We start from the raw sequence: 575,136 nt of genomic DNA, 5'->3' as shown, positions 1-575,136 counted from the left end.
TGGCTGGGGCATTGTTTTCACCACAGGCAGGACAGTGAGTAATAGCATTGCAGCTGCTTCACTGAGCTCTGTGCTGCAGGATGCCTTAGTCTCCTTGGACTTCTCTTTCCAGAATCATTCACATGTGGAAAAAGATGAAATACATTTTTAAGTGAGACTTCATTATTTTTTTGGTAAATGTAAGAAAACTGAGGGTTGCAGTGTGGAAAAAAATGCTCTCAGATTTCACTCTCTAGAAATGTGAACGTTTGTGGCAAGGTGTCAGCACTAACTTTTTTTCAAAATAAGTGTTCAAAATGTGGACACAGCTTTCTTCTCATCCTATGTTCCTATGTTCTGCATCTGGTATTACTAGTCTGGGCAGAACTTTATCTCCGTTGATCAAGCAGACTGCCCTTGCCTAGGCAGCATTTAGCGTTGCTCCATCCTCCAAGCCCAGCAAGGAGTAGGCTGCTCATTGCATTGACTCAAAGCATTTACCTCGCAGCATTCTGCTTTTATGTTTGATTTAGTAGCACCAGCTACCTTTAAAAACATTTTGCATTGCTCTCAACTCAGTCTGCCAAGAACTTTTGTCCAGTAGAGTTTAAGCTACTTTTTAAGTTGTAATTTACACATAATTATCTCACCAAGATTTTATCTGTTGAGAGTAAGACTGTATTCATCAATGACTCCTTTTAAAATATTTTCTCAAGTGGATTCATCTCTGGTTTGCCAGACCCAGTTTTATGTGATGAAAGTGATAAACCTTCAGTGTCTTTGCACAATAGTCCACTAATTGTCAGTATGGTCAGCAGTGATCAAAAAAGAAACTAATTTAATGAATTACTGTGAGACAAAAATAAAATGAAGGCATAATTGCATTGTTTTCTTAGTCTGTGGTGTGAATGATGGTCAGTTTTCAGTCCTTGGTCTAGGAAATGATTTAGTAAAACATAAAATTTCAGAGAAATGCAGCATGAATGACCATCTGTCTTCTAGATCTTCAGCAGAGAACCTGGGACGGGAGAACCATGTTAAGCTTGGCAAAGTCCTAACAGAGAGAAGGGTGAAGAGAGGGGACACTTGTTTTCTTTTCCTCATGTGAGGACTGAAGGTCACCATCAGGTTTAAGATGAAACACTTCATCCTATGTGTCACTTAAGCTGCGAAACACATTGCTGCAGGATGTCTTTGCTCGAATTTTAGAGATGTTCAAAATGCAACTGGACAGGCTTATGAGGAAAAATACCTTGCGGTGACACAGAAGCAAGTTCTGACTGGGAATTAATAAGGGTCTGCCAGTCGCTCAATGATATAGTTAAAGGAGTAATCACTCTAGGTTTTTTTCCATGTTTTTTCTACCCAGACAGATTTGGGACCACGCTTTTGAAGGCAGTTTGTAAGTGTGCACGTTAGTAGAGCCACCTTGTCTATCTAATTCAACATCCGTGATTTTTTTGTGTGTGTGTGTGTGTGTGTGTGTGAAATACCTCAGATTACCAGGAACTAGCAAGGAGCTGTGATTTCTTGTGTGTGACATAGGTGATGCTGTGGATTTTGACTGTTCTGGGGAACTGCTTGCAGAGAAGAGACATGACGCGATGAGACACGTTGTTGTAGACATGCTGGACTCATAAAACGGTCTCTCCCAGCCATAATTTCAGATAAAAACCTAGAGTCTAATATTAGAGAGTGCATACTACTTTTATTTCATAGACAAGGCATTTATAATTTTTCTACAAATAAGTCTTCGGAAAGCAGCCTTCCAGGTATAAATGATTTTTGTTTCTTTGTGCTTTTTTAAGAAGATTGGTGTTTGGTGTGTTTGTTTTGGTGTTTCTTTAGTGGCCTTGCTTCTACCTATCGTTGTCTTACCCCCCTTCAAAAAAGCCCAGTATGAAAAGAGACCAGCAGAAGTGTACCTTTTTGCTATCAATCAAAAGTGAACTATCTTAACGAGACTTAAAGGCCACAATGTGAACACCAGTGTGTTTTTAACGTAAAGCTTTTGACATCCATCAGGGCTGTCATATCATGCCGTTATCACCACATTGGATTTGGAAGAGGAATGCTACTAGTAATTTGCAGAGCATCATTTAATCATCTTTGTCAAGTAATGGATTTGTTATTGATTTCAGGCTCCTAGTTAGGTTAGAGAATCGTATCTTAACTTGCTTTGCCCTTCTTATTCCCCAGAGGATGTAGTGCCATGCTGCAAATTTTGTAAACCAGTTATGTTAAAAAAACATCAGGGTTGAAAATTGAAGCATTCAGTTCAAGCACTGGGAATTTAAACGCAAGTATCATCTGTTTTATTCACTGGCTGTGGCACGATTTTCTGAAATAAATGGTACCTGGATTGCATTTAGGTCAGGAAACAGAAGAAATGGGACTATTCTAATTTTGGAAGGAACTCTTTTTTTTAATATTTGCCTTTGATTTTTCCTGTTTTGAATAGCTTTTGCATGCAATATAAGGAATAATGCTCTGTAGTTCTTGATTTACAGAGAAAGTAAGTTTGGAGGAAAAGTAATAGTTCCATTACAAGGAAATATACTAAATCCTATGCAGATTGTCATCAGGGTTAAATCACAGCAGTTCACTGTTCATGATGAACCAAGAGTAACTAATAGCAGTAGTAGATTCCTACCCTTTATCCATGTGCTTTAAGGTGGGAAGGTGTTGTTAGATGCCTTTTCTGATTTTTCCATATATTGCAAACTGATACCTTTCATCTAGTCCAAGGCATTAACTCTGGTTTTGTTAATACACAGTTTCCTAAAAGATGTCTAGCTCATGGTGAAGGTGTTGAGAGGAGGAAATTCCTATTCTATTAGTTAATCTACCACTGGGAGTATTAGAAAGGCAAACCTTGTTTTTTCCATTTTCAGCTGGACCAGCTTCAGCATCTAGTTGTGGTTTCTGCTTGAAATATTCTCCTCTGTGTGGTCCACTCAGACCTCTTGCTGCTTGGATATTGTAACCCAGTCACCTTTGCTGACTTTTTGACAAAGAAACATTGCTCTTCCTGGTATTTCCCAATTTACTACAGCTGCATTTTAAGGTCTCTTAGCGAGTTCGTAATTGAAATAACATGTGTTCTCCTGGTATTTTGTAGCTTTCTAATCTGAATATTGGGTGATAGTAAATAATGTCCCCCTGTGCTGGTTTTAGCTGGGATAGAGTTAATTTTCTCCATAGTATGAGACTATGTTTTGGATTTGTGCTGTAAACAGTGTTGGTAATACAGGGATGTTTCAGTTACTGCTGAGCAGAGCTTACACAGAGTCAAGCAGTAACTTGAACTTATTATTAAGCTCTGACATGGCATGGAAAGCAGAGCTGAGTCTGGTCACGGCACCGACCTAAGGAACAGCAATGCTGAAGAGCTGAACTGAACTTTGCTGTCTGAGTTGGCTTCAAGTTGAGGAAGTCCACTTGCATTCTTCTCTCTCTGTTTATGAGGCATTTTAATTTAATTGTGTAGTTTAGGTAGGCTGCGTCAAATCAATAACTCTTACAAGTAGCAGACTATTTTTCTTTCAGAAGAAAAGAATATTTCTATAGGTTTAGATGGTCCTTATTACCAAATTGCAAAATCACTGCCATGGAGTATTTCAATCAGATTGTATGTTCAGTTTCTAAATAAAAGATTTAATGTTTTGGGCTGTGTGGTTTCTTTTCCTTCTTCTGGAAATACTTAACAATGGCATAACTTGTTTCACAGCATCCTTCTAAACATTCACACCTGAAAGCTTTTTATTACTATGAGAAAACAATTGTTTGCTCAGAACCATAGTAAAATTTTCCAGTGGTGCAAGTCTTGCTCTAAATCCTGTTTTATCAATAACTCAGTTTTCTCAGTAGGGCACCAGAAGTGATGGCAGAATCAACAGGCATTTGTGCTTAGTTTTCTTCTTCAAACCGTAGAGAAACTGTAGTTTCTGCAATGAAGCGGCATCCATTTTGTTAGAGAAAATGGCAAGCTTTTAAAATGGCATTTTATTATCTTTTATAATCTTAGTTGAAATGAAAATTGCATATGAGAGTTCCAGGCTTACGTAGATTTGCCTTTGCAACTTATAGAATGTGCTTTCTCGAGAGACTTCAGAAAATTGCAAGTGTGCTATGCTGTCTCAGTGGCTGCCTAAGGGGAGTTCTGCCCTCCAATAAATAAGAGTCTACAGATCATAAATCAGCATTTTATCGCCAGCCACCAGGTGACTCTCAAATGTCAAGAAAAGGTGCGTGATAACTCCCAGATTTCTGTTGATGGCAGTAGCTGCCATCATGTTGTATTAAACAGAATTTCACAAGAGGCAAATGTCACCTTTCCTAAATCTTGCGAGCGTATCTTTCGTGCCTTTTTAATTGAGGCTCTATAAATCTAAATGTAAAATTTGAACTAAAATATTTGTCGAAACCAGGTAGAAGTGTTTGGGAGAGAAGCGTGAGCTGGAGAAGTCTTGGCATTACTGGAGGGGACACTCAATTTGGACTGACGTCTAATGACAGCGAATGTTTCCATGAGGACAAAATCAGCTGTTCCGCAGTGTGACCACGATAGAAGAGGTTATTGAATGAATTTCTCATGTTCACTTGTATCAGCCTTTGGAGGTGCCATAAACAAGTGTGTGTAACACCTTGGTAGTGATTTGTGTTGTAGAAAGAACTGTTGTGTAAACAGTTTTAGAAACTGGAACTTTGGGGACTCTGTTGCTGAGGTGAGAATTTGTCTTTATTTAAAACAAAACTTTGTTGTGTTGTTTTTTTCCTCACCCCCAAGCATCTTCCTCCTTTCTCTCTTCCACTTCTGTCACTCACAGCATCATGTCACTAAATCACGAACCGACACAGGCAAAAGTTAATCGTGCATTGCTGGCTATCTGATTAAATCCACTCTTCTGCATTCAGACTCTAGTGGATTTATGAAGATGAAGTAAAGGGGAAGAAATGACATGGCTACTGAGGGAAAAATGACTATTAACGTCTTTTCAACAACAGTTTGATAAAATGTTATATGTTTAAGCTACCTGACTGTTTCAATTACTCATGAAACAGCATGGGTTGAATGTAATTCTGCTTGCTAAATTCTTCATAAGTGCTTTCAGATGACCCATTTTTGCGATTGGTATAAGGAACCTGTAGCTGTTGAATGCAAAAGAAATACTCTGAAAGGGCTCAGCAAAGCTCATGAATTAAGCTGCCTTCTCCAGGACATGTGGGACTGGTGTTTTAAAACGCCAGATGTCTATTTACTTGTAAAAGTGAAAAAGTAATAGTATGTTGTTAATGAAGTAACTTATGTGGAGCAAATCAATAGGTGAATATTTAAGAGGCCCTTTAGATAATTATGGTACTAAAAGTACACAGGAGGAAGAAATATGAGGCTTCTGACAGCTAAACCAAGCATCAGTAATGCGGATAAGCTTGTCATCGAGATTCCTACCCACATAGAAGGAAAAAAAAGGGGACAAAATTGTTAAAGATTTTTTCAGTCTTCTCTCTGATTTTTTTTTCCTAAATCATCAAATCCAACTTTACTTAAATTTAGCAAAATAGAGCAAATTAAAGAAATAAAAGTAGTACTGGAAAGCCTCAGTCTGAACAGAATGTGCTTTGGAAAGCTTGAGCATTTGACATTGGGGTTAGATCAGATATACTGCTCTGCAAATTCAGTTACTAGCTGTAGAAGGGCTTATTGCTCCTTCTGCATCTTAAGCCTTTAACTTTAATATACGTGGCTTCTGTGGAAATAGTGAGGAAGGAATTTTCGAAGGAGCAGAAGTCTGCTCAGAACCTCATTTTTAGTGTGCCAGATCCCAATTACCATGTATGTTGCACATTTGAAGTATGTAATGGTCTCATCCACTGCCTCTTGCCTTATGAATACTTGATAACACTTAAGTGGTTGACTTTACCTTTTCTAGGGGTATTTTGTTTTTTAATGCAACTTCCATCAGTTAAAGCGGATAAAAGTCCACTAGTGAAGATCACGAGTGCTCGCTAGCATACTGAAACTATTTACTCCTTGGACAGAGGTGCAATAAAAAACTCAGCACTTTCCCTGTAGCCTATATTTAGCCGATATCCTCCACCTCTGCAGAATGGGTTTTACGTACGTTACCTTGAACCTCATGCCCATTTAGTTCAACACACTGTGCAATGAGGTCAGCCTTCTGATGTGTGAGGGTTTCGTTTTATGGCCGCACTTGAGCAGGCAACAAATCATGGGTGAACTTTGGTTCCTCCTGGCTCTTGTTAGCATCCTCGGTCCTGGCAGCGTTGCAGCTCGCAGCCGGAGCCGAGATCGCTGTCGTGTTTCATCATCTGCTGAGACTTCTAGGTGTAGGCTTGGTTCAGCTAGTCCTGCGTGGTGAGGAAGTGAAGGAAGGGAGGTAAAGTAAGATGTGTGCTTGTGCTGGGGTGGCAATTGTGCAGCTTGCTGTGCTCCAGGACTCTGGCTTTCACACCAAACCCCCCTGCAGACCTGCTGCCCACCAGCAAACGTGCGCCCGTGCCGTGTGTCCCGCTGCAGCCAGCGAGGAGCTGCGGAGGTGACGGGAACATTAAGAGACTCGGTGGCTGGAGACATGAGTCGCTACCTCTCCTTTCCCTTAGGTAGATCCTTGGAGAGTTCGCTCTTGTTAAGCCCAGAACATGATGTCCATCATCTAGCTTTATGATAGGATCCCCTTGAAGTGGAGACTTGGCTGATTCTTCTCAGTTAAATAGAAAAGCTTTCCTTATCTCTTCAGGGATCTGCAGTGCACAAGGTGACTCTTTTAAAACTTCAGCTTCCAGTATTTCTCTAATACTTTGATGCCGGTTGTATTGCTGATGCGTTTCCCTGTTCTTCTTGTCTGAGATATGTGTCTGCTGGAGGACAATCTTTGCTTTGTGCATTGCAGATTTTTGCAATTTGAAGATTGTTTTCACAGAAGTAATTCCAGATATTTAATTTCTCAGTTTGTGGATGGATCCATTTGTTGCAACTGTTGGGATTCTCATTAGTGGAAATTAACACAAGCTGTGACATAGTTTGGCTTGACGTTGCCACCACAGACCGCAGTTACATGAGCTGAAATAACTCATTACTGAAATCATCTGTAGTTAAGAGAAGCTTTCTGTCAAGTGGATTTGCGGAGAGCGGAGCACGATTACAGCCTGGGGAGCGGCGTGATGCCGAGCAGTTCCTCCGCTGGAGCAGGACGTATGGCGAGCCGTCATCTCCGGCTTGATGGCCGTGATTGCCTGTCTCCGGTGCACGCCGTGAGATAAGGTGATGCTGCAGGAGGAAAGAGGTGGTGGTGTGACCTGTAAGGGAACCTGTGTAAGAGTGCGTTATTTTATTGCGGTGCATTTCTGATACTTATTCTTAGAAAATGTGTTAAAAATCTGAAAGTGTTGAGAAAAGGTACAGTATGATGTGAACTCTGTAGAGGCTGAGCTTCTGTAGAGTGTCACTGTTGGTGGCTTGTTTCCAAAAAGGTTCAGAGATGACTTAATTACCACCAGCATACAAGTGCCTGTGTGAGAGGGGATTTTCTGGTGGAGAGCTTTTTAACTTAGCAGCAGAATGAATGATAAAGTCACTTAAAGCGAAAAATAAAATAAGTTGGGGTCAATAAATACCCTTTCCCAAGGAAGGGCCATTTGCAATCAGGATGGCTGAGCAAAGGTGGTTGAATGTAATGACCCTGTGATGTACCATTGAAGATGGTAGTTTGCCCCAGCTGCTGGGTTGGAGGTAGAAGCCTCACAATGAGGATCTACGCGAAATTATAAAAAGGACTCCCTGGCTATATGGAGGCAAATGCAGGTTTGCTAAACATACGGGAGGTTTACCATAGCCTGTTGGCCTGAATGCCTCTGACGTGTTCCATGTTTAGCCTACTCCCCCCCCCTTTTCTTTTCCCCTCCTAAGATAAAACCCATGATGATGTGTGCAGGACATCCAGTCTGTATTATGGTTCTTGTTTACTCCACTTACTTCTTGGCATCTCAGTCACTGGTTGTTTACTTGCTTTTACTGGGAGCTGCGGTTTTGCTACTCGTTCAGCTCCCGGCAGAGTTAATTAACTGGTAGGCTTGGAAGGAAACGTGCTTCTGTGCTCTTTTTTTAAGAGTTGAGAACAAACTTGTGAAAACTGTTTTTTTTTAATTTTTTTTATATATGATGGAATGATGGGAAGGCAGGTGTAATAATACTATGTATTGATTTTTTTGTTTAATCAATCCTGAAGGTAATTTTTCTGCTGCATTGTGTATTGTTTGTGGAGGAATCTACTCACACAAAGATGGCTAATGTTGTAATATGGCTACAAGAAGTTACTGTGAACCCTTAAATCTAGTGATGTGGTGTATTCGTGAGTTCAGCTATTTGGATTTTGTTGTAAACCTCTTAGATATGATACAGTGGAATCCTCTTAAACACAAATTCCATGTAGCAAGTGACAGAACATAATGAAAGCATAAACTGTTACACAAATAAAACTGTCAGATGCATAATGCTGCAGCTATAAACAGCTGTGGATTTCAGCATGTTCCACAGAGTTTAGCGAGCTGGGTTAGGATGCACATTTTTGGGGTCAGTTTTGACTATCATAGAAGAGCTTGAAGCGGCATTGGTACTTGAGAAAATAAAACTTCCTTGCTTGCCAAGGAAGCCTTTCTTGTCAATATCATATAGTATCAGCACTGCTGACCAATTAGTAGTTATCTTTATATAACAAATCGCAATTGAAACACACTGTGTAAACATTAGGTGTTGCATATAGGAGAAATGACATGTCTTTGATACCGTGCAAGAGGATTTCTCAACCGGTGTGGAACAGAACTACTGAAGGATGTTTGAATTAAGGGGGAGGGTTTCTTGTTTATGCCTTAGGTATTTGAAAATATGTAAGGAAGTGTGTCAGTGTCGTCAGAACTCATTCAGAGCGGCTTTCCCACCTGTCCTGCTGCATTGTCACTGCTGGACTCGGTGACCAGGAGCTGTTGAAGAGGCATGGCCGTCAAAGGGCTGCCCTGGGCTGTATAGGAAGGTAGGGAGAAGTAAAGGAGGTCCTGAACGCCTCTGCGCTCCCTGAGGTTTTTCCACAGAAGACAGCAGCGGTGTTTTGCCAAAACCCTCCCCCAGCTGCAGATCTGGGCATCTGGGGAAGAGTTTTTGGTAAGATCCCATGGCTGACATAGCGAAGTGATGTTTTCCTGCAGTGCTGATGTTTTCCTGCTTTTGTGCCTGACACATTCATTTTGGAAAGGATCTTATTCATCATCGTTAACCTTGCTCTGCCTGGGGATGGATGATGGAGGCTTTAGCAATAAAGGAAGACAACCTGTCCTCCGTTAAACAAACAGACCAACCCCACACCATGCCATCTGGGCCCAGCTCCGGCTGTGTGGGAGGGTGGTGGTGGCTGCTGCTGGCTGTGCTGGTTGGACCTTGCAGGAGCAGATGTCTCTGCTTTGCAGCAGCGCCTGGTGTTTGCCATGGTGTGAATGGATGTGTGGACACAACTCGAGCATTCTCCTCTTCGTGTTGTCTGTCTCAGCTCAAACTTTTCCATGATGCAGCTGTATAAATATGAGTCCTGCCTATGTGGCCAGTAACTGCAGATGCTTCTTGTGTCTGCAGTCAGGTAGGAGGCACATGCCTGTCAGTCCTTCCACAGCTTGGTGATCCCTTCTCAGCTCAGCCCGTGCTGCAAAACAAAGCTGCTAAAACATATGTAGGTTTCAGAGACACCGAAATCTCCAGGTGGGATGCTTACTGTGTTGTAGTTGGGTATTTGTCCTTTGGATGCTGTAAATAAAACAAACCTTTTGCTGCACTGGGGTGCTTCTGACCCACAGGTATCTTGTATTAAGAGGAAGACTGTAGCTTACTTTAGTGGACCTAAAACGGATTAAACAGTTTTTAAGTAGCCTGCATTACTTTAACAAGTTGATTTTTAATTGTCCCTAGGGGAATTGTTCCTATGTAAAAGTAAAGTAATTTGGATGACTTTCGAAGGCATGTGGCTCATGCTTTGCATAACGCTGAGTTTTCAGGTGACCTGCTTTGTGACCCAGTATCCCGTTCCTCTGGCAAATTTGTAAGTGTTCGTAGTACAAAATTGCAATGTGGAGCACGCTCTTGGCTGCTGGAAGGATGTTTGCTGCCACCAGAACAGGACAGATGCCTGTCACCCTTGTCGCATCGTTCCTGGCAGGCAGCCTGCTGAGGGCTTGGCGGTGGGAGGCTGAAGTGCTCAGCTTCCATCGAAGAAGCCAAGGCCAGAAGAGCAAGGAGAGGAAAAGGGAGATATTACAGTGGTGGAAAAGCCTGGTTTGTTAGCTTAGTTCTGCTTAGTTAGTCACTGATTCACTGTGGACCCAAGATCCATCTGGAATATTGTGTCCGGTTCTGGGCCCCTCAGTTCCAGCAGGACAGGGAACTGCTGGAGAGAGTCCAGCGCAGGGCAACAAAGATGCTGAAGGGAGTGGAGCATCTCCCGTGTGAGGAAAGGCTGAGGGAGCTGGGGCTCTGGAGCTGGACAAGAGTACACTGAGGGGTGACCTCATTAATGTTTACAGATATCTAAAGGGTGAGTGTCAGGAGGATGGAGCCAGGCTCTTCTCGGTGACAAACAATGATAGGACAACAGGTAATGGGTTCAAACTGGAACACAAGAGGTTCCACTTAAATTTGAGAAGAAACTTCTTCCCAGTGAGGGTGGCAGAGCCTGGCCCAGGCTGCCCAGGGGGGTTGTGGAGTCTCCTTCTGTGCAGACATTCCAACCCGCCTGGACACCTTCCTGTGTAACCTCATCTGGGTGTTCCTGCTCCATGGGGGGATTGCACTGGATGAGCTTTTGAGGTCCCTTCCAACCCCTGACATTCTGGGATTCTGACATCCTAAAGAGAGGCTTTCTACAAATCTCCCAGAACACCGTCAGGGGGGAATAACGGCTGGTGCTGCAGTGCAATCCTCTCGGAGGAAGAGCTTTTAGGAAACACGGATATTCCCATTTTGTGTCATTTCTGGAGAAGGCTGGTCCTGCCCTGTGGGTTGAGGATCTCTGCAGGGACTCAGCCCTGGGCCCTGTCAGCTTCAATTATAAAAATCAATCACCAGGACCTCATTAAACCCAACACCGTATTTTAAAGTTTATAAAAGTTACTATTAGCAGTCATGAAGAAAGATCTGTTTGTTTTTGTGAAGTATATTAAGTGTAACATTGATTTTGACTTGAAAGTGTCCAAAACTAGAATTTAAGGCAAATAAAATGGGCATGAAGGGACGTGTTTTGCTTGCACTCATAAAGATGGTACTTCAGGGATTTGTATGAAATAGAAAACCTTCTGCAGGTTGCATGAAATGTAATAAATTGTGCCTGAAAACGCCCCCAGTTTGACTATAAAGGTCTTATCTCACCCATGTAAAATATTTATGCGTAAATGCATATTTTATATTTTTCCTTTACCATCCTTGGGTTGCTCTGTACTTTCATAAATGGCATCTCTGGTGTTTACTTGTAGTGGAGGCAGCAAAAATACCTCATACATTTTATTTGATGTTAATACTTTGACTTTTCTTTTGGTTTATTTCGGGCAAAAGGAGGAGCAAAGAGACTGATCAGAGTAGCGAGTGCTAGAGTGATAAAAGCAAAAGTGGAAAGCTGGAAATTTTTCTTTAAGATCTTTGTTTAATTGGGACTTGTCCCTCAGACACATGAATCCAGGGTTTTTCCTGATGTTTTACATGTCACTGTTCTTTGTCTGCCACTTCTACCCCACTTTGAATTGTATCTAGCGTGTCTAAGAGGATACAACTTACTGTATCTCATTTGTAAAGGATTTGTTGCTGATTCTGTGGTTAAAAGACCTAAAAAGTTATTGAGTTTTGTAGTTGGGGAAAATGTTGTCTGAACATAGAACAGTCATGCTGTCTGGGCACTTGGTAGTTGTGTGGTTGTTGTGGGAATATTTGTGTCCTGTTTAAAGTTCATGTGTCTAAAAACATTGAGTATTTTGAGTGTTTTCAATGAGATCTTCAAGTTTGGGAGACACTTCAGTAAGTGATTTAAAGCTCAAACTTTATTGAAAAGAAGGTGAAAAGGTGACATTGCTGTTGCTTAGAAATACTTAAATAAGAGAAAGATATCAATTTAGGAAAAAAGGAAAGAAGAAAGCTACAGGAAGAACCAAAATTGATGGTTGAAGCAAGACAATTTGCAGAGAGAACATAGAAAACATGTTTACAGGAGGTAATTAGCAGTTGATGCAATTTTTGAAGGGTCTTAGTAGATCAAAGATGTGGTGGTTTTAAGCTTTTCACCTTAAAATTTGTAGTTACCAATTTTATCGCAGCATGCTTTGGACTTCTTCAAGTTGAAAGGTTTATAAAAGGATTCCCCCCCCTCTCCCCTATGTCCTTCCAGTGATGCTTCTGATTCAGCCCATCACTGTCCCACCTCATTGCTCCGCTCTGTTGTCAATGGTGTCACCAAGGCAAGGTAAAGGCTGTGGATGCTGCTTTGGAGGAGACTGAGGGGTGACCTCATTAATGTTTACAGATATATAAAGGGTGAGTGTCACAGGGAGGGAGCCAGGCTCTTCTCGGTGACAACCAATGGTAGGACAAGGGGTAATGGGCACAAACTGGAACACAAAAGGTTCCACTTAAATTTGAGAAGAAACTTCTTCTCAGTGAGGGTGGCAGAGCCTGGCCCAGGCTGCCCAGGGGGGTTGTGGAGTCTCCTTCTCTGCAGACATTCCAACCCACCTGGACACCTTCCTGTGTAACCTCATCTGGGTGTTCCTGCTCCATGGGGGGATTGCACTGGATGAGCTTTCCAGGGCCGTTCCAATCCCTGACATTCTGTGATTCTGTGATGCTGGGGGAGCTCTTGCTCTCGCCACCAGCCCATTTCTTTTTTGCTGGTACCAGTACATGCTCGATGTGGTCGTGAGTCACTTCCAGTGCTGAATTAGCTACTCTGTCAATTTAGGGCTGGCAACAAAAATTAGAGGAGCTTCTAGCTCCTTGCACTGGCAAAACGGTAGTGGTGTGGATGCTGGAATACAAGAGGGATCAGTGCATTCAGAAGTGAGAAATGGGACTGTGCTCCTCGGTGGCAGCAATGGCTTAGTTCATTTGTCCCATGAGCTGCCCCCTTGTTCAGAGCCCCGGAGCAGCCTGGCACAGCACAGGCAGGGAGGTTGCGATCCAGACAGTCACACCCCACAGCCAGTGGATTTAATCCTGTGGTTTCAGCAGATTCTATGAAAAGGATAATTTTAAAGCTGTTGTAATGCACTTTGCTTTTCCAGGTATCTCAGTGAAATGTTTGCTGAGTTAGTTATCTGGGGGAGGGAGAGGGTGGGCAACTCCTGGGACTCCTACATGGGATGCGATGTGGGAGGTGCAGGATTACACTCTTGTGGTATCTTAGTCATAACTTTTGTTTCATTGCTGAAGAGGAGAGAGTTTGGGGTTTTGTTGTTGTGTTTTTTTTTCTTGCAAAACTGGTCTGTGTTTTGTCAGCTCTTTCTTGAAGAAACGTAATTTCAAAACCCCAGATCTGCAAACTTTTGGGATCCTGCTGGTCATTTTCGATCAATTGTCCTTTGGCTGTGAAGGGCTAAATTTTCAAGGTGTTGCAAGAAGAAAACTGGTTAAGCACAAAGAAACTCGCACCATGGCTATTGTAAATTAAATGTAAAGGAGATTTGGTGTTCTGGTTGTTGTTTTGCTGGATGCTGGGACTGACGGATTCTACAATGTAAGGAGCTGAGTAAGGGGGAATGAGCCATCACTGTTGGTTCCACTGGGCTCCCTGGCCTTGCTGAGCTAGTGAAACTGCACTGGACACTTGGTGCTTTCACTTGTTTTGGAAGCGGATTCTGTATATCTAAAATAAAATATTTAATTTCATCCCTTTAGTAGTAATCTCTCCAGATAAATAGCAGTTTGGGACTGGCTGTTGAGCCGTGACAGCAGTGGCTGGTAAAGAAGGGAAGTTCTTAGCTGAAACAAATCTGAGCATTGCAGGAGATCATTAAGCTGGTTAATTCTGATCTCAAAGTAACACCTTTTTAAACTTCCGGTAACAGAATTACTTAATACTTCAAATTCTAGACCATAGGTTTCTGGCTTTTTCCAGGAAGGGGAAAAACCAAACTTAATTAACTTACCACAAGAGGCAAAACTTGTGTCCAACCAATCTGGATGGTCTCTTGGCTCTGAATGAATCCACATTCTTTATTGACATTCAGACTGCAAAGTACAGCAAATACCTAGAAAGCAGTTCATTTTCATATGCTATTGCTAACGTAGCTGTTTGAATGCTGATTTACTCACCGCATGAGACCAGAATACAGATTTATGCTACAGGATTCATGCCATGTGTTTGAGAGGGCTTTTTGTATCTCTGTAAATTTTGTTTAGAAGAGGAGAGCAAACTTCTGATTGTAAAAGTACCTGAAGCTTAGGAATGTTTTTATAAAAGCCTAATTGTAATTTTTGCCATTTTTTTTAGGTTTAGGAAACGCCACACGTTACTGTTGCAATATCTGTGGTGTTATGGTAATGGAATTATTCTAAATTCATTTTAGCCATTTGTAAAGCAAGGTGCTCCAGGTGTGATGCATCTTCTGGATCTCGGGACAGGTGCTCTGGGTACAGCCGGGTGTCCCATGAAGCTGATGCAGTTCCTGCAATAGACAAAATTATGTATTTGTGCATTTCATTGTAAAACACAAGTCTCTAGACTTGGAGATCACAGCTGGGGTGTCCATCTGCCCATGGCTTCTGAGGGTGTGGGCAATGGTGTAATGTGCGCCTGCAACCTTTTACTAGGAGAAAATTACTTGTTTGTTAAGGCTGCAATGCCTGACTGTGTGTATGCGCAAGGAACTTTTATTTGCACAGGAGTTGTTTTATGTTGCGAGAAGCTGATAGAAGAGAAGGGGTTAATGAAGCTTCTCTGCTCTCTCCAAAACAAAAGCTCTCCTCTCAGCCCTGGCTTTAGTTTTTAATTAGTTTGGATTACAGTTTGATTTAAAGCGGGCAAAGGGATGATGAGTTCATGTGATCTGAAGGTTTGAACCTTATGCTGCTATTTGTACTTTTTTGGTTAATAATGTATCCTTTGCTAGAAGGATGACTGGTGGGTTAACAGGATTTCTTCTCATAAAACATTTTTTAAGAAAAAAAGCACCTTTTTTGCACACTTCATACCAGCTTGAAGTTGCAGCAGCGCAGAATAAAGAGTGGTTTATTGTGAAATCCACTTCTGTTTAGGAAAGAATAAACTCAGTGCAATACCTAATTCAGTGGTGTTATGGTTTTTTTTTTCCTTCTTCCTCTAAACTATAGAAGCAGCATCATTTTATATGCTTCATATTGAAAATTCATTCAAATGCAGTCTGGATTTATTTATTTTTTACTATCTCATCAGTGAAATATACTTTTTTACATGAATGTATTTTATAGATATATAAAAAAGCAAGTTAAAAAGAATGTTCCTGAGGAATTGTTTTATTTGTTAGCACAACATATATGCTTTTAATGCAATTTAGATTGTATCTAGCGAAAATTGAGCTTGGAATTCTGAAGCTGGTGCTTGTTCTTGTAAATAATGCACACTTTAAGTCAACACTTTGCATCATTATCTTGAGCAATGGTTTAGCCTTGATATATTTCAAAGTGTATTAGATAATGTGCTGTATACATATATGGTTATTTATGGCTATAAACTTTCTGTTTAGATATTAATGTTAAAATAATATCAGGATATTTGCTGAAGATGTCTTCCTTGTTCTGCCCTTTAATCAAGACATGGTATTAATACTTGCATATAAGAAATGATACGCAGGTACTAGATTCTGTCAACTTTTAGTGAATTGGGTAAGCACTCTGTGACTTGAAGCTCTCTTCCTTCAAAATGGTATATTAAAGAACATGTAAGATAAATTTAAGAGGATATGTTTTCTAGCATGCAGTTTATTGTAGGTTGATTTTTGAGAAGACTAAATGTTTTTGTATTTAAAGGAAGCTGGTCCTGAAAATGTCGTAGCAAAGCAAATTACCTGATTGAAGAAGATGCGTTTGCTACTCCTTATTTCAGAAGTGGAGCTGTTTGTGCAGTTGTTCAGACAGACTGAGTTAGTGGTGTCTGGAGAGCGTGGCCTTTGTCCGAATGAAAATCCCACCCAGAGAAAGGACTTTTTTCTTTTTTAAATCGCAATGTTTTGGGAAAGGGCTTAAACATCTGTTCTGCTGTCTTTACTGTGATACTTCAGCTCAGTGTTTCCTTCTCTGTCCGTCCTCTCTGCACACGGATGATGCCTTATATTGCAAAAGGGCTTCCCACAGATGGAAGAAAGGGCTAGAACAAACCCCTCTTGCCAGCTTATTTTGCTAGGCATTATCTGTCTCTGTTGCATGGAGCTTATCTGTAAATGCAAATTTAGTAGTTATTGTTTCTTGAATTATACTTGGTTGTTAGTCATTGCCGAGGTTTGTAGTAGTGACATTTTGATAAAGTCACGGTGTGTGGATGTGTTCATCTACCTCCATGCGAAGAAACTTGTGTTCTTCTAAGTGTTTTTAAAGGACCTTTCTTAATTCAAAATACCATTGTGTAAAATGTTACTGTGAAGCTAGTTATTCTGTTTTCTTAATGTAATTCTACTCACAGCCTTAATTTCATTTCTTCCTGTAGTGAAATGGGTTGCTGACCGGTTACACCTGTAGTACCCTAGTGCTGAAAGGATGATGAGAGTTTGTAGTGTTTATCAAGAGGGTCTTTGTTTATCCTGGTAGGATGTTGCATTTTCGTTGCTAAAAATCCTCAAGAGCTAGGATTTACTCTGCAGCTTATTCTGGCAGCTGCAATGGGAGAAACTCCCCCTTTACTGTGGTGTTTTGGATTCTGTCCATCAGCCATTTCCAGATAGCTACTTGGGGAAAGCAGATACCTAACTTAGGATAATCCACAAATACTGGAGCATGCCGATTTGGAGGTAAAAGTCTTTGCTAGTGTGTATGCAGTATAACTGGAACCTTGCCTTGTAATTTCATAGATTGATTGCTTGCATGTGTTGGCCAAGCCTGCAGTTCACCTTTACTCATCTCATCTGACTGTCATAACCCCTTGTCCATGGTGAAGCTGTGCAGATACACCATCCCTCAGGGGATGGTGAGGTGTAATAGGACAGGGCTGATGTACAGGCTGATTGACCCATGCTTTCCTCTCCGTAGCTGCACTGTGATGTTCAGGATAGAGCAAAAACATGTTTAAATTTCTGAACCAAGACTTGCCTTAATGATGTAGCACATACTTTAAAGCTTTTTGAGCCTGGGAGCGTGCAGGTGTTTCAAGAACCGCTAAGGTTACTTTGCATGGCCAAACTATTCTTTATAAGTGAGACCAAGGAAATGTAGCTCATAGAATCAGTCTTCTGAGGCTGTCCAAGCAGGCCTCTGTTTCTCTAGGTAATGTTCTAGGAGGTATCTGCAAAGAGTTTGATGTGAAAAGGAGCTAAATTTAGTTATAAACTTGCCAGGTGCTAAAATAAAAGCAATGATCCGAGGAAGTGTTTTCTTAATCTAGTATGTGGGGATTAATTATTCTTTTAAGTTTTGTATGTTCTGGCTGTTTGCTGGGTATGCTGTGAGCTGAGTAAAGTGGGGCCAATCTGTTCACACCAAATATTTGTCTGCACTCTTCCTGTACCTTTATTTTGCATGTATGTAGGTGTTTGACTGATAGAAAGGAAAACAGTTGGTAAACAGTTTAGTCAAAAAAGCTTATTTATAAGATTTTAATATGCATCTAAGAAGGAACCTCTGGCATGGCATAGAATAATGAAGTTTACACAGGCACAGTTTCAATTACTATTTTGGATGAATGCTTATTGGTGATAGAAAGAGCCGATTCAGCTAAAGCGCTAGGGCTGGTGCTGCTAAAGGACGTGAGATGTTCTGCTGTTTCCATAATGCAGAATAATCTGCTTCATTGCTAGAAATCTCTGTTCACTATTTGTTTTCCCTCTGGAGCTTTGTGCGTGAGGAAACTGGAGGAATTATTCTCAGCTGATCGTGTCTTACCTCTGTGTTGCCCGGTGAATCCTGCTATCCTGTTGTCACCTGTATAGTTATGAAGATGTATGAGACCCCAGCCTCCATGTAATACAGCTCTGGGCAGTGCTGGATTTTCGCTCGAGTTGCTTTGCACACCAACGCCAACATGTCAGATGCAGTTTACGCTGTTTGAATGAACATCAGCCCTCTAGCAGGAACTTTTAAAGACATTACTCAATAAAATACAGTGCAGAGTTGAGATAGCAAAGATAATCCTCCGTTTGCCTGTAAAACAGGTGTATGTTATATGCAACAGGATGGCACTGAAGAGATGATTTTTGAGGCCTATGGTTGGGAGGGGAAGAAATTTCCATCGTAGAACGTGTGCTGGGTTTCATTGTCTTGGGCTAGAACTGAGCTGAAATTACTCTGTGCTTTGTGGGGTGGGATCTGCTCTGGTCCCTGAGACTGCACTGCCAGTTTTACAGCTCAAATACTGATTCCTCGCACACCTTTTGACTTCTGTAAGCTTTGAAGAAACAGACTGTAGAAGTGTAATTTCTCTTCAGTTGTCCTCGAGCTAACCCAGCCCCCTGGTTAATTCGCTGTGTGCTGTAACATTAAGCCTCGTAAAAACCCAGTGTGCCGAGCTCTAAACCTGCATTTGCTAACAGCCCTAAAAGTCAAATCAATAATTTGCAGATCTGTAGCTCCTTATCCAGAAGGAAACGCCGTGCTGGTGCCACATGCCTCGCGGGCTGGAGAGGGGAGCGTGGCTGGGCAGCACTGCTTCCCTGCCCAATGTTGTGACCTGGGCTTCTGTAAGGTGGTTTTCCCCATCATTGCAGGGAATGATGATGTGTTTTTCCTAATGACGAGCGTCTGGCAGAAATCTTGGCCAACCCTTTTGATAGGGGTTGTTCGGCTTTGTCGGGTAGAGGAGGATGGTTCAGGCTGTGTTTGGGGGCAGCTTGGAGCTGTGCAAGGCTCACGCAGGAAATTCATGAGAGATTTAATTGCACAGACGTATTAGGAAATGAAAAACTTGCCAGTGCTGGGGAGGGAGAGCTGCCCCCTTGCACAGGGCCCTAATGGACACTCTTTTTGGACACAACCAGAAGTTCCATATAAAAGCAGAACCATGGAGAGGTGGTTTCTTGCATTGGCCTGTATGTGCATAGCAGAGCATGCCTGTGAAGGGTGGTACACAGAGGGATCTGAGGTTAATGGATGGTATGGATTTATGGATAATTTTGGTTGCACTGGCTGGTTTCTGAGTTCAAACCTCTTGCCGTTAAAAAGACACTCTTTTCCATTTAGCTTGAGACACGTGTACTGTGTGGCCGAGCAGCAGGTGACAATGCATCATCAGCTCATAGACCATCAGTCAAAAAAGAGATAGTGCTTACATCATTAGATGTGAGATCATTGCAGAACAAAATTGATGGAGGAAATTAATTATGTAGCTTTCATATTAATCCAAATATATCTGGCTGTGATGATGAATCTACTAGCACACGTCTAAATTTTTTCCTCCAGTGAGGTAAAAGATCATATGTTAAAAAGTCTTTTGGAGTGTTTTTAAATTCTGTTGCCTTGACCACTGAGGTATGGTGAGCTGTTCATGCAGCTATGTTTGGGGAGGTTTGTGTTTTTGCCACTGTTAGTAAGTCACTTGTTAGTGTTGCTATGAGGCTGCCTCTTACTGGGTGGTTGTGTGATGTCTGGAGGCTTTTGATTTAAACTTAATGCAGACAAGTGAAGAAGTGGTGAAATATTTACCAGAAAAAGAAACAATTCATATTTTTGTTGTAAAGTTATTTCCATTTGAACTTTCCACAAACTCAGAGTGATGGTAAGAAGCACTGCAGGACATAGACAAGCTTTGTGTGGTGACTGGGAGAGTCTGAGCTTCAGCATCTTCAGGTTGTGCAGCTTCAGCTTCTTCAGGCTGGCTGACAAATGTGGGGGTAAGGCAGTGAGATGGAAGTCTGCAACAGAGCCTGTTTTCTTATCCTTAAGTTTAGTTTCCATGTGTCTAACCATTTTACTTTTCTCCGTGTAATCGAGCACTGTAGAGACGTGGAAACCCATCAGGTGCCCTGTGGTGGAAACTGCATTTAACAGTCTTCTGTAGTATGAAAGAAAGAGATTTGAGCACAGTTTAGAATTCTTCTCAGCAAAGTAGATGACAGGAGCTGGTAAGTGCATGAAGGAATGACACCTTTAGCAAGTGCCTGTAATGTGTACACAGCGTGCACGTAGGCAGAGGGGGAAAAAAGTCCCCGATTTTATGATCAGCTTATTTCCGTGATATTTTAAGAGGATATAGACCTAACAGTGTGTGAAAAATAATGTACCTGTTTATTCATTTTGGAATTTAAGGTCTGAGAGACAGGCACGTATGATCTAAATGTGTTCGCAAAAGTCAGCAATACAAAGACACATTTTCTTTAGGTGTGGAACATAACAGATTTATTTCAGTATTTACTCCTGCGTTGGTAGATACTGCAGAAGCTTTAGGCGTGTTCTGGGTCTCTGGGGTGTCCAGAATCAGACCTAATTCGTTTAGAGGCACCGTTCTTTTTAAAGGACTGACACCTGAAATCGGTAGTTTACATACACACACAGCTTTCACGCTGTTCAGAAAGCCCAGGCAAGGCTGTCCATCGTTTCTCGGTGTTTTAAAGCCTCTGGCAATAGCCATTAGGAAAAATGCGTACTAAAAGGCATAACTGTGGGGAATGGATTATACAAAACACCTTTCTGTGCCAGTACTCTGGAGAACTATTGATAGATACAGAAAACATGGACGTTTAGCTGGTGTTAGCAAATGTGTCTAAACGCTGTGCCGATAGAATGAGCTGTTTAAGGAGAAAAGTTGCTGCTGTTTGTAAATTCAGGTGAATGCAAAAGGAAAGTGCCTTAGGATAGCTGTGACAGAACGATGCTTTCGAGTGTACTGACACTGATGACCACCTTGTTCCCTCTGTATATAGTGACCAGGAGAGTGGGGACTTTTCTCCTGAAAAATTGCAATTTCCCAGTCTTCACCCAGCAAAGAGAAAAAAAAACCAAACAAACCTTAAGTCATTTTATCACAGAATCTCAGAATGTCAGGGATTGGAAGGGACCTGGAAAGCTCATCCAGTGCAATCCCCCCATGGAGCAGGAACACCCAGATGAGGTTACACAGGAAGGTGTCCAGGCGGGTTGGAATGTCTGCAGAGAAGGAGACTCCACAACCCCCCTGGGCAGCCTGGGCCAGGCTCTGCCACCCTCACTGGGAAGAAGTTTCTTCTCAAATTTAAGTGGAACCTTTTGTGTTTCTGTTTGTACCCATTACCCGTTGTCCTATCATTGTTTGTCACCGAGAAGAGCCTGGCTCCATCCTCCTGACACTCACCCTTTAGATATCTGTAAACATTAATGAGGTCACCCCTCAGTCTCCTCCAGCTCCAGAGCCCCAGCTCCCTCAGCCTTTCCTCACACGGGAGATGCTCCACTCCCTTCAGCATCTTGGTGGCTGCGCTGGACTCTCTCCAGCAGTTCCCTGTCCTGCTGGAACTGAGGGGCCACAACTGGACACAATATTCCAGGTGTGGTCTCCCCAGGGCAGAGCAGAGGGGCAGGAGAACCTCTCTCGACCTACTGACCACCCCCTTCTAATCCACCCCAGGTACCATTGGCCTTCCTGGCCACAAGGGCCCAGTGCTGGCTCATGGTCACCCTGCTGTCCACCAGGATGCCTCGTTGTTGTTTTTGTGTGGAGCATACTGTGCTATGAGCCTGGAGAGGACCCCACCCTTCTTGGCCAGTGCTGAATCTGTCTCATTCAATTAAAGGGAGACCAAAAAAGAAATAAAGTGTGGGAGATGCCTGTAAAGACATGTTGGGAGATTGTGCTTGGATGCTGAGCTGCTGCATCTCCGGGTTGTGGGCAGCGCTGGCTCCTGCGGTGGTAGCTGGAGAAAGGGATATTTTGGCCAGAGCCTGCCCTTGCTCCAGCAGCGTGAGGTCGTAATAATGAACTCAGGGGAAAGGCGCTCGGAGTGAAAGTGACCTTGTGAACCTTAATTGCCGGCTCGTTTTCATCGGCTCTGATGTTCCCCGAAGGCTCTGTGGCTGGGGACTGTTTGTAGAGGCATCCTGTGGGAGGGTCCTAACCTTTGTTTCCATAATTTGGGTATCAGGCTCATATATAATAAAATATTCCTGGCCATCCTGCAGTTTTGCATCTTTTTCCTTCCTTCTCCTCTTGGATTATGCTCACTGCTCTGACACACACTTCAATAGCAAATCTTGCTCTGTCTGGGCACGCTCATTAGGAAAATGTTGATGGTGGAGTTAATTGGAAAAATATTCTATGTTCTAGACTAAGTCAAGTAAATTAAGGCTTCATTCTTTGTACCAACCCATGGGATACTGTTGCATCTCTGAATTTCTTAATTTGCATGTTTTGTATGTGTTTTTTTCTCATTATGTTCATTTTTGTGAGAAGAAATGCTGTGTTGTTGAAAGACAAAGTAAATTAAGTAAACTTGTTAGTAAAATGGTCATCACAGAATGTATCAGTTATATGCACTAATGAATACCAAACCAGAAATAAATTGCTTGCTCTTTGTACTAGTTTTTCTTCTTCTTGGAAAAGTAAAATTGCAGACTGCCTTCCTTACTTCTTTACACCTTGTTTGCCTTCAATAAAGCTCAAAGCAAGATGTGATTTCTCTTCCTGTTCTGGTGGAGGCTTGGGAAGCTGTTTCTAGACAGGTTTGCCAGGCTCTGTTTTCGGGGGGGTGTCCACTGGCCCCTTATCAGCAGCAGAGACCTTGACGGGCCGGGGAGCCATGAGGAGGTGGCGCCGGCAGCAGCGGCTGCGCCTCTGCCAGCGCTCGCAGCTGATCAATTCATTACTCTGCTGAGTGCTTAGAGAGAATACCCTTGTGGCTGTTCAGCGTGGCTCCAAAACAAAACCATATTTTGCTCATTTAATAATTGAAAATACATTATTATGTAAAGTTTCATTGGTACTTTACGGTGCTAGAAAAGCTATTGTTTATTGGGCTTTAACCTCATATTTAAGTCTCTTCTGCAGTCTGAAGATGTTGCTTGAAACCCAAGTGATTGTAATGACTCTGACCAACTTTATTTCTTTTTTTTTTGTTAAGAATCAATTATAAATCTTGGTCTAAATATGTTCTGTGCTCCCTCTGCTGGCTCAGCGGCAATGATTAACGCTTTGCCTGCCCTCCCCGTGGGGAGCAGTGATGGACGTGTGCCCACAAAGTACAAACACAGGAGCGTCATTAAAATTGCAGCAGGAGAGACCTCGGTGCCTCAGAAAGGAAAAGGTGGTTTGGGCCAGGAAACCCATTTTGTATTCAGTGGTCGCATAAGGTTTTACTAACAGAGATAGAGCTATAATTTGAAAATAGTATGTCAGTAAAAAGGTGGCATCTTTTAAAGGTAGCTAGCTTTTTCAAGAAAGTAAAATAGGAAGCGGGTGATATTGACAGGAAAATAACATTTTAGTAGTAAACTTGGGGAAGCTGAAGTTTGTAGCAGGGTAAAATCAGGCTCTTTACATACAATAAAAGAACAGAGGGAATTAAATGCATTTTGGGTATAATTTGATGCCTACAGTTTCTTTTACCTTGGAAACCAATGAATATGTGTTAAATGTATCTTGGCATATGAAAAAGATGTAATGACTTGTGCTAACAAGATAAAGGGGAAGGCAGCACTTAATTTCCTAGGTAATACACAAAATAAAAATGATTTGCATGCCTTCAAATGATTATGCAGAACCTTGTTAAATATTGTACAACACAAACAAAGAACAAATGAGTTATCCAGATAGGATGCGTTACTGTGACTGCAGAATGTCCACAGAGGGGCACGAGGTGCAGGACACGTTCTCCACTGGCACTCAAGTGTTCTGGTAATCATTGCTGGCAAGGCAATGCACTGAGAAACACAACAATGTCAAGAACATAAAACAGTGATGAAATGCCTGTGTGATATTTCATGGTTACACGGTGGTGTTTTGATTAAGGATGAGCTTGTTCTCTGAATTTAATTGTCTCAGTTGCTCTTGTCTATATGTTTACCCCTGATGGCTGCATAAGGTACAACCCAGTGGTGACGCTTACAGCCCTGCTGCTGTTTTCTTCTAGGGACTCTCCTACTAACTGGACATTTTCTGCTGGTGTTTTAGAGGCAAACTAGACTCTTTGAGTTTCCAGAGGGCATTTGGTTTCTCTCTAGACTGCTGTAATGAGTAATGGCCCTAGCAGCAATAGCGAGTAGTGCTGTGTATATTGACTGGCGCGGTGCTGTAATGAAGCGTGGAGAGGAGCTTTGTGCCCAGCTCCCTCCTTTCAGGTTGTCAGTCACTGCTACATCATGGTTGAAACGGTTTATTGGCTATGACTGCCAAATTTTACACAGGTGCCAGATTAATTTTGATATATTGTACTTGTAGCAGTGACTCTGGACATTTGCGATGTCTCTGCTGGAAGACTGTCAATGGAACTGTATAAGCAGTTGGCTAACATATCATGGTGCTGTAAATAATTTCCTTTAGTATTTTCAAAACATCTCAAACAAGAAATATATTAAACAGAAACAGAGAGCAGTTCCTACTGTAAGCTAGGCTTCAGATTGCCTTTTAGATGGGTAGGGGCTGTGTGAAGTGTTGCTTTGCTGCTGTTCTGCGCCCCGGTATGACAAGTCCGCTGTGCTCTGGGTGAGATGGGTTTTCACATCTCTTGCTGCTGCTTTTGCTGGGGTTGTTGTCTCCACTAAACCTCTTTGCAGTCAAGCATTGAGATGCAGATGCTTTTTCTTTGGGAGGTTTGGATTTTGTCATTTTCAGCTTGCTTACATATCCCCACGATGTACAAGTGCTTCCCTCAACGGTTCTACCTGGCAAATGTGTTTTCCTCCTCCTCCACCTCACTCTGCTCATGTTGGTTAGAGGAGACTGGTTTGATAGGTTTGAGAAACATGACTTTGGGGAGGTGGTTTGGCTGCTGTGCTACAGTCAGGTCACCACCACGTATTGGGTACTAGAAAGAGTGTTGTAAGGTGAATCTGGATTAAAGTGGAGTCATGCCATCAAGGCAACCATGGGTGAGTTAGTTCGGGGTGGCATAGTTTGGGTTGAAATTCCAAGGAGTTAACTTCGGCAGTGCCAGTTACCTGCAGTTCCTGGAAAAGATTGCTCAGAGCAGCATGGGGACCTGGAATCCTGGCACCCATCTCTAGTCCTGGACTATTGACTTCCTTGCTTAAGAAGGAATGTAGCAAGCAATTCCGATTCCTAATGTTACTCCCTTTTTTTGAATGGTCACACTTTTATTCTCTTATCTCTCAAAGTGAAGAAAAGCCTTTGAGGTCACTGTCTCTGGACTTCCCAAGTGAGAGATCCTGCTTTCTCCTAAGAGCTGTATCTTGCTTTCTGCAACTGGTACATCACGATCAAACTTAATGACTAGTTAGACCTCTGGATTTCAAGTCATTCACATGGTTTCTTCTGCTATTGCTGTTGTCTCGCCTGACATGCACTTGTATTCCTTAATTATTCATCTTTTGGTATGCTTCTAGAATACAGATGCTTTTTTTTGTGCTGGAGTAATTTTGGGTGGTGGTGGGGGAAGCCCCAACCCCAATTTTCCAGTTACTATTAATCATGTTCAAAAGCTGTTCTTTACAGGTGGGCTTGAAAAATGGCTTCCATTAATGCTGTGTGATGTTTAAAGCAATCGCTACTGACCATACAAATCACATTAGTTATTTTACTAGCTTGCTTCTTGCCTACTTTTCTGTGATTTTATAGCAAGGCATATTGATGAATCTTGCTTTTCAATAACAGCCTTCCAAGAATTACACTATTACTGGAAACCGATGCAGCTTTGCTTTCTTATTTTGTAATCATATTCCAGTCCACACTGGGAGCTTGTTTTATCACATACATCCTTGCTCTCCTTGGTGAGGTAGTTTGTTTTGTTAAACTTGTGAAGATTTCTAATAAGTTGCAGAATAATTTTACAGAAACTCTGCTAGTTTTATTTTTGTACAGAGTTTTGTAACTTGGCAGTAAGTAGCTGTATTGCACAGGTGATGAGGCAACACATGGTGGGAGCAATCTGGGGACGGGGTGACCTTACAGGTTTCTTCTACCTCTGACTTTGGGGATTTTTTTAATCATAACACATCGCCAAGAAAATTCAAGTCACAAAAACCCCCCCATTCTGGAAATAGTAATTCTTCACTTTTTATTACTATAGCTTTATGGTTTGCTCTTAGGCAAAAATAAGCGAAAGAACAGAGTGCTGAACATGTAATTCTCATGCAGCCTGTCTTTGGGACAGTGCAACTACCAATCCCAGTGTTATTTGTAGGCTTTTTACAACTGAAACGTATGGCTTTGGTAATATTCCTGTCTGTTTGTGAAGTATCTTTATTTTTTTACTGTGGGTCCTGATCTCAGCTGGAGGTTTTGATGTTGTTTCCATGCTAATAATCTCAACACTCTGAAGCAATTTTTCAGCCTTCCTCTGGGAAAGTGTTTTGGATGAAACCAAAGGTGGTACTTGGGGTTAATCAACACAAGATATTTACATAGTATTTGGAAGGTGATCTGACCTCTCCAGGTGTAGTAGATGGAAACGGGGTTCTGGATATATCTAGTAGCGACCGCTTTCAGTTGAATGACTAGGATTCTCTTGTCGCATCAATAGCAGTTACTATATACAGCTAAAAGATTACAAAGCTTGTAAGAACAAAAAGCTCAGCCTCTGTTACCCTTTACGGGGGCTGCCTTCGTGTCAAGACAAGTTTCATGCAGGGATAATGCACGAGGTGTCATAAATGACTGTTTTTGGAAGAGTCTCTGAGATGATGATCACGTCTGGGCGCAGTTGATTTGAGGTGGAAGCAGAGTAAAGCCACTGCGACAGTGGCTGTCTGGTACTCGATTTTACAGCAATAAACCCCCCATCACTGTCATATTCAACTTCTATAATGAGAATGACGTGAAAATTACGGAGATAAGGATTCCTTCTCTATTCTTTTTCCCTTTGTAAAAGAAACAGCTCAAGGTTTAACGTGGCACAGTGACTGCTTAAAGACAGTGGTGAAGAGCAGACATGCTACCAATAAAAAAGGCTTTTTGGGGGAAGGGAAAAGCCAATATTGTCAAACCAAAGAAGATTACTAGAAGTAAAAAGACACTCAGAGGAAGCCATCATAAAACAAGGAAACTAGAAAAGGGCATGAATTCTGGAAAGGTGAATGTAAGAACGAAATAAGAAAGTCTGCTTCCAAGATTGAAGATCCATTTATTAACAACTGTAAGTAAAAGCTGCTAATAAAACCTTTTCCAAATAGATTGGCTTCCAGGTGTAAAAAAAAGCATTTGAGAAAGACAGAAATGCAAATGTAGAAGTTAAACTATTTCTTTTCATGCGAGAGGACTGCAGGGTGAGTTGTGTATGTTGGAGCCTTTTTCTTCCAGAAGACTCTTCTGAGGAACTGTCTCAAATTGAAGTGTCACTGGAATAGCATTTATAATTAATTGGTGAAGGGAACTGTAGCAAATCATCAGGACCAGATGGTATTAAATCAAGATTTCTAAAAGCATTTGAATGTGAACTTGATGAGCTGCTGACTCTGGTGTGTAACCTATTACTTAAGTCGGCCTCGATGCTGAAGAATAGAAGATTACAAATGTGATGCCAGGATTTTTTTCTTTCTTCTTTTTTCTTTCAGAACCTGGTGAGTGTTGCGAGGAGCTGCAGACAGTAAATGTACAGGGCATATTGATAGAAACTGTAATAAAGAGTAGACTTAATGAAAACACGGGGAAGAGTCAATATTAGCTCTTGGAGAGGAAAGTTGTTTGAAGGAGGATGCGGGCGCGGGCTGGCACGGCAGCAGTAGCTTTCCAGGAAGGTTGTGAGAAGGTCCATCTGTGTTTCAAAGCTCCCAAGTAGAGCCTCTGCTTGACCGGTCACAGCTGAGCAATGGGCTCTGTGCAGCTGAATATGGGAAAAGGGGAGGAAAAATCATTACATATGATTTCCTGTGGTTTCATGACTCCTGTACTGCCAGTGGGGTTCCCAGCCCCAGGGGATTGAATCTGCCAGCGGGAATACTTTAAATCTCATCACAGAGCAGTCAAATGTTCAAGCGGAGTGAACTAAAGGAGGGTGAGTGGTTGGTGCCCATTAAATCCCAAGCTTTACTTATCACCTGCAACATGGTAGATCCCTAGTTGACAGCTTTAAAAAACTGGTAACAAAGGGATTTTTGGATACTACTACTGTTTTTACGCTTCTCAAAATACCTTCTGTGGGGCACGATGAGAACAGGAGCCTTCGCTGGGCTTTTGGATCTGGTGTGGCCACCGGGTGTTTTTGGCTGGTTGACGCTGGTAATAACTCAGTTACTACAGCAGCGATAGGGAGAGGCGTGGTGGGCTGTACTTCTGTGGCATGCAGATGTATAAATACCTATTTTCTTCGTAGGGGAGGAAAAGTGAACATATGGGTTCCCCTCTGGGTATTGTAGTCTAACTTCAGGTTCTACAGCGTTTGAGGTTATTTGAATAGAAATATTTAAAGGAAAGAATAGAAGGCTTTCAGAACATGGGAGTCTTGTGCATTATGACAAGATAATGAACATTCAGCTTGTTCAAATGATTCTTTGTTTCTGCCACCTTCATCGTGTTGAAACTAAAAATGTTAAGAGACTGCAGAGAGGAGAAGAAACAAAGATATTATGCTGGAGATCAAGAATCCAGATTCCCAAGGTTACCTATTGTCTTGATGTGAGGAAGGGAAAATGAGTTTGAACCGCTTGTCCAAAATCTGTTCTGATGTTCTGGCAATAGCTGTCTATTTAGTGCTGTATTTTAGACATCTGATGTCTTGACTTCTCTCCCTCGCTTCCCATTACGATTGAAATTTTGCTTTTGATAATCACGGCACCGGCCACACAGCAGCTCCTTGGGATGCGTGTGCTGTTCTGTGCATGGCAGGGATGTTCTGCACGTTGTTATGGGGGTGCTGCAAATGCTGGAGTGTTTATTACCATTCAGCAGCGCTTTCGTTTGAGGTTTGCGATGGAATTTGCCGGCTCCTACAGGACTATTCTTACTCAGTATTTCTGGCAGTGTGTATTTGCTTTTGTTACAAGAAAAACTCTGGGAAAGCAGCAGCTTGTTTACTAAATGAAAAGTGTTTCATCACAGTGTCTGCAGCTTATAGAGGCTTCGGGGGCTGAATGCGTGCAGTCTGTGTACGAAGCACCCTCACCATGAATGGTCTATGTCACCCCAGGTTGTGGGTTTTTCTCTCCATTTTCTGCCTCCTGACTCCACCTTTTCTGTTCTTTATAGGGCTCGCTCGGCCTGGGATATCTGCTGGATTAAAAAAAATCATGAATGTGTTGTTCAATAAATAGCAATTAATGTAGATTATTCATTTTCGTGTTGATACGCAGTGTAAGGACTTCACTAACTTTGTACTGGCAATGCATAATTTTTGGACAGAGGATAATTAGATGCATCTTTTGCTCATTTCACATTGAGACACAAAAGACTTAATAGCTCGATTTAAAGGGTTTGCTTTTCCTTTTCATCAGTGGAACTTCAAGTAGGGTTATTTCTGAAAAGGAAGAGAACTTGCACTACTTCCAATTAGGAAAAGAGAACTGGAAATAATTTTTATATGTATATCATATCTATGTATAGTGTGTGTGTCTACTAGAATTAATAAAGTGATGTTTACATAACAGTCACTTCATTTCTGGAATTTGCTTCAAGAAATATTCATTTTTTTTATATCCAGCCTCAAAACCCCCAACCCAATAAAAATATAATATGATTGCCAACAGTAGCAAATACGCAGCATAGGATACTTTTAACCAGCTCTGATTTATTTAGAATATAGAACTGCTTGTTTGAGGAGTCAGGAGCCTGTTCCTCCAACTGTACCAGGGTCTGATGTTTTGCTGCTAGTTTTATGTGCCTTTTCCTCGGTTTTAAGTGTGGGGTGCACCAGTGGTTTGCCAGCTGTGGCTTTGGCCACCACAGCAGGGTTTGTACACATGCGGGAGGCCATTGCCTGTCCTCGGCTTAAGTGTGACTTACTAGATTTCAGTCCTTTATAAATCTTTTAAACCCACTTTAATTCCTGTTAGGAGTTGCGGAGGCTTGTGGGGGCTAAATAACTCTTGTTTTACTAGAGGGATGCTGTTAGGTTTATTATCTTATTATCAGAAGCAAAAAAAAAAATGAAAAGCAGTGGATTGTGGAATCCACATGTGCTAAATCTACCACCCAGGCTGCCCTGGTGATTCTCAGCTGTTGGTGTGCGAGTTTTCTTGTGCAAGGGATCTATTAATATTTGGTTGCATTATCTAGGAGTCGTTAAAGGAGCATGAGTAAGGAAATGTGATTGTAATGGTTAGTTCTCAATCACTTATTTGCTGGAGCACTTGCCTCTGGTGTTAGGTTGATCTAAGGTAAGTCTCCCCATTGGACATAAAAATTTGTTTGTAAATTAAAACCAAAATAATTTTTACATGAAGTAAAACGCATCATTCCTTGAGCCCCCATCTTCATGTTATTGAAGTGCCTATAGTGATACTCAGATTGAAAAATCCTGTTTCTTTTTATGAACCTTCTTTTAAAATGAAACCACTGTCTGAGCAGTGCTTTCAGTGATATTTTATGAAGAGAACAGAGAGAACTCTGCGCTCGCCTGCTCCCCGGTTCCTTCACTAGTTGTCCTTCCTTCCTTACCGGTACCAATTCTTTTTCACTCAGGTATGTGCTGAAGAATTTGCTTTTAAAGAGAAAAGCAATGCCAATGCCACTTCAGATTTTTCCCCGTGTTTTTTCCCCTGGTATGAATACACACCACGTCCAGTCCACTGCTATTGCAGGCAATTGCATCCGAGCCCTCCTTGTAATCTGATCAACTACCACTTCAGAAAGAATATTTCTTTTTGGTGGCTGTTGCTAGATGGCCAAACCGTTCACATTAAAAAAAATTCCAGTTCTAGCTTAAATTTGTTTAGGGATCGCTTGTCTGCAGGGACTTGTTTAGAAGGAGTATTTTGTGAATATGAGTGACCAGGTCTGCCTGTGAGGCTGTTCTGAGCCTCTGTGTAAAACAAGCAGCAAAAGTGCTTCTCTGAGGCTTTTCTCAGAGTTATGCCACTTATCTGTCCTCCATCTAATGCACCATTGTTTTTCTTTCTTAATTCTACCTGATTGTATCAGAAATTCCTTTTGTTTTCTCCTCAGTTGTGCACGTGGTACCTGAGTATTTGGGTCTGTATTTTTTTAGCTGTCTGTAAAATTACCCTGTTCTTGGTGTATGACAGATGTGTTCCTCTATGCTGACAAGCAGCAAACTTGATTAGTGTTTTCCTTTTGCCTTCAAGTCACTTTTATTTATATATATACATATATATAATTATAATATATATGTCTCAAGATAAACCATTGGGGAAAAAAAAATCTATCAGTAACCACCACGGCCTCATTTTTCTTGCTCCTATTTGACCTTTCGACTTTAGCCCCTTTCCTTATTTATTTTAGGATACTTATATTGCTTTTTATTTTCTCCCACTAAATTGGTTATTTCCTACCTAACATCGCAGCGTTGTTCTCTGATAGCCAGATAAATGAGACCTACCGCATTATGTTTAGAGAAATCTTGTGTTTTATTTGCAAAACATATTGGGAAAATGTGGCACGAGTTGTTGCTGGTTAACCCAAGTTGTGTCTCATCCTGTCTTCTTTTTTTTCTCTCTTTTCCTTCAGGTCTCTAATTATCTGTCTTTTGAAATGTTTTAGAACATTTCATTACTCCCGAGATTAAATCAGCCAACATTTAGATAACAAAATTAATTTTCCCCCTTTTTTTAAACAGACATTTGCATTTGCTATTCTGTAATCCTCTGGTACCAGTCTAGCTTGATATATTTGCTGTCAGACCTGCAGTAGTCACACCCCATGCGAATGTTTTTAAGCCCTTTATTTGGGTGCCCGCGCTCAGTGCACTGAATGCGGTAGAGCTGGGCATCCTTTGGCTGCAGTGGTTGCCGTGTCCATCCTGGCTATTCCCACCTTCATCCCACCCGTCCCGCTGCTGTTCCCCTCGCTGAAGACTGAGCCAAACTCTCCAGATAGTTTAGAATAATTCATCCCTTCATCCAACAATCTCGTTTTCTCCAATTTGTTTATAGGGCGTGAGAGCCTTTTTAAAAACTCAGTTACCATGGTGCAAAAGGAACTGGAACTTTGGTGATTGTTTTGCTCGTACGCTGCTTATTCTTTACTCATCAGTCCTTTTCTCCATTTATTTTAAGCATGTTGCTTGTTCCTCCAGTCTTTGTGGAACAGCTCTATTTGCAGCGAGGTGTGGATCCCTTCTTTCAACAAGTTTTCGTCTGGTAATTAGGATCTGCATTCCAGATAGCTTTTACAGCTTTGTGCTAAAGAAACGCCAAGTTTTCCTTTAACAGAAAAGTGACTGAGTAAATTTGCCTTTCATGTACGTACATGTGCATACATGACTACATGTACAAAATCACGCATGCTGCAGAAGACTAAAATAAAAACGCTTTAGTCCGAATGTGCTACAATTAAATAAAAAATGACTTTAGGACAGAGGACATTTATAATCAACCTCTGGAGTTCATTAGTGTTGCTTGGCTGCTTAAAGTTACCTTTCTCATGGTTGTGCAAATCCTCGACTAGCAGGAGGACATTGACTTCTTAAGAATATGAACTGTAGGTTTAATTAGTTGGAAGCAATGAGCTTACATGACAGAGGAGCAGTTCTCAGGATGTTCCTTGGTAAGTTAATATACTGCAGATTGAACTTTGAAGCACGGCTCCACAGAAAGCCTCCAGTGAAAATGCGTTCCTAATTGCCAACAGCACTGGTTAACAGGTTGTCTAAGCAATTTAATGGCCCAACTGCAGAATAGCTTTTAATACATTCTTGTCGCCCCATGTGAATAAATTGATATACTGATTAAGATAAAGCTCCCTCATTATTCAAATATTGATAGTAACTTTTTTTTTGTATGTTATCTTTCTATTTTAATATCCTTTTGTACGGCTGTGCATATTCATATTCACATTCACGGCCACTCAGTGGGAATAAAGGACCTCGAGAAGTTCTGCTTTTTTCCCAGCCAGGGACGTAGATATTTGGTAACTTCAGATGAGCGAGCGATAAGAGGTTATGTTATTTTCATGAAGAGTGAAGACTCCATAAATTAGGATTAGTTGGAAGCAATGCATACCTTGCCAGCAGGCTTTCCAGACGGTGGTGTAATCAGCATTATTTGGCTGGGTTCCATATTACATAGATTTTGCGCAGAAACTTGGGTTCAGTGTATTACAAATGATGTTTTTTTTGAAGGATAAGCATTAAGTAATAAAAAAATACCAGGACAGAGATTGTAATCAGTCTTTACAGCTGCAAGTCTTGATGGTTATTGAGTAAATTGTGGGGGGGTGTTTTTTTTTTGGTCTTTCCACCTGTGATATTGCAGCGTCAAGGTTTGTTGTCACTGGTGGTGGTGACCTTACTTGTCCTGGAGAAAGGTTCTGTGCTGCAGCGTCAGCCTTGGACAAGCTTTCAGCTTGGATTTATGGGTTTTGGTTCCTTCCATCCCCCGTTGTGACATGTGGCAAATGCCATTACTAGACCTTAAACAGAATGTGTTTTACACGGGAAGAACAGATCAGTCACGGTGAAGTGTGGCTTTCAGGAAGATGAATGTGGTCATGGAAAACAACTTTAACTTGTGGTTCGGTTTGTTTGTTTATTTATTGGGATCCAGTTACATGCTTTGTGTGTTACAAGTTATATTGTCGAGTGTCTCACCAAACATATGAAATTCAGTATTTAATACTTTAGTTTTATTATCCAAAATGGAAGACCTGGTGGTTGGTGGTGGTAAGAAACAATTGAGCATTGCAAATTGAATCTGCACATTTAACATACAGATTTAAATCTGCAAAGGTGGAATATGAAATGTGGGCAAGGGTGTTCGTAGAAACCTGTGATTCCTTAGATTGCTTCAGTAAAGAGACAAATGGCGTTTATTTAAGGTAACTGGAAACCTTGGTGACTGTAATTCTTGTTGAAAATGCAGTGAAAATGAGTGGTTCCCCCTTCTAGGGTCGATGGACCTTATCTACCTTTAATTAAGGACCTTTGTGTTTTGGCTATATGGGAATAGCTGAGCAAACCAAGAGGACTCCAAGGAGTTATGTGAATTCTTGCAGCTTGATCACTCGCAATGATTCCTTTTCAGTTCTAAAAAATGGCAAGAATGCAGACAACTTATTATTCCTCTGCCACAAATTAATAATGTTTAAGATTATAAAATACATTTACTTACTACTAGTTAAGGTTCAGGTTTGAAAGCACTATGGCTGCTTCTCAGAACCACTTAAATATTTAACTGACTGTACCTTTCAGTTGATGACTTCCCCCTTTTCCCCTTGGTCACTCGTTGTTTTTCTTTGTTGCATCTTGTCTGTATTAGTTCACAACTTTTTTGAGACAGGAACTGCATGGTGGAGAATGATCTTATGAGTATGATCTTGCTTTAGGACCTTCAGGCAATATTAAAATACAAATAACTATGCTTGAAAGATTTTTGACATATGATCTAAACTGTTACAGGGCAGCACTTTACATTCTGTTTGAGCTTAGCAATGTGCAGTCAAGTTCAAGCAAGTTGGAAGCTGACTGTCCTGACTTCTAGTGCTTGCGCAGTGATTTACCTGCTTCTCAAGCCTTAACCAAGCTCTGTTATCAGAAAATGAAGCACAAACAGGCGTGCTAATACAACATTTATTTGGGGATTTTAGTTGCAGGGAAGCTAGATAATCCCAATATTTCCAGTGGCAGTTTTTGCACTGTAGTACAGCTCTTCACAGTGTGATTTTTCTACGCAGAATATGCAGTAGTGCGCATTCAGATGCTGTAAAACCCCAGTAGACCTTTATTTAAAAAAAAAAATTTCTTCTTAAGCGTAAGCACTTAAAAATTGGACCACAACATTCCTTTTTATGCCTATGTTAAAGCATAGCATTCAGCGGCACTATTGCATTCGGTTCCTCAGATGAGGAGATAATGTAATTTTTAATAACTTGTCAACTACCAGTAATATGCAGCTGTGTGCAATTTGTGTAGGATCCATGAAAGTCTTCAAAGTGGAAAAATGCACAATAAACTCTCTGTGCAACATAACGATGCATTATTTAACATCATAAAGTGTTGCAATGCTGAAAATTTACAGCTGTCAGTAAGCCACGCGAACGGGGTGCTGCGTTAACCCGAGGTGGGAGCTGCTCCCTGCAGCCATGGGGACACCAGGCTGAGCCTTTTGGCCACTGTCTGTGCAATCCGGACACATCAGGGTTTTTTTGCACTTAAATTAATTTATCCACCCATTGGTGTCGCGGTGATTGTGAGTACAACAAAGAAAAGTCTAAACGGAATTGAACAACCTCTGCAGCTGCAGCCGGTTGCCCTTAGTCAAAAGTCCATTTTCTGTTGCTTGAAAGGTGGTCTTATCAGGAATTAAATTTTTCAGCTGAGGAAACAATCTGACTGGAAATGGAAGAGAAGTGGAGGGTTAGGCTTAACTGTTGAGGAGAAAAAAACGAACCAAAAAGGCAAAAAAGCATTCTGGCTTTCCTATGGGAGGAGGTGGGTCATCACTTGTTCTGCACGGGAAACATTTGGAGTGCTGAACGTTACTGAAGAAATTACTGTGTTTGACAAATTTTTATGTTGGGTACAGTTCTGTAAAGTCATAAACAGGAGACCGATTAAGGGACATCTAAAGCTGAGGTTTTATGTGAAATTTAATTTAAAGTTCCGTAAAATGGACAGGGCTACTAAAATGCCATTTGTTCTTGCAACACTAAGTGTGTCTTTACGGTGAACCTAATTGGTTTGGAGATAAGTTGCTGAGTTTTAATCCTGGAGGAGAGGTAGGGTTGTTACCAAATAAACTCGATGGAGTGGCAGCAAGTCTTGCTGGTGGTTCCTGGCTGAGGTGAAGCCTCATTCGTACCCAATGGCAGGTATGGGTGTTTGCGACAGTGGTCTCCTTTGCCCATGGGCCATTTATCAGATGATAAAATTGAGCTGTAGCGGTTTTTGCTGGTACTTTATTTTTTGTTTTGTAGCATGATTGGAAACTTGGAAAACTGAGGAGCTTCTAGGGGTTGATCATTTTGAACATCTGCTTTCTACTAAGGCTTAATTTGGGAAGCCTGCGGTACCTGAGGGCAGGTGTTCTTCTCTGCCTTGATGAGCACCACTGGGGGGGTCAGGTGAACCTGGCAGTGACTTTTTGGATTAATACTTTGCATTTTTCTGTCCACCCTACTGGGGCTTTTCAATACCTTTTTTTTTTTAATACTTCTTCCTTCTCCTGAAAGTTTGGGAATGGCCGAAGGCAAGTTGGATGATAACAGGCAGCCGTGAAACAAGGTAGTGGAGTGTAATGTGTGAGTGGGGCTCCTGCGTTAGGACAGATCGCCCCCAAATGAAGTGTGGGGCAGGAGGGATAGCTGGGGACAGGTTGTTGATTTGGGGAGAAGCCCCCTTGGTCTCGGTGCGCTGGCAGGAGCCTGTCCTGTCCCAGCACCGTCCAGGAGCCTGCAAGCCAAAATACTGTGGTTTGGGGGAGCAGGGAGTTACCCCACACTTGGAAACCCCTCTGATGATAAAGGCTTTTTCGCTGACACTTTTTAGACATCTACCCCAGGATTAAATTTCAAAATGATTGTATAGACTCTCTTCGGGTCTTTTTAAGGATGGAATTGCATAATAAAAGGCAACTTGACAGAATGTCATACCATGTTTATATGTAATATATATAATTTTCCTAAACGTGATTCACCCAGAGTATGAATACAGCTGTAAAATTAACCAGGTAGATAGCTGAATAATTTAGCATGAATTTCTGTGTTGTCACAATTAAATGGAAGCAAATTTTGGGAAACTGTGGCTTGTTAAAGCTTGATTTTGTTTTGAACACCAGAGCAATTCTGGATATTATTGGAAAAGCAAGAAGTAATAGCGCCCTGGGAGGTCGTAAATGTGAATGTCAGTGCCATGTTTCTGGGTGCAGTCTTCCCAAAATGTGGGTTGTGTATTGGTGCTACGCTGTAATTGCCCCTTTGCTGGCTGTTTAAAAAACAAATAAAAATACTGACAGTGTTTGTGAGTAGTTCAAAGTGATCTGACAAAATCTACTGGAAGAAATCACAGGACTGAGAGTATTACTTTGACCTTGCACGGTGCCTAGTTTGGGCTCTTTCATTGTGATGTTTGCTTTTTAATAAGTAATTCACTCTGGGAAATTTTTTCTCCAGATTTCTGCAGCTGGTTAGTGGTAGTCTGAAAATTAGGTAAGGCTAATACAAAGATGTGAAATTGATGCTGAAATTGAATACCCAGAAACATGCTCTGTTAGCATAGAAGAAATAGAGATTAAGCAAATGTGACTTTTAAGTTGTGTAGATAGAACCTGAGGGGATGGCGGGAAGATGTGCCAGGGGAGGTTCAGGTTGGACATCAGGAAAAGGTTCTTCACCCAGGGGGTGGTGGACACTGGAACAGGCTCCCCAGGGAGGTGTCACAGCCCCAACCTGACAGTGCTCAAGAAGAGACTGGACAATGTCCTCAGACACACAGTGTGAATTTTGGGGTGTCCTGTGCAGGGACAGGAGTTGGACTCAATGATCCTTGTGGGTCCCTTCCAACTCAGGACATCCTATGATTCTGTGTCTAATGGCACCACTTGGATAGACTGTGTTTGAGAAGAAGGGTACGGCTTGTCCCTCCGTCTCCTTCAGAGCTTGGAAACAAGTAATTTGTAAGTAGTCCACAGTCTCTGCTGAAGTAGGTTACTTCCAGGTTATTTCCTAAAAGGACAAGGCAATTTGTATGAAGTGAAATTGTTTATTTCCTAATGCTTTTGTTAAACTCGCTTGTATTCAGCAACTAGATCCATGTATGTGAACAAAAATAGCCTCCCTAAAATACTGCAATTTGTTTTGAACTAGCACTTGGTTTTTAGATAAAACAGGAAGTTTGAAAAGCTTCTCATCAGGGTAAGCTTGCTTTAAAAATAAGATCTTTGTCAAATACCACTGTGCTTTTTTGTTAATTAATAATATTATGAAACACCTTTCTGAAGCAGCAGCACGTTTTGAGTGTTGTCTGCCTTTATCTACACTGAGTTTGTACACCGTGAGAGTGGTGGGCTGAAGGACCGCAGAGATCCTGTTTTCTTTCCTAAATGTGCGGTTCCTGTGTGTTTAAGCAGGATTTTAGAAAAACGTCTTCTAACAGCATCTAAAGTGCTGCTGGGGTCTGTTGCCCTAATGCAGTGTAAGGAGTTTACCTCAAAAGCAGCCTTTTGTTACAGAAGAAATTGGTTGCAGTGAAAAGGCATAAATATTGAGAAGACATTTTTCTGGCTGGATACTGGGAGGAGGCCTTTTAAGCCTTTCTGTATACCTTCTCTGTTTTGAACTGCACTGTTCTGATTGTGGGAGTAAATAGCAGTGGGTGAAGGGGAAGGCAGAACCTGGAATTACTCGCTTTCGGGTGAACACAGAGACTGGCCCCACATGAATAAGTTGGTGCGGCCGCAGATCTGGGTGATGCCTTTGCAAAAATAAGAAAACCAGGAGGGTGGTGAATGCGGCGTGGAATGAAGAGTCGCATGCAGGCGTGTTGGTGGTTGTTATTGAAGAGATCAGTGATGCTTCGGCCAGTCCATGGGAGAGGCTGCCCAGGGCGTGATCTCGCTCGGTGTCCATGAGGGCTTTGATGGGGAGTGGGTCTTGTGCCAGAGCATGTCAACATCCATCTTCTATAGAATAAAAGCAGATGTTTTTAATTGATTAAAGAGAAGTAAGGGCAGGACTATACAGCTAGAGCATCAGTCTGTCCTGGAGCGTGTCCATCCCCTGTCATCCGGGGTATGGGAGCGTGCCCATTTTATGGGTGCAGGGTGGAAGGTGCTGCCCTGTGCATCCACTATTCGCTCAGATCGGCGGTTCTTTGTGCAAACACAATAAAAATATTAATTTACTCCTTTTTTTGTTAAATGTTTCCCTCCACAATGCAGACAAATTGCTGTTGGCGCAGCTATTGTCTTTGACGGGTTACTCTGGGGATGTATTCGACAGATCTCTATTGCAACACATGGAGGAAAATTCTGAGTGGTCTCCTCTTTCAAACAATGCAAAGGCTTTTTATTTGGTTTTGTTGTATTTAATTAAAATAAATACACCCAGAGGCTTAAGCAATTGCTGGATGTTTAAAAAATAGAAATAGGAAGATTAAGCAATTGAAAAAACATTGTAATGCACAAACTTATTGTACAAAATGTATAAACTTATGTTAATAGGATGATCAAAATTCGGGGAAAAACATTGCTTAAATATTTAAAAGTGTATCTTTAGATCCATTGCCCTTTAGATCCTGTGCCCTCAGGACAAAAAATAGCTTAAATTTTTAGAAGTGTATCTTTGGATCCATTGCCCTTTGGATCCTGTGCCCTCTTTTGGTGTTGCTTAATCCCCATGTTGGTATTTTAAAATATTTAGCTAATTACGTTTTAATATTACCCCGCTGAAAATTGAGTTGTATTATATGGGTCCTAATTTTTTCCTCCGTTTGCGTCTGTTTAACTTGTATTTGAGTTCTGCATGGCACTGCATGGAATAGTGCTGGTCTTGTTTAACAGCTTTATTAGATTAGTGCCCATGGTCCTCAGTTGTCTCCTGGAAGTAAAACTGGCGAGTGCTGGTAAGATGGAAAGAAGTGATGCTGGTGAGATGGTCCATAGGCCCTGTCACCTGTTCGCTGCTCTCAACCAAGCCTCTTGATGATGGTGACGGGTGTTTTAGGAACTTTGACTGTAATATTGGAGGTTTTCTCAGTATAAATATTGTCAACAGAGATCAGAACATTTCACCCTTGGGTGTCAGACGGTGGCGCATATTGAGATCTGAGTGGCATATCTACATATTTCAACAAAATATGCTGCGTCTCCCACCTTCGTGTTCACTTTTTAGTTCCGCTGGCAGACAGATTGCGTTTTATGTCCTTTCTCTGCACGTTATGCCAGAAGGTTCCTTTGCAGGAGATAAATTTATAGTCGGTAGCTGATAAAGGTCTTTCTGCAGAGACGTTTTTGGAGCCATCCTTCCCATTGCGGTGGCATCTCTCAGCCGGCTCTCCCGCGCCAGAGGTGACAGCCCACCTGCAGCATTTTCCACTGCGTCTTTCCAGGCCACGCCAAGGAGAAACTGCACTTTGTAAATAGAGAATTCTTGGACAACTTGGTCTAAACTGTTCTGCTGACTTCAGCTATGTGGTCTCATAAAAATACTTTTTTCACGTAGGAGCTGTCAGGTTTATATAATTATGGGCTGCCTTTGTATGTGTAGTCAAATGCGTGTATGTGTGCATGTACATATTTACTCGTCAAAACTGACATTCAAGCAAAGAACAAATCACTTGCGTTCATGACAGATTTGCTGTGGTTTGAGGCCAATGAGTGCTTGAGCTGTTCTGCCATTAGCAGTGCCATTGTATACCGGAGCGATCCCATGTTTTGATAACGTTACTTTTAGGTTTTGCAGAACCGTAATCGGTTTTATATATGTTAGCTATTCAAGTTTTTTAACAGTCTCTCAAATCTGCCATTTTACATGCTCCCTTTTTTTTTTATGAATAGAGTTAGGCAAATGAAAAATAGCCTAGCAATCAGAAATGGTTCTTCACAAAAGGTTAGTAGTGAAAGTGGAGATGTGAAAGTACTTTTAAATAGCAGAGGTAGTCTTTCACAGAATCACAGAATGTCAGGGATTGGAAGGGACCTGGAAAGCTCATCCAGTGCAATCCCCCCATGGAGCAGGAACACCCAGATGAGGTTACACAGGAAGGTGTCCAGGCGGGTTGGAATGTCTGCAGAGAAGGAGACTCCACAACCCCCCTGGGCAGCCTGGGCCAGGCTCTGCCACCCTCACTGGGAACAAGTTTCTTCTCAAATTTAAGTGGAACCTTTTGTGTTCCAGTTTGTACCCATTGCCCCTCTTCCTATCACTGGTTGTCACCGAGAAGAGCCTGGCTCCATCCTCCTGACACTCACCCTTTATATATCTGTAAACATTAATGAGGTCACCCCTCAGTCTCCTCTTGTCCAGCTCCAGAGCCCCAGCTCCCTCAGCCTTTCCTCACACGGGAGATGCTCCACTCCCTTCAGCATCTTTGTTGCCCTGCGCTGGACTCTCTCCAGCAGTTCCCGGTCCTGCTGGAACTGAGGGGCCACAACTGGACACAAGATTCCGGGTGTGGTCTCCCCAGGGCAGAGCAGAGGGGCAGGAGAACCTCTCTGACCTACTGACCACCCCCTTCTAACCCACCCCAGGTACCATTGGCTTCCTGGCCACAAGGGCTCAGTGCTGGCTCATGGTCACCCTGCTGCCCCCAGGACTCCCAGGTCCCTTTCCCCTATGCTGCTCTCTAATAGGTCATTCCCCAACTTATCCTGGAACCTGGAGTTGTTTCTGCCCAGATACAAGACTCTATTCTTTGGCATGATTAAAAAAAAAAAAAAAGGCAACACTTTTTTGCCTCGCACTCAGTTAAATAGAAAAAGAAAAGTCTTTGGAAATAATGAAAATTAAAACTGCCTGTGTGTCCCTTGTTGCAGCATTCTGAACAGAACTTTTGAAAAAAAGAATACCAATTGATTTACTGTAGTTTGCTGAATTCTACCTCTTGATATTTTGCAAGAACAGAACATTGTTTAATACCAAAGCGAGAATTTTGGCTATGCGTTTATTGTGCTAATGTGGTTAGAAAAAAGTGCTTCAGTATTTTGTTGAAGCTTATCCAACAACAAGATGCATTGAGATGACGTGCATATCTTAATAGCAATTTTTTCATCTCACTAATAAGGAGGAGATATAAAGAATATTATCAAAATAGTCTGTCTGACATGCAGAAAATGTTAAAACTTTATCACATTGCAGAAAAAATAAACTCATTTATGGCCGCACAAAAAATGATTATGCCTTGTGTTTGCCTGCTATAAATTTGATTTATTCCTGTAGTAATTACAGTCGCTGATTCAGTAAAAGTTGAAAACATGGGTTTTTTTTTTTCCCCAAGCATAACAAGACTTCGGCATTCCCATTGCTGCTGCATTGCCACACTTTGAACTTGCTTAGCAGACATGACAAAAGGTTTTAATTAAAATACTAGTGAGATAAAAAGAATAAAATCATTTGTCTACATTAACTTTGTATGTTTCTCATAATTCTTTAATTCTTGTAATAAAGGAGAAATACCATGACTGAGATAAGAGGTTTTCCTCCCTCCTTACTCCTCGTATCAGTAAAAGATTGTGTTGGAGCTCTGGGATGTTTTGCTTAATCCCAACACGGGCTCTGAAGAACCGTTGAGATGTTGCTTGTTGATGCCCCAATAAGTAGGAGGCACTTAGAGGTTTCATTCACCAGCAGGAACACCATGATCCTGGTATGGTCAGGGGTCCGCCGAAATCCATCCCACTATCCCAGCCTTTCCAGCTCCCAAGTAAGCGGAGAACGACTCATCCTTGAGTTTTACCCCAGCTGAATATTCTGGAATTAAAGACTGTCAGCCACAAAACCGATAGGGCAGCTCAAGGACCTTCAGGAATTTTTCTGCCAAATACACAGCGAATTTGGGATGAGGCTGAAAGTAAAGATGGATCGTTGTCAGAGTTCATTAAATCTTTCCACTCTTTTTTTTTTTCTACATTTTTAATAAATACATCATTCTCTGAAACATGATTTAAATAATGATGTAAATCAAGCAGAAACGTTGATGTAAATCAGGCACTTTGATCTTACTTTGTTACAGTTCTCAAAGGAGAGGTTAATTATTAGTAGTTTGGTAATTATTACATTGCCTTGATTTGCTGCTAAGTACAGCTTTTACAGTAAGGTAACACCTTTTGTCAACATATGTTATAATTGTCTAATGATGCCAAATAAGCATTCAGATACTTCATGCTCATATTTTTGGTAGTGAAATAGTTGTTTAACATATATTGAATGCTGAGTATATAGTTGTATTAATGTCAAAATGATATTAAATTGTTAACTGTGTTACTCTTAAATTTGCGGGATGCATAAATCGAAGCAAACTTACTGCTTTTCGCTTTTTGAATTGGTAAGGGAGTGCTTTCAACATTTAAAACAGTAGTGATATTAACTCTGGATAGCGACTGGAAAATGGTTTTGGCCCTGGAGGAGTTTGTAAATGGTAGATCTCATCCTCTTGCACTTAATGTTTACTTCAGGATTGGAAAATGGAAACAAATCTTCATGCTATGTTATTTCTTAATTGATTTCTTATTTTGAGCAAATCAAGTCATTGAATTGAATTAAGTGAATAAACTGAGATTAGGAAAAGAGCTGTTCCTACATCAGCCAAAAGGTCAATCGCTATTTAGAGTTCGTTTAGTGTGTTACTTGCAGTTGTTTAGCTGGTGATTTGCCTCTCTTGAAGGCATGGGAAGCACATGTAGGGGTTTTTTAATGTATATTAAATTTGAATACTTTTGATATATAAGTTCATTTTAATGGTTTGTGTATTTATAAATATATAAAATACGTTGTAATGCTCTAGAAACATAAACCTAATTTTTATTAAGTGCTTTAAGACATTATTTAAATATATGTTAAAAGTAAAGCGTTTGTTTTGCTTCTCAAGGAAAAACCCTTAGCAGTGTAAAAAGGCTCATGTATCTGAGAGCTGCATTTATTCAGTGTCACTTTCATAAGCATATTCCAGGATTAAAAAAAATTAGTATTTCTTGTATTTGTGACTACAAGAAATTAGAACTCTGCCTGTGCAAAGCTGGTCATTGTGGTTACTGTACTATTTGGTACTGTTAATGTACTTCTAAATATGCAGTGCTGATACAGCCTTTATAATGCATGTGGAAATCTGTGGTGTAGTGTTTTGGTTACGTTTGGTGTCACATTCCATTTTCTGTAGGTTTCAGGAGACACAAATATTTCAGTGTGAAGGAATAAAGGTGGAATTGTAGAGCAAAATGGAGATGCAATGCATTTATTTTACTATTATCAATATATTCCGGTTTTTGGTGCTTTATTCACATATATAAAATTGAAATAGAGACAGCGCTGAGACAGGATTTAGGCTTATTTTACTAAGCAAAAACCAGTGTTTGTATTGTAAATAACTTCTTTTAAAAGTGCTCTTTATTTTAATACTTTCTGTTATAGCAGATCGCTCACTGGGGATTATAACTCATGATAATTTTGGTATGGGAATGGGGAAAGCTGTTTCTTTGTTTAAAAATATGCTTGTCTAGATTTTGTAAGTATATCCATACACCTTTAGTATGCATCTATAACAGATGCTCTGTACTAATGGATCTGTGATATAGTAAGTGCGTTCATCTATTTTTACTTCAAACACACGTGTATTTTATTTTTCAGCTCCCCATTAGTCAGTTGGCAGGGACTGGATATTCCAGTCTGAGTGATTATTGCCGTTCCAGCTCTCGTTTGGGACAGGAGCGTTGCTGCTGCTGACAGGAAAACCTTTTAGTTCATGCTGATTGATAATATTTATTTCTCATTTTTCCTTACCCTTCTAAAGGAGGGGGAGGGAAAAAAGCAGTATGCTTTGTAGAGGTGTTAATAAAGCTTGATTATACTTAGGATGAGGGTTTGCTGGTTGTAGTTGTTTGCTGGCTTGGCTGTGGCTGCTCACTCTCCGGGGTTGACATGTTCTTGTGGGTCTTTGGGCTTTGTGTCAAAAGCCTTGTAGAGAGACAGATAAACATCCGCTCTTCAGTGCAATGGAGGGCACATTTCAGGCAACACTAATGTGAACTTGGATCTAATAGTTCCTCTGAAATTCTCCTTCGTGCTGTTTATTGCTTTGCTTGAATTTATGCTGTAGCAAGTTGTTAACACTAGCTACTTGGAGATTATCCCTGTGTGATAGTCCAATGCAACAAATTGCAGTGGATTAAAAAGAAACAAACCTTTCCGTTGTATATTTTTGCATTAATTTTGTAACATTTGTTTCTCATAACATGAAAGCCTTTTTTTTTTTTTTCCATTGTAGTCAGAATTTATTGTCCTGTGGAGTGTAAGCCATTGGGCAACCACAGAAGGTTAAGAGCCACTAATCCTCAAAGAACAGCCCTAGTCCTGACTTCATGCTGGCTGTCACGTCGGTGGCACTCCTGCGACTTCACGTAGCAGTGTAGTTGTTTGGATGTTGTATTATCTCTGGTTCAATTCTGTACCCCTGTGCTAGAGGTGTGCTGTTCTTCTGGTGTTGACAAGAGAGCGGTGTGATCTTTTTCTATAAAACTTCAAAATTGCCTACAGACTCCCTTAAAGTCAGTTTTGTACAAGAGTCTGCTTGACGTGGAGTTAAAATCTTGCAAAAAGGGGAGGTGGGGAACCACTGAGCAGCATTTGGAGGGTGCTCCTTTCTATAACAGCTCGTCCTGCACAAGGCAGCAGTAACCCTGTTCTGCTCTTTTTCTCTTTTCCAAGCTAGTTGAGTATCAGCACAGGTGCTTCTCTGCCAACAGTGTTACCATGGCTGATACAGTGCAGAGAGCTGGGATTTTGGGATCTTGTATATGGAATGAATTGTTCCTTCTGATTTGTGCTTGGCAGCCTCAGAGGCTGGGGTGGCTGTTGAGGGATGGATGCTCTGGATGAAACAAGAGCAATCGCTCAGGCATCCTATCCACAGTGCCAGATATTCTACGTGCAAGAAAAGACACAGTAGGCTGGTGTGTTGTGGTTAGTTTCTTTTTAAAAAGAATAATCCTAATTCCTAATAATTAGCTGCCCTTAATTCCTCAAACATGTGTCTTTATCCCTTTGATTACTCAATAGCTAATGGTAATTTGTATGCCTGTCATCGTCTCCTCATTTCTTAAACCTCTGTTAAGTTCTTGGAGACTCAATGCATTTGTTTAAAATGTGTTTTGGACACATTATGCATTTGTTTAAAAGCTCCATATACTCTTTGAGGGAGGAGAGGAGGTGGCAACTCGTGTCAGAAAGGTGATTCCTACTCTTCCTCCTGATTATATTAATGCTGTGATGAAGGGGGGAAAAGTATGAGTCTTTGGGGAAGTGGGAGAGGGTGAGAAAGGAGATTTCTAGTGAAAATGAATCTGTTCCAGGGAAATAGTTCATCTTGTTCCAAGCCAGAGCCTTGTTACGCTTTGCGTCCTCTCTTTTGAAAGAACAGCCAAGGAGAAGTATAGAGTCATATAATAATTTAATAAAAGGTTCTAGGAAACTAGGAGGTTGATGTGGCCTAGGTGTGCTTGACTGCTGAAAGTCCAGCCTGGTCTCTCCAGCAAAATTTGACAGAGACTGTTCCTGTTTAGTCATCAAGAGCATTACTGTAGTGCTGTGTGTATAGGAATAACACAAGAGCAGTGGGAAAATATATTGATATTGCATCAGCTGCATGAAGAGCTTCAGCCACATCTTGTTTTATCAAGCTCATGCCTGTATTGGCCTACCAGTCCGGCTGTGTCAGTGCTGCTGAAATAGAGAAAAGCCTTTAATCAGTTACATCTCTGAACAAGATGATGTAGCTGCTGCCCTTCAGTGCTCGACTGAAGCGTGGGCTGCGAATCGACGTGCACCTCTACCCCTGCGATGCGGATTTGTGATTGTTCCTGCTCCTTTGACAGTATTGGGATTGAAGGTGAGATGTTCAGCTGTGCTTGGATAACATGATAGCATGTTAGTTGGATATATCTGAAAAAAAGTTTAGTCCCCCTCCCTCCAGCAGTGTAGACAAGATAAAAGTCTTTGACTTCAGCACTGTTTTTGCTGATCGATATAAAAAGCACTGTAGGAATTACCTTGTTATACTAAAAATTTACCAAATAAAACACAGGCAGGGACTGTACGGGCATCACAAGTAAATTTCCTGGTCAAACCTAGAGTTCTCTATGGTGAAATATAATTATATGCCTCCTGACTCTCCCAGTTTGGTGCGAGGACACAAACAGGCATCTTCAGTTTGTAGCTCTGGCTACTGATTAACTCATTTGAGGAGTTTTGATACACTTGGCCTTTGTCATTTAGGGCCTGATTTTTTTCCCATGCCTCATGATCTTCAAAGGAAATAAAACAAGTCAACAATGTTCCTAGGTTTTATACAGGTGGGAGTATTGGAGATGTCATTTCTCCATAGAGGACTTTGTAGCTTATTCATCAAAATTAGTCATGCTTGGCTCTGTAGGTAGGAGAAGTTGTTCAGAAATAGAGTGTCTTAAGAATGTTTTGGTTTATGGTGAGAGGTTTCTGTGCCTTGTGCCCAGAACTCATGTTTCTGTGTTCAACTTGTTGCCAAGAACCTACTTGCAATATAACAGATAATCACGGAATATTAGGGATTGGCAGGGACCTTGAAAGATCATCTAGTCCAATCCCCCTGCTGGAGTGGGATTTATCTTCTATAAAAGACTACCAAGAAACCAAATGTTCATCAGCTTTTTGTTGTTGTTGTTTAAAATGAGGAAAGCTATGGAAGATTAGGCAAAGTGTGTTTATTTTAGTAGTTCTGCTTTGGCTAAAAAAGTCTTGGATGTTGGTGGTCGTTTGGATGGTGTTGAGTGCTCATCTGCCTTCCACCTCAAAGGGATCTGCAACCAGAAAGGTCACTAGCACATCAGGACATAGATGCTTCGTGCATCTCTATGGTTATACTGGGTCTTTATCACTTAAGCCAAGCATGAAATGCCAACTCCTCCAGCTCTAGAAATACTCCTATGACTCAGTATGGTGAAGGGCCTTGCAAAAATTTGCCCAGTGGTGCCAAAAGAAAGAACATGTTGTTTCTGCCACAGTGTTGTATGCTTTCTTGCTTCCTTAGTGTGTGAGGATGCTGTGTTAGATGGCTTGGAAGCTCCAAGGCTGTTGCTGGCGTTCTTGCCGCAGTGGGCAGGAGCAGGGATTCTTCTCAGCCACATGCCTGGGATTTTTTGAGTGCAGCCCCTTTGAGCACTTCTGAAGCACGTGGGTTTCCTCTGTACAGTCATGGCTTGGTTCTCCACAGTCTAACTAGCCCTTAATTTGAATCATGCATTTTGTTGTCTTTTGTGTTTTGTAGACATTGAAGTCTGAAGTGATTGCTGAGCTGAGAGCTCCCTTGTGACCCAGAATTACATTTTCCGTACAGATAAACTGCCACTTGAAATCATAAAGGGTGTTTGTTGGTGTGTTTTTTTTATTGTTCTGTCCTTCTGCCCAGTTCTGTTTTGCACTTGGAGAAGCCATGATATTCTTTTGATATCTGTGGAGTTCTTGAATAAATTAATTTACAATTTGGAAAACAAACTCACTTTGTGCTGTAGTATCAAGACAAAAGAAGCCTCAACACTAACTCTGCATAGCTAAGACCAATGTAGCTCAGCTATGTGCAAATCAACTGCTTCTTCATCTTCTTAAATGAGTTTTCTCACTGATATGCAGAATATAAGATTGGTTCTCTATTGTACAATATAGAATTTCTGCAAGCCAGATATTCACCAAAGGTAACATTAGACACCGAGCGAATAATTGTTTCCTGTCACACTGCATTAGTAACTGGGAAGAAAGTGTTTCCTAATCTGTACTTGTGCAGAGCTAAATATAGCTCCAGTGAAGCTTAACTTCAGCTTCAGCCATTCAGGTCCCTAAGAAATTCAGCACCATGTTTGTCAGTCACTGGGGAATGACTAGAGATTCTTGCATGCCTCTTGCCCTCCCACTTTTGAGTTTTATAATCATAGGAACTTGAACGTGAGGCTGACCAAACTCTCAGAAAATCCTGATGGTCCTGGGCTGTTGCTCTCTGCAGAAGTTTTGGGATAGCAAACCCTGGGGGCACCTCCTCCATTCGATATTGGACCAAGTTAAATTGCCCTGTGGTTATGTTTTCCAGCAAAAACTGCTCTGATTCACCTTAAATCTGTTATATATACTTGTTCTACTCTGTAGTTCTTCTGTAGAGATGATGGCATGATGCATAAGAGCTTAAAACAACTTGTTAAAAAGTATTGAGATTGTGTACCAATGAAATCATGCTGCGTACCTGGTAAGAAAAACCTGATGTTGTAGAAAGTTGTGTTGAATAGATTGTGTCTCCTCCCTGGGAACAGCACAAGCTGATGTCTCTGCCGTGTTATTAAGTCTGTCAACTGTGGGATAACAACCTTCGTGCTACATCTGCACCAAAAAGGCAGCAGCTTCCTGAGGCAATGGAATGCCACATGCTGGGCTTTGGAGCTTGAGTCCTTTTCTTTTGGCTGGCATCTCTGAGGAGAGGATGCTTTGAGTTCGTCTCTTCTGAGGAGGCCAGGAGTGAACCCTGACTGAAGAAGTTAGTCCCATACGTTTTTTCATTGGTGTTTGAATTCGCCAGGATAAGCTTATCCTCCCCAGTGCCTCTGTGTGACAGCGAGCAGGATGAGCGTGGTTTAGAGGTCTGAGGGGATTTTACATCCAGGGTTCGTAGAGAGATGAAGACAGTACTTACTCATTCACCTGTGCCACTTTTTCAACCATAAGTGTGCTACCAACTTGTTCCTTTTGGGTGACACATATAATTAGGAGGAGGAGGGGACACGTTTGTGGTTGCTATTGAGGAGGAGTCCTGTGTACCCAGCACTGGCTGTCTGCCTGCACATGTACCTCTCACCTTCAGAGAGATCCTTTGAGAAAGTGATCTGAAGAAATCCAAAGAAAATTGCTTAGGTTTGTAACAGCTTTCCTCCTGGCAGGTGGATATTTATTTATACTGTAGGATGTGACAGGCAATTCCTTGTGCCTTGGCTCTGTCTAAAATGTGAGCGATCGCAGGAAACGCGAGTGATTGCATTAGAAAGTTTCCGTCCTCTGGTGAGGAGAGTGTTTCAGCTTGAACTCTACCCTCACTGAGATCTTTGAAGTTTGGATCTTTAAAACCATTCTCCACTCCAAAGACCTACCACTGCAGTTGTCATCCTTCCCATCTGAAATGGGCTGGATTGGGCTCCCTTCAGAGGCCATTAAAGCTGCTCGTTTCATCCTCCAGAGAGGTCGGCAGAGAAAGACATAAGTAAGTAATTATTCCCTGCCTCTCCTCCCAGGAGCTGAGGGAGCTGTGGAAGTTGGAACATCATTAAATCTCTGCGCAGCGTGGAGGGGCTGGAAGCCTCCGCAGCCCGGGAGCCTCGTGTCACGCAGCGAGGGGAGGGCTGAGTAACAGGTGCTATTTAGAAACTAATTAATATTTATGAATAACAATGCACTATTGGTAAGAAAACAAATCAGGCTGTGTGTGAATATTTATGATGAAGACTTTCAACACTGCTCGGATCGTGCGGTGCTGCGTCTCCTCTCGTGTCACAACATTTCACGCCGGGGTGGAAACCTCCTCTGCCGTGCCGCGCCGCCCTGCGGGGCTCATCCAGCCAAGCTGCTCCGCCAAGCCTGTGCTTTCAGAAGAGTATTCTCACCGGGTTGATATTAGTGGGCCACTACGTCCCCCACATTTTAAATACCCTTTGCTGGTGGAGTAAGCCATGCGATTTAACTTGAGATTTCATCCCATTAAGAGCTGAGCCGTGCACAGAGATAATGCTATGTTTGAAGAGAAAGCAGGTGTTAAAGGTTGTTCTCCCTCGTAATGTTGGGTGCGAGTTTTTTACAGTAGATCAAACTTGCCTAATGTAATCTTCATAATGCTTTCATTTAAAAATGCTCCCTGTGGTTTGTATTTGTGGAACTGAAAGAGCACAATCTACTTTGTAGCTTGGTGGGGCGGGGTGTTCGATTGAACATATGTTCACACTGTCATTTGGGAAAGATAATAGGTTTTTAACCTCTGTCAGTGTTAGACTGAGGTATTTATGGAGCTCTATTAAAGCTGCGCCTAGGCAGCTAACCTTGTGATGCAGGTTTTTCACAATTTGCCATTTTCTTGTGATAAGTTACGGCTTTTCTTGGCCTCTCGCAGTGCGTCTTGCTGTGTCAGCCAGCATGGGAGCTCACTGAGAAACGAGGATTTCCTTGCTGTTGTCAATGCTGCATGAAATGCTCGTGGCTACTGATATTGTCTGTTCAGTAAATACTGTCACGTAGATTTTAAAAAGCAACCTTGAAGAGTTTCAGAAAATGCTCTTTGGGTTTGACCCAGGGAAACTGGCAGAAACGATGGAGGGTTTGGTTGCAGAGGTTCCAGGTGCAGCTGCAGGTGCTGAGCCCTTTATTCTTGCTGCCCTCGAGTTTAACTTGAGGAAGGGGGAAGCGGTGTGTAATTCAGTGTGTCTCTTTAGACAACCTAAATTCGCATGATGGAGGCTGCAGTGTGCTTCCCGGGGACGGTTATCTCCAGTGAACTGCCACTAGCCCTCTCGTCACTGCTGATTAAGTTTTTTGTTAATGTTTAATCCTCCAAAGCAAATGCCTAATGTTTATATTGCCATTTCCCTGTATAAGCAGAACCTCTGTTTTATAAAGTTGGCTGCTACATCCAAAACTGAATCAGTGTAAAATTTTAAATATACATGTCAGACAGTCGGATGCAAAGAAGTTCAGAGCATAAACGATCACTTCACTTTGCACAGGTCCTGTTTTGGCAAGGGTTTCCAGGGGTCTCAAATCGCATACTAAACAGTGCTTGGTATAACTAACAGTACATTCTGTCATCATCTTAAAATTCTTTGCTTTCTATCTCAATATTTCCAGTGTAGAAAAGATATTTTGACTGTCGTGTGTTTCCCCCTCCTTTTCTAGTTGTAGTGTCACTGTGGGGTAGCTGAGAATAGTTGACTTCAACTGCCCCTACTATGCAAATGCAAAATCTGCTTAGGCTTTTGTGGGACAAAGGAGTTTTTAGTGAAATATATGCATGCGTACCATGGATGACTGCAACTCTGTGTGTTGGAACTATAGGAAATTCCATAGTGTTTCCAAAGAATAAATTCAAAAGAAATGAATAAAAAGCGATGCAACAATTAGCGGCAGAGGCCGAAATGTTTAAGGGAGGATATTAATTTAAATTGTTGTCTTACAGAAATTTCAAGTATTTTTATACATTTAATAAACGGTTGCCATTTAAGTAGCTTGGTTATCCTTCTCTGTATACAACGCGTCCTGGGATTTAACAAACCACTTACCTTGGGTGGATTCCACTTAGATGTGATTGCCATTCTTCATACAAAGACTGGCTGGTGAAGAGAGTGAAAAGAGCCAGTACTGATAATTGTGGGGGAAGGGAAAAACCGGATTTGTGTGATCTATCTTTATTCACTTACTATGGTTAGTCTTGATCATGGGCATCAACGTGGATGTGTGGATGTCTAAAAGAGGGTTTTCCTCAAATCCCAGGGATCCTGGCAGGAGGTCCCAGGCTGCTTCTGTGAAATTCTGACCCGAGGGATGGAGCCTGACAGTGTGGGACAGTTGCAGGTGGGAGCTGGTGACCTGCCACTGAGGGAGAGATGCTGGGGCAGAAAATTGGGCTCCTGCATGAGAGGGGAAAAAAACCCCAAACTTAAGACATGTTGTACACAAGGGAGCTTGGAGGGACCAAAGAAAGAGGGACAGCATGGTCGAAGATATGAAAAGCATATTGAGGAGCATTGCGGATAGATATTGGCAGGGTAAGACCTCCAGGTTTAAAACATGAACATGCTCTGAGTGACTGCAGTGAATGCTGCCGACGTGTGCCAGAAGTAAATATAGTAGAGTAAGCACGGCTACAGAGTCATTGAAGTCAACACTGCATAACATAAAATTGCATAATATATTTGTTTGTCAAGGTTATTAGAGCACAGTTTTAAATGGATCAGAGTCCTTGGAAAGGTGACTGTATTCTGGTTCCCTGGGTTGGCACTTCCAACAGGTCCCAGTCTGATCTGGCAGCAGAAGGGGTGAGCTTGTCCTTCCCCTCCCACCAGCTCCAGCGCTTCTCCAGCCGCTCAGGAGCCGGTTCCACTCGCTGTGCTGTGGGAAGGGACCTGCCCTCTCTCCCCAGAAATCAAAAAGAACAAGGGACTTTTCTTGTCCTGGTCAGCTCAGGTTGTGAGGGAATGAGAGGAGGTCTCCAGGTGGTGTGTGGCCAGAGGGGAGGCGGAGTGAGGGGCTGCGGGCGAGCAGGCTGTCTCAGCGCCGTGTCCCACCAGAGCGCTGGAGCGCACCGGCAGCATCCTCCCCTCTCCCGGTGAGGATACAGTCGGTACATGATGCAGCAACCGTCAGAGACCCGGATCTCAGGGCACTGTCACTCTCTGAAAGTGTACTGAAACTGTTTACGAAATGAGTACTTTGTAAATGATAAAGGCTAAATAATGCATTCTACACATTTGCATAATTTTGAATTGCGTATCCTTCTGAGGGCTGTAGTCATTTCGCTCGCGTTAGAGAAAACTTAATGGTGTAATCGAGCTCAAGCCGTTGCTTGCCGAGCTGAGCTGACACAGAAGATAGGAGGTGTGTTTTTGGGGAGGCTGTGCGTGCTCCTGCAGTGTCCCCGTCCCCGTGGAGCAGTGCCCCAAGGGCTCAGAGCACTGCAGGTAGGACAGGCGGGAGGCACGCTCAGGGCTCTGAAGGATCGGGGTGTCTTTCGGAAGGAGCTTGAGACCTGGAAGTGGGACATATCTCCATGCTCATAGCATGCCAGGTCATGACATTAGGAGGCATTAGTAGGGGAAAAAACCCTTTGTTGTGAGCTGGGTATCACAGTATCACAGTATGTTTGGGATTGGAAGGGACCTCAAAAGATCATCTAGTCCAATCCCCCTGCTGGAGCAGGAACACCTAGGTGAGGTCGCACAGGAACATGTCCAGGCGGGTTTTGAATGTCTCCAGAGAAGGAGACATGGGTAGGTAGGATGGAGGGAGTTACCAGATGGAAATGCTGGAGAAACACATCTTTGTGCAGTCACAGGGTGACAGTGAGCCGCAAGGATGGTGCTGGGTAGAAGACGGTGAATGGGGGTAAGAGAGGAGGTAGGTAATCTCGAGGATGGAGAGTCTTCCGAGAGCAAACTCCAATAACTTGCTTGGTTTGGGCGGTAAAATGAACCCTGACAGGGAGGTGGTGTAATTCATTTTATCGTCAGGGAAATAAACTTCAGGGATAAGGAAAAGCTGTTTAAGCTGCTGGATCAATGTTGGCATGAAAACAAATGGATAAAACCTGTTCAGGAATAAATGTTAGGCTGAAACTTAGAAGTTTTTAACTATTGGAGGAACTCAGTTCTGCAGTGGTTGTTGGATACAGAGGCTGAGGATGAGCATTGTCAGTACATTGGGGTCCATCGCAGTGGTTGTGGTTTTTCGATGTGGTGCTTATAAGGGAGGGTGCGAGCGAGTGACCTGCCAAGGAAACAGCTTTCCTGTCCGCATCTGTGTGTGGTGGCGGATTGTGACGACGATGGTGCGTCCAAGTAGGAAAGGGGAAACCGTCCCTTGTTGTCATGGTTTCAAGAGCGTCTGAAAGGGCAGATGTGTTGAACTGAACCCCTTCTTCACCAGGATGGAAAATTCGTGTCGTTAAATGAAGTTTTAACCTTTGCTTTATATTTAGTCTGTGAATGTCTCTGCTGTTACAGTCATCTGTGACACTTATTTTTATGTGTATTTTTTTTTTCTAGGTATTTTTATGGCCTCTGTCACAGTGGTGTCTCAGTGTCTCCCAGGCATTTATGGATTTATTCTGAGAACGTTCCTGTGAGGTAGGGAAATGTTATCACCTTCGTTTTACAGACTGGGAACTGAGGCACAGGGAGATAAATGTTGCAGAAGGAGTCTGTAGCATAGCTGGCAAACACCGGGTTCCAGCAATTTCTTTATTGTCCTAATCCCTGAACCCAGCTACATGTCTTTGACTCTTTCCCCTTTTTTTCCTTTTTTATTTACTTTCTTCCTTGGTCTGAGTTTTAGTAGAAACAATGCACAGGGCTGGGAGGACCTGTGCAAAGTCCAATTAGGGTTACTGGTGTCCTTTTTTTGACATTGTTACTTACGAGTTGAAATGCCTTTCTAAAAATATCAGCAGATCTGTTTATGTTAAATGATTAACATGTTTAGACTTTCAACAGATAAGCTGTCATGCCTTTTTGAGTCAGTAACCCCTTTATCCTACCTGTCCAGGCTTGTGGCTGTTGAATTCTTACCTTGCCTAAGCTAATGCCATCCCAATCACCTAAAGCAATGCCGAGAATTTCATCATCCATGCAAAGATCTGATTCACGTCAAGACAGGTGTAAAGTTGCTCAAGCACATTTATATATAATTACTGTTTAACTTTGTTTTTCAAAGGTCTTTCCAAGCCAGGTAAAATGTGCAGCTTTGAGCTCCCAGATTCTCCCAGAAATTGGATTTCAGTGCCTGATTAGTGATACTGATCCTTTTCAAAAATATTGCAAAGTTCCTGACACGTGTGCATGTGCTGAATTACAATTTACATTCTAAAATCAACTATAATGAATAACAGCTTGAAAAATGTGGGGTTTTTTTCCCCTTCAAGTAAGGAATTTTTAAGATAGGTCTCCCTTGAGCCTTTCTCTCCCTTCAAGTTGGTATTTGAAGTGTGACTTTTACTACTTAAGGAATTTTCTGAGAGCTACAGAAACATTACAAATTGCAAAGACGCTAGCAGGCTCTCACAATTAAATATTTTTATGGCATATTAAAATAAGCAACATTATTAAAATGATAATGCTGCAAAGAAAGATTTAATACCGTCTTTCTAATTTCACCACCTGTAAAATACATACATTGGATTACATTTGTGCTCTTTATTAATGTATATTACATGTCTTTGTGTCCCCAAGAATGAAGTCCTAATGACTCATGAACTGTGTCAAAGTGTACTAAATAAGATTAAAGAGCTGGCCAGTGACCCTAACAGTCAATTAGGCCGTGCATTACTCACCCCTGTATTTGTGGAGCACAAAAGGGAAGCAAAAGCTCAAGATGCTGATGCTTGAAACAAACACCATTTCTCTAAAACCGGGAGCTGGTCTTGTGGTGTAAGTGGAGATCGAAGCACTTGCAGTCGGTACGTGTTTGCGTATGAGTGTTTGAGAGTTCCACTGGTGTGGTCCTGGGGAGGGGAGAAGAGCCTGCTGGCAAAGCTGGAGGAGAGCAAGAGCTTTCGGGCTCAGAGCCTTTTGGAATAGATCCTGCCGCGCATGGGTGACGTTGGGTCGGGCAGTGACGGGTGGTAGGAGATCGTGCTCAGGTGGTGGGATGTGCCCTCAGAGGAGTTATTCAGAGATGTCACAAACGGGAGGGTCAGTTTCATAAACCTCATGTTTCACAGAAGCAGCAGGGCAGGGAAGGACATCTTTGTTTTCTCATAGATGAGCGCAGGGTTGGCAAGATTGCGTTTGGATGCAGGCGGGAGCGTGGCCAGAAGGGTTGTCGGCTGCAGAACAGGGTTTGAAGACTCCATCCCCATCTCCTGCGGCTCAGGAGAGGGGCGATGAGGCAGTGCTGAATCCTCAGAGGTACAGACCGGTCAGATCCCCTGTTCCCCACCAGCTCCTCCATCCTCCCCTTGCAGACTCACCTGGCCCGTGGAGTCATCCACGTGGCACCAGGCTGGCGCGGGCCAAGCACATCCCCACGGTGGGTTAACCCAGCGAGATGTCAACCTGGGCGCTATCTGAATTACGGGAGAATCTCTGCCCGCTTTAGGACTCTCATTTCTTAGCTCATCATTTGCATGTATTTTTATAGCGCCATCAGAAGCATTTTAGAGCAGCTGTTGGTTGAAGATAGCCACCCCCTGGGAGGTCACTACGTGGTGAGAAAGCTGAACCAAGAGCAGTGACGTTACACGGGAGCTGAGCTGGCAGCTTGGCCATGCTGTTCCTCAGCAAAATAGTGATTCTTGAGGGCTTCTCTGTTTTATTGCTCTTCTTTTCTGGTGTGTGCAGCTATGTATGCTTTCAGCCGACCCTGAGAAGTTTTTGCGTCGTTCTTAATATAAACTCAGCTTTTAAGAAAGAAAAGATGACAGACCCTTCCATACAAACTGTGGCTGAAAGTACTGTTTGAGTGGCATGCAGCAACATCTTTTAAAGTTAATAATTTTTTTTGAACACAAGTTGGGCACAATCTCTGTGATCTAGGTCATAATTTATCTGTAGGGTTTTCTTTTATAATAATTTCCTTAATAAAGTCCATCTGACTGGGGGGACGAGGAGGAATGGGCAGGGAAACCTGGGAAAAAAGGTGTATTTTTGCTGTTCAGATGAATGGGAGACAGAAGGAAAGAGAGACTTTCCAGTCATGTCAGGCTGAATCATCAAGGAATGATACTATAGGAGAACCCCTGAAGATAAACTGTAACCTAGATTAGCAGAATACAGATTAAGTTTTTGGGAGTTTGAAGGCGGCAGCGCGTCCTGAAGCAGTCTTTTGACATTCATTTAAACTAAAATTATTGTATGGTTGCTACTTCAGGTTTATACAAAAATACATAAAGTTTCCATTTGAATGTTGATGTCCTGAAGTTAATAAATTTGTTAAGGCGAAGACTACTTGAAAAGATTAAAAAACCTAAACTCATATTTTCCATTTGAACTGGCTATTACTGGGGAAATGGTATATATCTGTGTGATTATGGTTTGGGGGATTTTTATACATGCAACGTTACCACTGAAAGCTGGATGCTGGAATGACAGTTAACACTGAGGCTTCTGCATGATTAGTTTTCTGCATTCTGACTCTAAAGTATAAAACAGTTGTCGTCAGGTCACGATGCCCTCTTCTAATTCTTTAAATATTTTTACTTTGGAATTTATTTGCATTTTGGAAAATGTGCTGTGATACTATGTCCTAATTTAAGGGGTGCTTTCTGTAATACAGGCAATGTATTTCTACAAAAGGTTGTCCCAAAGCCTGTGTGATTCAAAGTGATTTGATTGTGTGTTAATGCCGCATTGTCTGGAACTTATTGATACTTAATGCAAAACAGTGAGTTACCTGTTACTTTTCACTGTAATACAGTGAACAGTAATTTTTGGTTGTATTTAAATAATAGCCTCAAAAGGGCATTGGCTATATTCATTGGCATAGCTCAGCAGTCTGTGTTACGGCTATGTATGTTTTTTTGGACTGAAGAGTCTTTACAGGTCCTTTTATCTTACAAATGAGTGGAGTGCTTTAATATACCGGTGCCCAAAGGGCATGACCGCTGGGCATTTACCTGGTTTCACGTGGTTCCTGTAGGAGAATGTGTGGAGGGCGAGGGGTAGGATTAAAAGCTCCCAGCTGGGACTAGTAAAATTCACCTCTGCTTTGAAGTTGTATGCTTTAGGTGTCTACAGGGATATATGTTTTCAAAAGTGTATTTATGAAAAACAGTATCAGCAGAAGCCGGCGATGTTACAGGGTTTAACCGTATTTGCAAAATTGAACATGAGCATTACCCCTCTGGTCTTTTCATTTCCTTTCCTATTATATAATCAGCATATTGGTCGGTGGCTTTTGTCACTTTACCTGTTTAATTAATTTATCTCTCGGAGGGTTATGCAATAAAGGTAGAATCACCATAACTGGCAGCGTAGCTTTTGTGGTCCCGCAGAGTCAGCACTTGCGCTCTGGCGCAATGGGCTTGGATGGCTGCCACGCCGTGTGTGTGATTCCTGAACCCGAGACAAGCGCTGAACTCGTTAGAAATACGTGCTACAGGAGTTAATGTGCATAAGGAGTTTTGGTACTGAGATCTCCTTTGAGGATACATTTAACTCTAATTAACTGGGTTTCGTCCTATCTACCATCACCATAGGCTTGGCTGAAACCAGCCGGTATTGGTTAGACTCCTGGTTTGAAGTTGAGCCGGTGGGGTAGTGGATTAAAAACCAGGCAGTTGTGACTGTGATGGGGTTCCTGGTGCCTGCACCGGGGCTGTGCCGCTCCTGGGCCAGGGTGCCACACCAAGTGGATGCACAACCTATTGCCTTCTCGGGCAAAACTCCAAATTCCTGAAGAGGCCTGAAATAATGAGGTTTGACGAGCTGTGATTTAACAGTTGCGTGATACCAAACTCCCCTGATCAAAATAGAGTCTGAATCTTTCCACTTGCAAAATAAGGAACAGCAGCAGAGAAGACTTATCAGTATTTCACTGGTCTGGCTTTTCTCTCCGTTCATGCCTTCTTTCTAATCATCATTAGCTCAAGGATAATTTCCAAGGATTCTGCTAATTATGGTCTGTTTTTTCAGGGGGAATTCCTGATGGTTCCATTTGTAGTAAGGACAAGTACAAGCACACATGGATTGTAAATACCGGGTGGGATTTTTTGGCCTGGCAGTGCTGGAAATCAGGCTTTGTTATTATGTCCAGTAAAGCAGGCTTCACATAAAGCTGATTATAGTATTTTGTGAGAGAAAGTTTTCACTGTATCACTCTGGAAGAAAATACAGATCCATATTCAACAGCTGATGTCTGTATTTTGTGTAATGGGAAGAATGTATGGATTTGTTGCATTTTCGTCACGGCCAGCAAAAGGAAACTGTTGGGGTTTTTTTTTTTCCTTTTTGACTAGCACTAGGGTTCTAGTCTTGCAAAAGTATTTTCTTGGTAGAAACATGAGATAAAATGGATTCTGGATTTGAACCCTGAGGGGATGGGAGTGAACCATTACCCAGTAGTTTTTGAGTGTCCATAATGTCCGGAAAATTGGACCTTTTCAGGTATTTCAGGCTGGGTATACTAGAAGTTGAGGCATTCAGACCACTAACTGCTTTTGAGAATGACAGCCAGGATCTCCATTAAGGTGGCATCTTCTGCCTAGGGGATCACAGAGCAGAGACTGATGTGTCTTCGAGGATGGAAATGGAGCAGTTTAAGTTGCGGTGCTTCAGCTGAGATGTGGTAGCAGCACACAACCACGTCTGGTGCATTTTGCTGAAAAACAAAATAGAAATCACAGAGGATGATCTAAAGCTGTCTGGTTTGCTTTGCATAGAAGCAGAGTAGCTACGCTCCTGTAATAAGTTGCCATGTCTCGGCTATGAGGATGGTAATTTCCAGCTGATGAAAGGTAAATTATAGCTAGAACAGGTGGGTGCATTAAAAATCGTAATGTGCTTCAAGGTACATTTCTATGTTCACAGAGAAGTGGGACTTGCTGTGCTGGTTTGGACCAGCGGTCGGTCTAATTTGGTACCCTACCCCTGGCAATGATCCGTGCTAGATAACTGAGGCCATAGTACAGGAAATAATGCATTTGGCTATCAAATGTTTTATCTGCTGGGGAAGTGTTGCCTTTTTTTAATGTATCAAACCAAACCAGGCTGGTTAAGTCACTGGAACTGTCCCTTCTAAAATGCAGTTAGATTTAGTTTTAAATCTTTCCTTGCAGACAAGGAGTTTATTGCCATTTCTTAATGTTTTTCCCTTCAGACATCTCAGCTGAGGGTTGGTTAAAGCTACATACAGTTTGTAATCTAGCTTGGTTTTTATTTTAGTTTTTTAAAATGTTCTTCTGCATCTCCAAAAGAGTCGTAGTAGGTGAATAGTCTGTTGGGTTTTTTTTCAAACATTATAGCTGAAAGATAAAATACTAAATGAGTTTCATGTAGTTATTATATTGCTTTGATTATGTCTTCACATTAATTAAAATTAATTTAAACAAGGTGATAGGAGTAAAGTGCAGAGTAGGAAGAGGATAGATCAGAAAAAACAGATAAGGTAGGTGTATTCAAATAGTCAGAGCCTGATGAAATTTGCCCCAGGGTACATCAGCAACTAGCCAAGCAACCTTTGAACCATTTACAATTATCTTTTAGAAATTGAGAAGAGCAAGAGAGGTCCTGGAGGACTGACAAGGGCAAATGCAGTACCTGCCTTTGAAAAAGGAAGATCCAGGGATTTACAGTCTAGTTAGTCGAACTGCAATGCTTAGAGAATTGGAACAAAATTTTTAATCAGTTTCTAGGAATCTGGAGGATAAAATGACAACGAGGACTCTGGGGAGCAGTACCTGTGATGTTACCTTGACTTCAGTAACTTTTGTCATAACTTCTTGTGGCATTTCTGTGGAATAGGGAAATATATGGATTTAATTATATGGTAAATAACTGTTTAAAAACCGTGTTTGAAAAATAGTTATGTATATAACTTGTTGCGAAAAGCATGGGAAGAACGGGGGGTGTCACGAGGAATTGTGTGAATACACCCCTGTTTGTCTTGGGCTGAGCTTTATTTGCTGTTCTCTTTACTAGTGTAGACAAGGGAATACTTACTAAATCTGCAAGTAAGCCCAAACTGAGAGGAGCTCAAGCACTGTGAGGCACAGTTCAGAATTAAATGGCTACGGTAGATTGAAAAACATTTTAAAATGTGCAGCGTATAACTTAATGACCTGAAATGAGGAAATACAAAACGCTGAGGACATGGCTGGGCTGCAGAGTGCTTTGGGATATGTGCTGGATCACCACCTGTGCACAAGTTAACAGGTGCAAAGAGGACAACCTGCATCTGGGGTGTATTAAGAGGACTGTAATTAGAGATAATGGTTCTGCCATGGTCAGTGCTTCTCAGGCCCTAGACATGGAGCTGTGTCCAGCTGCAAGGATGGTACATCAGGGAGTGGGGTTTGGCTGAGGGCATCTCTGGATGTAGCTGGGGTCTGGAGTACAGATGAGATGAGAAGGGTGTTGGAGCTGGGTCTGATCAGCCTGTGGATGAGGAGACTGAGGGATTGCTTACTCTCTTGATCAAGGGTTGGACAAGGGGTCCTCCCAGTTGAGGGTAAGGCTGTAACCTGGATCCCACCAGCATTCAGAAGTATGAGAGAGACATCAACAAGTCAATACAGGTGCCAAAAACTGGAGTGAGTTGGGCAGAGGATGGTGTGGCTGGCAGGGGACTGGAGCAGGAGATGTGCAAGTGGTGGCCGAGGGGGCTGTGCTTCCCGAGCCCCGGGGAGGAGGTTCCAAGCGTGTCACCCACCCTGAGCAGGCGGTGCAGTGACAGCAGTGTCTGGCACTGCTGGGGTGAGCACAGGGAAGGGAAAAGAGGCAAAGCTCGCAGGATGCAGCAAGGAAAGTTCCAGAAGTTCAGCGTGAGAGTGGAAGAGCACTGGAACAAGGGTCCAAAGAGCTTGTTGCACTTCTATCTTTGGAGGTTATCAAAAGTCAACAGGGCAAGGCTCTGGACAATATGATCTGACTTGAGAGTTAGGCCTGCTTTGAGCAGGGGTTTGGACAAGGGACCTGCATGTGTCCCTTCCTGCCTGCCTTAATTTGAGGTTCAGTGAACTACCTCCATCCTCCTTTTCTTTAGAGGATGAAATTTGTGGATGATAGGTCTCAGGTCAGTGGCATTGCTCCTCCAGGTAGTGTTAATCAATGGTTCAGAAGGGCCAGTGTTACTGAAATTGCTTCCCTTGGAGTAGTGTCTCTTAATAACATAAAAACATTTGTTTCCTCATTCAGACTTCCAGAGGAAACACCATAATCAACTGTTTAAATTTCTTCAGTTCTTCAGCATTTGTTTTTGTTAGAAACACCAGAGTGTTTTCTAAGATACAGGTGTTTAATTTCATAGCCTTTAAGACCCATTTGCATCAAGGATTGGATTGGATTGGGTGCTCAAAGGAGATTGTTGCCTTGTAACATAATAAACATGTACCTAATCAGAGAAGCTGATTGTTTCCCATCACAATAAATAGAAAACATGTGATCAGTGACTTCAGCATCTATTTCTTCTTAGTGTTTTGCAAAATTAATAGTTATGACTTGTGAAAGTGATATGCAACCTCCAACCTGCAGTCATTAAATATTAAGATACGTGGGCTGTGTTTAAAAATCAAGAGTGGCTCTTAAGTAATGAAATGTTAACTCTCTCTTAAGCTCCATCAAATTCTGTAAGGTGACTTCTAGAAGGGGAATGTGTTGCCGTTCAAAGTGGTGGTCTTTTGCATGAACGTTATCAACAATTCAATGCAATTGTTTTTCTGGGTCAGAATATTGAGAAATCGACACTAAGGTTTCTGTTGAGGTCTGATTTAATCGCTTTCAAACATAGCCAGGCTGCTTGACAGGTGACCACATAAAGCATTGCCAAAGATTAATGGTCTGTCTTGCTCATCTGTCCCCATTTCCTTAATCATGCTGACGGGGTTTTTTTGTTCCGTTTCTGAACTGGTGCCATTAAGCTGACAAGGCCACCTTGTTCAGAGGTGCAGCGGTTGAGGGGTTGTTTCCCAGGACAGCTGTGGCAGTCTGTAGGGTCACATAGTTCGGGAGGTGTCCCATCCTGCCTGCTGGGACAGGCACTTGCACAGTGACGTGCAGACTTTAGACCATATGTGTAATCTTGGTTAATTGTGTTACGTATTTGTTCTCCTCCTTTAATGTTTGTTAAAGTCTTGTAAATGAAGTTGCTACAGGGCGAAATTTTATGATGTCCAAGTTTGAAATGATCCGGCTTATCTTGTTGAATTTTTTCCAAGCTGTTTCTCATGGTGGTTCTGCCGTGCCAGCCAGCACGCAGGAGCGACGCGCGGGGCTTTCTCCCGAGTTTTATTTGATAGTCATTAACTCCAGATGGCAAATACCACTTTATGCGGTTGTAAAAGGTATTTTGTTCAATCGAAGTTCTGCTTCTCATGCAACAGGGTTGAGTTTTTTGAAAGTTTCCATTTATCTGTTTATCTCAGGAGCGCAGATTATTGGCTTTGCTGGAGTCAGAGGCCCTAACTGATGAGGTGCACTAAGAAGAAGGGCTGATAAAATGTATGCTACAGATGTTATGACAAGAACGTCATATTTTTTGCTGGGTAGCAGAGTGACTGATTGGCTGTAGACATTCCTGACACTCCCTGACAGAAAGGGTTATTTTATCTGAAAACAGTGCAGTTACAGATGAGAGAGCTCCTGAAAAACATCACTCACTTTTACTAGCGACATCCATCACTTCTTAATTATGGGTGCTTTCAGGGGGAGAAAGAAGTTCTTTCCTTTGCTCCTCTGGAGCTTTTCTTGTCACTGCAGCAGCAGCGCAGGGTTAAAGTCGGTCCTTTATGCAGAGGGACCTGTGGATTAAACTAATGCACACAAGTGACTGTATGTGTTAGATGGGTATCACGCTGTTACAGGAATGGCAATAGCCAGTCACTGTGGAGAATGAATAACTCTTTGTAGCTTAACTACCTGCTTTGAAGCACAGAAGATCTGTTAAACATTTTTTGTTTGGAAACCTGGAGTTTTCATTGTCCTTTGAAAAGCTGAATCAGATTGGAGCAAGTCATGAGTCCAGCAAATAGAGGAATTGGTGATATTTGTTCAGAAACAGGAGTCTCCGCATCTCAGTTTTCCAACCCGTATGCCTGTTTTTGGTGGCAGGAGCATAGCTGCCCGTATGCCACAGAGACTGTGCTACAGCCACCACCGGGACAGAAACGCAAGTGGAGTTTTTCCAAAATGCTGAATTGGCCTTTTTCCTGTTGAATTTGTTGGTCCTGTTACCACACTTAAGCCATATATGTTTTCATTGCAGTCCCCAGTGCTACTGCCTAGAGATCCTGTGCCGGTTCCAAACCCTTTGCTGCTTCCTGGCATCAGAGCAGACGTTAGCAGATACATCCATTATACAATGGCCTAATTGACTGGAAATCATCATATCTTAGGGAGCCCTTTGCACAGCCGGGTATCTTACACTCCAGTTTGCTTCAGTCACCTTCTGTGCAGGGCTCAGATTTTCTGAGCTCTTAAGGAATTTATTTTCCTTTGCAATACTAAATAATTCTCCTCTCACAGTCTTTACAGCAAGAGTAGGGCAGGAGATTTACTTTCTTTATGTGCTACTGTTTACATAAAGATAAAAATAACAGTTGGTTGAAGTATTGTTTGTTTTTATGTATAGATGTGCAGTGCGCTCCACCCGTGTGTGCGCCTCTCTGCCTAAATTTCTTTGTGTTTACCTTGTGTGGCCGGTTGATCAGACCGCAGGAATGGAGACGCTGTGGATACCATGGCGATAGGGTCAGCGTAGGTGCCTGTGTGCATGGTGCGGTCAGGCAGGAATAAATGAGCATTTTCAAAATTGTTGTTTAACTCCAATGACTCTGCAGATGGTGAAGTATTTACAGTTGCTGGAGTGCCCTGTGCTGCCTTTTTCCCTTTGAAGAGTAGGTGCCTTGCAGCCCTTCCCTGGCTGCCAGTAATAGCAGTAATTAAATACACCTGGTAATGACAACAGACCTGATGCACCTTCTGCTGCTGAGGATACTGATGTCCTGAGGTTGGGAGAGCCCGTTGCTGTTTCACAGGAGCCCTCAGTTTAATTGCAGGCTCAAGGTTAAAACCACAGTCCATAGATGAGGTGGGAGCGGATGGCTCTGTTCCCTGAGTACATCCCTGTCTTCCTCCTGGGAAGTGGAAATAGGACAGCCAGTGTCCCCCTGAACTGCACTGGTATTTCATTGTTTCACTTTTGTCCTTGTTTTCGTACCGCTAAAGCAGGGCTTCTTTGCAAGAAGACCCAAAGGTATTATCTGTTGCTTCTAATAAAAAGAGGAGAGTGCAAATGAGATGAAGGTAATACGAAACAAAAAGTGATGGCTCGGTGATGCTGCCATCCCCAGACCTGCCGACGCTTCAGCGGGCAGCACTCCAGGCGCTGGCTGTGGATGAGCATTGCCCGTGGGTTGGAGCGTCAGAGGTCTGGAAGCAGCTCAGGACATAGAAGACCTTCAGTAAAAATGCCAAATGTTACTAAAGTTCTAGAGAAGTGAGTTGCACTGATTGAAAAATCTATCTTTTCCTGAAAGTACGAGTCGAAGTTTCATTTATGAGAGCATCACCCCCAAACCTGGAATACCCCATACCCACTCTTTTGAGATCTGAAGGGCTGAAATGGATCATTATCCATCAACTCCCCGAAGACTAATTTGTGGGGAAGGTGATGCCAGAGCAGAGGCTTTTGCAGGGGAAGTGTGGGAGAGCCCATCTGTCAATATTGTTCTTGCTGCTTTTCCAGTGCTTTTACAAATTGATACTCTGGGAGTTGTCTGTGCTGCAGGTAAAGCCTCTTTCAGGCCCTTGTGTGCTGATATTTTATTGAAGTGAGACATGAACGCTCCAGGGGAAAGTGGCATTGCGAGATAAAGGGCTCTGATACGTGCATCTAGCTTAAATGTCATCTTACAAAAAAGATACAAAGCAGATGTTAATTGTAAAACAGTGCTTCATGTACATTTTTTATTAAAATTATTTCCTCTAATTCAGCGTATCTGAACACATAGAACTCTTGTGTTTATCCAGCCTAAAAATGTGTCTTTGAAACGGTTTTGTGATTATGTAAATACATAGTTTTAACAGGAGAGAAAGTAGATTTAGTAGTCTCTGATTAGAGAGAATATTTTCTTCCAAGATGAAGAGTCTGAAGTAACAGTCAATTTTATCATTTGTTTTGAAGGAGAGAATTGCAGGTACACATTTACTTCAAGCATTAGATAAGCAGTCTGACTGGAAAAGCAGTTTTAATCTGTTTTAATGATGTTTTTCCAATATGAAAGGGGCCAAGAGATGCATAAGTCTAAAGGTCTACTGGTAATTGTCGAAGTGATGGGAGTTGTTTACAGAACATACAGTGACTGGATGGTTGCCTCTCGCTAAAAGCGTGTATGCGACCTTTGTTCTTGATTTAAAGTATAATTAAGGAATACGTGCCTCTGTGTATTTAAAAACAATAAAACCATCCCATTCGCAGACTGTGAGGTATTTGGGGATGGCAGATACGGATGAAGCATTTCGTCGAGTGCTGGTGTTAACTGCTTTGTTATTTACTGATATTGTGATCCCTTTCTCCCATGCAGTTATGATGAGGCCAAATCAAATCTTTTATTAAGCATTACTCATATGAGTGAGGTAATGGCTTGTTATCTATGTAGGTAAAACTCTCATGTTTTCCAGGTGATCCCAAACAAAAAAACTAAGAAATCCTGTCCTGGCCTGTCTTTTGCCTACAGTGCATGCCAAGACTTTTGCAGGCTTGTTACGGAGATATTAAATAGACTTTGCTTTTTGTCTTGCTCTGCTGTTAAGGCCATGTGCTTTCAACATGTATGCAGCTGTAGGAAGCTCAGAGAGGAAAAACTATAGGCAATTCACTTTTGAAATCCTTCAAGACTGACTCCGAATTCTTTATATTGTTCCTTAATGCCTGATATTTGTGGGACTGTCAGGGTTAATGCTGCTCAGGCGCTGGGGTGTTCCCCATGCGCTGGTGCTTGGGCAGGGTGGGCATGTGGGAAAGGTGCTGGTGAAACATCCCCATCCTCAGCTGGGCTGTGGTGACCCACAGTCTAGTCGGGACAGATTTCTTTGTCACAATAGAATTAACGTAAATATTTCTGATAACGTGTGTATGTGTGTAAATAGGTGTTTATTTAGCAGCTGCAGTGTTTGGACCACAAGCTGGGAAGGGAGTAGTGTAACACCGTGTAAACAGAGGAGGCAAGCAAGGGAAATTTCCTAATTTAACCTCTTTCAGCTGGATGGTGAAATGTGATAAACAGCTGCCTTGGAGTATGGGAGGAAAAGGGCATCCCTAAACAGGGGGAGAACACCTGAAAATACATACCCCCTCTCCGTCCTCGTACAGCACAATATCAGCTGGAAAGAAACCTGAGCTATTTCTAAGAGGTTAAGCATTAGAGTTATGAGGAGTGGGGATTTTTTCAGCATTCATACAGCCAGGGTTCGCTAACAACATGAGGAGAGGTGCTTGGTATGTATATGTCTGTTTGTTCCTTCTGACGAAGGAACTCAAGATCTACTGTCAGTACTGTGCACAAGCTGTGGTGCAAACCTTCCCATCTGAGGGCTGGTAATAATTAGATAATTGACAACTTCAAGATAATTGATTGAAGAGGAAATTTTATTATTATTATTATTTTTTACCCACTTGGAGAGACAAAAACCTAGCGAGGGAACTTTCTCATCTTTTTTGTTACTGTCTAAGATTAATGCCCAGACCCTTTTAAAGGCCATTAGTACGAGGAATAGAAGTTAAAAGAAAACAAAGTCCACTTTCAGTTGCTTTCCCGGTTATTCATTTTGGATTCAGCGCATGAGCGACTTGTAGTTTGCCGTGGGGCCGAGTCGCAGATCGGGGCCACAATGGGGGCATTGTGGTCACCTTTCTGTCCCCGCCGCCCTGCGCAGTCGAGTTGAAATCCTGCTTTTTGGCATCCGAGCTGTTGCTTTGGTGACCAATTATGACTCCAGAAGTATACATTGTGGTCTTGGTGAATAGCTGAAAAGGGTGTAAGGAAGAAGATAAATGTGTTCAAGCACAGCTCTGTTTTGCAAGCCTTCAAGGTGATTCAGAATAGAGTTGTTCGTCTATTGGGTTTTAACATGGTGTATCAGTGTAGTGTTGGGAATTCAAATGTCAGCGTTACAAATCCAGAAAACGTAATTAAAGGTGATTTAACACTCAGAATGCTGTGCCCTTTACATATACATTATAATTACCTCTCATTTTTGGTCACATGAAGTTCTCGGTTTCACTGAGCAGCACTGTTTTCTCTGCAATTATTTAATTTTAGAAATAGTTATGTGTTAATCACTCAAACCTTTGTTTTCTAGAAACCTAAGATGCAAGCTGTAATTCTGGGTTTAGTGGACGCATCTTGTATTTTTTGGTCTTATTGATGGTCCTGAAAGTCTTCATGTGACCCCAACAAGGTTATATAAAGTATTTTTAGAATTAAGAGGGAGCTTTACACCAGTGATGTGGCAGGGATGAAAGAATGAGAAAAATGCTAAATTCTGTAGATACTTTATGTAGCAGCTCCTTCCCAGGTAAAGGGAGAAAGCTTGCTAAATCAGTGTGCAAACAGAAGAAAAATGTGTAATTTCAGGGAAAATAATTACATGTGGTGGTCGAGCAGAATTTTCTGTTTCTTTGAACACTTTTCAGGAGTGGCGTTTGCAGGATTTCTGCTTTGCTTCCCATGGCACTCAATCTCCTGCTCTGCGTGGTTGGTGAGGTCCATGTGATGTCTGTGTGTTCAGACACCCCTGTCCACCCCACTCGCTCTCACAAGTGACAACTGTAATGATTTAATGACTCTCCTGTAACGTGCTGATACCACAAGTCACTAATTCTCCTCCTGGGCTAATGAGTGCATCTGTTCTCCCCTCTGGGTAGATTCCTTTGTTTGTCCTCCCCAAAGATTAGTGTTTATACTCCCTTGATAAAATAAAAAGCACTCCAAGCATGCATTAAAAGTGAAAACTCTCCTAGATCTGGCAGGCAGTACAATATCACTAATAGCAGCAGATACTTAAGTAGCCTATTTTCATAATCCCACAGGTAGCTGTTAGGAGCATTTTCTGCTACTAGGAGAAAATCCATCCCTCTGTTCACCTTCTTGTCAGCTATCACTATATTTATGACCCTAATGGAATTTCCAGCAACCCTCCTAAGATATAGTGGGCCCTGTATATGCGCATATTTCAATATTTTATTTTACCCCTAGTAGCACCTCATGTTGGTATAGATGAGATATTTGGGTTGTATCTGTACTGGTAACACAGGCATTTCTTCTGTCCTCAAAAATGTTTCTTCCTCGATGGCTGATCTGTACTAAATTTAAATTTAGACCAGCTTTGTAGCTGCATTTTGCTCCTTCAAGTGAAACTGTTCTCTTGGGCTAGATGGCATCTGCTACTGAAGTAGTACCCAGGGCAGAATTAGTAAATCAGCCATTTCAATGCATTTTCCCAAAATCTGGTGCCTCGAAGAGAATAGATTGACAAACTGGTAACTTCTCACTGGGGTTTATGAAAATTACTAAGTCAATTATATAGTGCAGGAAAGCTGTACAGTGCAGCTTGTTTTCTTTTCCTTGTGTAGTTTTTAAATACGTTGCGACAGTTTTGAACTGGGAATAGCATTTTAAGAGGAGACGCTTTGTTGTCGCTGGGAGCAGAAATCACACGGTGCTGAAGAACCAGATTGTATAAAGAGGATTTCAGAAGCTGATAATAAAGACTGTGCTCATTGGTGATACATGAATAACAAGTATGTTGCAAGTCAGATTAATATCTCATTACTTCAAAACAAAAGTTACCTGGGATACGTATTCTTATGTTGATCAATAAGCCAAACTAGAAAAATGTTGGAAGCTTTTGGCCAGGAAGGACTAAACCTTCAGAATTAAACATCTGTTCCTGGAATCTGAGCCTCTGATCCCTCTATTTAATCACTTTGTAAAGGAAGAGAGAAAGAATATATTGTCTGTGTTACTTATTTTATGAAATATCCTTTTTCCACAGTTGCGTTGTTATTTTTTGCATGTCAGCCAGTAATTTGTAGGCTGTAAGAGCTGGGATGGGGTCCCTAATTATGGTGACTTGGTAACATTCAGTTAAAGCTATATAAAAATAAGTATTTTGGTAGGGTGCAGCCTCATTGCCTTGAACATCTGTCGTCCAGGAAGCATCATCTAAGGACTGGATGCAAAGCATGTGCCACCTCGTATTGTTCTCATCAGAGTTTGCTGACGAACGCTTTGCTCTGAACCTTTTCCCAGCACAAATGAGAAAACGTTTAAAGTTTCAATAATATAATCCATTCTCCACGGGCCATTGTTTTCCCCGGTTGTTAGGGAATTACAGGTCCTATCTTGCCTCTCAGTGCCATCAGCTGTGATTCCCAGGTGGAAGGACAGGGCAGAGACACAGTCTTTGGTCTGGGAAAGGAGACAAACCCTCAAAGGCATCTTTTTGAAGAGGGGCTGTCCTCATTAATAGATCTTTATCAGGTGTAACTCTGCTGTTTGAAGGAACATAGTCCAGATGAACTGTAAACCCTGAGATTTTTGGTCTCCGTCAGTCTCTCATAAAAGGTGAGGAAGCGTGGGATGGCGACTCTGATCCGAAAGAGGAGTAGAAAGTCCTGAGTGCTGTGTTGAACCACAACACTTCCCAAGACATTCTGCTTCCGAAGGGCCAACAAAAGCTTCAACCCCCTGAAAATTTTGATGATGAAGCAGCACTGTTTTGTCTGTGGAGAGTGCTGGTACTTCCCTTTGGGGTTGTTTTCTGCAGGGGACAAAGGTTTTAAGAACTTTTTTCTGATGTTTGTGACATACAACCATAGACCCTGGGTGGGGGATTATTTTGGAAAAGAAAATCAGTCAAAATACTGCCCTGAAATATTTTTTTAGAGGTTAGTAAGTACTTTGCAGTATGAAGTAATTGGGCTGCCATGTGTAGTTGGAACATTTCTTCCAGAGTCTGACTGGGCTTCCCCAGTCTCTGCCCATCTCTCCCGCTTGCTCCCAACCTGCTTTGTCACTAGCAGCGGTGCAGTAAATCAGGAATCTGCTTCAGGTTAAAGAGAACTATATTCTTTTTACCCCCTCTTGTTTACTTTTAACTCAGATTGGCTCCCTGGTCCAATCCACTGCACAAAACTGTATTGACGCAGCCGGGGAGGTGGCTGGACTTGGGCACCGTGGCTGCTCAAGCCATCGCTCTTGCTCAAAGATGCGCTTAGCAAATTACAAGAGACAAATGTACTATGTTACGCTAGAGAGCACTGTGAAAACTTGGACTATGTACTCTGGGTAGCACTGATCCCTGGTGATGTGCAAGAGTCCACTGCTTCTTTTAAAAGAACCCACTATGATTTGGAAAGGATTGAAGTAAAAAGTAAGTTTTCTACTATATTAAAGCACATGATTACACTCTTAAAGGTGTGACCTATTTGACTTGAAGTTTTAGGCCTATGAAATCCGGTCTTAAAAATAAATCCTTGGAGGTTTTTTTTCTGCTTTGTAGGTATTGGGCAGTTGGCTTTCAATTGTGTTCTCAGTGACTTGCCAGTGATGTTATCACTTAAAGCTTTATGGATGAACTCTAGATTTTTCTTCAAAATATTTAAAGTTTAAGTGGGAACAACCTCAAAACATGTGGATATACTGGCTCTGCAGCGAAGGCTTGTGTTTTGATAAAATTTTTCAACTTAAAGGCATCTTACAGTTACTTTTTGCAGAAAATGCGTTTTTCCGATGGTTAGGTTTAGTTCTTATTGTCAGCGTTATCCAAGGAGACAACTGGTCATTCCAGGAACAGTGCTTTAGTGTTTTGAGATGGGCTGTGAAGAGCCTGTTGTTGTCCGATAAGACTCTTGGCTCACATCAACCTAATTTCTTCTAGACAACTGGAAGGTAATGGGAGGTAGTTAGGTTTTTAAAACCTTTAGTTTGAGGAATACTTTTCATTTCATTATTGAAATTGGAGTCATGAATAATGCTGAAATAATGTTTGTCCATATTAAGTGGAAGCCGGCTGATTGTGCCCTACTTGTGTAGAGGAAGTAGGGACCAGTCTTTTGACTTCACGAGCAGACCTATGCTGCGTCTCAAATCGTACACATGAAAAGCACCTGGATATAAAAATAGCAATCACTTTATTCTGAAGATTTCCTAGCAAAAGTAAACTTGGTCTCATAGCTACATTTTTATTAAAAATTGCAAGACAGAAAAAACACCTTATCTTCACCAGCTCCTTCAGCACAGTCATGCTGCACTTGATGCTCCCAATGGTGAGATTTATCATTAAAAGGTGATTTTAAAGGTGTTTATAGGAGAGATATCCTGCTGTACTCTGTAATATTGCTTTGCTTTTTACTTACATCTCCCATCCTAAGATCTGAACTTGCATTGCAAAGTGCCGGTCTTGACTCTTGTTTAGATAGCAGAGCTCAGGAGTGCAGAAGTGGAGCAGCGTGTTCAGTATTAAGGCACATCTTAAAAGAACAACAAAAACAAAAGTTTTAAAAATCCAGTCTTGCTTGGATTTGGAGGGTTGAGATGCTGCCTGGTACAAAGGTGGAGTCTCTCTCGCTTGGGAAGAGCCTGTGGAGCCTGGGTATCACCAACGTTACCCATCCATTATCTTCTTCACACTATCGCCCTGTCCCCCTGAAAAAGTGGTTGAGGAATAATACTTGCAAACCCTAAGTAAAATTATCATTGGCTTTCCTATTTGTCAAATGCAGGGGAAGAGTGTTAGATGTTTTAGGCCTGTATTTTTATAAGCCCGTGTAATATCAACATGAGCCTCATCAACCAAGATCTAGCAGAGGCATCGCTGCACATTCTGTGTGCGGTGCAGGACAGGACAGGGAGGCTGTAGCCATCGCTCCCTGCCCGCAGAACCAGGGCTCTGCCATGTTCTCAGTGCTGAACTCTAATATCCAGGCAGTGCTGGTGTTGTTGAAACAGCACAGATTTTGTAGTAAGAGAAAAGTACACAATTTTTGTTGTTGCACAAAAGAGGCTGTAGCGATTCCATGTGAGACATGTGGGAAGATGGGGGAGAATCAACATTTGCCAAACAGAAAGGAATAAAATCTGGTGGAATAACAGAAACTTTCTGTCAAGCTTCAAGAATGGCAATAAATAAAAAATGAAAAAAAACCCCAAACCTGAAGAAATTGGCAGGGGAAGAGGCAAGGAGAGGAAAAAGGATACTGCAGCATCCTTTTATGTCTAAAGCCGGTTCACTCAGACCGAAAAGCGTGCTCCTAGAGGCCACGTGAGTGTCTCTGAATAATGTGTGTCTAACTATTCTGATTATTGGATTGCTCTTGTGTGTGTGCGTGTGTGTGCATATAACAGGAATTTTCCAGAAGCGCTGGATCACCCAGGCGGTGCAGCGGCTTGGCAGTAAGTGCTTGGGTAAGTCAGCGGGTTAGCACTGTATTGACACTCAAAAGTTTTCCTTTCTAAGCCCTGGATTAAAAAATTAACTTGGTTGTGGGGCCCAGATAGTGTCTACAAAGCATTATGTAAACCATCTTTGGCTTATAGCTTAGTTGAATCAGTTTTTGGTGCATGTCAGAATGTGTTTATTCTCGCAAGGCTACGTGACATCATCCACTTAGCAGAGAGGTGTAAGAGAGCAAAATAATGTACAAGGCTGGTTCCAGCTGTCTGAGGGGTGAGCATTTTGCTGAGCAAAAGTGGAGCAAAACCAGCTTTAAGGGTGGTTGTTTTTTTGTGTTTCACTGTTAAAAGTCTAAATGGTGGTTTTCCTGATGGCTGTTTGAGCAAGGGTGTAGCTAAGAAGTGTGTGTGTGAGTGGAGTGTTCATAAGAGAGCGGCTGCAGTAGCTCAGGGGGCTGTTTAATTCTTCTCCTCTTCCATTAGCCAATGAAGCAAAATGAGTGGGAGGTCTGATAAGCCAGATCAGTGTTGATAAGGGAAAGCACAGCTTCCAATGCAAGGATTTCAAAACACACCAATATCACAGCAAAAAGCAGAGCAAGAAGGTGTGAATGGGTGCAGGAGCCAGCAGAACTGGAGGTGGAAGCAAAGCAGAGCACTCTTGGGGTCTTGTGGGAGGGCAGAGAATGAGAAATCGTGCGTCCCTCTGTGTCCTGATGTCTGTCCTGGGTGTCAGTCTGGGTTCCTCCTGTGCTGAATCCAGTTGTGCGTTAGTCAAACAGGCGTTGCGCTCAGGATCACGGTAACTGGATGACATGTAACATTCTTGGGGTTCCAAGAGAGGCCACGCTAACACTTCAGCTTGTCTTCTGACCTGGGATACTATCAATCTGAATTTGAGGGCTTGGCAACAAGAGCAGTTTTGCCTGCGTGGATCAGAGAATCGCTGCCCTGGGCTTCTTTGTTATAAACCAGGCAACTTGACAACCTCAGATTTCAATCTGTGTGTATCTGAGATAGAGTGATTGGGATAAGGCTGTCTCTGGCGTTGTCGTTAGAAGAATAGTCTGATTTTTCTGAAGAGGTGGTCATAGGTTGCAGTGAAGATCCGGCTGGTGCGTGGCTCGGGGTGCAGTTTGTTTCCCTCTCCGAGGTATCTTTGTTTCTGCTTAGTATTCTGCGTGCCGTGCTGAGACCTGGGTCTTGTTTAATCAGTTTGGTTCTGATTGCTTCCTTGTATCCATGGGTCGCATCTTGAATTCAGTGTTTTGCATTACAAATCCGCTCTCCAGAGATCAGCAGGATATATAGCTCCATCTGCCACATCCAGTTTTAGCCCTTTTTCGCGGAGCCCCGTTAACAGGTGACATGCACAGTCTGACGAGATTCCAGCTAATTTTTGGTGTGTAATTAGGAAGATGAGTGCTGACCGGATCCTCTTCTGCAAAATGGAGGAACCACTGTGGAGAGATGGGGAATATTGGCCGGACCTCCCGGTGCGGCTCCCGTCCTCGCTCCATCGCGGAGCCTTTTTGGCTTTGGAGGGTGAGATGAGTCTCGGGAGCCGGGTTTTTCTCCCTGCATGCCAGCTTCTAAATGCCAGAGATGCGGGGAAGTAAATCTCTCACAGGAGTATCATTTGTTCCTTTTTGTTTTGTGACATTTGGATGACAGTGTTTTCGAAATGGTCATTTCTGCTGTTACTACTGTGAGAAAGAGGTTAGTCTAAAATCAGTACGTGCAAGTGCTAATAAATACAGTGTTTATGCACCATCAGCGAAGAGATGACCGTTTTGATTTCTTATCTCATTGTTCTTCTGCTGGAGCCGAACCTCTGTTGTTAAAGGGTTGTAAGAGATAACCTGTATATTTTTAGGCTTTTCTTAAGGTGGAAAACCTAGAGTTCAGATGGTGTGCAGCTTTTCTCCAAAGTGGTGGTATAAATTGTCGTACTAAAACTAAAGGTTTAATGGAACTTTAAGAAATGGAAAAATAAAGCTAGTCCAGAAGATGTTTGCAGGATAATTTGTTGTGTGTGTTTTAAGCCTGGTAACTGGAGTAAGCTTCTGATATTTTCAAGATAGCAGTATTTATCCTTCAGAGTTTCACAGCTGGTTGGGTGGTTTGTTTTTTAAATCTGTTCTCACAAAATAGCGCCAGGGAGGCAAAGTGCTCCCGCTGCTTTTATAGCTGGGGAGTGTGAGGTGCAGGAGTGAAGGCTCTTGGCAAGGCCATGGCAGCCCCGGTGCCTGGACACAGGGTTGGAGCTCTGGGCCAGAGTCCCCCTGCCCTGCTGCCCCCGACGCAGAAGCAAAGCGCAGTGGTGATGTGAGGGTTGTTCAAAAGAAAATGACGATGCGTTGCCTGTAAAATACAATCGTGGCGTCATTTTTATAGAAATGTGTGTAAACGTGTAAAATATGCACGAATAATGTGCACTGCAAATCACGGTGTGGAGGGTGTTTTAGCAAGATCTCTTGCACTGGCCAGTTCCTACTTTTAGGAAACCTTTTCTGGGGTTTTTCGCCCCTGTGGTGCTGTCTCATAGCACACACAGAATCTGGTCATCCAGTCTGGGAAGGTCCCAGGGAAGGAGGTTGTGGATTGCATTTTGAATGCAGCGAGGAGGATTGTATCATCCATCTTTAAATATGCATTGTCTTTTGTGTACTTGATGACTTGGACAGTTGAAACTAAAAGCTTCTCTTGAAACAACATATTGAGAGATTAAAGTTTTGAACAAGGGTTCTGGCAGGTAGTTCTGAAACACAAGTGTAGTTTAAAGCTGTTCTGAAACAGCTGTTATGACAGTAACATCATGTATTGCTGTCAGAGAAAAACACAATTTCTTCCTCTGTGGGGAGAGGGAAATAGCTGGTTAACAGCTAGAGACTTACCTCCTGAGATTTACCTTTTCAGATGAAGTGCTAAGGAAAAATGCATGGCTTTCTTTTCAAGTATACACTGTAAACTGTATTTATATAGCTGCTTTACTGCCAGGGTTAATGAGGTGACTGGAGGCCAAGTAAATTTAACGTATTCATAGGTAATGGTATTAAAAACGAGGCCTGAAAAGGCTGGCTGGCTGGCAGCCAGTCTGGGGTCCCCCGTTTCTCACTGTTCAGCTGGGAGATAAGCTGTGAAGAGGAGCATCTGTGAAAGATGGGAGGCGAGGCAAACATTTTTTAAATTGTAGCTTCATATTTGCTTTCCAAACAACACCGGGAGTGCTGCTGCCTGTTTGGTAGTGTGATTGTGTGTCCGGTGTTGCCCGTGAAGCTGTTGCAGCACTGGCAGCTGTGCTCTGCCAGGGCTGCGTTTACCAGCTGCCTCCCCTGGCTCGTGGAAGCTGGTCTCTGACTTGACCCTGTATTTCTGCTAATCTTGAGTTGTGCAGTAACACTTTTCAGCAAAAACAGAAGTTTATTGTAAAATTCGATGTGGATTCTTACATAGAAACCTGGTGGAAAACATAGGTGGGGTGAATTTTGTTAGTATTCATGTTCATCAAAGTTCATTTTTAGAGACTTTAAAGCGTGAGAAGCACACTGTAGTGGGCTTATGGTGTTTCATGAAAACGGTGCCTTCCTCTTCAATTCTAGAATGTGTGCAGCTTTTAAATTAGAGGGATGGCATTATAGCCTTAGTAATAATTTCTGAGGTGATGCTGTGTGTTTTTAATGTATGTTTTTATTTTGATTCATTCTAGCTTCACAGCTATGGCTTTAAGTAATCATTCTGAATAAAGCAAATCTGGTTTGGTTACATCAACAGGGCATTTGAAGTCCACACAACTGCTAATCATTCTTCAATTTGTGCAATTAGAATAAAGCTTAGGTCAGAAATGGTAGATATATGAGAGAGTCTGGAGCTGCTGTGCTGTCATCTGCCCTTGGCTTATGTGTGCAGAGGTGATTTTAGCCTGCTCCTGAGCCCGGGTGTGTTTACATCAGCTTAATTAAGCACCAGCCCTCTCAGTGCATTGCCTCCTAGTGCAGTCAGTGATCTTGATTCATTGGTTGGTCTGGAAGAAGATACAGCCATGGCATAAAGGATGGGGTGTTTTTTCTTGCCGGTACGTACTCATCACTGCTAAGTGCTTCCATTGATTACAGCAGCGTGAACACAGCTGAAAACAACACGGTTGGTGGTTTATAGGAACGCTTGCGCTACCGTTTACCAAGCCCTCACCATGTTGCTTGAGGACTTTATTTTGAAACAAAAGTGGAAATGTCAGGCAAACATGTGCAAATGCTGCTTGTGGTTGCTGTTTGGAGGGGCTGCCCGCTGGCTCCCCGCAGTTACTTTGCAGCTGTAGGTACTGAGCATCTTAGCGGGCAGGCTCTGGTGCTGCTGGGCTGTACTGGAACCAGTCTGCAGAAGCAGAGCAGGTACTGGCACAACTGGGCTGCCTGCGGTGGGTGGGTGAACGTGGGTGTAGACTGTGCTGCACTAGTTGTGTGAATGTCATGTCATGTTATCGCTAACTTTTAAACGGCAGGTGAAAAGCTTTGGCTAATGCTGCTTTAATAATTAATTGATGTGAGCAGGCCCATCTTAGAGCCATTTTCATTTTATATGGTATGATAGACTTTTGATTAATTACCCTAGCCTGTAGAGTTGTAATAGATTAGTGTCTTACTTAAGGGAAGGTAAGGCTGTGCTTTTATTGTCATTGACCAAACACTAATGGATTGGTTCGGGGATGCAGCCGGCTGTAGTGCGGGCATCCTGATGGACACACGGCTCCTCTAACATGCGGCATAAGAAATGTGAGTCTGTTCTGAACGCCTCTGTTTCTCTTGTGTGCTTGGACCGGGCACACCACTGTAGGCACTGCTGGAATAGAAATTAATTCTTCTTGCACAGGTGCAATAAACTAACTTGGAAAGAGTTTAGCCCTTTCTTGACCATCTTGGCTAAACTGATATTGCAAATGACATCCTTTCACACTTAGACATTGGCAAATGTGTGACAGCAAAGGGAGAGGAAATGCAGATGTAGGCAGTGATGTATAGGACCTCTGGGGCTAGACCCACTGCCAGTCACATTGCCCATGTTGGCTTTCTGAATGTGCTTGCTGCCTGAATTGGGGCAGGGCATGCTCTCAACAAGGTCCCAAATGCTGCAGCAAGACCCCTTGGTACTGCAGCTCTTTAAACTAAATAACAAGTGTGTATTTTTATTGAATTTAGTATGAAAATGAAAGATACAGTGGCCCCTAGGGCACTCTTCTGATATAATTTTGTATAGAAAAATGGTTTTCCTCTCTTCTGTTTTTTTTTTTTTTTTTTTTTGTGAATGGGGAGAATACAGACAGCCCTTTTCAAAATGTTGAGGTGAGATTGTTTGTAGTTTGATCTTGTGACTCCAACCATCTACTCTAGATAGTACTTTTCTGCGATAACCTGGCAATGCTTGGCATCCTTTCATCTATAGCACATGTACGGCCATCCCCAAAATGCACCCAGTCCTCTGAAAACAAAGCAGAGTCAGAAGCAGAGTCAGCAAAAAGCTTAAAAGTGTGTTTTAAATGGGTTCTTTGATTGTTTTGTAAACTGTGTCCTCCACAGGTAGGGTAAGGTAAGAGAGCCTGGCCTGTATGGAGCCTTTAAAGGCTTCTGGGGCAGGAGATGCTTTCAGCAGGGCTTGGGTCAAACACCTGAGCTCTTGTGGCAGCACCATGATGGAGCTGGGCTGGTTCTGAGCCCTGTCGCCTCTCACCACTCTGCAGCAGCATGAGTTGAGATGAAAGGATTTGTTGTCTGATGCTTTCTCCAGATGTTAATAAACTTAAAGGACGTTTTAGATTCTCTCTGCCCCCCAGTATCAGCTGCCAAGTGTGGGATGGTTCGGAAGGCTTTGTGTAGTTCAGGATTCAAAGCCACTTGAATAAACTTGGGATTTAATAAACAAAAGACGGATGAGATGGTTCGCCTTTTTTCCCTGTACATTTGCCTAAGGCTTTCAGCTGTCCAGAAAAATGACAAACTACATCAAACAGAACCAGTTATTGGTGGCAGGGTTTTTTTTAATGTTTCATTTCAAGAAAGTTGCTATTAAGGTTTTTTTTCCCCAGCTCTGACACACTCTATTGGCAAAAAAGGCTAAAAAATCCTGTTTGAAAAAGAGCTTAAATAGTCTGTGATGATAATAATGAATTTACAAAGTCCCTCAAGATAGAAATCTTTCTGTATTAATACTAATTGAAATGTTTTAAAGGTAACATTTAATAATATTTTAGCACAGTCTCCTGCAGTAGGATTTTGACCTTTTCGTTGCTCTGTGAGCCTGGGATGTTAATCGTGGAAATTGCACATGAGACATGAGGAATGTCTGAGATAATTTACCAGATTTTGCAAGTCCTTTCTTGTGGACAAAAATACCTAAAACTTGTACTTCTTTAATTTGTGGAGGAGCTCAAATTACAATAGTTGTACATGGTATATACCTTAACTCTCAGCTTGCTAACGCTTCAGAGATTGCTGAGTGCTCTGAAAGCTTAGGAGGATACGGGTATGTGCGTTTACGAACTCGGAGGGGTTAAGAAGGCTTGTAGTTAATCCAAAATACAAAAATGCTGCTGCAGCAGAATTGCTTCAAGCTCTTTTAAAAGTCCTTTCAAGTTAAGATGACATTGCTTTTGGTTTAATATAATGAATTCAGTAAAGCAAGAAGGCACTAGCAGTTCTGCTTGTTCCCACTCTCTGGTGAGGAAAGGGGGGCTTATAGGATTCTCGTTTGGCTAAATAAAGTTTGACTTGCATGTAGCGTGATAAACCCAAGTAGAACGCTTTCAAAGATAAAGAACCAAGCATCTGCAGCTTTTGTGCCTCCAGTAACTTGCAAGAAACTCTCTGGGACAGTTGATGGAAAAGAGTTTGGGGATGGTGGGCTTTCCCGGGGCGGTTAGTTGGTGTGTTTGAAAAGAAATAATCAGCTTTGCCTGGTTCATACAGCTGGCTCTCAGTAGTTAATTTGGTCTTGTTTCTAACAGCACTCGCTGCCTGTGAGTCTGCTGTGCCAGTAGTTTCGGTCAGCCTTCCCGGCGCATCCTCACTGAAAAGCTGATTTCATCAGCTTTTTTTTTCCTATCCACGCAGTGAAGAAAGAAAATCTGTCTGGCTGATGCTACTTGGCAGCGAAGGCTCTCGAGGAGGTCACAGGCTGGTGCTTGCTGGCATCTGGAAACGTTACCCTTCTCCCAGTCACGTTCCAGAGCTGGGACTGATCTTGCAGCGGTTCATCCACCGTGATGCCCCATCAGGACGTGCAGCACAGCCCTGCCATGGGCAGCCCTCCCGGGGGAGCTGCCAGGACAGGCGTGGGTCAAACTTCTGACCATCAGTGGTGAAATAATAAAAGAAAGGAACTGCAGTGTATCAGAACTTTGCTGTGTAATCAAGGGATGTGTTTGCTGGCAGAGAAATGTGTGTTTGTATCTTGTAAAGCCCCAACTGTCCGTTTTGGCCCTCTCCTGTTGCCTTTGCTCAAGAAGGGTTTCCATTTTCCAGAGGCTATTTGATCATGTCAGCTAGCAATATGAGTCTTAACTGTTTTTTTGTTAACTCTGTCAAGGAAAATACATACTTTTTATTTTATTTTGCATTTGTGAAAGTTCCGTCTGACAGTGCTGACTTCCTTAGGAGACACCTTAGGAGGCACAGGACGCTCCAGTTTGGATGATGGCAGTTCCACTGGACTGCAACATTTTCTGGAGCCTCTTAAGTATCAATTGAAGAGCAAGCCCAGAATACTTTTGCACAGAGATCTCCACCACCGTGGTCCACCTGATGTGAGGCTTTAGTTCTTCTGCGAGTAGGACAGATGTGACAGAACGGTGGGGGATTCACTTTTCCGATGGTGCCCTCGGTGTGATGTGGAAGGTTAATCTATCAGGAATTATCTCTGCAAGCTTGGAGGACAGAATAAGCTCTATTATGAACAGCAGTGTTTAATGAGGAATAACTGTTCAAATTCCTCCATGTGTTCTTTTTAAAAGGGCTGTAAACAAATGGTTTCTCATAAACCACCTGCATGCATAAAACACATTTTCTATTGCCAGCATCTCCCAGAGTTGGATTGCTGATTTAGCCCTGACAGTGCCCTAGGTACTTTGTTCTTCCGCTCAAAAAGCCGATCACTGATACTTTTCCAAATGTTTCCCTGTCTTTAATGCTGGTTCAAAATATCTAACGCGTTGCTCCCGCAGGCAGAGAGGATACCAGCTGCACCGGGCGAGTTCCTGTTCTGTCGCCTCCCCTCCTGCAGTCAGGAAGGGCCCCTGTTCTTCCTAGGAGAGATCTGAGATTAATTTTCACTAGAAAATTGGGGGAAAAGTGGTAAAGGGAAAAACAAAGACAGGGACATGAGTCTCTCACAAAGCCCTTTTCAGAAACCTTCTCTTCCCTCTGAGAAGAGAAAATTACCTTGTACATTGCATATGATTTAGGCTGTTTTTTTTCCTCATACTTCAGCTCTCAAAGAACTTTTCTTTTAAAAGGATAAAATATAAAAATAAAATTTAAGTCCAACCGGTCAGCGAAAGGTAATACATTCTGAAGCAAAGCCTCTGGGCTTTGAACCTTTGCCAGCTGACCCCTAAAATGCTGCTGGTGGGGTACTTCTCTGCTATAGCTACTTCTGAAACACTCTTACTGTCTAGAAGGACTTCATTTACTAGCCAAGGGTGAGGGAGCAAGATTCTTCCACAGAGTTTCCAAGACAGCATCCAGATCAGTGGGAAATGTTGTGAAATTTCTGACCTGCAATCTGTGGCTCTGTGTGCAGTATCAGCTTCTCCTCCTGCTAGTAAGTGTTGGGTAAATTCAAAGTGTTCCCCATGACAAGATGAAATAACTTTTTCAAGCAATAGGTGGGCTGCCTTTACTGCAGGGAGTTTTATGGCTTCTGTGTGAAGAAGAGACTCCTTCATTTCTCTGTCGTCAACCCATCCCATTTTGGGATCTTTGCTACCTGATGGGTGAGAGCACTTGCTTCTGCTGGAGCTGCTTCTGCCACCCCCACCAGTGACTTAGTGCTGGCACATGTCACTTCAATGAGCTTTTTTGTTGGTGATGTGTGTTCTGTGACAGGAGCAGAGCTGCCCATTACCTGACGAGGGTCCAGCAGGTCCTGTACCGGGTGGGTGATACTCCCTGCGGTTTCTAAGATGTAACACTGTGCAGAAATTGGGGAACGAGTGCATCCCAATGACTGACTGGCCCCCCATCCGCAGGGTGCACACCAGCAGCTCCTTTTGCAGGACTGTCCTGACCTTGTTTGTTTTGGACTAAGGCACCATAAAATAGCTTGTTAATTGCTGCTCATTTAGAATTATAATTAGGCGTTACAAGATGAGTTCTGTAGCGCTACAATTAAAATGTTATAAAAAATTTTGTGGTTTTTAATACTTCATAAATTGGTTAAAATTTAATTCAACGTACACTGATTGCAAGCTCTGTGTGTATGTGCATAATTATTAAAACATACAAGGATCAAACCAAAGCAGAGATCTCCCATAAAGGATGTACCAGTGAGAACAACTGTGTCCTTTGTATTGTGTTGCTGGGGAAAGTTTGAGTGGTGCAGAATCCAGAGGCACCAGCTGAAGGTCAAGCAACCAGGGATGCGATCTCCAGCATCAGGTCCCTTCAACAAGCAAGGACAGAAATTCAGGGCTGTGGTTGCTGTCCTGGGGTGTGAAAGGAGAAGCGTGTCTCTGAGAGCGAGGTACAACTCAAACAGTTTGGGGTTTGATTATTGCCTTTGTGAAATGCAGGGTGCCTTGCACTGAGAAAAGTTCTTGAGCAAGTGGCAGCAGATGCCTTGGGCATTAGAAAATCCATTATATTCTGGGTCATGCGTTACCAGATCAAGACGACCTTAGTTAATGCAATGCAGTGTGCTGTACTGATGCAAAGGTAGTCTGGTGATTCAAGCTGATTTGAGACATTTTGAGGGGGTAACTTTGTCCTGCCCTCTGGTAGCCAGAGTGAAACACGGAACTGGCACAGACACGGTGTTGTGTACTCGAGCTAATTCGGTAAAACCGCCCCTCTGCTCACGCCTGGCCCAGGTCCACTTTAACTACTGCGCTGGGCACGCGTCTAGAAGTGATGGACTTGAGCTCTGTTCTCTGAGCAAACGAGCTTTCAGAGGGAATGTCATCAAAACCACTTTGGTGTGTTATTCTGCAGGTAAGAAAAAGCCTGGATATCTGGTGGTATTGCATATCCAGAAGTAAATGCATAAAACTTGGAGCACGTTCATCAAATGTCGCTAGGGGCCTCAGAACTGTCATTTATTGGCATCTGAGGAGCTGCTCTGTGCTGCTGTTAATTTGAAGTGTTTGGATTTGATGGACAAGGTGCTGCATCTCGTGTTGTTAGTTCCATGCCAGCATCAGCCGTGTGGAGGAACAGGGACTGTTCCTTTCCTTGGAGCTGTACTTAACCAGGTCCGGCTTAAGCTTTCCTTTGTTTTCCATCAAGCTAGGTAATGTCTTTCCCCTTTAAGATCTGTTCTGTTTTTCTGCTAGAAGCTTTTTGCTTTCAGGATTTTACGTTCTGGCAACTAACAAAATTAAAATAGCTTTCCTCCTAAGTACTGTAAAATGTACATTGAATCTGATTTCGATGGCTCCAAGTATGCATTTCAGCACACTAATGTACGAATGGATTGAAAAAACAGCTAGAAGTAATTTTCTTTCCTTCGGTTTTACTGAATGGTATCCCAAGAAGCTGCACATTAGGTATTATCCTCTTTATATTTTACTCAAGGTCATGTAAAGGTTGTGGCCTGGAAGGAAAGAGTGAATAATATCAGTAGTAAAGCTACGAAGTTGCTGCAGACGGCATATGGGATGTCTTATTTTTCAAAGGTCTTTCCATCTGCTATTGGCAGGAGTCTCCATTACAAAAGGGCAGTTTTGCGTGAGGTACATAATTTTTTTCAGGTTGATTTTTTAATTAGGATTCAGGTTTATCTTGACTCAGACCATTAGCATGGGACCATTCCACTAATGAAGAAAATGCATAGAAATTGTAAGATCTAACTGAGATGCAGAGAAAATCATCTCAAAGTTTGGGGAAGAAGGAATTTTTAAGATTGAATTGTAGAAATCAAAACCAAGGTACTGTCTTGTGGACGGTGGGTTTTCTTTTCCTTTGAATACCTTACTTACGGTTGAATTGCAAAACTTGAAGCTTCTAAAGCCATAGGATGTCGTGGAGGAGAATTATACTGAAGGGGGAAGAATATCCTGTGTCTGTATGTGCCGTGCTGAATGTAAGAACAGATCTCTCTTGCTGCCTCTTGAGCGTAGAAATGCCAAAGCCATTGGAAGTAGCTACATATGCTCTCAATCCCCTTGGCTAGCAAAGCCTTTCCTAGTAACCAAAAAATTGCTCACATACATTTAGCATGGATTTCATGGTGGATGAGGGTCCCTGGGAGGTACAGAATCACGCAAGGAGCAGCGAGGATTGCGCTGGGGTATTGATGTGCCCACCTCACCTGAGAGGCCACGTTGTTTGCTTTTGCTGCGTGATTTCTTTCAGAGGTTGGGAGGTCCATTAAAATGTGCAGAATATTTTCGCCTCACCTTTCGAGTCCGAAGCAGGTGAGGCTGCGCATCCTTCACAAGGTGGCAGAGAGCGTTGGATCCGCAGCCCCACGGAGCGGCCCTATCGGCTGCCTTTGAGCTTTCGGCACTTGTGCATGTTCCACACGTGGGACTTTACTTGCAGAACGCATGCATGAAAAACGTGATCGTGGAAGCAGGTTTTGGTCTGTTTGACTCTGTAGAGCCCTGGGATTTGCTTTGTGGTGTGAAAGACAGAAGATGGCTGGTCTGTCCAGAAAGCGTTGGATTCGCTGCAGCCTTGATGCAGCTGTTATCTTGGTCCCTCTAGCCAGGAAGTAACTAGGAAACCTACTGCTTTGATCTGCCGAACAAAGCAGACTTGTAAAATATATTAATTGATTTTCTTCCATCAAGCTGTTTTGAACATACAGCCTCAGATCTGAGACAAAATCTGATGTGTAGATGTTTTGTGTGTCTTGCTGTACAGAACGTGATGCAAGAAATCTGAATTTAATTTTTAGCCTGAAGTGCTACTGAAGGAGAGAAATTGTATTTTTGGACTGAGTCAGAGTTAAGACTGATTTTTGCCACCATTAATTCAGGATTTCTTAATTTACAGACCTTTGGTTTCTTCATCTTCAATAAGCGCTATATTACACCTAGGGCTTGATTTTTATTTACATCCCTTTAATATGGCTTGGGTACTATGGGAGTGTATGCTACCTCAGAGTGTGTTTTATTTTCCCCTTAGAAGGGAAAAAAAAATCATAAATTTAACATCTTATTATAATAAACTTGATTGCATTTTGGTTTCTTTATAGGTTACAGAAACAGTTTTCATTTTTCAAACAGAAAGCAATCGCATGAAACTTGTGCTTTCATAGTTCCTGCTTATTAGTTGCGAAGGGAATTTCTGGGTGCTGTCTTCCATGGTAACAGCCAAATGCCTCCAGAGCCAGAGGACTGCAGGATGCTGGGGGCGTTCTGCATGAAGAGAATTCAGTTTAATAAATGTAATAAGCCCATTTACCCTACCGGGCTATGTTAACTACCTGCATATAAACTGAGCATGCATAATGTTTGGGCAAAGGTTAGAGAAGCAGTTTGTAGGGAAGGCTAGCTCCATAGCACACCGAAGCAGCTATCCTTTAGCCCTCAGTAATGCACACAATAATGGGGTTCAAGCAGTATCTGTGGTTGAGACAGTAATAACAACTATGATATAATTAACTTCAAAACCCTTTAGGAGAGGATAATTCCAAAAATCTAGCGTTGGAAATGTTCATAGTTTCACAAGATGAGAATTACAGAAGGTTTAATTGGATATATAAAACCTCCAGAAGGGTGTAAGTTGTCTGCTGAATGATGGTGTCAGGAAGAAACCAGCCCCATGGCAGTCCTGTGTCTTCTCCTGGGCTGGGGCTGGGACCTGGGCTGGTGTGTTGGTGCTGCTCCTCTGCTGGTGGTGACCACATCTAGAATGGGCAGCAGCCAAGACACATTGGTGAACTTGCCCCTTCACAGGCGCTTGGTGGTCCTGTGGAAGAGGATTATCCTCTCCGTTAGCAGGATCTGAGCAGTAAGTCCTTGTTACTCAATGGCCGCACGTGACAGCGGCTATGAGGCGGTGTTGGAGGTTTTGTCACCAGCACGTGCACGGTTTCCAGAGCTCAGCTTAAAATAGCTCCAGACACAAGTATTCTCACTCAGCAGTGTTTAATCACTCCTGTATTTGTCAAGCTGCTGCTGAGTCAGCAAGGTTAAAGTCATTTGTAGGATCTTCACATATGTCTTCATGAGTGGCCACAACTACGGTGCACGTAGTGCATGAGTACGGTCATAGAGCCTGGAGGGGCCAAGAATATGATCAAAATGTTGAGAATGATGCTAAACTTCAGAAAGAACAATTTAAAGGAAAGTGAACAAGTTACTCAGAGCAGCCCTAAAATTAAAATGGGAGAAAGTAAGAGCAGAAAAGAAAATTGTGGGAGGAAAAAACCAACAGTGAAACAGTTCCTTGATGTGGTTTGAAACCAATAGCAGAACTTAAGAAAGCAAGCTGGGAAAAGCAGTTAAATTAGCAAGGCTGGGAATAACTCACGTGAGCTAGATGGCAGGTTTGAGAAGCTGTTAGAGATGAAATCCAACTCCCAGGTATTAGCAGTAGAGCGTATCAAGAGTGTAAAAAGAAAATGGAATGATCCAAGGTGGTCTTTGAAGAACTAATGACTATACATAGAAGATAAATAATGTAGGCAACTCAGTGCCATTTTCTTATGTGAAAATTGGGTTTACTGGATGATGGGAGGTAAAGACAGCAATTAAGAGTACTGCTAAAAGGGGAAATTATTTCTTTGCATCAGTTTTTAACTGCTAAAAATGAAGACTTGGTAATAGTATTGTGCCCAGTCTTTCTAAATATAAAAGAAAAGCAAATTTCAGAAGTCAAGGTCTTGACAAAAGCAGCTTTGGAACAAGCTGTTAATCTGAAAACGGTTAAGTGGGCAGACCCCAATAGTATGCTATGTTATATAAAACATAACTGAACTTCCAGCAAAAGTAAGGGATTTTTCATTTAAAAGAGCCAGTCTTTCAGAAGAAAGTTCTTACATGCGTTGCACTTTGGCTGAAGCAAAAATTATTGAGAAAATAATAAAATACCTGAAAGATCATGTTCTCATAGGGTCCAACTTTGTGGATTCTGCAGGGGAAAGTGTTCTAGTGGTTGCTTGAAATTCCCAGGAGGCGGCTGGAGAATGGGTTCACCTCCAGGAGGTCTCTCAAAAGTCTCTGCACTGAGGCCGCTAACGAAGCTGAGTAGATGCGTGAACAGAGCAAAGAGGTTCTCATGAATAAGAAACTGATTTAGTTTGAATTATGATTGATTTAGGGTTTAGTTTGATCTCAAGCCAGAAGCCACTATACAAAAATCCTCGAAGGAAACGAAAGGCAGGTTATCCCTCATCTGATGGATCATTTGCATTCTTGCTGTTTTGGTTAAAGATCGTTTTGGTGCTTACTGGATTTTACATCAGCTCCACTTTGCTTGTTCGGTCGGTCTGAGAGATGCAGAACCAGCATGTTTGGCATCGCTGGAGCCAGATACAGAAATAGCAGTACCACAGCCGTACAGTAAATAGTTGTCAGTTGTGGTGTGTTGCAAGCAGCCATCTCAGTTTTAAACCTTCTGTTCTACATCCTGGATGTGCAGAACTTGATGGCAAGGAGTTGGGGTTTAGAGGATTGGACTTGCTGCCTTTGGATTTTAACCTTTACACTGTTTTCCCGTTGTGCTGAATGCAAACCTGTAAGGGCACAGTCATTTCTATTAAGAATATATTGTGACGTGTGTAGTAATTTGTAGAAAAAGCACTAGAATTCTTGCTCTGTGGAAGTGACTGACACATGAACGCTTTCCTTCACATTAGTGGAGTTTGCTGATAGCTGAGGAATAGCTGAATTTCTCTTTAAGTTTTGTAGGATTTTCTACAGTCCTGGATCTTTAATCCACGCACTGCTGAACCTATTACATAAATCTAAAAGATCTCTGTTGAAAGGCAATGGTTTACTTCTTTTAAGGAGACTTTAGAGCAGACATTAAGAGCTGATACACTTGGATAGGGTGATCTACAGCAATCTGTATTTAGTGCTCACTGTGAGTGATGGCTGGGCTTGTGAGGCTCAAGGCTGATCTATATTTTAAGTGGACTTTTTGACTTATCGTCGTCGTGTTTTAACGGGCCCCTTCATAATCCTTGTTCCAGTGGAAAAAATCCTCCTTTTTATCTAGGATTGTCTGCAGGCAGTGACACCTTCAGAAATTAATATCTTCAGAAGCAAATGTAGCCAATAAGGCAGACAGGAGAATCCACGCTGTGCTCGCATCCTGCTTTAACACTTGTCGTTCCCTCTGCTCCTCTCCGGGGCCAAGTCGTGATTGTGTATTGGGGATCACAGAATCTGTAGCTGGGCCAGCTTGTTGCTGAAGTCTTCACCATAGTTTCTTTAATGCTTTGCCAAACTAAGGAGAATCTTTTTTAAGTACTTCTGAATGTTTCTTGCTGTTCTATACCAATCTGCCTCTGTTTGGGGTTTTTTCTAGATCATGGGATTTTTTTTTTCACTCCATTTCTCATTTCCATCCAAACAGAAGATGAAACGTTTTCCTACTGGGGTCTGTTCTCTTGTTCTCTCTTCTGGTGTGTTATATTGTTTTGGTGTTTGGTTGGTTGGTTGGGTTTTTTTGAGACACTTTCTTTTGCTCTATCTCATTCCATTACTCACAGTTATATGCCTGTGGCTAATTACACTCCTCCACTGCTTTCTTGGTGTTTGTATCCTTCTTGTTCCTACAGATGGTTATCAAATCCCCATCTTGCTTAGCCAGTCTGTCTAGCACTTGTGTCTTAACAGAGATTTTTATCCTTCCTGGTTCTTCAGGTGCTTTGCTCATCCCTTCTCTCCAGATGGTTTGAGAGGCTTCAGGCTGATGCTCTAGTCCTGCTCACACCTGGGTGCTGGAGGTGATACCTTTGCTCATGTAGCAGTTGCTTTGGCTTTTGGCCATTTTACTGTGTTGCGAGTTTATATAAAGTCCCTCCCTAAATCTGTGCGAGTGCTGCCATCTCCATATATCTCCCCACTGTATCTCTCTAATATGTTCCCTGCATGTGGGAGTTTGGAGTGAAATGAGACTCATTTTGTCTTTTTTGGCCATATTGCTGTACTCCCCAAGTCTCTTTATATTTCATTTCTTGCAGAACAGCACAAAGAAATCTATGATAAAGGAATACTAATGCAGTGAAGTGAAACCTTCAGAAGTCGTTAACTTGTGTGTAACTGTGCTTCTACAACTTTTAATGTGTGCAATATGATGATCTTGAATTATATGGTGCATCATGGTTTTCCTCCTTCAGAGCACAGATGAGGTGTTATAGAGAGTCAAGCAGTTGAGCTGTAGCCAATTATTGTTCTCATTTTTAATACAAGAAATAGCTGCCTTGTTGCTTTGCATGGCATGTGCTCCCTCCTTTCTCCGTCAGTTCTTAATTACCATAATTTATATGACACCCCAAAGTGTTCAGGTGTTTGGGTCCCTCTGAAACACTGGCTCCCCTTCAGGATATTTGTGTAAAATACAAAGTTGTGGGTACATGTCCAGAAGGAAAACTGAGTTTCTTTGTGTTGTGCCTGTGGTGGAGTTGAGAGAAGCTGATGCAGTTTTAGCCCCTTCTTTGCTATCATCTGGGTGATGTCCAGTTGGTATCTCCTGACCTGCATCCTTGGGCTCACGTTGAGAATGTTTAAGAAGTTTCCAGCTTGAAAAGCAAACATGATTATTTCACGTTCCTTTATGAAAAGATACTATTACATGTCCAGGTCAGATAAGGACGTTGCTTACGCACTAGGCTTACCTTCCTGCCTTGTACGTTTCTAGAGAGTCTCTTAACCGCTTTTCACGGCAAATGCAGTATCAGTAGTCGCGCACACAACTGAACCTGGCAGTTCTGTGGGCAAACAGGGCTTTCTGCAGGGAACATTTTTATGCTGACTTGTTAGATACTTAGGGTTGCAAAGTAGCTTAAACTTAGAAAGCGGTTTTAGTACGGTATTTTTGTCCCTGGTTTGGATTGGGCTGGCTTGCTTTGAGGATGCTTGTCCTCACTGTGCTGTTCATGGCTAGTGACCCACGTAACACTTGCTTCAGTTCAGTTTAGCTTCCAGAAGAGTTCATAGAGGACGTGAGCTATTCAGTGCTGCTTTGAAATTCCTCTTGACTCTTTAAAGTTGACTGCTTTTTCTAATCTCTTTTCAGTCTCCTGTGGGACATGCTCATTGCCAGAATTTCCTGGTACCATATGAGCTGTTGGTATTCTTGGCTCTGTTTTAAATGAGTCCAGCTTTTTCTGCTTGTCTGAAAGAATCAAACCATGTAGGTTTCAAAAATGTTCTCAAGACCGCCTTTTTTTTTCCATCCACCTGCCCCATGGCAAAATTAGCTATATTTAAATGAAATTTGCTTTTTTTTTGTTGCTGTTGTGCTTTCCAGCTTTGTAGTTTTCTGCCAAACCTAGCACTCAGTAGTTCTAACACTGAGTTTGGAGCGAAGACAGGAGTTTAGCCTACTAAACTCAGAGCTGTTTTTCCAAAGCCATCTGGAGTGCTTAGCCTTAGTCTCCTTTTGGGTTACATGGTCTAGGGTTTATAATATTGCCAGCACCAGATGCAGAAGTAGCAATGAGAATGTACGTGTATTTTTGAAAGACCTTTTTCTACAGTGTCTGGATTCCCAAATGCAATATCAGTTGTGAGAAGCTGGCCAAAGCAGTGAGATTAAAGGAGGCCTTCAAAGGAAGGGACTTGAGGTCATCTGGTGCACAGGAGGTAATTCCAGGTGCAAGAGAAAGGCATGAGGTTACTGGGGAAAAGAAACACCAGGAGTCTTTAGAGCATTAGTTGGTTGGTTGCTGTTGGACTTGATTTTACCAAAGTGATACTGACTCTATTTGTTTAGCTTGTTACAGAATTCTACCAACATTTGGTTTATAGCTACTTTCTTTCTTAGGCTGCCTTTCAGCCCCAGGAAAGGAAGCATTTAATGTTTCTTCAAGACAGCCATTCAAAAATGTCACAGTAACACTGGCCTTTGAAGGGTTAACTGAGCTTCAGCTAACACCCTGTCATCTTACTTTGAATATTGGGTTGTCTTATTGGGAGAGAGCACCTCATTTCTAAATATGGGAGAGCTGAACCACTGGGAGAGGCTTTTTCATATTTTCAGTTTCAAAAGAGAATGACAGATACTGAGATTTATAAAATTTTTAAACATTCCAATTTAAAGGGCTTTAAATATTGAATGCAGGCAACTTTTCCATAGGCAGAACAACCATGGAAAGAAGCAGCAGCAAAGTTTGATCCTTTTAAGGGCCAAAGGTGCTCTATTAACTTTAGAGGGACAGGCAGCAGTCTTGCATAAGAAAATCTGGCTTTCCTTCCAGATGGTAAATTATTATAGAGCACTAAACAGTTGCAAAAAGATCAAGTCTATAAAGCATCTGGTAGGGTAACTGACAATTCATCAGTTTTGCACGATGCACATTGTATGTATCTCATGGGCTTGAGAGGAAAGTTATAAATCTGTCAGGCTTGAAACTGGAGAGAAGCTTAATCACATTTGCTGAGAGAAGAGAGAAATCAAGAGACAGACCTATTCTTTAGCTGAGGTTGTTGTGTTCTTGAGAGTTACCCTGAATGAGGGCTGTGGAGGTGCCATTCTTGTGACTTCTGAGCAATCTGCACTCAAGATACGCCATTAGATCAGGCGCTTTTGTTGTTAATGGAGGTGAATGAAAGAGGAAAGGCTCTCTGAAAGCTATTCATCCCCAGCCTGGTCTGATACGTACTTAAGGTGTTTTCCGTACTACCTGTAATACTTGTTCTCTGTCCTAATCTGAGAGAGTTTGACACGCGTCATTGGTTTTGACACACTAATTTCAACCCTTGGTGTTCCCCCCAACAAGAAGAGTAGCCTCTTTACGATTCTGGCTGCCGTTGAGCCGGGACGTGATGCTGCTTCAGTGGGTTCGCTTCTCTGGGCTGCACAAATTAGCACCGTGCGTGCGGAATTTAGAGACATAATCTTCACTCTTAATCCAGGCACTTCTTCCCAGTCCCATGTGGGCCAAATCTGGAGAACTGGCTCACACAGGCCAAACTGCCCAGGGACTAAACCGATTTTACCATTGGAATAGAGCTTATGGAGCTGTGTAAGACAGAACTATCTCTCTGTGGTGCAAGAACTGTTAATGGTGCGTTTAGTAATTCTTTGGTGAGAGATGAATGAGGATATGAAGGCTGGAGAGCAACAAAGAGAACGGAGTGTGTGGCTGGTATGAAGAGCCTCTTTTGCAGTATTCAGAATCTTGCTGCTGAGCTTGCTTGGATTTATGCTTTCTCATTGAGATAATAAAAGCAGGATGAGATGATCAGTATTCTCTCTGCATCTAGGTTAGAACTAGGTTATTTTGTAAAGTATTTTCAGATGTCTTGGCTGTAGAAGACATCGCATAAATAAAGATCTTTCAGTGTTGAATGATATAACGTGTAAGAAGATTTACTGTGCAAATACAGTAACAGAATGGAGAAGAACCATGATCTGCTGTTTGGCAGCACAATGTGAGGTAAATATTTGCCTAGGTAGATTCTCTTGAGATTTGTCGCGAATTTCCCTCAGCACTATCATTGCTGGCTTCTTTGAGTACTATATTTTTGTCAGAAGTAAATATGTTCATAACATGTCATGCTTCCTTTAAAAGCTCAGTGGTTCTCAAAGAAGAAGATACCTCGTCTTCCAAAAACCCAGCAAAATGCAGTAATACCTTTCTTAGAACAGTCTTGAACATGTTTTTGAAGTGTCTGACAACATGAATAAGAATGGTGGGTCGTGCCATGTACAACCCGTGCATTTGCATATACTTTGCTTCGTGGGTGCTCGTGGGTTCTGCTCAGGCTGGCATCTGCCAGCATGAGATGTTTTCACTGTTAATGCTGTGTTGCCAACTTTCAGTAACTCTTGCAGCTTGGTGAACGAGAATCTCGTCAGCTTTTGAATGACTCTTGAGCTTGCGATGCGATGCCCAGCGCTCAAAGAGGGAGCTGAGCGTGGTCACTTTGAGGGAATAGGCCTTTCTGGCTCCTTCAAAATCTGTCTTAACAGGCTGGACTTGGTGAAAATAAAATTAGTATCTTCTCATGAAAAGATAAAGAAGGGAGATATACAGAAATTGCATTATTTTTAAATACCTGCCTTATTTTTGGTTGGATTTCAAGGAATTATCTGTATGCCTGTATCCAAGCAGATGCCCAAGTTAAGCTGATTTCCAAAACAATTTGCTTTGGTTTGGAGAAGGAATATGCAATCCTCAATGCTTTTAGACAGTCATCTCAGTTTTTGGGAGGTGGAAGATTAGGTGTGTGCTTTAGGTAAAGTTTCTCTTTACAGACACTTTTCTTAATAACCTTCTGCTGTGACTCTGGTAGCTCTGTGACCTGACAGCTGATCCAGTTCAGCTTCGGTTTCTCCTCCTTGGACCCGTCAAGACGTGTCTGGTGTGTACCAGCCCAGCTGGGTGGGCCAAGCTAAGCTTAACGCTTAGTTTAGCGCAAAGGACCTTACAGATGCAATCAAGCACGTCTCTCTTGGACAGGTCGACAAGGAAGAGTTACACGAGCTTAATACTATTTCTTGTATTGTAATATGCAACTTCAGAACTGTTTGTTATGAATAAGAACAACAAAAGGATGTATCAATAGGCCGTAACAGAGACTGGATATGAAGATGAACTTGGAGATGCGCTTGCTTCTATGCCTCATGACCCTTGAAAACAGCTTATTGGATTTGGGACATCAATGTGGAGCTCTACTCCTCAAGCAGGAAAAATAGTTAAATTTAATGTTAAAAGTATTTGTAACAATGTCTTTAAAATGTAGCTTGGTATATGAGCAGTTAATCTGTGTGCCACATTGATCATTTCCTTTCATCCTCTTGCTTTGCAGGAGTAAGTCTGTGTCTGTAACACTGGATGTACTGACCACTTGCCTCAGACTGAAGAGGACTTGCTCTACTTTGGAATATGGTGCCTAACTTCTGCGTCCCAGTACTCACTGTGCCAGCAGCCATCCTCTGCTGCTTGATGCTGCCTTTAGCAGGAGCAGACAGTAAGTAATATTCAGTTTTGGAAAGCCTGAATACCTTGCAAAATTTATTTCAACAAATATTCAGCTTTTTTTTCTTTTCTGGAAACACTGAGGACTAAGGGGTAATGCCCCCCCCATCTTCTTTTCCAGTGTGCTCAACGCAGATAAACAGTGTATATGTGAAGGGGCACACGTAGAACTAAAAAAGCAGACAAAATTTATTCAAGCACAGGAAGAACTTCTGTAGTAGTTGCAAGATCGAAACTTGACAATTTGTTTTTACCATTTGTAGATGAGTAAAGAAAATTGTGGGCAGAGAAAGAGAGAAGTATGGGGGTCACAGTAATCCCTGTTACTTTATTTTCCTTGTTCTTTTACCAGCTCTTGTAATTTGTGTATTACTGAGGCATCTCTACTGAGTCAGCTGGTGACTGAGAGCTGTTGGGGAAAGGATGTGAGTGTTTTTACCTTCTGGTGTAGCTCTTCTGTACTTCAGAATTGGAGCTGAATGTTTTCTAGTGGTCATGGTGTAAGCTGTTGTGTCACTGCCTGTCGTCCTTATAGTCTCAGAGTGCTGCTGTGCCCGGCTTTGCCCCCATCCAGGCCAAGGACAAAGCTGTGCACAAAATGCTGTTGGGGACAGACAAGAGCAGAGAAACTTTATTCATGGTGGACTACTGAAAATACCTTAAAGTGAGAATTTCCTATTGAATGACTTAGGCAGATTGCAGGAAACCTTGTGGGTTCTTTGCATAGTCTTTGTTTTCATAACTTGTGTATATTTGCCAGGCTGTCCCCAGGTATTTGTGCAGCCCCTCTCCCCTTTTTTTTACCAGTAAGTAATTTTTCAGTGTCCAAACATTTGCACGTTTGTTGCAGGCTCTGGCAGTTGTGAACATTCTGTGCGTTTGAAAGCACGTAGGGCTCCTGGGACACTCGAGTTGGAGCAGAGAGGTGGCCGTGATGCACCTCCTGAGCTGCCACCAACCATCTGGTTCTCATTCCAGTTTTAGTCACCAGGCTTATAATTAACATGTAATGTTGTGAAAGTTGGAAGATCTTGATACGTGCTGGTGGGTGCCTGGCTGGATGGAGAAAACAGACTAGGGGTCCTAAATATCCTTGACTGAAAGGGAAGGAGTAAATTTAGAGAAGCTGGAGAGAAAAGTGAAGGATGGAGGTGAAGAACGATATGAATTCACTATTCTTGTTGTCACCAGGGATGACTTGCACAGGCAGCAGATTAGTGTGTAGTCTGTATGAGTCTGAGCTCCCCAGTTAAACTGGGGACAGCAGCTGTCTCCTTCCTCAGCTTTCTTCCCTGGCTGCTGATGCTGCTTGGAAGATGCTTATTCAGATCACTTTATGTCTACACATTGTAGCCCATTTTGGAGCCTGGCACAGAGAAGTACATGTTTGATGTTTTGAGGTGTGTAAAAATTCCTCGAGGTTCATTAGATCCTTGAGGTCCCGGATCCTGCGAAAGCAAGAAGCGTCACTCCATCAGGCGTGCAGAAGCTGGTGGAGCTTGAGATGTCCTAGGACAGTTCTTGGCCTGAGGATAACTTACAATAGACATGGTTTGCTAATTTTGTGGAGTATTTCCACATGCTTAAATTTTAACAAAATTGGCTCTGTTTCACAGGCCCAGATCCAAATATTGGTGTCTCAGATGTGGAAAGCTTCTGTGTTGAGAAGCAAACGTATCTGTATGTAAGCCTTTTTCTCTGGTGCAGGCTAGCTCTGAATTACTTTCTCCTAATCTGGAAGGCAGATCTGGAGGACAATGACCTTTTAACTGCCACAGCCACCATGGATTAACCAAGGGTTTCCCAGGATGGAAAGTGTTGCTCTGTGTATGTCAGCAACTTACCGCTTTTCTGGATCGTGCCACGGACTCTCAGTGGCAGGGAACTGTGTGAAATGACCTGCTCTGTACCACCACAGGGGGAAAAATCATCCCCAAACCCTGCTTGTTTCATGTCCTGCCATCAGTGATGGAGACGGGCAAGATACGGTAGTGTACACAGCATTGGGCAGTCCTGGTTCAGGACAGCAGTGAGGGGCAAGGGGGTGGGTGTGATGCACACCAGAGCTTACTGTTAAAGCTAGGGAGGGATGCTGTGAATGGAGCACCACATATGCACCCTCTTCAGTTTTTTGGTCCCCTAAGCATCCTGTTGGCTCTGGTCAGAGACTATTTAAATGGATTCCTGATGCAATATGGCTGCTCCTGGGATTTCATGGTGATTCTTCCATTCCCCTATTGCAGAGCTGCTTGGAGACGGGTAGGCTACACATTTGAAAAACATTCCTACACTTCCCTAATTAAAAGCAACGTGATAATGGGAGAAGGGTTATCCCTGGAATTCCTGGAGTCAGTCCCTAGAAATACTTCTTGTAGGAACAGCGAGGATGGAGGGCAGGGAAGGAGGGCTGTGATGAGCATCCTGCATCCCTGCAGCAGGGTGCTCGGGAGCACCCATAACCGGGGCTTCCCTACCTTCCCCACCCACGCTTCGGAGCTGCTGTTGTCGCAACACATTTCAGCATCGCTCCTGTAGCTTCCTGACAATTAGGCAGCTGGCAGATAGCTAGACGTTAACGCCTGAGATAAAACAGATTGAATATTGTATCGCCTAGCGAAGTTAGCACCGGCCGTGTGCCGCGATGCCTCTCCTGGAATTGAGTTCATAGGAAATGTGAATAATGTCAGTGCTCAGGAATTGGAGGGGGATCGAAAGGTTAAACGCGAGGCAGTGTGTCAGGAAAAGAGGGGCTCACTGGGAGCCTCCCTGCCGGCAGGATGGGATGGGAACGGTGGTTTCCCATCAGCTCCAGCGCGGTGCTGGGAGGAGAAGGTAACTGGGAAGAGGCACGTGTGCCTGAGCAGTGGATACAGAACTGCTCATTTGGCAGAAAACACTTTCAAATCCTCCCCGGCTTTTACAGACTGCAGTAAGAAATTATTAAATTTTCTCTGTGATCTGACTGTGTTTCTGTCAGGGTGACCCTAGTTCCATTAGAGCAGCTCGGAGCTGATTCAGGATGGCTGTTTTGTACTTTCTGCCTCGGCTTGCCTATGTGTTTTTTTCTTCTTTATGCACTCTGTGCTTCCCTGTCTGTCAGCTTTTGATTGTGCATGGGAAAAACGGCTTTGCAGATTTCATTTAATGTTCAGTTCAATTGTCAGCTAAAAGATGCTCTTTTCCAGCTTTTGGAAATATGTCATTTACTCTAATAAAATAAAAAACAACAACAACAAAAAAAATTCCCCTCTCAAAACAAAATGCAGAGAAAACAGGAAAAAAATCAATACTGTAATCAGAAATCATCAGCAATGTGTTTTGTTGTTGGCTTGTTTTTTTAAAAATTAGGCTTTGTTTTTGAGGTGCTGGACACAGGTTCCATTAGCCAAAGGAAGAGACTAGTTGACTACTTCCTAACTGAAATATGTCTTGGTTGTCTCGCACAGAATTTCACAGGGCTTAGGGAAGAAAACCACTTCAAAAGTGACCTTGTAGAAGGAAAGAACTAAGGCAGTATTAGGCCAACTACGTGTGAAGTGGTAAACAAACAATTTGCACCTTTGGATTTCTAAAGATAGAGCAAACTTGGCTTGTGTTGAGGGGATGGGGAAGCTTGCCGCAGTGAGCTGGTGCTGGTGAAGACAGGTCTCTGGCTCTCACCACCTCCAGTGAGTGAGGACCTCAAGTCTGAAGTGTCTCTGTCCCTTGTAAATGCTAGTCATTTTATATCCAAAAGTTATTTATGTCGTACAGAATTTTTTTTCCCATCAGCTATGTTTCTTGGATGCTAATTGGGTTGAGAGACACATTAAAAAAAAATAGGAAAGCGAGGTGTAGATACTGATGGTGGTTGAGAAACGGAATACTATTGATGCCATTTCTACTCTCACCCCTCAGGTGAGCTCTGTTTTCCTGGGCATTTTGCATCACACCCGAGCACGTCCAGAGGTTTTGGACTGAGCAGCACTGGAGTGTTTGTTATAGCACTTGGTTCCTCCTGTGCCCCAGCTCTGCAGTTACTGTTCCGTGGTCCTGGGACCCGGGAATGACGTGGCAGGTTTTGACTCCCTGGTTTGGCTCTATGTCCCCAATTCAGCTCTGCCTTCTTTGCTTCATATCCTGAGCGATGCCTCAACTACAGCTCAGCTCAATCACAGCTGCTCTGGGCCGCTCTGCGGGACAGATGTGCTGTTGTGCCCTGGAAAACAGCTGCTTTGCAGCACCGGACAGAGGGGTGCGTCCCAAAAGCTGGATCTGAGGCTTCTCCGCTGGTGCCTTGCACCTGTTTCTGTTGCGTGGTTTCTTTGTTTGCATGCCTGTCCCCAAATTCTGCACATAGTGATTATATGTAATTGGTATGATTGGATCCAGGTATTGCAGCATAGGTAAACACTAATTTTCTACAATTCCACCTTGACTAGCTTGACAAATCCCATCAGTGAAAAGAACATGTGAAATATTTTTCAGGAAAACCCCTGTACCTGCGGCATTTGGGTTGCATCATTAAGGGACAGGTTGAAATATTAACCACACTTATGCGCAGCTTTATTTTTGGTGTCCTTGTATATATATATATATATATATATGTATACATGGGTTCCACAGTTTTCCTTAAAATGTGCAAATGCTGCCTGCTTGTAACTGAGAATTGCAGATACCAAGGTAGGAGGAATGTTGTGAGAACACCATCTTGAGAGTAGATAACAGATCTTTTTCTGCATTTACAGCCATGCCCCTTTTAGCTCCAGCACTTGCAGGGGTCACGTGAGTTTGTTTGGGTAGCTACCTACAACAGGTCACAGCATCGTCGTTTGTCTTTTTTATTTATTCATAAAGCCAGCATCACTCATCAATCAACATCAGCCGCTGGGTCAGAGGTCCAGCTAGCTCCAGATCCCTTATCAGCAACGGTTAGTACAAAGATCTCTGGAGGATGTGAGAAGAGCATAAATATATAGTGATCCATCCCTGGTGTCATCTTCTCGCCTTCAGTGATGGTGGCTCCTGAGCCCAGGGAGGTGATGTTGCAGCTTCAGACAAGCTCACTCTGGGTTTTGCTCTCAGGCAGCTCTGAGAATATTGTTGGTCATCAGGGACATCCTGGGGCCGGTGGTTTGCTTGATGACCACCGCGTAGGCTGTGACTTCTGCCTCTACACCACAGCTCTGCGTTGAACCCACGTAGTGCTGCTCGGCAGGACTGAGCAGCCTCACCTGCCGCTGGCTCAGCGGCGTAGCCAGAGTTACTCTATTGCCTTCACAAGGGAGTTGCTGTGTTTAAGTGTCCGTGTAAGTTATCCGGCACAGCAGCACATGTTAGGGGGTTGATATATTTAATGCACGTTGAGAGAGAGTGTGCTTATTGGCTTGGTGATCTAGAAAAACAGTAAAACTACTTGCTTAAAATTTTATCTTCAGTGTAGATTCATAGATTTTAAGGCCAGAAATCAGATCAGTGCAGTCTTCTACTCTGACCTGCATAGCACAGGCTGTATAATTTCAGCCAGTAATTTCTGCATCTGCTTTTAACAGCTGTGGATGAGCTAGCACGTAGCTTTTAGGAGGCTATCAAACCACGATGTGAAGACTAAATGGTACAGAATTTACCCGTCTCCTATGTGATCTGTAAAAATGGCAAGTAATCATTACTTCTACAAATCAAGCTTTGTTTATGTGGGTTTTGGGTTCAGACACTGGATGTTGTAACTTGTGTCAGCTAGGCTGGAGACTCCTGCTATTTAATGCAATCTCCCCAAGAAGCAAGTTAGAGTGTAGGAGTTAGACAAGCTCAAAGTTTGTCCTTTTTGTTGTAGAAACAGGTATTATTTTTATAGTTTTTCGCTGTTTTTCCAGTCTCTTCGGTACATTTTTTTTTTTAAAGTAAAGGGACCAGGACCAAGCAGAGAAGTGGCCACATCTTGCCGCAGTACAGTGGCCCTTTACCCTTTTTGCTCATAGCATTGAGCTGGGAAACATGGTCCTCATGGTGACCTTTAAATCCCTCTCTGGGCCTCTGATTCCCAGGGTACAAGCTCCCATTTAATTAGTGTGACTTGTGTTTGTGCTCATGAATATCTACCCTTAACTACATTAACATACGTTTTGCTGCATCCCAGCTCGTCCAGTCATCCGAGTAATTCTGTGCAGGTAATATTCCCTTGCTGTTATTAGCTGACTGCTAATCTGGGTAAAGCTTACCCTCTACTTTTCAAATCTAGTTGCATTTATCCCCAGATACTAATCAGTTGTGACTATTTGCAGAGGCTGCTGCGAATATTTTAAGGAAATATTTAAAATATCCTATAGAGGTGATGGTAACACTCTTTGCAGATGAAAAGAAGTGTCAGGAAACTGATAAAATAATACAGTTTGTTGTAGTAGTAGTAGTACTGACGTCAGATGAGGAAAAGTATGAGGTCTGCTGGAGCTTTCAGTGTTTCAGCTGAGCAGTTGTAAAAAGCAATGAAGTGGCAATAGGGATGCTTTTTTTGTTTCTTTGATTATCTGTGCATTATATTGGTGCTTCAGAATGATGCTGTAATATAAGATGATCAAGCTCATTTTCGTGAACAATCAAGAGTATGAAATTTGTTTGCTCAAAATGTTAGTCGATCTTTTTTGATGGTGAACATGTTTGGTTTAAAAAGGGGGGAAAAAAGCATCTGTTCGTGGATGGGTTTTTCTCTAGTAAAATGTGTGTCTCTATGTATCAGTAGCTGAAAAGCAGTGGTGTACTTTTAATTGAATGCTGTATTTAGACCCTTGTGAGAATCAGTGCTTTGTCTATGCCAAAGACAAATCTCATTTATTTTGTTGCTGTGAAAACACTGTAGGATGCTTACTGAAACTTTTAACTCATAGAAATGTCTTTTGCCTTGCACACTTTACTGACATATGATTACTGAATCAATCCAAAGCACATTTTATTGTGGATGATGGGTTTACATTTGTACATGAATTGCAGCCTGCAATGCTAGACCTTGCCCCGAGTGTCAGTTACATTTGGGCTTTCTCTGATGCATCGTAGCATTGAGCTTTCATAATAAGGCACACTGTCGTGATATGAAAAAGAAATAAGTACAGAATATACTCAATTTCATGTAGTACAGGCTGGAATGAACTTGCAGTCCTGCTCTGCTTTTTAGTTGGCCCTTCATTGCATGTATTACTCATTATTTCAAATTTTTTTTTTCCGGTAATTAACTGTACAGCTTCCAGGAATGCATTTTGTAAAACTGGACTGAGACGTGTAGATAGTACCTAGTGAAAACCAAAAGCAAGTGGAAATGCCACCATTTTCCAATAGAGGTTTGTGGCACCACGGGTGACTGTTCTGAGTTGGTGCTCTGGATAAAGCCAGCATTCCAATAAGAGGTTTGGACTGGATTTGTCTCTTCTGCATGTGGTTACTTACTTGAGCTGATACCGGGTTCTCTGGAAGTTGCCATGTTCTCGTAGAAAGGACCATAATCACTTCACTGCTGGCACTGTTTAACACTGCAAATTTGAAAGGAAGATTGCATTCAGGGAATTATTTCTGCTTGCTTCTGCTATTTTTTCTTGTGTTTGTGGCTGGTGTTTTTTTGTTTGGTTGGTTTTGTTTTATTATAAACTCTGTCTACATGTGATAACTGTTGGTTCACCTCAAAGGTGAGTGGTGAAAGCCCTTGCAAGTTAATTGGGGAGAAGACAATGATTCTTGAGTCTCTCTAACTTAGGTGCAGAGTGCAGAACACCTACGTGTTTTCTTCAGGTTTATTTTTAGCCAAATTCACTTCAACCGTTCGTGCAACTACTGTTGTGTTACTTCCATTAAAGGCTGTTTTGAAAAAGGGGTTTTAAAGAGGCCAGGAAATATTCAGTAGCTTTACTTCTGGAGGTCTTTTGCCCCTGAAAAACTCCATTTGTAATAAATACTTTGAGTCTTGGCATGAGCAGAACTGCACCTGGCGGGTGGGACGGTTCCTTTTCAGCCTCTTGTCTTGTCAGACCCAGTCAATGGCTTGTGCGGTGGGAGACGGGAGCATCTCACAAGCTCTTACTGTTGTTGTGGGGCTGTACAGAAGGCGGAGATGCCGCTTCCTTTGCTTTCAAACTTCAAACTGACGTTCTCCCTTTTGAGTTAAATGTAAGAGTTGCCCTGCATTGGTTTCAGAAAGGATTTGTGTTGTAAAAGCGCACAGAAAAAACAGCTTGGAAGTGAGAAGGCGGCTTATAGGTATATTGTGCTTGAACAGTGTTTAATTTACAAGATGGAAGGTTCATTGAAAGAACTGAACGACGAGTGGTGAAAATCTTGTGAAATGCCAAAACCAGTTAAAATATTACATGATGAAAGTGATTCTGTATTTTAACCCTGTTTAGCATCCAACAGAAGTTTTCTGTAGATTCAGGATGCAAGAAAAGAACTTACCTTGTGCATTCACCTAGGTTTATTTATAGGGCATTAAATAAATGTGGGGGGGTGGGGGGAGAGGTTGGATGCTAGCAGGGGGAATCAGTATAATTTGAGAGGAAAGCAGAAAATACTTTCATATTGCCATGTAAAGGACTGGGATGCCTTGTCCTGGCAGTGTTCTCATTCTTGGCGTGCTGACTACAAAGAGCTTAATGTGACTCTTGGGAGGATGATGAGGGTAGTCCAAGACCTGGAACGGCTCCCTTTGCTCCTGTTTGCTAGAACAGGTAATGGGCTTGGCTGTTGACTTGTCGTTTATACCTGCTGTATATAGACTTTCAATATGTTTTTTATGCTCATCACACACAGTTTAGCAGGGGTTACGCAAAGTTCTTCAGTTATAACCAGTTGTTTTCAGCTTTTTAGGTGTTTGTTTCATGGTTGAAATATGCCCTGCTTGGTCTTCAGCCAAAGTTCAAGCTGAGGGGCTTTATTTTATGAGTCAGACATTTGGTTTTTGGATCTTTCTGCAAAAATAGTCTTTGGATGCTCTTAAAAACAAAGAGAGTGGAAAAACACGTTTGTACCTTGTAAAACAAACTGTGGTGTTATTCGTAGGTCTCAAGTCTAAAATGTCTGTGAAAACATTTGACATTACTACAGGTGCGCTTCAATAGTCAAGAGAAAATGGAACTTGATTTGTGGAAGGGAGTGGCCCATAGAAAAACAAGCTGCTGGATAATATAAGGGGGATTTCGTGCTAAGTCATTAAGCGCACGTGAGTAAAGGATGCTGTCGGAGCTTGTGTGTAACTAAATTGCCCGTATATTCGTTCTGTGAATGTAGCCAGAGCTGGTTTCGTCTGAGCCGTTCGGAGACCCAGCGGCGTTCCTCCGGATCCTGCAGCATGTAGCCTGTAACATGGGCAGGGAGAATTAATTCGCATCGACACCGCGGAGTTTGCGTGCTGGTGCATTTGTCTCTTTCTTGAGGCACTTGTGTAAATAGAGCATTTTCTTTGTTGAAGTTGCTCTGTGGTTCTACTGCAGGCCACAAGGGTTTGGACTTGTCTTTCTTGGCGATGCCTGTTGAACCTTGATTCTGCCTTAGTAATTGCATGAAATATTTAACATATTTAACTGCTTAAGTTTGAGGGTTTTTTTCCTTCAAATGCTAAGATGTGCCTCTGTTCCTATGGGTGCAGGGTTGTGTGCCTCTATTCTAGGAGCAGAGTGTGATTTTGGGTTTTTTTGATGTTAAGACAGAGTCCCTGGGAATACGTATTGTTCAGTCAGCATCTATGCACTGCTCAGTGTCTTTTCAATTAGACACACAGCCTTCTGTTGCAGATAAAGCATTTTTTTCCTGAGACAAATTTAGCTAAAATTTCTGGCATCGTCTTTAATCTGTAGTACATTGCATGGTAGCAGTTTCCTCTGTAATTTTGAGGAATTTGAGAAACCCCACTTAACATATAAAGAGTGATATGCAGTATGCCACATGGTGTTCTCCATGTTTATGTCAAATTGCGGAAGGGACTATGAATTATTTGGTGTTGCAATCATCGCTGCACTGCGTCAAACTCAAGGTCCGTTTATCCCAGAATTGCCCCAACTTAAGCCAACAAATGCCACATGTTTTAGGGAGGTGCAAAATAAAAATCCAATAGTCTTGCCTTTTCTCAGCCCACCCAAATGAGTTCCCATTTCCTATGTAAAATTATAAATGGTTGTAAGAAGCTGGACTTCTGTTACTGCTTCTGTAAACATTATTAATTGCAACAAGTCTAAATATTGTTATATCCACATGGGCGTAAGAATAATGCCCAACATAGATTTGTCAAGGTCAGATCAATCTAATTTCCTTTAATGACAGGATAACAGGCTTTGTGAATGGAGAAGCAGTAGATGTCATTTATCTTTAGTAAAGCTTTCAGTGCTCCCTCATGAGACTTTTTCTTGTGAAACATCTGCTCACAGGGTGGGTATTTGGCAGTTTGGTAGCATTCAGCATTTGCAGTAATGATCTCTCGGATAGAATAGAGAACATGCTTATTAAATTTGCAGGCAACAACAAGCTGGGAAGAGCTGCAAGCATGTTGGAGGACACCATTAGAATTCAAAATGATCTTTACAAATTGGAGAAACTCTCTGAAAGGATGCATGTCAATAAGGAGAAATGTGGATAGATGTTTGAAAATAGGAGTAATCAGCTACATAAATACAGAATGAGAGACAACTGCCTAGACAGCTGGTATACAGAAAAGGTCTTGCCAGTGCTAATGGATCAGAAACCATAGAGGAGTCAACAGTGCCATGCTGTTTTGAGAGGGACAGACATCACAGTGATATGCAGAAATGAGGAGTACCATCTTGAAAGACACCTTAGATAGGCTTTTTACTCTGCTCACGTTGATACGGCCTCCGGTGAAATGACATCTCATCTTGAGCATTCTGCTGCCCGAATGGAAGGACTAATTGAGGAGCAGTCAGTCCTCCCTGTCCAGTGCTAGGAGGAGAAATAATGTGCTTGAACTGCAGCTGGCAAGTTCAGGTCAGGCACTAAACAACGCTGGCTGATATAAAGGATTGTTGAGCACCAAATGGAGAGTTTCTGGAGGAATTTCTGGAATCTGCTATACAAACAGTGTTCCCTCATATAGGTTTTGAATGGCCAGTGTTATTTCTTAAATGGAATGTTTCTTTGTCTTAATTTATGAACCAGGAAGGTACAGGCTGTCTTCTCTGGGTCGCCTGATACTCTGATATTTTTATCCTGTTCTTTTTCATACTCCTCTCAAGTGGCAATCATTCTCTTCTATCTGACTTTGTAACTGTTTTCCAGGCCCTTAGTCCTCTTCAGTGCCCTTCTTTGACTTTCTAGCTCTCCTGGAAAGGAGCTGATGGGGAGAATACAGGGGAGACTATACCATTAACAAATGAAACTTAAAAACATCCTCTGTATGTAGTTTCCTCAAGAACCCTCACAGGTTTGCTGTCCTTTTACCCACATCTGTGCACTGACTAAACATCTTCCAGCTGCCTGGATGTGAGGTGTGGTCCACCTTCTGAAGCCTTATGGTAGTTCTGGGGATTGGTTGTTTGTTTGGGGAGGGGGATATGTGCGTGTGGTTGTGTTGTGTGGATTTTGGTGGTGTGTTTGGCTTTTGTTTGTTTCTTTGTTTGTTTTTCTTCTCCGTAGGTGTTACATATTTATCTGTAGGTAGCTGTCTGTCCACTTTACCACCCTATACGTGTGTGCACAGGTCTGCGCCTGAACTTTTCTGGTCACAGGAGCTCTGCTGGCCAGGCAGCTGCTGCACCAAGGCAGGAGTTTTGGTGTGTGTATGGTGGTTGCTGCCGTGATGCACAAAAGGTCATAGCACCAGATTTCCCTGCTGTTCTTCAGTGTTTGTCACGTATTTCAGCTGCAGTTGATGTGGTTGTGCCAGGCTGTATAACAGCACATCCCACAGCACAGCGGGTTGGAGGTCCTGCCCATCACACCGCCGCGGGAAAGCGATGCTGCTTGTGGTCCAGAGCACCACCGACCAGCAGCATCGTGCAGGGTGCATTGAAACGGCTTCTGGCAGCTAAAAATGCTTTGGGAGACAACTGCAAAGGATGCTGTAGGTCTTGTAAGACCTGACTAAAATCTGTCGTAATGCCTATTTCTGTGTATGAAAGGGAAAATGTATAAAAAATTTGTGTGTGTGGAATACTTTTGACGTCAACAGTAGTGGAAAAGAAGGTGTATAAGGTTTTTTTGCTTCTCCCAGTAGTTATTCTTCCTATGAATAACTGTGCATCTACCCATAGACCTCTGTCTGGTGGATGGAGTCCTAAGACTGTATGGGATGGGACTGCCTTGTGCTTCATGTTAAAAGACTGTGCTTAACTCACTGAGTATTTGTTTTGGATAAGAAGTAGTTATTTGCACACCTAAGCGTTTTCTTTCCTGGGTTTCATATAAGAGCCGTGTGCTTCTCGGAAAGTTCCTCAAAGACATAAAGGAAATGTGTCTCTTTAATGAATCAACATGCAGGCCATTACATGAGTTCCCGAATTCTGGAAACTCTGGCCATTATGTTGGGATGTTTTTTGCAGTCAGACTTTGGCTTCAAACTGCTATTATTTTTCACAAGACCAAGAATGAAGTCTGTTGCCTTTTATGAATAATAGAGTATGGTAATATCACAGCTATATATGCAGACTCTGCAGACTGGCAGCACAGCTGCTAAGCGTTACGCTTTTAAAATATGTACAATCTTTTGTCAACAGAATTAACACCAGGAACATTACATAGTTTGTTTCTGCATCAGGATGTTTTCTAGGGAAATTTAATGATGACCCGTTCTACATTTTGACCTTTAGAAACATTTTTTTCTGAGTCCTTGCACCTTCTAGCGAGTTGAGGAGATTCTCAAATTGAGACGTGTGGAATCCTAATGGCCAACCTGACATTTTCTAGGCCTGGCTGGATACCTGGGCTTGATTAGTTTTCTAATGTACCTGCTCTGCCAAGCTGGAGAGGCTCACACGCTCTGCAGCTGAGCTTCCTTTAAAGTGATTGCACTTTAAACCTTGTTCTAATTAAGAGGGGATGCTGTTCTAGTAATGGAAAGTTGTTTTATTGTTTCTCTCCCCTCATATGCATGCGAGTGGAAGTGTTCTAGGAAAGTGTTATCACTGCTGTTTTTGTAGTTCTTTCTTATCTTCCATCAGTCTTCATTTACAAAAAAAAAGCGAGAAATGCAGCATGCCCAGCTGTCTGAGGGCAAATGTGAATCAGCGAGATAAACCTTCAGAGGGTGTAATGGGCCTGACTACAGATGATCCTTTTGTGCTTTCCAGCATCCTGTGGCCTGTATCGTGTGTTGAACCACAGGCAGCAGGAGAAAAAGGGTGGAAATACAGCAAAGAACCCACGGCAGCCCATCGTTTTGGTGCTGAGAAGGGAATGATGCATGATCAGGCCACCTTCCTCTTCGGCTCTCCTCCTCCTACCTGTGGAGCGGGGAAATTGGAGATAAGACACAGAAAAGTGAGAAAGCAAGAAATAACGACTAAATGTGAAGAATATAGTAGATTTAAGTTTTCTGTCCCTCACCAGGAAAATGCTAGAATGGGCTTTGGAGTCCTGCTGCTTGAGAGAACCTGCAGACAAGTGCTCTCCCAAAATGCCCCAGCGGCTCCTCGGGTGTTCTGTGCTCCAAGAATCACCAACATTAGCAGATCGCTGATGATGTCTGCGCTGGCAGAGGGTCCCAGAACTGATTTATAGCACTTGTTCAGCTTTCAGTGAGCAGCAAATGTGTTGCTTAATTATTCATGGCAGCTGTATTATTGCAGGAAATTAAGACATCAAGGAAACAAGTAAAAACTATTACTGAATATAGCTATAAACAAGGTAAGGTGGAAGGAGATGCAGGGGGACAGCACTGAAATGTTAAAAAAACCACAACAGGCTCAGGAATGTTTCATGCCTTCTGAAAATAATGGGTTAAATTCCCAAATCTTTAAGTGATCATTCATAGCACGTAACGAAATATTCTATTAGCTAACAAGTTGGGTTTAATTTTTTACATTTGTCATCTAAATTATCACATTTGTGAATGTGTGAAACCTTCCTATGGCTTCTTTCAGCGTATCTGCTTTCATAAAGACACAGTTCTCTTTATATCTTCGACTACCTGAAGGGCAGTTCTAGCCAGGTGGGGACTGGTCTCTTCTCCCAGGCAGTCAGCAATAGAACAAGGGGGCACGGGCTTCAACTCTGCCAGGGGAAATTTAGGCTGGATATTAGAAAGAAATTCTTTACAGAGAGAGTGGTCAGGCATTGGAATGGCTGCCCAGGGAGGTGCTGGACTCGCCGTCCCTGGAGGTTTTTAAACTGAGATTGGACATGGCACTTAGTGCCATGATCTAGTAAACGGACTAGAGTTGGACCAAGGGTTGGACTCGATGATCTCTGAGGTCTTTTCCAACCCAGTCGATTCTGTGATTCTGTGACTTTCCTTGGAAGATTCGGCATGTGTCCCCATTCGGTTTGTGTCCCTGGGTTTGGTTCTGCCTGGAGCCGTGGTGTGAGATGCTGCTGCAGAGAGTGGGACCTGAGAGTCCAAGCTGCTGACATGGGTTTCCATTGTCTGAAACCACGCTGCGGCTTTATTCAGAGATTTATTTGCATGTGTTGGTCACATCTGCTATGAACCTGTCCTCTAGGCTGCACCCAGTGCCCCATACTCACCCGGAGGCCAGAGCTGTTGGCTTTGGGGAACACCAGCACCTTCTTGCTCATCAGGTGGCACTAGGACATGTCTCGTGTTTTTCTGCTCTCCTTTGTGCACGTTGCTCACAGTCGCTCCACGTTCCCGTTAGCTTTCAGCCTGCCAGATTTAATGACAGTTTTTCAAGTACATAGGCAGTAACTGACCAATACTTATTGAGAAGGAAGTGGTTTAAAGAAAACCTTTTCAACTTCTCTTTTTATACTAGAATTATTAGCTTTATTAAAAAAATTATAGGGACCGTCTATTAAGTTTGTGTGTAACCCCAGGCTTTCAAGACTTTCCATTTCATTACTGTTTATAAGCTCATTATTTTGGTACATCTGTAGTAATTTTGGAGCCCTTTACTTTCTAACTTCAATTATGTAGTTTGCAAAGTAATAATATTATGAGTCCTGTTATGGAGGACTTGGAGCAATTTTAAGGCGAACAAATGGGTGATTCAGCACCATATCCCAGAGAGCGTGTCTACAGACAGGGTAGCCCTTTCAGATGTCTTTTCTGTGGTGCACATATGCAAACTGACAAAAAAATCAGTTGTCATTAGTCATAGTCTTTCAAATTTAGTGACAAAATAGCCTCGTCTAGTTCAGTTCCTATGACGGGAGGTGTTGGAGCCTATTTGCAAACTATTTGGTGTACAAATCTAGGAGACAAAAAGAAAATATTCTTTAACTCATCCTATAAGATTGATTTGCCTTGTTCTTGCAAGCATGGTGTCTGTGCAGCACATATATGAGCATAACGTATGATAGGAATTGGGCAAAAAAGAGATCTTGCAAGAATCTGACACTAAATAGTAAACATTGAGGAACATGTTCCTAATTGGCTTTTGTGAAAAGCTTGCTGTTCTCTACACGCGCATCTCAAGATCGCCCAAACAGAGCTTTGCTTGCAGACCTAATCAATTGGTTCTCGAGCCATTTAGCTTTTTTAATTACTCTTGTCAAAGTGAAAATTATGCGAAAGGACTTGACTGTGCAATTAGCTGCTGCACACTTTTTGCAGCAATAGTGGAAAGACAATACCAAGTCCCAGAATAGCACTAGATATAACCATAGGAACAAATCTGCTTTGGCAAAGAGATATTCTAGTAACTAATCTGAATGAAAGATAATTTATTTTTTAAATATGCATATATTCACAGATGCAAGCAGAAAAGGCTGTCTGTGTTAGCGGTGCCTGTCCCCAGCTGAATGCCACATTATCACTTGCTGATTTCTCTCTGATTTGAGAGGCTGCTGCTCTGCACACACTCAGGGCTGAGCATGTTATAAGAGGTGCCAACCGCTGACCTCTTTGCTGCCCGGGATGGCGTGCATGTGGCTACATTTTAGGAAAAAAGGTTCATCTTTTCCTGTGGTGCAGCCATGGTGGGTTTCTCCTGTGGGCTGCGAGAGCCTGCTTAGTGCTCATTCAATGATCTATAGATCATCTGCTCAGGCAAATTATATCCCTCAACAGCTTCACACTAAACTAATCTAGGCTTTTAAAAAATAAATACATGAGGCAGTGTCTACGAAGTGCTCCCACTTAGTGAAGTGGAGCAGCTGGAGCCTGAGAAATGAACCCCATTTACCAGCCTGGGTGTGTGTTCGCATCTCCCCGCCGCCGAGCTCTCCCACCCAGGATGATCGTCCATCCACACTGAGGACACACAGTCACAGTGGTGGGGACGGGGCTGTCACCTCTGTGGTCGGTGCTGCCTGCATTGGGGAAAACTTGGAATCTGATCCGTTTGGTACTGGTGCCCCTCAGAGGGGGGTTTTCACCAACGTAAAACGGTGTTTTTACAAATGTGATAAAAAATACAGTTTAGATTTACGGACTGTGTTAAATCGCTGAGCTGATGGAATGGACCTGTGCCCGCTGCGTGCCGACTGAGTGAACTCTTTTTCCTGAGAACAACGCGGTGAGGGCAGCTGAACAAATCCTGGTACTCGTCCTCCCGTGTTTGGAAATGCTTAATAGATTCAAAGGCTCAGAATTTTAATGCAGCTCTTTTCTGTATTGATAGAGGTCTTTGAAGTCACTTGAACGTTTTACTGAGCATACACGCCAGGTTTTAAGTTACTTGTAGCAGCGTACTTGATGATTTCTGATCTTCATTAGGCTGTGTACTGGAAGGTCAGTCTGCACGCATACGTACATGCCTAAAATCATTTATTCTGCTGCACCTGAATGTGTTACTAGAAGAGGAAATAGCTTCTTTTAGATAGTGAATAACAAATAACATTTCTCCCAAGACATAACATTTTTACAAGGAGTCAAGGTCCAGGACCATACATGGCCAGGATTTTTTTCCCCGGAGATGCTGGGGCCAGACCCAGCAGCACCGAGAGACCTGAACGCAGGTGAAAGGGCTCAGAAACCAGCAGAATGCTTTTATTGGGTCCGAAATAGTCAGCACATCCACTTCTGGTTTTGGATTACAGCTAGAGGCAGCAAGATATTATGAGTATAGAAAGTTACTTTTGATGATGTAGCCTGCGTATGTGTGTAAGCCAGCTACAGTCAAATCAAGGAAACCAGCACATTTCAAGCGTAATTGTGTTTTTTGAGCAATTGTAGAACTCTTAAGTATGTGATAGCAGCTCCTTTTTGTGTATGATACAGATTTCATTCGTTGCATGAGACAGAAGGGCTTTGGGAATGAATGGTCTGTGTGTGGGGAAGGACACTGGTGGTGTGAATTGCCAGTTTTTCTTCCTGAAGAAGCTGGAAGGAGTGTAATGAATGGGACGTGGGACTCTGGGAGGGAAAATCCAATGTTTAAAGCATTTTTTGATGTCCCAGATGTTTGAATTCCAGAAGGCACGGAGATACCCCAAATTGTGAAAGGGTAAATTTTAAAGGAAAGTGATAAAATGTAACCTAAACACAGAAGCTGGTGCCACTCGAGTTACATGACGAGGTTTACTGAAGGGACAAAACCACATATTGTTCCAAATTGTCTCTAGAGTGTGCCGTCATGTGAGTGTTAGTGCAGATCCTTTGGAAGAACAATCAGCAGCTTTCTGTTCAGAAACTTGATCAAAAATACGAAGAGATTGAAACTGGGCTGTGAGCATCTAGTTTTTAAGCTGCAGTAAGGGTGAATAGGAGGGAAAAGCTGCATCTGCCTGGGGAAGTTTAAATACCTTTTGTCAACATGTTTGCAGATGTATCAACTTACAGGTATGCGAGAAATGTTTGCATTTTTGGGCTCCAAGAGGTGCTTGAGACGTGCTGGTCTCTGTATTCACCTCCCTCCTCCCCCTTTGCTTCTTGTGATTTAACATTGTTGAAGTTCTTTGGGGAGTAATGCTTTGTCCCTGCAATCATTTTTAGATTATAAATGACTTTTGTAAGCAAGTCGTCTTGACTGTGGATCAGCCATCTCTGTAAATTATTTGGTGGGATACTGAATTTGAAGTTTCTTCATTGCTTATGACAAGATGTTTCTGCTGCTGTCATTGTTGATGATTCACAGCTCAAGTGAAGTGCTTAGAACTTCAGAAAACACGTAACGCAAGCAATCCTACTCATAAAGTGTTTCTATCCTTAAAAAAAAAAAGCATAGAAGAAAGGTCCCATGAGAGCTGTGGTGAACTGTGTGAAACGGTGTGTGAGGCCTGACTGTGGGACTGGCTCTGAAATGTGGAGGGGAGGCAGGGGGACCTTCCTCATTCTGAATTTGCAGAGAAATCGGAGATAACTAACACATTCCTTTGTTTTTTTTTCCTGATCATGTGTGTGAGTGGCCAGGAGAGTTTATGAACCAGTTAGTTCGTGGGTGTGCGTGGGGACAGGGTGCCCGTTGCAGTCCCGCGTGGTTTGGTCTGTTCTGCTTTCACAGCTGGGCTCACAGCGTCATATTGTTCCTGCCTTAACCGTGGGATATCTGGGTGAATGGTTAGAAGGAAGTGGAAAATGAAGAGGCCTTGCACTGGTTAGAGGAACAAAAAACATAAAATGGAGTATTGAAGCACCGGCACCATCTGGATGTGGCTGATACTGTGCTCAGTGTCTGTGTCAGAGCAAAAGGGGATCCCTATTAAAATTATGCAGACACAAACCTTTTGAGGTCAGGAGGGAGGAGTGGCTGGCTGCCTAAATTCCCGCTGTTTTGCCATTACTGATGTTTTCCCTGCAAGAAGCTTCAATGAGGAAGCCTGACAGATGGCAACAAAGGGAGCAGTGCAAACAGGGGCACTCCTGCAAAATAAACGTTGAGCTTTAACTGTTTCACTGAAGTGTTTAAAACACATGTAAGAATTTAGGCAGAACTACAGAGGCATGTTACAGCGGTTAGGTGAAATTTTAGGAAAAAAGCCATGGCGGTTGTTTTTTCCCCAGCCAAGCTGAATTCCAGGGATGCCACCGAGAGCAGCTGCACGCCCTGAATGCTGATGGGCAGCTGGTGCTGGTCGCGCTCCCCCACCAACTTCCTCCATTGTTCAAGAAAATTCTCATGTTCTTGTTTCGAGCATCGCATTATAGGAGTGCGTTTGCAGCTGTACGAGTTCAGCGAAAAGGAACAAAGTCATGAATGAGCCGGAAGGTTTAAGGGGGTGGAAGAAATCTGGCAGGTTTGGGCACGTGGTGTTTGAGGGCTCTGTACTGGCAGACAGTTGGGGGTAGAGAAAATTCACAGAATCACAGAATGTCAGGGGTTGGAAGGGACCTGGAAGGCTCATCCAGTGCAATCCCCCCATGGAGCAGGAACACCCAGATGAGGTTACACAGGAAGGTGTCCAGGCGGGTTGGAATGTCTGCAGAGAAGGAGACTCCACAACCCCCCTGGGCAGCCTGGGCCAGGCTCTGCCACCCTCACTGAGAAGAAGTTTCTTCTCAAATTTAAGTGGAATGTTTTGTGTTCCAGTTTGTACCCATTACCTCTTGTCCTACCATTAGTTGACACTGAGAAGAGCCTGGCTCCATCCTCCTGACACTCCCCCTTTCCATATTGATCCCCATGAATGAGTCCCCCCTCAGTCTCCTCTTGTCCAGCTCCAGAGCCCCAGCTCCCTCAGCCTTTCCTCACACGGGAGATGCTCCACTCCCTTCAGCATCTTGGGGGCTGCGCTGGACTCTCTGCAGCAGTTCCCTGTCCTGCTGGAACTGAGGGGCCACAACTGGACACAATATTCCAGGTGTGGTCTCCCCAGGGCAGAGCAGAGGGGCAGGAGAACCTCTCTGACCTACTGACCACCCCCTTCTAACCCACCCCAGGTACCATTGGCTTCCTGGCCACAAGGGCCCAGTGCTGGCTCATGGTCACCCTGCTGCCCCCAGGACCCCCAGGTCCCTTTCCGCTACGCTGCTCTCTAATAGGTCATTCCCCAACTTATACTGGAACTCATTTTGGGTATCTATTCCAGGTTTTGGTTGGGTTTTAGCTCTTTGACTGCTTTTGGGCCCATGGAACTGTGGAGGAGACTGGGGAATCAAAAGGTTTGTTGCTGGAACTGGATGAGGTAAATGTAAGTGGAGGAAATTTTAGATAAATCAAGATGATCATGATGTGGGCTGTTTATAGGCTTGTGTCTTTTACATCTAAAGCAATGTTGTAGCTGCTGTGCATTTAAAAACACTTAAGGTTTGAGTGGACAATAAAAATGTGTACAGATGTTCTTCCTTCTCGAGTCTCAGCATTCAGGATATTCAAACCACAATTGTGGCTTTCTTCACAAACTGCTTTACGGAGATCTCCACAGCATTTTAAAATTAAACCAAGACTTTCTTTCCAGTATTTAACCTTCACTAGGGAGACGTGTTAAAAAAAACACTCTAGTGTGTGTTTCTGCAGGTATAAATTACATCATTTGCATTATAAAGAGAAAGCCTTTTTAAGTCAAAAGCAAAAGGAGGTGGAGTAGAACAGTGAGCTTCTGCACCTCCACCTCATTACCTGATACTCCCGAATTCTGGCTTTCTTACCCTGGCTTTGTGCTAGTGCTGTGCCAGCCATGAGTTCAAGCTGAATTTCTGCTGTGTTTGACTGGTTTTCTTTGTTTGGAATCACTGATGTACTAATGAATGCAAACTCAATTTAGACCCTCAGAGGACCTTCTCTATTGCCTGTTGCACGTTCATCTGAAACGCTGACAGAGAAACTAATCTTTTATTTTTCAATATTAAAGAACAATAACGGGTTATTTAACACTGGATAAGAAAGAGGCTTCAGCAAGCAGTGAACTTCAGTGAAATAGTGAAGATATTTCTGTGAGCTGCTCTACTTCAAAGCTTATGGAACAGGATTTCTATGCCACGATGTGACCTCTGCAGCACTTCAAAGTGACGGTGCTTTGCCCATCAGCTCCATGTTTTTACTTTGACTAGTGGTGTTCTTGCTTAAACCACAGAAAAGAACTTTTATCTAAGCACTTTCTTGGGAAAACTTCAAGTATACAGACTTTTGAAATCAAATGCCACAAATGTATTTCGGTTTCCGTATGAGCATACTTGGCAGAAATACAAGAAACTTGAGTATAGGAGACCTTCTTAGGGAAGAAACTCTCCTTTTTGGTGGTTTCTGCAAAACTAAACACATATTACTTCAGGAGTATTCATTTGTGCTCTTTTGTAGTTGTTGCATGCAAACTTACGTGTTTTCGATGTATCACTAGTGTTTTAGCACTCTTACTCATTAAGGAACTCTGTCTCATTTGTACATGTGGGTTGTATTTCTGTGTGTTGTGTTACGGAAAGTGAGAGCAATTTATTGTCTCTGTTAATGGGATGTGTGATGTGGATCAAAGTTCTCTGGAAACCTCCATAAACTCATAACAGCCGGCCCGTTATCAGTTAATGCCGGCTGCTATCAGTCATTTTCCCTCCAGGAAATGAAAATGTTCAAGCATCAGGTCAGGGGCCTGATGCCGTTTCCTTCCCATTCCTCTCTTATCTCCCTATTTCAGTCATGTGTTGTTTTACACTGGACACACTTTGCATGCTCTATAGGTTGGGATCTCAATCCTGTTTGCTTCATGGGGATTTTGTGGAGTTGGTGAGGTTGGTTCAGCCTCAGGAGCTGCTTCATTTTGGTTGGAAGTCCCCTTTGCTGTGGACTGCATGGTGGGGTTCCCTTCTCCCCGTGTCCTTGGGATCTTCAGCTGTCGCCCTTTCCCCAGGCAGGGCTGCATGTTAAAATGCCTTGTTTCACACACGAGTAAAACCTTTGGTAGCCCATCTGTTCTCTTCCTTGCATTTCAAGGAAGATTTTGATTTCAAATTCAAACCCAGGAGTGGCCGTTCAAGGGCTCCTGCTTCCTAGAGACCCGTTTTCCCCTTGGAAAAGCCAAGAAGAGCCTCTAGAAGCAGATGTGGCTCCGGTGGCCCCGCTGCAGCTGGGGGGGTGGATTCGGCTTCCCGCTCTGCCTTTGGCTCGCGGGGGGAGGCAGGACTTGGCAAGGATGCTCAACATGGCACAGACTTTATTTGTCCTTCCAGACGTGGGAATTAAAATGCCTCAGCGTTTATGGAGGAAGGTAGTTACCACAGCTAGTTACAGTTAGTCTCCTTATGTTGATTCGCTTATTTTTTTTATATGTTTTCAGCTGTTGCTAATGAATTTAAGAAACAGATGAGTAATTTTTGCTTTAATTAAGACTAATCTTGCCATTTGAAGTAATATGTTATTTTTTGCTGTGCTTTTTCTGTTTTAAAAGCTGATGTGGACAAAAAGCAGCTCAATAGACCATTTAATGAAGGACAAAAATGATCAGGTCATGCATTCTCTCCTTGTACTGTTCGACCATAACGTAATACATATCCTGTCATTATTCCCACCCCATCCATTAGCCATCACCGTTCAGAAATAAACAAATTCCCTGCTCCCTTCTCCATTAAATGTAATTTTATAAACTGCATTATAACAAAGCTAACTGAGCTATAAGTAGGGAAAAAAGACCTTAGTTTTCAATGTAAATGGCATAAATCTGATTGTGCAGAGAGGATGTGTGGGAAGGTATTGTTGTTGTAAGGATATTAGATGAATAAATTTTTAAAAAAATTAAATCAAAGAACTGCTTTAGAATTCAGTAGTTGCAATCAAGAAGGAAAAGTCTTTTTGGGGAAAATGGAAATGCTTCTCCTCCTAGAGGTGCACACTGAAAAGCAAGAGTCAAAAATGACAGATTGCAGCCAGGGTGATAAAATTGGTTATATGGGGAAACTTTTTGATGGTGCAAATGGTGCCCAGTTGAAACAGGGGAAAAAAGAGGTTTGGGGGTCTCGATTTGTGGAGATATTCAAAGCTCAGCACAACAAGGTCCTGAGCTGCTGCCTTTAAACTCTAAACACGGCTTTGAAGTGAGTGTTTCTCTGAGCAGGAGGTTAGCGTAGCTGACCTGCACATGTCCCTTCCAACTTAAATTATTCAATGCTTCATGCAATGGACTAAAGCGGTTACTTCACATAAGAAATTTGGGATACAACTTTGTTGATGCCGTGAGCTTCTGTATGGCATCTACGCAGAGCCCATTGCAGCAGGGTGAGAGGTGATGTATTTCCCTGATATTTCATTTGTGGCTTCTGGAAACACGTGTGAAAATAGCAGGTGAGTTGGAAATGGAGAAATAAAGCTTTCTGTCTATAAAAGTGGTACAGAATAGAACTAACTCAAATTTTACCTTGGTTTAGATAGTCTTTGTTTTTTTGGAGAGGGAATGGGGGAGATTGTGCTTTTTTTTCCTCAGCTTTTTGACCATATTTCCTTTTTATGGGGATGGCAAAAGCTGGTGCATAACATTATTCAGTACAGCATGCGGTATGCTGTAAATCAGTGTTGATCTCTCCTTTCTGTGCTTTGCATTATTTATACATCAGCCTCTACATAATTGCATTTGAATAGTAGTAACTAGTCATGTTTGCCGTAAAAATAGAAAATGCATATTTTAGACAATTTCTTTAGAACTGTTTTATCTTTTCCCTTTGGGTGTCCCTGTTGTTCTGAACTCAGCTGGACCGCAGCTCCTCCTGGGTCTGTGTTCAGGTGATAGCCGCATTCCAGAGTTACAGACTCCAATGCTGTCGGGATATCCGTGTTCCTCAAAAACTGGTGTTTCTTATCCCGCATCCCGAAAACATTGTGAAATAATGGGCTGAGTGTTGAGCTGCTGGTGCCCCCTTGGGCATCCTTGTGTTTGGTGATCCTGTGCTGTGTCCTGGCTGCTGGTGCCAGGTTTTGTGGTGATACCTTTGGGCTGACCTTGCCTCCGATGGTGGGGACTCACCCGGCCCCAGTTTAGTTCTGCTCTCATTTGAGTCACCCTGAAATAAAGGTTCTTCCTGTTGAGCAGAGGGAGATGAGCTGATTGTTGCAGGATAGGTGCATGTTTGTAAGAATTCAGTCTTAGAGAATCTTGGAGCAAATTTGGAAAAGAAAATCCGGTGTGATAGTCAAAGTGAGAGCTGTGGGCAAGGTTGGGGTTGCTGCAGAGTGTTTGCTCATTAGGGAGGGAGGGCAGTGCTTTACCGCAGAGTCGCTGGAGAGCTGTAGACCTGCTTCTATATATTCATACAGCCTGTTGAACTGAAGGGACGCTTCAGAGAGCGCGCGCTTGTGCTTCCGCGGCGTCAGTCTGCCGAGTCGGGGTGCCACTTGTGTCCTGACCGATCAGTTTTGTGTCTGTAATTGGCAGGTGGTGATGAATGCAGTCCTTGAGCAAGTTGCTCCTGTTTTTCCTGTGCTTAAAAATGTCAAGTGGACACATTAAATAATGCCCTTGGCTTCCCCACTGTGGTTGCAATAGTGGCAGCCAGTGTATGGCAAGTGAGTCGAGTGGCTTTTTGTCTCCTTTCAGCAGCCCACTCCCTCTTAGGAAAGCATGGTAGGTTCTCTGCTAATTCTCTGTTAATGTTATATATATATAATTGTTATTTTTCTTTTGTAAGTCCCTCCTCCATACATGAACCCTGCAGCCCAAGCCCCCAGCCCTGTGCCTGTTGCCAGTGCTGGGAAGGGGCCGGCTGCCGAGACCATCAGCCTAAAGCTCAGGTGGCTGCAACGATTAGATGTGGGAACTGATTATCATTTCAGGAGTAGAAGACAATCAACATTACACCTAATTACAAATGTGCTTGTTTAATCTCTTAACATTTCTCGTTTGACCTGTGTCACACCTGATCCTTCGAGCCTGGGTAAATGGTGTTGAGGATTGCCACCTCCTGTTCAGTGCGCTTGGCTGCCAGAGTGTCTTGGCCATACGTATGTATCTGTGTCAGTCTTCTCTTTTTCATATTGAGGTTAAATCCATTTAAGGTAAACAGATTAACACATTTTCCCATGTCTAACGTGAGAGCAGCGAGCCTGTCATTTCCCTAAAAGCATTGCATGCGACAGGTCCCAGATGCTGAGTTTTCTGGGCAGCTGTGTTATTTGCTTGACTGGATGGGTTTTACAGCTGGTGTCCGGCTGTTCTTTGTTATGTTTATCTGCAGTCTCTGGGGCTAATCAGATTAGCAGATAGCATAATCTTGCTAAATGTCTGATTCCCTTTGGAGCCCCAGGGTGTCAGCTTTACTGGTCTCTGTGGTTTTGGGGGGGGCTGTGCTTTGGGAGGTGTCAGAGGTCACTCAGAAGCGGCAGCTGCATCTCCCTGGTCCTGCACTGGAGTCCAGCGGAGGCTTGTTCTGGCAGCTTTGGGCAACAAGTGCGTAAGTGAAGATAAAGTCAGCTAAAAGGAGTTAGCTTGGATGATTTGCCTTATATTTTGTCCTTTCCAGACGATCTGTCCTTGGTCCATGTTTCTAAGTTTTCTACCACAGGTTCTTCAACCCAAGTTACTGTTGCTCGCTGGTGAGACACAGGCCGTTGGGTTTCCAGAAATAGCTCTGGTGGCTTGGGCTGTTCAGAAATGGCAGTTCAGCCCATCACCATGCTTTCTTCAGCCTGGGGAGCCCTGGTGTGGGCTGCTTGCATCGCTGAACGTCACCATGAAGGTGCTGCAGAGAGTAGGAGTGGGACAAGTCTGCTGGTGGGTTGTGATGGAGCTCAGCTGTAAAGTGTACTTGATGGGGTGGGGAAAAGTAATGGAGATGGGAAGTGAAGGGACTACAAAATCAACTCCACGATTGCAGAAATTGGGGTTTTTGGCATGTTTATGACCTGTCTGTAATGTGCCGTGTGCTGAAACTGAGCACAGCACATCTCAGCCTGAAACAAATTATTTAGTGGCTGCAAAAAGAATCAGTGTGACAGAATTATACTTTTAAAGCACATCCAGCACATGCAATGAATGTATATAGAGTATTCTTCCTTCGGTATAAAATATATGGTTTTTCTTATTTTAAGAAGCGTTTCACCCTATTAATATAGTCTAGAGCTCTACACAGGTTGAAACTCTTGTGGGTTTTTTTTAAAAAAAAAGGTTTGGCTACTAGAGTCCAAAGTTGCAAAAGCACTGTTTGTACTGGTAAAGGGTTTTATTGGAAAGTTTTACTGAATGTGTCCTGTACTAACTACTTCTGCCCTCTGTGTAAACCAGGACACCTTTGTTACCCCTTTGAACAAGCAAGCAAAGCTTCCTGGTAGAGCATGGTTGCCTGCATCCACTGGAGTAGCAAGAGCAGGTGAAGCTGTCTCTATTCTGTGTACTTGATCGCTCTTAGCAGAGCCTCCGTTTGCTGGACTTGTCCAAGGCGGAAGAAAGCTCGCCAAACTGTTGATAATCCGTGATATTGCATAAGGAAAATGCACTGTGGATTGCTGACTTTAGGAGTGATGCTACTGAACACACTCTACCTGCTGTCTCTTCCCCTTGAAAAGATGCCAGGTTTCTTGTTGGTGGACATAATTTAAACAGTTTGTGGGCTTTCATGGCATCTTAGGGTTTGTTAGTTTGATTCAGTTGTGCAGAGGTCCTGCTCAGGAACCCAGGCTGACTCTCTGGCCCTTTCCAAAAGCCTTGGTGTTTTCAGTGGTGGAAGGAGGGTCCCTGTGGAGGTTCCCAGGTACAGACTCATGCTGGCTCTGGAGCAGCAGCAGCATCTTGCATGTCTGTACTGACTCCTGCCAGCATTGAAGAAACCACTCAGCGTCTGTCACAGATACAGGGATCCTCTTTTTTTTCTGCCCTCCCACCCCCCTTGTAGCCTTAGGAGGGTCTATATGGATCTTAAAAAGAGAAGTGAACACTCACAGATTAAACCTCAACATTTTTTACTATAACAAATGGAACAGGAAAAAGTAATGGAAGGCTCAGGCTAGGGAAGTATGGGATTTATAGACTTCCTAATGCTGTCAAGGGTTTCTGCTCATGCTGCCTCCAGGACTGAAGATTTTCCTTCCTGTATTGATGAACTCCTTCATTGCACAGCAGCAGTAGGAGAAAAATCAGCAAGCACAGTGAGATCTCCTGAAGAAGGACACCAGTTTCATACTCAGGATCTCTCCACATAAGGCATAAACTCCACTTCATGATGCACATACACTGTATGTATTATTTAAATACTTCAGCTAGTCCAGCCTGCAGCTTCTTTAGGAACCCCACTATTTGGTGTTGCTGGTATTTGCTCCTTTATCCCTCCACAGTGCCAAGACTGATGTCCTCCATGCCACGGATCTCTGACCTAAGTGGTTGCCCTTTAACTTGAAACGCATTTCTAAGCATCTGTAATTCTGGGGTCAGATGGCTGTTGTTTATGAAAACTGATTCCAACACTGGTAATATATTCCAGAACTGACACTATGCGCTGCAGCCCTTTCCTAACAACAGTTTTTAATGAGTTGGAGAGAAAGTTTGGGATTTTAGAGGCAGCAGAGTGACGAGGAGTGGGCTTCCCGTGCATGGTGGACCCTCCTGAGCAGGACTCCGTTTCCGCTTTTGACCTCTCTTGACCAAGAGGTGTAGAAGTGCTGGTTGTCCCAGCGCTGGGTGCAGGGGTAGAGATGGTGGAGCAGGCACAGATTCTCTGCAGCTCCGGGGTCTGATACAGGAATGAGTCTTCCTCATTCCTCCCTCTCTCCCCAGAGTTCCCCCAGAGCTCTTAAACAGGGAAGCAGACTTTTTTAATTTAAAAACCCTGTTTCTGCCACTGAAGCAAAGTGCGTCAGAGTAGGAATTGCTACTCTGCATTTCCACAAAACCCACAATGAGATAGAAACCGTTGGAAACTAGAGACTTTTTAAAAACAAAATACTTCGTTTTAGGTTCTTATTTATGCAAGGACCCATACAGGGTGGATCTTAATGCTTGTATTGAGCCATATTTAAGCTATGCAGTTCATGAGAATTAACCTTTTCCAGGAAGGGCGGTCACCCAAAAGCTGAACCCTCTTAAAATTAGGAATACAAATCCTCCTTTTCTTTCAGTGTCAAAGAAGTGAGAGTGGTTTTAAGATTTTGTTTGTTTCTTGGGTATTAATTAAAAACATATAAAGGCTTGAACATAATGCCATTCCCAAAGCAGTAGCTAATGGGGATTGGTGCAATTCTATCACCTGTAATACAAAAAATATTGCTGACTTGCATTGTGGAGAGCCTAGGGCTGCATTTGTGGGTGGCCTCATAAAAGTGCAGCAACGGCCTGAAACGAGGGGTCTGGAGAAGGTCCGAGAATGTGATTTGCCGACCTTCTGCGGGCACTCGGAGACCGTTTTCCATTTCCTGCCTCTTGGATTATTTGGCACAACTGTAGGGTTTATTTCATTCCTGACACTCGGATCTCAGCTCAGTACTTTATCACCAGATCTTGCTGAGCCAAAATTTGCATTACACTCTCCTCACAGTCTCTGTATTACAACGGGGAGCTAGTTCGTATAAAGCAGCCTCTTTTGACCTAGCAGAGAAAAGCCGAAGAAGGAGCAGAGGCTGGAGGAGCTGGCTAAAACACATCCGATGTCAGAAGGGAGGTCAGACTGGATGATAGAGTAGACCATTCAGTCCTAAAAATCTATGAATATTAATATGCATCTATTATAGTATAGGGTACAGTGAGGTCATTGATTAATGCTTTTTCTGCCCTAAGCTGTTGTCCTGTAAGGGGATTCTCCAAGTCTGGTGCTGCTGCTCTGGGGCATCTCGCTGGCTGGAGGTTAATTATCTGTTGGGTGACTATTAAAACAAAAGACTCGCTGTTTTGAATTTATCACTTTTTACATTCAGTTGAATTATTGTTTCTCTTGCAAGTATGAAATAGGAGCGGCCAGCTCAGTCTTTTCTCAGAGACAGTTCTCTAGAGTTTTGTCAACCCCTTTGTCCAAGGGCAAAGTCACGGTTGATGCAGTATTAGATTATTTTGCCTTAGACATTCTCTTGCCTTTTTACAATAGTGTCTTTTTGTGTTGTTCCATATTCCTTTCTATGTGCTTCCTAACGTTTAGTTTCTTTTCATGACTGTTCTTGCTCTGAGCAGCTCACTGAAAACACCTACTTAGGTAGTTATGTCCCGTGCCTTCCCGAGTGGTTACGGTTATTTTAGAATCCAGAAAAGTGTATGATTGGTTTAAATTATTCCCTACAAAATGCATTACCTTAAATTAGACAATGCTGAATTTTATCTGCCTTCACTGACCATTTATGTGGGTTTGTTACCATGGATTCTCACATGAAAAAAGCCCCCAACCCTTTTTTGTTTGAATTCAGATTTAGTTCCATCTTGGTGAACCGGCTGTGCTCGTGCTCACCTTCTTTTCCTGATTGAATAATAAGCTGTAGTCTCAGGTCGGAACTTCAGGGCACTACAGCGTTGGTCTTTTTGCTGTGCTAAAAACTAAATAGATCGAGGTCATACTGGGAATTTCACGGAGTACCAAACAGGGCCTGAGTTAGCCTTTAGAAAATACTGCTCAGAGAAAATGTCTAACAAAATCGCAAAAAGGAGAGGCTGCCGTGCCTTTTGTGGAGGGCTTGGAGGACCGTGCGAGAGGAGCCCGTGGGAGCGAGGGAGCCGTGTCCTGGCGGCTGCAGGTGACAAACCTTTGCTGCTCCCTGCCCCGGCTCATCCAGGTCCAATTACCTGAGTCTGAGGCAAACCCAAAGCAACCCAGCGACTGAGATTGTCACAGCAGCCTTAAAAACAAGCAATAACGTGGCCAGCGTTAGTTGCTATGGATGGACTCCTTCAGATGGAGATGGCCACCCTTATGGTTATGAAGACTTACTCAAGCAGTTTTTCTTTCATCTGCATCATCCTGCCAGGGCTGCACAAGTGCCACACAGGGCGGTGGTGTCAGAGACCAGCACTGTTTTGTGTGGCACAGCACCTTGGTTGGGTAGGAAATAATGCTGCTGGGCTTCAAACAGAAGGAATTGTTACGAGAGCCGAGTGTGGTTTTGGTTTTGTTCATGGTGGTGGGGTTTTTTTTGGTGTGGGTTTTTTGTTGGTTGGTTGGTTTTTTACTACGTCTAGTTTGAAACAGATTAGTTAAGAAAGCTGCCATTCAGAAATTTATTTCTTTCATAAAGCTTTCCATGATTATTGTGAAGAATAGCCTAGGTACTACTTAACCAACAAATCAATGAACCAAAAAAACCCGAGACCTTTCAGAGACCAGCAGTGCTGTGAATGTCTTTCAGACATGTAGCATACACCTAAACAGAGTTTGTCTGAGCCAAAATTTGATTCTAAATGCCTTGAAAGCAGGAGCTTTTTCCTTTTCAGTAGCTCCTCTGTTGAACACAAGAGTATTAAAATACATCAGTGGTGAGCTTGTGGAAAATCTGGTTGGTAGACCTGAAAGGGGAAAGCTATTGCTGGTTTTTAACTTAAAATGTTAAATGCTTTAGAATTAAGATAATGAGTAAATGAGTGACCCAAAATATTACTCTTTTAAATGCTTATTTTTAAAATACAGGGAAGCCTTAATGTGCTTGCTTGCATTAAAAATCTTTCCCTCCAGCTCAGTGATCTCTTATGCTGCTCAGGAGTTTTACCTGCATAGTTTATAGATTTAGTAGTCTGATACAGTGCTGTGAAGTCATAAACTGTTCCTGCACTCCGGCATAAATCTGAGGTGTTTTTGGCTGCGGTCTGTTGGAGGACTCAGCCTGCATTGGGTTGCCCCAAATATTGTCATCCCCATGGAGCCAAGGGACACGGGACTACCTGGCCATGCTATAGCTACAGGAGCCTTGGCTCATCTTTAGCTGTCCTCCCGCAGCCCCGTGGTTACAGCTGTGGCCATCATCGAACTTTTCTGCAAAATTTGAAATAAAACTAGAGCTCTTGAAATTCAAGAAGGGATAGGAGACTTGACTTGTAACCGATAGTGGCAGAAGGGAATTTTGTTCTCTCCTCAAACAGTATTGTTCTGAGCAGTTCACAACAGATGTTTGTCTAGTGTGTTCTTAAAAACCTCTGGTGAGAGAAGAGCTCACCCTTTCCTCAGCGAGCTGTTCCAGCGTTGAACTGTCAGTGCATTTATACCATGGGAATATGGTATAGGAGATTACCAAACATCCTAACCTTAAACTCCCTTTCAGCAGGTTTCTGACTACAAATTCTTGTCCATTTACATGACACACACAGACATTCCTTTTCATCTTGCAGTTTCCTTCCAGATCCTTAAAGGCTGTTCCCATGTTGTCCCCCTCCCTGCTGCCACTGCTCCTTCTTTCCTTCCTAAGCAAGATAAACCTGATTTCATTATTGTTGTCACCTTGTTTACCTCGGTGCTCATCCAGCCTTTCCTGACTGCTTAGACTCTGTGAAAGTCTCCCCTCCGGTAGTTTCACCCACCATTCACATGAGTTGTGTCCCATGCAGCTGGAGAAGTTGAGTGCTTTTTGTTCCGCTCATCCGCTTTCTCAGAATAGCCAAAGTTTCCAACACTAAACAGTGTTTGTGACAGTTTCTAGCAGTATTTTTGAAAACAGTGCATACACTTAGAGTGCAACATGATGCAATTTACTGTTGAGGACGCTGAATTCCATTAGAAACACAGAGAAAATACAGGAAGATAACCACTGAGTTGATGGGAAATAATTCGGAGGATCATACAACTAATGCACCTTGGTCGTTGCACCTTGAGCTGTTGTTTACTTCTGTGTATAGACAGGGAATAGACCATGATTGTGTTACCTGTCTGGGGTTGCCGCTGCACCTGTTATATCGCCTGTTCCCTCCTCCCCAAGACACAGGAGGCACAGTGGGCCCAGCCTGTGTTCTCCTCATCCCTCCCACCTGCAGAGCCCGCTCCCTTCTGCTCCATGCTCTTCAACTAACGGATGTTCATTACTGTATTTACTGCACACCATGGGGAGTCTCTCAGTGTCTACTGCCTGACCTTAAAACTAGATGGAGTGACTTGTCAGGGTAGAAGCTTCCTCAGTGCAGGGGTTGAATTGCCGTGGCTGAAGGAGCATTGCTAGGAGCAGGCTCCCTCATTTCCCTGCTTTTCCAGTCAAGCTATTATGCTTCTTCTACAGTTAATATTTTTGTTTTGAGTGGGCATATTTCTTGACAGTTGCTCATTCCACCTCCAGGAGGATACAGCAGGTGAGAAGGTCCCTTTTCTGTGCCGTGTCTTAGGTGTTTAAGCACTAGAGTAGAAGGATTTGCCCAGCCTGAACACATCTGTCAGGTCCCTCTCCAGCCAGCTGGTTCTCAGTCTGAGCTCCCAGGCTCAGCTTCAGAGAAGCTAAACCTTAGCTGCTCTGCTTGTCTCACTAACATTTCTCTCTGCCTGCAAGATTTAATAACCCCTTCACTTATACCACAAAAAGCTGGTTGTCTTAGGTATCCAGGCAAGCAAGGTTCATATGTCCTTCTCCATCGTGTAGGTTATTACCTGGAGATTGCAGGTGGGCACTTCTGCTGTCTCTGCAAAAGCTCTTTCCATCTTCCAAGGAGCAAGCAGTTAACCATTGTGAGAGGACAGAAAATACCAATGTCTGAACACCGTGATGGATGGCTAATTAAGGAGGACCCTTCCAGCAAATGATAGATTTCATTAATTCTGCCTCTCGTTACCCTTTGGGGATCTCAGAACTATCGGGGGAAAATCAGAGCGGTGAGCACAGTTGATGGTTGCACATTGACAGCTTCTCTAGTCGATTCTCAGACTTGAGTCCTTGTCAGTCTGATCATTATCTGCTGACCTGTACACAAACCTCCACAACAGTTTCATTGTTCCTGGTGTTCCACGTTATACAAAGTGCTAAGCCTTCCTCTTATGCCATGCAAAGTATGATCAAAGTGGCTTTATCAAGTTAATAAGTAGTTCAGCCTCTCCAGGGAGAAGTTTAGAGCCCTGACCACCAAATGCAGTATCTCTGAAAGCAGGGAGAAAAAATGGAGTGCTGTTTTGGTTTTGTTGGCACTGTTAATACCGGTGTCAGTGCATCCTGCTCCAGGTGTTTCTCTAAGATCTCCCACATACTAAGGGTAGCAGCCAGCAATACTCAGAACAGTACTGTTTGAGTAGAGAATGGAATTCCCTTCTGCCAGTCTTGGTGACACTTGCAAACTGGCAAGAACAAGACCGTCGCATTCCTTGTGTGTAAAGAGTGAGAAACCAGTAAGTGCTCACTTGCTTTGTTGATACCAAGAGAATCAATGGTAACAAATGTGGTTTTGAAAGTTTGCTCCTCGATGTCCATGAATTACCTCTTGAACCTGTGTATGAGTGGGAATTAGGAACGTCTATAAGAGCGGAATACAGTGGAAAGTGAAAGAGCACTTGAGGAATCAAGACGAAAGATCTGTTTATATAAATTTCATATAGAATATCTATTTCCCATGGCATTAAATTCTTGTGGTGGTGCCAGAGTCTAAATAGTTTAGTTTCCCATGGACAAAGTTAAAGTAATTGTGGGGTTGTCTGCTGTGATTGCTGCTGGCAGCAGAACCTGCTCTTTTCCTGCTTCCATGGTCGTGCTCAGTGGACTGGGGAGCTGCTAAAGGCGGTTTCCTGAAAAAGCAAAGCTTGACAACAGGGCGCTACGTGTTGCTGCTGCTCTTGTGATTCACCGCGTGGCTATGGATAGTCTGCGAACAGTCAGAAATAAATAGAAATATAGCAATGCAAAGAGTTAATAGAATCGCCAGTCCGGGTTCGTGGTCTTCTGCCCTCATTTTGCCATGTCAGAACTGATAAAGCTTGTTATACTCATCACTCTCTTCTGATTAACTGATACAGCCCTCTTTTGAGCATTTTGTATCTCATATGTCAAGCTCTCTTTTTGCAGTGACAAAGGGCTGGTTTAGAATATCCAAAGAAAGGTAAAATCTTTTGTTTGTGGCTCTAAACTGCCCAGTTACTTCATTACTTAGTGGAAGTTGCAACTGGCATTCATTTGTTACGTAGACTGAAGTAGTAAGGGGATGTAAATGGAGGTGATGGGTTGAAACGTAAGTGGGAAGTGTCTTTGAAAGTGTTTTAGTGGTGCGTGTAGCAGTCCTGGGTAGTGGGAGCTCCACTGACCTGCTTTTCTTTTAGTGCCGGCATATGATGATTCAGAAATTATAGCATTACCCCCACATTTTGTGATGCACTTCATAAGCGTCAATAAGCACAGCAGAAGAAACTGTTTGTCTCACAGAAAGTGGAGGAGAGGAAGTAAATAGTGGAAATCAGATGAAAATATTAACTGAAGATGGGCTGTCTAGCCAGGGGTGTGAGGAATATGACAAGCACTAGGGATTTTGGTCACAACAACCCCCTGCAGCGCTACAGGCTGGGCGCAGAGTGGCTGGAGAGCAGTCAGACAGAAAGGGACCTGGGGGCACTAATTGACAGGAAGCTCAACATGAGCCAACAGTGTGCCCAGGTGGCCAAGAAGGCCAATGGTATCCTGTCCTGTATCAAAAATAGGGTGGTCAGCAGGACAAGGGAAGTGATCCTTCCCCTGTGCTCTGCATTGGGGAGGCCACCCCTGGAGTATTGTGTTCAGTTCTGGGCCCCTCAGTTCAGGAAAGACATTGAAGTGCTGGAGCGGGTCCAGAGAAGAGCAACAAGACTGGTGAAGGGACTTGAACACAAGCCCTATGGGGAGAGGCTGAGGGAGCTGGGGTTGTTTAGTCTAGAGAAGAGGAGGCTTAGAGGTGACCTCATCACTCTCTATAACTACCTGAAGGGCAGTTCTAGCCAGGTGGGGATTGGTCTCTTCTCCCAGGCAGTCAGCAATAGGACAAGGGGGCATGGGCTTAAACTCTGCCAGGGGAAATTTAGGCTGGATATTAGAAAGAAATTCTTTACAGAGAGAGTGGTCAGGCATTGGAATGGCTGCCCAGGGAGGTGGTGGACTCGCCGTCCCTGGAGGTTTTTAAACTGAGATTGGACATGGCACTTAGTGCCATGATCTAATAAACGGACTAGAGTTGGACCAAGGGTTGGACTCGATGATCTCTGAGGTCTTTTCCAACCCAGTCGATTCTGTGATTCTGTGATTCTGTGATCTGGGAATAACAATGTTCAGGAGCTTGCCTTTCCATGTGCTAGTGTTGCAAGATGTGAAAACATTTGAAATAATTGTAGGTGAAGTTAATTTGGAAGGGCTGTGGCTGCTAGTCGAGCGATATTTCTGTGTAAGGGAGATAAATTTGCAGGTTGATGTCCTGCACAGTTCATATAGTCTTGGAGGTATTGTAAGAAGTCATCTTTCATTAGTGATGGTCTTACTTTATGCTTACAGCAGATAGCTTGTAGATGCTTGTGAACACAGAGCCACAAACTGAAAGATAGGAGAAGGAGACTGACCCCTAAATGCAGCCCTTCCTGTTTAAGGCAGGTAGCAAAGAATACCATCTTCTGATGAGGTGATGAAGAATGGATTTATGGCATTGTGGGCTGGTGTATGGGCATGCAATACATTGGTAATGAGATGGTGAGGGGGCTCTGTAGCACCAGATGTGCCAGGAGAGGCTGGGGAAGCTGGTTTTGTTCAGCCTTAGGATGAGACGGCTGAAAAGGCACCTTACTGCTGCCTTCAGCTCCTGAGCAGGAGCACTCAGGTTCTTCTGGCACATTTGTGGTGACAGGGTGAGAGCCAACTGACATAAGCTGGAGCATGTGAAATAGTGATAATATATAACAATAAAAAAAAAAAAACCAATTATCCACCATGAAGGTGGTCAAACATTGTACCAGGGCCCCAGGGATGTCTATCCTTGGAAATACTCAAAGTTTGGTTGGATAGGGACCTGGGCAACCTGACCCACCTTCGGAGTTGGACCCAAGTTTGAAGTTGGCCATACTTTAAGTGGGTGTTTGGAAAGGGCGATCTCCAAAAGTCCCTTCCAACATAAATTATTCTATGATTCATAAAGTCTTGACATGCTCAAAGCTGTGGCAGGGAGTGTGTGTGTGTGCACAGAATGTATATAATGAAACAAATTCATTGCCCATTTGTTTAATTTCTGTTATTTAATCCACTGCATTTGATTGCACTCCAATTTTTCTTTTATCTTTGAGACATACGGTTGGAATGGAGCTCTGTGTTTGTTGAAGCCAGTCCCTGCTGCTGCAACATGCATTTAACTGTGTCCTGGAATCCCATTAATAAGTCTATTGATGTGGTGATTAGCCATGTTTGAAAATACTGGTTTTGTTTATGTAAACATGGGCTCCAGTGCATGTATACAGGCATAGTATCTGGCATCTTTAGTCATACATTTGCTCAATAGCTGTCATAATAGATGAAGAAGTCTATCACAGATGAGATGGAGGGCTAGAGGAAACTATGTTGAAGTTCACTATTAATAATTGAAATAGACAATCAGATGGTGTTTGGAACATCTTCTCTTCTTGGAGGGTAGATCGGTGTGGGATCAGGCTGCTCAGCAAGGTGGTTGATTCTCCATCGTTGGAGTTTCCCAAGGCTCAGCTAGACTACACCAACGCTCAAATGATCTAGTGTTGGTGAGGGTCCTGCTTCAAGCAGGAGTTTGGACTAGAGACCTCTTGAGGCCCTTGCCTGGCTTTGCTTTTGTGATTCAACTGAGTCTTTTTTATAAACAGATGAAGAAAATTGCTTCCTTTTTCCTCCTTTCCATACTCGCACTGTTGCAGAAGTGGTGCCAGGCTCCATGAAGTCAGTTACATCTGCTCCAGCTTTTATTTGTATCACCTATTTCTCCGTCCTTAGCAGGTGTACTAATCAGAAGACATCTGAAAACACTTGCTGTCCTCAAGTAACTAGGACAATAATATTTCAGCAAGCTGTCACTTGTTCAGGCTGGAGGTGATACAGTCAAGCTTGGTGCAATGTTTGCTCTGGTTTCCAGCCTGGCCTGTAGCACTGGAAATCGGGGTTTGGTGTGTCAGGTTCGGCAAGCAGAGCGCGTCCTGGGCGCTCGGTGGTGGGTGGGAAGAGCTGAGCTGCCTTTGGAGCAGTGGATATCGTGCTCTTTCAGAGAGCAGCAGTTATTTCAGCTGCATGGTCTTGGCTGTTTGTCACCAATAGTTAATGGAAGATCATAGAAATCAAAACCACTTGTCTCATTCTCTTAAATTCCCAGAGTTAAAGAGCTTGAAAATCCAGCTGCAAGCTTTGAGTATTTACTTAGAATATGCTGGTTAAGAAGTTAATAATATATTTTTGTCTGATTTTTTTTATTGAAAGTTAATAGAAGGAGAGAAAAAACAAGTTCTAGGAAGTAACACTATGACTGCTTTGCTACAGCTTCCTGCCGATAATGACCATTTTAAAACTCCTAATGCAGTGTTCTCCTTGTTTCATAAATGGAATGGGCTTCTCACTGTTTAAAAAAATAAAAAAAAAAAGGAAAAGAGGGTTTGCAGTACTTCTGAGTCATTTAGATACAGTCAGTTTATTTAAACCATGCCAAAATGGCAACAAACTTGGTTTTTAAGGAAACTTCAGAATTCTGAAAAAGTAATTACAGTGCAGATGATCCAAGCAGCTGAGGTCTGTCTTCTCAATAAAGTGATGAGCAAAGACCTGGAGGAGAGAACGAGTCTAAAAGAATGTGCATTTCTCCTTAATCCTGCCTATGAACTCCGAAATGCAGGCTTCTCTTTTCTGCGTAACTGCAAACTCACACTTGGACAGCAGTGAAGTTGTTTCTCTCCTCCTTCCTTTCGGTAGCACATTTGACAATGTGTGACAGTCCTGCATTCAGTTTAAGCTGTTTTAATTTTAGCAATTTGTGTTCTGACTGATCTGTTGAAGAATCATTGTTCTAAGAAAGAAAAAAGACCCCAAATCCCCACATCCAAGGAGGAGGTAAGAATCAGAGAGGCATCTCTGGAGTTCTAATGGCGTTCTGAGGTTTGTTTTACAGAACTGCTGTCCTTCTGCCCTGGCTTTCCTAGCCAGAAGAGAGTCCATAAAGTCTGTGCTTGGTTGCAAGCCAGCCCGTCAGTGCCTAATGGCATTATGTGCAGTGTGGATACACTCAGAAACCACAGTGGATGAATTACATACGTGGATGCCTGTGAAGACAGTAAGAATAACACTAATATTGTTCTGCGAAATTTATTTCATGAAGTTCACTTATTCATAGGTGAAGCACCAAATTAGCAAAACAAAAGTGAATGGTAATATTATTAATAACGATCGCAGCAGTCTGAAAGATAAACCCCTGTCTGCTGCAGTGTTACTCCTGAATTTATAATACTTTCAATGGGGCTTTCTAATACTTGGAATTTTAAACACTGGTCTCTGCAATGTGATTTGATGCAACTCAATGAAAACACTTAATAGCTTTTAAGATGCAGTCACCTGGAATAGGAGGCTGTATTTCCTTACGGTGGTGGGCCAGTGTGTCACTTCTCTCTGAGATGTGGCAATGCGATGGCTTCACAATGCCAAGACAGTTGGAAATTTCAAATTAACGTGTGATTAATTCCCGTACTGTCATCATCCTTTCTCAAGCCTTTAGTTCATATGCCAGCTTTATCGCCAGTAATAGTGGGAAAATGCTTAGCTGAAGGAAATGTGCACCTAAGATTATGACTGGTGCTGTTGGGTGATTTCAGCACTTTGCAAATTGTGTTGTCAGCGTTGTTATTACGACTGAAGCACTGAGAATGTTGTGCTGGTGGGCTTGCTCTCCTAGTTTACAGTTCATCTCCTGCTTTTCTGCCTTTATCTCACTGTTAATTATCTGAGGTTATATTATAACAACAGTTGAATTGCATGTTTTGTACGACTCTACAGCATACTTCCTAATTTGCACAATAAACACACCTTTGAGGCTTCTGGCTAGTTACAAATAGAACTTTGTTCTTTCCATAACCATGGGTAAACTGTGGATCTGGACGTGCACTTGTGTATGAGAGTGCAAGTGGAGCCTTGCACTTTGTTAACAGCCTTGTTAACAAACACTTTCTGTGCACTATCAACAGAACCGCAAGTTTTTGAAACTTGGAATGTCATGAGGACATTGTAGATGTGATCACACAAATTAAACTAAGGCTGAATAGTTTAAATTATGTAAAAGAATTAACAAAAGGTGTGTAACTTTTAAAAAAAAAAGGTGGGGAGGGAGGGGAGAAAAAAAAGTGATGATAAGATTATGAATGCTGTTCTCAAGATGTCTGAGCCCAAATGCATGCTTTTGCTTGGTTTTCAAGACGATGGTGGTGATAATGGGACAAAGCATTATGGAGAGTATGAAGCTGAATTCAGACACCTTGTAAGAATCAACATGACATATCTCTCTTTATTTCTTTTCCTTTTTTTCCTCTTTATTTCTTCTTCTTTTGTTTTTAAGAGGAGCTCTTTAGGCTGTGAAGTCTCACGGGGCATATATAAGAGAGAAAACATTTTACTACTGTTAAGAAGGGGGTAAAAATGATCTGGGGTATATATTGGGGGCAAGAGAGAACAGGGACAGAGATTGAATGGAAGCCTTCTCAGCTCAAGGATCATGTTAGCATACGAACAAGTGGGTATAATTGACAACAAATAACTTTAAAAACCGCAATCTGTTTCCCAGCTGATGCTTACCTGCTCATCAATTTGGAACAGTTTTCCAGTAAGAGAAATGTGGCTGAAACTCAAACCTGTTGTAAGTCCCACTGTCCAGTGTCACCAACATTAAACAGTGCCGGTCCCAATACTGACCCCTGAGGAATGCACTTGTCTTTGGCCCCCACTTGGACATGGAGCTGTTGACCACAACGCCTTGAGTGTGACCATCCAGCCAATTCCAACATGAAAATCAAAGACTGGTAGTAGGCAGGGGATTATTCCTGCCTGGGTAATTCTTAAGCAAGATCCATTTGCCTATATACAAGTATGCTATCCTCACCATTAACAGAGCTGCAACTAATAAATTCACTCGAGGTGGTCGTAATTGGACAGGCTCTCTTGTCTAATTTTCCTGTTCTTTCCAGGCTGTGTATAATTTAGCAATGCGCTGACTTGCAGTAGGTAAGGAAGGCTGCGGTTCTTTCAAGCTTCAGGTTCACATACAGGTTTGTGTTTCACCCTGGTGTATGTTCTTCACAAAATACACTGGGATGTCAGATCTCTGAGGTGGAAAGAGTGCCTTCTTTCTCATGCATGTAAAACCTGAGAGGCGCAGTTAGCTCACACGGAGGTGGCTTGTCATCCCTCTTTACTGGTATGGATTTTAGTTCAGCAAATCGAGTGTGAAGCCAGGAACCTTGGGAGTCAGTCAACAGAGCAGGGATGGGTGAGGGAGACTTAGACACAGCACTCTAAAAGACAAATCTGTTTTCTGTTGTAAATATATCCTGTGTAGTATCCACAAAGAGGTTAAAAGCAAGCCGAACCTTGGAGGTTTGACGTCTGTGTGCATGGTGCACATCCCTTGAACTCGTAGCATGTGATATTGTCTAGCAGCGAGAATGAAAGTAAGTGATGCAGGCAAACACTAAGTACGGCAAATCTCTGTAAGCAGCAAACCTGTTTACTGCTCCCTCATGGCACCTGCAGCTGTCCATGTATTTGTGAGTCTCACATTTGGGCATAAACTTACTTCCAGGCTGCAAAAGTCAGTTCTGCACTCTCCTGGGCTTCGGGGTAGACCTGGTGGCCACAGCAACTTTTCACAACATGGTAAACAGTAACTTCTCCACATGAAGCACAGCTTTCTGCATTTCTTGCAATTCTATGCATAAATAGGTGAAATAAGTAAAAGCTGGTGCAGGTAAAAAGCCACCAAAAATATAAAATCTGTTACCATGCCTAGTAGCTAGAGATTTAAGGAGTTTAGCCTGGAAACAGAGGCTGACCTGATTGTCTATACAGAGAAAAGTTATTAAAGTGAAAAGAACTTTTCATTTTATCTGCTAAATTCATAACGCAGCAAAGAATGGATGCTAGAAAAATCAAATCAGGAATGCAGCAACCATGAAGGCAATTAATTTTGATGCCTTTCTAGAAGTCATCCCTCGCTGAACCAGGAAGCCCTGGGTGGAGGAGGGGACCGGGCACCCACCTTGATCTGTGCATGGAGCAGGGCTGCATTCCAGTGACCGTAAAACTGGAAACCTCTGGCATGTGTCAGTCATTCTCTTTACTGTGGGGTTCAAACACCCAATATTCATGTTGGATGGAGTAAGATGTTTTTCACATACATACAGAGCCATTTTGGGAAAGCTTGGCTGCAGTTCATGGACCAGAGGCAGCATCTCCTAGAGCTTCCCTGGCTCCACCACCGATTGCAGCAGGGTCAGTGTGTGCCAGGCAAGGCTTTGGTGTTCCACTTCGGTCCTTGTTTTCTGCTCTGGACGATGGGAATTGCTCAGCAGCCCCTGCCCACGCGATCCTCCCCAGGCAGAGGTGCTGGCCCTGGCATTGAAACTGCTCAAATGGCTTTTGGGCTGTGCATGACGCTGTGCCTTCATTTAGGTTCTGCTAAAATACATCGCTACAGGGAAAAAACGCTGCCCAGTGTCTCCCAGAAGTGTTGAACCTCTCCATCCAGGCTTCTCAAGGGGTCTGAGAAGGGCAACAAAGATGATGGAGTGGAGCATTTCCCTTATGAGGAAAGGCTGAGGGAGCTGGGGCTCTGGAGCTGGAGGAGAGGAGACTGAGGGGTGACCTTATTAATGTTTACAAATATATAAAGGGTAAGTGTCAGGAGGATGGAGCCAGGCTCTTCTCAGTGACAACCAATGATAGGACAAGGGGCAGTGGGTTCAAACTGGAACACAAGAGGTTCCACTTAAATTTGAGAAGAAACGTCTCCTCAGTGAGGGTGGCAGAGCCTGGCCCAGGCTGCCCAGGGAGGTTTTGGAGTCTCCTTCTGTGCAGACATTCCAACCCGCCTGGACACCTTCCTGTGTAACCTCATCTGGGTGTTCCTGCTCCATGGGGGGATTGCACTGGATGAGCTTTCCAGGTCCCTTCCAATCCCTGACATTCTGGGATTCTGACTTGGAGGAAGCCTTTTAATGATTAAATACTCCTGTTTCTTGCAGAGGTTTCAAGTAAGATTGAGCAAAATAGAGTAACGTCTTTTTACACTTGAGACTATTTAGCTTGGGTGCCTAGCTGCCTGCTGAAACTTTTTACACGCTGGTAAACATTTAAATGTGGAAATTATATTTCTTGGTTTTCTGCAGACTGTACTACAGATGCTGAATGATAAAACAGTTGATACAAATAGGAAAAAAAGTCACTGGTGCGATAGAAGTGCCACAGTGCGCTCGTTATTATTAAGCAGAAAATTTTCCTACTCACCAGGTAGATGAGGCAGGAATTTGGTTCATTAGGAGGAGGAGGACAGAACAACGTACAGCGGCATTAACATGAAATACTGGTCCCTCAGCAAAGGCCTTTCTGAGAGCCGAGGATGCCTTTGCTTTAGTAACAGATCTTGTGAAGAGGTCGCTTACTCTGGCTCCCAGTTCTATTAAAATCATTGTGCTGTGCTCTCTCTTTACAAAATAAGGTTTATGCTCACTCTTAATTCTAAAAAGCAGAGGAAAAACCTGAGCTTGGCAAACCTTTTTGAACTGCTGAATCAAGGAGTAGCTGCTTGCAGAGAGGGATTAAAACCTTTTAATCCTTTTGTGTAAAAGAATATGGTGTTTAATGTGGTAGGCACGCTGGCAAAATTAATTTTCATGTTTTTTCAAGCACAAGATTTCAGTTCTGTCTTTGTTTCCTGGTCCTGCATATCTTACGGGTTCTTCACACTATGCGATACACTTTATTAACTTTGAAGTTTTGAAGAAATTTGCAAATAACAAAACACAGATTTGGAAGGAAAAGTAAGTTCCTAGGAGCAGGCACAGCTGTTACATGCTGCCCCAGGCGGCGTTGTGATGGCTGATTTCAGAGCCCGGTACCTGCCATTATTATTATTCTCTTGTCTGCTGTACATGTTCTGAGCAAGAGAGAAGGGGCCGGAATTAGGGTACTGAATTTTGTGTATGATTAAATGAATGTTCTATATGTATGCATTTGAAAGCCCTTAAGTGAATGTTGTGTAAATGGTGATAATTGGAGGCAGTCTCCTTGCAATTCTTTCTCAAGCTAAATAAGGTCTAAGGCCAAAGGCCCAAATGTTTTAATTGTATTAAACACAGGCTGAAAAATTTATTTACTCAGAAAGTGTGTATTACGAAGTTAATTGGAAGTGCCTTTAAGCTATTACCAGGTGGAAATTTGACTTCAGGTTTCAATTTTAAATTAAAGCAAAGCAGAAGACCATTCTGTGAGGCTGCTGGAAGGTCTGCAGTTAGATCAGTGTTTCTCTGCTCTCCCTTGTATTTTCTACCCTGTATATTATTTAGTATAAATACCAGGGAGTTAGAATTAAAAGCTAAACCCACATATAGGGGACTGGCTTTTCCCCAAGATATGTGGCACCCTGCACACAGGCTGCAGGTGCTCTAGGGAAATGTAAAAGCAAAGGGAGGGAAATGAAGATAACCCTAGGTTCTAGAAGGATGTTTTTCTGGGCTGTTTTTCTGCTTTGTTTTTAATCGGTATTCTTCTGTTGTATGCAAGGCTGCTTTGTGCTTCTTGGCGTATTTTTCTTCTCTAGTTATGTGTTATTTCAGCTATTGGAAGCACTTGTAAGAGTGGTGTCACAGCAGAGAGGTTGATTTTTTTTCTCCCCCCTTTTCTTTTCCCCTTTCCTGGCACACAAAAAAACCTTTAAAAAGCCCATGGACCAGAGTCAATCACAGCACAGGGATTAGCCAAAGTTAGGGATTTTCTTACTAAGATGTAAAGCAGCTCACACTGATAGCTAGCCAGGGACTTTGAGAAAGATACTGCAATTACAACAGCCTTGGAAAATAACAGAGAGAATTTGCCACCCTGTGCGCGAAATCTGTAGGCACCCTGCAGGTATGATACGAAGAGAAACCATCTCCGTATTGTGCTAAGGTCTAAGTTCCCTGCCTCAAACTCTTCTCCAAAACAATAAATCGGCACCCAAAACGTTCCTCACTGCTGAGTGACTTGCACAGCATCCTTGTGCGCTGCCGTGCCAACGACAATTCTGTTTCGGTGTCATGTCAGTTAATTTTAGGCATCTAAACTCTTTCAACGATTTCCATGATTCATAAAGAGGCGGAATTAGAAATTTACTGAAGTGCAATACTATGATGACAGGCTGTTGGTGTAGTTTGTTAATATCCAGTAATTGTGGCCTTAACAATTGAGTGAACTAACGGCTTTTAACCCATATTTCTGTGGAATAAGCAGGTTTCTCTGACATCAGCATTTAACAGTGGACAACCAGTTTCTACTGGGGTAGGGTTGGTTTATGTATAACTGGCCAGACACTGACCAGAAGTACACAGGATACATGAGGCTTTAGATGTTTCTTTGAGAATACATTTGAAATATTCAGCTTTGACTGAAATACTATTTAGTGTTTGATATCAGATTTGGTAAGTATAAATACTCTAATAGCGAAAGGGAAAAAGAGGGCTTGAGAATGCTGGTCTCAGTATGAAGATTTCCCACCAGTGTGTCTGCAAAGACACCTCAACCCCGTCCAAGAGTTTGTTTTTAGACTGGGCTTATGTTGAGGAAAGAGCCTTTAGAAATTGTGAACTGTACCCATTTGCTGAGATGATGAAGAAGCAGGAATGAAAGAGTATAAGAGTTTCTGAGTTTAAGTCATTTATAAATACTGATAAAATCGTACATCTGACCTAAAATGTAGCCTTGCGTTTTCCTCAATGAAAATTTCTACACATAAACAATGTGGAGTCTCGCCAGCTGAACTGAGTACCTTGTATCTTGGTTCGCTGTATTTCCTGCTGGTGTTTGGGGAGAAGCCCAAGCTCTGCTGGATGGCTGCTTTTATTAGTTCTGTAATGTAATTTTTCTACTGAAAGTTACAGAGGTCATTGAACGTGCTAAAAGATCATCATCTTAGAGATTTGTATATTAATCGTTCGCTTTATTTGGTTTCATTTTGTATGAACTCAAAAGGTATCCAGGGTAACTTTATGGAAGTGGGGAAGTGAAGGTGAAGAGAAATGCAACTTGCTTTGAGATAATGTTTGTAGATTTGATTATCACGGGCAACCACACTTGGAGCTGGAAAACTCAGCCACTAAAATTGGATTGAAATAGCAGAATCATTTGTCCTAGCTGTTGGGAATCTCTGAAGCATTAAAACCTAATAACAATAAGATGATGAAACAAGAGAGGAGGATGCGCAGGTAGCATTGGGTAACCTGTAATTCAGAGCGATCTGAGGAATGTGTTGAGTTTGGAATGCCATTTTCTGTGATTGGGATGCGGTTAAGTGGTTTTTAAAATCAATGGGTGAAAGGGTTATGATCCATTCACGGGATAAAAAGAAAATTGTGTATGTACCTGAGCATACATGGCCCCACTATATATTTGCATTTATTTAATAAGTACCTTGCACCAAGCAATAAAGAACAAAAGTTTCAGTTACAAAGTGCTGTCATCTTAGTGAAATAAAACCGAAATAGGAAGAAATAAGTAATGAATTAGCATTGCGATCACCAAGACCCACTGATGCTATCGTAAGCTGTTGTTAAAGAAATATTATTACAAGGCTCAAACAGGCTCTTCCTGCTTGTAGAATTTACGAGAATTGAAAGTGCAAGTTTGAAAAAATCTGTATTTTGCCAAACAATATTCCTAATGATCATAAGTGGACAGGAACCACATTTAAATGATAGTGCATGTATTGAATAATAAACATAAGGATAATAAATATAAGGATAGCTGGAGAGCCCACTGGCTTTTCTCCTGCCCTGCAGCAGATACTTGGGAATGAAAACATAGAGTAGGTTTCATGAGAATATCCTTCCAACAGACATCCATCCATGCAGAAATATCAGTCATCCATGTTTTATGAAATTGAGAAAGACCCTTGCTGTATATATAAGAATGGGCCACCTCTGTCTTCTAGACCACTTTATTTCCACTTCAAAGTCAGTTGTGAACATGAGAAGGTCTGTGTCATTCCAGGTTTCTTCCCAGTGTTGTAACAACTGAGCCACATCATCATTTTCCACATATTTGTCCTGACAGCCGCCGTGTGGGAGCAGCAGGCTGGTTTTACAGAGGAAGCTGAGGTACAGTTGTGCCCTGGCATATGTGACAGGGAAGGTTAAAAGGCAGGGATTTAAACCTGAATTTCACCATTTGCAGGCTCAAGGACTCTTCCTGCCTGTGTCAATAACTCCTTTCAATTCATTTAGCCTAGGCACCTAAATAAGGTTACCCCTGTATTCCTATTGTATATGCTTATCTAGTTCATCTCATATCCCAACTCTGATATTTTTTTCCTTCACAAGCGTACTTTAAATCTTAATTTAGCCCAAGTCATAAAAGCTTTCAGATAAAAATAAAAGCTCCCCTATACTAGAACACTGGTCTTATTTTTGGCTGCCCTTCTGTTCTATTTAGAACAGCAGGCACTTGTAGCATGAGGACAGAGATATTTTTCTTTCAAATCTCTCACAGTGATTGTTCGTAGTACACTTAATTGCAGCCATGTGTTTTGTAATTCATTTTTCTCCAACCTGTGTGTGACTCTTTGGAAAAACAGCATTCACAAGAACAGGAGGAGCAGTATGATTGCCGGTTATTTAAATAAAATTTTTGGATGAGGTATATTTGATGTGGGTGCTAAATACTGAAAGAGCATCAGGATTCGTTTTAATTTTCCCATTTATTTTAAGAAACCATCTAATGATGTGTCTTTGAAATAAAACAAGTTAATATTTGGATATATGAAGCATATTTATGTTGGCATATATTATGTTTCAGCCACTTGCAAGTTTTTGGCTCTTATAAAATTAAAAGAAGCATATTTGATGTGACTGGTGCACGCTTGATGAGATGAGAAACTTCTTCCCAGTGAGGGTGGCAGAGCCTGGCCCAGGCTGCCCAGGGGGGTTGTGGAGTCTCCTTCTGTGCAGACATTCCAACCCGCCTGGACACCTTCCTGTGTAACCTCATCTGGGTGTTCCTGCTCCATGGGGGAATTGCCCTGGATGAGCTTTCCAGGTCCCTTCCAATCCCGAACATTCTGGGATTCTGTGATGTGTAGCAAAATACAAGGATCTGTGCTAAATATACACGACCCAGCATCATTTTTCAAGGCTTTGGCTGGTATTCCAATCAGGTAAAACAGATCACGTTACTTCTCAAAGGCCATGGTTCACAAAAAAGACACTTTGCCAGGTTGGCGGGAGGGCACACCTCTGTGCCTTGGCCTTGAAGGAAACCTGGCAAAAGTGAGTTTTCTCCCTGGGAAGGTCCTTGGGGTTCACGGAGAAGCTGCACAGCCCAAAGACAACACGTGATAAGTGACTCTGAACTGCTCTGATAAAGGGAAAGCCAAAGAGGAGAACTGAACTGCTAAAAATGTTTGGTAGGGCAAATTTTAAAATAGTTGCTGGGATGGTTTTCTGATTGACAATTGTTTCACAACAAACAAGTTGTCTAGAATAGCAGAGAACAGCAGTGGCTTTATGCATAAAATATGGGTGTGATGCACCGTCACGGTTGCTGTGTCTCGCTCTGTGTTGCCCTGCGGGAAGGCTGGGGCAGCAGAGATTCCACCTCCGAGGGCTTCAGGTTTCCCTCCCAAACCCGTCACATTTGCTTTTGCTGGGGAGGATGGACAACAGCCGTACTGATGAGTGTGTACCCAACCTGTCCGCTTGTACTTCTTCCTCTGGCTTTCTCTACCCTTGTTCTTGTGGACGTCTTAATATGTAATTTGATGGAGCATTTCCTTGGAAAGAATCACACACCCTGGCTTAGCCCAGGACTCTCCATGAGTTTGCTGCTGTTTTCCAGCACAGTGAAGAAGTGCCTAAATCTCTGCTAGCATCTCTTCCACACTGTGAGGCCCTCCTTGTGATTCACTTCATAGGGTTATCCAGGAATCTCTGCTTGCTCAACAAGTGACTTTTTCAATACTACCAGCTGTGAAACTTAAGTCCTTTTCTTCTGAAATGCTGGGGGGGATTTGTTTGTTTGTTTGTTTTTATTGTGTGCTTTTTTGGTTTTGTGTTTGGTGGGGTTTTTGTGTGTTTGTGTTTGTTTGGTTTTTTTTAATACTTTCTCTATGGAGAGTATGTATGAGCAAGTTTTTTTCAGCCCCTAGCCAAATACAATGAAACCCGTTTCTTTCTCTTATAAGAAAATACTCTATTTTTCATGGTCTTCCTCCTCAGAACTGTGCTGTTCCCATAAGCTCTCTAGAATAATTGAGTTTAGAGCAAAGACCAAACAGGGGAAATTTTGGCCAAGAAGGTGAACATTTTCCCATTCTCCTGCCTGAAGCTTATGAGTAAGTAGAAATGATGATAGCATTAATTTCCACTCCTGGTGTAATGGGAACTTGGTTATGAAGTGAGGAGCAAGAATTAGTTTAGAGGGTGAGGACTGAAAATGCTCCAGGGATCTGACACTGAGCAGAGAGACTGGGGGGAGAGAGAGGCTGGAGTTGTTTGGACTTAGACTTATTAAATAACAAATAGACCAGTCTGGAGTTGTTACTCCACGTGATGGAGTAAGCGAAGGTGGGCGTGATGGGCACCTGGCCATCCCGCAGCTCTTCCTGCTGTCACCTAAGACTTGCTCGGGAGGTTCTGATTTCTGGTTCAAGCTGATATTTCACAGATTTATCTGTGGAATAGGATCACTCTTTTTTCTCTTTTAAACTTTCAGTTCAAAAAATCTTCAGCTTTGCCTGATCCTTAGGTCATCAGGGGAAAGACAGGATTTCACCGCAAAAGACATTTTGGTTTCTTGTATTTATTTGTAGTTTTTTTGAACAACAAACAGATAACTTCAGGCTTGGCATGTCCATAATCTTCTATGGGGACTCTCATTTTGACTTTAAGAGGGGAAAAAGAGAAGACTAGGTCACTGGTTAAATATTTTGTTTTCAGTATATCCTTATTTTTTCCTGGTTGTGTTCCTAGGGCTACCCTAAGAGTGCAAGCACTCAAAAGGAGGTTGGAAAAGACTGTTTGGACCATCACCTGGCCCTGTCTCTAGTGGTTGTTATATTGCCCTTTGGAGGTAACTAGTGATGTGTCCCACAGCAGCCTCCTCCGAGCAGTAGAGATACAGAGGTGTTGGTTGGAGGGAGGTGTGGAGGTAGCATAGTCCACTTAGCATGCGTTTGGCAATGACACTATGATTTTCATGGATGATCTGTCGTACTTCTGTTATCTCTCACTGAGATAAGTTTTGGGGTTTGCTGTTAACAGTTGCCAATCTGTATAAATATATGCATGCCCATGCCCAACTCCATTGTCCTGGGGCCAGGACTTAGGATTTTAGGTTTGCTTAATTAGTACTTTCCTTCCATTTCGAAACTTCAGGGCATACACGTTTTTAAAATGGCTTTGCACAAATACCTTTTCGCAGACTGTATGAGAATTTGGTTTATATACAGGTACACTTTTGTGACGAGTCTCAGTGGATTTAGATGGTTTCCAGAAATCATTGTTGCTCAATTAAATGTGCAGAGGAAAAAGATTCATTACAACAATGTAAATTCAAGCTGAACAAGGCAGCAGGTTTTTTAGGTTTTACTGCCGGTGAACATTCAGTTTCCTTTTGTTCTGGTTTTTAATAGTATTGATTTTTTTAAAATGTACAAAGGTAAAGCAGGTCCTCAGTGTACAAGCTGGGGAGTAGGTGTACAGTGAGAGATATAATTGCATTGTATTCTTCAAGGACAAAAGTTTTTTGGATTCTGTTGTATTTGTCATTTGAAAAATTTACACTATTTTACTAAGATCACAGCGTAAATAACAGAAAATCAAATGAACAAATCAACTGCCAAATTGCAATACATCAGCTCAGCACACTGCACAGCAAAGCAGTCAATCACACTGCAATCACTAGCAGCCTGAGGAGTAAATTAACGTTTCACTGGGATAGATGAGAGGTGAATAAACACAGATATATGTAAATACAAACTAAGTAGAAATAGACATGATTATAGATGAGTAAATATGTGAAATCAGCATCAGTTAAGCAAGCACACTTAATAATTGCTGCTGTTCGTGTCAGAACAATGTGCCAAAGACTACAGACGGCAGCCATTGTGGTTTCAAAGCCAGTTTCTGAGGTTTTTTGAGCTACTTTCTTTGCACAGTCCTGGGGCTTTTTTCACCAAGGATGGCAAAATTCAGTACCCCAGTGTGTGATGAATTTCTGCAGTCGGATCTGTGATATTCCTTCACAGAGGCTTGTTGAGGACAGAGCACGTGTATCCACTTCTGCGTGGGCAGCGCTGACCGTGGTGGATACACCGTCCACAAAGGTGTTTTGGAAATAAAGCTGAGCAATCAGCAGTGGTAGAGGTCCGGACCTGCAGCTTAGTGTCTCAGCTGTGACATCCAGATCACCTGGGTTTGGTGTTGGCACGTCCCCTGGTGCCTGTGGTCTGTGTGGGTGGTTGGTGGGCTCCCTAGCACACAACCACAGTCACAGAATCACAGAACGGTTGGAGTTGGAAGGGACCTCTGGAGATCATTTAGTCCGACCCATCTGCTAAAGCAGGTTCACCAGAGCAGATCGCACAGCGTCACATCCACGTGGGTTTTGAATGTTTCCAGAGAAGGAGACTCCACCACCTCTCTGGGAAAGCCTGTTCCATGTTGAGCATCTGATGTTGCAAGGTTTTAAGGGGTCTGATGCCCTGCTGCCTCAGGAGCAGTGTGCCACCAGCCCCTCTTTGATAAGCGTGTCCTCGGCTGGTGGTTGCTTCTCCATGTGGTGCCACAGGGTCTGACTCTGACCGTGTCCCTCACTCTGAAGCTGTGGTGGGTTCACCTTGGCCAGCTGCCCACCTAGCTGAGGGCTGCAGGGAAATACCTGCTCCACCATGTTGTCTTCATGGTCTGCATGGGAGTCTCTGCTCAAGCACCCACAGCTCCTCCTCCCCATCTGACCTGAGGTCTCACAGGGCTGTTTCTCACATTTTTTTACCTAAGTTCTTACAGCTGTGAGATGTTTTGCCCCTTCTTAAACCTGTTGCCATGGCGGTGCCTCCATGGTGAGCTCGACTGTGTCCTGCTGTGGGGCTGTTGTGGAGCTGGCTGTGGATGGGGCAGCCCTGATGTCTCCTCATGGAGACCACCCTGTAGCTCCCCGCTGCCACCACCTTGGCACCTGCACCCTATATGAACAGTGGTTTTGTGCATGTGAAGCAAGAAGCATCCTGGGCCCTCAGCAGTCACCCTGGTCTGGTCCACACACATTGGAGGAGGGCAGAGCCTGGGCTCTGGGCTTTCTCAAAAGCAACAGCTGGAGTATGTCACTTGGTCGAGCTGTTGTGCGTATTGAGTCACCCCACAGCACGCATGGGCTAAACCAGAAGGTGAAACTGGGATCAAGGAGGGTACCACAGTTTTAGCAAAGTCTTCAGAGATTGCTGTTTGAAGGCAAAGTTGTACTCAGCAGCTTCAGGAGGCAGGTGCCAGCTCGCAGGCGCTGAGGGAGAAGCGCTTGTCTTCCAGCGCCCCCCGAGCTCCGTCTGATCCTGCCCTGAGCCACTGTGCTCCCAATCCTGCCTGGAAAATAATTTTTAAAAGCCTCTTTCTGCCAAGTTAGGAGCCTGAATCTGCTGCACAGAGGCTCTGGCGACCCCAGAACTGCTTGTAGGGATTTGGGTGTTGGTGACTGGAGGCAGGAGGGGAGGCAAAGGGTACAAGGAGTAGAGCAAGACCCCCTGCCCAGTAGCTGCAAGCGGCTGGACCGGCTCAGCTGTAACTTGAAACTGCACCCTTAGCATTTTAATCTGTTGTATGTTAGGAAAATACATTTAAAGATTGTCTTCTTTTGGGGTCGCTGAGTCTGTATCCCTCCTAGGTTGGGGAAACTCAGCTTTCAGTTCATCAAGAGCTTAGTGTTTAAACCACCTGGGCTTACAGATGTTGTCCTCCTCTCCCTCAAGGACATACTTGTGCACGTGTCCAGAATGTGAAGATGCAGAACCACTGCCAGCTCTGCTGGGAATGCTGGTTCAGTGTCTTGGGACTGAACATGTTTCTCCTCTCGCTCTTGCTCCTTTCTGCATCCCAGCAGCCGTCTCTGCCCTGTTTATAGGTCAGGTTCGTCTTTGAGGTGGTCGATCTGAATTTTATTTGAAATGTGGCCTTAGAGTGACCTGTGCACTGAATGACATCATGGGTGGACTCCGTTAACTCCCTCTGTGCAGTCGAATGTTTTAGTGTTTTATGGGCATACAAGATCATCAAACACTTCTCGCTTGTTTCAAAACGACCCTTGGATCACATATTGCAAAATTCTCTTGCACAGTGAATACAGAAAAAAACCCAGAAATGTTCAACCTGGATGCCTAGTTTTATCCATCCAACTCTGCCATGTAAATGCAGAAGACACAACTGTATTTTTATGAAAGTTCTTTTATTGATTATTAAAATGTTACACGGTATTTTTTTTTCCATTTTTGCTGAGTCTTTCAGGCCTGAATGTCACTTTCGTTTCTTTGCTGACTTTCACTTTTAGTGATTAGTTTCTTACCAAGCACAGGCCAGCCTGTGCAGATTTCCAGATGCTTGTAGAGTGTAGGATTTTTATGTTGATCCACATCTAAAATGAAATTAAAGGTTGTTATTTGTGTACTTAAAACTGTGTCTGTTAATTCTGATGAATGTCTTAACGGCTTTCAGGAAAACTGATATCAACGTATGGTACATTTGGTAGGTTTGGTGTGTCAGCTGTTCTGTATTTTCCAGTGCTATGACCATGTTATAAACCTGCGAAAATCCATTTATTAAAAAAATAAACCGTAAAAATGGTTCCAAATTGTCATATACCTGAATGAATGCCCAGGGGGCTGGGGGGAGCCCTCAATTGCCCTCATTTACAGGCAAACCAGATGGACTTTATTCATTTCAGGGAAAAAAAGGTACTCAAGCAGAAACTCTGCTTGTCATGTTGCAGTCTGCGCTGAATTTGTGTGGCCAAGGCCGTTCAACCTGGATTTGTAGCAGGCGCACCAATTATCTTATAATTTAGATTAACATGACACATTCCTTGCTTATCTGGTGTTGTGTTCTCATGGGGGTGATTTGGTTGTTTTTCCAGGCAAGCCAACGTTTATGAAAGCTCCTGAAGATCAGATTGGGATTTCTGGAGGAGTGGCGTCCTTTGTGTGTCAGGCAACAGGAGAGCCCAAACCTCGTATCACATGGATGAAGAAGGGGAAGAAAGTCAGTTCTCAGCGGTTTGAGGTAATTACCAAAAAAAAAAAAAATTAAAAAAAATCGGTAATTGATCTAATGCTTGCAGATCTTAATTACACAGTAATCATCATTACAACCCGGCTATCTCTGCATCACTGCAGTACAGAGTCTAGAGCTTTAAAGTAAGTTTCCTTCCCTGCAGCAATGCAATCTGTGGAGCAGGCGTTGTCGTTTGAGCGCGATGCTGGAAGCACACACGTAGGGCATCCTTCTTCAGATGGGAGACTGGGGCTTACACGGAACTGGATGGCAGATGAAAGTTGGATCTAGCAGTTATTTTCTGTTTTCATTGTGAAAAATTGATAAGGCATCTCTTGGCCTGCTATGCCCAGTGAAATTCAAAAGTGCGATGCCGAAACACTATTGGAAAGCTTTCTAAGTGATGGCCACTGCCATCCCGCCCACACATACCCTTGAAAGGGAATGGCAAAGTCGTCCTGAAGGGTGAATTGACTTCCCTGTGAACTGAAGTCTGAGAGAAAGCAAGAGGGAAGAGCAGGTATCAGAAATGCTTTTGAGAAAGGGTCAAATTTGATTCATATTTTAAATAGCAAATGCATTTTCACTGACTTCCTCCACCTTTCTCTCCACTTTAGTTTGTTGGATTTGGGCTCTTCTCTCTAAAACCGCCCCTAGAAATGTGACCTTTGTACCATTCTGCTGCCTTTCCTCTAATCTTCTGTCTTTGATGTTTTTGCCTTTCTGACTGGAGCACGAGATGACTTTGCTGCGCAGAGTGGATTGATTCAAGTCATCGGTTTTAATCATGATTTTGTATGTGAGCAGAAAACCTTGATTAAAGTAATCAATTTTAATCTTGTTTTACATTGTTATTTTTCCCTAATAAAGGTTAAGTTTTGTTGTATAGTAACCATTTAAACATTCTGATACGTAGATAGATATAACCTTTATAGTGAATTTGGTACTTGTTGCAGCTAAGCAGAGGGCTATGCCAAATTATATGCATTTATACAAGCAATTTCATACCTTTATTCACCTCAGTTTTGGTTCATAGTTGAGACATTTTTATTGTGTTAGGAGATAGTGAATAATATTTTTTTTCCTAGGTAACTATTAATTTTACCTCATTATGTAGCTAGTCTTTATTTGGAGGAAAATCAGAACTCACTTGAAATGAAAAATTAATAAAGAAAACTGATTTACACCTGCTGAGTTATTACACAAAAAGGGTATCCATTGTTAGCAAATGAACAGCATTCCTGGTCACTGTCTGTCAGGTCCTTAGTAGTTGTAACTTCTTCTCACGTGGAGTGTTTGTTTAAAGCATAATAAGGACAAAAGAGCTTTTCTGCTGTTTCACCTCTTAGATTTTTAGTCCTTATCACTGAAGTTAATTAATCTCTGTGTCTGATTTAGTGTTGTTTTAAAATCTGGCAGTGGCCCTGTCCTGTGTAAATGTTGCAGACAGTTTAGCATTTTGTTACAGTTTCGTATTTAATTTAAAAGTCAGTATTTAAAAAAAGCCCTTAAAATGTGCTATGGTGATGCTGACATTTCTCTGTCCTGTCTGCTACTACTTGACCCCAAATTAGGGCTTTTTGCAGGCTGTTTCTGTTACTTAAAACAGAAGGGTTATTCCTTCCAGCATGAAGAATAACACATTTTCGGTAGTCTTGGTTACCTGTTGCTTTCCTGTTTCTCCTGTCACTGCAGAGCCTTGTTGTGCCCATTATTTTTCTCCTCCTGTTTTCACACATCTGGTCATTAGGCAGTGAGAAGTGCTCGTAAACAGGGCTGGAGAAGACAGGGTAACAGTTTTGCATGGGGGTAGCGCAGGTCCTATGCAGGCGTGCATGGCCTGGAATGGAGCACAGCTCGCTCTCTTCATCTCCCCGTGCAGTTCCCAAGCGACAGGAGAGGGGCTTGTGCCTTTCCCTCATGCTGTCACCATCTGCAGCAGAGTTAATATTTCCAGCTTTTGCTGTGCTCAGTAATAGGAGAAGGATGAGTTCCACATTAACAGTGGCCTAAGGCTATGCCTTCACAGCCTTGCCATTAAGGAATAGCTTATACCGATCCAGCGGCAAACTAACACATACCTCTTTCTTCCCTGTAGAAGTTAGAGTAATGCATGTTACAGCTTAGCGGGATGGATGGAAAGGCAATGATTTATTAAGGACTTAATTTACTGTGCTGGGGAAGGAATTGTAATTACATCATTGTTGATTATGCCAGAGTTGCAAAGTACCCGATGCTGAAGGACATTAAAAACTCACTTTCTGCTGGAGTTAGCATGCGCTGTAAGCGCTCAAGGTTGTGTTCGAGTTTTGTTACTGTTTTCCCGGTAATCCCACAGGAGTATATCATTCTGCTCCTCCATCAAGGTGAAAGTTGGCACTAAATTGCTATCAGTGTGATTAGTAAAACCATTAGTGCAAATATGGCTCAGATGTTTTAAATCATCAGATTCACATCTTTATTACCAGGTTGATAATTTGTCAACCTTAATTGATTCATAAAGAACTTCATTGGATCGTCATTTGTTCTGGCCTCCTCAGAGGACAAATATGTTCTTGACTCTGAAATTTTTACATTTCTGGACTTGGAACACTTGATGAATTGCATGGCATTTTATAGCTTATGGGGCTTGGTTTGGTTTTTTTGGTTTTTAACCCCTTGGCTTTCAGTTTTTGTTGCAGAAGATACCAGTAAAGAAGTGCTTTCTTTTCATTGTTTCAGGTTATTGAGTTTGATGATGGATCAGGATCAGTTCTGCGGATACAGCCCCTGCGCGTTCATCGAGATGAAGCGATCTATGAGTGCACAGCAACCAACAGTGTTGGGGAGATAAACACAAGTGCCAAATTAACAGTGCTAGAAGGTAAGTGGGAACTCTTTTCATGCCTGAGGTGGCAGAAGACGTGGCTCTGGCTTTGGTAACTACGTATTGGTGTGGTGCCTTTAAATGACAGGGTGATATTCTAGCTTGGTTTGTAAAAGCTGGGTATCGTTTGCTATAATTTATCCTAGTGACAGAACCTAACATTTTTGAGACAATCATGAAAGGATTGCAGATTTTGAACTTTCTTTAAAGTGTTTCAGTAATATTGTCTGATTTAGGTGTTTCATTTCTAACTTGGAGGGCTAGCTAAAGAGACATTTGTATAATTTTCTCACCTCTTTGCTTTGATATAATACCCATCCATCTTCAGGGTATTTAAGAATTGTATCTGACAGTCAGAAACTTGGTCTGTGTTGCTGCACTTTCTGGTTTATATCAGCACAGTTCTTGAATAGTTTTTCAGGTTACTCTTCAGATTCTGAGTTTGATGTGTAATTGTGCTGGCTTTGCTTTTCACTGTAGTCATATTTCGTTATTCTGTTTCTCCTGTTAAAGAATAGATTTTGATCCTTGTCTGCTATATGAGCAGGTGTTATTTTCTTGCTTCTTCTAAATAGAATGTGTTGTGGAAGAACAGTGTATTAGATACAAAACGGCTTTGTGATCAGTCGATGATTTTTTTTTTTTGTGTTGGATTATCAGTATTATTGTCTGTTTTCAAGGAAATTTTTATTTGGTTTTGATGTTTTGTGGTTTTTTTTTTGTCGGGGGTGGGGGGAGGTTAGCACATCAATGTGTTGCAGTATTTGTTTATATACATGATTTTGTAAATGTGCTGAGATGTTACAAATCTGGGGCATTCGGCTGAATGGATTTGTTTTGTTTTTTGCTTGAGTTTCCTAAGACAAGCAGGAAGAGGCTTAGGCAAATTGCTTGGTGTATATGGATTGATGCAGAGACTTTTGAGTAACGAAGAAACTAGAGTGGAAAGCGTTTATTGTTGTAAGATTTGGAACCAGCAGAGACTGGTTATGCCAATGGCGAGTGTGCCAGCCATACACAAGTTACCTATTGTCCCTTGTTCTCTCATCCCCATTTAGAGCATAGAGGTAATCATATTTTCTTCTCTGCTCTGTGACAAAGAATACATTAAACAACTGTAATGTGCTCAGACACTGTGGTGATGGGAATCATAGAAATCATTCAGTACTTGATGTGATTGTGTATCTTGTTTCTGGAGGTGGGGCATCCTAAAGGATCAGCTTGCTCTTCAGTAGTAGTATTATTAAGAATAGGATAACAGGTGCTATAGACTTGAAAATTGTTGGGGGGGGGAAAAGAAACAACACAACACATCTTTTTTGTTACTTCTTGCCTTTGTAGCCGTGTGTGTGAGTGCATAAAGCTCAGCGGAGCTTTTTCAGCAGTTTACGTGCAGATCTGCATTTAAATATTTCTTGCAACTGCGTTTTTCTGATACTGGATACATGAATACCCAACTGTTCCACGCACATTCCTGTTTCCTTTGGTTGCAGTTGCCTTTATGTATCTTAAATATGTATGCACATACACACACGCGCTAATAATTTATTTGCTCTGTGTTAAATGTTCAAAGGCCCGCAGAGGCATGCGTTGCATAAAGGAGCACAACAGTATTTCTCAGCTCCGTGGTTCTCCTGCTGATTTCCAGATGAGGTAAACCTTGCAGACCACCACATAAATAGGGAATGTTAGGAAACAGCAGAGACAGGAGAAGAAATGCGTGCATACAATTTGAGAGCTACAGAAGTCAGGCACAGGGCTGCTTTTCTGTTTGGAAGCTTCTTTTAATCAGGAATAATGCTGGTTTAACGTGATTCCATAAGGTCAAAAATTATCTACAGGCTGTGGGGGCTGTGTTTTCCTCTCTAACTGAAGAGTATTGACCCCTTGCTGGACACTCTTGTGATGGATAAAATTAAGAAACATTTGCTGTATAACAGTTTGTATGTGCTCGTGCATATAGAGTTGTGAGCTTGATTACAGATAATGAAGAGCTACATGTATTTCTTAACTGATGAAGAAGACAAGTTCTGTTATGATGTATTTGTATTAAAAAAGACTGCTTCTATTTCTTTATCCAAGATTTTCTGTGGACAGGTCTATATTTTTTTCAGTCATACTATCTTATTGTTCTGTGTTGTCTGCCTTAGATTATGCTGTTTCTGCATTTTGGGAGTGTGAATTTCTTTATTATTAATATTCCCTTGCTTGTTTATGTGTTTGCAAAGCGGTTATTGCAGCTCAGTGCCCTGGTTGTGGCTGTATTTAGTCTCAGTGGCCTCCAAAAAATAGTGGTAAGTGCCGCACCGCTCTGTTATGCCATTGCTTTCCTAACGTGAATTTTCTAGAGGTTTTTGAAAGCGACACATTTGATGTGGAACGTTTGATAGTCTCAAGACTGTCAACTAGGATTGGATTTTTCCCTCTGCTTCTGGGGTTAAAATAACTTCTGTAATTGCTCTCAGGTGGCATTTTGAATGATGCAGACGTTCTGTACTTCCTTTCAAGAATTTGACTAATGCAGTAGTCCCTGGTGCATGACAAAACTCTATCATAGACGTCCTTATGGTTACATGCTGCTAAATACACAGCACATATTGATTTTTACATTAAAAATCCTTTATAACAGTGAGGTTTAATGCTTCTTCACAATTTGCTCTTTAGAACATAGGCCCTAACCTTAAATCCCGGAGTCACAGTCAGGGTTTAGCAGGCTGTTATTAGATGGCTTTGTAGCTAACTAATCTGGAGCTTTATAGTTTTTTTTAGATTTCTGCGATGTTTTACAGATCAGAGGCAGATAATCCTTCCTAATTGCCAACTTATTCCATTCTGAATATTAAGAGAGAAGCATGAGTCCAGTCTCCTGGAGGAATCAGGAATTCTCACTTAAGTGAATCTCTTTTAACAGTTCGGTTCCCTACCAGCCTTTCATTCTCTGCTCCCGTGTCTCTCATTTTTTCCTTCTAACTGCAAATCCTGTTGTGACCAAACTACATATACTTAGTCTAACTGGAAATTATTTCTCCTGTTGATAGTAGGAGAAATAGACGTGCGTATACCTTCTCTTCTCATTTCTCCTGGGTAGCTGATAAGCTGAATTATGTATGAGTCATATTGAACATTTCTATCTTTTTTCCAATTATGACCTGAAGCGGCACAGAAGTACGTTCGTCCCTGCCTGGCAGAGGAGGAAAGCAGCACGGGGAGGGGAGGGCTAGAATCAATAAGCTGACACACGCTCCCAAGAAAAGCCTTGGGGACAGTTAGTGGCACTAACAAATTAATAAATATATTATTCAGCGGTAACGTCGAGAATTACAGAGCTTTTTAAATAGGGAGATCGTATGAAATGTGAGTAGGAAGGATGGCAGCGTGGAAGAACGTGGCAGGAGGTGTGTCTGCGTGGTGTCCTTCCACCAGACTGCGGCACGTTCAGCCCTGTGGCTGTGTTTGCGAAGGTGACAATAACAGTGTTTGTCTCTAGTTGCCTCTACACCAGCTCATACCTTCATCTATGTTTCCAGCAGTCTCCACCCAACAGGAACACAGGGAACAGAAGTGCAGAAACAGTCTTCAAGGGACAGGGAGGAGTATATGAATTATTTGGGAAAGGAAGGAGGCTTAAATACAAAGTATACGATCAGCCCCTTCTCCCAGGACTTTCCAACTTGGGCATTCAGTTACAGGTTTTGATTTCCAGAGTTGAGAAGGTATTTAATTGTAACTGCTCCCTTAGTGCTCTGCAAGCATCGATTTGTTTTTTTGGTTTCAATTTGTTTTATTTTTTCCACTCCCCTGTAACCAGAGCACACAGTCATATCCATGTGACATCGAATACATCCAGAGTTTCATTTTCCCTTTGGTTTTAAGTAGGTTAAATGGAAATAATACCATTTCCATTTCCAGCACAGATCTATACAAGTCCCCTATGCCCCTATCCCAGACTCCTAATCCTGTGGTGTGTCCTTATCTGCCTGGAGAGCACGGCCAGGCTCCACGGGAGAGGGGACGGACAGAAGGGCTGGGAAAGGATTGCGTGTACACTGGATTTCAGTCTCCAGGTAACCCGGTCAGATGGGTTCTACTGACTGGCTTCGCTCTGTCAGAAGTTGGGGAAGTTTTGTTGTGTTCCAGTGGAGCCCTGGAAAGTTCCTGCGTGCGGCAGCTGTCCCGAGGTGGGAAGCACCTCCACCTTACTGTAATTTGCTGTTTGCTGAACCATGTCATGAGCTTAATTTCTTTCACCATCTGCCAGCCGCATTCCAGTTCCTGGGGTTACCCTGTTTGAAATGCTGTAAATGATGAACATTGGACTGTTACGAATGATTTCTGCAGAGAGCTAGATCTCAGAAGGCCTGAAACAATATGCCCTTTTTGTAAACACTCTTCCAAAAGTGATTTTGTCAATGGAATAATAAACAAAAGTTAGCTCTGTTTAATCCTTGTTTATGTTTGGTTAGTTAGAGAAGGATCAGTCAGATCATTGTACTTTGGCTCATGTTTGTCTTCGTTACTTTTGCATCTTTTTTGCCAAGAATTTCTAGCAATGTGTTATAAAACCAAAACAATTATAGAAAGGAAATTGAATCCATCCTGACTGTGTAAATGAATTCCTGTACCTTGCTGCTCCTGGGACTGGTAGTATTTTCTTCGTGTCTCTGATCGGGAGAGGACAGGTCTTTCCTCTACATGTTTCACGTTCATTAAGTTCATTTGGCAGCGCTTTGGGAAGAAAGACGGCTGTGATGGCAGAGGTGCTGCTCCAGTTCTTTGCACTCTACACAAGCAATCCAAATAGTTCTTGCTGTGTGAACCAGGCAATTAACAGATGCCTGTAACGACTGCATTTCCAAGGGCCGTGGGACAGTGAGCCTCCACATGCTTCCTTGCTTCCCAAAATACAGTAATGCAAATAGAAATGAGGAAGCCTGAGTGTGTTTCCTTTGCATTAGATTGTGGCATGTCCCGTGCTTGTTAAAAAGGGAAACATTAAGCCAATTATTCGTTGTGGCCTCATTGAGAAGTTTAGGTTGTCACCTAGAAGAATGTAAATCCCAGCTCATATGGATTTATGCTATTAAGGTAAAAACAGTGTTCACAGTATTGTGCTGCTCGACAGCAGGTCGCCCAGTATGGGTCTGATAAGTCAATTTAGGAGCCGTGTCATCTTGCTACAAGCTCTAGTCATTTCTCAGGTACTAGAAGCTGGAAGAATCCTAAAAGGTCAAGTGGAAAGAGATGGCCTCTTCATCCCATAGCACACAGAAGACTGAACAGAATTGGCAGTTTGTTTCAATGAGACGAATAAAATTTAGAGAGACACTCACTTGTATCACTATTATGTCCAGTGCTGTCAATACCTACATTGCCACAGTATCTGAAGAACTGTTTCAGCTATTTAATTTTTGGTACTTATAGAGGACCTATAATCTCCATCCAGGTGTGAAACTCCTGGTTCTCTTCATTTTATTTATTTACTTTCAAATATTGGATTCAATAAGAATGTTAGTCTTACTCTTGTATTTATTTTTTTAATAATATTTAACAAGGAAGACTTTATTGGCTGTGAAAGGGAGAAGAAGAATTGATTTTCTCAGCTGAAGAAAAGTTTTAAGTGTTGTTGGTCTCTTCTCCAAACAGGAGAGTCAGCAGATCTTTAGAACGTATCAGACCCAAATGCTGTAATTTCCATTTCTTATCTCTGTTTAAATGATTAACTAATGGCACGTAACCGTATAATGTATCCATGATAGCAAGTTCCATCAGAAGACTGCCATGCACTAAGGTTAAGATCCAGGTTCATTCCACAAGTTTATGAAGCAAGAAATAAAACCTTTGAAAAGTTTTAAATGAAATATCATATAGTTAATGCCAAGCTGAACCCCTTGGAGCTGTGCACTCCCATAAAACCTTGTGTCTGAAAAGCTACTGACCTCGTAATCTTGAGAGCGTTTTTCTTTTACAGCAAGTGGCTGTTTCTGCATATCACCTCTCAAATGAGGTCCTATGAGATTACATCTGTAACAGAATGGGATGTTGTCACGTTCTTATCAGCAAACTAATGACAGCGATGATATTGAAACACCCAATAGCAGCATCTGCAGTTCACAGAATCACAGAATGTCAGGGGTTGGAAGGGACCTGGAAAGCCCATCCAGTGCAATCCCCCCATGGAGCAGGAACACCCAGATGAGGTTACACAGGAAGGTGTCCAGGCGGGTTGGAATGTCTGCAGAGAAGGAGACTCCACAACCCCCCTGGGCAGCCTGGGCCAGGCTCTGCCACCCTCACTGAGGAGAAGTGTCTTCTCAAATTTAAGTGGAACCTCTTATGTTCCAGTTTGAACCCATTACCCCTTGTCCTATCATTGTTTGTCACCGAGAAGAGCCTGGCTCCATCCTCCTGACACTCACCCTTTATATATCTGTAAACATTAATGAGGTCACCCCTCAGTGTCCTCTTGTCCAGCTCCAGAGCCCCAGCTCCCCCAGCCTTTCCTCACACGGGAGATGCTCTACTCAGACTTCCCAGATTAAAAAAGAAAAGAGAGCTTTAAGTGTCAAACAATGAGGCAGTATATTCTACAGAATTCTACCAAAGCTCTAACACAGGGTTCGTATTACCAAGTACTAGATAACTTGAAATTGTAAGTGTGCAGTTATATCCTGTAAAAAGATTTCTCAGAATTCCTTGTCTCACGCAATTGATTTATTCCAGGTTTATTCAGCAGTTTATGAGCACTGACTTTGGAACTGGAAATGATGTTCAGCTAAGAATTTTTGCTGCCAATAATAGTTGCTTCCTTTCTATTTGCTCCATTTCTCAAATCCCTCATGAAGATACTCGGAAATGTGGATGGTCATTCAGAGCCTTGTGGCAACCTACTGGTAACTTCTGTCTGTTATGAAAATTGATAATTGAGCCTTGGGCATTATTTTCCTTTCTCTTCCTGGGCTCAGGGTGTAGAGACAAGTTGCTTCTCACTCTCTGCTGTCTTACAGCTTCCTGGGAGTTTGTCATGGAAAGTGCGTCAGGCTGTTCTACTGCTGCTGCTCTGATATCAGAACGTTCAGCCTGTTCCAATAGGTAAATGAGGCACAAACAGATCAGTTTAACTCTCTGGCAGAGATGTGCTGGTGCAGTCAGGTTCCCGTCTGGTTGGGGATCATCCCTGTGGGTCGCCATCCCCCGGCTGAGAGCAGGGATGGCCAGATGACTGCTTCTGCGTCTCTGTTCCAGTTTGGAATCAGACAGGTTAGATTAAATCGTCTATGGTTTAAACTAATCTGTTTTGACTCTGTGTTGGAACAGATCATCGGCCCCAGCTGGGAGGCAGCAACCACCAGCGCTGCCTTTCACGTCTCTCGGGCTGGAATTCCCTGACCCCCCCGGCCACAACGGTGTCTGGATGCTTAGGGCTGGGATTCTGGTGGTGTTGGTAGGCAGTAAACCAGGGTGGAAACCTTGGGTCAGGCCTAGACTAAAGAGAGTGGTAGTTTAAAAAGGGTGAGAGAGTGGAGCAACAAAGGGCAGGCTGCCAAGGAAGAGATGTGTGTCACATAAGCCTTTTGGACTACCTGCTATGAAGGAAGAAAAGGCACGAATAACATAGGTGTAAGGTAGCAGATTGCAGATCTTCAAGTAAATACATCTGTTGGAAAAATGGGGGTGTTTCGGTTGAGATGTGTGCTAGCCAGTGTTCTAAACTGTACCAGAAAGTGGCCAAGTTAGCAGTAAAATCCCCACATCGTTTCATAGACCATCTGCCAGTCTTCTTTTTGATTCTTGTGGTCTTAGTGGTCCTATTCTGCACCTGTTCCTGTTTGATTCGAAACACTTTTTTAAGTACTTATTTTTCAACACACCTATCTAAAGATGTCCACACCAGGAGCCTTGCAAGTGTGTTTTCAGAAGCACTGATGGATCCATGGATTTTGGAGATGCGCCATCAGATGTATGGTAGGATCATAGTTGCTTTTTCCATTCAGTTGATCACTGGCTAGAATAGCTTCTGTGTGTTTCCCTAATGCACCCGCATTTGTCTTGTCTCCTTTTGTTTCCAAGCAATATGTGCCAGGCTTATAGCAAAAATTCTTAGTATTTCTTATGTTTGTTCCTATTATCCCTTTCACTTAAGGTGATTTGGCTCTTCCTCTTTATTTTTCAGCATCTCTACAACTCTGTCAATTTAATACCTGCCTTTTGTGCAGAGGTTGCGATTGCATCTAGTCATTTCAAAACTGATATTTGAGGAACTTTTTGATAGCGACCATTGTTGTACTACTACTAAAAAAAAAAAAAAAAGGTCAATAAGAGAGTGAAGTTGATCAGGTGTCAGTGAGACCCCATTTGGTTCTCAAAACATTTATCTGATAATAAGTAAACTGAGGCTGGACCCAGTAACTCTCAGATAATAAACTGAGTTTGGAGGACTGGCAGAAAGAAGAAAATACTTTTATTAATGAATTGTGTATACATGAATTTAGAAATCTTTCAGAGAAGAAGAAGAAAAAAAAAGAGACATGAAAACCCACAATTATAACTTAATCAGTTTCTTATTGTAAAAGGCACTTAAATTGAAATTTATTTAGTTCCTCTGGAACAGACAAACAATAACTTAGTTCCTTTAGATAATTTGAGTAGCTATAACCATAAACATTGTCAGAGTGAAAAACACTTATTGTCAGATTTAACATCATCTGGTGACCATCAGAAGCTAAAATAATAGAACTTTATCATCAGATGTTTCAAAAGACCTTTCTTATTGCTGGATCTCTTTCAAGATGCTGTGTTCTGAGAGTGTCTGTAGCAACCTGTTACTGACAGATGTGTTCTCCATAGCTTGTGTGTCAGTCCTGCTGATATCTCCTGCTGAGTAATAAAGTTAGTTGCTGGTATGTATTTGTAGAGTCTTTGAAGTCTGTTAGGTTGTGGAATAGCCTTCTGAAAGAGCAGCTCATTGTTTGAACTGTTGGAAATTAACGGGAAACACTGATAGTGTCATATGGATTATCTGCTTTGGTTCCAAGGAAAAAGGGAAGGCCAAGAGCAAGATGTCCTGACAAGCCTTTCTGAGCCCTTAACTACCTTGGCAAAATTATCTCCTGTATCTGCTCATAACTGAGAGGCTCTTTGCTCAAAGCTTAGTGACCTGTTGTCATTTACTGGTATGCCATGACTTACGCAGGCACTTAAGAAGACATAGCACCGCAGTGATCTTCTATAACTTCTTCTGCAGAAGTGGAAGAATATATCCACTTAATCGAACTTGGAGAGTAAGTTCTTAAATGGAAAATGGAGCATGGAGAGAACAGAATGTGATAACCATGACTGTAGGGAATGCAGTGCTTACAGCTACAAAAGCATAAATCTCTTCATGCAAGAAAGTTTCTATACAGTCATCTTGGGCTTATGTTCTGTGCCTTATCTTCTTCCTTATCACAGTCCAAATTAAATCGTTCTTGAAGAAATCACTATTTTAAAATGAAAGCCAGAAAAACGTGAAACTGGAATATCAACACATGCTAATAAATCTGTAGCTACAACAGCTGTTCAGAAGGGAAGATGTCCATGTAGATAATATAATAGTATACTTCATGTGTTGCGTACCGTACCTGTGGAAGAGAACATTTCACAAGTACTTTAAGTTCTTCTCCTGCAGAAAAAGGAAAAATCACATAATTGCTACTGATGGGCCACCTTTTGGTCTCGGTCTGAGATGCTGACTGTACAAAACAAAGCTGGCTTTGCATTACAGACCTGTAATATTGATCATTCTGACAACTGCTTTCTGTGCATCATACTTACTCACAAGTTGCACATCTGGAGTATCACAGAATCTTTCAGGTTGGAAAAGACCTTTAAGATCATCAAGTCCGACCATTAAGCTAACACTGCCGAGTCCTTACGGATCTCTTGTTGATCTTGTATTGTTATTATACAGTCTGGTGTCAGGAAGGCTCTACATCTGTGATGCTTATTAAAATGCAGTGCCCAGATAATGAGCAAAAAGAATAATTTGCCCTAATTTTGGATGCAAGGAAGTAATTATTGTGACCATTGATTGCTAATTTGTTATTTAAGCTGTCAGTGACTAAAATATGTTTGGTATAGAGATGATCTAAAATACGTGCATTCCACTCGCTGTCTTAGAAGCCAGAGAATCTTTATAAAAGTATTAATCTTGTACTAGTAAAACAGCACCTTCCCCATAGAGTTTTCTAACAGCTGCTTATTCCTGTGGATATTTCAGTGGGATAATAAAGTAGCAACTCTTTCTGGCACTCTCACCTGCTCAGATTCTTTCTGCCCAGAGCTCCAGAATAGCTCTTTCAAATCCTTTTTCCTAAGGAAAACGAGTGGCTGTGAGGTATAATAATATCTGTCTTTTCAATATCACCTGGCGCCTTGCTGAGGCAGGTTGGGTGATGCCATGGGAAAACGCTGCAATGTGTTCATCTGTCATGTTAATCCTGTGCTCTGTTCTTCAATCCTTTTATCGCAAGGGTCCAGCCTGGATGAAACCTTTCCAGGTTCTTGGTGTGCGAGTTGGGTGGAGAAGTCTAAACAGCGATCAGAGCTACAACTTCATCCAGCTGTAGCGTACGAATGTTCACTGTTGGGTTGCTGTTCCAGGCTGGAACTGGGGGGAATTTCCCTGCAGCAAGAGTGCCCGTAAATAAATAAAACTAGCTGCACAAAGAGCTACACACAACAGAACTGGCATTATGACCTTTTATCTACTGTGAGTCCCCTGGAAAGGCACAAGAAGCATTAGCCTGTTGGAGACCTTGAAAACCCAAATCTTACTTTTTGGTACTACAGCTCCAAAGTGATGCTTTGTTTACAAGCAATACTGGAATTTATTTTTCTCTATATCTCTTTGATTTAGACAGTGCCACATTTGGTCCCAATGAGGAGAAAGTCCTTGGAGATAGGACGGAAATCATGAACGTATTGATGAAAAATGTATGAACTGCACACAGGGTGGTATTAACAAAAGCTGTTCCAGGGGAAGGTAATTAATTGGGGAATGCGTAGTCCAAGATAATAGTATATACAGTATAAAGAAGGGCAGACAAAGAAGGTCAGGAGGAGGGCCAGGGTGAGCCTTTTGAAGTGAGGCTGCATCCCCTTCCTTGGAGTCCCAGCAGGGAAGAGCAGAGCGTGCCAGCGGTGCGGCAGTTCCAGCGAGCGCCTTCCAGCTGGAGCTCCGTGCCCGATGTGTGACAACCAAGCCAGGCAAAGCACAGAACCTGCTGTCCCTTGAAGGCTGTCTGGAATTGAGAGTAGCCCAGCCAAACCCCTGGCAAGTACCAGTCCGCCGAAAGCCCTGCCTATGATTGAGATCAAATAGTTCACCTGCAAGAGTGGAGAGGTCAGCAGGGAGTGCCCTTGCTTGCACAGACCATTCTCTGTAAGAAGATTTGGTCTTGTCTTCTGCCTCCTGCCACGAGGTTAATTAGGACAGCTTTTTGCTATGAGAATATCACTGACGTGAAACCTGGCTATATTATGCATGTAGATATGTCATCAGCAAACCCAGCATTGAAGCTGTTGAATGGCTTGAGGCCAGGGGGAAACTCAGCGTGTGTTCTTTACAAATAAATGATTTGGTTGCTTGATTTGGATGTGAATTTGTCCCTTCAAAAAGTAGCGTTGCAGAGAACGTTGGCTGATGCTTTGCCTGCAGGAATAATGTGGCCTCATGGAAAAAGCAGCAGTTGTTTTGCCTAGAGGTGGTAGGCTCAATCAGAGTCCACCTCATCGGCATGTAGCACACGTCCTAACATCATAACTTCTGCCCACCATGTGCTCAGAGTCCTGAGGAAGAAACTGCTGATCAGATGAGTAGTATCTAGACTTGAATTTAGCAAACATGAATAAAATCTTTATCTTTTGCAGTATGACTTTCAAAAGGGTAGGGGAGGGAAGAAAAGGATTCTGGAAGATTCATGTTTTTACTAATTAGATACTAAAAATTATAAAAGTGCTAAAAAAATAATAAAATAAACCCTTAGCTCTTGCCCCAGGCAGGAATTTACTAGCTTTAGTTTGTTTTTCAATTCGGTTCATTGATCTTGTCACAATTGATGATTCATTAAGTTGTGACTACTGTAGAAATTACAATGCACAGATGTAGCTGTACTGCACATCTGTGTGTTCCCAATGCGCTAATGGTTTAAAAATGTACTTTCTCTCTGGCCATCTACTGTGCTCCGAGTGCCAACTGGCATTTTGTATTACTGAGCCATTTGTTGTGGTTGGCAGAAAGAAGGTCTTCTGGTTCTCCTTGTGGTTTTTTTGTGACTTTTGTCCATATTTCAGATAGCTGGATTTGATTTTCCCAGCAACCTTGGCCTTGCAGAATGCGAGTTTTGATGTCTGTCTCTTCTGCAGGCTGCCACCTTTGTTAATGTCACACACGTTCTCCGAGTGTTTGCTTGCAGCAGATGGGCTTGTTTCCTGCCCTGAGTCATGAGGAACGTGTCAGGCTCAAACACAGGATTTCCTGGTTTCCAGACTTGCTCAAGATTCTGAATTTTAGTTTTTGAAATTTGACTTGGTTCCTGGCTTAATGCTAACAACTCGTTTTATGTAAAGCTTCTCATTCTAGCAGGTCCCAGAAGACCTCAAAATCTTTCAGTGTATTGACTTACAAGCCAATTGGCACTAGTAATTCAACAATGTGCAGCAAAACTGTAAAACGACTTAATTATTAAAGCTACCTCTAGTCTCTTCCCCGAATTCAAACCACTATTCGGACTGGTCCTTATTAGGGACTTGTATTTGATCAAAGCATAAATCTGAGGAGCTGTCTGATGGAGTATGGCTTTGAATTGATGAGGCAAGCTATGCCTGCCATTAAATCATGGTAGGATTATGCTGGTGTTGTGTAGTTAATGCATTTCCCTGTGATTACGTTCTGTCTCTAATACCACTTTCTAATGCAGACAAACCCATAAGACTCCTCTCGCTTTAGGCCTTTCAAGGAGCACCCAGGGGGAGCAGACTGCATCAGTTCGACCACATACCAGCCAGTGCCTGGCTTTGTATCCATTTCCAATTTGATCACAGGCTCTGTGGTAAGAGGGTCCATGTCTGGGATCTCACTTGCATCTTCTTTGTTTCAACCACACAGACACTTCTGAAAGCTTGATTTTAAAAAAAGGCGATTTTCAGTCCAGCACTAACTGATCAGTTTATTCCAATAATTAGTATTTAATTCTGGGGTTGAAACTGTATAATACCAACTTTAATCCAAGCCACTTGGTTCTCTCCGAGACTGTAAACTCTCTTTTTTTGCCTTGTTTCTCTGAAATTCCTTTTTCCTCCTGAACTTCTGTAAATTCTCTTCAACGTGCTGAACTGTTTGAGCTTGGTGAGCCCCTGTTGTATGGCCTGTTTTCTACCTTCTGGCTTGGTTTTGTAGCTCATCTTGAAATTCTCCGCGCTATTTCCATGCTCTTCTGGAAATGCATGCGTTGCAATTCACACTGTATTTTACTGCCTTAAGAAACAGCTGCAATGACTCAAACCGAAGGTCAGTCTATCCCACTCTCTTTTCCAGGAGCTAGTGCTGGATGCCAGGAAAGGGTGTAAAGACAAAGAGTGTTTATAGTGACAGTTCTTCCAAACACAAGCTTCTCTAGCCTCCACTGGAGTGTACCTCTGGTAGTTTTGAGCTAGATATAGTGGATTTAGTCAAACTAATGACAGAATAATCTGTTTAGTCTTTCAACTTCTAGTGTGCACAATATCCCATAGCATGATGCTTCCCAGCTTAACTGCGTGGTCTGTGAAAAGATACCCGTTAATTGCTAATATCATTTGATGCCCTGTAGTCTTTGTATTAGAAGGCATGGTGGATTATTATTACTTCTAGTAATAACTCTGGATTTAGTAGCTTTTGATTGTACCCGTCCTTGTTTGCATCTTTGATTCTACAAAGTGCTGGTCTATTTCCTTTTGATGTAACATGTTTGCAACTGCAAAATCCTGCATCCTTGTCTAGTAGAAATAGGGCTGGGCAGCACTCTGGAGTTTCTTTACATTCTGTGTCACAGTATTGCATGAACGTTGTGAGCCCTTTGAGTTGCCGTCATCTAGGACTGTCTCCCACGCGGGCTGAGCGTATGTTTTTGCTTGTTCCTGTGGCAACCGAGAACACATCTGGAAGATTCTAGAATCTGTTTGTCCAGGTGAGTCAGTGCACAGGGTCAGTCTAGACAAAAGACGAGACTGCAGGGGCAATTTCGTGATGTGAACCAGGAGGGTACTGGCCTCAGTGACTCAAAAGGTAGGTTTCTTTTTCCAAATTGCTTGTGTTCCAGTTCCTTTGTCGCCTTTTGTATTCAGAGATGATCTATTGGATGTTGCCTCTTTAATTCTGCGCAGTTTGTAGCAGTAGCCTGTCTTCGTTATTATAATCCTTCTAAAGATCTTCCATGTGTGTGAAGCTGGCCTGCAGCAGGGTGTGCGCTGCAGCTTGCTCAGTAGCTGTGATGAGGGGAAAAAGCTCTAAAGCCTTCTTGTGCAACTGTGGAAGGCAGCACGCAGGTCTTCCTTCCATTGATTTTGGCAGCAGAAGCTTGCACATCCCTCATCTCCAGACTAAGGGAAACGCAAAGCTGCAGAGCACCGAGGCAGTTTTCCACTCCCTACAGTGGCACTTTGCTAAAATTCAAACCTGGATCAGTGGACCTGCCCTAATACTCAGGCTCCCCAGTTCAAGATTTTGAGCTACTTGATGCAAATGAAGGACAGCAGGTGACAGTAACCCATCGAGACTTGACTGAAGCCAGCTTCTCATTTTATCTTGGAACATTTAGTTGTAACACAAGTCAGATGTTATTCGTCAGTTATGCAAGTCATAGGCAGTGCAGGAGTAAATGGAGAGGTGAGTGGAGCTGAGCCAGACAGAGCTGGTCCTTCTGGTCTTTTGTTGGTCTTTTGTTGGTCTTTTATATACAGAAAGGCAAGAGACCTCAGGGGCATCCCACCTAGTCCTGTGCTGCCATACGGTCCCTTCACCTGAACAATGGCAAATACATAAAAGGTGTCCATGAAAAACAAACAAAACCACACGCACAAAAAGCCCCACATCACTGTGTTTAACAAAACTGTCTGAAACATAACTTAAGTCACAAAACTTGACAGCTCATCTTCTCCACCTTCCTTACAACCGTGTCACTAATATTCATTCAAGCATAGAATTGAAATGCCTTCTCTTATCACTTAACCTGTTCTTTTATGGTACACATTTTTTTAAAAAATTGCAGCACTGTTGTCCTTTAGATCAGTGCTGCTATTCTAAGCCTGGCAAGTGTTGTTTTTCTGTGGCTGAAAAATGAATCTGAATATAACCTAGTGATTCATTACTCTATGCACTTTTCAGTTTATTGAGACATGAAGTGCTGAATTTAATGGAAACTGGACCTCACTGCCAAATAACAAAGTTTGAACTTGTTCTCCTTGTGACATTAATTGCTAATTTACAGCTCCTATAGAAGAGCAGGTAGAGTGGTGCAGGCACAAGATTGACCAGCAGAAATTACCCAGACTCTATAGTTAGACAGTTAACAATGACTCCACAGTGCTACTGTTAGCATGACCCTTTCAGCATTTTTAAAGTTATTTTAGCATTTCTTGTAGTAGGCCATTCTGTCTTCAAGATACTCTTGGCAGATATTCATTAAAGACCGTGATCTTTAGAGATGCGGCTTTACAGTTAAATACAAGTTTCAGTAGAGTTATGGCTAAACCATAGGATTTTTTCTTTGGTGTTTCTCCGCATCACCAGCATGTCTCCCAGGCTGTTTTTCAATCCCAGGCAGGAAGGGGAAGTGAATGTTGTTTCTAATTGAAATGCTACTGAGTGCTATGTAAGAGAGTAAATATGCAGAAGTCCAAAGTTTGTTTGAAATGGAAGTACAGCTCCTAAGGTTGATGGTGTTTATCTTCAGTCCACTGCTCAGCTGTCTTAGATTATAACCTTCTATTTCAACAATAGGATTAGTAGAGGCCTTTTGGTTCTTCATATACCATAATATTTTTATAAAAGTCTGCCTATGATCTGCTGATGCTTTTCAGGGAAGGGGAGCATAGTGCCATTTTTCAAGGCATTTGTATGTTGTTATGTCAGCTTCTCTGTGCAGCAGTGCAAGGTGGGCACTCCACTTGCTGCTCTCCCAACAGAGCTGTTGATTTTTCATAAAGATATTTTGCAAGAGCCTTAGCAATCTGGCTTTATTAAGTAATGTATAGAGGGTTCCCTCTGTGAGCTCTGAGGATTTCCAAACCAAATAGTTTGGAAATTACATTTGGCAAACTCTAAATTCTGAACAGAGCAGGTGCAACAAACATATTTAATCTGTTGCCTTTAGTTAGAACTTAATTTCTTAGTGCTGAGTATTTCCACCAGTCAGAGCGGTGGTCCTTGCTCAAGCATCTAGATGTGATTGAGTGGTGCTACTTCTGTAACTGTACCCGAGGTGGCTCTTCTTCATGTGGGATTAACTCAACATAATCTGCTACTCCAGCTCTGAGACTGTGCTAAGTGGAAAATCCTAGATTTTTTTTTAAAAAGTGGGTTTTGCGATGTCTTGCTTGTGGTGAAACGTGACTTGGTTTCCTGGTTGGCAGCAAGAGGAAGGTTCGTCTTGCAGGGAGGCCACAGCAACCTCGCATCGTTAGAGTAATGAAGGCTCTGATTGCGGAGCCTTGCCATGCGGGCACGTGGTGTTCCCGTCAGCTCTGCCTCAGGGGTCTGAATATCCAGGTGGGAGACAGGACAGTAGATGATACAGGGAAACCTGTATCTATGGCACGAGTTAGTGCAGAGACAAAATGATCACCAGGATGCTGCTTACAGCATCATCGTTGGGTGACTCCTGAGGAGATCAGACTGGAAAAGAACGATTTGGAGGATGTATCTTGCTGAATGTGCTGTGGAAGAGGCTCTGCCTTAGCCTGGGGCACTGCATGGGATAAAATGTGAAGGAGCTTGTGTGAAAAAAGGGTATGTGGGTGATGAAGCATTGCTGGTGCCTGGAGAGAGTCAGCACCTCAGAAGAACATTGTATGTCAGGGAGAAGTGTGAGTCTTTCAGACAGAAAAATAGTGCAGTCTGTTGTCTCAAGAGCAGGGGTAATAGCTGGGCAGCCCTTACTGTACGGCCAGGCTTCAGCAATTTAATATTGCATGTCTTCACAGTTCTGCCTGACTCGGATATACTCCTGTTCTGTTGTGCGTTAGTATAACCCAAAGAGCATTTCCAAGGAGCTTCTCAAATCTTTTTAAGATACCTGCTTCTGACGCTCCACAACATTGAGTGTTAAATGCTGAAAGAAGCTTATAGGAACAGGGGGTTTTATGATGTGAATGTTCACTTTTTTAATAAAATAGCTTCTTCTGGAAGGAAAGGAAAGGGAAAAAAAAGGGCAGCACATTCTCAGGAAAATTACTGGCACAGATTCACTAGTTAAAAGTAGGGAAGGTCCTGAAGTGTAATGGAGTGAATCACTTATGACCAGCTTTATGGTGGTGTAATCTGACATTTACTTTCATTGGTAAATACAGAAAATGATAGTGAAATGTTGAAAATGCGATGTATCATAAAAGTTACAGCCTCCTCATCAAGTTTATTATGCTTTGGGAGATACAAGGTCTTGGTTGCTTCCTGGAATAGTTAAGATGTTTGAAATTTAGACACTGCAACGTAAACTAGTCTTCTGCTACCTGTACATTCGAGATGGTCAAATATCAGCATAATTACGCAGCCGACTGGTTCTGCTCGAGTGCCCATTGCCTGCAATTGGCTGCGCATCCTTTGGTCGTGAGCTGCAGGTTTCCACGGAAACTGCATGTTCCACTACCTGAGAATAGTTGAGAATGGCAGCTGTAATGAGAGAATTTGGGGCGAATTGTGTAAATATTCATAACTAGATTACAGTGGTAAAATATTTTCACTCTGGATGAAGATTTAACTTCCAGGCTTAAGGAGATTAAACTGAAGAGGTCCAGGAAAGAATCCGTCGTTGTGAAATCCGGGGATGAGTGTTGTAAAACCCATTACAAATTCCCAGAATTTTAGAGCAGGGTTTGGGAAAGTTGTATTCCCTGTTCTGCCTCAAGGGTCTGATAGAATTTGTATTTTTGTTCTTGGAGGCAGGTAATTGAAAGGCAAAAGCTGTGAGTTCGTAGCGTCTGTTGGCTGGGAAGTGACTGCTCAGACCCCACAGCTTCAGGGCAGGTGCCTTGTCCTACTTGCAAAGACATGTGAGGGTACACCAGGGGTTTGGAATAAAATAGCCGTGTAGCATCTGCCTAGACTCCCCTATTTTTCCTCTTCAGCTTAGATATTTATTTTTTTAAAAGTTAGATGCAGTAGCTTAATATTCAGAGCACTCTGTTGCTGTGCAGTGCGATCTGCATAAACCGAAGGAGAGATGCTACAAGCTAGCATTTCCTATAAAGACAGCTTTGTGTGTGATAGAGACGCAAAGCCAGCTGGATGTAACAGGATTCGCTGTGATTGCTGCTCAGATACTGTAGATGTGTATTTATGCTGGGTCGAAGTGACCTGGAGAATTTCCATTGCCCGTTTCTGGGCGCACCTTCTCTTGCACCGAGCTCGCAGAACTAATGTGTGCAGTCGTGCCAGCGGGAGATATGTGTGTTTTGTATTAGCCTAAGGTTAAAAAGAAGTGGTGACTATTTCATGTGCTGCAGCTAATGAAAAGTTTGGGGCTAAGGCATCATAGTTAATTTTATACAAAATTAACTTGTCTTTGAAAATTGTTTTGTTTTATTTTTTGCCAGCAATAGTTTCTCACCGCTGGTAAAGCAGGAGAGTGTGTCTGTTTTTATATGAGCCCAGGGCAAGCCAGGGGGTTGGCATTACCTGGAAGAATGTCGTCTTCATCTGGGAATCTTAAAAAGACAGTGCTAGACTCCCGGTTGGTCTCATTGCCTCTCAAACTACAGAAAGACCTGGGAAGTAGCTGATTGTGCAGCTTACAGAGAAAATGTTAATTGGTTGTAACTGAGCTTTCCTCCTCGAAAGTACTGAACTCTGAAAACTCTCAAATCATGAATATTGCTAGGTTAATTGGATGGTTAAATTTAGCAGAGCCTCGACTGTGCCCTACACACAGAGCTACCATTTATTATTTAAATGCCTGTTGTGACATGAGGTGATGGCTCAGGGTAGGCTACCTTGCAAACCACGCAATTTAGTAAACAGTTATTATTGACTTGAGAGATGGAGCTTGTCGCGAATTGCATCTATGCTGATGCTGTCAGTTAATTTTGAGCCAGATAGCTGTAACCAGCTTTCATTCCACTAGCAAATACCTGGGGATATATGGGGCTATGTACTAGCAGTGCTTGGCTGAAGAGGAATTAGTTTTATCTCACAGTCAGTGATCCACAGCATCCATCAGCCTTATTAATTAAAACTAGAACATGTCACAAGACTCTGATCTGAGTATGTAAAAAAGAGGTACCTTAAACTTTATGTTTTGCCTAAAAAAAACCCCATAACTCACTGAAGAAATGCTCTGCTGATGACTGGAAGATTTAATAATAAAGAAGGTTTAAATGGGAGGAAATACTCTTGCTCAGGTTTCCTTCTGCTCATGATGCCAGAGCCTTGTCAGAGTGAAATATGTAACACCGGCTGAATGGCTGAGCAGCTTCCATCTGCTTCAGGATCTCTCAAAGATAATCAAGAATGATGAAAATTGTTTCTTCATTTTTGACCTCTAACCAACCTGCTAGCCTTATGTCTATAAAACAAGAGATGTCTTCAGACTGGACATAAATTGTAATGCGAGTGTAGATCACAACTCCTCTATCAATATTTGAACTGGAAAGATCTTATATCAGTATAGCAGCAGTTTATTGTATTCATAAGAAGAACTCCATACCCTTAAGACTCATTAATTTGACAGACCCCTAATAGCAGCTTGCAAATCTTACTGCCATTTCTGGTGGGAAGTGAGGTCCTTCAGGATCTGCTGTCTCAAGACTAGAGGAACCATCAGCCACATTGACTGCCCATGCATGACATCTTTTTGCAAAACACCCTCTCCCAGCAATCTCTGTCTCTTCTGTATAATACTGGGCATTTTACTGCCACTGCAAGTTTTCTGTAAGTCCTCTGGCTGTTTTTTTCCCCAGGTTGTTCTTTCAGCCATGTTCTTCCTATGTACTGTTTTCCTCTTGATCCTTCAGCGCCTTGGAAACGGGCTTCCTGCATTCATCAGCTGATCCTTATTCCCAAGTGCCCTGTTACTTCCTTTCCCCTCTTGTGCTGTACTGATGGAACGCTGATGCTTAACCTGCCGTATAAAATGATACGTTATCTCACACCCCTCTCTTTTCCAAGTTCCGTTTTTAATTTCTCTGCACGATCTGTGTGCTGGCTTTGGGCTGCGAGCACCTTGAGGAGGAATGCTTCATGTTTAACTCCGTAAAACCCTGTGCAAACTGTCGGTAAGGGGTCTAGCAGCATGGGCTGTTGCCCTGGAGTAGCACATCTGTGCAGAAACGCTTGTTCAGAGCAAAACAACACTTGCACTAACTCTTACCTTTTCTCCAAGGAACGGTGCCATAGCCTTCTGGAGATTTATATCATCCCGCAGAAGTTTTGCCGCCCTGTCAAGCAAGTGCTGTGTTCCCAGAGCTGGTTAGCGCAGCCGGTCTGCCCAGCGCTGCCGAGCCCCTTGCACCGAGTTCAGTGAGCGGGAGCGCAGATGTTCACGTGTATCCCCACCTAACTGTCAGGCCTTCCCAAATGTCATTCATCTGTCATTTTGACTGCCACACACTCTGTCCCATTTGCTTACAATCCTTGAACTCTCCCTGCAGTAACTCTCAAGGGGTAATAAAGAAAAAAGAAAGAAATGTTGGGTCTAAACATTGTTGGGAAATGTTGAAGATTGGCAACCTACCGAGGGAGACTGTTGGCTTAAGAAAGATTTAGAGGGCTTTAAATAGCAGAGGTCATATTGGCTGTGCAAGAGGAAAAAAAAACACAATATGTTTGCAGTAGATGGAGAAGTCCCTGGAAAACTGAATATTTCAGCACAGCAGTTGTTGAACTACACATGAACCTGAAAAAGCTAAACTGGAATGCACAAGCGTTGTCCTTCCTGAGTTTCTTCACAGCTAACACATTCATCTGGGCCTTGTTTTCAGTCTGAAGTGAAAGGAGGGTTCATTGCTTTAGTTGCAGACTCTGTCCTTTGCAGAAAGCCAGGAAGTCAGGAAACAGTTGTGTTGTGTCCCATCATCACCTCCCCCCCGCCGAAACATCCAGTTTGCCCATTACAGAATTTTAAAGGCAAGATTTGAGACAACTGGCCATGTCGCTGGAAGTCTTCCACTGACATCCTGTGAACCTTCAGGAGACTCCAGGGAGAGTTTTTTGAAGACTCAATGAAACTAGCCTATTAATATAGAGGAATATTGCTCTATCAAACACCTTCCCCAACTGTAATATTCAAAAGAAACCTCAGATCTTTGAGGTGCTGCAGCGTGTTTAAGTGATTGCAAAAGGAAAGGACAGATGAGGCTGGTGTTAGGACTCACCTTTGTTGCTTCATGTTTCTTATTTCGTACGGGACAGAGATTTGTCATCCCGAGCTCTCTGTCTTTGGGTTGGGTTGGGTTTCAGAAGGAGCCCCTGTCCTGAAGATGCCTTTGATATGGCTTGGAGATCTCGCTGTTGGAAAATATGAAAAGTGAGTGGTTCATTTGAAAGGCTTGTTTGCTTGGTGGTCTGTCTTAGGTAATTATTTGTGCTGACAACACAGCCGTTGGCTGAAGCAACCTGCCTGCCATGGGCTTGCGTTGTAGTCTGCAGTGCCGCTGGACTCCTACCAGAGCAACGTTTGTGCACCTGTAGCAACAAAGTGAAATTGTGTTTAGAATTTTTGCCGTGTCCCTGCAGAGCTGTCTCATCTGTGCACCTTTGGGGCTTATGCGAAGAGACATCGTTGTTCCCTTCCCAGCACCAAGAGCAAAGGAGGGGTTGTCTGTTGCCTGACTGAATTTCTCTCCCTCCTTTGCACTACATCCCCCTGTAGCATCTCTCGTGACACTCGTGAGAGCTTCTGCTCCCTTGAGAAGAAGCAGAGTCCTGCAGGGCACTGGCTGTTTTCTGGGGCACTAGGATAGTGCCCGCAACAAGGTGATCAGCGTGGATTTGCTGACCGGTGGGGACAGAGTCCGAGCTGCCTGTTACAGCACTCATCCTAATGGTGTTGTCTCTGTTGCGGGAAGCGAGGAGCGTTTCCCTGCCGTGTCCACAGGATGTGTGCTCGTCCAGCCCGTAGGAGCTTGTGTTCTTTGATCTGCTGCAACACATGCGCTCGAAAGGATTAGCAGAAAACTCCCTTCTCAGCACCTTATGGTAGTCGTATACTGACACCTGTATTTTGGTATTTGCAAGCTAAGCCTGCGCACTTAAACAAATAAGCAAGCTCAGTTCTACATGGGTAAAATTGTAGGATGAGGCTGCTTTAATTAGAGGTGGTGAGACTCCTCAACACTCCTGCTGTTTACTCTCATAAACATCGTGCATATGATTGCAGCACAGTGAAAAAGACAAGACTTATGGGGCAGGTGCTTCTTTTAGAGCAACAAATCCATTTCCAGGTAACTGAAAAAGCTACAATTGCTTTCAGAACAGGTAGAGCATACAGAAGGAAAAACCATTGCCAGACATCTGGTACGTGGTCTGCAAAGCGGGGAATACCTCCAGTCGTGGGTCTCCTTGGCTGTTTGTGTCTGGAGTCCACACTGTTCCCAGGGGATGCTTGGGGAGCAGCTTTTCTGGCAGGTTTCAAAGCAGAGCTCATTGCCTGGAATTTTCATTCAGGATTTTCCTGTGTATAAATCTGGGTACTTTTTTCCAGTTCCATTGATTCACAAATCAAACTGGGAAGCTCTCACAGTATTAAACAAAGAATATTTAGAATAAACAATGTGCATCAGAGTCTCCAAAGCAATAATCCCATACAGTACCAGCTCTCCACCTGGACTGAGTGTCTCATGTCAGGGCCAGCAGCAGGAGCCAGCGATACCTGCCAGTCAGAACAGGGAGTCCTGGTTTTCTTTTACCTCAGAACAAAAATAATATACTGTTTCACTTCATCTATATGAAAGCTCCATTGGCTACTTCTTGCTTCAGGCATGTCAGGTTTTTTCCTAAATGAATCAGCCTACTTTACCTTACTTTTATTAGGTGGTAGGTTTCTTCAGTCTTATTTTCTGTGCTTGTCACTTCTATTAAGCCCCTCGGTTGCATGTTGCTCAATGTGAGTGGAATCCTGCTTGTGTAAATTTTCTTGTTGATCTTAGCGAGCGGTTCCTGTGCTCCTTTCTGAAGTGACTTAGCTTCGCTTTCCTGAAATCCAGTACTGCTGCATTCAGAGATTATATAAATCAGAAAGCTGTGATCTCTCATACAGGCTTTCTCTGGATTAATTCCCGTTTGAACTTGCAAAGATGTTTTAGAAAAGCATCCCATCCTAACTTCACAATTGTCAGAAATGTGCAGGCCTCCACAGTTCATGGTATATTGTTGCAGTTGTTAATTAACCTCTCTGGTAAAAGTTCTACCTTTCAGCTTTTGTCTTTTAAGATTTTCTAGACTCTTATCAAATTTCTGATTTTGTGATGGCATTTAGTTACTTTGATCCGGATACCTTTAAGTCTTCCTCTTGATAAGGTGAACAGATTGAGACCCTGGAACCTCTAATTAAAATGGTATGTTTCTCAACGCTTGAACCATCCTTACAGCTCTGGACAAATGAGGTATTGTCAGTATCTTTCTAGGAGGAACACCGAACGTGGAGGTGGTGCGGTCTGCCTGCCCCTCTCCAGCGTCTCCGTGCAGCCCAGGGCTGTCCCCTGGGGTTTTCTTTCTTACAGACCCGGTTACAGCATCATCCGCTGTGTTAAGGATGTAGCTCCCTCGCAGAGAGAGGCTGTTCAGACACAAGGTCTGTAGGAAGAGATAACATTTTTATTAGACTAGATATTACAGATGGAAAAAATGAATGAGGAGACCTTCATCAAATAAGATCCTCCTCCACCCCCGCATGCTTTGCTTTCCTTGTGTCTTTTGAGCTGCCTGGTTATATCGTGGCTGTTGCCAAATACTTTGACCTTCTATCGTTTCTCTGTAGGATTCTTCTGGCCTCACCTTTAGCCTGACAATGAGGCTCATCGTGTCAGGGTTCCGCTTTGTTTAAGGGATCACGAAATTCCTTCTGCAAGATGGTGGTTCTCCCGGCTTTGAAAATTTTATAGTTGACATTTACCCCAAGCACTGCAAAAGTAGACTCAAGGTCTCCTTTTAAAATAGGAACTAAACATGCATAGCATAACTACATAAAAAGACCCTTATCTCTTAGTTGGTTTTTCATTACCTCCTGTGGCTCTAATCTGATTGCCTTGCATATATTAATGAAGAAGGAAATAAAATATTTGTAATAATAGGTGCGTGGCATTCTGGGATTGATTGATTGATTTTCCAAAGAGGCATGCTCCACTATTTATTCCTTTAGGTGGTCTTGGGATGCTGTTGGTAACTCCTTAGTTGTTCTCGAGGCCATAATCACAATGCAGTGATTATGTCATGAAATCCCTTTGCTGCTGGCTGTTCTTTTTCCAGGAAAACCATTATTTGGGCTGTGACTTTGGTTTGTAGTTTTGTTCAGTACCTTATAGGTGTACAGAAGAGAAGCCAGCTTGCATAGGTATTTCAGACCTGTTCATCACAAACTGCTCTTGGAACAGGGGGCTGAAGTGAAGGGCTACAGCCCAAACAACACACTGAAACAGAAATACTTGACAAATCTTGTTACTGCTGACTTATTTACAGAAAAAGCGTGAAAAAAGCATGTTCCAGCAGACACAATGAGAGAAGGATCCAGGCCTTCCGCTTCTGGTCTCCTTCAGGAACGCCAATGTCTGTTTTCCAAATGGTTGAAGGGAAAGTCTAGATAATATAAAAAATATTTACTTTAGGGAAGAACAGATGCTTGCACTGAAAATGTGACTGGTTTTCACATTATCCAGGGCTGTCAGTGGGTGTTGCATATTTATATACTGTAGGGAAAAGGTGATGAACTAGTTTGCTTCGTAGTAGCTTTTCCTGCAGGAGTGAAAAACCTAAGATTCTCAGATGAAGCTTCCTGATAGTTGTTTTCAGTGCGTGAATTGCAGGGATCATGGGGAAGAGTTTGTGAGTGATGGGAGAAAACTCCTCTGGGTTATCTAGCAGGAGGTTGGGGCAATTCTTATGCCTCAGCATGTGCTTGGTTTGACAGTGAAAATAAATAAGAGGGACCTAGGAATGAGAGTTCTATTTCTGAAAAGAAGCCTATGGAAGTGTTTTATATCATGGGGTTTTTTTTACAATCTATAGAAGCTGACAGCCTCTGATTTTAACCTCTACATAACTGTAAATGCCACAACATATTCAAAAGGCATTGTGATCTCTGGGTCACTGATTGCCTATGGAGATGTGCCTGTTTCAGCCACCTTGCTGCTGTCCTGGAAGATCAAAATATAGCTACCTCACACTTGAAATGTTGTCGAGTCCTCTGTCCCCTCTCTCTCCCAGTGGTGATAAGCGTAGAGATATTGAAGTGAAGAAATCCATGACTTCCTTCTCTAATAGGTGAGAGCCCAAGCAGATGGATTATTTTTCCAGGGGCCAGGTCAGGCCAGTCTTTTCACAGTAGATGTGTACTTGAACAGGTCTCTGTTGACATGGGTTTATTTTCCCTTGGAGGCAGTTTCTCAGTGACGAGTGGGGCTGTTGTAAGCCTTCCCTCCTCGGAGGGAGGATGTGAGAACGTGCATGCAGGCGTGTTGTCTCTCTGCCGAAGCTGCCTCTGCCATGGTGGTGCTGTTTGCCCATCCTTTTCTTTGGATTGCTATCTTGTTTTCTTGAAGACTTGCCCATAAACAGTTTGCAGTTTCACAAGAAAGAGAGCGTGGTACCTCACGGCTGCTGGAAGATGTTGTAACATCTTTTTAAAATGTTCCAGTGGTGCAGAAAAAACACTGCTGGTGAGAAGAAGCTGCTGATAGCAAGTGAAGTTCCTTTGGAAATAAAGGGTGGAACTAGACGACGTGTTTGCATCTCTGCCAGGCCTGTCGCTGAGCGTTGTGGCGATGGAGCCTGACGGCAGCGCCGGCGCTGGGCGAGGTGAAGCCGTGCGGAGCAGTGCGGGGCTTGTCGTGCTGGTTGGCTCTGGTGATGTGCCTGGACGCACACGGCTCGAGCTGCCGGTCCACGGCCACAGGAATGGAGTGGTCTGTGCCGAGGGAGACCTGGTGTGCCTCAGGAGGATGTAGCTGAGGGGCTTCTCTGCAGGAAGGTGGGAGATCAATGGGATCTGAGGGGGTTGTCATCCAGGTAGTATATGTACTGTCAGCCTAAAGGCTGACACAAGATTATGTATTTATTTTAGGACACTTAATGAGGGCGGAAGTAAAGTTATCTGCCTGAATATAATACGTTTTTGTTCATTTGCAAGCTTGGATTGCTCTGAACTAGGTGTTTTGGAAAGAAGAAAGTTGCCACCAGCCAGTCCACGTTAACTATGTATTAACACAGCTTCATCACTGATCAACATGGTGTTTTAGGCAGAAGGCTGGTCCCAGAAATTACCATCAGTTCCCTGGCACAGGACTGATGGGCTCAGTGAGCTCCCGAGGTCTCGGCCAGCATTGCTCTGTGGGCTAGGGAAGGCTTGGGAGGGAACAGATTTGATCTCCGAGTAAGAATGAAGGCTGCTGTGTGTTTTCACTCATATTCTCCGCTGCTGTGAAAGGGGGATTATGGCTGTGCTTTCAAATGTCTGAAAGTTGTTGACAGGGACAGCAAGAAATCTCAGATGCTATCTGTATTCCTGACTCTCGGTTGTTTTATTCAGTCCTAGCTGCAATAAATTTCAAGGAGGAGAGGAAAAATGACATGTCTATTTCTTCTATTCCATTTCAGTGCCTTTTGGGCAGCTCACTGCCCTTCTTGGTCTGTTAAGCCATTAGCATTTTCAGTGCTCAGCTTTTGGAGGGCAGGGGGAGGAAGAGTTGCCCAGAAGCCGCAGTGCTATGTGTGTTCCATGGGTGCAGCTGTATTTTGTACTTCCCATAGCAGGAGTGGAAGCTGGGTTTGCTCCCTTCCACTCTGTGGGAAGCAGAAACAGGGACCCAGCCCATGCTATGGGGCAGAGAGAAGAATAGGGATTCTAGGGGCCCAAGCACCCCAGGGGAGAGATGAGCCAAACTCTCATCCCAGATCCCCAGAGCAGGATGTGGTAGGGCCATGAGGGATCCTCATTCAGGTGGGAGTGGTGCACACACAGATGTAGGAGAGGGCGAAACAGGACCCTGCTGAACTGCGCTCGTTTATTCACACTCAAATTCTGCCTTGACCAGCGTGCGGGTAGATGAAGGTGGGCTTGTTGTCATCGTGGACTTGCGTGTCACTCCACTTGGGTGGGAAGAGGCCAAGAAGAAGGTACCACCTCTGGCACGTGCCTGTGCAGCAGCATCCCTTTGGCACCCAGGATGCCTGGCCGACTGCTGCCCAGCTCCTGTGCTGCCCTGGGCTGCTTGGCTGTGCCAGCCTGATTGCCCCGCTCACGGTGCCGAACAAATATCTCACGAGTGAAGGGATGTTGGCTTCTTCATAAATGTATGCCCGAAGGAGTGGTAGATTCATGAAATAGATGGGATAAACTCAGAGTAACAGGTGCTTTTTGAAGACTATTAAGAGCTGCAATCACATTCCCTAGTCTTTGACAATCTCCCAGTACTTCTATGAAACCTTAACAAAAGCTGCTTTAGGAGTTTCTGCCTTGGGAATCCTTTGCCTGAAGGGCACCAGGTTTGGACTCCAAATCTTAATCTTCATTTTGTGAGGCATCTGCTCGTTTTTAGACTATCTGTGACTATTTTAGAGCACTCAGAGCTTACTTTTAAGCCAAGATCCTTCTAAGAAAGGTTTTTAACTCTGGCAGAAGCTGTACACAGATGTAATATTTTTCCTTTGGGAAGGTTGGAACTGATCATTTATGTTCTGAGAAAAGACTAGTTTTCGTTTTACAAAAGAAAGGGTATTAAACCCCAGGTTAGGAAGAGTGAGAATAAAGATTTCCCCTGCTTTTATTTGTCCAGGCCGCGTAGTTCCTTACACAGCCTCAGTGGCATGGAAACCCCATGGTGACCCTGTCATTGTGCAGCACAGAATGGAAATTAATCTAGAGAGTAGTAGGTAATGAAATGAGTAGTTTTAGCTTTTCTCATTGTGTTAGCAGTGAGGATATTAAGGGTTCTATGTGAGAGAAATACACTTACTACTGTTTTGGGGAGTGTTTATCTGAAGGCTGAGTTTAAAACATCATTATACTGAAATCTACAACCTCTTCTGTTTGTGTTTATGTGTTTGGTCAAACACCAAGAGGTAGGGAATACTATTAAAATACTGTTTATCAGAAGGACCTGCAGATGTTTAAGGCTGTGATATTAATGCCTGGTATTAAAAAGGCAAAGGACAGAAGAGGGGCTTTCCAGTGCATTTTGCTGTTCTGTCTCCTTTTGTCTGTTTCTGTGTTCCTTAATCTCTTTGTACTTTGTGTCTCCTACCTGTAAGTGGGAGTGAAGATTCCTGCTAAATGTTCTGTTTTCTAGTGAGACAACAGGAACAGACAAGTTAGGGCTGGTTATTACTGGCTCATAGCAAGTTGGACGCCATAATCTGCAAAGAAGACGACTCACCTATTGTATTAGCTATGTAGCTAAATTGGCCTCATAGGGCTTCCTAAAACAGAATTAAAAATGAGATCTCTGACACAGGACAAATGCGCTCACTCACACCTCTGGAGCAGACGCCTTGTGGGTCTGTAGCAAAGTTTCTGGTGCTGTTTTAAGGCAAGGAGGGTGTTTTCACAGCGAAGTAGCCCTGCTGTGCTCGGGGAACAGTCACCTGTGCTAACAGACTGCACTCGCTGGACATCCTGGGGACTGGGCAGCCTGTGCTTGACTCCTGGCACAGCGAGGTTTCTGGACAAGATCCCAAACTGCCAGTCTCTCTGAGGTACATGTCAGAAAAATATCTGTAAAGGTGTTTAACATCTTGATAACTTGTTTTGGTTTGGTTTTGAACTCCTAAGATCTAAATGTTGTAAGAGCGAGAGTTGTGTTATTCCTGTGCCAGCATCTCCTGGGATGACTTCCACGTCATCTACGGAAGTGATGCTTTGAAGCTGGTCTCTTTACTAGCTATTGCCTCTTACAATCTTTCTGTTTTTCCTCAAGCATTTCGCACCAAACTCCTTTCTCTGCTCCACTTTCTTTGTAGCTGCATGGTTCTGCATCCTGCAGGTTCTCAAACTACCTAAATATATACACGGGGAAATTGCTTTAAGGTGTCTTTCACAAGCAGAAGCTGGAGGAGGGTAGGAGGAACGAAGTCCTTCCTAGCTTTGTGTGTGCTTGTTTTCCTCTGTCCCTGGCCCAGGAAGGTGGCTTTCCCTTTGATTGTAGACACAGCAACACTTGTGTTACTCGGCTCTGATCATCAGACAAAGCAGGCATTTGGCACAACGATCTCTCCTTGTTTTGGTCCCTCCGCTGGCCTTTCTTTCAGGACCCGTTGTGCTCTGCGGGCAAGGTGGAGAAGCTGCTGCTTGCTCTGGATCTTGCCCGTTTTATGGTCCTCTCGATCCTGTCCATCCTGGCAGCGCTGGGAGCTGTGGTGCACAGTCACATCACTCCCGTCTCGCAGGCGCTTTTGGCGAGACCAGCGCTCGCTTTTCCCTAAAACAAAGCCGGGAGCAGCGAATGCCAGACCTACAGGAAATGGTTCCTGGACTGGAAACAAAAGCAGAGGGCCTGCCACAACCAGACACAAGAGTTACTTGAATTAAAGGCACCTGCTATCCCCAGCTGAGCACTGGATACTGGCACAGTGTCATTTGCTGGGCAGAACTGTACTCTGTTTTCAGGGATTTTGGCTTCTGCAGCTTTCTCTCCCTGCTGTCTTGAAGAACCGGTTTGTAAGTTTAGAGCCCCAAGGTGAGTAGGTAGGAGGTGTTCTGGAGAGAGGGAGAAAGTGGGAGTGTCACCTGTGAGAAACAGGAATCCCACCTTTTCCAGGCCTCACTGAATTTTTGTGTCGTTGGGTAGATGGGACCAGGTGTGCTTTCTGCTCTCCACGTCCCTTTGGGGCTTTTATTCTGAGAATCAGTTGCATTCCTTATGTCAGTGGCCTGTGGGAAAAACATGACAACCGTGGTAAAAAGGAACTGGAGGAAGGAACTGGGATTTATATTACCTTAAAAATAATAATACCTTCTGTTCTTTTCAATGTTGCCCTGCTTATCTAGGTTGTTGGCTCACTCCCTCACAGGACCTCTGAACAAAATGAATTGTGCATATGGCTCTGCACATCTCATCCTGAACAGGCCTGTGGCAGTAATGGCTGTCTGGGTGGTTTTATGGGTGCCCGTCGCTTTATCTGCCTGCTTCTAACATGTGGAGAAGAGATTGAAATGCAGCATGTGTGTGCAGCGCAGGCGGGGGCTGCGCGGTGCACACCTGCCCCGCAGGTGGAACGCTCAGGTTCACGCTCATCAGTTTGATCTTTGTCTTCGAAAGATGTCATTGGTGGAGTATGATGTAGCTGAACAAAAATGAACTCTTGTAAATTGGAGTGCTTATAAAAATTACACGTTCGTGGAGAAATGCTTCCGTGGCCTTCGTTTTATAGAGGCCCCTCTGCAGTTAAACAAGTTGTTATTGAAGGATTATAAAAGCATTATGTCCACAGTATTCATGCTTCACATAAACCAAATAATGTTTAACCTCTCCTTTAGTCCCAGAGAGACTGGGCAACGAAAACCTCATGCAGACTCAGCTGGCAAAGTCAAGATAAGGCTTTACAGGAGAAGGTTAACCAGGTTGTTGGTGCCTCCATGCAATGAGGATTCTCTGCTCTAACAGAACAGCTGTGGATGGCAGCTGAGTTTATCTGGATCCCCTAAGAGGACTTTTGCTGCCATACAGATCCTTTCCAGGCAGGAAGGTGTCAGGTCTGCTGTCCTGCTGGCCATAGGGCTGGGGGAAACAGGTTATAAGAGACCTTTGGAGGCCCTCTGCTCAAACCAGGGCCAGCTTCAGTTAGTCTGTGACAAGAACGGCTCCATGCTGGGTGGTGCATGCGGCCTCCCAGAGCACAGATCTCTGCCAGGAAGGGGGTTGATGTGAGTTCCCCTCTGGCTGCTTAATGCATCTTCTGTCTGTTTGCAATTAAGTGCTCTTGCCTGCTCTATCCAGACTCTAAAGAGACGTTGAGAGGTGACTGGCTTAAGGGGACAAATACTAAACAAGTGAAGCCTGAAAGTGTAAGAATGGAAATTTGTTTATTATTATTTTTTAGGAAAAGGGTGCAGTAAGTTCGGATCCAGGCATTCTTTGCATGCGTGAGGTGTAAGGCAGCTCCCTGCTTTTCCAGGGCTGCGGGTGAAGAGTGCTTGTGCAGGTGCTGACCACCTGGAGCATTTTGGTTTTCCCTCCCAAGGAAGGAATGCCTGCAATCCACAAGGACAGACCTCCTGGCAGAGCTGGAAGGCCTCAGCTAGCTGGCCTGACACCGCTCAGGGAAAACAAACTGCATGGTGCTTGTGTGAGAGTGTAAGAGAAAGGATGACCCTGACTCATCTTCTGTTTCAAATCACTTTTCGAATTCAGTAGGTAAAAATCTTAAAGAAACTCTGACCTGTGCTATGACTGTATTCAGTGCTTATAAGGATTTTCTCCCAAATATTCATTGTGGGTATATCCCCAGATGCAATATCTGAAGCCTGAGCTTTAACTACTGAACATTGTTCCTTGGTATCTTTTTCTCATGCCTCCCACTCTAATGAAGCTGTGGGTAGGCATACTCTGATTTCAGAGACACCGAGCCAGTCCACCCTGCAGTTTAGTTGGAAAAAAGGTGGTATTGGTGCCTATGCTGTCTTTGCTGGCTATTAAAAGCAAATTGCACCTTGAGAGAATATTTCAGGTGGCAGGCAAGAGTTGTTGGTTCCCTTTTCAGTTACCTTGTGTTCAGATGTAAACAAATAATACCTGATTTCTTACACATTTCTGCTAAAAACGTGGTAAAAACTAGCTTGGCAAGATAAGTCAGGGCTGATAAACGTGATGCATACAGGATTGTAGATGAAACTTTCCCATTTGAATCTTTTGCCTTTAAATGTGTTGCTCCACAAGCGATTGCTGGAGAAAAGGCTCTTCAGCTTTAGGGCAATGGGCAAAATGCATTTTTCTTAATCTTTGGATTTATTTAGGGGTAGGGTGCTGTTTTGTTTTGTTTTGTTCCAGAATTAGCAAGCAGAGCATAGGAAAGACGGTGCCGTCCACCTGCAGTCCCTTGTCTATGCATACCTCTTGTCCTTATGGGCAGTCTTGGGGCTATACTGCAACATTCAGTAAACGTGCTTTGCTTTGGGAATATGCATGAATATGATGTTAAGGAAGGAAAGGGTAGTTCAAAGACAAATATTCAGTATGATGACAAATCAGAAGGACACATATTGTAATTAGGAGTAGTACTTCTAGATTTTTCATGGGGTGTTAATTTCTTCATAGTCTGAAATAATTGAATCAAATTATTTTTTTCTTCTTCCCTAGGGAGAGTACAAGGGGCTGGCTAGTTCGGTCCCACCTGTCCTTTATTCTTCTGCAGTCTATTTATAGCTTCTGCAGAGGGCAAGGAAGGAGGAGGCCATGGAGAAACACTGGGGCTCAGCCTTGTTTGTTTTGTATTGGAAACCGTGGCTTTAACCCCTTCCTTGCTCAGCCGCACCAGGAATATCCCACATCCTTCAGCTCTGGCAAATAGATGAGCGCACCTCTTGCTGTCTGTTCTATAAATAAAATGTGCATGTCGTTAACTCCGCATTATTACGGAGTAGCTGCCCTTCAATATTGATGAAGCTGTCGCCTGTCGTGGTGCGTCGGCCCCGTCTCCATGCTGTGACGGTCTGTGTCGCACACGCGGAGCCACCGGTCTCTCCGGAGATGCTGTGGGCTCCGCCGCGGCAGTGGGTGAAGGCGAGAGCGAGCATGGGCTGATACTTTGAGATTCGCTGTACTGAAGAGATAAATGGAATTGCCAGAGGGTTACTAATACCCTTTAAAAGAAGAAATATTCTCTCTCCCAAAAGGATGCGGAAAAAATTAGAGCAATTACATTTGTATCGTGAACCTTTGCACCAAAGGGAACAAGGAAGGGGTGTGGGGAACGCGGTGGAAGGAACAGGACAGAGAGTTCCCATTCTGTGCTCCAGACTAAATAGCTTAAAAACTGGGGCAGGAGAAAATGATTCTCAATATTTTTCTCAAATACGTTTGCTCACAAATGTAGGGATTAGCAGGGGGCTGTTTTCCAGTATCACAATGATGCAGAATGTGTTGAAGCTGGATGTTCTGACATGAGACAGTGCTGCTCCTGCACAGCTTTATTTGTGTACACAAAGAGAGCAGGCTCTCTCCAGCACCCTGTGTTGGCAGAGCAGCGCTGCTCAAAGCGGGAAGGAAAGTAAAGGTGGCTTTTTCAGTTAATGCCAATTGATTTTTCCTTATTAAACTGAGTTCTCCCTGCTGCAGCCTCTGCCACTGTGTAACTGGAGCTGCCCTGCTTGCAAATGTCTGTGAAGTCAGTCTATTTTCCATCTGTAAGTAATGTTTTAGTGTTTAATGCAATTTATCTTCAGTCAAATTGCAGAAGATGTCAACACTAAAACATTTGCTACAGACATCATAAACTCGAGACACAGGCAGGCACTGCTGAACAGAGCCGAAACAATGGCAGTGAATACATATTTTTAAACTATCTGGTATGCAAGTGGATCAAAAACTGACATGGTGCAAAAAACTTGCCCCTGTTGTCAGATGACCTTTGGGCAGTCAACAGAGAAGCCCGTACTGCATGTAAATGCACTTGAAATAGTACGTCCTGTCTCAGTTCCTACTCCTGGGCCTTGTTCCCTTGCTTGCCAGATTTCAGAAACTAATAGGCTTATTTAGTAACGTTTAGAAGCAGCTCAGATAAAGCAGCGCCTTGAGGGCTTTGCACACCACGCTGCTCGCTGAACACGCAGCTCCTCTCCGAGCCATGGCGGGGAGAGATCCCTTTGCTTTTTCCTCCCTTTGTTTTGATATTCTGCTTTATGTCCAGTTTTCCCTTTGTCAGGAGCGGCTTGCACGGGTTGTATATACACATGCATGTGCGCAAACACATGCGCTGCTGTTTATTTTACCTTTGTGGTACATGTCTGTAGTGGGAAGCAGGGCTCTTCGTGTTCTGATGGGGAAGCCCCTCAAGAACAGGTAGCCTGCTTGTTGCCAGGCTTTGGCTAAGGGTGGCATCTGCTTCAGCTGGGACATCTCTGCAGGCAGCTGTTCCTGAAATAAATGTTGCAGAGTCTCTAGAATTTTCCCCTCTCCTTCCCCGAGGTTTTCTAGCTCGTTTCTGACCGTGCGTCAGATGAGTGTGCGTTTACTGCTGCCTGTAAGCACCGGCCAGCATGAGAAATGGTGAAATTTCTCAGCTGGTCCCTAAAGCGTGATTGAAAGTAGGGACCATATGAGCTGAAAGTCTGCAAGGGTGAGTGTGTTCCAGCCCCCTCAGTTACAGGAATGACCCCAGAGAAAAGTGGCTGGCGGCTCCTGGCATTAAAAAGCCAGATACTATGAAAGCCCCAGGCCTGCCCACCCCCCCACACAGAGCAACCGTGATTCTGCCTTTCGTGGTTAAATAAGGCTTTAAAATACACTGCCTAGCAAAGATTACTTGGAATTTCAAACATGGTAAAAACAGGAAAATGAAGGTACCCTCTTTCTGCAGTAGTGACAGGTTGTCCTACTTCATCTACCTGTCTCAAAATGCGTATAAAATATCATGTCCACAACAGGCTTTTGAGACAAGCACTCCATTATTGCCCAGGCATATGAAGAACTCTTCAGCACCCTCCCATTTCCTTTTGTTTCAGCTTTACCATATTTTTTTTCCTTTGGAGAATGAGGTAGTTTCCAGATTAATGCTGTCTTTTTGTGAACAGACTTAACTAGGTTGCTCTAGATATCTTTGTCTTGGAGGATGAATAATACACAGGTGATAGCAATATGAGTCATTTGCTGCCTTAAAAGCAGCTGATACTATGTTTTCATTAGGCAAAAAATTAAGAAGCTCAGTATGGATTAAGCACCTGAGTTTTAGTCTGTGCCCAGTAGGTTTACACGTACAGGAAAGGCAGCCACATCTGCTGGAAGGTGAAGTTACTCTGAATTAATTTGCTGTCATCGCTTGGAAAGCTCTTCTGTAGACGGATATTCCTTGCTGAAAAGGAGCATTACTCAATTGCAGACTGTTCTCCAGGAGGAGGAACAGGGTGCCCAGGAGTCCTTGAGATTATGAATGGGATACGTTTAAATGAAGCTCTTTCCAGTGCCCTTTGTATTGAGAGGACAGGGAGATGAGCAGGTAGACCAAGGAGTGGACTTTCCTCCTGCACATGTGCACTAGCACACAATTCCTGGATTTGTGTAAGTTTCTTGACAGAAATGCGTGCAAACTACACGTTGTGCCTACCAGGGCGACTGAATAAAATGAGGAGGTGACATAGGGTGTGCTGGGGCATTCTTAGATATTCTTTTCCTCATTCACCTAAGAAAGGTGTTGATATCACAGAGTTCTCTAGTTCAGGCTTTAAATAAGCTAGAGACAAAGTACAAACCTATTTTTAGATGACTTTAAAATAACCTGACATATTTACCAAGCTGGCTTCAAACCAGCTAAAACATATGCAAACAGTTAATACAGTATATTCTCACAGAATCACAGAGGGGTTGGGGTTGGAAGGGACCTCTGAAGATCATCTAGTCCAACTCACCCGCTAAAGCAAGTTCACGGGATCGTGTCCAGGTGGGTTTTGAATATCTTGAGAGAAGGTGACTCCACAACCTCTCTGGCCAGTGCTCTGTCACCTTTAAAGCAGTTTCTCCTTATATTCACATGAAACTTCCTGTGTTTCAGTTTCTCCCTGTTGCCCCTTATCCTGTCATTGGGCACTGCTGAGAAGAATGACCCCATCCTCTTGACACCCACCCTTAAGATATTTATAAGGATTAATAAGATCCCCTTTCAGTCTTCTCTATTAAGGCAATTTCTGCTTTCCTATGGTATAGGTTAATAAGTGCTTTTGTTCACCACACAAGCACTAAAAAGCAAGGAAGATCTAAATGTAAGCAACAGTGACACCTGACACAGTGTCAGTCTTCAGGCATCCTCTTGATACATACTAGCCCCACAGTACTTAATCCAAACTTGCATTTTCTGGTCAGGCACACATCAGGAAAAAAGGAAAACCTGCAATGCACAGCCTTCAGTCTAGCTTTCTAATGCTATATTCCTTAATAATTTAAGGACAGCGATAGCCTAAAAATTGCAGTCTTAGCAGCTTCACATAACCTATGTTAGACAGAGGGTGAATATCATATTTATTACGTACTCAAGATGTCTGGCTTTATCAAGATGAAGTCTTCTATGTGTTTGGCACTGTATCACTTAAAAGGGCTCAGCTACATGTTATGTATTACTATCAAAGCCATCTATAATCAATTTAAGGGGCTGGCGTTCGTGGTCTCTGCTTCCCCCAGTGCTACTCGTGGGGCCTCACGGGAAGAAACAGCAGCTCTGCTGGGACAGCACAGAGGGCCAGAGGAGCCAGCTCCGGTATCGCTGTATGGGAATACAGCGGAAGATTTGGCGAGGAGGTTGGTTAATGTAAATACGCTCAAGTGACTTGCACCTGTCTGTAGAAAAAGCACATACATCACACTAATTGTTCTACTGACCTTGCGTGCTTGATGAGTGGAACCTCTGTGTTAGATCACATAGGCCTGTGAGAAACTCCAGGCACCTCATCACTATGTCTGAGATTCCTGCTCTTGCTGGTTATGCAGTGTGGTCTGCAGACAAAGGTGATGTTCTCTGGTGTGATGCTGTTGGAAATCATGTCTTTCCAGTTATGAGGTTGCTTTTTCTGCTTAGAGAAGTACGACATCAGTGCAGGGCTCAGAGGCCACGGGAATCACTTTTCAGCAAGGTAATTTCGGAGTTCAGGGGACTCTGAATTAAAATGATAATGTATCTTAATGCTTTATTACACTGGTAAGGTTTTATAAGAGTACTAAACCAGTAAAATATGTTCATCTCTGGAGGGGGCACATGGTTCAAGGGGCCTGTATTGACTGTAGCAGGGGAAGGATGTGATTTCAGGGCTTAGAAGATCTGTAGAGAGAACTGATTTCCTCAGGAGATTACAGTATTTCCAAAAATGGGGCAGGGAATATTGTGGTAATGGCAGTGACACACACACACAAATCTGCGTTCTTCCTCTCATACTGGTTTCTTCTTGCAGGCTTTTTCACTTGAGCTAGATTTTTGGGGTTTTTTTTGGCTGACAGTCATCCTACAATCTCCAGCTCAGCTGGAGTTACCTGCGTGGACTCCTCTTGGTTTTCTCAAAGGACTCCCAGTCTTCTAGATTTTGGCATTACTGTTAGATGTTTGCCACCTATCTCTCTGAGCTCTGCATTATGCTGCCGGCTGGCTGAGTTGCAAGAGTCTGTTCCCTTTCTGTACTAGTGATGATTAGCTGTTAATACAGGTGTACTGTGCAGCCTCCAGGTGCCTTCATTGAAAAGGCCTCTGTTTTTCAGGAAGAATTGAATTGCCGCTGCTCTGAAGTGTTGCATCTCCACTGTTCTGTGCTGCAGTGGGGGGCAGAAGCCTTTATTTCCACCAGGAGAGTCGGCTGTCACAGCCCAGTTACAATTCCATACAATACAGTCGCCAGCCCCATTAAATCAGCACAGCCGGTACTTGCTGCATTGCCGTCTTATTCAGTATATAACTCTTTTCACTGACGCAAAACTCCTTCCTGAAATGTGGTATTGGTCAGCTGAATTTGCAGGACCGGAGATCAGCTAAATGTCAGCGTATCATGATAGCTCCCATTCCCCTGTAACGTGGCAGTGGTGACAGGGTTATTAATAGGTGTAGGTACCTGTTCAGGATGCTTTATGGGAGTGCAGTGGGCATAAATGGCAGTGAAGGGATTTGTTTTTGGGTTGAGTGACTTCACGGGATAACAAATGTTATCGGCTGCCGTGCTGGCAAGGACACGATTAATTCTGGTTGTGCGCTATAGTTCATTTGGTACGCATCTCAAATGTTTTCAATGAGCTTCGCATGCAGATCCAGCGGACCGTAAGAAAAGTTTCTGTTTAGCCCTCAAATCTGCCTCATCTATTTTCGAGTGATTCTAAAGGGACCTGACGGTGTCCCTTAATGTGAAACAGAGCTGCTGGTTGAAGTCAGAGCCACTCTGCTCTGTGCCCTCCCCTCTCCCTGGGGCGCTTGGGCTGATTGCCTTTGTGTAAGACTCTAAATTCTGCCGTATCAGCCTCTAATCAGCTCTTGGAGCCCTCCAGGTGTAGGACGATCACCCACAAGTGGCAACCTGTGCGGAGCAGGACTCCTGCCTTTGGGGAGCTCGGCTTGAAGGGTTGTGCTGGCCCTTGGTCCTGGAAATGAAAGTGTGGCTTAACCGTTCCGCTCAGATCTTCCACACGGATTTGTAGGGCATCAGTTTTAAAACTGAAGCGCCTAACACAAGAATTAAGCTTCGCAAGGTCCTGTCCATGTCGAAAAAGTGTGCCGATTTGTTTGTTTGCTTTTAAAACTCATAATAAGGAAATGGTAACAGACGAAGTAACAGATTTTAAATTGCCATTCTCCCTAGCCAGCCTCTGTATCTTCTGTTTTTTGCTTAGATTGGTGAAAGTCAAGTTTGTTGTTAAAATAGCAAACTCGGTGGTAATGGGAGCAAAGGAAGAATGAATTCTTTGTTTAGGAACTCACGTAAGTGTGGAGAGGGGAAAAACTCTCTCTCAAAAAAAAAGATGGGGAAGGGGCAGTAACTTAAATGCAGCTATTAAGCCCTATTATTGGGACCCGGGGTTTGTTCTTAATGGAGGGAAATTAGCAATGCAAATATTTCTAGTCACCAATTATCCATGATATAAATAGGTCGGAAATTTGCACTGTTAATAGAAGCCGTGTTGAAACCTTTTCTCAGCAGTTCATCAGCAGAGAGATTTTGAGGGGGTTTTTTTGTGATTTGTATTCCTGTGGCTTGTTAAAGGCTTGAAGAGGGGGAGGAGAACAGGAGTAGGAGAAAAACAGGTTTAATGGGCTGTAAGGAGTAAAACTCTTTTCTGTTACTTGTACTGTAAACAAAACGATCAGCTGAAGCCTGACTTTGTTTAAAAGGGGGGAAAAAAAAGTAAATAGCAGTGATTCTCCTGTGCTATTGCTCTTCCATGCTTCTGCTTTATGTGCCTTCCTCACAGGGTTTCATCCTTTAAATACAAAGAGGCATTAAGGCACATAGCTGCCAGAGCAGCTCTCTCCAACCAGTATCTCTGCAGAGGATATCAGTAAAACAGAGCGGTGGCGAGAGACGTGGGGAGACTGGGGTGCTGTGCTGATGTGGGTATCATGTATGTATCAGCCGCCCCAAGTCTTCCTTGGCAGGTTTTTAGAGCTTTTGCAGGCACTCAAATAGTTTAGAAGCTACTTTTAGCCAGCACGTTTTGCTGAATGAAATATCTTGGTCAGGGACCAGATGTTTCTGTTGAAAACTGAATACGCACACAGACACATGGAGGAGATGCGCCAGCTTTCCTGTCTGCTGTTTAATTTTTAATTATATGAATTGAGTGATTGTGGGTTGCATGTTTTGCTCCAGTCTGCTCTTTCATCTCGCATCCCCACTAAGAAACAGCTTTTCTGGTGCGGAAAACCATGAGATAACCCAACATGGTAGTACCAACAGAAAATGGCTTTTTGTGTATTTGGCCTTAGTATTACGGGATGCAGTAGCTCAGGCTGTGGAATAGCTCTGCAATCCTACAACGTACCTGCTACCTCTGAAAGAGGAAGGGTACCCAGCCCAGGGTGATTCTTTGGGGGAGCCATGCACTTGGAATTTTAAAAATAAATAAAGAGGAAAGTAAAGGAATTTTTAGGCTCACATTCAACATCTTCTGGACAATATAAGCCACTGGCCTGTGCCTGGGAGGAGGCAAGCCCTAAGCTTCTGCTGGGACTCCTGCTGTATTAGCAACATCCTCCAAGGCTTTATGGTGTGCCACAACTGCCCAAATGGACTAGGAGGATGAGGTTAGAGATGGGCTGTATAGATAGCTTATATTCATTTTTGCCCCCCTGGAGATTCCTAGCACATTGATGGAATAGTACCGATGTTGTACCTACATAACTGTGTACAGGTGTGAGGCGAGTGTCACTGCCTTCTACTGATAATGCAATGAAAATGTCAGTTTATTTGAGGTCCATGCAGGGACACTGTCAGAACTCAGACCTGAAGGCAAAAAACCTTGTTTATCCTCTTTGTTTCATTCCAGCAACCAGACCAACTCCCTGGTTGTTGAACCCAAGGTCACAAGCTGCTGGAACTCTGTTGTGACTTGCTTTGCTAGCAATTCCTTTGCTTGCAAATGAAATGTTGCAGGTGAACGATGGGCTTGACTCGTACTTTTGAGGTGGCAGGTTGGGGTTCAGACATGTGAGTTGCTCTGCATCAGTTTTCTATGCCAGGACAGGTGGTGTTATTCCTTTGGCATTGCTTAACCCCAGTGGTTTATCTGGAATTAACAGCGATGCTCACAGAAGTTTGTGAAGCTGGCATTGGAAAGTCAATGAGCAAAGCAGCGCATGGTCACATTTCCACGTTCCACACAGTAGGAGTGTTTGCAAGGGCTTTCCAGGAGCGTGTGGCTGTGCCAGCAGGCCAGGTCAGGCTACGATCCCTGTCTGCAGCCAGTGTGGTCCTGTGCAAGACAAATTTACTTTCCATGTGCATATTTGGCTGAAGCAGCACAAAGCAAAGTGGTCCTTTTTACCTTGTCGTTAAAAACACATTCTGCAGGAATGATTAACCACACTCATGCATGGAGGAGTGAACCAAAAGCTTGAGGCTTATTCCCCTGGTCAGTAGCTGTGTGACCTGTGTATTATGGATCATACAGTTTTATACAGGGTCATTTTTAGCCTGATCTTAATATCATGTTTCATCAAAACTCAGTGTTTGAAGGAGCAGCGCACAGGAGGAGGGTGGAACGGTGTTCACAAAGGGTTCTGCTCCTCAGCCATTCCCGGGCAGGGCTGCAGCGGCTGCTCCTGTCCCCACGCTGCTCGCTGTAGGATCGCACTGCGCTCGTTGTCTCTGTTCTCAGCTGCTGTCAGACCGGGACATCGGTCCACCTGCTCCAGAGCGGTGGGTGCTCGTGTTTGAGAGCTCCCCCATGCCCGCTCCCACACTCAGCTCAGTAACTAGCGCCAAACGCATGCAAGGAAGATTAATTCCTCTTGTCTTTCCTGTCTCCTGGCATCTGCTTGTGCCTCCAAGCACTTACCTTCCAGTAGGAGCTGGCCATGAAGAGTTGTGCTACCACACTGCTTCTGCTGACAGAGTCCTGAGAGGCTCCAGGGTTGTCCTGTCATCTCCCTCTGTGAATTCATGATGTGGTCTGTGTGCACCTGCGTCCTGGAGAACTTGAGAACCCACGTACCTTGGAAGCATTTTAGTGATTCAGAAAGGAGCATTATCATCACCTGTCAGAAATACGTCATGAAGGCAGCTTGTCTCCACATGCTTAACCCAATGAGGAACAGCAGCTCTCAAGGGATAGCAGTTCCTATTTAAAAGCTGAAGAATTATAATTTTCTTTCAAATATCCCTAGGGATTTGCATGTCATTAGCCTATGCTATCAAATCTGGCAGACCCCAAAACACCGAAAGCTGGACCAGAGCACTAATCCTCTCCTGAAAACAAAGGTGGCAGAGGTCCTTCCTCACACTCAGAGGTTAGTAAAAAGCACAAGATTGTTGGTGAAAAGATAAGAAACTGCAACCGTACTGTATTGCAAGAGAGGACAGCTTTCCTCTTGTGGGCTGTTTGCTCTAAGGCCCTGCATGCAGTTCAATGGATAAACCTGCATTAAAACAAGTAATAGTTGACTCTTGGATTCTTAAAGTAAAAATATCTCCTAACAGCGTTGCAAGACAAGTGATGTTAGGATCTGGGAAGTGTCCCCTGCTTGGGATGAGACAGCAGCCTGCAATAGCTGTGCAGCGGCACAGTTGGCTTGGCTCTGGAGTGAATCATGGCGAGCAACAAGAACATGAAGAAAGAAAGCAAATGCTAACACAGAAGCAAACTTTAAGTTCTATGGCTCTTGGCTCTTGAGTCCATGACTCAGTCTTTCTTTGGGGTTTTTTCCCCAGGAGGAATTTTTTCCTGTCTGCTTGTGTAATGGGGTGCAGATGTCAGGCAGCTGTATGTGGAATGGTGGCAGAGTAGCTTGCTGATGGTATCACCAAAATGCTCAAGTGATGTGCTTCTGCAGAGCAAAAGTGATACCGTTACGACAGTTCACTTTGTTAGAGGAACCAAGAAAGTCTTGATAGCCCCCAGGCCAGGAGAGCTTATTGTGCAAAGCACTGCCAAGTGATGCTTTCTGCACACTTTGTTGGCATGGCAGTGTGGCAAACTGCTGGAAAGGGCAGAAGTGAAGAAAATAGAAATTGCCAAGCCCAAATGGACTGGGGAAAGTGTGTGTGTTAGCTCAACGCAGAATATTGGTAACAACATCTTTTTCCAGCGTGCTGAGCCCATTGTCACTGTATGCCGGTCCCTGAATTTCATACATAACTGCCTTTGCCTGGCAGCTTTACGGTCCTTATCCTTCCCTTCAAGGCTTCCGTGCTTGCATCTCGGTGCTTTTGTCTATAAGTCATCGCCTTCTCCTGTCTCCTTAAAGCTGCCTTTGTTGTCTTTTTTCACCCACGACTTCACCTTTTTCGTATCACTCACAGTAATCGCGAGGCTGGAATAGCCTGCCTGCAATACTGCCGAGTCCCTGGTGGGAAAGACCCACTGCAGTACCAAGTGGTGATGCAGAAAAAGCCTGCAACATGTTCAATCACTGTTACAGTCACTGCTGATAGAGGTGCAAGATGACCTGGGTTTGTGTTGTGCGAAAATATTGGTATGTGCTGGTTTCTTAAGATTAAGGAGGCTAGATGTCATACACAAAGGCTGTATTTTTAAATCATAGGGCCTAAAAACTAGATGTTCCTGTTTAGGAAAAAAAAAAAAGAAGAAATACCAGGGGAGTCCTAGATAGAAATATTGTACTCTCTTGCTAATATTTTTAAAAAGCAAATGGTCGACTCGATTAATTAAGCCTAGTATTTGTGTTAAATTAAAAAAAAACAATATTAAAATTGTTGCAGGATATTGTCAATAAAGACCTAGGGTGTTACTAGGCCAATTCGAATTAGTGTGGATTTAACGGAAAGTACTTCCATCTTTTGAACACTGCAAGTTTAATTAATTAAGTTAACTGTGCAGTAATGATATACTAACTTTAATAAGGCATTTGACTGAAAGCATCTGATTGAAATACATAGCACTGAAGGTTGTGTGTCTGGTTTGACCAATGACCAGAACGCAAGAGCAGTTCTTATTGGACAGTCATCAAACAGGGATGTTTCTAGTGGGACTTGGCTCCAGTGCCAGTCAACACCCCATCAGAGAGATGGGAAATAAATCTTCTAATGCTTGTGGATGATAAATGTAAGCAGATGATAAACTAAGAGCTTTTCCAGTGCCATGCACAAGGTTGCACAGTGTTTAGGCAGCGTAATCCAGCTTTCCATTATGCAGAAGCAGCACTTGTAATGTGGTGCACGCAGGTGGGGGTTTCTTGTTATTTGCCCACATTTTATTCCCTAGACATTATATTCCCTAGACAGGGAATATACACTATGGGAAAATCCCCCACTTTGGTGTTGGGAAGAGCAAGAGAGCATCTAGTTCTCTATGTTTTAAAGGGAGTATTAAATTGGAAGCAAGAAAAGTGCAGACAATCTAAGCTTCTAGAAAAATGTGATATAATGGTAGACAGGAGGAGATCAATTTGCTTTCCTTCTTAATATGAAGATGGGGAGGAATTTGATTATGGTATATAAGTCATTTCATGGGGAGAGAAAAGGCTTTTTAAGGTCTTCTTAATCAAGTGAAAAAAACATATTGGAAGGACTTAATATCTGGAAACTTTAAATTGTGGTGAATTCAAATGGAAACAAGGTGCAGGTTTCTTGCAGAGCAGGTGGGCAAATGTTAGAACAATCCACCACTGGAAGTGACAAATTCTTCATCTTCGGGTGACTTTAATGATGCCTGGGTGATATTCTTAGAGATATTTTAAAGCATACATTTTCTGTGTGAACAGCAAGACTGTGCTGTTTTACAGTCTCTGATGAAACAAGGTATCAGACTGATGATCTTATGTTCCCTCAAGACCTTAAAATCTCTGTGTACCTGGGTACACAGCTTTTCTTTGTATTCTTTGGCTGGTATATTGAACAAACTGGGGGGGCAGCCATAAATCTGGCTCTGTTTCTAATTTAAAGAGGTTCAGCAAGGCCAGCACGTAGAAATATGCAGGTGACACCCTTAAGCAGAGCTTTGCAGGAAGGTATGGAGATCTTAAACGTGCGAGGGTGGGAAAAGCAGAAGATGTGGTTCCTGTGGGAAGGAGCTGGAGCAGAGCTGATGGCATCAGCAGAGCAGCAGGTAAGGCAGATGATTAGTTGTTGGTTTCTTGGGTGGACTTAGAAGGTCAAAGAGCAAGAGGGGAGCTACTGTACTAGTCAGGAGACAAACAGTGTGTGTGGTAACTTCACAGGGTGAAGGTGAGAGAAAGATGGAGGGTTTTTAATAGAGGATGGGAAATGGATAGCAGCCCGGAGGGACGAGGAAGAGGGGCTTCAGGCTGGGCAAAGGGGACAAGAGTGGTACTGGTGACACCTAAGGAAACCGAAAGGAGAAAAAGGAGAGCTGAGTTGGTCAGCCTTCATCGTGGTGAAGCTGAGTGACAGCAAGACAAAATGTTGTAAAGAAAGGCTTTGAAGGGAGTCTGGCCGTGTTGTGATGCAGGCAGAAGTTTGAGATTTCTGCAGACCCTCAGCCTTCCCTACTGTGTTGTATATCTCTTCTGAAGGGAGTGCCTGGGGGTGCTATTGCGGAAGATGTATGGAATAAATATGGTACAATATAATGCCCCTAATGGTGGTTGTCAGTCAATAGGGATCTCACACTATTGTAATGTGTTTACACCACAGTTATCAGAAACTAAATGGCCGGGGAGAAAGAGAGTGCTGTGCCAGTAATCTTGGCTGCTGCTTCAGCTGAATGACAGATACAAATCCTGAACCCAAAAAAAGGAAAAGCGATCTGGGCGAACAGCAGTAATCTGCCTGTATATTCATTTTACAGCTAATCAAAGTTGGATATAACAAGCTTGTAGCAGCTGGCAGTCCATAAATGGCGTGATGAAACCTTTAACTCTTTGACTTTCTGACAATGCTGCTATGATTTAAACAACTCTTCTTATGTTAAACACTGGAGGAGTGTAAGGGAGGACAGAAAAGGTAAAACTGTTGAATTGTGGATCCTTACATCTTTTGAAGAGGCTGTTGTCCCTTCATCCACATGGGACTCAACAGAGTAGAGCTTTTGCAAGATCTGTACATTGTACAAACACAAAAACCCTGTGTCCAGAGTTATCATCAGCACTTGCTCTTGCCTGCACGAAGCTCGCTGAGGCAGAAAACATCTTGAAATCAGATTTTCATCTGTAGGAATTCTGTCTGTAGCAAGTAATTGTCAACTTAAGGAGACCTGCAGTTATGTGGAGTATAGTAAGACTTGCTGCTTCGCAAGATTGAAAAAAAGTCCTTGACCAAAAGGGTCACCTTTTCATATCATTGCTGACACCCAGAAAGCTGTAGTATAAAAACCCCAAGGGGCTGAGTTCAAATGGGTTCTGTGTTCCGAGGAAATTCTGCTGAACTAGTCGTCGATGTGTCTGTCACATACGGTATGTACACTATAGAGCAGCAGAAGCACGGGGAACTGTGTCATTTCATTGTTCCTTACTGCAGAAGTTTGTACAGAAAAGTGTAACCTCTGAGAAGTAGTTACCCAAAATAGACACGGTATTTTAAGGCTAAACAATGTTTTGCTTGGAACAGTAGTTTGAGGCTTTTGGTACACATGAGGCCTATACAAATTTGCATCTAACCTGATGGCAGGAGCGATTCAGGAGGATATACAGTGCTTGTTCTTATGTATTTTTTATTAATTCTCTTTGTGTGTATCCCTGTTTGACTTTAATGAATGCAGACCCTTTCAACAAGGGTTTCCGTGGTGGTTTCTGCAGCTACTCTTCTCTACCATTCTTATTCCTAAGCTCTTATCAGATAAAGTTCTCTGAAATTCTGATGCTGTTTTAATGTGGCTCTTAATCTCAACTTTGCCTTGTCCATATGTAATCGTCAATCATTATAACAGCTTGTTATGCACTGGTAATGTGCTTGGCCTTGTACGTGGCAGAAAATGAGAATAACTACTGGAAAGATGAACTAATAGACTAGAGATGTGCTGGGAATCCTCAGAGGAGGGAGGAATGTGGAGGTCTTTAGTTTTATATGTGACTGTTACTCTTGGCTCCCTTCTCCTGAGCGTTCTAAGTGAGGTTTGAGGACATGCATTGCCTTTTCTGTCCATCCAATTACTTTGTTTTCATTCTGTTCTCTACCTTAAATTATGGAAAACTGAGGTTTTTGTGCCGCGTTTCTGCAGCTTTTTCCGATTCATCCCCGGTTTTGTCTATGTATGGCTCTTCCCCAACACCTGTTTGTGCAGACAATTTGGAAGCTGTTTGCTGATGCTTTCCAGTCGCCCTCTCCTCTTTTGTCCACCTGTGGACATTGTTTGTGGAGCAGACCGTATCTCGGGGGGGGACAAGGACTCGCACTTGTATTCAGAGTGATTGGCAGGGAGCCTCATTCTTAGAAATACTGTAAGAATATCACACCAGAGCGCTTGGGAAGACAGAGATATATATAGAGCTCCCCTTCATTCAACTGTTGCCTAATGGAGTTTCTGCCTATTACCTGAGGTTAGGGAGTGTGTTCATTATCTAGTGCATAATGCGGTTGATTGCAGGCTTTAAAGTAGGCAACAATGTTTATAAATCAACAAAAGTTGATCAGAATTAAAGCTGAAGTGTCAGTAAAAACGTGTAATCAACTGTTAGGAATAGTTTTAACAGCAATCTTTAGTCATCTTCCTCTAAAAACAAGGCACGTAATCTGCCGGTAATAATGATAAATGTCCTTAGAGACGTTATGAATCAAACCTCAGTACCGAATTTCAGTAATATTTATTGTAAGACTTCATGACCTGTTCAGTGTCCCCTTATGCACTGCTTATCTTCTGTTGCTCTTTGTATCTGAGATCTGCTTTGAATCTTTACAGAATACTTGCTTCAGCCGTATTTTTGAAAGGGAACATGACATCCAGTCCCTTCCTTAGAGTTCTATGAATGAGCATTTTATCAGTGAATCAGCCTTGAAATGTTACAATGCTGTTTTAGTGTTTGTCAACGTTTGTATAAAATGTACGCAAAGCAAACTATAAAGAACTCAACACTTAAACAAAGAGCAGTAAGCATCTGAATTGGCCTGAGAGCCCAAGAGATTACTTGAGCTCCAGAAATTACCATGGCCATTTGTTTCAGGGATTTTTCCTGGCTCTTGGTGTAGCTTGCACCTTTGCTTCTAGGCAGAAAGCCAGTGCCCCTCTGTCCCTGCAGCCCAGAAATGTGTTACTGGGGTACTACAGCTTTTTCTAGTCAGACAAGAATACACTGAAATGGTAAAACACTGCTGAATACAAGGCTGAACTATCTAAGCTAACAGCACTTTTTCCAATAGAGCAATTGATTCTGATCCTGTTGAGTTGATGCCCTTTTCTGGCCTCTTTTAAAAGCAGAGGACAGGGTAGATGTCATTTTGTTTGGTTGAAATACAGAGATTCACTCCCACCTCCATTTCATCTAGCTTTAAGCTTGCTTCCAGCTGGAGCAAAGCACTCCTTAAGTTTGGGCAGTGATATTTTGAGCCACTGGAAAGGGGCCAGTCCAAAGCACTTGATTTCAAGGAGATTTAATATAAAGTTTCTCCTCAGAAGAATGTGAACTTGGTGCCAAAGGCCTTGATTAAGACCATTTCTAAGCCTGTTGGACATTGTCGGATGCCTTTCCTGGTGATTTAATTAGCTTTGTAGGAAGGTTTAGTGTCAGCTCAGAAAACAAATGGGGAGAGAGGGTATTGCTGGCTGTCAACAATACATTAAAGTGTTATGTGAGAATTCAGCTTTAAAAGCATTTTTCTCAAGTATTAACCACAGTTCTCATAAATCACAGAATAACAGTTTCAAAATTATCCTACACAGGCCATGCTGAAGAAATCTTCATTATCTAAAAGCTTACATGAAATGGTGACCTGAGGGTTACCCCGGCTGGAGGGACTCTTGTGACCAATGCATCCAGGGCATGGAGGATTTTTCACAATGGTGAAATAAATAGGAAAGACAAAGAAGTTGGTTGACATTCGGAAATGCAGCTGCCAAATATAACTTCTGCTTAGCAGAAGACAGGGTGGTCAGTGCTTGGGTGTTCTCTGGTAGCAGAACGCTCTGTTGATCTGTGCCAGCGTGGCCACATCCAGGTTCTTCCTCAGGGCCCTTGCAGGCAGGGTCAGGAAGGATGCTGCTCTGGCATTTTGACCCCACTATCAGCTTTATGCGCATGAAGTTTAATAGAAATCAGTGTGCAGTCCTGTCTTGGAATGGGACAAAACCCCACTCGGCTTGCATGCTGCTGTCATTGGTGAAGGTGTGACACTAGTCTTGACATCTAGCTGGTCATGGAGGTTGGGTGGACTGGGGGAACCAAGTGCCCTACTGTGCATGGGTTAGGGTGAAGTGGAATGGGAAGTTCTGGCAGGGGTGGGGGAATGATAGGACAAGGGGTAATGGGATCAAGCTGGAACACAAAAGGTTCCACTTAAATTTGAGAAAAAACTTATTCTCAGTAAGGGTGACAGAGCCTGGCCCAGGCTGCCCAGGGGGGTTGTGGAGTCTCCTTCTCTGGAGACATTCAAACCCACCTGGACACCTTCCTGTGTAACCTCATCTGGGTGTTCCTGCTCCATGGGGGGATTGCACTGGATGAGCTTTTGAGGTCCCTTCCAATCCCAAACATACTGTGATACTGTGATACTGTGAATGGACAATGCATGTGAATCTGTGGCTAGTGCTGCCTGCTGTGGCAATGTCACAAAGGTCCCTTTAGTGATCCCATGTGCCATTTCTTAGAGGAGATCGTGGGGGTGTTAGCTGGTACTTGCGGGGCTCAGGAGGTCCTGGGGGCAAGGATGGCTTTCCATGGGGTGCTGTCTTGGGTGGTAGAGAGCAGAGCACAAAATGGGGTGTCCTGCTGTATGGGGTGAGGGAAAACCAAACCAAAGCATAGGTATAGGTTGGGAAGCTAAGATCGCACCTGTCACCTTGCTGCACCTGCCGCTACCTCCACGGAGTAGATGTGTGCGCCATTGCAGCACGAGCTATGTACACCTGTTGTAGGGTAGGATTATAACGGATGCTTGGGGATTATTGTTCTGGAAAGCTTACATCACTTTCTAGTCAAGACACACATTTTTTTCATGTAGGGAAGGTTGAAATCTATGTTGCCATTTCGAAAACGTAGATGATGATGATGATTTCTTCGTCATCCGAAACGTGCTGTTTTCAAGTACAACAGCTTGGCTTGGAGGAGGCAGCAGAGAGGATCCCACCTGCAGCATGTGTCTGCACACTTGCACACAGTCCTTACCAAACGCTGCCTGGGTCCATCTGTCATGACAGAGTAAAAATAATTCCACAACACTGTATGCTCTGCAGTCTCACTAATATAGTGCTATGCTTAGTAATAAATCAAATGCCCAGGTGTCATGTTTCATCCTGTGCAATTAAACTTTGCAAAACCTCCAGAAAATGTATTTTAACACAAGTAGCAGCTCACTGTGAGAACCTCTAATGTGCGTTTGTCACAGTCGATTCAAAAATTCATGTGATGCGCTGAGTGTGACAGTGATTAGAGGATTGTCATTTCAGTATTTATGCAGCTCCATGATTATTTAAGTTCCAGGTTAGCTGTATGGAAAATACTTATCCAGGCTATTTTGTATGTGAAGTAAATATACAATTAAGCCCATGTCAGATCAGTTGGGGTCAGCAAGCACTTGCTCCATCTTTTCTGTGGAGCAGTATAATGTGACATTGATGATACTGGGTTGCAGTGCCTAAACCCTTACTTAGGCTCCTTAGTCAAGTCTTTGTAAAGCGGTGCTCATATCAGCAGGCAAGGTCACTCCTGTTCGTGGTGTTATTTAAGCTTATCTCCCTTGCAATGCTGGCTGTTTAAAGAACACCTGATGTAATTTGTGCCAGTGTCCTGCCCCCCACCAAATTCTAGAGAGCTTTTTCCGCACACTTCACTGTCTTACAGAGAGTTTTTGTGATTTTTGACATTTCTGTGATGGAGCACTAAGTAGTATAAATTCGAGGTCATGAGGGTAAACAAAAACAAAATTTGCATGTAATTCCAGCTTGTTTTCGTAGCTGGTGAATAAGCTCTGGCAATAGAATGTAGTTGTGATTCACTCAATTAAAAGGTCATCAGCAGATCAAAATGAGCGCTAAATACCTTGACAAAAATATCTACCGTGGCTAATGTTTTTACTTCATCTGTGAGCTTTACTTCAGAAAAGCATTATAATATTGTCTAGTAACATTTCTACAATAAACAAGAGCGCTCTTAGCAGGGCCGCAGCTTGCTGCCGAAATGTTCTGTAGTAGGGAGGACCCCAACAGTGTGCTTGTTTTTTTCTTAACAAATTGAAACAGAATACAAGCAGTTGAATGACTTTCTAATTATTATTTTTGTATAGTCATATTAAAAAAAATGTAAAATACAGTAAAATACGGTGGAGCCTGCGGAGTTACTACTTCTGATATTCTGTAAATAAAATATTTTGACACGGTTGTGCCGCGGAGTGTTGAAGCTGTCTGTCTCACATGGGCACTGTGTAATTACCCATCCTAATCGCAATTATGTAATCTAGTATGTTGTTACAAGATTAGGGTATCTATTTATGTAGCTGAATCCCTGAAACGTTCAAAGCGCCGAAAATTACTGTGGGGAAAAGGAAATGTAAACATTTGGAAATTGCGTTTAGGAAAGGCCGGCAGGGTTGGAAGACGCGCTGCCAAAATGAAGGGTGTTTGTGATCCGAGGGGAGGCGGCGGTGTCGGCACAAAGCGGCGCTGCTCCTGCTGCCGGGCAATCACCCCCTGCCCTCCGGCCACCCAAAAGCCGTCGTGCTCTGCCATGTGCCTGCCCCAGCTGGGCATCCCGGTGACAGGATGTCTCAGTCTTTGCCACCACCAGGGAGCAGCTTGGGCTGGCGGCAATTGGAAGGCTTGGACGTTGCTCCTTCCTCTCTGATTGTCCGCCTCATCAAGGGAAGCTGTTCTCTCTAGGTCAAAACTTGGTGCCGTTTTCAAATTAAATTTCATTGTTGAAGGCTCAAGTCTTGAGTTCTGCTCTTCTGTGACAGCTTTTCATTTACAAGTGCAGTGAATTATTCTTTTTCGCTGCTTCGCTTGCCAGGTGGGGAGTGAATAGATTACCTGGGGTTCGGCCCTTCTGCTGAGAACAGAAGCTTCTCGCTCAGAGGGAGACTGGTCATTGTGCACCTCGACCCAGCCCATCGCGTTGAGCCGTTCCGCTGTGTACAGAGGAGATGCGTGGAGAGAATTCGGCAAGGAAAAACGTTTTGTGCTTTAGGGAGGAAGCCCTGTAGCAGGCAGAAAAAGCAAAAGAAATATTCACTCTTCTTATAAGTGAAAAGGTCTCAGAAGAATAGAAGCCTTAGACTGGCAGCTTTCATCCTGAATGTGGATTTGAAAACAAGACCAGGTTTTTGACCTAACTTAAGCAGTACGCCCAGGAAAGATACCCTTGCAGAAGTGGTTAATGCAGGCAGAGGGGATGACTAAATGAGTTAGACCTCGTAAAAGGATCCATTTATCAAGGCTGCGTACCGGGGGAGCTGCCATCCTCGGGAGGCTGGCGGGGGGATTTGCAGAGCCTTTCTTTGTAGGTCAGGGCTTCCAATTTGTCTTAACTTGCTACTGATTAAAAGTTACCAGCGAATCTCTCTGTATTAGATCTCCGAAATGAATTTGTGGCCTCAGTGTTGCTCCAGCAGGTGCTGCCTCTTGCAGCATAGGGTTGTGGTCACAGTGGCCCGTCTTCCCAGCAGAGAGCTGGAGACACAAAACGCTGTTTGTCTCCTCCCGAGGCTTGGGGTTGGGTCCCCAGAGACCGCTAAGGACATTCGTGGCTCCACGAGAGGTCTCTTGGGTGACTATACAAGATTAGTTTCTTGCACAGGGCTCCAGGTCTGTCTGTCAAAGGGGACCGTGCTAGACCCTTTTTGTAAAACCATTGAGATCTCTTGATGAATAGCGTCCTGGGATAAACACGTCGTGGTGAGGGTTTCCGGGAGCAGCGAGGCAGTGCACAAGTCAGACTGCACGACATGCCCTTTTTGTGTGTTTTCCACCAGTTTTTTACATCGGATCCCCAGCGCCAGTTGCTGGTAAAATGCACTGACAAAAAACACATTCTCTATGGACGGGGAAAGAGGCCTAACAATAAGTTTTATTGAAGCCCTCAAAAGAAGACCAGAGCCCATTAATCCAGAGCAAGTAGGGGTCTCTTGGAAACATCAACACAGAGTAGAGACCAGCAGCAAAGAAAGAAGAATATTGGTCCTAGTAGATCTCTTGGCCCAGAGCTCTTCTGTTCTTTGATGACCTCTATGCTCTTGAATTGTACGTGCACAATATTTCACCTCTAAACCAAATACAAGTATTCATTAGTACCAGTCAAGGCTTGCTGTGGAGTTTTTAAATGAGACTCTTCTGCTGAGTCAGATAGATGACAAATCCACCTTCTCATGTTGCATTGCCTAAAATAGAGATCTTTTTGAATGCGGAATTAGAGTGCATCTTGTCTTTCTTATTCTGCATACTTGCACAGGGGTTCCAAAAAGCTACTTCTCAGGCCACAGAGAGATTTCACTGCGGATTCAAACATCGCTTATTTTAATAAGATGTGTTATATCAGTGACTTATTTCAGGTGTTGAAAGGGTGGAGAACAATGGTTTAGAGGAAGACTTCTTTCCCGAAGGCTCCAATAGCAGTTTAGTACTTATCTCCTCAGTAGGTTTTAATGGGAATTAAGCACCTACAAGCCATTTTTTTAACCTTAGAAAATCTCCTCCGCAGGCTATAGAAGAAGATTGGTAGCATTAAAAATGATGACATTTATCCAAGAAATGGCAAAAGGGAGCACAATAACCCTGCACTTTACAGGTGCTTTTCATCAAAAAAGGATGCCTCACATCTTTGCAAATTCGAGATACGAATGTTGCTGCATCCTGACGTTTGACCAATTCAGTGAACTCTTTTAGAGCTTGTATCAGTGCTACGTGCCAGCTAAAGACACAAAGGGAAATATATAAGCTGTTTCATTTCTCCTTGCAGTATATTTTGACAGTAGAAGTCAGAGCTGTGGTCAGAGGAAGCAGGCTGAAAATATGGTATATTCTGAAGCAATCTTAAGGACAATATAAGTGGTGTGTAGGTAACCAAGACAGAAGGCTCAAGATGCCTCCTCCTTCCGTCCGTCTCTGGGTGGGTTAGTGGTTAATTATAACCTGCCACTTGGGTTTTCCCCATGTGACTAGCAATGATTTCCCTATTCCTAGATTAATTAAAATGTTAAATAAGATCTGTCCCTAACACCAGTCTCGGGGGTAGCACGTTACCACTTATTCTCACCCTTTAGTTATGGACATCTAGTAAGTTTTCAGACATTTAATCCCAGTCAACTTCAGTTTGGGGGATGCAATTTTATAAAGTGCTGTAGCACGCTTTCCTGTTGACTCTGTAGTCCAACCAGAAGGAAAAGTTTGGGATTACTCTTTCTCACCTGCTGTTGTTTTTGCATTCATGGTGAGCCTTGGGTTCCAGCTTGTGCTTCAGCATAGGCAGGTTTGTCAGTCTGATTTGTTCCGTTCCGCTGTTTGGCATCACAGGGCAGCGATTCCTGGATCACCCTTTCTGCCTCTTCTCACAATAGGTTCTGCTGCTTTTCGGATTCTCAAATGGCTTAGCTCTCTACAGACTTTAAAATAATTGCGATTGATATAGTAAATTTGATAGCTAATTCCCATAACACGTTGGCATTTAAACTAAATGCTGGGCTTTTTTTCCTGTGCTTCTTTTAGAAAAAGTGCTGAGCAGCTCAGGCACTTGAATCCTAAATGGTGCTCCATTCTCCCTTATTTATCAGACCTACTTTTCTGTTATTTAGTTCCACTATCTCCTCATTTCCCAGGGCTTTCATGGCAGCATTAAGTCATTCTGGATTTTCTACTTTCTTAACTCGTTTGTGCTGCTTTTTCTTGTTTTGATCCTGTGTTGTTTCTGTCGTGCCTTTCCTTTCCACTTTTGCATACCAGCTTTAGGTTTTTTAAGCGCTTGTTTGATGATGGAGCTGCGCTGCCCTCCCCGTTCCCACAGTCCAGCCTGGCTGAGTTGGTGGGAGAGTCTGTCTACACAGAGCAGATGTATAACGAATTTAGCTATTAATAAATGCCTGTATGAGAGTTACTATTTCCATACCCCTTCCTTTTGGGGGGCTGCATGTCAAAATCTGTACATTAACAGAACTCTCTGTAATTTCACTTTTCTTGTGACTCAGTGGCAGTAGCATTTGCTCGTTTATTTGGCCATCACAGGGGAATAGGAATAGATTTTCTTTGAAACCATTTTCCCCTCATCATTTCCCATTACAGCAGTATACTTGGCCTTGTAAGGATCTTCTCATACCCTTCTGCTGAAATAGTTTCTTGTACAGCAGAAGTGGTGTAATAGAGCTACGGTTACCTTGAAACTGTGTGAAGATTTTTTTAAGTCTAAATTCCGTTTTAACAAATAGAAAGGAAAACCTGGGAGGAGGCAGAGGAAGGTGGTTTATTTCCTGTGATCACAAATGGACATTCGTCCATTCTCTCACACACCGATATTTTGGATGCTATAAAATGTTTTAAGTCTAAATGCAGGGCAGGGGCAATATGGACGCACATTTAAGCTGGTTTCCCCTGAGAACTGGAGCGATCGTGCTTGTTGTTTTGAAAATGGAGGATTGCAGTAAAAACGAATTCCACCCTGTGATGCTTTAAGAGCGCTTTGAGATTCTGCTCGTGTAACAAATGATGGGCTGGTGAGGTTTAAAACCAGAAAGATGCAAGCACCTAGGAATACAAATAAAAATATTTCTGACCTCACCTTAATGATTGTGATCAAAAAATATATCCTGACATTGCTAACTAAAGCAAAAGAGCAGCTGACAGAAGTCAGCTGGAAAGCACAAGGATTAGCTGGTGACATTCTGATCTGTACAATTAGGTGGATGCTATTAACATTTAAGTAGTTTAAAAATCGGCTCCCTGAAATACAGAACTGTGTGCTTGAACTGTAAAAATGCCATCATTCTACCTGACTCAGTGATAATTGCCTAGTAAGTGCTAAACATAGTGAAAATGCAGCAAAGGCTCAGAAATGCAGGCTAGGAACCAGTGATGGGAATGAAAGCAACATTCATCTTAAAACAAATTCAAAACAGCACTGAGTTTAAAGAGAAAGAATAAAGAAAAAAGAAAAAATCCAAGCTTTTAAAATGCCAAGTTTGATGTAACCAAAGAAGAAAATAAGTGGTGATGGTTTTCAACTGAGGAAATCAGGGATAAAACCTTCAGTGTGAGAATAACTGTTTTCTCACTGTCACACACACACGTGTGTATGTGCGTCTGCCCGTACGCATGCTGGAGCCAAAGGGTCTTTTTTTTCCCCTGTATCCTCAGCCAAAGTCTGTATAGATAAATGAGTTTGCCTGTGTGAAAGCAGATTTGCTGGGTAAATCACAGTTCTGTTTGGCAACAAGTTGCTGCCGTTGTTAGCACATCTGAGAAGTACTTCTTGGCGCAGCATCTTCTGCTCCTCGAGTTTTGTCTTGCCTCGCTTACTGAGGCCAACCTCCCTCCCCAGGATGGTCCCTTGTCATAGTCATAGAATGTCCTGAGTTGGAAGGGACTCACAAAGGTCATCGAGTCCAACTCCTATGCCTGCATAGGACAACCCCAAAATTCACACCGTGCGTCAGGTGGGACTTCCCTGTGTGTTAGACCAGAGCCCTGCAGAGTTTGTCCCCCTGTGTGGTTTGGTGCGCCATGCTCAGCCTCCTTCTAGCTCCAAAAGGCTCATTTGATGCTGGTGATCAGCTGGAGGAGAACTTGACACAAGACAGGAGGTAATCCAAAGGGTTTTCCAAAGGGAGCCCATGTGCAGCCGGGCTATGGTGCAGCTCCAGGGCCGGAGGACGCGGGAGAGATGTGCAGCCTGTTCAGGTTGACTGAGAGATTGCTTTAGCGATCTTTACAGGGTAAATAGCAGCACTTTTTTCTTCCTTAATAAGAAAGGAAGCGTGTGTGTGCAGCTGTAACTATCTCTGTTTCAGAGCTATAAGTCTCTGTCAGCTTCAGTGCCTGGTGCATTCCTCATACAGTTAATGCAGCAGCACCTGGGAGAAAATATGGTCAAAGTCACACGCAGGCTCAGCCAAAATAAGCTGAATCAAGAACCATCTTGCTGTCACCCCTGGCAGCTGCCTCGGTGTGTGAACACCTCGGTAGGAAGCTCCTTGAGATAAACTGTCATGTCAGCATGCTTGGAGATAGGCCTGGATTCAGAGTACACCTACCTGAATCCATTGGCTCCATTTAAAGCATTTTACTTGAACATACATGCTAAGTATTTAGAAAAGCTTGCTTTTTGTCTGCCATATTTCTACAGAGCTCTTCTTATTTGGAAAGGTGGGGTTATTATGTTTTGTTATTCCTGTCTTTCACTCAGGACGGTGAATAAGCGAGTCTTTTCACTCCAGAATGCGAAGTCTGGTGGTGGTCTCTCTGCTACCACTGCTCCAGGCTCAGTGGAAAACAGGGAATAAACCTGGGATATTAGTTCAGTGCTACAGTAATTCAAAATTTTGCATATAATTCTATTAATGATGTATGAGCTGGAATAGATGCCAGCTTCCTCTCCTAGAGCTACATTTATTTTGCAAAACAATAGGATAAGAAGATGTTTAGCTTCATTTTTGTTAATATAGTGAGCAGACATGACTGATTACACGCAGGGAATGGAACAGTTATGTTAAAAAAATGATGCAGTCATTTTTCTGCCAGTAGCCACGTTTCAAAACCACAAAGGATTATTTGTAGATCACTGGGAAGTGTTAAATGACTTCATTGAATATTCCGTTAGTATGTAGAGATGCAAAAACAGAAGATGCAAAGGTAAGAACTCCTTTGCATCTGTATTTTCTCATCAGAGAATACCAAAGACAAATAACAAATTTTAGAAAACTAACCACTTCTTGCAGGTTTGGATAAAGGAGGAATTAGGACTGTTCCAGAGGGGGAGAAGAAAATTTAGATAAAATAGGATAATTTTATTCATCTTTCTCATGGTAATAGGCATTGACCACTCTTAGCAGGCTGCCAGGACTGGGGAGGTCAGCTCGGCTGCAGAGGGTGCCCCATCCTGCGAAAGCAGCCACAACAGCAGGTCCTCAGGCCAGGAATGGTCCTTGATCCACATCCAGTGGATGTGTTTCTGCTGTGGACAGTGGATCGTCACCTCTGCGACAGCTCCAGCGGAGAAGTGAGGTATCCTTTGGTGTGCTGTCTAGCACAGATGGGAACATCCCATGGTCCTCACACGCACGTTCTGTATTTCTGCATATCTGGAGAGGCTGAACTATGCCACTGGTTTTGTCAAGAGATTTCGTAGTGATTAATATTTGACCAGCTCTTAGGAGGTAATGGAGGCTTGTTGTAGTATCTTCCCTTTTCAACTCCTGCCACACACTTCTGAATTTATTTTCTTCTTGATTGGCTTTAAAGGTGTGTAATCATGCGAAACTCAGACTGTTGACAGCACAATTTTAATTCTTACCAGCCACTCAACAGACAACTGGTGCAGCAGGAACTGAGCGCAGGTTCCCACTGGCCCCTCGTTTTAATAGATGCACTGCTATCTCAGTTCTGTTAATCGTCTCACCTCTGAATGCAGTAATGAAATGTTGTCAGCTTTCTTGGTCTTTTGTGTTCTTGCCATGCTCATGTGCGACTGGAAGCTGAATCCTTGTGAAGCTGAGGTTACACCTACATCACACAATGTGGTTCAGTATACAAGTGCTCATGCTGGCTCTCAAAAAGGATCTTGTCTTGATAGCATGGAGATAAGCACAGGCTAATTTACCTTGCTGGTGATTTAACTCAGTTCAGCAGAGGTGTACCTGAGCTATCTGCCATCTCTTTAGGCCAGGGGTTCAACTTTGATAGGCTTGGGGTATGCTGCTCCAGTACAAACAGATGTTGCACAGGGACAGATTTTGGTGTTCGTATCTGTAGCAGGAGCAGCTTGATGCTTTTTCCTCGCAGTAAATAGTCCGTGTGTCACTGCTTAGCAGAATAAAAGCAAGGACAGGAGTGCAATGCTAAGGTTCCTCTTGGAACTGAAGACCACCTACCCGCTGCCCTGAAGCTTTTTTTTTCTGCTTGCGTTAACTACTATTTCTTGATTTTCTTCAATTGTTTTTCAACTGCAAAATACCAAGGTCTCTTTTTTCCCCCCCTTTTATTTCCTGTTATAGCTCTCGAAGTGCCTCTAGCTCTTTGACTTTAGCCGTATATCCATCATCAAGAAGGTTAGTTTAGATCTGCCTTTGTTTAGCCCGATGCATAAAGAGAAGTATTACTACTGATCTCATTTTGAAATGTTACTAAGAAGGAAAATGAAATTACTGCAGGTCGTTTGGAAGCAGGAGCAGGGTTTGTAGTCAGAAGCAATGTTTCAATGTAATTGGGAAGGAAAAAGTGAACTGATGACAAAACCAACAGTGAGAAGTAGGGGAGGCCTTTGCTGCTTTGAGCAGCACCCTGTGCCATCTACCTGGACTGCCCAGCCTCTCCAGTGACAGGAATCACCGTGTTCATAAGGTGTTCTGGGCACGCTGAGCTTTATTTCGAAGAATCATCTTTGAAATACGTTGATTATTAATATTTAAAAGGGCTCAATTAGAAGTTCAGGCATATTACACAGTGCAGCTAATAAGAGCCATGGTGTGAAATACAATAGCGCTCTGGTGACACTGTTATGGCATCACGGTTAATGACCAAAATATTAAAGAACTTATTGAAGTTCAATCATCAATCAAGGTAAATTGATTCTTCTGGCAAAGAATGCAAATGCATCCCTTTGATACTGCGTGAATACCAACTACCAGGCTCAGCTCACACTCATTTCTATGGTTGTCAATTTATGAACAGCTGGGCAAGCCACGGTGAGAGGAAGGGGGGAGTAGCAATAATTAACTTTCCATTTACTAATTACTGGCTGAAATTGTCATGATAATCCTGATTGCTAGATTTCTGCTCAAAGTTTTCCTTCTTTTCGCATGTTGCCTCCGTCGTTGTCTCTGTTGAACCTGAGGCTACTTTCAACAGAGGGAAGTTGGAGAGGGGATGAGCGGTTTAAGTCTTTCTGCAATCAGTGTTTCCTTCAGACGCTAAATGTGTGTGAAAGTGTCTCAGTCTGCCTTGGTCAAAGTTGCCATTATAATCAAGGTATCACTGGAGCAGAGGCTTGTTCCCCTGCTGTCAGGAGGTCATCAGTGCCTCTTCAGATCCTGCTCTGGTTTTCTCTCACCTTTCTCATCCAATTTGCTATGTTGGGCCCTGCACTCAAAGGTCTCACACAGCCTCTCCTCTCCAGGAGTTAATTCCTTTTGCTTTCTTAGCTCTTTGGGTATGCCGGTACCACCATCCTTTGCTGTGTTCCCTGCTGGAGATCCTGCCTGCAGCTGTACTGCCTGGGGCGCAGAGCTTGCCTGGTGTCCCCACATCCTGCACACCTGGGGTGCTCTTCCCATCTCTCTCTGAAGCCTGTAAACACAAGTACAAAACCTGCTATTTTCCTACCATCCCTCCTTCCCCCAAGCGCTCTGTGTTACTGTCACATGGGGCAAGTTTTGGGGCGCATCCCGTTCTACGGGGAGTAAGTTTCGGGACAAGATGAAAATCTTCAGAGGCTGCAGCTTGTTTCCAGCACTGCGACACACTGCAGGTAGAACAGGGATTTCAAACGTACCCTTTGTTTGGATGTCCCCTCTCGCCAGAAGGGCCCAGTGTGCCCCAAGCTGTGCCACCTCATGGTTGCCATCCCGGGAGGGTTCCTTGTGTGGGTGCTGTGTTGGTTCCCAGTGTGGGCAGATGGGCAGTCTGTCTGTCCATCCCCTCACCTGAGTCATTGCAGGAGTGGGAGATCTAATGGCTGCTAATGATAAACACTGATCTCCTCTCATGCTGCGTATACAAATGTCACATTATGCTCTTATAATGAAAAGGGAGAACAAGCCATTCCTTACCTCAAGGACAAAGATCTGGCACCATGACCATGGCTAGCAACTCCTGAAATCTTGCCAGGACTGATAATACACAAACCAAAATTGCTGTAGTAAGAATTACATTAGTTATATTTCATAAAAAATACCCTCATTAAACACTTTCTGTGAAAGACCAAACTGTCAGAAATAGACCTAGGTTTATAATTGATTTTTCCTACGTGGACTGCTCTCCATCGTAGCCTTCGAGTGAGCTTCATTTGTATGTGAAGTGTTTATTGAGTAAGTGTAGGAGCTGTAGCAGACAGGGGCAGAAGAGCTAAGTCATTGCTGGGAAGGAAGGAAGTACAAATGAGTGAGAGATCAGCCATTCTTTCTAAGAATACAGATTTTTTTTTAAGAGATGGTTCTTGCCTTTTTTCCTTGGTCCAAAGTTACCCTCAGGACAGGTGCAGTAACAAAGGTTTTACATGCCCGTACTTTCTTGGACAAGGAGGAATGCAGGCCCTAACCACAATATGGGGTATGTAAAAGGCCCCAGGATTTAATCCACAAATGGAAAAATATGCCATGCACAAGACTTGAAGCTCTGTATGCTGCACTTAGAGAAGGAAGAGCAAGAGGTGAAATATTTGTGGACTATGAGTACCTAAAGTGAGAGAAGATGCTGGCTGCAAAGAAAGACTGTTTAATCCATCAGACAGAGCCAGAACAAGAATCAATAACTGAAGGCTGAAACCAGAGAAATGCAAGCAGAAATAAGGCTCAGATCACCAACAGCGGGGCTGATTTTTCCACGGGAAGTGTTAGCCTCTCTATCTCTTGCTGTTATCTAATGCTGGGCACCTTTCTGCAAGACCTTTCAGCCCAGCGTAGGTGGAAATAGAGCACAAGGTGGGTGTGAAGGGCTGCTGCATGGCACTTGTCTGATACGACGGGTCAGGCAAGGTCACCAAATGCTCCTTCTGGTCTTAAAATTTTTACTTGGAAATATGGCCGGTAATTTCTGGTTTAACTCAGCTTTGTGGTTCTGGTTAGATCTTTTCCTTGAAATCAGCGAAGAACTGATTTTCACTCAGGTTATTTTGAAGTGTGAATGAAATGAAATTCGTGCTTATCAGTAAGTAACGTCCTATGGGGTGGCACGGAGAAAAAACCCAGAAAGCAATCATATGAATTAGCAGCCAATCTTCCTCTCCATCTTTGCAAGCACACTGCTTCCATCACAAGATTAACCAGGTCCTTCTGCCTTGCAATTTCATCTCTGCGTCAGATGGCAACTTAAATTCCTTTACAGGAAAGTGCAGGTCCCTGCTCTGGCGTCTCAGGGAGTCGATAGCTATACTGAAAGTCACGCTGCTGGGTCAACATGCCATGAGTCCTTACCAGGATATCCAAAGTGGATGTTTCTCTTTCAAGTGAGAGCGAGCTGTGGAACGGACTCAGCAATGGTCCTGGGAGGTCACTGTAAAAACAGACTTGGAAACAGAGGTTGAGCTTTTTTTGTGCAATGATGACTTGGGAATTTCCAGTAAAGTCAGAGTAAAAGGAAGGGCTGAGTTTTGAGGCCGTGTTCTGCTAATGATCGACCGCTAGCAGCAAACCCTGATTCTCAGCCTGTTGACATTGCGCAGAACTGAAAACAGCTCTTTCAGGAAACAAGAGTGGGGATGGACGGGTTACATGGATGCGGAGCTCGCATGTCATCGGCTTCCCAGAAAATTAATCTTCTTCAAGGTTACTGGAGAGAAATTGGCAGCCCTGAGAGCAGGAAAGAATGTAGCTGCACGCAGCCGCTGATAGAAAATGCTGTCGAGTTTCCTCACAACTGTCAGTTAGGAGGAAGAGAAAAGGTAGCACAGAGCTGCCAGCACATCTGGCATAAACTAAAGGTTTAACTAAACTAAAGCATTCGTCCTCCAGCCTGGCCGGTTACACACTACCGAAGAACAAACTCTGTGGAAATGCTGACAGGTAACAGATGGTGCAAGCAACATAACTTTGTTCGTAAGCTCCTACTGCCAGTCATACTCCATTAGCAGAGGCACCTCTTCTCACCTGAGTTAGGTGGCCTCTGGGAGCACTGCTGTGGGCTAAGCTTGGCCTGTGCCAGCAGAGCTGTTCTCGGGTTGTTTGACACCGCCTCGTTTGACATGTCAGTAACCACAATCGTCAGGTATGCATTTTGGTATCTCTGTTTTTCCTCTGGAAATGGCTGATAACTAATCAGGTCACTTCTACTTGTAGGTAAGAACACAACGCTCACCCTTTTTCCTACAGTCGTTATTCATCAGCAAAGCTATTTTTATTCAGTTGTTGTGTGTTTCCTGTAACTACAGCTAGAAAACCCAGGAAGGTGTTAGGGTCTTTCACACTTGGTGGAACCAAGACCCAGACCCCCATGGTGCCAGAGTCTGAACCAGCTGCAGTGGGTAGGGTCAGCTGTGTTTGGGGAGATGCCGTATCTGCTGTGCTGGACCAAGAAACAGCTAGTTAAGAATAAATGAAGCACTCAGAGATCAGAAGCAGAAATATTCATCCTCCTATCATCGCCATCTGCTTTTTTCCCATTGAGGCATGTGGTATATACTTCAGTTTAATGCCAGCTCTGCCCAGAGGGGTTTAGAGAAAGAAATGAAATTCTTTTCTTCCATACACTGTCCTTGTAAAATTGCCTGACCATAAGACTTTGCCCTTTTTCCCCAAGGTTAAAAACAAAACAAAATAAAAAACTACTGGTGGGGACTCTATTCTTTTTGCCTCTGTCGGCATTTCCTTAACGGCTTAATGCTTTCTGGTATTCGTATGTGACGCCCATAATTGTTAGGGAGATGGGAACGACTGGATTTCTGTTGAGACTTCCTCCCTCGTCGTTGGTGTCACCCCATCCCACAGCCTATCTGTGCACAGTCACGGGGATGGTGTAGGCGCTGGGTTACTTCAGCTCTGTGCCTCCTTAGGCTCTTTCTCTAGAGAGAGACTGTCCAGTCAATTCTGCTCCCATCCGTCCTAGTCCCACTGTAAAGAACCTGTGGAGCAAACTGGCAATTTGAGCTGTTTTCAGCTTCCGAGTGGAAACACTAATATCTTTGACACCGCTGGTCCAGCCTGCACATCCTTACGAGTTCTTCCTTGGGCTGCTGCCTTGCCTAGACCTTCTACATCCTTTTTCCTCTCTGTCCTGCTCCCGTGAAAAACGATACAGTACACTGGCATATTTCTTCATTAGCACAAGTTTCTGTTGTGGCTGAATTGTTTGAAGTGATAAAATCTGGACTGTGGATGTCAAAGCCAAGATGCTTAGGAAAGAATGGCTCTTTACAGACCCATATGCAGCTCAAGCAAAATTTGAAAAAGAAAATCTGTCTGTAAAGACAGCATGCACTTGACAACCTCATAATACTTGCAAATATCTACTGTAACCACAGCCCAAGCTTCTTTATGAGCATGCATCGTGGGCAGTAGTTTTCCCTGGGCATTTGAAGATGTGCGGTTTGGGGAGTAGGCAGCAACTTTGTTGTAGACGCCCAGCAGTGATGGTGGAAGCTGTGCTAGGCACTAGCACGTACTAAAATCCTGTTCATACAGAGCTGTGCGTTACTTGGGATTGGCAATCCTGCCCACTTTCTCTTTGACTTGCAGGGTTTAATAAGCTGCGTATCCTGCAGCTTTCCATCTCCTGCACTGTGAGCTCTGCAGGCCTTCCCCGTGTCCCTGCTGCAGCTTAAAAGCTCTGTTGGCCAGGGATGCTCTGGAGCTCCTTCAGCTTCCAAAAAAAGGATTGTCATGAATATTTTTAAATATAGCCAGCCAGGATATAAGGAGTACTCAAATACAGATTACTAAATGGAGAATTCAACTAGAATGCTTGAGATAGTTTTCCTAGGAAAGCTGTGAGAGTTTACAACCTTCTCTCTGCTATCTCCAAAATATTTATGTGACTTCAGATTCCCTTCAAAATTTTTCCTTAGCCAGTGCCCTGCAAAAGGTGGTTCTTCCACTTGAAAACAGAGCAGTTAATTACAGTCATAAATATGCAGTCACTGGCCGGTGTCCCTGGGTAGATACATACCACTGAAATATGGATTGTGGAATTTGGTTTTGCTGTAGGTGCTGTACGACATTCAAAATTAATGTCCCCAGATGAGTCTCCCGTGGGAGGTTACGGTGATACTGATGTCCTCTTGAAACTCAGGGCTGTTGAAAGCACACATGAGATAATGGTTATAAGAATTCATATAATAATCTATTAAAACTTAAACATGAATTAGCAAGAATTGGTTGCTTTAAAAGACAGAAGTTTAATGATCCAAAGAGCAGCAGTAGTGGCACCATTCCATTCCTCCAGTGTGTAGCCCTGCAGAAAGAATTACCGTGATGCCATATAACAAAAATCTTAGAAAATCTACTGCGATTGTTAAAAACACCTATTTAAAAAGATTTTTGATGATTATGAAATGAATTGTACAACATTTTTACTAGTGTGAAAAGAGCCTCTGTAGTACAATAAGTGGAACTGAGTTGAACTATGAAGCCTTAGGATTATAGTTTCATAGAAAGAGGTGGATGGCATGCCTCCTACTGCATTATGTATTCCTCCCTGGGGTACTTCCTTCTTGCAGAGTTTCAGGTATGGAAAAGATGAGCTGTTACATTAGCAAAAATCATTGCCTGCAATCAGGTATCATTCCAAGAGCTAAGCCTTTGTAATTAACAAAGGGAGCAAAGCACTCGCTTTGCTGGTGTAGTACAAAACTGGTATTAGGCAAATTGAAGCAGGGCAGTGTGGGTTTTGGGTGTGTGTATATGGGACAGCTGCAGGTAGCATCTCAATTAAGTGGGTCTGTTAGTAGGTGGTAGCCGTCTTCTTTAAAGTGTTTTGTGGTCTGTTTTTCGGGGTGTTGCTTTTGCTGGCTCGGAGATCTGTACAGGCAACTGTTTCTGGTAGTTACAAGACGATCAGCTGCTGCGGATCCCTGCGCTCTGTGTCTGGTTTGGTACCTCTGCACATCCCCAGCGTGCCCAGGACGGGGCATGTGCCATCCTGCCGCGGGCTGGGCTTGCTCTGTGGTGCCCAGCAGCCATCCCATCACAGCGGTGCCAGATGTGCTGCTGGGTTTGGTGGACACTTGAGTTACCCCAAGGCCCACAGAGGCGTTTGGGAGCCGTGCAGAAAAGCTCGTTTAGGTGACGTGTCCATCAAAGAGGCATTCAATGGGGACATCTCCCTTTCTCCCTCCAGGGTGGCTTAATTCAGAGACTACTGCCTACAGGGAGGGATATCATTCAGATTGAAATTAGAGACAACTGACAGGATCCCTGTCCTCGTAAATCCCCAATAATTGTGACAAATGTCTGGAGTGCCGCAGGCAGCGCTGTGCCAGCTGCCTTGCCAGCCTGGGGCTGCTGGGGACTCGTTGCCGTCACCGTCACCCCAGCTGGGGCTTTTAACTGTTTTCTGACAGGGACAAGGGAACAGAACTGGTTAAAGCAGCCAAAAGGGTACCAGTTGTTTCCTGCTGCCTGATTTGTTTATATTGATTACAGACCGTAGTGGAAACCCACAGCTGAAATAGCAGAGTTTGCTGCCAGTTTTGCTGTGTCAGCAAAATCTTGAGATTTCCGTTGCATGAGCTCAGACGGGAGATTAGGTTATCTGTCCCAGTGTGGGAGCGGGAGCCTCAGGGCAGCCGCTGACACTGAGGCCCCCATGCAGCAAGCAGGGGCTGTTTGCAGGGGCTGATGCCATCCCTGCAAGCTGTGCTGGCGGGAAAGCGATGCTTCCTCCCTCTCCCACAGCCCTCATCTGCTTGTATTTCTGACCCCCCGGCTTTCTGCACGTTTCATGGGATCGTTCCTGGTGCCACCCACCCCATTGCTCTCTTCAGCCCATGGTATATACCTAGCTCTCTGCTGCTTCATGGAAAGGAAGGATGCAAATCCACAGACACCCTGCAAATAAAATTCCACCCTGGGCAAAGCAGGCAGCTGTCTGAAGCCCTCGGCTACAGGGATTGATTAGAAGTTGTCTTGTTGCAGCTGTCACATGTGTGCTCGGGGCAACACAAACATCCACTCCTGCCCGCTCAGTGCGGCGGGCGCTGGGGCTCAGCAGTTTGGCTCCCAAACCAGGCAGCGCACTCACGGCCACAAGTCCAAACTCTAGCGATGTTGCTTCTCCAGCACACTGGAGGAAACTTTTTAGTTTTTTTTAATCTCCATTGAAAGATCCCAAGCAGTGGTGAATTCATCATCCTTCCTGGTGACATGCCCCAGTTCTGAGTCAGCCTCACAATGCAGAGAAGACGCCCGTCCCCAGTACGGCGTGTGGCTCTGGGGATGGAGGGCAGCAGCAGTCACACCACAGAATCACAGAATGTCAGGGGTTGGAAGGCACCTTGAAAGCTCATCCAGTCCAAGCCCCCACCAGAGCAGGAACACCCAGATGAGGTTACACAGGAAGGTGTCCAGGCGGGTTGGAATGTCTGCAGAGAAGGAGACTCCACAACCCCCCTGGGCAGCCTGTTCCAGTGTCTGTCACCCTCACTGAGAAGAAGTTTCTTCTCAAATTTAAGTGGAACCTTTTGTGTTCCAGTTTGTACCCATTACCCCTTGTCCTATCACTGGTTGTCACCGAGAAGAGCCTGGCTCCATCCTCCTGACACTCACCCTTTAGATATCTGTAAACATTAATGAGGTCCCCCCTCAGTCTCCTCTTGTCCAGCTCCAGAGCCCCAGCTCCCTCAGCCTTTCCTCACACGGGAGATGCTCCACTCCCTGCAGCATCTTGGTGGCTGCGCTGGACTCTCTCCAGCAGTTCCCTGTCCTGCTGGAACTGAGGGGCCACAACTGGACACAATATTCCAGGTGTGGTCTCCCCAGGGCAGAGTAGAGGGGCAGGAGAACCTCTCTGACCTACTGACCACCCCCTTCTAACCCACCCCAGGTACCATTGGCTTCCTGGCCACAAGGGCCCAGTGCTGGCTCATGGTCACCCTGCTGTCCCCAGGACCCCCAGTGCCCAGGCAGACATCAGGTTGGTCCCAACATCTCGTCGAGGGGCACAGGCTGCGAAGGAGGTGCAGCCTCTGCGATACGTTTCTCTGGCATGCACTCATCATTGTCTGTGATTGTAGCAGCTGGTAAAAATGCACGCTAAAAGAATGTGCGGGTTTTTGTCCCAGTGTATTCTTCCTCCTCTTTTTATGTGGCATTGAACTTGCTTGCTCAGCAAACTTTTTCTCTTTAATTTCCGAATAAAGGATGTGAAATTTCTTTCATTTTAAGATTTAAAAAAAATTTAAAAATCTGTGGAGCTGCCACATTGAGATTGATTCCTCTAGAGAGCGTGGTATTTAAAGCTAATCTTGCTTGAGTTCGTAAATTGCTTATTGTGTGTGGTGCTTAGGACTTGAATCGCTTTTCTTGGCCAGGGTGCTTCAAGCTCTAGGGGAAGAAGAGGAGCATGAAAGGTGCAGTTGCATTTAAAACTGAAGTGCTCATTTTGAAATATCTCCCTGTAGCGATGGGAATTTTTCTCCCTGAAACAAGTGTTTGGTTTCAGGCTGGTTGGAGACACATCCTTAAGGAAAGCAAAGGAAAAAAAAAAGTGCTATCCGCAGATTCATTTTTCCATTACTTGGAAGTCATCTTGTATATAATTTAGATGGGTCTTAACGAGGCATAAAGTCACTTTCAGAAAATTGATGACTCCTTGTTCGCTTCTCTGTGAAATGAGGGCCTGGAGCCTTCCCTTTGTTCCTTCAGTGGGATCATCAGATCTGATTGCAGAAACCCGATGAAGCTCTTAATCCAAGCACCAGAGTAACCACAGCTCTGGCCTTCTCCTCTTTATTGATTTTGTGGCCGGGCCACGTTTCTATTTCAGCCTAGCATGCTTCGTGTTTCGTTATCTCTAGCAAAACTCATCCCTGGCCCTTTTGGGTTTATTAACTCTTTAGACACCCAATGTTGATTGGTAGGGTTCAGAGTGTTTGAGGCTGTGCGGGCAGGACTTCTGCATCTCCATCTCTGAACTGTGGTCGTGTGGACCGATCAGGACACAAGACAGTCAGGGAGTTGAGGTTGGTGCTAATCACGACATATTCATAACCTCCAGTTCCACCTCTTTTTATCTCCATTTGCCCCTATGCAGAGCGGGGTGCTGACACAGTCCTTGGGGCCACGTGGTGGTGGGTCCCCCAGCATTTGTGCTGTTCGTGCCTGCAGTGGATTTGCATCTGCTTAGAGGCACCTCGGCAGCCTGGGGGGCAGGTGACCCCAAAGGACAGCCAGGACCAGCGAGAGACGGTGCATGTTGTTCATGCCCTGGCTCTCGATTTGCGAGTTTGACCTCACCGGGGGAGCCCGCAGGTGTGAATTATTCATTGCCGTTTCCTCCGCGTGCCTCAGCGCACCGCGAGCTGCAGTTTGCCGACTGCCTGCTCCGTGGCAGGAAAGGTCAGGAACCTCATAAACAAGGTGAGAAGCAGAGTGGGGCGGCGCGGCCGCCCGGGCTGCTGATTCCTCCTGACATTAGAGCGCTAATGAATGTTCTGTCATGGTCCCGTGAATATTGCAGGAAGCTCTCTCCTCCCGCCTCCCCTGCCTTCGCCGGGCCTCGGAGTTACCAAGGTTACCTGACATGACTTTCCCGGGAGAGAGGAGCCACAGCTGCAGGTCGGCTGCTCCGGGAGCATCACACCTCGACGGTGGGCGTGGGGAACGTGGCCTTCCTCACCGCCTTCCTCACCCTCCCTGTGGCCGCTGCCGTTCCCCTCACGCCCACCCCACGCTGCCTGAGTTGTCATTGGTTTCATTTTATTTTAGGGTTTTTTTTGAGTAAGGATCATATTAATTTTGTTTTGCTTGCATAACCCGGACTGTTATCATCCGACTAATTACTCACACATTTTCCTTCAGACAGCAAATGGGAGAGATAAAACTGCAGCAGGTTTATATGATTTCTGCTTATCAAATTACTGTAATTATTTGAAGAATGGCTTAAAATTGTATGGAGTAATGAATTTAATTACGAGTTTGCAGCGATGCCTCGTGCTGCATGCAGCAGTTTATGAGCAGCTCTTCGCAAAGCGGCAGCCAGCGGGATTGCACCGCTCTCCTTGCGAAGGGAGGCTCCAGCACCTCCATACCCTGATGAGGGGGGACGGGGCACACCATTGCAGGTCGGCTTGACAAATCGTGCTCATCATTCAACCGATTAGCTCTCTTCGTTTAATTCTCGCACAAACCCAGGTAAGATAAGGTGCTGGGAGCCTCCTGGTCGTGGCATGCTGCAGCTGGCTGGCTTTGCTCCGTCTCCTCAGCCCCAGGGCATGCGGGTGACCAGATCACTTGGCCAGATCTCCATACCTCCTCCTGTTCAGATCAGCCTGCGGGTGGCTGGCAGCAAAGGCAGGTCATGCAGTGCTGAGAAACCTGTCCCACCAGAGCCGCAGCCTGTTGCGACCTGCTCGAAACACTCAGAGTCGTGTTTGCCATCTCTCTGCTCCACACTAGGAACAGCAAACCTTTCCGCCAGAGCTGGGAGATGCACAGGGACACACCTGTGGAGCACACTCTTAGTTTAGTCTAGAGAAGAGGAGGCTTAGAGGTGACCTCATCACTCTCTATAACTACCTGAAGGGAAGTTATAGCCAGGTGGGGACTGGTCTCTTCTCCCAGGCAGTCAGCAATAGGACAAGGGGGCATGGGCTTCAACTCTGCCAGGGGAAATTTAGGCTGGATATTAGAAAGAAATTCTTTACAGAGAGAGTGGTCAGGCATTGGAATGGCTGCCCAGGGAAGTGGTGGACTCGCCGTCCCTGGAGGTTTTTAAACTCAGATTGGACATGGCACTTAGTGCCATGATCTAATAAATGGACTAGAGTTGGACCAAGGGTTGGACTCGATGATCTCTGAGGTCTTTTCCAACCCCGTTGATTCTGTGATTCTGTGATTCTTTCAGGATGTACCCAAACCCTCAAGTACAATGAATTTCTCCACTCTTACTTGTACTTTTCTTTACACCCCTGCTTAGTTCCAGGTGCTGTAAAAAATTGTGTTCTCCTGCACTCCACCAAAGGACTCCAATCCCCTCCTGAAACTGGGGGGTGAGGACACAGCAGCCCTCCGTCCTCACAGCCATGGGGATGGTTGAACAGCTCAAGGGATGGAGATGCGACATCCCTGTGGGCTACTCCTTGCCTCTTGGGCACAGATGTGCCAACTTTGTGTTTCTTGCCAGTTGAGGTAGTGACAATACATGAGATTTCAGTCTTTGCTTTTGTTGACTAAAATACAGACAGTAGTGAGGCAGCCAGTTGTAGAAATACTGAGGTTTACAGGTAGATGGTTGGGACTGGACAGTATTTTTTATGCTTTTTTCCATTGCATGCTGCTGGTATTTGATGTAGATGGTGTTACCTGAGTGGATAAACAGCTGGGAAGCCTGGTCTGGAAAGGGCCAAAGCCTGATGAAATACTGTTCCCAAGACAGGCTGGCAAAGGTGGACTGTGCCACCATTCCCCACAAAACTGGATTGTGGAGTGAGACATAGGGCCAATGGAGTGAAGAGGTTTGGGCTGGATGCATTTAGGCAGTGGAATAAAAGTGCAGGCAACAGAGTATTGAAACTGGGTATATGGGAGGTGGAAAAACTGCTGGAACTTCAGGTCTCTGCACTGTGATGTTCTGGGCTTCATAAAGAACTGTTGGATCATCTGGTACAACCCAGCTGCCACCTCATTCTCTGTGGCATCCCTTGTAACATGGCAGATAGTTCAGGCTTAACTACGTAAAATATCAGATATGAAAGGCAAAAGAATGAGTGGCCAAGGGCCACGCAATGTCTGAAACTTTGCAAGGATAAAGTGGCTTACAGATGATACTAACATAGAAAGCTTCATGGTCTACAGCTCAATGATTACACTGTGTTAATGTTTGGGTGTTTGTTTATTTTAAAAATGGGGGCTCCTGTAAGAGAGTCCTGAATTTTGAAAGTGCAAGCCTGCCCTAATTTGGACTGTAGGCAAATCTGGCTTTGCGTGCAAAAAGAAGGCATTAGCAGTCAAACCCCTTGTCTTTCCTGACGTGTGAATAAGGGAGTTTGTGTGCAGGATGGAATCGTACATGTTATTATGTCTCTAAATGCAAGGTCAAAGCAGATTCTAAATGGTATTGACTTTTAAAAGAACCTGTCACAAGGCAGACATGAATTCTGCATAATCTCTGCAGTTTTACATAAGTGAAGAAGCAGCAACGCACAATGAGAGCACCAAAAGAAAATGTGATTGTTGAAGCCATAAACCAAGTGTAATTTCTGGCAATTTTTCCATAACTCTCTGTAAGCCGGGAAGAAACTCAAAAAACCACTTTTGTTTGGAAAACTCGTAAAGATTTGTGTGACGAGTGCTGTGATTGTTAGTATGTTGACAGGGGTCATAAATGCAGTGGAGTGAGAGGAGACTGCAGGATGTAGCAGTTTGCTGACAGTGACTCTGACCTCAGCCCCTGTGGGTGTCTCCCAAACAGAATGTGTTTTCTCCTTCTCACACTGACATGAACTATTTCCATGGTTCAGCATGTGAGACAAGAGGAAGAGAATACCTAAAGCGCCATAGCATGAGATTTCATTACCCATAGTGTTTTTAGTCTTTGTAGCTGCAAATGTTATTAAACATCATAAAATTGTCCAGTTCTTTTAAGTTCAGCTACAGTACTTTTCCCAATTTGTGCTTATATGAAAAAAAGACAGCAAAGCTTGTCTATGAAAAAATGAGAGAGAGTCATCTTAAATTCTTAAAAGCAGTCTGGAAATGTGAAATAAAATTAGCAATAATATTTTGCACACAAAGCTGCCTTCAGGAGTGATCTGTATCAGAGCAAATAACGGTGGCTAATGTTTTCTTCTCTCAATCATTTTTAAAGGTCACTTCATGATCAAAATCTACTTGCTAATTTAATTTCTATTCTCAGTGTAAATGTAAGATGATGCTGTTATTCTGTTTGCAGGTGGTTTGCTGGGGAGAATTGACCTTTTGCCTTTGTTCTCAGTGTACCAAGGTCTGGGTCCAAAGCCTTGTGCACGTGGCAGCCCAGTTTCATGGGCTGGTAGGGCCCCATTTCCCAAACCAGGGTTTCTCAGGTGTTTAAATCCAAGGGCTCTCTGATCTCAGGAAAAAAAAACATGTAGAACATCCAGTGTAATGTTGTCTCGTGGTACCAAATAAAAATTGTGGGTTTGCTTCGTTTATTTTGCTGTTTTGCTTGTTTGCTTGCATGTGTGGGAAGGTGAACTTGTGTTTATTTGCTGTTCTGTAGCAGACCAGGGTTGTTCATGAGCCACAAGTTGAGAGGGAGCTTTCCTTCTCTCCCTGCCTCACATTACCTTAGAGATTCGCCTCCCCAGTTCTTTCTGGTGTGTTTATTCTTTTTGGCTGCACCTCTCTGACTCAAGGTCTGGATTTGGGCATGTTGCTGAGCAGACTTCAGCAGAAAGAGAGAAGAAGCCTAGGCAGTGAAATGCTTTGGAGAGTCCTATTAGCCTTAGATCAAGGACTCAATAGGCAGCATGAAACTTGGATTTTCACCTCTCACATGGCAACATTCATGGCTTTGTCTGTGACTTGCCCTTCCTGCTTTGTCGCAGGGAATGATTTCCCCTGTATGGGCTCTGCAGAGATCCGCCTCGGGTCTGATGTGGAAATCCCAGCAGCTGCCGGAGAGCCTCGTCTGCGGCGTGCGGGGCTCGGATTGCATGGGTCTGTGGTTTCCCTGCCGTTGCTGTCTGCTAGAGAAACCCCTCAGATCTTCCTCTGGCTGCTGAGACACGAGGTTGGTCACGAGGAGACAGAGTGCCGCCTGAAGGAGACTGGGACTGTGTTGGTTTTCGACAGATAGGATGGGGACGTATTTTGTCTTCCCTCAGGCAGGTCATGGGTCTGAAAACCTCTGTCTGGAAGGGAAGATGGTGTTTTCCCAAGGAATCTGAGGCCCCCGTGATTCTCTCCAATATCAGAGGCTCATTGTTCAGGGTGTCTCCTACTGGCATTTCGTGTTGGTTGTCAGTTCAGCAGAGCGAGCAGCTGCGATTCATTCACTTCCACTCTGTCCTTGGCAAGTGTGTCCTCTTGCGTCCCAGGCGAGTGTGTGGTTGGGGCCCCTATTACCTCTGAAAATCACAGCTATGTCTTCGGGGCCTCTGCAGAGCACGCCGTGCTGCACCGGTTGCTGTTGATGCTCTGAAAAGGGACACGTGGTCTTGTTTACTTTGTGCCGAAGACAGGAGTGCCAGCAGTTATTTTACCTTAATGCTGGGAACATAAAGATTCACAGTATTCTTACCTGCAAGGATATACCTGAATATCTTACATCCTCTAGGAAAGACTTAAAGCGGCATCTGCATAGCAAAAGTTTTCTTCCCTGTTAGTGGCTGCAGCTGGAGAGCAGTGCCTCATCTCTTGCTTGTAATTACATCAGCGGAGTATCTTGGGAGAAGGTTAAATACTCAAATAAAGCCAGTGAACTTCACTGAAATCATTTAATGAAAACAATCCTGATTATCTATATATACTGCCATGTGATATTGTAAAAGAACATCTTAAAGGGAAACGTGGAATTGTTTAAGGCCTCCAAAGACTAAAGTGCAGAGGCTACGCAGCGAATGCCTTTATAATCTAGGATCTGAAGTAGGCTTTGAATCCAATTGTGTTTTTTGCTGTTGTAAAACATGAGAGATTTTGATGCGGTAACTCAGATTTAATTCAGAACTTTCTTATTAACCGTTCTTCATGCACATCAAATTTTAGAGACTGAGCTAAAGGGCTCTGCACATCAAAGATGGAACTGACTCAAGGACAGAGCTATTAAGGTGTGTAATAATCAAGAGAGGAGAATTAATTGTCTTTAATTTGGCATAAATCCCAGGGACCATAACTTTGGTTATTAGGAATTCAGGGCCTATTTCCAATTAGTTATACCCAAGCATGCTTGTGTTTCCAGCTTTGGGAGTCTAATCCTTGAGCGCGTTAGCGCAGCCATCGTTGACATGCTAATAAAGGACAGCGCTGCCTGACCCCTCCGTGTGTGGTCACTGCCAGCCAGCGTTTGCCGGGCAGTAAATCAAACCGTGGAATCGCTTTATCGTTTCTGACACCTTGCAGTGAGCAGCTCGGTTGTGTCAGCTGCCCGGGCAGCCTGTGCAGGCAAAATCACCTGGGCCGTGCGGGAGCAGGTCAGAGAGGCCGCTGTGGCTTTTACATGCTTTTTAGTCTTCGAGCTTCCTTCTAAGACATCTGCTCCAGCAAAGCTAGGGTGTCTTACCTTAAGGCGTATGAAATGTAAATAGTGCAATTGTTATCTGTACTGGAAAATCTGGTCTAACCTGAGCTGGGCTGAAGAAAGAGGCGGCAGAGGTTTCCTGAGTTGGCAGCAGCAGCAAAAAAGGACATAGTGCAACTGCGTGGCTCAAAATGCGGCACCTCCGTGCTGAGAGGCTGGGAAAGTCCGTGGGAGTGGGGGGCCCCGGCCCCCCAGCCCCCTGCGCGCACCTGCGGAGCGAGCGGAGGTGCCACGTCCCACGGCAGCGCCGGCTGCTTCATACGCGCCACGGAATGGAAAACACGAGCAACAACACCCTTGTTGTAAAGTGCTCAGTGTAAACATCAGAAGGTTTTAAGAAAAGCTCGTCCCCCTCCCCTTGCAAGCCGGCCTGTGTGTGTCTTGCATCGAAACACCAAAATGGGACCGGCAGGAATATTTGTAGCCGTGTTTATATGTGGGGGGCAGAAGGAAAGATGGTTCAGAGCAAGGGAGACAAACCAATTCATGCACTCAGCTCCTCTGTAATTGTTTGCCGAGACCTGCAACCTCGTGGTGCTTTAGCCCCTTTCTGTCGAGTGCTGCCTGCCAGTCGGTCAGGAGTGACACAGAACGCTCACAGGGCAAGAGCGTGGCATCCCCTCCTAGCTGTTGTTGATTCTGTTTGTCCTGGACCTTGACTTTATTGCATGGAAAGCTCCTGGGAAGTCCATAGTGCCTACCTTTCCCCCCCTCTTTTCTATGATTTCCCATTTGAAAAAGAAATAAGGAAACCTCAACAGCTACTGTGGGGACTGCTCCTCCCAACCACCCGTGTGTGGAGCTAATGCAGGGATCTTCCTAAAGAAACCTGGAATTACATTGCAGTGGAGAAACAGCAGATTGCCTTTAAAGCGTCAAGGCCAACTATTCTTCATTTTGAAGAGGGGAAAAATCCTTTTAAAGCTTTCTTCAAGCTATTTTTCCAGCATAGTGAAGCTGAAGCTTGCCAAATCCAGGTGTCTGTTTAGCTTTCCTGGTCTGTGTCTGGTAGATGTAATGTTTTCGGGGAAAAGGTAGGGACCATGTTTAAGGAAAACACAACCTTCTGTCTGGGAAGGAACAGTCCCATGCCACCAACCTCTGTAGCCCTCCTTACATGCCGGGGAAGAAGGGTGGGGAATTCCCACAATTTCTCTAGTGGTCATTTGATAAAATTAACCTTTGATTAACAGCAAATATGTCTAATGTTAGGGAACGCGTTCTCCTTGAACAGCAAAGGAATTTCAGCCGATCTCCTGCCTTTGGTTGACGTTGAGTACCACAGGAGCCAAGAGGCGCCTTTTTTTTTACCCACTTGGCCTTGATGTGGTTTCACTGCCAGCTTTCCATTTATCTGTTGTGTGCTCTTTAATTCATGAGGGCCTGCACTGGGGATTTGTTTAAAGCCTTGGCTGAAATTGTCAGCCCCTCCTTTTATTGCACATCTTTCTGAAAAGATGGGTGTTGTGGCAAAGCAGTAAATAGGATATCGAGCCTCTGCAGCACTTGCTATCTGTAAAAAGAAGAGTATGTCCTCTGTTAAACTCTGATCAATTACATCATCCCAGCATTAAAAAGCATCACTTGTCTGGCAACGTCTTATTTATGTTTGCATATAGCCATTGGCTTGCTACAGGTCTTTCAGTGGGGGCCTTTCTACTTCATATGGTCTCTGAAAGACTGTTGAGGTAACCAGAGTCTCCATCTAAAGTGATGTTGATGCCAGTGCAATTAATGGATCTAGAAAGTGATGGCTTAATGCAAGACGCAGAACTCACAGTAAGACAATATTTCTGTCCCTACCTCTGGTCAAGTCTTGCCGCGCTTTTCCCCTTTATAAAGAGTCACTTCCCCACCAAGTAGATAAAGTTAGTTATCCAGTATCTCAAGATGTTTTCTGCAGTAGAGTATTTTAAAACTTCTGAATGGAAAGCAGTAATTTGCCGTATCAGTGATCTGTCTGGAGTTCAGATTAAATTAAAGCCCTTCTTACAATCCTCAAGTGATTTCCATGCCTACAGACTCTCTATGCCTGAGCTAGCTGCAAAAGAACAAGCGCATTGAAACTTCACATTTATTTTTTTCGTTTGGAGATAGAATTTCTCTGAGAAAAAAAGTATGTCAGAAATTGTCACAGAGGTACCTATTGTCAATACGTGAATATTTTCTTAAAGGTTATTTTCCTTTTTAATACTATAAAGAAATAATGCTCGGAACTAGAAATTTAATTTGTGTTTTACTATATTGGCTTTTACTGGGGCTGGTTCTGTATACGAGTTTTGCTGACTTATTAAAGTGCTCAAAACACAGATCACTGCAATTAAGGAGATGGCAGATGGAGCCACATGCGTGAGAATTGTTTGAGTGGTAGAAAAGGATGGCGCTGGTGAAAAGGCACACGGTGAGGGAAGGGGTAATACAGGGAGTTAGAGAACAGAACAGGCACCAGAGCTGGTGATTTTCAGCTTGTTGGCTGCAGAGGAGCCTTGTTTATGTCAGAATTGCGTTCGTCCTCCTTTCCCACACCCACGCACCTTGATTGCTCGCGCTGGGATTCAGACTCTCACGGCATCACAGAACCACTCGCTCCATCCCATGGCTTGGCAATTTTGGAGGTTGCCTTCAAGTTTCAGTTTAGCCTTTAAGATCAGAGAGCAAAGAAGTGCTTCAGGAGGCTGTTCTTCCGGGGGGGGATGATTTCTTTCCCTTTTGAAGCACTGGCAGTTTGTGAATGCCAGAACTGGAGCGTATTTGTGCTTTCTGTAATGACTCTCTAGCTCCTCCCCGGTACAATCTTAAATTTCAGTTTCCAAGCTAATATTTCCAGAGTATTTAGAATGTTCTCAAGAGTTTTTGTTTGGGGGCTTGGGGAAGGGTGAAAGATAGACAAGAGGGAGTTATTTTTCTCTCTTAAGTAATACCACAGGGATTATCCTTAAAAAGTCAACAGTCATTGCTCTTGCATGTTGTGTGAATACCTTCATTTTTCAGTAGTTTAGATGCAAGGGAAGGCAGCACTTTTTCTTTCCCGTGTTGGAACAATTGCTAGAAAATAAGACTTTTTTAGCGAGGTTTTTTGCCAAAACATACAACTTTTTTCCATCCCTAATCTTAAAGGTTTTGCTTGAGAGTTGCTGGCCACCGTTGCTTTGACAAGCTGTGATGTTCCCCCACAGGAGGAGAAGCCACTGGGTTGGCAATGATGCAGACAGGCTGCAGGAGCTAAATAGAAATCAGATTTTAGCGCGATCTAGACCTTTCCGTCGGAGTTTAAGTGACCAAAAATCTCGCATTCTGGCCTGTGAAGTGGAAATGAACAGATTTAGTATTCCAGCTGAGTGGCAATAGGAATGGTTCGCTTTAATCTGAAACTCGATGTGAGGGAGCATGGGAGAGCTCTGCTGTCAGATTAACTCAGTTCTCGTGCATTTTTTCCTGCACTGAACTGCAACCAAACATACATGGATCAAAAGTCAAATGCTCCATTAATTTAACCACATGTTGTATTTAAGCGCACATGGAAATGCATTATTGATTGCGCATCTTAAAAATGAAAATCTCTATGCTAATAGCATATCACATCAGTGCAGGTGAAGCAGAATGGAAAATGCAGAGGATTAATAAATGACTTAGAATAAAAGTAAGAGCTTTTTCCATGTTTTTCTCTGAAAAGAATGAAGTTTGGGGTATGTTTTAGTGGCTTGTGTTTATATATTCTGTCACGAGGAAAGTTGCAGTGGCAATAGTTATGTTGTATTTCTCAGTATAGAATATTAAAAAGAAACAATGGTTTGAAAACCATTCTACGGGCAGTTATATTCAACAGTTGGTACCAATAAATGGCGCAGCCCTGCCTGAAAGCACAGCATGGTCTTCTTTTACTGTTCCTTTACTATGGAGTCTTAATAGCTGGCTGCAAAACCATTCTGAATTCATTGTGCTTAAAGAACTTTTGCGAGTTTTTTCAATGCTTGCTTCCAGCTGATGAGGTTTTTTGTAAGTAATAGTTGTTGAAAGAGTCTAGACCTATTTATCAGGTGTTGGATATGACCCACAAAACTCTATTTTTACCTACTTGAAATTATGCTGTAATTTTAGGGGAGGAAATTTTAAAAAGTGGGGTTTTGTTTTGTTTTGTTGTTGTTATTTTTCTTGACAAACAAGGGTTAAAAAGGGATGCTTGCTCAGCCAGGGAACCTTGCAGATATTATCTTTTACTTGTGTGTAAGCTCTTCCTCACCCACATTCTTGACATTTCTTGCTGTAGTTTCTGCTGTGCTATACTCTGAACCCTTAAAGGACTTTCAGTGCCATACAGTCTAAGCCCTTTTTAGTACTTCATTAACATGAGTGACTGGTTTCTCTGGTCTCTCAGGAAAATGCTTGTTTTGATGTGTCTTTGGCTTTGAGTTGCCTGTGGACATTGCTCTACGTTCATGGCAGAATAGCGGGCTTGCGCTTGAACCAGGAGGACTGGGTGGTCCTCGCTTCATAAGGGGTTTTGTGCCCCAATTCCCACCGCTCTAGGAAGCTGTGTCATCAGCTTGGAGAGGCTCACACAGAGCTGGTTTAGCCTGAGCAGATTAAGTTTCTGCTATAATCTTCGTTCTTGAGGTTTTTTTGGCTCTTTTAGATGTATCAGGCCTAAGTCTTGGAAAAATCTTGAGTTTAGGACCAAAGCTACAAATATGACTGTCACTGCGGTGAAACCAGAAGCGAAGGCAGGAAGAGGCAGCCAGGGTGACTGGAGGATGGTGCGGTAGTAGGGATTTCGTAAAAGCCATCTCAGACTGTTGCAATCTAATCCGATAAAGGTGTCAATTATGGTTTTCTTCCAGGATGGGTTGAGGTCTCCTACCTGACAGCAGACTCCACAAGCTGACACATACTGAGCAGAAATTTTTATTATTTAGGAAGTTTCCTAAACTAAGCACTGAAACAGTGGGTTGTAGGTGCAAACCAAGTTTGTGACTGAATACTTCTGGTCTGCTCTGAGTAAGCTTCAGCAGGTGTCAGTCATCTTCGTGTTGCCTTCCATTGAGCACAGGTCACAAGCTGTTACCTGTGAAGGAGAGAGAGGAATTGCCTGTTCACCCCTGAAGCTGTGGCTGGACTCGCTCACCTCAGCAGGTCGTGCAGTGCTGATGAAGACCTTGGATCAGAGGAGTGCAAGGCTGTGGTGGTGCAGTGCACCTATTGCCCAGAGGGACCTTTCTTACACTTTGCCTTGGGCTGCGCTTAGGGCACCGCCAAGCTGGAGAGTGACAACTGTTGTCTCCATCTGTGCCTCTAGAGCTGTGTCTCTTCGCTGTGTCCCAGCCTGAATCTACACTGAATGAGCCACCCCGTGAGAAGTGTGGCTATGTCTGGTGTATCCTGGAGGGCTTTGAGAGTGGTGTGCTGCAGTGCTTTTCAATTGGAAGGAGGACGTATTTCCTGCATCTGTGGCACCACCTTTTGACCTGGCCAGTTCCTTGGGACAGGCCGAAAGGCACCATGAGGCCCAAAGGAAGGTTATTAGGATGATAACAGCATCTCCAAGGGCTGTGAGAAACAATTAGTTTAATCCCATTGGGGTGCAGTGTCCCCTCAGGCCTGAAGAACCAAGGCTTTGCCCTGGGTGCGAGGGAGCACTGGGTGCTAGTGCACAGCAAACGCTGGGTGCTCAGCCCTGGGGACCTGACAGGTTGCTGCGGTGACTGTGCGTTACCTGGGAGCACGGTGGGAGGCAGCGCTGGGACTTGGCAGGAGCACGGGCTGAATCTGTGTCAGAGCTGGCTGGGAGACGCTGCCATTGCACCTAGGAGCACCCACCTCTCCGCAAAGCCGCCCTGCTCCTCTGAGATAAGCAGGCGCTTGGGAATGGCCAACTGTGCTACCCAGAAGCTATCGGTGGCTTGTAAATGGGGATTATTGCTCTCCAGCCTCGAAAGGAAAACGTTAGCATCTCCCATGTGGCACTTGAAGAGTCGCACTGTCTCCATCGGGTGTTTTATGGACTTACAACCTCTAAAATGAGCAGGTCCCCTGAGCTCCCATGCTGTGAACCCCCGGGACAAGACTCTGCCTGTCAGTTCATCCTCTTCTGCTGTGTCTAGTCTCGTATGTTCTTGAATTTTCCTTACAGTACTTTCTTTGTTTTGGACTGACTCAGATTCTTTCCTCTGTGAACTCTTTTGCTGCTGCTGCCGCTGTGATCTTTCTAAGAGATAGCAAATACTTTGTTTACTGTAAGCTCTTGTGCAGTAATTCATGTGGTTACACCGTGACACAGAGAAGTCCTTCTGGAGCTCGTTTCCACACCCACCCATTCATCTGCGCCCTTCTCCTCATTTTCGGCAGGCAGCTTCGGCATGTCACGTTGGCATGATGTCATACAAACCCAGCAGATTTGTCATTAAAAGCCCTGTCATCAATAGATGACTGTTTGTATTTTCTGCCTGCCTGAAACTGTTTTATACTTGCTAACCCAGTAATTAAGACTTTGGTGCCTTTGAAACAGGTTGGTTTCACTGCCCCACCTTTTCCTTAGGCAATTACAAGGCAGTGCCAATGTCGACGGGGTGTTCATTAGCCTGCACGAGGCTTGGCTCCGGCAGCGAGGACACACAAATGCTCTCCTTCTCCTGCTGCTCCCCACACAGGCAGTAGCCCAACACCAGGCAGCCTCTGGAGACCATGAATTTGGATAATATTTTTTGGTGAGCTTCTAAGGGGGCTTTTGTAAGAAAAAAAAGGATGCAGGAAGACAGCATCGCCTCAAAATGGCTGATAAAATGCTCTTTGTGCAGCTTCAGTTGAACCCGAACAGAGCGGTGTCAGGGTTTTCTTATTATGTAAAATGATGCTCTTCTTCTGGGCCGCTGGATTGCTCGACTGCTTTTGATTGTCTTGCGGTAATTGAATAGCTGCGCTGTGTAACCTGTGCTGAAGGAATTAGGGCTGTTTATTCAGCAAACAGATGTCCTGGATTGTGGTGTGCTTACGATCTTACTGGCTTGCATCTTTCATTAGTTAATATTGCCAGCTACCCAGGCTATCTTCCTTGCACTGATAATTTTGCATTTGTTAATATGTTTCTGTGTCTCAAAGGGAGATGTGGAAGCTTGTAAAATTTGTAAAGTAGTTCTGTTGATCCATCAAATACAAGTCTGTAAGTAGACAAGGGGTTACCCTTGCAACATCCTATGTTATATTGCATCAAACTGCTACCTCTTACCAGGACCAGTTCAGCCCTGTTTGCTTTAACTGGGTGAGATCCCAGCCTGCCTCACCAAGCGGGTAGGGAACATGTGAAATCGCTTTTGATAAGTGTATCCTGCTCCTCTGCGATGCTGACCGCAGTCAGTCGCATTTATCAGAAATCTCTCTGCCCTCAATCCATTTCCTGCCTTGTCCCTAGCACCACACGCTCCTGAGTGGCTTCAGATAGCTGGCAGATTGAAAACAAAGCAGCTTTGTGTTTTAATCATCCCTACCGAGCCCCTAAAATTGATGTTGGGCTGGAAGTTCCTCAGCTGATACAGGCTGGCGGGAGCCCGTGGCCCAGATAAGCTGTTTCCAGCCCTAAGTGGGGATAAGGCCCAATATCTCACTTGAAATGAGTTGAGAACACCCCTTCCAGTGGGGCAGCGGTTTTGATAGATTGTAAGAGATTTAACTTCACAGCTGTAGCTGTAACGTGTAGAAAACTACTTTTTGCTGTTTCCAAATTCTATTAGGTATCATTTTTTTTCCTCTCCCTCAGCAGTCTAAACAATTGAACTCAAGGTTCTAAGCAGACCTGGCTTTCAAAGGAAGAAGAATATGACAAATAACTCCCATAAACGTGTTTACAGTTTTCACTATCATTTCTAAAATACCATTTCCTACGTTGACACAGAGGAGGTTCACAGTGGGAGGGGGAAGGTTTTACAGGTGCCAAGTTGTGACCTGACCCCCAAAACCCAGTTGCGTGGCTGCAAGACCAGCGAGTGCTGCTCGGGGTTCGCCTCAGTAGGAACCTGATATCCAACCCCGCCAACTTTTGTGTTCTGCAAGAGATTACAAGTTTTCAGCCAAATCCTGGGTGTAATCCTGCAGGATTCAGCCATCAACAGCTGTGCTCAGCGCAGACTCCTCTGCAGGCCTCTTCTGTAAGCAGCTGTTATGCACATACCATTCCATGCTGGGGCTGATCCATGCTTCTCACACGACATAAATTTCAATTGTCTCTGTGTCCCTTATCATCACTTGATCTTTGGAGTGATACAGAAAATAAGGACACCCCGAGGGGTATGTGTCTCGCGGCAGCATCCTCGAGAAAGGTTGTTTTCTGGGGAGCTGGTGAATGAGCTATGCCATTGCAGCTGCTCTAAAGGAGGTCTCAGCTCCGGTTTGGGGCTGTGGGAAAGGTTTCTTACCTTAGCTTTTCCCTTTAAGATGGGAAATATGTGGCACAAAAGAGCTGTAAGAGGAAGGGGGTTAGATTTCTGTCACCTCGGAGAGGAGATTAGCAAAGGGAGCTGTCAAGTGAGCATGAGATATCCTCTCCACATGCTGTCATGCTAGATGCCAGAGGGACATTCCTGGCTCCTTGGTGACTGCTGCTAGCAAGACCTCAACCTGGTTGTGGATTTTCCAAGTTTCATTTTGTAACTGCAAGACCCACCCCTTTTTTCCTCCCTTGCTGTTTCACGCTCCTTTTCTCCTGCTTCTCTCTTCTTTTCCCACTTTCCTCACTATCGTTCCTGCTTCTGCTGTTAGTCCATGGAGAGAATTAGAGCTTGCAATGCTCAAAAAAATCCTGCTTCTGCCTCGATTTTGCTTGCTCTAACCTAGTGCGTATCTGAAGTACACCCTTCTCAAAGTATCTAAGACCCAGAAAGGAAAACCGATTTAGATAGTCTGCACTTGAAAGCAGATTCACAGCCTGTTTTAACGTGCATTAAAAACACACTAGCTACCCTTGAATAAAACCAGGTGCTGACAAACTCATTTTCTAGAATAAGGGTATCCACTCATTGGTATGAATAGGATAGCTATTATGATGAGCTCCGTGTGCAGACAAGTTAGTACAGCTAACGAGGGCTGAAAGGAGCCGAGGCATGACTGAGCCTCATAATTAGACCTAGATTAGACTTTTGCCGGAGGGTAAGGCAAGCCAAGAACAGCTCTGAACTCCTGTTGTTGCCTGTAGTGTTTGAACATAGAGACATCTCTCGCCGTCCCAGTGAAGTCAGCAACACCAAGCCAGGCTGGAACAAAGCCCCGTTATCTCCACAGGAGCATTGCTGACAGGGCAGGCACGGGCTTGTGCCGGGCCGTGCTCTGCGGTGTGACCAGCTCTGGTTTTCTCCACCGCCGCTCATCTCCAGGAGGGTTCAGGGGACTGCCAGAGCCACAGCAAGACCTGGGGTAGTTGAGGTCCCCCATTTTGTGATGGACCACCTCTGGAGAAGGTGGTTGTCTTCCCCTTGAGCGTGAGCCCTGGGCACTGTGCCCTTGGCCCAGTGCAGGTCCCCTGGAGCTACCCCAAAACCACAGCAGATGGACCCCAGCCCCTGAGTGTCTGAGGTGCTGTCAGAGACGGGCTGTCAGATTTCTCCTGGTGTCTTGTCATGCAGTGATGTGACCTGGGACCACAGGTTCCTGGAGGCACACTGCTGCTTTTGAACGCCAGTGTTGCCCTCTGATTTTGGTCGACAAGGGATCAAAGAAGTCCTTGCTGTCTGTGTGTTTTTGTAGATGCAGGTATGCCAGCGCTGCTTGCTTGAAGTTCTGGTGATGGTGTGGTCATAGCAGATAGGCAGGTTTCAGTCTCCAGGCACGCATGGGAACTGGGTTGTACCAGTACCGGTGCTAGCACGGGGAACCTACTGTAGTTCTGACTGCACAGGATGCACAGCTTCTCTACTACTGCCATTTGCCACTATAATTTTGGGGCTTGTCCACAGTTAAGAAGGAAAAGAGTGTGGCACCACATGAGCCTTGTGTGCCTGCCTGTGTCCAGCTGGGTCTGGGGTCTGGGAGCTGGGGGTCATCACATGGTGGTCACCAGTGCCCTCTGTCCAGATGATGAGTGCCATCTGCGCTTGGTTATGGCTTGGGCTCACAGGGGGTGTGTGGCGTGAGAGCAACGCTGTACGTCTCTTTGGAGTCCAGAGAAGGCTTGGTCTAAGATTTCTAGTATGGCAGAAGTAGCTTTGCTGTGAGGTCTTTGTAATCAGTGCCTCTCTCTGTTATACCCAATGAAGTCAAGGTTAGACCGCATGATTTCTGCTGGTCTGTGGCTCATCACAAACTTCTGATTTTGCTTGAAGTGTCACCTGCAGTGCAGCAGGCTGGTCATGCACCACCTGTCGATCAGACGCTGTGAAGGATTTTCTGATCTCTCGTTTCTGTGGGCAAAGGATCACCGCAGATAGGAAGATATTTCTTGCACAAATGCCGCTTTCAGATTTGCTTTTAGTTGTGTGCTGAGCTTCCACACAGACTTTGGACGCCAAGTTAACTGGGTGATACTTAGCTCAGTGCATTCTTTGTAAAATCTTGAACAAACCAGAAAAGATTGTCAATGGTAGTCGTGGTGATTAGATTAGAGCACTTCAGGGTTTCAGCCTTCCCAGAGTAAACATCTGCTTTCAATACCATAAATAGCAAGGTGCTGCACTTTAAGCAAACTTTGCCTCAGTCCAAGGGAATGTCATTGTTTACTGCTTTTCCTATGTATCTTCCTTTGCTTTTTGGTCTATACCATGCTGTACCTCTGTGTGTACCCTTCTTTTGTTTCTTTTCAGCCATGTAGGAGTATGCATTGTGGTTGCTCAGTATTGAGTGCTTGTTGCTTGTTATTGAATGCTAGCTCTGGTGTCATTCCAGTTAAGCTCTATGTACCTTTTGTCTTTGAAAATCAATGCAGAGAAAATTAAAAAAGAACTAGTTTTCATGGTACCTTTCATTTAAAAAAAATTTCTATTTATGTTTGCTCATGATGGGAGAGGTTTCTAGGGAGGCTGGTCTGGGGAGACAAAACACGGTTTGTGCTTTTAATAAGCATCAGAAACGATTTTTTTCCTTTAGAAAACCTTGGATGCTTCATAGCCACTCTCATCTAAACAGAAAAATAATATTCCAGGGGATTGTTTTGTTTACAGCAGATGTTGCCTTGTGCTACAGTCTTGATTTGCAAACAAGTCAAGGGTCTTGGGAATTCTGAGATCTTAGGGAGAAACATGTAAGATTAGCTGCCACAGGCCGTGTTCGTGCTGCAGGTGTGGCGGTACAGGTAGAAGGAAGCACCCAAGGTGGCCTATTACTAGTACCTTCCTGTCAGGAGTGAGGGGGATGCTTCAGATGTGTGATGGTAGCAGGAAAAATCAGATTGCAGCAAGTTCAGACTCCTCTGGGACTTGGGAAGATGCTGAGGTCTTGTTTGTTTAAACACTGCAATGAGCTGGGAGCCTTGCGGAGTTGGATTTGACAAAGAAGTAGGTTTTGCTTAAATTCCCTTAAAACGGGGAAAAAAGAAACATACTGAAAATAATTGAGTTTCTAGTGCTTTAAAAGCTTCTTGATGTTCCTCAAGTTCTTTTTTTTTTTCTGCGAAAGTATGTCCTTTTGATTGCAGTTCAGGCTTAGCAGAGTACAGTACATCTTGCCTCAGAATGAGTAAATGAGCTCTGTTCTGCAGCTGCTATTGAATGACGATGTTGGAGCTTGCCTTGGCTTATCAGCAAAGGCTGCCTAATGTATTCCACCCAGCCTACCTGAGTGTGCTCTGCAGCAGCAAAGCCAATTAACCATTTTCATACGTGCTGTATGAATGGTTTTAGCAGTTATGGGTGCTTCATTTTGTAGTATTTCAGTAAGACATGCTAGAGCGTGCACTGGCCCTTTCTCGCACACCTCTTGCTCTCTGCAGCCCAAAAAACACACCAGGAGCTCGCTACGGCACAGTCTGGTGAGGCTCCTCATGAGCAGAGTGTGGCTCATTAGCTTTACATTCATTAGTTTCTAAAAGCCTTCTGAATCAGATTTGGGGGCACAAGGAAGAGATTTACAGTCTATCCTACCAGTGTGACAGAATGTTCGTAGTCAAAAAAAAAGGAGAAAATGGGCCTCTCTGGACCATTCTAAAGGGTTTTATTGTTTAGCTGTTGTTTTTCAAGATGCCTCAAACTATTTGGCTTTGTGTTTGTCTGTTACCTTCAACTCAGTCCTCCCACAAAAAGGCAAATACCTGCTTTTACTGAATTATTAACAACAATAGATGGAGCTTACGTATCAATGAAAAATATGGACGTTTCCCAAGGCAATTGATTTAAACGGAGTTAAATTTAGTGGAAGCTTCTATTGGTGTAATGAATGCTCATTATAGAGCCTAATGTGCTTTAAGGGCTTGAAAACCTTCTCAGTAGGGAAGTCAGGCTGCTGTTTTCCAGCAGAGGCACAGATGCTACGCCATGGCACTGCTGTCACTGCAACCGTATCCCAAACGTTTCTCTTTAACCTTGTGTGTTTTCTCCTCTTGCAGAAGACCACCTCCCCGCCGGCTTCCCAACCATTGACATGGGCCCGCAGCTGAAGGTGGTGGAAAAGGCCCGCACGGCCACCATGCTCTGTGCTGCCAGCGGTAACCCCGATCCCGAAATCTCCTGGTTCAAGGACTTCCTGCCCGTGGACACCGCAACCAGCAACGGGCGCATCAAGCAGCTCCGCTCGGGTAAGGCAGCACAGCAAGTAAGCCTTCCGCACCTCCTCACTCTTCCTCCCTTTTCTCTTTGTGTGCCGCTATTGTTTTTTTCCCTGTGATGCTGAAATGCAATTCTAAACCCAAATGCCGATTTGATGTGAGCTTGTTTCTCTTGCAATATAAAACCAGTTTTTGGAGATGATCCTCTCTGGCAGGATATTGCGGCTTGTTCAAAGGAGACATTAGCGTGGACATGCCTTTTGGAACATCACCTGGATTCCTTCTTCGGTAGATCGTCTTGACCTTGCCCCAAATCCTTGGTAGGCTTAGACATTTCACTACCAACTCAACAGGTCTCAGGTGCTTTTAATGGGAGCACGGTGCAAATCAGGACAACGAGATTTTACAATTCGTGGTCACATACTACTCCACTCTGTACATAGGCTCTGCAACACAGTGCTCTGCTTTCGGTTGACATCTTTGTCATTCTTCCTATGTGACACCACAAGAATACAGAAAAATCTAAGCAGCAGCAATTCTTTGGATTTCAAAGGAAGATGGACAGAGTTTTGAAGTATACCATTCCTTTTTTTGTTTGTTTGATAAGCCACATACCAGCTTTTGAAATACAGATGGTTAGTTCTCGCGGGTGGCTAAGAATGCACTCATTTTAGCGAGCAACTCTGTTTTTCTGCTGTACTGTTCGGTCTCCCAGGACTGTAAGGCCCATTAGAGAATTAAAGAAAATAAAACGTTGCATTACACACTGATGAAGTGTGGCTCCCCAGCGTGAATTGCAGTGGCTATTTAACAATGCACAGCAGAACTACACGGAGCTTTCATCTGGGGAAAAAAAGCCCACGGTTACGCTACAGGAAGTGCAGAAGGGAAAAAAGCTGGAACAACTTTGGTCTGGAAAGGTCTCCCGCTTAAGTAAGTTGCAGACTGCCTTGCCTGGCCACGATGGATCTGTGGGCACTCAAAAGCCATTTGTTATGAGTGCTGCTGCCAGGGCAACACCATCTTCCTCCTAGCAAGGTGAACGTCTTGACACATTTCCCCATAGCAGGAGCCCTCTGCGTAAATCTGATGATGCTTGGATGATAAGAAGTAGGCTTGTACTTGGGGGAGTGGGTAATGAGACATCACTCTCATCAAAAATAGAACGCAGCCTGACATTCCTGATCCCACCTTGATGTACCAGTGAGCACTAATTATGCTAATGCATTTATAGCTTATGAAATTTCCCAGTGACCTTTAGCTTATCTCCCCCACAACATGGTTTAATCTTGATCTGTTTGTGCTGAAAGAAAATATCACACTTGTTAATTATTCTGAGAAGCTTTAGGAAGCAGCAATAGGAAAGTGCACATGGATGTGTTTCACTTCATAGCTGACTAAATCATCATCAGAAATTACCATAAATGAGCAGCAAGGCAGCTCCTGATGCACTTGCTGTACGTTCTCCAGCCTCCTTTTCGCAGGCACTTGGCTGCCTCTCTACCAGCTGCTTCACAAGTTTAGTGAGATAGAAAGTTTAAAAACAAACTAGTAAACCCTGTCACCGTGTCCAAGTTTTGCTTCCTATTTGCTGTTCTTGAGCAACATCTCAATTGAATATTTCGCCTGGGATTCAAAGTCTAGAGCTGGCTGCTTGCTGAAGACACAGTAATTACCAAGGGAGGTGTCAAGGGAACCTTTTAGAAATCAATGAGCAGCACACATCCTCAGACTCGCAAAAGAAATTGATTAGCTCTCTAATGTAGTAAGGGAGGTTTCCGCAGTTCAATGCAAGAGATTTCTAAATATGAGTGAAGTTTTGTTTTCAGGGACCTGGTGATATCATGCCAAGATTCTCCAAGGCTCTGCTCCAACGTGGCATGAGTGGAGAACAAGGAGTTTACCGCTTCTCGTGGGCCAGAGATTCACACCCTGCTTGCACTTGTGGCTTTTTCCTGTATTTGTAGTTGATATAAAGCAGGGCCTGCACTTTGAAGTGCCTGAGTCCCACTCACCTGACTGCAGTTACCCGATATGAATAATGCGATGGGTTGGGCAGTCTCTGATCCATTCTGCAAGGTGCTAATTGAGCTCTCCAGCCCTACACTGTAGTGGGGCAGAGTTGTTTTTCAAAGAAAAGAGTATTTAAATAGATACCTCATTATATGGGAGAGTTTAATAGTTCGCAAAGTCTCTGCTCCATTAAGATTGTATCTTACAGGCAGCATGGCATATCTGCATGAATGTCAGTTTATACTATCTCAATCTAAATATACGCTCATTTAATTTCATTTAATTAAAACCCAATAAAAGCTAGACAGATGTAATATAGTTAAAATAGCTACAGCACCGTGTGAGCCCAATATTGCCTATATAGAGTGCCCAGCCTTCAACGAGTACGTAATAGATTATCACTCAGATGTACTAAATATAGGTCATAAAGGTCAAAGCAGCTTTGGAGTCTGACTTAGAGAAGGGGTTGAGGGATTATTTCATTTCTTCAGAGTCCTAGTGTGGAATGAATAGCTAGAGGTGAAGAAGCCGTGTGCTTGGGAAAGGTGCTCTCTTCTGATGCTCGCAGTTTGTGGGCTGGCAGTGCTCTGGGGCTTCAGGCAGGTCTTTACACTCACATACAGTCAAATCATGTGCCCAAGGAGGGCTCTGAACACCATTTTCTAGAGGTCTGTTAATCTTCTGTGAAGGTATTAGAGAGTTTGTGGTTTAGGACAACCAAGCCATCATCCCAGGCACTTTTAACCTCAGAGCACTGGTATCTTTGTCAGGAGCAAATACTCAGTTTATAAATCTTCTGTGTCCTGCTTGTCCTTCGTTCACGAATTACATCTATATGTGTATATATGCATTTTTCTTCTTAAACATTTTGACAGCATAACTCTTTAGATTTAGAGGGCTTTTTTTCCACTTTTTCCCCAGTACATAGATCTTTCCTCCTGAATAACACTTAGTACTTTTTTAAGTCCAGCTCTTGGGTAGTTTTGCCAGTGTGTGTCGGGCTAATTGCTTCAGAGATGGGAACACAAATAAATACAGGTTTTCATCTCCATTATCACAGATCAAGGCAAAAACAAGGTCTCTGACTCACGCTGGTTGTAGCAAAATTCTCCCTTGTTCATCTTGCTAATTCTTCCCACCTCTTGTGGAGAAGCTGCTTTTCCACAAATGCAGTGACTCAGGACAACTCCCTGTTCTCCCCCAGGGCGCACAGCTTCAGTCATTGCCTCTCAGTCACTGACACGGATCTAAGGCCAGCTCCGGGCTGGGAAACCTCCCCAGCATGCCAACTCATTTAAAACCTTTTTGGCTGAACTGATTTTAAAACTGCGTGGACATTGTAGTATTGCAGGTGATGTACACATGAGCTCTGGAAGCAAGGGTCAGTGCTACACCTCTAACCTTGTTTTAAAATTAGCTGATGACGTGGCAGAAACTCTCAATATAAATCAGATTGTAGTGATGCTTCACAGTTCTTCTGTAAAGATTCTCGGATCACAGGCTCCCGAAGACTTCAAAGCAACTCTGATGGTTTTCATACTCTCCAAGCTCTTGAAGGCATCCAGTGAGTTTCATAGTTGAAGAATTGTTCTTCCACCTTGCTCTTCAGAAAACTTACGAACAAAATGTCAGATTAGAATAAATAACTATTCTAGATGTTAACATATTTGCTATGTAAGGAAACTCCAGAAATTCAGGGAGCGCTGTCATCTTTCATTTAGTGAAGAACTTGGTCTTACGACAAGTATCATTCTTTTTCAATCACCGTCAATTTACTGAGATATGGAACCATGCCCTAGACCCTAGTGTGGCCTTTAGGCAATTAACTGCAAGTAAAGTATCAGAGAGAGCTCTGCAGGTGACTTCAGTTGCTCTCTGGAAAAGTGTAGGTGTCTCTAACAAAGAAGCAGCAGGAGCCAGCTCACCAGATCATCTTGCTGCATTTATGCTCTCAGAGTTGCCAGCAAGCTTCTTCGTTTTAGTCTTGACCCTGCAGGTAGAAGCACTTGCTTATTTGGAAACAAAAGGAATACCTGACATGCACAGAACAAACTTGCAGAAGAGCTGGAAGTGCCTGTCCCAGTGATGGCCACATCCTGCGTCACTGGTAATAGCCAGCGGTCAGTACCCAGCAGAAGACGTTCAGACATCAGATGGGCATTGGCCTGGCACAAGGTGTGTAATGACGGCCCAAAAGAATGGGGATTAGGGAGTATTATCCAAAAGGATCAGGAAACCCAAATAAGGATGGATGCTCTTTTAGAAAGGACTGGTCGGGCGAGGGTTGAAGCAATGTTGTGGCCAACCACTTGACAGCTGAAGCTTTATAATCCTGGAAGAACCTCTACTGCACATCTGGGGCTTGCTGTATGAGTTGCACACAGCAGTGATGACATCCACATAGACTCCCAGTTGCAACTGTTGGCAAATAGCCGGTCTCTTTTGTAATACTTTTGCTTCTGAAAATAATTTCACCAGAATTACTATTTCGGATCGTAGCAGAAAGCACGGTCGGAGGTCTCTGGGATTCAGTGTTGCACTGCGCTAATGCACAGTAGTGCCCAGCAAGAGCCTTGTTTTCTCTGCTTGGTGTTCCTTTGGAGTGATTTTTAGTGGTTATGTTCCTACAAGAAAGTGGTGCGTTGGTAAGTCTGGTATGAGTTTGTGTCAGCAGACTGAAGTCCCTTCTCCAACAGAGCGTCCCCTCCACACTGGGAAATACTGATGCCAGTAATCCCATGGGGTTTTCCAGTGTATCATCCCGTGGTGTGCCTGGCTGTGTGCTTTCCTGTACGCAGACGGTGTCATGTCGGCATTCATTCCTGACTGAAGGGAATGTATGGGGTGTTACTCAGTGCCTGTTATCATCGAGGAGAAATAAACACTCCTTCCTTAATGAGTGTTTCAAACCACACAAGAAATTGGGTTAAAGCATAAAGCAGCCTGGTGATCACAGGACACAAGTTGGCCTCAATAAGCATTCGAGTGGTGACGCCTCCATCACTTGATGGACTCTTACGTTGGTGCTCTGTGGCCTGTGTGCTGTAATTCGGTCTCTTTGAGAGACACCCTGAAAGGACAACAGCCAGAGATGCGTTGTCATATGATGTGGAGGGCAAATGGGAACTTTTATTCCTTCTGGGTAAGGAAATTTGGCTCCAACAGAAAAGCCTTGTGCACTCTCCATAATGATGTCTTCTGAGTGACGGGTGAATGTCTTAACTTTACAAAGGTGAGAGAGACCCAGAACAAACACTGTGCTAAATACAGCGAGCCTCTGTGCTGCTCCCACAAGGGCTGGCTTACATTTGGAGGCTGGGAAGATTGAGATTTGAGACTAAAAAATGAGCTGGTCACACAACGTTTTAGGGAACCTGCCTCAAGTATGCAGTTGCTCCTAGAGCTCCATATAGACAATTGTGTGTTAGAGAAAGGGTTTAGCCTCTATGGGGAGTAGATTTAAAGATTTGCTGCAAATCTTTCCAGTTCTAGGGGACACAAACAAACCCCTTTTCAGCCAGGTGAGGAGGAAGTCCTGGTTTCTGCCCCCTGGGCTTGCGCTCAAAGTCATTGCACCCTTCCCGTGGGAAGTGACGCACTGTGGTGATGCTCTTTGTGACTCTGGGAATCTCAGAAGAGGACGGAGGGAGGTGGGGGATGGAAGGGAGGAAGCCCTAGACAAAACAGAACAAAAATATCACTTGGCAAACTTTCCAAACGGGCAAAGAGAAATAACCCTGTTTTCCGTGGCTGTGCTATTCCATGCAGATATCTTTGGGTACACCTGTTCTGTCAAGGGCAGTGGTAGTTAGTAAGATAGATAAAGAAGCAGCAGATTTATTGTTGCAAGGGAGAGATGACCCAAAAATTCTGTGACTGCAGGATCTTTCCTGATGCTTCAATCATCTGTGGATAGAAAGCGTCGGAAAATATAACCAGACATAAAGTTAAAGTGGGGAAATGTCATCTTGGCAGAGGAAAATGCTAAAATGAGTAGTTTGAATTGTTGCTCCTGCTTAGAGAAAGGATTCTGCCTAAAGGAAGGGTAGTAAGGGAAGAAAAACTATAAATATTGTAATTACTTTTTAAGAGGCAAGTTAAACATGCTTAAAATATGCCTTCTTTGTATTTACAGAAATTCTTTTCTGTCTTTCTTTCCTATTGGGTGATCATTGTTGTGGATAATGGAATGAGCTGTAAATCTGAGATACACGACACTCTTGTATGCATACTGGTATTTATTAATCAATACACTGAACATTATTTGACACACTGTGTCCTGTTTAACCCTGTTTTTCTGTCTGTTTAAACTCCTCAGTTTTCTTTGGTAAGTGCTTGGTATTCAGATCCTACAAATCTGCATAAAACCAACACATACCATGAACTGCCTACGGATTTGATCTGCATGAATCTCTCCCTTATACTAACAGCCTTCATATGTGCAAAATAAGACCAAGGGGACAAAAGTGGGGATTAGAAGGGTTCCCTGCCAATTTGCCCAGCTGGAGCATCTCCCCTTCAGTCACGCTTTGTTACTGATTCTACACTGAACTCAAGACACTGACCAGTGGGTCATCCATTTGCTAAACACATTGACCTTATAAACCAAACCTTTATGGGTCATTGCAACAGGATAACTGAACCTCACTCCCAGAGAAGCCCTCCTTATAAGATACTCTTCATTATAGCATGTAAAATTACTTCCAGTGCCTTATAAAGAGGGTGGGGATTCTTTTCTCCAGCTAACATCCAAATTAGGCAGGAACAACAGAGTTCTGGCTAGCGAGCCATTGTTACATTACCAGAAACTACTTCATTTTGAAATATTTCTGTATGTAAAGTTAACTCTGCATGACAGCAATTTCTTTGCCAGAGGGAACCCGGTGCAAGGGTTATGTGAACATGGAGAATGGCTCAAAACTGATTTGTTACGCTCTCCTTTTAGTTTAATTTCTTTAAGCGAGCAGATTTTGTCCCACTGGTCATCCTAACCTCAAAGCAAAACTGCACCGAGCGCCCGCAACCATGCGCTTTGCACCCCTCCTGCCCAGCACACCCGCGGTCACACAGCCCCCAGGACACGCACCCCCTCCGTGTTCTGTAAGGAATGAAGGGGCACCGCACCATGTCCCCACCGTGTCCTCCATCTCAACCTCAACTGCTCCAGCAGTGGTGGGGGTGAATGCGAGCGGTGACGCCAGCCAGCAACGCCACCTCGGCAGCTTAGTTCAGCCCCCGTTCGTGAGGGTGGCGGCGTTAATGGCGAGATGCAGGGCTGGGTGCTGCACTCCTGGAAGCGATGAGCTTTACTAACCTCCTGAGAGTGTCACTCCGACTTTTATTGCACATCAGTTTCTTTTTGTTTACTCCTGTCGCGCTAATACGAATTCTAGCTTTAAAAAAAACTCTGCTTTTTTTTTGAGTTATGATTTCCTTCCTTTCCTCTTTGTACTAATGCTTCTCTCTAATCTTATTTGCATTCAAATTACCTCACCAGGTGGTACACCGATCAGAGGTAAGAATGCTGAAATGTGCCTCCAGTTGTCACGTCACTCCATCTCCTGTCCGCCTTGTCCCTTCTCCTCCGGTGTTTCTCATCTCCAGCTTTTACTCTCAGCCCTAACTCTGCCAGCGCTCTCGCTCATCTGCACTCTCCCACTACTGTGTTTATTTTGGTTGGTTTTTAGCGTGATTTCTTGTAGACTCATCCATTGCGATTTTTGCACTGTTGAAAGGGGGTTATTCAACGGAAAGTTTGCAAACTGGCAAATGGTCCCTTGGCCTCCGCCACGGGAGGGTTGACGTCTCCTGCAGCTCCTGCAGATCTCTGGACTTCCCGCACAGTCGTAGCCTCTGAGGTTTTTGTGTGTACGGGGTTTTAGATGGGTTGCTTCGGTCTAGGTGTAAGGAGGTAACACTTTCACAAGAGAACAGTCAAATTCTTCTTTGCTGCCGCTGCTGGACATGAAACTCTAACCAGAAGGAAACCAGTTCTTGAAAGTTTGAGCAAATCTGGCTCTGGGGTAAGGAGCACCTTTATTTACATTACTCATGTTCACTTTCAAGTGTGCCAACCCTGGAATGTGGTGGCAGAGTGGGGAACCACTGCCCCAGACCCCCCATTCTGAGCCAGACGTGCTGACGTCACTTTGCAGCACAAAGATTTGTTTTCACTAGATGAATCAGAAGCACATCTGACTGCTTTAAGCCTTCATTAATTAAACCCACCCCTGGTCTGACAGCCCAGTGTGCGCAGTCCCTGGCCAGTTTTCGCAGCCTGTGTGCACCAGTAATGACTTTCCAATTGGAGTGTTGTCTTTTCTAGCCTGGACACTCAAAGCTGTCCCTTTGCATTAACTTTAGTGCGTTAATCAGCCTTATGTGCTAAGGCCCTTCTGAATTCTCTTGTGATTTTAGTTACCCCTGTTGACTGACCCCTGGGTTTCTCGACAGAATGACTACCACCTACAAATCAACACGACCTCATTTGTTTTCTCCCTTCTCCCCTTCCCTCCCCCTTTTCCCTGAATCACTGCTGGAAGTTAATAATCTGACTCTTTTGAACTGGTTCTGTTGCTGGGGGTTAATGTTTTCAGCTCCTGTTAAGTGATTTTAGAGTAAATGTGAATTGCCGTTTGATGCATATTTGCATTAAGTTGCCTCTGTTGCAAATCTGGGTCAGGGAAAAAAAGACGGCAAACCTTATTTTTATATGAATGGGCTTATATATCTGTCATTCCTCCCTTTGGAACGCTGGAGATTGACAGCTGTGATGTTACAAGCTCCTTAAACTATTTCTTCATCTCCTATTTCTACCGCAAATCCTAAAATGGAATGACAGGTTGAATACTAACTAGGCGAGTGCTCTGAGCTCCCAGCCGCGCACCCCGAGCGCCCGCCCTGTCTGATGGCATTAGTGACTCAGCACCAGAACCGCCTGGATGCTCCATACGTCCTGCTTGGGAACCGAACGCATCTCTGTGAAAAGAACCATCCATCTCATAAAACATAAGTTTCCCGCACTCCCCCTGCTCCCCCTTCCCCACCCGCGTTTGAGTCCTGATGAGGTATTTTAAGAATGTTCTTGACATTATTTAAAATATATGTGTCCTGTTTGAATGTCAAAGATGACATTTCTATGAGAGCAAACAGAAGCCACGTGCTGCTCTCTGGCTTCTCCCAGAGGATTTCTGTCAGCCTAATGCCTTTTATTTAAAACGGAGGTCACTGAATTTCTAAAGATAACAACAGATTAGATGAAAGTGCTTTTATGATGGTGAGGTTGTGTCCATGTAGAAGTGACTGTTCTGCCATGTTCTATACCCAGCTGCACTCTTGTTCCTCATTAAGGTAAGTTTGATGCTTTGGAATCCATTAATTTGGTCTGAAAGGAAGGGTGAACTAATGACTTTTAATGAACCCTTTTGGTAATAATGTTTGGGGGAGGAAGGGGAGGTTTGGGGTTGATTTAATTGCTGCTGTGACTGTCGCTAGGAGTTGTGTGTCTGCAGTACTTGGGAGGTTTGAGCATCACCCACGGCCTTTGTGCTGCAGCAGCGGAGAACCCACTCGCAGGGAGCAGCGTGTGGTTAGGGAGGGTCCGACCTGAGAAATTCCACCATGCACCCCTCCAAAATGGAGGAGATTTTTCTCTCAAAACACCTTGTTTCGCCTTACCCCCATGTATTTGGACCTTTCTGTCCAAGACATCTCTGAGTTCCCTGAAATGGGAGGAACTCGCATCTATAATTCAGAATCTCAGTTTGTAGCTTCACTCTTTACCCCACCAGAACTGCCCCAGATAGTCATTTAATCTTGAAATCCCTATTTGTTCATCAGAAGCACGTGGAGGTGGCAGATGCCCATCAGATTAGGCAATAACCAGCTTCTTAAAGTGACTCACAGATAGTATCAGCAAATCCTGTTTAAGCAAGTTCTACCCCATTCTTATTTTCAAAGCAGAATATAAGATGTTCCATTTCCAGCTTTTCTCTGGAATTGAACTCACTCAACCTTTTGTAAAACCTGCCTGCATTTTCCTGCCCTGGGCTGTAAGACAGAGCAGAGCACGGTTTTCTTTCTGGTGGGTGCTGGACAGGCATTAGATCGGATGCACATGAGGAGGTAAAGAAATATCATCATCTCAGGCATTTTCCCTCTCCAGTCAGATTTATTTGTTACTTTTCTGTCACCACAGGAAATATCTGAGGTTCCTATACATAAGAGTATTTCTTCCCTGCAGACGTCAGCGTAGCAGAGGTGTGTCTGAATTAACTTTAGATCAGCTCACTTGGGTGTCAGCAGCTGTCTGTCTGAGAAGCCAGGTAAAAACCCGCACCGACGTCTGTATAGCTGCAGCTAAACCTTTTCCAGTCCCGAGCAAACTGGTTTAAATACAGCTTCGGTATTTCAACTCTGTCCTGCGAGCTGGAGCGTAAAGCTATCCAGAGAGATTAGAGGAAGCTAAAAGAATTTTGCTGTCTCTTTCTAAGCATGTGTTTGTACATTTGATTGCACTTTGTATATGATAGGATTTTTTTCCCTGATTCTTGAGCTTTTCAGTCACAAAAAAAAAAAAAAAAGGGCAAAAGGAAAACAATTTAAAAATGAGCAGATACGCTTACAGGAGCAGACAGTGTCGCGGGGAGGCTGGGTGGGGTAGTGCCTGGAAATGTTTGTAATGCCATGTTTCTCACTGTCGGAATCAGATTGACTCATGTCCCTTTAGAAGCACACAGAGGCGTTACTGTGCATTTGTCAGTGCTGTAGCACTGCTTCTGACGCAGAGTCCCCTGACATTTCCTGTATCTGCTGCCGAGAGATCAGAGCATCCCGAAGCTCCGCTGTCTAAGAGGAGAGCTCGCGCTGCCGAGCACGCTGGGTCTCCTCCGCTCCCCCTGCCCGAGTCCCCTGGGTGCCAGCACCCGGGTGCTACCGCAGTGCCCGTGGTGCACAGGAGAGCGATTTCTCAGCAGCGCTGCCATCCAGAACAGGCCCCTTGCATGCCAATTGCCAGCCTTGCAGGCATAATGACCGTAATGAACACTAACAATGAAAATATATTTGTAGTCATCGTGTTTTGCATAATTGGCAGTGCTGACGGCTGGTGAAGGCTAGGTGCAATCCTCTGTAACATCTGGGAGGTGCTGCTGTTGTAAATTACAAAAACGGTGAATATGGGAAATGCTTATTTTCGTTATTAGTGACTCTTGCGTGATTTTGAGGTGTTTCAGTTTTTCACAGCTCCCACGGCAAGTGCTGGATTTCTCGGGCAGCAGCCAGGGTATCAGACTCCAGCCCCCTCGTTGTCAGGGCTCCGCAGTGTCTCTTTCTCTGCTCTGTTTGCACTTGTGGGTCCTTGTTTTGTCTGGGCTTGCCTCTGGCCCTGCTCCGCTGCTCCCTGGGTTTTGTTAGGAGGATTCTCTTTCTTTGGGAGGGAATTTTTAGCAGAAGCGGGATTGGGTCCCACACCTGAGGGGTGGCTGAGAACGCTGCTTCAGGAGAAGTCCAGCTGTGTTTGAGTGGAGGAAGCTGGTGGGAGGCTGGGGGAAGAGGAGGGAGGGTTTGGGGTAGCCACGTGCTCTGGTGTGCAGGGTGGGGAAAATTTGCCTCTTCCCGCTGAGGAAGGGCCCTGGTCAGGTAGCTGGGTTCATTAACATCTGCATTGCAAGTCCTTTCCTTAGACAAGTGCTGTGCCTGCAGCCTGGTTCTTCTGAGTCCTGGGTGCTTACGGGAGCGTTTCCTTCCGTGTCTAATTTTATAACGAGGGCAAAAGGTCAGTCCCTACCTCTGGGCCAGGGGCTGAGGCTGTGAACGCCCTACTAGAGGAGTGGAGCTGCTGCCACTGCTGGGGATGGAGCTCTGACCTGAATGGATACAGAAGAGCATCACCCCAAGAGCTACCTTGTTTAGCTCCGTGCAGTGCTCTCTGGGAGAAGAGAGCACAAGCACCTGATGAGTTTCAGAGCGGGATTTCAGAGACATCAATTTGTATGGCAGCTCAGAGCTTTTTACATTTGGTTTGTCACCTGGAGGAGAGAGTGACAAGCCCTCCGTGGCAGAACAGTACCCAGCGCTGCCAAGAAGCGTCCCTTATCAGGATCTGCCTTCCCCATGCTCTGTGCAGTGCACTTTCTAAATGCTTCTCTTAACCACTGTCACTGCAACTAATGATTCTGCCTGAGCACAAGTGTATTTGAATAGATAAGTATCTTGGAGAGCTGCTAACGGGGCTGCTGTCTGTGCCCGGGTTTAAAGAGCAGAAGAAAAAGCTAGGAGAGGAGGGAGGGAACTGGAGAGGAGATACCAGCACAGAGTAAAGAATCTATAAGGGATGCTTGTCAGTCAGCAGGGCTGGCTCCTGCCCGCAGCCCCAGAAAGTTCTGCCTTGTCACCGTTCTCCCTGGCACTGGAGAGCAGCCAGGGTTTTTTCTCAGGAGCTGTCAGCTCTCTGATAAGCTGAGATGTGTTATCGGGAACAGATCTGAGCTGCAAGCGAGATCGACATGACATCGCAGCGTGCTGAGGAATGGCCGCCCCTCTTCTGCTGGAGCCCCGCTGTGGTCCGGGATGCTTTGGAGGCAGAGGAGCTCGAGTGGCGCTCAGCAGGGAGAAGTTCGGCTCTGATGCGCACGTGCCGCTGCAGAGCCCCGTGAGCTCCCAAACAAGCTGTTCACTGCTCCTCTCTGAACACATGTGCTGATGGTGGATGGTCCTCATGCACCCACTGAAGCTGTGCTATCTGATTGCATGTCAGGACAAGGCAGCTGGCGCCGGAGCACTCACGAGTCCATGTGAGAAGTCTGCAGGAACGTCCTGTGGGAACAAGACCTTACTCAGCAGCTTGTGCAACATAAATCCCAAAGTAATGAATAAAAGTAAATCTGCCTTCCTAGCCCTGGTTTGCAGAAGCGCAGAAGATAATGAGATGTCGACAGGGCTAGGAATAGAAATCAGGTCCTTTGCACTTGTCAAAGCAAAGAATTCACTGCACTTTTGAGGGTCTTTGGATGCAGCTTCCCTGAACTTGAGGGAAAGGAGCTGCTCAGAATTCGGCTCTTCCTTTCCTGTAGTTCCTTGTGTCCTGTCCAGCCTAGACTTGAACCCTCCAAGAAACAAAGCTGTTGCCTTTATTTGGGATGACTGAACTAGGACCTGGAGCATTTTATACTTAGGGAGTTTTTCCCAAGGTTCAGTTTCATTTATGTCTCCAGCTTTCTGATCCTAGCAATGTCTGAGCTTCTTAACTTTATTCATAAATCTCTGTACTCTGAGATACCATATGCTTTCCTGTATCCATCACTTATTTGTAGGTTGTCCTTCAAGAAAACCCCTATAGTCCCTCTGACTGCCATCCATTTACCATTATCCCTCCACTTTCTGCTAGCTGTCAGCTATACTGCAGGATCTGTATGTTTGTCTAATGGTGATTTATTGCAGTAACTGTTTTCTTTCTGGTTCAGTTGAGAGGTTTGCGCTAACTTCCTTCTGCTTCCCGGGTTCCTTCTTGTCCCTGACACACCATAGTTTGAGTAGTCACGCCAACCCACACAAAACCAGAATCCCTTGCCCAATGTCCCTGAGCAGTTTGTAGGCAGCTGCTGACACGTGTTACATGTTTATAGGATGATTCTAGAAAATGATCCGCATTGACTGCAGAACTGACAGGCAATAACAGCACGTAATCTGAAACTCCCCTCTGCCTTCATTTTCCTCATCCTCTGATGTTTTCCTCTTCTCTCTCCAGCAGTGATGTTGAAGTCCCTAGAGGTAAAAAGCAGTTTGACTAACCGGCATTTAAGAGGCATAGTGATTGCAAGTATAAAGGGTATAACTACCAGTGAAATATACTAAATGGCTACAAGGGGCGTTATAAAAGGGTATATGTTCATGGCAGAATTATCTAGGGATCTTACCTTTTTCTAGGCAGACTGTCAACTGAAGCTGGCTCTTCTTTCAGCCCAGGCAGCCGATGAAGGCTACAGGCTAAGTCAGTGATAGGGTCTTCCTCAAGGTAATAACATCCACTTTCTTTTTTGTGTGGTTAGACTTTTTTTTTAAGTTTGGATACGTTTTGCAGCAAACAGCTTTTCCCAGCCAAGCCTGATGCAACCACTCAGAATGAACTCTGCAGCACGTGCGTGCCCACAGAGTAACGAGCATGAATTAAGCAGGGGATAATAAACGGAGAGTTCCAGGAAAATCTGCCTGACAGAGTGTATAACCAGGCTGTGGCATCAATTCCTTGAGGAAGTGGTGAAAGACCTATCACTCAGCACATTTAAAATGGGATTGGACAGAACACAAGAACATTTACAACAGGGAGTAATCCTGCCCTGGCCCCCAGGGATGCACAAGATAGCCTAATAGGTCTTTTCCATTTCTGGATTCTCTGAGTCTTGTCAATGCTGGGAAGCTTCCTCCTGCTCCACTGCCTGTCATGCTGCTGTCTGCTTGAAGATGTTTTTCCCAGATAACATGTTGAAATTCAATGTTCTCCCTGAATTAAGCAGCAGTGCTCTGTGGGCTTTGGCCTGTGGGTGTCCAGGGGATGCTGTGGCTGGGGAAAGCTGGCAGGTCCTTTTGTTAGTAGGTGGAAAGACTTCTGCAAACAAGCTTTCTCTGTTTAGCTGAAACCTCATTTCCAGCACTAATGCAACAATAGGGAGGGCTCTGTACATCATTTTTATTATATGGCAGAACCCAGGGAAGTTCATTTTTCCCCATGACATATAGACTTATGCTACAGTCTCAATTTATCCTTCTAAATAATGTAGGTGGCAGTGGTTGATTCACATTAGTTTTTCTTCTGTTCTGATGATATGAAAAACTGAGTTTGACCTCTGCAACTTGAACCAGCGAGAAGGGAGAAGGCAATTTCACCAGCTATTCTCAGTGCCGCTCTCAACGGTCGTTTTGAACCGTGGCAGGCAGAAATGAGTTCAAATCCTTACAAGCAAAGGGGTTAATGTTTTCTTTTAGCTCAGTATATGGTTTGTGAGCAGAGTTCCCTTCTTTCAGGCAATCCTAACCAGCAGAATCTGAGCACTTGGAGGCACTTTAAAAATTATTCCGACATTGCCTGGGGGAAGCAGGCTGAGCACCAGCCGCTTCAGCGTCTGGCCAGCGGCCCTTCGCTCCTGCAGCGCCAGCTTGCTGTCACATGCGTCCTGCTTCTTTCTTCTCTGCATCTCCATCTTTTAGTCCGCGTATGGGGCCCGGTTCGGGGAGTTTAGATGTGATGGGTTTTGCAGTCGTCTGCACTAGAATGAAAGACCAGGCTCCTGGGCTGAGCAGCGCTGGGCATCAGTGGAGCGGGCTGAGCAGAACAGAGACCAGCACTCCCTTCCACACCACGAGTACTCCGCAGGTTCCCCATGTGAATTGCTGCTCCATGTGCTCTGCCAGTTATTGCAGTTATTTAGATGTGCCCCTCATGCATCTGGCACTTGGGGGATGGGATCAGATCGGGTCTCAGGGAACCTGTAGTCTGGGTTTAGCAGCTGTTCCTGACCCAAAGCTGGAGGAGCGGGCACTGCTGGGACAAAGGGAGGGCGGCTCTCGTGCGAGCGCCATGCAGCAAAATGGGTGTATTGCATTGGTGTGTATCTTCCTGTCTCAGACTGAGTTTCTAATCTTTCTATATCGCGTATAACGAACTCTGAGAGAACAAGGAGATCTCTGACATGGAGAAAGCTGATGAAAGGCAAAGTGTTTTCTCGAAATGGTATGTCTGTTGGAAGGAGGGGTGGTGAGGTGGGAGAGATGGGACTCTGCCAGTTTCTACAGGAAGGTCGCAGTTTGTCGAGCATTTACTAGGCTTTGTGTGCATCAGATAAGAAACAAACAGCTACAGTTAGTGTGCTTTGTGCTTGGCTGCTTTGATTAAAGGTTTATTAAAGGTCCTTTTATTAGACAGGAGTCCCATACAAAGCTGTAATTAATGTGTGTATGTGTATTTTTTTTTTCTTTTATTGAAGCAATGAATACAAGTGGTTGGGGCGGTTGGATATATATCAGTAACTGGTTCCCTGTACATTATAAAAATGACAATAATCAATTTCACAAGCTTCTAACAACAGACTGGGTGCCTTTTGGCTGCATGCTGGTACCCTGTGGGTCCAGGGAACCTCACAATGTATTTACCCATGAAGATACTTTAAAAGCCTGGGGCATGGCCTTCCTTTTCTGAGGCTGGCTGCTCAGTTACCAGATTTGCCATAACCTGAATTGTCTGTGTCATGTTGTTTGTGTACAGGAGCTCTGCAAATAGAGAACAGCGAGGAGTCAGACCAAGGCAAATACGAGTGTGTTGCCACCAACAGCGCAGGAACCCGCTACTCTGCCCCAGCCAACCTTTATGTTCGAGGTAAGAGCAGCGTCCACCCAAGGAGGTCACTCTCCTCCCGCACAAACGACTCCACGGCTTTCAGTGAAGGAGCATGTTCCCTGTCTTAGTGCCCTGATCACACCTTGTGGATTGTGTGATGTAACCTTTTGCTCAAGAAACAGTAAGTTCAAGGATATCTTTGATCCACGCCGGGTTTGACTCGCATTTCTGGAAATCTGGTTTTGCTGTTTATATGGTGTTATGTAAAATGCTGAAAGACGGGCAGAATTGGGGTTCCTTTCTCCCTTGCGCTCCTTTACTTTGTGTCCTAGTTATTTTAATTGGGATCGAGGCATGCTTAATCCTCTTAGTATAAACTAACCTTTGGTGGAGCGGCGTAAAACTGGTCATGCTCTGGTGAGCCAGAGGTGCTCTGCTGTAGGTGAGCCAATATTTAGGCCTTAGCTTTGGAATGTGTATCTTTAAAAACTGAACAGCTTTTTTGGAGTTGTCCTAATCCATCTTATATGCATTGATGATTGAGCCTCTGGGTATTAATAGGCTCACATTGGGAACCTGCTGGAAATTAGCCACAATACATGTAAAGTGGTTTTTCTAATCGTTATGCTATGTTGCTGATTTAAAGCTGTTTTCAACACACCAGAATAACTAGGTTTTACATTAGGACAGTCTTCTGCCAGTTTTCTTTCTCTGCATTAAAGGTGTTTGAGTTAGCTTGGAGAGAAGCAAGGGCTAAATTCCCGGTACGCTTTCTGTTAATTTCAGCAAGAAAAAAATGTGCTGCTTTATTTGAAACTCTATATAACCAGAGCCACTGGTCAGGAACCCCCGAGAAATGTAGTTATGGATTTTCCCGAGAAAAGAAAGAAAATTCTTATGCTTGTGCAACTCATTGTTTTTTTAGGAAGTTAGAACCAGATTTTATTTCCACATAGTAAATCAACTGTCTAATAATAAAATCTCATCTTCATTTCTTCCTTCCTCTGTTTTGAAGAAAGAAAATACAATTTTAAAGCTGCATATGCATTGGTTAGTATGGAAAGAGGGCATGAGAATGATTAAGTCTTCACATGCTGTGTGTTTGCTTCTAGAGGTGGCTTCTGGCATTGTTTACTTGGTTTATTCTGGGGGACTGCTTTTTTATTTTGCAGCGTAATTTCGATTTCTAAGAGTCTTTGGAAGACTGAAGTATCCAATTAAGCGTATTCAGAAGATGAAGTTATATCTATGCAGTGGAATCACTCCTTTCACTCTCACAATGTAATTATGGATGATTTTAAACTCCCTGTGTTCTTGCAAGTTCATTTTTCAGGCAAGCTGTACTAAAGCTCATCCCAGATTGTCACTTTGCACTCTGAGGGAAAGGATCCCTGTTCCCAGGCTGGCTGTTGTTGCATAGGTTTGTGTGGCTACCCAGCTGTTTCGCTGCAGTACTCGGGATGCTTTTGTTTCCTGTGACATGCTCAGACTCTCAATGTTCTCTTTTCTATAGAGGTGCAGCTGAAAAAAGGCACAGGAGCTTCGAGAGGCAGAAAAACTTCCTCTTAACAACTTTCCAGTTTCTCACTAATGAACACTCTTTATTTAGCAAGTAATCCTGTAGGACTGGGGAGTGTACTGAATTTTACACTTGGCTTGCTGCTCAGCAAGGTTTGTCTGTGTTGTTTGGGCTTGGCGTGGGCCTTGGATGGTCTGCACGTGTCAGAGGATCCTGATGTTCACCAAGGGAAGCATGTTCTTTGACATATGCTTTGCTGTTAACTGTCATTTTCTCACACATAAATTTTTGGAACAAGCCTTTTTATTGCACATAATCTTTACAATGTCAGTCTCCAACCTGCGCGATCCTGATAAAGGCCTGCTTTATATTTAAGACAGGATACGCCATAAATTATTATCAGATTAAATCACTGTGCATACTAGGTCCCGGATGGTTTTTGTGCTTACGGTTTCTGATAGCAAATGTTCTACAAAAAAGATACCATGTTGTTACTATTATGTATTAGTTTTGATGACTTCAAAAAGTTAGTCAAACCAAGAACAATATTTTATTTCTTTAACGAGAAAGGAAAAAAAATGAAAATATCTTACTTTCTCAGCTCTGGGATGCAGAATAAAAGAATCCCTGTTTTTTCTTCTTGTGGTAGTCCTACAGTGTTGTTATTAGACGGATCAGTGACTTCCAGTAGGATCTTCTGAAAGTGCCTGTGTCTTTCCTAGAGAAGATGTTAATTAATGCTAAATTACAGTGGAAATTAAGCGTGTCGGCTGCACAGCCACTGCATGGTGGTTCATAATGATTGACCTCATTGCCACGAATAGCCAAGAAGCTGGCCACTTTCTCGGGAAGCATGGCTGAGTACTGAGCAGCACTACTAATTTCCACCCTGTGTAGTTCTCAGGACCGCTTGTGCCTGCTCTCATTTACAGCCTACTGTTGTTTTTTTTCAGTAGTTCAAATGTTTGTTTGTCTCCTGACTCTTGGGTTTTGTGTTTTTGATCATGTCCTCCCCTTTCCTAGCCTCCTAGGTAATCCTTTGTGAGCGGGCTGTGTTGGAAAGCACAGGCTCATTAGCATCTTTATCGTACTTTTCATGCTAACAAAGGAAGATACTGGGTGCTGAGGAGTATCCAGGCGCTGCTCAGGGCGTCCTATATCAATGAGAGAACAGGAGGAGGAAGGAGCAGGCTACGCCAGCGTCTTCTCTCTCTGAATCCTTTAGAGCCAGCACTCCTGCACAGATGGACTTCATTAAAAGTTAAAACATTTCCACACCAGGGATTTGTAAAGGAAAATGGATGCATTTTCCTTGAAGCTATTATTTTCATCTTACTAAGTGTGCTGGAAAGCAACCCGCCTAAGCCTTCTGCTTCTGGAGTGACAGGTCTACCTGTCTGTCTGCTGCTGCAGAGCCGGGATGGGGCTGGAGGGCAGTGCGGGGCACCCACTGCCTCCCTCTGCTGCTCCCTGCCCTCCATGCTTGGGGGCTGCACAAGGCATCCAGACCATCAGAGGAGCAAGAACGGGGTGAAAGACAGAGCAAGGAGCACACCAGGGCAAGGTGGCTCTCTGGGGCACAGCAGGGACTTCAAAGTGGGCACAGTGGCATATTCCTATCCTGCCCTTTCGGCACAAGTGTGCTTGCTGGTGCTGGCCTGGGTGTTGCCATTACCACCACAAAGGAACACTCATCCCTTTGTGATCCACGGTTACGTGTACATCGTAACAGTGATTAGATTTGGGACTTGGTGGTGCTGCAGGGAGAAGGGAAGGGAATAGAAGTATACGGAAGATGCGATTCCTTTAATCCAGAGAGCTTACTGTCTAATTTAGCAGCAAAAATCCAAGAAGTTGATTCAAGATATACAAGAAATCGATTTAAGAGTAGAAAGCAGATTGAGCCTAGTGTGGGGAAAAAAAGATGTGGTGTCATTTTGTCATGCTCACTGGGAGTATAGTATAATTGCACTGATTCACCTACGCTATTGGTTTTTTAATGAACATATTTCACTCTTCATTTGCCTACAGCTTCAGAATCTGCAGAAAGAGGAGCTTTTTCAGCCAAAAGTCTTACCCTGTGAAATGCCTGTGAAGGTGGTGGCCTGTGTAGTGCTCCCCTCGATAGAGGGACTGTCATTTGACTCTTTCTCTGTGTGAAAGGCTTTTTTCTGCCATTCTCTTTCTCTACACGTGGCATTATTTTTTCCTACTTCAATGAAGCAGACGAGCAGGAAGATGTGTGTAAGAATATCCGTATTAATACACTGTGGAGTTCACTAGCTGTGTTCTCCGGTGCTGCTTACAGCAGTGAGCAATGCAGATGTTATTAGAATAGTACTTAGTGGAGCATTGGCTGCATACTTCCCATCAAATGAGAAATCTGCTGCCCAGTTTTCACTTCCTAAGTGCTGCTTTTCATGCCTTCAGAGGACAGTCCAGTGGGACAAGTGCATTGAGTTCCCTGGCCCAAAATGCTACGTGTACTGTAGAGAAGCAGCTGCACAGCTGCTTTTATAAAAAAAGACCATTTGAAACTGAATTGTCACCTCCATCCCTAAACTGGAGACTAGTAAATCAGACTGCAGTAAATAGAAATGGTATTACTGCAAAAATCTGTGCTTTCTTGATCTGCTCTTTGAAAGGCCAGGCTAGTATTTCATTTGGCAGCAGGGAAACTTGCTCAGAGTCTGAAATTTTATTTGCCAAGTTTCACTAAGGACCCGTCACCCAAGATGAAATTAGGATAGTGGCTGTCCCCAGCAGCGATTCTCTGGCCTCCGCGGGGTTTCACACTTGGGGACTTGGCGGTAGCTTAGACTCAGACATGGAGGGAGCTCAGTGAAATGGCTAATTGCAGCTATATGATGCTTACTGCAGCGAGGACCTTGTGTAAATAATAATAATTCTGAATGACTGACATGAGCCTGGAGCAACAAGACTCGAAGCCTTTCAAAGGGACATTTTCTGCTTATGTAATATTAGAACAGCTAAAATAGCAACAGCAATCAAAGCTTGAGGGTGTTGCCAGGAGAAGAGTTGAAGCTGAGGGTAGCGGTCAAACAGTCAGTGACCAAAACTGGAGATGTCTGAAAAACAGCTAAATAACAGGGAATACGTTTGTTTGCAACCCAGCTATATGCAGACTTCTGGCAATATGTTCTGTTAAACCTGCCTCTCGTCAGGGCTGGTGGGGGTGGCATCACTTGACCAGAGAGGGACACTGCGGGTGCTGGAGGGCCTGGCAGCGATCACAGACAAGCCGAGACTGCAGAGACCTGAGAGGGAGATGTCTGGGTGATGGGAAACGCGAACGGGCAGTGCGGTCAGACTGAGTGACCCAGGCCGCTGCTTCGCACAGATGTCTGCCCTGGACCACCCGAAGCAGCACAAACAGGCTGCCATAGAGGCCACGGAGTAACTGCCCCTCAGCAGCGGGTACACGGCTGAGAAGGGCTGCGGGTCTGAAGGGCTGCGTTCTCCATGTGGTCCTGACCTCAAGATGATGCTGCAGTAGAGCAATGCAACAGAGAGCGGTGACCCTTTGATGAAGAAAGTGCTCTCCTTTTTATGGGGTTTCAGTATTTTTAGCTTCCCTTGCTCTGCTCACGGGTGCTGCTTTGGGCAGATGCAGTTTGGGCAGACGCACCGTGGCTGTGAGCAGGGCTGGTGTGAAGGCGACCAGCGGCATGGCCGGAGCTGCACAGCACCCGGCACCAGCCCGTGTTTGCTGCTCCGCCAGCGCTGCCGCTCGTGCTGCTTCTCACAGGTTTTCTCTTCCCAAATACTACAATGAATATTGTTGTAATGTTTTCTCCTGGAGGGAAGTGTGTTCATAATCAGTGTTTCTATAAGCATTTTGCTATGCCGTAATGATTATTATGATCACGGTTTAATAAATAATGGTTCTTTGTCCTTCAGCTAGCACATTCCATCTAAAGATTTCAATGCGCTTTATAGAACTCAACTAAATAAGCTTAATAGTTTTATTCCTTGCAAAGTCCTTTGATGGTTAAAAGTGCAATGCGAAGCTCAAGTCTGATTATTTGTAAAATGACCTTTATGGAAAATAGAAGGAGAGTGGCTGGTGGCTCAGTGCATGATAATACAACACAGAAATGGACTTGGAATCCTATTTCCCCCTCCTCCCTACATAGACATCTGTGGAACAATTACGCCTGCGTATCTATGCCGACTAAATGTCCATTCCCACCCCTTCCGTATCCACTTGCACAAAGGGTTAGGAAATCCGTCTCTGGTGCTCTGAGATTTTCTGCTCTTAATTGAATTCATGCATGCATGTGTGTGCTCTGTGAATGGGAAAGGATGGTTGGCCGCCCTGAGCATCCTGTCTGTCTCACCAGGATGGAATATACTCATCACTGTGGCATGAGAACATTGTTCATCGCATATAATGGGAGGTTGTCTTATTCTCATGTAATCTGGCGTAAAAGAGACAATCTGTCCTTTTGTTTCTCGATACCTCTAAAAGCTGTAAAGGATAAAATTTGATTTATGTGGAGTCCTTGAGACACAAGATGTGCTTTTGGAGATAAGCAGGAACAGGTTCATCTCCCTCTGGGTTTTTGTTAACCTCTGTGTCTTTTGGATTCCGAAGTGTCTGGGTTTGCCTTTGTGTTAATGCCTCACATAGCACCAGAGGGTTTTTAGCACAGGACAGATGCTGGCAGTTCCCAGCAGAATGGCAGAGCCAATTGGGATAATGAACTTACTTGTTGCTTTCAGGAAAGTATTAGCTTCCCACTCTGAAAAGCTTTAGAAATGTGTTCCTTTGTTTGAGCTAGTGATCTAAACTCTCAGACCTGTGCATCCGTATCCTGGCCGCAGCCCCCTGCCTTGTTTCAGGGAGCTAATGCCCAAGAATACACAAAAGTAGAGCCTCCCCTAAGCCCAAATTCATTCTTTCTGCAGCAAGCTGCTGTGGTTAAGAGTATTGCTGCTGCTGCGTCAGACGAGCACGTCTGTGGCAGGGTAAAAGCCAAATTCAGTCATCATGGGAATTTCTGCCTACAGAGCACTGGAGCCACCTGACAGTCAGGACTGGCAGATGCGTTTCTGATACAGCCTTGCTCTTTACCTCTTTGCTGTTTCAGCTTGGATCTTTGACGGAGCCCCGTTTTTACCTTCTGAAGTTTCCTATCCTCTGGTGGCATTTCTGCTGTGACTTGACTTGCTTTGTCTTGCACAAAGACTGGCATGTTGGAGTGAGCTGCCAGGCAGCTCAGGTTCGTGGGAACGAGGTACCGTGCCTAGTGAGACGTTGTATTCTGCACAGGGGATGCGCTGGGTAACCCCAGCCCTAAATCCTATGTCCCTACGGGGCGAGGGGGACAGATGTTATTTGCTGTCGCTGCTTAGAATAATTAGCTTTGTAAAAAAAGCAGAAAAAAAATGATGGTAAAACATGCTTCTTAGCTTAGGAGTGACATGGAGATAAGGGAGCATGTGAAAGAGATCTTTAAGGAGCTGAAACTTTCACTTTACCATTTATTTGGTTTATCTCAGCTAAAGCAGCAGCTGTTTAAGCATTAACTAAAGGGAAAGGAGAGAGAACTTTCTGCCCAGGTGTTCCCTCTTCCCTCACAGCTGTTCCAAAATAGCCTGCTACTGGTTTCTATTTCCCATAAGACACTAATATAATAAGAGATTAAGAGATAATCCAGCAATTAGTGACAAATAGCAGGTCCCAAACTTGTTCCTGTTTGACAGACCATAAAGTAATCTGTTTGAATTAGCGTGTTTCACATGTGTCTCCTCGCCTTTCCAACTCTAATCTGAAGCGTCAACACGTGGGGAAAGCCACTGCCAGAGCCTGCTCCTGTCCGTGCACACTGACGCAGCGCGATCCCTGCCGAGGTCCCCAAAATAACCCTCCTGGCACTTGCAGCACTTGGAGTTCACGTTGCCCTATTGCAACGTTAATGCTGCTTTCCAGAAACGCAGCTGTTCACGGGTATGCCTGGTTTGCCAGAAGCACTGACCTTCCTGGGCAAGGGCAGGAGGCGAATCCTCCCTTTGGGAAGAGCTGAGCAGAAGGCAGAAGCCCCTCACTGTCTGCTGAGGCCACGTAGATGTGATACGCTCCATTAGATTAGGAAATAAAGTGGTGGCTTGGGAGCGGCAATAAAGAGGTTCCCTCCCATCGCAGGGTCTCGCAGGACTAAATGAGCCTTATGTTAATGTTTTGTGGACCAAGAGGAAAATCCCCTGCTTAAAGCAGGAAACCTTAAGCAGGAGAAACCTGGTCCTTAAGCTAGGACTGTTTGTTTTGAGGATGTCGGGGTGGGGGTCCTTTCTTGATGTGTGCCTCACTTATGGGCCAGTTAAGCCCTGAGTTGGCTGGTTCTGGTCCCCTTGTATCAGTTCAATTGAAGAAACATAAAACAACTGTTTTGCTGTTCTCCTGAAAGCTCCATTACACTTTGTAGGCCACTGTTGTAGCTGTTATTGGCAGTTTGTTGCCTGGCCTGTACCATGTCAGTGTTGGTTAAAGTCTTGTCCTCTAATCGCTGGAAATGGCTGACTGTACTGTTGCACTGTATAATGCCACATGCTGTTCTCTAATTTGCAGTGTTTCTGCTGGAAAGCAAATTCCTTCCCCCCCCTTTCTCTTTCCCTTATCAAAAATGTGACTCATAAGCAGTCTTTAACTATCAAGTCCACTTCTGTATTCTCTCAGCAAGGGTTCGATTACAGCTGATATGCCACAGATCTGTAGCTGGAGTGAGGTCACTCCTGCTAGAGAAATAAGATCTCCTTTGTCTATAAGGAAAATGCAACTAACCTTCTACTGTCTCTCCCGCAGGAACAAAAACTGGGACCTGCTCAATTCTCTCTGGGTGTTTTTGTCCTTCTGGTTTCTTGTCCATCTCTCACTCGCAGCACAGTGTACCCATAAGGCTCTCCCGAAACTGAGCCCGGCTGAGACTGCGCATGTGTGTCACTTGCCTAATACCTTTCTGCTGCATTTAGCTCTTTGTCTGGAGAGGGGGAGCAGCTCTTCATGGTAGAAGATTTTTCCGTTCACCACTTGGAACATTACTTTCATACTTGATATAATTCGGATCTATGTATATACTCTTCCCAGTGCGTGGTCAATGGGTTTAAAGTGCCTTTGCCATCATCTTTATAGCCGGAGTGGGTGTGTGGGAGCACGTCAGTCTGTGTGATGGCTGCAGTCCCTCGCTCTGTGCGTGCACATGGGTGTTTTGCACATGTGAATGTGTCTGTGCTTCCAGCGTCTGGCCCAGCGCAGGGCTGCCCCCAAAGTACCTTCCATGTGAGTACGTGTGTCCCTCAGCCCTGTTCTCGAGGGGCTGAGCGGTCAGGAAGGCGGAGGGGCCGCGCTGGAGCCATGCGAGTGCATCACGCTCCTGTCCGTGACATGGAGCGGTGTGTGTGCGTGGTGGGAAGTCGTGGCTGACCTCTGTAGTCTTGTCTTGTCGTTTCAGTGGTGTGCGGACAGATGAAGCTTGGCCTGTTTTTACTCTCTGTGTTTTTCCTTGTCTTTTTTTATTCCCTCCTCATCTTCATCGCACTCTGCCATCAAACAAAACAAACTTTCATCTCTCAGATCAGCGAGAAGGTTGGTCCTTTTCACTTCTTATCCATCTACAGTACGCCACGTCAGATGGGACTTTTCCAGTAGGGAGAGGAGAGCCATCCCCAGAAGGGGAGGGGGCCGTGCAGACTCTGGCTCTCTTCCAGGCACGGCCGTAGTGTGCCTGATGAAATCTGCTTTCTGTTTGCTGTGACTCTGGTGATGGCATTGATACTTTGCTTGCATGCCTTTGTTGCTTGAGATTTAAAATGCATAGAATATATTTTGCATGCAAATAGCAGCCAGGGCGGTGTTGTTCAAAGGTAGGGTGGGAAGAAGTGCATGCTGCTGTGTGTGGGGTCCTTCTCTAACCCATTACCTGTGCTAGGTGCCAGTCTAATACCTCTAAACTGCTGCCGCTTTCTGGCCGGAGATCAAGAGCAGTCTTTGGAAGCAGAGATCAGAATGATCTCTAGTCCGCTTGCAAACTGCTAGGGAGAGCGGGTGCCTCGATTTCTCCTGTAGCTTTAAAAGTTTGAACTTTCTCTGGAGTCAAAAAGCTTACTTTAGATCTCAGCTGGAGAAGAACCCAGCGTGCTGCCCGGCCACAGGGCAGCAGGGGCAGCTGGCTGAGAGCTGCAAGGCCCTCGTACCGAGGCAGCTTCCCTGCTCCGGGGCAGCCGCTTCTCCACGCTGGGACAAGGGCCCTTTGCTCGAGCAGCTCTGACTCTCCTGTCCTCCCCAGGGCTGGGTCTGTCACTTGCTGGCGGGAGAGCAGGGAGCTCTGGCAGTGGCCCCAGCCTTACCCAGGATAGCCCAGGGAGACCCATGGCAACGCGCACAGGAGCTCGTAGCCACCCAGTAAAACCTGGTTTGTGCTTTGCCCTGCTCTGTCCCACTCCCCTCAGAGAGCCAGAGGTGAATAAAGGACAATAGTGAAAGGCGACTCGAGCTTTCAAAATAAATCTAGCTCCAGACCTAGCTTGAGGCACTCGTGATTTCACACTGAGGAAAGCTGCTGTTTTTGGCAGAAGTCCTGAGCTAGTTTCCAGAGATGACTCCTTCACTGAGCAGGTACCATGCAGGTCCGTCTGTCCGTCCGCGGCGGGAGGGATGCTCGCAGCGGCTCTCCAGCCCGACACGGCTCCCGGGTGGCACGGGGACGAGACCCTGGCTCCTCTCACACGTGTCATCAGGCAGCTGCATGAGTTGATCTTATAATCATCACTGGAACAAGTTTTAACAAGTTGTCATAGCGGTTGTTCCAGTACAGTGACTTCGCTCCCGTTTCTCTCCCTGGAACGTGCTCTCATTTAGATTGTACCGAGGCATGAGGCCTTCGTTGTTTACCCTCTAAAAATAGATTTTGTAGAGGATAAAATTACCTGAGCCCAAGACAATGATGAAAAATGAGAACAAGGAAGAGAAGAAATTAAAGCCAAGACCCAAAGCCTCCCAGATTTCAGTGAATTTGAAGCACCGCTGTGATGGCTCAGGAGCCTCTGGAGAATGAACCTTTGACAGGGCACTTAAACGTTTTAGCCGCATGGTTTAGCTGAGGGGAGGCAGCCGAGAATGGATATGAGCCAGCAGGAGCAGATAATTCCTCATTCTTTGTGTCGACCCCTCCTTCCCGCCCCACCAAAAATACCCACGTACACAAATATTTAACGTGAAGCTAGAAATTAGTTTCTAAATATTCCATTGGGATTTGCCGCGCTTATAATTTGTTTGGCACTGATAATTACATCTTACATTTTTCCAGCTTTACTTAAAACTGTGTACTGCTCACCCATGCATTTAATTATTGCTCTGTGACTGCTACAAGGTTATTTATTAACGAGTTATTTTATCTTGATACAGTGGATCTTTTCTCTTATTCCCCTCCTTAATGTTGTGTTATTTTCATCAGAGAAATTTCAGAGCGAATGCAAATTGCATAGCTCCACAATCTTGCTCTCCCTTACTTTGCTATTAGTATGTCAGTATGCTGAATGCTGATGTGTCTCCAGTGCTGCACCACTGTAATGATATATCCTCTTTTATATGTGGTTGTCAGCGCAAATAATTAGACCTAAAAGTTATAGCTGAAATATAATCCAAAAATGGCAAGGCCCTGTTTTGGAAATTGTCTATAAAATGTCAGCACTCAAGGATGCATTGGGAGCATAAATAGTACAGCATTGTTTGAGCACAAGATTAGACTGTAAATGCATTTTTTTCTGGTTCCAATTTTTCCTCTCCTGCTGTTGATTCTGTCAATAGATTGTGAGACTCCAGCAAATGCCTTTCCATTTGAAGTCCTTCCTTAAAATGATAGCACTAGAGAGAGATGAAAGGTGTCTACAGATGAGTAAACCATGCAGACTGATGATCATGTTTGAGGATATCTCCTAAATTCACTCCTTCCCAGCTCTGAGGAGGTGGTTCCTGAGGGAGGTGGCAGTTTTGGGAAAGGTAGCAGCGTGGTGATGGCGAGAGCACATCCCTCGCACCAAGGGAAAAAAGTCGGGCAGTGTCACCTTCTCACAAATGTGCCCCCGCATCACTCTCTACTACTCACCCCAGTCGGGGGGTAGAGCAGAGCCCTCCAAAATTGCATACGCTACGCAGGGGCCAGGGAGGAGCAGCACAGCCAGTGCTGGTTCTCCATCAGAGCACACGGGGCTTCGGACGGCTGCTCCTTCGTGCAGAAAAAGAGCGAAGGGCAGAGGGTGTCAGGACAGTGGTGCGGGAGCAGAGCAGCTGGGATTGCTCCAGAGAGGAGCGGAGAAGTGTGCAGAGCCAGGGCGCAGCTCTCCATCGCCATGGGGCAGCTCCTGTGATGGGTCTCAGGAGGGAGAGGATGGAGCCCAGAGTTTCGGTGCCCGCTGGGCACCGGGGGAAGGAAGCCCAGCATCTCTGCAAGCGGGAGGGAGGGGTGTTAGCATTGTCGTTGGCCCAGCTGTGCTGTGGCCAAGGCAGCCAGCAAGGGAAGCGGTTTCATTTCCCTGTCCCTAGCAGTAGCACGCGGTTTTGGAAGCACGGACAGTCGTCCTGGCACTGCTGTGTTCCCAGCAGAGCCCTGATGTGTGCCAGCAGTGTCTCAGCATGCGGGAGAGGAGCTAACAGCGCCGGCTCCTGAGCGCTGGTGGCCAGGGCTCAGAGCCCACAGCTCTTGCAGACAGCAGCAGGAATGGGAGGTTTCTGGTTCTCCAAGTGGTAACGTCACCCTCAGAGGGAACCTGAGACGTTAGGAAACAGCCACTCCCGTGGTGAAAGGAGCCGGGCGATCGATTCATGCTCTTTGCTCTCAAGGCAAGGAATGTGCATGTTAATGCATGCTGAATTATTAACATTTCTCAATCTCAACCTTAGTGGCTCTCGTGTTGCCTGCTCCCCTCCTTCCTCCCCGTGGTCCCCCCAGTGAGTGGGGAGCCGGTCTCCACGCTGTCCTTTCTCCCCGTCCTGTGGGATCCAGGGCACAGGCTCAGGTTGTGCCGCATTGCTCCCTGCTCTGGGGTTTCACTCCACTTCCCAGGGAACGCTCTCTGCAGGGCGGTGTGCTGAACAGTGGAGCAGCACGGAGCCCTTACGATGCCTGTTCTTGGGATGAATGACAATGAATCCCATATTTGACAGTCTGTTGGTTTAACTAAACCTCTGAATTATACTATTGTCCATTGAAATCATTTTAATACTCACAGCAATTTTCCCTGTGCTGTTCTTGCGCAACCTCCAAACCACCTTCTCTGATCTTTATCCAAAAAGAAGATTAAAAAAAATATTGCAAATTCTTGTCAAGAAAATTGTAATAAAAAGGGAAATTTCATTGCTGCTATAAATGAAGAACAACAAAATTTTCTGGAGCACTTTAGGTAGCATCATGGGCTGTGCTAGCCCATGTGATTTGACTTGTAAATTGGACAGAAATTCTAAGAATGCTGCTTTTTGAGGAGTTATACTGATTTAAATTATTACCAGACTCTTACGCTAGAAAAGCAAGCGACTTAAATCGCTGGCTTGAGCCTGAGGAATGTGTTGATGGTGCTCTGCAAGCTGCTGTGAGAGCTCTGCCAGCTCTCACTAATGCTAACTGACAGCATCTCCCCTTCTCCCTCTGTACTGACTGGGACGAGAAGCTGCCAATTATCCCCCGAGAGGCTGGGAGGCTGATGGAGCCCGTCCCTTCTTTTGCACGAGCTCCTGCCAGAGTATGGTCCGGGCCAGATCTCTCACCAAAGGCATTGCCCTGACCCCCTCCCGCCTCCCGTGTTGAGAGCTGACCCCTACACGTGGCATCCATTTTTAGCAGTTGCGCTGCCTTGGGCACGGCGGCTCTCCAGCGCGGAGCACCGAGCCCATCTCAGCAGCTGTACCGGTGTGCTAATGAGGGAAGGCCGGCTCAGCCGTTCTGCGTCGCAAAAATACACTGCAGAGGCCTGTTTGGCCGTTCATCTGTTGCCAGGCTTGAGAGCCGAGGCCCCACAGAGGGTCCTGGCGTGCCGCGGGTTGCGGCGCGCAGCAGGCATGGCCCATCGCAAGGTTGGCGATGCCGCAGCCTGCCCGCTCTCTTGTTTGGTTTGATCTGCAGGAGCGCTTTCCTTGCCATTCATCCCTTCTTGAGGCACACGAACGCACCACCCATCTCTGCTGCTCCCCTGCGGGTAGGACGGGGGAGAGACGCTTCTGAAGGGGCTCAGCCCTTCCCTTCACCCTGCAGAGCTCTGCTGAGAGAGCCCCCAGCCCCTGTGCAGTGCGTCTCCCCCGTGCTGTCCGCAGGGCCGCGGGGCAGTCGGCTGCTGGCTTCCCCGGGAGAGACGGCTGCAGCGCCCACTGCCTCTGCGGGACACATCAAGGGGGACACGGCGCTGATGGAGCTCAGCATGGCCCCAGGAGCACCCTGAAAGCAGAGCTTGACGTGGGGGCACAGCGCAGGTGCGGGGGAGTCTGCAGCGGGCTGTGCTGCCTCTGGTCTCACAGGGCTGGGAGTCAAAATCTGTTTGTGCATGCTGGGCTCTGATCTTCCTGCATGGCCTCTTGTCCTCCAGTCTCCTGTCTTCCCGTGTCCCTGTACGTGGGTTGCTGTGCATCTTCCCTCTCCCTGTCCTGCCCTCACACCGCTGTCTCTCTGACTCGGTAGTAGCCTCCGGTGCCTGCCGGCCTGTTTGCCTGGTGCATGTGTGTGAGTGCTCTGTGCACACCTGTGGCTTTACCCTCGAAGTTTGCTTTTTTTTGATTTTAATACAGTGTGGGTGGGTGGGTTTGGTCCTTGGATGGGGATGGATTTTGAACAGCTTCTGCCCGAAATAATTCGATGCCATGTTCATTCGAAAATTAAACCTGACTCTTAATGAATGGTGCTGGGATGCTTTGGTTGGAAGTACACACCATCATGTTAAACCATTGCCATCTCCATCAGGTTAACTCCGTATTCTCATGACTGCATCGCACTTGAGTACACTTTCAGTTCTGTCTCATTTGGGGAGCACTGCCCCATCAGTCAGGTAACGCCTCACTGGCGATGGCTCATGTAGCTATTGATTTGAGATTTAATAATTGATTAAAAGAAACAACCAGCAAGACGCTGGATTTAGACATTCAAAAAAAAAAAAAAAAAGCAAAGCAAGTTATCCTTCCCCTGACTGGTAAGGAGCTAATGAGCCCTGTTTTGTCACCGAGACGATGTGTAGTACACACACGATGTTGACAGTATTGTCTAATTTATCACGAAGTCTTAGCTCTGTTGTACATGCTAGTGTGGGGGCTTCCGTGTTCAGTCTATTTCTGCAAGCCTGTTGGTTTGGGGATGAATCATCAAAGAGAGCGCTAGTGAAATTTGATTTGGGGAGAGTCAGCTTGGCAAGCAGAGCTGACACCTCTGCAGCTCGCCGGGCTGTCAGCAGCTCTACCGTCTGCGGAGATGCTGTGGTGGCAGGAGCCGTGCCAGCGGAGCCGTGTCCCTGCGGACCCCCGGCTCCTGTGGGGCTGGGGGTGCCTGCGGTGTGTTGTGAGCTGGCACCACTCGGCTCCTGCCCCGTTTGCAGCGGCCCCCGCTGCTGGCTGCTCCGCCAGCCCCGCGCGCTGATGGAGGAACATCCCCGGCAGGGAGAGGCTCCTCGGGAGCCGGTCAGTCGTCAGCCCAGCCGAGGCTCCGGGCTGCCCGCCTGGTGGAGGAGGCGAGAGGAGAGCAGGGCTGCTGGGCAACACGCATTCGAGCAGTTTCCCTTTTTAACTACAGACTAAAATGAGCTTGCCCAGAGGAGACAAAGATTTACCGAGCACAGTTGTTTCTCTACCCTTGCTTAAATAGGCCCATAACACTAACCCTGAAGAAGGGACCTCATTTCTCAGTGTCATTTTCCTGACGGGAATGCATATGGCAGGCAGCTTTAGAGCTTTATTGTAGCTGAGGGTTGCTTACAAATAAGTCTTGAATGAAATACCCAGCAAGGGATTGATATGAAGAGAAGCTGTGCAATGAAATAAGGAGGAATACATCTCCCAAAGTGCTGCCACAAAGGTGGGGAGGGTTCTGCCAGCCCAGCTCTCTTCTGTCAAAATGGATATGATCTCACATCTGTCAGGATTAGTTCTCTCCTGCCCAGCAAGGTGATCTGTTCAGGCCCTGACAATGTCATGCAGCTCTGGTGACTATTTTTTCTGAGCCAAGGTAGAACCTGAATTACATTTTGAAAGGAATTATATTTTATTTAGCAGCACACGTGTGCTAATTCAGAAAGAAACCTTTCTGCTGCTCCTGCCCAATCCCTGAGAGGTTTAGGGGACGAGTTGCTTTACTCTAGAGCTAATAAATTGAGCAGGTAATTCCATTTTGCAGACCTTCAGTGGGCTCTGCACAGAGAGAGTGTGTGACTGGCATTTGTGCATACTCTCTAATTAAAGGGATGTAATTTAAATGGAGGAATGTTTCATGTTAGTAATATGATTTCAAAAGGCTGTGTTTGGAGGGAATGGATTGAGCCATCCCTTAATGAGTTCTTCTAATAAGATGCCAGTGGCTAAGGAAGGAGAGCAAAGTATGTACAATTTGGCAAAGCTCTGAACAGCTCTTGCACTTCATTTTATCTGTCCCGAGGGATAGACAGGCAAAAGTGTTGAACCCCCACTCATGTACCCCTGCAACGCAACCGAGTGCTCTCTGCTGGTTCTGCGACCCTACTAGCTGTCTCCTCCTTGTTTCAGTGCGGCGTGTCGCTCCTCGATTCTCTATCCCTCCGAGCAACCACGAGGTGATGCCTGGGGGGAGCGTGAACCTCACGTGCGTGGCAGTGGGTGCCCCGATGCCCTACGTGAAGTGGATGGCCGGCGTGGAGGAACTGACCAAAGAGGATGAGATGCCCGTCGGTAGGAATGTCCTGGAGCTAAATAACATCGTCCAGTCTGCCAACTACACCTGTGTGGCCATCTCCTCGCTCGGCATGATCGAAGCCACAGCCCAGATCACTGTCAAAGGTAAGGAATTGCTGCTCACAGTGCTCCTACTTGGGTTTCAATGATGCCCTTTGCCAAAGAGTTTTTGGGTGCAACTAAGTGACTGCAGTTTCCTGTGACATTTCCACCTTGTGAGGGAGGTTCCCAAACCCCACACCTTCATTTTTTTTCCTGCTGACAGTAAAGTATTTGCTTAGGAGGTCACTTTGTCTCTCCCTGCATGTGGCATGATGGGAGACAGGCTTGTGTCAGGTTGGGTCACTGTTATGCCACGAGGGAACCTCACTGAGTCTGTGCTTATCCCAGCAATTTCTGGCTTGTTCCATGCACCAGGAGGACCAGCTCAGCACAGCGGCAGCCACAGGCTGTCCTGAGGCGGGGGTCTGTGTGTGTCTGCACTCAGAGAGCTGTTTGCACAGAGGTGTCCTCCTGCAGTAAGGGCAGGACGAGAGAATGTTGATCCCACCAACGTGAAGTGTCTGTGGGCCTCACCAGAACGAGCATCCTCCCTCCCCTGCAGGGAGGAGCTCTACACGTTCGTTTTTAAATGGTTGCATATTCCTCTGTCAATTTTCTCTTTTCCCTTACTGCTCTGCCTCTTGCCCTCTCTCTTCCTTTTGTTGCTGTCCTTAAGGCATGCTTCCTGCTGCCATTTCACAGGTAGCTTTGCCCCAAAGAGGACGTTGTTGCTGATTGCTGAGCACTGGGTACAGGGCAGCCCACCCAGGCAGCTCCCCCACAGGAGGCTGAAGTATGTGTGCTGCCTTTTCCATCTGGGGCCAAGCAGGTCCACACTGTCCCTTTCCTCCTCTCCCTGCAGTTGGCTTTTAGCTCAGATTTCCACAGATATGTCATCTTTTGAGTCTGTCTGTTCTCTCAGGCCCCCTTCTGCACTATGGCCACCTTTAGCACTGAGTCTCTGCTTGAACAAATCACAGAATTGAGTGTTAGCCCTCCATGACCTACAGATTAACAGCAAATTCTCTTTTCCCTGGTGCTCGTCAGAAGATGCTTTTAACCTCAGCCGCACATCGCTCCCTTTACTCGCAGCGCCTGCTAGTCAGTACCTTTTCCAGCCCCCGTTTTCTTACAGAGCACAGGGGTTGCCTCAATTATAGTACATGCCCAAGAGTGTACGGAAGAAAGGGGAGCGATGGAGAGGTGGTTTGGACATGGAGGGAGGAGGTGGGAACTGCACTATTGCACTGATGGTTCCCAGTCATTACCTCTTTGTGCTGCCTTGCTCCCTCTTTGGCCAAGTGATGCTGCCACCCCAGGACAGGGAGCGATCTGCTCAGCTCTATTAGCCTTTTGTTATCCTCCTTGTTTCTGTTTTTTCTGCACCTTCACTAGGGATATCCTACTGCCTCTGTCCCTATCTCCTTCACCCACTGCTTGCTGGAAAGTACCATTTGCAGGGCAGACGGGAGAAGCAAGATGACACAAAGCCGATTGCAGTAAGGGCATCGAAGGTGCCAGATCTGCCCCTTGCTCACATGCAGGCTGCACACCCAAGAATTAGCAAGAGTCAAGCTTGCAGCTCTCCAAAGGAAAGGTGGATGAGTGTCATCTGCCCTTGAAAGCCTGAGACTGCTGATTTCTTGGATGCTCTAGGAAATGCGTTGCTTCAGGCTGTAATACTGGGCAGGATGCGTTTGCTCATCCTGAGTCCTCCATGGGCAGTGATGCGGTGTCTGGTTGTGGGTTGCACGCCCTTCCCTCCCGTGCCAGTTTGGCTCTCACCGATTTTTTGAGTGTTCCTGTTGCAATAGCACTGGAAAAGTTGTCTTCCCTGGCATTCGGAGCAGGTGTGCTCCTGTGCTAAAGAACCTGCCCTCCTCAGCTGAACCATGTGGAAACTGGAAACCCGGTGGCTTTGCCAAAGAATGACGTACTTGAGGATCTTAATTTGAGCTGATCATTTTTCCTAGTTACTCGTCAAGCACAGCTGCATTACAGTCACTAATGACTTTAACTAGGATGGTTCGTAGGAGGCTTAAACTTACTGTAGACTTTAATTCAGTCATTGTCTTAAAGTATTTGTGTACTCTGCAAATCTCTCTCACACACACTCATTCTCTTTCTTTGTTCTTTTGGTAAAATGGCAAATTCTGTAAATGTTTGCTTGCAGTAGTTGCATTCTCATTAACATTTCAGTGATGTCAGTGTCACAGAGTTCTTGTGTAACAGTTTATTGTCTGGTTGCAGTTTGACACACCACCCAGTGAAATAGTGGATGTGAAAGTTGGTAATTTCTCTGGCTGTATCCCTCCTGCATGCACTGTAACACTTACAAGGCATTTCCCCATCACCCCATCTAACAGCACTGTCCATGAACTCCCTATGGCCTAAGATGCCGGCTCTGTGGAAGCAGGGGCATAGTTCCAGGTGACTTGCGGTGCTCTGCTTTACTGTATCCCTTTGTAAACCAGCTGTACTCCTGGCTTCTTGGGGCCAGCCCAGCCCAGCAAGCACCTTCCCACTGCCAGCTGAAACCCCATGACAGAAACATTCCTGCATCCCTGTTGAATTACCTTTATTTAGCCTGCTGCTGGTAAGTGCGTCAAGCACGTCTAATAACATGATTGCTCTGTTTATCCTTCCATTAAGAACCACTTCAAGCAATATATGGTAATATAAAAATGCATGTTCTAGAGTATGAAATGATTTCTGCCTTTTAAAGAAGAATGTTAATAGGAGGTGGCAGCTCCATTTTTATCCCCATGCACATTGAAGGGTTTGAGCTGACTGAATTATTTAAATCACACCTCTCTGCCTTCCAATTGCAGCACTGCCAAAACCTCCAACAGAGCCATTAGTGACTGAAACGACAGCTACCAGCGTGACCCTCACCTGGGACTCGGGCAACTCCGACCCCATTTCATATTACGTCATCCAGTACAAGCCCAAATCCTTGGAGGGTCAGTTCCAGGAGGTGGATGGTGTGGCAACAACCCGCTATAGCATAGGTGGGCTCAGCCCCTTCTCAGAGTATGAGTTCCGGGTCATCGCAGTCAATAACATTGGCAGGGGCCCCCCCAGTGAGCTGGTCGAGGCCCGGACAGGAGAACAAGCTCCTTCAAGTCCACCCCTCAAAGTCCAGGCACGGATGCTGAGCGCCAGCACCATGCTGGTCCAGTGGGAGCAGCCAGAGGAGCCGAATGGACAGATCAGAGGGTACCGCGTTTACTATACCACCGACCCGCATCTGCCCTTGAGCATGTGGCAGAAACACAACACCGACGACAGCCACCTCACCACCGTGGGGAGCCTCATCACGGGGACCACGTACAGCATCCGCGTCCTGGCCTTTACTTCGGTGGGTGACGGGCCTCCCTCGGACATCATCCAGGTCAAAACGCAGCAAGGGGGTACGTATGGAGTGAGGTGCTGCAGCTCGTGTCCACCGCGGCCGGCAGTGTGCAGCTCAGCTGTGTGGCTGGTTTGCGCCAGGCATCGCAGCTGCACTTGGTGCTCAAACGGTTGCATGTCAGAGTGGCATCGGCACCCCACAGCCATCAGATTTGAGCTGTCAGCCTGTCCTGGGGAGTTGGTATCGATCTCTGTAGAAGTAACACAGCCCACAGTTTTGTCTGGGATACAATGGCTATAAAAATGTGACACAAGGTCCTGAGTGTGAACCTGTGCTACTGGGCTGGGCCCTCCTGGGGTGTGAGTGCACGTGTGGAAGGAAGGAGCTGGGTTGCAGTCAGGGGCTGGAAGTGAGTACAATTCCTATAGTCACCTGCCTGGGTCCCAGAGGTGCTTGCTTGTTGCTGGGTTGTTGCAAAAGCACCGTACAGGGGAGAGGAAGAAGGGAGGGTCCAGAAGGAATGAAGGAGGATCCTCACAAGCTGAAACGCAGACTCCGCAGAGCCGCACAGCTTCTTTCCCTGCATCTGCCTCCTGGCACTAACCATGTGTTTGGTCCCCAGTTCCTGCCCAGCCAGCTGACTTCCAGGCAGAAGCAGAGTCTGATACCCGCATCCTGCTGACGTGGCTGCCCGCCTCTCAGGAGCGCATTACCAAATACGAGCTGCTGTACTGGGAAGGGGAGGATGGCGCACAGGTGAGGATCCTGCATCAGCAGCACTTGAGAATGGACATAACCATCCAGCAGCTTGGGAAGGGTGTCTGTGTGAGCTGGGGTGGTAACGGGACTGTTTCTTCTCCATGGTTGTGTGATAGGAGTATGGCAATCTCTGTCTGGCTTCTGTTCAAGTGACCTCAGCTGTGCTTGTGTGTGCCCAGCAAAGTAGCTAGTGACAGGTTTGGGATGGCAAAGACTCCAGAACACCATGACACCATCTCTGAGGCATCCTTCCTGCTGGTGCCGTTAAACAGTTGTGCAGGCCAGTTGGGCTTCCAGGTGGGTCTGAAATGGCCTCCAAAATGTGTCTGCAGCTCCAGGACTGGTTACTCCTAAGGAGCAGATTGAGGGTGGCCTAGAGAGAGCCCTTCCACATTTACTGTCAGGTCCCTAAAAGAAGTCCAGCTCTAAATATATCAAAAGTAGCGCTGGCTGCAGGGCAGCACAGTGAGGACTGTGCCATGGCAGCAGCACAGTGTCCTCTGCTCCTCTCTGCTCCTGTGTTTATAGTGGCGTGAGAGCTGCCAGAAATAAGTGCCCTCCAGGTGAAGTGGCAGCAAAACCAAGTCCTTTACCAGCACTGTTAAGGTGCATTAGAGATGCTGACTACTCCAGGACAAGAGCTTTACTGTGTTTCACGGGCAGACACTGTCTGTTGGGAGGAAACAAACTCAGGCGTCCTGTGCCCCTCATCTGAACTGTTTAGCTTCCCACAAAGCTGTCAGACAGTGAGTGCAGTCAGGGCACCAGGCACTATAGCCTGGATGTCAGAGAGGTCTGCTTCCCTGCACAGTCCTTGTGTTTTACCCAGGAAGCTCCATCCTTTGGTGTCCTGCAGGACTGCAGCAGGTTTGGCAGCGTGGCTGTGACTTGGGGCCAGAGTGGGTGATGGGGCTGCCTATTCCCTTGGCATTGGGAGCTGGGTGCCAGCTTTTCTGTATTTTCCAACTATATCAAATAACCTGTGTTTTCCTTTATTTGACAGCAAAAGGTGGAGTTTGACCCAACCTCCTCATATGCTGTGGAAGGTCTCAAACCAGACACGCTGTATAAGTTCCGTCTGGGTGCCCGCTCAGAGCTGGGCGTAGGAGTCTACACCCCCACGATCGAAGCCAGAACTGCCCAATCCAGTAAGTGTCTGATGCTCTGCAGTGATGAAGACAAAGCAAAAGCAGTCCAGTTTCCATCACCTGGACACGGAGTAGCTCAGTTCCCCTGCCCTTTGGGTCTGCAGGGATGCGGGCATGCAGTTTGCTAGAGGGTGTGATGGGGAAAGTCAGCTGGGGTTTTGGATCAGGGCTCTTTGGCAGAGGGGGTGCACCCAAGTGGTAAGTTCTTCCTTCATGTCCCTTTGATCATGCTGCCTTTCCCTAAGGGTAGATTCATAAAAACTGATGGAGGAGTGAAACAGGCTGGGAAATTGCTTTGGAGAGATTGATTTGAGTGGGTTTGTGCATGTCTATGAATTCACTCCCATGCAGACAAGCTGTCTGGACAGGCAGCATATGGGTGTTTGGCTCTAAATGTGACTGTCTCCAAACCATTGCATTTTCACCCCTTCACTCCCTATTCCAGCTGCCTTGCTTCCACAGGAGTCCACCCCTGGTCCATACACTTGATTGCGAGGTGAGGCATCCTTTGAAGCCAGATGTGCCAGTGGCTGTCAGGCAGCTGGAGGAGTCAGTTTGGAAAGCGGCTGTTGGCCTGGGTCGTGTGAGCAAGTTCTGCTTCTGGGACTGCAGCACTAGGGGAAACCAGAACAAGTTGCAGCCGAGTTAATGGAGAGGCTGGATAATGAGGTGACCCAGGCAATATCACTTTCATCCTCGCTCTGCTCCGTGTGATCACAGAGCAGGAGTTCGCATTGCTCTGATTGGCAGCTCAAAGTGCTGCGCATAAGCAGATTAGGGCTATCAAAGGGTCCTGCGATAAGCTCGTTTTCACTAACGATTTTTGGGCTTGCCATTATGCAAAGAGCATTAAAAGGGGGGAAAAAAGACATTTCTGTTAGCACCGTCTGTCTGGGATTTACTAGCTCTATGGGGTGAGCAGTTGGCAAAGGCAGCCAGCCTTCCCTGCAGGGAGGGCACCAGCATGCACAGCAGCCGAGAGCAGAGATGGCCATTAGAAGGGGAGCACAGGCGGGGAAGAGCAGCTCTGCTCACTATTGGAACGACCTTCTCTTTGACGAAAACTCAGCTTCATTAACGTATCAGTCACAGGGATTCCTCCACCTCGTTAAGTGAGCTAATGGTGGCTTAGTGCTGAACAATAGACAGGTATGAAAATGGAGAGAGGTTCAGATCATAAATATTTGAACACTGAGAGCAAATTCTGAGTGTGGGGATTTGTATACCTATTTCAGATGGTTTTTGTATTGATAGGCAAAGGTTCAAGCAACTTTCCTGCCACTTAAATTAATTCCATCAGTGGATGCTCTTATCCTTGAACACACTTAATCAGAGACAGCTCCATGCATAAATTAATCCTTCAGAGTCTCACAACAGTCTGAGTAAGAGAAACCTTTGCTTTGTGGACTCTTCCCATGACCTGCTCCACACGCTGTCTGCTCACAGGGGTCTCATACCATTCTGTTTTTCAGGTTTTTGCTTCACTGACTGGTTCTGGCATCTGTTCAGTAAGAAAGTTGTGCACAGGCTGGAGGAGATTTGGCCAAAAGCCACAGGAATACCTTGGTTTGGCCAGTGAAACTCCCCTTAAATTGGGGGACCTAAGATTTCTGTTTATCCAAGAACTGCCTGGGTCTTGGTTTACAGGCTTGAGGAGATTTCCAATGGCACTCTATTCTATGAGAGAAGTCCTTGGTAGTTACTACTGGGCTGTAGTTACTACTGCAGTGAGGTTGACAACCACCAAACAGTCCCAGGGCAGGGTGGATTCTTGGGTTCTGGGGCTCTCAAAGTCAAGTAGACTTTTCAGAAAGTTCTGCTGTAGCTCAGCAGAAGTTGTGTGCACAATGCATGACTTCCAGACAGAAGTTCCTTGGTCCACACTTAACAACACCTCTCATTAGATGGTTTGATTGGTCCCCTGTGGCCTTAGAACTTACTAAGCTAGAAAGACTGTTGCTCCCAGCTTTGAACTGGTCTCCTTCCTGCACTTTTTCATCTGATAGCCATAAAAAAAGACTGTTAGATCTTGGAGGCTGACATGTTCAGGTGGGATGCAAGCTGCAGCAGCAGCCAGACTCCTCCTTTCCAAAGAGCCTGTCTTCAGGCTCTATTCCTGGCCCTGACAAACCAGTCAAGGGTAAGGTAGGAGGCACATCATCACTAATGAGCCACTAATGGGCTGGAGAAGGACATCTGTATTGCTGTTACTGGGCTTTTCTTGTAGTGTTGCTGCTCAGGTGTGGTAGGGATGCTTGTCCAGCAAAGCCAGAGGGATGGAGTGCCCCTTTGTGCCCTTCCATCAGCACAGCTTGGACCCCATCTCCTGAGAAGACAGCTGCTTTCTGGGCTGCCTTTCCTGCTAAGCTGCTTGCTTAGTTGCTGAGCACCCTGCAAAAAGTACAAGCAATGCCGCTTAGAGGGCCTGAGGAGCACGGGGGAGTTTTCCAGGACTGCGCAGTGCCTCAGGCAAGCAGTGTGATGCGGGAGAGGAACATCAGCTCTTTGCCCATCAGGCCTCAGCATTAAAATACTGTTCTCGCTTGAAATATGAAAGCAATCTTAAGGCTGCCTTTTCCCTAGCTTAAGGAGTAGGTGGGCTGGATGGGTGCACAAGGCTGCTCTGGGCCGGCGGGGGAGGCCGGTGTGAGTAGCCCAGAGGCAACGGAGGTTTGCACAGTGTGTGTGTGGGTACGTCTATGCTGGCCACCCGGTCTGCTCTTTGCTGGCTGCAGGAGAGACACTTCTACTCCTTGTGCATTTTAAGTTGATCCTGCTCATGTTATCAAGTTTTATTTTGCTTTTTTTAATTGTTAATCTGAGTTTTTGCCTTGTACATCATATGTGTGACTCTTACCCAGTCAACAGCCGAAGTCTGACCTGCCCACACTGACAGCTAAAACTGCCTCTGGAGAAGGGGCTCACTGCTGCATCCCAAGGGATGCTGTGGAGGCCCAAAGTCAGAGCAATTCTCTTCTGTGAAGGGCCTGTCTACAGACAGTGCCAAAAGAAAGGCTTGCTCAACTCCTATGTCTCAGCTGTCCCCTCTGAGGGATGACACCAGGCACTGTGTCTCCCTTATGCCTTCCTTGAATTCACTTCTGGTGTTGCGTTGGTGCTGTATCTTCCTACTGTCTTCTCTGCCACTTCTCTGCTGATTAACCAAGAGAGTGTGAGAATTCATTTTCTACCCCTGCTGCCCCCCGGTGTACCAGAGGACAGAGCCGATCCCACTCTGCCTCCCTCATGTAGGCAAATGTTTGCTTCCAGGCATTGCTTTGGCTTCTCTTTCTTTCCAGTGTAGCTCCCGTAGCAGCAGCCTGACCCTGCTCAGACATCATCTCATCCAGCGCCATCACTGCCCACTCTCCGTCCATCTTTCCATGCACTCCAGCCCAGGCATCAGGGACAATCCCTGCTCCCTGAGCACAGAAGTGGGCACTAAGTGTTACACGCAGCCTGTGACTGCTTCTGCAAGCAAGTGGGCCGTGTTCCCGGCAAGCAGGGGTCACCAGTGGGGTTGGGAGGTCCTGCTGTCCCCAGCTTTCCCAAATCTTCTCCCACTGCCAACCTGTGCCCAGCAAAGCCAAGGCACAATTATTGGGTGCTTTAATTATCTGAGGTCCTTGCTGCTGTCTGGGGTAACATAGCTTGTATTTGTCTTTGTGCAGACGGTGGCCTGGCAGGCTTGTCCCTTTGTCCCGGGAGGGCTGGCTCTGGTGCATCGATGGCTTCAAAGACTGCAGCATGGGGAACGGCATCGGTCTTTTTTTCAGGTGTTTCTGGGTGCAGTGAAGAATGGAAGCGGCCTTTCACCTGCCATGGCAAAGCAAGTTACCTTGTACTCCATTATTTCTTGGCCAGGCAGCTTCCTAGCCCTAGAGCAACTGTGTACGCTTTTTTTCATGATGGTGCCCTGCCCTCTCTGCTTAGGGCTCTTGCCTTCTGTGCAAGCACCCAGGGATGCACCCATCTCCCTTGTGCCTTCCCTGACCAGGTGGGCTCCCTTGTCTCTCCAGGGTTCCACCCTTATCTTCTGATCCTCATCCCAGTTAGAACTGTCTGCTGCCCAGATCCCGTTGCTGGGGCTTAGAAGTTAACATAAAATGCAGGTGGCTTTTTGCCTTGGGGGAGAACAAGACCTACCTATCTTCCCCTGTACAGCTGTATAGGCCAGGGAGCTCCTGGGGCAGGTAACCAGTTTGGCAGGCAGGAAACTATCAGTCCCAGATCCTGGGCACACGTGCAAAGCAGCACAACCATGTTATCTCCTGTTACCACATGGTGCTGGCTCCCACCTGGGTCAGGGTGCCGCTCACAGCTGATGGTTGTGATTTCAAACCCCGCCTGGATGCACTCCAGCCAACCTCAGTCACCTGCTTTCCCTACCCTCTTTTGTTTCCTCCACTTGTCTAGGAACGGGTTTTTGCAAGCCTTCGTACAAGCTGGTGTGTGAGCTTCCCCTTCTGCCACTCTTGCCTTCTGTAGCTTCCTACTTCTTCTGGTTTCCATCTGCTTCAGATCTTCACTGAAAGCATCTTTCTTCTCCCCATCAGTCTGTCTCTCTCACTCCCCCTTTCCCTTATTGCCGTTTGTTGTGTTTGGTAAAGTGAGCGTCCAGAACTGCTTTGTGCAGAGGTATTCTCTGATGCAGAACAGCACTTCCATCTCCGTGCTGTTCATCAGCCTTTCAAATACAAATTGCCCCTAGTGCCATCTTTGATGATGTGCGAGGAAGGAAGGCAGTTGTCCAAGAGGCTACTGGCTGAATTTCCACGAGTATGTTCAGTGCTCAGTTGGCTGGGTAAAAGTTCCCTGTGCATTTTGTTTTGTCCTTCCAGTCATTTCCCTTCATCTCCCCACTTCATTTATTTATCCCCAGCCCCCTCCGCCCCACCCCAAGAAGTCGAGTGTGTAAGCACCAGCTCCACTACCATCCGGGTAAGTTGGGTGCCACCGCCTGCCCAGAGCCGCAATGGGGTCATCACCCAGTACTCCATTGCGTACCAGGCAGTGGAAGGAGATGACAACACCAAGCATGTGGTGGATGGCATTGGACGGGAGCACTCCAGCTGGGAGATCAAGGACCTGGAGAAATGGACCGAGTACAAGGTGTGGGTAAGGGCTCACACCGATGTGGGGCCAGGACCGGAGAGCATCCCCGTGCACGTGCGCACTGACGAGGATGGTAGGTGTTACTGAAAGCTTCTTCAGCTGCCACCTTGGGGTAACCAGGACTCTTCTGTCTGAGTTGGTGGAGAAGTGGGGAAGGGGGGTGGGGATGTTGGCCTGGCAGTGCTTTTCAAGCAGGACGGGAGAGTGTCAGGAGCAGTGCTTTGGTCAGCTGCTCGGGGGAGCGGGGAGTTGCTCTGCTGGCCCTTGTTCTGATGTGATGGTTGCCTCCAGGCTGTGGGTCAGATGTCCTGGTGCAGTCCCACAAGGGTCCTGTGTGTGTCAGCAGTGCCTCCTGCACACCCAAGGCACTGCTTTGCCATTTCAGCTTTCTAGCGTTTGGTGGTCATGGTTTCCATTTTACTGAAGGTAGCTCGAGCTCTCCTAGCTAAAGGCTTCTCTCACATTGTGAGATTAGGACTTAAAGTTTACTTGTTGACTTGAAATCCAGCAAACTAAAGAGGGGAAAAGAAATCCATTTGAAACTTGTAGATATTGCAGGAAAGCTGCTTCCTGCCCTGGCTTCCAGGCAAGCCACAGCTTATATAAATCTGCTCTTGCGCTCAAGAGTCAGAATATCGCATGTACAGAACACTTTACTGGATACGACAGCTTTAAAGAGAAATTGCTTTGTATTAGCAGGGCTGTCAGTTATGTCATCATGACTTAAGCCATTTCCTTTGAAAGTGCCAGAGCTCAGGGTGACAGTAGGAGCTTCCATGGCTTCATGCTGACCCCAAAAGCTGCAGATTTAATAGGAGAAAAAAGAGATGCGGCGTCCAGGCAAGGAAGGGGTGATCTCTGCATTGCCCAGTCAGCGTGGCAAATTGAAACCAGACATGTTACGGTTTCCCTAAATGGGCTGCCACTGTCCCCCACGTCTCCGTGGCTTTGGAAGTGGCGTCTGGGAATGCTCACTGACTGCGTTCCTGGGCTGGCAAACACATCTGTGTGTGTCCTGCTGCCTGTATTGTTTGCTTCAGTTCTCATTCAGCAGAGTTGTAGCCCAGGGGAAGCTGCTACCCCAGAAATGTCGCAGCAAGCTCTCTCAGTTAGTTTTCAGGCACTGTGGTTGGACATTCCAGCTCAGCTGTCAGGAGTGATTTCATATCCCTCCGACATGCTGATGCTCAGTAGATACCCGTGATGAAGGAAGGAGAAATGCTAAACTGTGATCTGAAAACAAATTGAACTTTCCCTGTTTGGGTCTCAGACACAGCACATACTTCCCATAATGGGGTAGGATAATGTTCCTCGAAACACTGCGGTCTGTTCACATTCACGTCTTTTCGTGTCCTGCCAAGGCCTCCTGCCTTCTCTTGCCGGCAGAGCTTGACACACAGCTTCTGTCTAGTTCTCAGGGAGGATCTTGTTTATCGCTTGGACTCCCAACTGTGTGTGCGGGCAGGTGTCTTGCTAGGGCAGGAGAGCCCTGTGGCTTGTGCAAGGTCAGTGCACTAAGTGATTTGTGGATTGCAGCATAGGCTGCTCCAGCCAGAAAGTGGTAACTATTCAGGCACAGCCCCCTCCATTCCCATACCTTGAGCTGGCCTCATGGGGCTAAAATGCTCCATTCCTCCCTTCTCTACTTTATTTAATTATCTACAATTAAGAAGGACATCTGGGGAAAATAATGAATTGCCCTGCGGCTTAAAAACTGTGCTTACCTGCTGGGTAGATGTTTCTTCCCATCTAGTTGGTTGAAATAGCAACACTCGTTATGTCTGCGTGTCAGCTATCCATCCCTAATTATCTAATACAGCTTATTTCTTGCTTTGCTGAGAATTGGGGCGTACGGGGTTCCAGACCCCGGGATTTTCCCAGGCAGTGGAGGGTCCTGCAGTAGAGGTGCCAGGATGGAGCCCAGGTCCTCCACTCGGGTCCTGGCGCTCGTGTGGCAGCGGTGTCATCGCAGGGAGCGCACAACCCTGCGCCAGCTGCTTCAGCGGGACGGAGCTCTCCAGGAGCAACCAAGAGGCTAATTTTTTAGCATTGACATTTTTGTCACAGTCAATGCAAGAGTAAAAAGTAATAAGGAGGTAATTTTTCCAAATGGTAAATAGGGTATAAATACATTTTTTAAACGGGCCTCACCTTGCAAGAAAATTGATATTTTCTGGGCAGTGTAATTTTTCATTTTATTATCAAAAAGCATTCAGCTAGCCGTGCATGAAATACAGTCCCCAGAGCTGTCACAATCCCCACGGGCCCCTTTATCTGGCTGAGTTCAGCGGCTGCTGTCTCTGAGCTCTGGCTTATTGTTTTAGGATGGTGCTTTTCCCCCTCGTTAACCTCTTGCTGTCCCAGGGGAGGAGCGCGTGTGCACCCTGGCTGGTGACAGGTACCAGGGCTCCCCGCAGGGCCGGCGCAGCACCGGCCGCGCTACCTGGGGCTGTGGGACTGCGTTCGGGTCTATGCAGAGGGATCTGAGAGCAGGCGTTGTGACAGGCAGGATGCAAAGGTGGCTTCAAAACCCCCGTCTCTGCTGCAGGTGGTTACCATGTTCTTTATATTCCTGCTGTATTCTTGTGTTCTTCCTTGCTCCCCTACTGCGGGAGACAAGAAAGGGATAGGCAGACCTTGTGTCTGACCCAGCACAGTGGCTTTTATTAGGGGTGCTCCTGCATATCACAGTAGGGCTCTTTTGTACTGAGCATAGCAAAAGTGCTTGGTTACTGGGAAGGGGTTGGAGATGTGGTCGTGCTGGAAAACTGCAGCGTGGCCTCCTGGGTCAGGACAGGGAGCTTGTGCCAGCAGGGCCATCCTTGCAATAGGGTGGAGGGAAGGTAGCAAAGGAGTGACAGCAGTTGTGCGGTACCTGCTAACTGTCCATCTTGTGTGTTTTGCAGTGCCCAGTGCCCCACCGCGAAAGGTGGAGGTAGAGTCTGTGAATTCGACTGCCATCCGGGTGAGCTGGAAGCTGCCCATCTCCAACAAGCAGCATGGGCAGATCCGCGGGTACCAGGTTACATACGTGAAGCTGGAAAACAACGAGCCCCAAGGGCAGCCAGTGATCAAGGACGTCATGCTGTCAGAAGCACAGGTACGATGTGGGGACCACGGGCTGGTGGGCATGGCACCTTCCCTCACCGCAGAGGGACAAGCAAGTTTAATCAGGAAAGGATTGCTGTAGGAAAGATGAGGTATAAAGATGCTCCTCTGTTACCCCTTCTCCAACATGTACCTCTCTCTGCCTGCCTGTCCTGTGCAGACTCCAGCTGGAGCAAATTGTGTTTTGCCAATCGGGTTATAAACCATTGGAGAGCTTTAAAGTCTGCCTCTTTTGTGCTGCTGACTATATACAGGGCAAAGCTTCTCTCTCGGCACAGTCCACCGGGGTGCTGCCTGTTCCTGGGGTGTGGGGGTGGTTCTGCACCATTGGGTGGGCCCAGCACGCCAGGCAGGACAGCCCTCCTCTGGCTCAGCAAACCTCCTTCCCTCCGGCTTTTGCCAGGCAGGGACTTGACCTTGTGTTGCCTCTTGAACCCAAACTGTAGGTGCAGCGAACTGAGTCTGGGAAAGGCTGGAATGGGGTGAGGGGAAGAGTGAGGTGCAGGCCTGCATTGCCTGTAAATGACTTTGCCCTCTGCAATTGCCATACAACAATCTGCTCTTATTTATGCCATCTCCTGGATACCTCGCGGGCTGTGAGCTGAGGCCGTGTTCCCACACGGTGCTCCAGGCATGGTTATGCACTCTGCTCAGCCCAGCGGGGTGTAGTTCCCGCTTTCCCAGGGTCCAGGGAAGTATTTGGTGCCTTGTCTGTGATGAAACACAACTCTTCTTTGGAGCAAGGGTCCTTCATCCTGGATGACCCATGCTGTTCCCAACAAAGATAATCGTATAAATGAAGTACAGGATCTGCTGCTGTTGGAAGCAACGAGTAATCGATTCAGAGCTGGCTTGCTTGAATGATGCCCAATATAAATACTGGAGAGCTGCAACGATTAATTGATCTGCCTCCTGAATGCAGCTGTGAATCATTTATACGTTTGTCAGTGGGGAGTGCAGTGCACAGAGATGGCTTTACTCCCCATTCATATTCTGAAGGATAAAACTCACTAATAATGTCGAAGGGGAAAACTTTAAAGAGAGAAAATGCTTCGAGGGTCCTTGCAGTGTTGTCTGGAGCACGTCTCTGTTTATGTTTCAGATGTTGCTTTATTTTAATCATTAGAAAAGATGCTTACTGCCCTTTATATATTCCAGGAGGATATAATCTTCTGTGTTGTTTGAACAATTGATGCTGTGTTGTTCAGCTGGAGTTTGGAGTTAATGGGTTGGTCCCAAGCGTAGGTGGGTGAAGTTGGCAATGTTGTTCTTGTTGGTGTTTTCAAATATTTTATGGTTGCCCAGCCAGTTCTGCTTTCACTCCTTACTCATACATTTCAGAGAGAGAAACCCTATACTAATGTGCAGGAATGAAGATGCCAGAGCCAGAAACTTCCCAAGGAGTACTGGATTTTGCATTATTTTGAATGTGTGCATCAAGGAAGCAAGCTGCTTGAAGTTTCCTGGCCTGTTAGACCACTTACCAGTCTTTCGTATCTGGTGAATTTATGTGGGAAAGTTCTTGGTTGCTGTTACTTTTTTTCCCCGGTGTGTATGGTGCTGAACTCAACCACTGTAATTTTTGGATGGAAGTGAAGGCCAAAACATAGTTGCAGAGAAATGGCTACTCTGAAGGAGTCATGTCTCTCTTGGAATAAAGTAATGATGATCCTGCAGGGAAGAGGTTTCACTGACTTGGGGAAAGAGATCTTTATTTCCCAAAAGAATGAGAAGCCAGGCATGACCTGCGCTTGTGATGAAATACACTTGCTCCAGAAGCTGAAGAACCCTGTAAGAGCTGCCATCTTTCAGTACAGCAGTGCATGTCTTTGCAAACACCCAGATCAAACTTTAACAAGTAGTCTTGGAAGAGTGATTTTTCTATGGGAGAAAACAAAGATTCAATGCAACACCTGTCGCTGAAGGTCACAGGATGAAGATGGCCAGAATATAGCCACGGTTTATACCAGTGCACAAGGAGAGAATTAAACTGATTGAAAGTCTGAGGTCAGAGAAGAAATTCTCTGAACACATAGGCAGAGCCCGTCCTCCTGCCTGGCCAGGCTGTCTGTTGATTTTGAGGAGGTATGTGCCACATAATCTGCTTGCTGCAGATGGTGTGAAGACACTGGTATTAAAGCTGGCTCATGCTTTTTCCTGATTGAAGATGAGAAATATAGAGAGAGTAAACGAAGATGAAAGGGAAAAGGAAAGGGAATGGAGATGTTAGCTATGGAGATAATATGAGTTTTCAAAACCATTTGAGCGGAAAGGACTAAAACAGTAGAGGAGTGGGGGCCCTGGTGCTGTAGAGATCATGTTTTATTTTGCAGCCTCCTGCCTAGGAAGAGTAATCAGTTGTTAGGAAGGTTTTGCGATGGAGCTGAGGACTCGTTTTCCCCTCCGTGGCTGCGCCTGTGACTGATCACCTGCGTCAGACCTCTCTGTGCCTTCCTGTCTGAGCATTCACCTCCTACTGACAGCCTGATGGACAAGCAGATGTGACCATGCCCTGTGGAGGAGTGCCCAGAGAGAGGATGTGTATCGCTGCAGAGCTGGGTCAGATGCCTGCACCCCCTCCTGCACCGGCCCTGCCCTCACGGCGCAGCCAGGTCCTGTGCTGGGTGATGGCAGAAGATTCATTTCTGTGCTGCGGGTCTTGTGCACAACACAGCCAAGCACCAAGAGCTCTTTTGCAAGGACCACGGGGACCAGTGCAGGGTGCCAGCTGCACTCCACCTCTCTCATACAAGACCTTGCTGTCTTGAGGGATCGGGGGATAGCAGGGCCATGGGCACAAGCATCAGGTTCTTCAGGGGAGGGTGAGGGACCACCTGCTTTCCTTGGTCTCCAATCCCTGGGGGGGCTGCAGCATGTTGGGAGGAGCAGAGGGCCTGATGCCCTCCATCCCTTCCCAGGTACCAGTCCTGTGTGTCCTGCAGAGCTTGGAGCTGAGCAGCACCAGGCAGTGCGGAGTCTGGAGCACCTGGCACAAAGGAGGCAGCAGGGCCAGGGGAGGACAGGTCTTCCCGTTCAGGTTCCTGTGCAAGCATGACTTTAGTTTGCTCTTTACAAGACATGCAGCTAGACCCTGCCTGAACCTAGCTGTTGATTCGTTGTGTCCTGCTCCCAGCCTGCTTGTCCTCAGCCTGGACTGGAACATCTCCCCATGCTGCAGTGTGGCTTTGACAACTGCTCCTGCCCTCAACTGTGCAGCGTATTTTCTGGAGAGCCTGCTGCCCGCATCTCTCTGGGGATGTGGTGTACACATTAACCTCACTGCTTACAGCCCTCTGCAGAGCCAGCCTGCACAGAGAGCTTTGCAGCACTGCTGCTGCTGGGAGCTGGCTGGGTACGGCTGGGTAAAGGAGGTCAGGCTTTATGGAAGAGAGACTCCTGCCACCTCCTCCTCCTGCTCTGCAAACAGAGTCAAGGCACGGGAGGGATGTTCTGCCCTCGAGAAGGGCTGCAGGCTCATAGGAAGATTGTGTGGTCTTTGCAGGCAACACTTCTCCATCCAGCATGCAGACCGAGTGCACATCCCACCAGCTTGCTCCAGAAGAGCAGGAAGAAGTTAACAGCAGGCACTCCAGCTGGGTTGAGATCAAAGGAGAGAGGGGAAGCAGAAACTCCTTTTCTCCCTGGGCAGCGCCCACCCCATGCATAACACAGAAGAATTTACAGCCTCCCTTTTTCCCTGGGTGATAGTCAAGGATCTTTATCTGAATCTACTTGGAACAGCTCCTCGTGCACGTGTACTCGTCTAGGTAAGAGTCTGGCATGGAGGTGAGATGTACTCTGCTTCCTAAGTGGAACAAAACTGAAAGGCATCATCCAAGAGATGTTTCAGTAATGGACAAAGGCAAAGTTCTGGAGCCCTCAGACACTTCTGCATCCCACAAGCTGAGCACCCAAGTTTACACCTGGAGTTTCACTGTTGCACCACAGTCACTGAAGCAGAGAGGAGAAGGATCTGCAGGAAAACCACAGTATCCTCTTCCCATAGCTGGGGCTGTTTAGGACAGCTTGAGTCTGTCTTTTGCAAGAGCCATGGTCAGAGAAAACAGCTGTTCCCTTGTGAGACATGACTACGCTGTGCGGTGTTGAAGTGTAAAATGAAACGTTAAGACATTGCAGCTGCCATAAATACACACTGTTAGCTTTAGCACTTCCCTGGGCCATCCTGCCTCATGCACACAGCCCTGTCTGAGTTCTTTTTATGACAGCTCCTGGGCTTTTCAGATCAATTTGTCTTACTGACCAACTTTAAACAGTTAAGAAGCAATTGAGCTAGTTTAAGGAAGGAAATGTTTTGATCTGCAGATGATATTTTCATAATGAAACTGAATTTATATCAGGGTATTCATGCAGGCCTGGCTTTTCACTGTTATTCCTCCAGCACAGATCTCAAGGCGTTTCTTTGCACTCTGATCTGATGCAAGATTAAAGTCCACTGAAACATAAGAGCAGACAGAGCTTGAACATTAAACACTTGGTATAAAATCCTAGTGGGTGATAAGCTCCTCGCTGTGGCGTGAGAGGCTGTGAGATGCAGCAGGTCGGCTCCCCTGCTCATTGCAGTGGGGTGTCACCTTCTGCTCCTGCACTGACGTGGAGGAGGGGTGGGGTGTACCCATCCATCAGGGACATGGTGTTAAAGCAGAAGTGTCCTTCTGGGAGAAGGAGCTACCAGGCCTTCTATCCGTCCTGGAGCAAGACTTCTGCTAGGTTTTAGATCAGCAGGACAGAGCATGTGGCTGTTGACCATGTTGGGCGCTGAATGGTGTAGGTAGGATGTCAACTGCAATGACTTGGGTTGAGCTAACCATGCAACACTGGAAATAACACCAGGATGAGTGTGGAAAGAGGGCCTTTAGTGACCACAATACTTAGTGAGGGTATTTGCTTAATAGGAAGTCTTTAGGGACAACTTGATCTCTTTACTGAAATTAAATTTTAAGATGTTTTAGGGGGATAATTCTGCTGCAGTCTCATGTCATCAGATGAGTGGACTGTAATAAAATCTTAGATGAAGGTTTCTCCAATTGCTGCTTCTTTCTGAATTTAGAGAATAAAAAATATTTGAAGGTATGCCATGTATTTTACTATTGAGGACAGTACTCTGCTGCTGTGATAGGCTGCAGCCTGTGACAGCCGCCTCAAATGGCCTGAGTACAAAAGGCAACTTGTAGCTTTCATACCATTTAGTACTTGTGCTGCACTTGCAGGTTCCCGGGCACTTGAGCAGCATTAGCTGGGCTTCCCGGTGTCCCGAGCACGTCAGTATCTGAGCGCCATTTCACATCTGGCAGCTCAGGCTCAGGTCAAGGCTTGCCAAGGCTCACAGTGTGAGTCAGGGGCAATGATACCTATCTTCTGCTTTCATCTCTGTGCTTGAACCCATCAACCGGTGCTTCCTCCAGGCAGATTTAGTAACCTGAGATGTAACGCATCACCTTGGCTGAGAGAGCTCGCTGTGATCTCTGCAAACCTTCCTTTGGTGCATCAACCACAAAGAACAGGGCTATGGGCATGCGTGGCAGCAGCCAAGGTCTCTAAATCTCACCACCCCAATGCAGCTTTGATGCCTTAGAGCCCCAAATCCAGCCATAAACCTACACGTTCCCCCTTCAGAGCCCTAGTTGAGCTGCCGTAGCTGAGAATCCACGTGAGCTTCTGCTGGGAAATGTTTGTCTTACCTGCAGGGCTGCTCTTGTCAAGTGAGTGTTGCCATTTGGTGTTGTGTGGTTGGGAGTGAGAAGCTGTTTCCTCAGTACGGGCACCAGTTTGAGCCGCACTCCAAGCCACGCAGCACTGTTGGAGAGAAGCAGCTTGCTGTGAAGCTCCATATAAGATCTCAGCCTCTCTTGCACTCTTTACAAGAGACGGCACTTCTCGGTTTTCTGAGGTCCCCAGAGCATTTTCTTGCAAATGATAAAGGACACACAAGCTCTGTAAATGTTGTGTTGATGCTTCCCTGCAGAGAGTGCCCTCTGAGTTTTGTGTGTCAAAGCCCTTGGTTCTCAACAAGAGGTGGTGGCTGGAGGATCACTAGAACAGAAACCAGAGATGAGGTCACGAAACTGTTGTGAGTGACTTGTGGGGCAGCAGTCAGCCCCAGAGCTGTGTTGGTACAAGCTGTCCCTTCTTATTTCTGGTTGTGGAAGAGGCAGAAAAGTGCAAACAAAGCCAGGAGGGATAAGGACTGCCAGGTTAGGAAGTGGTGACCTCTCCACCCGTGTGAGAAGGAAGCTCTTTGCCCCTGTTTGTGTGAATGATCTCAGACCTGCTGCGCAGGCTAGCGGCATGTAGAAAATTGCTCTATGCCATTCCTTCCCTTGGCACAGCCTGTGCCAGGTGACCCTCTGTGTATAAGTGTTGTAATCCCCCCAACCCAGTCCTGCTAACCCCTGCTGTTGTCGTCGTCGTCATCCCCTTCCTACACGTCGCCCCTTAAAATTCTGTGTCTCCATTTTTCTCTCCTCCTTCCTTTCTCCCCCATCAGTGGAGAGCTGAGGACTCCGTCGACCACGTAAGTACCACTTGTGTGTATTCCAGGTTGGAAAAGAGGGGTTTGGTAAATCGATTTGTGAATTTTGTAGACACAGTGCTGTCAAAACATCCCTTTCACTTCCTTAATGAGGCTGGAGAGTTACATTGTGAAACCTTCCACAAGCAGCAAATCCAGAGAAAATTGGCATTTAGATCGCTACTAAATGCAGAAAAGCAATTGACATTTCCTATAATCTGTATTTCCAGCTTGTTGCAGTGCAGTTTTAGGCAGGCTCAAGTGATCAACTCAGGAGGTAGATACTACTTTCTACAGTAGTTGGCCCACCAAGTTACACAGTAAAATTAGATACATAATCTTTAAACCACATTGATCGTAGTCATGAAAAATAACGTACACTCTCAACCATGACCTTTGGCTGAAACAGAGATAGTAATAAGAAAACAATCACATTTAAACAGTAAAATCCAATTTTTCCCACATAATTTTGAAATATAAATTCGTAGGAACAAACTAGAAAATGACCTTTTTAGAGTCAGCAATTCAATTATGTGCCCTACTGTGAGCTTCCCCAGCACGATGCATTTCTCCTCCTGCTTTATACAGAGGATTCTCGCGCAGAGTGGCTTTCTCATGACAGCACTGTGTTTACATTATGCAATCAGACCTTCTTTCATCCATCCCTCATCTCTCTCCTCTCCTCCCAGCTCGCTTGCTTTGCTCCCGGTGGCATGGTTTTGCGTGAGAATTTCTCTTTGCATGGGTTTGGGAGGAGTGAATTCTCTTGGGATGTTCCGAGTCTGCGGGTTTTGAGTGAGTGCTTCCCCCGCGGGTCCATTGGCACCAATCGGACTGTGCGTCCACTCGCCCGCACACACGATCTGCTGCAGGGGCGGAGTTGGGGTCGGACTTTGGTTCACACGGTGATTTTTGGCGGGGTTCTTGTTGGTGCTTGTTGATTTTTCTCTGGGCTGACTGGTTCCGCGATGGTAGCAGGGTGATTTTGATGAGTAAGCCTGGGCAGGTAACCTAAACCAGCAGCACTGACTGGAAATCAGCAGGTTTAATCGTGTGGGTGTTTGTGCAAGTGAGTGATGGGAGACTGGCTGTGCTCTGAGAGAAACCGCAGGCGCCCCTCACACCCTTCAAGCTGGCAGGGATCCCCCCAGCAGAGATCAGACCCCTGGAGCAGCCTCTAACAGTGCTCATGCTGCCTGTTCTCAGCAACTCGAGCTTAACCTTCTCCATCTCTGCGCTTCTCCCTGTCGGAAAGGGTAAATAACCAACCCAGAGCCTCTGCCTCCTTTCCAAAAGCTTCCCCAACCCCTTTCCAACCCAATTGTCCCTTGCTCCATGACCTGAAGGGTTATTAGTGCTAATGGCCCCAGCCCCTTTCACAGCGCCCACAGCTGAATGATGCTCAGGGGTGCCTACCCTGAGCTCGCCGTGAGCTGCTGAACTCACTGTGCTTGCTCGTTTGCAGGTCTGGCCAACCGGGCTTGGCACGGGTCATGTTGCTGCTTGAGGCCAGGAGGGAGGAGCGGTGCTCCCCTCTTTGATCTCAAATTGAAGTGCGGAGCTATGCCCTGCTCCTGCCCAGGGGAAGCCAGAGCACGCAAGGGTGCTCGCGCCCTGCCGAATCCACCCTCCTCCCCGACCTCCCACAGCGCAGGGTTTTCCCTCCCGGTCTTGCCAATGCCTTGTGCCGACCCCGTCCCATCCCTGCAACGCTGTGCCTGGCAGGGAGGCTGAACACGGTGCTGTAGCACTGCAGGTGCTCCCTGCCCGGGGTCCCTTGCCCCTGCCTGGCCCCGGTGCTCCCTGCGGCTCTGCTCCAAGAGACAACTTCAAAAATCCCCCAATTATCCCCCAAGAGATTTCCACAGCCAGCTGAACTGGCTTTTGCCCTGGTTCACAGCTCCACAGTCCTCTTACTCTCAGGCTTGCTGCGGCAGGGTGGCTCTTGCTTAACACAAGACCGTCTCTGGAGCGGATCTCCCTCTTGGCAGAAGCCGTGGGAGAGCACAGCTGCTGACAGAAGTTGCTGGTGGGTCCTTGGAAAGGCCAAGTGTTAGAGGCAGGGGTTGAAATTAGGCATGTGAGTGGTGGAGTGGCAGCAATTGTTTGCTGGCTCTGTGCGAGTGTGTGCTTGAATGCAATGCCCGGGTGTGAGCCAGCAAGTGTGTTGGTGTGTTGCTGTTGGAGATACTGACCCCAGTGCCCTCCTTTTGCTCACTCCAGTAACAAGTATTTGCTCTTCTCGTTTGCCTCTTCCCTGCCTCGTGGATGCACTCCCAGGAGACGGTCATTGGAGGCCTGCTGCCAGAAACCACCTACTCCGTCACCGTCGCTGCCTACACCACCAAAGGAGATGGTGCCCGCAGCAAGCCCAAAGTCATCACCACCACAGGGGCAGGTGAGTGCGGGGAGCAGATGCCACAGCCTTGTAGGGCTGGTGGTAAAACCTCCCAAGAGGTACGCGGGGAGTATGGCCAAGGCACCTGTACAGGAAGGAAGCGAGAGGGCTGGAGACGCTGCAGAGGTACATACTTGTGATCTCCAGCCCTTACTTACAGGCTTTGCCGCTGGATCACCCGAGCAAAGTGCAGCACAGATGAAACTCATGAGTCTGAGCTCTTCTGCATAGTCCAGAGACCTGGGAAGAGGAAGCCTGAAAGTCCAGGCCCTCCCTCAGCTTTGGAGTCATGGCCTGTCCTCACCTTGTTCCCATAGGCAAGTGCCATGTCGTGCTTCCTGCGGTGACTGCGGTGCCGCCGGGGCTGGCCCCTGGCACAGGGGGCTCCTCAGAGGTGCTTCTCAGCTCCCCCCCAGCCATTGCTACTGCTGCCTGCCCAGGCTTACATATCTGAGCCCAGCTGCTCCTAGGACCATGGTAAAATCTGGAATGCAACAAACCCTGCCATAGAAGTGCTGCGGACACAACTTCTATGTCCTGGTGATCCCAGCCAGTTCGGTTCTGCTGTCTCAGTAAAGACTTGTACCCTGTACCTAGTGCAACACAGGAGCCTCGGCCGGCAGCCGGGGCACCCAGGAGTTCATCAGGTGCTTTCCTCCGGATGTGGTCAAGCTTGCCTTTGGTGGTGGCACCAACTAGTTGACATTGTCTTGTCCTCGATTTCCACTCACTAGACCTGTCCTACAACCAGTAATCCTGCTGCTTCCTCACACCAGCCGCAGGAGCAGTATTTACCGCTTGTTATTATGGGAATGCAGCTTGTACAAACTGAGAGCGTTTGTTCCTGGTGCTTTTAAACGAGGAACAGCTTGCCAGCTCCTCCGTGCTGCATATGGGGAGCTCCAGAGGTAGTTTCCACTGTCACAATCTCAAATGCTGTCTCCCTTGTGCCTTGCCATGATGTACGCTCTGTTCATCAAATTGCTACAGCTGTCCTATAAACAGGAAAAGCTTCCTAAACATCCCAGTGTTGCACTGTAAACCACAGCGGGTCTTCCCATGTTATGATGCACATTTAAAGTTAATATTTGGAATCAGCTTTGAAAATAATGTGTCCCTTAATACCAGCTGCTGTTAGACATTGTATTGTGAGTGCAAGGACGGTGGCACTGGCAGTGGAAGAGTAATTGTATGTCTTAAATACCTACAAAACCACTCCAGAGCTCCCTTTGTACAGGGTCTTCTGCAGGCTTGACCTCAAGGGGAGTGCTGGTATCGCCCTCTGATGGCAAAATCGCGGCATAATTCTGTCAGATACATTTTGTGCTCGTGTTTGGGCTCATACATTGCAAAACCGTGCAAGGATATTTAACTAGGTTTGGCTACAATCCCATTTTCATTTTCATATCAGTGACCACATTCGTTTGATTCTGAATATCTTCCCTATCAGTTGATTTGTTTACAAATCTGAGCTGATGTGAAGTGAAGACACATCCTTTTTTAACTGAAGGAGATCAAGGTATTAAACCATCAATTTAAAGCCATCAGTTTCTAACCAGTGACAGCAACACCCCTTGACTTGTGCAGCATAAGCAAAAATCCTGTGGAACGCTTGTGTTCACCTCTCACATCGACACTGACTTCACGAATCTGCTCATCAGCTAAACCAAAATGTATTCTGATGGCAAACAGCCCGCCCAGCTCTGCTCACTGCCTCTGCAGATGGTAACACTGCAAGGTTTCGGGATGAAATTTGTCTGCCTCCAGACAGTCCAGGGCGCTGGACTCGGGCTTCTGAGTGTCTGTTGGGTACAGTGCGCTGGGGCCAGCGCGGCCTGGTGCTGTGCACTAGCTGGAGTGTCTGAAGACCCCTGATTGGGAGGATGGGATTCAGATCTTCTCTGATATAAATGCAATGCTTTTAAACCTTTCCTGTAAAAGGGGATGAATTTTGGGGCTGAACGTGGCTGAATTTATTCCCTGTTTAGATGGCAGCACATGGGAAAATGGCAGCTAAGAGCTGGCTGGCTCCAGCTTCCCTCGCCACCGGATTAGGGTTGGTCTGGCTCTATCCATTTGAATTGTCTGTCGTCCTCTTCACCCTGTTGTCTGAACTTTCCCACTTTCCTCAATCCTGACGGACTGAGCAGCACAGAAGCGATCCTTCCTTCCCCTCCTCGCAGGCTATAGATGGTCATTGTGTGTTTATGTTGCAGTCCCGGGGAAGCCCACCATGATGATTAGCACGACAGCCATGAACACAGCCCTCATCCAGTGGCACCCACCCAAGGAGATGGTAGGGGAGCTGCTGGGTTACCGGCTACAGTACAGACGTCTTGACGAGGAGAAGATGAACACGATAGACTTCGGGAAGAGAGACCATCACTACACCGTGACCAACCTGCACAAGGGGGCCACGTACCTCTTCAAATTGTCTGCCAAGAACAGAGCTGGCCCAGGAGAGGAGTTTGAGAAGGAGATCACTACTGCAGAAGACGTGCCAAGCGGCTTCCCACAAAACCTGCGCGTGGTGGGTCTTACCACTTCTACCACGGAGGTTTCCTGGGACCCCCCAGTCTTGGCAGAAAGAAACGGCAAGATTGTCAACTACACAGTGGTATACAGGGACATAAATAGCCAGCAGGACCTGGTTAACATCACCAAGGACACAAGTATCACTTTGACGAATTTGAAGCCCGATACCACTTACGACATCAAAGTGAGGGCCCGCACCAATAAGGGGGTTGGGCCTCTCAGCCCCAGCATCCAGTCCCGGACCATGCCTGTTGAGCAAGGTAAGTGCCCCTCTAACAAGCCCTAACAGCAAGCTCAGCCTGCAGGACAGGGACTTTTGCTTCGGTTCATGAGGCCCTGACTAATGAGAACAGGTACTGTGTGGCTTCCTAGTCTAAAATTAGTTCAGCGAAGGTTTCCTTAAAGTTGCCGTTTGGGGGGAGAGGGGTGTTGGTGGTAGCTTAATTGCCTTTGTCGCTCCACAGGCACACTTTGCTGTTTTATCTGTACATGAAAGGCTCTTGCTTGAACTGGAGCAGGTGTCTGGGTAGGATCATCTGCAGATCCAGTACCCAAGCACCCCTGTTCTTTGATCATGGAAAAGGGCCAAGAGAGTGTGAGTGGAGCGGGGAGAGAGGAAGGCTACAGTTCAGCCTACAGCTTCCTTTCTGTGATGCTATATAGTCAAAATCGAAACTCTGCTGGAGACTGGAGACTTGGTAAAAGGCTGCTGCTCTTTTCTCCTCATCTCTCACTTCTCTGCTGTTGCTGAACTCTTTGACCTCTGCTGCTGAGTTAGAGAAAGAGAGACTTGGAGCCCAGCTGCTGCCTGGCTCCATCCTGACTTGGCCCTACAGTGCTCAAATATCTTGTTTGTCATTCCAGTGTTTGCTAAGAACTTCCGCGTCAATGCCGTCATGAAAACGTCTGTGTTGCTGAGCTGGGAAGTGCCTGACTCCTATAAATCTGCAGTGCCTTTTAAGGTAAGGGTGGGATGCAGAGGATGGGGAGCTCCGCCTGTGGCAGTGGGAAGGGCAGTGGAAAGCAGCATCTTGACCTGCCACATGATGTTCTCAGGCTATCAGACAAGAGACTAGCAGAGCAGGGTCACGTTGCTCCATGGCCTGGGGTCTTGTGGAGCTCAGAACTCCAAGCCCAGGTTAGATAGCTGCTCTTGCATTTGAGCACCTGTACATGAACCATGGCACACAGTAGAGCACACTGCTGCTTGCTTTCCCTCCTTTCATTCTTTATAAGCCAGAAGGTGGTGTAGTTTTGTTGATTTATTTCTGTTTTGATCAGTTGTGGAATAGCCAGTAGCCACTTGGCTCGTGGTACCAGGAGTGAATAATGTTGGCTGAATTACACCAACAGGAAACACCAAACAGCAAAGGCATGTGCTGGGCAGAGGCAGTCTGAGAATGGGGGTGTCTTGGGGATCATAATATGTATTTCTGGCTTCTCACCATCCAACTAGAAACCCATCTTTGCCATAGCCACGTTTTTTAAATACCCACTCTTCCCTTGATAATGCTGCTGAGTTACTTGCCTTTTCAAAGGGAAATGGAAACCGGTCCAGCCCCCTAAATCGCGGATGCTTTTTCCACGAGCGGTTGTGGTGGTTGTTCACACAGTCCTAATCAGAGCTTAACTCCTCATCAGCTTGCTCAAGTATCTTGTTACCTGGTATCACTTGGTTGTGGCCTTACCGGCCAGGCTGACCATTGCAGCTCCATGACAGTGGTTACACAAGCTTGTTGGAGTTGGAAGTGTGAAAAGTCATGTGGTTTAATTGGAAGCAATCACCAGGACAAAGTGGTCTGAAAACCAGCCAGTGAATCAAACTAAGAATGACTCCATCTGCAATGTGTCCTGTCTCAAACATCCGGATTGTCTTTATGAGTTACTTCAGAGCATCAGGGCAGATGCAGAATCTCAGGGAGTGAGGGAGAAAAGCATCGTTGGCCTTCCAGAAGGTGTGAGCAGCACAAGATGTGTCAGTGCAGAGGGAAGTCTGCAGGAATCGCTGTTACGCTCTTTTCTCCAGCACGGTTCTGGATGTAGCGTCATCCATCAGGCTGCAAGGCAACACTGATGACCCGACCTGTTCCTGCTCCTGCCTGTCCCCCAGTGCGGATTACTGATCTGCGTAAGACTTGACCGTGGTGTAAATTTCTGCAGAACTCAGTGCAGCTTCTTTCCCTTAAGAAACAAGACCAACATGTCACATCACCAAGGATAATCTTCCACCCAGTCTCAGCAGCTATCTTCTGCCTCTGCAAAGGTGGCCGGGGGGGGGAGCAGCGTGATTTCCCTTCCTCCTTGTACATGCCCCCACCATACTGTGCCTAAAGAGCAAATGCAAGGTCTGCATGAGCTGTGGAGGATCCATGGCCAGGGGTATGAGAGGAAGTTCTGGAACTGCATCCACATCAGTGTATGAGCACCTCCCCTTCCTTGTTACTAACTCTCCTTGTTTAAATCCTAAAACTGAATTACTATGATCAATACCAGACGCTTGTTAACATGCAGAGTTTAGCCGAAGCAGACAAGTCTTTTGTGAAGACCTTGTGCTTATTCAAAGCTTTCCAAAATGTAGGGTGCATTAGGATCAGCGTTCAGACATCTGGCCGCAAGGAACTTCACAGATCCCTGATACTTTGCACTCTGCTGAAGAGCCAGTCTGCTTCGTCTCGCCTTATTCTTGTGGCACAAAGCCCGCATCTGTCTGACAGTGCAGTGCTGGGAAGGGACAGTGTGACCTTTGGAGCATTACTACCGCGTAGAGATGGTGGAGTGGTTGGAGGTAGCCAGGAGCCAAGGGCGTAATGCTGATGCCTTGTCTCAGCCTCTCAGTTGCGACTGCTTACACAGACGGTGACTCGGGGTCTGCCCCTGCTGCGGGTTAACCCTCAGATGACACAGGAGCAGATGGCATTAGCCACTTGCTAACTGAAGAGCAGTCATGCGAATGAGAGTGTTACAAGGATCTTTCTCTAATAGTGTCTTCTTTCTATTAATATTCCCAGACTTGCAGACACACGTGAGTCAAGGCCAGGAGCGGAGAGGGTCAGCTCCAGGTTGCTGATTCTACCACTTGAAAGAAATCTGTAACCTTCAGGACTTTGTATTTTTATAAACAAGGTTCACCTCTTTCCTCTAATTCAGACACATGGGATGCTGAGGCCAGAGCCTAATACTGTAACTAGCATAGCAGATAAATCTCCATGGGAACAATTAGTATTATCTACACTTGATAAACAGTCTCATGCTAAATCTATGTCCCAAAGGGTGTCATATTCTACTTTAACAGATTTAATTAAAGTAGATATTGTTCTGTCAATGAATAGAGAGGCGCAGGCAGGACTGGTGCTTTTTTTTTCATAGGGGATGAACTGAGTCCTTAGGAAGTTTCATTGCTACCAAATCAATAACGAAGGTTTGAGTTCTCTTTGGGGAATTTTCACAGCTTCTTCTTGTCCAGGAGATAAATTCATTGTAGAATGTTGCCCAGCAGTTGTGGACCAGGGGCACTCTTCCTTTTCTTTTCCAGTGCGCTTGCAGAAAGCTGTTCTGGAGCTTTCCTGGAAAGTGCAAGATAGATACAACCTACTCCTTGGGGAAACTGCACTTTTCTGAGACACATTCTTCAACTTGAGAACAGAAGTCGTTTTACAAATGGGGAGAAGGAATCACACTTTTAAAAATGACTATGATACAGGTTCAGAAATAAGCCCTGAGAATGGTGGGCAGAGCTGTCTCACAGTGTGTCCCAGAGAATGTAGTAATTACTCCTGCCCCCAAAAAAGGCAACCTCGTCTACTCCTTCATTGAGTAATTATCTTTTCCAGTGTTGCACACTACATGTCATTTCATCTTTTAGTTCAATACTTCTTTTACTGCCTTAAAATCAAGCAACAGACCTACAGCGGTGACATTTGGACCCACCTAGCTTTGCAAATCTTCTCGTGTGAGTAAGAGCAGCACAAATGACATTTTGCAGCAATCCATGGGGCAGTCGGCACGTTTGGCAGTTCAGAGCCCTTGGGCCAAATTTGCTGCTGACTTAAGTACTTACCAGTGGGCCATGGGGCAACCTCTAAATAGGATTCCTGCTGGAGCTCCCAGGCATCTTCAGCTGCACACGAACGACTGTTTCTGAGCCCTTACATTATTGTAAAGTTTGTGTAGAGGCCTTAACTAATGGTGCATAACATTTGAGAAGACAATGTGTTATGGCAGGTAAAGGAACGTGGAACTGCTGCTACAGCAACTGTGAAAAGGGGAGATGGCGAAGAACGCTTCAGGAAAGCATTTCAAATGCCAATTTCACCGTCTTTGGACACAAATTTATGTGCATGGCAGTAAAAATCATCATCTGTTGTCAAGACTGAATCAAAGGCTGTGTCCTGGCTGATTGCAATGCAGAGCAAGCAGGGAAACTCTGAACTGATGTGCGTGGCCATCTCTTCTGCTTCGTCTTGCCCCAGGAGAACAGCCATGTCCCCAGCAGATGCCTCATCCACAGGCTGTTGGTGGGCAAGAGTCTTCCCTTGAAGCACATGCAGAAGCAGTTGATGTCACCTTTAGTAGCAAAGACTTTACAATGAGAAGTCTTACTTGAGAGGCAACAGAACTCTTTGTGGGCTTTGCATCCTTCCAGCATACCTAGAAGTTTGGTTTTGTTCAAGTCTGTATTGGAGAACATGAAGTGAGGTCCTGCTGCTCCCTTAGGACACTCCTGACTTGCTTTCATCTGGAGTATCTGGACCTGCACTATTGCAGTATCATGGCAAGGGGTGGTGCTGGGACAGACAGCAAAGCTGCTAAGATGACTTGAAGCTCCTGTCTTGGTTGTGCCTATTTCTGTGTCAGCGCAAGGTGAAACCTGCCAACTAAATATCTGATGTTTCAGCACCATAAGGAGCATTTCTTCATTTTACCTTTTTCACTCGCTTTAGCACGCATCTGATGTACATGCCTTTGGAGAAAGGGATTAAAGCACAGGAGAAAATATTTTAGGAGTCACAGCAGAGGACAACTCCTTCCAGCCAGCAGCCAGCAGGGGCTTTGTCCCTGCAAACCTCTGTTATTTTAGTACTTGGTATTTATTTTAGCAGTTCATCCCTGAAGACTGAAGCATGTCAGCAAGCGAGATTGATTGCATCTCTCCTCCATTGCTGGCTCCTCACTGCTGCTCTGTTACCTCTTGGGAGTCTCTTCTCAGCAGCAAAAAACCTGCGGCTCTGTTCCTATCCTGACTTCCGTGCAAAGTGACCTGAAGAGGTTCTGAAGCATGCTGTGGGTATCGCTGCTCGGATAACACAGAAGCAGAGCTGCACATTCCAGGCCTAGCCTGGTCCCTGTGCTCCACTGTCCTTCAGATCTCTTTCCAGGGCCTCCCTCCTCCTCCCATCTCCAGCACTAAATATTAAAGCAGCACTAATTACCTGCCTTTGTCCCAGCAAGCCGGCAGCTTTCTGCAGATTTCTGCCACCTGCTAAAAAGGTGACTTGGAAGGAAAGTTTGGTCCCTCCCTTGCTGCCTGCATCAGCCTGAACGGTGGGCTCAGCTGGTGAAAAATCTGTTGTACTTCAAGTAATTTTTCTTACACAGAGCTGTCTGCTCTCTCTCTCAAGGCCGCTGCTGGAAAGGGCACGTTTTACTGCGTGGTCTCTGCCTGTGGCACGTAATAGCTGCCATGGTTTGACATGCTCCAGCTCCACCATTGCCAGTTTTTGGCATGCTGTGTCTCTGCACCGCTATCAGGAATCCAGCGCTCCCCTGCCACGCTGGAAGGTCACCCAGTGGAAGGAAACATGCAGGTTTATCACAGCTGGGGCACAACCTCTGGTCTCCGCAGTTTTCTGCACTCTGTTTGTCTCCAGGAACTCTTTGAGTTTCTGGCTTTGCAGAGGCAGCACTCAGGGTTTCAGGGCACAGCGATTGTTCCTGCCAGACCAGGATAAAGATTCCCAGGGCAGACAGGCTGTTTGGTGCAGCTAATACGGCAGTGCCCATGGCTGCTGTGCCTTGGGGGAGATGGAGGTCCTGCGTATCTGCAGCAGGGCGCTGAGAAAATGTCATTAGCTGAGGTGTCGGCAGGCAAGGGGGCTGCCCACAGCCACGGGCCACCAGCCCTGCCCTGCCCAGCAGCCCCTCGCTGCAAGCACGGCAGCAAAAAGCAGCACCGATCTCCTGCCTGCGGCTGGTGCGGCACCAGCATCTGTTGTCATGGCAACGGGGTGTCACACCTGCAGAGCACTCTTTCGGGTACCAATTTGTGAGCCCTGCACGGGATTTGTCAGATCATTGATGAGGCTTGTAACCTCCCCCCACCCCTGGTCACCTTGCTGGGAGGGGGATGTTCTGCATTAACCGTTCGATCAGGCATCAGCTGGTAGACACAGAAATGACACCAATTTAAAGCAGACGGGGTTTTACACCAAAAGCATATTGTGTGTTGTAGCCTCGTGAGACAAGAAACAAAGCCCCATTCATCTCCATGCGAAGGCAAGGCGCAGCCATCTGGATTCCTCCCCCGTCCCGGCGCTGAAAAGCCACACGTGTGGCACCGCCAGCCTCGCTGCTGGCACCGGCCGCTCAGGCTTTGCTGAGATGACCCTCTCTGCTCCATCACTGCAAGGCACAAAGAGCATGACTGAACCCTCTGCTGGGGGCTGCTCTTCTTTAACTAAAGATTTATGGCTGTTTACGAAGCGCACGGTAGCTGAACCACCTGAGGGAGGACCCAGAGCCAAATTGTCGTCTCTAACGCTGCTATTTTGAGTGTGAGTTTTCATCAGCAGCTGTCAGCTGCATGAACGTGTCCTTTTCCCGTTTCAGATTCTGTACAATAGCCAGAGTGTGGAGGTGGACGGCCACTCGATGAAGAAACTCATAAGTGACCTCCAGCCAGACACGGACTATTCTTTTGTGCTAATGAACCGCGGGAGCAGTGCTGGGGGGCTGCAGCACCTCGTCTCGATCCGCACCGCTCCTGATGTCTTGCAAAGCAAACCCATCGCCACAAACAAGTACATGCAGGAAGGAAAATTCACACTCGCCCTTCCCAAAGTCCAGACCACTGTGCCAGTTAGGTAGGTGCTGTGCCTGGTGGAGAAGGCAGGGTGGGGGGCTAGAGATGGGGAAGAAAGGCAGGGTCAGACCTCTGCCAACCTGTGGATTTTGTAACCTGGGAGTGAATTTTTGAGCAGGCTGTGGTACAGAGCCAGGCATTTACCCGTAGCATGGGATCACACTGCTGGCTCTTTCTGAGCAAATATTTATGTGCAATAAAATTAAGACAATTCTCTGACAGTTCGCCCTCACCCTGGCGGGTATACTCCAGATGCTACCAGCAAAAACGCAGCTGAGGATCAGGAGGGACTTTCTCTGACACTGTATAATATCCTTTAAATAAATAATGCTTAAAGCCTCAAGGAGATTAAAAAAATGAGTTTGTGGAAGTCTTATTCGTTACTGTGGTATCCTTGTGCTGAAGCACAATTCCCCCAGGGTTCTTGCTACAATCCGATTATATAAATGTCCTCGCAGCTCCTGCACCACCCTCTGGAGCAGAGTCTGTAGATCTTCATTAACCTAATGAGTGCTAACGGGAGTATTCTTTTCTCTGGCGTAGCTGGAAAACCAACCTCTTTCTTACAGAACCCTTTTCTTGCTTAGAGGGGAGAGAGAGGAGCAGGTTGTCCTTGGGAGACGTATGGCACGTGTTATTCGGTGACCTGCCAGAGAGATGACTTAGGGCCCAGTGTTGACGTTTTCCTTCCTTCCCAGGTGGTACTACATCGTGGTTGTGCCAGCAGACCAGAGCACCAGCAGCCCGACTGCTCGGTGGCGGACACCTGATGAGATGGAGCTGGACCAGGTAGGAGTCTCCGGCAGCTGCTGTGATGGAGGTGGCTCCCAGTGACCGGGATGCCTTGCCCAGGCCTCCTGGCCACAGCATGGGTGCAGGGACGTAACCGCAGGCTCTGCATCAGAGAGGGGGAGCTGTGGGATGTGCCATGCCCACTCAGCCTTTTTTGGCTAGTGACAGCATGTAGGAAGAAGGCTGGAATCGAGCAAGGGAGGAGACACCTCCCAGGATGTGCCCCATCAGGAGACCACACTTGAGTGTCTCCGAGCTCTGATTGGGACAGATCCTGTCTCGTGTTGTACGCTCTTCGTAGCCTTTTTCAGCTGAAGCAATCACGCTGATGTTGAAAACAAGCTAGGAGAGAAAGGTACTGTTTTCAGTTTATTACGCTGTTCTGTCAGGAGGCTTTTCTCTCTCTCTCTGGGTAGGACCTGAGCCTGCAGTTTGGATAAAGAGTTCTCTCTAGTATCTAACAAAACCTGCAAAGCTCCTTTCACACTTGCTTGTTAAAGGCTTTCAGCATTCATCAGCCCATTCACTCCAAGAGGCAGCTTATTCCATGTAGGAGTCCTCCAACACCAGTAGCGTGGTACCTGTGTGGGCATCAGAAGGGTCACACACAAGGGGTTTGTGGGCTCTCTCTTCCCCCCACACACCACCACCCCCAAAGTAATAAGGAAAAATTCCAAGAAATCACACACGGAAGGGTCCATTAGGAGAACAAAGTTGCAAGCTTGAAGCACTCAGAAATTACAAAGTGTTAGAAGCTGTTAAGTCAGCCCTGCTTATCATTAATCTTTAATTACATGATTGCACAGTCTTTTCCATGGGGTCCCAGCCCAGACTGTGTAGGGGTGGATCTATTCTAGACATGAAGCACAATCGTGTGATGGAGAACCATCATCTGTAGGTCTCCTGCATCATTTCATTTCAGAAATTGGAAGATGTCATGAGAAGCAGAAGACTAGGATGAGAAAGGATAGTTTGGTTTTGAGCTTTAGGTGGCTGAAAGCTATCGAGACAACTGGTTTCTAGCTCTGTTTCAGTCTTGGGCAAATGTTTTAAGACAAAATTTTCATTCGCAGCCACTGTCGTACATGTTCTTGGTTTTCTTGAATGCTGAGTTTGAGATCCTGGAGCCTCATTTGCAAAGCTTAAGCATCCCCAGCTGCAGAGAAAGTCAATAGGAGCTCTGGTGGATACAGACAGTACTATAAAAAAAACGCTAAGTTTTCTTTAGAAACAAAACAAGCCAATGTCTTTTCAATTTGACATTCAAAATTAGTGGGCATTTTTTACGGTAATGTCTCTGCATCTCTGTTCTCCATCTGTAAAATTAGGAAAACCGCTTTCATCTCACCTCATATGGATATTTGGAAGATAAGTTCATTAATGTTTGTGAAGCACTTGTAATATTACAGTGATCAGCACCAGAGAAAAGCCCACGAGGAAATTATTAATTTTGTCTTCAGAGCTAGATTTGAATAGTAAGCAATAAACAAGGCCTCAGGCTGCATAATGGAAAGAAGAAAACAAAATATGGAATAGCTGCTCTTTGATTAAGCACTGTCTGTCCTGTGTATTGAACAAAGCAGGGGAGTTACAGAAAAGACAGTATGTGACCGTGCAGTCAAGGATAGTAACACAATGCACATCTGTAAGACAGCTGAGTTAATTTTGCACAGGCAATATTAATTTTCTAGTTTTTCAGAATCTGAACTTTGCAAGCCTGGCATTCCTTTGGTGCAGTCTTCTGGGGCACGTGTTCCATATGTAGGTGGCAGTAGCATCCAACAGCCTGAATCACAACTGGACCCCTATGGTTCCATGCACGTACAGCTTTAATTTCTGCCCCAAAGAGCCTAGCTGTAATTTCACAGAATCCCAGAATGTCAGGGATTGGAAGGGACCAGGAAAGCTCATCCAGTGCAATCCCCCCATGGAGCAGGAACACCCAGATGAGGTTACACAGGAAGGTGTCCAGGCGGGTTGGAATGTCTGCACAGAAGGAGACTCCACAACCCCCCTGGGCAGCCTGGGCCAGGCTCTGCCACCCTCACCGAGAAGAAGTTTCTTCTTAAATTTAAGTGGAACCTTTTGTGTTCCAGTTTGAACCCATTGCCCCTTGTCCTATCAATGGTTGTCACCGAGAAGAGCCTGGCTCCATCCTCCTGACACTCACCCTTTATATATCTGTAAACATGAATGAGGTCACCCCTCAGTCTCCTGTTCTCCAGCTCCAGAGCCCCAGCTCCCTCAGCCTTTCCTCACACGGAGATGCTCCACTCCCTTCAGCATCTTTGTTGCCCTGCGCTGGACTCTCTCCAGCAGTTCCCTGTCCTGCTGGAACTAAGGGGCCACAACTGGACACAATATTTCAGCCAAGGTAAAAGAGATATGTGTAAGGAGCAAACTCCACAGTCCACAAACTATCTTTCTGCCTTTTTCCCCTGCTGTTACAAGGATATTTGTGAAACTGAGATTCCTCCATGCCTTTTTTCTTTTTTTTTTTCTTCCTTTTATTTTTTTTTGTGATATTGCAATGACAAGCTGTAGCTTTCCTAAATTGCTCCAGCATGAGTGTTCATAAGAGGGCAAGGATGGACTGGCAGCGGGGAAGAGCTGTGGGTGCCTTACACAGCTTTTCCTCCTCCGAGGGAGTGAGCTCGGCTCAGCAGCGTGGCTTTGTGTGCACATCACTGTCCCCGGCCCCGCTGACGTCCCCTGTCTGCCCTGACAATGCTGCACTGATACATTCGTGTGTGAAATGTATTTCATGCCTCCTTCTTCATTTTAAATTAGAGTTTCTGTTCCAAGCCTGATATTGGTTTTTCTTCATTAGAAAAAACATCTTTAAACATCTGAGAGTCTTTCTTAGCAGTGTAATTGAATTTTTATGTGTTTATTTCCTTTTTCATGAATTCGTGGCCGACTATGAAAATTTCCATTTTTAGTCTGAACATCCCATGAAATCTGTTATCATTCTGTGTGATTTAGACAAAGCTCTGCCTGCAACCCAGCAGCAGGTGAAATATCGAAGCACTGACAGAAGGGAAAGACATAGCAAATACCACTTTTCCCTTGTACATCAGCATAGGCTGTAATTCACACCCAGTGTCCATAGAGAGCATGAGTTGCTGTCCGTACCAGTATTTGGGCTGCAGAGTGTGGCCCAGTTCCCTCGCCTCATTGGGATGCACTGACTCGGGGTGACAGGCACAGGGAGGCTGTCTCAGCCCCGACACCGTGTCAGCATCCCAGGGCTCAGGGCTCACCCAAAGCTGAGCTTTTGGCAGAGGTGCTTGCAGTGGGGGGTCTGCAGATGGGTGCCCCAGCAGCACCTAACCAGATAACACATCTCTCTGGTTTCTTTCTACCACCACATCCAAATCAAACCCAGTATCTTCTCCTCCCTTCCCTTCCACCCTGCTGAGTCCTACAACCGGTAAGGTGACAGCGTAAGGCGGTGTCACGCTGGGCGAAGTAATAGTGATGTACCTTGTTTGTCCCCAGCTGCTGGAGGCCATAAGCCAAGGGAGTCAGAGCAGGCGCCAGAGACGCCAGGCAGACAGACTCAAGCCCTACATTGCTGCTCAAGTGGATGTGCTGCCTGAGACCTTCACCTTGGGTGACGAGAAGAACTACAAAGGTTTCTACAACAAGCCCCTGTCTCAAGACTTGAGCTATCGCTGCTTCGTGCTGGCTTCTCTGGAGGATGGAGACACGGTAAGGATGTTCTGCTGGGGGGAACATGGTCTGTCCTGGCAGAGCTGAGAGTGGGCTCAGTGCAGGCAGGGTGAACAATTACTGCGAGCTGGGATGATGAAGTTTTCCCTGAAGAGAGGAAAGTGAGGCTGTGTAACTGGTGTCAACAAGCTGAGGCATCTGTGGGAGCTGACTTGATATATGTTGTTTTTGGAGGGAAATGGCACATATGTTTGACCTAACGGGTGGGAGTGGAAGGCAGTGTCAACACACGCGTTCTACACAAGCTCAGTTGTGGCTTGCAGGGCTGTGCCCAGAGCAGAGTGACACATGGTTGGGTTGGAAAGGTCCTCACTTTGCTTCAGTTCAAGTAAGTAACTGTGAAAAACACCCCCTTGAACTCCTACACTGCACAGTAGCTGCTGAGGCTCTGCGGTGAGCAGGATGCTCCCCCTGCAAACCTGCTTTCTCATGCTCCTCTGGCCAGAATCTCACCTCCAGGTGATGTCTGGAGAAGGAAACAAACCCACCTCCCATCGCACTGGGTTGTCAGCAGGGCAAAGCTGCACACATGCCTGCTGTGCAGGGATTCCTGCTCCTTTGCCTCTCCTTGCTGGAGGCAAATGGGCCATGACATTGTCGGCAGCGTGTCACTGTGCACACGGGGCCTGGGCATGTGAGGGGATGGGAGCGGCTGATGCAATAAGCCGGGAGCAGCATGGTGAGACCTGTGCATCAGTGTCCAGCTGTAAACACAGAGGGCAAGAGTGGTGGTGGTGACAGTAGCTTCAGCCTGTGTGTAAGTAATGGAAATAATAGAGATGCACAGAATCCTTTGGTCGGCTTCCAAACCACGGCTTCCTTCCTCAGCCTTGTTTGCTTGTAATGGCTCATTAAGGCTGGTCAAGTTCTTCATTACTCATCCAGCTCACGTGTTCTTGTGGCAAGATGTGCACGCTGGTGAGAGAAGGAGAGTCACAGATAAGCAGCAGGGTAAGGCAGAAGCCTCGGGATATGCTATCGTGGCAATCCCTGTCAATAAAAGATGACCTTAACTAGTTATCCCAGATCATCATCACCTCCTCCCTAGCACAGATCTGCCACAGCCCTCCAGTCAGCCACCAGCCAGCAGTTATTACACCCTGCTCCTAGAGACCACCCTTCTGCATCCCCTGCTGCATCGCACCCATTTTCGTTTGAAGCATGAGGCACCCTGTCCAGGGCTGTGCACTATTTCCCCCGCTCAGCTCCTCTTTAATTATTTGCTGTGTCTCTGGTGTCAGCAGGCGAGTGTAACATCATCGCCATTCCTCAAAGGCAAAGGGCAGTGTGCTTGAAACACCATCCCTGAGAGCAGGAGCACCTGCACCTTGCAATCTGCCTTTGGAAATGCCACTGAGATAACAGTCTTTCTGATCTCTTCTGCTGCTGTTTTGGAAGGAGCCATTTCTGAAGTGCCTGCAAAAATATGAATCTTTGCCCCTTGCACAAAGCTTTGGAGATGGACACGTGTTACCTCGCTGCACAAATCAGCAAGCTCCCTCCCCAACACCTGAGGCAGCTTGACCTTTCTTGGTAGTCACAGGCAAAGCCTTTGTGCCTTCCTCACAGTGTAACTCCTTCCCATCCAAAAGGGAGCCCCAGGACTTCTGCCCCATCCTCACACCACCGATACAGCACCTTCTTTTCTCCGCCATGCTCAGACAAAGCTGTTGCTGACTCCCTGTCCTCTTGTTTGAACTGTTCAGGAGGGTGTAGGAATAGGCCCATGGCTTGCACTCATCCTGTGCAGACTTTCTCTAGGAACAGAGCTGAACTGGGAGCCAGCAGCTGTTTCAGGGTCATTGAATGAGGGTCTTGTAGGGCTGTAAGGTTTCACGGACAAAGCAGCAACCACCCACCATGCTCTTCCTACATCCAGTGGCATTTGTGACCACTGATAAATCTGAGGAGACCGGGCAGGATGCTGCACTTGTGCGTGCTGCCAGAAGGATGTCACAGATAAGAGCATTTTCTGTACTCCACGCATGTTTGAAACCAGGCTGGCTGGGATCAAGGGCACCTGTGAGAGGCGATCAAGATATAGATTTGTGTGACACCAGCACACTTGATTTTTCCCTTTCTTCCCCTCACATGCACGCAGACATGAAGTGCATGTTTAAACTTCAGCCTTAAAACAGACAATGTATAGATGTGCAGGCACCTCCTCCGTGACTGAAACTTTCTATAGCAGGAGCAGAGCATTTCTGGCTCCCTATTGCAGGGCAGCAGGTGCGGCTCAAAAGCCACAGGCACTGAAGTGATACAGCTCTGGCCCTTTCTAACAAGGGGGAAGGTTTTCTTTTTGCAGCATTTAACCCTTCTGACCCTGTGAAGGGACATCACAGCTCCATAAGCCTTAGCAACAGCAGCAGAACAAGCCAGGTGCAGTGTCATTTTTCTGCAGAAAAGGGTTTGGTCTCTGCTAATCCTGCCTTGCTGGTGGGGCCAGAAAGCTGTCCCTCTGGGTTGTAAATCACTGGACTGCAGAAGTCGCTGGAAAGGAACCTGTGAGTATGAGCCCCTTTCCAGGGTCTGTTTATATCAGGGCTGAGACATCAGATAGAAAATGTTCCAGCCATTTCATTTCTTTAAGAAAACTACCTAACCCAGCAGGGGTTTTCCTAATATAGCCATGTCCTGGAGAGATGTGTTGGTATCAGCACAGCAGGTATTATAAGCCACTTAGGAATCATCAGCCAGCCCCACTGTGCAATTGGTTGGGATTCAAAAGCTTGTGATTTGGCTTGAGAGAATCCAGGGCTGGCAAGTGGCTCTTAGCTGGGCTGCTCCAGTTTGGCACCTCGAGGACGGGTCTGTTAGCCAGAACGTTGCTGGCACTGGGCATGTTTCACACCAGGAAGAGACTGTTTCCACGACATGACCTCCACTGATGCTGAGAGAGGGAGGATCCTATGGTGTGCTGCAAGGGTTTGAGAAACGTGACCGTTCCCTGCTAGCCAAAAGCAAGGGGAAACCTCTGCATTTCAGGGATATAACTTTCTTTAGCATAATGGATGCTTCCTTTTCTCTCCTTCTCCTGATGGTGCTGTTCAGAAGAGATATGCAGCCAGCCCCTACTCGGATGAGATCGTGATGGAAGTGGCTTCAGCAAAGCAGCAGGATGAACCGGAGATGCTGTGGGTGATGGGACCCGTCCTGGCTGTGATATTAATCATCATCATTGTCATCGCTATACTCCTCTTCAAAAGGTGAGATCTAGACCAGGTCATAGCAGTTATGGCATGAGCAGTACAGGTGATGGCACTTTCAAGGCCCTCCTGGTAGCATTCAGATATGGGGTTTTCTGAAGACAGTCCTTGGTGGTCACAGGGAGGAGGAAAGTTTCTACCTGGAACGGCAGAAGCCTGCTTTATAAAGAGAGCAGAAGGGCTGGATGGATATTCAGAAGACAATTAATTATCAGCCCCAGGACACATTGCTGCTGTGAATTCTGGACATGTGGGAGCAGTGGGACAGAGGAGAGCAGCTGTGTCTCTAAAGCCAGTCTGGCCGCTCTCTGGTCTCACAGCTTGGATTTGCAGCCTTAGGGACATCTGTATTACTGGTTTTCTTTGGAAATTGCCAGCTTGATCCCTGGCAGGTGCCCCCACTGCTGTGAATTTTGACTGGGGAGCCTGGTCTTGGTGGTGAGAACATGGATGTAACAGGCTGAAATCAGAGTAGGAGCTCTCATCTTGAGGCTGCTCGCTCCTGGTACCAGATCAGGACCATCCACGCTCTCTGCGCCCTGCTGAAGCAACCACCTGCTTTTGCATAGCAGAGCAGTCCTGCTAGAGCCGTAACTGTGGTGTGAGATGATTGTTAGTCCTCCCGAGGAGCCACAGGTTGCATTTGCATGTGTTCGGGTAGCCTGTTCAATTACAGTAGGTCATTCTCTATCAGCTCAGCTCCAAGGTTCTGCTCCTCCTGGACTCTCTATTTACATATGTATCTGTAGCCTGGGGAAGGGAGCTGGCTTTGTTTTCTGATTAAATGGAGCTCTGCTGTGCATGTGCAGTCAGTGCCTTTCTGTGTCAGTGATCTTCTCCTTTCTTTTGTTTCTGCTCTTCCCTGGATCTAGTAAACAAGAAAGGTAGGAATCCATTTTATCTTCTTGTTTTGCTAAAACTCCAAGTCTATTTCACTTTTAAAAAATGAAGCCTGAAGCTAGTAAGGGGTATCTTTGTTTTTAGGAGCATAGGGCATGCCAGCTCTGGGAATTTACAAAGACTTTGTTTCCTCAGAGATATCAGCCTCCCAGCAATTGTCAGCCTCTCACAGCGCTTAGGGAGGCAATTCTAACATAAAGACTTCCCAGATTGTTTTTGCAATTAAATTAAAAATTAAAAAAAAAAAAACAAAAACAAAAACAAAATGAAAACAAAAAAAAAAACAACCACCAGCAGTTGTTGGTGTTTCTTTGTTTTCTCAGTCACTTCAGACTGAGAGCTGTTACATCAAGAACGCAGGTGCATTCTTGCAGTCTCTAATGATGAAGCTTTGAGGGAATACCAGGCAGTTGTAAGAAACAAAGTGTTTGCTGGTCTTTGAGGAGAGAAAATGCCCCCCTGGGGTTTTCTATACCTGTGCCCCATGGACATTGTGCCCAGCTTGGCTTTATCCCAGAGCCTGGAGCACCAGGAACCAGCACCACTGTGCTCAGACCTGACCTTCACAGCCCTGCTGTGTCCCAGCCCACGCAGCCCCTTCCACCACCACCCGTGTGCTCAGGGTGACGCTGTGTTATCCCTCGTGTTTTTGTTGTCCAGCTTCTCTATGGAGGCATTTTCTCCCAAAGGTGTCTTGTGCAGCATATTCACAGTGTCAGATCTACAATGGGAATGAATAGAAGCTGAGTAGCAGTGGATAGCTTGGGATCTGGAGGTTTGTTAAGCAGTTGCCCTGACTAAGCTAATGAGAGAGACAAACATTAATTATGTGGTGTGCCCATTCCCCAGAAAAACTGGACCACTTTGCTCAAGGGCTCAGCGGCTGGCACACAGTAACACATGGCACATCCTGCTGTGCTCCTGGTAGGAGAAACAGTGCTTTATTTGTTTGCCATGTATTTTCCTTTCTTTCTGTCGATGCTCTCAGTCCTTCAGCTCTTTTGTCTCAGTCCAGGCAGCTAGGAGGCTTGAGATGACTCAGAGCAGTGTAAAACTCACAAGCTGGTGCTCCCCATTGAACAACTCCAGTGATGGATGCAGCCACAGGCTGCAGATGGAGCTTGCCCACAGCCTGAGCCACAGAGGGAATATAGGTTTCACTCGTGATTTATACACCAAATTTTCCCTAATTGCTTCTCAGTAGTGCCAGCCCAGCATGCACAGCTCCCCATGGAAGTGATAGAGCCCTGTGCCTGTGCAGAGCATTTCACGTGACTCAGGGTCACCACCATCCAGAGATGCAGCTGCCTGCGTGCAGAACCTGGCAGCCCTTCATGGTGCTTCGAAATGCCTCACACGGGGGGAAAAATCAAAGGCCGACGGTTGAGATTTGCCGGATGGCAAACGTGAGAGCATTCGTGCAGAGTAGCAGCAGTGCAGCTCCCTCCTTCCAGAAAACGTCAGGTCAGCAGCGGGGTTCACCAGCAGGCAAAACCCATTTTGGGGCTGTAGCCAAAAGACAAAGTCTCTGCGTATCGCTGCACACTCAGCACGCTGGCAAAGCGTCAGGGTCAGCACAGACTCAGAAGGGAGTATTGCTGTCCTGCTCCATACCCCTCTCCACTATGTGGGTATATTCACTATATTTGTAATATAGAGCAAGAAGTGGGACGTAGGGCATCACTAGAAACCCTTATTGTGGTATTAGGTTTTCCTTAATATTCACTTGTCCACTTTTGGATTGGATCTGTCCCTGCTTTGCCTGTGAATCCAGCAACAGCCTGAGGTGGTGGCATTGCTCTAGGCATAAATATAGCATGAAGAGACAACAGTGTATTTTATTGTTCCATTAATACACGCCTTGGGTGCCTTCAACCATTCAAGACGTGTATTAATGGCCCAATAAAACATACCCTGAAGAGCCTTTACACTATTATATTACAGCATTCTATATTTAAATATTTCTAATACTTGGAAAAAAATTATTATATCCTTCCACTTCAGGAAATAGTTCCTAGAAAGAGTAAGAGGAAACAATGTCTTGCATCTATCTGCTTTTTGTCTAATAAATATTATGCAGAATGTCACATTTCAAAGTGCCTCACTAATCAAACCTCTGCCATCGCTTAAATATGATCCTTCTTGTTTCATAGATGGGAGACTGGAGGCACAGAGGAGGATGTGATTTGCCCAGAGTCCCAAAGAGCCTGAGACGGAGCTCGGTGTCTGAGATGTAGGGACTCAGACTCTTTCCCAGGGTGGTTCATGCCCTTCTCTGCCAGAGCTCACCTGCTTGTCTCTGTTCTCTCTACCCACAGGAAAAGGGCCCACTCCCCCTCTTCCAAGGATGAGCACTCCATCGGCCTGAAGGACTCGCTCTTGGCCCACTCCTCTGACCCAGTTGAGATGAGACGGCTCAACTACCAGACTCCAGGTAAGGAGCAGCAAGCCCCCTTGCATCCCACCTCCTCTGGTCCCCATCACCAGGTCGCCATGCCAGAGGAGGAGCTGCAGTCCTCTCCCCCAGCAGCTCTGCACCTTCCAAATCACAGTGGTCCCCATCACCAGGTCCCCATGCCAGAGGAGGAGCTGCAGTCCTCTCCCCCAGCAGCTCTGCACCTTCCAAATCACAGTGGTCCCCATCACCAGGTCCCCATGCCAGAGGAGGAGCTGCAGTCCTCTCCCCCAGCAGCTCTGTACCTTCCAAATCACAGTGGCACAGAGGGGGCCTAGACTGAGGTTGTCCAGGTGTCTGCACTCTGGTCTACAAATCCTTCTCCCTGGCCCTGTCACTGCAGACACACAAGGCTGGAGAACCTGGACAAGGGACAGTGGTGTGTGTCAGGCATTATGTGAAGCTCACTGGGGTTGTCCTGGGCCAGGAGGAGCCTCCAACACCGAGCTGGGAGAGCTCACAAGTGCCTGCACCTGCATTGCTCCCGGGTGCCGTGCTGGCTTGGTTGAGGCTGGGATTCAGCGCTGAGCACCAGTGGTGCAGTGCTGGCCACGGGGACTGCATCTGGGGGGATCAGGAGGTACAGAGAGCCCTTGTACTGCCAAGGGCAGCCCTGCTGACTCTCCTGCTCTGCTCAGCTAAGGCTGAAGAACTACCTGCAGCCTCCATTGCTCCCAGCCAGTGCTGTGGCCCAGTGAAGGGCACCGCTTGTCACAGTGGCCTCCGCGCAGAGGATGATAGTTCAGTAAAAGCTGTTGCTTTCTGCATGCAGCTGTTCGCTGCAGAGCATCTCGTCGTGCCTGCACTGGCCTCTGGTGCCTCAGGCTGCAGCTGGTTTGCCAGCCCGCAGAGGCAACTGTACTTCCCTGTGCAGAAAGGTCTCGTGCTGCTGCTTTGTGTCTGTACATCTCTGATGGCACCAAAAGCACAGTGTCTGTTGTAGCAATCAGAGACAGGCTCACCCTGACTCGTTCAGAGCCTTTCAGACAGTCCAAGTCCTAGATAAAGTGGGGAGCGCTTGGGCTTTGTGATGGAGGAAGCAGTTCAGCGATAAATGAGACTCATACTGCTCTCTTCTAACTTGCTCCTCCTGGTCTGTAACCTACTTTCCTTTTCCTCCTGCTGCTCATTCATCTGAGAGCTTTCATCTAACAGGAGAGTTTTGAAGGGACCGTTTCCTGATGTGAACCTGCTGTGTCTGGGAGGGAGGGTAAGAGGAGCCGTTCCTGTTGCCACTTACAGCACTCTGGCTCAGACCTGGGTTGGGCTTCACCACCACATCCCTCTCCATACCAGAGCAACAGATCTGTGGTTCCTGCATCTCCCAGACAGGACCGATGGCAGATCTTAGAGGTAGGATGCAGTGACAGCCAGGCAGTTGCCAGTAGACCTGGCACATTAATTTGCCACGACAGGCCAGTGGGGTATTGCAGCGTGGGAGGGAAGTGCTGTGGGGAGCAGGGGAGGCACCTGTGCTACACAACATCTCAGTAGGCAGATCTCTGGGAGCAGCACTAGGCGAGGGGGTCACACACAGTTGGCAACTGCATGCAGCTTCTTGAGGAGGAGCAAGGTGTTGAACTGGGCTGCTCCAGGACACCGGTGCACAGGAACAGGCCTCTATGACGTGTCTTCACTGCCCAGGGACACAAGAGCCATCTTTGCTGGATGCTTGTGGTTTATGTTGTATGGAGGAGTGTGACAGGTCAGGCTTGCATCTGCTCCCTTTTCCAACAGGAGACTGGGGTGTTTGCAACAAGGGAATCCCTTGCTAGAGCTGTAGGGTCAAGAGCTGCCATCAGAGGGATCTGGGAAATTTTCATTTCCTGCTGTGCCTAAGGATAAGCCAAAGACGCTGGCTTATTGAGAAAGTTTGCAGAGCTCTCTGGAGAGGTAAAAATAACCCGAAGTGCCCAGTTCACTGGAGACAGCAGCAGTGCCCTGGGATGCTGCTAACCGTCACTCCCCACCAAGTGACAGCACTGTGTCCACCTCTCCTCCCTTCCGTATCACTTGTGAGGCTCTGTGTGGTGGAAGCGGGTGTCGTGCAGCTAGAAGTGACTGTTCCAGCTCCTGACGAGCTTGTCCTCATTAATGAGGACGCATGAAAACCAACGAGCCCAGTGGGCCCACACTGTTGCCCCTGTCACCCTCCCGAGGTCGAGGCGGTGCTGCGTGAATGCGTTGACAAGAGGCGCTGGCTGCCGGCCCTGCACGCTTCGGTAGCTGGTCTACCTGCTGGAGTGTGCTGAGCAGGGAGAACTTGTTTAATGCATAATTAATTGGGCTACTGTTATTAAATATTAAGCTTTCTCATTTTTGTGGTTTTTACTTCAGACAAGGGTTATTTCCCCCACTGTTGGCCTCTCTGTACTATCATACCGCTGTGGCAAGTCGCTGAGAGGATACGAGACCATGCAGTGCCACAATACACTGTGAAATGAGACTGACTTGCGCTGCTGATGAGCTGTGAGCGAGCTGGAGCTCAGGGACACTGAGCAGAGGTTGCTGGGGCTGAGTGCGGTCCTCCTGGCCACCGAGCAGCACAAATGTCCCTGGTACCTGCCATCCACCCGCCCTTGCTGTCTCCCCTTGGGCACGGGGCCATGGACAGCTGTGTGCAGTGAGAAGTGTCAGATGAAGACCTGTGCGCTCTTTCGCCTGCGAGGACCTCCAGCTCCATGTGTTTGCCAGCATGAGGGGATGGTGCTGGCCAGAGCCAACAGCCCCATGTGTCATGGCCAGCTGTGGAGCAGCCCCCGCGGCCAAGCAGCCGGTCCTGTGCAGGAGGGAGCCTCCCAGTGCTGTGGCAGATGGTGCTTTCCTTTGCATCTCCATCTCTTTCCATTTCTGAACCTCTGCAATGATGACTAAAGGCTAATGGGATTTCTGTTCTTGCCCCGTTTCTTTTCTTTGCAGGTGCCAGTGTCCCCAGTTGCCCGAATATCTCAAGTTAGTTTTAACTCCTGTATTTATCTTTTGACACCTTTTGCTTTTTCTTTCCCTTTCTCTCTCGTCTCTGTAATTTTTGTTTCAATGTCATGAAGGTCACCCTCACTCACAGCAGACTGTAGAATGGCAGTGATTTCACTTTCTGACACGATGTGTCTGTCACACCGAGGCCGAGCTCGGTTACCGTTTGCAGAGCATGACAGCAGCTCACCGCAGCACCGTGCAGAAGAGAAGCCCCCAGGACGCTCCTGTGGCAGCTCTTCGTTTGCCCCTGGGCCTCCTGCCACCCTCGCAGCAGCATGCCAGGCTCTGCCATGGTGCAGGTCTGCTGCTGGCCCTGCGTGGGGACAGGTAACCTTGGCCATTCTGGAGGGGGTGACCAGCAAAAAACCGCTAATGGACAAATGGAAGAGTGCTCTGCAGCGCAGTGCTTGAACACTCTCCTAGCTCAGGCAGACTGGCTTCCCTAGGCTGAGTCACCTGTGCCATGGAGTCAGGCAGAATGGATTCCAAGGATGCTGATCTTCTCCAAACTGCCATGCAATTGGTACCAGAGTTCCAGGCACAGAGCAGAAGGACTGCTCTTGCAGGTTAGGTCGATTAGTACCAGGACTACGGGTAATTACACCTCTTTATCTCTTCTTTGTCTGGTGAGTTTCAGGTTCACTCTCAAACAGCCACAAAACTGTGTCCTCCCTGCTGCTTGATAGACAAAGCGTCTGTGTGTGCATGCAGGAACAAGAGCACTACGTAGGATAGATGCTTCCCCCAGAGGCAGGGCCAAGGGCTTTGCAGTCTGCATTGTGAGGCCTTTGAGCCCTCATGGAGAGCTCTGAGCCATCATGGAGAGCTTCCTGTCCTCTGGACAGAGTCCTTGGAAGACCATGTAGAAGTCCTGTGTACAAATCTCCTCTGTCTTGCCCTGCACTGTCTGCGGCCGCTGTTCCAGGTTCACCATAATGGGGTACCAACCACCTCTTTCTCCCCTTCTGCTCTTGCAGCTCCTTTGATGCTGCAACACTCCCTTGACCAGCAAAACTGAAGTTTGGAGAGATGCCCTTGTATTTCTCAGCAGAGATCAGAGTCTGTAGCTCTGCTGTGGTCCACGGTTCTGCCATGCTTCCCTCATGACCACACTGGGATAACCACATACTGTGGTTACATTACAGCCTCTTTATTCTTCCAACGTCACATTTCTGCCTCAGTGCTACGATGTTCTGCTCATTCAGTTGCTGATAGGTAACAGCCCTGCACAGCAAAGGCTGCTTCTGAGCTATAGGAACACCAATAAGCAACTTGTACAGAAATCAGAGCATCATCTTTATGAGCCTGCTCAGCTACCTCACTGATCCTGATGGATCAGTGACAAACAGAGGACAAAGAGAGTGGCAAACAGAGGACCATTTGCAGGAGGACTTCAGCACAAGACCGAGAGTGATCTTTCCTTCTCCATCTCAGGCCCTCCACGGATAGCTCTGCGCTGCCGAGTGATAGAAGGACGAGTGCGTGTTGAATCCGGTCTTGCCTGTATGCAGCGATGTCAGATGCTTTTGGCAGAGGTGTGAGGAGCCCTGCTGTGCAGCGGCTGCAGTGTAACACTTCCACGTTATCACCTAGTGACTTGTCACCGCTGTGTAGAATGCACGTACTCAGCCTGGGGACTCCTCCATCACCTCAGCCACCCATCACTGCCATCTGTGGCACCGTTCAGGCTCCTGAGCGACTGAGAAGCTCCTGGCCATGCTCCAGCCTGTCTCCCTGGGTGTGAATCAACAGCTTCAGCCTATTAATAATCATTATTACCCACGTGGGGTTTCTGGGAAACCCACAGAGCAGCCGATGGAGTCACGAGCCTTGGGATTTGGATGAGCCAGGCTTTGGATGTTTCACAGCCATGTTCCTGCCAATTACCATCTCAGCTTCAGAGAAGAAGGTTGCAGTGGTTGAGCCCTGAATCCCAGGGCCCCAGTAGGGTTCCTCCCAGTCCCGTGTGCGCACCCCCACAGTACCTGTCCCCTGTGTGGGACCTTTGAGTTCCCCTCCTGGTTTCTCCCCTGGGCAGGGCTTGGTCTGTGCCCAGGATGATCTTCTCCATGGGGCCATACTGTGCATCCCTGCTTTAGACAGGGCAAGACTCCTGCCATGCCTTCAGCTGCATCCCAGCTTGCAGCAGCCTCCCAGAAGCAGCTGCAAGGCTGCAGCTTGTGCAAGCCAGCCCAGTGGAGCTGAGTTTGAGGCCCTGGAGCTGGCTCTATCTCTGGAGCACCGCTGAAAAGCACTGAGTTACGCAGCCGCGGGCAGAGCTGCTCCTCAGCTCTCAGAAAGTTGCGTAATCTCAAACCAGGGGAGCAGCCATCCTTCTGTGGGGTTTTCCATCTTTCTTCAGCTCCCCAGCAGCTGGGGCTGCATCTGCCTACCCAAAAAGGTGCACACAGACACTGCAGAGGCTTCCCCTGAAGCCCAGATCTAGGCGAGTTTCTTTTTGGCTAATGCCATTGTTAGGGGTAAGCAACAGGATCAGCCTCAGCCCTTGGCATTGAGAGCACCAGAGAATCTGTGTGTTCAACTTCAGCCCGTGCGGGAGCCCGGGCAGCACACTGACATCACGTCCCCAGCCGGTTCCTGCTGGGGACCTGCCCGAGCCCCTGCCCGCTGCGTGGCCTGCTCTGTGTGCCCGGTGGCTGTACTGTCCGAGCATGCTCACCCGGTCATGCACATTCTGCACATCACTTTTCTTTATGTTTCACCGAACCGTGTGCTCTGAGAGTGCGTGCAGCATGCCGTGTGATCTCGCCGACTTCCCATCCATCCCGCCCAGTGCTTCACATCGTCACATGTGTCCGCCTTGCACCCACCTCTCAGGTTTGCTCTGCACATGCTGTTGTTGACCCCTTCTCAGTGGCACAGAGCTCTAACCGCTCTCCTCTCCCTCCTTGTCTCACTCGCAGGCATGCGCGACCACCCCCCCATCCCTGTGACGGACCTCGCCGACAACATCGACAGGCTGAAAGCCAACGACGGGCTGAAGTTCTCCCAGGAGTACGAGGTGAGCGTGAGAGCGTGCCGGGCGGCAGGGGCAGAGCGGTGCTGGCCAGGACCCCCGTGGAGAGGGCTGGAAGGCTGAGCTGTGCCTCCCCCGCACCAGCATCGGCTGCACGGGCCCCGAGCCAGGGCTGGGAGCCTGCCAGCTCTCCCTGCCAGCCCCAGAGCGGTGGGAACTCGCCTTGGGCAGTTGAAGCATGGCTTGTGCGGGGAGAAGGCCTGGCAGCTGAACACGCAGCAGCCCGCCATGGTTACAGTCTCAGGAGTGAATGGGAGCTCGTGTGTACCCGCCTGGGCTGCCGCCTTTTACTTGGTTCTGCTCTGCGAGGGCTGCCCTCTCTGCAGGTTGGCAGAGGTATTTCAGTCCGCAGCATCCCGTGCCCCTTCACTTCTGTCTGCATTCAAAGCTTTGCTTTTTGCCCCTTCCACCGCTGCTGACAAACACGCCTTTGCTTTTCATTCCTGCTTTCCCGACCCGTTCTCTCTCTGGATGCCGCTGGACTGTGCCGGCATTGGCCTGTGCCATTTAGCATCTCTGCCACCCGAAACTGAGCGAATGTCCCACTGCCCTGGAGCAGCCCCAGCTCCCCTGCCTGCTTGGAGCTCTCTGCCTGTGCCCTGCAGTCCTGAGCTGCAAACTCCCCAGCGCTGCTGAATCACACACACTCCTCCATACCTCTGGTGGAGCCCCCAGACAGGTCGTGTCCGCACCCACCACCAATGCTGCCTTTGCACACAGACACAGGGGCAGGCGCTGGGTGTTTGGTGAACCCCCATCCTGCACTGCACCTCTCCCAGCTCTACCTCCTCCGTTGCCCTCCTCCCCTGAGGACAGCTTGCCAAGAGGATGCACGTAAGGAGGGAAAGGGGCTGCCTCGTCTTTATCACCATTCTCTGGGCTTGATGATTAGGTTGAAAACTTATAAAGTGAGAGAAAGTTCCTCCACAGCTGTGAGAGCAGCAGCAGCACGATATATGTTTTCCTGTGCTTACACGCAGGACCCTCTTGAGCTGCAGGGGACTTGTAAATAAACCCCCCACTAGTATTAAAGAGGGAATAAATTTGAGAAGTGTCCTTTGCATGTGTTATCACTTCTGTTTGAATTGTTATCTGCCTGTGCCTGTGGCCTCCCCTTCCTGCAGCATACCTACACTGATTTATGAGATGAGATCAGAACATTTGCCCATGAGGTAGGATTATATATGCCAGGAAAGGGGAAGCAGATCTCTGCGCTGAGAAAGTAAGGGATAAATTCCAGCTAGTTCAAAGGGTATGCTGTGTGTATCTGAGGAAGACGCAGAGCTTGGGTTTGCTTCAGGATGCCAGGTCAAGAGCTCTGCCATCCCTTTGCTTACTGCTGTCTAGGCCAGAGAGAAGCTGAGCTTTTACCAGCTACAGCATTACATCGCAACTTGAGAGATGTTTCAGAGAAACAATGTGCTTCCTTTGCAGTTACCTGGGTGTTCGTGTACGCCCTGCCAGAGGTGCCAAGGTGTGCAGTCATATCTGCCTGTCTTGGGCTTTTTGTTGCAAGTCCAGCTGAAATGTTAAGCGGGGCTGTGCCTGTGCTGCGTGGCGGGGATGCAGCAGGATCCAGCGTCTCTGTGCTCCCATCCTCGCATTAGCCCTGCGTTGGTTGGAGCCCGCACTGTAATACTGAGCTGTGGGAACTGTTTTGGAAAAAATGAGCATTAAGTAAATTCTCTTAGCTGTTTTCATGAGCCTCCCTCTTCTCATTTCTCTTTCTTTAGAATATCATGGCTGGTTGAGAGCACCAATCAGTTGTACTTTTCATGTTGAAGCAGCTATTAAGTAGCTGATTGTTGCATGTAATTTTTTTTTCCCCTGGATTCTGCTGCGTTTGAGTCTTCATCAGCTAGAAATTACTAAACATGACAGCCTCATACAGCGTTTGATACTAGGATAGACCCTAAAGCAGAAGTGGTTGGCCCTTGTTGGCATGTGGGGATCAGTACGGTCATTTCCCATTTGAGATGCCAGTGAGAAAAATCCCGGGCTGAGTTTGCAGCGGACGGCAGCTGCCTGTGCAGGATTGGTGCCGCCATGGGACTGCTCTCGTCCTGGTCCCTGTGTGCGCAGATTTGGCACAGCGACAGCTCCCTTTGGGGCCTGCGGTGGGAGGGCTGGAGGGCAGGACGGGCACAGCGTGTGCTGCTGAGTAAGGGAATCTGCAGCGTGGATGTGGAAATAGTGGAGGTGGGAGGGGAGCGGGGTGTGCAGCCCCTGCGGGAGCTTGTGCTTCCCAGCACGGGGAGAGGCGGAGAACCACGGCTCACTAAATTCTGTGCAATTGCAGTCATTAAGTGATTATACAGTCCCAGCACTCACCGTGGGACTGAGTGAGCCCCAGACCTACACAGAGCTGAGTGACAGGTGACCCAGCACTTCCGAAAATGGAGGCCCTGACCCTGTTTCCCTATGGCATGATAGTGCTGCCGGACTGGGCTGAGCAGGGGGAGCTGAGCGGCGAAGGCATCACCGATGAACCCCCAAGGCCCGTTCACTGTTTAGTTGTGCTTTGGAGTAGTTGCATTTTAAGCATTTTTGCAGAGCAGCTTAGCAGCCTAACATCTCCAAAGGGTGCAGGGCTGTTTATAGATGGCTCGGGTTCCAGGACCGGCGGCACCCCAGGCAAAGAGCAAATATTTAACAGCACTTTTAACCAGTGAGGCCAGCTGCCCAGAGCCGTCAGTCTGGCGCTCGCCTTGGTTGTGCAAGCAATAGCAGGGTAGCCTAAACACAGGTGACACCAAACAAGACCTGTCAGCACCTCCCCACACACCTGGAAAGGGAGCAGGGAGGGTGGCAGAGGTTCCTCGGAGCCGGCTGGCCTCCGTTCCCACAGGTCAGAGAACAAATAACATTGCTCACACCGGTTTGCCAGCCCACGTGGCCTGCGCAACAAAGCGGCATGGAGAGAGCTGAGCGTTGGCTGCAGCGACAACGGGCTCCCGAGCTGTGGTTCGCCTGCACCCCGACGGACAGCAAGTGATCCCAGCTGGACCCGCTGGTCCCCTTGGTGCAACAGGAGAGGCTGAGCCGTGGGCGCTGGGAGCTGAGCCGGCTCTGCCATGGGGCACAGCGCAGCACCGCGCTCCCCCGGGCACGCAGCAGAGCTGGGGGGAGCAGAGTGCAAGGGTCTGGCAGCAGCTCCTGGCCTGGCCGCACCAGGAGAGTATTTCATTTTTAGTGTACAGTGAGAGCTACAGTGAATTTACAGTGTGGGATTAATGGAATTAAATTAGTTGAAGGGATGCTGAGCCTCTTAATTATTTATCTGCGGGCTACGGCAGGCGCTGCAGCTGTGTTGGAGCTCCTCCTGTGGGCCAGCTGCCCATGCTGCAGCCTGTGGACGTGGGGCAGGATCCTGCTTTTGGATGAGGGGTGCGCACACTGGTCCAAACAGGTGTGCACACATGCACCACAGCTCACACGTTCACTGTGGGATCCAGCAAGCTGAGCGTTGCTGTCCCCTTTGTTGCTATGAACAAAAGCGGGACAGACTCGCTACAACCAGAGCTGGTTCCTGCTCTCTCGTGGCTACTGCCATTTCTGGGGTAGATCCTGCACCCCATTCCCAGGGGAAAACTTTTCCCTTACATCCAAACTGCCACTTGTGGTGATTGCCCCTCGCGCCCAGTCCCTTTGGGATGTCTCTCCAGTGGATGGCCCCCAACAGCAGCTCAGGTTAGAGATGCTGTGAGCCAGGCAGGTTAGTCCTTGATCATCTTTAGGTTGTGCATGAGATTTGACTGTGCTTCTGCTTCCCAATGCGATGGGGAGGCTGCAGCCCCTTACCCATGGTTTTGTATGGAGAGAAACGTTGCTGGCCTGCCCAAACCCCATGTTTGCTTGCATTTCCCTTAAAGCCACCAAGGACCTTGCATCTCCCATGCCTGCAGCCCTGGCAAGGCAGCTTAGAAGTGCTTGGGGTCCCTGGGGCTGGTGAGCCCAAGAGGTGCTGGAGTCGGGGTCCAGGTGGCACCCAGGGAGCCGCACGTTGTGGGTTTAATGGGCAAGTCGGGAAGCTGCCTGGCAGGCACGCAGCACTCACGTTCCGGTAATAAGAATAATAAGGCTGAAGCGCTGCCAGTGATTGATTCAGGAGCGCATTACGTCCTCATTTGAGACACGGTGCAGATTGACAGTGGTCAATGCCTGTGCTAATGCAGCTGATTTCACAGGAGGCTGGGAAGAGCCCACAGCCCGAATACCTTCCCCTCTCCTTGCCCTTGTGCAGCCATCTGGGCTGCTGAGCACCGGACCATGGCCAGCAGCTCCTGTGCTGCTGCAGCTGGGGACAGCTGAGCTGCCCCAGGTCTGCCTGCCCGGGCTGCAGCCACAGAGGCAGCTGCAGGGACCCTGCGTGCAGGGGGATTTTGGAGCTGCACTGAGGAAGGGGAGCAGGAAGCCCAAGGCGAACCATATCTGAGAGACAAACTGGCACTCAGGGTTGTTTTCAAGGCATTTGTGAAGTGCTCTCAAGTCTGTCGAGGAAAGAGCCTTTCTCCAGTTGCATTTCAATGGTCTGGCCCTGTCTTTATGCTGATGGCAGTAGCAGCAGGGATCCCTGAACTGCTCTGGAGAGATTGCTCCTGCACTTCCGTGCTGGGAAGGAGGAGTTTTACTAATTGGGCTTTTTCTTAATTTGTACTTGCTGTCTTAGAACATCTCCCCGGTCACTTTAAAGCAAAGCAAACTAAAAGTCATGGTGCTTTTAAGTTTGTTCCTGGCTCATTTCCTTCCAGTTTCTCAGCCCTTCTGCTTTCTAGGAAGAATGAGTTGAAAGTGTTTCTCTGATCAGGTTTGGGGATGAAGCAGTGATTCCCATGAGCCCCAGAAAGAAGCAAGAGTAGACCCTCAGTGCCCAGGCAGTTGTGGAGCAAGGTGGGAGGACAAGGCCATGCTGCCATAGTCAGGGGCTTCAGAGCATCGTATGGAGATGGGACAAGACTTGCCAACCACCACTTCATGTAAGGGCTTCAACTGCTCTCCAAGCAGCCCATCATCCTCCCATTTATTTACTCATTTGTTTGCCTTAAAGGGGGGAACAGGTGTACATTAATTCATCACCAGAGTTTAAATTAAATCATTTTACTTCTAAATGAGTCGCTAATTTGCAGGAGTATTTAATTAGAGCCTCTTTGCACTCAGGTGCTGTATTACTTCTGACTTTCTCACCTGTTTGCCCTCTTAAGAGGCTGATGATGATTAGACCATTTCTGCACATCCTCGTTGCACATCAAAGCAATTAACCCTAACGGCAACGCCTTGATGCTGCTCCTGGGCTCTGGGGGCTCTTGGCAGCCCTGTCTCCCCCAGGGAAATAACCCTTTCCACTGCTGTGGCAGGACGTGGACTTGCTGTGCCAAGCACACTGCACCCCACAGCTCGGGCAGCCCCGCAGCGTTTTGGCAGTGATTTGCAGTGTAGATTGGGCGCGAATGAGCTGCTGCTGGGGGAGGACTCGCTGCAGCACCCACCTGTGCCCAGCGCTGAGCGAGTGCTCGCAGAGTACACGCGGGGCTGGTGCTTGCTTGCGTTGCACCTCAGCAGCAAGAAAATGCTCACTCGTACTTTCAGGGCCAGTCTCAGCTCCACCACCAGCTAGACAGCTCTCTGCATGGGCTGTCTGTGCAGATTAAGGCCACCTTTTTGAAAAAGTGTTATTTATGTCTCTAATAGGGCTTGGTGGATTTTCCTCCTTAGTTTGTCTATTTGTGGTTCTCTTTCAGCGTGCTCAAGATTGACTAGGCTGGTATCAAAACCCCTCTCACTCATCTCTACTTCAAACAGAGAAGTCCTTACACATTTTGTTCCTTCTACTTTTTCATGCCTTTGATCATTTCTACTGTCCTTCTCCTGTTCAGCCCCACTATTAGGCGGGCAGCAGTCATCCCTGCCACACAGCTGAGGGAGAAGAGCCTCCAAAGAGCTGATTCAGGGAGCAGCCTATCCTGAAAACAAAATAAAGGTGCCTGGATGAAATTAAGTGCCCCAGAGAGCTGTGGGCTATGCTGGGACGTCTCTGTGCCTGGGGCTGGGGCAGCCGAGCCCGTGGGTTTCCAACCAGAAGCTGTGCTTGCGGTCTCCACTCCCACCATCCCTGCTGCAGCGCCTCTGAGCGCTGCCGCTGCCTGCTTATTACACTGATAATAGAAAATTACAGGTTTTCTGTAGGAAATGTCTATTTACATCCTACATTTCCCAAACTACCTATTAGCATTGCTGTGATGTCATATCCTCCCGCACGTTTTCGTCAGCGCTGGGCTCTCCTGCCTGCGGGGAGGGCCCCAGCGTGGGCCACACCTGGGGACGGGCGGTGGGCACCTGGCACAGCGCTGGCCCCTGCCCCGCATGTGCCACAAAGCCCTCGGGGCTGTTACGGCGACACAGGCAGCACCTGTGCTCCATACCTGAGCCGGGCCCCTGCACCCACTGCTGGCTGCTTGGGAAGTGCCTGCTCAGCAGCGCAGGAAATGAGGGGACAGCGATGGATGTCACCTTGTGCACAGACGGTGGTTGATGGGGCTGAGCAGAGGGATTGTGAGGGCTGTCCAGGTCAGCCCAGTCAGGGAGCGGTGCTTCCCAGCTCAGCCTTTTGCTCACACTGATCCAAAGCTGACAGACTGGCGGGCGTTTTACTGCCCGAGCCACCTTCCGACACGGCTCTCTGCCAGGCGGTGCAAGCAGATGCCTACAGAGAGAAAAATGCGCGGTGCTTCCCCTGGCCAGTTTGCTCAATATTTTTGCCTGTGGGCCAGCGAAGCTTCAGGGACACTGAGCTGGAGCGTGGTTTTAAGAAGGCTGAGACTGTATTGGTCATTTTGGTGGAGGTGGGGGTTGTTCATGGGATGACTGATTCCTGCTGCAGCTGCCTGCCCCGGGCTTGCCCAGGGCTGCATGTGCAGAGCAAGTCCCTGCATGAGGCAGATGTCTTATCTGGGTGCCTCACATATCTCTCAGTCAAAGATGCCATCCTGTCTCCGAGGCACGCTTTGGGGATGGTCTTTTTTCACCTTGTTTTGTGCACTGACAAAGGTGACAGGAAAGGCTTCGGGAAGGGGCTGCCTGGCCATGGAGGAGCCATGCACCAGGGGCACCAGCACATGGCTCGTGGGAGAAGCGTTGGGAGGCGGGTGGGATCGGGATGTGTGTTCTTCAGGCAGTTGCATAGTGTGCAGGCCTTTGGCCAAGATTTATAACCACGTCTTTTCTCCAGGTTTATAGTTCCTTGTCACTCTATTAACTCAAACGAGAGATGTTTACATTGCATAAGTAGCTGGAGCAGTGAATAGTAACCTATCAATTTTCATGACTATTCCCTGGCAAAAGCTCATCAGCTGTCTTGCAGGACACTAATACTCAAAGCTCCTGGGGCACAAGACACCCAGGGCTTGCTGTATTCCAGCAGACTGCAGTTCAACAGCTAATAAAACCACTAGGTCAAGAACTGCTCAGTCAGGTCTCTGTGGAATCCTGGCATAAGACCAAATTTCTGCTGATGGGTAGCTCCTGAGGAAAGGATGAACACTCCGTGAGAATGGAGGTGAAGGCTCGTCTGCAGCAGGCTGCCCTATTGTGAGGGGCTGCTTTGCCTGCAGGTCACGGGGCAGGTCCCACTGGGTTTTGGTGTGGCTTGACAGTGCTGCTGGGGACACCCAGAGAAGCTGCGTCTGTCCTGGGGAGAGGTGTGCACAGAAATCCAGATTTCCTGACTGAAATGCGTGTGTGCTGCAGCGTCCTGCTGTGCTGTAACCCCTCCTGACTCCCTCCCTCTCTTTCTCTCCACAGTCCATTGATCCAGGGCAGCAGTTCACCTGGGAGAACTCCAACCTGGAAGTGAATAAACCCAAAAACCGCTATGCAAACGTGATCGCCTACGACCACTCACGTGTCATCCTGACCTCCATCGATGGTAAGAGCGACTCCAGAGTGGGCACCCCAGTAAATGGCTGAACGTGGCTGAACAGGGGACCATCTCTTTCCCTGTTCTCATCAGGCATGGGCAAACACCTGAAACATCTGGCATCAGCATGAGCAAATGTGTGTTGTGGCTGGCAAAAAGAGAGGAAGGGCTCTGCAGATCTGCCCCTGCTTTCCCAGTATCCTCAGAACAGTGTGTACCATGTAGTTGCTTCTTCCTACTGCTGATGCCAGCAGAGATGTCTGTACCAGCAGCCTCCCTTCTCAGGGCTGGCCCCGCTGTGCAACTTCAGCTGCCTTCCTTGTCCATGGTGGGACATGGCACCGTTAGCCCTATCACCTGTCCCAAAACAACTGTAGAGCCGGTATCTTCCTCTGGGAGCTATCGGTGTTTGCTCCCAAGTGCATGCCCAGAGCTGCACATGATGAGGGGTGCCCCTTCTCCTGGGACATCAGGCTCCACACGTCCCTGTGCTCCATGGGAGATGCATCAAACCCTGGTGTTCATAGCACTGACCCCCATGGCTCCATGAACCAGCCCCTCATCTCTGGAGTTTGGGCAAATACATGCTTTTAGTGCCTGCTTTGCAGTCCCCTTGCACACAGAGGAGCTGTAGCCCAGGCACCAAAGCCCAGGCTCACCCATTCCCACTGCTTTACAGATCAGCACCCAGCTCTGCACACCAGAACTGAGCCCACTCGTGCGGGCCAAGGAGGATGTCACTACTTCAATGCACCCCTGCTTGGGGAAGAGACTGGGATCTGGCTTTTTGTACAGGTGGCCCTGCAGTCACTAGGTCCTTTTTCTTGGGATGGAAGGGTCTTTTTAATGCTAATGTATTGCTCATCCTCTGGGGGAGGAGGAGGAGGGGGACCCAAGCCAGTCCCTCACAGTAAGCCCTGGTAGCAGCAGCAGCTTTGAGAGAGCCTGGCTTGCCTGATCATGGGCAAACCCTGTGGGGCAGCTGTGGGGTGAGCACATGAGGGAATCCCTGTTTTCCAGCCTGACTCAGTTGCTGTAAGCAGTGTCTGTGTCTTCCTGGGAACCGTTCCCAAAGCGCCCCGCCAGGTCCCTGCCACCCATGCCAAGGCAGCCAGGCGCTGCACTCCCGCTGCTGCTGCTCCCCCGGAGCTGCCGATGCTTTGTGTCTGCTGGGGCTGTAGAAAATTCCCCAGGACAGAAGGGAGGAGGGAGACCCCAGCTTTATTTCCTTCCTCTAATGAAATGCGGATGTGCTCTCCTTGGGAGATGAGGAGATTCCTGCTGCGTTCCCTCCCTGCAGCCTGGGCAGCCCATGCTGAGCAGGGCTTGGGAACACAGCTCCAGGCCTCAGCTTTGCTGCATTTATTTAAGTAACTGTGTGTTTGCATTTTAAAGGCCTTTACAAGAAAGTCCTTTACTTAAAGTGGTGGAGGCAGAGTGAGAGCTGGAGCTCCCAGCAGGCAGCAGAGAGGGTGCTACACTGAGGAGGGTTTTGGTGGTGGTGGGAGGAAGGTCTCTGGCTCCTCTGGGGTACTTGTCCCTGCAGGAGGAGTGGGAGGACACCCCTGCCTGACACCCATAGCTGACAGAGACAAACTAATGAAGTGGCCTCATTTTTAAAAGGTGCTGTAGGACCGTAACAAATAGCTGGTGAATTTAAGACAATTATTTCAATTAGTTGCTTGGGGCCAAATGAGCTCCTTAACATTCCTGACTGTGAATTTCCCTTTGTGTGGGGGTGGCAGCTGTCTCTCTGCTTTGGTGCTGCCTGCTTGTTGCATTCGTGAGGCAGTTACAAAGGGTTCTTCTTGGTTCAGGCACCCCATTCCTGTTCTTTGCAGGACCCCTGGGAGAGATTCTGGCATCACCCTGTAAAGGTGACTTGTCAAGAGCCTTGTGAATGTGCCGGCCTCTTCCACTGCCTGCGAGGCCCTGCACAGTGACGGGCACAGGGTCACGGGCTGCCCCTGGAGTAACGCTTCTCTCTCTTTCTCTGCAGGGGTCCCAGGCAGTGATTACATCAATGCCAATTACATTGATGGGTATCGGAAGCAGAACGCCTACATCGCCACGCAGGGACCTCTGCCAGAAACCCTCAGTGACTTCTGGAGGATGGTGTGGGAACAGAGAACGGCAACTATAGTCATGATGACCAGGCTGGAGGAGAAGTCCAGGGTACAGTGTGTGCTGCTTCTTTTTTGGATCTGGTGGTGAGCACAGGAGAGAGGGATGGGAACACGTCACAGCATAAGGGCATCCAGGGAGAGACAGGTCCAGTGCGGTGTCTCACTGCTGCAGGCACCCCAGCAAACAAATGCCTTGTGAGTGTATCCCTTTGGGGCAGATGGGTGGCAAAACCTCCTGTCACTGTGCTGCTCATTAGCCTCTGCCTTGCCTGCGTGTCTGCATGCATACCCATCCTTTCGCTGCCCACATCACTCCTGCGGAAGGGAGAAAGGAAAGCTCTGAGGTGGGGAGAGCTGACAGTCCCCGGAAGCCTTGGGGCTGTGTCCCAGAAGCTGAGAAGCTGCAATGGGTGGGTGGTATCGGCAGCATCCTGCAGCCTGACGAGGCCTTGGCGTCTCTGGCGATGCAGAGGAATGGCTGACGGGGTCTCATCACAATAACAAGACTAATTTGTGCCTTGTCCAATGACAACATGTATAAACGATCAGCTCCTACTGCCAAGATTAGATATTTTGATGTAATAAAGGCAAAGCTGCCTGCAAACTGTGGGGAAGGCATGAGGTGGAGAGGAAGGAGCAGGAGCCCTTGCAGCGGTTGATGCTTGTGGTGTCTTGTGGCAGAGGTTCTTACTCAGCCCCTTAAGCAGGAGTTCATAAGCTGTGACCAGAGCGCTCCCGTGCCCAGATGCACCCTTTGGGCAAAGCCCGCCCAAGCAGGAGGCAGCTTCTGCCTCGTGATTCAGTTTGTTCCTAAAAGTAAAATTTTAGTGATGAGCATTTGTGCTTGCAGAATATTTTAGTGTTGCCATGCCAACGGCAGGAGAAGGGGCTGTGCACTGAAGCTGTGAAGCACTGGTTATTTTTAGCCCAATAAGCTTGTTTCTTGAGAAGCAGAAACTGTCAAGTTTGGGTTTAGTTAAAACTTTTGCCTGCCTGCTCTCCCTCTGTTTCAAAGCTTTAGCACTGAGATGCTCACAGGGGTGTCCTAGCCCACAGTGGCTGGGAAGAAGCAGCTGGAACAACCGATCACCATGGCAAAACAGATCTGCTTTTCCTGCATATACAAAAATAGGCTTTGTTCGTGGGCTTCCCCAGCTCTAGAAATGCCTTACAGCCTTCAGGGAAAAACAGTGTTCCTTGGAGACCAGCTGCCTCTAGAGATCCAGCCCCAGCTTTGCAGCGTGCAGCCCTGCCTGCTCTGCCCAATGGCCACCATCACCCACCCCAGCCCAAACAGAGAGGTGATTTAACCTGACCGGTCATGCAGCTCAGGGCTTGGCACATGGGCTGAGCAAGATCCGAAGCTGCTGATCAGCTGCTCTCTGCAGCTGGGGGTCATGTAGGGACTTATTTGTGCCTTCACATTTCAGTGATGGAGCGTATATTTGAAGTACGAGGAAAAGCCCTTCTAGGTTGCCAAGTAAATCCATGCCCGGAGCCTTGACTCACTTCACTCCTGGGCTGCTCAGTCGTGGGAAGACCCTCCAAAGTGCATGTTTCTCGGAGATAACGGGCTTCCTTTGCCCCACAGGCACTTGTTATTGTCTGAGATGCCTGTGCTGCTGATCCATGCATTATCTACCCCCAGCATGCTCCCCGTCATGTCATCCCGCAATTATCTCCTATATTATTGCTCTCTGTCCCAAACACGGTGCATGTGGTCAGGCTTTTTGTGACAGGACAGGCACTATGAATGCACCATGGGCAGGGGGTGACCAGAGCCCTTGCAGAAGCTGCAGGCAGCCTGCCTGACCGGGCGTGCTGCCCAGGGCTCTCCACTGACCCAGCGGGACCCAGACCCCAGCATTCGCTCCCTGACACCGCCTGCCTGTGTCCTGCTGGCTCATTGGCACGTCCCCAGCACTAATGAGAAATGGGCGGCTTTCTCAGGCACTGCTGGAGAGGCAGGTTGCCAGGGGAGGCCGTGGGGAGGCCCGGCCATTGCTGAGCCAAACCAGCCCTGCACAGCAAGGGCGTCCCTGGTTGTGTCTGCTGGACCCTGCGGGTGCCTCAGCACCCACTCACAGGAGGGCCCTGGTGGGGAGCTGGGATGTGGGCTTGCAGGAGATTATTTTCTCTGTTGTTGTTGTTGTCTTCTCCAGCATCCTCCAAGGCAGGATGGCTTTCAGCTGTCTTCCTGCTCAGCTTTTCTTCATGTCTCTTTGGTGATGGCCGGAGCTCACTCAGGAGCACAGCTTTTAGGGACCAGGGAAGATCCCAGTCACTGCCCATTGCTTCCAGCCTTCAGCACGAGTCCCTGTTTTACAGTTCACTCCAGAGCCATCAAATTTCATCTGATGCAACCCCTTGGGTCCTTGCAGTGTCACTGCCGTCTGATGTTCACGCTGCCGTGGGACAGCGCGGCTCCAGGCAGTCGCATGGCGTCATGGTGTTACCCACGGGTGACCTTGCTTGAAAGTGTCCTTGCCCAGGGCCTTCAGCACCCACACAGGCCTGTGTCTGCAGCTGCAGAGCCCGGGGTGGGCAGCAGGGCCTCATGGAGAGATGCCCAGTGCAGAGCAGGCTCTGCCACCTTCCCAGGCGAGCTCCCTGAGTTCCCCTCGGCAGTGCTGTGTGTAGATAAGCCAACCAGGAGCAGCAGCAGCTTTGTAGCCCTGTAGGGGTGACACTGCTTTAAAAGGCTCCTGAGCTGCAGGTGGAAAAAAAAAAAAATCTTTAAAGAGCATCAGCTTTTACGGTCTGCAATTTCAGCTGGCTTGATGGTCCAAATCATCCTCCCTTTTTCATGTTTGCACAAAGCGAGAGGCACATAAAGGGTAGAAATGGCTGGATTGTGCAATTTAGCTGCCTTCAAAGCTTTACAATCAGTTTCAGAATCATTTGGTGGCAGTTCAGAAACACACATTGTAGATTAGCTTTCCTGAAGCTGCGAGCGTGGCATGTCCCAGCCTGGGTGCATTGCACGAGAGGTATCAAAGCAGGATTTCTCCTTCCCTGGGCTATCCCTAGAGCCCAGCAGAACTGGGTCTCCCAGAGCAGCACCGTGGCTCGTTCTGTCCCAGCCCAGAGCACCAAGCAGACATCCCTGGGGCTCGTTCTGTCCCAGCCCAGAGCACCAAGCAGCCGTCCCTGGGGTGTGACCTCCCCTGGTGCTTTGTGTCCCCAGGCAGGGGTGCAGAGAGGCTGGTGCTCAAGGGCTGTGGGGAACGAGGGGCCTGGCAGCCGCATCCCACCGCAGCCGCCTCGCTTGCAGTGATGCCATCTGGAGCTGTGAGCGGGGTCAGGAGCAGAGCTGAGAAGTGCCCGGCTGCTCTTGGGCACTGGGCATCAAAGGGGAAGGACAGGAACCACTCAGCAAAGTGTCAATAGATGGCTGCTCAGGACACTTCTGTGCTCCTTAAGTTAATGAGAAGCAAGCACTGCCAGAAGAAAACATCTCTTATCTGCTTTAGTGCCACAGTGCATCGGCTTCAGCATAAAATTTACAGAGCTTGAAAACGGGGCATAAACATTATGGGTAAATTTGGCAGAAAATGTGACTGACTCTTATCTGGTCATGAATAAATAATTTTCAATTACCAGCCCAGGCGCTGCTATTATCCCGCTCAGGGAACTCCTCTGAAGTTTGTTTTGTGCTTGAGCACACATGGCCACGTAGCATGTGGGTGGCAGGAGGGGATCTCTCTCCCCAGGGTGTGGGCTCGGGCACAGGGATGTGGATCAAGCGGCTGTCCCCAGCGTCTGCGGGATGCCATTCTGCCCTATCCTCACCTCCGTTAGAGAGGCAGTCCCGTCATCCCAGGCAAGGCGAACTCAGGTGGCCGGAGATGCAGCTGCTGCCCACTTGTGACGATCAGTTTAAGCTGTGAAATAAGGTTTGTGACCTCTGAGTTGTTTGCTCTGCAGCTACTCAGCATAAAATAACAGGCTGCTTTGTGCCAAGCGAGGAAGAGAAATCTTCTGAGATTGGTGCAGGGCCTGCCATGCTGTGAGCACAGGAGCCTGGAGGGCAGCGGGCAGCAGAGCTGCTCTGGGTGTGCAGACGCCTGTATTCCATCAGGCAGCCTTGCCCCAGGCACCTCTGCCAGGGCAGGACCTCCTGAGAGAACACCCCAAAAAGAGCAGGGAGAGATGCATCCCTCTGACCCCAGGTTGCTGCACTCCGGCAGCCAGAGTGCAGGATGAGAGCTCTTAGCTCTCACAAGCCCTATCCTGCTTAAAGTGTCTTCAATTAAAAGGCAGAACTTCATTGATTTCTAATTAAGCCTGTTTTTTCCCTTCCTACACATTCCCCTGTAAACACACTCGGATAATAATTAAGTTTACTATTCCTTGACAAGCACAGATGATCTTCCATTCACTCCTCTCTCCTAGGGCGGGAAACCATTTTCAGTGCAGTGCACATGGGTGGGAATGAAGTCTTCCTCTTGTCAGCCAGGCTCTGCGGCTCCGCGGGGCGGGGGAGCCAGGTGCCAGATGAAATAGGGATGCTCAGGGTGCCAAATTAAATAGGGAGCTCAGGGCTGGAGAGAACAAAACCGGAGGAGTAGTTTGCAAATGCTGAGCTGTGAAGAGGAGGAGGAGGGCATCAGCAGGTGAGCAGGAGAGATGCATAGGGAGATGAAGGCAGCAGAAGGATGGGGCCCTGGGGATGTGTTAGGGCTCTCTGCCAAGTGAGCGGCAGCAGGAGCTGTGACCAGTAGCTCAAAGTGCTCTGGCTGCGGAGCTGGGAGGGGGAGATAAAGGATGCTGCAGGCAGGGGGTCTCTAGGGTGCAGCAGTGTTTTCCTGATGGGACAGGGGCTGAAGGGATGGTTTAGCCACAGTCTGTGTCTTCTCGCAGAGGGAGAACAAGTTGTGTCTGTGTCTGAGCTGGCATCTGTGCCTTGCTGCGGAGATGTTTTTGAAACACCTGGGAAATGTGCATTTCCAGGGATGCACCACCTGCCAGAAGGGCAGGTCGGTGTCTTGAGGATGCTCAGTGCAACCCCTGCCCACAGCAAAGCAGGAAGGGTGGCAGGGTCAGCCCCTGGATGCAGCATCCAGGCTGGAGCCCTGGCATGGGCTGTGTCCCGTCTTTGACCAGGGTGGTTTGCTGCTTGGGAACCACACTGGCAGGGGCACCCTGGGGGCTACAAATGTTACAGGGAAGGGTCGTGCTGGGCTCAGGGCTGTGTCCTGTCTTAGATCAGTGCCGTGGGTCGAGGACTTTGGGCTGGGGTAGTGGGGATACAGGCTGCATCTCCCTCACTTTGGCTGCCCTTTGAGCAGAGCTTTCCCCAGAGAAACCACCGCTTCCCCTGCCCTGCTTCACAGCTCTCCTCCCACCAAACTGCAGCTGCAGACCTTCTCTCCATCCAGGCAGGGCTGACGCAGGACATGCTGCAAACACAGCCCCAAAGACCCCTGTCTTCCCAAACAGGAGGTAGAGAAGAAAAATTATGGCAGGCACAAATCACTGTTAGCAATTGCTGCACACTGTCTTCATACCTGGTGCTGCTCTTGCTTCTGTGTCTGTTGGCCTGGCCCCCTTCACTGCTTCCCACCAAAATAAAATCCCCTCTTTGAATGTGAATCTTGTAGAAATGAGCCCAGAGTGTGCTGCCTCTCTGCTGGGGATTGGGACATTCAGAGAGAAGTAAATCTGGGTGTTTGGGATGCCCCCCCAGTGACTCTTTCTGTCTTTACCCCTTGGAGGGCAGAGCCCCATCCCTCACCCTAAATGCCTCAGCCAGCAGCCAAGCACTGACCCTTTCTCCTCTCCTCCTTGCAGGTGAAGTGTGACCAGTACTGGCCAAGCCGGGGTACGGAAACCTATGGGATGATCCAGGTGACCCTGGTGGACACAGTTGAGCTGGCGACCTATACCGTCCGCAACTTTGCATTGTACAAGGTATAGTGCTGGCTGGGCCGTTTCTGCTCCAGGGAGTGCACAGCCAGTGCTGTGGTGGGACATCTCCAGCACGGCCCGATGCCACAGGGTCCTGCACAGCCCACGGGCAGAGGCCACCAACTGTGCCTGGCTTGGCCAAGTGTGTGGCTGGTCCACACGTGGGCCATTTCTCACAGCAGGGCTGCAGTGGGAGAACAGCTGCAGGTTGTGTTCTGGCCACCACTGGTCTTTGGCCAGGACACCTGATGCTCTCCTGTATGTTTTCAGATCCTGTGATGGGTCCCAGAGCGTGGGCTGTGCTTGCCTCTGGCGAGTGTACATCTAACAGCTGTCGTCCCATTAGAGGGACAACATGGAAAGCAGTGAATTTTTAGCACTCCTGTCACTAATAATGCAAATGTAGGGGCCTTGCTGACGTGTGCGCATGCCCTTCTCTCCTGCCTGCCGCGTACCTCATTAGTGCTTGGAAATCCCTGGGGGCAGCGCTCGCAGCAGCGTGTCATGTCAGTGCGAACAGGCTTTGCAGCGCTCTGCCTCTGTGCGTGACCGAGTCCAGGCCGTGCTGGCCGAGAGCACAGCAGCGTGCGCTGGGGACACACTCACACCCCAGGAAGGCACCTGGCCCCCAGCAGTCGCCCAGCCAGTCCTCCTGCATTGCTGCGCGGGTCACTCAGCCACACCTGAGAGCAGGGCAGCCTCTGCAGACACAGGGCTGATGAGCCATCTCACAGAGACCCGTGATGTAGAGGAGCAGGGAGGGGACGGGCTGCTGTGGCCCTTCCATGCTTAGTGCCCGTTTTTCCCTGGACGTGCAGCGAGTATGTGGGTAGTAATCCCACACTGTGCAGAAAGGAGTCTGTCACCTTCCCATCAGTCTGCAACTCCCACAGAGCTGCCCTGCTCTCTGTATCAGCTGGTTTTCCTCAGGGCATCCACGTGTACAGAAGCCTCGCAAGATGTCTATATTTTGCCTCCAAATTTTCAGTGGCAAAAGCCTGACACAAGCATGATCACATTACATGACTGTTGTTACCCAGCCATCCAGGTGCCTTGTTACCCAATCAGTGGGTTCCTTTCTTAGGATGAGGCAGTTCTCACACAAAACAACTCCTCTTTGTCTTCAACAGAACGGCTCCAGTGAGAAGCGAGAGCTGCGACAGTTCCAGTTCATGGCTTGGCCCGATCATGGGGTACCTGAATACCCCACCCCGATCCTGGCTTTCCTGCGGCGGGTCAAGGCCTGTAACCCGCCAGACGCTGGGCCCTTGGTTGTCCATTGCAGGTAGGACTGTGTGTTTGCAAAGCTGCACCTGGGCACATGTGCTGCAAGCACCATTGAAAAATTAGGTGATCTGTGTTCAGCATAAGTAGGTGGTACCTTTCAGAGGTACATCATTGACGGGTATGCGTGCAGTGACTTCTACGAACATTCATACGTAGTATTTACGGTAGAACTCTTTTGCAGGATAGAAGGGCAGCTCTTTAAGCAAAATATTAGTCTACCAAAGCTAAGCGTCTTACCCAGGCAAGATTTATCTATACCAGCCAAGTGGGGACTATTACTGAACAAACCACTCCATCATTGCTGTTCCAGCATACGCCTCACCAGCAGTGTTTAATGCTCTTCTTTCATGCTCTGTTTCAGATGGGAGTGGGGTATAATTAACACACAAACAAGCTATATTAAAGCCCTGTTAAGGATCTGACTTGCACCATAAATGAGGAAATGTCTAGCTCCGTATCTCTGCCTGTGTTTACATGTCATGACACATGTCTGGTGTTTTCAGGGTGCTCTCAGGGTGAGCAGTTCAGGGATTGCTGCTGCCCTTCCAATAGACATGGAGAGGCATCCAGTGCTTGAGCAAAGGGCTTGGCATAGAAATGCATCACCTGACCTTTCTGCTTTCCCCTCTGGGGCTGGCTGTCCTCATTTAATGGGCTAGGAAGCAGTGACCCAGGTTAGGGGACAAGCAGGCTTCAAATTATGGGCTTCACTAGTACGGGGCCCCAGCCTGGACTTCAGGGCTTCTGACTTCACGCGCACATACGCTGTCACTCTCCTTCCTGGTAAATACGTTTCTCCTTCCCTTGCGGAGGTGCCGCCAGCCACCGCAGGGACCAGCAGCGTGACACCATGTCCTTTCTGCACCGTCAGTGAAAGGGGGACAGCAGAAGGGCCGAGTAACCTCCCACATTCTCCAGTGCTTTTCTCCCTCATTCCTCCTGTCACCTCTTGATGAGGCTCAGCTCATTAGCCCTCAGCACGGGGAGCAGCCTTTACTCCCCTGTTGTGCGCTCCAGGTCCGGGTGCTCTCTTAAGCAAGAGCAGCACTTGCCTGGTGTCTGTAGGAGACAGTGTCATCTCAGGGCACGTGCTTTGTCCCCGCAGTGCTGGTGTGGGCCGAACTGGTTGCTTCATTGTCATCGATGCCATGCTGGAGCGGATGAAGCATGAGAAGACCGTGGACATCTATGGCCACGTGACGTGCATGCGCTCCCAGCGCAACTACATGGTGCAGACGGAGGACCAGTACATCTTCATCCACGAGGCCTTGCTGGAGGCAGCCACGTGTGGCAATACCGAGGTGCTTGCACGCAACCTCTTTGCTCACATCCAGAAGCTGACCCAGGTGCCACCAGGCGAGAGCGTTACTGCAATGGAGCTGGAATTCAAGGTAGGTGACAGCGCCCCAGCACCCCCTTTCCCTTGCACCCTGTCTGCACTCACATACCCCCCAAGCTGCTTGTCCAGGGACTGGGAGAGGAGAGCCATGGATCATTACAGACAGTTATTCTTTTGTGTGTTTCTAAACCAGGTAGGCAGTGATTTAAAATACATTTGAATTGTAAAGCTTGTGTCGGCCATGGTCCCCCCTGGTTTGGCAGCTTCTGGGAAGGATATAAAAGGCAGATGGATGCGCAGTTCTCAGCAGCACGTTCTGCTCTAGGTTCACTGTGCGGCAGGAGCTGCATCTGAAATCAGATGCAGATCGTGTTAGTGATAATTGATGTTACTGTGAACAACTTGTCTGGAAATGGCTCCAATTTAAATATGTGAGACGTTTATAGTCTCATTTCTTCAATGCTGAGCTCTGTTATCTTTTAACTACCTCAACACCAAGTCTCAGTGGCTACAATTGGCAAAGGCAGTATTTTAAGGCACACTGTTTAAGAAGCCAAGCCCACATTTTGCTGCCTATATCTGTGAATGCCTACTGCAGATATTTATTACAGCCTTGGAGATGGAAGATTGCTCTGGTAAGCGCCCATATTCTTAGATGAGGTGCATTAGTCCAGTGAAGTCATGCAGAGGAATATCGCTCATGCAGGGAGGCAGCAGACCATGCAGGCTGTGAGATGAACTGCAGGAACACAGCTTCACCCTGGGAGTTCCCTCCAAATGACGAAGAAGCGGGAGAGGCGAAATACTGACTTTCTGTTTAAACTGGGAAGAGCTAAGCAGCTCTGTCCTGTGGTCACCAGAGCTACTGGTGTCCTGGGCTTGTGACAGCAGAACATGCTGCATTAGTACTTCATGGTGACACTTGCCCTGAGACACCCCTCAAGAGAGACACAGAATTAGGCTCAACTCTAGCAACTCCATTGCAAGAAAGACAAAAATTTGCTGTTTCTCCAAGGGTCTCTTTAGAGCAGTAATAAAATTTGCCCCTCTCTGTGCCCTGGCACTGTCCACTGCGTGGGAAACCCTGGGGAGCTGGGTATGGGGGAGCCTCACATGGCTGCATCACTCCTCAAAGAGCAACCCCGTCCTTCTGCAGGGAGCCTCTGCCAAGGACCAGCTGCCACACACAGAGAAGGGCGGCTCTGGAGACGCTGGATGGGATCTTTTCTCTTTTGGGAAAGGGGTAAAAAAGGAAAGAAAAGGAAAAAAAAAAAACCTGGGGGACAACTTCTGTTTTCATGTCTCTGCCAGCAGACCTAAGTAGCACATTTACCATGACTCCAGTTCTCAAAGAGAACCATAAAACGTCTCACAGTAACCCAAAATAGATCTTTACCTAAAACTGTCACAAATCTCACATTTTTCTTGGGTTCTTCTGGGGTGAGAAGTAAATATCAAGACATTGCTGGAAGATGGAAAGCTTTCCTTCCCTGATGCCAGCAGGCTTGTGTCCCTGGTTCAGTGAGGTACACAGCTTCACGTCCTGGCCCTTTGTGGGTCAGAGAGCTGCTGTGGGTCTCCACTCCACCATGGGTGTCTTTGGGGCTGCGCCAGAGGGTCAGTGCAGGCTCTTCCCCATGCTGTCACCTACAGCTGTGCTCCAAAAGCCAGCAGCGAGGCCGAGCCATACTGAGGGGTGACACAGCAGAGGGGCCAACGTGGTACTGAAAAACAGACTGATCTAGTGTGAAATAGAGGAGCTGGGTGCAGCCTTCTCATGGCATGGTGGCAGAGCCCTTTGTCTGGTCCCGAAAGGCTCATCCCAAGCAGCCGTTGCCTCCGTCACAGGAGAGAGCATGGCTGCGTGCCTGGAGGGACTCTGCCAGGGTCCCAATTTTGACCCCTGACTGCTGCATCCCCAGCAGGGTCTGACATGTTTCCTTCTCTTTCAGCTGCTGGCCAACTCTAAAGCACATACCTCACGTTTCATCAGTGCCAACCTCCCATGCAACAAATTCAAGAACCGCCTTGTGAACATCATGCCATATGAGCTGACGAGAGTCTGTCTGCAGCCCATCCGGGGTGTCGAGGGCTCCGATTACATCAATGCCAGCTTCATAGATGGGTACAGGTAAGGGCCACCTTAGGTGCCTGGGAAATCCTGTCCTGCCTGCTTGGAAACCTGGGCAGAGCTGCCTTTCCTCTTTCCCAAGGACTGGTCCTGGCTGCCTAGAGGTGGGCTGGGGATCACTTTGTTGTTTTATCTATTTCCATCTTCTCAGATGCTCAAGTGTGTATAGCTACAATATGTGAAGACTGCCAGTGAATGAGCACTGCCAGGCTGGCTTGTGTTGCTCTAGACAGATGCCCACATGGCTGGGGTGGGAGGCTGTGCTGGCTTCTGTGGAGATTTGTAGTGTCTTCTGGTAGGCATCCCTCGGCATGTGTTTTATTTCTGCAGCGTCTAACGTAAACCTGCCCCCCACCATTAGCTGTGGCAACCAGAGGTAGGAGTGTGCTTGCGCTGTGTGGCTGATCCAGGCAGGATCGCAAGGCTCATTGTCCCATGCCTTGATTTTGTGGGGGAGTCTGTGGATCCTCAGGTAGGGCTGGTGTTGCACACTAGGGAGCCCGTCACTGGGTTCTGCTCCCCAGGATACCTTTTTGGAAGGCACAAATTAAGATCTAGTGGGGCAATAATACTCTTGGCTTCTGTATCTAGCTGCTGGCATCGCATTCTCAGATGCTAAGTGCCAGGAGAGGAGAATGCAGGGAAACAGCCACGTGGCCACATCGCCTTCCCAGCCGGTCTCCAGACAATAATCCAGACCAAATCCCAATGATGCACATACAAGGCTCATTCCTGTCGTCTCTCAGTGCACCATCAAAGCGGGGTCACCCAGCGCAGGAGGGGGGGATACAACGATGGATGTGGCACGTTCCCCCCCCAACTTGGCTCTGCCCAAACGCTTCTTACGGGCTGGTGGCCGCCCAGGAGCAACAGGCACTGCCAAAGGGAACAGATGTTGGTGCAGCCAGGCCAGGGGCTCCGTGTGTCCATCCCTGCTCTGGCAGCCGAGTCCAGGAAGGGTTCCCAGGGGAAGGGCGAAATGCAGGCAAGAGCAGGCAAGGAGCGGAAGGGGAGCAACCCTGGGAGCATCCCAACGCAGCAGAACCGCAGCAGCCAGGCTCCCTCGGGGTGGGAAAAGATGAAGGGGCTGGAGAAAAGCTGTCATGGAGCAGCCTCCCCTCCCTCCTGCCTGTGTGGCTGCAAGCCGTCCAGCACTGCATCATTAACGCGTTCACCTGCCTGTGTGCCTGTCCGGGCAGCCCAGTGTCTGACACTGTCCTGGTTCCAGAGCTGATTAAGCTGCTGCTTTTGCCCCTTGGTGATGCTACGGTGGGAGGGCTGGGAGCACAGCAGGTGGTACCATTTCATGTGCTACCTACCCCATCCCTGAAAAGCACTGTTATCTCTTCCCGTCCTTGCCTTTGAACCGAGAAATCTTCTTGGTGTTATCTAAAGAGATCAGTTGGCCCAAGGTCCTGCAGACCTCACTGATGCTGCATCTTTATTAGCTCTTCTGTTTCATTCTGCAGCCCCACTTCCTGCTTTTTATGATGTCTTATAAATCCACCTTGAAGCAGCCCCTGTCTTCATCCTGCACATTACAGCTGTCCTGCAGCACGTTCATTAATTTTTAGCACCAGCAGAGAGATGAAATGCTGGACGGGAGGATGCTGCCCCTCGTCCCGCGGGCTCCAGCGCCACGCAGTGGTGACACAGGCAGCACTGGCGTGCCAGGCTGGGCGCTCAGCAAGCCAAAGAACGGGCAAGCTAAAGAACTGGCATGCCAGAGCTGGCCCTTGTCAGAGCTGAAGGCACCAAGGGGTGCTTTTCCAGGGTAGGGGCTGGGCTGGGGTAGGTCAAGCTCTGCTTTCACACAGGATGTTTTCAGAGATGCTCTGGTTTGCAGTGGAACCAAGGACAATATTTGGAAGCTTCAAAAAAGCTGGCAAAGTGGTATTGGTGGTGTCCACACTGTCCCAGTTATTCACTGGTGTACGTGATCCAGGTGACCTGATTCAGTTGCTCAGTGTCTTCCCGTGCAATGGGAGGGACAGTGGGTGCTGCAGAGTGTAAAAGTGCAGGAACCCAAGGGTGCTACTGGGATCATCCCCAAGCACAGCCTCGCAGCCCAGATGGGTGCTGGCAGCCTGCTCGCATGGGCGTGGGTGCCAAGAAGGCTCTCAGTGCAGTAGTGCTGGGGACAAGCAGGCTTAGCTGGGGACACTGTCACCCCAGCAAGAATGTGCGGCCTTTCTGGATCCTGCACCTGGGATGCTCAGTGCATCCATCGGGAGCACTTAGAAGAATCCAGATGGGCAGGCTCATCCCTCTCCAGAGTCCTTGGCTAGTCCTGGACACCCATCTCCTGCATTGTCAGTCCTGTTCCCTGCTGCACAGGGCACCTCCATCTCTCCCAAGCCCCCAGTGGCAGCTGACACCCACCTCCATGGCGCTGGTGTGAGCACCCTCTTGTCTGTCACAGGCAGCAGAAGGCCTACATCGCCACACAGGGACCGCTGGCCGAGACCACAGAGGATTTCTGGCGGATGCTCTGGGAGCACAATTCCACCATCGTGGTGATGTTGACAAAGCTGCGCGAGATGGGCCGGGTATGAATCCTGCTGGGGGGCTGCTCTCTATGGGCACGACCTCTCAGCTCACCCCAGTCTGTCCCCAGCACCTGGGCCAGCCTCCTGCTGGAGTGTCCCATGGCTGAGCCTGTGGCCCCACAGGCACATGTGGTCCTAGGGAGGGGGAGGGAGGAATGGCAGCTTGTAGGTGTTAATATCTCATCATGTTCCTCATCCACAGGAGAAGTGCCACCAGTACTGGCCCGCAGAGCGCTCTGCCCGGTACCAGTACTTCGTGGTGGACCCCATGGCAGAGTACAACATGCCGCAGTACATCCTCCGGGAGTTCAAGGTGACGGATGCCAGGGTGAGTGCAACTGCTGGCTCCCCGGCTCTCCCACCTCCTGCACCTCTGCCCTGCTCTGGCTGGCTAAAGGGAGTGTGCAAGTGCTCCTGAAGGGACCAGAAGGCAAGGTGCTGCCTTGTGCTGCAGGCAGAAGGGGCTGCTGCCCCCCACCTCCTGTTCCTCTCACCACAAGGTTCTTCCTTGCCAGCTGTGTCAGCCCTGGTGAGCAGCTCACTGAGCCCTGTCAGCACCAGACCCTGCCTTGCCTGTGCCACACACTTGGGCAAGCACTGAACACGGGCTCCCCTGCCCCTGGAGTCTCTTGCAGGACCCCTGTGTGACAGCAGGTGTGGTCCTGGCATGGAGCTGGGCCCCAAACAGAGCCAGGGCACTGACCCAACAGACCCTTCTGGGGTCCACAGCCTTGCCCAGCTCAGCTGCCCTGGTGTGAACACGGGAGAGCAGAGACAGGCCCCAAATGCTCAGTGGAAGATCTGCCTGGGCTCATCCTGTGTGCCCTCTAACAGTGGGTCTGGAGCCAGGTCAGCAGTACCAGTGCTGAGGGCAGCGAGATCAGCCTCTCTTGCTGTCTCCTTACCCACAGTTCACATCTGACACCCCTGTCCCCACAGGACGGCCAGTCACGGACCATCCGCCAGTTCCAGTTCACAGACTGGCCTGAGCAGGGAGTGCCAAAGACGGGTGAGGGCTTCATCGACTTCATTGGGCAGGTGCACAAGACCAAGGAGCAGTTCGGGCAGGACGGGCCCATCACGGTGCACTGCAGGTGAGTGGGGACAGCTCAGCATCCACCTCTGCCTTTATCAGAGAGCCCCCAGAGATGTCCCCTCCCTCACCCTGGCAACTGCCAGCTCCCCTGCACTTGGTGCTCCCTGTGCATACCACCAGAGGCAGGCAGGGGATGAGGAGGTGGCAACATCCACGGGTACCATGGGTGGCCTTTCTGCCAGGTGGCGAGATCAGCCCTGCTGGGACTGATTTGTAGCTCCTGGAAGAGTCCTTGGGCAGGGCAGTGTGCCACAGCAGCTTGCAGCACAAAGGCAAGGCAGAATCAGTGGGCCCCTCTTGGGGCTAAGAGGGCACCTCTGGCTGGCAATGTCCCTGTGGCCTTTCCTGGCTCCTCTGAGTATGTCCCCATGCTCCATGAGCTTTTGCGCTGCTCGCAGGAGCTCTTGTAGAGCCTTGCGGGGGCTGGCGGGTCTCTAACGGCACCTCTTTTCCCCTCTGCGCAGCGCTGGGGTCGGGCGCACAGGCGTGTTCATCACGCTCAGCATCGTGCTGGAGAGGATGCGCTACGAGGGGGTGGTGGACATGTTCCAGACGGTGAAGACCTTGCGGACGCAGCGGCCGGCCATGGTGCAGACAGAGGTGAGCGTCCCCAGGGTGATGGGAGATCTGTGGAGAAGGGAGGGGAGCCGGCGTCTCTGGATGTTAAACCCCGCTGTCCTTGGGTTCCCACTCCTCACTCTTGCCCCTTTGCTGCCTTGCAGGACCAGTACCAGCTGTGCTACAGAGCGGCACTGGAGTATCTCGGCAGCTTCGACCACTATGCAACGTAACTAGTGCTTTCCTCCAGTCGCGGTGGGGATGTCTAGGAGTGGAGACGGGTTCCTCTGAGCCAGAGCCGCCCATTCCTCAGTCCTTCTGTACAGATGGAGGCGCTGCCCAGGCAGCAGACCTCCACGCCAACCAGTTCTGACCACGGCATTTAGGAACTTCACCCCAGCGCCAAACGAGGGAATCCGACTCCAAAAAGCATTTCCAGTCTCTGGCTGAATTTCTGCTCATGTGCATCTCTCGCCCTCTCACGCGACTGCATTTCACAGCGAGGCTTTAGGTGGGTGGAATGGGATCTTATTTTTTAAACATGTAAAATAGTTACTAGTGGTTTTTATAATCTCCTTTCTCTTTATTTTTTATTTTTTGCAAGTCTTAATGTTTTGCCCAGGCAGAACTGGACCCACCAAACCTTTGGGAGTTGGGTTTTTTTTTTTCAATTTCCTTTTGCTTCTACATTTTTTACTGCCCTGTGTTTATTTCAGCCCAGTCACTGCTGGTTCTGCCCATTTTAGTGCAGCTTCCTTGGTAATTTGCAGCAGCTGGCTTGCGGTTCATGCCCAGCTCCATTCCCTGTAGGCTGCTTTTTAATCCTCTGTAGAATATTAAATTTCATGGAACTGGACCTAAGCTACCATTTATTTTTTTAGCCTTTCCCTTCCCCCCATTATCTCCTGAGTAGGTTTTGGTTTGCGAGGGCATGTGGGGTCGCTGGAGAAGTGGTCCCCTTTGTCAGCTGGAAACTGTTCAGTCCTATTACGATACGTGTTAAACCAATCCAGTGACCGTGTGTATTGGCAGATCCCGATATGACGTGAGTTGTCGCCTTGTTTGTGAGAGACCCAAAAATCCTGGGCTTCAGGCTTTGGAGCCTCTTTTTGTGCATCTCGCTGGGAAGGGGCCAGGGGAAGCGAGTGGGTCCCACAATTCCCCAGGGAGGGGATGGAAAGAGCGAGACGTGGCCCTTTTTGTTAATCCCACGGTTCTGTGCGTGCGAGCGCCATTCTGTCACCTTTCACAACTGAAGTGAATCAGACCATTTACACAGGCAAGGAGCACAAGCCCAGCTGTCCCCAGAGCGGAGCCGGGCCGGCTCTCTTTGGAAAGCAGGGTACTGCAGGGAAGGGGAGGGGAGTACACACGGCTTCAGAGGTTGGGTGTATCTATAGTTTCTGCTATCCTGCAAATGTTAAAAGTCACTAGAATATTGTACTTTCCGCTACTTCAGGACGTTCTAATGAACCAATGTGGCAAGACTACTGGACTTAATTTAATGGTACTATATATTAATACTCCTTATTATATCACGCTTGCACTAAAGACAGGGAGTGAGCAGCCCTCTTTCGAGTGCATTGACTTACGAATAAAGGTGGTGGAAGGGTATCTAATTGTATTATCACATGTATTCCGAATGTTAAAAATCCAAGCTACGTTGAAATCAGCAATCCAGGGTCGGTAATGTTGGAGGACACATTCATTTTTACCTTGTGGATGCATAGTGCTGTAGGGGTCACTGTTGTATACAGTCTGTTTTCTATTTGTTAATAAAAAAAAAAATCTACAGCATCATTGCATAATTCTTGATGTTAATAAATTTGAATAATCGGGTTTCATACAAGCTGGCTTTGCTGTCTGTTTCTTCAGCAATAAGCAGAGGCCATGGAGTCCCTTGGGGGTCAGCATGCTCCCCAGCGTGTTGCCAGAGAAGTCCTTTCCCATGGGCACGTCCCAGCCACGAGTGTCCCACGGTTCCTGCAGGGCCCCTGTGCTGGCAGGGGGCTCAGAGACCCCTGTGACACCCCTCTTGTGCATGCGTGTTGCTCACCTCCCGCCCACCTGCAGCCACACCAGGGTGCACTGAGAGTCCTCAGACCTTGGCACCTTCCAGGAATGGCTCTGCCAAGCCTGTCTGTGCAGCCGTGGCCCTCTCTGGATCCTCTCTGCTTCCCAAGGGATGGATCATTCCCAGCAGGAGGAAGCCAGTAGCTACTTTCTGGCCAGTCCATGCTCTGCACAAGCTGTCCCAGTGGGGACTCTGGCCTGAGACCTGCCCTCCCCACCTGTTTTTGCTGCCAGTTTCTAATCCTCAGAAGACCCCAGGATGTAGCAGCATACAGCCCTGGGGTGATGCTGAGCTCTCCTGGAAGCACATTTACCTGCACCCCCTTTCCTGCCAGCATGCTGGCTGCAGGACCAGGCTGGACTTCGCTTGTGGGCTTGCGGGAAATGGAGGGGTCGGTAGCAGTGGGTTTGGTGGCAATATCAGTCCTGGATGAGGCTGAGACTTTGCAGCCTCTGCGGATTCTGCAGTAATGCTGTTCTGCAGCACTGAGCGCAGTTCTGTACGCAAAGTTACTGCCCAGCAGTAAAACCATCATCTGACCTTAACTGCAGAGCTGCACCAGAGTATGCTCAGGTGTGAAACCCCCACCAAGGCATGTGGCTGTGCCCGCTGTGCATGGGCAGGCCAGCCCCAGCCCTCCCTATGTGTGAACTGCAACCCCATGGGTCAGGGCTGGCTCCTGCAGAGAGCAGCACAGGTGTGCAAGGGGCAGGACAACATGGGCCAGGGCCCCACGGCCTCTCCATCCTTCCTGAGGAAGCCAAATCTGCCCTGGCCAGCATGTGTGCACGATGGGTGGGAGCGTATGGCAGAGTCTGATGAGCTTTACCCTGATGTGACTCTGGGCACCTTCTTACTGACTCCTCACGGACTTTGCTGGAGCTCAGCCACATGTAGTGTTTCCTGCCAGGCCGAACTGGCGCCTGAGCAGATGTCAGATGCAAAATGGTGTTTCCAGCTCGTCCAGCTGGTTCCTATCCCAGTGCTGTGCCCCTGGGGTGACCTGAAGCTGGTGGAGCCTTTCCTTGGCTCTGCTGTTGGGCAGCCCCACTCGAGGATGCAGGGCAAAGCAAGCTCCTGTCCTTGTGAGACACTGTGCAGGTGTGTTTGTGTGCGTGCACATGCCAGCGTCACAGGCATTGGGACACTTCGCTTTTCATTGCTGCCAGAGCCCAGGATGGCAAAGCTACACAGCCAAGCATGCCCCTGCTCATACATGGGTGTGTTTGGGGAGGCAGGACCATGCTAACCATAGCGTTTTAGGAAGCCTCAGTGAGCACTTTTCTGCACTGCAGCAAGTGCTTTGGCTGTGCTGATAAGCTACAGCTGGTGGAAATGGATTTGCCACATGGATGTGCCACTCACCAAGCACTCACCAGGCACTGCCACGTGCACAGCGTGAACCTTTAGTCCGTGTGTGGCACCAAGTGCAGAGACTTGCTCCCACCAAAAGCAGCAGTTGCCAGAACACTTGTACATATGCACAAGTACACGTGCACGTACCTTCTTTCTCCTTCTCTGAGAAGACCTGGGGCTTCCCTCCCCATTTGATGTCATGTTCTTAGCCCAAACCCTTTACAACCAAAGCAAGAAAAACATGAGGGAACAAACAATCCCAAATGACCACCTCTGTGGGCTCCTCTTTGCCACGTGTAAGGCACAGAGTGACCTTTTCAGGTGGTCAGTGAGTTTACCTGTGGGCTGAGTAGAAACAGGAGGAAGGAGAAAGAGAGAACAGGCATCTTGGTATGGATCCCACTGGGAATAACATGACTGAGGCTGGGTTTCTGCAGCAAGGCTATTGCTGGGTAGATGCTGTGCAGGTACTTCTTTGAAACCACGTGGCCAAAGCCTTGTACTGGTCTCACAAAGAAAGGCTCAGCACACCGAGAGGGCCAGAGGACCCCCAAGTGTGAAGACATGCCGCCTTGGCAAGGGGACAGGCCCCCCCAGAAGACGGAGAGCTCAGAGAGCAGCAAAGGCAACCACTGCCTCTGGGGAAGTCCCACACCCCATTCTCTTCACACAAAGCCAACACTAAAGCCAGCTCACCCTTAAGGGGATGGAGTCATATCAGTTTACAAGTGTTTATTCCTTTAAGATGTATTTCCATTTTTATCTGCATATCTCACAAAATAGAAGTGGAACAATAAAAACCGGCGTAACTACGTGCAGTGGACAGACAGGGCTGCCAGCCCAGCCCGCCCCCAGAGCCAGAGCCCAGCACTGCCGTGCCTGGGCTGCTCTGCTCGGCTTTCCCTGCCCAGAAAGGGTTTATCCCATTTGGCATCTTTTTTGCCTCATCTTTGCTATCAGTTTGAGACTTGTCCCTCCCTCTGGTATTAGCCTGGATTTGCAGCATCACACGGTGCTCCAGAGCTGGAGTGAATGGTCCTAAGATGGTGACTTAAGGCAACGTTTGGCCTCTTTAGCATGTCTCTGAGGGATCCACCATATTCACACTGAGCAATGGAGCTTAGTTACTGCTGGCTTCTTGTTTTTTTTATCTAGTGAAAATTTTCCATGCCTTAATTGTACCAGGTAGCCCTAAAGCAGCCTCAGATAAGCAGCTTTGTGAAGGACAAGGTTTGGCAGGTGGTACAGCAGCGAGTAAAAGGTGAGTTCCTGGGCACTAAGGTGCTCTTCTGCTGTTTTGTGAGGGGTTTTTTTAATTAATTCCAATGATACCTGTAGCAAGAGAGCTGCGTAGGCCCTGTCTACTGGCTTGTCTCCTAGTGATGTTAAATGATAGGGTCATAGAACAGGTTGGATTGCAAGGCACATTTAAAGATTATCTACTCCAAATAGCATCCTGCCTGAGCACTTTCCCTTTGAGATTCTGTGACTTTAAATTTTGTTTTTCAAGGGCAAAATAATTGTTAAATAAGGAAAAGAAACTGCTGCACCACTGAACAAGTCTGAGCTTACTCTGTGCAGTAGCTTGGCAGCTCCTTACCACACAGTCCTGGCATTTCTTGTTCTCAGCAACATTGCCATTTTCATCTGTAAAGTATCACAGTTAAAACAGTGACTTTTTTTTCTCTTTTGCCTGTTCTGACCTGGTTCATTTCTGAGAGCAAAAACAATTCCAAGCCCTCCAATTAAAAGCTCATTGTTGCCCTTTTGCCAGTTTTAATAAGTAATCTCTAGTCCACAGTAACAATTATATGTCATCAAGCTTTCCTGCCTACGTTTCTGCTCATGGCAACATTCTACACTCGTCATCATAAAAAGACTGGCTCATGTCTCCTGATATTAGAAACTGGGTCTATCTTGACTAATGAATAGCAGGCACGGCTGCCAGGCCACCAGAAAGGCCAGAAATGCTGAGTTCCTTTCAAAACAGTTACCTGACAGTTGCCTGTGTTGGTACCTCCATCTGCAGGAGGCTCAGTGTTATGCTTGCTGTGATTTTTAATCCACTTTGGGGTTCTGGCTCATGTGCCTGGCAATTTGGAGTCTGAGCGAGTTAGAGTGGCAGCAAACCACAGAAAAATCTGTGTGGGAATGCTGTTCTGATAAGATTTTTTCAGGGCTGCCGCATGTCCGTAGCCTAACACCAAGGGAAATTCATGTCAGGAGAACTATATAAGGTTTTATTTAGGCATGAAGGACCAAGTATGGTCTCTGAGGCTGGTTCCGAGCTTTCGGGTGGGTTGCGCTTACTTTCAAGGTTGCCTATTGGCACTTCCACATTTTAAAAGCATTTAGCACAACACAATCTGTGAAAATTGCAGGCAGCCCCAGCCACGGAGGGTTGGTATCCCTAGACAGGCTCTGTCAAGCGCTCAACCTTGTCCACCCTTTAAAGAGTTTGCTGCTAAAGCTCTGCCGGCAGCTCCCAATCCTCAGCACAACGGCGGTGGATTCCTGATGGCACACACTGGCCACAGGGACACTTCACGTTTCCAGCTGACCCGTCTGTGCTGGCAAAACCCCCTTGCATGGGCTGGTCCAGCTCCAGGTTCTGCTGCCAGTTCGCGCATTATCAAATTCTACTTGTGCTTTGCTCAAACACAGAACTTGTAGGAGTATAATTAGCTTGGTATACACGTTAAATTGGCACACGCCTATTGTGTGTCACCATTCAGTGCCCAAAACCCATGAGCTCAATACAGCTCTGGTTTACCCGGGATTAACGGCACCGAGACGCCTGCACGACCGGCCGCCCGGGCTGCGGTGCCCGCGGGCAGCGCGACGGGCACGGGGCGCCGACCCAGCTGCCTCTGGGGGCCGCTCGGGGCGGGCTCCGGGCCTCCGCTGTGGGGCCACACGCTGCAGCCTCGGGCATCTGACAGCAAACGGCTGCTGCGCGGGCGCGGACGGTTCCTGTCCCCGCTCGGCCGGCCCGCCCCGGCCTCCCCGCTGAGGGCAGGACCGGGAGCCCCGCACGGGCGACTGAGCCCGGGCCTGCCCTGGGCCACACTGCGAGGCCGGGCAGTCGCGCTGTCCTCGGGCCTGGGCTCTGCCCCCACGCCCGCCGGGTGTTCCCTGGGGACCCGGAGGCGGGATGTGGGCGGGACACGGGTGGGCCCGCCCGCCGCGACTGCCGCGGGGGGCCCCGGCCCGGCCCGGTCCGGTCCGGCCTTCCGAGCGCCTCGAGCAGGCCTGGCCTCCCTAGCAACCGCCCCCTAGCGACAGCTGCCGGCCCTCGGCCCGTCCGCCTAGCAACCGTCCCGCTCCCGGCTTCCTGATTCGCTGGCCCGCCCCGGCAGGTCGTCGAATTCCTATTGGCTGTGAAGAGGGAGAGGGCAACGATTGGCTGCGGCGGCGGAGGCGAGGCGGGCGGTGGAGGGGAAGGGGGCGGGCCGGGGCGGCAGGGCGGGGCTCGGGCGGTGGGGAACGGCCGCGGTGGCGTCGGTGGCCTGCCGGACTCATTGGGCGCGTGGTGCGGAGGGACACCGCGGCCGGGCGTTGGACCGGGGGGAGGGCGGAGGCGGCGAAGAAGAGGGACGCGCTGCTGACGTGAGCACGCCGGGCGGGGACTCGGACCCCTCCGTCGGAACGGTGTCGCCTCGGCCGGGGAAGGGGGGCGGGGGGGAGGGGCGTGAATCGGTGGCGTTCTCCACCGTGAGGAGGAAAAGACAGTCGTCGTCCTGACGGGCAGGCGCCCTCCGCCAATGAGGAGGCAGGGCTGGTGCGGACCCCGCGGAGATTGGCCGGCAGGCAGGAGAGGGCGGGGCGTGCGCGCGCGACGGGGCCCGTCCGGAGCGGCGTGGGGGAGGGGTAAGCGGGGTGACCCGCCCCCCGGGCCCCCCCTAAACCCGCCCCCCCGTCCGTGCAGGGCCGGCCCGGCAACATGGCCTCGGAGCTGGAGAGCCTCAACCCCAGCGCGCGGATCATGACCTTCCGCCCCAGCATGGAGCAGTTCCGGGACTTCAGCCGGTACATCGCCTACGTGGAGGCGCAGGGCGCCCACCGCGCCGGGCTGGCCAAGGTGCGACCCCACCCCCGCTCCCGGGCGGAGGCCGCGCACCGGGCTGGGCCCGGGGCCGCCTCCGCCCTTTGTTTACCCCGCCGCGGCGCGGGATGGGGCGGGCGAGCCGCGGCCGGGGCCGTTCGGCTCGACTTGTCCAAGTTGGGCGCTCCCCCCGGCGGCGGCCGGGCCGGGGTCCGCGGCCGTAACGGCGGCGTTTTGCTCCGTGCAGATAATTCCCCCGAAGGAGTGGAAGCCCCGGCGGTGCTACGATGACATCGACGATCTCGTCATCCCAGCGCCCATCCAGCAGGTGGTGACGGGGCAGTCCGGGCTCTTCACGCAGTACAACATCCAGAAGAAGGCCATGACGGTCCGCGAGTTCCGCAGGATCGCCAACAGCGACAAGTACGAACGTGTCTCTGTGCGGGGGTCCTCCCCGGGTCGGGTCCTCCCCGGGTCGGGTCCTCCCCACGGGCTGGTGCTGGTTGGGGTGTGAACGGGACGCCCTGGGTAGACCAGGTGTCCGTGGGAAGCTGGCAGGGTGGATGGGGACCTTCGTCGCTTATGTCGCTTGGCAAGAAGATGTCTAGTGGCAGCACAACTCTTTATTTGTGCTGCGGACTCCTCTCTGTCCCTAGCAGTTAGACCAGCGAAATATTTACTGAGTAGGTTAGTAGAGAAAGGAATATTCTTTATATGAAAAAGGACACAGTGAAAAGCTCGCTTTTAAATGAGTTTAAGCCAAACAGCCTTAGAAATCACGGTTCAGAAGTGGCATTGGAATTGCCAGCTGCACTCTGCCCACTAAAGCTTGTGTTTTCTTGCGAGAGCAGAATGCATCAGCTATTGTAGGGTCCTGTTTCTCAAATAGAATAATTTACTGAAAATTATCCTTTAATGCTGTATGTGTAATTGTCTGGAATATATATATACACACATATTAAATAGGTCTTAGAGTGTAAATTTGACCCCTCAGTGCTTCACGAAGAGGCCAGTGTGTAGTTAGCAGGGGATGGACATCGAAAGCGGATATTTTGTTGGTAAACTGAGTGTGTTTGACCAGTTTACTAGCAGGTGAGTCTGGAAATGTTGGTCACTTTTACCGCAGCAGAAAACTTTAGTTTGGTTTTGGTTTTTTTCAAGTTGTTTTCTTTGGTATTGTTTCTGGTTTTGACTGCATCCTTCCTTGCTAAGAAGCAACAACTAGAAAGTGAAATTGTTCTGATCAAAGAGCCGTGCACAAAGCAAAAATGAAAGTAAACTGAGAAATGAGGAAAGTCATTTATTTCCTTATCCTTTGTTCCTAAGTCCCACAGGAACAGAGCTGTGGCTGCTCTCGTTGCTGTTCTTGGAGTCGGGTCTGGCTAATAACACGCATTAGGTATTTTTATCATAGCTTTTGATTCTTTCCGTGGTAAAAAAACATCGGTTTAGACTCATCAAGTATCAAACTGCAAAGTCTTCAGTATCCTTGTTGTTTTTTCAGGTACTGCACACCACGCTACACGGACTTTGAAGACCTTGAACGAAAATACTGGAAGAACCTTACGTTCAATGCCCCTATCTACGGTGCTGATGTTAATGGCACGCTTTATGACAAGGTTAGAAAACCGTCTTCGTTTTCAAGTAACAGTTATCTCTGTATATTGCATTCCATAAACACTAATGTGGCATTTGACTCTGAGCTTGCAGAAAGAGTTAATGATAGTCTTAGCAGTCTTCCAGCTTCTGGAGTAGGCAGGAACACGATAAACTATATGTTTACAGTGTATTCTCCATTTAACCCAAATAGCTGAAGAAGGCTAATAGAGGTAATGTTCTAAGGGACCTGTGCTAGCCCTTCAGCCTAATACAGTTTAGTGCAAGAAAGCAAAAACTGCTGTTGCGTAAGTGTTGCTTTTACGATGTTCCGTCCTGAAAGGCTTATAAGAGCTCAAATGTTGATCGGCAAACACTGCTTTGGTGTCCACTAGTGCATGTATTTTTGTGGGACAGCTTTGTAGCCACTGTGTGTTAGGATGTGGTTTGGTTCTTCATAATGCTTGTTTGACATGAGGCTTCTGTTTTGCAGCATGTAGATGCGTGGAATATTGGCAGATTGAATACGATCCTGGATATTGTGGAGAATGAAAGCGGCATAACCATTGAAGGAGTGAATACTCCTTACTTATATTTTGGCATGTGGAAAACTTCCTTTGCTTGGCATACTGAGGACATGGATCTCTACAGTATTAATTACTTGCATTTTGGGGAACCCAAGTCATGGTAAGATTTTTTTAGGGAAGCTTCTAGAGGTAGAACAATACCAGAAAATACTGGAGTCAAAGTTGTGAAGTTACAAGACTTGACTAAAACAATTCCCATCCCTCTGATCTCGCACTGCAGTCGTATCTGATGACAAGAACACTAGAAACTTGTGAAGAACTGCAAAGCAGCACGTGTCCTCAGTAGCATTTGTTTAGTTACCTTCTAGAAAGTCCATTTGATGTTCTCATATAGAGAGTTCTCCAGAATTACAATTTAGGGTGGACGCTCTCTACTACAATAGGGCCAGAACTTGGAAAAATTGCGTACGGTTTCCTGTGGGTGTCCAATGGGCCATACAGGGGTAACGTGCCTGTTGCCATGCAGGCTCTAGAGGAACAGGTGATTTAACAGATTTTGAAATGCGAGTGTTCATTACAGATCTAAAAGCAGGCTAGTGGATCTTGCCAAACGGTTTGTCCACTGTCTGAGCTTTCCTGATTGTTTTTAGGGGAGACTCCCAAATTTTTCTGTAGCATGGGTTGCATTTTAAGAGTGAATCATTCCCTTCTGTTCACAAATAAATTTCTTAAGCAACTTCAACAATTGTTTCCATGGCAGTTTTGTTGGAAACTAGTCTTTTTGGCTGCCTTTTAGTATAACTTTGCAGTAAAAAATAATAGCTAGCACCATGTGACCAATGAACAACCCTATGCAGTGACAATAGCATGGGAACAGAAAACAGATTAGTTCAGTCAGATAAACCTTTTGCCCATTGTTTCTTTTACAGTAGTATATGGAAGAAGTTAAGTTTGGTGATACCTTAGTCTAATTTATTTAACAAGAAACTCCATCAACAATATAGCACTGTGTTCCAGAGTGAAAGCAAGCTAAGTAGGTGGGTTTATTTACTGTAGTCAAACCAACTTGGAGTTTTGTGCTGCTCGTGAAAAGGTGTGTCCGGAGAGATACGTAGCCCTGAGGAGTGCACCGCAAAGCTGTGTGTGTTTTAAGGATGTGGCTTAGTCCCCTGTTGGTCTGAGCAGCTGCAAGAGATGATTCCATTTTCTCTCTTGCTCTGTGTTCCTCCTTGCACCGAGCATACTGGTGATTGCACAGCTGTGAACTGAGACGGGACGGGAAGTGCTTTTCCCCTTCTTCTCGCAATACATGTTTTGCTGCGCAGGTCTGCTAATTAAATACATCAGATCTTTTAGTTTCTTGACTGCTTATGCAAAAGTCAGTGGAGGAGATAGACAGCTTTTGGCTCTTCATTTTTCTTGGGATAGAGCGGCAATAGTCCTTGATAAAGATTTTTAGCTTTATATCATTGTACTTTGAAAGAGACAATGTAGAATGGAGGATTTATTTTTTTTTTAAGTAATTCATGCCTGTTCTTGATTTCTAGTCAATCTTTGAGATTTTCGTTGTGTCACTTCACCTTAACAGATTTGTTCTTGTCACTGCAGGTACTCTATCCCTCCAGAGCATGGGAAACGTCTGGAGAGACTCGCAAAAGGTAATTGGGCAATTCTTTCATGTCCTGCCTCTGCAGAAGGTGGGATGGACAGCTGCACAGCTGCAGTGGGTTTCAGGTCTTTCAGAGTACAACATGCTTGTAACATTTATGAGAGCACAGGCTGGCACAACTGAACTGATAATTAGCCTTTGAGAATATAGATTATATTACTTCTGAGTGTTTGTTTATAGTATACACACAAGAGAAATGTCACATTACAAATAATGTAGTTGTGGTCTGTCTAACCTTTAACGAGAAAATCCTTAACTATTGATTATTGCGACTGGAAGGGTATAGCCAAGGCAAGATCTCTCTATGTGCAGTCTTTCTAATGTTCTTTCAAATTTCTGATAAGATTGTCCACACTCTTAGGCCCAGGGAAAAATACTGTTTAAACAGTAACTTCTCATTAAAATTACTGAAAAATTAGTTTAATTCACACCAGAACAGTAACATCTCTCCTTACCTTTATGTTAAACAGGTTTCTTTCCAGGAAGTGCCCAAAGCTGTGAAGCATTTCTCCGTCACAAGATGACCCTCATCTCTCCATCAATTTTGAAGAAATATGGCATCCCATTTGATAAGGTTTGGAAAAGTAATCACAGCTGTACTAGCTCAGTCAGGAGGTTCATGCAGCCATGTCTCGTCTTTAACAGCAGCCAATAGCAGATGCTTGGAGAGGAAAACAGGACCAGGGAGGGTATAAGGCAATCCTTTCCCTCTGTACCTCCATTTATCTGGCCGTTGAGGTCTGAAAGAGTTTGAGACAGAAAAATCTGTCAAGGACTACTTAAAAAAAAGGCTGTGTCTTCTGTGATTTATTTTTTTTTAACAATACACAGCATTCTGTGTTTAACTTCAGTGCTTAGTTCTGTATTCAGTGAAGAGAGATTGTTCTTTTTTGTTCGTTTCAGACTTGTCCCCTGCTAATTTTGGTTTTGTGGTCTGCTTCCTCAATAGAAAATATGGGTGGTTCCCTTTTCTATTTTTCATTACATTAATAACTTTATAGACTTTTTTGCTTTCTCCTCTGGTTACCTGCCACCTGCCCTCCCCACACACACATTGAAGTCTTTGAGTCCTTATTCAGAAGTAGAGTCACATCTGCATGGGCATCTGAAGGGTTTTGTTGTCATGAACCTTTGTTAGACAGTGGGGAAAATGTTGAAGAGCAGCAGTTGGAAGGCTGTTTGAGAGCTGTACTTGAATATAGACAGCAAAAGAAAAGAGTAGTAAATTTCCAAGTTGTGTCTGGGTAAAAGTTTCACTTGGCCTTAGATAACTCTTCAGCCAAACCTTTAGCTGGTACAGGTATTTATCTTTTACCTTCAGATAGCCTCATACAGAGTAATAACCACTTTTGTGCTCTTCTGACCACTTCTGTTTTAGTAAAAACTGTTGGGTGTTACTTTCCATTAAACAGATACTTAACATAAGTAGGAGAGTAGTGAAGATAAGTACCAAGTCTATGTGCTGCAGCGAGTAACTTCAACCACCATCTGTGGGTAGGGGTTTCAGATACGTTGCGTGAGGGGTACGAGAGCTCCTTTTATTCAGACCCACCAAGCTGTGCATAATATGTGGCATCTTGATTGTCTTCTAGGTGACACAGGAGGCTGGAGAGTTCATGATAACCTTTCCTTATAGCTATCATGCTGGCTTTAATCATGGTTTTAACTGTGCTGAATCTACCAACTTCGCTACTCTTCGGTGGATCGAGTATGGGAAGCAGTCTGTACTGGTAAGGGATCTGTACTGGTAAGGGATCTATTGCCATCCTGTTGCGTACAAATAACCTGAATGCAGTGCCAAATGCTCTGCTGCTCATTAAGCCCCCAATATTTGTTCTAAGGGAGTGAACTCTGCTTTTTCCATTTAAGATGTGATGTTTGTTTTCTGATGGAGTAACAACGTCCAGTCAGGCTTCTGCTTCATGTCCTTGTTTCAACTATGGATAGCACGTAACATGTTTTTTAGCTTTTTTAGCTTTTTAGCTTTTTAGTTTTTTAGCTTTTAGATCAGGTAAGACTTCAAAGAAAAGCAAGGGACTGGTTCTCTTTCCAGAGATGAAAGGGTGTGCTTGGTAGCCAGGACTTGTCAGTATATTGTCTGATATTTTAATAATTATTTATTGACCATTTAGCTTGGAAGTATGACTTGGGTAACTTAAGTCAATTATCAAAATAAGTATCTTGGCTGAACCTCTAAGCTACATAGTTTTCTATCGCTGTAGAGGTGCCTTACAAACGTGGGTTATGTTTTCAGAAGTGAATGCTTTGAAGCACTAGTTGTAACCATGCGCACCCAAGAGGAACCTCTGCTGCTCTGGGTCGGCCCAGAGTTTGTGTGGCTCCAACTTCTTATTGTAGTCTCTGGTTTTGCTGGCTGTTTGTGTATGAGCTCATTTAAAAACTGTCAGCTTCTACCAGCAACTCTCTAAATAGGCTGTTGAGCTTTCTTTTAGTTATTTTGATAACATCTGTTTTTCTGTTTTGTCATTTTTGCTGGCTTTTCTGATGAGTTTTTAGTAACTTAATATATGCCCTTTTGATTTCCTGGGAAAGAGTCTTGAGAGTTCTGAAGCTCAATTATGTGTAGCTGTGGGAATTTTTTCATCAGTTAAGGGCCTGAAAGCAAAGTGATGTAGGAATGCAGGGTAGAACTGTTGAATGCGTGCCCTTACTTGGATATTTTTTGTGACTTCAGTGCTCGTGTCGGAAGGACATGGTGAAGATCTCCATGGATGTGTTTGTGAGGAAGTACCAGCCAGATCGGTACAAGCTTTGGAAAGCTGGGAAGGATGTGACTGTCATTGACCATGCTCTTCCAACGCCGGAGGCGGCAGAGTTCCTGAAAGGGGATCTCATGCAGAAAGTAAAGAACGGGAAACAGTGTGCTGAGGAAATGGAAACGGGAGAGACGTGTAAAGAGGAGACGAGCGAGGATGAAACAAAAAGGTAGTGCTTTTTATAGGCCTCTGCTTTTCTGTTGGATTATTAGAAATGGGACCCAGCTGCAACTGAATGTTTGCCATTCTGATAGAACAACAGCAGTCAGAGTTAGCAGCGGTCTGTTTTCTTGGGAATTGGGTTTACTCTTGTTTTTACTGTTTGTGTTGACGTTGATGCTCTGTGATAGGCAGGAAAGGCACCAGCTTGGAAGGCAGTTCTTCATCTTAGGGCAGATGTCCAAAGCCTGGATTGGAAGTGTGCGCTGTACACTGGGAGGCCAGAAGAACAAGGAGGTGTATTGGCATTGTGGGACAATGCTTGCTAGCGAATTCTGGTACTATCAATACTGCAAGCTGCAACATCAGTTTGCAGTTCCTGGTTGATGAAGGTGGACATTTTTCAGTGAAATCTTTTTCAGCCAGTGTCACCTACTATTCCTAAAGCTGTCTTTTGTGGTGGTTTTTTTGTTGTTGGTTTGATTTCTGTTTGGTTTTATTTTTGTTTAATGCAAAGAATGTGCAGCTAGAACATAGCAGCCTAATACATGATAACAGATGCTGAGGAGTCATCCGTAAGGATTTCTGACTCTACTTCTGTACGGGCAAAGAAAACACTTCAGAATGATTTGGAAACTATTTGGCTTGCTAGATGCTGTCTCATAAAACACTTATCCAAACCAGGCCGTATTTTGTGCATCTGGGCACAAATTCAACAAGCTTTTGTGTTTGGTAATCTGACATATGGATTTGTCTTCTGCAGCATCCCCAAGCATCGCATAGGAACAAAAAGGCACAGGGTGTGCCTGGAGGTGCCTCAGGAGGTGAGTGAGAGCGAGGCCTTCCCCAAAGAGGAGCTGAGCTCTGCGCAGCATGAAGCAGATATGGCAGAGCCTCGTGAGAGACCTAAGAGTGAAGTTGTGCAGCAAAGCGAACAAGGACTCAAGCTTCCAGGTAACCGTGTGTCAAGCTTTATTCTGGTACAGGGAGCCAGGATATTGTTCTTCAGGGAGAGAAGCTGCTAGAGCTGAATCTGGAGCACTGTCTCTTATGATGCTAGTTACTAAGACATTGTCATGTCCAAAAAACCAGACCTTAGTTTGTCAGAGCCATGGCAAACACTTTAGAAATTTACTGTCATGCGGCTTGAGTTACTGCCATTTGAATTTTTTTCCAGAGCAGAATGTGCATCTAGCACAATTTTTTTGTTGTGCCATTTCGTTAATTTTTTCTGATGCTTCTGCCACTGGCTTCAGTAAATAACTGCAGCTTGAATGGTTAGCTTTTGTTGCCATGTCTGTGAATAACTCCCCAGTGAGAATTACATAAAAAATGTTGAGGGAGAGCAAAGGTGTAGGCAGCCGTCCTGCATAATAGCTGCTTCAGTGACTGACCAGGTGGGTCACAGGGATGTTGCCTTTCAGCTAAATTAAAAGGAACAGGAAGTATTGCATGAGTCTTGCTTAAGAAATTGGTGTTTCTCCCTTTGATTTTTGCTCTCTTTGTTTGCCTGCATACAGAAATGTGTTGAGACGCCTCAGTAGTCTCAGGTCCTGTGTATCCCTGTTGTGTGATGTGACCTGTTTATAGAAATGGCGTTGTAAAACATACGCACACTTACTGGTTGTGTGGCTGTTTTGTTTGTAATTTTGTAATCCGTAGGCTGGAGGAAAATTCATGTGACTTATAATGGGTCAGTTATCCTTGCTCTTACAGGAGGAGCAGGAGGCCTATGGAACAATATAAGAACAAGGCAAATATCTGTAATGTCTCTCTCTAGTATTCTGGTTTTCAGCCTTTTGCAGCTTGTATTTAATAATCTTCTATTGGTTTGTGGGTTTTTATTTTTCTTCTATGAAGTCTCCCATGAACCCTCGTAACCTCTTGCCGACAGCACCATGTGGTCAGGAGTTGGGCAGTTTAGCTAGGCTGTATAAAGGATCATCTTCATGTGTTTTGTTTTTAACTCACTCACTGCTAGTTTGGTTTGATATTCCCTAATTCTTGTACTGGAAGAAGCAATGAGCGGGGGCTTTATTCTGTCTAAGCCAAGTATGATTTTATAGGTGTTTGAAATAATTATCTACTCAATGTCACTTTTTGTGTGTATAGTACTTTGCTTTCCTGTTTGGATTTGTGCAGATGGTTGCACAAATGTTTTCTCTGCTGCCCAGATTTTAGAAGAAGTCAGTATACCTTTTCTTCTAGATCGTGTGGACTCCAACAGATTTGAAGAACTGAAAACAGTGAAGCTTGAGGAGGAAGAAGAGCAAGAAGCAGCTGCATTGGATCTCTCCATTTCGCACGCTTCAAATTCCACTTCAGTTTCAACGACTTCAAAGCAGAGCACAACTTCCAGCGTCCAGCCCAGCTCACCTGCATATTCTGGTTCTTCTGACTCTGAATCGCCTGATCCATTGGCAAAACGAACTCCTCCCGGGCCGGTGAGGGTGCTCACGGTCCATAGCTATGCTAAGGGGGATGCCAGCGGATCTGACAACGAACAGACGTCAGGAAAGAAAGCCAGTGCCACCGCCAGCGTGAATGAGCAAGAGCTGGCAGAGGTATGAATGGCAGGAGCGCTGAAAGCCTAAGGGCTGTATTATGCACTCACAGATTGACTGTGACAAAACCTCCTGTCGGTTCAGATTACGTTGCCATTCCACTGGTGTTTGCATAGCAGGTTGCTTAGTTGTTGATGTGTTTTTTAATACATATGGGTTTTGCTAAAGAAACAAGAACTAAGATGAAAGTTATATGCTTTTACCTCTTCTAGAAAACTAGGAGATCCCTTGTTCTGAAAACTTCTCTAAATTATTTAAGGGCTTTAAGGGAAAGAGTAGCTCGGTGGTTTTGACATGGCAGTGTTACAGACTGATTCGGGTCCTTTAATGGTAATAGGCACCTGTTTGTACCTGAAATTAGTCTGGTTCAATCCAGCCTTTATTACAAGCACGTTAATATGCTTGAGGTTTTTTTTTAAATAGAAAATTACATACATGTGTACATCTGTATGTCCTATTTGAAAAAAGAAATGATGGAAGGAAAATTACTGGCTGGGACAATGTAAATCTAAGTGTTTAAGAGCTGCCAACGAATGTTTTACTAGACAACCCAAGAGAAGGATGTAATAGTTTCAATCTTACCTAGTGATTTCTTTTCAAATTGTTTTGTTTCCCTTTTTAATCTGCGTTATAGAGAGTGGGAGGCCGATAATGATTATGTCCTCAAAATTCAGGAATTGTAGAAACAGAACTGCAGACGGGTGAATCTGTTGATAATTAAGCTGAAACTGGGAAAGAGTTCTCATGGCTATTCTAAACTAAAGAAATTCTGTAGCTGGTACTGATGTCTCCATTGTATACTCCATACAGGGAAAAGGTGAAATTTTGAATGGGTGTATAGTCTTCCCCAGTATGGTGTATTTCAAAACAAATTTTCCGTCAGATAGCAACTGTTAGTTCAAGATGCCAATGACTTCTGCATTATTTTTTATTTTTAAATTTGGAATTTTTAAGTTGACATGCAAACTGAGGATTTCTCCAGAATATGTGAGACTTTTCATTGTGTCTCTTCTAAGCTGAACCATTCAACTTCGTTTCTGCCTTTTACACAATTCTTATACAAGCAGACTTGCGTGGAGAGCTACACTGGAGCCTGTGAAACATCTCTATTCTAATGGCTCAACAGACCTAGTATCTGGTTTTCCCTAACGAAAGTGCTTGAAGCAGTTCTCTCAAAAACTTCGCTAGTTTAGAGCTGGAGCTAGTTTGTTAGAAATAAAATCATGGAAGCACATGTGCATTTTGTGGAGGTTTCTTTAAGCTCAAAATAAATTCGTTTAAAAATAATGTCAGAAGGACACATGCTGATTGACTGCTGAATTGCTTCTCCTTGTCCAGGCAGCAAAGGAGTACTTAAGATCAATGAAGGAGAGTAAGAAGTCCAAGGGCCGTCGCCAGCCGCTGAGCAAGCTCCCGCGCCATCACCCACTGTTGGTTAAAGATTGCGTCAGCGATGATGGTAAGGGAGCCTCGTGCTCTTTGGGAGGCTGTGGAGAGGGTCTCAGCTTCTGTGGACAGTGTAGGGTATTCCGTTGTGTAACTGGTGATAAGCAGGAGTCAGCAGGTGCTTATCTATTTTTTTGTGTGTGTGCATGTGCTTGCATCATTAAACTCTTCTCTCGGTTGATATTTTCTTTCTTTCCTCTTCCATTCTCTTGAAAGTCACAACTCTGAAAGGAAAATTAAACCAGTACCAGAGACAGTTGCATAATTGTGTCTGCCTTAGAGCATTCAGATAATTGATGTAAATATTCATGACTTAAAAACACTCTTTGGCTGGCATCCTTTGCCTTGATGTTATTTGGAGCTGGTGCTGTTCTCACCCAATGAGCCTATCTTGTGTTTGCATGGTTGTTTGATGAGTAGAAGCCTCTTAACAAAGAGGCCAAGTTACTGGCTCCTGTCAGCCTTCTGTCCATTTCTGGAAGTCTTTCTTTCATGTCCATTCAAAACTTCTTGCCTTATTTAGTTTCATTTGCAAGAAGGGTGTCTATAAAAGGCCATATACTCACTGAGTTAATGATCTCTTATTGCAGAGGCATCAGAGCAGCTGACTCCTGAAGAAGAGGCCGAGGAGACAGAAGCGTGGGCCAAGCCACTTAGCCAGCTGTGGCAGAATCGGCCACCGAATTTTGAGGCTGAAAAAGAATACAATCGGACCATGGCTCAGCAGTCCCCTTACTGTGCTGTTTGTATGCTCTTCCAGACGTATCAGGTATGTAGACCAATATAATGTTATTGTAGAGATTACTGAATAGGTTGCTACTGCAGTGCATAGTTTTAAAAATGGCATTTAGTGTATTGCCAGTATCAGTGTTGGGGTCTTCCCAAGGAGTTGTTCCAGGAGAGCACAAAAGTTAAACATCACTACACTTGTGACAGGCTGCCTGGGCGCTCCCCGGGGCTCACTCAGCTGTTCAACAGAAGCTTTTGTGTTCTGCGGCTTTTGCTTGAAACACAGAATGGAGCTTGAATGTTGCTGGAGCCAACTGTAAAATCCCATTTCTCTTCTCTAGACTGGCACCTTTTACGCTTCTTTAAAACACTTTCAGTCTGCTCATAGCACATGATCTTTGGGGAGCTGGCAAGGAAGAAAACCTCTTACTTAAAAGGATTTAGGGCGGTGTTTGTGGATGGCATAGAAAGAAACCTGTCTTTTCTTGAAGCGTATCCGTATTAACGGTAGCTATGGCTCGTGAAAATGTGCTTTAACAACATGCAGCTATAGCAATGCATAGCTTGGAATGGGTTGCAGAACCCTGTTGCCATATTGACTAAATGCTTAGGCAGGAGTGACACACTGAATTTTTTGCTGTTCCTGAGCTAAGTAATTTTAAAATAGCTTGACTCATCTGATTGCATGTTCCATCTACAACATAGTGTACTGGAAAGGACAAACTCTAAGTGTATTTGATTCATTTGAGAACACTGTATTATTATGGTGGCACCAGAAACATGTTCAGCACAGTTTTGGAAATAAAGACCTTACATTTTTGTTGAGGGTTTATAGTGCATGTAGTTCCTAATTTCCATGCAAACCATAGACTGTAGTTTCTGTTTGATCTCGCTGTTTCTGAGAGTGGGTTCTTGTTAGGACTGGAAATTCTACATAGAGGCTGCATAGTACATGGGTTTCACTGATGCTGACAATGTCTAAAGTGAAACATTTCAGGACAGTTTAAGTTCTGTTAGCTTCTTTCTTGAGTTCAAAATGTCATTAAGCAGAAAGCTCTAGCTTCAGGTTTTCAAATGTCTGTCTACACCAGGCAATGAAGCAGAAAGTGTTCCAGTATTTAAGCTGTGGTTAGGGTCTTTGTTCCAACTTCAGAAAATCTATAGCAAGTCTGGGAACTCACTTCAGCTACTCATTCAAATAAAAAAATTGGCACAAAATGCCAGACAAATATTCACTTTGTGAAGAAGAAAAGTATCTAACTGCTTAGAAAAAATACATTTTCTTCACCTTCGTTTTAAGTCTCCCTCAGTCATTTAGTCTTTTGCTTGATGTGCAATGTTCAGTGAAGATCAGTAAGTTTTAAAGATTCTGAATAAACAAGACTTGTTGAAAACATATCAGTTCCCTTTCAACTGTGATTTTTACCTGGACTTCTTTTTCCCCTACCTTTTGATGCACTACAGGAGGGACAGTGCAGCTTCATTCTGCTACTGCAGTTTCTGCTAATAGTATTTTAAAATGATAGGGAAGCTACTTTTGTGGTGGCCTGTGAGGTACAAAACATGGTGTGAAACATTTCTTTCTAGAGAAAGATTAATTTATGTTTATCACTTAAGAAGTTAGCTTGGATAGAAGCATTATCTCTGTAAACTTGACGTGTAATTGCTGTTTGGTTTTACATTGGTTTAGATGAATAAATTGTAAAAGATTAGTCTGAAAGTCTTGTGAGCTTTAACTGGGAAACTGTGTTTTTAGTCTGCTTATTTTCCAGGAACAGATTAGTTTCAAAGCCCATTAGACTTGTTCAGAGCTACACTAGGAAAAATAAAGGGGATTGCAGTAGGTATCTATTTGTGTGATCGTAATCCTCCCATATGGAGGTAAGATAAATATACAGTGTTGGATAGCAGTGTTATGATCCTCTGTATTAGGGGGTACGGGGATGCAACTGAGGTGTTGCCCGTGGAGCCTGAGATGGGCTTGGTGATTCCATCTCTTCTGTCAGAAGAGACGCAGTTTGATGTGTATCGTGTTGCTTATTAGAGAGATGCAGTTCAGACCTTGGGTTTAGCTGTTTGAGTAGAAAACAAATCTCATTCTGAAGCTGCAGTAGCTGAGGATTTTATAAACTAACTGTATTTTCACCTAACCTACTCACTCTAGTCTTTCAGCAGCTTCATTCTTTAAACTGGATTTATGTATGGCATGATGGGTGAGTAAAGATGATGTGAGACAGTTTTACTTGTAAAATATAAATTTCCTGTGCATGCCTTACAGGCAGAGTGTGGAGGCAACAGTCAGAACTCTGGAGGAGCTCCAGCTGCTGTGGATGGGAAGATCCGAACCAAACCCCTGATTCCTGAAATGTGCTTTACTGCAACGGGCTGCAGCACTGACCTCAATCTTTCAACCCCTTACTTAGAGGAAGATGGAACCAGCGTACTCATCACCTGCAAGAACTGCCATGTCTGCGTTCATGCAAGTGAGTGCATCTGGATTTAACCCCAAACTTTAGTGTTCTCTCCACTAAATCTGTACATCAGAACAAGCCTTTGCCAATCTGTTTAATGTACAAGTAGACCAAGTTCAGCCCTTATCTGAATGATAAGGGTGCTGGCCTTTGAAATATGGAGGTGGCTGCATGGATAACTTGAAATCATCCTTAGGCTCATTGATTTTAATCACACTTTACTTCTGGGCCCTAAGGGAGTGGGTCTGGGTTTAAGTAAGCTTAAGTAAGAGCTGTGTCTCTTGTAGGTTGTTACGGTGTATCCCCTGACAAGGCCACTGAAGACTGGATGTGCTCCAGGTGTACCGAAAATGCCTTGGAGGAGGTAAAGTTTCTCATAAGATTCTCACAGATGGGGTCTGCTACATCTGGGAACTTGCTACAAAGTTAATTTCCGCAGTGTTGTATTTTTGGTTTATTCCCTCCTGTGAAAAGAAGGCAATTTAGAGAAAGTTTAGGAGCCAGTCTGTTGTATTTTGGTGATTTTTAAGCCATAGTGGTATAATCCTTTTAATTAGCGCAAAGCTGACTCGAGTCATACAGATAACGTTCTGCATAGATGTGGGAATAACTCAATTATCCATCTTAGTTTATGGTAGCTACTATTTCTAAAACAGAAAGTAGCTTCTGTTAGTAACTAGGGGGTGTGCACATGTGAAGAAGGCAAGAAGAATGGGATTCCATTAAAAAGCTGTATAGGCTCTCAATCAGCAGAATGGGTCAGCCTTTTGAATTGTATTTGCTTGTGTGTGTTCTAGATCCTTTTACACATCCTCAAAGAACGTAGGGTATTGTGGTTGAAAATGGAACCCATAACAAATGAGTTGAACAAGTGTTCAGTGGTAGATCTACTTGTCTTCAACAGACTTGGAGCCTCTATTTGCCCTAAGAGCAGCAACTTTTGAGAGCTAAAGGGCTGATCCATAGAAGATAGTTAGCTATTTTCTGACAGGGGAACTGTTTTCTTCCTCTGGATGTGAATTTTGAGGAAGAAGTTCTGAGGCAACTGTACTGCTCTGGATTTCACTCTTTAGCTAACACTTTCTTCCTTGTGCCAGGACTGCTGTTTGTGTTCATTACGAGGAGGAGCACTGCAGAGAGCCAATGATGACAAGTGAGTGTTCCAGCTTTTTTGGTCCTAAGGGAGAAGCTCAATTCCTAAATAGCTGCGGGTAATCCAGTAAAGCCAATGTCTACATTTGGTGTTAACGGAGTGAGCGAAAACACCTTTCACACCTTTGTGTTACTGAGGGAGGGTTATGGTAAAGTGTATTCATTGTGTTCACATGCAGTGATCATCATATCTTCAGGTGTTGCCTCACTCTCATTCGGTTGACAGCAGCTGTTAATTGCTTTGCATTTTATAGTGCAGAGGTGTAGTGTGCAGACATATAATGTACCACATAAAAAGAAGATTCCTGATGAGATAACATCTCTCAGAACCTCCTCACAGAGGATTTTGATTTCTTCATGTAATATGTGGTGGTGATGGAGACAAAAGACAACCATAGCTTTAGGTAGAACAACATATTGAAATTCAGTGTACCTCTGCAGCGAGTACACTGCATACAGCTGCCTGTCCTCTGTCCTCTGGTGTGGTGTGTCATCTGAAATTATTTGAAGCAAAATAGGAGTGAGACTGAAACTTGGCCTCCAGAAATTCCAGGGATGTCATATGGAGCTTCAGTCTCTTGGTCAAAAGTAATTCAGTAGCAACTGAACTGTTGCTACGGGACAGGTTTGTGAAGGAATAAAACTATCAGGTGGGCTTTTATAATGCAGGTGTCCCACCAGCACAAGCCACACTAAATTACTCTCCTGTTAAACCCCGTAGTAGTAGATTGGGAGTATGAAGAAGTCTTGGTTTTGCCCCACATGTACCCTGTTACTAGCAGTAGGAAAGAAGATTACACTGCTAGTTCTCAGAGGCTATTTATCATGATTTACATGTCAAACTTCAACAGAACTGTATTAACTTAAACTCCGAAGTGTCCTCTCTCAGCCTAATGCATATTAATGTATTTTTCCCCTCTTCTGTCCTGATAGGTGGGTTCATGTGATGTGTGCTGTAGCTGTACTGGAGGCAAAATTTGTGAACATTGCAGAGCGGAGTCCTGTAGATGTTGGCAAAATCCCCCTGCAACGTTTCAGACTGGTAAGGTGTGCTTCACTGGTGAGGCTTCAAAGCGTCTCTCCAGTCTGTTCAGAATCTGGGAGACTTTGGTTATCCCTACAACCCCAAGTCATCTCCTCTTCAGACTGAAGAATTTAATCTGTTCTGTTGTTTATATGGGAAATGGCAATTGTTCCTTTTGCCATTTTTTGAAATTTTCTGTGTTCTAGTGTATGCTTATTCAGATAAGGAGGGAGCAAAGGGGGCACATCTTTCTGTATGTAGCAAATGACATTTATAGAGTGACGTAATGGTGGTATTTGTTTTGTTTGTTCTAATCCCTAGTATTTTACTTGCTTTATTGACTGCTGTTGAGCACTTCAGAATGTGCAAGGCATTTGTATAATGAGTGAATGTCTTCAGCAAGAAAGCAACTGTGCTTAACTCTCTCACAGCTCAGTGCTGCTTTACAAATGCTAATGTATTACAGATCACATTCTTTTCCTACAACAGCCCATCAGGCCTGACCTAAGTGCAATTCAGTCAATGGTAGTAGTGGTAGAATTTTAACTGTTACTTCTGCGGTTGTTGACTTTGGAGCCTTGTAGACTGATTTAATCCAAGATGTCATGTTGGTAGTATCCTCGAGTGGCATGCTTTGTGCATGTTGAGCTGGTAGATACTTAATGTATGTTTTTAAGCTATGGAGTTACTTTAAATTTATTAATAATCACGTTGTCCTAAACTAGACCTGGCAGTCGTCTGCTTCTTTTTAATCAGAAAGTAGCAGCGCTCTCAGAGAGCAAATGGCACAGATATCAGACACTTAGACCAGATAGCCCTTTGTGTGGAGTAAAAGCTAGTGACAACCAGTAACCTCTGTTTTCCTGCTCACAGAAATGCATCTTCTGCAAGAAAAGAAGAAAGAGAATTGCAGGTTGCTGTGTACAGTGCTCACATGGACGGTGTCCCACGTCCTTCCATGTCAGCTGTGCCCAAGCAGCAGGAGTCATGATGCAGCCTGACGACTGGCCGTTTGTTGTCTTCATTACCTGCTTCAGGCATAAGACTCCATCTCAGGCAGAGGTGAGTAGGTGTGTGACTCCCAGGATTTGAACCTGCAGTATCTCGGAGGGACTGAAAATTTGGGCTCTTTCAGAATGTTCAGTATAATCTAATGGTGTTGGTCTCGCATTCTGATCTCAGCCTTGCTGCTGCTCTGAACAATCTTAGTCAGGTCCTTTGATTTGCAGCCCAGAAGGACTGAGAGCATGAATCCCTCCTGTGGCTGTTGTAATGAGGAGTAATAGTAGGTTTTATGCTGTGATACTTAATATGCAGGAGTTAGTGCTGGGACTCCAGCAGGCTGTATGAGTGGTGATAGAATTTCATTTTTAAGTGATCTATTAGTTTATAAAGATCCCATGTATCCCTTTTAGCCATCAAAACCACAACAGTCTATTAAACAATATTTACTGTAAAGGCCTTGCATTGCACTGAAGAATGAGTGCTTCATTTACTAAGTAGGTTAACAACAGCTGCATCTGACAGATTAGGCTTTAAGCATTTGAAATACCAAGGCAGAACTTTTCTAAAAATGCTGCTGATGGTGTCTTGAGTATAGTTACCTCATTTTGCTTCCTTGTTTGCCAGCGCTGGAGCTATGGTCCTCAACACAATCTTTGAGTTGTCGTATACAAAGTGGTTATTTTTTCTCCCCTCAGCGAGCTAAGGCTGCACTCCAGGATCTGTCACCTGGACAGATAGTCATCAGCAAGCACAAGAATGGTCGCTTCTATCAATGTGAAGTGGTCAGCCTTGCAAAGGAGACTTTCTACGAGGTCAACTTCGATGATGGTTCCTTCAGTGATAACCTGTATCCAGAGGACATTGTGGTAGGTTTTGCAGTAGGAATCTGGTTCCCATAGAGGGCACATGATGTGAGTCTATTCTTGCTGCTGCAGAGCAGACACAGCAGGGGATTTAGTAATTGTTCCAACTCTTGGTCATGTTGTGGCTCAGGTGTGCTGCAAGATGGCCTGAGGGTGTCACATGAGACTGACTTAGCTGAGGGCACAGAGGAACAGGTGTAACAGAGAGTGCAGCTCGTCTTTGGCCATTTAGCAGTGGTAGGTCTGAAGGGGTACTTGCATACTGTTCCTCCATCGAGTGCTTTGAAGTTGGGCTTACTATTAGGATTTAAATACAGATGACATAGATGGATGTCTCTCAGCCTGGTTCTCTAAAATGGAGTAATTGTTGGGGTGGTGGGCAGTGTGATGGATGAATTCCCCTGTTGTTTGCTGAATCTTCACATAAGGAAGCTGCTTACCTGTCTCCTTGTCTCTCCTACCTTCCTCCTTTATGCTGTAGAGTCGAGACTGTCTTCAGTTAGGTCCCCCAGCTGAAGGGGAAGTTGTGCAGGTGAGATGGACAGATGGACAAGTTTACGGAGCCAAGTTTGTTGCATCACATGCCATCCAAATGTACCAGGTACGGAACTGTTGTCTGAAAATCTGTCATTCATAACAAGCTGATCATGTTAACATTCTCTCAAAGCCAGCAGAGCTGTAGAGGAGTCAAACACTTCAGGGGAAGCTACTTGGTGGTGTCAGCAGTACCAGGTGCTGCTAACAGTTGCTGGAGTTAGGAGCAAAGTGATTGATTACAGCTCTACTTATATCTGGCTACCTACTTAAAAGTGTCAGCCTCTGAAAAATTGCTGGTCTGCAAATCTTCAGCAGATTCTGTTCCTGTAGTTTACTTAAAATAAGTGTGGTTTTGCTGCTTTTTATTTAGTGAGAGTGCATCATGCTTTGCACACTTCCAAAAGGATGACTGTTCAGGCCATATTAAAGTGACTGGCTTCTGCCTTGTCAAGTGTTACAAGGATAGCCCAAAATTTGCTGGCCTGCTTTTACTGTTATGGGATTGGTGAGGTTTTTTGGTTAAAAGCTCTTGCAGTGTGCATACCTGCATACATATCTTACGAAATTCAAGTGCTAGATGATTATTTCATTGGAAACCTCTGGGGGGAGGAGAGGGCAAGTTCTGGGTAGCTGTGGGAGGATTCCAACTTCTGAGACTTCTGGCAGAACAACTTACTTCTTTCTTCTAGGTGGAATTTGAAGATGGATCACAGCTGATGGTGAAAAGGGACGATGTGTATACTCTTGATGAGGAGCTTCCTAAGAGAGTGAAGTCAAGGCTGGTAAGTAAAAGGGATGTAAACATACACTAGGGAAGCTCATTCTAACCTAATTTGTCCTTGAACAGCAAAAGATTACAATCTGATGCTCTCCTCAATTGTTGTGAAGTTTGGTAGTTGATCAGGCTACAAGAGCAAAGTTCTGTGCCGCTCTGGAGAGACTTTAACTCTCCTTCTGCAGATATGGGAGTTTATAGCAGAGTCGCTGTTTGGGACAGCATGTTAATAATACCCTTTCATGCCTGTATTCTCGGGTTTCATTGTTTATTCCCATGGCAAAGAATGGCCAGGTTTCTTCACTTTTTGTTCTGAAAAGCTCTTAGTAGGCTGACATCAAAAGAACTGGCCATTTTTTTAGAACTGTAAGATAATTCAGGTGGGAAAGCACCTCTGCAGGTTTCTGATCTGGTCACCTGTTCGAAGCAGGATAACTTCAAAGTCAGGGTTGCTCAGGGCTCTCTCCAGTCAAGTTTTGATTATCTGTGAGAGGGTGGAGATCCCACAGCCCCTTTGAGTCCTGGTTCCATTGCTCTATGCTTCCCGCTATGAAAACCGTACCTATGGACAGCATGCTGGTGTATCTCGCTTTGCAGCATGATCATGCACACCCTAGTGCAGAACCTGTTGGCAGGCACGCAGGATGGTTGAGGTTTAAGAAAGAATGTATCATAGCCGAATACTGTGACCAGGTGTTTCCGTATGCCTGCTCCATAAGGCACAAAATGTCCTAGGCTGATTGGAAGCTGGAACGGATGAGTGTGTTTATTCCTTTAAGAAAGTGACTGTGAACTTAAATTAGCTACTCAAATTTGAAACCTGTGATTCTTTAGATCTCTGATTACAGTTCACTTAAACTTATCCCGAGCCTTGTAAATCCAGTTTCTTAAACATTTTTCTTCTTGTGTTTGGTCAGTTTTTGAAGAAGGCTGAATGTTCCCAGAGTTCTGACTTGGTTCTTGCTTACATGCAGTAGGCGGATGTGGAGGCAGGGATTCGATCAGCGTCCTAGTGACTAATTCTGCCTTTTCTCTTAGTCCATAGCTTCAGATATGCGCTTCACGGAGATCTTTGCAGAGAAGGAGGTCAGACAAGAGAGGAAGAGACAAAGAGTGATCAATTCACGCTACCGGGAAGATTACATTGAACCTGCATTGTACAGGGCCATCATGGAGTAAGCGCTGCCTGTGGCAGAGGAAGAAGATGCCCACCGCCCCCAAGGATTTAAACGCTCCAGTGCAACAGGCCATATTTGGATGCTTCGAAACCAGGGTTTTTTGTTTTGTTTTTTTAAGGAAGCTAAAAAGCTGATGCTCTGCAGTAGCTGAAAGGCAGCTGTTGGATAGTGAAACAGATCCCATTTGCTGAAGCTGATGCCTGCAGACTCCTGGTCTGAAGTTGGGTCCTTACTGAATAAGCCAGCTTGGGGGTGTTGCTTTCATCTCATCGAGCAGTCTTGTTTTCTTAGAGACAATTTTGACAGGTGGCAAACTCTTATGGGAGTTGTAGCCAGGAATCTTGGCAGCTGCAGAATAGTACAGTGTATTGTTTTAATTGAATAATGTTTCTGATTTTGAGAGTCTCCCTGGTGACCACACCTGGGCTCGAGCAGGCAGTATTACTGGTGCTTGAAATTGAACCTCTTTTTATATTTATATCCATATTTTTGTTGCAAGCAGCTTCAGTCTCTTGTTTCTCAGCACCTCCTTTCTGAAGGTTTTGCTGTAGGCTGTTCAGATCCAAGCAGACAGGAGGTGCTTATGTGAACAGGTGAAATGTGAAATTGAATGCTATAGGGAAAATTATTTAACCCTCCATTTAATATTTTTGTTCTGATACTTGTTTTGACTTAATCATAAGTTTAATTGTATGTGCCTCAGAATCAATGAAATCTGTCTGGAGCCCTGTGCAGTGCAGCCTTCTAACAAGAATAGGCGTTCAGCTCCCAGTAGTCATTTGGCTCCCAAAGAGCTTCTGTTGAGTTTCTTCCCACTCCCTCTAAGGCAATAATGACCAAAGGGACAGTCCTAACTCTCCCTTCTTGAAATCAGCATTACAGTATTGGGGATGACAGGGCAGCAGTATCTGAAGCAGTGCAGTACCTCTTCTGTGCCAGCACTGTCTGTCGTATGGCTGGAGGCTTTTGCTTGCAACAGCTAAAATTGGGTTTGGGACAGATAAAGCATGCACTGAACTGTATGTATTACTGAAAGGCTGTGCAATGCTCTTCTGAAGCAGGAGCGCTGCTGTGTTGCTGTCTGGCAGAGGTCACCGCAGCATTTTTTAGGAGGGCACATCTCAGTTGTGTTGGAAAGAACTTGCTACCCCAGCAATAGGAAGCTGAGTTAAGCTGGGTAGTGGGTTTACCCGAAAGATGTGCCGACTTGCTCCTAGTAATTTAAGCATTAACACACCACGGTAGGAGCCATGTAAATACATGTTCCTTTCTCATTCTGTAGGAAAGGGAATTTTAGGTTACAGAACAGATTGTCCACCTTCTTTTTGCATGGAATGATGGGGTGACTTTCCTGCTGGAGAAAATTATGGTTACATGTTCTCCAGAAACAGTTCAAGAGGATAATTTTCTAGTGAAACAGACCTAATGCATCCCTGCTTCTATAGGGACTTGGCAATGTGTCTGCAAGTCTGGATTTGTAACTTCTTTCCTTTTGTTACATAGGAACGCTATAAACCAAACTCTTCTGAAACCCCGGTGCATCGATTTGTGATTAGCAATAAAATGTAGTATTGTGTAGTAATACAACTCTTGATCAGAAAAGAAATAAACTACAACTTTTGTAAAGAAAATCTTACCCTACATTTTTATAGGGTCAGGAGGATGATAAACATAGCAAAAATTTGCACAACCACAGTTTTGCATAAAGGTGTTCTGTCCCAATTTTGTGGTGGAATACCTCATTCATCAGTATTGGAAGGCTTAAACAGATTCTGAAAGGAGATAGGGGTTTTCCTTGCCATTTGTTTTTTGGGGTTTTTTGTGTTTGGTGTTTTTTTTTTTTTTGGTTGCTTGGGTTTTTTTCCATATCCAAAACTCCTGGTCTCAGGGTATTAAATCACATTCTGATGAATGGGATAGTTGACTTGATAAAACTAGGATCTCTTAAGACCAGAGTCTAGTAGCTGCAGGTATTCTGGTCTAGGCCATAGGAATGAAATTGCACTTTGTCTTAGCCTGTACATAAGCCTCTCTGAAGTGATGCGCTGTGAGCAAACACAGAGAAGAGCTGGCAGTGTCTTAACAAACTTGCCTGTGTTTTGTCAGAGTATCTTAAGATTTGGTATTAACTTCTTGTAGGCTGAACAATACCGGGATATTACTGAAAAACATACTCTTCGTACCATCAGCCATTATGCCTCCAGAGAAAAGGTGCCTGTGCTCAGGCTTTCTTCCCAAACTATAACTTAAATGCTCCCTGTGCAGCAAACACATGGCTCTAAACAACTGCATCCTAAAATGATGACCTAGTATGAAACAGCTGGATTTGTTTGGAGTGCTGTTCAACTGCAGCAGGTTTTGCCACCCACCTCTAACAGTATTGAGGGACTTTCAAGAGCTCCTGTGCCTGGTGTTGGTTCTGGAAGAGGAGCTTTGTTACGCTGCATTTTCTGCCGGCTCCAGGTTTGCTCTTGTCAGTTGGCTGCACTGTGTTGGAAACCGCTGCCATCCTGCACTCCGAGACAAAGGGCCTTCCCAGTTTTCCCGCCAGTTCTTGTGCTGCATTGTTCAAATGTGAGCATACTTTCTCCTAGTGCGGTGATTGAACTGCATTTTGGCTTCTCTCTGTGAACTTAAAACTGGTGACCCTGATGTTTGGAGGGTCTATATTATTTGACTTTGCAGAAGCAATTGGTTTTACGGCTTGAAGTACAACAGGTAGCAATAAAAGCTCTTTACAGAGCAGCTGTCTCAAAGGTACTTATGCTTTCCATTACCTATACTTTGATCTTGACTGATAATAACTTTCTCCAGTGGTTTGTATTTGGGGGTGTGTTTATCTCTGTTACAGCATCATTCCGGTGAGGGCAGGTGCTTCTTGAATGTGCTCGGTAGGAAATCATGCTCGATGTGCCCCACGGGAGCCCTGATGGCCCTTGGTTAGGCCTGTTGCATGTGATGCTGCAGGCAGTAGATCTGACTTTTCATGAAGCTTCCATCTGTGACTGGTCCAGGTTGGACCCATAAAAAGCATTTTTAGTATAGACAAACAGCGGCTTGCCCTTAATTCAGGATAAGCTTGGCAAGCCAGTGATTACTTTTTATAAGGTTTAAAAAGGTGACTGTATTTTTTGTAAAGCACCTGATTGCAGTAATGTCTCTGCCTGTGGCTGGGCTTCAAAGAGACCTCTTTCTCCATCAGCAGACCCCTCAGGTGACCAGAGACAGTAGTAGGACCCATTCTTGCTCCTCCTCTCTCTTCCCGGTGTTTTGAGCTGGGTTGAATTGATTCTGCACTGTTTGAGGAGCGGAGCCACATATCCCAAGGCTTCCAATGCATCTCTGTTCTTCCATTCTCTGACTGGGCTCCTGTTGTCTAACATGTCTGCAGTTGTGCTTGTTTTTTTAATGCGAATATGGGATGAAATCAAGACTCTGGTAGCCTGTATGTTGTTTTCAATTTGATCAAGTAATAAATCTAATTTCAAAATGAGCAATCTGTAGACTAATTTAAGAACTAAAGCAGTGTATCTTGGAAATTCTCATCATGCTTCTAATTTTTCTCTTAGGATTATTCCTTTATAATAACTCACCTCCTTAATGCTTATCCAGTGAGTTCTCTGGTGTCTTTCAGAGACACTAAGTGGAGTTCTGTTAAGGACTCAGTCCAGCATGGCTGTTCAACAAGAACAGGGACAGAGCCACAGGTTTGTCCCTCCTCATTCAAGTGCAGAGCTGAGACACCTGCAATAACAGCCGAGTTGCCTTAGGTTCCCTCTGTAGATCAGAGTGGAAGTGCCAGAAGAGGAGTCATCAGAAAATCTTACCTGGGTGCAGAGTCAGACAACCCTGTTCTTTACTTTGGTGTTGCCTCTTGAATTTCACAGCACTGGTTAAGACTCGCTGATCTGGCAGCCAGGGAAAGGCGATTCTTCTACCTGATCTCAGGGATTTTTACTGATGCACCAAGTGACCTTGAGCAAATTGCTTATTCACCATAGGATTATTTCAGCCCCTATCTTTGGAACCTGAAGTGCCAGGTATTCCTGGACTCAACTTTTGTAGTTTGGGAAAATGCTGATGTCTCCTTTTCCCCGACAAATTTGTAGAGATTGCACAGAACCTTTATGTGTGCGCACTGAGGTTAGTGCAAAGTGTGCAATATTTTAGATTCAACATGAACAACATGAGGTACTGCTAAAAGTCAAAATAAGCCTTTTTCCTCAATTCCCATGGTAATTCTTGATTTCTCTGTGTTGCGGTAAGCACTTCCAGCAGCCTTAAATTTCTCCCTTGGATGAGTGAAGAGTGCAACACTGCAAGTGGGGTGAGTGTGGTGTTGCTTGGTCCCAGTAATGAGCACAGCTGGGGGTGCGTATTAGTTCCTTTAACCTCACCAGAACGGTGTAGAGAGGAATGGGAAACACTCACCCCATTGCTGTCTTTTGAGGAACCTGTGGCAGATCCATGCAGAAACATTGCCACAACCTCCTTGCTGCAGCATGAGTAATTTGACAACGCTGAAGTCAAAACTGCTCTGACAGCACCTAGCAAACGAGGGAAATGTGTGGGATGGTACTAGAAAAAGATGAAAATGGTATAGTATATTTGTTAATTTCTAGACAAAACCGAGTGAAGGTAGGAGAGCCTGGAAAGAGGTGTCCTTGGCCTGTAATACTGCGTTTTAAGAAGAAGTTTTCACTGTTATGAATGGTTCTAGTGAGCTGTGAACACCTGCAGTACACAGTGCAAGAGAGAAGTGAAACAGGCCTGCTCAGCCGGGGGAGCGAGTGCTGGGAGAGTCGCAACATAAGGGACCTACGCTGGGTACATCAGGCGTTTTGAGAGGATCCAACACCCCAGGAACTGGGATGCTCTCATCTTTAGCCATGCTGCTGGCTCCTCAGGGGCTATAGGCAAGTGCGTGGCTGGTGTGCTGGGATGTTTTCATACCCAGGCTGAAGTCCTCCACATGGAGTTAGGAGAAACCTGTCTTCGCAGCTCCAAAGTTTGTACCAGCCAGCCTCACATCCAGGTGACCTGTGACCACACTGAGATGTTACATACAATCATGTTGTAGACCAAAGCAAGCTACTTCAAGAAGTATAATGAATCAAGTCCACAGTCTTTCTAAATTTAGGGAGATGGGGTGTGTTGTATCCATGGTCCTCCAGAGAAGCTGCAGGTGTGGGAATTAGTTGGTTATGAATGTGAGTTGATGTTAGTTAATATGCTTGGACCCTTTCATTTCCTGAAGTGCTGCTGCTTCTCTTGAATACAGTATCTCTGCACCTTTTGGGTTAATTTTTGTGCCTATCCTCACAACAGGGTTTAAGTCAAACTTCGTTACTGATTGCCACAAGTAATTAAAAAAAGTGACCCAGTGTCCTGGGTGCAGCACATGGGGCCTTTAGTGTGGGTGATGGGTGCTGACCAGCTGCAGGTTGCATGTTTGGAGAAAGCTGTTAACTTGCAGCCAGTTCCATGCAAAATTGGAGTGGTGCGTGGTACTGATGTGCTGTTGGTACTGGAGTTCCAGGACTGATCTGCTGGGAGCAAGGAAACTGGCGAAGAGGAGCAGCTACGCTGAGGGGCTTCGCAGCCCATCTGGCTGGAGCTGTTTCCCTGCAGTCAGGAGCTGCCCAGGCTGCTCGGCTCTGCTGGAGGGATGCGGATTTTGCTTGTCCAGGCCCGGCTGAGCTGGGGCAGGATGAAGGGAGCAGTTGTGTTGGCAGCGAGAGAAGAGTCTGTACCGAGTCCTCTCTGGCTTTCCTGTTTCCAGCTGGAAAGATGTTTCCAAACACCATTTAGCAGCTGGTGTCCACGGGGACTGGCAGGGGAGTTAATGCTCTAATTCTGCTTTTCTCTCTTGCATGTTGGGGGGTAACATGGGGTGTCCTGTTTGTACCCTCAGCCATCCTTGCAGTGGGGCTGGGGCCAGCCCTGCTCTCTGTCACTGTCCGGAGGTGAAGGTTCCTCTTGGATCTGTGTGGGAGCAGAGGTCTGCAGCGCTGTCCTCAGCGGGGAGGCCCCAACTTGGGCCCTCAGTGCTGTACAGAGCCTGGCAAGGGTAAAGGGACAGAAAAACAGAGCTTGGCTCTTCTCCCTCCCTAGCTGGAGCGGCTGAGGGGCTGCCAAGGGCTGCGCCGCAGGGAGAAGAAAGACGGCATTCATGGGAGCTGCGTGGCTCCGAGCTGCCGGGCCCGGAGCCAGGCACGTCAGCACCTGATGGGCCAGCTCGAGGAAGGGCTTCTCGCTCCTCGCCTTCTCCAGCTGAGCACAGACAAGCTGTGCTTAAGGGGTCCCAGTGTAGTGGGGTCTTCCCCGCCCCAATGCCCTGCATTTGTGGGCTGCATGTGCCATCTCTCTGGCACCAATGTGCTGGGGGTCTTTGCGCGGAGCCCGGCTCCCGCACTGCTGCCCAGGACCACACTGCTTGAGGCAGCTGCACAGGGACCCTCCTGCTTGCCTGCGTCCCCCAGCCTCTGTCTGTTGGTGGGGGTAGCGCTTGGGGACCTGGATCATTCCCTTGCCCAGCTGTGCAGAGTGCACAGAGGAGCCTCCAGTCCTGCAGTGCCTGAGCTGAGGCTTCAGCGGTGGCTCCCAGTGAGCGGTGCAGGGCCAGGCTGTGGGGGCAATCCCTGTGGGCTGGACTGTCCTTGCCTCCTACGGCTGGTTCCCACCCGTTCTCCGGGCAGGCTGGGGCACCTCAGTCCTTCCTCCAGGAGCTGCTGGACAGAAGAGCCTTTGTGCAGCCCTTCTGGGGAGGTGCCTGGTACCTGCTGGGGAGACTTCTCCTTTCCCTGGGAAGGATCCGTGGCCGCAGCTGGGCCTTGTCCCATGTCTCAGTCTCGCCCCTCTCCCAGCACAACGTGTCCCGCAGCCCCAGGAGAAGCAGGTGAGATTGCTCAGGGCTCTGCTCCCTGGGAATGGCTCTGTGCGGAGCTGGGGGAGCTGCCAAGGGTGCAGGAAGAGGTAAGGGGTCTGCGCCTGGAGCGTGTCCCTCTGGGAGGTGCCACCCAGGTAGTGTGACCTTGGCCCTGGGTCACCTGCCCAGGAGAGGTTTGGCTGTGCCGGGGGGGGGTCGTCTTGCTGGCCTGGGCTGTGATGAAAGCACGGCACAGGGTGGGGGTGAGTAGGTGACACTTTGGGTTTGGGGTCAGGATTCTTGTGACATCTTGGGGACACCACCTGGGCTGGGCTGCAATCAATGTGGGTTGGCTGGAGCAGCTGGTGGTTTGTCTTGGACAGCACAGCACCAGGGCACGTCCAGATGGAGGGGTGAGGCTTGTGGCTTAGGGCAGGGAGCAGTCACGCTGCCTGTGGGCTGGGTGCACGTGTCAGTGTCTGGCATTAGTGGTGATGGTGTTGGCTGCAATGGGCACTTGGGCTGGTACCTTGGAGGCCAGAGGAGGTTGCTGGAGACGTGTCTGCATGCTGGCAGGAGGGATGCTACAGCAGTGGGCACTGCTGCCCTGAGCCTTCTGCCTCCACAGTCCTTGCAGCTGCACAGGGGCTGGCAGAGGGCCCACGTGTGATGTGCTCCATGAACCCCAGCACAGTCGTGCACAGCAGCAGTGAGTGCAGAAGGTGCTTTGCGTCTAGTGGCTAAAAACATGTGAAATATAACCTGAAGGCACGTGAGTAGCTTATGCATTTGGGGGGGTTGTGGGATGTCTTGTGTCCTGTGTGCTGTCACTTTGGGAGGAGGGCGGGCAGGTATTTTGCTGACCAGCTCTGGAGCAAGAGAGAGGAGATGGTTGCTGAGGGACCACACAGCTACTGGTGGCATTGAGGTGCAAGGTCAGCTCAGTGTGGGAGCTTGTCAGCCCCTCGTGATCCTGGGCACCTACTCCATGTGCAGAGCTGGACCCTGAAGAAGCCTCTGGCCTGTTGCAAAGGCAGTGCTGTGCTGTGGGGCCAGCATTGACCCTGCCAGGGTGTGCTCTGCCCGAACATGGCTCACTGTGGGCAGCAGCTCTCCTGGCAGTGCTGGCATGGTGGGATGCCAGCCTGGGGACAAGTTGAACTGGCCCCCATGTGTCGGGCAGCTCTGATAGGGTTGTTCTTGCCTTCCCAAAGCAGTCCTCCCTCCTGCCCAGACCCGCTAGAATCCCCAGGGCAAGGCACGGGCTCTGCCTGCTGGCCATGGGTCTGTGTAAGAGCCTGAGTCTCCGCTTGGGGCTGGATTTGTGTTCTTATCCTGTAAGCCATTCCTACAAGAGCTGATGCCTCCCTCCTGGCTCTTCCAGGAGCATTTCTGCTCCTTTTCCCACTCAGTCAGGTTTATCGGGTGGAGGATTGCCTGAGGCTCAGCGTCAGCAGCCCTGCTTGCTGTCAGGCCCTGTGGATTTAGGCCACGAAGGGATGGGGGGGAGGAGTTGACAGCTTTGCCCTTTGCCTGCGTGTTGCAGGGCACAAGGCCAGCCCTCTTCCCAAACAGGCTGCAAACTCAGCCGAGCTCTTCTGCTTCTCTGGCTTTTCCTGAGGGCTGAGCCTGCCTTGCTGCTGCTCCCCTGACTTGCCCTCCAGCTCCCTGTCCTGCTGCACTTGCACCCACAGTGCTGTCAGTTTGGCTGCCTGGGTGCAAGGGGTGCCCGGGCAGCACCCTGTTTTGTCATTGTTAGGGCTTCAGAGCAGCGCCCTGCTCGGTCCTGTGCACGCAGGAGGGACGATCCCTCTGGAGCTGCCTGTGTCTCCTGGCCGGGACAGCCAGGATGCTCTGTGCCAAGCGCTGTCCCTGGCACACTCTGCTGTGGGGATCACCGAGGCCCAGCACAGGATCCCAGTGCCCCATGCTGCTGCCGGGCAGAGGAGCTGGCGCTGCCCCGGGCGCTCTGGCAGGGACCAGCCATTTCCATCTGCGTAACGGAGACTGTAGCACATCTGCCATCGGCCCACTCCCAGGATATTTTTAGGCCTGGCTGTGCTGATGAGGGAGAGATGATAGGCTCACTCCGCATCCAGACCACAGGATGCTTCTCCCAGCCTCAGCTGCCCGGTGCGATGGGAGGAGTGTGGGCCTCTGACGAGGCCGCTCATGGCCGCGGTGTGCCAGGGGCTGGAGCCACAGCCGTGCCCCCAGGAAAGGCTGCACTGCCCGTGTGCTGTGGCTGTGGGCTTGCTGGGAGCAGCTGCTGGTGCTGGATACCTCCATCCTCCTCCTTCTGGACTTGCACAGCTTCATTGCTCTTGAGAAAGCAGATTCGTGAATCTTTCAGATCTCCCTGGCTCTTGAGCTTGAAGGTGTTTCCTGGCTTGTGAAGGAACAGGAGGGAGGTATCTGAGCAGACAGTGCTGTGGGCAGCAACGTGCTTGCACACGGTCACTTGCTGTCACAGAAACGGGGAGCCTCTTCAGCTGAGGAGCTTTTCTTTTCTGTGAGGCCTGAGACTCAGGAAAGCATCATAGAGGAAAGGATCAAAAACTCCCTCTTTGGGCAGAGCCCAAAAACTCAAGACCATCTAATCTTGTTTGTAAAGGCTGCATGCTGAGGAAGGCTGTCCCTGTGAAGAAATATACTTAGTTTCAGGCTTGAGTTCTTCCATTTTCAGCTCTGCACCTTCGGACCCTGCACATCCCTCTGTCAGGCTGATGTGCTGCCCATAGCAGAGCTCTGCTCCCTGGATCAGGGAGGAGACCTTCTCCTCTTTTTTTGGCCTTTTTCCCTTAATACTCCCCCCACTTTCCTGGAATAGTCTGTCCTCTCTGCACCCACGTACCCTGCTTCACAGCCCATTACTGTGTGTTGGGTTGCGCTTGTTTTATGAGGCTGTTCTGCTCGTGCTGTAGGAGCTAACAGGATGTTCAGTATTTTATCAGCCACCAGTGTAAGCCTTCATCTTGCCATCTAGACAATTGATTTTAAAAACTATTAAATGGCACTGGATCAGGAAACGGTCACTGGGGGTCTAGGTACACTCCGTGTTGTTGATGTCTCACCATTAATACTTGGCTCACTGGCAGACCTCAAAACGTATCTGTTAATGCATGTAACTGTTACTCTATCGTGAGCCTTATTAATTCTTTATAATATATACTTTTAATTAAATTCCTATGTCATTGTTGACGGTAGCGGAAAAGCCAAAGTGTGCTGTATGGATGCTGCTGCTCTTACCAGCCAGACCTTTCCTTTTGCCCAGGGAGGATTTTCCCCTGCGAGGTCCATGCTGTGCAACACAGCCCCAGGATGCCCTGAGCTCTGCTGCCACCTCCCAGGCAGCAGTCTGGGTGTCTCTGCCATTTCTTTGCACACCTCTTTGGCTCTCTGAATTGCACTGGCCTCCTGCCAGCCAAGTATTTGTTAAAAATTAACGCGTGTTTGGAGAACGCGTGATTATGTTATCAAAATGTTGTTTGCGGTATTACCTGGGCCTGTGGCATGCGCGTGTCTGCTCTGGGGAGAGGCAGCCAGCCCATCAGGCTTCATGGCCATTGCAGTTCTAACCATCCCTGAAATTCAGGTTCATTCAGCAGTCGTCTCAGAAATGCAAGGGCAGCAATCCGGTTGTGTGTTCCCGGCTCCGGAGAGGCAGCATGGGCATGGCTGGAGCTGGGCTCCTTCCAGACCCCCACAGCACTGATGCGAGGATGCACCTGTGATATTTGATGGTGGGACATGGGCTAGGAACCGTTCCGCATTTCACTCCCAAGTCTCAGGTGTCCTTCACTGAGGGGCTGCTGGGGAGAAAGGAACCCTTTGAATGGCATATATACAAGGAGTATTTGAGCTGGTTTCTTTAAGGGGCAGAATTAAGATGGAAACTCCACCCAGTTTATTATTTGTGAGAAGCTGTTTTCACAGTGTGCAGCCTAGTAATTACACAGTGCACCAGATTCCTCAGTGACTGTGTCACTGAAAGCAGGTTGGGTGAAATGTTAAGAGGCATTGCAAAATATTTCCCCGACATCACAGCTAAAACAGCCAGAATATAGCCAGCACCACTCAATCCTGCTGAAGAGGCAGCTGTGACATCCATGAAGCCAGGACAGGGACCAAGTGAGGGAGGTGTGCAAGAGTGTAAGCGTCACCCCTCACCCAGCTCCATGTGTCAGGGTCCTGGATGTGCAGCTGAGACAGGCACTGGCCAGCCCAGGCGGCTCTAACCCAGCCAGCAACAGATCTGGAAATTATATGGGACAATCCTACCTGAATGTTTACTCTGATATTATAGTAAAAAGGACCCATGCAGTCCTTTGAGACAGAATAGGAAAAGGCAGATTCAGTCCCTGTCTCAAAGCATTAGGGGGGCTCATTGTGGGATTCTACATCTTAAAAAGGATTCAGGGAAATCAGAGAGCCTGTGTAGAGTAGAAATACAAAAAAATGGCTTGAGTGTGGGAGGAAAAGCCTGGCAGTAAGAGAATTAGGCGACTCAGTATATTTAGCTTATCAGATGAAGATGGATGAGAGGGGGTTTGCTTGCAGCATATGTGTAGTGTCACAAAAATGCCAGGCTCTGAAAGGCTCTTTAATCAAGCAGAAGGCAGAACAAAATGGTATGTCTGCAATCTGAAGCCAGACACAGGGCTGTGGGATGCTCTTCTGAACGTGAGGGTGAGGGACTCCAGAAACAGACCCAGAAAGGTGGGAGTCTCCAATGCTTGTCTTCAAATCAAGCCTACCTCCTTTCCTGGAAAATATGCATGAAGCAAACACAGCATATTGGAATTAATGCAAGGAGATGAACCGCTGAGTGACGTGCTGGCCGGCTGCTCGCACTTGTACAGCCGCGTGTCAGGCGAGACCGTCGGATCATTTCAGCTGAGGAAGACCCTGGGGAACGTGGTCTGGTGGGCAGCACTCGGGAGCCATTCAGGCAGGCTCAAGGTGTTCGTCTGTGCCCGGAGCGGTAAGTGTGACTCTTTGCTGTTGGAAACATCTGGAGGGAGGCAGAATTTTTCAGCCAAGTTCGGCTTGTTTTGTGTGGGACTGCTGAGGATGGTGTTTAACATTTCTGTTCTTAGAGTAGCCAGAGCACCAGAAACGTAAAGTGCTTTCCACTGATCATACTTGGAGCTCAGAGCCTGTGTTTAAGAATGATACGTAATGAGTGTGTAAGATAAAACAAGTTTAGCCACAGAGATAAAGCCAAAATTCGAGCGTGTTACAGCCCAGATTGCATTTCCCAAGCTTGTGCCTCAGCAGAGGTAATCTCTAGCTAGCCATTACAGGAAAGAGATCTTTGCTGTGGTATTTAATTAATAACAAAATACTACATTCACTAGTATCAGGTCTGATTTGATGACATGTAATTTGGGGGCAAGGATTATGGTGTGAGTATTAGAATGAGAATTTTTATAGGGCAGAGAATCAAAATTAGATTAGCAGTCTTGCTACAGAGGAAGCCCGGAGGCTGACGTGTGTGTGTTTGGCAGCTGATGCAGACAGTTACAGCATAACTTTATTTACTGATGGGAAAAGAACCTGTAGCTGTAGTTTACCTTTACGTGTCACCCCATATAATGCGCAGCTCAGCCACCAAGAAAGAAAAAAGCAAGCAGGCATCATTTCAGCAGGAACGCCTCGTGGTGCTCAGCACCACGTGCAGGTGTGTTTGCAGAGCAATTTTGGCATGTCCCAGCTGGGCTCCTTCCAGAGGAAGGGAAGGAGGAGGCTTTGCTGATGGTCACCTCCACATGCCAAAGGCCCGTTGGGGATCTGAGCAGCTGAACCAGCGTCTGCCCCCTTTGCACAGATGTGCTATATGTGCCAAGGGCACCAGGTTGCATCTTGTCTAATGTGAGTGCCCCAAGCAGCATGCAGGGCTGGTGCAGGGATGTGGGGTGTAGGAGCCCTCACCACCTGGTCTGGGTAGTGACAGTCCCAGCTGTCCTGCATTACCTGCTAATGCAGCCACCAGCTGTGGCCTCTACCAGGCCCCCCACCCTTTTTCTTCCCTCTCTGCTCATGGCCAGCATTGCTGTGGGAAATGCTCCGCAGACACATGGGCTCAGCAGGTCGGCTCTAAGTGGGTTTTGTGGAGCGGGATGGGCTGCAGCTCTTGCCCTTTCATTTGGTCAGTTTGGCTTTGAAAAGCTCCAGAGCATTCTGGAAAGCGGCATGGCAATATGATAGGATTTAATCAGACTTAATTATTCCCCTGCTGTCGATCTCCTAGCAACATCCAGCTTGACATCTGCCTGCGAATGAAATGTGTAAGCTAAGTAGGAACATGTTCAGACTAAAGCCCTGCTACTCGAACCAAATCACTCCACTAATCATTGCCTTGATTCATCTCGTGGCCGTTAGACAGCTGCCAGCAGCTGGTACCTGATTTCCATAGATGCATGGCACTCGCCTCCTGAGTTTTTTCCAGGCTGGCAAGAAGCGTGACTCCATGCTGGGCTCTTTCCAGCACTCTGACAACTGATAATGCGGGGTAGAGTTTCCTGAGTGACAATCGTGGGCTCAGGAGCAAGCCCAAGCCTTGTCGCTATCTGGCTTTGTGCTGTAGGTCCCTGCTTATCTCATCATCAGAATCAGATCACCCACTGTGCCTGCAGCCCGTGGGGTTTTAACTCAGAGCGTGTAAGCGGTAGGGTTGGGGCAGTTTAGGTGAGGTTTGAGGATGGTCAGAGATGTGGCGTGGCAGTGACAGGTGTCACATGCAGCTCCGCGTCGCCAGGGCATGGGGGGTCGAGGCAGGCAGAAAAGACCCAGCTTATGCGGCTGGAGGGATGAAGAAGGAAAGAGAGGAGCAGGCGTAAAGCGCTTGTAAAGCAAAACTACGCTCCGGCCAGATGCGACTCAGGAGTCGGTGGGGTTATTGGAGGAAATGAGCCTGGTGGCTGAGGCTGCCCAGCCTGGCCCTGGCTGTCTGCTCACCAGAGGGAAGGGATCTGCCTCAAACAGGTGAGAGTGACCAGTGTCCTGAGCGGGTCAGCCCTGGGGTGCTGCGGGTTGGTGTGGGCAGCGGTGAGGGGCAGACCTGTAGATGGACAGGGCTGTAGGGATGTCACAGTCCCTCTCCACACACCTCCCTGGGGGGATACTGGTGCCAGTGACACCTGCATGTTGTTGTGAGTCTGTTCATCTTCTGTGCTCCATCCAGAAGCTGTTGTTAGCAACCAAAAAAACTTAATGGAATGTTAGTGAGACACATGTGTCCATGGAGGAGCATAGCAGGTCTGCAAGCCCAGCTGTGTGGGTGCCACACTCGCAGCCAGCTTGCACTGACTTCACTTGTGCTGACCACAAAATGGGGTCTCTGGCTGTGAAAGTGGGGCTGTGTGAGCCCACACCAGCTCTCCCCGTACCCTGTGTGGGCTCTGCCTCCTGCTGAGCACCGGGGAGTAGGCTGGGCAGTGCTCAACAAGCCCTGTGCCATCCCGAGGCAGTGCATGCCGGTCAGCGTCTGCTCCAGGGCTTGCCTGCAGTGGGAGCTGCCACCATGCTGGATACGATCCTACTTAATTTCCCTTATGCTCGCGTGGCTTTTTGTTTTCCTTGTGTTATCAGTGATTCATGGAAAGTGGAAACAGGAAATAATTCAGCTGCTTTGCCGCCCAAAAGATGCAGGTTTATTCCTTACAGTTTCTTTCCTTTCAGATGACTTTTTCTCCCATGTCTAATGGTTTCTCTCTTTATCATTCCTTCCCTGTGCTGCTGTATACTTGTGTTTCTCACTTGCCCTGTGCCAGACAAGCTTTAAGAATACCCAGCAACTCTATGGGGCCAGCAGCAAGGAGGACAATGCCATGGGATGGGTGAGGTGCAGGCTGGCCCCACCACTGCAGGTGACCATGGGGCAGCCGTGCAGTGAGAATGGGGAGACCGTAAAGTAACAGGAACTGTGTGAAAGTGGTGCTGGCTGTGTGATGTGAGCTGTGCTGTGGGAGGGCAGCTGATGTGGTCTGTGCAGCCCAATGTGGTCCTTGCAGCCTGGTGTTGTCCAGTGGTGGAGATTGTGCAGCACTGGGAAGCCCAGAGAGGTGGTGCAGTGTCGTGCAGTGCCTGGGCAGGACCTTGTTTGGTGTGCAGTGGTGTGAAGATCTGCAGAAATTGGAGGACAGTGTGAAGGCAGTGACCCAGGGCAGTGACTGGGTGCTAAACTGGACTGTGCAGCATGGCTAGGGGCAGTGTGGTGCAGTGACTGGAAGCAGGACAGGGCTGGGCTGCTCTCTGTAGTGGCTGTAGGCCGGGCTGGGCAGAGTAGTGCAGGGCTTAGAGGTTGTTCTGAGCAGTGCTTGGAGGTTGGGCAGTGCAGCAATTGAAGGGAGATGCAGTGCACTGCAATGCAGTGACTAGAGGCTAGGCAATGCAGTGGCACTGTTGGGCCGCACCCTCTGGATAGGAGGGAGCTGTGGTACTGTGTTGTGGCTGCAGTGACTGCAAGATTTGGAGATGTCTCAGCTGCAAGAAGATGCAGAGTAGTGACTGGAGCAATGAGACAATGCGGAGCCTGACAGGTGGTGCAGTGCTTCGAGGGGTCCTGCAGTGCCAGGCCTGGGGGAAGAAGTGGCTTGAAGGCCCTGCAGTGACTTGGAGGTGTCACCGAGTGACCTGGAAGCGGTGCAGGGATTTGATGGAGGAGCAACGCCGGGCGGGGATTGGGGAAGTGCAGAATAGTGCCCTGCAGCCACTGGAAGGGGGAGGGTGCGGTACAGTGGTGGAAGAGGGCAGTGCGGCGCAGGGATGGGGAGGGGGATCAGAATGGTGCGGAGATGGGTATCGGCGCGGTGCTGTGATTGGAGCAGTGCTGTGCAGTGATTTGGAGAGGGGGCGGCCGACGGGGTTCCGCGCATGCGCACCACCGCCCTGCCGCAGCGCCCCTCCAGCGGCGACCCCCTTGCCGCCCGCCCGCCATTGGCTGCGGGCGCCTCCCGCGATAGGCTGCGGGCGCAGCCCCCCGCGCCGCCCCATTGGCCGGCGGCGGCCGCTATGCGGGCGGGTCGGCGGAGCGGCGACCCGCCCCGGCGCCCTATTGGCGGCCGCTGTGCCCCCCAGTGCCGCGGCGGCCGGTCCCGCTGCGCCGCGCCCGGCATGGCGGCGCCCGCAGCCCCGCGCCCGGGGACCGCAGCCGGCGGCCGAACGCCCAGGGCCGGCAGCGGCTGGGTGAGGAGGGCCGGAGGGGGCGGGAGGGGATCGGGCAGGGCAGGCTCCGGCGGGGACAGGCGGGGCGGCGGCGGGATGCCTGGCCCACGCTTGCTACCCTCCCGGCGGCGGCGGCGGCGGCGGAGCAGCCCGTTCGAATCCAGCTTCCAGCCGGCCGTTGGCAGCTGCCGGCCAGCCGCCGTTCTGCTCGGGCCGGGCGGGCCCCGCTTCCCCGGCGCCGGTCCCCCTTTCAGGGCAGCGCGTCTCGCCGTGGCGCGCCCGGCGCTGCCGCCGGGTCCTGCGCTGCCCCGGCCGGCTGACGCGCTCCCGCGGGCCCCGCCGTCCCTGGGACAGCCCCAGGTGCCCCCGGGCGCTGTGTTTGCATTGTGACGCGTCCGGGCTTCGCTGTGCTCGGGAGGACCGCGGTGCTCGCCGGGGCCTCCTCGGCTGCGGCGGTTCTGGGACCGATTATCTGAAGTGTTCTGGGGCGGGAGTGCGGACAGGACGCTGGGTGCTGCCCTGTCACAGTTGCGGTGCCCTCCGGCCCCTCCGGAATGGCATTTAGCCGTGCGACAAAAAACAAAGACAGCTACTTAAAGTGGTGGTTCTTATTTCGCTGATGCCGTTTGGGTAATTGGTGTGTTTTACATTGTGGAGAGCAGGGGTTTGGATCTCTGCGTTGTTGTGAGTATTGGACTGCCTGTTTTGGAAGGTTGACTGTCGGAGAAGGTGGCTCCATCGTCAACGTGTTTTTATTTCTCAGGTCATGTAGAAGAGCAGATTTGATGTGAAGATGGGACTGTTGGTGTTTATGCGTAACCTGCTGCTAGCCCTCTGCCTCTTTCTGGTACTGGGATTTCTGTACTATTCTGCTTGGAAGTTGCACCTTCTCAGATGGGAGGATTCAAGTAAGTATGAGCACCGTGTAACTGTTTCGGGGCTCCCTAGAATGTCTGTTAAATAGTTGTGATAGTACTGAGGTGGCTCTGATTTAGTAGTATTAGAGGGATGTGATTAAGCATAATCAAATGCTGGAGCTTTTAGTATACTTAAGGGGTTGAATTTGTGATTACCTAATGCTCTTTATGGCTTTACTTTTATTACTGGGTACAAAAGCAGGTTCACGCTCTATAAATCTAGAATTAGAGACTTCAGTCCTTAGAATATTCTGTGTTAGTTTATGGTTCATAGTTCTCAAAATAAAGAGTTTGCATGCTGAGGCTTTTGTTCCCTGATTCTTTCTGTACATTTAAAAATATCCAAGACAAGGTTTTTTTTTTCTCTGACAGATTTTAATTTCTTTCTGTGATCATATATGCTGGTTATCTCATCATCTTACTTTGTCCTTCAGAAATCCTCATCTTCAGTTTGTCTTCCCTGTTATTATCTGCCAACTATCTGTCATCTAAAACGATGTTTCTCAACCTTTTTAAGTCCAAAGAGATGTCTGACCTCATTGAATACAATCTGAGGATTGTACTGTGTGGTAATGCCATAGGGGGGGGTTGAGTTGCAATGAGATATAATATAAGCTGAGGTTTGCTTGCTCATTTACTGCTTTTATTTTTGCTTGTATTGATTGCTTTCTTGCTTGCATGTGAGAATTGTGTATTGAAGATATAAAACAATACCCTCCACTCCCCCTCCCACCCAAAACACAAGCCAGCCTTCTGTGCAGCTGTTCCCTGGGCCGTCTCAGATGTCTCACAGCCAACCGTTCCTCCCTGGATCAGTGGCTGAGAAACACTGATCCAGAAGGGTTGTTTTTCTGTCCGACAAAAAGCCATCGGGCAGATTCCATCTTTGCTGTATTCTGTTTCTGTGCGTGCTGCTGGGGGTTTCTACTGTAAAGCTTATTAAACTTAATATTTTTCTTCCTCTATACGCTCTGTATCTGTTGTTAGGTGCTGTAAGAAGTTGTGCATGGTGACAGATGATGACTTGGATATGACCTTTGCACTGATGCAGTGATTTTTGACTGCTAAGGTGTACTAGAACAGGTATCGGAAGACTGAATTTGTAAAAGAAGGTGCATAGTGTCTTTCTGAGCAGGGCTTGTTTCTTCAGGTTTGTGCTTCAGAGAGGGAGTCCAAAGTTTTGATTGTGACCTTCTGAAAACTACCACTTTTGTTGATGAGGTATAGAAAATCCTTTCTACATGAAAACAAGCACAGAATGTAGTTAAAAGAGCAGTTTTGCCGTATCTACTACCACATGATGATCTGTTATGAAATTATACCACGTGCCATCCTTTATTTCCTTCATACCACCAGAAATTGTGTTGAGACTTCCCAAGGCCTGCAGAAAAACCCTTCATGCCCCAACTTGTGTGTGAACTCTGTTAAATGTGAAGGGGAAGCTTTGTGTTTATGTGCTGGGGTGGATTCTAAATTTCTTTAGGTTTCGCCTCTTTGGACTTTGCACCTTTAGTTTTGTGTGACATTTGTTATTTTACACCACCTTGTCGGTCTCTGAAGGGTTTAGTGGTAACTGTGCCTTGTGATACAATGTTGCGAATCTGTATATAAACATTGTGAATTTCTATAAATAGAGCACTTTCACCTGGAAGTTACTTGTAAGTTGCAGCCTAGTTAATTTCTGTTGAGCTTACTGGCTGCTTTTGGGTACCTGGGATGTTGTGACAGGAGCACCCTGAGATGATGTGGCAGACTTTTATTAGGTGTATGCTTCCTTTTTTTCTGATATTGTGTGTGAAATATGTTCTTCGTTTGTCCTTGAAAGTTGCAGTACATGCATTAAGCTTCTTGAAGATGTACAAAGCAATGATGCTGGTTTGAACATTTAGCTCATTGATCTTTATCAATTGTCACAACTGATATAGGCTGTACCACTGTCTCTTCTAGACACTTTTATGGGTCATGTCTTAAACACCAGATGAAGCTCTGTGAAATACCAGTGGAAACAGCAGTCTAGTGCAAGAGGACAACATTTTGTGTGATTACTTTTGAAAACAGTTAAGGTGGTACCACTTTTCGGTTGATCTTCAGGCTTTTGCGTGTATCAAAAATGGTTTATTTCTCATGTAATTTTACACCTGAAGAACTTACATAGGTTTAAAATACAAATGTAGAAGCCTCTATTGGGAAACCTGATATGAAGGGTTAATGTGAAGCTTCTATAAATAACTGTTTGGAAGTTAACAAATGACAGAATTGAAGTTGCTCATTTAACCATGATTAGGCTTCCTTGAGCATGTGTAATATGATACAACGTATAATGGTGCAATTATTCTTTCTATTTTCTGCAGGAGAGCCTTGCTTAGTTCAGTGCACAGGGCAGGTGGCGCTTAGTGGTTTTATTTCCTGAATTACAGTTTGGTGTGTGACCTTGTGAATTTCCTTAAGATTGGAACGATAATGCTGATGTTAGATGTGTTAATTTTGGGGTGCTTAATAATCTAAGATCTTATGTGTGAGTTGGCGTCTTGCTAAATTATTTTATCTCGTTTTTTTTTGTGAGCAGTGCGTCTTTATTCTCTGTAATAGTGACTCGCCAGCTTCAGCAGCCACATTCATCTTTTCGCTGCTCTGCTCTTTATGCTAGAGGAGGCGTGAAACTAAGCTGATCCTGACATCCAGCACCATTGCAATCTCTTCAGATTGGTTTTAGTAAACTTGACACCTGTATTTAATACCAGACACAAACAAAGTTGCCATAGAGTGTGGTGAAAAACACCTGATCCGCTTACTTGCTTCTCATCTGATTTGTTCACGTAATGTTTTAGAAAATGCTTGTGTGTGCTGTTGTTATGGGTGAATGTGAATGGTAACTCTGTAAGGCATTTAGTCACCTGAGACCTCAGGTTTGGGTATTTAGCTGCTTAAGTAAATGAATAGTTGAAGTAGTTTGTTTGTTTGTACTTGACACTTACAAGAAAGGAGGCTAAACTGAATAGACTGAAAGATACCCATCAGTGTTTCTTTTACAATCTCCATTTAACTTTAAATCTGTCCTCCTTGAGTGATGCCTTAGTGAATTCTGAGAAAATGTTCTCCTTACTCTGTGACTCTACACCCTGCCAAAATACAAAGGAGAACAGGAAATAATTAATTCTCTAAGGCTTATCTTTCCTGTGACAATAATAGATTGAATTCAGCTAATGTGAACTAATTAAGGTCGAATTGAGTTCAGCTGCTTCTTCCATGCCAGACAAACCTCCAGTGACTGCTCCACTCTCATCCTTTTAGTGAGTATCATGGCTGGCTGCTCTTCCCCAGCCTTGTCTCAGGTCGGTGGCAATATATCCTTAGTGCCCACAGCAGGAGCAACGTGCAGAAAAGTGGTGTGTAGTACTGTGCGAATGCAGGAGAGCCTTTGAGTTCTGGTGATTTTTGGGAGTATATGAGCAGTGTTTAGGACAGAGGTAAGCTTTCATTTTCTGTTTTTCTCTCCTGATTTCTGTAATGCAGCTTCAGCTTCTGATAACAGCACTAAGAGCTGCACACCGTCCTTGCGCGTTCTTCCCAGGCTGGCAATAGTGACAGATGCAGCAGCCCTCGGGTTAAGAGTGTTGAGTCGCATGGAGGTGTGCTGAGCATGTACAACTGATCACGTGATTTGGGAGACAAACAAGGAAATAAGAAATTTGGTATCGGCTTTAGCTGACCTGTACATTGAAGAAGGATCTTGTAGCAGCAGGGAGTCGTATGTCTGTTCATTGTGTTTCTGGACACTGAGTTGTCAGAGAATTCCTGCATGGTAACGGTAGTGAGAGGAGCAGGTTTTGAAGATCTGAGATATGCACTGTAGCCTTTTTCCTAACAACTCCCTGTCCTGTCCCTTCCACCTTCTTCCCTGGTGCATTTGGCTCTGAGGAGGAAGGAAGATGTTGTCTGTACAGCACACGGGAAGGTGCCCCGTTATCTTTAAGGCGTATGATGGGAGATGGAGTCTTGCTGGCGGCGCTTTATAGATTTACTTTATCAGCTTGGAGGAATGCAGTTTTACCCATAACTGAAGGACAGAATATAGTAATGTTAAAATTTAATACTGATGTTTGTTACTTAAGGAAGGAATGATTCAATTAAAAAATGTCCTGGCTATGGAAATAATGGACTCATTCACCCAAGGCAGCTTTCCTACCCCCACTTGTTTTTTTCCTTCCCTCCTATCAAAGTATTGAGATATACCTGGGACAAGGGCAGTGTGACACTATTTCCCTGTTCTCTGTTGTGTTTCTATCTACATTAGCATTGAATTAATTTGAAGAAATATATACTTCAGTTACTTTTGCCAAAACCTGAGTTAATACAATTTGTAGCTATAGATGTCGAGCTTATCACTTTGAATGTGGCTTTTAAAGTATCTCCAGGTATGTTCTGTTGATGTCTCCATAAAGAAATCAAGTCACTACTCTGTCATCTGTTGCTCTGTGTTATTTTCACCTCTAATTATGGAGAGGCAGCCAAAGAGATAAGGCTCTGGGAAGAGATTTTCTGTAGGTATTTCGGGACCCCTATCCTTTTTATTTATTTTTTTTTAATGTCTGTTTCTGTGGAAACCAGGAGACATAAATAGGCAAAACTGACTCACTTCTGGTTTCAGGTTTTTCGTCTGCTTGCATTTCCATGGAAACTAGTCTCGCAGCAAAAAAAGGCTAAATTAATCAAAAGCAATCAAACCTTTAATATAAATACAGATTTCTTTCTTTCAAAGTGAAATGATGTTTTTGTCATTTATTGCATTAGGGATTAAAAATGTACTGAAGAAATGGATTTTTTACAAGGGTTTGGAGCTGTTCCTCCTGTGGCTAAAGCCTCGCGGTACGTGTGGTGATGTGTGTACAACCCTTGTATCTTGAGTTACTGAGGGTGTCATTTGTTCTGCATTAAGGGATTTGATCTTGCATACACTGACATCTGACTTCTTTCCATTCTGTTGTTTAATGAAAAACAAGTGAAAAGACATTCATTCGGTGTGTGAGCAACTAGGCCACAGAGACAAGCTTTGTGGGGGGAGGCACGTCATGATTCTGTGTTCAGACCCTCATCTCTAGGAGTCACTGTCCTCCTTGCCTCTGCCAGCAGAAGGAAATGCAGGGTTGCTCCTATGAAAAAATCACACCTCCAGACCAGCCTGACTTGGCATTGGGAGCAGAAATCTCTCATGAAAGGGGTTTGAGCTAAGCTGGCTGGATTTACAGTTAGGTGGGTGCGGGAGCGTATCCTTTTTACTGTAGAATTACAAAGGCACTCATGGCCCTGTGGTGAGGGGTGGCAAACAAGTGGTGATGGTGACCATTTCAGTTCTGTATCTACCTGTGGTCTGAGCCTTCAGGGGCTGTGTGTGTTCTTTACAGTGGACTTCATTGCTGTTGCTGCTGCTCCTCATGCTGACAAGCCTGAGATACTTTAACCTTGTGGGCATTAGCTGTTTTGGACAGTAGTATCCAGCAGTGTAAATTTCCTTGAACAGTTGCCTTTTTGCTTTGTAGAGGCTGGGAGCAGCATTGAGGCAGATTATTGTTTGAGTTATTAGTAACTTCAAGGTTTGGTTAATCTACTCAGCTGTTCTGTAGTCTGGGTTGGTGCTGTACTTATTGCAGCAAAACTGAGAAAAATGTTTGGAAAGTTCTCATAACACGGATACAGCTACAGATTTAAGGAATCTCCTTGCTACTTTTCTGATGATTTAGGGATTTGAGGGTCACAGTGATGCTCTTTGAAATGTTAAAAATAAGTAATGTTATCAAGGCGGCAGTGTATGTTAGAAACAAAGATGTAAAAATAGGAGTTAAAACAACAGTTGCCCTATAAAGTAGCATAACTTTCCTAAGAATTCTCCTGTTCAGCTGAAATGTTTCACTTGAAACTGAAAACTTTAGTAAGTATGGCGCATGATTCTTCTTATCTATGTAGAACAGAAAAAATGGCTTTAGTGCCCAGAAGTTGTTGCTGCTGTTCAAGTTACTTCATGCTCCCTGTTAACCTGCCAGAATAAGAACCATGGCTAAACTTAAACTCCTGCAACTCAGGACATTGAGTTGTAGCGGCATCTTCCACAGCTGTAACTGTGCCAGCTGCTTTTCACTTGGCTGGAGACAGATGTGAGTGTTCCCGATGCCCCTTGCTCTGGCTGTTTGATGCAGAACTGCCTGCCCTATCCAGCATAGGAATAGACAGTCTACTCAGTCAGTATGAATCGGAATTTTAAAGTCTGTGACAGAGTTGAAAAAAAATCAAAATCACAAGCGCCTCTCTTTATTTTAAAAGGCAGCACTTCGCAAGGTAGGCCAAAGAAATAGGGGAATGAAAGCGCTTTGTCTTTTTCCGACCTGTTATTCCATATTTAATGAAAATACCCAGCGTTGTGTCACAACCTGGCTGTTCTGGGGACCCTGCTGTCTCCCCAGGAATTTCTAACGCCGCTGTGATGTTGGCAGTGCATGACAAAACTGCTGGGGCAAGGAGGAATGATGAATTGAGGGACCAGGCATAATGTTGCCTTATCCTTTGGCTTTCTTCAGAGGAGGCAAACTCCCTGAACCCTCTTCAGACTTTAGGAACCTATAGGGGCAGGTTTAGTGAAGGACATTAAGAGCATAGCACCCTAATCACTTTATGGCTTCGAGACTGGCTGTAATGCTGTACTTGTACTCATCTTCATTTTTGCTTTTTCAGCCCTGGGTTACTGTTTTAGTTCTGAGGTGATGTTCACTTTTCAGCAAGGTAGAAAAGCAAGGTGCAAGACTACTTCTGCATCCTCCCTACAAACAGCTGGGCCTTAGTTTTGCATCTTAAAATATTCAGGTGCTCTTGCTTCTCTTGACAACAGCAGCCTTGTTGCTGTTTGAGTCCCCATTCAATCCTTTGTATTTCCCCTCTCTCCGTTTGTCTGGATAGCTGATGGGTACGATCGAGGAACTTGCCCACTTTCAAACAATATGTGGTTTTATTTGTTTTGCTCAGTTGACCTTGACTTGGTGTTTCACTTGCTTCACTTGCTCAGCACTTGAGCACTTTCTCCCTGTCCCCCCAAGGTTGGGAAGGGTGTGTTCCTATGACTTTGGATAAGCAGATTGGGATAGTGTTCATAAGGGGCAGCACTCGGTGTCATACATGCAGCTAAAGCTGCATCCTCCGGTACAGGTTTTTCAGAGGTCAGAGTCAGCAGCTTTCTGTATTCTGGAAGGTACAATGCAGTGAAAGCACTTTACCTCTCTCAGTGATTGCTCTGCAGCTGAGTGCTTTCGGAGGTGAAAGCCTTTATTCATGGCAGCTGACTGCGAGCCCCTCAGCAGCGACTTCAGCTGGAAACAATACCTCCCTGTGCGGACAGTCTGACCCTGAGCGGGTCTCTGCCTTCCCTCCCTCTTGTCACTGTGCGTCCCCTTGGTGCACAAAGCGCACCCCTCTGCAGCTCTGGCTGTTGTGCCTTCAGATACCACCAGCCTTAATGGAAGCCCCACCACACGTTCGTTTGATAGAATAGATCACGTGGACTTTCTCCATCGACTTCAATGCAGGCAGACTGGCTTTGGGCACCTTCATGCCCATTTCCATTCTGCTTCATGTCAGTTCTGCTGACGTTGTTGGGGCAATAACTTCTGGCATAAAGGAGGTAATATATGATTTGTCTTTGGATGGACAGCTATTGCTGCTGTGACCTTAGTACTGATTCCGACTCTGTCTGTCACACTTAGGGATGTTTTGCAGAGCAGATTTTTCCTAGATTATCTTCTGCCAACCTTTTTGGTGCTCTTGTTGCTCTAACATCTCATTTTTTCTCATTGCAGCCTGGGTTTACATCACAGTGTCAGGCTGAGGCAATAAAACAGCTGAGCCTGGGTATGACTTGCAAGGACAAGTACAATTGGGTCGTGAGGCATAGCTCTGTATGAATTATGTATCTCTTCTACACTTCAGAAGGAAGGTAATTGTGCACCCAGGCGTCAAGCAAAAAGTGATTTGTACTGTGCATATCCTGAATAGATGTTTGAACCTGAGAGAGCTGATTTCAAGTGGTTACTCCTTCGTGGCACCACATGATTATATTGCTTTTGCATGTATTGCTTTCTTGAGGAAGTAATAGTGTGTGGGGATAGAGCCACAGTTCTATTAATAGTCAGGTACAGAAATTACGGGATGTTTCTTAACCGGTTCTTGGTATTTTCAATAACCGAATGCCTTGACAATCATTCATATATATATATATATATATGAGGTTCAGAATTTAACATTTCTTGCTCTGTTCCAAAAAAAAAAGAAAAATCAGAATGTGTTAAAGTTAGCTCCATGTTTAAGAGCTTATAAACATGTATGTTGCTTGTCTTTAATGTTTTTCAGGTGATGTCGAGATCCCTTCTCCTTTAACTCAGTCCCTGTTACAGCATGTAATTTTTTGCAGCTGTTATCCTGTGGATTTCAGTGTTAGGGACATGGATTAAATGTGAGGTTCGTCTGAGCTGCAACAGTGCAGCAAGTATGACCCTTAATAGCTCCTGGAACAGAAAGAGTTAAAACAGTGTAACTACAGAGAAGTTAAACTGGTATCTGTTGTAGCTACAGTGAGTGTGAATATTCAGAATATATCTTTGTCCAAACCACTACAAACAGGTGCATGTATGCTGTGTACGAAGTAGTGAGAATGAGATGGCACATATATCAATGAGTTTTCCTATTAGCTAAGTGGTTGATAGCTTCCTACATATGAAGACTTACTCCAAATAAACATTGACAAAGTTAATAACTCCTAAGTGCGATTGCATCTGTTTATGTTTGTCAGAAACTAATCAACCTCAGAATAGCTTTAATACTATATAAATATTGCTTTTCAGCTGTGATTGTGTCTAGAGACCCTAAGCAAAAAAATATACTGAGACATATTTCTTAGGATGAAGGGTGCTAATTGAAATAGACTCGATTCAGGAAGGCAGGGGAGGCTGAGGCAGAGCAAAGTGACGTTATTCTGTGTCACACAGCAGCTCGAGGGCAGAGCTATGAATAGAATAAAGGTCTCAAGGTTCTTGATCTCGTGTCCAGTTGGCCAAATGAGGTTTGCTGTCCTGTAATTACACACTCTACATTTGCCTGGGTTAGGAAAGCAGTAATATGCTGAATTTGCTTGCTTGGGGCAGAGATCATCTGCTGATATTTGTAAAAACCAGCAGTATTTGAGAGTACTGTGTCAATAACAGCAAAACTGGTGATGTTCTGCATGGGCAGTGCTGGCAGCTTGATGTGGGTGCTGTAATTAGGCTGTGATGTGGTTTCTGTACATTGCTGCTAGAATTTGCCAAAGGTGCATCTGTGGAAGCGCCTTAAGAAGTGAGTGTCCAGCCTGGACAGTTGTGAATGCTGGTTTGGGGCTTTTCAGCCTCAGATTCACCACATCAAGAGCACTGTACTTTCCAACTGCATTAATATCGCAACCACCTTTTTCTTTTTAAAGGTAGTATTTTTTTTACAATGGACAAGCTTAATTTTGCTCTCCATACTCAAACACAGAGTTCTCTTTTATTTAAACTTAAAGATATGTTCAGGCATAGACTAAGCTTCTAGAATTTCTGCTCGAAGGATGAAAAACAGAGCTTTTAAAAAGAGGGGAATAATAGAACAGTTTGGGCAGTTTTAACCATGGCAATCACTAATGCTCCAGGTATAATTAGAAATCTAATTAATGCAAATTTAGTTGCTAAGACTTTTCTGCCTTTTGAGACTTGCCCCACACAAATTCTAGCAGGTTCCAAATAGACCATAGGCAGTTCCTCATTAGAGTACTGGGAAATCAGTAACGCCGCTTTTTTCTGTTAGTGCTGTTGCTGCAATCTCTGTTTGGAAGGGCTTCACCTGATTGCTGGAAGACTCTTATTATTTTTAAATATGATTCATTATAACATTAATTTCTAAATAATTGAGTTCAGAGCTTTTGTGTTTGGGTCTAGTACTTCATTAGAAGCAGAAGCCCAAGTTAATACAATGTAAAGGCTGCAAATTGAATTCTAGTGAAAAAGTGTGTTAATTCTGATTGAGTTTTCTAAATTTGCCTCTTATTTAAGGATTCTTCAGATGTAGTTTGAATACTTCTAAATTTTTGAAATAAAATTTTGTGTGTTGAACAATAGGTATTATTTGCATTACAAAAGGAAAGCTTCAGTACTGTATAATATCTTACTTCTGCTTGCTGCATATTTTGTTTCTCACAAAGTTAGTTTAATATTTAGAGCATATTGTACCATTTGAGAAATAGTTTGCGCTTCTATGAATAGAGACCATATCATGTTATGAAGGGACTGTCTTTAGGCTGGTGCTTCCTGACCTTTGAATGCTTTAAGTTTCTTGATGTAGTTCCTAAAACTTTTAAAAAGAAGAATTAAAAATAGCTCATAAACTCTCCTACACAAATCATGTTTCCTGCTTCAAAGGACAGATGAGGAACTAGAGAAATCTGCTGTTGTCCAGTGATTTGCTGCTGTTCTGATAGAGCCTAGATGCAGAAATCCTTCTTGTGGTTAACAGTGTCACTTCTGAAAATAGCAGTTGAGAAGTGAGAGGGACCATTAGGTGAAAAACTTGGTATTGGGAAGTTGGCTCATTTCTCGTAAACTCTGTAATTGTAGCATGAAAAAGAACTAGGAAATTTGTCTGCAGACTTTAAGGAAGTTAGGGTTACTTTGATTTTATTTTCACAGTATCACAGTATGTTTGGGATTGGAAGGGACCTGGAAAGCTCATCCAGTGCAATCCCCCCATGGAGCAGGAACACCCAGATGAGGTTACACAGGAAGGTGTCCAGGCGGGTTGGAATGTCTGCAGAGAAGGAGACTCCACAACCCCCCTGGGCAGCCTGGGCCAGGCTCTGCCACCCTCACTGGGAAGAAGTTTCTTCTCAAATTTAAGTGGAACCTTTTGTGTTCCAGCTTGATCCCATTACCCCTTGTCCTATCATTGTTTGCCACCAAGAAGAGCCTGGCTCCATCCTCATGGCACTCACCTTTTATATACTTATAGACATTAATAAGGTCGCCCTTTAGTCTCCTCTTCTCCAAACTAAAGAGACCCAGCTCCCTCAGCCTTCCTTCATAAGGGAGATGCTCCACTCCTTTAATCATCTTTGTTGCCCTATGCTGGACTCTCTCCAGCAGTTCTCTGCCCTTCTGGAACTGAGGGGACAGAACTGGACACAATACTCCAGATGTCTCACCAGGGCGGAGTAGAGGGGAAGGAGAATCTCTCTCGATCTACTGACCACCCTCCTTCTAATCCACCCCAGGTACCATTGGCCTTCCTGGCCACAAGGGCCCAGTGCTGGCTCATGGTCATCCTGCTGTCCACCAGGACCCCCCAGGTCCCTTTCTGCTACACTGCTTTCTAATAGGTCATTCCCATAGGTAATTTTAGATTTAACAGTGCAGCCAAAAGCTTAAAAAACCCCTCTTGGCTGTTGTGTATTAATTGCTGTTTTTGACATAATGCTGCACTGGTATAAGTTCACCTTGCTCAGCAGTTGCATATGTGTTTGTGCCTTTGCAGGACTGTAATTACCCCATAAGCAGCTGTCTTTATCCTCGTCCTTGTTCATGGTGTTAACTAATCTTGTGATGGTTTGTTTCTTCAAGGACCTGTTTATAAAAAATGTTTGATATCTATATGATTAATTCTGAATTTTTCCATTGTTTGCCTGGAAGCGCCAGACAAAACCTGTAAGGCAGTTTACTCTGCAACCAGCTTTGCTGCCTGTGTTGTGGACCAGCTGGATTTGAAGAGTCGTTCACACTTATGTGGAAGTGTTTAGTAGACATGAGATATTTACTGTCAAATCTCTCTCCCTGAGAGCTCTATATAATATACCTGAAGCTGCTATGGTGTCCCTATTACCTCTTCCTGCGTGAATGGTTCTTTTTTTTTCTTGTTACGCTTGTCTGTTTATAAAAGAAACATTATTTTTCTTTTAAAACACACATTGTGTGTCATGCTTGACGTGAAATGGGATACTGTGATTTTTTTTTTTTTCCCTCCCTAACCTGAGGAATTAATTTATTTTGCTTGGTTCTCTAATCTTTGTTGTTAAATGCTCTAATCTTTGTAAAGACTAGATAGATAACGTGATAGGGTAGGTAGTGGGAAATCACACAGAATCACAGAATGTCAGGGATTGGAAGGGACCTGGAAAGCTCACCCAGTGCAATCCCCCCATGGAGCAGGAACACCCAGATGAGGTTAATTCTGTACTTGCTGTACTGGAAAAGGTTCTGCTGAGCCTACGGCTGAGCAGCTTCTCCTCTGGCTTGCGTTCAGAAATGCTGGAAAACTTGTTTGTATAGTGAATTGGACCAGGAAGCTGGTTTAGTGTGAAAATACAGAGGCGTCTCCCTCCAGCTCTTTAGGAAATGTTATTTCGAAACCATACCAGGCAGGCCGATGTGCTTAAACGGGTATTTTTGGGAAGATGTTCTTGCGGCCGCGCAGTAGTGAAGCTGGCGGGGCTGGTGTTGCTGAGGCCTGTGGTTATGGCCGGTTCCGCGGGGGGGCAGCAGATGTGTTCTGCTGCACCCTCCCCAGCTCCCGGGACCTCCACACCTACTGCGGGTTGAATAAATATTGTTAGAAACCAACAAACAAAATGAACAAAACTCGCTCTCCCCCTTCCTCCCCCCCGCCAAACAAACAAAACCAAACTTTCTCACAGAATCCCAGAATGTCAGGGGGTGGAAGGGCCCTGGAAAGCTCACCCAGTGCAATCCCCCCATGGAGCAGGAACACCCAGATGAGGTTACACAGGAAGGTGTCCAGGCGGGTTGGAATGTCTGCACAGAAGGAGACTCCACAACCCCCTGGGCAGCCTGGGCCAGGCTCTGCCACCCTCACTGGGAACAAGTTTCTTCTCAAATCGAAGTGGAACCTTTTGTGTTCCAGTTTGAACCCACTACCCCTTGTCCTACCATTGATTGTCACCGACAACTCAGCAAAACCACACACACACACACACACACAAACAAACAAACAAACCCCCAAATCAACCAACCAAAAAACCCACACACAAATTAAAAACCTAAAGCAAAAAGCACAGCGTTCTCTATCCTTTGTTGTTACAAAGTGGCAGCTGCCATTCCCTGGGTGGACTTGAGTAAATACAACATCAAAAAAACCTTTTATAGAGTCTTTTGGTTTTTGAGTAATTTAATTGGGAAGAACCTGGCTATTTGTGTCTAGTCCACTCGTGTTGCCAGCAGCTGTTTTCATAATCTGATCAAGTCCCATCTTGTGACAAGTTTCTGGTTTCGCCTCCTGACACTCCTGTTCAGAAACTCTTTTAGTGCCTTATCCTAATAGCTGGATTATTTAATTTTTAAAAATTCAGTTGAAATTCTGCATATGCCCAAAGAACCTGGGGAGAGTGGGAGACATTGCACAGGGATTGAAGGTTTTGAATGCCATGCTTGTTATTGCAGAGGGAAGAAAATCTGTGCAAATCTAAAATTCATAGGAAACAGAGCTTTGTTACTTCAGTTATTTACTGAACCGCTCATTTTATTTGAGGGACTTTTGCTGTTAATCTTGTTTCATGGGCTGGTGCTGTGGTGAAAATCTGGATGCTTCTAATCCTGAGATGGTTCTTGCAGATGTTGAAGCAGAGAAGGAGAATAAAGAACGAAATACACATTTGATACTTTGATACCACCAGGTAGAATTCATATGGGAACTGAAGACTGAAAAATACTGAAGTCCTGCCAAGTGATTATGATATGTTTGCAATTTTTGAAACAACTATTGCTGTTAATTTAATGTACTTTAAAGGGAGAAGCACAATGAAATTTTGGGGAGGCAAGTTTGTTTTAGGGAGAACATTTGGTGTATCTCATGTTTTATGGCAAAATCTGTGTGGGTAAGTCCTACCCCTCTGACACTGGTCTGGTCAGACCAGAGCTCCAAGTACTGTGGTGTCTTGGAAACCTGTTCTGGGGTCAGCGTGTGCTGTTGTTTCTCCCATCCCACTTCCTTGTCTTTCTGTAATGTGTGACCTTTGATTTCCTGAGATAGATGTGTTGTCTTTTCGTGTAATAGTGCCTGCTAAGATTTTCTGACATAAAGCAGGATTTTAGGATGCCAGATTAGGAAGGAGAATGAATACTACTTCAAGGTATTAAACTTCTTTATGTGAACTTACTAGCAAAAAGATATATTCTGATTGAAGGGGTTTTTTTAAGGATGCAATGCAATCAGATGTGAGTGAATAGAGACATATTCCCTTCCTGTCAATTTTTGCCCTGATCTTGTAGGGATGCTCTGGACAGAGACAGTGAATTCTTGAGGGCAGTGCGAGAAGCCGCTTCCAAGAAAATCAGAGCTCTCTCTTGAAATTCCGGAGCTCAACAGATGAGAAAGTGAGGAAAGGCAGTGTCTCTTTGTGCAATACTAGCAATTTAGGCACTGAATGCTTGACACACGGTTATTCAGTCAACTCAGATAACAAAGAACTATTTGGGAGAGGATGGCTGCTGTGTAATCAGGCGCTGAGGACTGGTGTGAAGATGAGTGTTGCACGGGAGGCCGTGCACAAGGTAATTCTTTCCTCTGGAGAAGACACCGCTGTTGAAAATAGGTGGATTGGGTGCGAACACTGCGGCGTTTGAACTGCCGTGCTGCCAGCTATTAATGATAGACACATCTGGGTTGTGACTAAAAATGTGGAGGTCTTTGGAGTGTTGAACACAGGTTTGATCTTCACTGAAGTGACTGCAAATTTGGGGTTACAACCAGTTCCAAGAGGAGCTGGGCAACTGCTGTTGCATCCGAAAGAAGCAGCACCCTTAATGTCTCCCTTGTGTACTTGTGTTTGGGTTTTCTAATCCTTTTGAGCATTTTTATTGCTTATTCTGTCATTTTCCAATTTTCTGGATTTCTTTCTTCAACTCCTCCTAGTTCTGCAGTTTCCAGTATAGCACAGATGTTATTTGCCAAACTATTTTTGAGGAGGTTTATTTTTTTTAGTCAGGCATCCACACTGAGCCGTTTAAATCTCTCTCCCATAAATTGCTTAATTGATTCAACACTCTCTGTGGTACAGGAACAGAATTCTGGTCATTCTTAGTTCTAAAGTTGTGCAATAAGGTGTGTGCTGATGGTGACCATAATCCAGTATGTTCCCGATTCATCTGCCTTTTGAGTCTTTTTAGCCATTGCACGCAGTGTCTGTCTTGCTGTCTGCAGTGACTCCACCATCATCATTGTCTCTTTTATGTAACAGCTCAACTTGTGGTCCTCTGAAGGTGAGGTTTTCAAAATGCGCAAGCTAATAATCAGTGCCAAACACCATTATCTGTGTTCTTGAGAAGTATATTCCTCTTCTAAGCTTCTATCAGTTTCTCCTAGCATGTGCCAGCACACACTTTATAAAACATTCTAACTAAAAGCATTATTTGTTGTATTTCCTTTGTCCATGTCCAATGGGAGCTATTGGGATGAATGTTTCCAGAAGGCTTCATTTTGCATTGATTGCTGGGTGGTTCCCTTCCTACATCCTGTGCAGTGCGAAGCTTCACCTCTGGAATGTGCGATCCCATAAAACGTTTGGGGAAATGCGGTTATATGCTGTCACACGTGGGGTATAAATCCTCTGCAATTGCATGTTGGTTGCGGTACTCTCAGGCAGGATTATAAACACGTGGAGGCGCTTGTATATCAGAAGTTTCCTCTTGAAGGTAGGAGCAAATCCAAGTTAATAATCTTTAGTTTCTCTTTTCCCCCATGTCATTTCTTCATCAAGGCAAATGCTTTTGGCTTCTCTGAAAGTACAGGCTTGAAAGTGTCTCAAATTCCTAGATGAATGCTGGGCAGTTGTACTGAGAAAGGAGTTACGTTGTTGTGATTGTAACCATCTTGAGGCTTGGGCTGTGTTGAAAAATGGCGTGTCTTTTGCCATAAGGCAGAACCCTCCTTATTGCTGACTTGGGGTTAAAAATGTTAAGCACTAAAAGCAGAAATATGTGAGAATAGCTGTTCTGAACACTCAATCTGTAGGGTTGGTGTTAAGTTCCAAAATACGAAGTCTCTTTAGCTTGGAGAAGAGGAGACTGAGGGGTGACCTCATTAATGTTTACAGATATATAAAGGGTGAGTGTCACAGGGATGGAGCCAGGCTCTTCTCAGTGACAACCAATGATAGGACAAGGGGTAATGGGTTTAAACTGGAACATAAGAAGTTCCACTTAAATTTAAGAAGAAACTTCTTCCCAGTGAGGGTGGCAGAGCCTGGCCCAGGCTGCCCAGGGTGGTTGTGGAGTCTCCTTCTGTGCAGACATTCCAACCCGCCTGGACACCTTCCTGTGTAACCTCATCTGGGTGTTCCTGCTCCATGGGGGGATTGCACTGGATGAGCTTTCCAGGTCCCTTCCAACCCCTGACATTCTGGGATTCTGTGAAGTTTTAAAAAAATAATTAGTATTTATTTTTAAGTGCTAAAATTCCACTTAGTATCAGCTTTATATTTTGTGTCTCAGTGCCATTTTCTTGCATTTTTGTACTGCTGGCACTCTGTCTTTGAGCCCAGCTACCTCGCTGGCATTGAAATCCAACTGGGAGTGAGCTGAACTGCAAAGCAGTTTCCTTTCTTGTTGTGTAACTGTTCAGTTACTTTCTAAGATTGAGTAAATATTTAATTAGTAAGCTATTTGTCCTGTTTTTTTTTGTGTAGATTAACATACTGCATTTCTAGTACTGTTTATTTTCTTGATTACCTGATCTTAAATATTGCTACTTATTTTAGAAGCTGAGGGTTTTTTTTAGCAGTGGCCACTCAAAACATTTTCCTTCACAGGAAAGTGTAGAAAATAGCCTTGGAAAGAACTGCAGGAGGTGTTTCTTCAAGCCTTTGGAAACAGTATTTTTAACAGCCCTTTATGCCAACATATGCCAGGAGTACTCTATAAAATCCAGTGATGGAAACTTGGACAATCTATCCCAGTGCTTAATTATTATTTTTCCCTGATGTCTACTCTAAATCAGTTTGGCTACAATCAAGTCAGTTGTGAGCTTTGCTGACTCTCACCACCCTCTGCTCCTCAACATGTGTTAACGTGTTTTTAGGTTAGTTGATAGTCTTCTTTCAGTCTGATTCTCTTCAGATTTGGGATTTTTAATCTTCCTAGGGGAGAAATTGTTTTGGAATCCGGTCATTCTTAGTTCTAAAAGACTCAACAACTCTTGCATGTGTTTCTTGGAGTGTGGTGCTCCAGAATGTATATCTTTGGAGGCTGTATGAATGGATTTGAAAAACGTGTCTTGCAGTTATGCTCTAGTTCACGCTTCTCAGTGGAAAGACATTGGGTTTCAGTATTGTGGGGCTGATTCAGATCAGCCATTCACTATAACTCATTACAGCACCATTATGTCCACTTGGCAGTGCTGTGTTCCCTTGCCAAGGTTCAAATATTTGTATACTTGCCGTATACTTGGAGGTTTTGTTGCTGTTGCTGTGGAATGTACAAAAATGTGGTTCTGAGTCTGCTCTGAGGGGAAGACACGAAACCATTTTTAAAGATTGAAAATTGTGCCCTTCAGTCAAAGGCAAGTGACTGCTGCCTTCAGTCTCTGCAGAAAAACACACTGAACTGGGTCCACCCAGCGTCTTCTTTGCAATATCATTATGGACAACACGTTTTGCTGGAGTTCTTTCAGTTTCAAGCTTTGTAGACATTTTCTGTCATGTATCTTCACTTTCTAGGTCAAGCGGTGTAGGGTTCTTTTTAGTCCAAGTTGTAGAACTTTGTTTCTTCTGTGTAATGAAGGTTTTTTATTTTATATGGTGATGTTTTTCTGAAGGCAGGTGGTGTGATTATACTTAAGTGTATTTGTTCACAGTTCGATTTTTGGGACAGTAATCTTAACCACATAATCTAGTTAAAGCATTCCTTGCTCTTATGTCTTTCATTCCTGCTGCTTGTTCATACAGGCACTGTGATGATTATACCTGTGCTTCAAATCAAGCTCAGTGCTCACATAGTCTGTGCTTATCCTCCTTCCCCTTGCTTTCCACATGATGTGAGAACAGTATTTACACCCATTTTCTGAATTTTTCTGCTGATAAAGATCATCAAGCGGACACTGTGATGGTGGTTGGTTTTTCATTAAGTTCGTGGCTTGTGCTGAAGCTTCACAGCTTCACCTTCTGTGAATGGGTCTGGAAACTTCATCCCAAGGAGAAGCCAAGGGACTCTGCCTGAGCTGTTCTTGCTGTGCTGGATCTGCAGTGCAATGTCCATTTTTCCAGCATAGGGATGGTGGGTGGTCATAGCGTATCAGGAGAGTCTGTGGTGTTACCCCTGGGGCAATTTCCATGTTGGATGTAGCCTTCAAATTGCTTTTTGAAGAACCTTCTGATAGATTATTTGGATTTCTCTGTGGCGTGTGGCTGTTGGATGATTTTTAAAATCTAAAAGCACCTTTTGGCTTTACTGAAATGATCTAGAAAATATTACTGTGTTGTTGACTTGCTCTGGTCTTCCTTAGAAGATAGTCTTCAATTTTGTGGTTTTATTCTTTTTAAATATTTTAAATATTTTTAAAGGCTAAATCAGCTGTTGTTTTCCAATCACAGTAAAAGGTTTTGGGAAAAGAAATAGATGAGCATCATAACCAACCCAAAACCTGACTCTATAGTGAGGAAAAAACGGACAAACTTGAAACATCTCTACAGGAAAATAGGTAGTTAATGAATAGAGAGCTTGGTAGGTGTTCTTGATGCATTGAGTGTTCCTGACCATCAGCGCTGGGCTTCATCTTATGCTATGCTGCTTTGTGACAGTAGAGGGTACTGTTGGTGTAAGATACAAAGTGAAGTGTTTATTTCATGCGGAGCTTGGATGTTTTTCTGCTCCTAATATATATTGGTCATTGGAACTGCCGACATGGTATTTCACAGTCCCCTTTGGGTCACTGCCTCATCTTTATCCCATCCATTTATGGATTTCCTAAGTAGTTTTTTAGACAATCCCCTGATTAAGTATGAATGTTTTCTCATTATTTTCATTATCACAAAAAGTTCATCAGAGATGCGTCTTCTGTTTTTCCTTCGGTGTTTTGGAAAGACTGTTCCATCTCTCTTCTCGGTTGAGGCATTGATAATGCTGGACAGCTTTCCAGACAATCTTTCTTGTGGAGATAAAGTACAAAAAAGGACATTAATGGTTTGGGGACAAAGTTGCAATTATTCCATCTGTTTTGTTGGACAGCATTAACAATAATCTCCCTTGTTTTATTTACCATGTTATTATCCTTACATAGTCTCTGGCTGCTGTTCTCCAGAGCTGTGTTTAATTTGAATGTTGACAGGTGTGCAGTTATTTAAGACCTGCTTTTAAGGAATGTTACTGCTTTGCCAGGGATCATTTCAGTTCCATGGAAAGGACCTGGGCTTTCCACATCTTAAGTTTCTGAGGGTATAGTTACATGGTATGTTGATTTTGGTGTCAAATCTGCTGTAAATAACTGCGTAGTTGCATTTTTAAGGAGTATTTCTGGTGTATTTTGTCCCATGCTCTTTCAGTGATTTGTTTTACAAACCACCCCCCCCACTGTGAGCAGTTGTATCGGCTCAGCTGTGCTGGGCCACACAGGGTGTGAAAATCTCCTTCATTTTGCTTTGCTGCAAAAGTAGAGAGTAAGTGCCCCTTGATGTCGGTGTTAATTTGGGGCTGGAACTGGTAATCCTGGTGGGAGCAAGACACCTTTTGTTTGGTCACTGCTGTATATTAGCTGTATGGAAATGAGCTTATGCTGTTGGAAGTTCTAATATGGTTTTATTTGATACTATGCTGGCAAAAAATGCTGCTTTGCAAGTAAAATATTGCACCTGACAAACTGATTTAAGCCATGATGTCAGAAAAGACCCTTTGTATGTGCAAGGTAAATATACATTACTATAGATATAGTAACAAACCCCAAGTTTGCTGCCAAGTCTGTTTTACATTATGATTTATCCACGTGGATAATTTTACTGGCACTACAGTGTGATTTCATTGGTGAGAAACATATAGACAGGCTTGAAGAAAAATCATTCTTAAGCCTCTGATAACTGTTTCTCCAATCTGTCTTCATTCTTTTGCATGTTTCTGGGATGATGGGGTAGTTTTTGGTGACGGAGAAGAAAACAGAGAAGATGCATCTGGTAGGGCTAAGCTACAACTGAGAAGGAATGGATAGAAAGATACTGATCAGAGAATCACAGAATGTTGGGGATTGGAAGGGACCTGGAAAGCTCATCCAGTGCAATCCCCCCATGGAGCAGGAACACCCAGATGAGGTTACACAGGAAGGTGTCCAGGCGGGTTTGAATGTCTGCAGAGAAGGAGACTCCACAACCCCCCTGGGCAGCCTGGGCCAGGCTCTGCCACCCTCACTGGGAACAAGTTTCTTCTCAAATTTAAGTGGAACCTTTTGTGTTCCAGTTTGTACCCATTACCCCTTGTCTTGTCATTGGTTGTCACCGAGAAGAGCCTGGCTCCATCCTCCTGGCACTCACCCTTTATATATTTATGAACATTAATGAGGTCACCCCTCAGTCTCCTCTTCTCCAAACTAAAGAGCCCCAGCTCCCTCAGCCTTTCCTCACACGGGAGATGCTCCACTTCCTTCAGCATCTTTGTTGCCCTGCGCTGGACTCTCTCCAGCAGTTCCCTGTCCTGCTGGAACTGAGGGGCCACAACTGGACACAACACTGCTGTGCTTTTGGGCTTCAGCTCCAGGAGACACTGCTGACACTGGGTATAAACATATTTTGAAAAAACATTTATTTTGTTTCTATTGCTCACCTTGACCCAGCTTTTGCTGTTCGGCTGACTGTGTGGCAAACCATGCCAGCCTGTTCTAAAGCAGAAGACCAGAAGGAGAAGGCATTTTGCCAGTTTGACCTTCCAGCCCATCCTTGTGATGGCTCAAAGGAAGGGCTGTGGGGGATTTGGTTCAGGGTCTGCTTGGGGCTGTGATGCTGTGCCTTCCGTGGTCTCACTGTTCGAATATTCACTGGCAGAATGCAGGGCATTAATAATCCGTCTGCTTAAAATCTTCTGATGGGGAAGATTGTCAGTGCAGGACATTTCAGTCATGTTGAGAGTATTGAACAGCCACAGAGAAACTGCCTGGATCCTGCAAGCTGTAATAACGCAGGTAATTCCTGACCTGGACAACAGTTTGCACACTGTTGTGTTAAAGCAACTGTTCCTCTTGTGAGCGCCAGTAGTAAAGAACAGATTATTATGGGTAATATTTGTGACCTTAACAGGATCGTTCTTGGATTTTCGCCTCAGGACTCAAATAGTAGCCGTAATAATACATTTCATTATTCTGGGAAGGAAATTCCTTGTACATGAGCTCTGACCTTATAGTTATTAGGTTTATCCTGTGCTCAACTTAGGCTAAATTCAGTTCTCACTCTGAAACTCATTGTTAAGGCTTCTTGCCCAGCATAGCATTACTGGCAGACTAGAAGGTTTGTCTCTTTTCCAGTTGACTCCTCTGCATTTAATTTCTTCTGAATCAGTCTAATGTGAGGGAAAGTACCTGTACTAAAACCTTGAGAGCATCACTGATTTTAGAGCAATGGTGTTTCACAGAGTCACAGTACAGATGAGACTAAAAGAAACCTCCAGAGATCATCTTCACGCTCATAGTATATTTTTTTTCGTGTTTGAATAGAATTTCCCACTTTTCAGTTTGTACCCATTGCCTTTGTTCCCATTGTCCTTTTACTGTGCACCGCAGAAGAATCCATCTCTGCCTTCTTTATTCTTTCCCATCAGGTTGCATTACTAAGATCCTCCTGAGCCTTCTCTGCTCAAGCCTAAGCAATCCCAGCTCTCTCAGCCTGCTCTCATGTGGCAGATGCTCTGATCCTTTAATCATCTTAGCTCGTTGGACTCGCTCCAACATGTCCCTGTCTCTGTAGCAGGAGCCCAGCACTGGACCCAGCGGTGCCTGCCCAGTGCAGAGCAGAGGGGAAGGGTCCCCCCTGTTCCCCTCTGCTGCAAGGACACAGTGCTGGCCCAGCTGCTCCACCAGGACTCCCAGGTCCTCCTCTGCAAAGCTATTTTCCAGTAGGTTGGCACTCAGGCTGTACAGCACAGGGCGATTCCTCCCCAGGAGCAGAACTTTGCTTTTCCCTTTGCTGAACTTCATGAGATTTCGTTTGGCTCATTTCTGCAGGCATTTTCCATGTTTTTTTTGTCAGCAGGTCACCGACCCTATTCAGCGGGAGGCCCACATTTTCTATAGTATGTTTTGCTGCTTAATTACCTGTAGAAGTGCTTCTTGGTCCCCTTCATGTCTCTCACCAAGTTCAAATCCAGACAGACTTTGACCATCATAAGCCTGTTTTTCTACACTAGGGCAGTGTGTCTGAGTTTGTCCCAACTCACCTGACCCTGCTCCCTCCTCTTGTATGCGTTCTTTTTATCTTTAAGTTTCGTCAGAAGCTCCTTGTTCATCCATGCAGGTTTCCTGGTGCCTTTTCTTGATTTCTTGCATGTTATGCTGGATGGTTCTTGAGCTTGGATGAGCTCAACCAACTGTCCTGCACCTGTCTTCTCTGCAGGCCCATATCCCATGGGTTTCTCTGGAGCAGATCCCTGAATAGGCTGAATTCTGCTCTCCTGAAGCCTTATTCTGCTATTTACCTTATTTTCTTTGCCTTGGTTGTGGCTTAAGGCTTGGTTATGTGACTTCCCTGGCTTGAGCATCAGTAGTGTTAATACCTCAGCCTGTGTGTGTGGTGATATGGTTAGATTGCATGTGTCTGAACTTGAGATTTTTGTATCTGAAATTCATCCCTTGAATGAATCAGACAGATCAGGTCTGGGTAGTAGATGCTAAATATTCCTGGAGAAGGCTATACTTTCTTGTGGCATGTTCTTAACTTATATTTACTGATACATCTGTTCCTTGTATGTGTCAGTCTTATGTACCAATACTGGTACGGATGTCATTAGTCTCTCTGATTCTGATTGCTGACCACAGATTTATCTTAGAAAAACGTCCGACTAGTTAGATGTCATTAAAGTGCCTCCCTTGCTAGACCCATTTCTGTCCCCTTATGTGAGCCTGGAAATGGGGCTTAAATTTGCACAGTCTAGCTGTGCTCTGGATTTTTTTCTTGGGAGCATGGTGTAACCCAAGGCATTTCTTTGTGGTAAAGCTGTCCTATCCTGTATGTATCCACTAAAGAAAAACTAGCCTAGAGGAGCTGACTGCACAACTAGCCTAGGAATTATATAGCCTGTTCTGTTTCTTACAGCTCCAAAATCTGTTCAATATCCACAGGCTCATTAATGAGTTTTGGATATACGTGTGCCGCAAAGGGATTCTAGCAAGTGATCCATTTGCCTTTTCAGGAGTGGTTTTCTCAGTGGAGTTCATGCCATACTTCAAGTTCTGCATCTTCTCCCCACACTCAGTTACTTGTAAGCGTTGGCTGTACCAGCTGATGTTGAAGGGGAGCAGATACACCACTCTTAAATGCTGTACCTCAGACAGAACTGCAGAATAACATCTTAGTATCCAGTGTTCCTGGTCAGCACAGATGAAGTGCTGGCAAAAATACTTGCAAAGTGATTTTAGAGGGCTCTGGTTGCTGCTAGTCACTACCACCAAATTAGCTTAATTAAAACCAGCTGTGGGAAAGTGGTCTGCTGCAACTGATAAATCTCATTTCCTTCTCACGAGTGTCTGTGGGCCTGTAGCTGGTGATAACTGCCTGCTTGGATGCAGAGAGGATCTTAAGGTGGTTGCAGTTCTCTTCCATATGTGCAATTTTGAAGTTGGCCCTATATCCTGCTTTTGGCTCGCGCTTCTCCATATGGAGTCCTTGGCCTTGAGATGCTCGGGTTTGTGTATCATGTTGAATAGCATCGATTATGGTTGGTGTTGCCATTGGTTTGAGAGAATTAGTGGGCCTGTTTATTTTAGTACGATTTAGAAAGAATGTCAAGGTTATCCAGACTGAGAAAGTTGCTTTTTTGTTAAAGTTTAAAAATGTCACAAGACCAAAAGAACCCCTTCCTTCACAGCCAAACTGTGACTTTAAAAACCTGCAGCGTAAGCCATTTAGAAGCGTACGGTTTGCTTTCTCTGAATGACCAGCAGTCCTTTGTGTTTTGTGAACTGGTGTCTCAGGCCTCTGCATTATTCTTTATTTGCAGAATGCTCCACTTACAGCTCTCTCCTTTCACTTAATCCTCTCTTTCCTTGTCATCTGTTCAGTTGTGCAGGCAATTTCACAGTCAAACTTATGTCCAAAAAGTTGCCTACATTGATGGCTTGTCACAAACCAAGAAGAGGCTATTTTCCATTTCTGAATTGATCCCAGACCTGCCAACATCAAGCTGTTGGGGTATTTTGCCAGTCAAATGAAGTTGTGTTAGATGAGACAACTGTTTAAGAATAAGGTTAATAAAATGGCTGTTGCCTTTTACAAGGAGTCCTGCTAGTGGTGTAATCCAGAAATGGTGAAACTCTAAAATTTGTGAATCCCAGTGAGCCTGTGAAATCCTGGCTGGGATTGAACTTCAGCAGGTGGCTGGAAATGCTAATAAGGAATGGGGTCTGCTGTGCAGCCCTGCGGAAGGTTCGTCTTTCTGAGATTACAGTGGGTTTTCTTTGTGGAAATTGAATTAATTTAAGAAAGAGAGTTGCTCTTGGCAGCTCTCAGTTTCTAAAGTTCCAGCTTTTGGTGGAGTTGGCAGTTTCACATGATCTTCATCAAAACCATTCGATGTTTCAGTGATGCTTGTACTGCTTATGTTGTGGTTTAACCCCAGCTAGCAATCCAAACCATGACAGCCGATTGCTCACTCCCCCCCCACCCCAGAACAGGAGACGATCAAAACAGAAGGGAGAAACTTGTGGATTGTGATAAAAACAGTTTAACAAAATAACAAAAAATACTAGTATACTAATACTACTACTAATGTATAACATAAAGTATAAGTTATATTCAATGTAATTCCTCATGAACTGTGTCTGTGCTGAGGAGCCATTCCTGGGAAGAGGGAGATCACCCTGGTCCCAAACAGCCGATCCCGGAGAGAGAAAAGGCCAAAAAGGCAAAAGAGCGAACTAACAAAACTAACCGAATTAATGGAACTCCCAATCAGAACTCAGCTGGAATGGAGCTGAACCAAGTGGGTCTAACCAGACGGAGAACGTGACTGTGATTATTTATGAAGCATGGTGCTAGTATTATGGAATGTTCTCATTGGTCAGCCTGGTGCCTCACACCTACAGATAGAGAGCCCAGAAAGACCTTGGCTTCCATACAATGGCTAAGATATCAGTACATTCTCAGAATCTCTTAATTCCGACTCAAAAACACTGGAAAGATACTCGAAGAAAACATTAACTCTAGCTACAAAAAGTTTCTAATTGCAGGAAGAAAATTAACTCTATTTCAGTCAAACCCGCGCGTGGTGGTTGCTGGATTACTGTTCTTAAGCGAGCTGTTTCCTTGCCTTGATATTTTGATTAAAGTAGTCCATTGATCTGGGTTGCTTTTTTGCGTTCTATTATTGGGGTGGGTTGGTTGGTTTGTTTTTCCAAGTCCTCTGGAAGTCTGTGTGGCCACTCAAAAGAGCTAATATGGGTATTTCAGAGGCGTAACTGAACAACGTAATCACTGCACGTTGCAATGAGAAAAACGTGAATGTGTGTGATCAAACAAAAGGTGTTGCATCGCTAATCACCCCTCTACTGAACTTGTAAAATTTTAGTTTATTTATTTTGGTATTGTTCCAGAATAAAATAATAATGTTATAATGTTTGCTTGTTGCAAACTTGCAGGAGACTTCGTGGCTTTCTCAAATAGGGTCATCCAAGGCTTTCACACTCAGTTTAGCACTGACCCTGATCACACTGCTCATCTGCATGCAGTTCAGTGCTAATTTACCGTCTGTTTTAGTTTTGCACACAAGCTTTGTGTCACTGTAATCTTCTTTTCTGACAGACGAGGATCTTTTCAATACAATTTATCTGTGGACAGTAAATGTTGTGACTGGAGGTGAGACTGGCCTCTCTTTTGAGTCCTTTCCCTGCTCGGGGCAGTGCAGCTTGGCTGTGCTATTAACCACTGCTGACTGACAAACTACACCATGGGCTATTTTCTGTAAGAACGCTTGCTTGCCTTGTGAAACAATTTCGCTAGGTGCTCAGCAGTTTAATACCATTGATCCTAGAATGGAGCCAATATTTCTTAGTCTTGAACCTTCTGGGTGCCTTTGTTTTCTCACTGGCTTGATTCTCTGCCAAGTGCTATTTTAAAGGGATTCATTGTGGTTTTATATGTGGTGTGATAGAAGGAACACTTTTTCTTTACATCGTCACCTCCAGCTGTATTTGTCCAGGGGCTGGATGGTGTGATGATCGACTTCTGCTATCTGAATAACTTCTCCATTGTCCTGCGATTTCTGCATATGGAAATGAGGTGCTAGTTACAGTATTTACTCCATCTCTGGTTTATTTCTCTTATGTTTTGATGAACCAATTTTTTTTCTTCAAATCAAACACTTCTGTAAAAGAAAATAACAGGAAATGAGAATCTGTATATGCACTGTTCAAAGTTACTGTGGTTTGGGGTGTTTTGTTTGTTTTGTTCCTCCAAGTATGGGAGCTTTCATAGTCAAGCAGATACTCTGGGAACAGAATAGCATTTGGTTTTGGCATCCTGTAGGATACACAGATGACTTCTGGAACATCTTAATTGCAGATTTGCATGTGTCAATGTTTGTTTGGTTTGGGACAATGCAAGGCTTTTTGCATAGACATAGTGCCCTTTGTAGACCAGTAAGTGTGGCTGGAGGGTGAAGACAAGCCCAAGGCGTGCAAGCTGCTCTTCAAGGCGTTTGGTTTTGAAAGAACACGTGCTCGGTATCACTCTGTATATATCTACTACCTATAAAATCACATACTGGGTAGGACCTCTCCAATCCAAATTTTAGTGCGTGTTTTGGAAACCTAATGGGTTTAAGGATTTAATGGGCCAGAAACCTCTTCAGATTTTGGAATCGGTTGTGGCAACACTAGTAAGAACCAAGCAAAAACCCCTTAAACATCCCCTGGCCCCAAACTGCCAAAAACATGAGTGAAAAATGGATCCAACAGACTTTCTGTTTGATATTACCTTTCACATTAATAAATAGTCTGTGTTCTTCTAATGCAAAAGAAACTAGAGCATTGCCATTTTCTAGAGAAGATGCCTACAAAGTGCTTGTATTCAGTAGGCATTTGATGCTCTTTTACTTTTCTTGTGCCTTACTCCTTCCCATCATTTGTTTGTTCACATGAGAGATGAGAAGTGTCGCTATGAAGCTGCACATATGAACTTACTGGCAGTTATTCTGGCAGCTGGGCCAGATGTTGTGCGCTTTAAGGTTTTGGGAGGCTTTTGACTGCTGGCTTAATATCAGAAGTAATAGATCATTTTTTGAACAAACTCAGGAATGTGAGTTTCTTGACGGAAGTATTTGTATTTCTGCTTTTGAGGAAAAAGAAGATTCAGAGCGCTAGCTTGGGAAAAACAACACACAGAAAAAGCTTTTCCTATACCGAGGAGAGGTAGCAAAACGTGGTTGAATGGCTTCAGTAGGCATAAAACTAAGACCAGGCTACTAAAATAGTTGCGATCTGTAACCTTCCTGTCCATTATTCTTGTTTGAACTAAATAATGGCTATACTAATGATTACTGGACACATTCCACGCAAAATGACAGGATTTACTGTTAAATCAGTAGTTTTCTGTCTTAAGTCACGTCAGTGGTTAAATTGGTCTATCCTCTAAATATTCCTAATAGTTAAATCCAACAGTCATACACAGGTAAATCCAAATACAGTTTCCCCTGTGCCCCTGATATAGCAAATACACAAGTTTGCTATTCATTTTAACTGTAAAGACAGCTGCATTGTTTGGTTACTGAGATTATCTAGGAAACACTAGTAGAGATAGTTTTAAAATAAATGTGTTAATTCATAATTTTAAAGTATTAGCTGGAGTTATACATTCAGAAGAAGATACATATTCTGAACCTAAAGCAAGCGCTCTACATTTGAGTACACAAATACTGTGTTTCTTGATGAAAATAGTGAATCATTCAGAAACAAAATATGGTTTCAGTTCATATTGCTTTGGTTGCTGACTGGTACTACCACTGGTGCTCAAGAAAATGATCTTGAACTGAGATGGTATTAACTCACCCACATTTTCACATTTGTTCTTGTGTAATTCCCCAACTGCCAATATACATTTTCTGTCTTGACACATGGATTTTAAGCTTAGAAGAGATAAGTTTTGCTGGTTTGTAATTTATTGCATGTTCCGCTATGGAATCTGGGTGTATGAGTGACTTAGCACTACAATAATAACTGAAACCAAAATACGAGACTTGGCATAGGAGGACATGAGCTCTTTGAAATACTGAGGTTTGGCTTGGGTTTAATTACAGGATTTTTTCTCTGTCAAGACAAAAACCTCTCAGATACCAGCTTTATTGGTACAGTTACACTTGTTTGTGACTTTATGGTAGATCTGTGTCTTCTCTACAGTCGTGTTCCTCAAAGCCAAGTATGTTTTCGTTGAACTCCTGCAGCACCTTGATCTCCCCTTCTTCTTTGCATTTGGGGACCGTTTGTCCATCTCTTCGCAGCCTGGGAAGCTTGGAGCCAAGCACCATGTTGTTCTTGTGCTCGGAGTTTCATTGGTCATGGCACTGCAAAGTTATGTGGTAGATCCGAATAAATACTCATCTTATGAGCAAAACATACCAGCCCTTCCTGCTACCAAACAGTTATTTGGGCGCTGCTAAAGACAATAGCAATGCAATATCCTTCTGAAGCATTTGCCAGCTGGCACAGGACACCACATCTTTTCATTCAGTTCATTCATTGCAGAATAAAGAAAATTGGCACGCTCAGAACATTGTAAAAATACATCTGTTTGAAAGATGAGTGGTGTTCCTTGCTTAGTTAATTTGCCACTTCATTACAAACATCCTGATGGAGAAGGAGCGATGTGCACAACAGCAAGTGTAAAAGTTGGTTAGGTTCTGTGAAATTAATAAAAATTCATTCGAGCAATATTACCACACTTTCATGTTCTTTATCACTGAGAAAGTTGTAGTGTCAATTAAATAACACGAAATTGAGAGTTAGCTAATATTTAGATCAGAATTAAATTTTTCCGGATTTATCATATTTCACACTGACACGCTTTCTCAAACAAAGGTGAATCTTGCCCCAAGCACCAGTTCGTTCCCCCATCTCCGTACTGATCCAAATACAGCCAGGTGGCACACAGGACAGTGCAGCAGAACATCAACAGAACCTCAACAGAACCACCACAGTGCAGCCTTCTTTTATGACAATTTATTGAAGTAGAAAATCCAGAATTTATTGGAAGTGTTCTTTACAATCAGATGTTTCCTGTTGCTGAAGATGTGTCCTGTTGCTGAGGTACTTTTCCCATGAGGAGAATAAGAGAACTTTGAACTGGCATCTCCTATGAGCTGGAGACAGCACCCGACTGAAAGTCTCCATTCGTGTGGTTTGTTTGCCAAAACTTGCAGTCCCTGTGTTTACTGCTGTTAGCTCGCCCATCTGTGATTGGGAAGTGCGCCTATGCTGTGTGTTGTCTTCATATATTCCTCCTCTCAGATATTGATAATGTTAGAATAACGCTGTTCAAACAATACACTTGATCATAACTTCTTACGGTGTCTAAGCATGGGAACACTCCTGATGGGCTTTCACCAAATGTGTATGGAGGAGATGAGATTACCAGTAAGAGTGGTCTCGTGTGTGTTTCACAGTATCACAGTATGTTTGGGATTGGAAGGGAACTCAAAAGATCATCTAGTCCAATCCCCCTGCTGGAGCAGGAACGCCTGGGTGAGGTCACACAGGAACATGTCCAGGCGGGTTTTGAATGTCTGCAGAGAAGGAGACTCCACAACTTCCCTGGGCAGCCTGTTCCAGTGTCTGTCACCCTTACTGAGAAGAAGTTTTTTCTCAAATTTAAGTGGAACCTTTTGTGTTCCAGCTTGATCCCATTACCCCTTGTCCTATCATTGTTTGCCACCGAGAAGAGCCTGGCTCCATCCTCGTGGCACTCACCCTTTATATATTTATAAGCATTAATAAGGTCACCCCTCAGTCTCCTCCAAACTAAAGAGACCCAGCTCCCTCAGCCTTTCTTTATAAGGGAGATGCTTCACTCCCTTAATCATCTTTGTTGCCCTATGCTGGACTCTCTCCAGCAGTTCCCTGTGCTTCTTGAACTGAGGGGCCCAGAACTGGACACAATATTCCAGGTGTGGTCTCACCAGGGCGGAGTAGAGGGGAAGGAGAACCTCTCTGACCTACTGACCACCCCCTTCTAATACACCCAAGGATGCCATTGGCCTTCCTGGCCACAAGGGCCCAGTGCTGGCCTTTGCCCTTCACTCGTGCTGCATGAAGTGGTGCACAGGGGATGTTATAATGAGTGCCTTGAGTGTGGAACAAAGAATATTAGTGACTTGGAACATCATTGAGGCCATGCTACAGATGATGTTCTTGTAGTGACTAATGCTCTTAACACAGAGCCATCTCGCTTTCTTCAGGAAAAGATGGAGACGTACAAAAATCAGTTGTTTTACAGAAGAAAAAGCTTAGTAAAGCTGAATAAATGAAGCAATGGGGGTAAACACGGCATTAATGCAGAAGCAGGACGCTTAATAAATTAGTAGGATACAGTTTATCATTACACTGAATAAATGGCTTAACCCTTCCTTAAATCTGTCGTCGGCAGCTAAAACAAAGCATTACGAAGTGAAGGATACTCAGTCAAGTGTAAGTGCAGGCAGGGAATACTACAATAATGTAACAACAATAAAATAATTCATAAAATATCCTCTTATGTTTGGGAAATTAGAGGAATATGCTTGACATCTGTTTGGAGAAAAAAAACAACAAACACACACACACAAAAGCAAACAAACATGAATTACAAAAGTTGTCACTTCTTTGTGTGTGAATACTTGCTTATATTCTTGACTCTAAATTTATCTGTTCTTAATTGGTGGGTTTTTGGGTGTTCCTTCTTGTGTTTAATAGTCACATACTGGCCGGGATTAATTTTTCTCTTTGTGTAGCAGTTAGCGCTGTGATACCTGACTTGAATTAGGACCTTTGGGCATTTTTCTAGGTTTTCTTGATTTATTAGGCCAATCGATTGGTCCAATTAGATTGGTTTCTGTATAAAATCTGTCTAATATATTTTATTAAACTGCCTATTAGATCTGTTTGGAAGAAGCAGGTGAGCATTCAGGTGCAGAGGCTCCTCTGGGTATGACTCAGAGCAGAGTGAGTCAGGCTAAGTTTAGATGAGGAACTGCTGCTTTGTATTTTACTTAATGATGTTAATTGATGAGTCTGAGAGAAAAATAATTAGGTGGCACCTGTAGATTACAGGGGAGTATTACCAACAACTGGAGACAGTGATTTCTTTCTTGTGACAGAGGTGTAGGGAAGTCACATAGATTAAAGCGTGATGTATGTGGTGAGTGCATGAGGCCGAAGAAGAACATTCTCAGTCAAGCGTGACCACAGCAACTCCAGCAGTTTTTCTAGTTTTAGTAAAATGTCTTTTTCTGTGTTTGCTTGTTGTCTTCCAGTTCGCCTATTAGTGCTTATACTACAGAGGTGTGATGGTTGCTGATAATGTATTGTTGCTGTTTCTAAGGTAATTCTTAGTTTTCAGACACTCAGATTTTTGTTGCACTCCCATTTTCAATGGCAAAACTTGATTTGGTCTCTGCCTGTAGTTGAATTTATTATTCCAGTGCTCAGATAAGAATGTTTCAGCTTTGTCTGTGTGGATGGAGGGTGAAACAAAGATCCAGTTCGAATAAAAGGGCTGTATGTTAGCATGGTGTTTAAGAGTGATCCTGTTGTGTACCTGTCCTTGTTCGTACTGGAAAATAGAAAGGCTGTTCATTGCGTTGCTGAAAGATGCCTATCTTCTTAGTGATGTCTGTAACGCTGCCTTTTCTGTGTCTTAGCTCTTGGGCTAGTATTTATGGCATGGTATTTTGTTATCTGAATCCGAACATTTTAGCTCCATTGCTTTGGAGATAAAATTGTTGTGTTTTTGTCCAAATCTGAGGACGGGTGTTCAGGCTTTGATATCTAAGATCTCTGAAATAGAACTGAAATTATTTAGTTCAGTTCTGTGAATATAAGAATTATCCAGAGTTTTGCACAGATGCAATAAGAGTGGGTTTTTTTCCAAATGTTTCTTTTTGAAGCAGGGGGTGTTTTGAGACGAATCTTCTTGCCAAATGAATCTCCGTGTTACCATGTTGAAGAGTGGCATTGCTTTTGTGAGCTTCATTTTCTGGCTTGGTGAAACATAAGGGTAGTTTTTGGCCTTTGCATCATTAAGTTATGAAGCTTTTTGTGCATTATTGGTATTGTCTCTGGTATATGTCATGTTATAGGATATTGGTTGCAAATAGAAAATAAACATTGATGGCTAATGTGGGGTGTTTGATCCTGTCCTTTTCAGCACTTCGGTGAAGAAGGGAGACAGCTGAATGGCTTTTTATTAGGAATGGTCTTATTTCACAGTAAAAAAAAAAAAAAGCAGCATCTAAAATATTTCTCTTCATTCTGACTCTGAATCAAAACTTGATTCTTGAGTGTTGTTACTGCAATTGCCATTCCCAGTCCAGGTGATGGAGCTCTGCAGGATATCTGGTCTCTGATCAAGCTCCGGGGGTAGAAATTACATGAAACGTTATTAAATATAGGTTGCAGTTCTGTAGGAGTCCATGCGAGTATCTGGAGAGCAGGATATGGAATGAGAAACTTACCAGTGATTGTGCATCCGATAAAACAACACAGACCTCAGAGCCTGCGTCTCTGTATGAGGATGTGCCAAATTACAGCCTTATGTTGCGATGTATTATTGTATTCCCTGTTTGGCTCGGTCTGTGGAGCAAGTATTGAGGCTGTGTTAAGTCTTTATTATTAAACTCTTATAACTCCTGTGGGACCGATGGTTTGTGGTTTCTCAGGACCACTTCCAAAGCAGCATGCAATCATTTTTTTTAACTGATTTTTTTTTTTTTCCTGGGGAAGTTGGTTTATTGCTCAAGTCTGGTTTTCTTTTTTCTTTTTAAAAATGTTACTGGTTCTTTGCTTTCCAATAGGATGAGACAAATATCTACAAATCCTTGCAGGGAGAATCTGTAAACAGCAAAAAAATTAGTGGCTTCTCAGAGGGATTTAGTGAAAAAAGTCTTAACTGAAATTCTCAGACCGCACTTAGGTAAACAGGCTACATACAGTTCTCAATTAAATGTAGATTATATTTGCTGTTCTCATTCTGTGTTGCCAATGCGTGTTTCCAGTTCATATATTGGATTTTCATCAATGATGAAATCAAAACAAGGACAATATTTGCATTGGAAGTTGATCCATGTATTTGCTCTTACATGATTTCAGGAACTTGACCCAGTTGGGTTCTAAGAGCTGTTTACACACATCTCTCTAGTACTAATGCGTGTTATTAAATGTTTATCCTGTGGTGTCCATATCTCTTTCTTGCAGCATGAAACTTAAGAAGTTTCCAACGTGGCCTTATTTCTATCTCTTACAAACCTGCAGTTTGTTGGTCAGGATCATCCCTCCCTCATGAAAACCCACATATTCATTTCTTTTTCTAGTCAGAGACTAGAGTAGTGGAAAAGACATGGCAATGTGTAAGGAATAGCAGTTAAATAGTTATCCGGTGTCCAGAATGCCTAGACCTAAGCTGCACAAAATATGCAGCAAGGTAATTTAAGTTGCGTGTGTTGGGGACAGGGGAGTGTGGTGTGGAGTTCTCCAGGCCGTGAGAAAGCTCATGGTTAACAAAATAAACAGGATTTGCCAGAGACCTAAATGGGGGACACGGGAGTGGCAAGGGGGTGTGCATGCAAAGAGGGGAGACGAGGTGTCAGTGACATTTGGAGTGCATCCCTTGTGTAGAAATACAATCAATCCCCGTACTCGTGTGACTTATCTGGACTGCGTAGTAACCGTGGTGTAAGCGCAGCAACAAATGCGGCCAACTCAGATTTGCAGGATTTTTTTACCTTCACAACAGAACTGTGCAAATCCATTTGTGTTCCTCCAAAGGCAAGTTCAGCTCTGCGTCTGGTTTGGAGCTTTGCTGGGACAGGATCTGAGTTTGTTCCCAGAGCAGCATTGAGTCTCTTTGCACAGTTTGTCCTGGAGCTCCTGGTTCCTGAGCCCAATGGGGTCCTTGTCTGTGTCTGTATGAGGGGCTCACCTGGCAGAGGAGAGCCAAAAGAGCTGTGTTTGTGGGGGATGATGGGGCAGATTCATGTGTTGGTCCAATTTTTGATGCTCTAGCTGGATGGTGGGTGGGAGGGGAAAGTGACCCAGAACATCGGTCCCAATGCAGCTTTGACCCAGAGGTGACACAAAGTGACCCAAAGCAACTTCGCGGTCTGGCTGGTGAGGTCTCAGCTGTTGTTATTCCTGCCGCCAAGTACCTTCTGTATTTCTGCTATCTTTGCTGCTTCGGATGGATTGGGTCAGATCCAGAATTGCATCTGGATTTTGCTGTATCTTATTTTCTTCTTTAAACCGCTGTAGCAACTGAAAAAATTATTGTATTATAGCTAACATGAAAACAGATGTTGAAGGCTGGCATTGTGGTGTGTGCAGCCTTAAGCTGTGCATATTGGCAAGTTATTTGGCGTCAGATTTCATGATTTGGGCATAAAGGCTGCTCATCAGTTAAGAAGGCAGGAGGAAAACACATTTAAGCTACTTTATGGAAGTAGCTGAAAGATTAGGGATTGCTCCTTCAGACATGAACACTTCTTGGCACCTAAAGCAAGGAGGCATGTAAGTGGGTATGTTTTACATTGAAACTTATTACATTTTGAAAGTAGAGCCTTTGCAAATTGACTTTGACAGATGGAGCGACTCAGGGGCTTGGGGAAGGCGCTGGGCACAGACTGAGCAGCCACTTTGTCTCTGGAAATATAGTCTAGAAAGCCGTGAGGATTATAAACTGAGTGATGACTGGAAGAGGTTTGAATCTAGAAGCAAAGAAACTTTTGTTCTTTTGCTCGTGGAAGCAGGACTCGGTATATTTGCAAATAAATCCAGCTTACCTCAAAGAAACGCGTATCTCCATCAACTTCTGACAAAAATAACCTGTAGCTCTCAATCTGGCTGAATGAGGAGCTGTCTGGGCGGGAGGAAGGTGACAAATGGTTATCCTCTGAGCCTTTTTCAGCTTTATAGATTCTTCCCTTTTGACACGTTAATGCCAGAAATAAACGCAGTGTTTTAATAAAGGTCCGTGGCTTGTGAAATTACTTGTGAGGGCGGAGGGGGAATTGACTGTAATATGGGTTGTTCACAGTGAATTTGATGTAAAAACTGTGACGCTGATACTCACATGGACGGCCAGATTGGAAAAAGGAGCTCACGTGCTTACTCTGCTTGTAATGTTTTTGTTTATAGGAGGAAGATAATGTTCTCAGTTAAGGGAATGAAACATTATACTATTTTTGTGGGCTGCAATAATGGTATTAATTAGGTGCTCGCAATGCTTTTCAGCCATTCTTAGTGAAGTCCCAATATTTCACGCGGCGTGTTTGAATGCAAAATATATTGCGGGAAAATGAGCAACATTTAAATTTGGCGTTAACTATAAAGCAATACTTTATGTTGATAAAAATCTCAACAGTTTTTTATAAGTAGAACCCCACAGAGATACTTAAGAATTAATTGATGGCAGATGAATTTAACGCAGTTAAAATGAATTAAGCTTCTTGCTATTTAGAATAATATAAAGATGTCTGAATTTTATTCCCAAAAGAGGAAATACAGTTGTTAAGTCCAGATGGATTTTTATTTTTATTGGAATAAGTTTTGCGACTAGTAATACCCTTCTTTTCTTTTTTTAATGTTACTACCATAGTGTTGGATCTGTGACAGCACAGACCTGCTGCTTAGAAGTTGTTTTAAGTCCAGTTAAATGAACAGTTTTACTACGTTTATTTTGAAAATTAGCACTTTCTTATTGAATTTGTAAAAACTGGAAGATAAGCACAAGGATGATGTACAGTATAGAAGAGCCAAGGGCACGGTCCTGTGTGAAGTTATTGTCAGTGTGTGTGACTGCAGCCTGCCCAAATGTAAGGGGGTGCGGTGGGACCTTCACCTCTTCTCCGCACACTCAATCCAATGGTGCTTGGGCTTTGTGCCTTGCGCTAAGGGTTTGCACCAAGGTGGCTGATCACATCTGAGCCCAAGTTACTATCCTGGTTTCAGTTGGGATAGACTTAATTTTCTTCCTAGTAGCTGGTGTAATGCTGTGTTGTGGATTTAGTATGAGAGTAATGTTGATAACACTCTGATGTTTTAGTTGTTGCTAAGCAGTCAAGGACTTTTCAGCTTCTCATACCACCTTGTCAAGGAGACGATGGGGAGCACACAGACGTTTGGGAGGGGACACAGCTGGGACAGCTGACCTCGACCAAAGGGATATTCCATACCATATGACATCATGCTCAGTATATAAAGCTGTGAGATGAAGAAGGAAGGGGGATGTTCAGAGTGATGGAGTTTGCCTTCCCAAATAACCATTACGCATGACAGAGCCCGGCGTTCCTGGAGATGGCTGAACACCTGCTTGCCCGTGGGAAGCAGTGAATGAATCCCTTGTTTTGCTTTGCTTGCGTGTGTTGCATTTGCTTTACCTATTAAACTGTGTTTATCTCAACACACAAGTTTTCTTACTTCTACCCTTCCGATTCTCTCTCCCATCCCACTGGGGCGAGCAAGCGAGTGGCTGTGTGGGGCTTCAGTTGCCGGCTGGTGTTAAACCATGGTAGTTACAAAGACGAACTTCAAGGGATTCGATCTATTCATTTAGCTGAAGGTGAAAGGCAGTTCAGCTAATGCTGTATCAGTTTAAAGCTTCTCATTCCATAAAATTTATTTATTCTATCATGGCGGTTTGTTCTTTGCTGTGTTTTACCCATTGACAAGTTGTCTTTAATTTTTGGACTCAATCCTTCTCCACTGGTGCTAGAGTAGGATTTGGTAGACTTTTTCCTTCAGTTAGGATTGGAATCAAAAGGAGGAGGCTTATGACCAGAATAGGTTTTGGTTTGTTTCAAGTAAGAATAAAGCTGGGAAAAAAACCCCACCATATTACATTTCCACTTGGAATAGGATATCAAATTATTACTGATAAATTTTGTGGACAGGTTCTTGGCTGGGATAGTGGTATATGAGAAATATGAATGACTAATAAAGTGATCCTGATCCATGGGGTGAACTAAGTGCATGCAGGCAATAAGGGTTTCTATGTGGCCAAATGTCAAGTTGCATGTATAAAAATTAGGAACTGTAAACCACAATTGAAGCAAAGTGTACCCCATCATATGAAACAATGACTGAAAGTATTGGGCATTAACTAGTAAGCAAGAGTTGTCATTGTGATCGTGGCTTAATAAACAGTGTCAGGGAAGAGCTGATCAGAACAGGTGAGTCTCCTAAGTGGGGACAAAATATTGATCATACATTTAATAAGAAAAAGCTCTCCAGTCTAGCAGTCAAAAGCATATTATGATTCAGTTTTGGTAAAGTCGCCCGAGCTTATAAGGCATAAAATGGAATTATTTTCAATAAATTGTGGCTACATTTTTGGGTAATGACACTGTGATTTGTTGCATACTCCAGCATTCTGCCTCTGCTAGATGCCTGTTGTTTTGTCTGCCTGGTGAAGAAGTTGTTCTGCTTCCTGGCAAAAGGGTGCATAAGGAGTTATTTAAGCAAAATAATGAGAAAATGTTACAGCAAGAAATGGTGCTAAGAAAAAGGGGAAAATGAACTTGTACTCTTGTGTTACAGATTCAGTGGTTCTTTCCTTTGACTCCGTTGGACATACAATAGGCTCAGGTACAACATTGCCTTCTTCTCTATCTCCCACCTCATGACAAGGCTTCTACTGAACTGGGCATGGTGGCCATGTTGGGAGGCAGGTCACTGAGTCAGACTTTTGTGGGAATCAGCCATCTATCCGAAGTGGGTAAATAAGTCCTTTCCTAAGTGTAGTGGAATTATTAAGGGTCTTAGTGTGACACGAGGATTAACACATGGGACTCCTTCCATTACCCCCCAAGGCAGATGACCTGGGTATGTTACATGCATTAGTGATACGCAGTTTGTGCTTCTTTTCTCGTGTGAAAGGCATTAAGATGATGTCACCCACCAGCTGAAGAAAAACTGTTCCATGCTACTAGGAGAGTTTCTCAGCTAAACAAACAGTTGAGTTATTTGGGGAAAGACATCAGGAATGCTTCCAGGAAGGAGAAGGCAAAAGAGTTGTAGCTAAACAAATAGGGCTGGAAACTTATTTTTCTCTGGGCGGAGATTGTCCAGTATTGTTGAACTCCAGGGCAAATCCTGCCCAATCTAATTTCCTTCGCAACCTGAGCACGACTTTCAGTTAAATTGAACCAGAAATCAAAAATTCTTTTGTGTTGGGGGCACTTCATGAAACCAGTAACTATCCGTTTGGCTGTGTGTAATACACAAGTTGCAGCCAAGGCACACATAGTGAGCACAATACTTGATGAAATTCAGTGTACAGTGTATGTATAATGATATATGAAGTGCAAGGGAAAGGCTAAGAATTACTCTTAAAACCCCATAACACTTAAAAGATGGGGGTATTTAATGTCTTGCAGAAAAGAAAAAATAATCCCAGTGAAGGCTTTATATTTTATCTTGCTTAGTGGCCTTTCCTCTTAGGTTGATGGGGGGGATGTGCTGCCTTCCAACATAGCACCTGTCTTGACCTGCACAGTTTGATAGAGAACCTGCTGCCTGACGCTAACGGCAAAGCTTGGACACAGATTTCTGATTTACTAACCCCTGAGCTAGTGGTAGTAACTTGCTTTGTTTACAGCATCACAAACGCTTTCTGCTCTCCCTGCATCTTCTCTAAAACTTCTATCTGGAAATGGATCTCTTGTGGGTGTGTGGTTGGATGTGCGAGTATCTCTAGGGTGCAGAGTGGAGATGTTGTTGTGTTTATGGGGGGAAGAGACCCTCTGTTAACTCCTTTCTACTAATTCATACCAGTCATAACTGAAGTGCATTGTTGCCTGCCTCCTTATGCATTGGATGATGGTTTCCTTAATCTGCAAAAGTAGAGGGGAAGTTACACAGGTTTGAGATATGAAATCAGTGAGTAAAACTCAGGGAAATATAGTTACAGCCAAGTATGTCTGAATCAGCATACCTACACTGGAGTTATGCTGGATTGATGTTGGTACAGCTGATACCAGAATTTGCCCTGGAGTGAAGTTTTTACTTATTACCTACTACTGGTTTTTCTTTTCCTGAAACTATTTTGGCTTCTAACTGTTGTGACAACAGCGAACCCTGTGGATAGCTTCCAGTCAGGGTACCTATGGAGTTAATCTTAAACATTGCGTTATGATACTACCAATAGGGTGGTAAACTTAGTTATGAAAAAGGATTCAGCTGCTCCATGTCTTTTGGAGTTCGGGGGGGTGAGAGATGAGCTAATGTCATCCAGCAGATTGTCTGGGGCTGTTTTAAAAGCACTAGTCTTGCTTCTGCTTTTGTATTGCAACTCAAGCTTGGATTGGGTAGGAGTAAGGCAGTAAAATTTGATCTTGGGTAAACCCTTCCACAGCAACAGGATTAAATTTCTTCATTGAAGAAATATGAAGAAAACTCATATATTTGAGAAGGGAGGCTCAAGAGTGTCCAAGAGACCTGTATGTTTATTGCTTTCATATTTAGCACTTTGCCTTCACTGTGCTGCAAATGTTAACTTGCTCTGAACTGCTGTGTGTAATAAGATGTCAAGATGTGTGCTATCTGTCCAACTGAGGGATAGCTTTCCTTGTTGAACAGGGAGGAGAGAGAGAAAAACTGTGGCTATTGTGCTTCCGCTGTCCATCCCATCTCACCTTGCTGCAGACCCAGGAAAAGACAGAGCCCAGAAAGAACCCACAGAAACAATGGCAGCTCCAGGCCCAGCCATTCCTAGTAGGTGATCTTTCAGGTTGGGGTAAGAAGGGACTAAAGTTACATACTTTGAAACATAAAAATATGTATACCTTCTTTTTTTATTAGTCACAATTAAACGACTGTGAATAATAGTCTCCCTGCTAAGGTTTCATGCTGCTTAAAACTAGTACTCGTTGACTTATATTTGCATATTAAACAGCTTCTTCTAAGTGGTCTTTTGAAATGGTTAATTGTGCCACGTGAAGGGCAATGTCTTGTTGCAGCTTTTGTATTTTATTTGAATTGACTGTCCTTATCTTAGTTTTCCCCTTAATTCTTGGTCCCACATGCAAATCTCAGGCTTAAAGGGAGGCTGGAAATCTGTCCTTCTGTATCTCAGATTAATGACACTCTATAGATTATTCTGGATAAACTTTCTGAACTGTGTGTTCAGAAGGTCATCTGGCTATGGAGCCTTCAAGTACTGCTTCATGGGAGATTATTAGCCTAGAGGAATCACAGAATGTCAGGGATTGGAAGGGACCTGGAAAGCTCATCCAGTGCAATCCCCCCATGGAGCAGGAACACCCAGATGAGGTTACACAGGAAGGTGTCCAGGCGGGTTGGAATGTCTGCAGAGAAGGAGACTCCACAACCCCCCTGGGCAGCCTGGGCCAGGCTCTGCCACCCTCACTGGGAAGAAGTTTCTTCTCAAATTTAAGTAGAACCTCTTGTGTTCCAGTTTGAACCCATTACCCCTTGTCCTATCATTGGTTGTCACCGAGAAGAGCCTGGCTCCATCCCCGTGACACTCACCCTTTATGTATCTGTAAACATTAATGAGGTCACCCCTCAGTCTCCTCTTCCCCAGGCTAAAGAGCCCCAGCTCCCTCAGCCTTTCCTCACACGGGAGATGCTCCACTCCCTTCAGCATCTTGGTGGCTGCGCTGGACTCTCTCCAGCAGTTCCCTGTCCTGCTGGAACTGAGGGGCCACAACTGGACACAATATTCCAGGTGTGGTCTCCCCAGGGCAGAGCAGACGACTTGAGAATCAAACGTGCTTGGAGTGAAAGTGAACTGTGCGAGGTTCACGCTGTGGTCTGGCCATCACAAGTCCACATGTTTTTGTGATTCTCTTCACAGCTGCCCCTTCCCTTGAAAGACAGGGTTTATGCAGCAAAGATAAGTGTTTGATGTCTAGGCCAGTGTTTCAGCTGAAAACTTTTGAGAGAGGAGGGTGTCAAGCTCTAAGCTTGGGAAACATTGAGCAGGACACAGGGTGTTTGAGGAGAACTAGATTTAACTTGTTTGCCGTACACAGCTAGTAGTACTCTTTTTTTTTTCCTGTTTGTTTTGTTTGACTTCGTTGCTAGCAAATCAAACATTGGACCTTCAAAGTCTGATTTATACCCCTGCTATTTTTGTTCAAGACTTTTCTTGCCTCCTGTGTCTGAGAGCAAGCAAGTTAAATTTTCCTCTCTAAGCCTCGTTAAGATAGGAGTGCATTGAATGTGGAACTTTCCCATCTGCTAATGTATTTGCTAGAAATATTGAGGTTCTAAATACCTTATGGCTGTAGGCTTGCACTCTTGTTAGACATGTTTGATTGCAGTGCTGGACACTGGTTTTATAGCAGTTCTCATTGCAGGCTTAAAATGCAAGAGTTCTAACATCTCAAACAACCAAGTATTATCTAGGTCTTGCTCAAATTGTTTGAATATTTTAAATTTGTTGTTGCTTTCTTCTTTTCAATTTAACTCTTTATCAAAAGTTTGGCTTGACTTATGCAAAGAAAATGGAGCTTTTAAAATTTGGTTTAGAGTAGCATATCTGCTGCAGCTCATGTGCTGGTGAAAGCCCATGTGCAAGACCATGTTTCCAGATGCTGAGTTCATTACGATAGTGGGGTAGCCATCTGAGAGTTTAAATCCATGCTTATTTAGGAGTTTACTGTTAGTAATTCCTCATGCTGAAGTCCTTAACCATCTTGTGAGAAGCTGTGAGAACTGTGTGTTTCCTTCAGCTGCTGAAGATGCTCAGATGACCATTTGTAAAGGAGGAGGACCCTGTGTCTGTCCTTCTAAATACAACTCCAGAGTGAATTTGGCGACTACTCTCCTATGTTTTGGATGGAGAGCAGTATGGATAGAGGTCATGTATAGGCATGGAATGGAAATCATCAGGAATCAAATTGGTAGAAAAGTGACAGATTCCTAGTGTGAGAGAAAAACATTGGTGACTTGCAGAAGATCTTTGGCTGTTCTTTGGCTTTCTTGATGAGAATCTGGTAGTATAGGTGGCTACAATCACAAACTCTGGTCTTTTCCAGATTCATAGGTTAGTGGTAATTAATTCGGATATTAGATTAACGAATAGGATTTGTGAGGCTCTGGTAGGTGTTCTTGGTTTGAGGGAAACAATTTTAATTTACGTGAGGAGCTGATGTGGTTCTAATGTGTTGGATTTTTGTGTTGGATTTTGTTTCCCCCAAACTGCGTTTCTGACTGTCTGTTTTAACACTCCATAGTAGTGATGGGAAAGGAGATGTGGACTTATTGTGCTGCATTTCTCTACTTTCCTGTGAAGTAGAGAATAAATGTGAAAGATGTTGGGTTTCTTTCTGCTGGTTTTAGTGGTTTCATTCTGCAAAAATGCTTTTCCCTTTTCATTTATGATTAATGAAGTTCTACTTCATTCTTTATTTCTTTGAGCTGTAGACTGTGGGAGCTGCTTGAATCTTTGCCAATGACTGTCATGTATCGGTTGCATAGTCTTTATGTGACTTTGCCAGCGAGTTCAGTGTCATCATCTATCTTCTTATTAACGCTCTATTCCTTCAATTTAAATACAGCTGTGAATGGGTTGAGGTGCAAATGCCAAGTAGTGGCTTAAATAATACCTCAAAATAAAGTAATGGGATTTTTGTCTATCGTGTGGCATCTCTCTGTATGTAAGTCACTAAAAGCCAGTATAGATTACTGGCTTGTTAATATTGTTCTTGACTTTTATTAGGAAATACGATACAATTTTTAAAATAAAGAATATGTTGGAAGATTCAGTAGGGCAACATTAACTCCATTAGCCAAGTAGTAGTAAATGAAACAACTGTTTATTTAGCAAAGGTTGCAGTCTGGCTTTAAACAGATGACTCCCTGGGAAAAGAAAAAGGGCATGTGCAGTTCATAGGACATTTTTAATCTTCCCATTGGAGTCTTTCATAAATACGGTTTAAAGCAGTTTGTTGCTTTTCTACCCTTATAGGTTGCTATAGTTTTATTAGGAAAAAAAAAGTGTAGAGTTCTACGGTCTATGTTAAGGTAATCAGAGCCTTTCAAAATGTAATATGCTGGAATGACCTCTTTTTTGTTTTACTATACCTACTTTGGAGGTATGACAAGCAGGCAAAAGAGCTTCCTGATGGATGACCCACCCAGCACTATCAGCAAGTGATTGCTTATTTGTTCTTTCTGTGCCTGGGGGATGAGTAATGTAGCTGCAGGTCTGAGTAGGGGACCCCTCTGGTGCATTGCTTTCCTCAGGCTGTAAAGCTGGGCCAGATGTCTTGGGAGGCCCCAACCAGGAATTGCAGGGAGGAAAAAAACCCCTTGAATGTACAGAGCTGGAAATTACTTCCTTTTGCTGCTAAATCTGAAACAATAAGTAGGATCCTCATGATTTTAGGTGTCACCAGGGCATGCAGGGGTTTGTGGCTGGAGGCAAATTTCCCCCTTTCCGGCTTTGAACTTGCAAGTTGTGCTGACAGTGCTTGGTGTATCTTTTTCCACCAAATAACAGCTGTTTGCATCAGGTGCGGTGTCTGGAAAACGAGCCTTGAGCTTGGTGCAACAAGATTGATGCCTTTACATCAGTTTGCGCAATCTAGGAACATTTTTGATAGAAGTGAAACTCCAAGTTTTGCTGCCGGTGTTGAGAATTGCTCTGTGGTTCACCTTTTTCTTTTTGTTTGTTTGTTTTTCTGCTTCAAATACTGCCCAATTTTAACTATTTTGGCTGAAATATTCTAGGGGGAAGGGAAGGAGGACCATATTTCAAGTTTATGATGTTTTCTTAAAAATTTAAGTTATTCAGTCCTATCTGAAAAAAACCTACCTCGTAAGCATTGTACCTGCAGTTACCAAAGTGTTCTCTGTACTTCTTGCTTTGGCCCTCATTCTCTAGACCAGGCACCCCAGGTAGGAGGAGTAGTAGTATTGTCAAGGAAGTTTGCTCCTCAGAAAAAAAAAGTAGTAAACCTAAATGAGGCTACATTATAAGTTATTGAAGAATCATTTATTTTACACATTGTCAAAGTGTCAAATGGGCAGATGGTTCTATGCCAACATAGGCTGGTGAGGCTTCTAGCACTGGGCTACAAGGGTTAAGCAGTTATCTCTGCAAATGTCAGTTCTACTCCTTCTGTGTATTTTTACAGAGCAAGAAAAGGCACTAAGGGCTGGGATTTATCTTGCCTGTACACTCGGTGTTCTCCCTGGTGTTACCTGGATAACCTGGTGAAAAAGGCTGTTAAACTTGTAAATGGGGATGAGCAAGAAACTGGAACATATAGTTTAGGAGATGGGCATGTGGTCTGTGTGGGGACAGGACTACGGAGCTTAGGTGGTCTCAGCTCTACCCCTGCTGAACTTGGCTTTACAGTCTTACTATTTTTTTGCAGTTATTTAAATAGCCTCAGAAAAGAATGCTTTAATCAGTGAGTTTCGTCAGTGGAGAGGTTAAAGTTGAAAATCCTAATGAAAGGATGCAACATGAAGCTCTGGTTTGTCCAGTACTTTCATTGTTGCTCAATAATCCTGAGCAGTATTTTTGTAACCCTGGAAGAAAACCTTTCTTTTGTCCTTTTCAGTTGATCCATTACATATGACTTTTTCTCATTAGCTCTTTCTTGTCTCTTGAGCTCTAGCAGAATTGCTTTACATCAGCTGAACTTTTGTAACTGTCCATATGTGTTTTCTTACCCTATGGAGAATGTGAGGTGTTTGACCTTTTCCATTGCAGGATAAGTCATTTTACCTGGCCTTTGCCAGAGATGTGGAACATGCATGTGGACAGTGACCATCGCTTATCTCAGTTGCAGACTCAGTTCCATAGAGACCAAGCTGCACTGGCCAAGGTGAAATGCATCAGGACTTATGTGTCTACCCATTTCTTTGACAAACACAAACATTTTGAATAAAACAGCTGAAATTGAATGCTCTGCTTTTCCTCCTGTACTTGCAATTACCAGTTAAACGCCAAAGCAGAGCTGCATGTAGCCTCTTTTAAAAGTTTAAATTAATTTTCTGTTTCTGTGGGCAAAGTTATTTGTACTGTGCTTCTAAGTAGCTGAACGCTAAAGGAATATTACTCATCTCATCAGTTAAATCGTTTACGAGTAGTTTGGAAGGATAAAACCAGTGAGCCAAGTTAATTCCTGGATTGTTATTTCTGATTAGTAGCATAAGGGGAAAATTTTACACATTCGCTTGTATATAGCTATATTGGCTACAGATGCAAAATGCAGTTTGAAAACGTGATAGGTTTTGTACAGTGTGCTTTATGGCTTTTTGGGTGGTCTGTATGGAGTTTAAAGACATTAGACAATGCATTTCTCGCTTGCTGCCTGGACGCTGAATTTCTATTGGATACTTGGGAGAAATTTCCATGCTAATGCCAGCATCGAATTTGGCACAGGATTTGCATCGTTTATAGAAATTGCTATGCTTGGCTGTACTTCTGTTCATATAATCCTAATTACGTGCTTTATTATGAAATCATTGTCAGTTATTAGATTCGTATTCAATTCCAGTCTTCCTGGAAATGTAGAAATGCGTTTTATGTCTGACCTAAGAAGGCCTCTTGCTCTTATGGGGCATGATGAAACCTTTTTTCCCATGTTCATTCATTTCTGTGCTTCTGTACACTGCTGTACCACACTGTCAGCTGGGATCTGTAGCTTCCTAGCACAAGTGAGTGTGTGGTCCTTAGATTGCCTTGCTCTCTTTTAATACTGTTGCTTTTATCCCTCATGAGCTTTTCAGTCTCTTATGGACTGAGGACATAAAGCCTTGTTCAGATTCTTCCATGATGTTCTTCTAGTGGATGCAAAGTAAGCTCTTTATCACCTTTACTCACATTCAGCTTACTGAAAAATAACCTGTCCCACATAGCCATATAAATACCTTGTCCGGAGACCGATGGGTCGGTCGTGGCCTGAGCTGGGTCACACCTGGCAATCTGGTTAGATCTGACATGTTTTCTCCAGAACCACACCTATAGGTAGCTCTGCATTGCGCTTCTGTGCAGTGACCCCCTAATGGGGGGTCATCATGATGATGCTGGCAGGTACCAGCACCAAACCGCAGTTCACACGGCCAGCAGGTCCAGGCTGGTTCTTGGTGGAAGTGCTGGAGTATTTCTACCTTGTTCTCTATCTGTTTTGTTCCATTTTCTCTAATATTCCAGCACTACTTTATCACACTGCATGACAAAGAGGAGAAGGTGTATTAGCTGGTTAATTTGGTGAGTGAGGCTTTAAACTAAGGTGATGGGAGGTGAAGCAACATGTAGGTCAGGGCTCAGAGAGCTCACACGTGTGCCAAGGCAGGCTCTTGCAGCCAGTGTTGTCGAGGGAGGGAAGGGTAGGAGTGGGATCGCCCCTTTCTCCCACAGTGACCTGTGTGATCAGCTCAGTCCCTCTCCTCTAATCATCACACCCTGACTATGCTGTATTCTAGATCCAGTTTTGCTTGTCTTAATTTCCAAGCCAGTAGTAATGCTGTGACTTCCAGGAGTCCCAGTGAGTGTGAGATGGCCCATGGCAAGGGCAGCATTTCCCTGCCTGCAGTATCACAGAATCCCAGAATGTCAGGGGTTGGAAGGGACCTGGAAAGCTCACCCAGTGCAATCCCCCCATGGAGCAGGAACACCCAGATGAGGTTACACAGGAAGGTGTCCAGGCGGGTTGGAATGTCTGCACAGAAGGAGACTCCACAACCCCCCTGGGCAGCCTGGGCCAGGCTCTGCCACCCTCACTGGGAACAAGTTTCTTCTCATCTTTAAGTGGAAACTTTTGTGTTCTTGTTTGAACCCGTTACCCCTTGTCCTACCGTTGGTTGTAGTTTGCACATTTCACCAGTCAGTGAGTGGAAGGAGCGTAGATGCTTCTGGTTTGATGTTACAGCCTGAAAGGATCGTTTACATCCTTCTGAAAATCAAGAACACACCTGTGCTTCTAGTTTGAAAGCAGAAATGTTATTTTGTTTCGTTATACTTCTTACGTTTTTTTGGAAAATGCCTGTTGCAACATAGTTGACATAAATAATTTTACAGGATTACTTTATAGCTCTGTTAGTAATCATCAGTGAACATCAAAAGCAACCACTTAAACGTAGGGAAGGTTAAATGCATGTGACAAAGAGACGGTAAATCTTATGAAACGTTGCAATGGAGGTATGACACGTGTGAGTAATAATTATTATAATTATTAGTTAGAAATAATTATTACAGTGAGGTAATAAAGACTTTGGCAATGCTGAGATGGAGAAAATGAGAAGGGATTCCATAATCTTTAGGACTATCACCCTTCAAGTGTCTTAAAAGAGGAGAAACCAGAATTGGCTATAACCTGGTCTCGTGTGTTAGCATAGGTGCAATTGAAAGCAATATTATTAACATACAAATTGATATTGTCCAAATGCATTCCTTTGGTTGGAGATAATGGCCAGAATGTTTCGTGAGGGAAGAAGTTTAGTATGGGTGTGTTTTCTGGTGCTTTGGTTGCAAAGCTCATAAAGTACTGAGTTAGTAGAAATCCCAGGATGTTGTTGTAGTTGTGAGGTGATGTATCTCTGATTGCATTTCCTCCTCTTGTATTTCCCGTTGGGAAGAAGGGAATGTTAGCTCAAATAGGGTACAATTGATGACAGGTTGGTCAGTGGGTATAGATTCTTTAAAAAAAACCACCCAGACTCAGTTGCTGTTTGCTCAGTATGGATGTTGGTTTTGGGAAGGGTTAATAAAAATCGAAGGCATTTTTTAATTTTCTTTCCCAGAATGGGTACCTTCCTGTGCATGATCCTACATGGGGAGGAGGTGGGGTTGGACAGGAAATAATTTCTTGTAGGAGGAATAAACCAGGAGGAAGTTATGAGGAGAGCAGCACATGGGGTACACACAACCGTCAGTATGTGGAGGGTGGAGGAGAGACGCACAGGTGTGTTTCTGACATTAAGTACAACAGGGATGGTGGGTGGCACGTGGGTGCTGGCAGAGAACAGATAGGATGTGCCAATATCAAGCACACTCATGTTCTGCAACTTCTGTTACCTAAGTTACATCAAACATAATTCTTCCCTTGGCTCAGGAATGAAATCTTAATGGGACTGAAATCAATGGCACAGTTTTCACTGGCCTCTCTGGTGCAACTGCTTTGCCTTAGGTACATCTTCAGACTTTCCTGTCCTGCCGGTAAGTGGTAACATGAAAAGCTTGTGCTTTTGTTAGGTACACGACTGCAGCAGGGATTCTGATGGTGTTTCGTAAGGAAAGCAAAGTTCTCTGTTTCCACTGAGCTCTTCCTAAAAGGCTATGAGACTTTTTCTTCTTGTTTCTCTTAATACATCCTAATCATTAAGCTCTGGAAGGATTATCTTTTACTTCTCTGTTTGTATTTTTTTAATTGTATGGTTGTGAAACCCAGTGGTTCGTGGTGTGAGGAGGGCCCTGAGCTTAACCCAACACAAGGAGGACACTACACCTTTTAGTTTCTCTTGTGTATCTCATGAATTCTAATAGTTTTATTTTGTTATCAAGTTTTGAGTTACAAGATTATAAGTATTCAAGGGTGCTGAGTGCAGAGCTTTATACAGGAGTTACAGATGCTCTAAGTGATCGCTTTGTTTCTGTAGCTGTTCCCTGTTTGTGGCATAAGCTGTGAGTTTGGGGTTCCTATTGAACATCATCACCAGAATTTGAAGTATTTTTGCCACCCTGAGTGACTTTCTCTTGACGAAGGGCTGCCTGATTACGAAATTTTGGGTTGGAATACATAAGAAATCAAGACAAAATTCAAAACTCTACCCCATCAGGACCTGGGAGGAGTGTTTGTCATACAATTTACTGTCAAAATGATTTCTACTGCAAGCAGGAAAGCTTTATGTATCACTGCATGCCTGGTTTCAGTAGTGCTTTTTTTTATGACTTCAGATATCTTGCTTAATTCTAGTGATTTCTAAATTAATGAGTACCAACACATGCTCTTGCTTTAGTATTTCCTGGAGATTCAGAAATGTTAATTTGGAAATACCTTGAAGTAACAGTAGTCTGTGATAACAGGTTCTTGCAACTGGAAAATATGATACAGCTATTTTCAGTTAGAAATAATTATTGCCCTTCCATAAGGACCTGTTGCATTTTGGTGCCTTTTTCAGAGGAGACACTTGCAGTTTTTATGATATTGTGTCCCTTGCTTTTGTTTTCCAGAATATGACAAACTGGGCTTTCTCCTGAACCTGGACTCAAAATTGTAAGTAGAACAGTAGGACTCTTCTTTGTTTCTGTAGTTACAGATTTCTCTTGTAAGCAAATTTATGTCACCTGGGGAGGTGACTGACTGGGCTTACACACTTCTACCTGGGACAGCCAAGTCCTGCAGCAACCTGGCTACTGCAGCTTCTTAGTCTAGGCTTGCTGGCTGGCTTGGATTGTGATTCACTGTCATTAATTCCTTAATGACTGACCAAGAGGCTGTAAATGTCCACCTGAAGCCATGACTGTCAGTCTGCTCTGGGTATCCTACTGTTAATCTTCCAAATGAGGAAAAATGTATTAAACTTTTGAAAGCAGAAGGAATGTCGATCTGCAATTTACTGGGATGCTTAGAAGTTTATGTTTCCTATCCACTTGTTTGTTAAAAATGGATACTAGTGGTTTTGTTTGTGAACTGGAGTGGGAAGAACTTCAACATAAGGTGGTGACCACTTGATATATCAGAAGAACAACAAAGTGCTGAAGGATGATGCTCATCATGCTTTTTGCCATGTATCAGTCAAATTGAGACTGAACTTGTTAACACTAGGGGTCACTAGCGACTCTGTTTCTGAGGTCAAAGGCCTTGTGGAAATTTTGGTATTGGGAGCAAAAAGGCTACTAAAAAGCTTCTGGCTCTACCACTTAAAAAGGCGCTGAAGCAATCTAGTGGCTTTGAATGACTCGAGGATGCATCCCCTGTAAAACCTGTCATGTTAATATAAAAAACGTTTTTAAATGTTTAGGAAGTTTCATTGTACTTACGTGGTGTAACATTGAAGTTTTGAGTTTAGTCTTGCTGAGCAGCTTGGAAGCTTCCATAATGAAACAGAAACTTAATAAGTGTGTTGGGAACTGCTGTGCAAAAAATGAGAAGGTCTCTAGGTAGGAACTTCTTTTACAGAAGAACCTGGGTACATAAACTCAACTATAGTGATTTATCATAGAATAGTTTGGGTTGGAAGGAACCTCCAAAGCTCATCTAGTCCAACCTTCTGCCATGAGCAGGGACATCTTCACCAGCTCAGGTTGCTCAGAGCCCTGTCCAGCCTGACCTGGGATGTCTCCGGGGATGGGACATCTACCACCTCTCTGGGCAACCTGGACCAGTATTTTACAACCCTCATTGTAAAAAATGTCTTCCTCATGTCTAGCCTGAACCTCCCCTCTTTTAGTTTAAAACCTTGTCCTATTGCAACAGGCTGTGCTAAAAAGTCTGTCCCCATCTTTCTTATATGCCCCTTTTAAGTTCTGTATTCAGATGTACCCTTACAGCACTGGGGGATGAGGTGATATATTCTTTTCAATTTATATAAGCAGAAGTCAAAGCAAAGAGATTAGTCCTAAATTGTGAAGAGTATAAGTAAACTTTGAATGAACATCTTGGTGTTGCTAAGGGAAAAATAAATGGTTTTTAAGTAGTCTGGTTTTGTTTGTGGGGTTTTTTTGTTTGTTTGTTTGTTTTTCTAGACTACTTTGCGTGGTTTGTAATGTCTGATCTATTGAACATGCCCACTGACTGTCCACACACTGTTGACATAACAGCTTTGGATACCAGCCTCTGCAGTATCCAAACCGCTGCGTCAGTTTTGTTCTTCCTATTATTCCTCCTCCCGTGTTTTCTGTCCTTTTCTTTGTTGCTTTTAGCAAGTCCTGTTGAGTCTTCCTTCCTTTCAAGCCTTTGTTACTTGCTTTTTTTCCCCTCTTCTTTGCTGACTTACCTCCTTCAATTACAGCTCTCTGAGACATGGCTTGTTCCTTCTTATATCTGAGTATGAGGCCAAGTGAAGCTTTTACCTGCTGGAGGGCTTCCACAACCTAAAATTTTCTTTTAAAACCTCTCCATGATAAAAATTCTCCATTCTTTTTCATTAAAGAAAGATTTTGTTGACAACTTAAAATCTATTTATAAAGCACCCTAAATGTGCATGTTTGCTTTCAAAGTAGATCAGCCATAAAGTTAGCTACTGGAAAGGCTTGTAATAAAGTTAGCATGATTAAAATACATACTATGGGGATAGGTTAAGGTGCAAGGAAAGCAAGTACCATACATAGGTGAAAGCACATTATTTTTTAACTATAATTGTCATTTGTTTGGCTTAGGTTGGGTTGGTTTGTTTGTTTCTGTTTGGTTTTGTTGCTTGTGTTTGTTTGTTCTGTGGAAGTAAAGCCAACCCTGTGGATGGGCCTGATGACCTACAGAGTTTCTTCCAACCTGAATTATTTTGATGGTTTTTTTATTTCCAATAGCAAGGGAGCCAGAGAAAAGCTGAAAATACCATAAAACATCCTAAATGCATTTTGAAGGAAAAACGGGTGACAGCCCAGAGGAATCTGCTGCTGTTCTACAAGTTCACCATGTGTGGTCAGGGCACCAAATATGTTCTTTGAAGTACAGACCGTGAATTCAGTGAAACTTGGTGGTTAAAAATGCTTTATGTGACTCTTAATCAAGATGGTACTGTTGTAGAAGCACTTTCTAGTTAAAAAACCCCACTTGCTCAGAGTTGAAAGGGGTAATATGTTCTGCAGCGATGGCTTTATTGGCAGAAATAATTTAATTATGTCTGTTTCTGTGATAGAATCGTTCTGGTGGAATTTTGCCACAGATCATAACTTTATATGGTTCGCTTAATTGACAGCATGTGAGAGTTGTGCGACTTGAAGCACTTGTGGCAACAATTAGTTTTCTCTCTTAATCTTTCGTTTGTTCAAAATATGTTCCTGGTTGTGTTAGTTGATATAATTTAAACTAATGATCTGGTGGACTAACAATTTCTACAAAGGTAGATCTGCGATAAAACTTGAATGCCCTGAGTTGCGTTTTGAATGAAATTATACAAAGGAAAGTGGTTGACATGAATAAATATTGATGAGTTCGTTTGCCTTGGCATCTTTAATTTTTTCATTTGTTACCATTTTAGTGCCCTCTACCCTATAGATGTCCAGGGCGTGTTATTCAGGTATAATACATTCTGTTGTGGTTACAGCAATGTGATGATTGTGTTCACTGGTTCTCTCCGAGTTCGTGGAAATGGGAAGGAGACCAGATTTGGAAAGAAAACCTGTCAGAAGTGCTTTCTGTGTTTTCTATGGGAAATGTATGTCTGATGTGTGCCTTGCTATAGCTTTAGGGAGGCTGGTATGGCCAGGAATCTCACCTGGATGGGGGTGGCCAGCTTTAAAGGTACCGTACAGGTGCTCCATGGCAATGCCAGGTTCGGACCAGGTGTCTTGTTGCTCTGCTCTCATCAGAAAGGAGAATGGCAAGAAGGAAGATTCTTCCTTTCTGCTGCCTGTGCTTAGGTTAACTCTTCTTTGGAAAGTCTTTTAGCTTTCTAAAAAGCAGGATGGGATCCAGGTAGGGATTGTTATCAAAATACAGGGTGAATGGGAAACTGAGGGCATCTATAGGCAACATAGCTTATGAACGAGTTGTTTCCTTAGTCAAAATGAGACCTAAGGCTCCTCAAGACCAGATTAGGGAAAGAGGAGTTTTAGTTATGCTTGTACCAACCATAATATCATGACCAAAATTAGAATATTAAAACAAAATATGCTCAAAGTACAGAAACAGGCCAGTTGCATCAGTTTCTCACAGGTAAAGAGGTTTCCCAAGCAACAGAGCCACATACCGTTTTTAAACCTTTAAGAATAAAATCCAACATTGACTGGTTGTGTAGAGAAAAGTAGATAACACAAAAGATACGATACAGTTCACAGATCTTAATTCTTAGAGGGACTAATAGTTCCTGAACAATTTAAGCCCATCAATCACATTAGTGACTCAGCCAGTGGGTTATTAGGTGCCACCAAATGCCAAGATTTACAGTTGCTTTCTAACATCTGTACTTGACAAAGGATTGCATGTTTTTATTATTATTAAATATTTATATTGTAGTAGTTCTTTGAGGCTGGCCAGGTCCAAGAAACAATAGCCTCGTTCACTACAAATTCTGAATAATTCTCTGAGCAGAATCTATATTTGCATTGAATGAGATTTCTGCAGGAGGATCAGCGTATGATCACATAGTTAATTATAGCTGGTATCTTGACACATATTTAGTGGGCCCAGCTGAAGGTTGTGTCATTGTTCTTTATTCTGTCACTTACTACTCTGGGAATGCTTGGTTTAGTCACCTTAATGATTGCTTTGAGTTTGCCTTGGCATGTTACCAGTGTAGATTCACCTGTCTTGTGGGTGTGTAGAGCTCCTTTTTTATAATAATCTGTGTGATCTGGGGGCTCTTCCCTTGTGTTGGTTGTCCTCATGCTTCCGTATCAGCTTTCCTTACTCTGCCAGCATGCTATTTGCTTGGAGCTAGGGACGGCTACTCCTGCCCTCATTTCAGACTCATCCTTCAAAACGATTTTCAAAGGTACTTGTCCTGGTTTTGTTAAAAACCAAGTTTCTCTTTTAGTGAATTTGCCTGTCAGCTAAAGCTTCATATTAGCTGCATTTTCCTGGAGAACCAGATACATGTTTTGATAAACATAGCAATGGAATGCAAAGTTATTGCTAAGCATGGATGGACATCTCGTGAGAGGGGCAACGAGAAACAGATGACCAAGAAACTGACCAACTGTGTATAACATTCCATTCACTTGAATACTTCATATAAAAGTGGGAGATCACGAGGATCTCGTCCCTTTTTCGTCCCTTTCCTTTTTTCGCTTCTGCTTATGGCCAGCATTAGGAGAGGACCTTGCTAGTCGTCCCTGTGAACTGAGGCCTAGTGACAGACTGAATCCAGCTCCGGTTGGCTGCAGAGTCCAGTCCAGGACTTTGGGTGCTGGCTCTGCAGTTGCTGAGATTTTCAAGATTGGTTTTGTATATTTTGTATTATTTTTTTAAAACATTTTACATTTTCCAACTCTCTTCTCTCTGTCCTTCTTTCCCTCCCAATCGCCCGTCCTGAGTGGGAAGGGGGTAGAGGGAGGAGAGGTAAAAGCGGGTGAAAGGAGGTTAATAATACATCTGCCAGGGTTTTTATTGTCACCCCACAATCCAAACCCTCGACAGTACTTTAACAGTTAGTTCGACAATTTAATGCTTCTAAACAACAGCCAGAAAAAAGCCTCCCTTGGGTGATAGTGGATCTTTTCACTTGCTGCCATGGTCAGCTCAGAACCTTGGATGGTGAAGTGTCAGCTGAGGAATGATGGATGGAGGAAGCATCCCAGGGTTTGACTTGGACTCACTCCCTCATAAAGCTTTGCAAGAGTGAGAAGATGTGTGAGCTCACTGGAATAAGTCCTAAAGAAAAAAGATAGTGGGTATTACAATGTGTTAACTTGAGAGGGAATGCAATTTTTTAAAAAAAGGTAGAAAGAGGCAAAAATTTTGCTACCTGTCCCAATTAGAAAATGACTATGAGATCAGTATGTTTGACCACAATAACATAATGCTAACATAGTTAATGTTCTATTACATATTTATATGGTATATATTTGATATTGTGTTCTTTGGTAATTTTTAGGCACTACTTAATTAAAAGGAAGAATATTTCTTCCAGTGGCCTCTGTGCTTTGCTAGAGATTTTGTGATACTGTGTATTTACATGTTTTTCCAGTATTATAGAGTAGATTTGGGAGGTGCAGTGAAGATTTTTTTAATATTCATGATCATTTCAAACTTCAAAATTGGGAGACAAAGAAATCAAATCTGGTGGGGGGGAAGAAGCCAGAAATAACAATCTGCACCGTGCAAACTCATATGAAACTTGATCTAGACTTTGAAAAGACCGTAAAAATGGAGGGAGTTTGGGCTGGGGAAACACACAGATTGGGTTACTTCTGTTTGTTGAATTTGCTTTACTTCAGAGCTTTAATAATGAAGAACTGAAACAGAGCCCCTTCCCCTCATTTTGTTTCTAGTGTGGGAGGTTGCTTTGAAACGGATTGTGTCTATGTGTGGTACTTAGCCATTAAGCACTGTAAAAATAAGCAATAAACGTGTCGGAATGCTGGACTTGCCTCGCGCCTGCTGCTGGGGGATTTCTTTGTGCCCTGTTTCCCTCCCCATTTGTCTTTTTGTATTTCTGCAAACCCGAGAGGGGAAAAAGGAGAAGAAGTGAGAAGTCGCGATGATCTCCTGTCCTGCCTCGGCAAGAGTGAGCGTGTGTCTCACAGGCTACACGGGGTAATTCCGACCATCACAAGCAAGAGCATCCTGGTGCTTTATCTGAAAGATTATTTCAAGGCTTAGCATACTTCACAACATCGGGGTTTTCCTGGCGGTTGGTTATTTATTTCTCTTTAATTTCCGATTTTTATTTGACTTCCAATTCTCATCCTTCCACCTAATCTCTTCCATTCTGTACTAATTGTTTGAGAACTTCAAATATCTAAGAAAATGAACCCTGGCTATTCACAGTGATTCAATTACCGGTCTGTTTGTTGTTCATTCATCAAACCTCCCACATTTGGGTGGGATGTAATGGCCATCCCTGTTTCTTTGTTTTGCTCATCTTAGTTCTTTTTTTCCCCTTGATTTTGATCCTTTGGAATTCTCATAAGGATTTCTCACATGTGTCTCTGTTATCTAACTTTAGGATTCCTGTGTTACACTCAGTCAATGAGGAAGATAAAGACTGTACAAATCAGAATTACTGGCTGCTTAGATAGAACTGATTGATTACTTGATTTGTTAAGTGCAAACCAAGTGAAAAAACCTTATGTTTGGTGCTTTTGAAAGGGCCAGTTTCCTGAAGCTGGAAGCAATTATGAACCAAACCATGTGGGAAAAGAATGTAAAGCAAAAAATATGAATGGCTGGGCATTGTTTGGAGCAGTTTTATACTGTTTGCCCCAACAAGCTCAGTTTCATAAGAAAGAAATGTTCTTGGAAAAAGTGTTTTACTGAGAGTATAAGGGAAAACAGTGATAATGTATTAATAGAAAAGGTAGAAGTGTGCAGTAAATACATGGAGTTCTGTTCTGTTTGGATGAGACAAAAAAGTGCTTTCCTTAGAATCAACAACAAAAATTAAAGCAGTAGATACCTAAGTTTACGTGCTTTAGAATTGGGATGGCTGGGCAACATTCTTGCAAGAGTTTCTGAAGAAGTAGCTGAGGACTTTTTGGACTGCTGGAGACTAGGAATAAATCTTCAAACACTAGGGGTTCTCCGTATTCTTGGCAGAAAGTTGATGTGCAAATATTTTAAAAGCAAAAAGGAATGACTCACAGGCTTTTCAGCCCATTTTTGATTCTGAGCACAATAACATAATGGCAAATACAGGTTTCCACGAAAAAATAAAGTCATACATGTAGTTCCAATTAGCGTGCAGACACACTTTTTTGTTGGTGTTAGATGGGCCTGTTCTTCAAGTGGATCTCCATAAAGGTGCCTGGTGTGTGTGAGACCGACTTCTTTCTTGATATGTTCCTCTTAGGTCTCGGTTTACACATTTTGTGTTGCTTTTACCAGTTGTTACTAGTTGTATAAAAACTGGGAAACTTATGAAGAAAAGGTTTAGGTCTTTTTCCCTCCATATCTGTAATGTGGAACACTTACTTTGTAACTCTTCACTACAGTAGCATTAACCTAAATAAATGTTTGTTTGTTTTCCTAGGTTGGATATTGAATGAAATTGAATGGATTTGGTTATCTAAGTGTAGATCATTCCCAAAACTTCAGTCGAAGTGGTTAGAAATTCTCTGTCAAGACCATTAAAGAAGTTGGTCTCATGTAATTCTAATTGACTATACTGTTTACTGCAAGGACTAGATGTTCTGTGGCATCGTGAGTTTTGATATGGATTTATGTTAAAACACCGGCATTTGTCATTCTATTCTTGCTGTCCGTCATAATAAACAAAGTACCACTTTGTGGAAACAGGTGATATGCTGCTGCCTGTCCTGAACCAAAACACTTGTGAGTTTGTTTTTAAACTGACGCAAGAGCTGGAAATCCCAAAGGCCTGTATGTGATCACCAAGTGTCAACTCTTCTGCGCTTGCCTGGCTTGACATAGATCCCTTCTTGCAGGCCAGCGCTCTTCCTCCTCCAAAGAGAAATCATCTTCCCTTTTGTTTCCCCTTGGAGATTTTTTAGGGAATCCTTATCTGAGGGTGGAATGGAAATCAAGTTTATTCCAGCATGTGAACATTACACTGTTTATCAAGCTTGCCTCTGAAGCATGTCACTTACTCTGAAGAACACTATTGCTATGGTACCTGACACAGCGTAGTTGTCAGCTCCTCGTTTATATTTTTCTATAGCTGGCTGTGACAAAGCTTTTTAAATGGGGTGTATGGTAGGAGACAGCTTACTTTACTCAATCTGCCTCTAAATTTGTCTTCTGAATTACTGTAACATGACCGGATGCATCAAAGCTTTGCTGTCTGTGTGTGCTAAGAATGCCATACATAAACTTTAAGAATGTGTAATAGGTCATCAAGGCAGGGAAGAGTTTGGCGGAACAAGCACATAGAGGCTTTTTGCATGCTGGGGAAGGACAGTAAAACCAAGACATACTTTTAACAGCTGTGATTATAATCTATTAGGTAAGAAAACAGATTTACATTTATGCTGAATGCAAGCAGGAAGCGTTGTTGCTGTGCTTGAGAAGAGTTGCCTAGCGGGACAGAGGATGCTGAGCTGCCAGCTAGTGACATGCTATGAAACCATGATCCTTAGCTTTTTACAGATGTGACAGGCTAGAGGAACTCATGGTGTAAGACGCTGATGAAACCCCAGCCTTATAACTGGAAACCCGACTGTAAGCCTTGCTGCATAAAAATCTATTTTGCTGTTTAAAGTTCTTCCAGGACTGAAGTACCAGGTAAACTTGGATCAGGTTGATAGACTTAAAATACACTTTTTCCTTGGGGAAGCATGAAGTTGCTGCTAGCACCCTGGAAAAGTGCTCTAGAGGGACTCCAGACCTGACAAGAGCTGGTGTTGTGTGGTGCCCATTGCCATGAACACTTTGCAGCAGGAAGGTGACTTGCAGCTGTGTCTGCTGTGCCACATCTTGTAGTGCTTGTTGCTGTAAGATGCTTTGGGGTTATGGATGTTTGAATTGAACTGTGAGGCTCAGATGAGGTTTTCTCTAGTTGTTTCTGAGAAAACCAAACAATTTAACTTTTATGAAACACTTTGTACTATTACACAGAAGCGCGTGTGTTTCTTTCTCAGCCAAAATGCAAACAGGCAGAAATGATGCTCTGGACATGAGCTGCAGCCCCCATCCTGCTCTCAGCAGTGAGAATCAGGACCACGAAGGGAGGGACGGAAAACGGACAGAACAAATCTGTGCTGTTTCTTCCTTGTCCGCCATGCAATCTGTTCCAGCTCGTTAAAAAGAGATGAACTGAAAAGCCAACAAACAAAATGTCTTTGATTTGCATATTGAATGTGTTTGGATACTTCTGTTTGATTTCAGACCTTTTACTTCCTACTTACAAATACCTTCCCCACAGCTCTTTAAGAGGGCTAATCTTGAAAAGACCTAAAAAATGTGCGCGGTATCCTATACAGCTATAGAATGTTGGGTGCCTTCCTTCTACTTCTTTTCATCCTCTTTTAATGACCCTTTTTTACATCATTGAAGGCAGAAATCCCCAAAGGCGGTCGTGTCATTTCTCTGTTTGAGTTGGGGACTCTGATCTGTATAGGATTCAAAGCTGTATTTTATCATTGTGGAATCAGGTGATTTTGTGAAGTGTTGCTCTTTTGACAAATTAAAAAGCAGGAGAGGATTGGATCTGTCCTGTTGAAAAGTGAAACCTATTTCTATGCTCAGCCTTGGAGTTCTCCTTTAGCCTCTACAGTGAAATACGGTGAAAATACAGTGAAATACAATGAAAACCACTTCAGCATATGCTCTTTGGAGAGCCACAAATAACCTTCTGATGCAGGACTGATGTCCAGTGACGTTAAGGGTGATGTAAGATGAAGGAAGGTCTGATTAATTGGGCTGTTCGCGGTTCTTTGAGACAAACTTTATTCTGTTCTCTGGCTCTCATGGTTACATATGGTAGTTTGGATCCTGTTTGGACAGTCTCTTTTCAGACAAGCAGCTGCTCTTTGAAGTGCAAAAAACCCCACGTTATCTTAGCAGAGCATTCACTAAAACAATGTATGGAGTAAACAGGAGAGTTTTTTGATCCGGGTGACTCTGCAGCTGTTCTTACTGTTAAGAGTTCTGGCTATTCTTAATTATTTACCCTAAAGCAGTGTGGATTTTTGTTAGTTTTGTGTTTAGTCACAGTATCTGCAAGTGTTCCTCCAGGTCAGTGTTACCCATCTGTATTTACAGCAAGGTTTCTGGAGGAAACATTTTCCTCCCTATATGTAGCATTCCTCTTCTTAAGACTTCAGTGCGGTACTTATTAGATTAATTGATGTCTGTTTAAATTCATGACATCTGTCTCTAATATAGGTCAGTGAAGACAGCTTGTTTTGGACTACTGCTTCAGAAAGAAGAGAGAGAAAAATTCAGTTCCTCATGGCCATATACAGCAATTTGTAAAGCTACTGTTAAACCACATTCCCCAATTGTGAGGTCACCTCTACGTACCATCTAAAGCAATTTGTTCACTGACCAGTGTTTCTTTCCTCTCCATTTCAGTTCAACCCAGAAGACCATATCAGAGTTGTCTTTTTCTTTGGTTAAGAAGAGCTAAGTTGTTGTTCCTTCCCAAGCTGTCCAGATCTTCCAAATAAACACTTGAAGGGCAACCTTTATCACCATTACCTCTGCAAAGTTACCAAAGAAACTGAGAAGGGAGGGTGTCATGAACTGTTCTTGTGAAAGATTTGCTATCAGGTAGCTGAGAGAGATGTTTCCAAGCGGGATTTATTCCCCTAAGGTTTGGTGTTTGCTAGTTGCCTGTGAAACAGATTTGCTAATGCAACAGAAAGGGCTATTATCTTTGTGGGAAAATAAAAATGACCAGACCAAAGGTTCACCTGCCCCAGTGTCCGTTCTCAGAGCACTCCTAGAATTGTTTATGGAAGGAGAAGAATACACCAGTGTGAAGGGATCCTTGCTCCGGTATCACTCTCCAGCCTCCAAGGGGACAAAGCTTTGCTATTCCTGAGTCAGGGATGCTGTGAGACCTCTTAATATACATAATAGCTTTGGATCCCATCTATACATCTGGCTCTGCAACATATTGACATAAAGAAATCTCCCGATTACCTGCATGTTATATGAAAGAAGTGCTGCCCTCTGTCAGTGTTTTACTGTCTTTAGGATGATTTTGGTTGATGCTTCAATGATACGGGAAACAGTGAAAAATAAATCACTGTCGATCTTTTCTGTGGCTTTCTGCTCTGTCAGTGGGCTCTCACATCCAGCTAAACACTGAGAGTTTCTCTGAAATGAAGTGTTCCATAGCCTGGCCGTGTTCTGCAATGAAATGAGCTACATTCTTTGGAAGGAAGATTTGGTGATTAAAACCTCAGTGTAGCCCATTTCCTGATTTGGCATTTAAAACAGCTAAACACTGGATTTTGACATTCAAATCTACCAAACTGTAGTATCCACAGACTTAAAATTGTAATTTTTACTGTGATGCTTTGAGATTTCTTTGTTCATCTTCTTTGTGTTTTGTTTTCACCACAGCTATAGGCTTTGAGCGAATATCTTTGTTTTCAGGGGTAATGATTCCTACCAGTCTGAGGAGGGGATTCCTGGATTTAATTGAATTATTCTCATCTCTTTAGCACTTATTTATCTCTCCTGGACCTACACGGCTGGATTCATTACACTACAAATAGAAAAACACTGTGCGTGATCCAAGGAAAGCATTGCCCGTTTGTAGATGTAACAGATGAGGGTTGGTGATGAAGACTCGAGGGTTACAGCAACAAAATTATGACATTTCAATTTATCTTTTTGCATTCCTTCATTTGGCCAAAAATGGATGTGATAGGTGAGTGGTTTATTTCCCATCAGACTTAATTGGCTCACTTTTTATGGCCCTTGTGCTAACAGTGAGATTTGAGAAAATAAAGAATCACAGCATTTTATTTTTGCAAGTTTTGAGAATTGCATGTTCTAATATTAGGGAACACCTTCATTTCTGATTTGGGGATATAGAGTTTATTGAAATGTTCTGTAGACAGTTCTTGCAGAAAGCAGGTCAGGTAGGAACCCCCATTGACTGCTGAGAGAGTTTTTATTGACTTGTAAATGAGTCCTAAGACATCCCATCTCCAAATAAGTGACTGTCCTCCCTTAGGTCATCCTTGTCTCTCATCTGTAAAACCAGAATGATGATATTTATTATTGAGGATGGGAACCAGTGATTTTGGATTTATGGAATCTAGGATAGATGAAAGTCCAATAATATGCACTCAGGAGTTATGTTAATTATCAGCAAGTTACTTCATCATTAAGCTGAAAGTTTCTTTGTTCAAAGATTAATAAATAATCAAAAACTCAGGAGCAGTCATCTTCACCTATTTTCTTTCTTTTTCTTTGTTAAACAGCTGCCTTCTGTGGAAATAAAATTTCTGTATTTCATGCTTTTTGTTTAGACTAACAATTGGTATTTGAACCCGTTGTTTTCTCCTTTCCATGTTTCTCTAAAGACACAAACAAACCCTCGAATGGACTGTTATCTTTACTCCTTACCCGTGTCTATTTGCACACCATTCTGCCTTTCTGTGCTGCCAGTCTCAAAGGCAAGATGTAACAGAAACATAGGTTTTCAAAAAAGGGGAAAGCCTATAAAAAACAGAGGAGATCAGGATATTACTCAATTCTTGGAGGGGAACGCAGCATGAGGTCACATACAAAACGTGCCATGGACTTTGCTTGGATTTCTTTATCTGCATCCTTGAATCTCTTTTTATAAACTCAGCATTTAGTTTATTTACTTATTTAAAACAAACAAACACTTTATAGCCTGACAAATTGTGATTCTTTTGTCCAGGAGGATCCCAGCACTTCTTTAGAACTTGATATAAGATTATTAATTAAGAAGCTGCAGGCAGGTTTCTGGGATCAGTGAACTCTAAGAGATGGTACAATGACATAGTCCTTTCTGATGCTTAAATCACTTGTAGCTGTATTTCCTAAGATGTTCACGCATTTAGCACTGCTGAGACTAACTTGAAATTCCTTCTTCTGTCTAGTGGTCTAATTCCAGGACAGGAATGTGTGGTGGTGGTTTTTTGGGTATGGGTTTTTTTTTTTTCCCCTAGTATGTCAAAGACCAAGAATGGAATTGAGGAAGGAAGTGGGATCCTTGTGCCTTTTGTGTTTGTCCAAAGATGACATTTCCCAAAGGGTGAAGGGCATTTCCAGCGTGTTACTGGTCTGTGGCAGTTGTTGTCCCCTTGCCCAGCGTGCGTTGCCATAAGGGGCAGCGTTGGCTTCGTGTCGCATCTTCATTCGGGGCTGTGGAGATGGGTCATGGGTTTTGGTGGAGTGCCTTTAAAACTTTGTTTTCCTGGGCCAGTTTAATGTAACCTAATCTTCTTCAGCTGGTGTTCTTGAGCAGTCCAAATAAATAAATAGAAGTATGTGTTGATTGCCCTCATTAAGAAATTAATTTCAGAAGAAGCCAGTGCTTAGTGGAGAAGCAGAACAGGACATTTTTTTTAGCGTGCATCATATCTTTTTAGAAAGAGGGATTTGGGCCATCTCTCCTTCTATTTAGTCGTACAACCTCCTTGAGGAATTTGCTTACATACTGAAGTCACATTTGAAAATATTTACATCCATTTAGCTGGCCACAGTGTGACAGATGCATTTCCTGTCTCTTCCAGTGTAAGCATTCTGCTTTTCCTCCTCTTTCTATCTCTCCATTCCTTTCTTTTCTTTGTTTAGTTTTTCCTCAGCTGGAACTAGAAAAATAGCAGCTATCACATGATGGGGCAGTGTAATTCTTTGAACCAAAGTTTGGAAACTTCCAGCAGCGTTATAATCAGAGCTCCTTAAGCTTTTGTCTCAGCGTTTCCTAAACCACGCTGTGTTGCTGTTGAACGTGGAGCTCCAGCCGCTCACCAAGAGGAATGTTCATCAGATCGTCTTCTTTCCATAGCGTCTCGTGCTCAAGGAGATTCTGCCAGTCCAGATGACATGGTGATCATGTCATTTAATTGTAAAAGTCAGATATGCAAAGGCATTTTTCAGTCCCCTGCTGTTACTGTGTATGGGACATGAGTACTATGTAGGTGAAACATGCATTTGTTTTTATTAACAGAAGTCATGATCATGAGCCAGCAATGGGCCCTTGTGGCCAGGAAGCCAATGGTACCTGGGGTGGGTTAGAAGGGGGTGGTCAGTAGGTCAGAGAGGTTCTCCTGCCCCTCTGCTCTGCCCTGGGGAGACCACACCTGGAATATTGTGTCCAGTTGTGGCCCCTCAGTTCCAGCAGGACAGGGAACTGCTGGAGAGAGTCCAGCGCAGGGCAACAAAGATGCTGAAGGGAGTGGAGCATCTCCCGTGGGAGGAAAGGCTGAGGGAGCTGGGGCTCTGGAGCTGGACAAGAGGAGACTGAGGGGTGACCTCATTAATGTTCATAAATATATAAAGGGTGAGTGCCATGAGGATGGAGCCAGGCTCTTCTCAGTGACAACCAATGGTAGGACGAGGGGTAATGGGTTCAAGCTGGAACACAAAAGGTTCCACTTAAATTTGAGAAGAAACTTCTTCTCAGTGAGGGTGGCAGAGCCTGGCCCAGGCTGCCCAGGGGGGTTGTGGAGTCTCCTTCTCTGCAGACATTCCAACCCGCCTGGACACCTTCCTGTGTAACCTCATCTGGGTGTTCCTGCTCCGGTGGGGAGATTAGACTGGATGAGCTTTCCAGGTCCCTTCCAATCCCCTAATATTCTGTGATTCATTGACTTCTCTTTCTCTCTGACAAGTGATGTACAAAACAAATAGCATTCAAAGATCTGTGACCCCTTGATATTAATTAAAATATAAATGAAGCTACACCCCAGCCACTCTGGTTTTGTCTTTATTAGTGTCGTGTTTGAAGCAGTCCCAGAATTTTGAAGCAAACGTCAGCATTGTTTCCTACTGTATGCTGATGGAGTTCACAAACTGGTTTTGAAATTTAGTCCTGGGCGTATTTTGGGGAAACTAAACTGAAAGATTTATTCCAGGAATCTATGAAATGCAACAATATTTAATTGGGGACTTAAGGGTTCATACTGAAACTTGACCTTTTGGTCAACATTGAGCCAAGTATGTGATGGATACATCTGGACATGGAAGTCTGACCGGAATCCCATCTAGAGTAAAATGCCTTGAGTCCGGTGTAGTGTAGATACGGGGTCTTAGCATTAACTGCTTTGATCTAGCAATCTGCCCTTTTTTGATCTGCCAAATTACATTTTATTATTACTTCATAATAACCACTATGTTTTGCCTGGGAGAAGAGACCAATCCCTACCTGGCTAGAACTTTCCTTCAGGTAGTTCTAGAGAGTGCTGAGCTCACCTCTAAGCCTCCTCTTCTCCAGACTAAGCAAGCCCAGCTCCCTCAGCCTCTCCCCGTAGGTCTTGTGTTCAAGTCCCTTCACCAGTCTTGTTGCTAATAATAATCTAATAATCTATTAATATCCTTTCAGCTGCCTCCACCAGCTCTTTAACCACCTCAGCCTGACTGACTAGGAGCATGAGAGTCAGGAGCTGGAGTTGATGTGCTTGGACCTGGGAGATGCAGAGGAGATTTGCACCTTTGTGCCATAACAATCGTGATGGCGCTGGGTGGCTTCCCGCAGCGCCCTTCTGTGTGATCCTGGGATTTCAGGCACCGAAATGCTGCTAGTGAGATGAAGCTATTTACTAGAAAGCACTAAAAGTAGCATTGCTTGGTTTGGTGCCTAGTTCTTGACCCATCTGTTGTAAGCAGCGCTCAGGATTATAAAATGAGAATCAAACATAAGCTTTTGCAATGCTGTGCACTGTGTTCTGATAACTGCCAGGCAGCCTTTGCAGAATCTACTTTCAATAGTGGTGCTTCTTCCATTTGGAAATAAGAAACATAACTAAAGAAGTAGCGATATATGTAGCAGTGTAATAAATACACTGTCATTGGATATGAAGGAGATGCTGATCCATACACTTTAGTTCTGTACACTGTTTTTGTTATGGAACTGTGTACCTACTAACAGCATTGTGATTTTTACAAAGCTGGATTCATTTGAAAAAGGAATAGTTGTCTGTGGGATGCTTCGTGCAGGATGTTTTGCAGTCTGATTGATGGCAGAGCAATCTCTGTGAGATCTGTGAATCTTGCAGGAAAAAACACAAAGCAAATTTATGTGTCTAAAATGATGTTAGCTTGGATAGCTTTGTGAGGTAGCAGAATGGTAGACAGCACAGCTGTATCCAGCCTTACTTTACATGTTTTGCTTTGAGTTACACCTAATAAGGCTTATCATTATGAGCATGCTGGTAATGACATTATAGCCCAAATGTGTAATCTGGAGAAATCAAGCAAATAAAACGTGTCCCTAGATGGATTTTAAATGTAGAGTGCCCGCTTCTGTTTTTCTTTAGCCTGCTGGTTCAATGCATGGCCAGAAGAAAGGAGATGAGCAAATGTTGAATGATATGAGGTGGCAGCTACAATTGGCTTATGAGAGTTGTTCTGCCTCTGGCACTCTGGATCATGAACTTCATCACATCCAAGAAATGTTAACAGCTTGGCCCTCGGGCTTTAACGGCTCCGAATATCTTTGTGGGTTTCATAATTGACAGCTCCCCCGTCAGTACGTGGCACTGATTGGCATTCTGTGCCACTCGAATGCACGAGGGTTTCAGCCTACTATTCTTCTGCAGAAACACCACGATGGGCATCTGAGTGACATTTTAATTTGATAATGAAAGCGCCATTAAATCAGAAAAGAGAAAAATGCCTGTTTGTGGCACCAGATATTTTGTATGACCACTGAGGTCATTTGAGAAAGGCCTGCTGTTGAAATAGCTACACGAGTTTGCCAGCAATGACTCACTGCTGTGGTGGCTCCAGAGAAATTCCAGTTGCTTTCTACTTGTTTTTGAAGATTTTGGTATTAGAGATTTCTGTATTTTGCTTAAACAAAAACAATGCCGCAACGCTTAAGTTTGCTTGATAAAGATTAAGTTTTCCCACATTTCCTCATATCTGAAGTGCTGCAACAATCTGTGATCTGCACACCCTACTGTCTCTATTGACTATGTCAGAAGGGAATATATTTTGCCACCATTAAAAACTCCTGGTTTGTCAGCAACAGGTCTTTCCTGTGCCTGTTTCTAAAGAGACCCTGATTGGAATCAGAGCACAAATCATTCCATGCAAGTCTTTGGGATTCAGACTTCTAGATGATCACATCTTAGATGCTTTCTCACCTCTCATTTAGAGATGGATTATAATATCACCTGTGGAAATGGAACTCATGGATTTGGGTTGTGCTAGACAATGTTACATTTACATCAATCTCCCCATGTCTATATAATGTATTTAGAGAAATCTAAACTGTGCTGTAAATAATTGACAGTGTAAGTAGTCAAATGTATTGTTCTGCCGTCCTATAGATGCAGAATTGTGGCAGTAAAATATTACGTTTTGACAAAAACTTTGCAAGAAATCTGTGGCAAAATTAGAATCAGATCCATGTTCTTAAGCTTTTCAGTGCTTTTCATCTGTAAAGGTCTTAATAAACAAAATGCTTGTAGTGACTTGTTATTTTCTCAAGTTTATTTTGTCTTCTAGCTGTTGAAGGTTTAGATTTTTGTTCAGCAGGAATAGATTCTACTCTTTAAGAAGTACATAGATTTAGGAGGTTTGGTACCATATGTGGCTAATTGTAAAATTACCTGTCCATCTATTGATCACCTGTTTGGAAATGGCTAGTGATCTTTTGGGTGGTGACCGCAGGACTAGTACAAGGACACTTAGTACTAGTTCAGCATGGAGGTGCTGTCTGTCAGATGGGTCATTTTGCCAACCAGGGTTCTGTTTGTGCCCCTGCTCACAATCTCTTCAGGACCTTCTCTTCAGCTCAGGGTTCCACTCACTTGGACTCTCAATCTGTGCTCATCACATCTAGCAGTGGTTTGCGTGTTAAGTGATGCTGGTGATGTCCGTGTCGGTGATGCCTGGAAAAGAAAGCATGGTGGTGATAATAACAGGCTCTTCCAAATAGTTTTTGTGGATCTACTCTGCAGATCTGGACCGTTATCCTCATTTGACTCCTACTGCTAACCTGTAGGGGAAAACCTTTCATTACTTGCCTACTGCTAACAAAGTGGTGCAGCAAATACAGTATTATTGATGGATTCTTTGCGGTAGTTAACACTTGCAACTTCCACTGAAAGTTGGACGTGTCATTGTAAATGCCTTTTTTTTAGGGGGGAGGAATATTGATAATTCTCATACTGTGGCTGACACCAAGATATCTAGTATAAATTTGAAAGCACAAGTGAATTAACCCTTGTCATGTTATCGTGAAATGGATTAATGTATAAGTTTTGCAGGTGGTGAACAGGGACACAAAATCAAATGTTTTTTCCAGGTGACTCAGTAGATCTATAGTAAAAATATATACTGGACTTAAATATCTTTTCTTGAATTGCTAATCTTGTTTTTGTGCAAAAACTAAATGGAAAAAACAACAACAAAAACCAACCAAACAAAAAACTACAACCAAAAAAACCCCAAGCCCCACAGTATTCTAAATTTTGCATGAAAATAACTAGGCAAGCTGAATTAAGACACATCTTGACAGAACAGCAGCAACGTCATCTGTTCCAAATACTGAAAGGATGCGTCCCTTGATAACGTGTCAGAACTGCTCGGCAGTTTGTTTCAAATGCTTGAAAGTTGTCTTCTAAGTAATACTTTTCTGTAACTTTAACTTTGATCATACTTTAGAAAAATAGCCAAAGCAAACTGCTGTTTATGTTTCCGTCCTTTTGAAAGGTTGAAGTCTAAGATGGTATCTTGTTATTTTTCTCCAATGAGATTCACCTTCCTAGGCATGAAAATCTTTCAGCAAAACTAGTGATTTAGTATTTCAGGTATCTTTAACCCTGTCCTTCGTTTGTTGTTCTCCTGTGATGCTGTACGGCAACAATAAATACCCATCTGTGTTTGCTGTTGTTCTTCACAGCTGTTTTTCAGAAAAGCTATAAGGAAAAAAATAACTTGGATAATTGCAAGACCCAGTTCATAGCCAAGAGAGTCCTGACTCTCTACTTATTTTTTCACAGGCCTCCAGAATTGGCATCCAAGTATGCAAATTTCTCTGAGGGAGTGTGCAAGCCTGGTTATGCATCAGCGCTCATGACTGTCATCTTCCCAAAGTAAGTAATTACTGCTTTGGTTTTCTGTTTGTTTTCCCTTCTTCCCCGGATGACTTCTCATCCTTTAGGGTGGGTGATCTGCAGAGATTGACTTGAAAAGTGTCCTTACTCTGTAGCCTGATTGGTTCCAGGGATCATCGGTGTTGAAATTCTGGGCTGTTTGAGTGGTCAATGGCTTAACTTACTTCATTCTGACCAGGACCTTGCTCAAAGAGTCCTGTGTGTTGAATAATGAAACAAATTATGTTGTCAGTGCATGATACAGATGTGTGGTCAGGCTCACTACTCGTACCCAATGATGCAATCCCCTAAAGTGACAGATTAAGTTATCTGGAGTAGTAAAGTGTGGTCTTTTTTGTTGTGCTTGGGAGAACAGGGTAGAGCAATTCCTCAGGTGCCTGGAGGCTTTGCCACCGTGTTTTCCAAAGAGTCTAAGGCATGTTAACAAGTTGTGTGTCTTACTGTGTTGAGAAGTTGTTAAGGGAGGTGTCACTAGTTCCTTCAGAATTTATTTCCCTCTGAAAGGGTGGGAAGGTGCAGCGCTGCTTGGTAGCTCTCAGAAATGAGGAATGTAATCGTAACAGATCAACCAAAACTTACCTTTACATTTGGCATATGGCTTTCTCTAATACACTGTGCGGCTTCTGCGTTTCAAGGAGTTTGGACAAGTTCAGAAGACAGACGGGCAAGAACATTATACAGCTGAGGCTCAAGGATCTCAGTTTGGTTCATCAAATGGAACATCTGACCAAATAGTTATTTGACCTTTGTACAAGCTTCTAATGCACGTGGAAGAGATGCTCTAATGCAGTGACCTTTTTGGAAAAAGAGGTTGTGGACTTTTTAAAACAACTGATACTTTTCTAAAAGATAAGTTTTGTTTCTTTTGAGGAGGGAGTCGCTCACATAGAGGTTAGGTTGAGTGACCAAGCCTGAAGCTGGTGGTATCCTCTTGCTTCCTTTTTATGGGCAAACATGGTACCTGCAAACTTTGAAAAATTAAACCTGACATTGCCTTGTAACCAGCAGATACTACAGCCAGGCCTTAAAAACAAAACGCTAAGTGTTGAGACTATGTTCTCGATCACCAGGGTGAAACAAATAATTATCAGTATTATCTCCTGTGTGAATTTTATAACTTTGATTTGTATATAAATACTAGAACTGAAGGTAGATTCATTATCATCTTCTTTTTAGAACCTTCTGAGTGCTTTTAAATCTATGTTTGTGTACATATTACATGTAAATAGAAGGTAATTTACCTGTAGTAAGATGTCTGAAACTAAAGCCTTCCTTCCTTTATACAACTGAAACCTAACTGCACTTTCCAAGGCATTGCTGTTGTATTGATACTGGTGAGATAAATTACATACGCTGAAGAAAGAAGATTGTCTAGCACAGTTATTAAGGCCAGAAAAATACCGTCAATGGCCCCTTTTCCTGATTTGTTTCATGACACGAGACATGATGTTTTCTTCTGGTAAATTCATCATGGATCACAGGCCTGTTAGCTTGATTTAAAGATTTCAGTTGTTGGAGAATCTGGTAATAATGTGCTACATTATTCCTATGGATAAACTCATTATTGCAAAAATATTAATCTTATTTTAATTTCAAATTGATTTAAGACTTTGCCTTCAAGAAGGGTTTTTTTTGCCTGCTAGAATCCAAAGTGTTATTTATTCTCTGCCTCAGCAGCTACTTACAGATTGCTGTTCAGTCACCTTCTCCCTGTAGATAAATGCATTGAACCAATACCATGCAGAGAGGTAGTAACGTGTCTCTAGTCTAACTAGGTCCTTGTTGCGTTGTTCATACATTGGAAAATTATCTTCATAGTTCTAAAGACAGCGTCCCACTGGGCTTTTCTGTTCAGTTGCTTCTCTAGTGTGAGCCCTAAACCTCACTAAGGTTGACATTTCTTTCCATGATGTTCACTAATTCTTCATTAATTAAATTCAGTGTTGGACATTTAATTATTTCATTTAGGATTGGTGTAAGGGTGGCTGACCAATAGTACTGCAAAGAATTCCATGCTACACTTAAGCTTCTTTCTCTTCTGAAGCTTCTCTTTTACTTAAAGAACTATGCAAAGTTAATACTACCAAGCCAAGTACCATAATTTAATATATTTAGAATTCTTAAAGCCAAATTAGCTTGCCTGTTGATTTAAGAATATGAACTGCCTGATTTCTTTTATTGTAGCTTTTGGTTTCAGTTGCTCATAACATTAGGAAAACATTGTTTCTGCGGCTGACGTTCTTTGGGCTTGGTCTTTGCCATAAAATGTGTGTTTTTGTTGGGTTTTTATTATTTGGATAAAGTTGGTTTGGCTGTTTCAAGCATGAATAAAACGAATAAATGTTTTCCCATTCTAAAGGTTCCTGACTTTTTAGTGCAATTTTAAATGTAAATAGGCAAAATATGATGGAAATAGTTGAGATAGAATAAATATTTTTCAGAGGATGTAACTCTTCTTGGTAAGTGCTTCTTCAACAGTAAAAATGTGAGTTCAGACTTGACCAAGCATAAGCAAGCGCTACACAGACTAAAGAGCAATATCCTGAGAAATCTCGAGATGTGGTTGCTGGTAAGGAATGATTAATTTTATTTTATTTTATTTTTAAATGAGGTTCTCAGTCGATATGTTCTCATTCTAGCAGTGCTTGACGCCTTCATCAATAATCCTGGCTGGAAAAAATCCTGGATTAAGTATGCAGATGATATGCTTATTGAAGAGTACTAAAGAAAGGTTTGGTTACTTTTAGAGACCAATCTGGGCTGCCCGATTTAAATGGCCACAGTCCAACTAAATATAGTTTAATGCATACAATATGAAATGAGACATCTGGGAGGAACAAATGCAGATTATACCTTCACGATAGAAAAACTGTCTTGGAAACAGACACAGGGAAAGCTTCATATAATCTCAACAAAGCATCATAGCTGTAATGCTGTTTCAGGTTCATATGTACACACATAAGTTGAGAAATTTTGTGTGCAGCACTGATTTAAAATTAAAAACCCAGCTCTCCCCCAAAACCCCACAACCCAAGGCTTCTAGAATACTGTGTCCAGTTTTGATGGTTAAAGTCTGTGAAAAGAGGGGAAATAAGAGATGGAAGGAAAGCTACAAAAATGAACAAAGACTGGCTTAAACAGTAAAATAATAAACAAGGCTCCTAGAAATAAGTCTTCTTTCTGAGGCAGGAGTTGTATCCAAATGATGAGAATAGGAAAGAGCATTAAGTTTGGCAAGTTAAATATAAACCATAATGAGGTAGGCCAAAAAAATGTTGAGTAGCAACTTTATAAAGGCATAAGAAAAAATTAATGCTCTTTGTCTAGCTGTCAAAAGGAGAAAGCCTGCCAGAGATCCTGAAGGGCTGATACACGATCATGTTATTACATGGGAGCGAAGGGAAGGTGAAGCCCGAGCAGAGAGGTTATTTGCATGGCTATTCACTGCAGAACAGTTCCCACGTGGAGCCTTCCCTTCTGGTGGAAGCTGACAGAAGGTTGACGTTTTGGAGCAAATTGGCACAATGAATTGCTAGGAAAAGTTGTCACTTTGTGAAGAACTCAGGGAAGTTGCCGAGTTACACACGGTTGTGTATAATCATTGCTTAAAATGGCCTTAGAATGGAAGAATGAAAAGCAGTAAACGTGTCAGGCTTTTCAAGAGGGGCCCATGGAGTGTTTGGGAAACTGGAAACTAACAGTGAGCCTGGTTTCTATATGAGGCACCTCAGTAGAAACTATATTAAAAAAAAAAAGAATAGAATTAGTGTTCGTTCACAGGAATAAATGATGATAGAGGGGAGTCAAGTTGTCTTCTGCAGCAAGAACTCCTGCCCTGTAAATCTGTTCATGTTGCTTTGAATGACTGGAAGGGCGTATGATAAAGGGGATTTAACTAATACAATATGCATTTCTTAAACAAAAAAACAAACCAAAACCACCACAAAAACAACAACAACAGCAAACCCAATGACCAAAAAAACCCTCCAAAACACAACACCACAACCAAAAAACTCCCAACCAAACACTTTTGGGAAATTAAACTGGTGTAATCCTGTAGTAGTTAAGTAGAGAATAGGTAAGGATTGGAAACTGTATGAGAAGACTGGACGGAACAGGGATGTTACCCCCGGAGTCCTCTGGAGAATGTGTGCTGGGATCTCTGCTGTTCCAAGTGCTCGTAAACTGTCTGGAACAGAAAATAAAGAGTAAAGCGCTGACACATTTTTCCAGGAAGCAGGACCAAAAGCTGAGGAATGTCAGAGGGATCTCGCAGCGCTAAGCTATAGGGCAACAGAATAACAGGCCAAGTTCAGTTCTGATGGGTGTAGTGGTTGTCGAGAAGATTGATCTGACAGCAGACACCTAGTGATGCACTTAGTCATGCCTTGCAAATCGGGAAAGAGACCTTGGAATTACTGTGGGTGGTTCTGTGACTTACTGACCAGTGATGGTTGAAAGCCAGTGGACATATTAGGAGACAAATGCAGAAAATGTAAGGATGTTGTGCCCTGTATAAATACACCTTATGCTTCTATTTTCAATAACACATCTAATTGTCTTCAACTTATTTTGAAGCAGATCTAGAAGAATTAGGTATATATGGTGGTAATAAAGAGTAAAGAAAAATGTGGAGCTATTTCCATGCTCAGAAAGATTAAATAAATGTAGACTTTCCAGTTTGAGGTAAGAGCAATCAGGGAGCAGAGAGGATTGATGAGTATATGCAACATAGTGAATGGCATGGAGAAGGTGTTCAGGTGACTGCTTCCCTTAGTACAAAATTCCGGGATGCTAAATATAAATATATGTATCATGTCTAAAATAGATGAAGGAAGTGCTATTTCATGCTATTTCCAGTTGCATATTGTCTGAGAATGAGTTTCATAATGGACAAAATACTGAAAACAAACAAACAAACACCAATATTCACAGTTTGGTTGACTATAAAGATTCAAAACCAGGCAAGGAAATCTCTAAGTTGCAAGAGGCTGGGACCTAAATGGATGTTGAGGGAAGATTGTAGCTTTATATATTCCCTGTTTTTTAGGCTTTTTACTAAAATCTTGGGCAATGGACACAGGCATCGAGTGTGAGGCTAAGTGGACATTTGGTCCTGTTTTTCTGTTTGGTTTGCTTCTGGATTTTTTAATTATTATGCCATAAAGGCAAACTGGCATAGCTTCAGAAAAACATGCTGTAATCTGGATCATGACAGTGGCTCCCCACCAAGAGGAATGGACGCGTGATCTCAGTGTAGGAGCTGGCTCGATGGGCTGCATCTGCTGCTCCTTGTAAACAAAGGAGTTGTCTCATTTTTCACTTTCCAGGACAATATGATTCTGCCTCTTGCAAATCTCCCAACAGTAGATAGTGACTCAAAGTACCTCAAGTAAGGCTACTGGTTTTGGAATGATAGAAAGAAAATGACAAGCATCTTTGATAAAATGGCATCAGTAGGTCTTTGTTCAGTGAATTAGACTGTTTTTAGTAGGTCTGAGGTCACCTACAAGTCTGGAGCGAATGCTTTGACCTTTTTGTAGAAGGCACTAACTCATGTTTGCAGTGGTAACGCTGCCGTCTCCCGCATGTCTGGCCCTGCTGTGGAAATGATGCTGCCAGCGTCCAGTTCTCTTTCCTTTTCTATGCTCTGTTCTTTATCACACGAGACGGGGCCTCTGCCCACAGTTTGTGGCTGAAACGCCAGCCCGGACGAATTCAACTACTGACAATTTTCCAACCACAAGCTCTTGTAAGCTGGCAGCTATTTAATACTACTAGAAATTAGAGGAGGGAATGTGTGCAGCCTGCAGACTTGTGAATCTGTGTTTGGTAAGAGAACATGGGAAAGAAGTATTTAAAGAAAGATAAAGAGTATCTGAAAAGATTTCTGAATAAGAGGGAAAGGGGAAGTTCAACATACAACAAATCTATAGGTGTTGTGAGCAAAGCAGTGAATTTAACATTTGTGATTCAGATATGTAGGACTATTTTTTAGAACCAAGGATATGATGATAAACATTTATTTCTAGTGAACTGGTGCTAAAAAATAGGCTTGTATACATGAATCACAAACTTCTTTGCTATATCAGTTCAGAAACAAAATCAGCTTGGGTTGATTATTCTGGTGCAAACTTGCTGTCAATTAGCAATTGCCACTTCCTTCACTCTTTGTTGTTGTTGTTATTTTTCAATAGAGCAACCCACTCTCCATTCTGTGGAAAACCAGCTCTCCTGTAAACTCCCCTGCATTTCTATTTTCATGCTAAATTGTTTCTTTGTACATAAAGTTCAACATTTTTAAGCTTTCATATCAGTGGAGAATACGTGGCACGGATTTATGCCAGACATAGGAATTTCAGTTGCTTTCTCTAAAGTCATTCTTTGTTTTTCTGATGTTTAGTTCCCCCTTGATACTGTAGGTCATGGACTCTTGTGTGTGTCTCCAGTCATGTATAGCTTGTACAGCTCCACAAGACCTTTCTCTAGAGTTACAGGGTAGACTCCTGTCTCCTTGATACCAGAGCCTGGCAGAATTTCCTTTGCCATTGCTGTCTTGCAGATACAGTTTATAGACCTTTTATACTTCAGGGAAAAAAAGCATTCTTACACGCAAATGGGGGTGGGGGCATCAGGTGGAATTGGAGCTTTAGCAAGTGCTTTAATAGGGATTGGGATAATTGGATTGGGATAATTTCAAAATGTGGTTCCCTCATCCCAAATCTTTCCCCATTCATTTCCATGTCCCCTTCTAGGAAGCTGTGCCTCTTATAATAAGCACACAAGAGCATCTTTTCAGCCCACACTTCCCTGCTTTGTTACTTAGATATTCAGAAATTAAAAAAATATTTTTAAAAAGAGACTTTTTAACCTTCTGCTCAGATCTGAGTTTGTGTTTGGCTGTCTCGGTGCCTCATGAATTACTGTCATCTCCATCATGGGCTCGTACTGAAGTGACAGGGCCCGAGCTCAGAGACTGTCAGCGCAGGTGACGGCTGCGCCCTTTGGGACAGACTGTTTAGGGGAAGCAGAGGATGCCAAAGGATGGCAGCTTCACGTGGTTCGTGAGACCTCACTGAAGAAACAGGCTGGATAATTAGTTTGCTACTGAGGTTTGCTCTGGGAATCTCAAACTATTCCCTGACTGTAGCATAATCCATCTGCTGCTGTGTCTCTTCAGGTGCAGTGGGTACTATCTCTTAATATTTTAAGATATATATAATTGTATATATATGCTGAATTAGTTATTAGTAGTAGGGGGTTTTTTTTTGTCTTCTATATGTACAATAGAGATCTCATTGTGAAATACACTGCAGTGTATTCATTTTGGTAATTTAAACTGTCAGTGGCTTGTGTCCAAGAAAAGATTTGGCACTTCCAGAGGCTCCCCCTGAAGTCGGGGTCACAGTATCACAGCATGTTTGGGATTGGAAGGGACCTCAAAAGATCATCCAGTCCAATCCCCCTGCTGGAGCAGGAACGCCTGGGTGAGGTCGCACAGGAACGTCGCTGTGTCCCAGATGCTGCTGTGAAAAAGACCATCCCCTTTCCTTCAAAATGTGATTACTCCTGTTCTAGGAATGGAGAGTACCCAAACCCTCGTCCCTCCCTTAAGTTTCTTGTTCATGTGTGTTCAGGAATAGCGTACAATGATGGAGGAGATTGTTTCACAGCTCAAAGTTACGTTTGCTGTCCCAGTAACTGCTGTAATCACAGCCCTGTAGGGAAATTTGTATGTGCCGGTGTCCTAAAGAGTGTTTGGGGGTGCCAGAGCACTGACCTGGAGTTTTTATTGTGACTCTCCTCAGATGCTGTATCTTGCTTATTCTGCTGTTCCCACAGCAAAGACTAAGGAAATATTTGTTATAGAGGTTTGAATTACCATGGACAAGTTGATGCAGGTGTATTTTCTCTTGGGAAGTCCTGAGCATCATTAGCTTCCCTCAGTTTCTTGGTTAACTCTGGCTAAAGGAGATCAGTACTTGCATGAGGGGAAAGGAGGGATGACAGAGGACTTGCCTGTGTCCTGGCTGGTTGAGCCGTCAGTGTTTCCAGTTTCTCTGAGCCATAGGCTGGGTTCGATGCCCGGCTCGTGCCTGGGGAGCCGGAGCGTGCCGCTGCTCACGTTTACCTCCTGTCACCTCCTTGCTCTGTGTTTTGTAAAACCAAGGCTAAACAAACACACAAGCCGAAACACGCACACCGTAACGCTCCTCAGATCACTGCTGGTGTGTGGGCAGCACCTCCCCACCCAGAGCCCCGTGGCTTTTCCAGTAATACACCATCCCGTGCGGTCAGCTGCTCGACCCACTCACTGCTGGCAAAGGGAGCATTTTGCACTGCTCTGCCTTTCTTTCCTTGTGATTTTTATGAATTAGTGCCTTTTTTCCCCCCATATAGTTTGGTTCTGGAGTGATGATTTTCTATTTCGCCTCTGCAATTTGTGTGTTAGGTATTATATACAAGTTGAAGGCGCTTACAAAGAGAATGATTTTAAAAAAAAATATGTATTAATGTCAATTTTGAGTGACAGAACTGGGTCAGAGTACACAACAGGTCCCATTATATGTTCCTTTGGATAATTCCTGTGTTTGTTTTTATTGCTATGTGCTCATTTGGGAGACTTAAATCTCTCACACTTCTTAAAGGTGAAAAGTATGTTATCTCACAAAATATATTTTGTCACAGCTGGCTGGGCTTTAGTGAACCTACAGCACAGCCTGTTAGGAGACATTTGCTTTTAATGTTGAAACTAGGATTGTTGGCTGAGCTGTTGGTGCTATTTGTAAATGGGGCAATTGGATCACCCTTCACAACACCTTGGCTGCTTCAGTCCCTTCCACCTGCCTTGTCTGAAGGAGGAAGCTGGGATTAAGAGGCAACATTCAATAACTCAAGTTCAGAGTGTTGCAAACCTCTGGTACAGAAACGGTGGTAACCAAAGCTCCGTTTGAAACGCGCTCAAATAACTAATTTCTCTGCAACAGATTCCCTGCATTCATTTTTTTTTTTTTTGTAGAGAGCAATGATCAGGAATGTAATTCCAGAGATCAAACTGTGTATTCAGAACTTCACTGCTAGATCTTAAACTCATAGCACCGATTAACCAACTGGAGCTTGTACTTCAAACCCAACTTCAATGGCAGCAGCTCACTCCTTCACTCCTGGCAGCCCCTGAAGGTTTGCACGCAGCTGCGGTCGGGTTGAAGTAGACGTGGCATAACATTAAAGTGGATTTTTACCTAAAAAAGAAAAAAAAGGCTTGTTTTCAATGCATCCCCTTTCTCTATGGCACTTAGCTTGAGGAGTTCATGCTGCCCCTTGTGCTGCTCCATTACCCGAGGAGCATAACTGCCTGTGGGCAGTGCAGTAAGCTGGGTAAGTAAAATAACGTGAGTTTTCCCTCCTCCATTCGTCTACTCTTTTTGTGCAATATTATTTTTTAACCCGGATCAGTTCACTGATCCAGTTGATGGAATTCCCAAATCATTACACCAGCCTTGCCAAGGACGCAGATTGGGAATATAAAGCTAAGGTGATGGGACTGCACACACTCTGTAAGCCCAGCTGGGCACCAGGACAGAAAAGGTGGGAAGGTGCAGTGCCGCTTGGTAGCTCTCAGAAATGAGGAATTTAATCATAGCAGAGCAATCAAAACTTACCTTTACATTTGCCTTACAGCTTTTTCTAATGCACTGGGTGGCTTCTGTGTTTCAAGGAGTTTGGACAAGTTCAGAAGATAGATGGGCAAGAACATTATACAGCTGAGGCTCAAGGATCTCAGTTTGGTTCAGAGGTGTGGGGAGCTGTTGGCCAGGAGTTAGGTATCTCATTTCACCTTCAGTTTGTGCAGATTGTTCTCACTATCCTGTGCTTTTTTTCATCTTAAACCATGTGCAAAGTCATACATGCAATGCCCAAGTGCTAATTATGACAGCAGAATCTACATCAGATCCATTTTTGGAGCTGAAATCTTTCATGTTGAACCGCTCTCGAGAGTTTAAAAAAAAAACAAGAGAATCCATGTGACGTGCAGGCTTTGCGCCTGAAAAGTTTGTCTTCAGATTCCTTTTCGTGACTTGTGAATGGAGACTGTTAGATGAAAGCTGGAACACGGGCGCATGGGCCTCACGGTGTGTGCGCCTCGCTGGCTTCGCCAAAGGTGCAGAGCAGATGCGCTGGCGCTCCAGCGTGAGTGCGCTGCAGCTTCTGCCAGAGCGGGAACCGGACCGCCTTTTTATTCTGTTTTGCATTATTTTGTTATCCAGAATTCTACAGTTATTTCCAAATTATGAACTTTAACCAAAAATAAGGGACAGCTTTGCAAATATACAAATAAACAAACATATTTTCCTGAGCGTGTATGGTTGTAATAGAAGCTATAAACTCAATCCATACCGCCAAATAAGCATATTTTATTGTGCATGTGTTTGGGCTCCATTGCTGTCGCCCATCTGCTCTTAAAGCTATACCAATAAGAACGTTTGACTTTCAGAAAAAACCTTGAAGCAAAGATTGCTGGAGGATCTAAATGCATTCGAGCGAATGAAAATATCAGTGAGCGTGAAATGAAACGAATGAAAAATATCAGTGAGCATGGAAGTTAAGCGCTATGTGTAATATCGCTGCGGTTTTGATATGCATGTCTTACCTTCTTATCTTTTCCTCAAATCCCCCCAGTAAGTGTTTTTGGGTACCTCTCTTTTTATTAAAACTCTGACTGACTGTCTGAAGGTTCATCGCTACTGATCCAGCCCATCATCTCCACCGAAGTTCCCTGGTATCTCTGAAGCTCTGTCTGGCACCAGTGATTTCCTCTTGCTGTAGAAAAGTATCCAGCTTCCCTCAGAGGGTCTGCATTGTGTTTAGAGTGAATAATTATTCCTCTGAACTCCCTACTGGTGGTTTTCATCGAGTTTCCTATCTTAGGGTAGATTTCAAGTCAATTTACTTTCCTCTTCTACCTTTCCCTCCTCATCTTTTACTGTCACACTTTGTTCTATTATTGAAACATTTCAGGAGTGTCAGTGCATGCGGATGCTATTACCGAGCCGATGTACATTGGCTAAGAGTTTGGATGAAAAGCAAGCCTGATAACTTATGCAAGGTTATTAGACCAAATTAGAAACAGTCTGGGGAACCCTGCAACTCTACATCAGGCAAACGATGGTAAAACTGGAAAGATTAAAAATTCTCTTTGTAGTGACATGAAAAGTCACTTGAGAATGTTGTTCAAATAATATTGTAGAAGCTGTGACTCCACCGCAGCATGAACAGCATAAGCTCCTTTGGCAATTATTTTCTTGCTACCTTTTGCTATAATTCTGAGCTAATTATGCAGTGAAATCAAACCCATAAATTAATTACTAAATGCTACAGTAGCAATGCTGTAACTGTTGTAATAGGGATCGCAGTAGCTTGGTGAGGTTCCTGCAGTTTCCCAGGACTCTTGCTCACCGGTTCAACCCAAATCACTTGTGATGCTGGAAACCAAGGCAAGTGCGTTACCACATACTGCAGCAAAGCTGAGTGCAATAGGGTGACATATTTCACCAGTATTACTCACTGTGTTTTTTAATTCCGCTTCTATTTTGCTAAATTTCTGAAGATTTATGCATTCAGGAAAGAAATTGTTTCCTTTTTGTGTAATCTGCCGTACTTGTAAGAATGATGCCATCTTTTCTCTTCTGAAACACTTTGAGTCATTGGTTGACTTGCACGGGAATTTTCTATGTGTGAGTCAGGGCTGTAATTTACTCCAGTGTCCAGCTTGTGAAGCAGAAAAACTGTGCCCAGCTCTCTTGAGAGAAGTGTTTCGTTGTGATTTTCCTGAAAATCATTGCATCCACCATGCTAATTTGTTATTCTTCCAAGCTTAATCAACTGATGTAAGCTTCAGAGTTGTGCACATTTCAAATAACACATCTTGTACTGTTCTTGGAAAAAAAAGAGAGGAAAAAAAATTTCAGAGCTTTATATGGTTTCCCCTTTCTAAATTGATGTTTGTGTCACACCAATATTAGCATGTTTCAAATCTGTTGATCAGCTGTGCCAGCCTAGGTTCGTATTTACACAAGTGCATGCCCAGGAGGAGATGTAGAACCACACTGCTAAAAGTGATGTCACTGTGATAAAGAGATTGCTGAGAAAAGAATTGGTTTATCTAGGAGTGACCCTCTGTGGGGTCTGAAACCAAGAAGAATATATAAATGTGCCTGTGCACAGACACACAATGCTTTACATCTTGCCCTCCTAGATAAAAAGGTGCATGTGTATCTGCTTTTATCTCTGTTATGGACTCTCTTCTGTCTGTAATGGAAGGTGATGCTGTATTAGCCACCTGAGGTGTTCCTTTTTGGATTTTTATTTTGTTTTTTCTATTACAGAAGGTTTACACTGAGATAGAAGACTTGCCTGTGGATGAGCTGTTCCAAATATAAACGGTTCCTATGAACGCTTCAGGAGGGGTGGAATAGTGTTAAATAACCTGAAAACAAAAGGCAAGGGAAAGCTGTTTGGGACATGATGGCTTTCTTTCCCTGTCCCTGCACCACCACTGGGGTCTGTGACGCTGTGACGTGCTGTCCTGGGCTGGCCGGGCACTGCTGGGCTGAAGCTGCAGCACAAGCAAGTCCATAGGACAGCAGTGTTGTGGTGGGAAGGTCTCCTGCTCCACCTTGGCAACAAAGGACCAACTTTGGAACGATCCCGGGGACTAGATGCTTCACTAAACAGTGAATTAGGGATAAGCAGCACAGCGTGTATCTGCTCTGCAAGTTTTGTTTATGTTTAAGAATTTGTTTGTAAATGTGTAACCTGGTGGATAAGTATTTAAAGCCACAGTATCCGGCTCCATGCAGGCTTAATGCAAGCTGTGGCAGAACAGGCAACACCTTAGAGCCAGTGGTGGCCAGCTGTTTTTGGTTTTGATTTCTTTCTTAAACGGTGTCTGTGGAGTTCAGGCATCTGCAAAGGAAGATGCTGGTCCCGAGGCTCTGTTTAACAGGCCAGCACTCAGTCCATCCTTGCTGGACTTGTTCCTGCTGCTCTTGGAACAGCTGAGAAAGGATTTCCAGAATTTGAAGGAAGCAAGATATGCTTGCAGGTCCTGATTTAAGTGAAGAAAACCACAAACTTTCTCTGTCTTTTTCCCTTGTTGGGGATTGTAGTCAGTACAGGTACCAGGCATTTCTTCTCCCTTGGGCAGATCTGATCTCCTGGGTAATAACAACTATTTATGGAACAACAAGATACCAGTTTATAAACGCTAGGCTTGTTTACTTCTGCTCTGTGGCTGCTCATTTCACATAGGGGTTTCCTGTCTGTCAAGGGTAAGGAAACTCAGCTGAGTAGACACATCTGTAAAGCAGTAATTTGCCTTGCTCTCCTGGAGGAAGATCTGTCCTGCTCAGCAAAGTTGTCCACCTGTACTTAGTAAAGATGGTATTTTAGCAGGAAAGAAGTAGTGTCATGTTTTCTAAGAGGAAAAGAAGAACTGTTCTGCTTCTCTCCTCCCAGATCTGGTATCTGCTGCTCATAGGGATGTGGGGGAAGGTTTGAAGTGGTGATCTTGTCTCTGAGAATCAGATTCTTCAGTACTGCATTACTAGGATTTGCTGTAATTGGGGGACTCCTAAACCGTGCCCAGACGGCAAATGAGAGGAAATAGTGATCATAGTTCAGTTTGAGTTTGTTTGTTTGTTTCTTTTTCCTCTCTCTTTGCATTAATAGGACTTGATTTCCAGTGGTTTACTCTCTCCTGTGGGTGGTTAGAAACACAGAGGGTAAGCAGCACTTCGTTCTGCATAATTAGCTGCCAGACATTGCACCCTCTGAGAAGGGAGGAGACAGTGATGGTTCCAGGCCATCCAGGAGGAAACAAGCCATGTCTGCAGTGCTCCAAGATACAGAATAATTAGCTCAGAAATTCAGAGCTGTGTGAGATTTGCTGTGCTGGCTGTTGCACGTTCTGTCTCCATCTGAACTGTGGCCATGCAATGATGGACTGCTGAGATGTTTTGATAGATACCAGTCAGAGGGATGTTTTTGACAGATTTTTTGTAATGATTAATGTCACTCCAGGCAGTTGTTTGTGTTTCTACATGTTTGTTTTTATTCATCTCTTATTTGTTTCCCTTTCGCAGTGGTGCCCAGTTCATCATAATGAGATTCAGGAAGCTGAAATCGTTCTCTATTAGTGAGGCTACTGTAAATATTTTCACTGACAGAACTGTCTTTATTCAGTTAAGATCTCAAAATATTTGAATATTGTTTTATTTTAAACAGTTAGAAGATCTAGTTATTCAAATAAAGTGATACCAGGAGGGCAGTTTATTCTGAGACAATCCTGTCTTTAGCTAATCTAAAGAAATTGTGCTCTCCGAAGATGCAAGAACCCCAATGAAAGGCAGAGGGAAGAAGCATGAGAGGAAACGGAATGTGAAAAGGTTCGCACAGACGAAAGCATTTATTACTAGATCTAATTTTATTTAACAAAGTTGGTTGGCCTCTCTAGAAGCACACAAGGTATCGTTGCCTGCAGTTGATAAGATGAGTAATAATCCGAGTTGCTGGAGAGTGTGAAGCAGCCATCACTGATGCGACCGTCTGCCTTGATAGGGGAGATGACCCATAAATATCCAAGACATCTGGCCTAGGAAGAGCTCTCAACAGCTTGTTCGCAATGACCACTCTGTGGCTGTTAAGGAGTAAAAAATTAAGCGGGAAAATCAGTGTTAAGTACCAGAGCGCTTAAGGTTTTTCTGGAGTTGAGGGAATCTCTCATTTCTGTGCTATTTTTTAGCATGGCACTGCCCTTCAGCTTCTACTGAGTTTTCTTCCTAATACCTAAGGCCTGGCATGTCAGCCCATCTAAAGTGTTAGGCATGTAAGAGTTGAGGTTCCCAAACTTGTCCTAGGTTGCAGGTGTTGAGGGGGTTTGCCTGCTACATTTTCGTTTGGGTTTTTTTGGTTTTTTGGGGTTTTTTTGTAGACTACAGTGCACTTTCTGCTTGTCAGACAAACAATTTTTTTTTTAAAAAAAGCCCGATTTCTCTAGAAAATCACCATTTAAATTCTTGATCAGTAGCTTGGAAATAACTACGAAACAAAAGCATAAAATTAACCAAGTGCAAACTTCTGAATATGTCTGACATCAATCTCTTAATTTCATGAGCTGCTAGAAGATTTTGGAGGCCTGTCTTGGCTGTGGACGCCAAGTGTCAACTCTACAATACTCTGGCTCCGTAATGCTGCTTTTCACAGCTGCTTTTCATAGCGTTTTTAAGTCTTCCACGGGACTTTGTAAATCCTGTATCAGGAGCTGTGCTCAGTCTGCATTCGTCCTAGCCATACTGGTTCCTAGCTGACCATAGCTGTCTGTAGACTTCCCAAAGTACAGTAATGGTACAGGTGAGAACCTGAAACAGGTCTCTCAACTTTCTTGGGGAGTTTGGGTTCTCTAGCTATGCCATTTTGAAACAACTGGTTCTAGATGGCACGTGCCTACCCAAACCTTAGGTCTAGAACAACATAAGAGGGCAGAAAAGAGCTGAAAGTCACTTCAGTCTTGAACTCCCTAGAAGCTGAAGGTGACAGGACTAAGTGTATTAGAAGGTAAAGTAACTGCATCTTTGGGTTGCAGCTTTCACATTTAAATTTGAGTACAGGCATTTTGGAGGGGCGGCGGTGAAAACAGCCAGGAGAGGATTATATCGCGACGTGTAGATTAGAGTTCTGTTTTATATTTGTTTATTCATGTGTGTGTGTGTTCTGTATTTCTACCTTTGTACCTAAAAACCTGACTTTATGTCATGTTTAATACATTTCCACTTATTAATGTTTATAAATATGTAAAGGGTGAGTGTCAGGAGGAGGGAGCCAGGCTCTTCTTGGTGACAACCAATGGTAGGACAAGGGGTAATGGGTTTAAACTGGAACATAAGAGGTTCCACTTAAACTTGAGAAGAAACTTGTTCTCAGTGAGGGTGGCAGAGCCTGGCCCAGGCTGCCCAGGGGGTTGTGGAGTCTCCTTCTGTGCAGACATTCCAACCCGCCTGGACACCTTCCTGTGTAACCTCATCTGGGTGTTCCTGCTCCATGGGGGGATTGCACTGGATGAGCTTTCCAGGTCCCTTCCAACCCCTAGCATTCTATGATTCTATGAAAAGTCCTCTAATTTTGGGAAGCACGGTGGGACTGGATGGAATGGGCAGACTCTGGGACAGCCAATACGACTAAGAGAACATGTGCCAGTGGTCCGGAGGTTCTGTGTGTCAGGAGCATTTTAAGGGGGCACAGGCTCAAGGAAGGGAATATTTAGCTGATTTGATCTCGATCCCAGGGCCTGGCAGCCCCTGGAAGGTTTCTTTACCTCTGGCAGATACAAACTGATGGGCTTCCAGTGAGGGTAGCTCAGGAAAAGACCCCACAGTTCACATCACCCCTGGAGCCTGACAGCCACCTTCACTCCGCTCAAGTGAAATGAGCTAATTTGTTTCCCAGCAGATTAATTGCTCGTGGTTTATTATAGAGACTATTTGGTGCCCTGTTTTGAAGACTGTTTGTTCCGGACAGCATGTTTTAGAATATGTTTGTATGTGCTGGCAAATTTTTCTTTTTTTTTTTTTTGAAAAGGTCACCTTGAGTTTAGGAAAGTTTAAAGAGCTGTAACAGCTAAATAGATACAAGAAATTCAAACAAATCCTGAAGGTGGTTGGACTGTGGAATTCTTTTCAGCTTCTGAGTCTGAACTTCCTTAAATTTGCCAGATTAGTGAACTGACTCATTTACATCTGTATTCTAAGGCCTTCCTGGCTTTATTGCCTACAGCTGCCTTAGAACTTTCCAGGTTTTCTTAAATTACAGTATTTCATGAAAGTTATCCTTGTACTATTGCCTTCATTTCTTCATACTGCATCATGGCATTCTGACCTAAACCCGTTTACCAGAGTCTGGAGCTAAAATAACTACTGCCATTGTGTAGTTCCCTCTGCTGCTGAGAACTGTGTTGCCTTTCGCTTGTCTGTCTAAATGAATGACAGATATTTTTGCATGGGCTTGTCAGTGGTTTTATGCTGTGCAGCTTTGGTCCCCTGGCTCCGCTGTGGTTAACGTTGTGAGTAACATTCTTGGAGGCTACTGGATTATTCTGCTGGCAAAAGATTATTCTGCCTTTTCTGTGCTGGGTCTTTCTGCCCATTCTGCACACTGTCCTCTCTGGGTAGCCCAGAGGTTACAAGTGACAGTCTTATCTATCCATCCTTTTCTTCCTATGCTAAAATCTTCCATTTGTCCTGTAGACCACCATGTCTCCTGCTATGCTCTGATACTACAAGCACGAAAACACTTGTCAGCTCGTTCTGGTGAACCACTGTTCATGATTTCTGTTGCTCTCTGCCTCTGAACCTGTAGGAGCCGCTTGGCAGCTGGATGATAATGATCGTACTTTAACATTTGATGCAGTGCCATGTTTTTCGTGTTTGGAATGTGCATTGGAAACAGGAGAAATGAGTTTTGGCTGGAACTTCAGTGCAATCTTGCAAGCAGTAAATAACAAAGACTTTAACAGGAAAAGAGAACCCAAACACTTTGTGTTCTGGATTGGCTTGTGTGAATCAGCAAGTCCTGCATCTGTGTTGCTAAATAACAAGACCTGATTGCTAAATGTAACGCAAATAGTATACCCATGTAGAGGCATAACCCATGGGATTCTGCTTCAGAACTGATCTACAAACAACATCAAGCTGCTTCCTCTTGACATAGCTGAGCTCTGAGCTAGGACTTTCTCTTTTTAGTATTATTACAGTAATGTGCTTCTTTCTGCTCTTGTTTACACTTTTATCGCTCCTTTTAGTCTCTTGTAAAACTGCTGTTAAGTTCATCCTCCTCATTTGTCATACTTTCAGCGACAAGATCTGCCTCCTTTCGCTAACTCTCTCTTTTCCACTCTATTAAATTCAGGCTTATTGGCCTCTGCAGGACTCTGTGGACAGTTACTGCCAACCACTTAACTGTTAGCTGAGTTAAATGTAAGATCTTCTTGTCTTTCCAAGCAAATCTGGGAACATTCTGACAAGCTGTTTGCAAGCCTATAGTGGATTTAATTGCAATGATAATTTATTAGACGATGCTTTCCTGTAAAATATCCAGAATTATGTAATTCTTGTATCTGGGTACCTGAGACTAGGGAGAAAAACAAGATGAGGCGGGAGAGAGCTCATCTGGTTGGTAGAAGGAAAATAAACTTGGTTTGAATTGCGTTCTCTTTCTCTGCCAGATGTTGTTGCAAACTACCCTGCGAGTTTGAGTGTGGTAAGTTTGAGCAGCACGTTATATAGTGCATACACGAGGCATGAAATGGTGGGGATACACCAGCCTTGGGAAGGAGGAGGAGCTCATCCGTGGCTCTTGTGCCAGGGCTCTTGGCCTCATGGGTGGCTTTGTTCTCTCTGACATGGCTCTGCTGCTTTTGGGACCAAGCCGTTCCCACAGCACGGTGTGCCGGGTTGTCTTGGCTGTAGCTGGAGGTCCTCGCACAACGTTGTGTCACGTAGTGGGGATGTGCTGTAAGGTCTCTGACCTCAAGGTAGGTTAGACCATCCGTTGGTTTTTATGTTGTGTTTCTCAGCTGTGTTCATTAATTGGAGGGAGATGGAGTTCATCTAATGCATTGTGACCATCTTGGAGAACAACTCTGTGCATTGCAGAAGAGTAAAACCACATTTTATTAACACATAACAGAAATGCGCAACAATGAGGGAAATTACTGTAAAGTGACCATGGTAGTAATATAGGACAGGCTATAAATATTAAGGATCAGCCTCATGGGAAATTTCTAAATGTCAAATCCTTTGCTGCCTCTGCTATTTCTTCTTATATTTTGATTTACATGCTCTAACTTATGTTGATGAGAAGGGAAGAGAAACTCTGTTGTCTTTCAGCTGGCAGACAACTGGTGAAGCATTTTGCCCACAGGAAGGAGAAGAGATTCTCTTGTCCATTATGCATAGTGTTTTACTCTAGTTTGGGACTAGGCAAAAAAAGAAAAGACTAATAATGAGAATTCCTGTAAGGTGCTGATTTATTGTGGTTTGTCACTGTTTTCTGCTTTGCTTGTTCATGCCATATGAGTTTAATTGATGCGACTGAATTTACTGTCTGTAGCTTGGTATCTGGAAGACTGAAGGGGAAGCTGGAATAGTTCAGTTACAACTGTATGAGCTCTGGCTGCCACAGAAAAGTGTAGATTTCATTTCTTTCTAAAGGCTCACAGCTCCTGCAAGTGCTGTAAGAAGTAGTTACAGAAGGAGGGGAGCCAGCCGTGGTACCAGAGCAGTATTCAAAGTGCATGTGTCACTCTCTTGCAAACCCTAGGAATTATGTCCAAAAATAAGTATTAGCACAGCTATGTGGAAGCAGTCAGCATATTCATATGTTGTAGCGGACATTTAACAGTCCATTAGTATTTCTGGTGACATTTCCACAATGTCTGAGGCGCTGATTAAAAGTGCATCCATAATGGATTATGCTTCAAGAAGAGGACATTTATGTGCATAGACCCCCGACTGTAACGCAATATTAATGTTCTTTTGTAAAATTTATTTTGAAGAGTGGGAAGAATGTGCCCAATGAAGCCATATTTCAATAATTCTTCACTCTGTGTGTGATGCTTTATACTACTGTAGCATAAATGTGGTAAGAAAAAATGCATAGAAAATATTTTCACAATCTGACTGAAGTTTCTTTTGCGATCAGTTTAAAGTCTTTGACTTTAAATCAACATTTCCAAAGTTTACTTTGTATCCACATTTTATGTACCTCGAAGTCTGATTTGTTTTTTTTTTAAGCTATATATGCTACAGAGGTGTAAGAGCTGAATGCATTCAATACCTCTGAAAACTAGGCCAAAGCTTTTTAGACTTACTTTGCTTAAATTGTCTTAGAAAACGGAACGCTGGGTATCCTGTTCTGAAAATGTTGACCTCAATCACTGAAAGTTACCAAAGCACAAAATTTCGCATGGAGATGGAAAAGCACACCTTGTGCTGCCTTTCCCTTCGAATGATGTAATGGGGTAATGGTTGAACTGCTCTGATAAAGCTTATCACAAAATAATTTCTAAGTCAGTCTTGTCATAGAGCGAATAGTCTCAGAAAGTTATAGATGGCGAAGGGATAAATTTAACAGACTCAGTGCTTGCTTCACAAGCAGCAAAGGATTAACTTCAGTTTTTCTTTCTCCTTCATTCAGACGGGGAAAGATAATGAAAGAAGGGCTAAGGAGATTGAGGTGCTTCCAGCAGAAGATAACAGGGCCTGTCGAGGATGCTGCTGGGAAGCAGGAGGGGGAGAGCTCTGGATGAAGGGCAGTTCTGTGCCCTGTGAATCACAGGAGCAGCAGCAGTTCATGGGTTTGACAACCCTTGCTAAACGACCAAAACGTGGTGTTTGTGTTGTTAGGAACCTTGGCTTCATCACACGGGCTCTGCTGGGAATGTTACAGTCCTATGTGAGCTGCTAACCTCTTGGATGTCCACAGTCTCTTTCATGCTCTGGCCTTTGAGACATTTTGAACTCAGGCTCTGATAGAGCTTCTAGGGAATAAAACCTGCCATCCGGCTGCCAGTGTTACCCAAGCGTAGCCGCTCTTTTTTTTGACAGTCTCTTGCTTTATAACTTTTGTCGAATCAGCTGGCTTAATGCTGGAATAATGTAGAAGTGAAACCTCAGATCGGATAAACTGAAGTCCCTACTGCTCCCATGGTGGGTTGGGATTCAGGAAATGTCCAGCTCTGCACTGGTACAAAGTATGAAACCAGATCGCATGTCTCAGCTGCATCATTTACAATGTTCTGCTAATCTCTGCATGTTTCTTAAGGTTATTGGGAGCTACAACGGATAGAGGAATTGATAGATTGTTGAGTTATTAATTTGGCTTGAGGATAAAAGTGAAGCAGCTTCCCTGTTTATACTTATTTTTAGCTTTCCCTGTGCAGTTACACAGTTTCTGTAGTTTGTCAGAGGACTGTGCTGATCAAAAAAACCCAAACCCACAACACATTAAGGAGGAGCTGTTGTCAATTTTACTGTCTGTTCCCTTTACAACAAAACATAACATTTTGCAGTGATGCCATAATGCGCACACTTGCTGGATGTGCTGGGCTTTCTTGTTGCATTAATCTCTGCTCTGTCACTGTCCTGCAGCAGCAGTGCTGGCTGGGCTGTGCTCCTAAGGCTCCTCATACACTTCTCATTGTGTCGCAGAGCTCTGATGTTAACTTATCGTTCCTACTGCAAAGGTGTTAAATGATGTGGGTAGACATTGGGCATTTGACTAGACTACAGTTATTGAGACTCACGCTTCTCTGTCTTGGTTAATTAATTTCTCCTCTTCCGTGTCAACGGAAAGGAGTAGTTAATTGCTTTCTTTATATCTATTCTGCAGGAGTCATTGAATTCGTATGGGCACCCTCAGTTCAGAGGAGTTTAGGGATTTACACTTAAACACATGCTTTGATTGGTCAAAATATTCTTGTGTGTTTTAGGCCAGATAAACATACCATTTGGCAATGGGATGACATTAGAGCTACACATTTCCAGTTTTGATAAATGGCATATTTAAGCTGTAATTTCCAGAGGACAAAATCCTGTAGTCAGGTACATTAATCCAGTTTTCACAAGCTCTCTCTGGCCAAGCATTAGGTCAGCGGAATAACTACTGTTATTGATCAAATTAAATGCCTTTTTTTCCATTTTGTAATCTTATCACTCTGTTAGGCTGATTGAGGTCAGCAGGAATGACAGCATTTGTATAAGATGGAGTTTTAGCAGACCCTTGTTTCTGAGGTTTGACCTGGATAGGAATTGAGCTCTTGCAACTTTAATGTTCCTGGGCCCATGGGGAGAAGGATTCACAGAATCACTGACTAGTTGAGGTTGGCAGGGAGATGGTCTCATCAACCCCTCTGCTCCAAGCAGGCTCATCTGGGACAGATTGCTCAGGGTTGTGTTCAGTTGAGTCTGAATATCTCCACAGGTGGAGACTCCACAACCTCTCTGGGCAACATGTTCTAGTGTCTGACCACCCTTGAACTAAAAGTTGTTTCTTATTTTGGATGGAACTTCTTGTATTTCATTTTTCCCTATTGCCTCTTGTCCTGTACGTTTGGCACCACTGAGAAGCGTCTCTCTACCTTCTTGACTGTTTACCACTTCCCTTGTTATATCTCTTTGTCCTTCACATCACAAACCAGTGTCCAGCCTCCTTTGTCACTATGCCGTACTCTGCCAACTCCATTCTCCCCTGTTGTCTACTGAGACCTGCACAGATCAGCGTCCTGATCCCACACCCCTTAACACCATAAACACATTTTTCTCACTGCTCTTTTCCATTACCTTCCATGTTTCCCAGTTGTGGCCCTCGTTCCCTGTCTCCTGAGCTTCTCCTGCACTTTCCTCACCTGGAAGAACAAATTCAGGCGTGAAATTCGGTGTCGCTGAGGTGCGGTACAGCGGGAACCACCTCGATGCAGTAGTAGTTCAGTATCGTCAGATCCACAGATCTGCTCCAAAACCGAAGCATAGCCTGTCTCTCTGGGAAGGATGGATTCTGTATGAGCAAAAATGTGATGTGCTTAGTTTGCAGGGTAAATGCCATAGGTGCGTGCAATTTAATGAATGGCAGAAAATTCGTAAATTGCGTCAATTTTTCTCGGGTCTCAATGAAATGGAAATAGACCACGTTTCGAACTGCTCTAACCTTATGGATTTTCTTGAGACAGGACCTGAATAAGAGATGCATAATTGTATATGAATACAAATAATAAAACAGCTATAGTACTGGTAGATTTTTTAAAAAGCAAGAATGTGAATTGTTCCTCTTTAAGGCATTGATTTTGAAGCTCATCAGAGCTGGGAAGAAACTGTATCTCTGGTCAGTTTATTCCACTGTGGCTTAGAACAAAGTTATTTTACTTTTGTGGGAAGTATGTTCCTATTTTTTGGTTTAGATGGAATTGCTTATCGGATTTGGTGTAGCCTTGATACTTGAAGTAATACATGTCCTACTGTCATGTAATTGAGTAAAAACATGTGCAGCTGCACACATCTTATTCGTAGCATTTTTCAAAACCTGCTAGCTAATCTAATCTCAGCTAATTGATTGAGTGATTTCAGTGTCTACCGGGGTAATTCTTCAACACTTCCCACACAAGACTGGCTCTTAAGTCAGCATTGCTGGATCAAAGCACATGTATTACTGTACTTCCCACAGGTCAGCAGAGACAAGATGTGAGTGTCCAAGGCAAAACTGTACAGAAAGTGGGATGGGAGAGGCTCTGGTCACCTCCTTTTGTGCTGTCGTATTAAAATGGCTCAGTTGGCCAGGGTTGCAGTAAGACTTCTCTTCTTCCTGTGCCTGACTTGTCCCCATGCCAGCTCTTTGACAGCCGCAGGACATTGCTGCAGAGGCAGCTTTCCTGTGTCTGAGCTTTAATTCCCACGCTAGCTGGTGGGTAAAGAGGAGTAATGTGGCCATTTGTCATTTGCGTCTGGACAGGCCTCATCTCCTTAAGAAATAAGTCTTTTTGAAACCTAGTGTTTTACTCCTTGTGTGCAGCTGCTGAAGAACGTTGGCCAGCTCAGGAGAGCCAGAGGGGACCTCCTTGAAGCAGTTGGTGGCTGCTATCACTGCCCCTTCTTGTTCAGCGCAGTCTGTGCATGTAGCGACTTCACGTTGTTCACCAGCTGGAAGCCCAGACCACTTTCCAAGCGTGCCGTGGTTTCTGTGCGCTGTTTCCCAGACAGCAGCTGCGGCTCATTGTACACGTACGGCCCTTTACTCCTTTACAGATACTTAATTTCTGGTGCTCCTGTCAGGAACTACATTGTGCAGAGAGATATTTTTCAGTCATATGCAATAAATCTGAAACTTCCCAGCCATCTAGAGCTACCAGACATCTTGGGGAAGGCTGTCCTGTGTGAACGCAGGAGGAGGCTGCGCTCTTTATGTGATGGGAGAGACTGGTACCTGCAGTACTCCTTGATAGGCCAAAAAGGGGTAGTTGCTCCCCTAGCAGGTGAGAGCAAACAGTTTGTGATAGACACCAGAGAAGCCAATCGAGAATTTTAGGAGATAGAGTCTGAGGAACACATAAGGAACGTAAGAAATGGATTTAAAGGCTTCTGCTGCACAGAGGTAGTGTGTTGCTTCCCAGATGTGAGTTGCATTAAATGAACCTTCTTGAAGCTTGGTAACATCAAATCACAAAGGGAGAATAAAGGAAGACCTTGAGGGTAAAGAGGTTTGAGAGGTAGGAGGCAATGTGATTGCTGAGGCAGCTGGATGTGGAACAAATGTGATAAAAACATCTGTCCCTATTAGTGCTCGAGGGGAAGGAAGCAAGAGAGCAGAGGGAGATCTGATCTTCTGTGGTGGGTCTTCTGGCTGAGCTGCACTGAACTCTCCCTTGGCTTTTACTACAGGGGAGAAAGGTGGAAGGGAAAAAACACTGATACAGTCTTTCTGCATGATGTGTTTTTATTTGCATGCATCAGAACAAAAGAGATTCAGTTCTTCATGCATCACATCACATACCTGAGCAACTCTTCGCTCAGGCTTGGCTGCAGAATGTCTGTGAAAATTCTAGGGGAGTCTGGACAAACGTTTGGAGGGGAGATCCGTTGCTGGAAGGGAAAGGGGGTTGCTGATTAGACAAACCGCATCAAACTCAAGAAATCCACTCAGCCGAAAATGTTTGAAAGCTCTGTGTGAATGTTAGAGAGGAAATATTTCATCTCTTTGTCCTGTTTTTACATTACCTTGGACGTCCATCTATTACCATTTTTGGGAAAGAGATTTTGAACTCTGATCTGACCCAGCGCAGTCTCACATCGTTAGGTAGGATTTTCCTTGCTGCTGGTCAGGCAAGCTGATGAACTCTTAAAAAAATAATCTCAAGCTGAAAATCAAACAACACTTTTTTCCCCCCTCCCTCGGAGACAGTCAATTCTGGTGCAGTAACTGTAATTACCAAGAAAGCACAGGTTTCTGATGCTTGTGCCTCTCTTTTGGGGTTAGTGTTGATGGTTGAAGGCTTGCACAAGTCAGTGCCTCGAGATCACTGCCTGCACAATACGGGTTCTTTGCATGCATTTCAAGAAATGCCACGATGGCTTTCAGGGAGTGATAACAGTAAGCAAAACATGCAAAGTTTGTTCAGATTTGTGCTTTGCAGCATTAAGCACACTCTTGATATCCAAAGAACAAATAGCCATGGAATGAAAGCTCACACGAACTGTTATAGATTCTCCAAAGCTGTGCTGGCCACAGGCAGGTTTGGAATAAATTTGTTGATGCTGCTGCACATCAGCCTGTTATTATTCCTACTAGAGCTACTCTTGTGTTTTTATTCCTAACTCCTATTGTTGGTATGGGAGATACTAATCCCTGTAACCAGTGATGCCATTTTTCAAAGGTTAGCTGATAAAAGTTGAAGAGAGTGGACCTGTTTCCTTGCCTCTAAAGCTTGGTGTCACCAGAGGGGCTGTCAATTTGATTCGCTTCATGACTGGTCAAGATACTAAAATGAAAACCATTGCTGCAGAGCATGTATCAGGCTGTGGCAGTGGAAAAATGTGCCCTGGGAATATTCAGAAGTAATTACTAAAAGATAAGTTTGGTAACATGAGTGACCTGATTTGTTTAGAAGACAGATTACTACGCTGAATTCAACAAAGTGCTGATCGTCTCTGAAAATCTTTTCTTCAGTCATTTGTAGGCTTGAGTTTGGACAGTGATGTTTATACAGCATCGACGTGAGAATCTGCAGGTTTTACAGTTGTGTTGCTCGTGAACTTCACTGCCAAGTACACTTAGTCTGTAACTCAGGAAAAGCAAGATGTCCAACAGAAAAGAAACGTACAATTCAAGTGGGCTGAGCGTGAGCATTACAGAGGTGGAGAGAGTAATGTGGGATGATATTACACTGTTTTCTTGCTCCATGGTTGTCTCTTTGGAGTCCGTTTGAACACTTGCCCAAAGAGCACCCATAAATACTTGTGGGAAGCTCTCCTTTTGGCCAACAGCATTGCTATTTTGCTGGCTAATGAAAATCTGCTGCTTCTCTTGTCATTGAGGTCAAGGGATACTCGACTAAAGTAGCCCTTCAACTTTCCTGTTTAGACAGGGAACTTTAAGAATATCCCGGATTAGATGGGGTGGTGGACTTTAACATTTTTTTGACTACTCTAAGCTAATATGGAGAAATCGTTTTGAGAAAAGTAACTATTTGGGGAAAATTTGGAAGGGTGGTCAAAATGTTTTCTAGAATTTTATTGCAGCTTTGAATAATAAATCATTAGTATTATTTTTAAGAAACTTTATTTGGTAGCTTGAACCATAGCTTTCCTGTTATTTCTTATGTTGTACTTCAGTAAGTTCAAAGAAGTGACTAAGTATTTGTTGATTTATTGCAGGGTAGAAGCACTTAGGATGATAAGATATTAGAAATAGCTGGTGGTTAAGATTACTCACTATTTATATTACGGTCTTCGTTTTCCTTTGCCAGTGCATTCCAAAGCTTTCACTTTCCAGGCTGTGAGCTTTCATGACTACTTCTAATTTTCCTTACCAAGGTGATTGTTTTGTTAAAAGTAAGATTAAACAAGAACAAAATGCCTGCAGTCTGTCATTGTAATGGAGAGATTCCTTGCGCTGTCACACCGAGCGAGTCTGCTTCCAAAATGCCAGGAGTGAAAAGTTAAATTCCTTCGTGGATTTAGTTTTAAAACTTTGAAGAAGTGGAATGAAAACATCAACACCTTCTCTACGACAGATGTAAATTGTAATTGTGGCGCGCTTGAAAACAGTAATGGCTGTGTATGCCATCTAAGTGGTTAGACAAACATAGGTGGGCAAGAGAAGAATGAGAAAATAAAACAAAACTGGGTGATGCCAAGAACATAGAGTGAATAGACTGAATTCCAGGCTGAGGTGTAGAGCGAGTTACTTCTTTTGTGGCTCCCTGGTGGATCCATGGAGATGCTGGGTTACAAGGTCACTCTGTACGTTTTTCCACCTGCGCGTTGAGGGTATGGAAAGCTCCCAGGTGCAGCAGGGTTCCTGTGTCAACTACCAGTGCTGCACACTGCAACTGCTTCATATCGGGTCACCTGAGGGGTCACGGGGAGGATATCAGTGATAGGAGTCAACTTATTGATGCTCTCTATAAAGGCTGAATGCAGTTCACGCAATTAAACCATACTGCTGGGACAAAAGTAGCGGTGGATCAGCAATGTTCACTGTTCTTGGTAATGTTCAGGAGTCACTACAAATGCCGATATTGAATATGCCTGCAGCATTTATTTGGTTTGGAACTTGGGATCACTTGGACTGCACTTTGTCCATGTGCACTTTGTCCACTCCTTTGATAACAACCAGAAGACATGTATTTTCCACTTTCACCATTATGTCTTATTTTCTTTCCCACAACTGTAGGAAAAGTGTTCTTTATCAAGGGCACTGAACAGAAGGCATATTTGTGTGGGTTTTTTATCCCCTCATCTTCACCGTAGCCATTTCCTTTAGTAGCTAATAATATTTAGTATTTATTTCAGTGACTTACGTAAATCTCAAATGCATAAACCAGCAGCACCCTTTTTTCTACTGCCTTTTCTTGTGGGAACTTGCTGAAATGAACTATCTCATTGAAAAACTCCATTCCTGGAACGAGAACTGTTGTACTCCATTTGGTGCAATAAGAATAATTGGGAGGGTCTCTCTGCTTGGATTAGTGAATCAGGGAGGATCTCAGTCCCTCCAGAAGGTTTATAGCATGTTGGAAAGCAAGCTTTTAAGAACTTACCTTGCGCTTCAGGTATCCATCAAGCCTTGGTGTGGAGTCCTTGGAAGAACTCAATGCCATGGTGCTGTTTTTGCTGTGCAGTCTGTTACCAGATGCATGTTGAGCTTGGACTTGGGGACATGACAAAGCACAGGACCATGGCTGGAAGGACAGGTCTTATTTTTGCACCTGTGTTGGAAGTAGGACAGGAGAAGTCTGCATGGTTCATGGTTCTTTTCTTTGTCAGAGTAGTCAGGTGGCACCTCTGATCTCTTCATCCTTGCCTGATCTCTAACTCAAGCCAAATACTTTGTGTGTGGGATGATGAAGAAAGGACAGAGCTGTCTGCTGTTTGCAGTTTTCTCCACTGCACCCACTTGCTTCTTGAGTCAGTAAATCCTTTCAGTTTGGTCAGGTGGCCTCTTACATGGAAACTTAATTCAGTGTCCAGTCTCTGTGCCTTATCTCTAGAAGCAGTACCCAGAAAAAGGTTTTACAAGCTCAGTGTCTTACCCTTGTTTTGTTAAAATACTTGTTTATTTTTAAAACCGCGGGGCCAAAGGAGAGAGGCTCATATTAAACAGTGCTGATGTTATCTGGAAGATTTTAATGCGTGTTACTTTACAGATTGCTCTTAGGCTAATGGCTGAAATTAATAAGGTGACAGAAGAGACAAGGAATTACATGAAACTGGGACAGGGTCCATCCCATATCAAACATTCTTTCCAGTTACAGAAGGACCTACTGGCACCTGGGGGCAAAGCCCCCTCTGAAAACACTATTTTCACTTGGGATATGTTTTGGCCTTTTTTTGTATAGGTTCTCAGTCAGAGTCTGTAAGACGCAAAAATCCTTGGAGGTTTTTGCATCTGGTTGAAGGAAGAAAAAGCCTCTGTCTGAACCTTAAATAGTAAAAACTGGCTGCCCCCAGTTCATCCTGCACTACATTGTGAAGTCTATTGTGCAGTGGAGTAGCAGAAACACATCTGGAATTTTTCCCGTTGGGGTTGATATGGATCTCATTAATAGCAGCTTTGTAATCTGTCTGTAACTGGTTTTGGTAAATGGTATTATTCTGATATTAGGGTTTTTTTTTTTTATATATATTGTACACATGCACATCAGGTGGCTGTACATGGGAGATGGCATCTAAATCTGTATTATCCTGTTTCACTTAATAGAAGAAAAAACGCTTATTTTCTGATTGGATGAATTACATGGCTTTGACTACTTAGGCAAGCTTGAAAATCACACAACTGTTTCTTGAACAACTTCCTGCAAGGAGGAGCATGCCAAGGTAAACTGCTTAGGCATTAGGAATATGTGCAATGGAGAACGTTTCCACCCTCACTGCTTTTTAGTTAGGATGTCCGCCTTCCGCGTGGTGCAAACTATGACGTGGATTCCAACCAAGAAGCTTTCTCCTATTTCAAAACGTTCGGAGAATTGCACTTGTGCGGCATCTCCCGTGCTTCCAGCCCCTTCTTGCTTTTGCTGCAGAGTTCATTCTTGTTTCTACTTCATACCTTCCTGATTTTCAATAAAACCATAGAGTTGATTAGATATTGTCATTGCTATGCCAGTTTATGTCAAACCAAGATTGTGATGACTAAAAAAAAAGACAAATTGTAAGAAACATCACAGTGGACTGTGTGATTGTCTTTGAGCATCAATTTCTATGTCATACCAAGAAGATGAACAATTTACTTCTTGTCATTGTTTCTTTGCATTTAATTATCTGCCTGTCTTGAGTGCTGTAGCGAAGTATTGGTGCAATAGCTTCTACAGACTTTTTTCCACGCTCACTTTTATTGTTTCGCTTTCATTTCCTGTTTGCATCTGCGAGCAGCCTTGTCCTTTGCTGCAGTTTCGTTGGGGAGACTTTCTCCAGAACACCTTAAAGTCACTGTTGGGAGCTGGGCTGATGAGAATTGCGACTTACAAATATTCAGTAATAATGAGTCAGGACAGAAAACGCACTTCCCTCAGATTTATGAGCCTTTATTAGTTATTGAGGTCTCATTTCCAACTATAAGGAAAATCATTCTTTGTTTTTTTTTTTTAGCATGAAAGCTTCTCTCAGGAGTGTGATATGAGGAGCTGTGTCCTGTAGAATGTTCAGAATATTGCACTACATGTAATAAAATCAGAAGAGCTGACAATACCTCTGTTAATGGCGTGGTGTATGCTTTGCAGCAGATTAGTATTTTCCATATCACCTCCATCGAGATTTTTTGCATAGATTCTGCATTGATCATTCCCGGAGTATATGAGCCTTGAAAAAACTGAGACTGTTCTTTTGCAGAATAACCCATCTGTTTCAGTAACGATGCCTGAAACATTGATATTTCTTCTGCCAGCAGCAGCAGCAGAAGAAATACAGCGGAAGAAATACACTTACACTTCAGTAAGACTTACATGGGAAGTTTTTTCCCCAAGCAGATTTTTGACCTGGATAAGGGCACCATGCCAGAGGTGAAGGAACATCAGGCATTCAGGAACCAAATGAATTACGAAGTCTGGTCCTATGCAGACACCAAATCATACAACCCTTTCATAAACCGAGCAAGCTTCACCTCAGGTCATTTGTTTTGCGCTCTCCTGCCTTCCTTGGCTTCCATCACAAGGCTGTTTTGGAGCTTACCGGTTTTAAACATTAATGACCTTATTTTCATCTTGTGTTTGCGTCTATTTGTTCATTAGCTTCAGTAGCTCTTTCCTTCTGTGCTGTATCCCCTGTGCTGTACACAGAGCAGTCACATCTCTTCTGTGCTGGGCGGTGCTAAACAGTAGGTGCATTTTTGGTTTAGCTGGTGGTTGAAGGCTCTTTTTCATCATTGTTCTATTGTTTACATATGTACCAACTTGTTTTCCGCTTTCTTGATGTGCATGCACAAAAACTATCTATGCTGTTTGTTCTAGACGGAAGAACTAAGTATTCCAGACTCCTTCTGCAAGGGCATTATTAGTTGTTACGAAGGACACTACAGATTTCACTACTCCCTTCAGTGCTTTCAGATACGAAAATTGCTCTGATACAGTAGGATTACCTCAAGGTAGATATATACATTAAATAATGTGGTAGTAGGAAACAAGATCAGAGGCTTTGAAACAGTGAAGTGCAATTTGTTGTCTCTACCAGCAGCTCAGGACAGTCAGACATGAGGAATGAGCAGTGGATGTGGAGGATCGCTGGCAATAGCGTGGCAGTGGATTAACTTTTCTCTGCTGGGAGAATAAAGAAGACAGTAAGGTATCTTTACAAAAGCAAAGTTCAGTCACTGAATTTTAGCAGACCAGTTATTTGGTATCTGTGAGGAAAGACAACAGGTCAGAGGTGGGACCTGTGCCCATCATCTGCACTCTTCTGGAATGTGTGTTAGATCTTCACCAGGAAAATCAGATTCCCTGCCTTTTGGGAGTGCAGTGGTGCACAGCAGCAATTAGCCTAGATGAACACTCTCCTATTCTTTTTCATTAGAAACAGCAATCTCCTTCCCGTCCCAGTGCAATGTGAGCTGGAATATAATTGTGCTAAACTTTGGTCAACTAGCAAAGTTGCTGGCTGGCATCTTCCACGTGAGCTGATTTTTTTCTGCCGGGGAGAAGGATTGGACCCTTTCTCCTTCCCTCCTCATCTCATTTTTATTTGCACGGAAGGTTTTGAAAACGGGCAGTAATTACAGTCTGCTTTTGCTCACCTTCATCATATTTCTAAATAGCATGTAATCTCATCTGTTTGGCTCAGTGCTCCCTCAGAGGCCTTGAACACCCCACCTGCTATTCGTAGGAAAAACTAGATGTAATTCAATCTTGCATCTTTGATAATAACACATGAAAAACAAACTATGACATTGAAGTGATGTTAGGGGACTGGTTTTTAAACTAACAGCATTCTATGCTGTCTAGAAGTCAGCTCTTCACCCTTGCATAATTGTGTTTTGGTATTAGAGGGTTTGGTGAACAATGACAAATTTTGTGTGTTATTTTATACGCTGCACCATGAGGCAGGTCAGGACAAAGTTTCTGCCTTGTCTGAATGTTACAGCGCACTTTTTTTGGTGGTTTTGTTTTGTTTTCCCAAAAGGAAGCCAACCTTTAAACCAAGCTTCTTGTTATTTTTGTGTGTGGTTTTTTTGTCTGAAGCATTTGGAGAATCAGCAAAGTCTGAGGATTTGGTTAAAGCAGGCAAACTGATTTCTTTCTGTCTTTAGTATTTACAGTTTACAGGGACTTGGAAGTTTTGAGCTAATGGTTATTTCCATTATACAGAGACACCCTAGGTAAGCTGCCCAGGGCACTTTGTTAGATCTCGTGCATGTCAGAACGTAGTCAGTTAGCAGGAGGGACCGAGCTGATATTAAATCAGTCTTTGATTTTGTGCCTTGGTGGTGCATAAGCGCAAGATATTAACGACTGCAGAAAGGTTAAACTTTACGTGTCTTCCTGTTTATCACAAAGGTACAGGGTACAAACAGAAGGCAGTCTTGGCAGGCAACAGGCTTGCAAAATCCATGTGCTGCTTATCTACAGTTGTGTTTGTGCTGAAATCTGATTACCGTATACGAAGGTAAGTACTTCAGAATCCCAAGGAGCCTGAAGGGTGGCTCTTGATTCCCAACTGCAGCAGACTGTCGCTTGGGTACGTGGTCACCTCCCAGCAATGACAGCCCGGTGTGAAAATGGTGCAGAACTTCAAAAGATCATATATCGAATTTTCTCTCTTAAAGTAGGCACATCTATGACTAACCCATACGTAATAGATTTCAATGTGTAATAATCCCAAGCATAACAAAACTTTTTCTACTGTTTAAGTTTCCTTTGCTACATTTTAATCCCAGGACTACTACTTCTATTTTCCAGGGAAATGGAGATATTACCTTTCTCTTTCGCAGCAGCCTTGTAATATTTAAGAGCTTACGTCCTCTTTCAGTTGTCTCTTTTCTAGACTAAACAAATTCATTTATTTCTAGCTTTCCTCAGACTAGGTTTTCTGGACCTTAGATCTTTTTCACAGCTCTCTTTGGCCTGTTTCCAGTTTATTCATCTTTTTTGCATGGGGCCTGGAGCTGATGCTTTCTGATTCTGAATAAAGTGGAGTGCTTAACAGGTTTTACAGTTGTGATAGTTACATTTTTCAGTCATGATAGGATGTTTATCTTTTTTGCGGTAGTGTGACAACGTTCAGTGCATGAACCACAGTGCAGAGTATGGAGGCCCTTTAAGATGTGTTGGAGCAGCTGGCTCAGCTCTAAATACAGCAGTGAGCGGGCAATGGGAAAATGCCTCTGCTGAAGAGTTTAAACAAGCTCCTAGGTGATGGAGAGCAAAGGCGGCCAGAAGGCTGGTGATGCTCCAAAGTGCCTCAAAGGTACAGAGCAGCCATTCCCAGGGCAGGAGGCTGGGGTAACAGAGACTACTGCTGCATGGTCCATAGGTAGGCTGAGGGTTTTTTGTTCAGCGGACTTTACCTGCCTCTTCCTTTTCTCCATTTATGGAATAAAACCTGTTCCGAGGTGTTGTCTTGGAGTACACAGGCATTTACTGCCCGTTCCTGTCAGAAGGAAGGACCATGGACCTCATGGTCCTTCTTGCAGAGCTTCAAAAGAAAGTGATTATACCAGCTCAGTAATGGACAAAACCCAAAGGGCAGAGTTATTAGGAAAGGGCAGAGAACAAAGCAAAGCAGTGTTATACCGCTGCATAATTCAGGGCCGTCTGTGTAGTGAACAGCCAAGTAGTTGAGGACTTTTCAGCCTGAAAGTGACAACTGTAGTTAACTCGGAGTCTGTAGTCCTGAATAGCATGGGAGCAGGGATCCATGGCTCACTGCCTCTTCCAAAAGAACTGGGGGTCTCAAATGGCAGTGGTGGGGTGCACTGACCCAGTGCGGCCATTCTTCAGTACAAAGTTGTCTTTACCATATTGTCTGATTTTCTTTTGGACCATTTCTGCAGTTTGTTAAATGAACTTAATTTTTGGCCTGATCTCTGCTGTTAAAGATTTTCCTTTTGCAGCCATCCATTTTTTTGGCTCTTTTATTTGCTGATTTAGTGAAAGAAGTATGTTGCTTGTAGGATGGGGTTAATCCTTATTAATGCAGTTTCTTAAATTTTTCAGCTGCTTGCGGAATCTTTGAGCTGCTTGGATTTTTGACAGAGGATTAATGTCAATAAGAGATGTGAAATCAGGACTTCACAAACCTCCTCATTCCATATGCTGTCACACCATGCTGCTCCCCAGGAAAGGGAGACAAGGGAGAGAACATACATCTAGGTCTCACTAGGGAAAAAGGAAAAGGTTAGTTTAGACTTTCTCTCTGTACTTTTATAAATGCCTCTATCAGTGCTAATTATTCAGTGCTAGAGTGCTTTAGTTTGTACTTTGGCCATTTTATTAATAAAATTGGTAGATTTTGTGCATTTTGTCTAACTGGATGCTTGTGAGCATAAGCAAACAAAAGAGAGCATAGAAGTCATGCTGGAACAAATAATTCATTCTTTTGTGTGTTTTTTTTTAAAAAAAAAAGGTTGTCCATGCCCTTTTACAAATGCAATGTGCAGGGTATGGACAACATTAAGTTCTAGCACCGTTTGCTTATTTTTCCTTCAGCTTCCAATTTTTCTTCACTACTGATTCTCCCTGATTAAAGAAGAAACAAAAGGGTAGGGTGACCTAAAGGAGGAGCAGGGGAGAAAGGAGAAATATCTGAGAAATAAGCCCACAATGGAGCTTAGCAGCTGCAAATCTGCCTTCCCTTAGTGCCATGATTTCTAGAAATGTGGTGCCACCTTCCCCTTGACTCTTTCAGGGACTTAACCTTGCCTTCCTCCCTCCTTGTTACAGCCAAAGATTATTCATTTTACTTTCTAGTCTAGCATATTCTCTTCTACACTTTATGTATTAATTGCCTTGAAAGCAGTGGGCAGGAGTAGGGAGCAGATTCTAGTCAAGATTAAATGTCTGAACTTGATGAATAGATCCCTTGAATATCGGCGGTGCTAGTCTGGGATTTGTGAGATATTTGGGAAGTTAGTGCTGCTGATGCTGAATACCTCAGCACACAGCAAAGAGGAGCAGCTCTGCATGGATCTGTCTGCCCAGGACAGGGTGAAAAACATTGGAGAACTTGGCTGAAGAGCTTCTGGCAGTCTGGTTCAGCTTTCCAGGTAGAAATGTTTTGGAGTCACAACTCTTACTTGTCAGGGAGAAAATAACTGGAAACGTAACTTCTTTTAGTCATGTAAACCGGAGTCCCCTAGGCACAAATATTTCACACTTTCTCGTGTATATAGGTTCCTGTTTAAGAATAGTTTCCTGGCAGCACGCTTCCTTTCACTGTGCGCGGTGACAAATTGTGTTAGAGATGTTACTGATGTCTTTGTATACAGAACGCGAACTTGAGAGCTGGGAGAGATTTAGACTGTACCTTGTACTTATTGTATCCAGCATTTAGTCTATTTAGATGTCAATTTATTGGGGTATGTCATTCAAACTAGTGATTTTAGATGCTTGGCATTTCTCTCACAAATCTTGCAGGGCGCGTGTGCCACAAGCACCCAAATTTCTCACCTTTGCATGGCTGTTTTGTGCTATAAGGTTGCATTACGTCTGTGCTGGAATTTGGGGTGGGGTAGAGCGGAAGCGCTTAAAATTTAAATCTGAAAATGGAAATTGGCTTTAGCTGCCGTTTGCCCATAGAGCGCAAGCCTACGTCAGTTCTGAAGCTGTGGCTGTCGCTGGAGCTCACCGGCCTCTATGTGCCGTGACAGATGATTCGGGTGTCACGCAGCATCCTGTGTGCAAGCTGCTCGGTACATACAACATTCAACATCGTTCAGAGACATTGACTTCTTTCATTTGACAAATTCCCACGCATTCCTTGGAACGTATTTTAGGTGCTTTGCAGAGAGCGTTCCCAGGGCCTGTTTGAGGCACATCCTGATATTTCCTGAAGGGTCCTGGGATACGCCAGACGCGCTTCGGAGCGGAGACAAGAGCAGCCGCGCTCCCGGAGAGGTTTGGCAGCCAGCGTCTCCCGTCACTGCTGGACATCGGTTCTGGCCCGCTCTGATTTATTGAGGTGGCAAAGCACTCTTCATAGAGCACGAGCTTACAGCATCCATGATTTCTTAGTATTTCCGAAATGGAAATACCTTCAAGATTTGTGGGAGCTAAATATCCTCTAATTTGCTTCTTTTTTTCCCCCATATGGATATAGTATTTCCCTCAAAACTGTTCCTCCCCCTTCTTAAATAAAAGTATGAATTAAAAGTCATTTTCCCTGGCCTTGTGTGCAATATTGTTAAATATTACCAAATAATAGTAGGTGGTCTATAGCTATTGTGTTCTTTGCTAGAAAAATCTCTAAGTTTATTTGTAGAAAATACAATAAAAAGGCCAATGATCACTTCACCATTCTCTTCGGGCATCACTTCGGTCCCTGGGTTGTCACATGCAGAAGGGACACCATAGAGCATCAGATGAGTCCTGCTGGTGCTTCAGCTGATTTCGGGGACTCCCCTCAGGGCCCAGGGAGTCCCAGGAGGATCAGACCTTCCTCCTGGATTTACCAGGCACCTTGTGAGGGGAAATGTGCATTATGGAGAGACACTCTGTACTCCGGGTCAGACTACTGAAAACTGTCTTTTCCTGGTGTATGACTTACAGGCCAGTTAATTACATCCATAAATAATGCCAACTTCTGAGTTAGGCCTGACCTTACAGGCTGTACCTCCTTTCTCCTGCAGTGCTCACGAATAGATGAACTGAACTGGATAGATTTTTATTTATACTGCACTACTTTGTAGCGTTGTGGTACGGAATCCTCTTGACTCTTGAGAATAAAAGCTGCCCATATACGATTTTCTGAAGCATCCAAGTTTTTCCTGAAGATTGCATGTCACAGCAGTAACTAGAGTAGCTCGTTGACCTAAAAAACCAGCCCAAAGGTGCTAGTGACCCCCAGGCAATGCAATCATCCTTCACTGCAGCTGCTGCTTGGGGAGAAGGGAGACCCAACTTCTGCTGTTAGTTCAAGTGGTAGCTGTAAAGGAAGAGCTGTGACCACCTGTGCTGTAGCCACTCAGCTTATAAAAGGTCTTGCATTGTATGAGAATCCTGCAAAGATTCCTCCTGCTGATGTTGGAAGGAGGTGGAGATAACTCCTTGGAGACCTATCAGTGTAACGTAATACTTGCATTTCAGTGCACCAAGATGCTTGAAAAAACATGGAACTAGTTTGTCAGGTTATTAGGTTTGTAGGATATTTTCAAAGTATTACTGTATTGTTCTTTTTCTTTTTTTGTTCAAATAGGCCTGTGGCCTTTTGTATTTTACTTAAGGTCTTCAGAAGCTCTAATATATCTAACACACCTTCCCCACCTTTTCCCAGGTAAAGTTATATAGATATTTTCATATTCCTAGCTCTCAAAAAACATTCCTTTCCTTACAGATCAGCCATGCAATCTACCCATCCTGTTTTTATGGCTATAGATGATCTTATTAAAGATTGCATGAGTGGATGTGAAGTGGTACGCATGAGCGAGTTGAAGTCTTCTGTTCTTGATTTGTTAAATGCTCTTGGTCTCTCTCTTCCCACTTCCCAGAGATTTCTGCAACCTCTGATTTACTCGGCATCTGTGATAGGACTGCGCTTCGAGTAGTTTATGATTCAGAGTTAATTCCATCCTCTCCTCACAGTGCTGCTATCTGAAATTGTTGCTGTGTACCGGGATGTGGCACAGTGTAGCTGAGTTCATCCTGAATCGGGTAGTTCAGGTCCAAAGAGTTATCAGATTGCAGTGGGATGGTCTTGTGTACTGATTGCAAAAACAGCATGCAGGGAGGGTTAAACCAGTGTTTTGCATCAATCCTGCTACCAGTACCAAGGTTAGCCAGGCTGGATCTATTTCAGATGCGTGTACATTGCCCTTGCACAACGGCTGCCACACTCTCTGACTCTGAACATGCAGTACGTTCCTTTCTTCATTTCCATTGCATAGTGTGATTGATTTTGATCCAGAACTTCCCTGCTACTCTTTTGATATGATTTGAATGAACAGACTTCTAATAGTACTATTATAATAACATATTTCCTAGCAGTAAGCTTGATACACTCAGAAATGGTCCCATATGAAAGTTAATATTTCTGTAGTTTCTTTTGCTAATTGTTTCCTTCTATCTGGCCACTGTACTGACTGTTTCTAGAAGGGAAAATTTTTTAGTAGCTGCTGTGTTTGTCTGATGAGGGTGTAATTAGGAGAATGTATTCCCATAATGACATGGTTAAGAACGACTAATTCTCTCTTTTTTAAGCGATTTTGGATAGATCACAAGTGTTTGGTTTGGCAAGGACGTCTCTAGAATCATTTATATGTTAATCAGTGCAGAAGAAAACACCTACATCTGTACTGAATTTCCGTTCTCTGGAAACCCAGTGTGGCTTCGTGATTTTCTGAGCCGCTGTCTTGCCTGTGCTGTACGAGCTGCTGTGTCTGTGTGTACAAGAGCAGATAACCCCAGCCTCGCCTTCTGCACGTGTGCCCCGTGCATTCACACCTGCACAGAACAGCCTGCATATATATATATATACGTTATGTACACCACAAAGGCAGCTCCACACCTTCCTCACACACTCGCGTAGCCAGCGCGTAAATTGGCTTGTGCTTGCAAAGCTGGAAGTAAAACTGCCTCTGTTTGCAATTTACAACTTATTGTAGCTAAGTTAATAGACAAACAATAGTATGGAAGTTCTAAATTGCTGAGTGGAAGTGATTGCTAGGCCCACAACATGAGTGTTCTGGGTGTCCTCTTGGCACAAATACTAACGGATTTGTTCCACTGCAGGCGCCTTTGGGTAAAAGTAAAACCTTCCACATTACTGTATTGCTGGTGAGAATGTGGAATCAGCTCTTAGGTATGGATTCCTCAGCCTCCCTATGGAAACATATTCTTCCGAGTTCAGGAGTTAATTCTCTCTTATTTTGGTTTTCTCAGGTTCTTGAAGCCAGCACCAATGTTCTTGGATGATTCCTTCAGGAAATGGGCGCGTATCAGGGACTTTGTACCCCCCTTTGGAATTAAAGGACAAGGTATGAGAAAACCGTACAGCTGCTGGAAAAGAAGGTCATTCTGCAGATGCTTGCCACATCTTATTTTTCTGTTTTGGAAGCTCAGGTGGTGCCTTGGGCTCAGCTTCTTTCCGTGCTCTAGTGAAACATACGTAGCTCTCAAGCTCAAGAGGGTTTTCAGAGCTGGAAGGTGGACCAGAGGCTTGTCTTAGAGAGGGTGGTTTAGCATATGGGGAGAGTTAGTGCAACAATGGCAATTTAGATGTACCATCACATTCCGGAAGAAGCATTTTGACATTAACTGCCATAGCATTTTGTAGCATCTTAGCTGGCAGCAGCAGAGAGACTCCAAAGTGATTTAGAGTACCTTTAAGTCCATAATTCTCTAAAAAACAGAAAGCACTCCTCTCCCTGAGTTTTGGAGCCTTAAGTTTGACCACTGATACAAATCTTCCTTTCTTTTCATAGCTTTTGGTTGTATAATTATTTTATAGTTGTGCTACTTGTGGACTTGTGTAACAAGTAGGAACAATCTGTTCAGATGCTTTGGTGATGATGTGTAATGTGCCCCGTCCTGCAGCCGGACTGTGGCAGCGGGGGCTGTATCTCAGTCATGCTGTGGGAGAGCACATTGGTGCTGGTGGTGATGAGGTGGGAGTCAGTAGCCCACCCAGCAAATGGTATATTTTGCGGGTGACACAAGCTCCCACATGTGCCACCAAAGGCCTCTTTGGGTGGGTGGTGGTGGAGCAGAGGGGTTATGCTCACAGCAGTGATTTGCTGCAGGCTTTCTGAAGTCTGATGTATTTATTAGGAAGTGCTTGTAGCGTTGCATCAACTTCCAAGATATTTTTTCCACTGACAAACTCAGTGTTACAGAATGCCCTCAGAAGAATTATAATACCTGGTGGGGAGAGGACTGCAGCCACAATGGGCTTGGGTCTGTCCCTCTCCCTGGAAGCAGATGTGGTAGTTGTCAGAACAGTCTGTGATCAAATCAAAGGCTCTACTGACAAATTTCTTTTGGCTTGCATCAGTTCCCTTCTTTGTTTTGTATATGTCCATTCCTTATCCAGTCAGTCTTTTCCAGCTCAATAGGCAACTAATTACTGTCCTCTAAATCAGCCAGCAGTTTGCAGCAAAGAAATAGCAGCAGCAGCACAAGTGGAAGGCTGCATTGACCACAGGAGGGCTTGTCCCCTTCAAGCAGGCACACAAGGTGTACAAAGCTGGGGCCAACGTGGAGGTGGGGTTTGCAGATTACACATAATGTCAGCTAAACTTAATAAAAATCATTCCGTTAAACTGAATCCAAATGGAGAAATTCACCAAAAAGAGGATGACGGAACAGCTCTGGCAGCCTTCTCCCTGGGTTTGTTGCCAGCTTGTATCACCACTGCAATGTTATGTAAATCTGGTGTTTTATATTGGATTTCCTCAGTTAAAAAGAGAAATGAGAAATTGCCATTATTTAAATGGCTGTGAGCTGAAGCCATGGGACGGAAACCGTTGAATGGGTTATTTTTTTAATGCCCTCCTGGGACCGAATTTTGTGCCAAGTTTCAGTCTGGAGCAAGTTCTGTGTGTGGGAGGGTTGAATTATAAATCTCTGTAGCCCAGGATTTCTAATGGCTGTGCTGACAGGCTGTGAGTCCTAGCGATGCGAATGGCGCCCTTTCATGTTACACATCACTTGGAATTCTTGCATCAGTCTTTTCTGGCCATCCCAGGGGACATGTTCTGGCTCAGCTGAGTGATGGGATGATGGGATCAGCACCTCATTAGGGCTTTCAGTCAGGGAAATCTAATGATATCCAAACAACTGACCCAGGCAGGCAGCGCGGAGCTCCGTCACGTGCTGGTGCGAGCTGAAGACTGTCAGAGATGGGATGTGCATGGGAAAGAGAGTAGGTGGGGTGGCTGAGAAAGTGTAGAGAGACGTGTCTGTGGTGAAGGAGATGGGGCAAGGGTTCTGTTCTATGCATTAGGAAACCCTGTGACACCATCCGCTGAGATTTCTGACGTGCATCACGCTGGGAAAGGCGATCGGTGTTTATAGACACCGACCGTGGCTGGGTTGGTAATGGGAAAATTGTGCTGAGAGCTTTGGTGAAAATCACGCAGCGTTTTCAAGTCCCTGTGATCTGATCCAAGTGCGAAATGGCTTTGTGTGTGTGTTTGAAATATAGCTACAAGATGAGCTCACTTTCAGTAATGTTGCAAATTCCAAGAAACTTCTAGAAACTAATCTGTGGTAGCTTGGAAGCACCGAAGTTATGAAATCAAGAGATTCTTAGCAGCTTGGAGGATAATCCACCATTTCTGCTTTCTCTCATTAAAAGTTTCTCTCAATTCTTCAGACTTTTTTCTAAGTTTTTCTTTGTCTCTGAAAAAAAACTGGAAAGAAGTAATTTTTCATCCATCACTTCGTGTTTACTGGTCCAAGAAAGAATAATTCCAAGAACAAGGCTTGCAATCTTTAGGGGAAATCAGCTTTTGAGGAGCATTTTCGACTGAGCTGCACTAATTTGGTGTAACGCACTTGTACAAATTACACATAAAAGAGTAGAAATGGCTCAGGAATTTTCAGGGCGGTACTACCATTCTTTAAAGATTACGGTATCAAGGAGAAGGCAATATGCTGGTGATTTTGACACAGTTCATCAGGGATCTTGATTTTCTTCAAAAAGAATCTGATTTTAAAGACCCATCTCCCATCTCCAGATACTAAAAAGTACTCAGTATGACACAGAAAGTTTAAGAGTGGGAGAGTGCTCGCTTCTGTTCGCCATCAGTCATTGTCTGCTTTGCCCATTAGCCCATGCAAAGAGGTTCTATGACCACAGTGCTCCACTTTCTCCAAGAGCATGTGCATCTAGAAGCCCTGAAGGTAAATACGGTTCTGAATATGAAAGTTTGTAGACTTTCCCCCAAATGGTGCTGGTAGGAATAATGTACATTTTGGGTCACATTGGAAACTGCTGCTCTCGTTAGTTAACCACCTTAGTGATTACTTATCTGCTAAATGAAAGCAGCACAGGAATGAGCAGGTGGTGACCCTACTGCTTTGTGAACAGGACTTTCTGAGATAAGGCACACAATAGGAAGCCTTGTGCAAACCCTTTTGAACGGTGGCCTCCGAGTGTTTTATTAGAAGTAGGTGAAGTTTATGAGGAGTGGTTGTACTTTTTTAGAAACTGTCTTAAATGGGCAGAGAGTTTTAGTACATGTCGTACTCATTGACTCTGCCTCTGTTCACCACGGATCTGGACCGAAGATTGATCCTAATCACTTGATCCCAATCTCCATCAACATGCAACAAAAGCGGGGCTGAGAATTTTCAGGAGTGTTGGAGCTGATAGAGAAGATTGAAGGTGTCATTGCCTTCATCACAGATGTCTGTAGCCCTCTGGGGAAACTCCTACTTTTTCTGTGTGCAGAGAATAGGAAAAATGATAGATATGTCATATTTCTGAAGAGGTCTGAGTGTATTTGCTCATAGGTTATTTAGTACCACAAAGGGTCACTGCAAGTGTCTAGTTTGACCTTTTGTATAACAGTAGCTGTAGGTTTGAGCCAGTGACTTCCACAGCTGGTTATCAACATATGAGCTTATCTCGCAGAACCAAAATCAAGATTTTCTAAATTATGAAAAACGCCTGTGTTGTCAAACAGGCCAGTGTCATGGTATTGACTGCACTTACTTTAAAAAGTGAGAGTGTTAGTGCCACGTTGAGCTTTGTTGTTTCCCTCTGTGTGACTTGACAGCCTCTAGAAATGGGATGTGCCGATGTGAGTGCTTGGAAATTATGATTCCATCTCTATTAATAAATAAAATGGTTGTTCTCTGGTCCTGAGGGCAGCTGAGCTCATTGTTTGAACAGGTTAACTCCCTCCCCCTCCCAAAATAAGAGGGTGGCTATACTCAGGCTTCCTATCAAGAGAGGTCGCTGGCCTGTGTTAGCCTGTGACCCTATGGATGTGTGAAAATTATAGGGGAGGGTGTTTGTTGACCCTGGTGAAAACCATCGGGAAACTGTGCTAACACTTGAATAGTGTAGGACAGTGTGCCCTGCTGATGATTTGTTTATTAGTGTGTGTACAGCCAAAGTGAGGGATGTTGTTCAGGAGCACGATCCAATTAGCCAGCTTTAAGTGTTGTCGAGAAGATCAAACTATAACAAGAAGTTGGAACTCTAAAAGCTACGAATGTCAAGATGTCCTGCGGGGGACAGCTCAGGCTGCCAAGCACCCTCCTGTGTCCCAGGCTATTGTTTGGGCATTAACTGGGACGTGTGAGCGCCTCCCACATCTCACCATTTATGAGGGTCTAATTTACTTGTAGGAACGCTTCTCTCCCAGCACCCACCAAGCCAGCTCTTGCGGCTTTTTCAGTGAAGAGCAAGGAGATTGCAGCAATCTCAGGATCTGAAACAAGCTACGTGGAGATTCTTTTTAATTGAAATTTCTTCTCTTGTATTTGCAACCTTTTCTAGCAGTGCTTCTAATGTAACACATGGATGTATGAATATGCACATGCTATCCCTGTTGTTACAGAGATCCTCTAGAATGTGCACTGCTTTCAGGGTTAAATTCGTCAATGAATAAGCAATGGAAAAATTGTTTATAGCGTTAGTGAGATTATTAATCCCAGAGGGCCTCCTCCCCAAATTTACCTCTGAAGCCGAAGCAAAAGGAAACAGTTATTTGGAGAAGGGCAACAAAGAAGACTGGAGAAATACCTGACTATTAATAGAATTTCTCAGTACATGTGGCTTAAAGAATATAAAAGGCTTTCATAAGAAATAGTAGCTATTATCTGGTATCCTCTCTGTGTAATGGGGATGGGAGAGTTGCTGCAGTTTTTTTGAACTTAAGTGAAAACATATGGCACAGCATACACTAAAAATCTAAACAAACATGACCCATGTAGTATCTCCTCCATGCTTGTAGTCAGTAATGGTGTCATTGCTTAGCAATAATTATAGGTCTTCACTTCTACCTTTGTTCCCGCTGGATGGTTTTAAGCAGAGAGGCTGCTTTGTTGGCCCTGAATCGGTTTGTCTTTGAAGGTGATATTTATTTCTTAGGGAGTGACTGTCTTGTCACCATCTCCTAATTTGCCTCCCACCAGGAATCTCAGAAGCAATTTCTCCCTCATGATGATAAGAGAATATTAAGAACATGTTTGAAGTGTTACAGTTTTATCAAATGTAGTATGTAGTACTGCCCATATTTTCATCTGATACAAGAGTGGCATCTGGAATTGGTGACACATTTTGTGACAAAGAAGTCAAGTCTTTGCCCAGAGCGCCAACACTAATAGACGTATTGTGCAATGGTTATTGTTCTTGTACTTGGTTTTATTTAGATGTTTTCTTTTGTGTTAGTGCTTCTGGGAAGAAACACAGTTCAGTTCTGCTAAGCAGTGGTTTCATTAGTCTCACGGGGAAGAGGTAGTTCATCTTCAGTGAAAATGTTGAGTTTTCACAATTGAAACTTAGACCTGACCCAAAGAAAAACTATCAGCAAAGCAGATCTTCTCCAACCTGCTCTTCCAGCTCTTTATAGAGGCTGGACCTACTACATGCAAATACCTTCCTTATATTAAACTGGATCTGCTTGATAATAGAAGATCTCTTTTCTGCTCAACCTCGTCTTTATTTTGTTAGCTCTACTCCATTGTATGGATAATTTTCCTACTATGAGCATTTTTTTGTTGTTCTGCATGTGTTCTTCCTTAACAAATAAGCAAGAAGCGCAAGCATGCATAGCAGTTAGTTCTGTTCAGAGTAGGTAGCAACGCAAGATTGTTGTTTCTTCTTGAGTTTGAGACAGTTTTCTGAACTAGTTTCCACTAGAATTTTACATTTGACCAAAAGGGGTAACAGTTGCCATTCTCATATGGGAATATGTCTATAAAAAATGTTCCTATTTCCACAGGGAACCCAACTGATTTCATAGCCTCAAGAAATTAAATGAGTAGTTTGAAGGGGAAAAAAAAGTAAGAGTTTCAGAAGAGGCAGAGGATCAGTTTTCATTACAGAATAAAGCTTCTAAAGGGAAGATCTATTGCGAATTTTGAAGTTAAATCACCTCTTGACCTCTCTTGAAAGTACAACCCTCCAGTGCGGTCCCTTATTTCACTCAAAACTGATGCTTTACTGTAGAATGTGCTTAAAGAATAGTCTTTCTCCCAGCCCACTGAGAAGGGAAAGGTGCCCTAGGGAGGTCTCAAACCCCAAGTTTTTAGTTAATTGGGTAACTCCATATTGGAGTTCTTCCCACAAGTATTGAAGTACAGTTGAGACATGGTTATTCTGCTTTTTACTGCCTGAAAGGGAAGAGCAAGTCTTGTCTGGCTGTTGCGTTTTGATGTACCACATCTTAATGCTTCTGTAAGGGTCAGGAGAATTAGAAATCACTGTAGTGGTTATTAAGTTTTTTGGCCTTAAAAACATTGCCTGGTCATGTGTAAAGGGGCATAAAAAACGCAGCAACTAAGGGAAGAACAGTCCTCTGTAACAACTGTATTTATTTTCATGCATGTCTTTGGGACAACACATTATGAATCTGTCCAGGTCCATTTTCATTTGGCATGAATTAGCCCGTTTCTACAGGCTTTATTGCTTCCTATGAATCAGACTTGAGTTTGGATCACAATGGTTAATGCGTGGTTATTGCAAAATGTTGCCCGTTTTTTGGCATAATTGTTTTTTAAATTAATGTTCCAACTTTCCAAGCCCTGGGATTATGTTGGGAGCTAAACTTCTAAACTCGTGTTCTGAAAAAACAAACTCTTGATTGTGAAGAAAAGCTGGGGGGAAAAAAAAAGGCAGGCTCCGAAACGACGATGTAAATCAAGAGTCCAAAAGTTATGCGTTTTATTTATATCTTGTTATAAAAAAGGCCTTAAGGGCTTTCTGGAGCTTATATTTAACACATGCTGGGTTTTCCTAAAATTGTTAGGGAGGTACCATGTGTCTTCAGTTTTTCTTATTTTCCTTGTTTTGTGTTTTTGTATCTATGCAACACTATCTGCATGTTGTCTTAATACCCCTAAAAATCATCAATGGAAGTACTATAATATCGGAAGTAGTGGCAGTTCTAAGTCCTGTTGTTAGGACAGTGTTTCTCAAGTAAACCAGCTAAGCTGGCAGAGCTAATGACCTTAAGAGACCATTCACTTGTATTTACTCACAAGAGCCAATGTGGGGACAGATTCCTGCAGTTTGTAGTTATGTCTTTGAGAGCTGGTTCATGTGTTTGCAATTTGCTTCTGAGTTCTGGAAGTCTTTGTAGCTTCTTTTCACCTGCATAGACCTCATGAAGTTAGCTGATCAATAAAAAGAAGTGGCAGAGGAAATTTCATGCTCATTTTGATATTTGCTGGACTCACTGGATTCACAGCTTTACTAAAATACAAATAACGTTGTCTGTCTACAGCCGGACATGGTGTTTCTGGGAGACAGCTGGAGGACAGGAGTACATGGTGGGACTTGGGTCCATGGCCTCATGCTGGGCACCAGGGTGGCAAATCCTTCTGTTAAAGATCACTTCTCAGCTCCTGTATGGAGTGGCATCTGAGCAGAGAAATGCTGAAGAAGGAACTTTGTACAGAGCTGAACTTTCACGTCGAGTTAAAAAACAAATCTTTGCACTGGGTGTGTGCTTGCAGCTCGTTTGTAAATATTGCGATTTGTGTAATTCATAGCACTGATGGTGTTTAGGTTTTTCTCCCCAGGAAGCTGACACACATGTGGCATTCTGTTGTGGGACAGGGACCCATATGCAGAGCGGACTGGCATCCTTCGGGGGTGTCTATCAACCTCACTCTAGCCAGCGTATTCCCAAAAGCTGAAGCGGATGCCCGGTGCCCTGCAGAAGTGCTGGCTGGAGATGTGGCAGCTGCGGAGGTGGGCAAACACAAAGAACTGCAGCAGTTCCCTGACCCTAATGCACGGTATTCAAATACCTACTGCTGGCAATAAGGGCATGTAGACTTGCTGATTTTTGAGGAAAACGGCTGGTGTGGACAGCTGGAAAAACTACAGCTTCTCCTCTTGGTGACTTTTGAGTGCATGAACAGCCCAATTTGCCAGCTCTCAATGCGGACGGAGGGTAGACCCCAGGAGGTGCCTGCAGTAAGCCCTGTGGAGTGGAAAAGTCTCCCATCTGCTTTTTAATGACACAAGCGAGAAGCTTATGCATTCAAAGCAACAGCGTTAAGTGTAGTTGGCATTTACAGTGAAGGTCTCCATTCCTCCACATAAATAACAGAAAAAGGCTAGAATTGAGACTTGCGCTGGTTCTTGCTGTGTGGTCACTGCCCACCTGATTTCTAACTATTTACTTTTATTTTTTTCCGAATGTCTGAAAATTTCAGGGTCAACCTGAAGTCAGGATGTACTCGCATTCAGAGAAATCATGCAGTCCTGACCTAGTTTTGAATCTTCTGATGTTATAAGGCAAAGCTGATAGAATATGTCATGATAACTCAGGATTCCTAGATACATGTAGTCAGCTCCTTCTGTAGATGAGAGGAAAATATGCAGAGGCTTCTTGCTTTGTTTGTATAATAACAGTATGTTTGTGGTGGTTGATAGATGAATGGGTTAAAAAATCTCCCGCTGTCTCCAATAATCTAAATTTTCCATGACAAGAAAGAAGAATAATAAACAAACCACGACTGCAGAAAACTGTAGTAAATTGCTTGCCGTGGAGATGTGTTCATTACATAATAATGAGAGAAAGTGAGGGTGCAAATGCAGGATATTGGTGTCCATTTCCATTAATTTATCATTAAAGGGTGGTAGCAGGCCCCTGTGAAGAACAGGTGAGCCAGAGGGCTATCTGAAGAGAGGGCTCCTTATCTAGGAGTCAAAGGCCTTATTCTGTTCCTAGTTATGTCACTAACTTGCCTTGTGACCTTCAGTAAGTTTAATTCTCTCAGATTATAGAGACATTTACTGCTTTCAGAAATGAGGAGAACGGATGGAGGACCTGAGAGGGAGAATTCAGGAATCTGCATGTTATGTTTACCTGTGCACCTTAGAGCCTTTGACTTGAAAAAGCTGCATAAAAACCACGTATTTTTACTGTTATGGAGTAAGTTCACTTGCCTGATACTTCAGCTAGAATTAAACAGCACCTACGTTCCTCCCTATATGTGATGTATGTATGTACACTATGTTCTTCTGCCTACCACAGAGATGGTTGCAGGTAAGCAGGATGACTGCATTACAATTTGCGCTTAGTGACATGAGCTATTGGAACTAACACAACCGCTGGTCTGCCCGGGAGCTGCTGCTGAGGTGTGTTCCGCTTCCAGGACAGCCAAAATCTGCAGCCTTAAGGATGATGGCACTGCCATTGCCATTTAAACATCTGTGTTTGACTACAGACTGGAGAAGGGATTGAGTATTGATAACATCTGCCTTGAATCTTGTGAGGATGAATAGGAGGAACAGTACAGAGGAAGAGATATTGCTGTTGGGTTTACTCAGCCTTCAAGCAATTAGCAAAACTGCAGCCACTGAGTGGCTGTTGGATGATCTACATGAGACAGCGTTGGAGTTTGAATGCAGATTCCAGGGGCAAGGTTGTATTTCACAAAGCATGCAGCTAATTAGCACCTGCTGGGCTGCTTGTTTGGCAGCTGGGAAGAGGCCAAAGATTAAATGCTTTTCAAAGATGAATTAATCTTTTATCCTTAGTGGTTAGGGAGGAGGGTGACAGGGAAGAAGTGCATGGTTTTGCCCGTACTGTTCTGTTCTTGCCTGCTCAGTATGTCTGAAGGATTCCATGGAAGGTGCAAGGTAGCCGTGGTACAGTGCTGCCAGCTCTCCTTCTCCAGGGTAAACATGACATAGAGCTGCTGGGTCTGCAGGAGCTGCTTCTGTGCCAGCAGTGAATGGCAGGTAATAAGTTCTGCTTGATCTGAGCTGACCTTCCATGGAACCCTGCAGGGCTCTGCACTGTGCTCTCCACGGCTCGTGGTCTGGGCATATGGTGCTGAGACATGTCTACTGGGCTGATTTGCTGGGGTTCTGCATTCACCAAAAGTAGCTGAAACTTTTCCAGACTGGAAATGTCCCTCGAGGACTTAGAGACCAATTGAATGGGAATGTGTCTGAGCTAATGAATTCTGTTACACCTGAGCTGGCTGTGTGCCTGGGCCCGGGAAGCAAGAGGTGAGTGCACACATACCTGTTGCTTGTAACAGGAAGGATTTTTTCCCTTGGTAGTATTCAGAACATGTACACTCAGGCATCTCCTGGCCCCTCCTTGGTGCACTGGTGTACAAGGCAGAGCACACCCACCACCGTGTCTGTTTTCCTCACTTGCCAAGCAAGAGGGAAGCTGTGCCTGGGCTAGCATTGTGTCGGCATCTGCACCGTGGTTTCTTCACAACCTCGGTAAACTGTCTGCCAAAGAAAAAGAAATAATCAAAACAAATTGTTTGCATAGCTGGTGCCCTAATAAAACAAGCTTTCTTTTAAGCACAGGTTCGTGTTAAAGCAAGGGCTCTACGCAGCTGGTGCCTTTAAAAAAAAATAGAAAATAAAATAGATGGATGAATGGAGAAAATCTGGCAGTTATCAGGAACAGAATGTGCTCCCCTGAAACGCTGATCTTTGGTTGCTCTGTTCTTTGTTCTTTGCTGTGTTCGGTTCAAGTAGGTCCCAATCACGAGCTCTGTGCCTCTCCCCTAAGAATATGCCTGCCCCTGAGAAACTCTGCCCTGCTGCCGGCTGTCCCACCCCAGCGGGGGGTTTGGTGGCCGAGGTGCAGGGTGCCAGGTCTGCTGCTGATCACATCCGCTACTAACTCAGGTAAAGGTTTAGTGCGAGTTGTTTAGAGGTTCAGCATCAATGTGTACAACATCACAACTGGTTTGGTAGCCTTTCTGCCACTGGGCTGTAGAGCAGTTTTTTGAATCTGCCCAGAAGCTACTGCGTGAAGATAGAATGTGTCAGTTATTGCCTAGATCGTAGGGATACCAGTCATGTTGTGCGTATACTGGAGCAGCCTCAGTGGCTCAGGTCTTGAAGATTTGGCCTTTCTTTTACCCCTGCAAGACTTGCTTTCAGTCCTTGACAGTCCAGTGTTCAGCCAGTGGCTGTGCACAGATCCTGTTACTTGAAACAGGAAGGGATTTTTCTTTCTAGCATTTGTCATGCACTTGCACCCGTTGTTATCACTCAGTACCGAGGTATACGAGGTAGACTATACTCATCACCCTTTCAATTTCTCACCCTGCAGAAAGCAAGCTCCTCAATTAACTTTACATAATACACCTGCTCTCGCGGTTTGTGTTTTTCCTTAGTCATAGTCTGGAGATGAGCACTGCTTTGTGTCCTGCAAGCAACTATCTGTGAATAGTAGTCTTTATAGTGTTGATTTTAAGTGACTCCCCACCTTGACCCAGCTGTAGATAAACATCCTGCCAGTGCTTCTCTATTGTAGGTATTGTCATTGTCTTGTGGAATGTTGCAGATCAGCCACAGCAACATCTTCCCATCCTTCAGACCTTGCCCCAAGAACATACAGAAGCTCCTTCTGAAGGAGGTCTTGCCCTTCTATCCTGGTACCAGTGAACAAGATGCCCAATGCACGTGCCCAACTCAGCAGCATTGTAGTGTCCATGTTCTAGCAGAGTTCCAGCTCAATCAAAATGATCTAGTGCCTCTTCTCTGCCCATGCCGTTGGCTTCTCCTGTTAGTGCTCATGACTCCAGCTCCTGGCTTCTGCTGAGGATGCCAAACTAGATGAACTGGAACCAAGGGCATCTGTGCCACCTTCATTCCTGCTGTGAGTCAACACTTGGCAGTGAAGTACTTGGTGTTTTATTGAGCTTCGTTCAGCAGTTTTGAATGATAACGCTGTGATTTGCGCAACTTCCAGCTCTTTTGGATGCCGTGTTTTGTTGGACTGTGGGGGCTGCTGGAGAGATATCTCCCATTTGGCCATTCATAATCTGTAGTGAATGTCCTAGATTGTTGGTTGTTTGTGTTTTCTCTCTGGATTATGGGAATGGGGAGCATCCCCATCCCAAATGCTGCCATATCCAGTCCTAAAGTAGTCATATTTCATTCCTGAGCATTCACTATGAAGGTAACCTAATTAGCTGGCAAGATGAGAAAACCAAAATTATTTTGAGTGCATTAGCCCATGTTATTCCTTTCCTGTGCTTTTTAATATGGTATAACAGATGGCCTACAAGCAGTTTGGGGTGTTAAGTTGTGGGTGGTAGAGCAAACCTGGCATAAGAAAAGCTTGGCAGATGAGAGGTTGCAGCCCTTGACATGCAATCCTTTGATCTCTTTTCTGAGACTGTGGGAAAACAGCCACAGTAACGTATACTGTCCAGTAAAAGTCAACGTATGAGACAGGCCAAGGAGAGGACGGTGGCTTGGTGCCATTAGAGGTCACAGCAACCTACGGCTGTTGCAGCAGGGTTAGGGAAATTGCATTCCTGTTGGAGGGGGAGCCTGCTGCCAATGCGGCAAAAGAAATTCTTCAGATGAAAGAACACTAAACAAAACCTCTATTTTGTTAGCAAAGTAAGTTGCTTTTAGGCTACAAATTGCCTCTATCCTTACTCCACTCCAAAATATAACCTTTTGAAAGTAATGACAGTTCCCAGCTTATAATGATTGGTGGGAGCTGTCAGTAATGCCATGTCAAAAACTTCCTTAAATCTCAAAGTAACCGTCAGAGTCTTCTGTTTATCGCCTTTGTTTGTCTACCTTGTGTGTCTCACCTGTTTGTTGTCAGGTTCAAAGCACATGGGTGTTCATCCCACACCCTCATCCTGTAGCTTCTGCAGAGCGATACAGTAAATAAGGACAGAACTCTTTATTTGAAAGGGACTCCCCTAACCATGCTGATTGCAGTAAGCAGTGTCTATCAGGAAAACTATTTAAGTTCACTGTAAACAATCACTTGATGTCAGTCATCTTAATGTTCCTGTGTCATTTTTAATCTTTTGTAAAGAAATTAGACTTATTCCTTTTGACTGGTTGTTTCCTAAGAACTTTTGAACTAGTTGGCTGATATATCTAAGGGAAGAATATGATAGATATTTATAATCTCCCAAGGAAAGTGGAAGGGGACTAATTATTCACAGTCTTTTCTAGTATAAATGCTCAGAGAAGCTGCATTCAAAATCAGGAAAGGGAAGTGACTGAAAGTCCATAGGAAACCAGAAGGATTCTGAGTTCATGAACGAGAAATCACTGAGAGTTGCCAGATACATAGAAGGTACCTGACACATGAAGTCCATTATTCGGAAATAATTAAAGAGAAGAGAATTTCAGAGAAATATTGTGTCTGCTTTGTTTCCTTTGTTCTTATGCTTCTCTTAAGCATCTGCTTAAGGCCACAGTTAGAGTCAGGATTTGGAGACAGTTGACTTTTTATCAGACCCAGTACAGATATTCTGGAGTTACAGATGCGTTTGTAAATCCAGACTAACCAAAGCATTGCTGCTTCTTGGCCCTGGGCAGCTCATGATAAAGGGGTTTGGACCTTTGTGGAGGGGAGAGGTGGAAAAATTAGGGACAAAGGACAAAATCTGGAAGGAAGCAGACTCAGAAATTTCCATAGTCAATAGAATTATTTATGCGTGATCATTATGCTTGAACAATTTAATAAAATTGTGTGTGTCTACGCTTGCAGACATATCATCTAGTTGCTGCAGCGTTCACTGGTTATCAGTGTAGACATTTGGTGGGCATTTTTTAAGCAACTATGATGGATTACTTGGATTCTGCCATGAAGGACGCCAGACTGAGGAACTGAACCTAAACTAAAAGTAACCCAGGAAAATAAAAAGCATCGGTTTTAACCTGGTTCTGTTCCTACATCCAGTTCACAACTCAGCTGCAGAAAAGCTTTCCTGAAAGCAAGCATTGACAGCAACACTGGCTTCGTCGTATCTGAAGTGTTTGTGAAACTTCAGTCTCAGGGAAGTGGGTATGAAACCACTGCCTTAAACTGCACCGTGTTTGTTCCCTGTCGCCCTCTCTGTTCAAGGCATTTGCACACTGCATCAGAATTTGGCACAAAATACGTCTTTGCCGCCAGTCCGTGAAAGTCATTGTCCAGAGAAAAGAGGAATATGCAAGTTGAGGTGTTTATTCCTAATGTGAACATTATTTCAGGTCCTCCAAGTAGCTGCTTCAGATGCTTTACATCACTTTGTTTTTCATTTCTGTTAAAAGTTAGAGCTTGTTCCTAATGTCTTCTTCCTTTCTCCCCAGATAATCTGATCAAAGCCATCCTGTCAGCAACCAAAGATTACCGTCTAACTCCAGCTCTTGACAGGTAAGATGAGACCTTTTAGAATAAAAGGAGCAAAAGCGACTGTTTTCCACGTGTACTAAATAAATTTTGCTAGACATTTTTGCCAGAAATTGTTGCCAATAAATTTGGCGGTGCTTTGGAAGTGGATCAGGAGCTAGAAACTGAGTCGTCTTTCCAGTAAATCTGTAAACTCTGGAGACCTCTTTTAAGTCAAACATGAGTAGAAAAATGTACCTTTTGACTATTTCCTAATCTTTTGTTTTATATGGTGTCACAGTATACCCTCTTGCTCCTTTTTCAAATAAGTAAATAGCTGCTTTGCAATAAATACATCATTCTTTTCCAACCTTTCTGACAAAGCAACGGGATCACAAGAAACTCTTAGAAGGAAAGAAGGGACTGGCTTGTTCTAACAATGTTTTGTCAACATCTCACTCCTAGAGCAGGAATATGGGATTGCAATGGCCAAGCCTGTGCCAGGATGCGATAGCAGTCTCCTGGGTCTTTGGTATTTGAACTGGTGCCTTCAGAAGCTCCTTTCATTCTTCAGTCCTGTTGTTGAAGTTCCTTCTGAAACTTGCTGTAATGTTTACAATCAGCTTCCCGCTGATAGCTCTTTAGTGTTTCCTATCCTTGCTTTTCTGTCATTCCTTCTCTTTGCCCTGCAGTTTTCAGTTAGTGCCAGAGGTGGTTTCTTTCAGAAGCTGTCAGAGGTTTTTATTGGGACATGATCTCTTTTCAAAGTCCTGGTACTATTCCTTTCCAAGCAGTGGTGCTTCTGAACCCAAGCTAATAGCACAGTTCCCACCTTCTAATCACATTGGGTTTATTTCCTGGCCCAGCTCCTCTTCTGCCCACTTTTCCATGGCAAAGTCCACAAGCTTTCCAGCCTTTCATCTCTCACACTGGTTGTAGGTCTCACCTGCTGTAGTTAGAGCTGGGATTTACTCTCTGTGTGAAGGTTTACTCTTGGTTTCTTGTAATCCATGTGCTAATTTAAGTTACTTTGAAGTTTGCCTTGCCTCACAGCAATGCCAAGTAGGGATAGCCTTCAGAGGTTGGATTAATTTGAGAAACGATGCTTAGAAGGCAAAATCATTTTACAAACTGCCTTCTTAGAGATTTTGCACATCTGGTGAGAGCTCAGCTCTCATTGGAGAGTTAAGATTTTAATCTGTTGAAAAATCCACATATAGACTCTTTCAGAAGGTTGCTTATGGGAAATTAGTGTTAATGACATCGAGGGCAGGTGGAAGATTCTTGCAGGGAACGTTCATGTAACTATGACTTTTGCTGCTCATTTATTCTTTGAGGAGTGTAATGTGTCTCATTTTCTTTAAAAGTAATTTCTTAGGAGGTTGTGAAACACAGCCACTCCAGCATGAGCTGCTCACTTTGGTTTTGCATTACTGATAAAGGGTTTGGTGCAAAGGTAGAAAAGTTGGGACATTCAGCCTTCATGAAATGTATTAGTATGTAAAGTCCCCAAGATATCAAGCATAAAGGAGACGTAAGGAACAATCTGGAAATGTATTTCTGTAGTATTGCAGTAACAAGGTTTGGTGGTGCATATGCTTGTAAACACACAGATACCTTGGGGAAATACTGTTTTCCTGGGAACTTCTGTGATAAATACAAAGCAGTGGATGTTGGTTGCGTAGTGCATATGCCTCACAGCCAAATACCTTCCAAGTGAGCAGGTCTTGGAGAGGAAAGATTGAAAGTGAAGCTGGGGTGGGAGAAAGCGACAAAAGAGGCATGGGATAGCAAGTCACAATGAAAGAGCCTAAAGCAGTAGTTGGATGGAGTTGCAACAGAGGGTTATTACGAGAGAGAGCCTGACTGCTGTGGGAGGTCTCCAGGCTACTACGGTGCTGCTCTTGTAAACCTGCTTGGTGAGTAGGGTGTAGATGAAGACTTGGGTATGGTTCCCAAAGTATTCTTCAGCTGTGATCTTCAGTGATTTACAGGGCTGGCAGCAATGGGTATCTGCTGTTTTGGGTTCTAGAAGAGCTGATGGAGTAGCCTAATGAGGGAAGGTGAGCTACTTTCTCACCTTGTCTCAAGCTCAAAGCAGAGACCAGCAGTTCCTCTCTGTGGCAGCTCCAGTGTGCTGGGAGCAGGACCTTGAGGTTCAGCTCATTCCCTTACTGCTCACTGGTCAAGGAGAAGGTCTAGACCTCCCCACTTTGCTCAGCTCCGTGCCACAACTGGAGATTGACCTGAGAGCTTAAAAAATGCCTTATTTTGAAAGAATTAAGTAAGATGTTCAGCTGGAGTCTGTGGGGCACGAGGGGTCAGAATAGGAGATCTTGTGATCCCTCCCACTTGTATCCTCTCTGAGGCTGATTCTAGCAGTAGGCAAAAAGCACCAGGTTCACCTGCTCTTTAGGATGGAGTTACACCAACATTTAACTTTAAGAAGCTATCTTTGCTCTTGGACTGTAGCTCCCTACCCTCTCCTTGTGCTGCCGCGATTTAAAGAGGGACTTTAAAGTGGGTCACTGAAATGACTTCAGTTTAAAAGTTTTCTCTCTTAGCTCAGGTCATTCCAGTGACTTCACGTACAGAGCTGCCCTGGCACAGCGCTGCACGGCAGGAGGAGAGAGGGCGAGCACTGCTGAGCCCATTGAAGCGAATGTTCATGTGAGCACACGCTGAACGCCGCGTTCCCAGGGGAGCGGTGGGAGAGGCAGGAGAGGTGAGATCAGAGCCATGCGTGAGAGCACAGGGAGGAAGGAAGGGATTAGAGTTGTATGGTGGGGGATCTACACCAAGCCTTTGGTCTCGTCCCCACCCAAGCTTCTCCATTTCTGTCCTCCTTCACAAAGCTGCCCCTTGAGATGTTACCTTCACTTGCCTCCCATAAGCCCTGGAAGTGAACTTGTTTGTTTGATTATCCCTGTGCCAAAAGGGCATCCTAATGCACCTTTTCTGACACAATGTACCGACATGGTGCTGAAATGAGGCAAACTCAATCCTTCCGGGTGTGCGTACACCTTTCATCATCCCGAGGCAGCTCTGCCAACTCACTCCAGCTAATCCCTCCATTGAGGAGAGTTGTGTTAATAACTAGCAGCAGCTGGAGGGCATGTGAGCAAATGCTATAATTCACGCCTGTAACATGGTGTAAGTGATGCCGTGCTTTCTTTGTTTTCTTCATGACTCCTTATTGTGGCACCTTTGTGTTGAGCTGCTCATAGTGACCTGCTTCTGCTCCGGGGTAGGAGACGGGTAAAGCTGCGGTTGTGTTTGTCAGCATCGTTGCAACTCAGCTCTGAGCTTTTCTACAGAAGATTGGAGGTCCAGGGGACTTAAGAATGAGTGTCTTTTCCTTCAGTGTTGCCGTGTTTTTCTCCCTAACACAGATGTTAGTGGGCCTCATTGTCACTTCAGAATTCTTTTGCCCTTTTTTGGCTTTTCCAGGCCCGACATCCCTGGCATTTTCACTGCTTGTTCTGTGGCTCCTCCAGTGGTCTGCCCCTCATCCACAAATCGATGAGGGCTTGGTTTCTAGTTCCACGGCTTATCTGCTGGCCGGACTTCAGTGGATTTTTTGGGTTAAATCTCTGCTGTGGTGACCCGTAAATTTCCTATGAAAAGACATAAATATAAAAGCCTGACTGACTCTTTCCTATTGCCTCCAGATGGTAATGAAGAAAAACTGAGCGTGAGTTTATAACCAAGAGGAGTCCTTACTAATGCAGCATATAACTAACAAGTGAGGAAGGAGCTTGATAGAGCAGAAGAGATGTGTGTGTCCCTCTGGCTCAGGCTGATAGCACCAGTTTAAGTAGCAGCAAGCCAGATCAAACCAGAATATGCTAAGCCTCCCTAAGCACCAGTTACCCTGAAGATGTGGTTTTTAATTATTCTGTTATATCTTTCCTCAAAGCTTTTGGTTCCAAAGTTGCGTAAAGGAAGGCTTTGTGGTTTTTCTCCCCTGACAAATCCCTCCAGAGCTTTGATAAGAGAGGAGGAGGAAGTAGCAATCGCTACAACGCATACATGTGTTTACAGAGCTATATTGTTCAAGAAAATCTGTATGAATTGCGGTTTTGGTGTAGATGAACTCAACCTCTGAGCATCTGTGTCAGGCTATACATCTGGCTGCAGGTCCCAGCTTAGGGCTTTAGGGAGGGTCTTTCTGATGTGGAAAGTCCGTGACCCTCCTTCTCTTACCACCGTGGTAGCAAACAAACCTGAGCTGTATCTGATGTGTTCAGTCCTTGAGCTCTTCTGGAAAAGAAATACAGCTTTGACATACTGTGTAAACAAACAAAGAAGTATTTACACACCTCTTTGTGGAGAAACAATTGAACTGAAACTGATGCTGCCCGCGCAGTGTTTCTCCAGCCGGTGACTTGCCTGGAACCAGCAGTGACTCTGCAGGTTTCCCATGCTCGGGCTCCATCAGTCAATGTGGTGAAGGAGCTCAGCTGCGCTGGTGCCAAGTGTCCAAACTTCTGGTGGGGATATGAGGTCAGGTGCCTGACGTCCCTGCCAAATGCTTCACTTTTACAGAGCCATCGGGTGGCCCTGCAATCTTCTCCTGTCCCACAGTGTGACTGCCAAAGCTGGTGGGACCAAGCGAGATCCTTTCTGCCAGGTCTTGATCAAAAGTCTGGGCCGTCCAGATGTGATGTGCACATCTGATGTGCAGAACACAGGCAAAGCCCAAGACTCACCTTATCTTCATCGTGTGCACCTGAAGAAAGCAATCTGCACCTGAGTACTGCTTTCTGAGCATGCAACAGAAACTTCCAGCTTTGCAATGAGAGGAAATTTAAGAAAAGGCTGCTAGAAGATCAAAGATTAGATTGCAGTGGTTAAAATCAATCTGGAGAAAATGTAAAATTACAATAGGAGAATTTGCCAGAGCCAAAGACTGGGGAAGTGAGGAGTGGGAGGGACAGGTCAGTCTAGACCTTTTCATAAGGCTCTTCTCTGAGCAGTTCTGTACTGGAGCCAAGTCAAAAGCCAGGCATCTCAGAGGTGGCCACACAGATTGTGCTTACAGGATGAGGATTACGTTCTGCAAGCCAATGGCTATAAAAAGAACATTGGAATGATATACATGAAGTCTCTGTGTAAAAGGGACCCTGCTTTGAGCAGCATTAGCTCCGCATGCTGGTCTTCCAGAGTCAGTGCTTCAGAGATCTGGTGAGAGGTTGAAAATGGTTCAGGGAGGTACTGCAAATGTGACTCAAGATCTAGGAGAGCTGCCACACCGTAAGAGGTGTGAGGAGCTCGCTCCAGTTTGTATGGTCAAGAGAAAATTCAGAATGGGCTTTGATCAGTCTACAAGTGCCGTGTGGGAAGAGGGCCATGAAGAAGGGCTCTGGAACAGCTCTGGCTGGTGGAACTGGTTCTTTTCTCTCATGCTCACCAGTCTGACCCATGACTGATTATACACATAGAGGTTGATGTTTACACACAGTGGTTTGTCACTAAGGGGATCACATGCAGATGTGGAAGGGACTGCTGACAGTAGATGGTGCTTTAATTTAGCAGAAAAGGGAAGAATGCGATTAAGTGGTTTGAGGCTGAAACACGCACATCTGTATTCAAAATTGGTAAGAGCCATCATCCTAACAGTAAGTGGGAAACATATAGAGGGGAGTGTCTATAGCGTGCAGCCTTTGGATTATAGCACGGTATTCTTCAAAACATAAAATTAAGAAAAGTTATGTCTCAGAGACAACTGGGTAGAGAAATTACAGTATTTCACCCAGCAGTGTGCTGTTTAGGAGGTCAAACTTTCTTGTCATAATCATCAAAAGAGCATATTTTGATCTGAAATTTCACTTGGCCAGAGCTGAACTGTCTTTTTTCCCTCCTGCAGCACCTTTTCCTTAATGGTTTTGGCAAAGCTGTTACCATCTTTGTCACTCAGTTGGGTGTACTTGGGGCTGACATTTTCCCTTCCCTCCTTGATACAATATTCTGCCTGCAGCAGATCTTGCCTCTACTTTCTCCCTGTCACCAGAACTGTATTTTTTTATTGTGCTGTTGTCTATAAAGTTCTTTCTCTATTATGGTTTGTTTCTCACAAACACGCACACTTCTTTGACCCTTAGGGACAGAAGCGCTGGGCTAATATAATATATTAATCTTCTTGAGGAGGTTTTCCCTTTTGGAAAGGCTGGAATCTGCAGTTAAACTTCATCCGAGCTGGGGAAGCTGTTCCTGAGTATTTCTTGGTGCTGTTAATTCTGCGCATATCTCCAACTAACGGCTCTGTCAGCGAGTTAACCCTCAGTGGTTTATCTGAGTCTTTAAGTGCACTCCAGCCCTGCTCTACAAAGACAGACCCCACATAAGCAGAGCTTTCCTCGTGCTGGCTCCTTAGACTGATTACAGTGAGGACAGCCTAGAAGAGACCACTCGACTGTGCCTGGAACTAGGAAGGCCGCCTAGCCCGGAGATCTGCTCCAAACAACTAATTGCCTTGGACCTTTTCCGAAAAAGGCTCTGCAGACACGTATTCCTTCAGTGAACTACCAGAGATGGAGGCACGTTGCCAGAAGAGCCAGCTGCGTTTGGGATTAGATGGCTGGAAAGAAGTCCTCTCTCCGTCTTCAAAATGAAATGACTTTTTAACATCTGCTGCAGAGAGTTCTCGTGACTCACAGTTCCACGAGAAACAGTTCTCTTCCTTCTCTTTCCTGTTTCTTTGTTAATTAAGGTTATTTTCCTTCCCCTTCCTCACCCATTGTGTCTCCATATATGTTTCCTACTGGACAGGAGTGAGGAAGGGTCCTTTTCTATCCATTTCATGTTTTTCTGTCTCTTGAAGTCTCGTGATAACTGCAGCAATTTAGCACTCAGCAAGGTGAGCACACCCCAGATAACCTGGCAAAATCTGCCTGCACTCAGAAAATTGCTTGGAGAGAAGACTTCCTCGCTAAGCCCTTGGTTTATTGTTATTTCAGTGCTAAATGAATAATGAGAAGGTTTAAGTAAACCGATGGGTTTGATTCAAGCCCATCATAACAGGGGTGTGGGGGGAGAGGAGCTGCTTGTCCTGACAGCTCATCTCATTAGGCCACATGTGGTGTGGGGTGTTGAAAGCAGTTTATCACGTGTAATGCCTGGGCATGATGGGGTGAGCTGGGGATCGAGTGTATCTGAGGCCTCCCCTTAATATTCTAAAAGGTTTCCTGTCTTTCTCAGATAGGTGCAAACTAAATATGTGCAGCTCAGTGTGTTTGAAGTTATGTTACAAAAATCACCTCTTTGTTTCTTCCACAGTCTCAGTTGTCGGCGGTGTATTATTGTGGGAAATGGTGGAGTACTTGCAAATAAGTCATTGGGATTAAAAATTGATGACTATGATGTTGTTGTCAGGTGAGTCTTTGCCATCACAGTTTTCTTGTTGTTTTTTCAGCTTCTCTATCAGTTCACATGCTATGCAGGCAAAGGTTAAACCTTCGCTATTGACAATATCCATTTATAAGGACATATTAAGTAATATAGAGGGGAAAAAACAAAGACCATATAAGTGTTTGTTAAAAATGGTGATCACATCAAAGGATAAAGGAACTCCTCAAGCATTCCATTTTCCACAGTTGTTCAGGAATGTGCTCCCACTTGAACCTTCTCTTCATAGCTTCCTTCTAAAAGCTGCTTCTTTTTGTGATGCCCGTAGGTGGTGAAGCAGTAAAACATACCATTGGATCTGCTCACAACTACATGCCCTGAGTAGCCCAGGGAAGTGTTATTGGTCGTACATGTGTAGCATTCCCTGGGATCCACACTTCACACTTAGGATGGGTTGGAGGGTGTTGGTCTCTTCTTCCAGGTGATAGGACAAGAGGAAATGGCCTCAAGTGGTACCAAAAATTCTTCATGAAGAGGGTTGTGAAGCAGTGGAACAGGCTGCCCAGGGAAGTGATGGAGTCACCATCCCTGGAGATGTTTAAAAGGTGTATAGACGAGGTTCTTAGGGACATGGTTCAGTACTGGAGTTAGGTTATGGTTGGACTCAATGATCCTGGGTGTCTCTTCCAACTGAAATGATTCTATGAATTCTAGGATGGGAAGAACTAAGAACAGCACAGCGTAGGCTCTTAGGCAATAGTAAGCCTCCTTGAGTAAGGACCCAGCGACGATTAAACACTTGTAGGTGCACTATAAAAGTTGTGAATACTTTGTCTCTGTTTCACTGTGGGTGATGTCGAATCAGGGAGCAGACACAGAGCTGTGTAGGAGTGGAAACAACCACAGTCAAAGTTAGGACTTCTTGCATTCGCTGAGGACCTGGATCATCGCCATCTCAGAATGCTTGAAAAACGTGCTGATATGTGAAATCACAGGTCTAGTCATAACTCTTAGTAATAAATCTGTCAAGTCAGGGAGGTGTTCTGGGTGACTGGAGATTAACAAACATAATACCTGTACTAATGGAGAGTGAGGGAGAGTGTGTGTGTAGGAGGGAAGGGGGATGTGCCCTAGGGAGCTATAGACCCATTAGTCTGACCTGAAAGAAAACATAGGGCTTTATAGCAGGTTCTGAATCATGAGTAACAAAATACTACGATGGTAAATAGGAGAAGTGGAATAAACCGCAGTGTAAGTTTATAAAAACTGTTTTAACATTGTCTAAGCTGGTATTTATTTTCCTTAGTAAGATAACTGACTTCATGTTAAAGGGAATTTAACTGATATAATCTCTCTGAACTTTAGTCAACCATGAGACATGGTGGCAAATAGCAAATTCTTAGCAAAGACAGAAGAAAGAAAAGGATTAGTAAAAGAATGTAAGGCATAGAGAAGGTGTCGTTTAGCATGGTCTCCTTTCTCTCCCATGTGCTAGTAATGGGCACACGAGGAAAGAATAGAATATACATAGAGTAATAAATACCTTCTAACTCTGGACAAAAGGACCAAGAAGATCAGTTTCAGTCCTTTGTTCCTGTGAACAGGTTCCTGCTTCCCCACGAGTGCTCTGGACACAGGAATGGCTGTTAGAACAGGATGAAACTTTTACAGCCCTTCTCCTAGTTCATCCCACTGTAAGCTGCTAGTGACGAGTTCTTATTGCTCGTCATAGTCTGGTGATTTGCAGTTATTTGAGCTGAATTAAAATTCAGTTATAGCCTCTTCGTGGGCTCAGACTGTTCAAAAAGGAGCAAAAGAACAGTTTCAATCCATCTGGACTAAGCCACCCACTAAGATTTACGTCAGAAAGTCCACTATTTAATTTCCAAATGAAAAGTTCAACCTTTTCTCTCCACATCCGTAAATCTAAGTCAGTTTGCAAGCCGAGAGGATAAGAGGGCAGCTAAGCACCTGTGCTGTTTGTGGGGTGGATGAGGGAGAAAAAAGTCAACTATAAAGGTTAAATGAAGCCAGGTGCTTGGACGTGGGACTGAGGAGATGAGGGCAGACTTCTCCTTAAATGTATCCAACTGCTTCCTTTACTCCTGGGTCAGTCCCTTGTGTCTAGCACCCTTTTTCGTGGGTGGCAAAACTCTTCTGAAGGATCAGATTTGGGACCTAGGAGGTGAATTTTAAGGGAAAAAAGGCGGTACCTTTGTGAACAAAGGAGAGATCCAGCAGTATGTGGAGCTTCTTGATGCAATGTGTGTCACCGTGTCAGGATCACTAATTGCAGCAAAAGATGTTGATCTTGTGGCGAAGCAAGCCAGATCAGCTTTGACAGTTGTAAACCAGCTTGGAGTGAGTTAGTGGCTTTTTTTTAAAAACTGGATATTATCAGATTTCAGGGCAGACGTTCCTCCCAGCTGTCACACTGTTTACCTGGCAGGAGCTGCTTCAGCAGTCAGTCATCAGTGCTCTGAAATGCCTCCTTAGAATAGATTGCAGACAGGGAGAAACAAGTACATGTCAGAAATTCCTGGTTAGAATGAGCCTGTGTTCAGGAAGGTGCAAACTCCACAGCTTGAACCCTTGCTCAGGCACAACATGCTGGTGGTTGTAAAGCTAAATCTTAACAAACCTCAGTTAGGATGCCAGGTCTCCTTGCACTGCCCATAGACAGGCACTTTTCTCCATAAGGAGTTTCAGAGTTTTTCTGTCTCACTGATGACACAGGGAGCATAGGGACACTAACACCTAACCTAGGCACCATTCAGAGCCTCCCAAATATCACTAATGTGTCACCACCAGGTGTTGTGCCTGAGCAAGGGTTCAAGCTGTGGAGTTTGCACCTTCCCGAACACAGGCTGTGGCTGCCAGAACTTCTGCCCATGGGGCCGACGGTGCCGCCTCATTAGCAGGACTCCATCCTTACAACTCCATCAGCAACTCGCGCTCTGGCCCTTTGCTGGAGACCCGAGTTCGTTTTACTTGGGGAAATGGTTTGTTTTGTTTCCTGTCTAGATGCAAAGCAGGGGTCCCGAGTTTTGGGCACTTTAACAAGGTAAGCAGCAAAACAGCAAACCCAGCAGCTGGGGATGGGAAAAACTCTGCCAAAGAGCTGCATGTAGGCATTTGAAATGACTGCAGGTGCTAAACTTCCCCCCCACTTCAAGAGGACAGATGAAAATATGTGTAACTATTAATAGCTTTCTTTACATAGTACTTTTACATTATGTAGGCTCATCTGCCCCAAAGAGACTCAATGCCTTCAAGTTTAAATAACATCCATAGCAAACGTGACTGATGTATGACTGTGCTATCAATAACAGAGGAAAAAGCAAGGGATCAGCCTGGCTGGGAGCACTGTTTTTACAGGCAGGTCCAAGCGAGGGTTTCTAAACCACAAAGAAAGGCTTCATCTCTTGTATAAATTGCGGTGGTGCTGATTCTTAAGTTGTTTTCCCTTTAGCATTTTATTCCTAATGAGAAACTAAGTATTTTTACAAAAAATACATAAGAATTTATTCTCCGGAACTCAAAATAGAATTTCAGGTTGTATACAGGGATTTTCTTCTACTAAAATGTTTCCCGCCTAAAATGCTTACCCAGCCTCAAAAAGACAAGTCCAGATCCTCATTAACATTCCTACACAGCAAAATTTGCAGTCCATAAGCACTTTAAAGTGTATTGAACTACCCTAAGTCCAGGAGGCTGCAATAATTCAAGCAGGCAGTGCTGTTCCATCAGGGGCTGCTGTTTGATGTCAGCAAGATTTGTATTCCAAGTTACTTCAAATTTCCTCAGCTTTGGGTTTCTGGTTTTGAATAGAAGTTCTGAGCAGCTTTACTGTCATAAAGTTATCATTGTTGTTGACACCAGAGCGGTTTGGGAAAAAAACTTTGTCCCTGAGGGGTGTTTTAAGAAAAGCACAGCTTGACACATAGCAATCCCTTAGAAATCAGTGTGCCCGAGAGCAAAGCTGGGTGTCTGTTTGGGTGTTTGCAGCGTGGGATGCGCTTCACAGCAGAAACTCCTCGGGCCGGTGTGACCGCAGCGGTGCTGAGCCTTACCCAGCCTCTCCCTTTGCGCTGGCATTCTGCATGGGCCGCTTTGGGGAATTAAACCAGGTGGAGATTGTTCCTTTGGTTTCTTTTTCAGATTATTAGCTGGCTTGGTTCCCTAAACAGTCTCACTGCAGATAAGATGAGCAGCGTAAGCTCTGGACTGGGAGAAGGAGACCAGTTTAAATCCACTTAAACTGCCATCCTCTATTTCAGCCCAGCCTTGCAGAATCCAAGTAAGATATCCCAGGAGTGTTGGGATGTTAAAATATTAATGCTTAGTTTGTAATTCTAAATTTGCAAGGAAAATATTTTTCAGTTTCCTTTTCCAAAGCTTCCAACCTGATTTAAGTCACAAAGAGCAGATACGCAGAAAAGGTTTGCGTTATATTCAGTGAAATAATTTAAATAGCTCCTAATTAAACTGTTGTCACTTGATATAAAGCTTCATAAATGTGATGAAGAGCTGCACGAGTTAACATTTGCTGCTGTACCAGCTGCGTGTACCTGAGCGCGAGTGGGAATCCATGGCAGTGTCTCCTCTGGTTGCCTTGCAGGCTGAACTCGGCTCCGGTGAAGGGCTTTGAAAAAGATGTGGGTGGCAAGACGACCCTCCGGATCACATATCCTGAAGGTGCAATCCAGAAAATGGAGCAGTATGAGAAGGATTCCCTGTTTGTTCTGGCGGGATTCAAGTGGCAGGATTTCAAGTGGCTGAAATACATTGTTTACAAGGAGAAAGTGGTAAGAACACTGTCAGCTGATGTTGTGAAGGTCACCTAATTAGAAGGGGTGGGCAGACATGATATCACAGTCATACTTGCCACGTTCTGGTCTGAGGAGAGTTCATCTCTGTGTCCTGTTGCATTTATGTGAAGGCTTTTTCTACCTCCATGGGCTTCAGCTTTAATGAAATATGTTTTACAAACACATCTCTCTTTAACATGACCTTGCATCACAGGTGAGGCTCTCTATTAAAGATTATGTTAGTGTGTACCATGAGAATTTAATTTTTATTTATTTTAAAGAGCATATAAAAGGACCAGCTTTTACGTTGGTTTTGTGGACTCTTAGGATGTAAGAGTAGAGGAAACAGCAATGACAAGGGAAAGAAATAGGAGTTTGGAGATAAGAATGTGATGGCACAGGAGGGAAGAAGACAGCAGCAGCACAACTTGTTGAAAAGGGTGAGGTCCACAGACTCATTGTGACCCCCTAATAGCACAAGCCATTGTATTTTCCTGTATAATTGCTATACTGAGATTCACTATTTGTGTTTGGCTAAAGTATCACCCAGAAGAACAGTTTCAAGTCTAATTTGAAAACATTGAATTGTTGAATCCACAGCTTTGCCCATGTAAATATTTTGTCCCAGTCAGTTTCGTTAATGCCCTCTGAAGAAATATGGACTTGTTAATAGTCACGGTTGTTCTCTGTAATTCACCCATGCTGAATGGAATCAGGTTGTAATCACTGACTTCTCATTCAGGGGATGGTTTGTCTTTTATCTGTTGTCATGAAATCCAGAATAAATGTCCTCTACTTGCATATAGTTGTTGTTTTACAAATCCTATGTATCTGGTTTCAAATGTTCTTTAAGGCTTTTTCAACCAGTAACCAGACAAATGGGTTAATGTTCAGAGGATGGGATGTTATATCCTGTGTTTAGAGACAGAGAGAGGAGGTTGGCAGCTCACCATATGCAGAATGAAGCAGTCTGGAAGTATAATTGTATACAGTTGTTACCTAGATGGCCTTAAGAGCTCATACTTTGCTCTTGTCTCACACTGGCACCAACTTGACATAATTTTCCTGGTACCAGATGGATGAAGTTACCCGTGAGCCTCTGAACAAGCACAAGTGGCCTTTCTTAGCATGAATAATTGAGTAATTTTCTTTGGTTTATTTCATGCTTTTGTTCTTCATTTTGGGCAAGGAAAAGCCCTGGCAGTGTCAGAGCCCTTCAACCTGACCACACAGTTGTAGGAACTCCTACTGTTTAGCCTGAGGTTCAAAGGATTATTGGTTTGCTTCAAAACAAATTGAATTTCCACCTGATGCTTGCAGTCATGCAGTCATCACTAGATTCTAATGTGGCATGGATTCTATGCAGCAAACAGTTTGTTAGAACTTGCTAGAAGATTGGGGAGAGCAAGTAATCTAGAGTGCTTCAGTGCCCGGCTTAGCAGAGAGAAGAAAGAACTTGAGCTTCTTGCACTGCATATTACTTGAGTGCTCTTGTGATTGGCTGCTTATCCTTCATTTCTTTGGAATAAACACCCTATTTTTTTCAGTTCTTGTAGGTGATGTTTTCCAGATCTCTTAATTCCTGTTGCTCTTTTGAATGCCTGCAGCTGATTCATCCTTTTCGTAAAGAGCAGCACCCAAAAATTTACAGAGTACAGCAAATAGAGAGCAGGAAACAGCTACTTCACTCTAGCCTTGCAGTTCTCATTCTTTGTACATCCACTGCTTTTTCTGCCTTTCCCACAATAGCCTGGGACTGAAGGTGAGTGTCCAGGTCCTCGAGGCTCCAGATCTCAGGAAGAACTGGAGAGCAGCTGCTTCCCCAGCTCCTCACCGTGTGCATCGGCTCCTCCTGCCCGGGGCAGCACCGTGCGCTCATCCCTACCAATTCTTTCCTTCAGAGCACGTCTCCAATTTGCCAAGTTCCTTTGGCAGACCTTTGCAGCATACCTGCCATTCTTTCCAGATTCATGTCCCCTGCAATTTAATAAACATACTTCTTACTCCACCATCCAGGTTGATAATGAAAACACTAAACAAAGTTGGTTCCTAGGCAGACCCCAAAGCTATAACATCCTTCCATTTCTATAGCGAGCCCACTGAGAACTCTTCCTTTATAGATTTTTTGTCCACTTCTCAAATTGTATCACAGTAGTATCATTAATAACATTTTTTGGCATGTTTGTGAAAGTGATATGTCAGGACCCTTACTGAATTCCAGTTCATGTCTTGCTTCTCTGCTATGATACTTTTTTTTCCTGCATAAAGAAATACTATTTTTTATTCACTAATGATTCCCTCTTAACAAATCCACCTGGGTTGCTACTCGTCTTTGTTATTTTTTCCAGGCGCTTACAAATAATGAATCTTGCTATTCTGAGGACTGAAATCAAAGATCGACTCTCTTCCCTTTTTTGCCTCCATAAGTCTAGACGCTGCTTTCATCCATTTTTCAGTCCTTTGACACCCTACCTGTTCTACACGAGTTCCCAAAGGGAACTGTTGCTGGTTTTGAGGCTGCTGAGCCAGTTCATTGAGTACTTCAGGATGCGGTCCAAGTGACTGGAAAACATCTGCCTTGTCCTCTCTACTCTGATCTCTGTTTGAGGCTGAGATCTTGCTGTCACTGGCTTTCGCTGCAAGCAGGTGGCTAGCACAGCTGCTTTTTCTAGTGGAGATAGATGCAAAAAGTGCTGTCTTTTAGCTAGAAGCAGCAATGTGATGGAGAAATAACAGTGCTATGGGATAAGGCGTGGGTGTCTGTTCTGGTAGTGAGCGCTAGTATTTTGATCAGTGTGTGGTAAGTTCAAAATCACAAATGCCTGCGCAGTGCGCTCTGTGGAGAGTTTCTGTTTCCTTCCCAGAGATTTCCGAGAGAAAAGGGAGTTTCTTCCTCACCTGGATTCATCTAGAGGCACTTGCTTGACCTCGGAGCTCTGTGTTCCACTGCTGCTTTTTCCTTATCTGAGATGAGGCCTGCTGAAGAGCACGACCTCCTCAAAAAATGGGCTGAACTCTGCTTTCTAATGTTTCCTTTGCCCCTGACTGTTGATAACTGCAGGTGTCCGTGGTAGTGTCACAGGTGGGGTATGAGACTTTCTGAATTCCTCCAGACACCAGACCTGGAGTTGCTTGGACCTGCTTCACCAGAGATTCTGGGCCAGTTACTAGGAGCCTTGCTTAGTCCTCTGTTGAGTAAGTTAAATCAAAGGGAGTCTAGCAGAGAAAGAGCCAATGAAAGGCGAATGGCTATTTATTGCTGGGGTCAGTGGTCAGGTAAGCTTATTCTCCCTGCAGCTGAGAGGGATTTGCTCTGTGTTATGTTAGTCTTTTGGCAGCACTTGCACGCTGAGGAAGGGATAAGTACTTTGTAGAGAGGAGGATTTTCAGGAGATGTTATAAGGAAAAGGAATCAGTGTGATTCAGAAGCAGCAGCAGAACGGGGAGGCAAAGGGTTTGATGTGTCACACACAGTCTGGTGCAACAGCCCCCTGGAGATCTGTGTGGTACCTTGGTGCCCTCAGAGACACTACAAGCAGAAAGAGGAGCACTGGAATAGGGACTAAAGGGAAAGTAAAAGCTCAACTCCTTTTATTTCACACTAAACCAGAAATATCTAGAAGCAAATAAAAACCTGAGACAAAAGAATAATCTAGAAAAGGGACAGGTTTGGCTAAATATTCATACTTCACTAGCAGCAAAACCAAGGTAGTTTCCCTCACAGAGTTCTGGGCGACCTGACACTCAAAATTCTGAGTGTGGTAGCAAGTTAGGGCAGTACTGTATCACTGCAGAGTATAGACCTGCATGTAAAGGGAAATTTGGGTGAATCTAGGCAATTAAAATCCTTGTAATCTGATTTTGGTCATTTGACAAGCATTAGAATAAGCTGAAGGAGAAAGTGATTGCACTTGTTGCAGGTAAATGGGGAAAAAGGAGTCTGGGATGGAGAAAGGTGACATGTTGAGCAAAGGGGAGGATTGCACCGTGCTGACCTAATATGTCAGTGTACAAGTGGAAGGGAAGTGGGCTGGAGTCCCACAGCCTGCAGTCGCGGGAACCCGTGGCTGTTGCAGAAGGGTCACAGATGTGAGTCGTCCGTGCGTCTGCGTGACTGGTCTGGCAGTGCTGGCTTGCAGTCATTGCTGCAAGGGCTTCCTGACACTTCCAGGCAACCCTCCTCTGATGACACAGCTGCTGCTAGTGCTTCCCCAGGGGAGGATTGCTCAGGGACAGCCACTTGGAACAGTGACACTCTCTCCTGGACTGTTCTTTTTGCCAAGAGATGTTACCCATACGTATTGTGTCCCACCTTGCTGCTTCTCACCACTTGTACCCTCCTGCATCACCCCGGGTCTCTCAGTGCTAGAAGGTCTTCCTGAAAACCCAAAGTACCAGGGGAATTACAGGGAGGAGGTCTTTGGCCATAACAGAATCACAGAATGTCAGGGGTTGGAAGGGACCTGGAAAGCTCATCCAGTGCAATCCCCCCATGGAGCAGGAACACCCAGATGAGGTCACACAGGAAGGTGTCCAGGCGGGTTGGAATGTCTGCAGAGAAGGAGACTCCACAACCCCCCTGGGCAGCCTGGGCCAGGCTCTGCCACCCTCACTGAGAAGAAGTTTCTTCTCAAATTTTAACTGGAACCTCTTATGTTCCAGTTTGAACCCATTACCCCTTGTCCTATCATGGGTTGTCACCGAGAAGAGCCTGGCTCCATCCTCCTGACACTCATCCTTTATATATTGATCCCCATGAATGAGTCACCCCTCAGTCTCCTCTTGTCCAGCTCCAGAGCCCCAGCTCCCTCAGCCTTTCCTCACACGGGAGATGCTCCACTCCATTCAGCATCATTGTTGCCCTACGCTGGACCCTCTCCAGCAGTTCCCTGTCCTTCTGGAACTGGGTCATTCTACTCTGTTCTGCTGGAGAAGAATTAAAATAATGGTCAAAAACGGAAACTTTCACTGTTGTGTTGAGGGTAGATGCTTCCTGAAACAGAAGAATCTGCAAGTGCCACTTATGCAAACGAGCCATCGCCGCCTGGGGCTGAGGCCGATTCCAGGGTGGTTTGTTGCCGTGTTAGTGAATCACAAGGAGCTCTCATGCTTGCCAGGGCTCACTTCCCTGAACATCTGGCACATGGTGGCAAAGCAGCCAAGTGAGGGCAAAGGTTTCACTAGAAATTGGCAGCTCACAAACTTCCTTCTCATGTGGTAATGAGCCTGCAGACGCTTCCAGCAGGAATCTCTGCAGCCTTTGCCAGGAGGAGTCACTTGCGCAGTAATTGCGTGCGGCACCTTGAAGCTCCCTTTGATAGTGAAAGTCATGGGAGCGAGTGAGCACCTGCCTGCCAGAGAGGCCATTTGGGCTGTCTGGCCCTTGCAGGGACATGTCTCTGATGACTTGCACCCTGCGGTGATGCCATCTGAAAAGCAGTTGTCCTCCAGCAGATGTTGATACTCCAGCATGTGGCTCTTGCTTATGGAGATTTCACGGCTGTAGCGACACTGGATAATATTTTTTTTAAAATGTTTTATTTGGGAACTACTTTTCTGCTTGAAGTCAACAGGTTACTCCTAGCCCTACGAAAACATATGTTACAATACCTTCCTGCCTTGATCAGGCTGCCTTACTGTGCTAGAGCCAAGGCTGGACTGCCGCCAGAGCCCTCACTGTCTGCTGAGCTTTTGTTTAGAGCTTCTCTTCTTCCATTAGTTAATGGCCTTGTCATGCTACGTGTTTGCTAGGGCAGACTGTGAACATCACAGGCTCGTAGTACACTGCAGATTCCTTGGAGTCTGAAATAGCCTTGCCTGGGGGCTGTTCTGCATCCCTGAAAAAAATATGAGGAGCCACCATGCTCTTCTGTTGGCTTGAGGAAAATAGTGAGGCTGTGAATCTGTTCTTGCTGGCCAAGCCCAAGCAAAGCTTCATCCTCATGTGTGTATTTCCAGCTTGTTTAGAACCTTGAGCAGGCAGCTTCTCTGGGTCTGAACCAGGAAAGGAGAACCTGCATTTTCTAGCACTATTACTTGCCTTTGGTGACAAATGCAGTGGCCACTGCCACTGACAGTTTCACTCCAGAGTCTGCTTCTGGATTGCAATACTTCCTTTCCCTTTCCTTCTCCTAAAGGCTTGTTGTTTTAAAATATTTCATATACGGTTGGTCTTTTCAGTTTCAAAGACTGTGAGAAGGACTCTGTAAATCCACCACTAGTTATCTTAATGCATTATGATTATGAAGCTTGGTTATGGATTTGTGATGCCTGATCCTGTGCTGAGACAGAGCTCCAGCCCATCTGCTTAGAGATGTGCCTGGGTATGTGTTGCCTTGTGTCCTCCTGCTCTCCTTGGGCTCAAATAGAAGGGGACAGAAACTGGGCTTGCTGCTCCATCATAAATGAAAGAAAGCTTTTGAATGGGGAAAGCTTACAGGTTGTCCTATTTTTTTCACAAATTTGAGTTTTCCTCCAAATAGTAATTTATAAATAATACTTTCAGAAGTATGCGATGTGCTGGTGAGTAAGGCAGGCGATGTGCATAAAGGACATGATGAGGCTTGCACCAGAGGAGAGGCAGGAAAGCCTTTTCAGGGTGATTGTCCTGTGGTCCCAGCAAAGAGAGCAAAAGGCCGTTACTGCCTGCAGAGCGTGAGGGGATTTTTAGGAGCAATTAATAGCAGAGAATTGCTTATCACATCGTCAGGATGGTTCAGTGCCTGCTTCAACGCAGTTGAACCATTACTAGATGTTGAAGCGGAGAAAATGCCTTGTAATAAATTGGAAACATGATGCGGACTCCTCTGACTGAGAAGATGTGGGAGGGTCTGCATGATGTGTTCTGTGCAGAATATTACATGTTCCTTTGGCAGAGAGTACCTAGGAGTTAGTTTGTCTTTGTGGAATTATTCTTAGGACAACACTGACTATTTTTTAGGTTTTCATCTGTTTCTGGCTGTGCAGAAGGCTGGTCCATACTACCTGAGGGGTTGTGCTCCCAAAATCAGGGTCTGCTCCCCCAGTACAGTGCAGGGGTGGGAATGGCCCAAGGGAACCAAGGAAGACTTGCATACAAAAAAGCAATTCCTTCTCTGTAGCTGGTCTAGGAGACCAGAGCCATTTCCAGAAGATGTAAGATGTATGAGTGCTGGTGCTCTATGAGAGAAGGTGAGCCAGTTTTTTTCCACTCATGGTTAGAAGAGAGGCTAGAAAACATATGGGTATGCTATATAAAATCTTGCCCTTGCAGACCAGAAGAGGGAGAAGAACTTAGTTCTGTATTGTATAGCTTTTAACAAGCTTTTGGGTAGCGCTGTGGTGAGGACCATACAGGAACCTCACTAGACAAATGACCCAGTTTGCAAAAATGGGCCTTGGGGGAGACTTCCTGGCCAGATTCCCAAAGGAAGGTTGTTGGTATGGAAAGTGCAGGCTGGAGCTTGCCCTAAATACATACCTGCATGCAACAGCATAATAAGATTAGGCAGGTCACTACATAGCTGAGAGCTGTTCCCACCCAGGCATACTTGGTGTATCTGTAAGTACACTGTCAGGCATCTGCTGGTGACAGGGGCTGCCCTGATGCTGTTGCATGTGCCTGTGTAGCATTTAATATTATCAGATAGATGCACGCTGGACAATAAATAAAAGTTGTCCACCTGGATTGGATCGTCATCAATATCCACAAGTGTGTAGCCACATTCACCTGAGCTTCTGGGGCAGATGGAGAAGAAAAAATACCCATAAGTACACTCTTTTCTGGATGAAAAAAAAAATCCAGCTATCAAAAGTTTGTGATGTATATATATTAGTAGGAATAGCATCATTGATTACCCCAATTTTAAACAGTTTCTCCTTAAAATTCAAATAAAACTACATTGGCATGCCTGCCCTTCCAGTAATTCCCTCACCATGCATGGGGTTTGTTCTTTTTTTGTTCCTTGCTTTGCTTGCTAATACCTAACTCCAATTTTCCTTGCACTATACCTCCTAGTAAAAGATGAGAAGCATTTACTCATGCTAGGCTTCAGTAGTCCTTAAAGAACCTTTATCTCACATCTGCCAAGACAGCATCATCTTCATTTCTGGCTCAGTAATCCTCATTGTAACGTGAAAACTGGAGAACTCCAGTCAGATTTGTATTCTTCTTTAGTTCCTTTTCCTTCACATCATTATTAAATTGAGAGATCCAAGCAGAATTTGCCCCCTGAAGAGACTGAATAATTGCCTTAGCAGGGTATCTTTTCTCGCATTACCTCACCGTCTTGCTTTATCCTGAGACAATTTGTTCCTAAAATTGTCATCTCCTAATATCTTCTGATGTCTGCTGCCATCCGACTGACAGGTGCTGCCCTTTCCTAGATACTTGATCACTCCTTCCTTCTTCATCCATGACTCAATCGAAGTCAAAAAAGAGAGATAATTTAAAGGGTTGTAGTTCTTCCACATCTCTTCAATCAAAAAGCCAGTGTGAGTGAGGGCCAAGTGAAGAGCTAGTGCAGCTGTCTCGAAAAGCGTGGGGAGGGTGCTCATGTTGCACTCGCCCTCTTTGGTAGGCACTGGCAGACTTCAGACATCAATATTACGCAAGTCCTGGTAGGTGCACGTCAAGGGCATAGTGCTTGTAAACTCAGGTTATACTGGTCAGCTACACTGATCAAAGATAGACTTGGAATATCTGAGGCAGTGTAAAGAAATTTATTCCAAATCTGATGCCGTTCTTAATGAAACACACAATTCTGTAAACAGCAGAAGTAATGAAATTGCCCTGTTGCCTGTGGATTTATGTCCTGCTCCCTTATGCCTCCCTCAGTACTCTCAGATTTGCCCCATCTCATAAATACCCGGTATGCTCCATCCTCCCTTTGATCCCTGACTACTGCCTGGTGGTTGCATGCTGGCCAAGACATGCTTGTTCACTAGCCCATACGAATGTGATTGGGCACGTGGCCGACCAAATGAACAGATAAGAGCTGAACTCGCACAGCATCGTCTCCACCTGGCCTCCCATGCAGACACGTGGGTGGTTCTTGCATCCAATGTGCATGGCTGTGCCACCAGTGCAGCCCGTGCCTGCTGAGGATATTGCACTGCCCACATGTGCAGCAGATGTTCCTCTGTACTGGAGCAGCGCTTTGTGGATCCAGCACATGGAGGAAGTCAGAGAACATCTTCAACAGTGAAACTGAGACATGGCCCAGAGGGTATCAGCTATTCATGCAAGCGTTAGTGGAATAAAGATGTTCTGTGTTAACACTTCAGTAAAGAACTACAGGAATCATTTGAAGTCTGCAAAGCGTCCCTTAGTCTAAGAGATTTGAGTTCGATTTATTTAGCTTATGCATGAGATTTTGGGGAGATTGACTTGTAGTCTCTATGTACCTAGAGGGAACATTTAATCTCAGAAGATTTTTTTTAATTTAGTAGGAAGACGTATATCTGAAGCTAGGCAAACGACCAAAAAAGGCAGTGCATTTATATCAGTATAATTATTTTTGCTACATCTGCCCTGTAGGCTTGATGAATTTGTTCTTGAAGCCTTAAAACCAAGACTGGAAATCTTGGTAAAGTTCTGCTCAAGCAGTGTGAGAGTGCAGGGCTGGAAGGAGAAGTTGCTGATGGAGGGATCGCTGCTCCCTGCTCTGCAGGACACCCAGCGGGATGTCGGCAGGATCTCTCTTGGCCTTTTGAGCCATGCTGATAAGAAATAGCAGAATGTGGTGGCTGGGAGCCGAAGCTACTGACACCGTCTTCTGAAATACAGACTTAATCCAGTACCTGGGAAAATTCTGTTTCCTGAGATTATAACAAAAAAGTGTAGGGTCTTGCATCTGGGTAGGAACAACCCCAGGTTCCAGTATAAGTTGGGGAACAACCTGTTGGAGAGCAGTGTAGGAGAAAGGGACCTGGGGGTCCTGGGGACAGCAGGGTGACCATGAGCCAGCACTGGGCCCTTGTGGCCAGGAAGCCAATGGTACCTGGGCTGGATTAGAAGGGGGGTGGTCAGTAGGTCAGAGAGGTTCTCCTGCCCCTCTGCTCTGCCCTGGGGAGACCACACCTGGAATCTTGTGTCCAGTTGTGGCCCCTCAGTTCCAGCAGGACAGGGAACTGCTGGAGAGAGTCCAGCGCAGCCACCAAGATGCTGCAGGGAGTGGAGCATCTCCCGTGTGAGGAAAGGCTGAGGGAGCTGGGGCTCTGGAGCTGGAGGAGACTGAGGGGTGACCTCATTAATGTTTACAGATATCTAAAGGGTGAGTGTCAGGAGGATGGAGCCAGGCTCTTCTTGGTGACAACCAATGACAGGACAAGGGGTAATGGGTTCAAAATGGAACACAAAAGGTTCCAGTTAAAATTGAGAAGAAACTTGTTCCCAGTGAGGGTGCCAGAGCCTGGCCCAGGCTGCCCAGGGGGTTGTGGAGTCTCCTTCTGTGCAGACATTCCAACCCGCCTGGACACCTTCCTGTGTAACCTCATCTGGGTGTTCCTGCTCCATGGGGGGATTGCACTGGATGAGCTTTCCAGGTCCCTTCCAACCCCTGACATTCTGTGATTCTGTGATTACCCAGGATGGGGCTGCACTCTTGGGTTTCCTTCTGACCATCCTGTTCTGTGACTCTGGGAACTCCTGTCCTCACTCTCTATGACCCGTTTATTCGCTCTGAGGAGCAGGACAGCAATCCAGTAATACCCTTGACAGCTTTTCATGACAGTGAATTATTTGCTTCACCCAGTTGTCTGCAAGGGTCACAGCAAAATGTTCTCTTCCTGGGGCACAATTAGCCAGACCCATTTCTGCATCCCAAGGGAGAAGCTTTATGGAGTCTGAGGTGAACAACCTCCAGCATCACACAATTCCCCAGAATTTCCCTTCAGAAGGTATTACAACACCACAGGATCCTGTGAGTCCACCTGTGTGCAGTGTGAAGACTCACAGAGGTGGGGAAAACACTGATTCGATTTTGTAAATAAAGTCACATGCTTTCCATCAATGGCTGAAAAAAGACTCCCTTTTCACAGCTCCAGGAATTTTGCTATCTGCATTTGTTTTTTCTTTAAACTGAAAAAAAGAAAAAGTCTGAACAGTAAATATTTATCCAAGATGTGTGGTTGTTAATATGATCCAGTCTTCAGTCATTTTGAATGGTGTCATGATGACAGATGTTAATTCAGAAAGGAATAGATTGGACGATTTATGCCTGAAACACATGTGTTCCTTGGCGTGCTCCATGGATTTCTTGCATAGTTAGTGCTGTCTGAGCAATTTGTAACATTTTCTCTGCCTCGAAGCACTGATGGCTCCAGGACAGGGGCTTGACCTATATCTCCAATTTGCTATCATAAACACTGAGTTAACTAAACTCCCCATGTGCTGTTACCTTCCTAAATGTATCTCTCCCCCTTTGCTCCGGCTGTGTGTGGTGCGTCTGGTTCGTCCCAAGAACAGGAGCTGCTCGCAGTTATTTAACGTGAACACTTCTCTGACAACAGAAATGAAAATAAACCAAGCCCCGTGAAGGTAATAAGCAAGAGAGAGATTCTGGGAAGGCCTCACTTTTTTTTGGTAGCTTTTTATAGTTGTGAATTTATGGGATGTGCCTAAGGGGTGTTTCTTCTCTTCTTAGTTAAAGCTAGGTTTGTAAAAGTGTTAGGTTTTGTTTGTTTAATCAGAGACATAAAATTGAAGGAAAACGGCCACGCTATTGGGTGCACAAAGCTTTTGGTAGTTCTACTCAGTTTATCTCAGCTGGTCCATCAGTTGTGTTTTGGCCATTTGCTGTGAAATGAACTTTGCCCACAACTGACAAGTGCAGAAAATACTGAGCCTGGACTAGACAATCAGCACTTTGACTATTTGGAAAAAACTCTTAAATGTAAATGCTCTTTTTGGATTACAGTTTATTTAAATTCTCATATTTTAAGAATATTAAATAGTCTTACTTCAAAACTCATCTTTTGTAAAACACCTATTATTAAGGCAAGTCTAGAAAATAAAGTAGGGCAGGAGACATCTTCCCAGCCTCTTGATATTTTGACCTGCTTTCTCCTCCTTAAGGAAGCTGAATAATTTGTATATATTCTATATGAACACTCAGTAACCATACAAATTATTTGGCTTCTCGTTTCAGCAAAGATGCCAAAATAGGAGAAGACAGATTTTCTGTGTACTCTTGCTGTAAAAACAATGTAAAAATTTCCCTAGAGGCTCACTTTGAGATAACTTCAGAAAACGATGAGGGTTTCTAGGCCATAATTCTTGCTGTAGTGATCCTTTAGCTTTTTTTGTTGTAATGTGCCAAGAGTTTAGTCTAAATATGTGCTGTTTAACGAGACGTTGTTTGTATTCAAACTCATGAACCAGTTCAGCTCCCTAAAAAAAGACTTTGTTGATGGGTGTCCTCGGATGCCCTGGGATACCCTCATGCTTTGTCACCGAAGCCTGTAAAGAAAGCTTTTTTCATTGTTTTTTTTCATTCAGACATACACTGTTGTAAGTGGAGCAGGTAGCTGTGCTTGGAGTTGGGATCACATGTTTTCTGTTACAAGCAACTGGGAAAATATTCTATCATTTTATTACACCGTCACCTTTGAGCTGATATTTTCCATGCCATGCGTTTGGCGCAGCTGGAAAGTTCAGCTAAAATAACTTAGCTGTCTCTTAGGATGAGGCTACTGAAAATTGACAGTTTTATGCCTGTTTAAAAGAAATAATAGTCTCCCACTCTGTTTTGCTGAGATCCTGCAGGTCCTCAGGGCAGCGGCTGGGAATGGTGAGGCTGTGGCTCTCCTGTGAAACCCCCTGGCTCTGCTGGCTCCTGTTGTCCCAAGTGCAGAGTCTGTCCTACCAGCCCCCTGCCCTGGCCCGGTGCCCTTCCCCGTGTGGTCAGCTGGGATGCAGCATCTCCAGGGATGTAGGAATAAAACAGGATTTACCTTTCAGTGGCTTTTCCACAAAGAAACTGGGGCACAGACTGGGAACAGGGAACCTGGACTTGCAGGGCCCCCCTTTTCTCCTGCCCGCTGGGTGTAAATAGTTCAGGAGCCCTATAAGGGTGCATTTTTCCTTCCTTCCACGGCTGATCTAGAATACTATAGCTTACTGGAGCTTGTAGTTGCACTTTGAGGTGCCCTGGGTTTAATTGCTCTATTTGACAGACTTCTTGAGCGGATTTTTTTTTTAACATATTAAGTTATCCTTTCAGACTTTTTAAAGAGCTTCACGGTTGTAAAAATCAGGCTGCCAGAAGTTACGAAAAGCAAAAAAATAACATTGCATTTTCAACATGAATTCAGTTCTCCTCTGCAGATGTTATCCTTAATTACATCTTGGCTCTTTTAGAACACAGCTGCCTACCTAGTGGAGAGGGAAGACTGAGATTTAGACTCATTTCTGTAATGCGAGACATTCAGCCTTTGTGTGAGTAGTATCAGAAGCTGTAGATGATGATGTGGGTAGGAGAGAGGAAAGGAGAGGAGAAAGAATGGTCTCCTGGTCACAGACACTGAGGATTCCTCTTGAGGAGGTGGTTTGGCCTTTAACTGACTAATGTGATGCTGGACAAGTTAGATCAGAATTTCCCAAACACAGTTTATGTCTTGTGGGTGGAAATGCAGGAGAGTTGGGTGTTTGGCAGCAGCAGTCAATGGAGTTGAACTGTGAGCTTAGCAAATGTTCTGAGAATTCCGTTTAAGGTGTCTGAAGTATAGAAGATGCACTGGAAACTGTGAGCATTCATCTTTGTTTTGTCCTTTGTAAACTGGTGTAACACATGCCAAATATTGCAGAGATGCTCTAAATATGAAAGCACTGTTGGTAAAGCACTTAGATACGTGGCGATATAAGAAAAATCTTGTGGGAAAATTAGAAAGTCACTGTTCACAACAGAAATCCTGAGCTGGAGCTGCAGGGCGGTTCTACTTCACGCACTTACTAACATGTAGATTTGGCCTTTCAACCGTGGTGTTCTTTTAATAGATATTATATGAGTATGACATTTCATAAACAATGTCATAAAAACAATAGCAAAATAAAGGGCCTGGTCCCTTATGGGAATAAAATACCCTGTAAATCCTGCTGATATTATAGGGCTTGTTCTGCTCTGGGATTTTTCTGAAACTGTGCTACTTCAGATATTTTTTCATTGAGGAATTATTTTTATTCACAGACAAAAAAAAAACACGACACAAACATAAATTATCTAAATCCTTTTACTAAAAACTTCCGCCTTCCCTAAGATATTTCAAAACAGGAAAATTGCTTCAAATTTTGGCTCAAAGTCCAGTTTACATTTTGAACAAAGGAGTCTGTAGTACAGTGTATCCATCACCCTTTCTGCTCGCAGTACAAACACATCTTCTGACACACTGTATGTGAACTATCATTTACGCTTTGACTTGTGAAACACAGTATTCATCAGAGTAATCTTTAGTTTTTCTCTGCAGCTCCTCTGACATGGTCCAAATTCCATTTTCTTCACAGGACAATCTCTTTCAACAGCGTTTTGTTATCTTACAACTGCAAACTGTATTCTGCTCTCAGTTAAATGGGTAAAACTCTAGAAATAAATTAAAAACAAAGGAATTCCTTTTTGTTTACATCATAATGTAAAAATAAATTCACTCTCCTGACTCTTTAGAGCTGGTCTTGGCCTCATGCTACCTAGTGCTGTGAATGGGAAGACAGCAGCTGGTATTAGACCAGCAACACAGGGGGTGACATCTGCCCACATTTAGATTGCCTGTAGTAGGTCAAATGAATTTCAAAATGCAGTAGGCCTATTTGTATATGCTTTTCTGCTTATTCATAATATATGCTTGCAGGTAAACGGTAGAAGTTTCTTACTAACAGCACGCTGCTGTGTTTTAGCAAACCGCTGTGTAACACACCAACAGCACCCTCGTGTCAGATGGGACAGCGTCCAGTCCGGTGTGTACCCACGTGCCATCTGGTTTACGTGTCGGGCACAAAGTTTAAACTCTACAACCACTACTTGAAATTAAGTTTTCATTCTCTTGTGGTTTTCAACCTGGTTATCAAGCCCAAAGAAACTAATCTCTAGCCTATGTAGTGGCTCAGCGCTCCCAATGAAGAACAATAGTTAGGTTTTGCTTTAAAAAACCAAACAAACCTCTAGTAGTAATGTGTGGTTTAGGTGCTTTTGCCTCCATCATGCTTTGCTGCTCTTTGCTGCTGAAAACACTGTGTAGAAAATGTATTTGAGTTTCATGCTGAGAAATGTTATAAAAGCTAAATCTGGTGGGTTTACAACCTGTCAGGAGTTCTCTTGGGTGCTGTGAGACTGTTGGGAGATGAGGAATGGGGACGGGGACAGGGGAATGGCCTGGGAAATTGCAACTGTTTGATTTTAGAGTTGGTCAGTGAGAGGGTATTTGGAGACAATAAACAAAAATGAGAAAATATAAGAAATATCATATTGTTAGATAGTCCAAGAGCTGCATCTCTTTTGGCAGTGGGACAAGGAGAAGGTGAGGGAAAGGTTGAGCACAATCTGCAGTGTTCCTGCGTCAGGCAGAGTGAGAGCTGTTCAGTGGGGCAGATAAGAGTGGAACAAAAGGCTCTAGACTCTAGAGCGTTTCTAGACTCCAGAAACTGAAGATAGGACAATTCAGAACAAGTGCTGGCCATTGGAGCCATGTACAGAGGGTGGTGAGGGGTTCTTCACTTTGAGGAGGGTAGGTAAATATATTTGAAGTGTGGGCTAGTGGGTCTGGCAGTTGACCATCAGCCGAGACTGCAGGCCCTCAGCACGTCTGTTCTTGTTGCTAAAAATTCCCTGTTGCTTTGATAATCGGTGCAAATGATGCAACTTAATTTCTATTACTGCTTGTAGAAGAGCATTTTCTCCATGTCTACTTGACTGCTGAGAAATGCAGCATTGGCTGATAAGATGCTTCTTTTCCAGTGGAAGCACACCTTCCACATCTCATCCAGTTATGCCTGAGCAGGAACCTTTCGAAAGCTTCTACAGATGGATTGCAGCAGTCCTGCTGCACCCCGTGTTTGTGTGACAGTGAGTGCTTGTGGATGACGGATATAGAATAAACCACATTCCAGCCTAGGTGGGGGCAGAGATCCCAGTGAACTGTGTGCTCCCAGGCATGGTGAGGTCTTGTGACTAGTATGTCATCCCCTGGCTTTTTCTTTCCCTCATGCCCTTCTTTCTCTCCATTTCTGGTGTTATCAGAGTTTGAAAGAGCAATAATCTCCATTTAGCTCAAGTTCCCTCTCCATTTTTTTCGTCCTTCTTGCTGCTCTGCATCAGAGTATTGCACACACAGACTTGATTTGACTTTGTGTTGTGCATAGCTGACCTTTGCAAACCCCCTTCCCGTCAGATTTACAAGTCTTCCAGAGCAATGCTGCGTGTACTGCTAAATCCAGTAGTATCACAGAGGTACTAAGAAGCAGCATCCGTGTCATCAGGATGCAGCAGCATTACCGCTCATTTTGCTTAGTATTTTAGAAATGTTATTCTGGGGGACTCAGTCGCCTTCTAGCTGTTTGTATCTTCTGCTGAGGTGTGCTTCTTGGCTAAGGCTTCGAGTTTCCACATTTCATTTTAGTGTATGTTGTGAATCTCCTTGGTAAATCTGAGAACAGGAGATGGAAAACTGAATGGAGACAAAAATAGTTTACAGCCAGCTGTCCTTATTACCCTTCAGTATTCTGTAAATGGATGGAATGAAGGATTATAGCTGGATTGGCTTCTCCCTGTAGCTATTAGGTGAGCCCTGCCATTTTTTATCCCTTCCTCGTAACCTGCCATCTGTGGTCGGTCACGTCTGTACCCCTTTATTCCTGGAGTGGTGTTTCTACAAGGGCTGTTTCTGCCTCTCTCCCTGGCTGAGAGCTGTACAAGAAACTGGCTTGAAAGCCCTGGCCCTTTTAAATTCTTTCTACTTTTTAAATAGTCTTCTCTTAAGCCTTTCATTATGTCCTTTACAATTATACAATTTTGAAAGCAATCCAAGATTGCTTAAAAATGCCATGGCCCTCAGAGACTTGCTCTTCAGTTGTGTTTTCCTGTCTCCCTCTCTCTGTATTGTTTTTATCTTTATGCTTATGCTATAAGCTTTTTTGGCAGCTCTTAGCACCATGAACACTGATCTGTGACTGTGGCTCCATGTGCACAGTAATGCCAACAAATAATAAATGTGAGACCTTAACATGAGGAAACACAATTTCCATCCTGGACCGTATGGTTTCCACCTGGATGCCAGGAGGTGATGAGGTACTGTAGGAACATCATCTAGGCAGTTTTCAGACTTGCTTTCTGACTTGCTATCATTAAGATAATCAGGAACGGAGGGATTGCGTCCTCAGAGGCTCACCCTTACGCACTGCAGGCTTGCTCACAGTAGTGGAGGGGATGCCCCCAACCTCAAACTGAGAGTCTAAGCTCCCAGATCTGGCAGAAGAAGCCTGATTTCCCTCCTGGTGCTTGCTGCTCCTCCCAGCCTAAACACGGACAGAGTTCCCCGACGGGATGTAATTGCTTTGGAAGCGTCGCCGAGCATCTGTCTCCAATCAGACCCAGCACCGCAGCAGGCGCGGTGGCGGCTGAGCAGCAGCAGTAGCGCGGAGCCTCGGAGGGGCTGCGCTCGCATGCTGGGGCTGGCGGTTGTGATGCTGCTCTGCTTTGGAGCCACAGGACAAAACCACGAGGCTCAAGATGTAGCTCAAACCACGAGGCTGAGAATGTCTCCAGGGAGCACAGTTCTCCCTAGAATTGTTTTAGAAACTACAGAGGAAAAACGTACCAAAATGGGAGATTACCCTCAGTGGTAATCTAAGGGGAACCGCACAGAAAAGTTACGGGGGAGAACGTGGAGCACATGGAAATGAGACAGAAGGGAGACACCAGAGCGATTTCAGAGCTGTGTGACAGGTGAGGAAAGCGGTCAGGGAAATCGCCTCGGTGAGTGAAAGGACAAACAGACACACTGAAGGGACCAAAGTGGACAAGCTGTGCTCTCAGCTATGGACAGGATGCACTGGCATTGAACTGGACAAGAGGAGCCCAGGTATGGTCCTACCAGTTCACAGAGCACTGGGAAATGCGTGACTGTGATACGCGTAATTATCTTTCTGAACAGCTCAAGCAACTGCAAAGAATAAAAGTCTGAAGTGTTTAGAACCTTTCTATTTTTTTCCTCTCTAATATTTTGTGTGTGATGTAAAAGCCACTTAAATCCCAGAACTTCAGTCGAATCTCTTATGGAGTGTGAGTCCAAACAGAAGGCGGCTTTTGTCCACTCTAAATATCTTGCAGACCTTTGGTGTGAATTGTTTGCAAAATTTAGGCAATGCCATATTCAGAGATGCATGTGAAACCATATTCAGCTTCTGAATTTATTTTAGTTTCGGGGTCACACACTATTTTGCCAAGGTGTGCCTGCTTAAACCCATGATAAGATGGTTTCACTGAATGAGTAGCTGTTGAAGATTTTTGTTTATCCTATTCATTTCTGTGAGACCTGGAGCATGCTTAATGCAAATGGAATCTGTGATTTTTATTTTCATTTAACTTTTTCCTCCTCCTTCCCTGGAAGTGAAAGACCTCTGCTTTACATGTGCCTTTAGGAAATTCCAAAGGTTTCATATTTATCCAGTTTTTAATGAATTTTCGCAAGGAGACAAAACTCAGCTGACATACCAAATCCCTTAAATCCCTTGGTCAAATGGATTTTGGACTTTATTAACGTTTGTAAAGTTGATATCTTTTTCTAATTTTTTTTAATGGTGGGATGACTCCGTGTCTGAAAACATCATATTATAATGGAAAGTGTTACACTGCTTTGACACCAAGGATTCTTTCTAATTCAGTATGATGAAAGAACATGAGTGTTAATTAGGATTTTTTTTTCATTTAGAGTCCTGAGAGCACTTTGTTCTTGTCAAAATACAAACTTACACTCACAGGATCCTTGCGCTCGTCAGCAAAAGTGTATTATGTTTGGGCATCTTTGAGGGGGAACGTGGGATCAAAACAGGACAGCAGTGATATTTATCTTAGTCTGTTGGTTTGGATAATAACATGCATCCTCATCGAGTTTGCTGTGTTAATGCCTTTCGTAAGGCAAGAGCCATCGACCGGTTTCATTCTTCAGGGTCTGAAATTCAGCAGCTAAAGACAACCGTGGATTTGTTCCATGAAGAAGCCTCGGGAAGGTGTTTAGCACCACAGAGTTGACAGGAGCCACGCGCAGTGCGAGGAGTGTGAAACGCAGCAGGCAGAGGCTGCAGCAGAACTACCATCAATAATTACAGGGATAATCACTACTGGGCAGGGGAGGCTCCCGAGGACTTTGTAAGGGATCATCAACATTTTCCTCAGGGCTTTGAAAGCAAATGTGAAGTCACTGTTAAGCAGCAAGCAACCCAAAACTGGTGTAATAATGACTTCCAAAGCACGTGCGGTTTATGTAGAGTGTATCGTCTGCCTCTGTTGATGGTCACAGACATTACAGGGAAGATGTTTCACTGCTGTGAGAAGGAGGTATTAAATCAGACTACCCTGCCAAAACTCTTGCTTAGCAGATTTAAATTCCTGCCATCCTCCATGTGCCTTGCTCTGAATTTTTAACCCGAACAGAAATGAAATGTTAGAACGTAATTGTTCTGTAAGTCCCGTGAACAAGTAGCCTCCAGTTATTTTGAGGCAGTACGTGCTGTACCCACTGACATCTGGACCAGCAGGAGCAATGATATCGAGTGATGTGGCCGGGCAGTGGTGTTCAAGGCCAGTGTTCTCCCATCTTTGCAGGGTAAAGACTTTTGTTAAAAAAGCAATTTATTGGGAAGACATAAAAGACATACTTAGATGTTTTTTCCTGTGTACCATGAATATGTATGGCCCTTCACAAGTCAAGATGTCACCTTTATAAGCTTTTGGCTTAATTCACATAAAACCTAAAAAAAAGGGAATGAATCTAGGATAAAGTGAGAAGCATGTAGCTCACACTGAAAGTAGAGCTGTGTGGTCATTTTTAGCTCTTTGAATGTTCCTAAAAAGCATTTGCTGCCCAAGGGTACATCCCCTTGGAAGCAGGTGGGAGTGATCACGGCTTGTGCTGGACAGCTTAAACCATTAACCAAACGAGCTGAAGTGCTAATAAGAGTGGAGAGATGGCACCAGGGAGGGGTCATCCATGCTGAAGCCCAGGCCTCTCTGTCTTCCTCACACTCTTTATCCAGACTAACTCAACTGCATCTGCACCTGCTGCTGTCCGCTCTCCAGGACATACCCTCCCACTGCAACCTTGTACTAGTACCTTGTGGTGGCGAGCAGGGACAGTGGGAGCTGCTGCCAGTAGTGTTTGGGCTTGTATGTTATTAATAATAATAATAGCAAACTGCTGTCTTTTGTATACAATTGTATTTATTGTTTTATCTTGCCTTTTTTTGTTACCAGAGTGCCTCTGATGGTTTTTGGAAGTCAGTGGCAACCCGCGTCCCAAGGGAACCTCGTGAGATACGTATCCTGAATCCCTACTTCATCCAGGAGGCAGCTTTCAGCTTCATCGGACTGCCTTTCAACAACGGCCTGATGGGCAGAGGGGTAGGTATAAAGTGGAACAAGAAAAGCCAAGGGGAAGGAGGAGACACCAAGCAGCAGAGCAGGCTTACGCTGTTCTTCCTTTTCCTTTAGGCTTCTGCTGTTGGACATTAAAGGGAAGGGACTTTGGCTCTTTCATGGTGGCACCACTCAGCCACCTTAAGGCCAAGGCAAGATCCATCCTTGCTGGTACTCGAGCTGCTTTTCTGGAGGCAGCTCTGAGGCTCCCAGCATGACCTGGGTGGTTTTGTGTCACCCACAGCCTGCCAGAAGGTCACTTGTTTGTGTGGGTGGAGGGAGTTCCTTCCCAAAAGGAAGAAGGAACCCTGCTCTCTGCACCCTCAGCACATCTGGAAATGGTGTGGGTCTCCCTAAGGGTCATGCTACTGTTTTACAATTAACTGTCCTTGTGGAAACTGCAGCCTAAAGTTACTGATATTGCATGTCTCATCCTGTGTCCTAGGCTTATAGTAAAATAGGGTAAAGGTTTGGTTTATGAGGCCTTTGGTAAGAAATTCTGATCTTACAGGGGCAAGTTTTAGATGTAAAAGCTTACAAAAGAAAACAATGTTGAACGCAGTTTTAGGTCATTGTCATTAACAAAATACTTTCATGGTTATTCTAGTATTTGTCACCCCCAATGCAGCTTTTTGGAGTGTTCGTGTAGAGTAGGTGGTGACTTGGTTTTCCTGGATTACTCACTGCAGCGCTGTCCTCAGAACCTATTTATATTTGCTCTACCTAATACATCAGTCATTAGAGAAAGTATTACTTGGGTGGGTAAATTACTCATGTACACATGTGATATAGTTGTTGATAAAGACCACACGTGACATTTTTGGGCACATTAGCACAGCTGACAAACCCAGAGAGAAGCACTTTTGCTGCACAAGGTCTGCTTGCACTGCCCCAGCACTGTCCTTCCATTGTTATCAGTACATAAGATGTGCCACGTCGCAGCACCGTTTTGGACTGCACAGATTAGTGCCTCATTTTCCATGTTCTAATTATATCATGAAGTCTTCAGAAATATTGGAGACATTTGTTTTGTGCAGGTCAGATGGGTGGGTGCCTGGGGACAGAAAATTCACATCTTAAAATGCGGTGTGCAAGATGTACAGACAGATTGAGCCACATAGAATGGGTCTTCTGTGAAATGCATTGCTGCGTATGTATGTATAGAAGCTGTCATGGGGTTCTGGAAGCGCTAGATTTTTGCTTTGTGCACTGATGGTATCTTATCCCAAATATTCCTGTCAGCTAGTAAGTAACTTAGTTCACATCTCTGCATTCTCCAGAACTTATTCTTAGAATGATGCGGTCTTGATTTGTCTTCCAGAAAATCAGGACTGCTGCCCCAGTAAAGGACAGAAATCATCAAACTTCTGCCTTTATTTTCTCCAGATTGGTTTTTATTTTTAAACACGTTATTTTAATACACAAGATATTACTTAAACTGAGAGGAGAAGGGAGAATCCGGAAATGAAAATGCTGTGAACTGAAGTTTATGAGGTTTTGATAGGTTGTTTAACACACATCAGATTGGGAAATGAAGGCATCTTAATTGAAACCTGATGTTTCACTTCATGAAAGTCCATTCGAGCATTTTAAGAATAGTTTATGGAACTTTAAGGCAAGCAATCTTTGCCCGTGACCCCTGCTAGATTGTGTAAATTGTAGTTTATTTCTTCAGATGGGGCAACAGGAGCTCTGCAGGTGCATCTGTGGGGCCAGGATGTTAGTGAGCCCTGTGCTGGCTGTGTAAGCTCTAACATAGTGGTTCCGTCAGAGTTTAAAAACAGAGAGTATTTCTAGCTTGTGGGTACAAATTTTACTGCAGACATCAACTACGGGCTGCTGTCGTGGAGCTGCTGGGGCTTCACGCTTCAGGGAATGCCAGTGCATCAGTGTAAATGCTTCAACAGAAGCTACTGCTGCCGGCGTAAAGAGGAAATAAGAGCTTGAGCAGGATCCTGGTGATACGTATTTGATACAGACCTTTTTTTCACTGAGACATTAAATGGGAAGAGTGGCAATCAGTGCCTGTAGATGAAGAATCCAGCTCTCATTCAAGATTTGAGAGAGATCCAGCGGGATGAGTGAGGCAGCTCGAGCAAGGAGAATTGCTCCACAAGAGACAGCGTGACCCAGCCACCGCAGAACATAGCTGGTTGGGTTCGGGGTCGTGCTTTAGAGATGAGAGACAGCCTGGAAAGCTTTACTCAGGAGAGAAGCGTATGAACATGGAAAAGGAAAATGCTGAGGTCTAGTGAGCAAAAGCACAGTGAGCGGGATGTGTCCAGGGTTTCTCCTGGGGAAGCAGGATGGGGGCAGATGGGTATGGTGGGCAGGCTACACACAGGAGGATCAAGGCTGTGGATGCCTTAGTAATCAAGGCCAACACGAAATCCTCATAAAGAGCAGTAATATTCCAGTCTTCTTTGGTTCTGGTGCCTAAATAAACTTCAGTGGTTCTCTTGCACACCACATATGGTAACAATGTGCTGCCAATTAACTTTGTAATTTGGGAGCTTTTTCAGCAACGTTGAGGAAAGCTAGTGAAATAGTTTGGGGCTGATCTCAAAGCGTTTTTCCCAGGATTCAATAAAGGGTAAATGTAGTAACATCCTCTGCTTTGATAACATAATTTGGGCCAGATGATTCTGGTGGATAGCAGGGGGTACAACTCAGATGTGCATTTTGATTGTGCTTGTGGCATTAGTAGCTGAAAGTCTGAGCAAGGAGCAAAACTCGTCACACATAATGAACAGTGACTTCTCTGTGTGGCCAGTAAAGCTTTCCAGGAGTTTCCTCAGCCCATTTACCGGAGATTTAAGAAGAGGGAGAGCTGTTCCCTAGTAAACGTGAACTTCTCTCTTCTTGGGATAAACCGGTGATAGAGAAAAATTTTAGTTCAGGATCCTAGCAATGTCTGGGGAAAATTCAATCTTAATGCATGAAGATGGTTTTATCACTAAAGAAACGAGCTAGTAAAGATCATCTCTTTGATTAAAGAATCCTCTCAAAGAGTGGGTGCAGGCTTGGCTGTCTCACCAGGCAAAGGTGTGTGTGTGATTTATGTTTATGTGGAAGGTCTGTGCATACAGGTCTTTTGGGCTTGAAACCAGACCTCACTGGTATTGCAGCTGGCAGTTCAGGCATGCAATAACCTACCTTACAGTGCAGACAGGTTACTGGGGGACAAGCATGAACATCAGTTCAGAGGTGTCATTGCCTCTTGCAAGTACAACACCAGGGATGGTTTTTGCCATGGTGCTTTTTGCTGTGTAGTGAATAGTCCTATCCACTCAGTAGTGCTCAGAACCATTGGAGCAGGCCCTTTCTGGCTCCTCAGGGAGCCCTGAGCATGGTGTGAGGTGGCCAGAAGAACATTTCAGATGGCATAAATTATCAGGACTCTGAGGACTCCAGTGTGGACTGTGGTGGTTGTTTCTCTCTCTCTGCTGGTTCTGTGCATCCATGGAACTGCTTATGATTTAACTTTTTATGAGATTAAGCTCTGCTGCCCAGAACCATAAGCCTTTGGTTTGTTTGTGTACTGGAAATGGCTGAATCTATAGACTCCTTACTAAAGAGATAAAGCATTCTCTGGACTCCACCCAGGCTCAGCACCAACTTGGTGAAGGAGGCACCATGTCCAGGCAGTCTTATCAGACACCTGGCCATGGATTAGCACCTCTGCAGAGTGCTGACAGCCCACATCCACTCAGGGATTAACCTCTGATGCTGGCGCATTAGTATGTCTTACTTGCTGTTGTGTGGTTTTGCCTGTGAGCAAGCAACCTGTCTGGAGGTGCCAGTCGTGACCCTTTGCTCCTCAGGCAGCTCTTCAGCTCCCCTGGCTGGTCATAACGACGCTTCCTCTCATTAGTGTTGGCCTTGGTGCCAGCAAGCTTCCTCTCTCGGGCTGTTCTTGTGGGACTGTCACTGTGTGAAGGCCATGTCTTGGGACCTGTTGGGTCTTTATGGAGCAGAAGAGAGGTGGGAGATGGCAGGAGCAGAGCAGTCACCACCCCATCCTTCCATATGCGTGCTTCTCCTTTTTTTTCACTCTGATGGCATCTTCTAAGGCAGGTAGAGGGACACGTAAAGGGTCACTGCAGCTGCAGTCAGTTAAATGTAAGCTTTGGGTTTGCAAGACAGCGCATCTGCTCCATGGGCTGGACTGTTCAGTCCGTTACCACTGCGGTGTGATTGGTCCATGGGCTGCGGGGGAATGGACGCTCAGACAAGCCATTCTAGGGGTAGCAGGTAAATGCACACCACCCACTTCTTGGTAAATGCCTAACCGTGTGCTTCTGCACATGATAGATGCAAACCAAAGGGAGTTTGCTATTCAATGAAAGTGTATGTCATGAATTCCCATTTAGCATAGGGTGAAGCATATACCACAGAAGGGCTAGCACATAGTAAAGTCATGCCCTTGCTTCCCCTCTGTTAAATCATTAAGTCCTTAAGAACATGCATTGCACAGGAATCTGCGCCATGGCAAATGGTGAATCAGAGCTTGGGCATCAAGTGAGATATGGTCAAAGATATTTGATTTGGGCTGAGTCATAAGAGCTCAGCAGTTAAAGGCAGAACAGAAACCTGCTAGACCAGCAACAGGCCCCTTGCCCTTCCCTTTTGCTCTGCTGCAGACCACCAGTTCTGGAGGCTCTTTCTTGCTTACAGCAAGGGATAAGTAGGGGAGGTGAAGAAAAAGTGTTGGGGATGCTCTGCTTTGTCTTCTGAAGTGCAGCTGGTTCTGTGCATGGATGGAGGTGGCTGTGGGAGCAGCTCTGCGGGTTGTAAGCTCCTGTGATGGGAACCACTCTGCAGAATACCAGGCACTTGTCTGCTCACAATAAGTGATGCTAAATTGCTTTTTATGCCATATTTCCAAACTGGCCAGCTAAGGGAAGCAAATTTGGCTCGGGGCTGTTCCTATGCAAACATAAATGAACAAAAAGAAAATGCAGTGACTGTGTATATATCATTTGATTGATTTTACAGTTTTGTTCTGTGCTTCTTTTGTTTTGAAAACTCAATTGCTATTAGGTGATCAGGTCTATAACTGATAAAACTGAGGTAGCAATTTTTCCCAGGTAAGCAATTTTTCAGGTTTTCCCTCAAATAAGTTAATATAGTAGTCAAATAAATTTCAATATCTAGGTGTATTATTGTTTGTAGGCAGTTTAGCCATGCTTACCCTTTTTAACAATTGGAATATTCTGGACAATCCAATATGCCTTACCCTGCGCTAAGTAAAATCCCATAAATAACTGGAACTCATTTAACATATTAAGGGAGTCAAATATTTCTAAAAACAGATTTACAGCAGTCATTTCCTTCTAGTCCAGCAGGCAGTGACACAGGAATGACCCGGGCATGGAATGAAAAGCAGCGAGAGCTTTTCACATGCACCAAGCAAAAAGCAGTTACGGTCCACCGGTTCGGTCACCAGCACGGGATCTCCAGCACAAGTCCATGAGGTGATGCTCAGCCTCCATTAAGTCCGGAGGTGGGCTGGTGTTCATTTCTGCTGACTGGCTTCTTTCTTCTGTGGATAGAAGTCAGTCTTTAAAGCCTCTTCAGGGCGACCAGTGGAAGATGAAGCAGCAGTGTCTTGAGCAATGCCTTTTGTCTTTCACCTTGCCGCAGAGAATAGTGCAGGAGCAGTTAGGAGAACCTGTCCTCTGTCTGTACTGCTAAAGGCGTTTCTGGTCCCCTGACCTGGTGGCGCAGGCTGGCTGTGTTTGTGCTACACAGAGTTTGCAGTGATCCCTGATGCAGCACAAGACAGAGAGCTTTGCCTCTCTTGTTTTTGTGCTTTTTTCACCCAGGATCCACGTGCATGTGCTCTCCTCACCCATGGCAGAATGTGCCAGTGGGCCCCTGGGAGGAGCCACGCTCCCAAAGCGCAGGCAGACTTTGCTCAGCACTGCTGTGGTGACATGTTGCTCACCACTGTTTGCTGCTTCTGTTTGTCAGACAGCCTTTTGGTGTCATCTCTGGCACGTCTGTCAGTCTGCTGTGTTCTCTCAAATGGGAACAGGCAAAGGGCTGGTTCCCAGGGAGCATTGTATTAGATAGGAGCATCACATTTTCCAGATGTTTGGGCTCAGCCAACCAGGCTGGGCTTGGAGATGTGGACTGTCAGTTTACGTTGACCACACTGTCCAGGGAGGTTGCCGTTGCAGTTGTTTACCAGAGCTGGAGAAGGGATGTTGAACCTGGTACCCACTGGGACAGGCACCTGTGAGACACAACAGCAGGTACAGAGCTTGCAAGGCTGAGTTCAATGCTTTTGGCAGGGAACTGTCAGGAGGAGGGGACTGTCAGTGCTCTCTGGGGTCTTGCCATTCACAATCTCCCCAATTGGTAGGCACCAGTTCAAATCAGAAACTCATCATGGCCAGCCCAGGCAGCCCCCATCAGCATCCCCCTGAGGATGGCCATGCCGTGGTCTAACCTGCCCTGGCCAGGCTCAGTGCAGCTGGGCAGCATCCCGGGAAGTTTGCCTGCGTGCTGGCCATCATTGGGCTGCCGTTCTTCAATCATATGGTTGAAAGAAGCATTGCTTGGTGGTACAGGAATATCCAGGCACACAGAGGGCTGTATGAGCAGGAAGACAGGCTTTGAGCTATTCCAACCCAAGATTATTATTCCTGTTGGGATTTTGGCTTTTTTTCCTAGCAATGGCCTGAAATAACAGGAGGCCTCCTCAGTTGTTTGAGAGGGTTATATTTTCATAACTCAATGCAAGAGGTGTGGTGTTGCTTTGGTATGTCTTTGGGGCACGGCACGAGGGTGTGTGTGCTGAGGTAGCCCTGACACATTGTGCAGGACATAGCCAGCCAGACTGGGCACATCCATGTCTGTGATGCCTGACTTCTTTTGGGGCCACTTGTCCCACAACTTGCCTCAAAGATTGTACGTGGTTCATTAGGTCTGGATGAGAGCTTAGCAGCAAAACTAATTTATCTGCCTATGAACAGTCAGGACAGCTTGGAAGCTGTGTAGACGCAGCCAAAGAGTAATTATAACCATTTCTTCTCTCTGATACATGTCCCCACTCATTTGCCACTTCTCTGCTGAGAGGAAAGAACCCTTTCCCCTGGACCTGGGGAACACTTCTGTTCCCTAATGACACTGCTGAGCTGGCTCCTCTGTGGCACAGCCCGGGACACATCCCTACATCCTACAGGGCCTCCTCTTGGCCGTGCCGCAAGCTGGATGCGAGGCAGTGCTTCATTTTCAACAGAAGGAAGGAGAAGCAGAAGGTCAGCAGGCTGTCACAGGAGAAAACTGCTCAGTTTCTATAGTTTAAACCAAATCAGGACTAAAGCACCATATTGACTTACTAATGACATGTAGTTAACTGGCAGTCAGGATTCTTTCATACTTCCGTTCAAGCTGGCTCCTTTCTTATCAAGCCTCTCTAATTCTCCAGTTACTGTTTAATCTGTGGGATGGCTGCTGCTTCTCTCGCAAAAGCAGTTTGGAGCGAATGCCCAGTTATCTGTATTTGATCCAGATGCATGCGAGTGCACACACACAGTTTGTATTCATGTTCTTGTCTAGCAGGTGCTGTTATCCACGCTGTTTACTAAGGGTGTTTACTCTGCAGGCACCCCCATGCGACCCTAAGAGTTACTGTCCTCAGTGAATAGCAGGGATAATATTTTTTTAGAGTATTTTCTAGGTGGTCCTGCATCAATGGGACATGAGGCTGCATCTCAGCACTGAAGGTGTGAATGGTGGCAGATCTCTGTGTTCAAGAGGGACGCACGCACTAGGCTGTAGCTACCATAGTATCAAATGGTGCTAACATAAATAAGGCATAATTTAATTAAAAACTGCCATCAGATTATCAGTTTCTGAATGTGATTTTAGGGCAACGCAAAACTATTTTGCTAAGGACACCATATGAATTTCTGATAGTTGTAGGGGCAAAAGCAAATATATCTACTACAATCTGAGATATTAGGAAGTCTTTGGTATTTTAATAATTTTTGAGAGAGAAGCAGGCAGTACTGAGGTACTGGCATGTCAGGAGCTACTGAAGAACAGAAACAGATAAGGAAATTATCTCCTATTTTTCCATAAAGACCGTTGGAGGTATTACACATAAAGTCAGGCAGATACTTGGTGACCAAAGGCAAGTTCACTGTTATTCTCCAGACAGAAATAAGAACATGCTTGAAAGAAAGTTATGGTGGTTTGGCAGTCTTCCCATAAGGTTGGGTAGTGTGATTAATTCTCTGTGGTTTTTAAGACTCACATTAGAAAGTTAGCTCTTAAATGTTAACTTGGACGGTGAAATTCCCTCCAGGCGAAGACCCTGAGTCTCCCTGGAGCTGTACCGTGGGAATGGGCCCAGTGCAAGTGTGGGTGGCGTTAACGCCATCGTATTCCCAACAGCGACACGTTCTCAAGGACATAACCATTTACTCAATGTGTTTTGGACACTGTAACTACAGCTCAGTTGAGGGAAAGGGGTTTGTGGCAAGTCCACTTACCAGCTGATGCAATTCCAGTGACATCCAAATGTCATCTCCTATGTAAAACGTAAAGCTGAGAATATCTGAATTTGAACTGCCATGCCTGGGAAAACAGGATGTTTTTGCATATTTTGAAATTCGGGGAAATTTTCTTATCGTTGCGTAATAAACTTTTTCCAATTTTTTTAAACTCATCCTTGATATTTTATGGCTAACAGTGAATTAACAATTAACTAAAGCAACCAGAATAAAAACATTATTGTTTGTGGTATTAATTGATATTAAACAGTGAGAACAAAATGACTCTTCTGTTTTTCCTAACCTCTGGAGCTGTCACAGGAGGATGTAGTAAGGTCTTTTCATTGCAGATGTGCCCTGTTACAGTTGCACTGCAAATGTTTGAACTTAACATCTCACTGACTTGGCCATAAGCAGTTTTGCATGTTTGTCTTCACATTAGTACAATTCCATTGCACTGTAGTTGTCCATAGCACATGGGTTGTGCTCCCAGCTAGGGTATGGGTGGATTCATTGCTGGAAATTGGTGGTTATGGGACTGGTCAGGCAATCAGAAGTGAGCCAAGGTAATGTGCTGCCAAAAGCCGGTTCCTTTGAATGAGAAGCAGAAACTCAAAACTTTGTGTTCCCAGTCTGTTAGGAACATGAGGTAAAATGCAATAGCATTGCTTACCAGTTCAGAGTAAACCATTTAAAATGCAAAATGTAAGCATGCAATTGGTTTCTACATCTCTGCTGAGAAGCTGTCACTCTTGGTGGCTGGCTGAGCATGTCCTCTGAATTCATGACACTTTTATATGGCAGTCTTAGAAGCTCTACAAATAAGGATAAGATATGTGGGTGGGTTTATCAGCCTCTCCCTAGCCCCTGGGGTAAAGCTACCTCTGGATTCACCCGGCTAAAGGGGAGCTAGAGAAGTGTGTGAGCTAGGGTTTTACACTGGAAACACCCGTCTGTCACAGCGGTCGTGTTCATCTGAAGGCACAAGAGGAGTTGCGGCCATACAGCACCACTGTCACGGGGCCTCGCCAGCAGCCAGATGAACCGGGACGGGCTGAGGCTGGACTTTGGTGTGAGTGGCAGGTCAGCAGGTGGGAGAGGACAGTCGGGGTGTCCCTGCTATGGCACAGGCCAGACCGCCCTTTGCCTGTGGGGCTGCCTCTGGGCAAAGAAAGGGGTCTCTGTGCACACTGCTGATGGGCTCTGCCTGATCTCCCCACCTCCCAGAGCTGTTAACAGCTTCCTTAAACTGCATTTGCCATCAGTAAAATTAGCACTTTGTACTGTTCCTCACTTCTGCTCCTGTGTGGTGACCCATTTGGGATGAGTGTTCCTCCCTCACCTAGCTGGAAGCCAGTAATGTGCATAGAATTGAAATCTAGTGGTCATGTCTGATTTAATTTCAGAAGACTAACATATCCACTGTGATTCAGCTTGTCTGCTGCCCTGTTCTCAGGATGGCAGAGTTATGGGAGTCCAACCACTTTCATTAATCCCTCTGCTGTGCAACAGTCCCCTGGAGAGTCTGGTCATAGAACCTCAAACAAGAGCTGCTGCTCTTGTTTTAGGTGCTTTGCAGAAAGCTGGCTAACATATGATTTTCTTAACAAGTTGGGTGGCTGTTGACCCCACAAGCTGGCATCGGGCAGCTGATGTACAGATATAGCCCTGTTCCTGACTTTCTGTGCAGTAGCAGCAGCGCCCCTGCGAGCAGAGACAATAAGAGGAAATCTTTCATTATATAAATGGCAACCTGCTAATGACTTCCATTCCTGCTTTCTCTCCTCTCAGAACATCCCCACCTTGGGAAGCGTAGCAATAACCATGGCGCTGCACAACTGTGATGAGGTGGCGGTAGCTGGGTTTGGCTATGACATGAGTTCACCCAATGCGCCGCTGCACTACTATGAGAACATCAAGATGTCTGCCATCAAAGAGGTAGGGAGCTCCTGCCGAGCACGTCGTCCTCCCGAGCCCCCCGACCGCCCCAACTCCCGAGCCTGACTGGGATGGTGATGTCAACTTCCAGCCTTCCCGTATGGGTCAAAACATGGGCCCACCCAGGCATTTGCCCATAAAATTCTAGACATTCTCCCAAGTGCGATGTGTGTTAAAAATGGTTATTTCTGCTGGGAAAAGTTCTCTGGAATGTGTATATAATGTGATTCTTTCTTCTCAGAGCAGCAGGAAAAAGAGCCACAGAAATATTGAGTAGGGAGAAAGGGAACAATTCTGCTCTGGGGTTGAAAAGATGTGGCCTGCTCCAGCTTTGTGATCCATTGCTCTCTGATCTGGAGGGTTCTTTTGCTCGTTGCTCCCTGTGAAACATGGGGGAGGCGAGGTTAGCTGTGCGCGTTAGCTCTCAGCTGACTGTTGGGCAGCAGTTAGCTGGTGTAAACACATTGCAGCTCTGTGGAGACTGCTCTCCAAAGCCAGAAGTACCTTAGAAACGTCTGCTGGTACTGTCACAGCGAGATGAACAGCTTTTGTAGAGGAACAAATGCTCTTGTGTTGGTATAATGCCGCAGTATAAAGACACACTTTCAGGTCTGTCTGCTTCCTGTAACAAACTCGAGCAAAGTTTGACACTGGTCAAAGCTTTGGTAGTTGGAAGGTTTTCTGCTTTTTTTGGTAGAGCCTAATCTGTCCCAGCACAGATGTAGCCCAGGTCTTTCTAAGATTGCTTCTCCCTCTTCACTGGCTTCTAGGTAGGGGAAATTTCTCCATCCTACTCCACGTTGTTAAAAGAGGTGCAGTTAAAAAGGAGAAACAACACTTATTGTATTGTGGTGGACAGTAACTGTCTCCTGGCACTTAGCATTTGTTCACCTCAAGCACTTTGTCGTTGATTCAGGCCAGGAGGGAAGCTGGGAAGTTGTGATTTTCCAAATCACAAGATTGTATGTGTCTTAGGACTCTCACAGGCTACAGACTGCATGACCTTAGGCAGACTGAGAGGAATTAGAAATCAGCTTAAGAAACGAGAAAACCATTTCTAATTATCAGAGTACTCAGGCTTTGGAACAACCTCTAAGCAGAGGCCAAGAGAACAAGCTGAGTTTTGGAAAAGACTGTGAGGAGGTCTCTGGTCTACCAAGGGATTGGTCATGGTGGTCCTGAGGTACCTTCTGGGCTTGTGGAGGTAGCAAGAAAGTCTGCCTTGCCCAATGGAATAACCATGGATTTAATCTGTCCTGGCTGGCAGAATTGAGTGAGTGCCCATTTACAGGATTTAAGGGGTACCTCCAGAGAGGAGAGCTGAATTGAGTCAGTGTGTACAGAGGTGGCGTCTGGCTTGTGAAATCCCTGAGCAGAAAATAGCTGAGGAATATGGTTCTTGCAGTAGTAGAAGAGGTATCACATCAGCTTGCCCAGTTCTGACTCTTCCCTGGGCATCTGCTTGTAACCAGGGCCTGAGATGTGACCCTTGGCTACCCAGGTCTGAGTCAGTACAGCCGGTTCCTTAGTCTTCCAGCAGAGACGTGACTATGCTAGAGTGAAAACAGACGTAGATGCCGGGCTCCTGCAGTGGGTGCAGCTGTTCACGAAACTCTTAGGAAAAGCTTTTGTCTCTGTGGTCCCCTTGTGTCCACTCTGGTGAATCAGCTGCCTTTGGTAGAGAATCGCTCTTGCCCAGTTGTTCCTTCTGTCTGGTAAGGATGCCAGTCCCATGGTCCACTCTTGGACATGGGGACATTCACAGCAGTTCATGTGCCAAGCCTGTTTTATAACCTGGTAGGTGTCTCTGACGTCAAGGACACCCACACAGGAGCTGCCAAGAGTGAAGTCTTATTGCTCTTGATCCTCACAGGGATCAACAGGAAAAGCTGGCAAAAAAATTGGGTGATAGAAGTTGCTGGTCCAGACCACTTGGATCTTTGATTCTCGAGGCCAGCACCCTGCATGAGATGCAGAAGCCAGTGGACAACAGGAGGGAGTCACTCTTGACATTGTTCGTGGTCTCAGGAATAAACCTGTCGCACAGGGCAGTAGATGGGGATGAACAGGTGAAATACAACCAGTAGGGTCTCCTAGAGAGGCCATTCAGTGCCTGCTTTGGCAGGGCTCTGCTGTGTGGAAACTGTCAGTCATTGTGTCCAGGGTGTTCTGTATGGACGTGAGGAAGCATTGAAAGGTCCTGGTGAAGCCTCACTAGTTCAGATGTCAGTGGATTTGTTCCTTCAGCCGGGGCTGTTGATGAAAGCTTTGCAGTCCGGCAGAGCAGGTTCTAGGAGGAAGGTTCCTGTTCCACTTCAAGGCTGGTTATCTGATATGTGTCTGCCCATCTAATCCTCACTTCCTCACCCACAGGCTCCTCTTACATCTCACTGCCCTAGTACAAGAAAAGCCATCTGTTCCCGAGTATCAATAATTAATGCTCCTCCTGCCTCTGCCCCTCCCAATATGACAAATTGTTCGTGATATTGTGGAATGTGAAGAGCAGAGAGAGGATTGTGTTTCTTTCTCTCCCATTTAATATTAATGGTAGCTGGTAATTGTTAGTCACCTGAGGGTGAAGTTGAAAGGTGAAGGGCATAATAGTTGGGTTGTGTCTTCTGCAGTTGCCCTCAAAGGATGCACAAATGGAGATTTGTTTGCCCCACTCTAGACTGGAAGTGCCCTGCACACCCTGCTTGAAGAGAGACTTGCATGGGCTTTGCAAATCAGGAGGCTGGCCTGTTTTAATACCTTGTGCCAGACCTTGCCCTTGGTATTAGTGAAAGACTGACCCAAAGCCAAGCTCCACAAGGCCTTTTATGTGTTCCATCTGCTCTGACACCCCAAGAGCATCCACAATTTTCCTCAGTGTTACGCCGGAACTCTGGGATTGTGTCCAGGTCTAGTTCTTCCTGGCCCTCCTCTGTGTTTCAGCCTCTAAGGAGCCACTAAAGCAGGCTCTGCCTTGAAATTATACTGGAGTAGTCATTCCTGGGTAGGGGACTGGAAAAGGTTTGCTTAATGTAGCAGCATCACAGCACTGAAACAATGGCCATGGGATGCAGCTGTTCCACCATAACGAACATGCCAGGCAGGAACCCCTGCAGTTTGACCAGGCTTTGGTGGGGCAGAACCTCTGTTTCTGAAGTTCAGATCTTTTCCCTGACTACCGAGCTCCTCCAGCCTGAATGACCAAAAATCTTCAGCGCTCAAGCTTGGAGAGCAGCTGCAGGGAAGCACTCCAGCTCCACCCTGAAACCATCACTATCTTTACAGAGGAAATGTAAACACCAGCAGTGTCCTGGGTCTGGAGGTGCTACACTGTGTAAACACCAGCAGTGTCCTGGTTCTGGAGGTGCTACACGTGTGTGTGTGGATCACGGGAGCCTCTCTGAGAACAGCCATCGAGCCCCTTCCCTTGCCTGGTGTCCGCAGGGGGAATGGGCCTGCGTGCATCCTCGCTGCAAGGTGTGTTGTTGATTTACACTCGAGGACTGCTTGACATCTCTCTGGACACCCTTGAAACCCTGTGACTCATCTCCGAGGAATTTCTTCTGATTACATAAAAAAAAAAAGCCAGCAAATTGTGCTGGCTTGCTCACAGCTGGGCGGAGATGCCTCTCCTATGCCAAGACTGAGGTGATAAAATCTCTGTGGAAATGAATGTGATTTTTCCTGTTGCTCTTTGGGACTGGAGGCTGAATTTCCAAGAGGCAAAACAGACAGCCCCAGTGTATAGTTTTGCTTAGTCTTTGCTTTCCCCGCAGGGGTAAAAGCCCTCGAGGTGCAAGATTGTGCCACAATTGCTACCGCAGGAGGCAGCTGCCTCTCCACAGCATCTTCCAGCATCTCAGGCTGCCAAGGGCTGGGCAGGCGTTTCCTGCCCCAGAGGAAGAGGCTCTGTGGGGAGGCGGATGCTCTGCAGCTTCATTGATGTTACCAGTCAGGGGAGGTGTATGGTCTTAGGACCCTGGTATGGAGGCAAAGCATGTATGAATTCTCCTGTGCTTGCAAATGCTCATGGGAGTACATTTCCTCTGGTCTAGTCCTGGGTGGCTTCCTTACCCTCTGTCCTGGGTAGCTTGTTGTGCTCCAACCAGGGTATGTCCAGGCAGACCTAGTGGAGAAGAGCCGTTTCTGCTCATACTCGTGCTCAGGAGAGCTGGAAGCACACTGGTGCGGTGCTTTCAGTTGCAGGCTGTGAGCTGGAAGATCAGTGCTTGCATTGCAAAACCACCTCTCGATCCCAGTTCTGCTGCCCAGCACCTTCTCGCCATGTCTCTCCTCTTCTCTCCATCGTGGCTGGGGGTGCTGAGTCCCAGGCTGGCACTTCAGCGGGGGTTTTCTGGGCAGTATGGATGCAGCCTGCTGTTCTTTGCTCTGTTACTGGGAAACCACTGCCCAATAGACCCGGTGCTGTTGTGTGAACTCTGACAGGTGATTTTTCAGCTCTGATCCTGTCTCTCTCGTTTTAACTTCCAAAATGCAGAATGTCCAAGAGTGTCATCTCCCTTCAGTTACTATTTCCCCTATTCCAAATAACTTTGCAGCAGCTTTTGACCTTTGGCTGTTTCCATGAGTGCTGTATAGAAAATGATAGTCCTTGCCAAGGTGTCTGTTCACTTGTCTCTATTTTCATGGCAATCAGTCCCTTGCAGCTGAATTTTGATGTAGTTTATTGTAGTTTTATTTCCTGCTCAGGTCCTGTAATTCTTCCTGCCCAAGCACTCCATGCAAGTGTATTTTTATCACAGGTCGCTGTCTTCTATTAATGTGGAAGTGTCAGATCCACTGGGGACATAGTGAAGGAAACATGGAAATGGAGGTGAGGAAAAAGGAATCATTTTAAAATAGTGAAGGCTTTTCCAGATTAAAAAAAAAAAAGAGAATGAACCTGCCTTTAAGCATTATAATAGACCTTCATTGCTAAGAGCAAAGCAGTCTAGTGTTTCAGGCAGAAATTATTTCAGGATGGGAACGTGACAGTGTTTAGAATAGTAAAAACATATCTGTAAGGAGTTTATGAAACTGAGAGAGCAAGAGGCTGTGTTAAATCATGGGAACAGAGCATGAGGCTGGCTCCCAGCACCCCTGCTCCGTGGGCTCTGCCCTGGGCCTGGCAGCACATAGAGGGGAGCTCCGGTCTGCTGGTCATTCCTTGCAGGAGCGAGGCGGCACCTCGGGGGCCATGCAGGGAGCACCCCGAGTTGTCTCCTCAGCAGCTGGCTGCAGGCTGCCTCACGCGCTTGGTAAAAATGGAGAATGTATGGTTAAAAACCACCCTTGTCCACCCAGAGCCACGTTTGTGTGGCGCGGTGGAGCTGCTGACAGGTCTCCTTTTCACAGTAAGAGCAGATCAAGAGCCAGTGTCAATGATGCTGGAGGTGTCAGCTCCTTTGATACAGCTGTGCCTGGCACTTAGTTGACTCTGCCTGACCCGAGGGGGAGGTGGCACAGCTGCCTTTGATGGCTTCTTTCTGATCGTACGCTCCGCTTCCCCGGCAGGTCTTTGTGGGATGCTGGAGGACACCATCTTGTAAAACTTCTTAATTCAGCCAGTGTAAGGGCTGTCACCGGGGCCAGGGGAGGTGGCCTGCAGCATGCAGTGACACACAACTTTGTCTCTCAGGATAATCTGCAAACATCAAGTTTGGAGTCTCAGCCGGTAAAAGCACAAACAATAGTCCTTTATCATCATCTGGGTTCTCTCTGTGAAGCCGTCCTTTGCATTTTAAATCAGCGCAAGTTGCCTGGGAGGGGGCGGTTGTGGTGCTTCAGGCCTCCAAGTACCTTAAAGTTTGCAGTAGCCAGCAAGAAGAACAAAACTCCTTTGAAAGCCAGGCAGATGTCTAGCTTTGTGATTTATAGCCTGAAAACACAGCTATTCGAGCCTGGCTGATGAATTGCGATTGGAGTACAAGGAATGGTGCAGACTGAAATGGAGGTCAGCTTTGGAGGGGGAGGTTAGGAGCTGGGGCAGGGGGACCTCTCAAAGGGCAATGCTTTTTCTTGGGGTCGGCAGTGATGACTGATGAGGTTTATACATTTTTGCCTTTGTTTAAAAGCCACCTGTTTGACAGCGTTTTGGCTGAACGAAGGCCTCGCATGCTGTTCTGTGCATAACGACTGTGTGTCTATGTAATAGAAATCTGGAAAAGATGGATAGGGTAGCAGTCATGACCAGAACACAGGTATCGCCTTGTTCAGTAGAACAGAAGGGCGGTGACACTCGTGGGGTACCACTGTGCACTCATCAGCAAGGAAGTTAAGGCTGTAGGATGGAGAAAAGCAAAGTTAGGGTTTGGACAAGATCTCTGCAAAAAGACACAGCGAAAGATCTACAGGGGTGTGCTAGAGCCCGGCTGCTGATCCAAACATTGAACACAGACCTCCATAGGGGTCCCAGGTGCCACCAGAAGTCCCACTGTCATGGATGCACAGTCGGAGCCAGTATTACTGTCAAGGGAGAGTCCAGGGATCCCCAGATGCATTAGGTAGCGCAGCTCTTCTCACTAACCGTGAGGGCACAAGAAGAGCTGATGGCCCTTCAGAGCTGTTTTTGGCAGGCATGAAGACCTTGCAGAGGGACATTTTAGGAAATAGCCTTTGATGAAATGACTTCATGGTTAAATTAAATAAAAAGGCAACAGAAGGGATCTTATAACTCAGATTTTGCTTTCGAAAGGTGGGAGCTTGGTAGGCAGGGCTGTATCTAGCCTGAGAGGTGGCGTTCAGCTCGATGGGACTGGGACGTATGTGTAGACTTTGACCTCTCTGAATTTACGCCAGCCTAGGAGAACGGGCTACCAAAAAAGGTGCACTGAAGAGCTTGTGAACTCATTGTAGATTTTAGATTTGGTTGGTTGGTTGGTTGGTTTGGGTTGTTTTTTGTCGAACGTGGAAAAATTATCTCCGTTCGTGTTTGCAGCAAGGGCTGAACTGGCAGGAAAAGGCTGTAGATGTAACTTCATAAACAACTGCTTCATGGTGATGTTAGAAATAGCAGAGGAGTGGGAGAGCATCAGGCAGTGAGGAGGCTTCACCCTGATGGTTGGGAAGGATAAAGCAGAAACTGGCAGAAGTCAGGCTGAATTAGATCTTGCAAAGGAACATAAACAAGCATTGGCCAGTCCCACTGCCAGACTAATAATATGGAAACAAGGAAATAATTACCAGGGCTGTGGCATCCGGGGAGGTGAGGGACACAGAAGGTTTAGGGATTAAAGAGCCAAAGTGAGAATGACATGGATGAATATATTGCCTCCATAAGGGTGATATGATGGATGTGAGGGAAAGGGTGGCTTATGGTGAGAAGCTAATAGAAAATGACTGAATCGGCAGTGAAAGGCAGAAGCCATTGACGCTAATGCACTGGGTATGAGAGCCTGAGATCTGTTCCAGCCACTCTGCTGTTGAGCCAATTAAACTGCGAGTTCCAAGGAAAAGTTCCTCAATAAATCTCTCAGGTTACACGTGGTTCCACAGAATTAGATTGTAGTGGACATAATACCTCTTTTTCCTTTCTTTTTTGGGGGGATGGGAGTAAGGTAAAGAAAATAATCCTGTCAAATTCAGACCTGTTATTAATCTGACCTCAGAGGTACTATTGAGAACTTCAGAGCAGAGTTTATATGAAAGAATAATTAAATCCTGAAAGTAAACACAATATGGATTTACCAAAGGCAGGTTACAAAAACTAATTCAATATCTTTATTTGACTAGAAAAAATAAAATAAAAACAACTCTGGGGACAGAGGAAGTGTATTAACTTGATCTGTGTGAAGGTGAGTTAAGCGTGCAATACTGTACCGTGTGAGATATTATTAGTTAAGCTTCAGAAGCTACGGTTTGGGGCAACACCTGTGTGTGAATAGTCTCTCTGAAGGAGAACACAAAGAGCAGCACTGAATGGACAGCTGGGAGTTCCCCCACAGGAGGTCATGGTTAGTGTTTGCTTTAATGATTTCTGGCACAGAAGGCAATGGTGTGCAAGTGGAGTTTGTGATGATACAAGACCAGGTGTGGTCAATACAAAGAAGGATCAAAATACCATGCAGGAAGACCAGGAGCACCTTGAGAACTGGAGTAAACTGAGTGGCATGAAACCTAAGAGTAAGAGTGGAAGGTCATGCTTTTTGGGGCAATAACAGAAATTTTGACACTAAACTGGGAAAGCTTTATTTGGCAATGACAGAGGAGGAAAATGCTTAGATAGGTACGAATAAATCACAGAGTAATTCAGGGTGTCATGCTGTTATTGGGGAAAAAAAAGGCAAGACTTGAGGAAAGGACTTCTAGTAGACAGGGAACTGCCTCTGCGTGCGGTGATTATGAGCCCTCTCTCTGCTTCCTGAGAAGGAAATTTGGAGTCAATAGGGACAGAGGAAGCCACGATACTTCTAGGAAATTTCCTAGTTTTCATAGAGGAAATGAACAGCCTCTTCTGTTAGAAGGAAAAAGAAAACACGTCTTGTTTAGCTTGGTGAAATGAAGACTGAGAAAGAGATACGATTGCTCTCTCTGTATGTATTAAGAATAAGCAGGAGATAAAAGAGCTGTTTAAAGTTGGTGTAAGAATGACTGGGCTTAAAGGAGCTGTGAGTAAATCTTTCCTAAACATGAAAAGCCAAAGGTGCCCAGCTCTCCCTTTTGTTTCACACGTGTGGCTCCCAAGGGGTGCAGGTGGGACGGGGAGCTCTGCGGTGCTGCCACGTCCCGAGGGGACTGGGGGTCCCAGGCAAGGCAGGGCACTGGTGTCACGGGAGGGCAGAGGTGTCACGGGAGGGCACTGGTGTCACAGGAGGGCACTGGGAGGTAAAACGGTGGCTCAGGAGTGTCCATAAAACACCCCGTGTGCATGGTCTGTGCTGGGACCAGAGCAGGGGTGTGGACAAGGCAAAATCATGAAAAGTAAGCAGCTGCAGAGACAAGGCAGTGCAGGTTAAAGGTAGAGATAAATGAGCAGCAGGGGAGACTGGAAACCAGCTGTTACCAGTGAAGTAGCACTGCTTGCTGCTGGCGTGGTTTCTGTGCAGGTTTTTGGGGGGAAATGCTGCTGACTCGGACAAATACAGAGGATGTAACGGAAGTGAGAAACCTGCTTTACAACTTGCTGTTTTTCCTGAATGCATTCCTCATTTACTTCAGTCTCTCTGATTTAATCTTCACGTATTTTAAGATATTGCAATTACTTGATAAGACTAATGTGCTCTGAAGCTGAGGTATTCCCGGTTGTAACTGATTGCAGATGGGGAGTTTACCTTCCTCCTGGGTCTCTGAAACTTTTTCTTAGTCTTAAAATATTCTACTTGGCTTGTCTTGAAGGTACAGAAGATGTTTTGTGCTTCCTCGTGGAGTCATCAAGAAAAAAAAGGACAGGTGGTTTGGGGCTTCTGCATTTGCATAATCCTGAAAGGTGGCGTAAACTGATGATAAATTTTCATCTAATAACTGTGACCAAACGATCACACTTCAGACCCGCTGCCACCTCTCTGGGATGGACAACCATAACGGTGCATCTGCTTGCACAGCAACTCTCCTCCCGCTGTGTCTCTCTCCACTGAAAAGAGCAAACATCTACTAATCATAGAGAGATTGAAGCAAAGGAAATCCCAGCCTGATCCCCAAGGAGCAAGAAGGGCTCTGGAGCCTCCTGGGACATTCCTAGTGGAGCTCCCTGAAGTTCATTACTCCGGCTGTGGCCTCAGACAAGCAGCTCATTTGTTTGCACAAGTCGAAACAAACAGTTGGACTCAATGATCTTAAGGGTCTTTCCCAAACTAAATGATTCTGTGATTCTAAGCTGTACTGGCTGCCTGCCGGATGCAACTGGTGGAGCTGGGAGAAGGTAGAGCTGGTCTGCCAGGTCACAGGAGCAGTAATGCTGGGGTGGCAGTGAATGGTCCAAGCTTCTCTATTGCTGTCTGGAGCTGCAGATTGGTGAGAGAAGAGCTGGAGATTTCTGCTTGTGATGCTGAGGTGTAGCTTCAGGACTTGAAGCAGGAGCTTTGTGAATGTGAATAATCTGGCACAGAGGAGTAGGAAATGAGGCAGTAATGGCTTGGTGTGCATGGGAAGAGAGGGTCAAAGCAGCCAGAAGGGATAGTGACCATCTTGCCAGCACAGCCAAAGTGCGTCCTGGCTTTTCATGAGACCCTGCAGCTGTCTCACAGAGCTCTGCCCTGCCAGCAGTGTGTGCTACCCAGGGTGTATACACCCTAAAACCTGCTGAGATTTAGGGTGTATATACCCTAAAACCTGCTGGGTTGTAGGGTGTACTTTGTTGCCTTTCCCCTGCCAGGACAATGGCAGTGAGGTGCCTGCATCTCTCTGGCAGTGTTAGAGAAATCTGCTCCGGCTCTTCTCCCCACTGCAGCCGCTGGGGCTGGAATGCAGGCTCCTTTGCCTGATGAGCTCTGTCTGTCAGTGGGGTGAGTCCCTCTCCTGTAATCGGTAACCGGAGCTGGTGTTGAAGACATGCCTCATCCCTCCTGCCTGTGTTGCTGTCGGGTGCGGGGGGAGCAGCACCGCACTGAGTGAGTGCTCCGCTTGTGCCCTTTGGGGGTGCACAAGCCTGTCCTCACCGGGGAATCCTCTTCCTCTGCGGTCTTACCACAAAACACTGGAGAGCACTGTGAGAGGCACAGTGGATCAGATGGCAGGCTGAGTTCCCTTACATGTGGCTTTCTGCTTGGAAAGAGGCGTTTGTGGCAGAGCCCAGGGTGCAGAGCAGCCTGGATGCTGAAGGTCTCGCCAGCAGTCAGTACTGGAGCCAGATGTAGCCATAATGGGAGAGACTACAATAGCATCACCTAAAATTTTATTATCCACTTCCTGTACTTAAATTCCTGCTCCACTTGTACTTTTCATGAAGCAGATTTCTCCTTGCCATCAGATAAGGCACTTCGATGTGACCTGCGGTGAGATTACAGGTGGTTGGAGTTTGCCTAGAAGTGGCTGCTTCCCCAGTAACCATCTGTACCAAGGGATACAAGCAGGTTGTACTGGGTGAAACCAATTGCCTCCTCACGCTGTTTGATGAGGCTGAAGGACGTCAAGGAGGGGATCAGCTTGTGCTGTGATGTGTCAGGCACATCAGGCTCCCTGGTGCTCCAGAGAGGCTTTGAACAACAAACGCAGCCAGACGTGAGCGCATGGAGCCACGGTGTGCCAGCTGCTGGCAGGAGCACCCCGCACGCTTGGCTGCCTCTGCCGTGCCGAGCGCTCCCAGCAAGGGGCTGAGCTGTCAGGAGAGATGCTGCTGCATGGCAGGGGCCAAGCCCAGGGCCGCAGATGACATACTGTGTGTGGGATAGTTTCCAGCAGGTTGGGGGACTGTGACTGTCCTGCTCCAAGTGAGAGGCACACGCAGCCCTGCTCTCCCAGCTCCCTCTGCTCTGTACAATCATTGTTCCCACTACTGCTTTCTGAAATTCATGTTTTTTCCCTTTTACGAGCCAGCTTTCTTCCCAGTGCCAGTTTTCAGTTTCTGTCTTTATGCTAGCAGAAGCCAAGCACTGAGTTGCTTCTGGGCAGCATCTTTTCAGTTTAGAAATGGGGTCTTCTTCTGCATTTTCGGAGTCCCAAAGATCACTAGCACAGTTTGCCATGTGTCGTCCTGTTGTTCCTGGTGCTGCTGCACCCTTTGCAGCATTCAGGTAACAGTGTCATTGGAAGCAGAAGTCAAAGACTCCTTTTGAACACAGGTTACAAGATAAGACCTGCCTGAACTTTCCTTAGCTTCTTTAATTCTCGTCATTCCTGTGCACTGAGGGGATGATGGTGGTTTATGAAGCAGCAAGAGAGATATTTCCAAAGTGTGCTGGAGATGTAGAGATGGACTTTCAGTCCCTTGGACCTCTTGGGAGCAGGCTCCATGCCATGACCATGTGCCACACAGTCAGCAGTCATGGTTGAGAGCTGCTTGTCCTGGACAGGACATCCATAAATGACAGGAGAGCCACATGCACATTGCATGATAGATGCAACCAGTGCTTTGCAGGCAGGTGCCCACAGTTTTGCAGTGGGTAAACTGGGTTTAGATACCTGTGACAAAGTGCCCTCAGAGGGCTCATTGGGCTGGTGCTTTGTTGGTTGAGGTCATTTTAGGGAGGCTCCTGTAGAGTGATTTTTATCATGATCCAGATCATATTTAGAGCCCAGATTACCTGATGGCCAGAGCACCGTGCTGGAGACCTGGATTCGTTTTTCTGGGATTCTTGTCCTCTTGGGAGATTTTGAGGAAGGCTGCTTTCCCCTGCTCTGCCTTGGTCTCCCAAGGGGACAAACCTCTTACTGCTTTCATTAAGTGCTTTAATAGTACCAGCATAGGGGGGTCATGGCAGATGCTCTGATCATGGCTAAAACCTGCTGCAGGGAACACATCTGGGTGGGCTGACACCAGCTATAGCAACCATTGCTCTGAAGTGCCTGGCTGGGAGATATGACCATTTCACCCTTCACATTCTATTAGTGTAACCTTTAGCATGTGATTTCCTCTTGACAAGGCTAGGGGAGGCAAGAGCCAGCCTTGATGGGGCTGGTCTTGGGGCTTTTCAGCTGCGTGCACCCCATGCGTTCCCCAGAGACCTCCCTTGGCAGGGAGCTGTATGTGGGTACGTGTCCTGCCGCTGTGTTCTCTGCCAGCCCCTGTTCCCTGACACACATCACCATTAATGGTGAGCAGTTGGACTCTTGTGTGCTGTGGCTTGGGAGGGCACTTCAACCAGCTACATCTGCCCAACATACCTGGGTTGCTTAGATCTCACCATGCCAAAAAAACACCAGCCCATGGGGAGACCTCCTGCCTCAGGCACACAGGTCTGTTGCTGCTGGTTGTATCACCTTTTAGGTAAGAGAAGGCCCTTGGTCTGCAAGGAATCTTTGGGTCTGCAGCGGGGTCCTTGGCAGAAGCCACTGCCCTGCCCCAGCTGGAGTCTCCCACAACGTGGGGAATGGGAGCACGCTTGGCCAGGATAGCTGCTGACCTCCTGTCTTTCCCATTTCCTTCCAGTCCTGGACGCACAATATCCAGCGGGAGAAGGAGTTCCTGCGGAAGCTGGTGAAAGCCCGAGTCATCACTGACCTAACCAGTGGGATTTGAGTGGGTGCAGCCGCTGCCTCCAAGGGAGGAGACAGAGACGCACGTTGCAGCTCTGGGAGCCAGCACTGGCAGCCCCCCCGCAAGAATCCCGCCTCACTGAAGACACGCAGAGATGCCCAGGGGCTCTGGGAAGACCCTCTCGCATTGCCAGTCTGCGTGAGGGTTGTATCTGCTGCCTCCAGGCCTAGAGCCAACAGGAGGTGGGCAGGGGGCTGAATGGGCCGTTCTTGAACTCTGCATCTCAGATGGATCTTCTGTGTCCTGAATTAAACAGGAAAGACTCAGGAGAGAGAAGAAAGGTTTGTGAATAAAACGATTTGTGCCAAATGGGAGGTGACGCTGCCCCAAGGCAGCGATGCCTGAATGTACAAAGTATTATTTTTTAAAAGAAACTCTGCTGGAGTCATACTAGAAATACCAACGTGCAAGGCAAAGTCTGCTTGTGCACAGCCCTGCGAAAAGCCTGGCCTCTCCGTGCTCCATCTGCGTTGTCACCGGCCTCAGACCTTTCCCCAGGAAAACAAATCCGTCCAAAACTTCAGTGTTGTTGGTGCTGCTATAAGTCAAAGGGAGAATAATAGCTTTCCCTCGTTCTCCACTTGGAGCTTCTGGATGGAGATGAGCATGGGTTTGTTTTTCTGCACTTTTCCTTGCTTCTCGCATAGAGGCAGCAGCAGCAGCCGCTTACTTGGCTGCGTTTTCCATAGCCATTTGCCCTGTTCTGCATCTGCCCTGACCCCAGGATGGAGCGGGAAGCCAATGGCTTTCTCTGCCTTGGCAGACCCTTCCCACCTCCTGCCTGTCATGGCACTGAGGAACCTGCCTCCTTGTTCTCAAGGCTTTCAGACTTCTTGGTTTGTGCCTGCTGTGCAGGGCCTCCGTGCAGATCGGTGTCACCATTTCTGGACAGCATCTCGCTTTATTTTTGTGTGGGAGAGGAGTAATTTATTCTTTGGAAGGAGGTCAGATCTTGCGTGGAGATCTGAAGCTTTACAGTTTGAGAGCAGGCCACCGAAGATGTTTGTTTTATGTTCCAGACTCAATCATGTTCCCTGTTTAAGTGATGTGTGGCCTCACTGGTGATGGAGCTTGCTGGCATGGGTGGGGGCCTGCTGGGAACCCTCACCCTCCGCTCAGCCCTGCTCACTTCATTTCCAAGCTCCTCCAGCACTGCTGCTCCTCCTGCTCTCAGGAGCACGTCCCTTCCTTTGCTGTCTTGGTCCCAAGATGCAGTATTTGCACATTTGATTTGTATACGTATTTCAGAGGAGCTGGAATAAACTGAGCAACGTGGCCAAGTGCAAAGACAGCGGAATGGTCTTATCAACCTGGAGAGCGTTGGCAGAAAGGGGATTGCCAGGGGAATGGTTACCAGTGGAAATCAGCTCCCATGTTTTCCAACCTGGTGCAGCCTGAACTGTGCCCACGGGCACTGTCCCAAGCCAAGTCCCTGTGTGTTGAGACACCAGCATGCAGCCAGCCAGTGCTGGGCTCAGCAGAGGGGGATCTGTCTTGCTCTGAGCTGAAGGGAGAACATGGACAAGGGGTGCTCAGAGCAGGGCTTGCGTAGTTCCCCTGTGCCGCCTCTGCTCCCGATGACTTGCAAGGGGCTGTGGCTCTGGGGCGGTGACCCCAGAGGGGACGTGCAGGAAGGGCAGGTGATGACCCAGGCGCAGGGCAGAGGAGCAAGCTGTGCGGAATGGTTTGAGAGCAGGCTGCAGGTAGAGGCAGCTCTCAGGATGTGGCCCTGGGTGCTGCCCACAGACCAGTGTGCGATGTGTCCCTCAGTAGCCTCCTGTGTGGCGTGCCTGTAGCCAAGGGGCTTGCTCAGGGACAAGTCCTGTCCAGCTTCTGGTCGTGGCTGCTGCTTGACTTGTAGTTTGGGAGCAGCTCAAAGATCCTGCCTCTTCCAGGCTGCAGAAGACAAATGCTGGGAGGCTCTCCCCTTTCCCCATACTGTGTCCCTTGCCTTGTCCCTCTGGCTTCCCAGGCAGGTGGTCCCTGCTCCCCATCAGGATGCTCTGTGAGATTTCCAGCAGGTTTTTGAGTACATGCTGTGGCAGATGCTCCTCTGAATATTCTCTCTCGATTTGTTTTCCTGCTCAAGGAGCCCAAGGAGCTGGATTTCCATGGCTCTCGCCAGGCGACACTCCCTTCGCGGTTCCTGTGTGTCAGCCTGGACCTGGGACCATCATCCGTCTAGTCCCTGTCGCGGTGGCAGTGAGGGCGCCTGGGCTGGAGCTGGCTGAGGTTGTGGCTGGGGAAGGGTGGGCACCCACCTTGGTGCTTGAACTGGGTCTTTAACCAGCTGCTGTTGGAGCCCTGGGGCAGTGACTGGGTGATCCATATACTACAATGAGCTGAGATGTCAGAGAATGGGTGGCTGCAGCCAGGAGGAGGGGTTGTGAAGAGCCTTCGGTGTCTGTTCTAGGCTCCTCTCCAGCCCCAGGGGAAGCACTGCCATGGAGGCTTGTGATGGCATTAATTTGATATAATTAATTTTATTGAGCACTACAAAGCTATGGGGCACCTTTATCTTCCAGCTCACTGGCTCCAGGTCCAAGGAGAGAACATGGCCCCTGCTCTGCTTTCCCTGGCATCCCAGCTCCCCACCATGGCCAGGGACAGGTCCTCATGGGAAGCTGTCTCTGTAGACCTGGGAGGTGACTCCAAGCCCTTCTGTCCACCTTGGTGGGGGTCTCCAGGCAGAAGTGCCCAGGCTGAATAGATGAGTGTGTGGGCCCAGGTTGACCGTGGTGGGTCAGGACCATCTGCAAGTAGAAGGAAAAAGAGGATGAGGGTTGTTTGGGGACCAAGGGCTCCCCTCTGACTCACTGTCCCATTTAACAATGGTGGGACAAACACACCCGTGGGGCAGCCCTGCAGCCGGGCACTGGGGGTGTGCACCCCAGCCCTGGGAGCAGTGCACAGCGCTGCGTTTCACTCCTGGATGCTGCTCTGGCTGCGTCCCCGTTTGCACCTGGAGCCACCTCCCGCCCTCCGAAACGCAGCAGTCCTGCCAGCTCGGAGCGGGTCAGAGCAGGGTCAGTGGGACAGATGTGAGTCTTGGCCTCTCCCTCACAGTGACTCACCTTTTCAGCTCAGAAGGGAGAGCCCAGGGGAATTCTCCACAACCTAAATATAGAGCAGGGTTTCCTGGCACCTCTGACACGCCGCGGTGCAGAAAGGCCACTCGGGTGGCAGGGAACCTGCCTGGAGAGAGGCCGAGGAAGTGCAGGGTGGTCAGGGAGCAGCTCCCACAGCGCGGTTTTGCTCCGGCTGGTGCATAGAGCAGGTCTGGGGAGCTGCAGGCCAGCCAGCACATGCTGCCTGCAGAGAGTCGCTGCTGTTCTGACCACACCATGAGCACGGGCTGCTCATGCTTTTGGGTTGTACAGCCTTCCGCAGTGCCCACCACCTTGGTGTCGGGCTCCTTCCACCAGCTCACACTGTTCAGGCTGGCCGTGCTGTGGCCTCAAGCTCACATGTGCCAAACAGAGGCACCACAGCCGGGGAGCAGCGGGATCCTCTGCAGCGCAGCATCTTTGGGCTTCCAGCGTCTCCTTCTCCTGGGAGGTACCAGTGCAGCTGGGAGAGGGAGAAGGTGTCAGGACAGGGCTGTCTGTCCGTCTGTATCAAACAGGAGCAGGCAGGCTGGGTAAGGGCAGCACCAGGGGACAGGCAAGGGCTTCCAGACTGCCTGGCAGGGAGGCAGCTGCCACGCTGAGCTCCACCAGCACCAGCGTGATACATGCCATCGGCCCAAGAGTGTGTCACACACAGTATTAGAGACGTGTCCTCAGTGCAGGCGAGTGGGCCACTACCCAGCCCCTCGGGCACTGGCTCCTTGCCCAGCCCGCACAGGGACCCGCTCCAAGGGCCAGTGCGCCCACCGGTACTGCACCAAGCTGAGATGCAAGAACTCAATGAGTTTTTAAAATTAGTTTTAGTTTCTGCAGTTTTTTTTAATTTCCCCTCTAGGCAGGGAGGGCAAGAGTCTTGCAGGCTCCTCCAAGCCGGCTTATGTCACATCAATTCAGTCATATCACAGAAGCAATAAAGCTATCAAACAAACTTGGCTGGCCTCTTTCTTCTGCTGCCTTTGGCTTTTTTGGGGGGAAGCAGAGGGATTCACCCCCTTGGGCTGTCCCGAGCCTGGTTCCACTGCTAACTAACTCCTCCAGCACAGCAACCTAGAGGCAGCTGCCAGGAGCTGTAGCTGGCCAATGCCACTGGCCTGGCACTGGGGCAGGAGAGGGCTGTGGTCCTCTCTGCAAGTGACCTGAGGGGTAGAAGAGGGGCTCACAGGTTGGGTGCATGTCATACTGGGGGCAGACAGCTTGTCCTGTCTGGGATGGGCTGCCTGTGACACTGCCTGCTCGGGGACTCCAGTCAGCACAGTGGCTTCCCACCAAGGGTCACAGCAGCAACTGGGCTGGGTGCAGTCCCGACAAAGGCAGGTGTCTAGCCAAGTGACCTTCTCACCACAGCGTCCAGGAAGGAAGCTGTTTAGGAAGCCAGGCGCCGAGGCTGTGACCGACTGACACCTGCCAGGTCCCATTGGGAGGAACATAACCCTGCGGGGCTTCCAGAACCATGGGATGAATCAGGAACAGTCCTGTTGTCTGGGGGAATGGCGTGGCTGCTTCCAGGTAGGTGACCTGTCTCCCAGCTCCTAAACACAAGAGGTGACTGGCTTCCTGCCAGCACCGATGGGACACTGCAGAGGCAATTGCCCAACCCTCCCTGGTGTGCGGCTACGTCTTCCACATCCTCCCACAAAGGAGATGTTGGAGCTGCTCAAACCCACCTTCCTGCTTTTCTGTCTTCCCAGCCCTTAAAGAGCAGAGCCACCACTTACATGGGGCTGGGCCAGCCCCAGGGGTGACCCATGCCTTGTCCTGGCCTTGGGAGAGGTGTGGAGGGGGAGAGCGCAGAGCCTGGGGCCAGGGCACATGGGGACAGCCCATGGGAAGTTCAGCAGAGACAAGGACACTTGTTCTGGAGCAGGTGTCCCTGAAGGAGCCCCATCACTGCTGAGATGGAGACAATGCAACCAGTTGGTCCGTCTGTGTCACAGCTGTCCCCAGCACGTTTTGTCACACTCAGCCGTGGCCTTGCACATCTGGCTGGACCACGTCACCCCCATCCTGCCTCACGCAAGGGTGTGACCTTCAGGGACAGATGTGACAGTGAGCTCTGGCCCCACAGGGCTCATTCCAGACCAGACAAGGTACACCCCAGCCCTGGGGGTGCAGGAGCACCGGCTAACACAGGATGTGTCTTGGGAGGCTCTAAGCCAGCAGCAGCCAGGGACCGTGTCACCCCTCTGTCCGGAGACCTCTGGGGCCTGGGACCCTGCCCTGTACCTCGGCACCCTTTGGAACTCAACCCACACTCAGCACCTCCCAAGGCAGAGCGACACTCACGTGTTGGAAAGTATTGGGGGGGATAGGGAGGAGGTGTTGCTGGCAGGACATCAGTGTGGCTGATGGCAGCATCAGGGTCACATCTCCCAGGACAAGGGGCAGAGGAGGGTGCCAGGACCCCCAGGTGTCTGGGATAGCAGCCAGGAAGGGGGCACACGAGGAAGAGAACAGAGACAAGGCTTTGCACAGCCACCCCTTTCACAGGACTGGGGACACCGTGGGCCCACCTGTACAGGGTGTCCTCCCCTCCATTGGCAGCTCCCCCTGGGCAGCTCCCACTGCAGGGGCAGAGCAGTGGCCAATTCCAGCCCCATGGGGACAGGCAGGCCGCCTAGAGCAGGCCATGCCTCTTGCACAGAAACTTTCCAAGCAGGCAGCCCTGTTAGTCTGCAGCCCTGCAAAGCAGAGGATCCT

The 575,136-nt window shown here is 45.1% G+C and overlaps 3 protein-coding genes across 14 annotated transcripts; all 3 read left to right on the top strand.

Annotated features, from left to right (window-relative positions):
* The first annotated feature begins 95,068 nt into the window (after positions 1-95,068).
* Positions 95,069-347,794, top strand: PTPRF (protein tyrosine phosphatase receptor type F). 3 transcript variants are annotated; one of them, XM_082052917.1, is made up of 33 exons: positions 95,069-95,209; positions 148,308-148,453; positions 151,166-151,307; positions 238,936-239,124; positions 255,365-255,475; positions 271,702-271,971; positions 274,740-275,321; positions 275,886-276,019; positions 277,026-277,170; positions 282,053-282,358; positions 285,192-285,385; positions 291,899-291,925; positions 294,203-294,320; positions 296,537-297,115; positions 297,720-297,817; positions 303,681-303,934; positions 304,632-304,722; positions 308,227-308,439; positions 311,515-311,669; positions 314,888-315,003; positions 317,944-317,976; positions 320,925-321,022; positions 328,835-328,958; positions 330,949-331,124; positions 336,869-336,988; positions 338,116-338,270; positions 339,378-339,663; positions 341,564-341,742; positions 344,165-344,291; positions 344,494-344,619; positions 345,231-345,385; positions 345,852-345,987; positions 346,110-347,794. In XM_082052917.1, exons 1-33 carry the CDS (start codon positions 95,125-95,127, stop codon positions 346,176-346,178), a joined length of 5,739 nt encoding a protein of 1,912 aa, XP_081909043.1. In that variant the 5' UTR covers positions 95,069-95,124; the 3' UTR covers positions 346,179-347,794. The 3 variants fall into 3 exon arrangements, with proteins under 3 accessions (XP_081909043.1, XP_081909041.1, XP_081909042.1); XM_082052915.1 differs by lacking the exon at positions 317,944-317,976; XM_082052916.1 differs by lacking the exons at positions 291,899-291,925; positions 317,944-317,976.
* A 5,060-nt stretch (positions 347,795-352,854) lies between these two features.
* KDM4A (lysine demethylase 4A) lies at positions 352,855-375,423 on the top strand. 2 transcript variants are annotated; one of them, XM_082053527.1, is made up of 22 exons: positions 352,855-352,907; positions 353,304-353,456; positions 353,668-353,843; positions 354,925-355,039; positions 355,510-355,703; positions 357,152-357,201; positions 357,683-357,786; positions 358,805-358,942; positions 359,908-360,158; positions 360,912-361,102; positions 362,357-362,712; positions 364,051-364,171; positions 364,749-364,927; positions 367,166-367,370; positions 367,646-367,722; positions 368,456-368,511; positions 369,444-369,552; positions 370,408-370,596; positions 371,235-371,405; positions 371,884-372,003; positions 372,629-372,721; positions 373,753-375,423. In XM_082053527.1, the coding sequence occupies exons 2-22, from the start codon at positions 353,319-353,321 to the stop codon at positions 373,891-373,893; spliced, it is 3,174 nt and encodes a 1,057-aa protein (XP_081909653.1). In that variant the 5' UTR covers positions 352,855-352,907; positions 353,304-353,318; the 3' UTR covers positions 373,894-375,423. The 2 variants fall into 2 exon arrangements, with proteins under 2 accessions (XP_081909653.1, XP_081909652.1); XM_082053526.1 differs by having other exon boundaries at positions 352,855-352,984.
* Positions 375,424-385,192: 9,769 nt separating this feature from the next.
* On the top strand, positions 385,193-573,367 carry ST3GAL3 (ST3 beta-galactoside alpha-2,3-sialyltransferase 3). Of its 9 annotated transcripts, XR_014184203.1 has the most exons (14): positions 389,825-389,949; positions 390,692-390,836; positions 428,847-428,894; positions 430,887-431,021; positions 440,464-440,506; positions 459,679-459,771; positions 498,632-498,726; positions 512,973-513,036; positions 520,270-520,365; positions 524,960-525,146; positions 545,585-545,731; positions 556,045-556,191; positions 569,204-569,921; positions 571,401-573,367. XR_014184203.1 is itself a non-coding variant. In XM_082054126.1 (13 exons), the coding sequence occupies exons 2-13, from the start codon at positions 390,722-390,724 to the stop codon at positions 569,291-569,293; spliced, it is 1,260 nt and encodes a 419-aa protein (XP_081910252.1). In that variant the 5' UTR covers positions 385,193-385,744; positions 390,692-390,721; the 3' UTR covers positions 569,294-573,367. The 9 variants fall into 9 exon arrangements, 8 of the variants coding, with proteins under 8 accessions (XP_081910252.1, XP_081910254.1, XP_081910251.1 ...); XM_082054126.1 differs by lacking the exon at positions 389,825-389,949 and adding an exon at positions 385,193-385,744 and having other exon boundaries at positions 569,204-573,367; XM_082054128.1 differs by lacking the exon at positions 389,825-389,949 and adding an exon at positions 389,476-389,495 and having other exon boundaries at positions 569,204-573,367.
* The last annotated feature ends 1,769 nt before the right edge of the window (positions 573,368-575,136 follow it).

Source organism: Streptopelia decaocto (assembly GCF_964273445.1).
Source record: "Streptopelia decaocto genome assembly, chromosome: 5".
NCBI lineage: Eukaryota > Metazoa > Chordata > Aves > Columbiformes > Columbidae > Streptopelia > Streptopelia decaocto.
Note: the sequence above shows the minus strand (reverse complement) of the source record. Positions and strands in the feature narration are given on the sequence as shown.

Excerpts from the sequence above, each read along its gene's own strand:
- PTPRF (XM_082052917.1), top strand. The coding sequence starts at position 95,125 with ATGGTGCCTAACTTCTGCGTCCCAGTACTCACTGTGCCAGCAGCCATC. Across the intron at positions 255,476-271,701 it reads AGCCAACCTTTATGTTCGAG|TGCGGCGTGTCGCTCCTCGA; the intron begins GTAAGAGCAGCG and ends TCCTTGTTTCAG. Across the intron at positions 339,664-341,563 it reads CAATGGAGCTGGAATTCAAG|CTGCTGGCCAACTCTAAAGC; the intron begins GTAGGTGACAGC and ends CTTCTCTTTCAG.
- KDM4A (XM_082053527.1), top strand. The coding sequence starts at position 353,319 with ATGGCCTCGGAGCTGGAGAGCCTCAACCCCAGCGCGCGGATCATGACC. Across the intron at positions 364,172-364,748 it reads AGATTGCGTCAGCGATGATG|AGGCATCAGAGCAGCTGACT; the intron begins GTAAGGGAGCCT and ends CTCTTATTGCAG. Across the intron at positions 369,553-370,407 it reads CCCTGCAACGTTTCAGACTG|AAATGCATCTTCTGCAAGAA; the intron begins GTAAGGTGTGCT and ends TCCTGCTCACAG.
- ST3GAL3 (XM_082054126.1), top strand. The coding sequence starts at position 390,722 with ATGGGACTGTTGGTGTTTATGCGTAACCTGCTGCTAGCCCTCTGCCTC. Across the intron at positions 431,022-440,463 it reads TCCAGGCCCAGCCATTCCTA|AATATGACAAACTGGGCTTT; the intron begins GTAGGTGATCTT and ends TTTGTTTTCCAG. Across the intron at positions 525,147-545,584 it reads TTGTTTACAAGGAGAAAGTG|AGTGCCTCTGATGGTTTTTG; the intron begins GTAAGAACACTG and ends TTTTGTTACCAG.